This window comes from Panthera onca, chromosome B3 (assembly GCF_046562875.1).
Source record: "Panthera onca isolate mPanOnc1 chromosome B3, mPanOnc1 haplotype 2, whole genome shotgun sequence".
Classification (NCBI taxonomy): domain Eukaryota; kingdom Metazoa; phylum Chordata; class Mammalia; order Carnivora; family Felidae; genus Panthera; species Panthera onca.
Window position 1 is genome coordinate 80,449,029 of NC_138344.1, and position 562,149 is coordinate 81,011,177.

Sequence of the window (562,149 nt, forward strand, 5' to 3'; positions counted from 1 at the left end):
GAGTTAACAAACAAAAAGATAAAGAGAGCTCCAAGGGAACAGCCGCTTAAAACAAGTATACTCCTCTGAGCGCCTGGTTGGCTTAGTCGGATAAGCGTCCAACTTCAGCTCAACTCATGGTCTCACAGTTCTTGAGTCTGAGCCCCGCATCGGATTCTGTGTCTCTGTCTCTCTCTGCCCCTCCCTTGCTTGTGCTCTCTCTCTCAAAAATAAACAAACATTAAAAAAAAAACAAAAAAAACAAAAAACAGGTATACTCCTCCACAGGAAGTTCGTTAGGTCTATTTCTACATTCCCTACTCAGTCTCAAGCAGAGGGGTCAGACTCACTGGAGGAAATGGTTCCAGAATCCATGCTGCTCTGATGTACGGTTACTAGTATGCAAAGTAATAGGATACAACGTGGTGAGAGGGGAACTTGAACCATTCAGAAAGCTCATGCATGTGTATATAAATTTGCCTAAAACAGAAGTCAAGAAGCTATAAATGGATGCTCCTCCATCCAAAAACATGGAACAATTAGTTCTGATAGAGGACCCAAGCTGAATTTCCTTCAAGCAAGAATGCCTCCCACACATGTGCTTTGTGACGCAACTCTCTGAGAAACAGCTCTCCTACTACAACCCAAGCCGCTGGGGTTTGAGATTCTCCTCTTTAATTGTGGCCACTCCAGAAGAGCAGTTTTGATATTGATGTTATTCTTTAATAGAAATGTGAAAAGCCAATCTTTGAAGAGTCATACATTGCTTATAATACCACACAACATTTTTGTTTCATGTTGAATTTTTTTTTACACAATACCACTTCAACAATAGTCAAGACCTTCCCTTCAATACTGAAGCTTCGCAGAGTCAAGACTTGTTCACTACCCTGCTCCCAGTACCTCATGGAGGTGCTCAATAAATATTAGATGAATTATCAATAAAGTGAACAAACATACACCAAGCTAGACTATTTCCACTTTCTGGATAATGCCCTCTCAGCAGACACGATCAGCAGAGTCATGCTCTGAACAGAGGGGAATGCTTTCATACTGGCACAGCAACATTTAAAGAAGGAGCTGAGGGTTTCTATTTGTTGATTTACGAAAACACATCGATTTTATTCATTTTGAGCTGAGAATCAGCCTGGGAACATGAGAGGAGGCAGAAATGTGGGCATGTTGATTTCCTGAGAGATGGTACCAGTCAGCAACTCCCGTACCCCAACACAAGTGCATTCTTTGCTATTTTTCTTGGAACACCATGAGAGTATGTAGAGAGTCTGTCTTATCAGCTTCCAGGTGTAGGCAGTCCACGAAGCCACTTCAAAGAGGAAAACGGGGAGGGAGAGGAAGACCCGAAGTAATGGAACCCAGGATATGCCTGCTGGGGTAAGAACCTTTTCAGATACAATCCCGCCCCCCGCAACTCTCCCATTATTTCCATGTCACCTAGGCTTCCCACTGTTCCCTTGGATTTTTTTTTTAACGTTTATTTTTGAGACTGAGAGAGACAGAGCATGAATGGGGGGAGGGTCAGAGAGAGAGGGAGACACAGAATCTGAAACAGGCTCCAGGCTCTGAGCTGTCAGCACAGAGCCCAACGCGGGGCTCGAACTCACAGACTGTGAGATCATGACCTGAGCCAAAGTCAGATGCTTAACTGACTGAGCCACCCAGGCGCCCCTGTTTCCTTGGATTTTTAAAAGACCCTTAGTAACCCACATAAGGAAGGGTTTTGCTTACCCTCGTAGAGGAAACAACTGGAAACTAATAGGCTGCACTACTTTTTCTCACTCCATCAAATCTATGTTAACTCTTTGTGATCAAAACAAGAAAAGAAAAACAAAAGTTTTCCAATATAAAGCAGATGTGCCTTTTAGGAGGATTTTATATTTACACGGTGTTTAAAAGGCCATTTTATGCTGATCTGAACTTCCAGTTCTAAGTCAGGGAGATATAAAGTACAGCATACAGAATATAGTCCATAATGTTGTAGTGACTTTGCATGGTGATATATGGTGATTGCACTAATTGTGAGCATTGCATAATGGATATAAATGTCAAATCACAATTCTGTACACCTGAAACTAATACAACACTGCATGCCAACTAGACTTCAGTTAAAAGTAAATTTTTTACAAAAGAGAGGAGGGGTTCCTGGGTGGCTCAGTCAGTTGAGCACCCAACTTTGGCTCAGGGACTGATCTCATGGTTCATGAGTTCAAGCCCCGGGATTGGGCTGTCTGCTGTTAGCACAGATGGGCTGTCTGCTGTTAGCACAGAGCTCGCTTCAGATTCTCTGCCCCTTGTTCTCTCTCAAAATAAGTAAATAAAAACTTTAAAAAATATATAAAAAAAGAGAGGAACCTTTTTTCTCTTCCACATACAGTGAATCAGCTGGGGAATGAAGGCACGTTTCTCTTTCCTGTCCTGTCATATTTGTTTTGATCCTTATTTCTTCTACCATTGCCACTGATGCACTGGGTTCTCCCTGGGGTCTGCACTTCTGAACATATTATTTTTCAAACACTCTTTAAGTGGCTGTGCTCTTTCACATGGAGAGAAAACGACTTTTGCAGCCTTCTCCCCAACTGCTTCAAAATCTACAACAACCGTCTGAAAACAGCATTTTCCTTGCTACGTCAACAGAATCCAGTCTAGCAGCAATTCACATGTGGTACTGAATCTTGAGCTGATGATTCCCACGTGTAAGGTATTGCTGAAATCTACTCTCTTGAGTTCTCAGACCTACTTTGCTATTTTCTGCAGGGTTGAGAGGAGTACCTCATGCAATCTCGCTTAAATTCTCAGAAGGCACTAGAAGTCATGCCCTTTTCCTCTCTAAAATCCCAGGAAAAGGTCTCCTGGATTAGTTTCTCACTGTTTGTGGTTGAGAAACATTCTGTAGCTTCTGACAACAACTTAGCTGGGGTGATAGGATCTTTGCTATGTAACAGGTAAAGGAAAATAGCAAGGAGCAATATCAAGGCTTTATGGAAATTTTTAACACCATTTGCAGAACTCGACTTTGAGATCTACTAATTAAATTTGTTCATTTGTTCACACATCCATTCACACATATTTTGAGTGCATATTCATTGTCATACACTGTTTGGGGGGCTGGGAACAGCTTCTATGATTCATTTGGCAGCGTAAAAATATTCCCCAGCACCATCTGATTGCATGTGTGAAATTTAGAGTGCTCTAACTTCATCAATACAACAACAGTGTGGCGTAAGAGATTTTATTTAATAAACACTATGCCATCTCCCTCGGGAGTACAAATTTGCACACTCCACACACTGGGAAAACAGCCTTCTCCTTAACCTACCAAGATCATCAGAATACTCCAAAACTGTCCTGTTTTGTTGACTGCATACTAACTAAAACACAAACAACGGATCCAGGCCCATTTGGTGTATCAGCTTGGTAACAAGGACTGAAGCCTAAGGCCGGCTATAGCCACAAAGCACACAGCTCAAGAAAGGACTCGGCCAGCGATGCTTTCTGGTAATGCAGAGCTAAATGGCGCCGCAAAACTTTGCCACACAGGCAATATACTGTCCAAAACACATGGGTCATCCAAGAAATATGAAGCCAAATTAAAAAGGCCAGAATTCCCTTTGAAAGGCCAGCAGACAGCATGGCGCCAGCCTGGCATCAAGCTCCAGACCAACATCAACTTCTATAAATCAGGGGTAGCATCGAACCTCTTCTGGTGCATGATAAAACCTGGACCTTCCACAGATGCCAACAACTGACTTGTTCAGCAGTTCAAGTAGTGTCACCTGAATATTAAATACCAGGACAGATCCAAAGTCACGGAGGTCCTGCAGTGTGATTGGTCTGCCAAGGTTGAAGCTATATCTATCATAGTGCAAGTCCACAGACCCGATAGCCATGACACCAAATTGTACCAGCAGTGGCCTTTGGGGGGTTATTGGCCAGGAGAGGACACGAGGCAGACTTCGGAGTGGTGGTTACAGAAGACACACACACACACACACACACACACGTACAATTTCTAACTGGCAGAGCACCAATTTCACATGAATTGCTTCTTAGAGAACTAGAAAGTTTGGGTTGGGTTTCTTGGTAAAATTTTTTGGAGGGTGGACAAATCTTAATTTCTTACTCTACTAATACCATTATTCTACTAAATAGCTCCCCATCCTCCTCTACACCTCGCTGAAACAGTGGATGAGTGAAAGCAAACACTGAGACAAACCAACAACAGTATTATCAACTCATGTGGACAAGTACTTAAACCCATATCTCTGCTTTATGATATTTTTCCCTTAAGGAAACTGAAAAATAGTCATGCACTTACTGTAACAAAGAATTCCTTTCCAAGTTTCCATGTCTTCACCCAAAGGCTCTTCTGCTAGATAAGGGCAAAGGAAAGAGATTTAAAACTAAGCCAGGCTGAACTACTTTACTGATGAGGCATTCCCAGTAAAGCCTGCAACTTATAATATTTAATTGTAAGTTACAAACTAGGAAATTAAAGACTTTCAGCTAGCTCAGTGTTTCTGGGGAGAAAAGAAAGCACACTAATTAAAGACATAAAGCCTGATTGTATTCAGGTGCCTTACTGAGGAATCGCAATCCTTAATCAAAAAGTGAGGGGAGGGGGGTGTATTTTTTAAAAAATCATTCCAAAAGAAAAATGTTAAGTACAGAAAAGAGATGGGGAAAATGGAAAAACAAGTTCACAAGTTTGGTGCTTTCAACTTGTATTGAATTCTTAATTCTGAAAAACAAAAGCATGATATTTTGTTACATAAACCCCCCAAATGATAGCAATGATAATCTGTAAGTTCACAGCAAAATTAATGGTTATCAAAGGTAACTGTGAGCTATAAATTCCATCGGAGCTCATCCACCCCCGCTTTATAGATGAAAAAAACAAAAGTTAAATCAATGGATTAGAACAAACCACGGGTGACGCCATGCTGTTGTCAAGCAAACAGAGCAACCCTAACAAGGCACAGAACTGGAGGATCTTTGAGATAGCCTCCCCACTATACTGGCTTTGCCTTCCTTCCAAAACTACATCTGGTTTGTGGAAGGCTTGAAGATGGTCCAGGGAAGAGAACAAAGTTCCTGCAAGAATGGAAAGAGGGGCCACAAAGAAAGATGAGAAACAAATGGAAGTAAATACACTGAGGTTGCTGGGAAATGGTTTCTCCGGGGTCCACCTAGGGTAAAGATATACCTCTTGATGCGCGTAAGGAATTTTTTCACCATCCTAACTATCTTTAAGGGGATACTCCAGAAGCATCAAGCACACTCACATTGTGGAGCTACCGTCTCTACCGCCCATCCACAGAACTCTTTTCATCTGGCAAAACTGAAACTCTGTATCCATGAAACACTAACTCCCCATTGCTCCCTCCCTCCTGGCGGTGGCAACCAACATTCTACTTTGCATCCTACGAGTTTGACTACTCTGGGTACCTCGCATAAGTGGAATCATACAGTATTTATCCTTTGGGGACTGGCTTATTTCACTTAGCATCACGTCCTCAAGCTAAAGAATTATTTTTAAGAAGATATTTAATAAGTATTAGCTGAGGATGCTGACCAGCTGTTTTCCATCTACCATAAGCACAAAGAAAACAGGAGAAAATGAGTTTAAACGGCAAGGGTAGAAAAAGCTGTCAGGTGCTGGAATAGAAACTCTTAAAGGAAAAACTATGCTTTTCCTTTAACCCTTATGGAGGTGCTATAAACAATATGTTAACATATATTAAGTTGGTGTTCCCTTATGATAAAATCTCTTAAAATTATGAAATCAACTCAACAAGCCCTAACTGAACCTCTGATTATAATGGCGTGGGAACTACCAAACAGAATATATTGTCCTTTCCCTTGAAATAATACAATTTACCCCAAGCAACAATGTACCTTTCTTCAAATTCTTTTTTTTTTTTTCAACGTTTTTTATTTATTTTTGGGACAGAGAGAGACAGAGCATGAACAGGGGAGGGGCAGAGAGAGAGGGAGACACAGAATCGGAAACAGGCTCCAGGCTCCGAGCCATCAGCCCAGAGCCTGACGCGGGGCTCGAACTCGCGGACCGCGAGATCGTGACCTGGCTGAAGTCGGACGCTTAACCGACTGCGCCACCGAGGCGCCCCAAATTCTTAAGGTATTTAACATTTTTACCATAAACCAGGGATGACCGCTATTAACTCAAGCATCAATTTTTATCAACTGTTAGAGACTGCCTAAAGCCTGTGATGAATTCTGAGCCCAAGACAGGGCACACACACACACACACACACACACACACACAAAACATCATGATTAGTTATTGTTGTTTGTCATGGGTCAGGAAGAGACAAACAAGGGTAAGAGTGTCATATTCTGGCCATTCCTGTCAAAACTCTTGTACTTTGTTATGCCTTATTGATTGCTTACCACTAATCACTATTTGTTTCTGTTTGTCTCTCCAGCTACAATGTGCTTCACAGTAGTCATCAGTACTGTATCTTCTACTTACTTACTTAGCATCCCCACAAAATAGCATAATATTAAGAACTGTATAAACACAGGCACCTGGGTGGCTCAGTTGGTTGTGCATGTGACTCTTGACTTCGGTTCAGGTCATGATCTCACAGTCCTGGGATGGAGCCCTTCCTCAGGCTCTGTGCTGAGGGTGGAGTCTGCTTAAGATATTCATTCTCTCCTCTCTCTCTCTCTCTCTCTCTCTCTCTCCCTCTCTCAAAAAGAGAGAGAAAGAGGGAGAGAGAGAACCATATACATAATAATGAGACAAACAGTTAAGGAGAAGGTTTCTGGAAAAATGGCAGAGTAGGAAGCACCAGGAATGTTTCTCCTCACCTGGACAACAATTGCACTGACAGAATCTGTCTGATGTAACCATTTTGGAACTTTGGAGTCTATAGAAGGCTGCTACTTCCAGGGGAAGACTTAAATGGTAAATAGTAGTTAATTTCAGAGTATTTCAGCTCTTATCACAGTAGCAACCATCCCCCACCCTCAGCCACGTGGCAGGCAACTGTGCACATGTTCCTGAACCAGCTTGCACACAGCTTGTGGGAGTTAGATCAGGCAAAAGGACCCTGTGTTCCAAATATTGGGGCGGGGGGGGGGGCGGTGTGCTCCTGGATGGCTCAGTCAGATAAGTGGCCGACTTCAGCTTGGGTCATGATCTCACCGTCAGTGAGTTTGAGCCCCACATCGGGCTCTGTGCACACAGCTCAGAGCATGGAGCCTGCTTCGGATTCTGTGTCTCCATCTTTCTCTGCCCCTTCCCTACTCATGCTCTGTCTCTCTCTTTCTCTCTCTCTCTCTCAAAAATAAACCTTAAATTTTTTTTTCAAATATCAGGGATCTGTGCATTAATCACTCACTTCTGATTGCTGCAATTCTGATCACAGAGGTACAAAGAGGGGGGCAGCCCTTGTTCTTGCACCTCCCCCATTACTGGAAGGCCTCCTTCCCTGCATCTGGAGTGATTCCCAGGGGATTTAAAAGGCTAGTGTCCTTCCCCCAACTTCCATCATTTTTCTTTTTTATCCCTTTTGAGAACCAGACATTACAAACTAGGATATTCAAAATCAACTGTATATATGGGGATGATTAGAAAGTGACTACACGTGTTCAGGGAAAGCTTCAGAAAAACCTCAGAAGACGTTGAGACAGAAAGTGGCTGAGAGAATATTTAAAGAAATAATGGCTGAAAACCTCCCAAACTTGATGAAAAACATGAGTATAAACCTCCAAGAAGTTCAGCGAACTCCACATAAAATGAACTTGAAAAGATTCATACCAAGACACATTATAATCAAACTGCGGGAAGACAAAGACAAAGACAGAATCTTGAAAGCAACAAGAGAGAAGCACTCCTCACATTCAAGGGATTCTCAGTAAGATTATAAGTAGATTTCTCATTAAAAACTTTGGAGGCCAAAAGACAGCGGGCCGATATATTCCAAGTACTGAAAGAAAAAAGAACTCAACCAAAGAATCTTCTATCTTACAAAACTGTCCTTCTATAGTGAAGGAGAAATTAAGATATTACCAGAAAAACAAAAACTGAAGGCATTTATTACCACCGGACTTGCCCTGAAAGACCTGCTTGAGGGAGTCCTGCAGGGTGAAACGAAAGGACGCTAGCCAGAAACTCCAAGTTGTATGAAGAAATGAAGATCTCAATAAAGATAGATACATGGGCAGTGATGAAATCTAGTATTATTGTAACAACTTTTCTGACTCCACTTTCTCTTTTCTACATGATTTAAGAAAATAATACATTTTAAAAATGTTGTCTAAAAGACAGTATTATTGCAACTTTGGTTTGTAGCTCTACATTTTGTGTTCTACATATTTTTTATAAGTATTTTTTTAATGTTTACTTTTTGACAGAGAGCATGAGCGGGGGAGGGGCAGAGAAAGAGGGAGACAGAATCCAAAGCAGGCTCTGGGCTCCAAGCTGTCAGCACAGAGCCCCACGCGGGGCTCGAACTCACAAACCACGAGATCATGACCTGAACAGAAGATGGATGCTTAACCAACTGGGCCACCCCGGCACCCCTGTGTTCTACATATTTTAATGGTCTTACAAGAATTTTTAGGTTTTGTTTTGGGGAACACAATGTGGAAAAATGTAACTTTGTGATATTGACAACTGAAAGGGATAGGAATAGAACTTACAAGAGCAGAGTTTTTGTATAGTATTCAAGTGAAGCTGGTATAAATTCAAGTTAGAGTGTTATAACTTTAGGATGCTCAATGTAAGCCCCATAATAACACAAAGAAAATAGCCATGGAAAATACACACAACTAAATGAGAAATTTAGACACTTCATTAAAAAAAAAAAGCAACTAACACAAAAGGAGAGAGTAATGCAGGAAATGAGGGATAAAAAAACTCTAAGCATATACAAAACAAATATCAAAATGACAAAAGTTAGTCCCTTCTTATCAGGAAATACTTTATTTTACTTTATTTTACTTTATTTTATTTTATTTTATTTTATTTAATTTTATTTTAATTTTATTTTATTTTTATTTTATTTTTGAGAAAGAGACAGAGAGAGAGAGAGAGAGAGAGAGCCAGGGAGGGATAGAGGGAGAGAGAGGGAGAAGCTCAAGCAGGCTTCATGCCCAGAGTGGAGATGATGCAGGGCTCTATCTCATGACCCTGAGATCATGATCTGGACCAAATCAAGAGTCAGACACATAACCAACTGAGAGGCCCAGGCACCCCAAAAAGTACTTAAAGTTTTTTTTAATATTTATTTATTTTGGGGAGAGTGCAAGCAGGGAGGGGCAGAGAGAGGGGGACAGAGGATCTGAAGTGGGCTCTGCATTGACAGTCTGACAGCAGCGAGCCCAGTGTGGGGCTCCAACTCACGAATCGCAAGATCATGGCCTGAGCCAAAGTCAGATGCTCAACCAGCTGAGCCACCCAGATGCCCAAAGAATTACTTTAAATCTAAGTGGGTTAAACTCTCCAAAGACAGATATTGTCAGACTAGATAAAAAAAAAAAAACACATGATCTAACTATATGCTATCTACAAGAGACTCACTTGAAGTCCATAGACACAAATAGATTAAAAGTGAAAAAATGAAAAAAAGGTATTTCATGCAAATAAGTGACCAAGAGAGAGGAGAGGGAGCTATATCAATACCAGACAAAACAGACTTTAAATCTAAAAAGTTAATGAGACAAAGGAGAACATTATATATTAATAAAAGGTTCAATATAGCAAGAAGATATAACAATTATAAACATTTATGCACCTAATGATAGAAAAAGTAGGATTTATTCAAGGGATATAAGAATGGTTCAACACATAAAAATTGATCAATGTATGGGATGCCTGGGCTCATTGGTTGAGCATCTTGACTCTTGATTTCAGTTCAGGTCATGATCTCACAGTTCTTGAGTTTAAGCCCTGTGTCGGGCTCTGTGCTGACAGTGCAGAGCCTACTTGAAATTCTCTCTCTGCCCCTCCCCTACTTGCATGCACCCGTGCACACCCACTCTTTCTCTCTCTCAAAAATGAATAAATAGGGGTGCCTGGGTGGTCCAGTCAGTTGAGCATCTGACTCTAGATTTCAACTTCAGACATGATCCCAGGGTCATGGGATTGAACCCCATGTCAGGCTCCATGCTCAGCTTGAGATTCTGCTTGAGATTCTCTTTGTCTCCCCCTCTCCCCTGCTCACTCTTTCTCTCTCTAAAATAAAAAATAATTAATAATAAATAAATAAACATTAAAAAATTGATCAATGTAAAACACCACATTAATAGAATGAAGAAAACTCACATAATCATCTCAATCGATGCAGAAAAAGTTTTTGAGGAACTCTCAAGCACTATTGATGGGAATGTAAATTGGTACAGCCACTGTAGAAAACAGTATGGAGGTTCCTCAAAAACTAAAAATAGAAATACCATATTTACCCAAAGAAAATGAAAACTCTACTTTGAAAAGACATATGTACTCCTATGTTTATTGCATCTTATTTACAATAGCCAGGATTTGAAAACAACCCAAGTGCCCATCAATTGGCAAATGGATAAGAAAAATGTAAGACATTATGTATTATTATAGATAGTATATATAGTATAGATAATGGAATATTATACAGTCATAAAAAAGGGTGAAATTGTGCCATTTGAGATAACATCGTTGGACCTAAGGGGTATTATGTTAAGCGATATAAGTCAGACTAAGAAAGATAAATACCATATGATTCCACTCATAACTGGAATTAAAAAAATGAATAAACAAAAAGCAGAATCAGACCTATAAATACAGAGAACAAACTGATGGTTCCCAGAGGGGAGGAATGTGGGGGGGTTAGACAAAATGGATAAAGGGGAGAGGGAGATACAGGCTTCCAGTTATAGAATGAATAAGTCATGGGAATAAAAGTCACAGCATAAAGAACACAGTCAATGATATTGTAGTAGCAATGTAATGGAACAGATGGTAGCTATACTGTGGTGAACATAGCATAATGTATAAACTTACCAAGTCACTAAGTTGTACACCTAAAACCAACATAATATTGTGTGTCAACTACACTCAAATTTTAAAAATAAATGCTTAAAAATTTTTTAAAAGGTTTGACAAAATTCAACATCCTTTCATGATAAAAACACTCAACAAACAAGGAATAGAAGGAAACTACCTCAATATAATAAAAGCCATATGTGAAAAATCCACAACAAACATTATTCTCATTGGTAAAAGACTAAAAGATTTTCCTCTAAGATCAGGAACAAGATAAAGATGCCTACTTTCACCACTTCGATTTAAGATAGTACTGGAAGTTCTAGCCAGGCCAACTAGGCAAGAAAAATAGGTAGAAGGCATCTAGATTGGAAAGAATGAAGTAAAATTATCTCTATTTACAGGATAATATGATCTTATATATAGAAAACCCTGAAGATTACACACACACACACACACACACACACACACACACACACAGCTAATAAATAAATTCAGCCAAGTAGGATACAAAGTCAACACACAAAACCCAGTTAGATTTCTATACACTAACATCAACAATCTGAAAAGAAAGTTAAAAAAATAATTCCATTTATAATAACATTGAAAAAAATAGAATAACCAAAGAGGTTAAATGCTTATACACTGAAAACTATAAATTATTGCTAAAAGAAATTTGAGAAGACATAATAGATTTTCCATGTTCACAGACTGGAAGACTTAATATTGTTAAGACATCAATACTATCCAACACAATCTACACACTCAATGAAGTCCCTGTCAAAATTAATAGTATAATATATAGATAATAGCATATAATAATAGAAACCCATCCTAAAACTCACATGGAATCTCCAGGGACCCTGAATAACCATAATAATCTTGAAAAAGAAAAACAAAGCTGGAGGATTCACACTTCCTGATTTCAAAACTTAGAAAAGCTATAGTAATCAAAAGAGTGTGGTACTAGCATAAAGACAGACATATAGACCAATGAAATAGAATAGGGAGTCCAGAAATAAACCCTCATGTATATGGTCAATGATTTTTTATATTAAATATAATTTATTGTCAAATTGGTTTCCATACAACACCCAGTGCTCATCCCAACAGGTGCCCTCCTCAATGCTCATCACCCACTTTCCCCTCACCCCAACCCCCATCAACCCTTAATTTGTTCTCAGTATTTAAGAGTCTCTTATGGTTTGCCTCCCTCCCTCTCTGTAACTTTTTTTTCCCCTTCCCCTCCCCCATGGTCTTCTGTTAAGTTTCTCAAGTTTCAGATATGAGTGAAAACGTGATATCTGTCTTTCTTTACCTGACTTATTTCATTTAGCATAATACCTTTCAGTTCCATCCATGTTCCTGCAAATTGCCAGATTTCGTTGTTTCTCATTGCCAAGTAGTATTCCATTGTATATATAAACCACATCTTCTTTATCCATTCGTCAGTTGATGGACATTTAGGCTCTTTCCATAATTTGGCTATTGTTGAGAGTGCTGCTATAAACATTGGGGTACAAGTGCCCCTATGCATCAGCATTCCTGTATCCCTTGGGTAAATTCCTAGCAGTGCTATTTCTGGTCATTTTTAATTTTTTGAGGAACCTCCACACCATTTTCCAGAGCAGCTGCACCAGTTTGCATTCCCACCAACAGAGCAAGAGGGTTCCCATTTCTCCACATCCTCACCAGCATCTATAGTCTCCTGATTTGTTCATTTTAGCCACTCTGACCAGAGTGAGGTGGTATCTCAGTGTGGTTTTTATTTATATTTCCCTGATGAGGAGTGACGTTGAGCATCTTTTAATGTGTCTGTTGGCCATCTGGATGTCTTCTTTAGAAAAGTGCCTATTCATGTCTCCTGCCCATTTCTTCACTGGATTCTTTGTTTTTGGGGTGTTAAGTTTGTTTTTGACAAGAGTAACAGATCCATTCCATGGGGAAAGGGCATTCTTTTCAATAAATGGTGCTGGGAAAACTGGGTATCCACATGCAAAAGAATGCAGTTACATTTTTTACCTAACACCATATACAAAAATTAACTCAAAACGGATCAAAGACCTATATGCAAGATCTAAAATTTTTTTTTAATTTTTTTTAACGTTTATTTATTTTTGAGACAGAGAGAGACAGAGCATGAACGGAGGAGGGTCAGAGAGAGGGAGACACAGAATCTGAAACAGGCTCCAGGCTCTGAGCTGTCAGCACAGAGCCCGACGCGGGGCTCGAACCCACGGACCGCGAGATCATGACCCGAGCCGAAGTCGGCCGCTCAACCGACTGAGCCACCCAGGCGCCCCTGCAAGATCTAAAATTTAAAAATGCTTACATGAAAGCATAGGACAAAACTTAATGACATTGGATTTGGTGATGATTTCTTAGATGCAACACAAAAAGCATAGACAACAAAAGAAAAAATGGACATATTGAATTTCATGAAAATTTTCAAGTGTTGTGCACCAAAAGACACAAACAACAGAATAAAAAGGCAACCCACAGATTGAGAAAAAATATTTGCAAATCATAATGGATTTGCAATGATAAAGGATTAATATTAAGAATAGTAAAACTAAAATTCAACCACAACAAAACCTAATTCAAAAATGGGCAGAAGACGAATAAACATTTCTCCAAAGAATATATTTAAATGGCCAATAAACACATGAAAAAATTCTTAGTATCATTAATCATTAAGGAAATGTAAATCAAAACTACATTGAGATACCTCCTAACACCCATTAGAATGGCCACTAGCACAACAACAAAATAACAAACGTCGGCAAGGACGTGGAGAAATCCGAACTCTTTTGCATTGTTGGTGGGAATGTAAAATGATACAGCCACTGTGGAAAATAGTATGACAGTTCCTCAAAATATTAAAAATAAAATTACCATATGAACCAGCAATTCTATTTCTGGTTATACCCAAAAGAATTGAGAACCAGGTCTCAAAGAGTTTTTGGACACCTATGTCCATAGCAGCATTATCTGCAGTAGCTAAAATGTGGAAGTATCCACTCAAGTATCCATTTCACACAGTGAAATATTATTCAGCCTTAAAAAGGAACAAAATTCTGACATATGCTACAACATGGATGGACCTTGAGGATGTTCCACTAAATGAACTAAGCCAATTGCAAAAAGACAAGTTCTATAAGGATTCCACTTATATCAGATACTTAGAGTAGTCAGAATCAGAAAGTAGAATGGTGGTTGCCAGGAACTGGGAAGAGCGAAGAAAGTGGAGTTATTATTTAATAGAGTTTTGTTTCACAAGATGAAAAGAGGAAGATGGGTGGTGGTGATGTTGTACAACATTATGAATGTATTTAATGCCACTAAACTGTACTCTTTTTTTTTTTTTTTTTTACTGTGCTTTTATTTTTTTTTCTTCTTTTTTTTTTTTTTATTTTTTAATATATGAAATTTACTGTCAAATTGGTTTCCATACAACACCCAGTGCTCATCCCAAAAGGTGCCCTCCTCAATACCCATCACCCACCCTGCCCTCCCTTCCACCCTGCCCTCCCTCCCACCCCCCATCAACCCTCAATTTGTTCTCAGTTTTTAACAGTCTCTTATGCTTTGGCTCTCTCCCACTCTAACCTCTTTTTTTTTTTTTTTTCCTTCCCCTCCCCCATGGGTTTCTGTTATGTTTCTCAGGATCCACATAAGAGTGAAACCATATGGTATCTGTCTTTCTCTGTATGGCTTATTTCACTTAGCATCACACTCTCCAGTTCCATCCATGTTGCTACAAAAGGCCATATTTCATTTTTTCTCATTGCCACGTAGTATTCCATTGTGTACCCCAATGTTTATAGCGGCACTCTCAACAATAGCCAAATTATGGAAAGAGCCTAAACTGTACTCTTAAACATGATTATGATGGGGGGCACCTGGCTGATTCAGTCAGTGTGGCATGTTGAGTCTAATCTCAGGGTTGTGAGTTCAAGCCCCACACTGGTTGTAGAGATCACCTTAAAAAATAAAATCTTTAGGGGTGCCTGGGTAGCTCAGTTGGTTAAGCATCTGGCTTCGGCTCAGGTCATGATCTCCCAGTTCATGGGTTCGAGCCCCACCTTGCGCTCTGTGCTGACAGCTCGGAGCCTAGAGCCTGTTTCAGATTCTGTGTCTCCCTCTCTCTCTCTGCCCCTCCCCTGTTCATGCTCTATCTCTGTCTCAAAAATAAAAAATAAATAGTAAAAAAAATTTTTTTAATTAAAAAATAAAATCTTTAAAAAAATGATTATGATGGTACATTTTATGGTATGCGTATTTTACCACAATACATTTTTTTTTTTAAAAAAAGAAATAGATACCAAGGCAATTACCTCATCCACTACTCATCCATTTACCTGTTCTCAGGATCCCATCCTCCACTCCCCCATTTCAGTCCTTGCTTCATAAATATTCCTTCTCTTTCCTTTACCTTCATCCTTTCCATCTTCAATTACCCCTTCTCCATAGCACATGAGCATGTGTGCTCCTACCTTCCAGGCTCTTTTTTCTCTTGTCCTCCACAGTGAAACAAAGAAAAGAGTGGTCTAAAATGACCACCTTCAAGTCCTCATCTTCCAGTCCTCTTCCGAGCTATGCAGTCTGGGCCTTTGCTTCATGTAGCCTCCTGAAACTATTTTTTTGCACTGATCACCAGCTATCTATTAGTGGCCAAATTCAATGTACTCTTTTCAGTTCTTATAAAGCCTACCCTCTTTAGAATATCAGACATCCTTAACTTCTGCATCCTTCTTTAAATTATTTCATCCCTTGATTTTGGGTATTACCTCCCCTTGGTTATTTCTCTTCTTTCTCTGGCTGTTCCTTCTGACTACAATTGATATAGGTATGTCCCTAGGGGTCACTACCTCTTCTTTTCTAACCATACAAACTTTGAGAACTCCCTTCAACAACCATGATTTATATCTGATCATCCTACTGCCTCCCACATAATCCAACTGAAGTGAAAATGCCATGCACTCTGTCTCACCATATCTAAGATTAAATGCATCACCTTTCTGCCCATTGGCCTCCCTCCCACATCCATCCCTTCACACACATATACCATACTTTCTATCTTTATGATTAGCACCTTCATCCATACAGCTGCCCAAGCCAGAAACCACGGGGTCATCTAGATTTTTCCCTGTTCTCTTATTCTCCACATCTTTATCACTCCTAATTCTTCCTCCTTGACATCTTTCATATATTTCCTCTTCTCTCCATTCCCACTGTCCATGTCCTGGATCAGGCCTTTATCATCTCTTACCCAAACAACTGCAACTCAGTTACCCAGTGTTCTTGCCTCCATTTTGGTCCCTTTATGTCACCATTAGAACAAGTGTTCTGGCCCATGAATCTGCTCCTATTGCTTCCTTGCTGGAAATTCTTTAAGGGTTCCTCATCACCTACAGGATTAAACTTAAACACTTATTTTATTATTTTTTAATTTAATTATTTTTAATTTTTTAATTAAAATGCATGAGCAGGGGAGGGGCACAGAGAGAGGAAGACACAGAATCCAAAGCAGGCTCCAGGCTTGAGCTGTCAGCACACAGCCCAACACGGGGCTTGAACCCACAAGCTGCAAGATCACGACCTGAGCAGAAGTTGGGCGCTCAACCAACTGAGCCACCCATGCACCCCTAAACTTAAACACTTAGAAGGGCATATAAAACCCTCCATGATTTGGTCTGCCTATCCAGCCTCATCTCCTACCTCTATCCCTTCCTACATTAGTCTCCAGCAATAACAAAGTCCCTGCTATTCCCAGAACACACAATTTTCCCATCTGCTTCCATGCTCTGTACTTAAAACCTGCTCTTTCCTCCACCTGCTCTCTCCCTTTTCTACCTAGTATACAGACATCATCTTTGGAATCTCAATGCCAATATGAAGTCCTCTGTATTAGGTAGGACTCTTTAAGCCACAAGTGATAGAAATGTATCTCTACTGGCTTGAGCCTTAGTGGAATCTACTGTGTTATGTAGCTAGGAAGAGTCCTAGGAACAATTACAGATGCAGTTCAGCATTTCCTCAAACACATGCCCCAGCCTAGCCTCTCAACCCAGAAGGTTATTCACTTTATGCTTCTATTTTACTCTAAATTTTGATTCAGTTAAGCTGCTTAAAGTGTATTTTTAAAGACAACAGCTGTAGTAATCTAGACATAGAAATGAGATAGAACAGTTTTTCCCCGGTTGGCTGTCCTACCATGTCTATCAATAACTAGTATCATTGTATAGGCTTTTTGAGTGTAATAGAAAGGAGATACACTTGAAAAAGTTTAAACTGATCAAAAATAACTGATGAAATTAATGGAATAATTAAATAAATATTTCTGTGGTCTAAGACTTTAAAAAAGAAAAAAACAGAACCAGTCAAAAATGAGAGTAAGTTGTTCTAAAGGTGACTCTGAAGTTCTCTCTCATCTAGTTTTAAATGCCTCAAAGATACTGTCTTAGGAATAAAAAAAAAAATAAAATAAAATTTAAAAAGGAAAGAGACAAATAACCTCTGCAAAATCCATCAGTTGACCCACCCAGGGTAGCAAGAAGCCAAGTCCAGTTGTAAAACATCTGTGTAGGAAAAACAAAAAAGCATCCTCTCTTGTTCATTTTCAAAGTTACTATAGAAACAGATCTTCCCAAGAATCTCTGCTTTCTTCTACAGCAGAGATCTGCAAAATAGAGCCTATGGGCCAAATTCTGCCCAACGCCTGTCTTTGTAAATAAAGTTCTATTAGAATGCAACCACACCCATTTGTTTATGTATGGTCTATGGCTGCTTTCACACTACAGTTGCAGTTTCTGAAACAGAAACTCTATAATTCACAAAGCTAAAACTATTTGCTATCCAGCTATTTACACAAATGGTTTCCTGACCCCTGTCTACACAAAGAGAAGAAAGATTTTCTTTATTTACTGGTAACCATGAAGAGAAGCTTGTGATCTATGATTCAAGATTTCTGCAACAATACAAGACTGCACCTATTTTTTTCAAATCAAGTCATGAATTTCTATGCAGTCTTTTACTGAGGTACCAAACTCCCTTTTTCGCCTTTTCATTTTCATAATTTGGGTCAGTGTGTGAGCAATGTAATATGTAGTGACATGTGACCGCTGTGTGTATTAGATCAGAAGTGATGACCTAGCCTCCAGAACACGTCTTAATAAAACTTGTGTGAACCAAATAGCAAATCCTTGTAAAAGTGGCCAGAGACATAAACTCAAAAAGAGACAAAACTAAACTACATGTATATTGGTAAAGGATGCATACACAGAGAGGATAACTTTTTAAAAAGCAAGGAACTATTGTTTGTAAAATTAAGATATCTGTTATCTCTAGATAGATGATGGGAGAAGTGCCAGCAATGTTCAATTTCTTTATCTGAAGGGTGGTACCCGAGGGGCTGCCTTATGATTTTTCATGAAGCTGTATATACATGTTGTGTGTACTTTTCTGCATGTATTTTATTTTATTTTACTTTCTTAAAGTTTATTTATTTAAAAAGAGTTTATTTATTTTGAGAGAGAAAGCATGTACGAACAAAGGAGCGGCAGAGAGAGAGGGAGAGACAGAATCTCAAGCAGGCTTCACTCTGTCAGCATAGAGCCTGACTCGGGGCTCAATCCCACAAACAGTGAGATCATGACCTGAGCCGAAATCAAGAGTCGGATGCTTAAACGACTATGCCACCCAGGTGCCCCTGTATATATTTTATATTGCACAGTAAAAGAAGAATAATTAAGTAGTGCGTTTGTAAATATGTTTTATAAGTACTGTTGTTGGTTTTTTCCTTAGAGATTGTTTGATGAAAAAGAGTACCTTCTGAGAAAACGTTTTTCATGTTGGTGGTTTCATTAGCATCATCACAGTGTTATTTTGACCTGTAGAAGCTTTTTTCCCAGAACTTAGAAATATCCACTTCTTGGAGGTCACATTAATGAAGAAGAAATTTGACCAAAGACGGTATTTTCAAACTTAAGAGAACAGTTGGTGAAAAAAACGACTATCAAATATAGTAGCAGAACCAAAAGAAACATAAACTACAGATAAAGGATAATGTTTTGTGGTGAGCGGGTAGGCAATTTTTATCTCTGTTGTCATTGAAATCTGTTCATTTCAGTGTCTGCCTAAGAGCTATTTATTTTTGAAAATCAAAACAGATTTTAATGCATAATACATTTTTGTTGTTGTTATTTGTGCCTGCATAATTAGTCTCTCATTCTTTCTTTCTCAAACCAGCAGAGAACTGTTTTGTATAATAAAACTTCAGGTTCCACACATAAACATCCCATGTGAGCCTGTGTTGTGGTAGATCATAGCACTGTTAGTGCCTTTTAATTTTATTTCTGAATCTGGTCTGGCTCCAACCTAGCCCCAGTCCTTAAGGGCTGCCCATTCTGAATTTGTCCAGTTCGTATGATTTTGGCAACGAAGTCAAGCTTCCGATATACTGTTTTAGTTGCAGCAGGCTGACAGAAGGTAGAAAATTACAGTATTTCAGGAGCTACTTCACAGAATTAGGGTGATCTTTACATTGCAACAAGAATAATTGGATCTGGAGAATTATCAGACTCCTGGATTTCTCTTAGAAATTAAATATACCTTGAAATGTCAAAGGATAAATAAGCCACAGTTTTCTTCTGGCCATGTATGAAAATTCAACTAAAATTTTATGGGACAAACTATTACTACTTGTACAATCTCCTCAACTTGGAATGCTGCTCTCATCAGGAAGAATATCCCCTGAATATCCCCACTACTTGGTTAATTTTATCTGCCTCTATTATGTGTATAGGGATCTACTAAGCCTCCCCAACCCTCCTCTTTGGTGTTCTGGAGAAAGATATAAACAAAAATTGGTTTCTTAAAAAGTTGGTTTTAGAAACAATAACACGCCAGACTTACTGGGGATGTGAGTGAGAGATAACACATTGTTTATATTGTATCATATTGTTCCAGTGGTTCCCAAAAGCAAGTTCTCCTCCAGTCAGGGATTAACTTTGCACCAGCCCACATCACAAATGCTACCCTTAGCACAAACCGTCTTTCACCCTATAATTACGGCCTTCTTAATTTATGTCAAAAGAGTTTTTCCTCTTTTACGAAAATGAGGTAGATAAGAGATTATAGTGTTTTAGATGGTCTTATTTAGTTCCTTTAAATACTTTTTGAAATATTAGTGGTCTGTGAAATCGAAAAGTGTGGGAAGCACACTAACTAGAAGATCTCTTCCTCGTCATATGGCCTTTTCACTGAATCACAGAAGATTCCGACCATCCGGTGCCAGCTGTCATGTCATCCGCTTTAACCAACACTGTTGTATCTGACATATTCAACCATCCACTTCTTCCTAAAACCCCTTCAATGAACAGACTTCAGTGACACAAACACACAAATCAACCAAAGAGCAGTTTTTCTCTGGTTGCTCTTCTATTGCTTTTCCTGTTTGCATATCTATTTCACCAAGGGAATAGTTGTAAGTGTGGGCATTCCTACAAACATTCCTGTCTCTCTCCACCTCCATCTTTGTGTCTGTCTGTCTCTCTCTCTCTCTCTCTCACTGAATGGTAGTAAGAACACTTAACATGAGATCCACTCCCTTAACACGTTTTTAGGAGCATAATGTCTGCTTCTCTTTTTATTTCTACTCATTCCTTCTGGGAACTGTTGTCTTCAGGCTTTAATTACCACTTCTGTGCTGATGACTTTCAACACTTTAGATCTGAGAGCTTAAACCACCAGAATTCCATCAGTCTGCAGGCCATCTGCACTGGGATGGCCCACCATGAACTCCAACTTTCCATCTTCACAACGAACTCATTTTGTCTCCATCAAACTAGCTTACCCTCACAAATTTCCAGTTTCCATCAAACCCTTTACTGGCAACCAAAACCTCCTTATTCTTTTATCCCTTCTTTCTCTTTCATCTTCTAAATTCAATCACCCCTCAAGTCATTGCAACCCATTTTTCAAAATATCGACACAAACCTTGGAATAAAAAGACCTACGTATGGTTGCAGGCTTTGGTACTTAATAGCTATGGAAATGTTTGATAAATCCTTACTGTTATGACTGAAAGTTTGTGTCCCCCACAATCCTGATGTTGAAGGCCTGACCCCTAATGTGATGGCATTTGGGGACGGGGCCTCTGGGAGGTAATTATGGTTAGACGAGCTCATCAGGGTAAAGCCGTCATATGACTGGTGCCCTTATAAGAGGAGACACTGGAGGGCTCGCTTGCTGTCTCTCTCTGAGTGCACTTAAAAAGGAGGTCATGTGAGTACACAATGAGATGGCAGTTGCCTATCAGCCACCTACAAGCCAAGGGAAGAAACCTCAGAGTTAAACCTACCTTGTTGGCGCCTGATCTTAGACTTTCCAGTCCCCAGACCTATGAGAAATAATTTTATGTTGCTTAAGCCACCCAGTCTATAGTATTTTGTTTTCATAGCCCAGGCCAACTAAGACATTTAGCCACTCTGTGCCTTTGTAAAATATGACCAGTAATACCCTGCCTTTCTCGGAAATATTAGCTCTTTCTTTTCTCCATCCCCATTTCCATCAACACACCCAAGGCCTCCATCTACCAACAGACTGTTGAAATAACCACCTAGCTGAGTTCCCTATTTCTAGTCTGCTTGCCTCATTCCACTCTACCCTGCACTCCACAATCAGATGAATATTCACTGAAATCAAATCAACCACATCACCCCAATTCTCAGAGCTGTCAGTGGTCTCCCACTTAATCATTGGATAGTGTTTAAATTCCTAGACCTGGCATTCAACTATCTCAGGGTATCTTTAATACTATCTATTCAATTTTCTCTCCAAAAAAAAAACCTTCTTCATTTCTACAAGATAGTTTTACTACTAGTGCCTTTTAAACCTAGGCATATGATGCTTCTCCAGGCTGGAAGGTACTGAACTTCCCTTCTGTCTGCCCAGATGCACTCTTCAACTTACCCCTCCTCCAGCTGCTCCAGGGACTCTAATTTCCAGGCTGCTCTAATTACTCTTCATTTTGATACATAATTACATGCCAACTTCCATGTCTTAACTGCTTCATCTAAGTACGTACCTTATGGCTTCAGATAAAAAATCAAGCTTCTGGGGAGCAAGACCCATGTCTTTAAGAGCTCTCTATAATCCTCTACACCTACCCCTATGACATACACATAGTTGATCCTCAAGAAATACTACTGGATTAATGTGGCAAGCCATCACCTGATATAGATAGAGCTCACATAAAATGTTTCAGATACATAGCAAACTCTAGAGAATAACAACACCCTGATTTTTAAATTGTATGTTGGCTTCCAAAATCTTAAGGAAGTAAAATGTTTTAGATGTTGTTGAAGTCTTTTGTACCTCGCCCTGGTCCCATTCCCATATTCCTGCCCTAGAAGTATCCACTTAGATATGTATCCTTACCATCAATGCGTTAATACATTAATTACTTGTATAAGTGGCCATATGTGCTACTTGTTGTGTTTTTAAATTTTACATAAATGTTTATGCCATATTTATTCATCTACAAATTGCTCTTTTCAACTCATTATTAGATTTTGAGATCTATTTACACTGACAAATCAAGATTTAGTTTAGTCATTTTACTGTTCCACAATGTTCCATTATATGACTATACCATGATGTATTTGCCAAATCTCATACTGATGAACATTTAAGTTGTTGTCAATTGTTTACTGTCATAGGCAATATTAATTACAATGAACATTCTTGAGAATGTGTTTTTGATGGAGGTATTATTAGCTAATGCCATGGTGGTAATCATTTTGCAATATGTAAGTGTATTGAATCAACACATTGTATACCTTAAATTTATAGAATGTTATATGTCAATTACATCTCAATAAACCTGGAAAAATTAATAAATGTAAAAATGAATTATCTTTTTAAAAAAGACTGTGGGTAATGTGTGTTCTTTTCTATTGTTTACTGTCATAGGCAATATCACAATGAACATTCTTGAGAATGCAGCCCACTTCCATAACAACCCACAAATAAAGCCTGTAATTCCTCAACAATGGTTCACATGTGTTCTCTAATTTTTAAGCTTTCAAATATTCTAATCAGATCTTAGGCTGGCTCATAGTATTCCACAGCTGATTAGCGTAAAGATCAGGACCCAGGCTACCCATCTCCCAGTCTCAGGACAAATGCTTTATCCTGAAGTCCACCAATTTCTAAATATCAGTACATGCCACATCCCTCACTATCAATACACCATAGCTAACATCCACTAACTATGTAAAAATGAGTACACTGTGTCTAGGTAAACATTTTTCTTCCCAACTTAAAGTTTTTAATATCTTGTCAGCCATCACTGAATAAATATTTGTGGAACTCAGCACTGTTAGGCACGGTTCTAGGCACTGAGAATCAGATGGTGAAGCAGACCTTCTCTCACAGAGCTTACATTCTGATAAGAACAGATAGGCAAAAAATAAATAAGTGAACACAAAATATATCAGAAAGGAAAGAGGTTATGATAAAAATTTTAATGGAGATATGACAGAATATAACTACAAAAGGGATCTTAAATGTTCTCACCACAAAAAGAAAAAAAAAAAAGAGGTGATTACGTGATGTGATGGAGGTATTAGCAAATGCCTTGGTGGTAATCATTTTGCAATATGCAAGAGTATTGAATCAGTACATCGTACACCTTAAACTTACACAATGCTATATGTCAGTTACATCTCAATAAAGCTGGAAAAATTAATAAATAATAAATATTGTAGAAATAAATTTTTTTAAAAAAAGAGTGTGGCTAATCCCGACCACTGGTGTGCAACAGAACTTTCTGCAATGGTGGAAGAGTTCTATACTGCACCATCCAATATGGTAGCCATTAGCCATAGTTGAAATGGGATTAGTCCCACTGAGTAACAAAATTTTTAATTGTATTGAATAGTAATTAATATAAACTTAAATGTAAATAGCTACATGTAGCTAATGGCTACTGTACTAGACAGGATAGCTTGCCCAGAAACACAATACTAGTAAGTGGCAGAGATGAAATTTGAACCCCAGGAGTCTGGCACCAGAATTTACATCAACAACTACTACATCATACTGCCCTACTGGCATAGTCACTGAAAGGAGATTTCCTAAGTGGTTTTGCTTATTTGTTAGTTTGTGAGATAATGCCTGTTTTTGTGCTGATGGAAATTAGTCAGTGGAAAGTGAAAAATCGATGATGTAGAAGAGAGAGAGAATGCAAAAGGAAGACATCTTGAAAAGATGAGTGGGGATGAGACCCAGAACACAAGTGAAGGAATCAACCTTGGGTGGGAACAGTGAGCTTCATTCTTAGTAACAACAGGGAAAGCATACACTGAGACTGATGTGGTAGGTAGATTTGGAGACAAGACAGTAAGGGAGTTTCTGCTCATTGCTCTGTCTCAATGAAGTATGAGGTAAGATTTCAGCAGAGAGTGAAAAAAGGAGGGAAAAGAACAGGAGTTTTTGAGAACAGTGGGAAAGTTTTGGAGAATGGTAAGTGTAGTAGAATGTTAGACAGTGTTGAGTGCCTATTTGAGATTCATAGCCATGAATTTTAAATGAAACCACTAGTATAGTTATTTGTTTTTCTCCAGCAATTTTAGATGATTGGCTACAGACACAGAGTAAGCAATTATATGATCTAAGTACAAAGATGGGAGACAGAGACAAGGGAGTAAGGGGATTTTTAAAGAAGGGATTACACATGGAATCCAAGCTGGGCGAGGAAGGAAATGAAGACATGCGAGTGACAGCAAAAATGTAGGAAAGTCTGTCATTCCAATCAAAGTATGAATGAGGGATTGTTTTGTTTTGTTTCATTTTTATGGAACCTGACAAGCTGATTTTAAAATTTGTATGAAATCATAAAGGGTTGGGGTGCCTGGTTGGCTCAGCCACTAGAGCATCTGATTCTTGATCTCGGGATCTTGAGTTCAAGCCCCTTATTGGGCATGGAGCCTACTTTAAAAAAAAAAAAAAAGGTTGAGAAGATCCAGGGCAGTCTGAATAACCAGGCTGGGAAACTTGCCATCGCAGATGTCAGGACTTATTTAAAGATATAGTAAATAGGGGCGCCTGGGTGGCTCAGTTAAGCGTCTGACTTCGGCTCAGGTCATGATCTCATGGTTCGTGAGTTTGGGCCTTGTGTCTGGCTCTGTGTTGACAGCTCAGAGCCTGGAGCCTGCTTCAGACTCTGTGTTTCCTTCTCTCTCTGTCCTTCCCCCACTCAAGCTATCTCTCAAAAATAAAATTAACATTAAAAAGTTAAAGATATAGTAATTAAAGTAGTACAATACAATATTGATCTCAGAAACCAATGTAATATTGGTCACAGATAGCTAACAGAATAGAGAGCACAGAAAGAGACCATGAATATATAGAAACCTGGTTTAAGGCAGAGCTGACATTGCGCATAGCACTGATGGGACATACAATACATGAGGCTGGTAAAATAGGTTCTCCATATTAAATAAATGAAAATTAATCCTTAACTCACACCATATTTATAGATTAATGGCTTCAATATAAAAGCCAAAATTATAAACCTTTTGAAAAAATAAAGAATATATATATGATCTCAAAGAAGAATTTCTTTAAAAAGAAGGCACAAGCACAAGCCTAAAAGAAGGAACTGATAAATTTGAATACTTTAAAATTAATAACTTCTCTTCAAACAACATGGTAAAGAAAGCAAAAACATAAGCCACAAGCTAGAAATAGCTCTTTTCAATACATATCGCTTAGAAAGGATTATAACCCAGAATATATAAAGAACCCCTACAGATCTACTGGAATCCATCCAATAAAGGAAAGTAAGCAAAGGACATAAATAGGCATTTCACATAACAAGAAATATGAGACACCCAGAAACATAATTCAAATTCATTACTATTTGTGATAATCAGAAAAATACAAATTAAACCCACAGTGAAATATCATATTGTACCCTTAGATTAGCAACATTTTATTTATTTTAATTAATTAACTAATTAATTAAAAATTTACATCCAACTTAGCATATGGTGCAACAATGATTTCAGGAGTAGGTTCCTTAATGCCCCTTACCCATTTAGCCCATTCCCCCTCCCACAACCCCTCCAGTAACCCTCTGTTTGTTCTCTATATTTAAGAGTCTCTTATGTTTCGTCCCCCTCCCTGTTTTTATATTATTTTTGCTTCCCTTCCCTTATGTTCATCTGTTTTTTATCCTAAATTCCTCATATGAGTGAAGTCATATGATAGTTGTCTTTCTCTGACTGAAGATTAGCAACATTTTAAAAGTTTAACCATATATGGGGCACCTGGGTGGCTCAGTCAGTTAAGCGTCTGACTTTAGCTCAGGCCATGATCAGGCGGTTCATGAGTTTGAGCCCTATGTTGAGCTCTGTGCTGACAGCTCAGAGCCTGGAGCCTGCTTTGCAGATTCTGTGCCTCTCTCTCTCTCTCTGTGCCTCTCCCCTGCTCATACTCTGTCTCTCTCTCTCTCTCTCTCAAAAATAAATAAAACATTTAAAAAATTATAAAATTTTAACCATATAAAGGACTTTATGAAGTTTAAACCATATATAAGGATATGGGGCATGAACTCTCATACATTGGCGGTGGAATAGTAAAAGAAAGAAGTCACAGAATCTGTATGCCATATAATTCCATTTATACTACATATAAATAAAAAAAAAGTGTTTTGACCCCCAAATTTCTATGAGGATCAGGCTAAGGAAACTACTCAGTTGCAAACATGAGCCATTTCTGGTATAAAAGGAAGGACGACTTAATTCAGAGCCAAGAACTATGGTGAAACATGCCAGGAAGCAGGATTGGGCCCATGTAAAGGAACAAACAGGTGACATGTGCTTCAGTTGGATTTCAGAATTAGACCAGTGACTACTACATGTCAACCCATCCCTTTGTATCTTTGTTTGTTTGTTTTAGAGAGAGAGTACCATGAATGTGGGAAAAGGGCAGAGAGAGAGAGAGACAGAGAGAGAGAGAGAGAGAGAGAGAGATCTTAAGCAGGCGATCTTAAGCTCAGCGAGGAGCCTGATGCAAGGCTCAAACCCACGACCCTGGGATCATGACCTGAGCCTAAACCAAGAGTCGGATGCTCAATTGATTGAGCCACTCAGGCGACCCAATCCACCCCCTTTTGTACAGGAATACTAATTGCTGTTATCCTATCCCTGTATCACCAGTGTCTTGGGTGTGCAGAGGGCAGGTACACGTGTTTCTTTAGCTCAAGATATTCACTGTAACAGAAACTATACTCAAGTTGTGGTATCCAAAGAATTGTACCTGTACCTGGAATCGGACCCACTGCTGAAAATAAAAGCAGGCTTTGGGGACCTTTGGAAAGGATGAATGTAATTTGCATGTAGGAAGGATATGAAGTGTGGCAAGAGGGCAGACAGTGGAAGAAAGTCAAAGACGGCACTATCAACTCCTTCCCCACTTATACATGCATATTGTTCCTCAAGTCAAAATTGCAGTCTAATTCCCTTCCCTCTAAATCTGGGCTGGATTTTTTTTTTAATGTTTATTTTTTGAGAGAGAAGGAGAGTGCAAGCAGGAGAGGGGCAGAGAGAGAGGGAGACAAAAGATCCAAAGCAGGCTCTGTGCTGACAACAGAGCCCAATGTGGGGCTCAAACCTAAAAACCATGAGGTTATGACCTGAGCTGAAGCCAGATGTTTAACCAACTGTGCCACCCAGGTGTCCCTGAAACTGGGCTGGCTTTAATGATTTGCCTTGACCAAGAGAACACAGTGGAAACAAAGTTCGAGGACATCCATGGATTGGTTATTAAAGGCTTTAGAGTTTCTACAATAGCACACATGCTCTTGGCACATTCCTCTTAGAACATTGAGCCAACATGTAAAAAGTCCAGGCTACTCTTCTGAAAAAGAGGTGTGTGGAGAAGCAATGAGGTACCAGACACTGAGTGAATATCCAGCCCAGTCAAGCCTTCGGGTGACTCCGGTCCCAGCCACTATCTGTCACAACAGCATGAGAGATCCCCTAGACAGAACAGCCCAGCTGAGCAAAGACAACTCTCAGAACCATGGAGAAAATAAATTGATGTTTTAAGGCATTACATTTTAGGATGTATGTTACACAGAATAGATACCCCCGGGAAATACCTAATGCTCTAATCACAAGTTTAGACACCTCCAGTGTCAAAGCCTAGCTACCTGCTAATACCTTAGTCTCACAAGGTTTGAGGAAAATCAGAGAGGGTCAAACAGCAATTTGTGTTTAAGAACAGAGGAGCAAACATGTCCTAACATGTCAAGGACTGGGAGTTTGGTCATACAATGGTAAAGTACAAATTCAAATGTGCACTTGAGAAAGAAGGGTGGCTGCCTAAAACTGCTGATCCAAGAAAAAGGAAGGGTGCCTGTGTGGCCCAGGTTAAGCATCCCACTCTTGATTTCAGCTCAGGTAATGATCTCATGGTTTGTGGGATTGAACCCTGCATCAGCATGGAGCCTCCTTATGATTCTCTTTCTCTCTCTCTCTCTCTCTCTCTCTCTCTCTGCCCCTCCTCCATGTGCATGAGTTCTCTCTCTCTCAAAATAAATAAATAAACTTAGAAAAAAGGAATTAGACTCTGAAACAAAACAGGAAAGGCAGAATGGGGCAAGCATATTTCTCAGTATAATAATAGGTGTCTAGACATGATGATAGATTTAGAAATTCAAATGAAAAGTGAATAAAAGAGTAAAAAAAAAAACCAAAAAAACAAAAAAGCTGGCATTAAGGCTAGGAATTTCCCTGCATGTCTGGAACTTCCTTCCTGTTAATACACAGACCCTGGTGATCTTTTCCCTTACATCTCTTATTACTTTCTAAAGATAAACAATTTCAAACAGTTTGGCTCTGTGAGTAGTAAGATGAATAAATGTGCTTTTCAGCTTTAAGAAAGGTATAGAGACTGTGGGAAGTGAATCTCCAGTTTAAAGAATGAAGATAACCCCATATGTATATGTGCTCTAGAAGGGGTGCTCTGTAACCCTCGAATGACTGCATTTGTTGTAGGTGTTAGTGTGACTTTTATGAAAGAAGGTGTATCATATCATAGGATGGCTCACCTTTGCCTAATTCTGGCTCCCCCATTCCTCATCTGCCCTTTCTATAAAGGATGGTGTAGGTCAGATAATCTCTTTCCAACTCTCCCTTGCAGCAACTGTGTGTGTGTGTGTGTGTGTGTGTGTGTGTGTGTGTGCGCGCGTGCGCGCGCATGAGCACATGCACACGCGTTCACGTGTGCACACACTTTGTAAACTAAGAACTGGAACCCTCCTTGGTATTTACATTGCTGGACAAAGCCAAACAGAAATAATATATTCCTATTGTTTACTCTGTAACACATTCAACAAGCAGTCATTACACTCTTTGTAAATCATTGCTACATGCCAGATACTATGGTAGACAGTGGGGCTAGAATAATGAGCAAGACCAACTCCCAGCCCCAAGACACTCATAGCTTATTCTGAAAACTGGAGTTGTGAATGTCAGGGTAAAGGTAGTAAAAGAGGTGAATTACAGGGTTCTGTGCTCGGAAGGAGGAAGGAAAGCTTCACAAGGATGGTGACAGTTAAGCTGACTCTTAAGAAAGGAATGACAGCTCACCAGGGGGACATTAGAGAGTATGGCTTTTGGAAACACCACGGTCAAGTCAAATCTTCTCAAGGAGTGAAATAACTGGGGCACTTGGGTGGCTCAGTCGGTTAAGCAGCCAACTCTTGGTTTTGGCTCAGGTCATGGTCTCACTCTTCGTGGGTTCAATCCCTGCATGGGGCTCTGAGTTTACAATGCAGAGCTGCTTGGGATTCTCTCTCTCTCCCTCTCTTTGCCCCTTCCTGTGGGGAATAAGCTTAGGAATCCCCCAGTCTTACACCAATGGGTTAACAAGGCATAAGGAAATACAAAGCTGTAGAATGCTCACACCCAAGTTTGGGTGAACCAAATTGGCACCCCAAGAATAGGGGGTGCAAATGCACCCCAAAATAGAAAGGGGTGCAGAGCCCCCAGAATAGAGAGGGAGGGGCAAAGGTCCGGGATAGGAACGGGCACAAAGTTGCCCAATACCTAGGTATATGAAATAAACAAGATTAGATATTCAGGGTGGAAGCACCCCCAATTTAGTACTATGGCAGAAAGGCTGCTTTCACAGGAGGATAGGGCCAAGTTAGGTAAATTGGTGAGTTGAACTATGGACCCCTGCGTGGCAGGCAAAGCAGCCCAGAGTGAAGATGGTTAACAAAAGAAAAGGTGCCTTGTTAACCCTAAGGTTATTTCCCCTATCTTTCTTATCCCCTAGGCTAGCTAAGATAAACAGACACAACGCCTCCTGTCTGCCATTAACAACCATCTACTCATCTGCCCAGCGCCAGGATTTTGTTTTATATTGACCCAAACCCCAAACACTGTATATCTTCAAAACCCCCCTTTTCTCTCACGTCCATAAGTTAATGTTCACAGATTCATTGTCCCTTTGTGCACGTCCATCACTATGTTTGTAAGCCTTCTGATCCTAATGAAAACGGAGCAAGGACACTTATTCGGGGCTAGTGTCTTTTCTCTGACATTAGCCATCTCTCGCTTCAATCCTGCGTATGCTCTTTTGCTGGCCAAAAGAGAACTTTAGACTTAGAGTCTATGACACCTTCCCTGCTCTCTCTCTATCTCAAAATAAATAAGTAAACATCAAAAAAAAGGAATGAAATAATTTTCAGTTCTTGATACTTACTGATTTTTCACAGACCAGACTAATACATCCCAGTAGCTCATCACCACAGCATTGAGTTCGTGCATTACTGCAGCAGTTACTCTTACCCAAAGAAACATGTATTTGTCTGTCTTGCTGAAGACAATTGCTGTGGTTTAGCCTTCATATATCCCAACCTTTGGGATGGTTGTCATTGACCTCAGGTTTCTTTGCCTAGGCATGGTATAAGTCACTGACAGAAAAATCATTGACTAATGAAAAAGAAATATAGAAATGTTCTATCATTCCTTTTTTATTCCTTTGGCTCTGAAAAATTCTATAACCAGCCAGGAGCTATGTTTAGACAGCCATAATACATCCTACACGGAATAGTTAGAATCTCAATTGATCAAAATGACATTTTCCTATAAAGGAAAGAAAACACAAGCAGGTTAAGTACCCAACAATTTGGCTTAGTAAGTTATGGTGTATCAACATGACAGAAAATTATTCAGCCTCTAAAAATGATAATTAAGATGATTATGTATGGTACATGGGGGAAAAATTCAAAATAATTTATACACATGGATTGCGGTAAAATGTATCCGCTATGAAATATTACTTGGAAATAACATGAAAAAAAACTTGCATCAGTAGTTGCAATGGGGAAATGTCTAGCATACTTTCTTTCCAGATTTTTATTTATTGTTAGGTCATCTTTTAATTTTTAAAAGTTTGGTGTTTCTAAATAGTGCTCCGATGTGGTAGCCAGTTGCTAAATTCAGTAAGTCTACCATCTTCCTCATAATTTGTACACTGTTACAACTAACACAGCCCAAGACCACAAGAGCTATTGTGTGTTGCTCTCATGGAGTTCAGTGACAACAACAAAAATATCTTATACTTTGTGATCTAAGAAAATTGTAATATAGAACCTTTCCTTTAACTCCATTATATTTTTCTTGGCTAGAATAGGGCCATGGCTCCTATCTGTTGGCATATTTTTGGCGACAAAAGGAAGAATAACAGAAAAAATAAGAGCATGGCCAGTCTTTTCTTTCTAGGTTGCATTATCTTGGGGTCTCTGTATTGTACTTTACTGTCATTAAATGAGATGATAATAATTGTGATAGTATTCACAATTAAGTACCAAATCATAATTATGATAATAATTCATGGGGTTTTCATAAAGACCAAGTGACATGATCCATGCAAAGTTTGGCCAATGTGGTGAATCCGTAGTAGCTATTTGTTATCTCCTGACTCAGCAAGTACAAATCTTCCTTACACCATTTATGCACTTCTGTGCCACTCCCTAACCATTTCTCTTGGCATATGCCCTTCTTTTCCTTTTTTATTCTTACCCCTTTAAAATCTGAATTTATCAGAGCACTTTCTAGAAATACTACCTTCCCCTTTTCCTTCTTTTTTTAACTGGATCATTTGTGACTCAAAAGTCACATGTTATGACTTTACATGTTGTGTAAAGAGTCCTATCCTGTTTAAACCACATTTTCCTTGAAGAGACTCATGTCACAGAATCATGCTCACCTATTTTATGAACTTTTCCAAATCTGTATTCCTACATGCCAAGGTTCCTATGGAATTCTTCCTCTCTGGCTATCCTTAGCCAAAGTGAAACTGTATCTTTTTTTTTCTTCTAAATTAAAAAAGAGAGAGAGACACACATCATATACTAAAGAATATTAAAATAAGAAGTAAGTCACCCCCTCTTCTTCCAAAGGCAAACATTATTATGTGTTTTGTGTATCCTTTGGAAATACTCTATGCATTTTCAAGCACATTTATATTTGCGTACATGAGTGTATATCACATTTTAACCCAAATTAGATCAGATCATATACACTGTAATACAAGTTGCTTTTTACTTAGCAACATACCTTGGAAATTGTTTCATTTCAGCACAAATAACATCTCGGTTTTTTTGTTCACAGATGTATAATTTGTATACTTCTCCATTGTATGGATGAATCCTAATTTTTTTTACCAGCCCCATATTGATGTTCATGTGAGATATTTATTTATTATTTTTATTTACTTATGTATTTGAAGTAAGTTTCACACCCAGTGCAAAGCCCAACACAGGGTTTGAACTTACGACCCTGAGATCAAGACCCGAGGGCAAGGGTGCCTGGGTGGCTCAGTTGGTTAAGCATCTGACTTTTGGTTTCAGCTCAGGTCCTGATCTCACAGTTCAAGAGTTCGAGCCCCATGCTGGGCTCTGTACTAATGGCACAGAGCCTATTTGGGATCCTCTCTCTCACTCCCTCTAAACCTCCCCAGCTCACGCTCTTGCTATCTCTCTCTCTCTCTCTCTCTCAAAATAAATAAATAAACTTAAGAAAGAAAGAAAGAAAGAAAGAAAGAAAGAAAGAAAGACCTGAGCTGAGATCAAGAATTGGATGCTTAAGCAACAAAGCCACCAAGGTGCCCCTATTTATATTACTTTCCTACAAACGTGCTGCAATAAATATCCTAAATCTCATATATATGTATTTCATATAAATACATAGCACATAAATAATTTTATATTCTCTCTTTTATACGTATACATTTTGAAAGTCTCAGGGAATTATATTCAGTTCTTCTATTATAGATAAAGCAAACAAATATCATCCTTAATAATTCAGATGTCATAAGAAAATGTCATTTTGATTAATTATGATTTTAACCTTTGTAGGCATAGGATATATTAGAACTTTCTAAGCAAAGCTTCTGACAGATTACAGAATTCTGGAGTCATTGATATAAGAAAAAATTGACATAAACATTTCTTCTTAACTATTTGTCAGTGACAAATCAATCCTATATTTACAGTTATCAAGAAAGAAACTTAAGGCCAACATCTCTGTTATAGCAAATGTGCAAGTAATATCTGTTAAATTCCTACAAATGGAAAAGCTGACTCAAAGAATACATACATTAATTGACAAATACAGTTAAATTATGCTCCAAACACGTTGTATGGTACCTGTCTTCCTCAAGTTTCTCATTACTTGTCCATTACCAACAAATTTTATCTTATGGTCAAAATTTGATCTAGAGCATCTGTTTTTCTATTTGATTCCTTAACATTCTGAAAGGTAAAGTCAAACATTGCTCTCTGCACTGTTTTAATCCAAATAGGTCTTTGGGAAAAGTGGTTTCATCAGTATCCTTTTCACCAATATTCTCTAAGAATTGATGGTCAGGGGGCGCCTGGGTGGCTCAGTTGGTTAAGCATCTGACTCTGGCTCAGGTAATGATCTCACAGTTCCTGAATTTGAGTCACTCATCAGGGTTCTGTGCTGTCAGTTCAGAGCTTGCTTCAGATCCTGTCTCCCTCTCTCTGCCCCTCCCCAACTTGTGTGTGGACACACACACTCTCTCTCAAAAATAAATAAACATTAAAAAAAAGAAAGAATTGATGGTCAGATCCTGGATGGACACCAGTGGACAACTGGAAGACCTAGGAATTTAAAATAAGGACAGGGGCACCTGGGTGGCTCAGTCGGTTGGGCGTCCGACTTCGGCTCAGGTCATGATCTTGCAGTCCGTGAGTTCGAGCCCCGCGTCGGGCTCTGTGCTGACAGCTCAGAGCCTGGAGCCTGTTTCAGATTCTGTGTCTCCCTCTCTCTCTGACCCTCCCCCGTTCATGCTCTGTCTCCCCCTGTCTCAAAAATAAGTAAACGTTAAAAAAATTTTTTTTTAAATTAAAAAAAAATAAAATACGGACAGCCCTGACTGAGCAGTGTCATTAGTTCATTCCTCTAATGATAGATCATCTTAACCATTTAGATCTGATTTGTTTAGTATCTCTAGGCTCTAATGCTAATTAATAAATATAACAATGGACTTCCAGATGTGCCACCAGCTTAGCTAACCTTCTAGGGCAGAAAAGCAAAGGCTTCTTTGGCTCTTTCTGGACTATAGATGTTACATTCTGCTGCTGCCAATAGCACTCCTCTCGCTTATTCCTATTTAAATATGGTGTCACTGCATTTAATCAAAGACAGGTCCAGGTGTGTTCTGCATTGGATCCATCCCTTATGCAGAGTCCAGTATGAGAGACTCCACTATTCATTTATTAAGCCAACAAAAACGTGTAAGTACACACCCTGTTCTGAAATAGCAGTGTGAACGAAACAGACAAACATTACACCCTCCTGGAGCATTCGTTCTAATGAAGTAGAATAAGACAATAAACAGAATAAGTAAAATAGAAAACATATTGGATGGTAAGAAATGCCATAGAAGATGGGGCGCCTGGGTGGTCCAGTCGGTTGAGCATCCAACTTCAGCTCAGGTCATGATCTCACAGTTCATGAGTTCGAGCCCCGCGTCGGGCTCTGTGCTGACAGCTCAGAGCCTGGAGCCTGCTTCTGCTTCTGTGTCTCCCTCTCTCTCTGCCCCTCCCCTGTTCATGCTCTGTCTCTCTCTGCCTCAAAAATAAATAAACGTATTTATTTATACGTTTATAAATAAATACGTTATAAATACGTTATAACGTACTTTATAAATAAATACGTTATAAATAAATACGTTATAAATAAAAAAAAATAAAAAGAGAAGTGACATCACCACAGATTCTACAGATATCAAAAGAATTATAAAGGAGTATTATGAACCACTTTATGCCTATAAATTTGACAACTCAGATGAAATGAAATTTCCTTGAAAAAAAAAAACAAACTACCAATGCCCACTCAAGAAGAAATAGATAACCTGAATAGCTATCTTTCTATTAAAGTAATTAAAAACATTCCCTCAAAGAAAACTGCAGATCCAGATGGTTTCGCTGGTGAATTCCACCAAAACCTTAAGTTAAAAATAAAGCCAATTACGGGGCGCCTGGGTGGCTCAGTCAGTTAAGAATCTGACTTCAGCTCAGGTCATGATCTCATGGTCTGTGAGTCTGAGCCCTGTATAGGGCTCTGTGCTGACAGCTCAGAGCCTGGAGCCTGCTTCTGCTTCTGTGTCTCCCTCTCTCTCTGCCCCTCCCCTGCTCATGCTCTGTCTTCTCTGTCTCAAAAATAAAAAATAAAAAATTAAAAAAAAAAAAAAAAGAAATGCCACAGAAGAAATAAATTATACTTCAAAAATTGAAATGGAAAAGGCAAACAAGATCAGTAAGATTGTATCAATGTCAATATTGATGTTGTGCTGGTTGTATATTATAGTTATGCAAAATGTTACTTTTGGGAAAAACTGGGAAGGAAAGGTCTATGGGATCTCATTGCTTTACTTCATACAATCGCATGTGAATATATACTTATCTCAGAAAAGATCTCCATTAAAAATTTTTAAATGAAAAGTCTACTTTTAAATAGGGCAATCAGATAAGGGATTACTGAAAAGGTAACACAGAGTAAAGACCTGAAGTTGGTGCAAATTGGTAAGAGTGCTCCAGAAAGAGGAACCAAAGGGAAACAGATAGCTGGCCTGCAGGGTTCAAGAGACTACTAGCAACAAAATGAGTGGCCATAAAGCAGTGAATGGAAAGAACAGAATGAGAGGGCAGGTCACTGTATACTTTGGCTTTTACTCTGAATGAGAGGGAAAGCAAGTGTTCTGGGCAGAGGAACAGGACAATCTTGCTTACATTTTATTACTGTCATTCTGGCTGCTGTGTTGATATTAGACAGTAGCAACCAATAGATGAGCTGCAATCTTCAAATATGGATGGCATTCTGCTAAAATTACTCAGACGCCAAAGTGAAATGCCTCTGTCCCTGTCATTGACTCATGCCAGATTCTGAATGGAACCCACTGATTCAAGGAATTTTCTCAGATTCATAAGAAACATTTTGATAGAATTTTCCTCACCCCAGAAAACTACAAAATGAGTTAAAGTATCTGCCCTTTTTGGATAAACTCCTCCCAGGAAGCTTTGCTTACATTTTCTAAACAATCAGTATTTAATCTATACACAGAGAATAGCTCCAAGAAGTTATAATGAGAAAATACTCCCTTGGAAAACTATGTTTCTTCTATTCTCAGAAGCCATTTTTTAATTTTTTTCATGTTTATTATTTATTTTTGAGAGAGAGAGAGACAGAGACAGCACGAGCGGGGGAGGGGCAGAGAGAGAGGGAGGCACAGAATCTGAAGCAGGCTTCAGGCTCTGAACTGTCAGCACAGAGTTTCACACAGGGTTCGAACCCATGAACCATGAGATCATGACCTAAGCTAAAGTTGGATGGTTAACCGTCTAAGCCACCCAGGCGCCCCTCTCAGAAGCATTTAAAAAAAATTTTTTTAAATGTTTATTCATTTTTTGAGAGACAGACTGTGAGTGGGGGAGGGGCAGAGAGAGAGGGAGACAAGGAATCCAAAGCAGGCTCCAGGCTCTGAGCTGTCAGCACAGAGCCTGACCAGAGGCTCAAACCGCGAACTGTGAGATCATGACCTGAGCCAAAGTAGGACGCACAACAGACTGAGCCACCCAGGGGCCCCTCAGAAGCATTTTTTAAAACAATAATTTTGCTTTTCATGTTGTATTGGGGCCTCCTGAATTTGACAGCTTGAGAATCATAAATGAGCTTTAAACATTTGATGGCATAGTAGAAAATAAAGAAATAAAGAGAAAAGATAGTCTTTTCCTCTGAGACTCACACCTTAAGTTTTAAAAAGAAAGTGATAATTGATAGTTTAGATGAAGACCCTACAAGAGGTTGATTTTCACCAGTAGTTATTCTTCAAGATTGATGGGCATCTTTAAACTATTAAAAATAGGGAACATAAAAAGCAGCTTAACCAAGATTCTGGCAACTAGAAATTTCTACCACCTGCTACCTCTATAAATTCAAAGTACAATGATAATTCATGTTCATAATGGTTCATGTGAGGAACTACAATCCAGAAACACCTTCTGAGTCACCTAAGAAAAAATGTGTTCAATATAGCATTGTGAATATGTTATAAATTTTGAAGACTTGAGATTTTCCATTTGTGTGTGGCATGTTTGATAATAAGCTATTAACCAGAATATTTCATTACTCAGAACTGCCTATTCTTCCCCATCTGTGTTGGTTAGCTGTGTAAAATTTCAAAAATAGAATTTCTAGACTTAAGATGTAAATCTGGTCTTTGAATATTTGTCATGAAACCTCAAAACTGATCATTCCAGACGCAATCACTGAATTTCTGTAAAGAACTTTAGTGATTATCCAATCTAATTCAACAACCATATTACATTTGAGAAAATTGGTACCAAAAAATGTTAATACATGTGATCAGTGGTAAATGCCCAGAGAAGTTTTGACAAACTGAGAAAAGAGATGGTAGAATTCAAAGTCACTGAGTCTCCTGAAACCCACGTGGCAGGGTCTCAGAGAAAGAATGGCTGAATAGAGAAGCTGAGAAACTTAAATAGGATCCCTCGAGTTCCGGGCCACATAACAAGTTCTTCATGCTCAGGATGAGACTTCCTGAGGCTAGACTGAAACACCAATGGAGGAGCAATGACTGGGAAAAGAACAGTCACTGGGAGCTGAGAGCTGAACAAATGCTGGAGCTCGCATGGGTGGGCTGGGAGACCGTCTAGTGCGGATGGCCAGAGATGAGCTCCCATAATGGGATTTGTGCCTTACGAGAAGAGGAAGACACCAGAGCTGCCTGTCTCTGCCATGTGCACATATAGCAAGAAAGTGGCCATCTGCAAGTCAGGAAGAGGCCCTCACCAGGAATCGAATCCACTGGCACCTTGATCTTGGACTCCCCAGCCTCCAGGACTGTGAGAAGTAAACGTCTGTCATTTAAACTACCAAGTCTGTGGCATTTTGTTATGGTGGCCTGAGTTGACTAACACTTCTGGGCCCACTTTTTCTGCCTTCCCTAGAGCCTTAGCCTCCTTGACAGTGAATTTAAATGTAGACCTCCTCACATTTCAGTCCTAAACCACTGCTGCCCCTCACTATCTCAGCTCCAGTCACAGTGGCCCAAGTCCTGTCCCCATATTCACGAGGCCTCCTTCTGTCCAACTCAGCGCCTTTATATGTCTTGTTCTTCCCATTAGGGAAATTCCTTCCTCTTTCTCACCAGCCTAAATACATAAACTTCTTTCATATCTTAGTTTACCCATCACTTCTGCAGGAATGTCTTCTCTTACTTAACTGACTAGGTCAAATTCCCCTATTATATGCCTTCATAATACGATGATATTCTTATGAGTGCTAAACATTGTAGCAATTTATGTCATAAACCTTTAAAACTTAGTATCTGTTGGGGCACCTGGGTGGCTCAGCTGGTTAAGCATCTGACTTTGGCTCAGGTCACAATCTCATGGCTCTTGAGTTCAAGCCCTGCATCAGGCTCTGTGCTGACAGCTCAGAGCTTGGAGCCTGCTTCAGATTCTGTGTCTCCCTCTCTCTTCTCTGCCCCTCCTCCAGTCATGCTCTGTCTCTCTCTCTCATAAAAATTAATAAAGGTTAAAAAAAATAAAAACAAAAGTCAACCTCTCTCTCTCCCTCAAAAATAAATAAAACATTAAATAAATGAATAATAAAAACAAAATTTAGTATCTTTTAATTTTTTTAATGTTTATTTATTTTTGAGAAAGAGAGAGAGACAGAGTGTGAGCAGGGGAGGGGCAGAGAGAGGGAGACACAGAATCAGAAGCAGGCTCCAGGCTCAGAGTTATCAGCACAGACAACAGGACTTGAACCCATGAACCGCGAGATCATGACCCAAGCCCAAGTTGGACGTTTAGCCAACTAAGCCACCCAGGTGCCTCAGTATCTGTCTTTTATACTATACTGTGAGTCCCTGGAGGACACATTGAAAATCCTAAGTAAATATTTATAAAATGAATAAATGAATGAATGAATGAATGAATGCCTTCCCAGAATAATGATTTCATAAGTAGTTTGCAACAAATTTTCCTAGTGGTCAATAAGTATTTGTTGAAAGAATTAATGACTCTCCCTATGCTCTACCACTTTACCTATAAAATAGGTACTTACCCTGATTACCACATAGGGGCTTTAAATATATTTTTAAAATTACAGTGGTTGAGATTAAAATATAAAATGGCATCTGTGTTAGTTTGGGTAGGCTAAGTAAACTACTGAATCAGATGCAAACACATAGTGGACTGAATACAACAGAAGTTTATTTCTTGTTTATATAATTGTTCAAAACAGGTGTTCAGGTCAGCGGGCAGCTTTTCTCTATGCACTGATTCAGGAATCAAGTTCCTTCCCTTCTGCGGCTTCCCTGTGGTCTTGTTTCATCTGCATTCAGTGAGTAGAAAAGAGAATAGAGGAAGAATTGCTATTCTTCAAAAAAGCTACAGTCCAGAAGTGGCAATCACTTCTATTCATCAGATAGCTGTCTATAATGTCATATGGAATAAGGAAAGAATGAATTTGGGAGGTAACCAATGCTCTCGTTACTACCATTCAAATTTAAGGTCCCTTACTGTTTTAGCTTTCCTGTGCTTTTTGAACATGTGGCAATTACAAGTAGTAAAAATACTTGGGGCTGAAATTTGCTCTGATTTAATAACAATAAAAACCCTCTATTTCCTATTACTGAGAGGCAGTGGTACCCCAAGTTTGTACCACAATAATCAGGTTGTGGAAGCTAGGTCTTTTCTCATTCTCTGTTCTCCAAAGTATGAAAAGAAAAAGGAACACCATCTGGGTGGCTCAATCAGGTGAGTGTCCAACTCTTAATTTCTGCTCAGGTCATGATCCCAGGGTCATGTGATCAAGCCCCAGGTCAGGCTCTGTGCTAGATGTGGAGCCTGCTTGAGATTCTCTCTCTCTCCCTATGCCCCCTCCCCCCTTGGGCGCGTGCGCGCGCGCACACACACACACACACACACACACACACACATTCTCTCTCTCTCTCTCTCTCTCTCTCTCTCTCTCAAATAAAAATGAAAATAGAAAAAGAAAAAAGAAACATTGAGGAAAACATACTCTCTTCCAGTGACAGTTTAAAAGTTATTAGGAAAAAAAGTTGCTTGGGGCACCTGAGTGGCTCAGTCAGTTAAGCGTTGGACTTTGCCTTAGGTCATGATCTCACAGTTCATGAGTTTGAGCCCCGCGTCAGGCTCTGGGGTGATGGCTCAGAGCCTGGAGCCTGCTTCCGATTCTGTGTCTCCCTCTCTCTCTGTCCCTACCTCACTCACATTCTGTCTCTCTCTCTCTCTCAAAACTAAATAGACATTTTTTTTAAAAGCTGGTTTACTCTTCCAACATAATCAGTTCTTAATTATTTATATGGTGGATATCATCTGCTTGCCCCTCCAGCTCTATACACTCCACACTTTTCTGTGCCTCAACAGGCTGACTGTCCACACAGTTAACTGGCTCCCTAACCCTCTGGTTTCCTATTGGGTTTAGACAAAGAAAAGCATCAGCAGGGGATCAAAGCAAAGAAGGTGTCACAATGGACTGGCTACTTTTGCAGCTCATCCAGAGGCCACAGCTCCTATCGGGAGGTCCTTCCTACTATGGCTCTCCCTCTACAAATGCTGCAAATTGCTTCCTCCCCTGCTCCAGTAGAATCAGTGGTGGTATCCCCCTGTTGGCCAGCCCCAGGGTAGCACAATAAATCATGTTATTTCTCTAAACTCTACCTACACTTTGTAAATCATTTCTTTATTAAAATCTCCTCAAACTACTTCTCTGTTTTCTGCTGGAACCATGATTTCTCAAAGTGGCTCCACAGAATCCTAATGCTAATGTTAAAACATACACTATGAAAAAAATAATTTAGTTCACCTATCAAAAAAAAAACCATTTCCCAGATGCTTTTGATCATAGAACTTTCCCCTTATTTAATTTTTTTAACTTTTATTTATTTATTTTGAGAGAGAGAGAGACAACTTGTGTAGAAGCAGAAGTTTAAAAGGGGAGAAAAAAGATCATGAGCTAGATTCCTTTACAAGATAAGATCTTCTGAAAATAAGTTCACAGCCATTCAAAACTATAAAATATATGAAATAATCTGTTGTAAAAAAAAAGATACTATAGACATACAAAAAAGAGGTGGGAGTTCACACTTGAATAAGAGAAAACTAAGCAATCTGAAATCAATCACCAGAGGAGGCACAGAGAGAGAATGAGACAGAATCCAAAGCAGGCTCTGTGCTGTCAGCACAGAGCCCGATATGGGGCTCAAACCCATGAAGAGTGAGATCATAACCTGAGCCGAAGTCGGACACTCAACCAGTTGAGTCACCCAGGTGCTCCTAACTTTCTGCTTTTTTTAAGAGCATCTAGGGAAACTGGCATTCCACAGGATACACTTAAGAAAACTCTGGTTTATGCCAACAGAAATAAGAGAAGAAAGACACATATAACTCTGCACAACTTCTAAGAATGCTCAAATTGTTTCTATTTTGGCTTTAAATCATGTCCTATCACTTGCTTGATGATGACATAGCACACACACTGTTGTCCTCCCACAGACATGCACATACCCTTGGCACCAGGCCTGAGTCCACAGCTAAGACCCCAGGACCCACCTTCCTAACTTCAAAGTCAACATGAAGGTCACTAGAGATAACCCACCAAGGACGTTTGTCATTAGAGAGATGCAGACTTAAGACAGTATTTTTGCTTTTCATTTAAAAAGTTTTCTATTTCGGGGCACCTGGGTGGCTCAGTCGGTTGAGCATCCACCTTCAGCTTAAGTCATGATCTTATGGTTTGTGAATTCAAGCCCTGCTTTGGGCTCTGTGCTGATGGTATTCTCTCTCTCTCTCCCTCTCTCTCTCTCCGCCCCTCCCGTGCTCTTGCTCTCTCTCTCTCTCTCTCTCAAAATAAATAAGCTTTATAAAAAAGATTTTATTTGGAAGCAACTTAAAATTTTTAACAATTATAAAAAGAAAATAGTACAAAGAATACCCATTTGCAATCCCTATCAAAATAACACCAGCATTCTTCACAGAGCTAGAACAAACAATCCTCAAACCTGTATGGAACCACAAAAGACCCCAAATAGCCAAAGAAATCCTGAAAAACAAAACCAAAGCTGAAGGTATCACAACCCCAGACTTCAAGATGTATTACAAAGCTGTAATCATCAAAACAGTATGGTACTCACACAAAAACAGGCACTCAGATTAATGGAACAGAATAGACACCCAGAAATGGACCATCAGTGTATGGTCAACTAATCTTTGACAAAGCAGGAAAGAATATCCAATGGAATAAAGACAGTCTCTTCAGCAAATGATACTGGGAAAACTGAACAACGACATGCAGAAAAATGAACCTGGACCACTTTCTTACACCATACACAAAAATAAACTCAAAATGGATGAAAGACCTAAATGTAAGACAGGAAGCCATCAAAATTCTCAAGGAGAAAGCAGGCAAAAACCTCTCTGACCTCAGCCACAGCAACTTTTTACTCAACAAGTCTCCAGAGCAAGAGAAACAAAAGCAAAAATGAATTACTGGGACCTCATCAAAATAAATAGCTTCTGCAGAGTCAGCAAAACAATCAGCAAAACTAAAAGGCACCCAACGGAATGGGAGAAGATATTTGCAAATGACATATCAGATTAAGGATTAGTATCCAAAATGTATAAATAACTTATCAAACCCAACACCCAAAAAAACAAATAATCCAGTGAAGAAATGGGCAAAAGACATGAATAGACACTTCTCCAAAGAATATATCCAGATGGTCAACAGACACATGAAAAAATGCTCAACATCACTCATCATCCAGGAAATACAAATCAAAACCACACTGAGATATCACCTCACACCTGTCAGAATGGCTAACATTAACAACTCAGGCAACAACAGATGTTGGCAAGGATGCGGATAAAGAGGATCTCTTTTGCATGGCTGGTGGGAATGCAAACTTGTGCAGCCACTCTGGAAAATAGTAGGGAGGTTCCTCAAAAAATTAAAAATAAAACTACCCTACGACCCACTACCAGTAGTAATTGCACTACTAGGTATTTATCCAAGGGATACAGGTGCGCTGTTTCTAAGGGGCACATGCACCCCAATGTTTATAGTAGCACTATCAACAATTGACAAAGTATGGAAAGAGCCCAAATGTCCATCGATGGATAAATGGATAAAGAAGATGGGGTATATACATACAATGGAGTATTACTCTGCAATCAAAAAGAATGAAATCTTGCCATTTGCAACTATGTAGATGGAACTAGAGGTATTATGCTAAGCAAAATAGTCAGAGAAAGATAAATATCATATGACTTCACTCATATGAGGACTTTAAGATACAAAACAGATGAACCTAAGAGAAGGGAAGCAAAAATAATATAAAAACAGGGAGGGGGACAAAACAGAAGAGACTCTTAAATACAGACAACAAACAGGTGTTGTGGGAGGGGGATGGGCTAAATTGGTAAGGGGCATTAAGTAATCTACTCCTGAAATCATTGTTGCATTATATGCTAACTAACTTGGATGTAATTTAAAAATAAATAAAATTAAAATAAATAAAAATAAACTAGAACATTTATAACAAAAAAAAAAGAATACCCATTTACCTTTTATCCAGATTTACCTATTTTTGACCTTTTCCCTCATTTCTTTTGTTATTTGTGCATGTTCTCTCTCCCCATATATCCATAATTTTTCTGAGGCATTTGAGAGTAAGTTATATACATCATGATACTTTATCCATAAGTACTTTGGGATGTATTAGCTAGGAACAGGAATATTCTCTTCTGTAACCACAATATAATGATCAACATCATAAATTTACATTGATGCAATGTACCATCCATAATTCAGTTTTGTTAGCTGACCTAATAACCCTTTATAGCGACTTTTCTCCTTCCAGTCAAGGTTTTCTCTAGTATGGGACCCAGTCTGGGGTCAGTGGTTGCACTTAGTTACCATGTCCCTCAGTTTCTTTTCTTTTTTTTCCTCAATTTCTTTTAATGTAGAACGTTTCTACAGTATGTGCTAAATCAACATTTTTTAACAAAGGAAAAATATTGACTGAATGAAGAATTGTTCCTTTGGCAACCTATTTCACTACCAATCCTGTCATGGAGTTTTTTAATATCAACTTCAATACCATCTTCTGTATAGAAAAATCCCTAAAACATACTAGAGGCTACCAACTCTGGGCAGAAGCACATTTAAAAACTAAAGTTTCCTTGGCTTTTCTTCATTGCATTTCTGTTTAGTTTTCAGAGAAGAAAATTGTATAATCAATGTATAGCAATTTCACAGACCTTCATAGTTAGAAAGATTCCTCCCCGGAGGCACAGGGCAAACGTCTCCATGGGCTCGGCAAGTCGAGTAAAAGTGAAGCATGGTGTTTTGGTGTAACTCCCAATATTATGAGCTGCCTTGCCAGAAAGCTGCTGATATCAGGAGGGCCTCACATGGCTGAACCACAGCTCCCTCCTCACTGTTACCATGAATAAGGTCCCCTAGCCAAACAACCCTCCTTATCACAGTGACCAGGTTACACTTCCTGCTTATCCCCGAGGAAAAAATTTCCTGCCAGCATGTAAAATGATTCAAACAAGACAGCCACATCTTTATGTGAGAACCAGGGGTCACCTCATCCTTTTGGTACTATAAAGCCTGCCGCCTAAAGCCTTGCTTGTTCACCCTGCTCCTGAGTGTAACACTCATGTCGCCCTGGGCTATGAGTACATGTGATTAATAAACTGTTATTCGTCTCAGCTGTCCACTGTCAGGTGTTCAGCTATCCCTATAGCTCTAGGATACGAATCCTTCCTCACTAATAAGGTGAGCAGAGGGCAATTCAAACAGGTATGGACCTGGTACAGAAACATAGCTACCGCAGCAAAAAGTGTATCAACACCTAGCTTAGTCCTTCCTGCTAGGAACTGCTGGGGACTCAGAGGACCAGACACGACTTGCCCCAACTTAAGTAGGCAGCTGCTATTTGGCACCAGTTTCTTGTTGACGGGCAGAAATGAGGACATAAAATCACCAAATTTTCCAGTTTTCGCAAGACACTGGAAACCTGGATTTTATGTGCAAATCTCCCACTTCTTAAAGGTCTTTCTTTCATTCTTTCAGGTCAAACAAAACCCATCTGGAGTGGTTTTGTGAGGTGCCAGTTTGTAACTTCTGTCCTGGAACTTAGTACTCTGATCCCAATACTTACATAACATTCTGCCCTTATGCCTTTTAATATCATTCATTTTCCTGCTAACACATCCTACTAACATTGCTTAATCAAAGAAGGTTTACCATACCTTTAAAATTAAAAATTGTAAAGTTAAAAATTCAAAATTCAAAATTGTAGCCATATTTGTTTATAATTCCCTACTGTATATATTAAGGCATTCTGTTATTTCCCAGCAATGATTAACCACACTGAATTTTATTCTGGCCACATTTCACTCCCCTTTAATTTCTAGGTCCATGCTGGATTCTAATAATATCCTTTCAGGTACTTCCTAACCACATTCAGCTTGCAGTGTTCTCTCCTTACATCATTCCAAACATTAATAAAAATAGCAAAGGTCATAGCTTAAAAATAAGACCTTTAAAACACCTGTTGTTATGTTCCTCCCAGATTGACATGACACAAATAATAACATTCTTAATTACTTCCAGGAAATATAATAGAGCATTTTTCCCCCAGGATGTCACTTTTCAAATACTGGTAAACAGTAGTTTCAGAAGAGGTAATAGTATTACTATGGGGACAAACAACACTACTCTTTAACCATGCCACAACATTTCAATAGTCTTGATGAGTTTAAAAGTGTATTTAAAAGCAAGACTTTTAGGGGTACTCAAGTGACTCAGTTGGTTAAGCCTCTGACTTGATTTCAGCTCAGGTCATGATCTCACAGTTTCATGAGATCAAGCCCTGCATCAGGCTCTGACCACTTGGAGACCTGCTGCAAATATTCCCTCTCTCTCTGCCCTTCCACCACTCGCACTCTCTCTGTCTCTCTCAAAATAAATAAACTTTAAACGAAACACTTCTGGGGTGCCTAGGTGGCTCAGTTTGCTGAGCATCCAACTCTTGATTTAGGCTCAGGTCATGATCTCACAGTTTTGAGGGTTTCAGCCCTGCATTGGGCTCTGCGCACTGACTGCATGGAGCCTGCTTAGGATTCTCCCTCTCTCCCTCTGTCTCTTCCCCTTTCCTGCTCATGTTCTCCCTGTCTCTCTCAAAGTCAATAAATTTAAAAACTTAAAAAATAACACGTTTAGGGGCGCCTGGGTGGCGCAGTCGGTTAAGCGTCCGACTTCAGCCAGGTCACGATCTCGCGGTCCGTGAGTTCGAGCCCCGCGTCAGGCTCTGGGCTGATGGCTCGGAGCCTGGAGCCTGTTTCCGATTCTGTGTCTCCCTCTCTCTCTCTGCCCCTCCCCCGTTCATGCTCTGTCTCTCTCTGTCCCAAAAATAAATAAAAAACGTTGAAAAAAAAAAATTAAAAAAAAAAAAATAACACGTTTAAAGTGTATTCATTCATGTATGTATTCATTAAACAAACTTTATTGAGCACCTATGATGTGCTGCTCACTATTTGAGACACTAGGAATACATTAGTGAAGAAAATGGAATAAAATTCCCACTCTCATTAAGTTCATATTCCATAATATTAGGCAGAACATAAAAGCAACTATATCTGTTGATTATAGCTAGGTAAAAATAGGTAAACTGATGGACAAAATCAGAAGAGACTATGTAAAAATTAAAATAGGTGCTTATGTTAGGGAAGTTACAGACTGCTTCTTTTCTATTCAATGTAAAACCCATGAGCTCGTAATGAACAAAAATAAATATAAAACATAAACAACTCCTTGCAAAATTTGCTAATCTACCAATTCATTAATCTGGAAATTCATAAATAAATAGAATGATCATTGTCATAGGCCATTCAACATACCATGTAACAAAATACCATAGACTGGATAGCTATAAACAGAATACTTTATTTCTCATACTTCTGGAGGCTAGAAGACCAATGAGGGATACAAACCATCAACAAAATGAAAAAGTAATCCACTGAATGAGAGAAGATATTTGCAAATCATATCTCCAATAAGCAGTTAATATCCAAAATATATAAAGAACTTATACAACTTGACACACAAAAAAAAAAAAATCCATAAATAATCCAATTAAAAAATGAGCAGAGGACCTGAAAAGACCTTTTTTTTCCAAAGAAGACATACAGATGGCCAACAGACACATGAAAAGATGCTCAACATCACTAATTATCAGGGAAATGCAAATCTAAACCACTATAAGATATCACCTTACACCCATCCGAATGGCTAAAACCAAAAATACAAGAAATAATAAGTGTTGGTGAAGATGTAGAGAAAAAAGAACCCTCATGCACTCTTGGTGAGAATGTAAATTGGTAGAGCCACTGTGGAAAACAGTATGAAGGCTTCTCAAAAAATTAAAAATACAAATAGCATTCAATTGAGTACTTCCACCTGTTGAGTATTTACCCAAAGAAAACAAAAACACTAATTCAAAAGATATATGCACCCCTATTTTATTGCAGCATTATTTACAATAGCCACGATAGGGAAGCAACCCAAGTGTCCATCAACAGGTGAATGGATAAAGAAGAAGTGGTATATATATACAATGAAATGTTACTCAGACATAAAAGAGAATGAGATCTTGCCAATTTGTGACAGCATGGGTGGGCCTAGAAGGTATAATGCTAAGTGAAATAAGTCAGACAGAGAAAGAAAAATACTTATGATTTCACTTATATGTGGAATCTAAAAAATAAAACAAACAAACAAAAAGCAAAAACAGACCCATAAATACAGAGAACAAACTGATGGTTGCCAGAGGGGAGAGGAGTGGGAGAATGAGCAAAATAAGTGAAGGGGAGGGAGAGATAGGGTCTCCAGTTATGGAGTGAATAAGACATGGGGTTAAAAGGTACAGCACAGGGAATATAGTCAATGGTATTGTAATAGGCTGTGTGGTGACAGATGGTAGCTGCACTTGTGGTGAGCAGAGCATAACATGTCAACTTATTGAATCATTATGTTGTACACCTGAAATTAATGTAACATTGTGTGTTAACTATGTTTCAATTTTAAAAAAGTAACAGGTAGGAGTCAAAGGACATCATTTAAGATTGACAAACCAGCCAGTAAAAAGTAAGAAAAAGATAAGTGCACTCTTACTTTTTTTGATATGAAATTTATTGTCAAATTGGTTTCCACACAACACCCAGTGCTCATCCCAAAGGGTGCCCTCCTCAATACCCATCACCCACCCTCCCCTCCCTCCCACCCCCCATCAACCCTCAGTTTGTTCTCAGTTTTTAAGAGTCTCTTATGTTTGACTCTCTCCCTCTCTAACCTCTTTTTTTTTCTTCCCCTCCCCCATGGACTTCTGTTAAGTTTCTCAGGATCCACATAAGAGTGAAAACATATGGTATCTGTCTTTCTCTGTGTGACTTATTTCACCTAGCATAACACTTTCCAGTTCCATCCACGTTGCTACAAAAGGCCATATTTCATTCTTTCTCATTGCCACGTAGTATTCCATTGTGTATATAAACCACAATTTCTTTATCCATTCATCAGTTGATGGACATTTAGGCTCTTTCCATAATTTCCTCAAAAAATCAAAAATAGATCTACCCTATGACCCAGCAATAGCACTGCTAGGAATTTACCCAAGGGATGCAGGAGTGCTGATGCATAGGGGCACCTGTACCCCAATGTTTATAGCAGCACTTTCAACGATAAGTGCATTCAAAGACACAAATACAAAGATAACCACAAGAAAAACAATACAAATCTTCCTAAGTACCAACATTTTAAAATTTTAAAGCAAAGAAGACACACTACACAGAGAAACATAGTAAGTATAATTACATCCAGTAATTATAAGATAATGTGACAAAGTTGAGATGAAAGATATAGATTATGAGATACAGATAGCAATAATAATATATCATAGATAGATAGCAGTATCAATAAATCCTATCAGTAAGTGTTAATGGACTTAGCTTTCCCATGAAAAGAAAAAGAATTGGCTCAGAAATCTAATCAGCTCTATACCATATACAAAAGATAATTCTAAAACATGGTCATTTTTAAAAGGCTAAATAAAATAAAGGAATAGTCAAAAGTATATTAGGCAAATGGAAACCATAATAAAGCAAAGTTGCCATCTTGGTATCAGTCAGAGTAACATTCAGACTAAAAGGCATTAAATAAGACAAAGGATGATACTTTATGATGTTAAAAGCCACAACTCATAAGGAAGATATAACTTGTACCAAATAAGTCAGTGACCACCTACATGAAGTAGACGCTACAAGAGGTAGAGTAAGAAATAGATAGACCCTCAATAGGACACTTTAATGCCCCACTCTCAGTACAGCCAGGTCTAGCCAATGAAAAATAAGTAAGGACATAGAACATCTAAACAACATAATCCATGAAGTCAACCATATGTATATTTCTTGGAATACTATACCCTAATAATAGAGAATATACTTCCTCCTTCAATATAGGTGGAACATCCACAAATATTAATTATGTTTTAGGTCACAAAGAAAATATTGAGTGCCATAAAACAGAAATACTACAGACAACACTGTTGCATCACAATGCAATAAAACTAGAAATTTTAAAATGTAATCATAAAGTAGAAAGCCACTTCTGGAAACTAAAAAGTCTTCTATTATACAAATCTTGGGTAAAATAAGAAATGGATATAAGTTACACAATCTCTGAAAACGTATGATGATGAAAACACTGCAGAACAAAGTATATGGGTATGTTTAAAGCAATGATCAAGGAGAATTCATAGCCTTTGTTGGAGGCTGAAAATAATGGTTATATAAGTTATATTTACCTCCTAATCCCTAGAACCTAATACTGCCTATACGGCAAAAGAGGAAATTTAATTATGGATCTTGAGAGAAGGAGTTTATCCTGGATTACCCAAAGGGGTCCAAATAACATCACATGTATGCTTATGAGAGAGCAGCATAAAGAGACAGACAGACACAGAAAAGATGATGTGAAGACAGGCAGAGATTGGAGTATGTAACCAACCACAAGCCAAGGAGTGTCAGCAGTCACTGGAAACTGGAAGAGGTGAGGAATGGATTCTCCCCTAGAGCCTCATGGCGGGGTACAGCTTTGCCTACATCTTGATTTGGGGCTTCTGGCATTTAAAACTGTGACAGAGTAAATTTCTTTTTTTTTTTTTTTTTAACATTTATTTACTTTTGAGACAGACAGAGACAGAGCATGAACAGGGGAGGGTCAGAGAGAGAGAGAGCGAGACACAGAATCTGAAACAGGCTCCAGGCTCTGAGCTGTCAGCACAGAGCCCAATGCGGGGCTCGAACTCAGGAGCTGTGAGATCATGACCTGAGCCGAAGTCGGACGCTTAACTGACTGAGCCACCCAGGCGCCCCTGACAGAGTAAATTTCTGTTTGAACTACTAACACTGTTGGTAATTTATTACAACAGCCCTAGGAAGTTAATACAGCCTTAAAGACCATTATTAGTAAAAATTTTTAAGTAAAAATAAATGAATTAATTCCCAATTCAAAAAGCTAGAAGAAGACTAATAAAGCACATCCAAAATAAAGGAAATAGTGGAAATAAAAGCAGAAATCAGCGAGATGGCAAACAGAAAAATAATAGATCAAATTGTTGCCAAAGATCCTGGTTCTTTTTTTTTTTTTTTTTAAAGCAACAAACCAGACAAACCACTAGGTAGTTCAAACAAGACAAAAAGGAAGAGAGAAAAAATATATAAAATAACGTGTAACAAGGAATAATAACTATTAACAAAGAGGAAATTTTAAAATCATGAAAGACAATTTCGCACACCTCTAAATAAATAAACTTTATAACCTAGATGACATGGAAGATGTCTTAGGACAGTAGCGTTTAACAAAATTTACCCCAGTAAAGATTAGGAGCTTAAATAGATCAATTTACATAAAGGAAAAACATCCTGAAAAACTTACCAAAAGAACCATGTCCAGATGGTTTAAGAGAAGAATGCTCCCAAACATTTAGAGACCAGATAGTACCATTGCTACCTAAATTTTTTCAGATAATAAAAACTAAAGAAAAACTACTCCCAACAAACAAATTCCAGGACCAGACGGCTTCACAGACAAATTCTACCAAACATTTTAAGAAGAGTTAAAACCTATTCTTCTTAAACTGTTCCAAAAAAATGGTAGAAGGAAAATTTCCAAATTCATTCTATGAGGCCAGTATCACCCTGATACCAACACCAGATAAAGACACTACAAAAAAAGAGAACTACAGACCAGTATCTCTGATGAACAGAGATGCAAAAATCCTCAACAAAATACTAGCAAACTGATCCAACAATACATTAAAAATTTTTTAATGTTTATTTTGAGACATAGAAAGAGAGAAAGTGCTAGTAGGGGAGCGGCAGAGAGACTGGGAGAGAGAGAAAGAATCCCAAGCAGGCTCCACACTGCCAGCACAGAGCCAGATGCAAGGCTCTAACCCACAAACCAATTGGATAATGACCTGAGCCAAAATCAAGAGTCAGACATTTAACCGACTGAGCCACCCAAGCACCCCCTGATCCAACAATACATTTAAAAATCATTCACCATGATCAAGTGGGATTTATTCCTCGGTTGCAAAGGTGGTTCAATATTCACAAACCAATCAATGTGATATATCACATCATTAAGAGAAAGGATAAAAACCATATGATCATTTCAATAGATGCAGAAAAAGCATTTGATCAAGTACAACATTCATTCATGATAAAAGCTTTCAACAAAGTAGGTTTTGAGGGAACATATCTCAACATAATAAAGGCCATATATGAGAAACCACAGCAAACATCATACTCAAGGGGGGGGGGGGTTGAATTGAGAGCTTTACCCCTAAAGTCAGGAATAAGACAACTTTTATTCAACCATTTTTATTCAACATAGTACCAGAAGTCCTCGCTACAACAATCAGAGAAAAACAGAAATAAAAGGCAACCAAATCAGTAAGGAAGAAGTAAAACTTTCACTCTTTGTAGATGACATGATACTATATACAGAAAGTCTGAAAGACTCCACTATTTGCAATGACATGGATGGAGCTAGAGAATATAATGTTAAGTGAAATAAGTCAAAGAAAGACAAATACCACTATTCCCCAAATATTTGGAATTTTAGAAACAAAACAAACAAGCAAGGAAAAGAGAGAGAGAGACAAACCAAGAAACAGAGCGATGTTGAAACAGGTGATGGGGATTAAGGAGGGCACTTGTGATGAGCACCAGGTGATGTATGGAAGTGCTGAATCACTATTTTTAACACCTGAAACTAATATAACACTGAATGCTAACTATATTGGAAGTAAAATAAAAATAAATAAAATCACTTAGAGTAGCAAAAAAAAAAAACCAATAAAGGAAAACTTTCTAATTAAATTTATGAAGCAAATTTAACATTAATATCTAATATTACTTATAAATATACATGTCAAATTTCCTTAATAAAATATTATTATACAGACTGTAATATCACATTAAGAAAATAACACACCAGGGGCACCTGGGTGGCTCAGTCGGTTGGGCATCTGACTTCGGCTCAGATCATGATCTCACAGTTCGTGAGTTCAAGCCCCACATCAGGCTCTGTGCTGACAGCTTGGAGCCTGCTTCCGATTCTGTGTCTCCCTCTCTCTCTGCCCCTCCCCTGCTCACGCTCTTTCTCTCTCTCTCTCAAAAATAAGTAAACGTTAAAAAAAAAAAAAAGAAAATAACACACCACAGTCAAGAGAATTTGCACCAGAATTAATTGCAAGGATATTTCAATATTAGGAAATCTATTAATATTGTTCACTATTATAATAGCTCTATGGAGAAAAATCATATGATTTTCCATTATAAATGCTGAAAAGAATTTCAAGAAAAATTAACACCCATTCTAAATCAAAACTCTGATGAAAATAGTATTAGAAGTACAGTTCCTTAGCATGTTATATACCTTAATGCTAAAGCCAGCATCTTCTTAATGAAGAAACAAGGCAAAAATGCCCAGCATCTCGACTACTATTTAACATTGTGCTGGAGATGTTAGTCACAGCAATTAAAACTCTTCCTCACCCTGAAAAAAAAAAAAAAGAGAGAGAGGTTAAGAATTGGAAAATAAGGAAAAAAACTATTATTATTTGCAGATGACATGCTAATATAAGTGGAAAACCTTAAAGAACCATTGATAAAAATAACTTAAAATATTCCAACAAGATAGCCTTATATAAAATTAGTATGCAAAATCAATGGCTTTCATATACACAAATTCTCAATGAAATTGATATAATGAAAGATATAATGGAAGAAAAAAAATCTTATTTAGAATAACAACCCAAAAAACTACTTAAAAATATACCTAATATGAAGTATTTGCAACCTAAGGGAGGAAAATTAAAAGTACTCTTAAAAAGCACAAATGTAGGGCCGCCTGGGTGGCTCAGTTGTTCAAGCGTCTAACTCTTGATTTCAGCTCAGGTCATGATCTCACGGTTCATCAGATCCCAGAGCTTGGGATTCTCTCTCTCTCTCTTTCTCCCTATCTGTGCTCTCTCCTCCACTCACGTTCTCTCTCAAAAATAAATAAATAAACATTAAAAAGAAAGAAAGAAAAACAAACAAAGTTATACACATGGAAAGACATTTCATGTTCTTGGTTAGAATATCTCAACATCATTAAGATGTCACCTCTCCCTACATAATATATGAATTTAATGGGATCCTTATTTTAAAAATGTAAAAAACACCAACAAGCCTTTCTTTTCTGGAACTAGACAAGTTGACACTAAAATTCACATGGAAAGATAAACTCGCAAAAAGTAAAATACTGAAAAAGGCAAGATTATGAGAGAAGATTCACTTGTATATTAAAATAGATTAATGGACTAGGATAGAAAGTCCAGAAATAGATTTAATGACACATAGAAATCTAGTATATAATAAAAGTCACATATTAAATCACTGGGGCAAAGATGGACTTTTCAGTAAATACTGTTGGTACGACTGAATAACCACTGGGAAAAAGATAAAATTAGTTCCACTCCTCACACCATACACAAGAATAAGTTCCTAATGAACCAGAGATACAATACAAAACAATAAACTATACTAAAGGTACTAAATAAAATACAGGTGAATTCCTCCAAAGCTGAGTGTAGAAAAACGCTTTCTAACCATACTCAAAATCTGAGGGCAGTAAAAGAAAACAATTTTTGACCAAGGAAAAGTTTAAAACTAGTGCATGACAGGGGTGCCTGGGTGGCTCAGTCGGTTAAACGTCCAACTTCTGCCCAGGTCATGATCTCATGGTCCTGGAGTTCGAGCCCTGTGTCGGGCTCTGTGCTGATAGCCCTGAGCCTAGAGCTTGCTTCAGATTCTGTGTCTCCCTCTCTCTCTGCCCCTCCCCTGCTTGTGCTCTGTCTCTATCTCTTAAGTAAATGTTAAACAAAATTAAAAAAAAAAAAACTATTGCATGACAAAAACATAAGTCACAAGACAAATAATTAATAGGGAAAATTTTTTGCAATATATATTTTATATAAAGGGTTAATATAGGAGGAACTTTAAAAAATTTTAATGTTTTTTTTAATTTTTTTTAACATTTATTTATTTTTGACAGAGAGAGACAGAACATGAACGGGGGAGGGTCAGAGAGAGAGGGAGACACAGAATCCGAAACAGGCTCCAGGCTCTGAGCAGTCAGCACAGAGCCCGATGCGGGGCTCAAACTCACGGACAGTGAGATCGTGACCTGAGCCAAAGTCAGACGCTTAACCGCTTAACCGACTGAGCCACCCAGGCGCCCCTTAATGTTTTATTATTATGTATTTTTGAGACAGTGTGAGCAGGGGAGGGGCAGAGAGAGAGAGGGAGACACAGAATCCAAAGCCGGCTCCAGGCTCTGAGCTGTCAGCACAGAGCCCGATGCGGGGCTCAAACTCACCAGCCATGAGATCATGACCTGAGGCAAAGTCTGATGCTTAACTGACTGAGCCACCTAGGCGCCCCGATACAGGAGGAACTTTTAAAACCAAGAAAAATAAAAATTTTTATAGAAAATGGGCAAAAGAAACGAACCGATCATTTATAAAGTAAAAGATACCTACCAGTGAGGCTAAACTTCAGAAGAAGGTACACTGACTTCAAGTGAAGGACAAGGTAAGAATCTCAATACTGTGGAGTCTAATTACTCTTCAACTAGACAAAGAACATCTGTCTTTTTCCACAGGGTAGTTAAGCTTACCCTTCTTTTTGTTTGTTTCGGGTTCTGTATTTGATTAATTTCATGGGCACAAGTGACATATTTGCAAAAAATTATAGTGGATATTTGAACTCAGCAAGCTCTCTTTAATTTTCTGCAGTTCTTATGAAATGTTCAAGAAGAAAACAATAATTAGACTGGCACTTCTGTGAATGCTCAATAAAACGAAAACTAAAAGATTTGCTCAAGCGCGACCCATAAGGCAAACAAATTCATCCAGCTGGTACCAAGTGATAGGCTGCAGGATTCAGTCCTGAGAGTCAGTCAGAGCTGAGCCACAGAACCCGTCCCGGTTCCATGTCAGAATCACAAATCAGGAATTCAGGGATCCTTTACCAATACCATTTCTCAGTTTGCTGGCAGTACCAAGACTCTAATAAATTAGTTTAAAAGTTCATCAAGTTCTTCAGCTAATATACCCAAATGGTTCCTTCCCACAGCAGCTAACAATTGCTGAACATGCAAAACATCCTAAGTCTATTAAGCAAATATTTTCCCTATATATACGTATATGTGTACTTACACATAAACATGTCATGGATAATGGTTTAGGACGGTTATGCTTTCATTGACAATATGACTTCACATGGATAATAAACAGTCGATCTAGACGCCTTACCCACCTCTCTGGGTTACCCGTCCTCCCCACTGAAGCAAACCTCAACAAACATAAAAAAGCTGTCAGTCATTGTCTCTGCACACTTCCTTTCAGTCACTTTTACAATAGGAAGAGGTATTTCCACTGTGACACTTCCTCTCATAAGCCGCCCATGTTCAGCCTTGATCAGTGTGAACCAGGGCCTTGAGTCTCATAGAAGAGAGTAGATGTCAAAAACCAGTGATGATATGTGTGTATTTTAGAAAAGTCTTCCAAGGCATTCTGATACCTTGGGGTCGCAATCACAAGTTCAGAGTCATTAAACAAGGAATGTTAGAAGAGTTTAGAGACCTTCCTTCACCTATTTTCTGTAATACTGTATTTATCTTTTTTTAAATTTTCAACATATTTTTAAGTTTATTTATTTATTTTGAGAGAGATAGAGCATGAACTGGGGAGGGGCAGAGAGAGAGAGAGAGAGAGAGAGAGAGAGAGAGAGAGGAGAGAGAGAGGGAATCCCAAGCAAGCTCTGTAGTCAGTTCAAAGCCTGCGTGGGTTTTGAACTCACAAAACTGTGAGATCATGACCTGAGCTGAAATCAACCTGAGCCTAACCGACCGAGCCACCCAGGGGCCCCTGTATTTATCTTCTAATGAGGCGCATGGGTGTTGGCTCATTTGCTGCAATTTCTGTCACTTGGGTCCACTTTCATGTGCCAGAAATTCCCAAAAGCCCCTGGCTTATGTTTAGCCTTATTTCTTCGTTTCAGAGCCAACGCAAAATTGTGTTCAATTTACTTCTCTTTGGCCATTTGATTCCATTATAAGCTTATTTTTATGCCATCACTTTTCTTTTTTTTAATTTTATTTTTTAATGTTTATTTATCTTTAAGAGAGAGAGAGAGACAGAGCATCAGCAGGGGAGGGGAAGAGAGGGAGGGAGACACAGAATCCAAAGCAAGCTTCAGGCTATAAGCTGCCAGCACAGAGCCCAATGTGGGACCAGGAACCACAAGATCATGACCTGAGCCGAAGTCAGACGCTCACCCTACTGAACCACCCAGGCGTCCCATATGCCATCACTTTTCCATGGAAGAAAACTACATATATACATACACAAGTATGTGCACAGATATATATATATATACATATATACACATATTTATACATTTATATATCTATACATAATTCTTGATTCCAAAAGAATATATATAACTTATGTAAATTTTAAGCAAAATAAGATAAAGAATACCCCTATTCTTTATCTAAAATCTAAAAACGAGAAAAGTGCCCAGAACTCCTATCTACTTTTGTGTGTTTGCCTTATGGTGGAGTGTGCCCTCTTCTTATAAGCAGAAACTCACAGGATATACCTGGCAGTGATTCCTGATTTCAATGCAGGTAAATTCTGCTCCCTGTTTTCACTTGTGTTAGCCATTTCCCCCTTCAGCTTTGGACTCGGGTCCTTTGGGTGCTCATTATTGACTGATGGATTCAATCTGTACCTATGTTAAAAGATTGACCTTTAATTTCCCTTTTCATATCAACATTGCCTGGATTTGGTAGCAAGGAGTGGCCTCCTAGAATGAGTTTTCTGTTCTCTGAAAGACTTTGTATAAGTTTGATGTTTGAAAATTTGGCAAGACTTGCCTATAAAATAATCTAGGCCTGGAGTATTCTTTGTTGTAAATATTAACTGCAAGTTGCATCCTTTAATAGTTTTAAAACTATTTGGGCTCTTCATTCTTTTTTTTTTTTAATTTTTTTAATGTTTTTATTTATCTTTGAGGCAGAGAGAGACAAAGCATGAGCGGGGAAGGGGCAAAGAGAGAGGGAGACACACAATCCGAAGCAGGCTCCAGGCTCTGAGCTGTCAGCACAGAGCCTGACGCGGGGCTCGAACTCACAGACTGTGAGATCATGACCGGAGCTGAAGTCGGACACTTAACAAACTGAGCCACCCAGGCACCCCAGGGCTTTTTATTCTTGTTGAAACAGTTTGTATCTAAGATCTGTGGAAGAGGTTGACTCTGGAAAACTTAAAGCCCCTATCTCTTGAAATATTGCCCACAGCACTCACTTTGTCTCACTTTTCCTAGTCTTTTCCTCCTCTGCTGTGGTGGTTATGGCTGTATCAAATCTGCTGTAAAGCCCACTCACTGACTTTTTAAATTTTGAACTATTTTATTTTCCACTTAAAGGGAATAAATTCCCTTTTATTTTCAAATCTACCTAGTCATTCTTTTTTTTTTTTTTTTTCTTACGGCTGTGCTTTCCTTTCTCAGGTTATTTTATTTTATTTTATTTTGTCCCCCTATTTTTATTTATTTTTTACGTTTTTAAAGTTTTTTTTTTATTTTAGAACACCTGAATGGCTCAGTCTGTTGAGCATTCAATTTTGGCTCAGGTCATGATCTCACGGCTTGTGAGTTTGAGCCCAGTGTTGAACTGAGCTGTCCGTTCAGGAAGAGCCTGAAGCCTGCTTCCAATTCTGTGTCTCCCTCTCTCTCTGCCCCTTCCCTGTTCACGCTCTGTCTCTCTCTTAAAAATAAATAAAAATATTTAAAAATTTTTAACTTTTAATTTTTATTTTAATTACAGTTAGTTAACATACACTGCTATATTAGTTTCAGGTGTACAATATAGTGATTTAATGCTTACTTACATCACCTGGTGTTCATCATAGCAAGTGCCATATTTTTTTTTTACATTTTTTAAAGCTTTATTTATTTTAATTTTGAGTCAATAATGAGCACCCAAAGGACTGAGTCCAAATTTGAATGGGGAAATGACTAAACACAAATGATAACAGGGAACAGAATTTACCTGCATTGAAATCAGGAATCACTGCCAGGTATAGTCTGTGAATTTCTGCTTATAAGAAAATGGCACACTCTACCATAAGGCAAGAGCACGTAAGTAGACAGAAGTGTTGGGCAATTTTCATAATGTCTCCTCTCTTCAGACTGAATGCTAATACGGCTTTTTTATTTTGCTTAATTAATCATTAAAAAAAAAAAAAAAAAAAGCCCAGGAAGTCTATAGGAAGCTTTCATGCAACCAAAAAAACTTTGCTGTGCCCCTGCTATATGCTAGGCACTGTTCCAATCTTGGAGGACATTAAAAAAAAATTCCTTTCAAGAAAAAAAATATGTAAGAGTCACAATGTTATGAGGTAAATTAATTGACAGAACTCTGCACAGACCCAGGAGGGTTTTTCAGAGAAGACTTTCAAATGAAGTAATCCTGGAATGGAGTCTTCAAATAATGGAGTCTCTCAAACTTGAAAAATGTAGAGCTTCTTTTTTAAAGAGTTTAATCTGTTTGTAAGCTGTGTATTGACAATTCTTCACCACTTTTCTCTATCCTCACTCAAAATATCCTGTTGCTGTAGCAGTCTGTGCTATATTTAGTTTGCAAGCAGTGATTTAGTTTTATCAAAACAATACCATTTGTCGTATAAAACTCAGGTTGTTTAGAAAAAAAAAAGTTGTTAATTTAGAATTAACTGGTTTGGGGATGCCTGGGTGGCTCTGTTGGTTAAGCATCCGACTTCCACTCAGGTCACGATCTCGTGATTCACGGGTTCGAGCCCCGCATTGGGCTTTGTGCTGACAGCTCAGAGCCTGGAGCCTGCTTGCGATTCTGTGTCTCCCTCTTTCTCTGCCCCTCCCCAACTCATGCTCTGTCTCTGTCTCTCTCTCAAAGATAAATAAACATTTAAAAAAATTTAGTTGGGTAAGCATCCGACTTCAGCTCAGGGCATGATCTCACAGTTTGTGAGTTTGAGCCCCACATCGGGCTGTCTGCTGTCAGCGCAGAGCCCGCTTCAGATTCTCTGCCCCCCTTTCTCTGCCCCTCCCCTGCACATGCTCTCTCTCTCAAAAATAAATAAAACATCTTTTAATAATTTAGAATTAACTGGTTTTATAGTTCTTTATATTTAATTTGTAAATATCTTTTAGTTTTAAAAGGCTAATAAAAATTTTATGCCTAATTTTTTATATATACATATCAAAGTAACATCATCATATAATTAATTCAAGTCAGCATCCTATGCTGTAAAAAAATTTTTTTTTTTCCTTTAGGGGAAATCTCCACATTGCTCAGGCTTGAGAAACATGAGGAGTCACTCTCACTGCTTTCCCTCACCATCCTAAGGTGCCTCAAGAGACAAACTGTCACTAAACTCATGCTGACTTAACATGCTGAACATTTCTTCACCTCTTCATCTTTGCTATCCCTACCTGATCTGATGTACCTTTAATGGTCTGTCATCACAGGATCTACAGGATCAGATGCGAGCTCCTTATAAGGGATCTCTGTGCTCTGTTCTGATCTTCACTTAGCACAACTGTTCTTTTCTCATATACACATGACAGTTTATTACAAATGCATGACCCCAACACAACCATCATAAACACAAATGCATACATGGGCAATGAAATATGATGATAGAACTAAGGTATATAAGGTAACCAGCCTGATGATCTAGAATATGTTTACACTTATTGAAATTATCATCAACATAAAAAACACAAAAAGATAACTCATAAACAGTCCCTTCTCCCTTGATGCATAAAGCCCAAGTAAATGCATGACGCAGTAGCTCTCAGCTCAGGCTACATCCATGAATAATGGATTCTCAGTTAAAAATTAAAAAGTTTTAGTGGCCAATAAAACTGCCTATCACAGCAATTATTAAGGATGCTTCAACCCCAAAATAAGACAATTGATCCAAGAAATTGTATAGGTTTCTTGAAGAGATAGTATTACAGGTAAAGAAGAGATATTATTAAGACAGGATGAGATGTGGGGTACCTGGGTGGTTCAGTCACGTAAGTGTCCGACTCTTGGGTTCGGCTCAGGTCATGATCTCACGGTTTCATGGGCTCCAGCCCAGCATCAGGCACAGAGCCTGCTTGGGATTCTCTCTCTCCCTCTCTCTCTGCTCCTCCCCCACTCATGCTGTCTCTGTCCCTCTCAAAAATAAAAAAATAAAACTTTTAAAAATACAGGATGAGTTTATTAATTTTACAGTCTTGACACTAACTATAAGGAGTTCTAATAACTCAGACAAAGCATTCAAATAGTCTGCCTTTCCCCACTCTCTTCCGGAGTTCCTCAACCTGTCAGCCTAAACATCTGCTTTAGAAATACCATTGTTGTTCCCACTTGCTGCTGATAGAAACTAGTCCTGCAGAACAATGACATTTAGGAGACCTGCTGAAGTAAAATGCTAAATCTATTGGTGGTTTGATCATTGTAGAATGAGATACCTTGCTGAACAAGATAGATTCATTCATTCACTCATTTGTTAAATATCAAGCAACAATAACATGCCAGAAAACATTTGGCACGGGGGACCCAGTAGTGAACAAGACAAAGCCCCTGCCTTCAGAGTGTGTACATTCAATGGTGACAGATGGTTTAATAAATAAGTAAATGGTGTAAATTCCAAAATGGTAAGTATTGTAGAAAAAAATTAGCCAGGATAAGGAAAGAGAGCAACTGGAGGTGGCTATTTTTTGTAGTCATCCCCAGATATTTTCAGATAAGTAGGGAGGTTTTCTTCTCTGTATCCAGAAGTCTATACTAAAAATTTCTGACTCCCTTTCCTAATAGTGATTTAGTACTCCTAATTTCCATACAGATGTTAAGAGTTTGAGGCTCAGGCTTGGTATCTGACCTATTTGTTCCCCTTTAGACTACATGGAAATGGTTAACAAATATTTCCAAGGGGTTACTAAAAACAAAGTAACAATTCCAATCACTGTTATTTAAACAGAAGAAAATTCAAAGACTCTTTTGTTTTATTAATTACTTAAAAGCTTCTCATTACAATAGGTCTAAGCTGATCATATAAAATATGGTCTCAAGTATTATTCAGCCATAAAATAGAAGAAAATCCTGCCATTTGCGACAACATTGAAGGCCCTTGAGGGCATTATGCTAAATAAGACAAGTCAGACAGAGGAAGACAAATACTGTATGATCTCACTTGTATGTGGAATCTAAAAAATAAACAAACAAAAAATAGAACTCATAAATACAGAGAACAGACTGGTGGATGCCACAGGCAGGGTGAGGAAGGGGTGATGAAATAGGTAAAGAGGGTCAAAAGGTATAAACTTCCAGCTATGAAATCAATTAAGTCCTAGGAATATAATTTACAACATGGTGACTACAGTTAATAATACTGTATTGTATAATCAAAAGTTACTAAGAGAGTAGATCTTCAAGATTATCACAAGAGGGGCACCTGGATGGCTCAGTTGGTTAAGTGTCCAACTTCAGCTCAGGTCATGATCTTGTAGTTTTTGAGTTCCAGCCCTGCGTCACGCTCTGTTCTGACAGCTCAGAGTCTGGAGCCTACTTCGGATTCTGTGTCTTCCCTCTCTCTCTGTCCCTTCCCCACTCATGCTCTCTCTCTAAAAAAACAAAATAAACATTAAAACAATTTTTTAATAAAAAATAAAAAAAAGATTATCACAAGAAAAAGAATTTGTAACTGTGTAGTGATGGATGTTAACTAGACTGTGGTGATTACTTTGCAATATATACATATATAGAATTATTATATGTGTCAATTACTTCACAGTAAAAAATAAATAAAATAAAATAAAATGAAACAAGGTCCTATCAGATCCCATCTTGTCAAGTTCAATAATGGTTGAGATTTGGGGATTCAGGTTGCAGGATTAGTCAAAAAAATGTGTGAGCATGATGAAATATTCTGATCTAACATCTCTGACCCTGGCAACTCCAGGTCTTTGCAGGACACTGACAAACTTCCATGGTAGATTAGATACCACATGGTCAACATAAATTCCTAAAATTCTTCCAGCAAATGTTCCTAGGTTCTGGCAGTTCATAAACTGTTAAGATCTCCTCTAACTTACAGTACTGTACTTCCTGGAAACGCTTATTAAGAATAAGGGCTGGGGCACCTAGGTAACTCAGTTGGTTAAGCGTCTGACTTCGGCTCAGGTCATGATCTCATGGTTTGTGAGTTCGAGCCCTGCATCGGTCTCTGTGTTGACAGCTCAGAGCCTGGAGCCTGCTTTGGATTCTGTCTCCTCTCTCTGCCCCTCCCCACATGTGCTCTGTTTCTCTGTCTCTCAAAAATAAATAAATGTAAAAAAATTTTTTTAAATAAAATAATAATAAGGGCTTAGAGGCCCCTGGGTGGCTCAGCCAGTTGAGCATCAGACTTTTGCTCAGGTCATGATCTCACAGATCGTGAGTTTGAGCCCCATGTCAGGCTCTGTACTGACAGCTTAGACTCTGGAGCCTGCTTCGGATTCTGTGTCTCCCTCTCTTTCTACCCCTCCCCCACTCGCTCTCTCTCTCTCTCTCAAAAATAAATTAAAACATTTTAAGAAGTCTTAAAAAAAAAAAGAATAGGGGCTCAGTTGGTAGAGCATGCAACTCTTGATCTCAGGATCCTGAGTTTGAGCTCCACACTGGGCATAGAGTTTATTTTAAAAAAAGAAGGGTAGGGGCTAATCTCAGCAGCTAATCAAGAAATCCAGTAAGAATACTGGGACTAATATCTAAGAAACTTATATCTGCAACAGAGTTTCTCAAAGTGTGATCCCCAAGCCAGCAGCATTAGCATAATCTGAGAATTTGTTAAAGATGCAAATTATAGGGCCCTGTACCCCCACACACATTGAATCAGAAATTATGGGGGTGAGGCCCAGCATCTGTATTTAACAAGACTTCCGGATAATTCTGATGCATTATTAAAATCTAAGAACCACTGAAGAAAGGCATCATAAAAATATATTGTCAATATTACGAAGAAGTAGCATAGGAGTAAACAATCTGGTAGACAACACACCTAAAAATTCCAAGAATATGGCAAAACTGATGGAAAAAAGTAAATCATTAGACTCTTCGTTGTTTGTTTGTTTGTTTCTTTTCTAAGAATTGGGTGCCAGTAACATATGGAAACATTTAAGTCCTCTGGTCCAAGTAGCTGGCCAGAATCTGGATCCAGATCTGGACAGAGGGCATGGGTGTTTGCAGAGGCCAGAGAAACAATCATACACACACACAAAAGTTCCAGAACACCAGCAGATTTTAATATTTTATAATAGAATTGGTCATTCTCATGCTCCACCCCATACCACACCACATTGAAAACATATCCATCTGCATTAAGCACAATCGCACCCTGCCTGTAAGTTTTTTTTTGCCCCCCAAATATGGCACACATTTACAAAGACGTCACTGCAGTTTATGGGTCTGTGTTTTTTGCAAATGCAAGGGCCATTAATTGCGTCCACAGCTGTGGCCTTCTCCATACTAGAATATGTTAGGCTTCCAGTAATGCATTCTCTGTTGAGAGCCAAAGAAAATAGCCTCCTTTTGTCTGTCTTTATGTAGGGACTTCCAGAAGTTCTCAGATTCTAGCAGCACATGTAATCTGGTTCTTTAGTATTTTGTTAATAAAAATAAGAAACAAAAGGGGTACCTGGCTGGCTCAGTCAGTGGAGCCTACAACTCTTGATTTTGGGGTCATGAGTTGGAGCCCCACACTGGGCACAGAAACTACTTTAAATAAATAAACAAACAAACAAACAAACAAATAGATTTTAAAAGTAGGAAACAAAAACTAAACAAAAAGCAAGAAATTATATCCTCCAAGATAAGCATCATTACTAACTAAAAGAGAATGGATGTTGCACTTGGGAGAGAAATACAGAACTTACAGCCATGGCCCAGTTTCAGAACCCTGGACTTAGCTCCAAGAAAATCCCTTTCTAAGCTAATTTCAAAGATTAATGAAGGATTGGATTCTACAGCCTTAGGCATCTGTGAATTCAAATGGCAAGCAAAATGGTAAAGACAGTGAAATGTACCTTTAGTGGCCCACGCCCTGCCTCCCCCTGTCTTTCTGTAACCCTCTGTCACCTCCAGGTAAACCATCTTCAACACCCACATCCAATCAGTCAAACTACTCCCCCTTTGCAATGTCACACCCATCACCTTGACCCAAATATCTAAGGCTGTATAAAAACAGCATTGTCAGATTTCATAAATGTGCAATGATGACTCACACTGAAAAGAGACATTTTGTCACAAGGGAAACAGAGCTTGTCAAAGAAATTCATATTAAAATCGGATAGCTCTCGAATTATAGGTCAGAGAGCTTTATTTTTAGAGATAAGTTTTAGGTTTTGTACTATTTCTCAAAAAACTAAATTTAAATAAGTGATACTTCATTTTAAAAACCATGACTCATACTTTACTATTATGAATCCATTGAAATTTATATTTGTCAATAATTAAGACAATTTCTGTTTTCAAAGAATTTTAATTTTTAGACTCTATTCTGTTTATACTTGGAATTGAATAGCAGTTAATTTTTTTGCCCCATAAAACACTTCATTCTTTTGGATGTCTGAAATAAACCAATTTATATGTCTTGTACATTCAAATACCAGTCACTTAACAGTTGGCAAAACTGAGTGCAATGTTTCATGCTGCCTTCAGTGAAGTCTACATCCTTCCCATCACTCTCAACATTGTTTAAATGTATGTTTTTAAATAGGCTGCTTCTAAGAGTCAGGTTCCCCAGTTTTCTTCGAACTTTCCTCTTCCTTCATCTCTACTTTTTTTTTCTCTTTCTGTTTCTCCCTGACAACAAAAGGTCTAAGGAAAATAAGGCAAGGGTGAAAATATTTACAGGGTGTGATTCAGAGAGTTTCCACCTGGGACTCCTACTTGAAGGAAAGTGTGAGATTGGGGACTTTCATTTACTAGCGTTCTCCCCTTTGCCAGGTGTGGGAGGTCCTGTTGTTCTCTTCTTCATCACCTTGCCTGTGTCCTGTCACACTGCTCTGTGTGGTAACCTCTGGGCCACCCCAGCAGGAAAAGAATGATCGGATTATGAGGACAGGCAGGAACAACATGCCCCCACAGGCCTGCCAGGAAAAGCAGGCAACAAAGAGCAGAACTGGCCTTGGCTCTCCCCCTTTCCCTCCCAATTACACCATCAGATAATGTTTACAGGGACCAGTAAAGCCCCTTAGAACACAGTTGATATGCCCTGTCCTACAAGGGGAAACACTTCTACCATGACCTAATGAGAGGAAGGCCCCCCAGCAGCGGGGCACCCCAGCCGAGAGTGGGGTGTGTAGGGTACAGCCAGTGTCCCGCATTTCAAGTAACTGGTAGTTTTCCATCGGACAACATGGGCCCTCCCCAAAGCGCCCAGGGTTCAACCCAGTATGCTTGGCAAAGTAACAAATTACAATTCAGCGGTTAAAAGGGACATCAGCATAACTTTCTGGGAAGGGAAGACTCCTTTAGAAAAAAAAAGAGGAAGCTACAAAGACAAAAAGAAAGAAAAAGGACCTAAAAGGAAAAGTTCAGCAGACTTGGCAGGGAAACTATAAAACTTAGAACTCTAAAAGAACAGAAAACTATATACAAGATACGGGATAACTATGACTTCTTAGAAGAGAAGAAAAAGTGAATCACAATTTTCAGTCCTGGAGAGCCATTTTACAATTCACTCAAAAAGGAAGAAGGCCAGGGTAAAAAATGAAAGGTTTAGAGGGTTATACAAGGAAAAGAACCCACTGACAGCACAGATTGATGTACAACAAAATGAGTTATAGAGTAGTTGCAGGACTGAACTATTTAGAGAAACATAAAAAGTGAATTTAAAAAATCTTCATCAAATTGCACCTACTACTCTAACACTTTATAGTTACTTTCCTACTTTGTGGAGCTGTTACAATGATCAAATGAGATAATACACCTGGGTCAGACTGGGAACGAGCTCTTCTGGTTCTTTCCATTCAAGCAGATTTGCTGAATGAAGCCTCCCCATTCTCAACTATTTTAAAAATGGCATCTAGTAGGGGCTCCTGGGTGGCTTAGTTGGTTAAGTGTCTGAGTTCAGCTCAGGTCACATCCTTGCAGTTCATGAGTTTGAGTCCTGAGTCAGGCTCTGTGCTCACAGCTCAGATTCTGTGTCTCCTTCTCTCTCTGCCCCGCCCCTTCTTGCACATTCTCTCTCTCTCTCTCTCTCTCTCTTCTCTCTCTCTCAAAGATAAATAAACATTGAAAAAGAAATTTTTAAAAAATGGTATCTAGTCTAACCCCAGGACAAGCCTGTAAGGTTGGTAGGAAACATAATGGTGTTCGATTTTACGCGAAGGTCCATGGAAGCCAGAGGTGCAGGGTTCTAGGTCACAGAGTTAGCCAGTTAGATGGTGTGAAACATAAACTCCCTGTAAAAGCATTTTTGAAAGATATTAGTGCTAGTTCCCACATCAGGAAATTCATTCACAATATGCCTTATCATAATAAGGGTGGGGAAAGAAAGAAACAGAAGAACTCTCTGATCTAGTTCATTTACTTGGGAAAATGAGTATATCCTGTGACATCTTCCTAGCATTTGAGAATCTGGGGCACTCATTCTATTCGGGAATATTTGCTCAATTGTTTTCATATAACCACTCTCAAAAAACAGAGCTAATAAACCAAAACACACTGTGTCGCATTCATTGCACTGAAACAAAAGGCTGCCTTTTCAACATGACAGATAACTGCAATGAAATGTTTTCTGAATAAATATTTTTGGTTTGCTAAGTCACACAGCCAGCTTTCATATTATGCATCAAAACAATCTTTCCCAAGTTAAAAAAAAATAAATAACCACAGCTTTTTCGTAAATAAAACGTTAAGCCAACATGAACCTGAGTTTCTCTCGAGGGTAGACTTAAGAGCAAGGGTAGAGTTTGACAACTGATTCTACATGCATCTGTTATAATTAATAAAGGTAATGTCAATGATGAAATTTTTTTTTAATATTTATTTATTTTTGAGACAGAGAGAGACAGAGCATGAACGGGGGAGGGTCAGAGAGAGAGGGAGACACAGAATCGGAAGCAGGCTCCAGGCTCCGAGCTGTCAGCACAGAGCCCGATGCGGGGCTCGAACTCAGGGATGGTGAGATCATGACCTGAGCCGAAGTCGGACGCTTAACCAACTGAGCCACCCAGGCGCCCCAATGATGAAATTTCTTAAATAATAACTAACTCTAGATCATTAGGTGTTTGAGTATTCAGATTACAAGATAACAGGAAAGGCCAAGAAAACCAATGGTAAATAACTACCCAAGTGCATCAATACCTCTGAATAAAAATGCAGGAGGACAAAAGGAAGCAGATGATGGAGAGAAGGAACTGGCAGGGCTATGGACCAGTCATTAAGATTCACTTACTCTGTGATAGTTTGCAGGGTAAATAGTTTCAATGCAATGGAAACTGATTCACAAAGAAATTAAGTGACCTGTCCAAGATCATAAATAAAAGTAGAAGACAAGATTTGAATTCAGATATCTCAAGATTCCAAAGCTCAAATGAGCTTTGAGTGCATAGGTCTGCACCTATCCACCTCTCCCTGCTTATCTTCCTCTCTCCGGGCTCACGTCCTCCAGCTTCAGTTACTCCAACAGGACAAATTCTTTCCTTCACCACCACAACTAACCTGCCTTTACTTTAGCTTAGGAAACTCTTGTGCCCACTCTACCTTGCTGGCACTTCCTCATCTTTCAGTTCTCAGCATAAAGAATCATTTCCTCGGGTGGGGCTCCTGGGTGGTGCAATCAGTTAAGCGTCTGACTCCTGATCTCAGCTCAGGTCATGATCTCGTGGTTTGTGGGTTCGGCGCCCATGTCCAGCTCTTTGCTGGTGGTGGGGCGCCTGCTTGGGATTCTGTCTCTCCTTCTCTATGCTCCTCCCCCACTGTGCTCGCTCTCTCGCTCTCTCAAAATAAATAAACTTAAAAAAATTTTTTTTTAAAGAACCACTTCCTCAGAAAGTGGCACCCCAATCCCAAAAGTGATCCTCTGGTATATGTCTTCATAGCACTCAAGTCTTTTCAAGTTCATCCATCATGTTTTATAATCACACACGTGATGCTACCTTCCCCAATAACCTGCAAGCTTCAGCAGTGCAGAGACCACAGCTGTTTTCTCTTTATGCTCTACCCAGGAACTAGCACACTGCCCAACACACAACATGCAGTCAATAAATATTTCTGAGTGAAAGTGAGACACGGGAACTCTCTCAAATTATCCATTATCTAAGATGACCCCAATCCTAATCTTTCCAATATGGGTTAAGTTAGCCAAGAGCATTTAGAATTTATGGTGGTAGGAGACTTCTACAGGCCATTACTGGTGCACCACAATGGGATATTAACAATGAGAAAAGAGGCTATTACCCACTTTATCAAAAACGCACCTACCAAAATACACAGCAGAAAGCTACGGAAACCTAATGGTCCTGAAGCCCATCACCATGCTGAGAAATCAGCACTGTCCTGGGGATTGACAATCACTCCCTTGACCAAGAAGCCAGGCTTTTCCACATTATTGTCACAGGCGGGGTCATAGCGTGTCTGTTCTCGGTTACCACCAGACAGTCTGATTAAACTGTGTGTCAAGTCTCATTACCAGCTCTTCAACATTAATTACTACCAACACATCCAGGCTTAACTCTTTTTGGGTTTTATACTTAAAGGCACAGCCTGACCCTCTAATGATGTTCCTAATTTTTATCCTGGGCTTCACTTACAACATAATTGGCTTAGGTAACTTCCTGTGAGTGAAAAGGTAATGCATCCTAGTTAAACGAGGATTGAAAAGCCAGTCGAAATACCTCAGTTTTCATTCAGTTCTGTTACCAGTTCTGTAATGCACTTGGAGGCCACATAATTTTGACCTCCGCCAACTTAATTATCTTAACTTACCCATCTGTAAAATTATAATCATCACTCTGACAGACTTATAGTTAGTCAGGGCTTCTAAGATTCTCAGAGACATCAGGGTGATGGACCCTTGCTCTAATTCTGCAGCTCTAAGGCCAGAAAGGTCTCAAACCGGACTGTGCTAGCCTAGGGAGAAGAGGGTATGGTGCTCCCTTAAGCAGCACATATACTAAAACTGGAATAATTCAGAGATTAGCACGGCCCCTATGCAAGGATGACATGCAAATTTGCAAAAATGTTCCATATTTTTAAAACTAGAAAGAAAAAAGAAGACGGTATGTTGATGGTTATTTTATACCAGTCTCTATGGTCAATTTTTGTAACACTGAGATTGATGATCTGATCATAAAGATCCAGCTGGGTTTGGGTGGGTGAGGGTATTGGTTCTGCCTATTCCCCCCAGTGACACTTCCTACACGTCCCAATGTGCACCTCAGTCATTCAGCCTTAATTATAGGCAATGATAATGAAGCCCTCTCTGGAAGAGCCAGAGGCTTACACAGTATGTCTATGATGGAGAACAGTGTTGATCTTTTCACTGTGTACCACTTTCTTCTATCTGCATTAGTTAGATAAAGACACCTTGACTTATTTCCTAGGAAGTATCTTTGTCTGGTCTCCATATCAGTCAGCACCTACTGTTGATACTTGTCAAATGGTGGTAACATAGAGTCAAATATGCTTTGGAAATATTTAAAGTATTTCACAAATAGGAGTGATTTCTGCCACCCTCTACAAAGCTGAATTTTATCTTTAATTTCTTCCCTATAATGAATAGATACAATATGGTATGTGCAATAGGCTCAAATTCAGACTTTCCTGTTGCTTATAGGTTTTGTACCTTTAGAGAAGTCACACTCTCTCAGCACCCAAGTATCTTCATCTGAAAAGTGGAAATTGAATAATAGTATTATCTATCTCATAAGGTTGTCCTGAAGGCAAAATATATATGGGAAATAGGTAGTGCTGTTAGTCCCTTTAAGGTGCTAATATTTGATATTTGATAATGTTTACATATTTTAAGAGACAGAGACAGAGTGTGAGTGGGGGAGGGGCAGAGAGAGGGAGACACAGAATCTGAAGTGGGCTCCAGGCTCCCAGTGATCAGCACAGAGCCTGATGCGGGGTTCGAACCCACGAACCACGAGATCATGACCTGAGCCAAAGTTGGACATTTAATCGACTGAGCCACCCAGGTGCCCCTGAGGGTGCTAATATTTGAATGTGAAATCAGTAACCCAAAGTTTGAGAGAAGTAAAGGAATTTAAAAGCTCTGTATCTATCAGAATATTTTATGCTGAAAATAACACAGAATTGAATTCAAACTGGCTTAAATAATAATGGGAATTCATTGGCACCTGTAACAAAAAGTCCATAGGAAAAGTAAGCCTCAGGCATTGTTCACATAAGATCTGGCTAGACTTCTCTGCAGCTTTCCTGGCTCTGCCTTACTCCCTATGTTGCCTCTTCTTCTGGCTGGCTTCTCCCACTGTTGAAAGATGCTTGCAAGCAGCTACCAGGGCAACACAATTTCTCTTTAACATCCAGGGAAGAGACAATATGACATCTCACAATGAACAAGAGTCCCAGCTTTGGAGATCCTCAAACTAGCCATTGTAGACAGGTGAATGTCATGCACTGATGTGTAAAACTGGGGAGACTCATTAGGGAGGTGTTATACATGGGGAAAGGTGATAGGAACATCACACAGACAACCACAATGTCCATTATAGTAACACAATAAATCCTTAGTGAGTGGCAATGCATTGCAAAATTGTTGTTGTTGTTGTTAAGGAAATAAAATACCTATGAAGAAATGTTGAATTCTGAGGTTTCTAGGATCCCAGATGGCAGGGAGTAGGAGTGAGGAAGGAGCTAACAAGGACTCTGCACAACAGAAATCTCAAAGTGTGAGCCTGCTCAGGAGGAAGTCTACTATCCCTTAGGGGCAACCAGAGAGGAGCACCACTGGCTTCAAGGCTGCTCTGAAGCTCCCAGAAGTGAGAATCATGGCACAGTCCTTCCCTCCAACTCCTACAGATCTGAAATCAACTGGAGAAGCACTGAAAGTTCCACTTCTTACTTCTCCACAGGAAATCCACAGACACTCCATCTACCACTGGAAAGGTGAAAACATCAACATAAACTCCATCTCTGTTTAGAAAAACAGTAAAAGCCCCAGGACAAATCTCTTAAGATGATTTCCTTTTGCCTAAATAAAGCATTTGATTGCATCTTGGGACTCATTTGATTGTAAGGAATTGAAATCCACTCAAATACTTAAGAAAAAGGGAATTCATAGAATGAATACCACATATCTCCCAGCCAGGAAGTACAACTGGCCTCAAAAGGGAATAGGGGCATGTGGCTGGCCCAGTGGGTGGAGCATGCGACTCTTGACCTCAGGTCTGTGGGTCTGAGCCCCACATTGGGTGTAGAGATTACTTTAAAATAAAAATTTTTTAAAAAGGGAATGATCACTTGACCAGAAGTAAAAGCCCATTTAATTTATTCTTCTCTTTGTCATGACCAACTTTCCTGGCTTAACTTGTCTATGGGTCAACCTTGACTTCATATATTCCTTATTCAAGAGCCACTGCTACAATGCTAAATGGTTTCTATAAGCCAGTTTCAAATTTCTTGGAGAAAGAGCCCACTGTTAATCTAGGCTCAGATGTCAGTCCTTGGTCAATTAGCGGAGTCATCTGGGAAGGTCTGCTGCCCATGTAGGAAGGGTTTTATCAGTGGGCTTTGAGAAGGGGAGTGAGAAAGAAGGTCAAAATGACCAATATGCATATACTGGACATGTCAGTCCTCTCCTCTTCTATCAAAGTACAGTCAGTGTTACATGATTTCATAAAAACATCAGAAACCAGTAGAGGAACACAGAATACGTCTAGATAACCAGTCTCTCAGTTTGGCCCCATTCTATCTTTGTATGTATTTTTTACACAGCGTAATTTCTTAGTGCTGCGTTTTTTCACCTGCCAAATAAATATAATGATACTTGTCCTTATAACTCATAGGATTATAGAAAGGATAAATAAATAATAGGTATGATATTACTTTAAAACATAACAATGATGTTATTTATACTCTGAACACTATAAAGCGTGTCTTTTAATTTCAACTCAAATCACACTGTTTCTAAGGAAATACAAGTTCAAGGATTGTTTTGTCAAATCAGCCATTTGGGGTTAATCCCCCTAGGTAGTAGATACACATCTTATGTCTTCCAATTAACTGCATAATGGAGTGTGTTATAGTTACACTGTTACACAGCATACATGCTTAGCAGATACACGGGAGGAGAGGAGATGAAAGACAGAAAAGTAGAAACAAACAAAAACAAAAAATAACAACAAAGTAAAAACAATAAAGAAAGCTCACCCCTAAAAACCAAAAATAGATACAGAATAACAGTCTGCAGTGATATTGTTCCTTGTCCACTAAAAACAAAAACAAGAAATAGGGGGGCACCTGGGTGGTTCAGTTGGCTATGATGCCAAATCTTGATTTCAGCTCAGGTCTTGAGTTCAGGCCCCACATCAGGCCCTACGCTCACAGCAAGGAACCTGCTTTGGATCCTCTGTCTCCTTTTCTCTGCCCCTCCCCCACCCACGCTCACTCTCTCTCTCTCAAAAATAAATAAACAAACAAACAAATAAAAAGACAAAATAGGCTGCAAATGAGGAATTTAGATTCAATATGAGAGGAATTCCCAGGAATGAGGACTTACTCCCTCCTATGCAGCGGATGATGTATCCTTTGACTGCAGAATTTTGTTGCATTCATCTTTGTTTCCCTAGCAGCCACGGCACCTGCCACTGTACGCACTCAGTCCATATTTTTGATGACATGACAGTTCAGAGATTGAGAAGGGCAGCAACAGACACCCAGCCATTCTTGTCTCTTGTCTCTGTGATCTTGATTCAGCAAACAATCCATTTATAGACACAATTAATAAGACAACTGAAGCAAAGTACACCCTAAGTGGCTATGATATTAAGGAATTAATAATTTTTTTAGGTATGACAATACTAATGTGGTTGTATTTAAAAAGCGAGTCCTTATCTTGGAGAAAGATCTTTAGAAATTACATATTATAATATTTAGGGTTCCTTCAAAATAATCAGAGGTAATGGCATGAAAGAAACCAAAATGGCCATGAATTGATCATTGTGCAAGTTGGGCAATAGATGAAGTGTTCACTATAATATTGTGTGTACTTTTTGCACATGTTTGAAAATTTTGGTAACAATGATCTTTTAAAAAGGGAAAGAAATATAAAACACCAAACACAACTCATGGGCTTAATGCATAATCTGAATTAGCTTTGGTCATGTAACAGCTTTTATTATAATTATAATACTGTTGATCTTAAACAGCTCAATCTAAAAACAGCTAAAATGTGTGCTTTTCTTCTGCCATCCATAAAAATGATTTTCAGTACCAATTAAATTTCAAATAATTGTGGCTTTTCAGGGTAATATAAAGCTTAGCAAATCTCACTGCTACATTTGTCATAGTTGGCACAGCATTCCTATTAAAGATGTTCTTTAGTGTGAAATGTTGGTCAAGCAATTTAAATAATTTTATTTCAAAATTTCTAAAGATATTGGCCAAATCTTCACTCATGCTTTCTGCTTTCAAAGGTTAAAGAAATTGTCAAATGAAAGCATTTCTATATATTCTTTAAAACTGTTGTTGAAGACAATGGCCTTTACATTGCTTACAGCTCTTTATATATGTTCCAAATTAGCATTCTTTTTATAACTCAGTTCTATAAAAAAAAAAAAAAAGTTCATGTTTTGAGGAGGCAAAATCCTTTTAATCATTTGATAAATAGTATAGTGTGTGTGTGTGTGTGTGTGTGTGTGTGTGTGTGTATTTATACATATATTCTGTCTAGCCTTCCAGGAAATTCAAAGCTAAATTCAAGTATTCTCTGTTTTTTTTAATGTGTCCCCTTTTCCTTTGACACGGTTTAAACATTTTTTTGTATTTATGAGTCACTTATTGTAAACTCATATCATATCATTTAGAATTAGTAATAACATGTCATTGATGCACATTTTATCCACATTTTAACACCTTTCAAATTAGTATGCATCTTACAATCAATATAGTTCTCCTAGAAGCATTTTTTTCTTATATAAAATTACATGAATAATAATGAGTCTTATATTTTATTGCAGCCCAGATTTGCAAAATATTAAAATGTCTTCAACAATTATTCTGTAACATGAAAATACCACCATAGCAGAGCAGTAAAAACTAAGGCTGGAAGTAAGTCTTATTAAATACTTCAACTCATATATGCCATATTTCAAAGAGCTGTATCTTTGTGTAATGTGGGAGAGGAAGATGGCAGCAGAGTAAAAGGACCTAGGTTCACCTCATTCCACAGATACATTTAGATAACTATCAAATAATCCTGAATACCCCAGAAAGTGACCTGAAGACTGGCAGAATAAACTCCACAACTAAAGGTAGAGAAGAGGCCACATCAAAGAAGGTAGGAAGTGTGGAGACATGGTTTGGGAGAGAAGCAGATCCTGGCCACTGCTGTGGGGAGGGAGCTGTAGTTGCAGAGAAGGATGAGAAACTAGCACACAGGGGTGTACATGGGGAAGGCAACTCCACATAACAACTGGTTTGGATAGCAAGAGAGGCTGAATTTTGTGAGATCTTGCAACCAGCGAGGCTTCAGCCTGGAGTTCTAAAGGTCAATGGATTTGGCTCTGGGAGAGCCTAGAGGTGCTGGGGAAGCTCCTGAAGAGAAGACAAGGCAAACAACCTGTGGACATACAGCCTAGAAACAGCAATCTGAAGAGTGCCTGGTGCACACAGTGGGGAGGTTATTTGCTCTTCTTGGAGCTGCCACAGACAGGCAATGTTCATGAAGAGAGTTTTCTGGGAACAAAGGAACTGGCCAGTGCTATTTCCCTCTCCCGCCCATCAGCATAACCACAGGGCCACCTGCGGGGACAAGAGCAGCACTGGACACTTGCTACTAACTTGCTCAACCACATCTCCCAATGGGGAATTTTACAGAGTCTCAGTTCTCGTCCTGTTGGCAACAGGTTTCATTTCACATGCAGACCGAAGCACACCTAGTTAAAATATGCCACATTCAGGCTAGGGACAAAACACTATCCACAACGGGCAGAGAGAGCCTCTGCAGATGGCTGGCCTGAAGGATAAAGCAGTCAGCAAACAACAGCAGAGTGCATGCAGCACAGATTGGAGACACTCACAGAAGTGCCAGGCCCTGAGGAACAGGGGACACCATACTGCAGGACACTACAGGGCCTCTTCTTCATTAAGCCATTACCTCAATAACAGGATATATAGTTTACTTTCCTAAAACAGAAACAGGCACAGAGACTTAAACAAAATGAGAAGACAGAGAAATTTGTCCCAAATGAAAGACAAGAACAAGGCCACAGCCAAAGATCTAAGCAAAAGAGATGTAAGTAACATGGCTGATGGAGAATTTAAAGCAATAATCATAAGGATACTCACTGGACTTGAGAAAAGAGTGGAGGACATCAGTGAGACTTTTAACACAGAAGTAAAGAATAACATAGCAGGGATAAAGGGCTCAATAAACAAAATGAGAAACACTCCTGATAGAATGAAAAGCATACTGGAAAAAGCAGAGGAATGAATTAAGGAGTAGAGTACAGAAGATAGAGTAATGGAAAGTAATCATGCTGACCAAAAGAGAGAAAAAAAGAACTATGCTACATGAGAATAGACTTACAGAATTCAGTGTTTCCATCAAATATAATAACATTCATATGATAGGAGTCCCAGAAGAAGAGAGAGAAAAGGGGGCAGAGAATTTATTTGAAGAAATAATAGCTGAATACTTCTCTAATCTGGGGGAGGAAACACATACCCAGATCCAGGAGGCACAGAAAACTCCCATCAAAATCAACAAAAGCTGAGCCACACCAAGACATTTTATAATTAAAATGTCAAAATTACAGTGACAAAGAAAAAATAATAAAAGTAGCAAGACAAAATAAGACAGTTACATACAAAGGAAACCCCATAAGGCTATCAGCAGATTTATCAGTAGAAACTTTCCAAGCTAGAGAGGAGTGCCATGATATACTCAAAAGTGCTGAATGAGAAAAACCTGTGGCCAAGAAGCCAAGAATACTCTATCCAGCAAAGCTATCATTCAGAATAGAAGCAGAGATAAAGGGTTTCCCAGATAAACAAACACGAAAAGAGTTCATAACCACTAAACCAGTCCTGCATGAAATATTATAGAGGATGCTTTTGGGGCATCTGAGTGGCTCAGTTGGTTAAGTGTCTGACTCTTGATTTCGGCTCAGGTCATTATTTCATGGTCATGAGATGGAGCCCTACACTGGGCTCCACATTAAGTGTGGAACCTGCTTAAGATTCTTTCTCTCCCTCTCCCTCTGCCCCTCCACTCACTGCCTCCTCTCAAAAAAACAAAAAAAGGGAGAGAGAGAGAGACTCTTTGAGTGGAAAAGAAAGGCCAAAAATGACATTATGAATATGGGAAACAAAAAAGTAATAAAAATGAATATTTCTGTAAAAAATCAGTCAAGGAACTCACAAAATAAAAGGATTTAAATATGACACCATACCCCTAAAACATGAAGAGGAGTAAACAGTGGGTTCAAACTTAAATGACCATCAACTTAATATAGACTGCTATATGCAAAAGATGTTAGATACAGACCTAATGGTAACAATAGGTGTCATACTGACATGAAAGAATAAACAGAAATAAATCCAAATATATCACTAAAGAAAACCAGAAAATCATGAAAGAAAAAAAGACACGAAAGGATCAGAGAAGAATCACAAAAATAATCACAAAACAAGTAACAAAATGGGAATAAATACATATCTATCAGTAATTACAATGAATGTAAATGGACTAAACACTCCAAATCAAAAGACACAGGGTAATAGAATGGATTAATGAACAAACAAACAAATAAGACCCAACAATATGCTGCCTATAAGAAACTCTTATCAGACCTAAAGACATCTGCAGATTGAAAGTGAGGGGATGAAGAAACATTTATCATGAAAATGGATGTCAAAAGAAAGCTGAAGTAGCAATATATTGGACAAACTAGACTTTAAAACAAAGACTGTAACAAGAGACAAAAAAAGGCACTATATCATAATAAAGGGGAAAATTCAAGAAGAAGATATAACAATTATAAATATTTGTGCACCTACTATGGGAGCACCCAGCTAAATAAAATAGTTAATAACAATCAAAAAGGAATTAATCTATAATAATACAATAATTGTAGGGTATTTTAATACCCCACACACACTTATAAACTTGTGTCAATGGACATCTTAGCAGAAAATCAGCAAGGCAACAATGGCTTTGAACGACAAACTGGACCAAAGGAATTTAATGGACATATTAGAACATTCCATGCTAAAACAACAGAATACGCATTCTTTTCAAGTGCATATGGAACATTCTCCAGACTAAATCATCTATTATATCACAAAACAAGTCTCAAAAATTTTAAAAATATTGAAATCATACCACACACCTTTTCTGACCACAATACTATGAAACTAGAAGTCAACCACAACAAAAATCTGGAAAGACCACAAATATGTGAAGGTTAAATAACATGCTACTAAACAACGAATGGGCCAGCCAGGATGTCATTGAAGAAATAAAGAAGTATATTGAAAAAAATGAAAATGAAAACACAAGTATTCAAAACCTTTGGGACTCAGTAAAAGCAGTTCTAAGAGGGAAGTTTAAAGCAATACAAGTGTACCTCAAAAAGCAAGAAAAATCTCAAAGAAATAACCTAACCATACATCTAAAGGAGCTAGAAAAATAACAACAAATGAAGACTAAAGACAGCAGAAGGAAGGTAATAATCAAGATGATAGCATAAATAAATGATACAGAAATTTAAAAAAAACAATAGAACAGATCAATGAAACCAGGAACTGGTTCTTTGAGAAAAATCAATAAAATTGATTAGTCTCCAGTCAGACTCATCAACAAAAAAAGAGAAAGGACCTAAATTTTTAAAATCATGAATGAGATAGGAGAAATAACAGCCAGTGCCACAGATATACAATCATAAGAGAATATTATGGAAAATATATGCCAACAAATTAGACAATCTGGAAGAAATGGATAAACTCCTAGAAACATATAAACCACCAAAACTGAAACAGGAAGAAATAGAAAACTTGAACAGACTGATAACTAGTCTCTTTTAGCAAAGAAACTGAATTAGTAATCAAAAATTCTCCCAACAACCAAAAGTCCAGGGCCAGATGGTTTCACAAGTGAATTCTACCAAACATTTAAAGAAGAGTTAATACCTGTTTTTCTCAAATTATTTCAAAAAATAGAAATGGAAGGAAAACTTCCAAACTCATTCTATGAGACCAGTATTACCCTGATTCCAAAAGCATAAAAGTCTTCACTAAAAAAGAGAATTACAGGCCAATATCCCCGATGAACATGGATGCAAAAATTCTCAACAAGATACTAGCATATTGAATCCAAAAGTAAATTAAAAGAATCATTCACCATGCTCAAATGGGATTTATTCCTGGGCTGCAAGAGTGGTTCAATATTCGCAAATCAGTCAACATGATACACCACATTAATGAAAGAAAGGAATAAGAACCATATGATCCTCTAAATAGATGCAGCAAAAGCACTTAACAAAGTACAATAGCTTTCATGATAAAAACCCTCAACAAAGTAGAAACAGAGGGAACATACCTCAAGATAAAAAAGATGATAGAGCTAAGATCATCCTCGGGAAAAACTTAGAGATTTTCCTCTATGGTCAGGAACAAGACAGGGATATCCACTGTCAACAATGTTATTCAACATAGTACTGAAAGTCCTAGTCTCAGAAATCAGACAATAAAAAAAAAAAATGTATCCAAATTGGTAAGGAACAAGTCAAACTTTCACTATTTGCAGATGTCATGACTCTATATAGAAAACCCAAAAGACTCCACCAAAAAATTGCTAGAACAAATATATGATTTCAATAAAGTCACAGAATATAAAACCAACATACAGAAATATGTGACATTTCTATACACCAATAATGAAGCAGCAGAAAGAAATCAAGGAATCAATCCCATTTACAATTGCACCAAAAATCATAAGATACCTAGGAATAAACCTAACCAAAGAAGTAAAAGATCTATACTCCTAACACTATAGAAACACTAAAGAAAGAAATTGAAGAGGACACAAAGAAATGGAAAAACATTCCATGCTCATGGGTTGGTAGAATAAATACCATGGAAATATCTATATTACCCAAAGCAATCTACACATTTCATGCAATCTCTATAAAAATATCAACAGTATTCACAGAACTAGAACCAACAATCCTAAAATTTGTATGGAACCAGAAAAGACCCTGAATAGCCAAAACAATTTTGAAAAAGGAAAACTGGAGGCATCACAGTTCCGGACTTCAAATTATATAACAAAGCTGTATGGATCAAAACAGTATGGTACTGGGGTGCCTGGGTGGCTCAGTCGGTTAAGCATCCGACTTCAGCTCAGGTCACAATCTCGCGGTCCGTGAGTTTGAGCCCCGCATCGGGCTCTGGGCTGATGGCTCAGAGCCTGGAGCCTGCTTCCGATTCTGTGTCTCCCTCTCTCTCTGCCCCTCCCCCGTTCATGCTGTGTCTCTCTCTGTCTCAAAAATAAATAAATGTTAAAAAAAAAAACAAAAACAAAAAAAAAACAGTATGGTACTGGCACAAAAATAGATACATAGATCCATGGAACAGAATAGAAAACCCAAAAATAAACCTACAACTGTATAGTCAACTAATCTTTGACAAAGCAGGAAAGAGTATCTAATGGTACAAAGACAGTGTCTTCTACAAACGGTGTTAGAAAAACTAAACAGCAATATGCAAAAGAATAAAACTGGACTGCCTTCTTTTACCATACACAAAAATAAATTCAAAATGGATGAAAGGCCTAAATGTGAGACCTGAAACCATAAAAATTCTAGACAAGAACATAGGCAGTAACTTCTTTGACACTGCCCATAGCAACTTTTCTAGATAGGTCCCCTGAGGCCTATAGCAAGGGAAACAAAAGCAAAAATAAACTAATGGAACTATATGAAAATAAAAAGCTTCTGCACAGCAAAGGAAACAGTCAACAAAATTAAAAGGCAATCAATAGAATGGGAGAAGATATTTGCAAATGACATATCCAATAAAGGGTTAGCATTCAAAATATTAAAAACTCAGACAATTCAACACACACACACACACACACACACACACACACACACACACACACAAATAATCCAATTAAAAAATGGACAGAAGACATGAACAGACATTTCTCCAAAGAAGACATACAGATGGCCAACAGACACATGAAAAGGTGCTCAACATCACTCATCATCAGGGAAATACAAATCAAAACCATGATACCACTTCACAACTGTCAGAATGGCTAAAATTGACAACACAAGAAACGAGTGTTGGCAAGGATGTAGAGAAAGGGGAATCCTCTCAGACTGTTGGTGGGAATGCAAACTGCCGCAACCACTGTGGAAAACAGTATGGAGGTTCCTCAAAAATTTAAAAAAATAGTGGGGTTCCTGGGTGGCTCAGTCAGTTAAGCATCCACCTTTGGCTCAGGTCATGATCTCACGGTTCACAGGTTCAAGCCCCATGTCAGGCTCTGTGCTGTAGCTCAGAGCCTGAAGCCTGCTTCAGATTCTGTGTCTCCCTCTGTCTCTGCCCACTCCCACTCATGCTCTGTCTGCCACAAATCAATAAAAACGTTTAAAATTTTTTTAAAAATTTAAAAATAGAACTACACGGTGATTTAGCAATTGCACTACTAGGTATTTACCCAAAGGATACAAAAACACTAATTCGAAGGGATACATGACCCCTGATGTTTATAGTATCATTGTTTACGGTAGCCAAATTATGGAAAAGAGCTCAAATGTCCATCTACTGATGAATGGATAAAGAAGAGGTGATATCTATATACAATGGAATATTACTTGGCCATCAAAAAGAATGGAATCTTGCCATTTGCAATGACGTGGATGCAGCTAGAAAGTATAATGCTAAGTGAAATAAGTCAGTGAAATAAGTGAAATAAGTGAAATAAGTGAAATAAGTGAAATAAGTGAAATAAGACAAATACCATATGATTTCACTCATATGTGGAATTTAAGAAACAAAACAAAGGGGCAAAGGGACGAGAGAGAGAGAGAGAGAGAGAGAGAGGCAAACCAAGACCAGACTCCTAAGTAAAGAGAACAAACTGATGGTTACCAGAGGGGAGGAGGGTAGGGGGATGGATGAAATAGGTGATGGGGATTAAGGAGCACACTTGTGATAAGCACCAGTTGATTAAAATAAAAACTTTAAAAAAAAAAGTATATAATCCTAAAAAAAAAAGTATATAATCCTGCCAATAAATAAATACCATGTTAAAAATAAAATAAAAATTGATGTATAATGAAAAAATTGGCTTTTGCTACACACAATTATTTGGAAACATTTTGTTTCCAGCTTACACTCTTTGTTCCAGTAGAAAATGTTATGTGAGCTTCACATTTTAGCAACAGTGTCAATTTATAATTCCCCAGAACCACATGTAGAGATATTTTATTTCAGATCTAATGGCTTAAAAAAGCCATTGGACCAATGATTTCAAATAACCATTACTGTCACTATCATCTGACCACCCCACTGCAAATCAACCACATTTCCTGGGGGAGAATAGAATGAATAGCCCCACTATATATATACTGTAAAATGGACCTTTGGAGGAAAGGTTTTGGGATCATCACTAATGCCCATCTACCTCAAAAATTAACTGAATCACATTAGGCTTTTGCTCCATATAGATATATTTTAGAAATTATTGGTTGACCTGAATGTTAAGAATATGAGTGGGGCGCCTGGGTGGCTCAATCGGTTCAGCGTGTGACTTCGGCTCAGGTCATTATCTCACAGTTCGAGGGTTGGAGCCCCATATCAGGCTCTGTGCTAACAACTCGGAGCCTGGAGCCTGCTTTAGATTCTGTGTCTCCCTCTCTCTCTGCCCCTCCCCCACTTGTACTCTGACTCTCTCTCTCTCTCTCTCTCAAAAATAAACAAACACTAAAAAAAAGGAATATGAGGAAAACCTGCCGTATTTGTACTTGGAATACATAATAATATTTTATAATTATCTTGTTATGCTAACCTACGGATTATGTGCTTCTCTTGAGAATGTACAAATTTCATAGCAGATCTCAGAGGCCACACACCAGTCACCCCCACTCAGGGATTTATTTCTTCTTTTTGCATATTCTTCTATCTCTTGTCACTTCCTTCACCTCCTTGTGGCTTTATTTGGCTATCATGAGGGAAAACACAGTATAACCTGGTGGTTAAGGGTGTGTGGGCTTTAGAGAGCTAGATTTGAATTCTGGCTCTGCTTTCTAGCTGTGTGCTTTGCGACACATCTTCTAATCAATGTAGACATAAACTTCTTCATTTTTAAAATGAGGATGATAACCACCTTGCAGGTATATTGCAAAGATTCTATAGGAACAGGTATAAAGAGCTGTACACAGTGTCAGAATTACTATTATAATTAGCATTTTTATTACACCTTTGCCAAGAGCCAAATGGGCAATTTTCTGGCCCAAATCTTGCAGTGAAAAAGAAGAGTAAGTCATCATCAGAAAGCTGTCAGGACTGGAAGCTATGAACCATCCTTTATACCAGTGACTGAGCATCTACCTCTACTCCAAAGCACTGTGCAAGTCGCTGGGATATAGAAGAGCATATGGAATAGTCTCTGCCTTCAAGATGCTTATAGCCTTTTGGAGAAGAATTACCACATATAAAAAAAAAAAAAACAAGTAGAAAATAAATAAATAGAGGGAAGGAGACAAACATCCCTTGCAGAAGAATTTCCAGTAATTTATATAGCTACTCTGCCCTCAAGGAAGTTGAACCTAACTCCTCACTCCTTTTTTTTTTTTTTAATGTTTATTTATTTTTGAGAGAGAGAGACAGAGTGTGAGTGGGGGAGGGGCAGAGAGAGAGGGACTCACAGAATCTGAGCAGGCTCCAGGCTCAGAGCTGTCAGCACAGAGCCTGACGTGGGGCTCAAACTCACTAAATGTGAGATCATGACCTGAGCCAAAGTACAAAAGTGTAACTTTACAGCAGAGAAACCTGACAAACACCACTCCAGCCCCAAGACCAAGGTCAATGTCAACAGTATTAAGTCATGTTGATAGGATATACGCAACCTTGATATGATGTGAGGAGAGTGTTACTTCACCTCTGTGGCCATCCTCCAAAAACCCATAATCCGACCTAATGGTGAGAAAAACATCAGACAAATCCCTACTGAGGGACCAGTACTCTTCAAAATTGTCAAGGTCATTGAAATAAGGAAAATCTGAGAAAGCTTCACCAAGAAGAGTCTAAGGAAATACATGCTGACTAAAAGTAATGCGGTATCCTGGATGGGATCCTGCAACAGAAAATGGATATTAGGTAAAAACTAAGGAAATCTGAATAAAGTTGGGCTTTAGTTAATCATAATGTATCAGTATTGGTTCATTGACACTGGCATCTATACCATACTAATAAAAGATGTTAATAATAGGGAATCTGGGCGCAGCATTAACAGTAGCTCTCCGTGTCATTGATTTTTCGGTAAACCTACTGCCAGCATGGCTTAGTTGGTTAAGCATCTGACTTTGGCTCAGGTCATGACCTCCTGGTTCATGAGTTTGAGCCCCACATTGGGTTCTGCACTCTCCCTCTCTCTATCTCTCTGCCCCTTCCCCACTTGCACTCTCTCTCTCAAAATAAATAAATAGAGCTTTAAAAAATAAAACTGTTCTAAAGTACTTTCTAAAAATTAGTACAAGGGGGTGCTCCTGGCTGGCTTGGTCTGTACAGCATATGACTTTTGCTCTCAGGGTCTTAAGTTCAACCACATTGGGCACAGAGCTTACTTTAAAGTAATAATAATAATAAAATTAAAATTAACAGATAAATAGTACAAGGGAACAAATGATAAGATAGAATGGGATTGATTCATTCATTCAACAAATACTTATTGAATAACCATTATGTGCTAGACACTGCATTGGGAACTACGGGTACAGCAATGATCAAAGAGGGAAAGAAACTTGTTCTTGAGGAGCTTACACGGGATGTAGGCTGGGCCTTTTAGAATGAATTCATGTTCCCTGCCACAGCTTTCCTCACTCAGGAGGGAAGTTTTGGTGGCACTCCAGTGGCCAATGTGACCTCTATTACTTGATGTTAAATAGGGGCAAAGATAATCCAGTCCATAGTTTAGCAGTGAGAGGTGAAAAGAAAGGGAACTTGCATAAGAAATGATGGCTTCTGGGACAAGTGAGAGCCAGCTGGCACAGCCAGTGTTTCCTAAGGCCTTCCAAACCCCAGAAAAATGGCATAGCCCTTGAAGCCACTATATGCCCAGGAAGCATTTGCCCAATCACAGAAAGTGGCCAGGGGGAGGTCTCTTCCAATCACTTGGTCTAATCCATTTCACCCTATAGGAAAGGAAACTGAGTTCCAGAAAAAGAGAGTGATTTCTAGTGGTCACAGGACTATCTCTGAATCAACTTTTTTTTTTCCCTCCACGTTTTTATTTAAATTACAGTTAGTTAACATACAGTGTAATCTTAGTTTCAGGTGTAGAATTGAGTGTGAATCAACTTTTTGATTTTCACTCCTCAGAAGCTGTAGACATTTATTCTGTTGCTAGAAATCATCAAAAACTGAAAGGCCAGATGTACATACTTGCTTAGTAGTAGATGTGAACAAAAAACAATCAGGCAAACTAGATCTAGAAAAAACATCAATGTGGTAAGATAACATAGGTGATGGGAGTTTTCAAACTGATTATGGTCCATAACCTATGGGATACTGCAGGATAAACATACACTTCCCTAAAGGGAACAAATTCACTTTAAGTTCACTGTGACTGAAATAAAACCAAGTTACTACGTATTGCATTAGCTAAGTAAGTTTACAGGGGAGCTAAGGATAGGGGGTGGGACAGGAATGATACTCTTTTTAAAGATAAAAATTAAAATTAAAAGGGGTACCTGGGTGGCTCAGTGGGTTAAGCGTCCAACTTCAGCTCAAGTCATGATCTTCCGGTTTGTGAGTTTGAGCCCAGCATCAAACTCTGTGCTGACAGCTCAGAGTCAGGAGCCTGCTTTGGATTCTGTGTCTCCCTCTCTCTCTGCCTCTCCCCCGCTCATGCTCGGTCTCTCTCTGTTTCTCAAAAATGAATAAACATTAAAGAAAATTAAAAAATAAAAGATCAACAACAAGAACATTAAAACTTCCAGGTAACACCAGCTTCATACTTAGGTAAAGACAAAACAGAGAAGGGACCTGTAAACTAAGAGCTTATCTGTGGAGGTAATGAACCAAATCTAATCAGAGAACCACACTATTCTTGAGGAACTCGTTTGAGCTGCCAGCAGCATCCTGAAGCCTAAAAATCCCACCTAGGGTAATAGTTTTACAGGTAGCTCACTCCCTTAACAAGGCCAGCCCATTCTGTGACCTGACAGCACACTTGGGGATAATTACTTTTGAAACTGAGTTTTCAACTCTTCTGTTAGGGATTATTTTTAAAGTTTCATTTATTTATATTTTTAGTAATCACTGCACCCAATGTGGGACTCAAACTCATGACCCCATGATCAAGAGTTGCAAGCTCTTCTGACAGAGCCAGCCAGGCGCCCATTAATGATTGTTTTTAAACAAACATCAGGCCAGAAGATGCTTCCATATTTTATCTGGGAAACACAGTAGGCATATTTTTGATGGAATTTTAATGAAAAGATAATGAAAGAAGAGAGGAAAATTAGAATTATTAGCTTAACCTCTAATATTGAGCTAAGTATTACGCATCCTGGGCAGCCCATTAGAATCACCTGGGAGCTTTAAAAAATTCTAACACACTGGCCCCATCCCAGACTAATTACATAAAATCTCAAGGGTGGGACTCAGGCTTTGGTACTTTTTAAAGCTCCCCCAGGTGATTCCATTGTGCAGCCCAGTTAGGAATCCACTGCTCTACAAGGAGTTAGTCTAAATTTTGGATATCAAATAGTCTTAATTAAAGCAGGGTAAACTACCCAGGCATCTCAGGAGTACAATAACCCGAAATGTCACCCAACTGAATGCAAAACTATAATTTTAACAATTTGTCTTTTTAAGTAAAACATACCCAGATTCCTTTGGCTTTCCCTCTATTCTGTAGATATTCCCACAGCAGAGACAACTACCTCTCAAGTTAGTTTTTCCTTAATATACTTATGGTGAACATGAGGTACAAACTGAGAATGAAAAATCTCATCCCCACTCCCCCACCCTTCTCAGTTGGCCTTTCAAACCAGAAAAACAAAGGAAGAAAAACTTCTCTTAAATGTTTCAAAACAAAATAATTAAAATTGTATCTTTGGGTAAACAACTGTGAAACTCAATGAGGTATTTCCTTTATTTTTTAAGAGCCATAGACTCAGAGTCAATCATGGAAACAGCTGCATAGTTTTCATTCTGCCAAATGGTTCAATGAAATTACATCACAGGAGGGCTGTGCCCCATGGGAGTTCTGAAGAGCATGCACCCCTCTGGCCATTTGGGCACCTGTCTGCAGAGCTGTGGAGTGGGAGCTGTTTTCCAAGGATCTGAACTCTCCCTCATTATGTAGCATCATGACAATCTGCCCAGCCTAATTGGAAGAGATTATCCAACACTGATTGAGGATACTCAATAAACAATCATGGAAAAGACAGCTTTAATAGTCCTGAAGGCTTGAAATTTCTACCAAGAAAAATATCAGGGGTGGTGGCTAGAATACTGGGTTTCGAAGAAAAGGGCAATTGTCTCTACCATGGAAGGGTTTAAATCTTTAAAGCAGCCATGAAAATAAGAATAAAAAACTTCCCAGCCAACAAATGTTATTTAATTAGTCTTTCTCTCCAGAAGACATTCAAATAGTAAATAGTAAAGGGAATGAAATCAGCACCACCCCCCTCCCCCCCACAGTTGCCTGATTCAAACACTGACTCATTCCAGATGGAGAGGATAGTTGTAAAACCACTACAGTGTTTGGCTTCCAGGTTGGGGTGCTATGTATCTTTCCTAATACCAAATGTATGGGAATACTACTGAGCAATAAAAAACAAGTACATACGGGCACCAGGGTGGCTCAGTCGGTTAAGCATCCAACTTTATTTCAGGTCATGATCTCAGCATTGGGAGTTCGAGCCTTGCCACCGGCTCCGTACTGACAGCTCAGAGCCTGGAACCTGCTTCAGATTCTTGTCACCCTCTCTCTCTGCCCCTCCCTCACTTACACTCTGTCCCTCTCTCGCTCTCAAAAATTAATAAGCATTTAAAAATCTTTTAAAAAGCAAGTACACATACATGCCACAACATGGATAAACCTCAAAGACATTATGTTCAGTAACAGAAGTTGTATTATTCCATTTATATAAAATGTCAATAAAGGCAAATGTATAGAGACAGGAAGCAAATCAGTATGGCCTAGGGCTGAGGGTGGGGAACAATTGACTCAATGAGGAGAAGGGGTCCTTTTGGGGGTAAGGCAAAGGTTCTAAAATTGGATTGTGGTGATGGCTGTACAACTCTGTAAATTCACTAAAAATCATGGATTTTATACATAAAAGGGATGGGTTTTATGGCATACAAATTATTGCTTATACTTTGGACTAAATAAAACTATTTGAAAAAACGATACCCTGCCACCTCTCCTGGGTCTGGAGATGGTTCCTAGGCTGCTGTGGAGGTCACTGCCACGGAGGTCACACTGCCTGTCAATTCTGCTTTTTCCCACTTCCACCTGTTAAAAATTACCAGGATGAGAGAGGACACATTACCAAATCTGAGGTTCTGTGCAATCACTACAGACACCAGGTCTGGGAACTGGGAGAGGCAATCAAGCATAATTCCTTCCTGACCCAGAAAGGAAGAAAAGGCAAATACAATGAGGGGCCCGGGCCACCTCCGAAGCGTGGCCTTGCGCATTACAGTGAATGGAGCCCGCTGGGGAAAATCCGATTCCAGCAGAAACCAAGTCGGAAGGCTGCTGGATCCCTATGGTCGAAAGAATAACCAATCAGTTGACAGGGTTTCTAAAAATACGAGGGACGCGTTTGCCAAACCTAGGTTGCGTTTGCTTTAGAAGTAGGAATTCCGTTTCCACGCGAGCACGAAGTTGGAAAGTTTGGTTCCGAGGCCGCGTGGACCTGGTAGCTCTCTGGGGGCGCAAGGCCTGGGCGGGCGGCGGCCCTGGGTCACCTCAGCCGCCTGGGCCAAAGCAGAGCCGGGGTTCACCGCGAGGGCCGCAGCTCCGCTGTCGGGAACCGCGAGTGGGGGACCGTCCCTCCCCAGCCCGGGTGAGGCCGGCCCCGCACGTCGGGCAGCTTCCCTGCCCGGAGCGCAGTCCAGCCGGGGCGGCCGGCGCCGGGGACCCCGGGCTCACCGCGCGTGTCCCCAGGCGCGGGTCCCACCCCTGTCCTACACGCGTTCCCACACCCCTAACGCCGGGTCCCGCGGGGTCTCCGGGACTCTGCCGCGGGCCTTCGCGCCTCCCCTAGGGACGGACGCGGCGTCCGGGTGGCCAAGGTCCGCGCCGCGGGGGGAGGCGCCTGGGCGCGGGCCTCCCCCGGGTACCGGCAGGGGGTGAGGGCGGAGCTGGCCGGCCGCCGCCCGGCCCCGGGGCACCGGCTCCCAGCCCCCTCCCCACGCGCCCCCCGCACAGTGCTCATGCGCGCGGCCCGCCCTTTATAGCGGCGGCGGGAGCCGCGCTTTCCGCACTCAGGCGCAGCCGGGCGGATCCGACTCAGGTGCGGAGCCCCAGGCGTCCGGCGGCGGGCGTGCGGGTCCCTGCCACCTGCTTGTCTGAGTCTCTCCTTTGTCGCGCCCAGCTTCTTTCTGTCTTGATATCGCACCGCCTCCTCCGGGCCGAGGTTGCACATCGATGCTGGGTTTGGCTCGATTTGCAGCCAGAACATCGCCTGCAGATAGAGCGCTAGCTCGGGGGCAGCGGCCTCTTAGGTCTCCTCCCTCCCCTCCGCCACCCCTGGGTTTCCGAGGGGTGCGGGATCTCTAACGGGAGGCCCGGCCCAGTGTGGTGGGGACGTAAGGGTCTCCCTTCCCGAGAGCCTCCCTTGCATTTTCCCTCTCTCCCAGGACCGAGCAGCCCCCTCGACCACCATGTCTGCAGCCTGGATCCCCGTTCTCTGCCTCGGTGGGTACGCGCTCCTCCCCGGCCCCTTCCCCTCGCACCAAGCGGGGTGGAGGCTGGGGTGAGCCCTCGCGCTGTGTTCTCTTCGCAGGTGTCTGTCTGCTGCTGCTGCCGGAACCTGCGGGCAGCGAGGGAGCCGGTGAGTTACGTGTTCACGGGTCAGGGAAGCAGGGCTCGGTCCAGGCGGTGGGAGGGGCTGGGGGCCGGCGGGTAGAAGCGCGCCCAGACCGAGTCCCTGGACTGTGGCCCTAGGGAAGGTTCACGGCGCCAAGGTTGGAGCGGCTGTCTGGCGCACCCGTTCCCACAGCCATTCCCACAGCCTGTCTACGCGGGCTTACTCATTTCTCCCGCGCGAGGGGGCCCCTGGTATCCGATGGGGACGTTCTTCCCCAAGGCGCGGAGAACGAAGCCTCCCGGAATCCACTCGCCACATCGCGGGAGGCACCTGGCGACGCGATCCTCGGCATCAAAGGTCAAGGCGGGGGAGTATTCGTTGAGTCCCACCAAGGGGCACACTAGTCCCGGGTTGTCCACGGCGTTTGAGGCCAGGGATAAACCTCCCAGACCCGACTAAAGACTGCGAGAGCTGACAGGGACAGAGAAATGCTATGTCCCACCTTGCTTGAACCCCTGGTTTCTAGGAATAACCTCTATTTATAGACCCATTTCATATTGGAGAGAGTCTAAAAAACAGTTTGTTCCACATGTGTAAGTCCGAGTACGGGTGTGTGTGTTTTCTACAATATAAAAGGCAAACTCTTTTTACAAAATCTATCCTTTGTTTTCCTGAAAGGAGGAATCAGGGTCAGACACACTCACTCACTCACTCACTCACTCACTCCCTCCCTTACTCAAGTCAGCATTGGCAGCTAAAGGCACAGCCTCTGATGACACCAAAAGTGGTAGGAAGGATTCAGGCTGTTTGATAACAGGTAGGGGGCGCATAGGTTTGAGGCTATTGTTTTTGGTAAGGATTTTAACTTGCACCGCGATCTTTAGTGTTGCACAGCTAAGGAGTCAGGATTGTACCTGGCATCCTGCCTTCCCTTCCATGGACATGTATAGTCCAGGGTGCAGCTCAGCACAGAGAGCTTTGGGAAGAGGGTCATTGTTAGAGGCAGGCTACTCAAAGGGGCAGTATGACCAGATAGTATTACTGTCTTGGGGAAAAGGTGCATTTTTGGTTTTTTATTAACATCTGTTTCAAAAAGGTTTGGGTAATCACAATATTCTTGTGTTTGGAAAGGAGTATTTAATAACATTATTCTCAACTTAAAATTTATAGTAAATTGATGAGTTAACATGTGGTATTATATTATCTTGTTACATGTTGCCAATAACTTGTGTCTACCTAACATCTTTTTTAGTACAAACTTCAGTTCCTTATTAGTTGGGTTGGCTGTGTAAAACTTGAGAGTATTGACACTGTTTTCTAAAAATGCATTCACTGTCTGATAGATCTCTCTGGGCAGATTTTGACCAGAAATAAGCAGGTTCAGTTCAGATAAAAATGCTTCATTCCAAAGGGACTAACTTCCCTGATTCCCTGATTCTGATTCCCTTCCCTGATTCTGCAGAAGTTGAGCTGTGTGACCTAGAGCAAATTAACCCCATGGCTTTAATTTCTGCATCTGTAAAATGAACGATTGAGCTAAATGACATTTTGTAAAGTGAAACATCTTTTTACTGGCCTACTTAAGAGATAATTTTAAGACACTGCAGTTGGAGGAAAACTAGTGTAAATGGACTTCCAAAGCAAAGGATGAGACTTGAAGAGGTTTGTGCATGTGTCTATGAAGATATTCCTCATAGGCTTGGCCCAGATATAATATTGTTAGCTCCGGCAACTGTGTCCACAGTTATCACTGTGAGGTTTTTACGTTTCTAGAATGAACTAATAAATGGTGACTGACTAATGTCATTTTCCAGTTCTGATATATTCCCAGTTATATATTCCCAAGCTCATAAGAACTGAGAAAATTCTCCCATTAGGCTTTGGAGTGGTTGAGGACTAGATTATATTGGAAAGCTGGGTTTTGGCTAGCTAAAATCTGGAATGGTGTGGTACATATGTTAATATTCTTAAGAAGTGTAGAATTTAGGGAGGTAAACCTTCAACCTCAGACCCTAGTTTCCACCTCCCCATCCCCCTCAAAGTCCCAAGAATGGTCACTACATTCCCTTCTTTCTCTTCAGTTCCCATTGCTATCACATGCTTTACCCGAGGCCTGGACATCAGGAAAGAGAAAGCAGATGTCCTCTGCCCAGGGGGCTGCTCTCTTGAGGAATTCTCCGTATTTGGGAACATAGTGTATGCATCTGTATCAAGCATATGTGGTGCAGCTATCCACAGGTAAGCTGAAACATGCCAAGGGGAGAGAAATCCAAGTGTGATGATTTCCTTTCCCTCTTTAGCCACATGGACCCACTATCTTCTTTCTTTTGGTGCCAATTTTGGCCATAGAAGATAGATACATTTTTTTTAAACTTTTTTTTTTTAACGTTTATTTATTTTTGAGACAGAGAGAGACAGAGCATGAACGGGGGAGGGTCAGAGAGAGGGAGACACAGAATCTAAAACAGGCTCCAGGCTCTGAGCTGTCAGCCCAGAGCCCGACGCGGGGCTCGAACTCACGGACCGCAAGATCATGACCTGGGCCGAAGTCGGCCGCTTAACCGACTGAGCCACCCAGGCGCCCTGATAGATACATTTTTAAGGTTTTCCCGGATATCCATGAAGCACCAGCTACACAAAGTAAGCTTTCTGACTAAAGACAAATTGTATTATTTCTTGGCAGCTAGATTCCTGTGATTTTAGAACATTCCTAATCATGTAATATATTAGTGAGTTTTTACTGTGTGCCAGACATAGTTTTAACTTCCATGAGAACTTGAGAATTGTATAGGGTGGGTACAATTTTATTCCATTTTATAGATGAAGAAACTACTCAGTTGCCAAGGATCTTGCCCACGGTCATCATTGTTAGGCAAGTGCCAGAGCTGGAAATGAAAGGCCAGGTCTGCTTCCAGATCCCGTATTCATCACCCATTCTGCTATCCTACAAGACTTTGTGTGTGTGTGTGTGTGTGTGTGTGTGTGTGTGTGTGTGTGTGTTGTCCAAAGACATGTAGTTAAAGTACCTTAGAAAACTAAGAAAATTATTTGGTGCTCTTAACCCTGAATCTCCGAGCTGCAGGGAATGGGATCTTATAGGTATGTTCCTATCAACATTTAAGAAGTTTGACAGCATAAAACCATTTTTTCCCAGGCAGATGTTGTACCTATGTTAGCACGTTTTTAAAAAGGCCAACAGCATCCTTAGATGTCTTCCCTGATAAACTATTTTCTTGATTATCAGAACAATAGATGTAACATGGCACTATAAGTCAGTCGGATACCCCTGGAAAAGTGTGGGTAGAATATCGGCTGTTTTTCTGTGTTGCAGGGGAGTAATCAGCAACTCAGGGGGACCTGTGCGAATATATAGCCTACCAGGTCGAGAAAACTATTCCTCAGTAGTTGCCAATGGCATTCAGTCTCAAACACTTTCCAGATGGTCTGCTTCTTTCACAGTGACAAGTAGGTACAATTACATTGATTTTACCTTTGTGTAAATATTGCCTGACCCTCAAAAAAGTTTTCTGCTGTTCTTAGCCCAACGTCTTTGACTTTGATAGAAAAGCCTGTGATTAAGACTTGAAAGAGTCAACTATGGGTTAGAATCAGTGACCTGGACAAGCAAAGCCCACTCAGGCCAAACTTGGCTGAATGGAGGAAGGATAATCTTTCTGTTAGAAGGTTGCAATAGAAACTTGTGATCAGAATGCCCTGACACTTACAAGCAACACTAAATCAAAAAACTAGTGAATGAAAATGAATGTGAATTCATTTTTGGTGATCCTTTTAAAATACAATTTAATAGATAAGAATTCATTTTGGTCTTTGAAACTCACATGAAGCAATTACTCATGCAGTTGGCATTACTTGATTACATTTATCATCCCATAGACACCTAAGTTAGATTCATTATATTTTGATGGTAAAGAAGGAAGAGGAAAAAATAGTCTTCTCTTTATTTTAACAGAAGGTAAAAGTGGTACCCAGGAGGCCACAGGACAAGCAGTGTCCACAGCACGTCCATCAACAGGTATGGAAGCTATCTCCTAGTAGCCTGGCACAACATTTAGAAGTTAAAAATAAATGTGTTGTTGATAGCTTTCCTTTAAAAAGTAATTGACGTTGGGGCACCTGCGTGGCTTAGTTAAGCATCCAGCTCTTGGTTTCAGCTCAAGTCATGATCTCACAGTTTGTGGGTTCGAGCCCTGCATGGGGCTCTGCACTGACAGTGTGGAGCCTTTTTGGAAGTCCTCTCTGTCCCTTTCTCTCTGCTCCTCCCCTGCTTGCTCTCTCTCTCTCAAAAATAAGTAAGTTAAAAATAAACAAATAAAAAATAAAAAGTGATGTTAAACACAAAACCAGGGCACCTAGGTAGCTCTGTTAGTTGAGCATCCGACTCTTGATTTCAGGTCAGGTCATGATCCTGGGGTTATAGGATCGAGCCTTGTGTCAAGCTCTGCACCAAGCATTGACCTTGCTTAAGATTCTGTCTCTCCCTCTGCCCCTCTCTCCTGCTCATGCCCTATCTCAAAAATTAAAAAAAAATAAGAAACACAAAACAAATATCTTAAGTTTACTAGTGCATTATATAAGGAAACATTTTATATTTCAAATTCCTATCCTTCTATTTTCAATTATAAACTCTGCTACCAAACATTCTCTTGAAGTCCTACTATTTCTTTCTGATATAATAAACCATGCCTAGAAACTGGACAAAGTGACTTCATAGCTCCATTTGTCATATGAATAAAAGGAATTCAATGTGTGTCCATTTTAACAAAGGCCAGGAATCTCCTTTCCTAAGATTGTGGCAGTTTTAAAGTCAAAGAAATTAAGAACATTAGAATCTAACTCTTGGCATTTCTGGTCCTGCCTCAATTGTGGGTTTGAGATATCAAGTCCTGAATTGGGGGCAAGGCTTACAATAGTCCTGACTTCTTTGTTGGGGCATTTCTTCCCCAGTCCAAAAAGCTGTGAACAAATTAATTTTTTTTACAAAACAAGTGTTTTTAAGAATGGCACTCCTTGTCACAAGCTTTTCCCCATGTGGGCTTCTTGCTATGAAACTGTCTTCCTATTAATGCCACTGCTTCCTTTGTTTCAGGTAAACGACTAAAGAAAACACCTGAAAAGAAAACTGGCAATAAAGGTAAGAGTCCACATATCCGTTTGGGAAAATAACATTCTCCCTCCCTTTGAAACTGCTAACGGAGAGACATGTTTGGGTTTTCACAGACTGTAAAGCAGACATTGCATTTCTGATTGATGGAAGTTTTAATATTGGGCAGCGCCGATTTAATCTACAGAAGAATTTTGTTGGCAAAGTGGCTCTAATGTTGGGAATTGGAACAGAAGGACCACACGTGGGCCTTGTTCAAGCCAGGTACCAACTTGTTAAAATGGAAAGAGACTTGATGATAAAAGATCAGCCGTTTTAGTGGATACATGTATTTCAGTACAGTATAAACACATAGAGTTGTGGATAGTCTGAATCCCTGAACTGTAAATATAGGATGTAAAACTGCCTAAGCAGACAGGGTAGGTCTAAGTGCTTCCTTTTTGGAATAAAAAGATTTAGAGAATTTGATGACCAGAAGGTAGACTAAAAAGGTTTTGTTGTTCATACAACAAAATTACCTCTGTACAAATTACCTCTGTACATATACTCTGCTCAATTCCTGGTTCTTCTTTGCTGAAGGAAGAAATTATAGGTCTGTTTCTCTTCCCTATTCTGTCATTATTCTTTTAAACATTTCCCGTAGTTCCATGAGTGCAGATCTGAAGCTCGATCTTTTTAATTTTATTCATTTAAAAATAATATTGATGGCTTTTAGGAAAATAATATGCTCACTATAGATAGCTTGAAAAACATATAAAGCACAAGAAAAACAAATTTCCCAAATATGCTCTCCCGAGATAATCACTATAAAATGTTTGATACCCTTTCAGTATTTTAAGAAAATACTTGCTTGTACATGTACATGTCTGTGTGTGTGTGTGTGTGTGTGTGTGTGTGTGTAATTGAAGTATGGTTGACACACAATGTTACATTAGTTTCAGGTGTACGACATAGTGATTCAACATTGTGGATTATGCCATGTTCCCTGCAAGTGTAGCTCCCATCTGTCACCATAAGATGCTGTTACAATGCCATTGACGATATTCCTTATGCTGTATCTTTTATTCTCTTGACTTACTCATTTCATAACTGGAAGCCTGTATCTCCCATTCCCCTTCCACCACTTTTTCCATCCTTCACCCCTTTCTGCATAATGTGTTTCTTTTTCAAAAGCTCAAACTATAAAAATGTTTTATGTCCTGTTTTTCATCCCTTTGTATTTTGAGCATTTTACACCACAAATGCTCTAAATCGATGATGTTTTAGAATGTTCCTTTGCATGACTGTTTAACTATTCTTCCATTTTTTTCACCATCGGACATTACATTGTGATTAACATCCTTATGTCACCCTTGTGCCATCTTTGATTAGTTCATTAGACTAGATTTCTAAAAGTGAGATTGGGTCAAAAGGTTCTGACATTTTTAAGGTTTCGGATACAAAGTTCAATTGCTTTCTAGAAAGTTGACCCAGTTTAAATTGCTGTCACCAGTACTACACCTACTAATTTCTATTTCATTTGTTCTTACGTTACGTTTTACAACTGGTTCTTAATTTAAATAGAATTTTTTTGGTATGAGAATTTGGTATGAGAATTTTTTGGTTTTCTACATAATTTATTTGTCCCATATCTTTAAAACAGATGAGTTTATTTCATTGATTTGTAATGCCAATTTTATATGCAAGTTAAGCAAGTCAGTTTCCTTGATCTATAAGCCAATTCTTACATCTTTTCTACAATGCTCTGATAATTGTAGCTTTATTGTACATTTTAACATCCTGGGGGGGCGGGGGACAAATTCCACTCAGTACTTTTCTTCTTACATTTTTTTCTTTGCTATTTGTATCCAATTCTTTTTCAAGATGAAAGCTACACTATCTCGTAGAATCAAATAAGACTAGCTTCTCTATAAACTTTGAGACTTATAGTTTACCGATTAAAAAAATTTTTTTTAACGTTTATTCATTTTTTGATAGAGACAGAGTGTGAGTGGGGGAGGGGCAGAGAGAGAGGGAGACACGGAATCCAAATCAAGCTCCAGGCTCTGAACTGACAGCACAGAGACCGACACAGGGTTCAAACTCACGGATTGTGAGATCATGACCTGAGCTGAAGATGGACGCTTAACTGACTGAGCCACCCAGGCACCCCTATAGTTTTCCTATTTTAGGAAGAGCCTCAGAATAAACTATATAAAGAGTTTATATTTAAGCAGAATAACAATGTAACATTAAGGATGCAAAATTAAGAATAAATCTCATAAATCACAATTGGGATAGTTCAAAGTGACCGTTAATGTGAAAAGGTTATCTACCCATAATATCTGATTTTGTGGCCCAACATTTCACCAGATATACAGAAAGATATGCAGAAGTACAGTCAGTGCTATACTTTTACCTCAAAAATCTTGACTTAATGGCAATTGATAATACTAAGATCTTAAAATTTTGCACTTATGAAATACTGACTTATCTAAAAACCAACACAAATGGTTGTGTAACTGTTTTACTCTACATGGTCTCTAATAAACGTAGAGATAAAAGTGAGTTGAAATCCTTTTACTATTAAATATGGAAAGTCCCAAATATTACAATATACATAATTTTAAGATCAGCGTATGTCAATATCATTTTTTATAACACAAATCCAAAATTATACTACTTGATACATTTTCTTGTTATCTTCTCATTTTTAAAACGTTGGCCTCGGTGTCCTTGAAATTGCCTCTTCTAACCAGAAGCCTGAGTTAATAGACCCACACTGTTGAGTGCTTCCATGGTCTCCCACTGGAGACCTCACACCCAGTCACCTTCCACTACTCTGGTGCCCTACTCTGCAGATTTCCATTAAGCCCAGTGCCTTCAGCTAAACCTGGTTTCAGGTGTTCTGGAGCCAGACAAACCTGAATTTAAAGTGCAGCAGTGTTTTGTTTGGCAACCTACCAAAATGCTGTGAGCCTCAGTTTCTTCACTTACATAGTAGGGATAGTAGTTTACACTGTGTAGAGTTAGGATGAAATGAGATGATACATGTAATACGTATTTAGCATATTACCCAGATAAACCCTCAAGGTAGCAATTGTTTTTGTTACATTTCTGCAAGATGCCTTGAAATTTAAGTAAGGATGCAATACTTTAGTTGACTGTACACTATGGGATTAAGAAACTTAGGCATTGGCCAATTTACTTTTTTTAAAGTTATATAATGTTGCTTGTTTTGCCTTTCCAGTTCTCTCTAGATAACATTTTTTTCCTATTTTTCCACTTAGTGAACATCCCAAAATAGAATTTTATTTGAAAAACTTTACATCAGCCAAAGATGTTTTGTTTGCCATAAAGGAAGTAGGTTTCAGAGGGGGTAATTCTAATACAGGTAAGTAGACTTTGGCACCTGGAATGTAACACAGGAGAGGGTTATGAAGCAGTCAGACATGTAAAACAGTATTAGGCTATTTTATTTAAGCAGATGTGAAACTCTTCCTCTTGACACTGAAATCTTGGCTAGGTTTGTACTTGATCATCTAAGATACTCAATTTATAATGAAAAATATGCCAAATGGTTAATTAATATTGCTTGTTTAAAACAAGCCAAAAAAGTATCGTGATTTATAATCCTTATATTGGATAGAACAGATGCCACTTTAGAGAAGTACATGTTCAGCAAGTTAAAAAGAAGCAAAGATCAACAGACTTGTTTAACAAATGCAGATGTGGCAGAAAGAACTAGCTTAGCACTATAGACCCTCTGAAGGGACATTTCTTGTTCTAAGTCTTTAGAGGTAATCAGTCACTAAGGGGCTAGATAGCAAAAGTACAGAGGTGGGAGTCAGTTGTGTTTCTGATGATTGATGTAAGGTAAGGAAAAATGAGGCTTCTGGGAGGTGATGGGGGAAGTAATGTGGGTTGTGAAGACAAAAAAAAAAAAATAGATCTGATGGATAATTAAACTTTTGCATCTGATGCGTCTATTATAGAACCAAGTTCTATGTAAGTTAAATTCTTAAACTTTTGGTGTCATCAAGTTGGTACAGGGAAATAGGAATGTCATTTGAGCAGCGGTGCTGCTCCAGCTTGCTTCTTCTTCAAATCTAGGAAAAGCCTTGAAGCATACCGCCCAGAAATTCTTCACAGCAGACGCTGGAGTAAGAAGAGGGATCCCCAAAGTGGTGGTGGTATTTATTGATGGCTGGCCTTCTGATGACATTGAGGAAGCAGGCATTGTGGCCAGAGAGTTTGGTGTGAATGTATTTATAGTTTCTGTGGCCAAGCCTATCCCTGAAGAACTGGGGATGGTTCAGGATGTTGCATTTGTTGACAAGGTAAGGAGGTGAGGGGTCTTTTCTGTTAGGGTAGTTACTCAGTTTTTGGACCTTCAGGCATAGTGCTGACTGGCCCTTATCTGGATTAACTCTGAACGTTCAAGATTTAATGTTTTTATCATTTTTAAGAAGACACACTTTTTGATTCCGTTTATGTCTCCCCCATTAGGCTGTCTGTCGGAACAATGGCTTCTTCTCTTACCACATGCCCAACTGGTTTGGCACCACGAAATATGTAAAGCCTCTGGTACAGAAGCTCTGCACTCATGAGCAAATGATGTGCAGCAAGACCTGCTATAACTCAGTGAACATTGCCTTTCTAATTGATGGTTCCAGCAGTGTTGGAGACAGTAATTTTCGCCTCATGCTTGAGTTTGTTTCCAACATAGCCAAGACTTTTGAAATCTCAGACATTGGTGCCAAGATTGCTGCTGTGCAGTTCACCTATGATCAGCGCACAGAATTCACTTTCACTGATTACAGCACCAAAGAGAATGTCCTAGCTGTTATCAGAAACATTCGCTACATGAGTGGTGGAACAGCTACAGGTGATGCCATTTCCTTCACTGTTAGAAACGTGTTTGGTCCTGTGAGGGATAGCCCCAACAAGAACTTCCTGGTAATTGTCACAGACGGGCAGTCCTATGACGATGTTCGAGGCCCTGCTGCTGCTGCACACGATGCAGGTAAGTTCTTGTCCTTTGTCTGGGTAGGGAACTGAGGAGGGGTTCAGTGAGTTTTGTAAATATAAATGTAAGCATTTATTTTATTGAACAAACACCTATGTAATGGCAATCATTGTTCTAAGAGCTTTACTCAATATTAACTGACTTAAGTGTCAAACCAGTCCTATGAATGTCATTCTACAGATAAGGCAACAAATTTCCTCAAGACCACATAGCTAGCAAGTGGTGAGGCCAGTATTCAAACCCAGGCATTCTGGCTGAGTCCACACTCCTCACCACTGTATTGTCAGGAGAAGTGCCATGAGAACCATGTCATGTGTCAAGGAAGCATGTTACAGGTGCTTATGTTGGGCCCAAACTTGGAATATATCCCCCCACCCAATCACAATTTATCATAATTTACCATGAACCTATTTGATAATTTATCCTTTTTTAAAAAGTAGTTTTGAGTCTGGCATGAGTTTTCTAAGATGTTAGAGTCTCCAGTAGACTTTAATTCTATTCCATCTAAACTTCCTTTTTAGATTCTTAGTCTTTTTTTTTTTAAGATAATAAAAACACACTCTGATGTTATAAAACAGTATAAAAAGGTCTTCTTTCTCCCTTACCCCAACCTTAATATTACTTTTGGCAAAGGCGACTCATTCCTGAAAACATTAGCATAATGTGTTGCTGAGATCAAATAGGGCAACAAAAAGCTGACGTTCCCTTTCCTGGGATAAAACTGAGTGATTGTGGTCCAATAATACTTAATAAAAAAAACAAAAACAAAAAAAACGCTAACTTGGGAGAGGGGAATTAGCGGCCTTGCATTTTTGTATACTTTTCCACACTTTTCCCTATTTAATTCCTCATGACTTAACTTTTTCCCTCTTACACATTTATTAGCCACTGTTATATACTTTTATATTGATGAAATGCTGTTTAGTAGGGTAGAGAACCCATCCGTGCAACTTAAGCTATATGTTGGCTTATTTATATACATCTAGCTTATTTTATCCATCAGTAGCTAACCTAAATCGAAGACCTGTTTGCTGTCATCCTTCTTAAAAACGTATCTTACTGAACTAATTTGTGGTTAACGGGGTTCAGGCTAAATTAACTGAACTAGATTAAATCAAATATATTTCCCCAATGTAATTAGCTGAGCTTCAGGAGGTTATGCCACACCATTTTCATGAAAATTATCCTTTAGAGATTGTGAAGTGCAAGTTAACAAAAGCCGGAATACAGGTAGGTTTTCAAGGCTAGGTCGTAACTTTTTTAATTGTTTAGCTCTGACCCAATATATAATTACAATCTGGGCTTCAGTCAGTCTACAAGTGAGGAAAACTGAGGGGGGAAACTTTTTACTTGTTTTCTTTTGCCAGGGGAGGAGATGGGAGTATTGAGTGGGGTAATAAATCAGAAATTGTTTCAAGGAGCTTTTACATAATCTAAACCTGCTTTATTTACATCTCAAGTATTTACAATTTTGAGCACTGAATACCATTAGAATGGGGATGAAGTCCTAGAAGTGACTTCAGAAGCTCTCCAAACATAGGAAATTTCACTCAAAACAAAGATGGTAGGATACACTAAGAATGTGCTAAACAACTACTGCAGTTGGATTGAGGTAAATCAAACTGGTGTAGTTATCACCTTAACCAAAATGTAGTTGGAATACAAGCTGTCTACTGGTGCAAAGGAATGTAGAGGTTATGCCTCAATGTGTAATTAGAAGAAATTATTCCAGCTGCACAGACCCTTTTCTCTTTGGCTGTTTTTTTCACCAGATTTTTGCTTTGGGGTTAGACACTGACCATTTCTTTTTTTACGTTTTCAGTATAGTTTTAGAGAGCGTGTGGGCACACGAGTGCACACCTGAGCAGGAGGTAGGAGGGAGGGAGGATATCCCAAAGCATCCAACGCTAACAGCGGAGCGGGGAAGGGGCAGAGGCATGGGGCGGGGGTCAATCCCACAACTGTGAGATCATGACCTGAGCCGAAACCAAGGGCTGGAAACTTAACCAACTGAGCCACCCAAGCGCCTAACACTGACAATTTCTGACTACTGGTCATTTTGCCAATGTAACATACACATCAAAATTGCAAAGTTCTCATTATTCAGAAGACTAGTCACCATTTCCAATGCATGAGCCTTAGAAAACTTCCATTTATGTATCCCAGATTTTGTGCCATTCTTTCGTGCTCTGTTATACTGGCTAGGCCTCCAGTCTTAATGATTACTGGAGTGATGATAGCAGGCAGACCATTCTCCTGCCAATCTCAGGCAGTTTTCACCATTTCACTAAGTATGTTATAGTTATTTATTTCTTTAAGAAGTTATCCATCAGGTCATCACATAACTTTTTGTCAGTGATCATGTGATTTATTTGCCAATGTGGTAAGTTATACTGATGACAAACTTTTGGTTTGGGCCCAACTGTTTAGCCATTCTCATGACTGTTTAAACCTAGCTAACCATTTGGTGAAGGAGATTTAATCCTTCAGACATTATAGAGCTTCCTGTCCAACTGTAAACTGAATCATGAAAAATAATTACACCTGGTTTTCTATATAAGCTGCAGCTTGGTTCTAATGCATGTAAAAATATTTTCATTGTAGGTATTACCATCTTTTCTGTTGGAGTGGCTTGGGCACCTTTGGATGACCTGAAAGACATGGCCTCTAAACCAAAGGAGTCACATGCTTTCTTCACAAGAGAGTTCACAGGATTAGAACCAATTGTTTCCGACGTCATCAGAGGCATTTGTAGAGATTTCTTGGAATCCCAGCAATAATGGTAACGTTTTGACAACTGAAAGAAAAAGTATAAGAGGATGTAATGTATAAGTCATTTTCTCCTAATACTGAAATACTATATAGCATACTAGGACCAGATACAAAACTATTATATTAAAAATGCCAACAGCTGTTTCAAGCAAATAAGCATTCATTTAAAGCTACTACCTTCTAATTACAATTTAGAATTATTAAACACTCTGCTGAGGCTTCATAATCATGACCCTTATAAACTCTGGAAACAGGAGATATTGTGGATCCAAATCTTAAGAATTCTAAAATGCGTATTAAATGTACAGAGACATAAATTCCATAGCTCAATAAAAGAATCTGATACTGAGAACAAAAGCAACATTCCTTCTCTCATCATTCTGTATTAAATATATAAAGAGAATGAAACTTAAATAGTTCTTTAACTCAGTTCATGTGTAAGTCATTTTTCCCATAATGGATGTTGTCTTAAAACCAGTAAGAGTTATTACTTAATAAAAAGTTTTAATTATGAATGAAATGGAAGGGAATGAAGTATCAAGCTTCTTTTGTAGTGCATTTTCACAATAACATAACTGAACTATCTCACTGAATAAGATAGAATTGTCTGATATTTTTCTATTTATATCCTTAATTTTATATGTGTATAGATATATTTGGCTTATACTCTAAAAGTCATCCATGTACTGAAAAAAATGTTGGTAAATTTTTACTTACCACTGTAAACATTTGGCTTTAAGGAAAATCACTTATTGAAAATGGAACTGCAGGCAAAATTATTGTAGTTTGACCAAGCAATAAAACTGTTAGTGACTATTATTCTAAGCTGCTTTACTTTTATTATTCCAAGTCCTCGCTCCCTGGGACATGGTAAAAAATCCTACATTCAGTACTTTATGTAGAAAGACCAACCTGAATATTTTCTTAAAATTTTTATATTTATTCATTCAATTGTTTATTGAATGGCTACTGTTTAGGCATTATACACAGCCACTACCAAGTTAAACAGCAGGAGATGCTCTTAGTTACTTGGTTCAACAAAAATGTTTTGTAATTAACATTTTTACTTAAACATACTTGTAAGGTTAAGTTCCTAAGAAAAATGATCACAATGCCCTTAATATAGAGCTCTCCCTTCAGATAGAGGTGTTGTCATCCCATCTCGCTTGTCTACAGACAGAACCTGTCCTCCCCCTCAGCCACCTGTACATCCTAGCTCCCTCCCCAAACACACTGATCCTATCTGAAACAACTTACAAGTTGACCTGAAATAGGTGTTAAATGGTCTAGAATTAATACTTATACTCCAGTAAATCTCTGGAGTCCAGGGATTTTATAGGTGTATAAAAGCAATGAAAGCAGCATGTATGGGCAAGGCAGAACTGAAATTGCCTTGGACAATTTTACATAAACATTTGACAAAGTATGGGAAGATAATAAACTGACCCTTTCCTATAAAATACCACATATATCCACATAACAAGAATTTTCATTTAATTAAACAGGGGCACCTGGGTGGCTCAGTCAGTTAAGCGGCCAACTTTGGCTCAGGTCATGACCTGCAGTCTGTGAGTTCAAGCTCCACATCAGGCTGTGCTGACAGCTCAAAGCCTGGAGCCTGCTTCAGATTCTGTGTCTCCCTCTCTCTTTGTTCCTTCCCTACTCATGCTGCCTCTCTCGCTCTCAAAAATAAAAAAATAAAATAAAATAAAATAAAATAAAATAGGTTTAAACTTTTACACCACAAATTCTTGGCTGAGAGTATCACTCCTTGAAAAATTAAATGAAAACCCAGCCTCCAATCGTCTTTTTTTTTTTTTTTTTTAAAGTTATGGCTTCCTGCCCAGTGCAGAGCCCAATGCAGGACTTGAACTCACGACCCTGATATCAAGACTTGAGCTGAGATCAAAAGTTGGATGTTTAACGGAGCCACCCAGGCACCCCTTCAGTACCCCTTTAAAACGCTTTTATTTTTATAAAGGACAAAGTTCTGAGTCATCCGAGGTAACCAGGGAAACTAACATTCTGACTTAAAGAGCATTAAGAGCAGAAATGACCCCTTTATTAAGTTACTATCAATTATTTTGTAAAAGCAGTAAAGTGTAAAGCACACTTTAGTAGGCATGCCTATTTTTCAAATATGCTATTTATAACATTTAATAAAGGTGTTAAGTGAGATGCTGGTCTTTAGTGGATAACTTACTTTGAAATGTGAGAAAAGTACACAAAAATAAAACATGAAAAAGGCAGAATATGATTAAATATTGATAAAGTCAACATACTAAAGTTTGTATATAAAAATATTAAGCTTTATAAAGCACCATTTAATAGTCAAATGAATAATTTCCCAGAAGTCACAAATGGAAACACACAAAATAAGACTTTCTTTTTGCATCCTTTAGTCTCTTCCAAATGTTTAATATCGTAGAGAAAAACACGACCAAAGTAGAGAAAAGTAAACATATGTTTTAATTTTTATTCATTTCCGTTTCAATACATACCCAGAGGTGAATGTTTATGCACTGCAACGATGATAATCACATTTCAGTTAAACAGTAATGCACTGGTTTGGAATTGCTGCCGGAAACCATATTAGCTTTGGAAAAATTATAATTTCCAAAAACGAGAAAAAATCCCCCTTAATTGGTTAAGTTGAATCTTCAGAAAATCAAAAACAAAACAAAAAAAACTTTAGGAATATTTCTGAAAATTTTTAGTGTTTCAGCAGTAATGACTAAAATGCACACTTGGATTATGGCAGACGACAAAAGTTCACAATATAAACACAATGTAATTTCTTTTACCGAGTAGGCATCCAAATAGAATTTTGCCACCCTAATTTTTGGATATAACTTAAGAAAAAAATTTTTTTAATTTTTTATTTTGAGAGCGAGACAGCAAGTGGGGGAGAGGCAGAAAGAGAGGGAGACAGAATCCCAAGCAGGCTCTGTGCTGTCAATGCAGACCCTGATGAGGGGTTTCAACTCACCAAGTGTGAGATCATGACCTGAGCTGAAGTCAAGAGTTGGACACTTAACCAGCTGAGCCATCCAAGTGCCCTTTAATGTTACCTTCTAACTGCATTTGCAATTTCCTTCCAAGAAAAAAGATATTACCTTGTTGAAGAAAGAAGTTTTGAGACAGTAACACTTAATATTATTCATAGGGACAACTTTTAATTAATGAGTAATGTAATGCAGTTATTTTCTGAACTTTTTTGTGGAAACAGGCTAGATAGGAATGACAATACTATTAACTGAAATCCAGATTCAATAAAGGCAGAGAATGTCTAAGGAAATGATTAAAAACCGTATCTCTGCTTTTCCTTTCGCTGTTGTGAACTATGTAACTTATACCAGTAGAAGATTTTTTTAAATTCCCAAATGGGGTGAAGTACTTAGAAAGTTATTAATACTGTTAAGTGTTCTAATCTTAGTAGAGTCTCAAGCAATACCATGTTTAAAAGAATAGCATAAAAATGAAGGACTCACTGAGAAATCATCTCCATTTCCTAGTTTAATGATGGAGAGTAAAGTATTGCACTTTATTATTCAACACAAAATAATGTAGCCAACAGTAACATACAGGTACACAATTTAATATTTATTATATGCATTTTATATACATTATTTTTCAACAGCTGTACGTTTGCTATGTGGTACAATCTTAAAAATTTGCTGATTCATAGTTTGTAAAACAAAAACCTTACAAAACTCATCAAAACTCGCAAACTGATCAGAAAAGTTTTTGGAAGACTAGAAAAAATACTTTATTGTCTTAATCATGCATTACACAAACAAAATCTTTAGTTACACCATAAAATTAAGCACATCTGAAAAAATAAAATGGGATAACTAGTCCAAACACAGATTTCTGTATCCTGATTCAACTATTTTTGTATCCTATTTGTAATGCAAATACAATTTTACCCCAAATATTTTTAAACAAGATAGTTTTGTTTGGAATCATGGTAAACCAAGATATGCATCTGGGGGAAATCACCTTGGTTTGTAACTTAAACTATAAAATATTCCATTTTTAGTCTATTTTAGACTATTCAAAGAGTTCCAAAATAGATATACAGGTTCCTTTAGCACATTAATAAAAGGATATAAAGACCAACAAAAAGTGAAATAAATAATAGGCTATTAGCAAGATGGATAATCCTTGATAAATAAACTTGTAAATACAGTAAGATGTACAAAATATCACATAGTGATAGGATGCCAAGATTAGTTCATTTTTTTTTTAAAGAGTTCATCTGGAGTACTAAACCCCACTGTTTCATTTTTAATACACTTAATAGTCCTTGGTTTATATGAAGACAATTATGTGATGATGAAGGTGATTTAGCATCTTTATGGAAGGACTTAGCTGAGCTGTATTAGGCAAAAGAAGGAAAAAGTGTGGTTACACGGCAGCGGGTCAGTGAGATCTCTGTGTTTTAGGGTTGTATAATGCAGAAAAACTTCAATACAATCTTGAGCACTGTTGTGACAGGCTAAATATATAAAAAGACTTATAAAAACTAGAATTTTATCCAAACATTTTGTGCAACTAATGCTAAAATATTTTAAGTTAAATTTTCTTTTTTTTTTTTTAAAGCAAAATAAGTTTAAAAGGGAATCTGTGGCATTCAACTGATAAACAGAAAATCACTAAGAGATGAAAAAAAGCTACTCTTGGAGCTCACTTTCCCCCAACAAGAGCACCACATTCCTAACCCTAAGGCAGCACACAGAGTCCAAAATAAAAGTCTTTTTAAGATCAGACTCCACATTGGCTTAAAGATACCTAAAAAACAGACATACGCTCAGTTCATATCCAGTACAGGCCACAAATAATGGAGTCCTTTTTATTTGTCCCACGAAATACAGTAATTACAATTAAATTAATGAGCCTGACATTAAGATGTGATTTCCACCAATTTATGCCCGCCTCGAATAGCCTTCTCCAGGCAGATCACATGTAGTGTCATATCAGTAACCTTGTTGATGGCAGTGATGCAGACCCTCTTTCTGTCCAAGCAAATCTGTTGTTGATGATGTGATTTTTGCTGATTCACACAAATACTTTGGCAAGGGCATCAGCCCCTGCACTGGCAATATATGCTTTTGATGGATGGAAAGCAACATCATAAATTGATTCATCTAATTTCTTCCTATGTGCTGTTATTTCTTGTACACATGTCTTGCTGTCCAAATTCCATAATCTAATAGAACAGTCATGGCCTGTAATAAAAGAATAAATAAAGTATGTTACTAGGTAATGATTCTTTTATAAAGCTTGTGGCAGTATAGTAAGTTCAGACTTACTTCCAGACATCAAATAGATTCCATTAGGATCTACTGCTAGACTTGTAACAGCATCCAAATGTGCTACCATAGAATGGATCATTTTACCTAAATAAAACATAACACAGAAGATAAAGTTTTCACAAATAGTTACCAACTTGAGAGATCAGAAACCATAACACAGCATCAACATAAAATAGACAATCACTATAGCAATATATTTTTATTGTGGTAAAATACACATAACATAAAATTTACCATTTTAACCATTTGGGAAGGTACCATTCAGTGGCTTTTAGAGCATTCGCAATGATATGCAACCATCACCATTATCCAGTTCAGAACATTTTCATCACTGCAAAAGGAAACCCGTACCCATTAAGTAGTCACTCCCTATTTCTCCCCTTCCCCCAAGTCCCTGGTTACCACTAATCTACCTTTTCTATGATTTAGCCTATTCTCGATGCTTCATACAAATGAAATCATACACGTAACATGTGGCTTTTTGTGTGTGCCTTCTGTCATTTAAAGGTTTTCAAGGTTCACCCAGTATACAGGCATACCTAGTTTTACTATGCTTCACAGATACTGCAGTGATTTTACAAAATGAAGATCTGTGACAACCCTGTATTGAACAAATCTACTGGCGCCATTTTCCAATAACATTGTTCACTTTGTGTCTCTGTGTCAGTTTGGGAATTCTTGCAATACTGCATGCAAACGTTTTCATTATTAATATATTTGTTACGGTCATCTATGATTGGTGCTTACAAGCTAGTGAAAGCTCAGCAATGGTTAACAATTTTTTTGCAATAAAGTTTTCTTTCATTAAGGCAGGTACATTGGTTTTTTAGATATAATACTATTGCACACTTAAGAGATAACAGTAAGGTATAAACATGACTTTTATATGCACTGGGAAATGAAAAAATTCATTTGACTCACTTTACTGCAAAATGGGCTTTAACGCAGTTGTGTGAACCCACAATATCTGTGAGGTATGCCTGTAATAATTTTTTGAAAGAATTTTAATTCCAAGGCAGAACTTTCCCAGTTACTCCTAAAAAAGGCATCTGTGTGACAATCTGACAGTATCTGGTAGACAGTGAAAAACATAATGACTGTATGGTTGCGTCCAAGGTTTAAGATCATGTAAACGGAATTAAACTAAAAACAGGAAGAATCTTTCTCATTAAGAAATGTAAAGAGTATTTCATTTATGGGGTTCCTGATAAATAAATCACTATGGGATATATTCCTAACTAAAGATTCTACTATTATCAAATTCATTTATCCTTTGAAATATTAATCATTTTGTACATTAGAAACAAGAAAGGGGAGAGAGGTGGGAGTATATCAGAGAAATTATTTGGATTTCCCCAGATAGTAACAAAAACACTGTTCTGGAAAACGGGATTTAATGAGTATCTTCAATGAAGATTTGGAAGAAAACGGGATTCAATGGCAAGTTAAAATTAAAAAAAAAAAAGTTACAAGTACAAAGTTGTGTTGCATAAATACTTTGGGGGCAGGGGAATTAGCCTCCACACTGGCAGTATATGCTTTTGGATAGACAGAAAGCAACATCATAAATTCATTTATCCAAGAAGAGAATAAAATAGCAAATACAGATACTTAAAAAAATTTCCTCCCCTTTCACTCAGCAATGAGTCTTTACTATTCAAATGCTTGAGCTGCTCCTAATGAGAGGCCTTCTCCAGAATTCTAGTTACAATCATTTGCCAGGTTTCTGGTCCTCTGATGACATTCCACACTGGAATATGAAATATATCTACTTTTGTTATTTGCTACAGCTACTGGCCTGAATATAAAACCACAACATAATCAAACGTGCAAAAAGTTACTCTGAAAAACATAAAAAGTCCTATCACTTTCTGGCAATACTAAGCATGTCACCAGTTAAGTACAAAATTAAGTCTCTCATCATTTCAAACGACATCTGTTGGTGTTTCACTAATACTAACAGAATAATTTTAGGGATTCTTCTCTACTACAGAAAAATCATTCAACATACTATCTTTAATTGCTTAGTCCAACACAATTCATCTATCAGTTCTAGAATCCATTCCTCTCAATATGCCTATAAAAAAACCAAGTATGAAATTGTTGGCTTCCAGGACAATACTCTCAAATCATTAGGGGTTAAGCAAGATTAGCTTCTCTGAAAAAGTAAAATCTATGATGGTCACTCTTAACTCACAGATCTAGTGCTAACTTCTTTCCTGAGAATGATCCTGTATCTCCTAAATTTAACATGTCTTAAATACAAAGAATTCTTTCATCCAAACAGCAGAAATACCCATTTCTTTAAGGGTACTATAATCTTCCCAGTTTATCTCCTGGTGCACTAAATTAACCCTCCTGGTGCACTAAATTAACCCTCACTATGAAAACCTGAGTCAGTTTAGAGTCAACCCTTCCTCTCCCCAAATACGTGGAATGCAAAACCAATTTGAATGCTGGCTTCCACTGGTAACCACAGAAGTCACAAAACTTGTGACACCTCCAAAGAATTAGGATTCCTCCTTTCTCAACATATACTTAAAGCTTCTCACATTTAACCAATTTTACTTTTGACTCATGCCTCTGCTACTACCTCTCTTCGCTGACCAAAATTAATTCTTTCCTTCTGTAACAGAGGCAAATAGAGGATACATGCAGTCACCTATTCTCCCCTCCCTGGCACCTTAAGCCCTTGGACTTGGATAATCAATATCATGGGCCGCTAAGAAATGGGGACAAAAATAGGTATTAAAAAAACGTGGACTGCGGAAGCAAACTGAATGAGTGTGAATCCCAACCCTTTAATTTCTCTCTGCTGTGTAACAATGAACAAATTATGTAACTTCTTTGAAGACTTTTATTTCAAACCTAAAATGGAGACAATAATAATGTATCTACTTTACAGTTAGTTATAAGAGGAACAAACATGTTAATATATGTAAATCTAATAGAACAATGTCTCACTTGCAGTAAGCAATATAACACTAGGGTATAAATTCTAAGAGGACCAGACATTTTGTTTTGTTCACCAAGCAATGAAAACTATGCCAAGGATATGGCAGACACTCAATAAATTGTGAATGAATGAGTCCACAACAAATTCAGTATCTTCTGTTTCCAACTCCTCCATATGACTCACGTATACACCTTCTCCTAGACTCACTATCACTAACTAAATCTCTCAGGAACAGTATATGCAACACAAATTTATATCTCTACCAAATTTTAAAAATCACGAGCCTTAATATTTCTCTAGAATAGTAGAAACTGAAATTATTTAAAATCAAAGATCTACCAGATAATGCAATTTAAATAATCTTTCTAAACCAATTTTATAAACCCCTACTCAAATATTTTAAGTGGTTTTCACAGTGCATAGTATAAACAAAAATCCATCATTCTTAGCCTGGCTCTGAAAAGTTCTCCTCCATTGATTGGGTTTCTCTTCTCCAAACTTACCTTTTTGGCATTACCTATAAGAAACTTCTGTTCTAGCCCAAGTTTCTACCACCATGCTGACTCTGCTCAAAATATGCCCTTATCTGGAATTTCTTACTACCTTCTTTCCTTAAAACAACAACAAAAAAACCTTACCATTTCTTTAAGGCAAAGACCAAACCCATACTATGAAAACTCCTTTATCTAGTACTATGAAAACTCCTTTATCTAGCATGGTTCATCTTACTGCATGTACGAGTGCACACGTGTGCGTGCATGTGTGCAAGCACACACATACATCCTATTTCCCCAAACAATGATAAGCTCCCAGAGAGCAGAAACCACACCTTACAGAACATATAGCTAGTATGTGTGGAATACAAAATGCTAAATATATTTTTGCTGTTAAAAATCTAAGAACTTATTGAATCCATTCATAGTATCAATTTCTATAATGTTTGAGATTAAAAAATCGATTAAATATATTAGTCATTTGCCAGAATAATATTCTATTAGAAACTTAACTAATTGGCAACATCAGAACAGTTATGGAAATATTCTAGTTTGTCACATTTACTTTTTTTTATTTTTTTAATGTTTTTATTTATTTTTAAGACAGAGAGAGAGCATGAGCAGGGGAGGGGCAGAGACCGAGGGAGACACAGAATCCGAAGCAGGCTCCAGGCTCTGAGCTGTCAGCACAGAGCCCGACGTGGGGCTCGAACTCACAGACTGTGAGATCATGACCTGAGCTGAAGTTGGACGCTTAACTGACTGAGCCACCCAGGCGCCCCACATTTATTTTTTATAAAGTTTTTTTAATGTTTTATTTATTTTTGAGAGAGAGAGAGCATAAACAGGGAAGGGGAAGAGAGAGAGGAGAACAGAGGATCTGAAGCAGGCTCCATGCTGACAGCAGAAAGCCCAATGTGGGGCTTGAAGCCACAAACCGCAAGATCATGACCTGAGCTGAAGTCGGATGCTTAATCGACTGAACCACCCAGGTGCCCTTAGTTTGTCACATTTAAATGAATTAACATTTTTCAGGGAAAAGTTTCTTTGGAAACAGTATATCTGAACACAATTTACAGTTTAACTCAATGTTGTTATGTATAGTGTTTACCTGTGTGTGAAGTGAGACAGGATTTAAAATTTTTTTTTCACATTTATTTATTTTTGAAAGAGAGCAAGACAGAGTGTGAATGGGGGAGGAGCAGAGAGAGGGGGGCATGGCGGGGGGACACAGAATCTGAAGCAGGCTCCAGGCTCTGAGCTGTCAGCATGGAGCCCGACACAGGGCTAGAACTCATGGACCATGAGATCATGACATGAGCTGAAAGTCGGACGCTTAACCGACTGAGCCACCCAGGTGTCCCTAAGTGAGACAGGATTTAGAAATAATTTTTTCATTGTTAAGAGCCTATCGCTTTGTCTTTACATTACAGATAAGGTAACCAGACTAGTTAACAGAAAGAATAAATTGGTAGAATTTGTGAATGATCTGAAAAACTATAGGCTCCTTGTTATTAAATAAAATTTTATTACTACGTTCTTGATTTCTGCCAATAAAATAGCTCTAGAGAATCACGTTTTGCTGTTAATACACTACTAAAATTCCTGAACCTCCCCTTACAAATATAAATCCTCAATAGGTAATTTACAAAAAATCTCTTTATAGGAGCACCTGGGTGGCTCAGTCTGTTAGGTGACTGACTTCGGCTCAGGTCATAATCTCACAGTTTGTGGGATTGAGCCCCATGTCAGGCTCTGTGCTGATAGCTCAGAGCCTGGAGCCTGCTTCAAATCCTGTGTATCTCTCTCTCTCTGCCCCTCCTCTACTCATGTTCTGTCTCCCTTTCTCAAAAATAAACATTAAAAAATTTTTTTTAACTTCTTATAAATACAGTAAAGGAAGTTATCTCTGTGCTTGCAGCAGAGGTAGATCTTGAGGCTTCATAAAAATGTTCAAAGAAATGATTTGAGAAGGTGTTAAACTGAAAACCTTCATATGAATATGAATCTTCTTTCCTGTGCAATATAGATTGTGAATATCCATTCTCTTCTCAACTTGTTCCACTGAGTTAAAAGGAACCTGTCCATTAGAGTGTTATTTTAACACAGGGATTTGTTGTTAGACTCTAAAGATTAATAATTATAACTATGTTCTCTTTTTTTTTTAATTTTTATTTTTATTTAAAAAATTTTTTTTAACGTTTATTTATTTTTGAGACAGATAGAGACCGAGCATGAACGGGGAAGGGTCAGAAAGAGGGAGACACAGAATCTGAAACAGGCTCCAGGCTCTGAGCTGTCAGCACAGAGCCCGACACGGGGCTCGAACTCACGGACCGTGAGATCATGACCTGAGCCGAAGTCGGCCGCTTAACCAACTGAGCCACCCAGGCGCCCCAACCATGTTCTCTATAAACTTCAAAGAGAATGTGTAGTTCTGATTTGCTGTCTTGCTTAATCTATTGCCCTGCAGTAGGGTTGCAATTAACATGTAAGTTTTTTTACTTGGAAATCCTTCAATACCCATTTTAACTTCTCAAAGAAGCTTCTCTAGCTGAGCACAAACAGTAACTTATGTGGTATTCTAATGACAGATGAAACAGGTCTATGGCAAAATTAAAATTTATTTTGACTTCTATATAATTGGTAAGTTTCCTTACAAGAAATGGAGGGAAAATGGCATAAACCATTTCCACTATTTTATCATTTCAGCTGAGAAATAATTCTAACAGCATATTTGAAATGTCAAACACCAGAAAGAGACCTCTTCTGCTATACTAATGCCCAACAGAATATGAAGAAAAAAATTCAAATGGATGAGTTTATATTTAACATGACATGAAAAAATCGTTAATAGATAGGCAAGGTATTATATATGCTTAAGAACAGAACTTGACATGTAAGTAAAACAAAAATCTTAGTTAAAATGGCTTAACTTAGCAATCTTGAAGGCAAAAAGTCCATGTCTTACATAAAAGAACAGCCTTTAAAAAAATACAACAAAAACAAAAAAACAAAAAAAAAAAAACCACTAGCCTTTGTGCTCAGTGCAGAGCCCAATGTGGGGCTTGATCTCACCACTCTGAGATCAAGACCTGAGCTGAGATCAAGAATCAGACACTTGATGGACTGAGCCACCCAGGCACCCCCACCAAAATAGCATTTTTGATCATGTCAAATTTACAGTATTATTAATAAGACTAAAAAGAAAAAAAGACAATCTACTTACCCGTTTTATTATCAAAAAATTTGATGTGTCTATCTTCATGAGCAGTTATTGTAACAGGAAGTGTGGGATGACTTACTACTCTGTTAATGTGATTATTGGATTGTAAACCTGAAAAATAAAGGAAGATAATGCAGTAAAATTCAAACCTTCAATTAAAAACTGGATGATGGTTTTTTTATTCTTACCAAAAAATAAGAATCATTTAGAAATTAAAGCATTTGTATAAAATAAAAATCTGAGAAAACCAGAGCCGTAGAGAGATAAAGTTTCTTTAAAAATACATGTTTAAGCTATCATGTCCTATAATATGGATAGTACTAACTCTGAGTTTAGGAAAAGTTAGAAGTAGTTTAATGCAGATTGTCAGTACAGATAATTTAGAATCTTTTATTTGTTTGAAAGAGAGAGAGCAAGTGGGGTACAAACACAGGAAATCCCAAGCAAGCACCACGCTGTCAGCAGGGAGCCTGATGCAGGGCTTGATCCCATGAACCATGAGATCATGACCTGAGCTGAAATCAAGAGTTGGATGCTCAACCGACTGAGCTACTCAGGCACCACTAAATGATTTAGAATCTTAAAAGACTCACAGTAATTAGTACTTTAAATAAACAGCCCATAAATGAATTATAAGCATTTAATGAAAAAATGTGTAGGTAATAATTAGATGTTTGCAAGGAACAATGCCCATCCTACCCACATTCACCAAAAACAAAAAAACAAAACAAAACAAAACAAAAAACAAAAAACACCACAAGAACAGGAATCAATGTTCTTAGGGATACCTTTCTTTGTAACCAAACTCTTAAAGGTTTTACTAAATTAGATAGAGAAGGATCAAAATTCAGAGGGGCGTGTGGGTGGTTCAGTTAGGTTAAACATTGGACTTGTGATTTTGACTCAGGTCATGATCTTACGGTTTGTGAGATCACGCCCCATGTTGAGCTCTGTGCTGACAGCATGGAGCCTACTTGGGATTCTCTCTCATAATAAATAAATGTTAAAATAAAAACTAATGGGAAAATATCAACATTATTAGATTTAAACTAAATCAGTCATTCCACATATATATATAAGAACTCTTAACTGAACTTAAGATACATTACCTAAGAGGGAGAAAGGGAATAGAGATGAAAAGACTTCTCTGAGCATAATGTGGAGATTTGACCATGAAACCATTTAAATGGTTTAAATAATAATAAAGTGATTATTTTTTAAAGCACTCACAAAAAACACAAGTTAACTTAAAAGAATGTAACTGTAGGGGCACCTGGGTGGCTCAGTCAGTTAAGTGTCCAACTTTGGCTTAGATCATGATCTCACGGTTTGTGGGTTCAAGCCCTGTATTGGGCTCTGTGCTGACAGCTTGGAGCCTGGAGCCTGCTTCAGATTCTGTACCTTCCTCTCTTTCCCCCTCCCCTGCTCGCACTCTCTCTCTCCCTCATAAATAAACATTAAAAAAAAAAAAAAAAAAGAATGTAACTGTATATCCAATTGGAATATGAACACACAAAAAAAGAACCATTTCAAGTAACTTTAAAGCACAGTAATTAGCCTGTCTGTCCCTAGTGGAATATACCATGAATACAAAACTACTATTGGTGGTGGTACTGGTTTTATTATTCTGAGATGACTGTATTTGTACTGTGGAATGAATCAAACGAGATTACAATGATTTTGCTGAGAACCAAGAGTTTAGCATGAATAAAATGAGGTAAGGGGCACCTGGGTGCCTTAGTTGGTTAGGTGTCCAAGTCTTGATTTCAGCTCAGATCATGATGTCATGGTTCATGAGACTGAGAGCAGCGTTGGGCTCTGTGCTATTAGTGCTTGGGATTCTCTCCCTCCCTCTCCCTCTGCCCCTCTCACTTGTATTCTCTCTCAAAACAAACTTTAAAAATAAATAAGTAAATAAATAAATAAAATGAGGTAAAAAGCAATGACATAAATCTAATCTTTTTTTAATGAAATATTAATTCATTTTTAAGAGTGTGTGGGAGCGGGGTAGGGGCAGAGAGAGGAGGACAGAGGATCTGAAGTGGGCTCTGGGCTGACAGCAGGGAGCCTGAAGTGGGGCTCGAACTCAGGAACTCTGAGATCATGACCTGAGCCGAAGTCGGCCGCTCAACCAAGTGAGCCACCCAGATGCCCCACAATGAGATAAATCTAAATTTGAACAGGAAGTATTTGAATAGGAAGCATTAGTATGAAGTCTATCAGTGTTTTTCTTTCTTAAAAGTGCATTTGTAGCTCTGTTCACTGAAAAAGCCTAAAACAATGAGCAACTCAAGAGCTACAAAAGCCATGAGAACCAATCCAATAGCCTTGCACCTATATTGTGGTCTCTAAATGCCATTTTCCAATAAAAGAAACTATGACTCCTTAGAGAAATGGGTAATTTCAGTCTGAGGCACAAAATGAACAAGATGGACCTAAACATCTTGCTACATCAGAAAGTGAGAAAGCTATAAATGACTAGCAGATTCAGGTCAAAATGACTCAAGAGCCAAAGTGAATAAGCTCCCACTGGCCAAAGATGAAATAATCTGAGGAGTGATAAAAATAACTTGCAGTAGATTAAAACACATCAGATAATTTATATCTGAGATCAGAGATTACGATGGTAATAAAAACAAACACCACCCCAAGAGACTCAATGGACACCTTTTTTTTTTTTTTTAAAGTTTATTTATTTTGAGGGAGAGAGAGAGCACAAGCAGAGGAAAGGCAGAGAGAATCCCAAGCAGATTCTGCACTGTCAGCACAGAGCCGTATGTGGGCTCGAATTTACGAACCACGAGATCATGACCTGGACCGAAATCAAGAGTTGGATGCTAAACCAACTGAGCCACCCAGGCATCCCTCAATGGTCACCTTTAGGTGATGCTAGGAAACCACTTCATTATTTTGAAAACTGATAAAGGTGGGGGGATCAACAACTGACCTTCCCCTTCACTTATAATCACTAACTCCAGGGTAACCAAATTACTGATAAGGGGTGTTCCCTTTTATAGACAGATTCTAGCTAATAAGTGGAAAAGAAATGAAAGTATTAGAAAATCATTTTTCAAGAGAATTATGGACCTATGCAATAATCAAGATTGAAAACGTAAGAAAAATATAAACAACCAGACAATATTTACTTCCAATAAAAGTTCACAAATTACTATGAAATAGTCTTGCCAAGAACCTTTAAAAACTTTAAAATGAAGACAAATCAAAACATTAAACCTGAGTTTGAATAAGCTTCTAGATGTATAAACTATTTACAGAAATGAAATGAAAAGAGAAAGCACCTTAAATGATACCACAAGGATGCAAACAGCAAAATTCACACTGTGGAGATTCTATAGGACAAACTATCCAATTTCTTCAATTAAAAAACCCAAAGGAAATAAAAGAGATGGACAGAGAACCTACAGATAGGAAGAAACCTGAGACTTATCAACCAATTACAATGCATAGGCCTTATCTGGATCCCTATTTAAATAAACTGAAAAACACATACCACTTTCTAAACAATGGCCATTCAGATGTAATTACTGGAGCTGGATAATGAATTCCTCAGGCTTATATTCTCTACTTTTATATGTATTTCCATTAAAAATTTTAGGGGCGCCTGGGTGGCTCAGTCGGTTAAGCGTCCGACTTCAGCTCAGGTCACGATCTCACGGTCCGTGAGTTCGAGCCCCGCGTCAGGCTCTGGGCTGATGGCTCAGAGCCTGGAGCCTGCTTCCAATTCTGTGTCTCCCTCTCTCTCTGCTCCTCCCCCGTTCATGCTCTGTCTCTGTCTCAAAAATAAATAAACGTTAAAAAAAAAAAAAATTAAAAAAAAATTTTTTTTAAAATTATTTCCCTCGGGGCGCCTGGGTGGCTCAGTCGGTTAAGCATCTAACTCTTGATTTCGACTCGGGTCACGATCTCACAGTTCATGAGCTTGAGCCCCACATCGGGCTCTATGATGATGGTGAGGAGTCTGCTTGGGATTCTCTCTGTATCCCCCTCTCTCTGTTCCTCCACTTGTGCTCTCTCTCTCAAAATAAATAAATAAACTTAAATAAAATAAAATAAGATAAACTTAATAAAATAAAATAAAATAAAATAAAACAAATAAACTCCCCTTTTGCATTTGTGTTGCTCTACTCTCTGTCCCCTATACTCTCTAAGCTTTTAAGCATAATTTGAGAAAACAGCAGAAAACAATGTAAATGAGTACAACTACAATGCATTAAAACTATTTTTTCATCATAAATTCAAACAGTCAAAATGTGAAAATTAAAAGATTATTGTTATTATTTAATAATCTTGTAAGGTTTCAAAGAAACTTATGAAAACTTACCAGAATCTATCTGTGAGGATAGCATCACCAATGATTGTGATGTTTCTAAATCATAAATTACTGTACTACCAGTGTTGAAAGAGGTCACCATATGAGCTGGATCACAGCCTATAAAGTCAACTGATGTAGGGATTCCATGCTCTGAAAAGGATCCCCAAAGAGACACAAAGTAAAAACAATTTAGAAATCCCTGCTTTTCTCAAGTATTTTTGAAATAATGTTAATAATGAAAACGAGAGTGATTTTATTAGGATAGTGAGATACAACAGGTAATTTTCCCTTAATTATTTTAAGTTGTTATAATTTTCTGTTTAACATCATAAGAAAAACAGAGGGCTCAAAAGTTAAGAGGAGATATGTGCAGAAGTTAATTCTCTTATGCATTTTCTGCTAAGAAAGAAAAAAAATCCAAGGTGAGTCTGCTGGCCGACTTGCCAACATTATTTTTTACCGTAAAATGATAAATTAGCATTCTCACATCACTGTTGTGGGAGAATACACCTGTTTGAGACCTATAAGCCTCATCATGTAGCTCATACAGATTGAATTTTTGGATCTGTGAACATAAAGCTTAGAGTCTGGAATCTGCCAATGCGTTACTATCCTGCCATGTCCAGAGCAGCAATTTCTCTCTTTATTGAAGTCAATGGGCCAGATTAATGCACAATTAGGTGAAATCCAGAGTCAAGCAATTAATTACCCAGATGAAGTAAGAAACAAATATCTAAATCAATTTTTACCTCAAAAGCTTGGGTAATTGAAAAATTAGTAGAATCACTAATGTATTGAAGAGACTTAACAAAATTAAGCATATATGATTCATCTAAAATACAACATAGTTTTAAAGGTCTGATTTTTAAAAATAACTTTAAAGTGACTCAAATATGAGTAATGCTAATACATAAACATATGTACATAAATAAACGTTATCACAAAGCAAATTGCCTAAAGCTTTATTGACAGGAAAATATTTGAAACTGTACAAGTAACTAACTCAGTTTGTACTTCCCACTTAAGGTTACTATTTCAATGATTATTAGACTTCTCAACCAATGTGCTTTGGTATCAGCTATGCTTAAGACTGGGATCCCTTTAGTCTTTGTGGGCAGCCACCTGGAATTGGTGGAGGGTTTCAAGTTGTTCCTATAAGCGGCCTCATTTGTCTACTGCACTATTACAAAGAGTTTTATTTTTTAAATAGGATATGTCCTGAAAAGGTCAAAAGGCACCAAGCTATAGGATGTACTTGTAAAGCACCTTTCTTGTTTATAAGAAATGACTAGGAGTAAAAAGAGTATCACAAGCTTTATAAAATTCTTTCAATACATCTCTTGGAGTAGCAAAGAAATAGTAAATCAATTGCTTTGTTGTTTGTATCTTTCCAAATTATTAAAAAGATAACTTTTTTATAGGGCAAAATATACTCACCCTTGTCTCCATTGTAAGTGCAAATACATGGCAATTTTTCTTGTGGATTCCATAACCTAACAGTGCCATCTGCTGAACAAGACAGTAATTGATTTTTTATGCCACTATAAGCAAGACCCCAGACAGCATCTGTATGTGCAACTAAAGTGCCAGCTAGAACATTTGGCTCTGGGAAGAAACAACAAACAAACAAAAATTAGCTTAAAACAGTTGGAAAGAAATGTTTTGGATAAAGATAACTTACCATATAATTATGTATAAAAGACTACATATAATGGCCCTAAGAAGATAACCAAAGTGTACACAATGGTCATCACTAAGTTGTGGAATTATGGGTTATTTTTATCTCCCCCACAATACTCTCCTGTATTTTTGCAATTTTCTATGCTTTTATTTTGTCTTGAGTTTAATTTTATTTAATTTTAAGTTTTTATTTAAATTCTACTTAGTTAACATACAGTGTAATATTAGTTTCAGGAGCAGAACAAGGGCCCTCCTTAACGTCTACCTGCCCTCCATCAACCCTATTTGTTCTCTACAGTTAAGAGTCTATTTTCAGATTTGTTTTCTTTTCTTTCCCCGCCCCCCTCCCGCTATGTTCATCTGTTTTGTTTCTTAAATTCCACATGGTGAAATCATATGGTATTTATCTTTCTGACTTATTTCGCTTAGCATAATATACTCTAGCTTATGAAGAACATACACTTTTTAACAAACAGCTTTAATGAGATATAATTCCCATACCATATAATTCACCAATTTAAAGTGTACAATTCAGTGGTTTTTAGTATCTTCACAGAGTTATTCAATCATCAGCACCTCAATTTTAGGACACTTTCATCACTCATTAGCCACGCCTTCCCCATCCCAATTCTCCCTGCTTTTCCACAGCCCTATGTAACCACTAATCTACTTTGTTTCTAGAAGTTTGTTTATTATGGACATTTCATACAAACAGCCTTTTGTGACTGGCTTCTTACACTTAGCATAATGTTCCTAAGGTTCATTCATGCTGTAACATGTCAGTACTTTCTTCTTAATGCTGAGTAATATCCACGGTATGGACATAACTACATTTTATCATCATTTGATGGACATGGTAGCTGAAAATAACACTGTACACAATCTGTCCTACAATCCTGAATCTCTAGTAAACTTCCACTTTCCACGGCTATTTAAAAAAAATTTTTTTTAATGTTTATTTTGAGAGAGAGAGCGAGAGCACAAACAGGGGAGACATTTCCTATCTGCAGACAGAGGGCGAGAGAGAATCCTAAGCAGGCTGCGCACTGTCAGCACAGAGCTGGATGAGGGGCTCAAACCCATGAACCATGAGATCATGACCTGAGCCAAACCCAAAAGTCAGATGCTTAACTGACTGAGCCACTCAGGAACCCCTCCACAGCTATTTCTTATTATCTCCAGAATTCTCATAGTTCCCAACCTCCCTTCCTCATGAATGATTATCTACTTCACTGAGAAAATAGAACACTGAAGAACCTCTCCCCCATCTTTCCACCACCCAATCTACTAGTGTCTAAAGCCATCTTCTCCTTGCTTCCATATAGGAAGTAAGGAATTTTCCTTTTTTTAAAAAAAATGTTTGTTTATTTTTGAATGAGAAAGAGAGAAGGGAGGGGGAAGAGAGACAGGGTGACAGAGGATCCAAAGTGGGCTCTCTGCTGTCAGCGCACTCAGGAATTGTGAGATTATGACCTAAACTGAAGTTGGATTGAGCCACCCAGGCACCCCAGGAATTGTTCTCCTTCTTATCAAAGGCTAATTCTATCACGTATATTCTGGATTCCATTCAACTCACTAAGTTGCTTTCATGATGACAGTTTCCCTACTATACAATAATTCTCCTTCTCCTTGGGATCATTACCACAGCAAACAAATATGCTCCAGAATCTCCTGACTTAAAGAAAAACCTTAACCTTACATCACCATTCCAAGAGACCAACACGAAAGGCATATTAAATAATTATGCTTTTTATCTCTCATTCACTTTCTCAATCAGTCTAATCTGGTTTCTGATACCATCACTACACCAAAACAATCCTTGCTAAAATCACCAATGATGAATTCTCTTCTAGCAAGTTTAAAAAATTTTTCTTTCTTTGAAGATTTCTTTGTTACTCTCATCACACTGCTTTTCATTCAGAGTGTGCCCTGAAAAGTTGCCCAGAGGTCCCTTTACCTTTTGGTCTTAATCCCAGTATCCAACCTCCAGCCAGCTAAAACCTGGGTGACCTATTTGACACTTACAAAAAGGAACTTTTCTATCCTCTTATTATTATACTTCTCAGCAACATTTCAAAGTGCAGCATGCTTCCTTCTTCTCAAAATGGCTTTTTCTTTTGGTATGCTTCCAAGATCCCATTGTCCTGCACCTCTTCCTTCCTCAGTTTCCTTTGTTGGTTCTCTTGCTGTAGTCACTCTCCCAATGTCAGAGTTGCTCAGGACTTTGCCTTCTCTTCATGCCCTACACAACATGCTCTCCCTGTATTAATATCTTGATAATAATTACTTGATATGCCATTTCTTAACATGCCTAAAAACCGAACTCACCATCTTTAATCTTCTTACAACTGTTCCGCCCCCATTTCAATATGTTACCATTATATACTCAATTGCTCATGTCAAAAAATACAGAGTGGTGGTAAAAATGTTCTGAATTAGATAGTGGTAATGGCCGCATAACCCTGTGAATATAGTAAAAACCACTGAACTGTATACTTAACAAGGGTGAATTTTATCATATGTGAATGTCAATAAAGCTGTTTTAAAAAGTAACAAAATCAAGAATCACTTATCCATCAATTTCTCTACTCAATCCAATTTTTCAGTAGATTCTGCTTATTCTACCTTACCTCCCCAATATATCATAAATTCATTTTTCACCAACTGCTTTGCTACCAACTGGTTTATCGCCACTATGATCTTGGAAACATCATCTCTCACCTACTCTACTAGAGCATTACATTAGAACTTTACATTAGTATTCTTTTCTCCACTTCTCCCACCCCTAAGCTATTCTCCTTGGCTTAAATGTCACTATTTTGGACTACATCTCAAGATTCTGTCACTCTTTCATAGTACTGTATCTTCATACCACTTACCATAATTTTTAACCACAGACTCCACCCCCTTATTTATTTACTTAATGTCTGTCTTTTCCATTGGACTAATTCTTATTTCTTGATATAGTACTTAACACTCTACTTGGCAAATTAAGGCACCAAGTGTATGTTAAATAAAAAGACCAAGGAGCTCTTGAATTCTTTTTGAATGAACCAAACATTAAGTAGACCATTGTTTATTTAGCCATTCTCAAACTAATAAATATTCATTTAATTTTATTTTTTTTGTAATTGCAAACACTGCCCTTATAAATATATTTGAATACATATACAGGTATTTCTGTGGGACATATTCTAAAGTGACATTTATGAGTAAAAGGTTTTTTTTTAATTAAGAAATTTTTTGTCCTCTAAAAAATTGTCCTGATTTACACAACGAATGTGCCTATTAGTTTCTATTGTCTTCTGCCAATAGTTTTGAACTACATAAACTATTTTTTAATAGATTAAAATAGTTTAATATATTATTCTTTTTATTAAATTTTATTCTCTTCCTTTTTGTTAGCTAGTACTAAAACTGACGTTTTAAAAAACATAGTTTTTTATTTTCAGACACAATAAAGTACCAATTCACAGGCTTAAATATTCCGTGGCACAATATTTCTTAATTTTTCTCTTTAACAAAGCAAATTAAATGAAAGCTAAAAGAGGAGACCGATACATGTTTAAACAACCTTATAATAATATTTTGTCAGCTCCATTCACTTAAAAAATGTTTCAAGTCTTTTACTTACCATATGTATCATATGGATCCACGTTAGGGCTAGGCATATTCCACCACTGGATGGTTGCATCTATACCACCACTAAAACACTGTTCTCCATTAGAACTAATAGCTAGTGATAGAACAGGACCACTATTATAGGAAAAGAAGGAAAAAATTACTTATGAAGCCTAAGAAGAAACTCAAATCCATACTCCCCCAACCTCTAAATTTACATGATATCTAAAAACTGTTAAAAATAAACGTGTAAACTTGAATAGTACTGATTATATTCTCACTAATACAATTATTAATCAAAATATTACCCAACTAATATATTTTCTAATAAAAAGCAAACATTATGAGAAAATTACAAGGTTTGAAGATTGATAAAAAATAGTGAACAATAACTATGGCTGTTAATTTAAATACAAATTCAATAAAACTTACATGTGGGCCCTAAATGTGTAGATAGGCTCTACATCTAAAGAGGCACTCCTAAAAGAGGAGAACACAAGGGTGGGGGAGGAGAAGGTAATTAAATAACTTCAAATCACTGGCTGACATTCAGGAATCATTAGGTAAGATCAAATGAATGCATAAATAGGATGACAAAGAAGAATAATTGCTTATAATTACTAGCAAATTTGGAAGAAAAAAAAAAAAAAGACAGGCTAATATGAAAATACTTGCTTTTTGGCAGGAACTGTTTTTTGCAAGTTCCAAAGTTTCAGAGTATGGTCCTCAGAGGCAGTAACCAGCACAGGTTCTACAGGATGAAAAGCTAATGCCCGTACTCCATCGAAATGGCTACGTAGTGTATACTTGGGATTCCATGTCTTTCGAAAGGCATCTTTATTGGCAGGCAACTACAAAGAAAGAGTCCAATATTAAGTGGTAAAAGTAGTAAATTCATAGGCATGTGGAGTTTCGTGTGTTTTGGCGTGTTTAAAATATACATATTAAACTGCTTTGATAAAATGTCCAGTGGAAATTTAATGTACCTTAAAAACTTGATAACCAATCTTTATCATTTAACAAATGATACTAAGAAGAATAACTTCAATTAGCTTTCAAATACCTATATCAAATGAAGAGTTTCTTAATCTGTTTTACCTAATCATCAGGCTAAACCCAAAGGTCCTATTAAATGTGAGATGAGAACAAAAAAATTACCATGCTGCAATGTTTTACATGGAAACAATAAAAATTATATAAATTACTACCAAAAATCCAAGAGAACAGTATTAATAATACAGTTGTCATTTGGAAAATTAGCATGTGAAAATTTTAAAGGCAGCAGATTAAGATACTTTCCAAAAGTCTGAACTAAAGACACTTAAAGAATATTGTCATCTTATCTTTATTATCATTGTTGATATTGGTACGAGGTTAATCATTTTACCTTCATTTCTCCATCTGTAAAGATAGGCTGTGAAACCACTTCTAAAGTAGTCAAAAGTTTACTAGAATTTAGTTGCTTATATACTTTGAAAATATAAATGAGAATAATAATCCAGCCCACCAAGGCTGATGTCTCTAAAAGCATGCTAATATAGGTAAAACATAAGTATAACATGTAGAAAAAAGGAGTTTGTTATAAAAGGGAAAAATTTAATTTGCTGAAAAACTGCAAATTCATTCATACAAAATCTAAACAAGTATAGTTAACTCTCAATTGAGTGTTTATTGTCTATAAAAAATTTAGTTCAAGACTAGTTTCACCTCTAAACACTATCCTTCCCATCCAATCTCCATCCTTTCCCCATCCCTCAAATGAAGGACTAAGTAAGTGTTCAGGAAATGGCAAGCTAACTTTAACATTATCCTTAAAAAAATAAAAGTTTAAAAATAAAACATAATTTTTAAGAAGTATCCTGAAGGCAAGTGATTCAGGTTACCTATTTTTCTCTTGTTAACACCATAATATGGCTTAATTTGAGTAGATAATTGAGAGTTGACTACTCAAGATAGATACTTATCAACCAATATTATAAGGTAATCAATCACCCCAAACTTCTAGCTAATCCACCACAATACCTAAGAAAAATTTAAACACCACAAGGCAAGTAGTTACAAAAGAAAAACTACGTCACTTCAAATCAACATACTGACACACTTAAACTTATCTTTTCCATGCACCTTGACATTAATTCTGTTTTATAAGTGTTTCCAAAAAAAATAAGGAGCCTTCTATTAAATCATTAAAAAATTAAAAATAAAACTGCACTTACATCATAACTATAGTCTGCATCATTTGTTACCGTCAAGTCTGCAAGGTCTCCAAGGCCCAGTACACTTAACAAAACATCATCAGAACCCATAATAAATGACTTGCCTCCTCCAGATGGAAACGTTATTGGTTCAGCTATAAAGAACAAAACCGCTTCTTAAATGCTGAAAAATCATACAGTACAAGACAATATTGTGGGGGAAATGTAAGCACTTAACAGTTACAATATTAATATAATTAATTTTTATTTTCCCACTTCCCTCCTATTTCTTCCACTCAAAAAATCCTATTACTGAGTAGTAATAAACAAATGTTTATTTGCATATTTATAAACTGCAACATAATCTTCCACAAATCAAATATGCACTAGATATATTATTCCAGGACGGGACGTGGGGGCACAAAGGCTTTGTCTATTTAAATCACTTTTCACTTTTGTACAATTATAACTATACTATTTTTTAAATGTTACAGCTTGTTAAGTCCTTTTGCTTTGGATCATATTTGCTTAGAAGTGCTAGGTATTCTAGTCCCTGATAAAAATTAATGTAAGCATTCAAATGTAAATGGTTTCTAGTCTGCAATCGAGTTTGTAAGTTTATCGAAATGAAGCCTTACATTGCTCAGATTACTCCAGGAACAGCAATGTTCTAGGAAAAGGGCAGTTCTACAACCAACAATGTCAGCTTCCTTTCCATAAAAGGTTAATCCATGTGATGTTCAGAATGCCTTCCAGTTTTCAAGCTTTGACTATAATTTTTTATTTTAACTTTCCTTTTATTTACCATACTTCTAAAAACAACTACTCTATATTAACTATAGAACTTTAAATTTGTTACTTTGATCAATTAAAATCAAACTGCCATAATCAGAATAACTATACTATTTTATAAATATTTTGCTCCAACAGTTACAGTATAAGCAATAATTCTCATTATTTCATACATGCTTTGAAAGCAAAATTTTAATCTGAAAATGCAAGAGGAGGAAAAGTACATGTCATTGTAATACAAAACAACTCAACATATCAAAACACATTTAAAATTCATGATAAAATTCAAAAGAGAAACATCATATAAAAACTCAAGCTAATTATTAATTCTGAAAAGTTCCTATGAAAAATGATGATATCAACTTAATACACTACAAGCATCACAGGTGTAATGAAATTTGTCGGTCATCACCAATACTACAGAAAATAATTGTAAGATACAAGTCAACTTCTCCTAAATATACACTACTGCAAAAATAAAATTCATCTCTATTTAGAATGTCTTATTTTAGTATTTCTCAAATCAAGCTAAAATATCAAAGTAAACTATACAGTTTGACTCAAATAGGGTCCTAAATGATGACAATACTAAAATGAAGCTGTGAGTGAGCAACCAATCTAGAGTGAATCTGACAGAAAATATACACAGGTATGCTAGTAGTATTTAATCTTGCAATGATTATGCTTATTGATTATAGTACTGATCCTTCCTACCAATACCTAGTATGCAATTATTGGTAATATCAGAAGCTGCAATGAACTATAAAATAAATTATGTTTTCATTAGACAATATTTTCTCAAAGCATGTTTAGCCTGTTTAAGGGCATATTTTTCTTTTAATCTCATAATTTGTTTGTAAGACAAGTTAGAACAAAATGCCACAATTCCTCCCACTCACAATTACACACTCATTAACACAAATCTTGAATAAAAGCCCAGTAAATCATTTTTAACATAGTAACAAATTATTTTGCATTATTACATATAGTCTTTTTGCAGAGACATTGCTGATTAGCTTTTGACAAATTTAGGGGCATGTAAAAGGAAGTGCCTGGGCAGTATTAACTACTTTTAACCATTTCTAATTAAACACATTACTACATTTCTCCATCTCTCTCTATATACATATATTTACTTACATACAGCAAGCTATATTGTTCATTCAGCATTACATATGTATCTATCTAAAAGAAGTACTAAAAAAAATTTTTTTTAATGTTTATTTTTGAGAAAGACAGAGCGTGAGTGGGGAGGGACAAAGAGAGAGGGAGACACAAAATCTGAAGCAGGTTCCAGGCTCCAAGCTGTCAGCACAGAGCCCAATGCAGGGCTTGAACCCATGAACTGCGAGATCATGACCTGAGCTAAAGATGGACATTTAACCACCTGAGCTCCCCAGGTGCCCCTGAAAGAATTATTTTAAGCTGTATTACTACTTTCCATAACGACCCATCACTGGGGCATACAGTAATCACAGTAAATACTCAGATAACCTAAGAGATTTCATCAAGCAACTTAAGAATACTAGTATTATTTATTATTGCATTTCCTTTTTTTGAAATCTTAAGGTCTACACAATGGGATCTTACAACAAGGTTCTTTTCATACTTCTAGAACTAATTCTCCTTTGTATGGACACAACGGACCAAGGAAACCAGTAGCTCATATATCAAAAAAAACTCTTCCTTTCTTCAGTTTTATCAAACCTAAAGATCACAGCCCAATAATTGATCCCATTTACGTCAGTGGTGTCACTGTATATTTTAAATCTTTATTTAGAACGATCACTATTAAGTCATTCGGTTAAGCATCTGACTTCAGCTCAGGTCATGATCTCAGAGTTCGTCAGGTCTAGCTCCACATCAGGCTCTCTGCTGTCAGAGCAGAGCCCACTTCAGATTCTGTCCCCCTCTCTCTTTGCCCCTCCCCAAACTGCTTGCTCTCTAAAATAAAATAAGCATTTAAAAATAAAGGGGCAGGGCACCTGGTGGTTTAGTCAGTTAAGCGTCCAACTTCAACTCAGGTCATGATCTCCAAGTTCACAAGTTCGAGCCCCACACCAGGCTCTGTGCTGACAGCTCAGAGCCTGTAGCCTGCTTCTGATTCTATGTCTCCCTCTCTCTCTCTCTGCCCTTCTCCCGCTCATGCTGTCTCTGTCTCAAAAATAAATAAAAACGTTAAAAAATAAAAATAAAATAGAAATAAAAATAAAGGGGCGCCTGGGTGGCTTAGCTGGTTAGCATCCAAATCTCGATTTTGGCCAGGTCATGATCTCATGGTTTGTGGGACTGAGCCCTGCAGCAGGCTCTGTGCTGACAGTGAGGAGCCTGCTTGGGATTCTCTCTCTCCTCTCTCTCTCTGCCCCTACACTCGCTTGGGTGCCTACCCACCCACTCGCTCACGTTCTTTCTCTCAAAATAATAAATACACTTTAAAATACCAAAAAGCCTGAAAATCTACCAATGACTGGTTACGTTTTGTTTTTTTTTTTTTAATGGTCTGGCTGAAAACATTCTGTCTTTATAAATATTTGCAATATGACATGGAATTCAACAGGAAAGCATCAAGTTGGAGACTGCCACTGAAACAAGAGGTTATGAACTCTAATGGTCACGTCTTAGCTCTAAGTCCAAGGTGATTTGCAACTTTTTTAAATAACAAACTCTAAAAATTTACCCTTTAAAATGTGTAATTAGGTTTGTGCTTACTGGCCCCCTCCTCCTCCTACCAATAAGAAAGAGTCAGATTACTGACCTAAATTTTTCCTTTAAAAAGGACACATATACAGGGGTGCCTGGGTGGCTCAGTAGGTTGTGTCCGACTCTTGGTTCCAGCTCAGGTCCTATCTCATGGTTTCGTGAGTTCAAGCCCCGCATCAGGCTCTCTGCTGTCAGTGCAGAGCCACTTTGGATCCTCTGTCTCCCTCTCTCTCTCTGCCCCTACCCTGCTCTAGCACATGCTCTTTCTCTCAAAAATAAACAAACATAAAAAAAGAAAAGAAAACACCTCTTAAAGTAAAACAGGAAAATAGAGATCTGGAAAAATCTGGATCTGGAAAAATCAATACACTGCTATTTTTCATGCTTTAATGTATTTTGTTTTGGTTTTATTATTTTAGAGATTTTCTTTATTCTACCTTAAATTTTCTTACAGTTTATGATGAATGGTAAATATTACATGCAGAGATGACTATAAGGAAAAATGCAAAATTATTTAACTGTATGAAAAATGTGCTACTCGAGAAGTCTTAAAAAAAAAAAAAGAGGTATTCAAAAACATTTAACTGGGGCATCAAACTCCCTTATACAGCAAAAGCAGAAACAACAATGAAATGCAGTCTATAGGCCAAATTATCAGATACTGAATTATCCTATATCACAATAAACCTTTGGCAAGAATTCAGTCTCATTACTTAGAATTATAACTACCTAGACCTAGATTTCTAAGTGATTCAAATACATCTATAGATTTTCTGCTATAATCAATTTTGGTAAAAATGCCTTAAGCAGTACTTTCATTTCCTACACATTTCTAGCTTAGGCACATTTTAGAAAATTCATTACTAGGTAAGAATATCTTTGGTACCAAGTTAAACAATAATGCTGTTACCTTTTTCTAGAATAATTAAATTGGCCGTTTGTTCCATATATTTTTAGAAATTATATATATAAAGTTCCCAGTAAATGTTTGGCATTTAGTTGTCTCCTAAAAAAGCAGTAGTTACATTATCAGTAGCTAAATTCAAGCAAAATGACAAAATGACTAGTTTTTTTCCCAATATGTACTATTTAAACTCCTTTTTTATTTTCAATGTTTTTTTGTTTTTTTTTTTTTTTTTATTTATTTTTGGGACAGAGAGAGACAGAGCATGAACGGGGGAGGGGCAGAGAGAGAGGGAGACACAGAATCGGAAACAGGCTCCAGGCTCCGAGCCATCAGCCCAGAGCCCGACGCGGGGCTCGAACTCACGGACCGCGAGATCGTGACCTGGCTGAAGTCGGACGCTCAACCGACTGCGCCACCCAGGTGCCCCAAACTCCTTTTTTAAACTACTGTGTTCGTGCTATTAGATCTGTAAGCTAAAGTTAGATTTCAGGAAAGTACTCTGAATTGACCGGCAGAAACAACTCCATCTAACATTAAAAACAAAAATAAAATATGCAGACATAAAAGCCAAAAATTCCAAAATCCCTAAGACAATTATACCAAGAGCTTGCCCAACACCTTCTATGAAGATTATATAAGCTGATCTTCAGCATTTTAAAACAGCAGCAAATTTCACAATATTAAGTAGATGTGATTTTGGAATTAATGTCTTTTGTAATTTAAATAAACCTGGTAGCTAAATTTTGTACCTTCCTTTGCTCTTACAACTTCATGATCAGTCATTCTAATAGAGGCTGAACTAGACTGACTAATCATTCGTGAAGGGATAAGGGGCAGCTTATCTCCCAGATCAGCTATCTTGTGATAGAGTTTTGTCCTGCTGACCCTATAAATTAATGTCAGCAGTATAGGTTCATTTATTGGCTACTGCCTGACTTGCTAGCAGCCTTTAAAACTAATTTACTAACAAAACAGGCTTTTTGAAAGAAGTTCTAGTTATAAAAATCTCAAATAATTAAATGTCTTCAATTTTCCAAGCCATCCCTCCAGAAATATTAAAAAGATTTAAATACTTAATACATTCACAATTTCTGTAGAGAAACAGATATTCACTATGTTTTATATCTAAGTATAAAACTGAGTATTCGGTCACTCAACCAAAGTTCTGTAAGCTCAAAGACACAGAAGGTACTCTTAAAACAAAAGGAAATTTTGGTATTTAAGATTAAAGTTTAACAAATCACAGAATAAAACATGACTGTTTTCCAATTTAACTATCTTAAAAAGTTAACCAAGAAATAAGTACACATGATTTTTATAAGAGTGCTACAATTAACTTTCCCTGGTGTTTATGTGAATATTTTCCTACCATATTTACACAAATGTGTCATTAACAAATTAACCACAATTTTTCTCAAAAATTTGCTTCATTTTCCCAAATTTGCAAAGCCTAATTTATCCATGAGCTGAGATTCTCAGTATGAAAAGTCAACACTGTCATAGGCTGTAAATTTAAGAGGAGAATTTCAGCTGTAGCCTGGCAAATTCAGGCCAAAATATATAAAACTCAAAAGCATCTGCAGTACTGTGGGATCTTTTTAATTCTGAACTTCAGAAATGACAGAACTGTTTCTCATAATTTTGAAAGAAAATAGCTTCAAGAATGTCAGAAAAAAATAATTTGGAAAAACAAAAGAAAATATTATAAGTTAATATCAAGTAAAACAATTAAAACAGGCAAACCCAAGGTCACACATCATGACCCTGTATTTACATTAATGGACTGGACAGCTGTATAATTATTAAATTTCACTATGGGTATTAAAATACTAGTAACTCTAAGGGCACCTGGGCGGCTCAGTCAGTTAAGACTCTGACTTTGGCTCAGGTCATGATCTCATAGTTGCTAAGTTCGAGCCCCAAGTCAGGCTCTGTGCTGACAGCTCAGAGCCTGGAGCTTGCTTAAGATTCTGTGTCTCCCCCTCTCTCTGCCCCTGCCCTGCTCATTTTCTCTCTCATCTCTGTCACACTCTCTCTCAAAAATGAATAAACATTTAAAAAAATTTTTTAAAAAGAGTATCAGTAACTCTACAGGAATTATCATTCATCTGTGTATCCCTCCCTAACAGAATGCTACGCAGTGAGGTATTAACACTTAATGTAAATTGGTGAAATCTTACACATTTATTGGCTTAACAGTAATCCCTAACTTCTTAAAAAGTATCTCTACTCCTGGATGGAGGTATGCAATATGTCAAATAGTCTCAATTTTCTAAGATAATTACCATGGAGATTTAGATGAGGATTTTCTCTGTGACACTGAAGTGAGTGCAAATTCTCTAATAAATGAAAAACTGCCAACTGGATGTCTAACCATCAATTAAATTCAACATGAAAAAAAAAAAAATGTTATCCAGGGGCACCTGGGTGGCTCAGTCAGTTGAGCGTCTGACTCTTGATTTCGGCTAGGGTCCTGATCCCAGGGTTGTGGGATCAAGCCCCAGGGCTCCATGCCCAGGGCATGCATGGAGACTGCTTGGGATTGTCTCATTTTCCCTCTGCCCCTCCCCACACACTCTGTAATGTGAAAAACACAACAAACAAAAAAAGATTTAATAAAAAAAAGGTTTAATAATTAAAAAAAAAAGTTAGTTATCCTTACTCACAAAATAGCTCTCCTTTGTAACTTTCCCATTTATGAGTGTCGCCACCATTGGTCTGGTTTCTTTTCTAAACTTCTACACTACATTTTAACAATTCTTCTTCAACTTTTAAAATGGGGTGGGGGTGCTGTTTTTAAAAAGAATTCTCCTTTATTATTCTTCAGATTAATCTCCTCTTTCTGTTGACTTTATTCTAATAAAAGCTTTCACTCTTATCAATTACTGCCATAGATTTCCTAGTTTTCCTACCTCCCAGCTCCATTTATCTTTAATCAAATTTGCATACCATAGCCAAATGAATTTTCTAAAATTATCACAATTATCACCCTTTACTCAGAAACCACAAGTGGCACTTCAACATTCTTTGGATCAAAGCTAACTGAAATCTTGTCCTTCATCTTGCATGTGCTTCATGATCTGTTCCTATTTTTCCTATCCAATCTTATTTATCTTTTAATGCTCCATGACAACAATCTCCCTGATTTTCAAGTCAAAGCAGTTTCCCTATGTATCAATATTCACTAAAGTTTATTTCTTCCATATTTTGTCCTCAGCTATTCTTCAGGAAAGTGTAAACACTTCCTAGACACACACACACACACACACACACACACACAGTTCTATCCTCTAACATGCACTTCAACCTATCACAATTCTACCCATTCTTTCAAACCAGTTCCATCTCCTCTATGAAGCCTTTGCTGACCTTTCCCTGCTCATTCTTATTATACTTGTATGTACCATAACATTTGACTTTATTAGATATTACCTTACAGATAATTTCATGAAAGGTAACGTCAAAAACAATAAAGATGAGAAAGGATTTTATTACAGATGTGAAGTCATAATCTTCCTGAATACACAGACTGAAAAATGTGGAAGGAAAGGAAATTAGGAGATAACATGAAAGTTATTATTTAAACTGAAGAACCCAAATTACGTAATAACTTTCTTTTTTTTTTTTTTACTACAAACATTAGTCTTTTTGTGGCATAGTGCCAAGTTCAGGAGAAGATGTAAGAACACTGCTTTAATTCTAGTTTCTCAAAAATTGCTATAAGATCAAAGCAGATTTCATAACCAGATATAAGTCTTATTTAGTCCCTAGTTTATAGAATACACCTCAAATACAAATTTAATGTGTCTTCATTCTCTTTCTAAATCTATCCGAGATCCTAAATATAATAAATGCAACAAAATACAATTTCAAGTAAAAAATCTGAGTCTAATTAGCAGTATTGAGAACACTGTAAAGGTATTAGTATAACAATACTATACACATTATAAAAACATTCAAGGGCCTAATTGAAAACTCATTAAGCATTTATTAAATAAAATCTGATTCTTAATTACCATTGGACTCCACAGAAGGAAAAATAACTTTACAACATGGAAAACATATTTTTTTACTATGAATTATAAAACAACCCACCTACCTCCTAAACCATGGCCATCAAATCTATACAAATCACAATCCTCTAAACAGATTACAGGACAATGAAACACATACTAATCATGCCACATGTAAGCCAAACTATGGACTGATGACTGCTGTGTTAGTGTTTTTAAACCTATACATATTCTCAATCACACATATTCAGGACGTGTGAAATTTACCTTTCTATAGATTGTATTATTCTAAATAAAACAGTACTTTTTTTTTTTTTAACTGAATCTAACATTTTCCTTTTCTCAAAAGCACCCTGTGTTTATCAAAACTTATATTCTGAAGTGAAAGCAACCGTTAGTAGGCAATCTGGAAAAGTTAAGTTTATTTTAAAATAAGGATTTAGCTGGGGCACCTGGGTGGCTCAGTCAGTTAAGCATCTGACTTCGACTCAGGTCATGATCTCAAGGTTTGTGACTTCAAGCCCCAGGCTGGGCTCTGTGCTGACAGCTCAGGGCCTGGAGCCTGCTTCAGATTCTGTGTCTCCCTCTTTCTCTACCCCTCCCCCACTGACTCTCGCGTGCTCTCTCTCTTTAATAAATAAATAAAATTTTTAAATAAGGATTTATATCATGTTTACTAGATCTGTTTTACTTTCTATTATTCTAGCTAGAATAAAGTTTTCACATGATAAAATATCATCTTAAAAAAATAACATCACAATTATAAGGAAAATCAACTAGTTTAGCCACAAAGGGATTCTGTAGTTTTAAAAAGAGTACTGCTCTAAAGAGTATCAATCTGATACTTTCTGACCCTTGTCAAAATGAATTAGTTAAGGTATTTTCTCAGGGTTGGGGGGGGGGGGGACGACAAAAAACAAAGAAATCTGAGTTGATGAAGTGAATGGTTGGTTTTAAAGATGTGAAATTAAAGCAGGAAATATAAAACCAACCACACCCTTTTGCTATGAAACAACTGCTTTTTGTCTCTGATTTGATGCAAAAGAGAATACTGAACTGTTTTATGAGCTCTTCAAATTTATACTATACTTCTAGACAGAAGCAGCTTAAATATCAAAGATATTTCATAGTGTGTGCCAAGTTGTTTTGAAATACTTACAAAATGTTATTGTTGCAAATGAATAATTTCTCCTTAAATGATAAAATGTTCAAAATACAGATATTTGGACAAAATTCAGACTTGACAAAATTATTACATTTTCTGGTGATGGTTTGTCATCTTGGATCTGGAAGAACAAGTGACAAACACTCATAGGAAATGTAAAAAAAATGAAAATGAGAAAACAATCCAGGGACACTCACTTATAATTTATATTTTAAAAATACTGAAGGGGCGCCTGGGTGGCTCAGTCGGTTAAGCGGCCGACTTCGGCTCAGGTCACAATCTCGCGGTCTGTGAGTTCGAGCCCCGTGTCGGGCTCTGTGCTGACAGCTCAGAGCCTGGAGCCTGTTTCAGATTCTGTGTCTCCCTCTCTCTGACCCTCCCCCGTTCATGCTTTGTCTCTCTCCGTCTCAAAAATAAACGTTAAAAAAAAAAAATTTAAAAAAATAAATAAATAAAAATAAAAATACTGAAAAAAATAAAGACTTCCCTTTTCCAATGTACTGACAATCAAATCAAAAGATGTACAGAAATTCAATTAACACTAGGAAAGAAGGGGAATGAAAATCATATTCTATACACTGAAAAGACCGGAAAGTTGGAACAAATGACACTCATTAGGAAAACTAAGTTCATTCACTAAGAACCAGAACTGTAAACATATGTATTCTCAGAATGTGAATCTTTGAAATGGGAAAAGCCTATAAATCGCTTGAAGAAAAGATACGAAATAATCTAATTTTAATAAGCTTCAATTTTAAAGGTCTTAAATAGCACAGGAGTAACAAAAGGGCATAGAATAAAAGCATCTATCAAAAGAAAATACACCATAATCCACAATTTAAACTTTCCACGTTGAAAAAGACAAAAATCGAAGGAAATCTTAAAAGATTTTTAACTCCTCCCTCATATTGTAAATAAAAGTTTCAGATGTTTCACACTTTTTTTAATTTTTATTTTTTAGTGTTTATTCATTTTTAACTAGGTAATAAGCAGGGGAAGGGCAGAGAGAGAGAGAGAGAGAGAGAGAGAGAGAGAGAGAGAGAGAGAGAGAGATACAGAATCCAAAGCAGGCTTCAGGCTATGAGCTGTCAGCACAGAGCCTGATGCAGAGCTTGAACCCACTAACCGTGAGATCATGACCTGAGCTAAAGTCAGATGCTTAACGGACTGAGCCACCCAGGTGCCCCTCAGATGCTTCACACTTAATCTAGATGCTACACTCTGATTTTTGTTACTTACACATTCTTACTGAGGTATGAAATACAGTAAAATGGAGACCATCAAAAATTTTTCTAGAAAAATCATACCAGACCAAAATATTAACACAATTAATTTAGATCCTTCCCCTTGACTCCCTTTGCCAATTATAGAACACTTAAGAAATTATTAAAGAATAAAAGAAAACTGAGTTGTAGGGCAGATAACAGTACTACATCAATTAATTTCCTGATTTTCATCACTGCACTGTGGTCACTTAGGTAATGTTTCTGTGGTCAGGTAACATATGTTAAAGCATTTAAGGAACAGCACGGTTACAACCTGTTTTCTGAACTGTTCATAATAATAAATGCATGTATTTATAGAGAGGAAAGAATAAAGCAATGTGGTAAAATATTGACATGTGGGGAACCTGGGTGAAAATTACATGGAATTCTTTGCACTTTTCTTGCAATAGCACTTTCCCTTAAGTATTAAATTATGTCAAAATAAAAAGTTAAAAAGAAAAGGAAGCTTAACACTTAGGAAGTCAGAGAGCAAAATAACTGCATCAAGTCTCTTTAGTTTCATGATCTTTGCTTTTAGAAGTATTAACAGATAGGGGCGCCTGGGTGGCTCAGTCGGTTGAACATCCAACTTCAGCTCAGGTCATGATCACACTGTCCGTGAGTTCGAGCCCCCGTCAGGCTCTGTACTGACAGCTCAGAGCCTAGAGCCTGGAGCCTGTTTCAGATTCTTTGTCTCCCTCTCTGCCCCTCCCCATTCATGCTCTCTCTCTCTCTCAAAAATAAATAAACATTAAAAAAAATTTTTTTATTAAAAAAAAGTATTAACAGATAAAGTGTATCTCCTAAGTATATCTCACTTAGCATGACATGAAATTAATACTGAATTATATCTACAATCTAAGGCAAAACTGTCACTTTTAAGTCATTTTCTTTTGCCTCAGGTGGAAAGAAAAGGGTAGAGTGGAGTAGACAAGTTAGAAGACACGCATTCATTTCTTAGCTTTGGATTTTAGAATTCTTTCCAATTAAGAGTCAAATCATGGTTGAATCTTTTTACAAAGTTAAAAAGTTGATACGCTCACCTTTTTTTTTTTCATTAAAAAAAAATGCATTTAGGTTGGATTACATCTGCTGAATGTATGTGCTAAAATTAGCAAATAATTTTCTTCCCTCTAAAAATCTGTAGAAACGTAGTGCTATGGTCCAGTGGGTCTAATTCACTCACATTTTGGGATAAAGGAAATAAAGAAGTCAAAAGATTTCAGTTTATGAATTATTCTACCTTTTACAAAGCTATATCTGATAAAATAGCAGAATAAAATCCAACAAAGATAGCTAAAAAGAATAAGAAAATTCATGAATTATCCTTTGCACATAAAATTAATCTTTGTATTCATATGATGATCTACCTAGATTAAGACATTAGAAGTTATGATACATCAATTTAAAAAGTAGGGGAGCCTAGTTGGTTAAGTGTCTGACTTTGGCTCAGGTAATGATCTTACAGTTCCTGAGTTCGAGCCCCGCACTGGTCTCTGTGCTGACAACTCAGAGCCTGGAGTCTGCTTCAGATTCTGTGTCTCCCTCCCTCTCTTCCCCTACCCAGCTCACACTCTCTCTCTCTTTCAAAAATCAATAAACATTAAAAAAATAAATAAAAAGGAGGTTTTTTTTCCCCCATTAAGTTTTATCTTCATATCAGGGATTCAGAGCCAATATGCTCACATTGAACTCTACATTCAAGAACAAAAAGATTTAATTTAAATTCACAGAAAAGTGCAAAAACAAACACATTATCTCCTAATTCGTTACTAAGACATTTTGCTGGAAACCTCACCTTTATATCTTTCTCTTTATATAGGTAACTTGACATTTATAAAAACATTAAAAATGAGAAATAATCTGAAGGTCTAACTAATGGATGCCAGGTTAAATCTACAAAATACAATACTATGGAACCACTAAAATTGTATTTCATTCACAGGACTGTGAAGCATTAAGAAAAAATGACTTAAAAACAATTTAATGATATTCTTGTTGAAAAATGAAAAAAAAAGATACTTAGAAAAACATGGAAAGATAGATTGCTAAATATTAATCTCTAGGTAATAAGTCTGCGGGTGTTTTTCATTTTTTCTTTTTATTTCTATATATTATACTTCTTATACTGTCTGAATAACAATCATGTGTTATTTTTATGGTTATATAAACAAAGTTCCTTTTTTGAAAAAAACAACATAAAATCAAAATTAAAAGGACCTGGCTAAATAATACAGCACATATCTAGATAATGAAACAGTATTGAGACATGAGAGCCTCAGGCATGATGGCTCTGTGGGCCCCAGCTCCTGATTTAATCACAGCAACCCCCTTTTGTCTACTTCACATAGTTCTCCAATCTTATATTTGACAACAGGGTACTTTTTTTTGGTTAAAAAACAAATGAAAACATGTTATACAGCGGGAACATTTACTGACATGAAATGATGTCTTCTATGAAGTGTCAACTACATAGACAAATAACAAAACTGTTCATAATATATCCTAGTTTTAAAAGTTAATTAAATTAAGATTTTATGGGGGTTTTGAATTTTAGTTTCAGTTCATTTGTTTCTAATACTTCTTAAATAAGTAAACATATTTTAAAAACATAAAACCATTTTTTAGAAACAGTTAAAGCCTACAACTAAAAGAGACCTTAAATTAACTTCTATCTTCTTTCTAAACCTGAAAAAGGTATAGATCTAATGACAGCAGGGAAAAAAAGTGTATTTATTTTAAATTAAAGCAACATTATCTAACATTTTGGAAAGAAACCTTCAGCAGATGAGTCAGTTCATGAAAAACATACATTATAAATAAGTAATCTAATATTAAACTACTTCATTTCATTAAAAAAAAGACCTAAATCCCAAAATTCTAATGTCATGGTGTCTGTATTACAATAGTCGTCATGTGAAAAGTATTTCATACTACACATGCTTAAATTATATAGGCAAGTGATGTTAGAGCTGAACACAGCCCCTACCCAGCACTAAATTATTTAAATACAAAAAGCAGTTCACTGAATAATCTGAAACTTCTTATAGAACAGTTTTCATTCACATGGATAACAAATTAGCATAATGTTATAAAAGAAAATTGTGTAACAGATAAAGTCCCCCAAACACATTTATTAGCTTCCACAATAAATTAAACCATTTAAAAGAGTTTTACTGAAAAAAACTTATACCCATTTCCACTACACTCGCTATTTTATAAACTAATCTATCTGTTCCACAGAAAGGAATATGACAGAATGCCTATATGGTTTTAGTCTTTGCTATTCACTTTGTCCTTGACAGAGTCAAAAAAGTTTCCCCAAAATAAGTTTCAAGTGTCTTCATTTAATACTCAAAGGTCTGAAGATGTCGTTCATGTGGCTGTTCTTAAAGTTTGATTCACAAAATGGAAATGAATGATTTCTTTGAGAGGTGCTGTAGCTAAATTTATACTTTTATAGTACAGTGGTTGGACACAATACAGTGAAAAATACTATGAGGTACCAAATGTTCCTCACTCACTGACCAAACAAACCTTTCTTGTGGCCTTCTGCTACAGAAGTCAAGAAAATATTACCTGAGAGATTTTTCTGCTGCGTCCTGGTTTGCTGTTGGATTAAGGCCAGAAAGCAGTAACAATGGAAAGGTCTTTTGAATTTACTAAATTTAAGGATTCCCAAACTAAAAGATGTAACCTAGATACGAGCTGATTACAGCTGTAACATCCTACTTAAAAAAATAAGGAAATTTATACTTTCTCCCTTCTGAACAAATTTTTATTACTTTTAATTCCAAGGCCAATACTCCTTACAATTTGGTAAACTTTTTAAAGCTTAAAAAAACAAAAACAAAAAACCCTTCCTTGAAATCTTTCCTTCATCCTCAATAACATATTTGAAATGATTTTGCATTTAATAACACATCCTAAATTATATTCAAATAAATTTTAATTATACAACAAAATTTAAAGTTAGTTGCCCAGTACACAAAAACAAAAAAAACACAGAGTTGAAGAATTTTTTTTTCTCAAAGATTGGTATACAAAAATTATAATAGAATCTGCACTTACTCTTCACCCCTTTCTTCCCCTTTCGTTCCTTCTTGTACTGTTCCTTCAGTTTACTTATTAGCCCCTGGTCTACATCCCAAACCTCAGTAGGTGGGGAGAGGTCATCTTTATCTACATGCAGCATATTATTAAAAGAAAAAAAATCAGCAGTTGGCAATGCAAGCTGTTGGCAGTTAACTGTTATAGCTTTACATAATCATAATAAAAATGTACTAACAGCATATACCCAAAATACTTTAAAGGTGCAGTTTCAGTTTTGGTATTCACAGCTCAAACTCTAAAAGCCCATCTCACAAGTTTCTATACAGTTAATACTAACAGTTAAATGGTGCTTCATTTCTATGAATCACAAATTTGAAGGTTATTATTCTTTCAATGACTAATATTCAACGGACTTATATTAGAAAACTAACATTATACAAAATAGATCACTGCATCTTTATAAAAATGTTAATAAAAATTATTCAGCCAGCATCATAAAAGCAAATGAATGAATTACATGCGAACTATTCATAAGAGTGCAAGCTGGAAAGGTCAGTGCCATTTTATTGATGAAAATACTCATGCACCTTCTGTCACACTGATTCTGCATGCACGGGATAACTATACTAATGGAGAGGCATTCTAGTCCAATATAATACATACATATAGTTCCAAAATACAATGTCTCAAATAATACATACAAAGCATTCAGAGAAGCCCACCTTGGCCCCCACCCCACCCAAATAGTTCCATATCTCATTACCTTCTTCCATTGGTCTACAACTAAGATTAGCAAAAAAAAACAAAAAAACAAAACTCAAATTCCACTGAAGAATTTTTTTAGGGCTGATTTTTTTTTAGGGTAAGATAAAAGCAGTGACAAGCATGGAAAAGTGAAAACATACATTGCTGTACATCTGCTAAAGATGAAACTTCAGCTATTTTAGCTGAATCACAAATCTGTATTTATTTTAAGTAGATACTTGTGCCTGCAAAAATTTTACTCTATGGTAATCTAGAAGAAACAGCATTAAAAAGAAGCAGAATAAACGTAAGTCTATTAGAATTCCTTTTAAGTATTATGGGCTTTTCCTTCATGTGTTTAGTTCTAAAACAGCCTCGTTATTAGGAAGTTTAACACTCTGTAAAAGAGTAACAACCAGGAATTTATATAAGCATGTCACTAAATAAAAATTATACCAAAACATATAGGCTAAGTCAATCAAGACTGACAAAATAGTAAGATTTTAGGGAAAAAAACACTTGTTACATTTTTTGGTAACTCATTATTTTAGCTCACAAGTCTTATAAACTGCCTGGGCCTCACTGACTTAATCCAAATTCAGTGGACATTAAATAGCCTTTTTCCTCCCCTTTTATAGATTGCTATATCTAGTAAGTAAAAGAAACTCTATTTGAATGACACATACAAATTCAATTACTTACTGTACCTTGGGCCTTTCCTACTACAATTATTATCACTTTCTCCCTTATGGATATACCTATAATCTTAGGTAGTCAGTATATAAAAAGATTAATCCAAAACTTTAAGTTAATTTGCCAACTTGAATTACTTAAAAGTAGGTTGCTCGAGACTGAAATTTACACGTAAGATTATTTGTCAAATCTGCAAATTTTAATACTGTTTGTAATAATGTAGTAATACTGATTTAAACAGAAAATTCACTTTTCGTGTACTCTAATCATGAAGTTTACAGAAAACTGTGCTGTATGAGAAGTCCTTCTGTGCACTTACTGAAGACTCCAAAAAAAAAAAAAAGTGATATGAAGAATTAATCATTTGCACTCATCTTAATGAAGCAATTAATTACTTTTAAAAATGACCACTTAAAGTAAGCCAAATGGACACATTTTAAACCTACAGAAGCAAACAAAAAAAAAATCTTAAGTGGTAAGTAATTCCATAGGATCTAAAATTTTAGTAAGATAGCCAGGTTTTCAAAGACCTCTGTAGAAAAAATAAAGCTGTGAGTAACTGTAATTAAAGTAGCAAAGGGTACTGGAGTAAAAAAGCAAAAGAAAATAAACGGGTAAGCCTAAGGAAAAAAACAAGTATTACTTGCAAGATAACCTAAAGTCTAGAAAACAAAGGTTAACTCAAGGCAGTGCAACGAACAGGTTGGTGAACGCATATGTGCTCAGAAAACATCCTGAAACTTGCCTGGTAAGTAACAGCTGATTTGATATTGCTTTTAAGAAATAGTTAAGAGCAAAAAGGAAGAGGCAGCATAATCTTCTACATATTAATTCTGTTTTTTAAAAATCTAGGGGGGAAAAATACCAAGAAATGAGGTTGAATCAGTTACGGGAACTTTTTTGTTTAAATAAGGAAACACAAATATGCACACACAAAAAAATGACGCATAACAACTCAAAACCACAAAAACATAAAATTCTTCTATGGTAATGCTAACTATCAAAGTAGAGGAATTATATAAATCTACTTAATGTAACATAAAAATATAACCAACTTTATGCATATATTCAATACTTTAATTATCTATTATATTTAAATATAAACATTCAGATACTAATTATTTTTTTTTAGTCTATACATTTCCACAAATCACAGTTTCAAGTTGGAGGAAAAAAAAACCAAACATGCTCAAAATGCTGAGTCTCCATGAGAGAAACAGCAAATTTAGAAAGCCCACTAACATTTTTGATTAGCAGAAAAACTAAAAACTACCAAAATTAAACTCAGACTACAAATGTAGGTAAGAGAAAAAAACAGGATTTAAAAGCTCTCTTAAAAGCAGCAGTTTTACATGATAAAAGGTTTCAAAATTTGATATATCTGAGCAGATTTCTGACATACAAAGTAACATATTATCCACTGTGGGTATGTATTGGGTTATGTTTCATTAGGATACATTACTTATTAAAAACAAACCAAAAAAATACCAAAAAATTGCCTTTACCCAATAATTTAAATCTCAAAACCACCACCTTCCCATTTAAGTAAATTCAAATTTAAGCAAATGAGTTAAATAAACGTTATGTCTGTATATCCATCCTCTTTGTTTTAGAAAAACTGAATATAAAACCTGTTGAGTAGAAAAGATAAATTCAGAAACACTGCAAAGATCCTTTGACAGTTTTCATTTGTTAAGGAAAGAAACTGCCTAAACCATTTTGTTCTTTCCTTCTAAAGAACTTAAAATGTTTTAAAGATGTTTCAGTCTCATCTGTAAGGAAGAAACTTTCAGTTACTTCCATTTACACAGAGATTCAGGTCACTCAAATATTAATAGTAAAAGTAAATAACATTTTATAGTTATCATTCACTATTTAGGCCTGCTCCTCAAACTGCAAAAGTCTTTGGAAAGAAGGACCATCAACTGTAAACAATATGGTACTTCATTATTAAAGAAATAATGCCATTTTATACAAATTAAATTCCCCAAATTTTTGTATGTTTTTGACTAATAAACTTCCAGCAATTTTAGGTGAACAAAGCAGGAATGATGATGTGCCAAGATTTAGCTATACAGATCTTCGAAAACTGATTGTTATCTTTAATGAAAATAATCTAAATATTCCTCAGTAAAACCCCAATTAAATAATGGAACATATTGACAAAATATTATGAAGCTATTAAAACTGCTGTTGCAGAAGAACAATTTATTAAGTGAAAAGTGTGGGTTATAAATCAGCACTCAGCAAAATCCTTTGTTAAATAAAAATAAATATACATATATAAATGTTAACCATGATTCTCTCTACATAGTGGCATTATAGGTAATTTTTAATTTCTTCTTCATGTGTCTGTGGGTTCTAAACCTGAAATATACATGTTATAAAATAATTATATATATATAATATAAACGTATTTATATAATTATAAAATAACCTGCGAAAAAACCCCAGTACTTTAGAAACTACTAGAAAAAAAAAAAAAAATTGGTATCTCCAACACTTGAATGGGTTGCACAAAGAAGCTTAACAAAAACTTTAATACTTTTACCATGTCTCCTGAGCAAGGCTAATTCTTAAGAAAAGTAAACTAGAATATAGCTATTTTCAAGTAAGTACAGAAATGTATAATCAAAGACTATAAAGTAATTCTGAAGTTTTTTCTTATTTTCAACTAATGTGCCTCTTCTCTTCCCACTTAGAAGAAGAGGTAAGTGAAGGTCTGAAACAATGCTTGAGAATTATAAACAGTAAGAAAGCTGGCAACAAAATCCAGATTTTTAAGCGCTTGAAATTGTTATCTGGATAGTTAACAATTATCTTACCTATGAAATTTTATTTCTTCTATTAGCAATATTGGTTCAATATATAAATACAACATTTTTAATAACGTGTTTCCCATCACCAAAGTAGTTTTTAAGTATTTAGTGCTAATTCCTCCTGCAAATAGCTAAGCAACTTTGGTGTTTGACTGAAATATGCATTAACGTACACAGTAACCTTTTCCAATAAAGCTCTGTAAACACAATGTGTGTTCTACCTGCCAGATAACATGCTTGTATTAAAAGCTGATTAAATGAACAACATACTGGACCTCAGGTTATTATCTTAATATAATTTTTACACTTTTATTTTACTTTCTAATGAGGTTTTCAACCCTGTATAAATAGAAATCTTTTCTTTCAGTTATGGCTGAATTATTATTAGCATTACATATCATTCCCAAAGGCTAGGCCCTAATATATGCATACTAAATATTGTATGTAATAAAGTTTAATACCTTCACTAAACCTTGTTCAACACAAAGCTATAATTAAGGATTAGTAGCTTTATTACTTTCTAGTAATAAGTCAGATAATATTATATAGGCATAACAAAAAGAGTTAAGTCTTCTTTAAACCTAGATACATTGCCAAATTAAATAATGGGAATGTTTAAAAGTATATACATGCATGGTTTTTTTTAATCTGCTAAAAAGAAAGGAACTGAATTTATTTCACCTTTAAATCAATAAGCTTCAAAAATCAAAATCTAACAAAAAGTATATATTAAACATAATTTTGTCACCAAACCTAAATAAATTGGTGCAGAACACCCTGAAATTATTCACTACCACTTCTCCTTGCTCTTGCTTAACTGCTACCATACATTCAAATACTCACATTCCACATATAATATTTAATAGTAATATATCTTTAAGGGCTAGATATTATCCCACCCCCATATTTTTTTTTTATCAACTTACCCCATTCTGTGCCATCCCCTGAACTCCGTGCTTCTCCAGCTCCTTCACCATCTTCAGCAGTCACTAAAAAATCAAATTCTTTCAGTGCTTCCTCAGTATCAGGATCATCAGTTAGGTCAGCAGCTAAACCTTCATTACCTATCTGTAAATGGAACATAAGCCAAAAATTATTTTTATCCTAGATTTTAAAGGGGTCCTTTATATGTTTTTAACAGCATTAACTTTATTTTTTTAATATAATTTATTGTCAAATTGGCTAACATACAGTATGTACAGTGTGCTCTTGGTTTTGGGGGTAGATTCCCGTGATTCATCGCTTCCATACAACACCCAGTGCTCATTCCAACAAGTGCCCTCCTCAATGCCCATCACCCATTCCCCTCCCTACCCATCAACCCTCAGTTTGTTCTCTGTATTTAAGAGTCTCTTATGGTTTGCCTCCCTCCCTCTCTGTTTGTAACTACTTTTCTCCCTTACCTTCCCCCCCATGGTCTTGTTAAGTTTCTCAAATTCCACATATGAGTAACACCATTAACTTTATATTTATACTCCCATTTTTAAATTACTTAAATACACAAAATTTTAGTTTTTCCATGTAGTTCACCAATCATAGATTGTACCCTATATAAATGGTTAACAGCACCATGTGAAGATTACGGTTAAGATGCGATGCAAGTAATGTGGTAGTACAAAATCGTTAAAATACTAAGCAAGAATATTTAAATTCTTTAATTATAAGATTCACAATTACCCTATTTATAGACCCATGCAATCACTTATATTCTGATACACTGTGTTGAACTGATTTCACTCACTGAGAAGTGCCTACAGATTCTATTATTCACAGGGATATGGCATAGCTAAGAAGGATATTAACTGATCTTAGGTCAATAGCTGTGATAATAACAGTGCTATGCATCCCAGGGGGAAAAAAACAAACAAAACGAAAAAAGGGAAAGGATCAAAATCTCTATTCACCCGTGTTACACACATGAAATGTGACAGAAACACTGAGAACTGCAATTACAGTGTGGCAACTTTTTTTGAGGAAAGCTGGCATTTTCCCCACATTACTTAATATCCCAAGGAACCAAAACTTAACCTATCCACTTTTTTTTTTTTTAACATACTTGAAGTATTCTCAGGGTGACTGGGTGGCTCAGTCAATTAAGTGTCTGACTCTTGACTTAGGCTCAGGTCTCACAGTTCAGACAGAGCCCTGTGCTGGGCTCTCTAAGTGTGAAGCCTGCTTGGGATTCTCTCTCTCTCCCTCTGCCCCTTCCCTGCTCATGCTCTCTCCCTCTCTCAAAAATAAATAAGCATTAAAAAAATATATACTACTATGATAATTCAAAAATGGATCGTCTAATTTGCTTATATTTATAGTTAAATCACATCACTGATCAAATAGATAATCCAGTTTTCTAGGTTACAAGCAAAAGTAAATTTTTATTAATCTTTACCAAAAAACAAGAATGTGAACACACATATTTACAATCCACAGTTTACTCCCTCATCCAGAGTGGGAGTATCCCCACTGTAACTTGAGTTAATTTACCATGTGTTTTACTGCACATGAAGAGTCAGACTTCAGCAGTGACTATTAACTGTAGCAGCAGTGGAGAGAGGGTTCCTGGTTATTTTTTTTAAAGTTTCAAACCACCAACTAGCTCTATAAAAACAGACCCTTTATGGCTAGTTAGTGAATGATACACCAAATAATAATTTCTACTACATGTGGGTAATAGTAACAGCTGACTATATATAAAACTTGCATGTGATATGATAAAATAAAAAATGATCAATCACTCTAATGTAACTTAAGACATCTTGAAAATTTCTATTCCAAATAGAATAGATTTTTTTTTTTCAAGGGGAGCAACATGTTCTTTTATTGATGCAAGTACGTCCAGTCACACCAACAACTGACATCCTGTGTTATGGTACAGCTTTGTACTCAGAGTTCATCTCAAAATACCAAAACATCATAAGGTGTGTATCAAATTGGGAAAATAAAGTAGCAAACATAGACACTGTATCAGGTAGGTACTAGGACTGATGACCCAGTGGAGTGCACACTGACATGTAAAGCTCCTTAATGTTGTATTCCAAATATATATTCTCAAGTTTTTAGCCTTTCTGTATCTCAAATACGTAAACAAAGTAATATGTACTACCAAGATACAATATGTACTATCTAGAACATCTGAAAAGTGCAAAAACACTGTGACAGTACAGTGTAAATAATCTTGTTCCACCCAGGGCTGAGGGCGACGTCCATATCGGATTGGGGAGCCACCCCTTCTTGAGGCCCCACCTCCACATCTCCAGGCTCTCCTAGGAAGCTTTGGGAATTCGCAACTAACTGACCCATCCTCACTTGGGCATCTCAGCTGCAGGCTCCTGGGAAGCCAGGCATACGGAGAGAAACAAGGGTGAGTAGTTCTGAATCTGCTTGTGCAGAATGAAAGCCCTGCTGTGAGGGAGAGAGAGTGAGAGCAGATGGCCCACCTCTGGCTTTTGAGGGATCAGGACTTGACCTCCCACAGCCACAGTGTGTGTATTAGCTAATAAAAATTAAAAAATGAGTTCCTACTTTGTGTTTATTCATCCGATGTTTATCTTTTCCTTCTGGGATGCCTTCAATCATGTCATTTTCCTCTTCTTCATCACTGTCATCAGCATTTTCTAAAAAATTGAATGTCTCAAGAACATCACCAGAAGGCCTGTCAAAGGGGAAAAAGATGAATCCAGATATTCCAATGGTTAATTCTAACATTTCTTTCTGGTTCCTATTTTAAAACAGTACTTGAAAATAGTATAGAGGGGCCCCTGGGTGGCTCAGTCAGTTAAGTGTCCAACTTTGGCTCAGATCATGATCTTCAATTTGTGAGCTTGAGCCCTGGGTTGGGCTATGCACTGACAGCTTGGACCCTGGAGCCTGCTTCAGGTTCTGTGTCTCCCTCTCTCTCTCTCTCTGCCCCTCCCCTGCTTGTGCTCTTTCTCATAAATTTTAAAAAAATAAAAGGAAGGAAAGTAGTATAAAGATTCAAATGATAACCTACTTATAATGTAACGCCTAAGTACTCTACCCAAGAAAAGATTGTTTTCTGGCTCAAGTAAAAGTGATTAAGTTTTTCCAATGTTTACTGTCCAAAATATTTTTGAGTAATTACTGTATCAAAATAAAATCACATAGACACTAGGGGCGCCTGGGTGGCGCAGTCGGTTAAGCGTCCGACTTCAGCCAGGTCACGATCTCGCGGTCTGTGAGTTCGAGCCCCGCGTCAGGCTCTGGGCTGATGGCTCGGAGCCTGGAGCCTGTTTCAGATTCTGTGTCTCCCTCTCTCTCTGCCCCTCCCCCGTTCATGCTCTGTCTCTCTCTGTCCCAAAAATAAATAAAAAACGTTGAAAAAAAAAATTTAAAAAAAAAAAAAAATCACATAGACACTCAAATGTGCTATTATTTCTCAAAATAAAGCCATCACAAGCAAGCAACTTAAACTTAGCATTTTTTTCTTTTTCTTTTTTTAAGTAAGCTCCATGCCCAACATGGGGTTTGAACTCACAACCCTAAGAGTCACATGCTCTACTGACTGAGCCAGCCAGGTGCCCCTAAACTTAGCATTTCTTAAAGTTTTACAACCTCTTGTAGTTTGGCCCAAATATTTGAAGACTAAAACCTGCCCAGATTTAAAGTTATGGGGTAAATCAGACATAGATATTCCAATCCATTTCACAGATATTCTTACCTAGAAAACAGGATTTTTAATATACTAAAGAAATACTTTCAAGTCTTTCAGAACCATTTGTGTACTAGGTAATAGTGATAATTTATTTTTATCTACCTACAAACTCATTTTTTAAGCTATAATCTGAGTTCCTCTTCTATTTACAAAAGAAGTTTTTAAAAAGCTGTTTAAATGTCTAACAACACAGCAAGAGAATGGTGGAAATTTCAGCTCAACACAGCCTCTCACAATAAAAGTCTCTGTTCTTCCATTAACTACATGACTGAATTTGGCCAAGTCACTTAAACCTTTTAGCCTCAGTTTCTTTACCTGTAAACTGTTTGGGTTGAACTAGATGATCTTTGGGTACCAAAAAGAATAATCTAAAATTTGGAGTTTTTTTTTCCCCCTCCCTGATTGTTTCTAAGGATACAATATCATTCAGACTATTTTTTTTTTATTTTAAAAAAAATTTTTTTTTTAACGTTTATTTATTTTTGAGACAGAGAGAGACAGAGCATGAATGGGGGAGGGTCAGAGAGAGGGAGACACAGAATCTGAAACAGGCTCCAGGCTCCGAGCTGTCAGCACAGAGCCCGACGCGGGGCTCGAACTCACGGACCGTGAGATCATGACCTGAGCCGAAGTCGGCCGCTCAACCGACTGAGCCACCCAGGCGCCCCCAGACTATTTTTTAATAGCCCTTTAACATGGCATAGATTTTAACAGGTCTACTATATTCTGCCTGTTCCAGCACATTGTTTAAGGGCCTGCATAAAAACTGAATGTACTTAAGAGATGGTTTGTCCAAATACAAATTAGTAAAGACAAACAAAAAACTACCACAATAACAGAACATATACTTTTCAGCTCAACATTTACTGTAACTCTTAACATTTGGGGATTAAATGAAAGGCAAAATGATAGTTGACAAAATTGGTACATTAATAGCAGAAAAATAGAAAATAGTATATTGAAGACCTGAGAATTCTGTTTTGAACTTTGACAAACGAAGTAGTGTTGTCCCTTGGAGAGAAATTTCTGTCTCTAAAGTGAAACTCATGTTTTAGGTTTTTAGAATTGTTTTTGATCACAGCAATATATGTGCATGGCTTTATAAGACAAATAGAACACAATCCATAAAAGGAAAATGATGAATCCAACTTCCCCAAATTAAAAACTTTGTTCTTTGAAAGACACTGTTAAGAGAATTTAAAGAGAAGCCTATAGATTGAGAGAAAATATTTGCAAGTCACATATCTGATGAAGGACCTGTGTCCAGAACATATAAAGAACACTTAAAATGTTAACAGTAACAAATAAAACAATAAAAATGGGAAAATTACTCAAATAGACACTGTATCAAAAAGATACATGAATAGCATAAACTGATACTCAACATCATTAGTCTTTAGGAAAATGAAAATTACATCTACAAGGTCTGAGACTTTACTACTTGCATGCTAGTATGCTGTTTATTTTGAGATGTTTCTTTCTGGCATTCATGATGGTGGCCTTTGCTTTTTTGTTTTTCTTTGAGAGAGAGAGCGTGAGCAGGGGAGAGGGGCAGAGGAAGACAGGGACAGAGAGAAAGAGAAAGAGAGAGAGAATTGTAAGCAGGCTCCATGCTGAGCATAGGGCCTGACACAGGGCTCAATCCCACAACCCTCAGGTCAACAGGATCATGACCTGAGCCAAATCAAGAGTGAATCGCTCACCCAACTTTGTATGGATCTTTTTTAAAATTAATTTTATAGTGTAATTGGGAAGAATCCTTTCCAACTGGAAACACCCTTGGAAATACATGCTGTAACTATATTCCAGCTAATTTTCTTTTATTACTATTTTAATAATCTGTAAGATAATTTTACCTGTTCTTTCTGAAATTCCTAGTCAGATGTTGGCCCTGCTGGAGTGATCTATGAATTTTCCTACCTTTTCAGTTCCATTTCCTCTCTTCCCTTTTTTATTTTTGGGGGTGGGAGGTGATTCTTCCATCTTATCTTCCAAGTTTTACATAGAAATCATTTCTATGACACCTTTTAATTTCTATTAGCTTTAAGATGAACCTTTTAAAAACACATCCCACCAGGGTGCCTACGTGACTCAGTTGGTTAAGCGCCTGACTCTTGATTTCAGCTCAGATCATGATCTCACGGTTTGTGGGTTTGGGCCCTGCATTGGACCCCGTGTTGGCAGTGTAGAGCCTGCATGAGATTCTCTCCCCCTCTCTCTCTGTCCTTCACCCACCCTCATGTGCTCTCTTGCTCTCAAAATAAGTGAATAGAATAGAATAGAATAGAACAGAATAGAAGAACATCCTATTTGTTTTGTAGATGTATTATCTTCTCTCAGTCTTTTTAGAAAAGTAATTATGGTTTTGAAACTCTTCTACTCTCTGTTTTCTGAGTTTCTTTTTTTGTTTGTTTCCTTTGGTCTCTAATTACTGTATTAAAGTCTCTCCTAAATGCTCACATTTAAAAGTGAAGCACCAAAAGGCTAGCTGTATGAACTGTGTACATGGGCATGCCTTCCCAAGCAGCTGGCTTCACTTTTGCATGACAGAGGACAGAGGACAGAGGCTCACCATTTCATTGGCAGATCCCAATTGTCAGGATCATTAGGACTATTAATGTAATAAATTTCAACATCTCCCCGGGAAGGGATATCAGACCCGCTGCCAACATACCAGATGCTGAATACTTGAAGAAAACAGGGAATCTCACTGCTTAGCTGGAGACTGAGATAATCCTCCTGTTTCCAGTTCAGGAAAATCTACCCTAAGTTGCTTTATTTCTGAAGAAATCAGAAATCACTGGTTCAACTTCACTTGAAAATATACCACCATTGGTGGAAGTGTGTTCCGTGAGCTATAGAGGATAAAAGAGGGGCACACAGCCTAATGTGGGGCTCGACCTCATGAACCATGAGATCATGACCTGAGCCAAGATTAAGAGTCGGAGGCTCAAGTGACTGCACTACCCAGGCGCCCCAGTGAGATGATGAATTTTTTTAAACTAAGATTGTGGTGATGGCTGAGTGAGTCTGAATATCCTAAAAACAAACTATATACTTTAAATGGCAGAAATGTATAGTGTGTGAATTTTATCTTAGTAAAGACATTTAATTTTAAAAAGTGTAACTGGTGATTTTCTAAGCCCAAATATAATGCAAATCTTGTTTCTTTCACACTAGTGTGTATATAACCATTGCTATTCTAGTTACAGAGTACCAATATAATTTACTGAAAATACCCTAGCAAAATTTTAAAATCATGATGTTAAAATAGCTCAGAACTGCAAGAAATCACTCTCAAATTTAAATTTAGCACCTATTTCAGAACTATAGCCATACTCTCGGCATCAAAACTTAAAACAGGTCAATTTTAAAAAGCATCTAAGCTAAACTTTATTTGCCCCTATTACCATGTACAAGAAAAGTCTTTAAATGTGAATTCTACCTGCTTTAAAAATTGTTACCCTAGTAGTAACAAGAAGTTAAAGAGATTCATAATTCCCATTATATAAACAGTGTGAACCTACAGATCATACCTTTTGATTTCTTGTCCTTTTTGCTTAGGAGATTCACCTCCATTCAGGATCTGTTCTAAGTTCTTTGTTTCTACCGATCCATTTGGTTCTGAACTGGATAGTCCAAGTAATGACCTTACCCGCTGAGATCGGACATCTAATATTGTATCTGTGTAACCTACTTCCTGAAGATATCTGTTAAGAGACAATTTAAAATATTAGATCCCATATATTAACACCTACAAACCTGTTAACTCAAAAATCACATCAAGCAATGACTGATCAAGGAAAAAAACCCATAATCCTGTAAAATATGATCCTCCTTTACCTCAAAATTTTCTTCTCTATACACTAGTGAATAGAAGAATAAAGAGTCCGGGTCTGATTTATAGGGTATCTATCAGATAATCACGTAGTAGTGAAGAAAGTGACATTTATTAGGCACAATAATAAGAAAGGTCAAAGCTCAGAAGAGATTGGACTCAGCATCTAGATTTGGGAGTTATCAGTGTTTGATGGTATTTAAACCCATGGATTTAAATGAAGTTGCCCTGAGAAAAAACTCTAGAACAGATAGCCTGGGACACAGAAACCTAAAGGGCTAAAAGAATAAGAGAAACTCAAAAAAAATTAAAAGAAAGTACTTGAGAAATAAGGGGGGAAATGGTAGCATAGAGTTAAGAATTCAAAATACAATGGTTAATGCCTTATGTGTCCAAAAGATCAAATAGGAACAAAAAAGTTCTCTTAACTATGTCTGTGAGTAGCTTCAGTGGAGTATCACAATGGAAAACAGAGTACACAGTTGACAAATGAACATGCAAGATTACAGAGATAAACTACTCTCAGAGAAAGGAGGAGAGACAAAATATTAATCCAGGCAATAAGACTAGGCTTTTATAAGAGAAATATTGTACAACTGATTTCACTATAGCTATTGGACTCTTCTAAAAACCGCAATTCTCTTTTTGTGGGGGAACAACTGCGATCACACTCTAACCATGTGGTCTGAATGAGCAGACAAAATCTCACACAATCCAGGTAAAAGCACTTGACTCAGAGTCATTTATTTCATCAAGTTAAGCCAATTCTGATTAAAACAGACTAAAACAGTAAGATATGTCACACAATTACTTTTTTTAATGTTTTATTTATTTGTTTTGAGAGAGAAAGAGAGAAAGCACGAGCAGGGGATGGGCAGACAGAGAAGGAGAGAGAGAATCCTAAGCAATGCCAGCACACAGCCCAATGCGGGGCTCAGTCCCACAAGCCGTGAGATCATGACCTGAGCTAAGATCAAGAGTCAGATGCTCAATAGACTGAGCCACCCAGGTTCCCCGCCACAGAATTACTTCTAATAATACAGCAAAGAATTTAATTATCAAAAAGCTTCCTCAAAAATTCAAGTAAAAGTAGGATTTAGCAAGCCACTTATGAAAGGTTTCAGGTTACCAGCTAAATTCCTTCTATAAACCAGTCACAGTCCCAATTAAAACCAAGTACATGAATTCTGCAATAACAGGAATGGGAGTATCTACAAGTATGAACTCTGTATTGTTTTTCTTCTGGCCTTCCAGCCATCCAGCTTTTATGACATTCTACACGATAAATAGAAAACAACATCATCCTGAGCAGTGTCCAAAGGAACATTCATAGGATACCAACTTTAAAAAGATCCAATAGTCAAAAGAAACAAGAAAGCAATAAAAACTATACACACTGTCCTAGTATCATCAAATAATTTTTTACTTGCAAAGTTACTGAACATAAGCATTCGCATACCTAGATCCTTAAAGAAAGCTGAAAATGAACTATTACTTACTGTCTTAACAGTTGTCTGCCTTGCTTCCACGTTAACTGGCTATTCTGAGGTGCTGTGGGAGCTTCTGTGTCTTTGGTTTCTTCTAAAAATTAACACATACACAAAAGAGACAATTTCACACACAGCATTTCCACTCTTGAAAATATTGCCAAAGTTCTCTCAGGGATAAATTCCCATAAAAAAATAACTGAATGTTTTATAAATGATAGAAGTAAATTAACAACTATTGAGTATTTACAGTCATTTTAAATGTGTTTATCCCAATAAACAAAACACTCAGGTACAACCTGCCTTGTTTTAAAACTGGGAAACCTAAGAGTACATTAACTATTCTACAAGGGATTCAAAAACCAAAAACTCAGGCTATGAAATGATTTCATTTCAGTGATTTCAATATTTATCGAAAAAAAAAATTGTTTTAACTATCAGAATTCTGCTGGGTTGATGGGTTCAAAATTAAAAAGCTACATTTAATATTTACTTAAGCTATTCAAAATCAACACTGTTAAATCTAGTATATATAAAACTATTCAATGACTTAATTTTGAGTCTATCAGGAAACTTTAAATCTTACTCGTAACACTTTATATAATTAATTTCATTGTTAGAACTAAAACCAGAAAATAGTTTCTACTATATGTAAAAGACCATATTTTATTCTCAAATGAGTATATGTACTAAGAGTTTAATAAATACTGTAATCTGAGGTGAGTTAAGCTCTCAATAAGTATCCCTAGTGAGAAATTTACAAATACTTATCAGCACTAATGATACTAAAGAAATATTTTCCTAAAAATTCCCATTATGAAAATAAGATAATGCAGACAACAGAGGATCAAAGAAGATCAGCCCTCACAATGAATGCTGAGAACCTTTAGCATGGCTCACAGTTGTCAGGTTCTTAGACTCCTCAGAGTCATAAAAAGAAAAACTTACTGGTAGTTAATTCAAATATTCCCTGCCTTACTTCTCTAACTGTAACAATTCCATTATTTACACCTTCTCATTCCTCCCCTGAACAGAGAGAACGTCTAAGATTTCTAGAAATAATTATTTCATCTTAATAGCTCCTTTGTTTATATATTTCATCTATTTATACAATTTTGTTTGCTGTTAAATCATGTATAATACATAATCACTGGAGAAAAAAATACATTCTTTAAGTTTATTTATTTTGAGAGAGAGAGAGAGACAGAGCATAAGCGGGGAAGGGGCAGAGAAAGAAGGAGAGAGAGAATATCCCACAGGTCAGCAATGTCAACTAGAACTAGAGCCTGATGCGGACCTCGAACCCATCAACTGTGAGATCATGACCTGAGCAGAAACCAAGAGTCAGATCCTTAACTTACTGAGCTATCCAGGTGCTCCAAAAAAATACATTTGTAAAAAGAAATACAACGCCCCAAATCCTATCATTAAAATTGTTAGTGCTTGAGACTTTATCATTCCTATTTTTCATCTCAAAATACATACATAAACTTCTCCTTTCCTTAAAAATGGGGCGAGGCACCAATGTGTATACTGTCCTATAAAGCTGCTTTTGACACCTAACATATTTGAACATTCTCTTGATGTCAATGAACACAGATTAATATTACATAAAATGATCACACAGTATTCCACAGAAAGTATATGCCTATTTAATTTAACCAGTCCACTAATGTCGACATTAGTTTCTACCTTCCATTATGATAAATAATTTTTCTATAGATATCCTTGAAGTACACCAAAAGCATATATACAGCTCAAAGAATTTTTTAACACATCAATGTAATCAGTTCCTAGATGAATAAACAAAACATTATTAGTGTCCCAAAAGCTTTCCTTGTACCTTCCTGCAGTCACTAGACAGTTCTTTAAGAGTATCAATACTATCCTGATTTATAAAAATTAGATTAATTTTTAAATTTGATACACATGAGATCATTTATATCATTTTTCAGTGTTATGTTACCTGTCCATGTTGTCAGGTGTAGTTACAGCTTTTTCACTTTTGTTGCTAAATAGCATTCCATTATGCTAAAATCATACATTACATGTATCCATTCTAATACCGCAGGTCATTCAAGCTGTTTCCAGATTTTTACAAGACACTATAAGCATTCTTATACAAGCCTTATGATGAGCACACGTATGCATTTTAAGAAGTAGAGTATGTAGACTGGAATTACTGGGCTTCAGAGCATGCCGCTGCTATGTTCCCTTTAGTCTTATTGGCAAACTACTTTCAGAGCAGTTCTATCAATCTGCAATCCCAACACCAGTAGATTTGGTTGTTCTATATCCTCATTTAGACTTGACCTTTTTTTTGTCTTTTCCATTTTAATTTAGCCATTCTGATAGGTGTCTAATTGTATGTACTGCACTTTGGTTGTATTTCCTCAATAACAAATAACATTGAGCATCATTTCATACACTTATTGGTCACTTAGATATCTTCTCTTATGGGTTGCTTTTTCTTTTGCCTATTTTCCTACTGTTATAGATTTTTCCCCCCTAAATACACAAAAAAGCTCTTTACATATTTAGATACAACCCCTTTTATAGGGTTAGGTTTAGGCCATATATATACGTATTACTGAGACATAGGTATAAAAACGTGTATCATACTTCTGTCAAGACAATATTTTATATTTTGATTTAGTTTTGGGTATATAAAAGGCAACACTAATTTGTTTAATGGTTATCTCGATCTATACTTTGAAGTCATTTTAACCAATTTTGTTTATATGTTATATATTGTCCATCACTTCATTGCTCCCCACCCCCACACTAAACACTGTGAATAGTTTTTCTACATCAATAAAGAAAATCTACTCTACTAAATATTGCTTCCCATAAATAAAACACCTGAATGTCATTTTATTCCTCATTTTGAGGAAGTTTTAAAACTTAAAACTTAAGTTTATACAGATAAAAACAAGTCTGTTTTTAGCAGGCAGCAGACACTTATCTGCTAATGATTTGTTCTACACACACTATTGCACTGAAACCAGCTAGCCAATTCTGACTGGCTCCAGGAACAATGTGGCTGCAACTAGCCTCCTTCCTCACATTTACGCAGACCAAGTTAGGGGGACAGCCCTTGAGTCAGAAAGTGAATACTTATTTTCTCAATATTCTAGCCATATTAGAAAGAAAAAGATTCAAATAAAAGCTCCAGATTCATTAACTTCTATGAAGCCACCCCACTCCCTCTAACTGCAGTAAGACTACTGTAGTCAACACGGCCCAAAATATATAGACCTTCCATCTTTTTATTTTTTATTGTTGCTTTTCCAAGGATGAGGCCATAATATTATTCCCTACTGTCAAAGTGAACCTTCACCATCACTGAAAAGCTAGATCAAAGGAAACCCATGCTGCTGATATGTTGGTCTCTTTATTTTAAAATATAGATACCAACAACCTGAAGATATAATAAATGATAAAACCGGTAAATGTAAAAAATTAAATTGTGTATGAAGTGTTTCTGCCAAGTTCTAAGTACTTAAATATTAAGTATTTAATATTAACATTAAACTAAAAACCAATTAATTTTTTAAAATTTACTCTGCCACCTAACAAAAAAAACCAACCTCCATATCTAAGTTTTATCTTCCTTACCATATATGCTTTAACTTTATTAGATATGGTACAACTTTATTATGAAAGAAGAAAAACTGCATATCCAAATAAAGATACACTTTTTTCTTATCTTAGTAACCACCATCCAAGACCAGCATAGAATTCAATTTGAATGCACGATCAAAATGTATATGAGTTCTAAATATACCTGAGAAATAAGAAACTGATAACATTCCCAATATGCATAACATAAATCAAAGAATTCCTTATTCATTTCTAGATGTTTAGACTACCCACATTGTAATCATGTAGAACCCTAAAATTAACGTTAAACTGTTAGCTTTTTCCTATACCCAGCCATCTCTTCCAAGCATAATTGTTCATCAGATACTACTCTCACACTCATTATCTATTTAGTTTAGTGTAAAATGCAAGATTTGGTACAGAGCAAGATGAAATGGAGAAGATTCTTTTCCTTCTCTTATTTGGCTGCCTATGAGGTTTCCAAATTCAGTCAAATTTCCTATTTTCAGAATTAAACTATGGTAATCACAGCTTCTCCAGATAAAAAGAACTTTGTAATAATAAAAAAGTAAACTTTTATAGAACGGGACAAGAATTATCTACAAGGGTAGAATTATTTCATTACCTTTCACTTCTGATACCAAAATGCACTCACAATTTTACACACATTTCAACACAAGGAAAAAAGGATAAATAACCTCAGGATTTAGATATAGATACAACGATTTACTTTTATTCATTTATTATTTTCCCCAAAATATTAGGCATTATTACAGTGGTCCACCATCTAACTAACCAATGCTATCGAAGCAAAATGAGGGTGAAGAAAACATGTCTGTTACAGAAAAATGAGCTTAAACCAATTTTTTTCTTGAACTGGGTCAGGAGAAGGTTAACAGAAGAATCCACTTTACCTGATTCAAAGGTTGGCATTTTCAAATCACCTTGGTTCAGTTCTGTGCCATATTTTAATTTGTGATATTTTGCCCTGAAAATTTAACAACAAATTGTTGAAAGAAAAAAATTTTTTCCTTTTCTACACAGTTAAGTAAATACTAGTATATATTTCTCTGAGAACACGAAACATAATATGAATACCTGTTTTTTAAGCTTTACGGAAATTAGAGAAAAAAGTGTACTGCTATATAAGAAAAAAAATGTAAATGTAAAAAATGAAGACAAATTTTTTCCTTATCTTTAAAGAAAAATAAAATTCCAAAACTTAGAATCTATAACAAAAGACATAATTTCAATTATAAATTTTTTTTCTAATGTTTCTATATTTTTGAAGGAGAGTGAGACAGAGAGAGAGGGAGACACAGAATCTGAAGCAGGCTCCAGGCTCTGAGCTGTCAGCACAGAGCCTAATGTGGGGTTTGAACTCACAAACTGTGAAATCATGACCTGAGCTGAAGTAGGACACTTAACCGACTGAGCCACCCACTATTCAATTTTACAGATTTAAATCTTTTCTATTCCCTTATAAGAATCAAATCCAAGTATCATCTTGTATTTGGGTCAGGGTTTCATACTTTCAAAGTATTTTCAAATACAATGCACACTGGTATAAAAGAGAATACTGTTCTATTTTGTATTATAAGAAAACGAGGCACACATACCTTTCTTGTTTTAATGCATACTCTAACATCTTTATTCTTCTTACTAAATCCTTCTTCAAGTTTTCTTGTCCTTTTCTTTCTCCTTGCAAAAATGCTATCCGGGCCTAAAAATATAACAGGTTCATTTATTTTCATTTTTTTCCTAATGATACATTAAAAAAAAAAAAAAAACAATAAATAGTAACTTGTTCATGATGGCAAGTTTTAAAATTGATAGAGGCAGTCAACCAAACTTTGTTAGTAATACAATTACTTTAAAAATCAATGACTATAAATCAGCTATTTGCTTAATCTTAAGGTCTCTAATGTTAACACTTTTTACATAATCATAAAAGGAAATTTTATACATAAAAACTGAACCTACTTCCTAACATACAAGTCACAAAAAACTAAAAAATACTATTCTCTTCATGGACACGAGACACAAAAACTTCCATGCTGTTCTGCTATCTTGGCTCCTCCCCAAATTATTATTTTTTTAAGTAAATATTTTCCCCCAAATGAGATGTTTGTTTCAAAAGACAGTAACATTACTTCAAAACCATTTTGCGTTCACAAAATACTTAAAAAATGTGTAATCTTTTCTATTCTACCCACCTACTCCAAATTGTTTCAATTCTTGAAACAGTAATACTAGAGTACTGCAAGTAGTTTAAGTAAAGCCACTGTATGTTCAAAGAACTCATTACTTTCTGTTACCATTTTTCTACTACGAGAGGGATTATTTTCTTTTCAATTGCCTTATTTTCTGTGAGAGGCAGCTTTAAAGAGCCTGGCATCTGTATGGAGACATTTGCCATTATGTACATAATTACAATAAAACTAACTTCCACAAGGGGGAGAATGCCCTTGCTGAGATGACCCATAGGTGTATTTATTAAGAAAAAGTAAAGCTACTATTAGTAAGCTAAATTATAATTTATTTTTTAAAATTTCAGTGAACATGAAATCAGAACAAATGAATTCAGCTAGATGATTTAACCCAGTAAGTTGGATCTGTTTTTCTATGATAGAAATACACTGGCCAGCAGACCAGCTAAATCAAATTGATTAATAAGAACATGTAAGTATTTAAATGTCCACTGCTATCAAAACAAGCTCTTCTCTATTACCCTTAAAAAAAATAATAAAAAAATAAAAGAATCATCTGCAACTCCTTAACACTTGTGAAGTTAGACAGCTACATAACACTTCCAAATATAAATTTCAAAACAAAAATAAAACATCAGGAGGAATGGTAACTATTCAGAACCTAAGAGTCTAAGCTGCTAAAGAAAAAAGTAGCACTTAAGCAAATGTAAAAGGTCAGTTTCACCACACAGCTTCAAGAAACTCTGATTAAGTTTTTTGCCTTAACTCTCTTTTTTTCACAACAGTAAGGGCAGTCACCATCCAACGTCAACATACAACACCATTACAATATTACTGACTATATTCTCTATACTGGACTTTTCATTCCCCTAACTTATCAATTCTGTAACTGCAAATTGCACCTGTTAAACCACTTCACCTATTTTGCCCATCGCTCTAACCTCCTCCCCTGTGGTGACCACCACTTAATTCTCTGTATTTATGACTGTTCAATTTACTATGTTCTTTAGATTCCACATAAAAGTAAAGCATATCATATTTGTCTTTCCCTGGCTTATTTCACTTAGCATAAAACCTTCTAGATGCAAATCATGTTGTCACAAATGACAAGATCTCATTCTTTTTGTGGCTGAGTAATATTCCATTGTGTAATATGCCATCTTCTTTACTTGTTCAACTATCAATGGACACTTAGGTTGCTTCATATCTTGGCTATTGAAAATAATGCTGCAATAAACACAGGGGTGCACGTATCTTTTTCCAATTAGTGTTTCTATTTTCTGTGGATAAATACCCACTAATGGAATTACTGGATTATATGGTATTTCTATTCTTAATTTTTTTATTAAAGAAAATAATCTTTTTTGAGAAAGAGAGACAGAGTACAAGCAGGGGAAGAATAGAGAAAGAGACAAAGAATCTGAAGCTGGCTCCGGGCTCTGAGCTGTCAGCACAGGGCCTGACATGGGGCTCGAACTCAAAAACCACGAGTTCATGACCTGAGCCGAAGTCAGAAGCTTAACCAACTGAGCCACCCAGGCGCTCCTCTATTTTTCATTTTTTGAGGAATCTCCAGCTTGTTCCCCACAGTGGTTACAGCAATTTACACATTCCCACCCATGATGCACAAGGGTTCTCTTTTCTCTACATTCTCACCAATACCTGTTAATTTTTGTCTTTTTGATATTAGCCGTCCTGATAGGTCTAAGGCAACAGGTCTCTGTGGTTTTGTTATGTATTTCCCTGATGGTTAGGGATGTGAGCATTTTTTCATGTGTCTCTTGTCCATCCAAATATCTTCTTTGGAAAAATGTCTATTTAGGTCCTCTGCACATATGTAAACCAGATTGCTGTTATTTTTTAATATTTTGTCTTTTATTTTTTTGAGAGAGACAGAGAAAGAATGCAAGCTGGGTAAGGGCAAAGAGAGAAAAGGAAAGAGAATTACAAGCAGGCTCCACATTGTCAGTGCAGAGACCAATGTGGGGCTTGAACTCAATGAACTGTGAGATCATGACCTGAGCCAAAATCAAGGGTTGGAAGCTTAACCAACTGAGCCAACCAGGTACTCCCAGATTGCCATATATATTTTTTTTTTTTGGTGTTTAGTTATATAAATTTTTACATATTTTGGATATTAACCCTTTATCAAATATATCATTTGCAAATATCTCCTCCCATTCAGTAGGATAGAGAGTGAGTGAGCGAGTGAGCAAGTGAGCAGAGGAGGTGTGGAATAGAGGGGAGGATCTGAAGCAGCCTCTGTGCTGACAGTAGACAGCCTGATGCAGGGCTTGAACCCATGAACCATGAGATCATGACCTGAGCTGAAGTCAGACACTTAACTAAGCCACCCAGGCACCCCCAGATAGCTCTTCATTTTGTTGATGGTATCCTTCGCTGTGCAAAGCCTTATTTTGGTGTAGGCCCAATAGTTTATTTTTGCTTTTGTTTCCCTTGCCTGAGAGTACATATTTATTAGTAAACTGCTGCTAAGGGTGACGTCTACGACATTACTGCCTATGTTTTCTTCCATGAATTTTATGGTTTCAGGTCTCATGTTTAGGTCCTTAATCCATGTGAAATTTATTTTGTGGACTGTGTAAGAAATTGGTCTCCTTTCATTCTTTTGCATGTAGCTGTCTGGTTTTCCCAACACCATTTACTGAAGAGACTATCTTCCTCATTGTGTACTCTTGCCTCCTTTACCATAATTAACCATGTAAGTATGGGCTTATTTCTGGGTTCTCTATCCTGCTCCATTGATCCATGTGAATGTTTTTATGCCAGTACCAAACTGTTTTCATTACTATAGTTTTGTAGTGTATCTTGAATCTGGGATTGTGGTACCTCCAGCTTTGTTCTTTTTCATGGCTGCTTTGACCATTTGGGGTGCTTTGTGGGTCCATACAAATTTTAGGATTGTTTGTTCTAGTTCTGTTAAATACACTATTGGTATTTTCATAGGGGTTACACTGAATCTGTAGATTGGTCTGAGTAGTATGGATATTCTGACAATATTAGTTCTTCCAATCCATAAACATGATATACCTCCCATTTTTTTGTGTTGTCTTCAATTTCTCTCATCAATATTTTCTAGTGTTCAAAAGACAGGTCTATCACCACCTTGGTTAAATTTCTTCCTAGGTATTTCATTCCTTTTGGTGTAATTGTAAATGGGATTGTTTTCTTAATTTCTCCTTCTACCACTTCATTATTAGTTTATGTAAACTCAAGAGAATTCTGTAAATTAATTTTGTATCCTGTGACTTTACTGAATTTATTTATTAGTTATGATAGCTTTTGGGTAGAGTCTTCAGGATTTTCTATATATAGTACCATGTCACTGCAAATAGTGATGATTTTACTTCTTCCTTACCAGTTTGGATGCCTTCCCTCCCTCCTCCAACCTCTGGCCTGAATGCTATGCATAGGACTTTCAGTTCTATGTTCAATACAAGTGACAAGTGAATACCCTTGTCTTGTTCCTGAGGGATTAAAAAAAAAAAAACAAACAAAACTACACAGTGGTAATGCATCCTATTAGAATCTTACGTTGTTGTATATGTGCTACCAAAGCAGGCACTACAATCTAACACTATTGTGAGACTTCATTTTGACTTCTTGCCTTAGCATTCAACTTCATATTAGAAACAATCCATATATAGAGAATCTAGTAAATTAAACAAACAAGCACAAAGTACACACAAAAAAGCATGAATCTCACAGCAGCTTCTGAAGAGGAGTTGAAGAAGGATAATTCACAAACACAAAGAACCAAAAAAAAGGTGAGAATTCATTAAGACAATGCCTTTTAAAGGAGATATCTTAACCCAAACCACCTCGAGATGGGGGTAAAAGCAAAGACCAGATATGTCATGACTACTGGATATGACCTTATGACCTTGTATCACAAAGTATCTATATAGGTACTTTGAAAAGGTAAAAGTTATATCTGACAGTGATTAAAAAAAAAGACCAATTAAATAAGAGACAACATTTAATAAATTAATAACAATGAATTCTGAGCTATTTTTAAAGGACATAATTCATCACTAGTAGCATCATCTCAGCAAATAAATACTTTAAAAAGTAACTACAGGGGCACCTGGGTGGCTCAGTCAGTTAAACATTGGACTTTAGCTTAGGTCATGACCTGATAGTTTATGAGTTTGAGCCCCGCGTCCAGCTCTGTGCTGTTAGAGTGGAGCCTGGAGCCCGCTTCGAGTCCTGTGTCTCCCTCTCTCTGCCTCTCCGAGCCTCCCCCCACCCCCCCCCCACCCCCTGCCCTGGCTCTCTCTCAAAAATAAGCTTTAAAAATTAAAAAAAAAAAAAAAAAAAAAAAAAGTAACCACAAAAAGAAATAGCCACAACATATTACGATGGCATAAAAAAAAAAAAAAATCATCTGGGAATAAACAAAAATGTGCAAGATCTCTGCACAAAAAACTGCAATCTGTACAGAAAAAACAATCTAAATGGACTAGCAGAGTCATAAAAAACAATTATCACACAAACTATGAGTTACTGTAACTCCACACAAACTTTCAATGTGTGTGCGTGTGTGTGTGTGTGTGTGTGTGTGTGTGTGTGTGTGTGTAGAACTCGACAGGCTGATTCTAACATTTACCAAAAAATTCAAATTACCAAGAACAGGCAAGACAATCACCAAGGAAGAAGTGGTGGAACTTGCACTACCAGAAATTCAGATGGTTTCTGAAACTAGAGAAATTAAAACAGTGATTGGTACAGGGATAGACAGATTAAAAAACAAACAAAAAAACAGAACAGAAATTCCAGAAACAAACCAATATATATGAAGTCACATAATTTATCAAAGTAGAAGTTTACAACACCAAGGAAAAAATGGCAACATCAAAAATTATGCTTAGAGTGGTGCCTGGGTGGCTCAGTCGGTTGAGTGTCTGACTCTGGCGCAAGTCATGATCTTGCGGTTCATGGGTTCGAGCCCTGCGTCAGGCTCTGTGGTGACAACTCAGAGCCTGGAGCCTGCTTCAGATTCTGTCTGTCCTGTCTCTCTCACTCTCTCTCTGCCCCTTATGCTTAGTATACATGGTAAAGACATTGGGGAAGGGAGATAAAATAAAACTTCTGGCTGACACATCAGTTGTAGGATTATAGACCTAAATGTGAGGGCAGAACAATAATGCTTTTAGGATGTAATATATATCTTCAAAATCTCAGATTAAGGAAAGAATTCTTGAGCAAGACAAAAGCACTAACCGTAAAGAAAAGGATGAATAAATTCATTACCATTTTAAAAGTCTGTTCAAGATACAGCAGGGATTAGCAGCCTACCTCGGGCTTATTTTTGGACAGCCCCAGAGTGAAAAACGGCTTCATAAATGAAAGAATAGGTAACACAGACCAAAAACATGGCTCATGTAGCCTAACACACTTACTGTTAAAGTCTGTAAACCTTCTATACTATTATCAGGCAAAAATGATCTTATTTTTGTGTGAATTTATTTAATTTTTTAATGTTTATTTTTGAGAGTGAGACAGCGAGCCTAAGTAGGGGACGGGTGGGGGGTGGACAGAGGATCCAAAATAGGCTCTGCACTGACAGCAGTGAGCCTGATGCGGGGCTCAAACTCATGAACAAGATCATGACCTGAGCAGTTGGACACTCAAGTGACTAGTCACCCAAGCACCCCAGACAAAAAAGATTTTAAATCAAAACGGATTGCAAGAGACAAATGACAATATATACTACCAAAAAGTTCAATACAGCAAGAAGATAAAACAATTATAAATATTTATGTACTTAATAAGATGATCAAATATATGAAGCAAACATTGAAGGAAGAAATAATTTCACAGTAACAGGTGGAAACTTCAATATCCCACTCTCAATAACCAATCAAAGAATCAGAAAGCAGGTAAGGAAACATCTTCAATAACACAATAAACCAACTAGATCTAACAGATGTATTATACAGAACACTCTACCCAATAAAAGAATACACATTCTTCTCAGATACACGTGGGATATTCTCCAGGATGGGCCATATGTTCATGCAAATTAAGTCTCAACAGATTTAAAAAGATTAAAAAAATTTTTTCTCTGACCATAACAGAGAAAGAAATTAGTAACAAAGGAACTGGAAAACTCACAAATTAGTGGAAATTGAACAACACACTCTTAAATCATGAGGAAAATTAGAAAACACTCAGGAATAAAAATGAAAACACAACATACCAAAACCTATGAGATGCAGCAAAAGCAGTGTTGAGGGAAAAACTTATAGCTATAAATGCTTACATTAAAAAAGAAGAAAGAGGGGCACCTGGGCAGTTCAGTCAGTTAAGCATTCGACTCTTGATTTCGGCTTAGGTCATGATCTCACGGTTAGTGGGATCAAGCCCCACATCAGGCCCCATGCTGAGTGTGAAGCCTGCTAGGGATTGTCTCTTTCTCTCTCTCTCAAAATAAATAAACTTAAAAAAAAAAAAAAAGAAGAAGAAGAAAGCTGGAGCAGCTACATTAATTTCAAACAAAGCAGACTTTAGATTAAGCTAAACAGGGATAAAAAGACAGAATGCATAATGATAAAGGGGTCAAAGACATAATAATCCTTAATATGTATGCACTGACAAAAGTGTGTCAAAATCTGTGAGCAAAAACTGGTAAGACTACAAGGAGAAATAGACTAAATCACTACTATAGCCAGAGACTTCTACACTCCTGTATTAGCAACTGACAGATCTAACATACAGAAAATTAGAAAACTGACATCTATAGATTATTTTAACCAACAAGGCTATTCACATTCTTCTCAAGCCCATTCACCAAGACAGACCACATTCTGAACCTTAAAACACACCTTTAACAAATTTAAAAGATTAAAAATCATACAAATGTGCTCTCCACTCCAAGAGTGTCTATCTTTTAATTGGCTTTAAATTCACATTTAAAGTGATTATTAGAGTACACTTGTCATGATGAGCACTGAGTAATGTACAGAATTCTTGAATCATTATATGGTATACCTGAAACTAATATAATACTGTATGTTATTTATACTTCAACTTAAAAAAAGACAAAAATTTGTATGTGCTCTTAAGACTGCAACAAAATTAAAATGGAGATCAAAGGGGTCACTGGGTGGCTCAGTTGGTTAAGTGTCTGACTTCTGGTTTTGGCTCAGGTCATGCATGATCTCACAGTTCATGAGTTCGAGCCCCATGTCAGGCTCTGTGCTGATGGCCAGAGCCTGCTTGGGATTTTCTCTCTCTCCCTCTCTCTCTGCCACTCCTCCACTCATTCCTTCTCTCTCAAAATAAAATAAACATTAAAAAAAACCCTGCAGATCAATAAAAGATGGTGGGAAAATTTCAAAATACATGAAGATTAAATAACACAGGATATCTGACATGAGTCAAATATCAGGAGAAACTTTAAAGTATTTTTTTTACTAAATGAAACCAATATAAAACTTACTAAAATTTGGGGGATGTACAAAAAGCAATGTTTACAGGGAAATTTATAGCAGTCAAAGTACATATTTGAAAAGAAGCCCTAAAACCAACCATTTAGCTTCCATCTTAGGAAAGTAAAGAAAGAACAGCATTATAAACTTAAAGGAAGTGGAAAAGAAGTTAGAGCAGAAATCATTAAAATTGAAAACAGTAAACCAATAAAGGGTATCAATGAAACTGCCATGACGTGGATGGAGCTAGAGTGTATTACGATAAGGGAAATAAGTCAGGCAGAGAAAAATACCGTATGATTTCACTCCTATGTATAATTTAAGAAAAAAAACAGATGAACGTATGGGAAGGGGAAAAAAGAGATAAAGAGAGAAACCATAAGAGACTCTTTTTGATAGAGAACTTAAGGTTGATGGAGGGGGGTGATTGGGAGATGGGCTAAATGGGTGATGGGTACTAAGGAGGGCCCCTTGTCATGTTGAGCACCAGGTGCTATATATGTAAGTGATGAATCACTGAAAACAATATTACATTATATGTTACCTAACTGGAATTCAGATTTTAAAAAATTGAAAATAAGTATCAATGAAACTGATTCTTTGAAAAGGTCAATAAAATTGATTAAACTCTAGCTAAGCTAACCAAGAAAAAAAAAAGTGAAGTCAGAAATTAATATCAGAAATGAAGGAAATATCATCATTATTAATCCCATGAACAGTGAATGGAAAATATAGGAGTATTGTGAACTCTATGCCCACAAACTTGATAACTCAGATGAAACGGACCAATCCTTAAAACACAGTCTACCAAAATTCACATAGGAGAAACAGATCATCTGAATAGGTCTATATCTATTAAACAAATGTAATCAATAATTAATTATCTTCCAAATCAGAAGGCATCAGGCCCAGATGAATTCAGTGATGACTTCTACCAAATATTTAAGGAAGAAATGATACCAGTTCTCTATAACTGAAACCAGGATACAGAATCAGAAGGTACACTTGCTAATAACCCACTTGATGAAGCCAGCATACCAGACAGACCAAAACCAGACAGACATCACAAGAAAACTACTAATATCTCTTTCATGAACATCGATGCAAAATCCCTCAACAATGTATTAGCAAATTGAATCCACAAAGAACTATATAACAAGTGAAACTTATCTCAGGTATGCAAGCTGGTTCAACATTTGAACATCTATTACTGTATGTTATCATTAACTGGCCAAACAGGCCCAAGAAGAAAAACCATATGACCATATTAATATATGCACAAACAGCCTTTGACAAAATCAATTACCCATTCAAAATAAAAACTCTCAGGAAACTAGGGATAGAGGGGAACTCTTTTAACATGATAATAATCTACCAGAACCTACAGCTAAACATCCTATTTAATAGTAAGAAATTAGATGCTTTCCTTCCTAACATCAGGAACAATGAAAGGATGTCCCCTTTCACCACTCCTATTCAACACTGTAATCAAAGTCCTAATTATTGGAATAGGCAAATAAAAAAGAACATTTTAACTGGAACAACAGAGAAGATCAGCACTGCCCTTGTGCAAAGATAACACGCAAATTCAAAAAGCATTCCATAAAAAAGAAAAGACAAATTTTAAAGTGTACAGATCAAGAAGGAAGACGACTCTATATCTGTCTATGTAGAAAATTCTAAAATTCTAACCACCACCACAATAAACCCTTCTAGCTCTAATGAGCAATTATAGCAAGGCTGCAGGATAAAAGGTAAATATATGAAAATTAATTGCTTTCTCACATACCAGCAATGAAAAATAGGAATTTGAAACTGAGAACAATAAATACTATTTATATTAGCACCAAACAAGGAAAAATAGTGGCTATAAATCCAGAAAAAGATGCACAGGAATCTACATAAGGAAAACTACAAAAAATTCTGATAAAAGAAATAAAAAATCTGAATAAATGAAGAGATATTCCATGTATGTGGACAGAAAGACTCAATATTTTGAGATGTTAAATCTTCCCAACTACATCTGTAGATTCAATGGAATCCTACAAAAGTCCAAGGAAGCTATTTTGTGGATATTGACAAAATGATTCTAAACTTTATAGGGAGGGGTGCCTGGGTAGCTCAGTCAGCTAAGCTTCTGACTTCAGCTCAGGTCATGATCTCATGGTTCATGAGTTTGAGCCCCACACTGGGCTCTCTGGTGTCAGCGCAGAGCCTGCTTCAGATCATCTGTCTCCCTCTCTCTCTACACCTCCTATGTGCTGTCGCTCTCTCTCAAAAATAAATAAACATTAAAAATAAAAATAAATTTTATATGGAAAGGCAAAAGACCAAGAACAACAAACACAATTCAGAAGGACAAGCTGGAAGACAATACCAGACTTCAAGACCTACTCTATTCATATATACATATACATATATACACTTATTATGTGTTTGTATACATATATATACAAACACAGATACATATTTACTATCTATATAAATATATAGTATATACTAAACATGTACTATAAAACTATAAAACTTTTAGGAAATAAAAGGAGAAAACCTAAGTTACTTTGTGTTTATGAGTTTTTAAATACAAAAACCAAAAGCATGATCAATGAAAAAAAAAAATCAGTCTTTATTAAAATTGGAAACATGTCTGTTCTGCAAAAGACCTTGTTAAGAGAACAAAAAGACATACCACAGACTGGGAGAAAATATTTGCAAAAACACCTATCTGATTAAGGACTGATACTCAATACCTACAAAGAATTCTTAAAGCAATTATTAACAGCCAACTCTGATCAGCAACCAGAATTTTTAAAAGGCAAAAGTTCTGAATGGTCATGTCATCAAAGAAGATACACAGATGGTAAATTTGAAGCATCTTAAAAGATGTTCCACATGATGGTCATCAGGAACATGCAAATTACAGTAAGAGTGAGAGCTACCACTGCACATCCATTAGAATGGCTGAAAATCAAAACATGGGCCAAGATGTGAATCAACACCAACTCTCAATCATTGCTGCTGAGAATGCCAATGAGAATGGCAACTTTAGAAAACTGTTTGGCAGTTTGTTATTACAAACTAAATGTACTCTTATCAAAGATCCATCAGTCATGCTCCTTTGGTACTTACCTAAATTAGCTGAAAATCTGTGTCCACACAGAAATCTATACGTGAATGTTTAATGCTGCTTTATTCTTAACTGCCCAAACTTGGAATCAAACAAGTATCCTTCAACAAGTAATGGATAAATTGTAGCACATCCATACAAGGGAATATTATTCATCAATAAAGAGATGAGCTACCAAGCCATGAAAAGACATGAAGGAACCTTAAGTGCATATTTCAAAAAGGAAAAGAAGTCAGTCTGAGGGGGCTACACATACTGCATGATTCCAACTATGACATATACAAAAGGCAAAAGTATCAAAGATCAGGGGTTACCAAGTGTTGAGGGGTATGGAGGAAGATGAACAGGAGAAGCACAGGGAAATTTTAAGGGTGGTGAAACTGCTCTGTAGGATACTGTAATGATGAATCCGTAACATTATGTTTTTGTTGAAACCCACTGACCAATACAACACAAAATGAACATTAAACTATGGACATGATTTAATAATAACAATGTATCAAAATTGGTTAATTGCAGCAAAGGTACCACTGTAATGCAAGATGTTAACAAGAGAGGAAAACTGTTTTGGAGGTTGGGAGCACACCACATATGGGAGCTCGATGCTAAATGATGTTTTTCTGTACAATTGTTCAAAATATTCATCAATAAGTGTTGGTGACGATGTGGAGAAACTCGGCAACTCTTGTGCACTGTTGGTGGGATTATGATATAACCATTACCTCCATGGATTACTGTGACAGTTCCTCAAAATATTAAAAATATAGCTATTAATATGATCCAGAAATTCCGCTTGAGTATATATATCCAAAAGATTAAAAGCCAGGTCTTGAAGACACATCTGCATGCCCATATTCATAGCAGCCCTATACGAAAAAACCAAGAGGTGGAAGAAACCCAACTGCCCATCAGATGATGAATGAATAAACAAAATTCATATACATACCAAGGAGTATTATTTGGCCTTAAAACAGAAATCCTGCCACATGGTACACAAATGAACTGTCAGGACACCATGTGAAATGAGGCAGTCATATTAAGACAAATATGTATGATTTCACATTTATGAGGTAAATGGAAGTAGTGAAATGGATAGTAACTGAAAGTAGAATGGTGGTTAAACAGGAAAAGGGGAGGAATTGTTGTTTAATGGGTTTAATGTTTCAGATTTGCAAGATGAAAAAGTTCTGAAGATATGTTTCACAACAATATGAATATACTTAACACTACTTAATTATACACTTTTATAAAATGTGCTAAAAAGCATAACACAGTATTTACCATCTTAACCATTTTTAAGTATTAAAAAAACTTTTTCAGGGGCACCTGGGTGGCTCAGTCAGTTAAGCATCCGACTTCAGTCAGATCATGATCTCACCATTCATGACTTCGGGCCCCACGTCAGGCTGTGTGCTGACAGCTCAGAGCCTGGAGCCTGTTTCAGATTCTGTGTCTCCCTCTCTCTCTGTCCCCCCCACCCCCACCCGGTCACACTCTCTCTCTCTCAAAACTAAGTAAACATTTTTTAAAAATTAAAAAAAAAAAAACAAAACACTTTTAAAAAAAAGGCAAACCAGGAGTGCCTGGGTAGCTCAGTTGGTTAAGTGTCTGACTCTTGGTTTCGGCTCAGGTCATGATCTCATAGTTCATCAGATAGAGGCCCCTCTCAAGCTCTGCAATGACAACATGGAGCCTGCTTGAGATTCATTCTCTCTCTCTCTCTCTGTCTCTCCCCCCCTTTCCTTGCCCCTATCCTGCTCACATTCTCTCTCTCAAAATAAATAAACTCAAAGAAAAATTTAATAAATAAATAAGGCAAACCAGAGACGCCTGCGTGGCTGAGTCAGTTAAGCATCTGACTCTTGATCTCAGGGTTGTGAGTTCAACCCTGCATTGGGCTCCATGACTGGTGTGGAGCCTACTTTAAAAAAAAAAAAAAAAAAGGCAAACCAGATGGAAGAAGGTATTTGCTAAACATATAACTGAGAATGGGATCATATACATAATAGAGAATTCATATGCACTCCCCAAAAAGACATACCATGTAATTAAAAAGAGAGTCTGATGGAAATATTGTAAAAAGACTTACACTATAACAGATCACAAGATATCAAAAAGGCCTATCAAGATATGAAAGAGTTCTCACCTCATCTGTATTCAAAGGAATATAAGTTAAAAATTCCAATAAAGTAACACAATACCAAATTGGTTAAACATTTTAAAATCTGACAACACAATTTTTGAGGAAGCGTGAACAGAAATTCCCATAAATGACTTAAGGGACCATAAACTGGTATAGCCTCTTTATAAAAGTTTTGCATTATACTGAAGATATAAACACATTATAAACCCAAAATTCCTAGATACAGACCCAAAAGAAATACATTTACATATGTATGTACTAGGAGGCATGTAAAACAATATTCCCAAAACTATTTTTTGTAACAGCCAAAGGTTGCAAACAATCTAAATATCCATCAATTAGAGAAGAATAAATTGTGGCATATTAGTACAATGAAACACTACAGAGCAAAGGAAATTAACAAACTACAGCCACACATAACATTTATGAACCAATACAAAGTTGAAGGAAAAAGCAAGACACAAAAAACATCCTATATGATTCCATTTATATAAAGTTCACTATCAGACATAACTAAACTAATACATTTGAACAATGAACACTTAGAAGCATATGAAGAAAAGCAATAAAATGACTGCACAAAACCAATAGTGGTTATCCCTATGAGAGAAGGAGGCAGTAATTTGAAAGGACCAGGTGGTTAAGGTCCTGGGGTACCAGCAGTGCTCTGTTGATTTCTTGACCTCTCCAAGAGTGATCTCATGGTTGTTCCTTTTATAACTGGCTAAACTGTACAATTATGTTTTATACACTTTTCTGCATATAAATTATTTTCATAACTTTTAAATGTTTTAAAAATCATTCTTAATGGTTAGCTTCAAGAAGTACGTTGTTACTGTAAAGATGAGGTCAATGACCTAGGCACTTTAGTTACAGAAAAAGGTTCCACCATGGAGTGTATGGTATTGTCAATAAAGGAAGGACTTTTAAAAACCACAAATTGTCATTTTTTTATTTGCCCAAGTCACCTAATTTTAATGTTTTTAATTATTTGACCTTAAGATTATAAAGGTGATGATTAACTTGAAAGTCATTACTATAAACATACTGTATAAGCAAAAATGAACCTTATAAATTTGTTTCTATATCTAATCTCAGTTAATTCGGAGCAACAAAAAATTTTTTTTTATGTTTTTGAGAGAGACAGAGTGTGAGCAGGGGAGGGGCAGGGAGAGAGGGAGATACAGAACCTGAAGCAGACTCCAGGCCCCAAGCTGTCAGCACAGAGCCTGACATGAGGCTCAAACTCATGAACTGCGAGATCATGAACTATGAGATCATGACCTGAGCCGAAACTGGACACTTAACTGAGGCAACGAGGTGCCCACAGAATAACAAATTCTACTGCTGTTGTTTGAGACAATTTTTCTTCCTCTAAACATGGGTAAAGGTACTTACTGGGACCATATTTTTTTCCATCACCTGAATTCAACAGGTTCAACAATCAGCATGTGATTATCACATGAGATCTAAAAAAAAAAATTACTTGATACTGACAGATCACTTTTAAACTGCAAGACCACTAGAGGTCACCAGTGCAAAACATTCAACATTGAGCTAATACCAGCCTCAAGTTATTTCACAATTACTATAGTTTCCAGGGTTTCCAAAATAAGAGTATCTTGCTTAAAACATATAAATTACTCAACAATATCTGTTTTACTGTAAGTTTTCTCTAAACAAAATTTAAACTAAATGCAAACACTAAAGACAAGTGAGTTTTAATGATTTTAAAACATTCTTTAGAACTTTTTGGAAAACTGATTATCCCAAGGAATTAACAAAGAAACTTTTAAATACTTTAGGTACAGAAGCAAATTAAAGACAAAATCGGGTTATAGCAACTATTAACAAATTAAAAATACCACTATTCTAAATAGTAGGCTCTCAACAAGTGTTAGCACCCTCTCCCCTAAGGGCCAACTAAAATTATACAAAATTATTCTGGGGTTAAGCAAGGTTCAGTCAGTTGTAAGTAATTTAGGATAAAGGTAAAAAGACTCAGCTATCCCAGTGATATTTTATATAAAATATTTAATACAGAGGTTTCAAAACCTAGCTAAATATCAGAATCACCAAGGAGCTTAGATATTAAAACAGACATACTTAGCCTCATAATTCAGTGTGTCAAGGTATTGCTCAGAAATCTTTGTATAATCATCTCGTGATACAAAAGCAGGTCACCATTTAACAACGTACACTCAAGTGGCATACTGAGTTTTTAAGAATGAACAAAAAGGCTGCTTGCAATAACTTTCCAACATATAGATAAGAATTCCAGAGAAAAGAGAAACACTAAAAATACTAAAATTTCCAGAGACAAATAAAATCTCTACTTTGTTTTGATCTCTTCTACCAGAGCTTAGAACAAAATTTAATAAAAATACCACTCCATCCTCTAAAATCCCAGTATCATTTTTTCTCGGCAATAGTTGGTTTAAAGCATAGGAGATTTTCAACTATCAACTCTGTATTCTAATAAGTTCTCATTTATCTGGTATTTGAAAGGATTTAAGCTCCAGGCAAGCCCATTCTCCATAAATACCCCCTTTTAAGTATAATACTGTAAGCCATTTTAATGGGCTCTCTAAAAACATTGTTTACTGATATTGTAACTATTTTCGAAATCTGTTATAAATACATCATATACAACTTCAGAAAAACTCTCAAATATTGCAAAAGAGTAACATGGTATTTTATAGCACTTACTTAGAATCAGCAGAATAAGACGGACACATCCTCTGAGCTGCGCAGAGCTACTTCTCCTATCAAAATAGTATACTTAAAACATTCTACCAACTTTAAAAAATTTTTTGTTTATTTTTGAGAGAGAGAGCCAGAGAGAGAGCAGGGAAGGGGCAGAGAGAGATAGGGGAAGACAGAATCTGAAGCAGGCTCTAGGCTCTGAGCTGTCAGCACAGAGCCTGATGTGGGGCTGGAACTCAAGAGACGTGAGATTATGACCTGAGCCGAAGTCAGAAGCTTAACCGACTGAGGCACCCAAGTGCCCCACATTCTACGAACTTTTAAAAAGATTTTTCCAACTCTTGGTCAAGTTTGTTATCTATACAACTGAAGTACTGGCAACAAGCCTCCCCGTTCTGTCAGCCATCCTATTTTGTGCTAAGTTAGGAATCCAAGTTATATTTAAGCTAAGAATAAATAACCTCCACTTCTAACATATTTTATTGCTATTTATGTACTTCTGAAAAGAAAACGAAATATTTCAAAAAAATATTAGTGACTTGGGGCGCCGGGGTGGCTCAGTGGGTTGGGCGACCGACTTCGGCTCAGGTCATGATCTTGCAGTCCGTGAGTTCGAGCCCCGCGTCGGGCTCTGTGCTGACAGCTTAGAGCCTGGAGCCTGCTTCAGATTCTGTGTCTCCCTCTCTCTCTGACCTTCCCCCATTCATGCTCTGTCTCTCTCTGTCTCTAAAATGAATAAGCGTTAAAAATATATATATATATTAGTGACTTTCAGCTTCTGTTTTGGTTTTTTTCTGCTGACAGGATTGATTTCTCAGGAGAGTCAATAACAGGAATGTTGACTAAATGAAAGATTACTGCACTGTGATAAAATAACAAAATAGCTTTCACAGCACTTTAAAATTAGAGGGGAAAAAAAACCATGATTCTTGTTATTGGAGGGCAAACTTATGTTCTCAAGACTGGTATGTTTCTTGAAACCATTTTTTAACTCTAAAGAGATATTCCAAATTTTAAGGTAAAAATAAAAAGATTACCAACAATCTTACAAGTAAGTTTTCAAGAATAATAGCTGAGGGGAATTTATTACTTTTTCTCTTAAAAGTCAAAGCACTTTTTTACTCATCAACTGAGGCAATTACTTATCAGGTAAGCTATTTAAAATCACTATGGGGCAGCTAGGTGGCTGACTCTCGATTTCAGCTCAGGTCATGATCCCAGGGCTGTGGAATGAAGCCCCACGTCGGGCTCCGTGCTGCGTGTGGAGCCTGCTTGGGACTGTTTCTCTCTCCCTCTGCCCCTCTTCCCGGCTCGTGCTGTCCCTAAAAAATTTTTTAAAAATCATTATAAATTTTGAGATATTAATGTGAAAAAAAGACACAGTTATGCAGTATGAGTTTCACTAGCATAGGTCTGCATTCCTTTATCAAAACCTTCAAGCCAGATGTGTTCTGGAATTTATTACTCAAGTGTATATACCACACATAGGTAACACTTCATCCAATGAAAGTTTTAACAAAATCAAACAAATACAACAAAGTACTTGTATATGACTTTCAATAAGTGGGATAAAGACTAAAAAGTTTTGTGTTACTCCAAATAAGGTTTCTGCCATCAAATGGTTAACAAAAACCTTTTGATTATCAGAACTTTGGGACTCTCAGAATTATAAATGAAAAGGAGGAGTAATAACTATCACAAATGCTGTATGTGCCAAACACAGTTTTAAGTACTTAAGTATATGAACTCATTTACTCCTCAATGATCCTGAGATGGTATTATTTTCACCACTTTACTAAACAAATGGGGTACAAAGTGGTAAGAAACTAGGTCATCATCCTAATAATAGCAGTGCACACCTGCAAGACTTGAATCCAAGCAGTCTCACTTCAGAGCAGCTTCTCCTGACCACCAAATGCTGCTCAACGGAGTGGGGAGAGAAAATCAGCTACATCGACAATGGCAGGGTTGAGGACAATCTGATGATGCTACCAGTTCCCCTCCCAAACCCAAAGCAGACATCAGTAACTTTGCCTTGGTGTTAGAATTCTTTACATAACTTAGGTTCCAGGCAGCCACGACAAACTATTTGAATCTGCAAGCAGGATGCAAAATATTTGCCAGCCCAATTTCATACTAAGAAAATCAAAATACTAAACAAAATCAAATGTCCTTGTTTTGCTACAAATTAGACAAACACCACTAAAATGTAAGCTCCAGAATATTAGGAATAGTTGTCTTATTCACTGATGTATTCCTATTACCCAGGACAGTATATGGCATAAGTAAAAACTCAGTAAATATTTGTTGCTGAATAAATGAAGTCAATTACATAGTTTCTCAGTTTTCTCAATTGTAAAATATGGGAATGACCCTATATGTACAACTTCTAGCTGAAACTCAAACCGCAAGTATTTAACTCATCTAGGATAGAAAATGACATTACTTCTAAAGAAGGTTGAGAGGTTTTTCACATGCTTAAAAGAAGAATTCACTTTGGTTAAATAAATGTGTTTGTGATTCTGGCAATTTTATCTAATCTATATTAATTCAGTATATTAATGATCAAAATTAAGAACACATAAGGGACATTTAAGCTGAGCATGAATAAGCTGAAAGAATTCTGAATTTAGGAGTCCTAGGTATCTATAGCCACATCTATTGCCAGAGGGCTAAAAATCAAACCAACGTACAGTTATTTAACCTCAATTTTTAAATTTCCAAGGGGACAAAAAATCTGAACACAATCCCGGGTATATATTTAAATAACCTTAAGAAAAATCAATGAAGAGAAGAATAATGCTTTTTGGAAATTCTCTTTATTAACAGCTTATGTAGACATTATTACTTCATAAAAGTTTCCCCAAAATAGGATGTCTCCAATTTGGCCCACTTGTGACCACAGTCTTTTGTATGGGGCAAGACAATCAGAACCTATGATTTACAGATGGTCATCAAAAGCATATGACAACCTGCATTTGCTATTAGCACATCAAGGGGCAGCAGGGGGGAATGTGTCCTATGGGACTGAGTCCTTAAGCCTACGGATGTGATGCTATCTCCAGTTAGATACTGTCAGAATTGAGTTAAACTGCAAGACACCCAGCTGTTGTCACAGAATTGCTTAATGTTTAGAAAACCCACACAATTGATATCTAAAGTGAAGTACAGTTAACCCATAAACCACAATGGTTTGAGATGAGTGGGTCCACTTATACACAGTTTTTGATAAATGTAATACTGTAAATCGCTTTATTTTCCTTATGATTTTGTTAATAACATCTTCTTTTCTCTAGCTTACTTTATTGTAAAAATATAGTACACATGTAATACATATAACAAAAAATATGTGTTAACCGTTTACATTATCCATAAGGCTTCCTTTCAACAGTAGTTATTAGTAGTTAAGTTTTGGGGGAGTCAAAACTTAAATGAGGATTTTCAACTGTGTGGGGGGTCAGTGTCCCTAACTGCGTAGTTCAAGGGTCAAATGTACTGATAAACTATTGATAGTAGAGGAGGCACACAGAAATGAGTTTGTCCTTATAGGGACAGCCTCAAGTTTTGCTTAGAAATGATGTGCATTTGGCCCAAACACCTTCAAGAACCCAAGCATTTATCAGGAATCTGAATATTGTAGTAGTAGCAATACAGGGTATATTTGCAAATGAGAGGAATACCTAATCTAAAAGGTAATAAATAAACCTTTTACTTAACATCATTATTCCTATATTTCTTTTACTTTCCATACTATGCAGAAAGTAAATTCTTTGAAAACATAGACCACATTGTTACATCCCTCCAATACCTTGCAAATTATATTTTCCATTCTGTATAAGACATGGTGCCAGCTAAATATGTGTTGAATAAATTAATGTTTCCCTGAGTCTAGGAAATAAACAGAAAAAAATACCACTCTGGTTCACACGTACTTTAACTGAGATATATAGCCTTGCTAGTAAATCAATGGTATCAATGATTTTTATTAGTAGTAAAGTAGTGAAGTTAACACAAATTCTCAAGTCAAAAGGGGGGGAAAATGCTGAATTTTAACACTGTCTCACACATTCTCTTTCTCTCATACACACACACACCCTACATATAGTTTACTCTGTGTGTTGTTTCTCAAACCCACATAGCCGCTCTAGACATTGATTTTTCTATGTTTACACCAATTCCTACCTTTAATGAGTTATGCATATTTTTGCTAGCACCACAACATGTTTTTAGTTCTTTACTCTTACTTTTACCAAATAAATTTACTAAACAAATATGTACAAGTACAAATTTGCTGAGCCATAGTACAACAAAATTAAAGCATTTAAATGAATGGTGATAAAACCACACAACTGGGACAGAATACAGATTTTCTCTTTTTAAATGTCTAGATGGTAGAGACTAAGAATTATTAATAAAGGAAATGAATTCTGTGCAAATTACAGACTTAACGATGACAATAATGATAAGATACACTAAGAAACAGAAATAAAGCTCAGGGGTGCCTGGGTGGCTCAGCTGGTTAAGCAACCAACTGTTCATTTTGGCTAGGTAATAATCTCACCGTTCGTGAATTAGAGTCCTGTGTCTGGCTCTGCACTGACAGCTCCAAGCATGCTTGGGATTCTCTCTCTCCCTCTCTCTCTGCCTCTCCCATGCTTACTTGTGCACACCCTCTCTCTCAAAATAAACAAACATTAAGGGGCTCCTGGGTAGCTTAGTCGGTTAAGCATCTGATTTTGGCTCAGGTCATGATCTCATAGCTCCTGAGTTCAAGCCCTGTGTCGGGCTCTGTGCTGACAGCTCAGAGCTTGGAGACTGCTTCAGATTCTGTGTCTCCCTCTCTCTCTGCCCCTTCCCCACTCACAGGCTGACTGTGTCTGTCTGTCTCTCTCTCTCTCTGAAAAATAAACATTAAAAATTAAAAAAAAAAAAAAAAAAAAGGAAGCCCAGATAATATATAGGATCTGTGTTATTCCAATTCAGAAATGTGGACCTAGGACAGGACAAGAGATTACAAATTTAGGAAAGAGACTCCAAACAGATTAAAAAAAAAAAAAAAATCCTGGCTCAACAATCCAAGGAGCTAAACAGAAGTAATGTGACAGCAAACCAGAATGTTAGGGTACTCTAGCAGAGTCTTCAGGGGTACTAAGACTCTTAAGAGATAACACAAAGGGAATCTGGGTGGGTGGGCACCTTCTTTAACTTGTAAGTATATAAGAAAAATGCCAGAAAAATATAGCCATAATTGTCTGCCTAAAACTGACAGTGCACAGAAAATTCCAACCTTGACAATACTAGAAAAGGAAGTAACTGGGATTAAGATAATTAAGACAATTATGACTTAGTTTACCTCAAATGATATAAGTAAAGAGAAGACACTAACCATAGTCTAATCAGCTGCTTTGGGGTTAAGTTAGCTGTATTCCTAGGCTCTAGTTTCATTAGCCTAAGCCCAGATATGATCATATCGGTCAGCCTTGTTAAATTAAACAAGAAAGCTATTAGAGTGAGGTGGCTTTAATGCCTTGGTAGCCTACATAGGCAAACCAAACCCTTAAGCCTATAATGCCTAAAGATTAAGAAATCATAACCTAGGGACAATGAATCACAAACAGCCAACGAGGCTTTCTCAAATTGTACCACCTCCTTATTAATTAAGTCTTTCCCCTGAATCCTGTCTGCAGTACCCTCCTAACAACTTCTGGTCTGCTGGTGCTCAATTTGAATTGATTTTTGTACAAATAAACTCATAAAAAACTTAACAGCCTGCAGTTATATTGAACGTAAGGTGACGTAGGGCAAAGAGGAAACCTCCTTTCCCTCCACTAGATTTGAAGCTGTCTACATGTATTAGAAATGTGTTTAAATACTGGTACTGGTCTTCATTCTTCCAACAATACTTACTGAATGATTCCTATGGCTCTAGGAATACAATGATGCACAAAAGGCCAATACAATCCCATTCTCATTGAGCTTATAGCCTACTATAGGAAAGACAGTAAACAGATCAAACATGTGCAATGAAGCTTAATAAATTTCATGATGAAGGAAGTTCACTACATAGAGGACCTAAATTACACTTGCAGGCTCAAAAATGGTTTCAGAGGAAATGACAGCTAAACTTTAAATTGAAGAGAAGAAAGTTCAAACAGGAGAGGAAGTGCTCCACGTAAAGAGCATGTATGAAGGCCTAAGAGAAAGGAGAATACACTAACTTTACCAGAATTTAAAGAAACAAAATATGACTGGAACTTTATATGTCTAGGGGGAGAAGGGTAGAACAGAGGAAGAAGACATACAAGGGAGATAAAGCTGGAAGGCTGGAGGCTGCAGAAGCCATATTGTGAAAAGGCTTATTAGAAAATATCACAAAAAATCATACGTTTTTGAATGTATCAGTACAGGTGACATACAGTGCAATGTATATAATATAAAAAACGTTATGAAGACCTCTTTTAAATATTCTCCAACACAACAGCAGAAATAATAGTATAGAAAAAACTCAACAACAAAAAATAACCTGGTTTAAAAACGGGCAAGTGAGGGGTGCTTGGGTGGCTCAGTAGGTTGAGCGTCCGACTTCGACTCAGGTCATGATCTCATAGTTTATGGGTTTGAGCCCCACGCCAGGCTTTGTGTTGACAGCTCAGAGCCTGGAGCCTGCTTAGGATTCTGTGTCTCCCTCTCTCTCTGTTCCCCCAACCCACTCACACTCTGTCTCTCTCTCAAATAAATAAACATTAAGAAATATTTTTTTAAAAAATGGGCAAGTGGGAGCGCCTGGGTGGCTCAGTTGGTTAAGCATCTGATTGGCTCAGATCATGATCTCATGTTCTTGAGTTCCAGCCCTACACTGGGCCCTGCAATGACAGTGTGGAGCTTGCTTAGGATTCTCTCTCTCTCTCTCTCTCTCTCTCTCTCTCTTCCTCTCTCTGTGTCCCTCCCTTGCTCTCAGTCTCACTCTCAAAAGAAATAAACTTTAAAAAACAAATAAATAAAACAAATAAAAATGGGCAAATGAATTTGAATAGACATTTCTCCCAAGATGACTTACAAATGGCCAACAAGTATATGAAAAGATGGTTAACACCACTAATCATTAGGGAAATGCAAATCAAAACCACAATGAGATAATCACACAACTATTAGGATGACTACTATAAAGCGGGGGGGGGGCAAAGAAAGAAAAAAGAAAACAAGTGTTGACAAAGATAGAAAGAAATGGAAACTTTTGTACACTCTTGGTGGGAATGTAACATGGTACAGGCACTATGGAAAAACAGACTGGGAATTCCTCAAAAAAAAACCCTAAAAACTGAATTATCATGATCTAGCAATTAGCAGGTCTCAAAGAGATATATGCATACCAATATTCAAAACAGCACTATTCACAAAAGCCAAGAAGTGAAAGCAACCCAATCATGTATCAGAGATGAAGAAATAAATCAAATTGTGGTATATACATACAATGGAGTATTATTTAGCCTTAAAAAGGAAGGAAATTCTGACATATGCTACACTATCGATACACCTTGAATATAGTATACTAAGTGAAATAAGTCCATAATAAAAAAAAGACGAATATCATATGATTCTACTTATATGAGGTAGCTATAGTCATATTCATAGAAACACAAAGAAGAATAGTGATTGCCAGGGGCCAAGGGAAAGGGTATATGGAATGCTGCTATTTAACAGGTAAAAACAGTTTCAGTTTTACAAGGTGAAAAAGTTTCTGCACGCTGGCTGCACAGCAATGTGAATACACTTAACACCACTGAATGATACTTAGAAAGATGGTAAATTTTACATTATGTTTTCACATACACACACGTTCCTCTTATCTATCACCTAGCTTCCAAAGAGTATCAAATTTGATGATTTTCTTTCATCTCATCTCCTCCCTATCCTTTTCCCTTCTCCCTCCCCAATTAATATATTTTAAATCAATTTCCAAATACTTTATTTTTGTACTTTGGTAACAAATATTTTTGCACTTTGGTAACAAATGAGGATATCTCATTTACATGAAAAAAGGCCATTACCACACCTAATAAAATTAACAATATTATAGCAGCACTATCAACAATAGCCAAAGTATGGAAAGAGCCCAAATGTCCATTGATGGATGAATGGATAAAGATGTGGTATATATATACACAATGGAGAATTACTCAGCAATCAAAAAGAATGAAATCTTGCCATTTGCGACTACATGGATGGAACTGGAGGGTATTATGCTAAGCAAAATTAGAGAAAGACATATACCATGACTTCACTCATATGACGACTTTAAGAGACAAAACAGATGAACATAAGGGAAGGGAAACAAAAATAATATAAAAACAGGGAGGGGGACAAAACATAAGAGACTCTTAAATATGGAGAACAAACAGAGGGCTACTGGAGGAGTTGTGGGAGGGGGGATGGGCTAAATGGGTAAGGGACATGAAGGAATCTACTCCTGAAATCATTGTTGCACTATAGGCTAATTTAGATGTAAATTAAAAAAAACAATAAAGTTAAAAAAATAAATAAAAAATAAAATAATTGGCCCCAAGTACAAAAAAATTAACAATAATTCTTTTTTATTATCTGATAGCCAATCCATACTCATATTTCCCCAAGTGTCTCATCAACATATTTTTTACAGATTTTTAAAAAAATCAAATCAGGTGGTCAGGATGCCTGGGTGGCTCAGTTGGTTAAGCATCCAACTTCAGCTCAGGTCATGATCTTACAGTTTGTGAGTCCTAGCCCCACATAGGGCTCTGTGCTAACAGCTGAGAGCCTGAAGCCTGCTTCAGATTCTGTCTCCCTCTCTCTCTCTTCCCCATCCCTGCTCGAGCTCTGTCTCTCTCTCTCAAAACATTAAAAAGAAAGAGAGGAAGAAATAAAAGAAGAAAGAATTCAAATCAGTTGGTTATGTCTCTTAAGGGTGAAGAATCTTAAGGGTGCTTGGGTGGCTCAGTCCATTAAGCATCCAACTCTTGATTTTGGCTCAGGTCATGACCTCATGGTTCAGGGGATTGAACCCCATGTTAGGCTCTGCACTGTTAACACAGAACCTGCTTGGGATTCTCTCTCTCTGCCCCTCCCCTGCTGTCACACTTGCTCTCCCTTTCCAAATAAATAAATAAACAAGCTTTCTAAAAAAGAGGTGAAGAATGTTAATAGCATGGAGAATTTTAAGTAAAAAAAAGAACACAGTAATAGAAAATGTAATGCTAAGTAAAAATATGAAATAAAAAAAAAAATCTAGATACCAAAGAGTATTTACTGTAAAACTGTAATGTTAAAATGTAAAACAGGCAATGGGGTGCCTGGGTGACTCAGTTGGTTAAACATCCAACTCTTAATTTCAGCTCAGGTCATGATCTCACGGTTCATGAGTTCAAGCCCTAAACTGGGATCTGCACTGACAGTGTAGAGCCTGCTTGGGATTCTCTTTCTCCTCCTGCCCCTCCCCCACTTGCACTCTCTCAAAAATAAACACTTAAAAAATGTAGAACAAGCAAAAGTAATCTGTGATAATGAAAGAATAGTAGTTACTTCTGGTTGGGAGTATTGACAAAGTAAAAACAAAATAGACATACCTTGGGCACAGTAATATTCTCCTATCTCGATCTGTGTGATAATTACATTGGTGTATAAATTTGTAAAAAACAATGTGTATTTAAAATTATTAAGTGGATTGTTATACTTCAAGTTCAGGGAAAACATACTAAAAATACCATTCATCTTTTAAAAATATCGTTCATATATATATGTAAATATGTCTATTTGCATAGTTACATAAAAAAATCACTTAGCACACACATATCCTAACACCAAAATATTAATAAGATTATCTCTGGATGGCGAGATAAGTGATCTTCATTTTCTTTTCTAGGCTTTTCTACAATCTCCCCACAATTAAAACATTTAAAAACATTCCCTCTAAGCATTCATTCATCCTCTCTCTTCTCACATTGATAAAAATATAATTTTTTTCTCCCACACAATTTGTCTTCCTACTCTATAGCTCTGTCACTAGTCAAAACAAATGAGTATTAAAATCCAACTTTTGGTCCCTGGCTTACAATGGCCAACAAAGCCTAAACAGTCTGATCCTTTTTTACATTTCAGATCTCCCTTCCTACCACTCTCCCCTACATTTCACTCCACTTCTACGACATTGGTCACCTTACTAGTTTCTGAGCACATCTAGCACCTACTTGCCTTGGGCCTTTGTATTACCTGTTTGCAATGCCAGTGAGTTCTTCCACCACAAATCTACATAACTCCATTACCAAATCTTTGTTCAAATGTCATCTTCTCAATGAGACCTATCCTAAGTCCTTTCAAAAACTACAAACTGTTCAACATTTATATATGCCTCCTAACCTTTAGTCTCCCTCTTTTTCTTCTTACCACAACACTTAACACTTTCTAACAATATGTATTCATATAATTTCTTAATAACTTATTTGCATGTAATTGTTTGACTCCTCCCACCTTCAGACCCAAGAGAATCTAAGTTCTATGAATGGAGGAATATTTGTTTCGTTCTAGGTTATATCCCAAGCATTTTGTAAGAGTTTTTTTGTTTCCTTAAGTAATCGCCTACACCCAATGTGGAGCTCGAATTCACAACCCCAAGATCAAGAGTCACATGCCCTTCTGAATGAGCCAGCCAGGCATCCCTATCCCAAGCATTTAGAACAGTGTCTGGCAAATAGCAAGTGAGTAAGGAAGGAGTAAAAAAGAAGAAGAAACAAAAAGACCTGTGGAAGGTCTAATGACATACCCAGGTGGATAATAGAAAGAAAATTACATTGACAAATAATTCTTAGTAAAATTATAAATTAAAATTAGTGAAATATCTTCAAGGGTTAAGGACTCACTCAGGAAAACTTCTATTGGTACTCAGCACAATTCATCATATTTAGTTTTATACACATTTATATTATTCCCCATTAGAAAGTGTGTAAACTGTAAGTAGTACCTGACACAAAACAGGCATTCAGTAATTACTGGTTTTATCACATGGATCTTACTAGGTAGAACATGACATCACAAATACCTACACTCAACTAAACAGCAGTCTGAGCACCTGGGTGGCTCAGTTGGTTGAGCATCCAACTCTTGATCTTGGCTCAGGTCATGATCTCAGTTTGTGAGTTTGAGCCCCACAATGGGCTTTGGGCCGCAGGTACAGAGCCTGCTTGGGATTCTCTTCTCCCTCTCCCCATCTCTCTCTCTCAAAATAAATAAATAAACTAAAAAAAAAAAAATGGTTAAAATGGTCATTAAAAATAAATAACTAAATAAATAAGTAAATATAAATAAACAAAAATAAATTAATTAAAATAGGTTTTGGGGCACCTGGGTGACTACACTGGAAGACTCTACTGTAGCAAAGCTGTCTTTATTTGACCAGACTCAGCTCATCCAGTCTAGATAGCCTTTTCTCTGGGTGCCTTTGGTCAAAAACAATCAGAGGCAACTGTCAACCTGTGGTCCTTAACTTTACACTTCGTACAAGCAGAAAAAGAAAGCTAGCACAGAGGTGTAAACTGCCTGGCTGAGTCCCAAGGCATGTCCCAGTATACACACAGAGCCCCTTAGCAAAGACTGAAAGACTTACAGGTTCCAGGCATCCAAGGAAATTTCTGCCTACTCATTAGCTTATTGATAAGAGACTTCAGTAACCATATACAACAAAAAAATACAGACTTTATGGCATTAGCTCCAAAAGTCACTCAACAAAAAAGAGTAGCAGTAAATTATCCAGAGGGGTGGGGTGAAGAGGGAGCAGTCAATATAAATTATCCCTAAGGAAGAGCAGACACTGAACTTACTAGCCTAAGATTTTAAATCAACTATTTTATTTTATTTAAAATTTTTTTAATGTTGATTTATTTTTGAGAAAGAGAGAGAGCGCTAGCAGGGGAGGAGCAGAGAGACAAGGGGACATAGGATCTGAAGTAGGCTCCAGGCTCTGAGCTGGCAGCACAGCTGACATGGGTTGAACCCATGAACAGCAACACCATGACCTGAACCAAAGATGGACACTTAACCGAATGAACCACCCAGGCTCCCCTTAAATCAACTTTTTTAAATTTTAAAACTAAAGGAAACCATATCTAAAGAACTAAAGGAGAATATGAAAATGATGTTTCACCAAATTGAGAATATTAACAGACAAAAATTATTAAAAAAAAAAACCAAAAAACAGAGGGGCAAATGGGAGGTTCAGCTGGTTAAGCATCTGACTCTTGATTTTGGCTCGGGTCATGATCTCACAGTTTGTGGGTTCGAGCCCCACATCAGGCTCTGCACTGAGTGCAGAACCTGCTTAGGATTCTCTCTCTCTCTCTCTCTCTCTCTCTCCCCCCCCTTCTCTCTCTCTCTGCCCCCGCCAAAATAAATAAACAAATAAACAAACATTAAAAAAAAAAACAAATTACAGATTTGAGAAATAGAGTAAAATGAAAAATTCAATAGAGGGGCTCAACAGTATATTATATAAGCAGGCAGAAGAATCAGCAAACTTCAGGCAGTTCAACTGAGATTAGCCAGTCTGAAAAAAAATGAACAGAGCCTTAGAAACATGTGGGATGCCATTAAACATATCAATGTATGCGTAATAGGGAGATGAGAGAAAAAAGAACAGAATACTTAAATAACAACCCCAAACTTCCCAATGTGATTCTTAAAAAACCATGAATATACACATCCAAGAAGCTCAATGAATTTCAAGTAGCATAAACTCAAAGAGATCCATACGAACACAACATCATAATGAAATTGTCAATAGCCATGAGAAAGGGATTATCTTGAAAACATCAAGAAAGAAGCAACTCATCAACAAAGGATCCTCCCAAGATTAACAGTTGATTACTCAGAGAAACCATGCAGGCAGTGGGACAATATATTTCAAGTGGTGAAAGAAAGTGACAGTCAAGAATTCTACATCCAATTATTTAAAAACGAAGGAGGAATTATGACATTCCTGATTAAAAAACAAAACAAAACAAAAAAACTAAGAAAGCTTGTTGTTAGTAGACATGCCCTAAAAATACATACTAAAAGGAGCCCCTCAGGCTTAGATGAGAAGACAGTAACTGGTAATTGAAATCCATATGGAAAATACAGAGCATCAGTACAGGTAACTTTTCAGGTAACTGTAAGAGACCTTATATTTTTGTTTGTAACTTTTTTTCCTCATATCTGATTTACAAGATGACCACATTTGGCAAATAATTAGAAACGTGTTGGTAGTATACAATAGAAAATGATGTAATTTGTATGATAATAGTAACACAAGGGAGGCGGAAAGGAATGGAGCTTCATAGGAGCAAAGCTTTTGTCTGTTACTGTAAATTAAATCAGCATTAATCCAAACCTGATAAAATGTGAACTGTAATCCTCAGTCGAACCACTCACAAAGTAACTCAAAAAACCACGTAAAAGAACAAATTAAAATGGTACAAAAATAAATAAATATGGTACACCAAAAAATACCTTACAGAAAAGTAGACAATACTAAAAGAAGAGAGGAACAAAAGATATCTAAGGTTCAGCAGTGAGGTTTTTCCCTGTTTAAGTAGTAATCTCTTACACACAAATCCATTCCTTAATAAGTAAATCACACTTCTCTGCTTTATGTCCCTCTACAGCACTTACCACCACATGACAACCTTTACTTTCTCTACGCAACAGAATCAAAGCTTCAAGAGGACAAAAACTTTATATTTTATTATTTTTATTTTTAATTTTTATTTTGTTTTGTTTATAGCTTTAAACCCAGACACACACCTATTGAGTAGGTGCTTAGTAAATAGTCAATGACTGAATAAACAAATGAACAATCGGTAGAGATCAGCCTTTTAAGAAATGTCTCCCATTTTAAGAGCAGCCTAAGCGCACATCTACAATTTGTAGATTTGGTAGCAGGAATATAAACAACTCCCCATCTGATGGGTTTCTATTTTCTCTGTTAAGTAGGAGATAAAGACATCTGCTGAGTTAGAGGGGAAGGTGGAACAACTGAAAATTTACAGACAGTAACTAGCTGCCTGGCATGCTTCTGCTGAAAATTTCTATATCAGATTCAAATTCTGATAGGTTTGATTTAGGCACTGTTGTCTAAATCAGCAGTCACATGATTTCATGTAAATCTGCCAGTCTTACAACTTAAAAAAAAATGTTCGAACTTTTAAAAAAATCAATAAAAATACGTAAATGCCTTGAATTCAGATTTTGAAAAGAACATTAGATGGAAAAAAGTATTACCTGTAAGTATTGAATTTATCAATTTTATTATCAAGTAAGAGTCAATTATACCAAAAGAAGTGAAAGCTGAGTCTTGAAGACATATTTGTACACTCATGTTTTAGCAGCATCATTCATAATAGCTAAAAGGTATAAGCAACCCAAGTATCCATCAACAGATAAATGGATAAGCAAACTGTATATGTATACAATGGAATATATTATTCAGCCTTAAAAAAGAAGGTAATTTTGACATATGTTACATGGGTGAACCTTGAGGACATAATGATAAGTAAAATAAAGCAGTCATGAAAGAGACAATAATGAATTATTCCAGTTACATGAGGTACCTAGGGTAGTCAAATTCCTTGAGATAGTATAAAGGTAGTTACCAAGGACTGCAGGGAATGGGTAGTTATCATTTAACGTGTATAGGGTTTCAGTTTTGCAAGATGAAAAGAGTTCTGGACATGGATTGTGGTAATGGTTGCCCAATATTGAAGTGTATACTTAAAAATGGTTAAGATGGCAAGTTCTGTATATGTATCTTACAATTTTATAAACAGAGGGGAAAATCAATTATAGTATATTATGTATTAAAGGACAATAAAAATGACATAGTTACTTTTAAAGAAAACAACCACTTTCTTTAGAAACTGAATTTAAATCATCTGTACTACATGCCATGTTTGTTTATACCAGATAGCACAACAGAAGCTAAAGGTTTGAGGTATTCACTGCCTTTGAGAAGGGAACTTTAAAAATGAAATTGAACTTGGTTTGCAAAAACTAGGATTTAAGGACACCAGAAACTGTGAAAACAGTGTAGAACACAAAGACCCTACTAACCAGAAAGATGGGAGTATATGGCTAAAGAATAACTAAAGGACAGTCAAGGACTTAAGTTTACATAAGACTGGTAAAGTGGAAATAATAAAAACCCAGGGAGAAAGTGACCATCTACTAATGGAAGATATAGGATATAAAAAAAAACATAATTCCAGAAAGAACTAATAGAAGACTTGAAGAAAAACAGACTCTAAAAAAGTACAACAGAGACAGAATATTATCCTGCAAGTAGGCTCAAAACAAAATGTAGCACAAGAATGATAAATTCTACTTCCATATAGTTAAAATTTCAAAATCACAATGATGGACATTTGAGACCATTAGAAGTCTGCAAAGAAGTTATCTGGAAAAGTCAGAGAATTATACGCTCAGAGAACCAATTATAAGTAACTAAAGATTTAAGAAAACAAACCTATCATAAGGCTAAAGCAAATTAAAAGTCACTGTCGTTGAGTTTTAAAAACAAATATTAGGGAGGCCTTTCTGAAGAATGGAAATAAAAATAAGTTTTAAGAAAAGGGACAAAAAAAAAAAAAATCTCATAGTTACCATCTAGCCTTATAGTATCTCACTCTTAAGCATGAATAGACAGTCAATGGTCACCAATATTTGAGGAAAGCATGATGTACTGAAGATGGGGAGGCAAAATAAAAACGAAATTTGAAGGAAACCATCAATAATAGGTAAAGAAAGCTTCAAAACAGAAAATCCACTATGCCAGAAAAAAAATCCGTTAAAAAAAACCAGAATACCATTCTTGTAAAAGTTCAAACAAGAAAATGTTTTTTATTTTTTTGTTAATATAATATAATATAATATAATATAATATAATATAAGTATAATATATAGAGAGAGTGAGTGAGAGAAAAAGCACATACATGCATGTGTGGGGGAGAGGCAGAGAGAGAATCTCAAGCAGGCTCCACGGTGTCAGGGCAGAGCCCAATGCTGGGCTCCATCTCAGGAACCAGGAGATAATGACATGAGCTGAAATCAAGAGTTCGATGTTTAAGGGACTGAGCCACCCAGGTGCTCCAAGAAAATGCTTTATAAAAATTTAAGACACTAGACTGAAAAATAGAGTTGGAAGAATATATCTCAGAAAACAGACCAAAAGGAAAAAAAAAAACAACAAAACAAAACACGAGACAGAAGAAAAATTTTAAGTCAAACATGTCCATAATCGACAAAACATGTGCCCTAATGACTTGGGATTAAATTAACACTTCTCAAAAAAGATTAGTACTGCTGCCCTATAGGGGGGTGTTTGAAATGTCAGGGGACATTTCTAGTTGTCCCAATAACTACTGGGTTATACTAGTATTTATTTAGTGTCTCGGAGGCAGGGTGCTCAAATCCCTACAAGCATAATATAGTCTAACTCAAAAGTAGTAACTACAAAAATGCCTACAGTGCCCTCTATTGAAAAAGACTTCGAATATGTTCAGTGCCTGACACAATATGCACTTTCATGAAATTTATTAACACCAGGATAAAACAAAGATACCTAGAGAAAAATTCAAGCCATGCATTAAAAAAGATCCAGAATAAGATCCACCAAATTCTGTAAAAGCAATACTGAAAGTTCAAAGAAAATATACTCCAAATGTTGATGGAAATTTACTTTGAGCCAAATTACCAATCAAGTGTAAGACTAGAATAGACATTTTAAAAAGTTACAAGTCGCTAAAATGTACCTCCTATGTAACTTTATTCAAGAATCAATCAGGTAACAATTTCAGCAAAATGAAGAACTCAGCCAGGAAAAAAGCTGGAATGGGATCCAGTAAAAAAAAAGGGGGGGGGGGGGTGGTGGCGGTTGGGATTCCCAACTGCTGAAGAGTGGACACAAGTTTCAGAATAGCAACTCTGAAACAAACAGAACATCCCACAGAAGTTTCAGAATACCCACTCTGTATCAAATTTTAATAACAAGTCTAAATCAGGGGAACCTGGGGGGCTCAGGCCCTTAAGCTTCTCACTCTTGACTTTTTTTTAATTACAAAATGTCTTTTAATGTTTATATTTGAGAGAGAAAGAGTGTGAGTGCAAGCTGGAGAGGGACAGAGAGAGAGAGACGGAGATAGAACCCAAAGCAGGCTCCAGGCTGTCAGCACAAAGCCTGACTTGGGGCTCAAACTCACGAGCCATGAGATTGTGACCTAAGCAGTAGTTGGACACTTAACTGACTAAGCCACCCAGTTGCCCCTTATTTTTTTTTTTTTTTTAATGTTTTACTTATTTTTCAGAGAGAGAGACATCAAGGGGGGGGGGGCAGGGAGCAGACAGAGAGGGAAACAGAATCTGAAGCAGGCTCAGCACATATGGACTCTTGATTTCAGCTCAGGTCATGATCTCACAGCTCGGTGAGATCCAGCCCCCAGGAACCCATCTGCACTGACAGTAAGGAGCCTGCTTGGAATTCTCTCTCTCCTTCTCTCTCTCAGCCCCTCCCCCCATGCTCTCTTGCTCTCTCTCTCAAAATAAATAAATATTTAAAAAAAAAAAAAAAAAGAGAGAGAAAGAAAAAGTCTATGGGGCACTTGGGTGGCTCAGTCAGTTAGGTGTCAGACTTTAGTTCAGATCATGATCTCAGCATTCATGAGTTTGAGCCCCACATCAGGCTCTGTGCTGACAGCTCAGAGTCTGAAGCATGCTTCAGGTTCTGTCTGTCTGTCTGTCTGTCTCTCTCTCTGCTCCTCTCCCTCTTGCACTCTGTATCTCTCTCTCAAAAATGAATAAACATTAAAAAAAAAGTCTAGATCAGAGCAATGGGATAGACCGTTCTCTCCACTCCTCTCCCTCCATACAAGCAGCAAAACTGATAGATAGTATGATGCACTCTTAACCAAGAATTTGAAAACCCTTACAGCTTTCTAAGATCTTTTGGAAAAACAGCAACAAATACACAGAAAACTAAATAAAAAGAGGCACATAACTCTGAGAAAAACAAAAAATTTACAAAAAAGGGAAAGTATTCACAGTATTCACTTGATTCACTATTATTTACAGGGTAATAATGTAAAATCTAATGATTTAACTAATTTTATTATCTATATTGAATAATGAAAGAAGACAAAAGGGGTGTGATAAATCTTCTTCTACAAGAGGTTAGAAGATAATGTAAGATATTGTCAGAGACAGTAGTTTCAGATTTCTACTATGTAAGAATAAGTAAATATCAGTTGACAGTGATTGTTTCTGGAAAGCTCGACTAGAGGACAGGATGGGGAGAGGACAAACTATTTTGGCCATAAGCATTCTAGTATTTCATGTGTTTCTAAGCAAAATTGAGAAATGACAGTGTTTATATTCATACATTTTGTACTATTAAAAATTAGGGAGATTTATGCACATTGAGGTGGTACAATATTTATGATAAATTATAGTCTGAGGGTTTTTTTAACTAATATACTCACTCAACAATACCACTACCAGGCATTTTTCTAAGCACTGGAGATGAATGGAGATGATCTATATAATCACACATATACAGTTACCTGTACATCAGTTTCTTCTAATTTCAGCATTATTGACATATGGACAACATAATTTTTTTTTTTATTTGGGGGGATAGAGGACTGTCCTGTGCATGTTTAACAACATCCCTAACCTGTATCCACTAGATGTCAGTAACACCCCCTCTCTGGTTGTGATAACCAAAAATGTCTCCAGACACTGCGAAACATACCATGGGAGCAAAATTGCGCCCCCCCCCCCCCCAGTTAAGAATCACTGTTGTGTATGTATAGAAAAAGTTCTGGGGGAGATGCCTGGCAGGCTCAGTAAGTAAAACATGTGATTCTTGTTCTCAGGGTTAAGTTTAAGCCCCATGTTGGGTGTAGAGATTACTTAAAAATCTTTAAAAAAAAAGAAAAGAAAAGAAAAAAGTTCTGAAATGATACACACCCAAAAAGACACCAGTGTTGTTACTAGAAAAGTAAAATTAGCAAAAAAGTCACTATCTTTGACATTCCGGTAGTTTGATTTTCATATAAATTTATTAGTTCAACAATAAATATTAAAAACACAAAAAATTACAAAATAAATTAAAAGCAACTAAATGCAGCCACAAAACAAAAATTTTAATCGTAAAATAAAATCTTAAGAAGAAATAGAGGGTATCTATCAGTTTTTAAAGAAATCAGTAAAAAAAAGGAATAGGGAAAAGATAAACTAGAATATAAATTCATTAAAAATACTAGTAAGTTCAGGGGCACCTGGTTGGCTCAGTGGGTAGAACATGGGATTCTTGATCTTGGGGTTGCGAGTTCAAGCCCAACATTGGGCATACAGCTTACTTTAAGGGAAAAAAAAAATAAACTAGTAAGTTCAGCTTGCTGTTTTATGATTAAGTATTTTTCAACAATAACCATATAGATATAAAGAAACAATCCATTTCTGGGGCACCTGGGTGGTTCGGTTGGTAAAGTGTCTGACTCTTGGTTTCAGCTTGGTTACTGGGCTCGAGCCCCACACAGGGCTCTGCACTGACAGTGCGGAGGCCTGCTTGGGATTCTCTTTATCTCCACCCCTCCCACATCTCTTTCAAAATAAATAAATAAACTTAAAAAAAAAATCCATACGTGAAATACCAATCTTAATAGAAGAAAATATCTACTCTGCAATATTTGCTGTGTCTTTTTTTTAAATAAGGAAAACAGAAAAGTTGCCAATAATCCCATCACCCCAAAATCATAAAGGTTTCTTAAATACTTGTACTACATTTTTCAACATATTCTTTATAAAGCTGATTTAGCACATAATATGGAACTCTTATTTTTAGTTTATTAGAAGCATTGAGTAGTCATTAAACATTCTTCATAAAAATCATTATCATTTTATAAGGAAAAAGTAATTTGACCCCACCTCCACCCTCACATTAATCCCAGAGATTAATTTTAATTATGTTGTGATTTCTTTTATACTCCATTTCCCAGGAGGGGAAGAAGGGAATAAATAATTTTGAATACCTTATTAATAAAAAAACAAAGCTTGGTTTCATTCCAGTAGCAAATGAGAGGTCAAGGGAAGAACAGTAATTTACTATTGAGATGTTATTTCCATCTTGTGGGCTTTTTCTCCTATTATATACTACAAAAATTACCATTCAGCTTCTCATATCTAACAGCTTAACTTCACTCATTTATAATTTGTTTTAAGTAAACTCTACACTCAACGTGGGGCTCTAACTCAAGACCCTGAGATCAAGAGTCGCATGCTCTACTGACTGAGCTAGCCAAGTGCCCCAACTTCACTCATTTTAACAAATACCTATTACGTGCCAGGTCCTTTACTGTCACATTAGGTGTATATATATATATATATATATATATATATATGTTTAAAAAAAAAAAAGTAGACTCTTCCTCTCAGTTTACAATCAATCTTAAGGGGGAAAACAAGCAAACAAGTCTAAAATTATAAATTACATTAAAGGTTAGGAAGCAAATGACCTGGATGTAGTGATATACATGAAGCATAAAGACTCATAAGCACTGATTTTCTAGAATTCCAATCCCATCCCCACCCCTTTTTAAATATAATTTTATGGAGGAAGTCCAGTCCACTTTTTAAAGCTCTAGAAAAAAACCAACAAATGTTAGTCTAAGCCACTCTAAAATTATTTTATTATCTGAGACAACTATTAGTTGCATATTATTATACTCACCCACTGTTTCTCTATCATTTACCTATATCCTCTTCCCATTTACCCCACCCCCATTTTTTCTATTTCATCATCTTCTTTGTTTTGCCTTTCTCCATTCTTCAAGATTTCAGTAACAGACTTACAGTTTAAATGAACCAACCTCTGGTTAACAGTTTTCAAAGCTAAAATATTCATGACTTCTAATTTAAATTCAGATTTAAATGCAAACATGAAATAACAAAGCAATAAAAAATTTTAATTTTACAAGTGCTAATAACTCTAAAAAAACAAAAAGTAATTCAATAGAATTTATTTTGAGGCAGCAATGCTGGTTGCTCACACATTTAAGAAGAATATAGCTATAAATGCTATGGGAAAATTTAACACAAACATCCAGCAATAGCAAAGTACTGTAGTTAAATCAACTGGCTAGTCCACATAGTAGAATACTATGCAGCTGTTAGAAAAAAGTGAGAATACTCTCTACTAAAAAATATAGAATGATTTCCAAGAAATATTAAATCAAAAAGTGAAAAATAGGGTAGTGTATATTTGCTTTTGTCTATTTGCATAAAGAAAATGGGAAGGATACATATAGTACTAATAAAAGTGGTTACTAATGTGCGTCCAAGGGTGGACAGACTTATGATAAGTACAAGACTTAATTCTGAACCACTCCTTATTAAAAAACAAAAACAAACAAAAAAAAAAGTTTGAAATTGTTCAGTAAGAATTTTAAAGATCTTTTTTACAAACTCTATCTGAAAGTGATCCAAAATTTCACTACACAATTATAACTGCTCTAGTTACAATACTTTTTAGACCTTGTCACACTGAGCCTATCCATTAGTCATTTGCTTACAATTCTTCACCACTTAGGTGGTCCCAAGGAACACCAAATACTGGTATCAACTTTTAAAACAGTGTAACATACTGTTCAAAAGCAATTTGTCAGCTTCTGACTTCATTACCCATACTATTTTATGGTGAGCAAGTTATTTAACCTCTTGCCCATGTTTCCTTCTAAAATGGAAATAACTGTATCTATGATTTAGGCATGGTATGAAAATTAGAATGATTCCCAACACACAGAAAACTGATTAAATGTTAGCAGATATTATCACTAATAGTTCTTTTTATGGACATGTAAAGTTTTCATCTATGTAATCAAACACCATGGTATGTTTCAATCAAATTCAATCAAATCAAATATTAATTCCTGTTAATGAGTGGCTTCAATGTACTAGAAAGCAGAAAAGTAAAATATTAACAATAAAAAATAAAAGTGCAACAATGTAAGTATACACATGCAAGTCACTTTGAGTGCAAAGAAGGGAGCAATAAACACATTGCTAAAGTTTATAAAATACCAATAGGAGAGGGGCACCTGGGTGGCTCAGTCGGTTGAGCACCCAACTTTGGCTCAGGTCCATGATCTCACGGTTCATGGGTTCGAGCCCCGCGTAGCTCTGTGCTGACAGCTCAGAGCCTGGAGCCTGCTTTGGATTCTGTGTCTCCCTCTCTCTCTCTGCCCCTCCCCAACTTGCACCTGGTCTCTCTTTCTCTCAAAAATAAACATTAAAAAAAAAAATTTAAGGGGCATCTGGGTGGCTCAGTTGGTTAAGTGTCTGACTTCAGCTCAGGTCATGATCTCACAGTCCGTGGGGTTCAAGGCCCGCATCGGCCTCTGTGCTTACAGCTCAGAGCCTGGAGCCTGCTTTGGATTCTGTGTCTCTTTCTCTCTACCCCTATCCCCACTCACACTCTGTCTCTCTCAACATTAATGTTAATATACAAACATTAAAAAAAAATTTAATACCAATAGAAGGAATGAGGATTTTGAAGAGAAAGCAGATGGAGAAATGGACTATACCCAATCATTAATAACCTTTTATCATTCAGGTTCCTAAATCTGGCTGATAATCAAAGTTACCAGGTATACATTTCAAAAACCCAGATTCCACCTCAGATTCCTTAATCACAATGACGAGGAATGGAATATAGGAATCTGTGCTTTTAAAGCATCCCAAGTGATTATGATCATTAACTAGGTTTGGGAGCCACCATAGGTCCAACTCTTGTACAATTAGAGACTTTAGAAGTATCTCCAGATAAAGTATATTTAATCATTACCTTTGGTAGCTCTTGAGCCAATGGCAAAGTGCTATTACAATTAGTCATTCTTTTACACTAAACCACCAAAAAACCTTTTAAAATAAATATATACTAAATGTTCTAAATAATAGTGTGGCTGCCGTTTACTGAACAATTATTCATAAATGACTAGAAACAACGCCCAACATCATTCCAACCAAAACCAAAGTAAATGACAGGAGAGAAGAAAATAGAGAATACAATTTAAAAATAGGCAAAAGATCTGAAAAGACACCTCACCAAAGAAGATATAAAGATGGCAAAGAAAACATATGAAAAGATGCTCAACATTGTGTCATTAGGGAACTGCAAATTAAAGCAAGATACCACTACACACCTATTAGAATGTCTAAAATCCAAAACATGACAACATCAAATGCTGACAAGGATGTGGCACAACAAGAATTCTCATTCATAGTGGCACCTCAGTTGGTTAAGCATCCAACTCTTTGATTTCAGTTCAGTTCATGATCTCACAGTTCATGGTTCATGCTTCCTGAGTTTGAGCCCCATGTTAGGCTTTGTGCTGACAGTGCAGAGTCTGCTTGGGATTCTCTCTCTCCCTCCCCCACTCCTGTGAGCTCTCTCTCATAATAAATAAACTTAATAAAAGAAAAGATTTCTCATTCATTGCTGGTAGGAATGCAAAATGGTATAGTCACTTTGAAAGACTATTAGGCAGTTTCTTAAAAAACTAAACATACCTTTATCATATAATTCAACAAGTAAGCTCCCTGTTATTTACCTACATAACCTGAAAACTTATGTGCACACAAAAACCTCTACATGAATGTCACTTCATAATTGCCAAATCTTGGAAGCAGCAATAAGGTCCTTCAATAAGTGGACAGGGGTGACTGGCTGGCTCAGAGAGTGGAGCATGCGACTTTGCTCTCAGGGTTTCAAGTTCGAGCCCCACTTTGGGTGGAGAAATTACTTAAAAATGAAATATTCAGGGGTGCCTGGGTGGCTCAGTTGGTTAAATATCCAACTTTGGCTCAGGTCATGATCTCACAGTTCATGAGTTTGAGCCACTCATCCAGATCTCTGCTATCAGCAAAGAGCCTACTTCAGATTCTCGGTCACCCTCTCTATGTCCCTCCCCACCTTATGAATGCTCTCTCTCTCTCAAAAATAAAAACATTTAAATTTTAAAAAATGAAATCTTTAAAAAAAATTGGTGCACAAATAAAGTGCAGTACATATATACAATGAAATATTATTCAGCACTAAATAAAAAGATCAAGCCACAAAAAGACATTTAAGAAGGAATCTTGAACATTGCTGAGTGAACTGACATTCTGGAGAAAGCAAAACTATGGAAGACAGTAAAAGAGCACTAGCTAGCTACCCAGGGTTTGGGGAGAGAGAAGAAATAGGTGGAACACATGGTATTTTTAGGGCAGTGAATCTATTTTGTATACTATAAAGGTAGATATAGATCATTATACATTTGTTAAAAACCAAAGAACATACAATACAAAGGGTGAACCTTAATATAAACTATAGACTGGATGATAATGATGGGTCAATGGTGGTTCACCGGTTATAACAAATATACCAAAATAGTGGGACTATCGATGGTGGGGAAGAGGTTGAAAAGTGTATTTTCACCCCAAATTTTGCTGTAAACCTAAAATTGCTCTAAGAAATAGTGAATGAGAAAGAGAGGATAGGGGAAGAAAACACAATTTGAAATCAAAAGAAAATTAAATAAACTCAACGGAAAAAGCATTTTGTAAAAAGAAAAAAATGACTAAAAAAATACATTTCAAAGTTAAAAAAGGGGCACGTGGCTGGATCAGTCTGAAAAGCATGTGGCTCTTGAGTTCAAGCCCCACCCTAGGGTAAAGATTACTTAAAACAAACAAATTTCAAAATTAAAAAAAAAAAAAAAAGGGTGGAACCCTCCTGCATTGCTGGTGGGAAAGTAAAATGGTGCAGTCATTTTGGAAAATAGTTTGGTAGTTCCTCAAAAAGTTAAACATAAAATTCCTCAAAAAAGTTGAACATGAGCCAGCAATGACACTCCTAAGTATATACCCAGGAGTTGTAAACGTAAGTTTACACAAAAACCTGTGCACAAATGGAAACAGCAGCATTATTCATGACAGCCAAAATGTAGAAACACCCAAATGTCCACCAACTGATGGACAAAATTTGGTATATCCACACAACAGAGTATTATCCAACCATAAAAAGGAAAAAAGTACTGCTACATGCCACAACATGAACCTTGAAAACATTGTCTTAAGTGAAAGTCACAAAAAGCCAAATATTGTATGATATGGAATCCTATTAGTGGTAGTATGCAATATCCAGAGTAGGCAAACCCACAGAAACGGAAAGTATTATTTCTTTCACAGAGACAGAAAGTAGTGGTTGCTGGGGGAGGGGAAGGGCATTGGGACTAACTGCTAATAGGTGCAGTTTCTTTGTGGAATGATGAAAATATTCTGAAATAAAACAATGACGACGACTACACAACATAGTGTATACCACATAACATATACTAAAATCCACAAAATGTACATTCCATAAAGGGTAAATTTTATGTTACATGAATTACATCTCAATTTCTAAACAACTTTTTTAAAATCTAAGAGTGGCCCTACGGAGAGAATGTTCCTAAGCACTGACAACAGCCTGCTAACATAAAACATAACTAAGTCTCAACAGTGTAGTCTTACCCTCTCCCTCCCCTTCCCCAGAAAGAAAATAAACCATTTCCAGTCAAGCCCCTAGATCCAAACAGAACGGAATATATTAAGCTATACTATAGGGAAGTACTCAGCAAAATGCAGACTCTGGGAACCTTTATAAGGACCAAACACCTGATTTCTTTAAAAAAAAAAAAAAAAAAAAAAAAAAAGGAAAAAAGAGAGAAAGAAAGAAAGAAAAAGAATGGCAAGAAAAAGATAGAGAGAGTTCCAATCGAATAATGGTGTGTAGTTATCTTTTAAAGTCCTTATCTTTTACATACACACTGAAATATTCATGGATGCAATTATATGACGGAGATTTACTAGAAATACTCTAGGATGGGGAGGAGTGGATACAAGTATAAGTAAAATAAGACTGGTCATGTTTAAGATGAGTGACAAGTCTGTGGAAGATCACAGGTACCATATTATTTTTGTGTATATTTAGAACTTTCCATAATAAAAAAAATGAAGAGTATATGCAACACAATCATATTTACAATGTAGAGAATAAACTGTTAAGACAGGGGCATGCGTGGAGGGAAACTGATAGATTTCAGAGAATTCAGGCAGGAGGAACACCCTGAAGGAAGACAGTGAAGTGAAGAAATGAAAATCACAGATTAAACCAGGATAATTTTCCCAGGTAAGTGGTTATCAGGCTTCAGGGATATTCTATGCAAAATTTTTCCACCCGTCCTTTTTTTTTTTTTTTTAAACTAAAAGAGGCTTCACAACTTTCATTATATATGCAAAAGAGACTAAAATCCCAAAATATTAATTACTAGATTAAAATTTTTTTAGCATATTAATACAATCTATATTAGATAGGCCCTTGAATCACTGCAATCCAGTTAACACACTTTCAAAGCTCCTTCCAGCTTTAGAACTTCCTTCCAATTGAAATACCATGGTTAGGTACTCATACTTCAGATCTAAAAGTATTCTTACCCTCTAGGGGCTTTACGACAATTAGATAAGCTAACATAGTAAGAATTTAAATTTTTGGCATATAGAAATTGCTCAGTAAATGTTACCCGTTTATCTGAAAGTCCATTATCTACATAGATTTCCCATCATCATTTATTGTCTCACCATCCTGTAAGTTTCTGGTTTATCACATTTTATTATTTCTGGAATACAAGCTTCATGAGGGAAAGGTCCTTATTTCATACATCATTTTGTGGCTAGCACAAAATAACACTCAAATATATTCACTGAATAATTACACTAGATAGAATCAATAAAACTCAAGACTCAATGATGACAAGGATGGTGATAAATGTTAACAGAGGAAAAGGAGAATAAGTAAGTTGTAAAGTGTTGTATGGGGAGGGAGAAGCAGGCATTTGAGATGAACTGAATAATTAAATTTATTATTTTTTTAATGTCCATTTATTTTGAGAGGGAGAGAGAGAGAGCATGTGCATGCATAGGAAAGAGGGAGAGAGAGAGATGGGGAGGGAGGGAGGGAGAGACAGGAAGGCGGGGGGGGGGGGGGGGGGGGGGGAGAGACAGACAGACAGACAGACAATCCCAAGCAGGCTCTACCCGGTTAGAGTGGAGCCCCATGCGGGCTCAAACTCACCAACTGAAATCATGACCTGAGGTGCTGAAATCAAGAGTCAGATGCTTAACTGACCCAGGCCATGCAGGCACACCTGAAAGTTTTGACTTTAAAGTAACAAGTTAGACAGGAAATTACAAATAGGAGACATTTGAAAACCAAACCAAAAAAATCTAGTAGTGGTAAGAATACTGTTTGTAAAGGCAGCCTGTCCAGCCTGCCTGCTACTTGCATGATCTCGGGCCCATTAATTAACCTCTGCGTCCCAATATTCTAGTGCCCCCCCCCCCCCCGACAACCCCCTCAAACCCAACAACAAAAGAAATCAACTGTGTCAACCTCACTGGGTTGTTTTAGGATTAAAGGAATTAATACTGAAGCACTGGAATAACACTCAGCAAACAGTAACCAAAAGATGTTAGATAGTAAGAGCTAAGCAGTAGCTGAAAATCTTGATTCCGAATGAAACATACAGCCAATATACTAAGAGAACAAGAGTCCCAGGGAATAACTGGGAACAATGGAGAGGTAACATGAAGAAAAGTTTTAAGTGGACAAAAGGGAAACTAGAGAATTACATAGTGGAAGCCAAAGAAAAGGATTTTAAGGAAGAAATAGTCAAGAGCAAAAAGTGCTGATTAAGTGCATCAAGTCTGTAAAAAGGCCACATGATTTGGCAATTTGAAGGCTGACCATCAAAAGAAAAAAAACCACGTCCTACAAGGTGTTCAGACAGGTTTGAGAGAGTAAGGCAAAAGGGCCGACTATACAGCAGAGTTGAGGGGTAAAAAGAGGAAGAGAGAATTCTAGATTAGTGGTCCCTAGAGTTTTTGTTTGCAAGAACTTCAAAAACAGGGAAAATGACATAAGGTTGCGTCCTCTTAATTCTATCAAAGTTTTTTCCCTCTGTTGTCACCATCATTTGAAATAGGGAACTGCATTAACGGTGAGAATTTATGAAGCCTAAAACTCTCAGAATAAAGGGAATGCCTTTACACAAAACCACCATACTGTTCATATTTTTGTAATTTCATAGATTAATAATAATGAAATAAGGGAGCCTTGGTGGCTCAGCAGGTTAAGCGTCTGACTCTTGACTTCCACTCAGGTCATGATCTCAGGGTCATGAGGTTGTGAGACTGAGCCCTTCAAAGGGTGTGGGGGCCTGCTTAAGATTATTCTTTCCCACCCTCTCCCTCTCAAAAAAAAAAAAAAGTTGTAAGCAACTTAAGCAAATTACCTACGAAGATCTTTAAGTGGCAACATCTGTCAAGTTATGACAAATCTGTAGGCCAGGATGTGCAAATACAAACACTAATTAAAAGTTTTACATTTGTTGGGACTCCTGGGTGGCTCAGATTAACCATCCAACTCTTGATTTAGGCTCAGGTCATGATCTCACAATTTGTGAGAACAAGCCCCATGTCCGGCTCTGTGCCGACAGACAGCACAAAGCCTGCTTTGGGATTCTCTCCCTCTCTCAAAATAAATAAACTTAAAAAAAATTTTTTTACATTTGTTGCATAATAGTTTTAGAACACAAACTCCTGGACTACATTTTCTATGCATTATCTATGTCATATTTTTATAGCTAACAAGCATTTGGTACATATGTACATAAGTACACATATTACATACCATTACAGAGAAAAACAGGGGGACACATTTGCAACATACATAAACTACAACTGGCACACAATTGAGGTTCAATAAAACTATGTTGAAATGTACCAATGTGTACCACATAATGGTGGATAAAGAATTACAGGGGTGCCTGGGTGGCTCAGTCGGTTAAGCGTCCGGCTTTGACTCAGGTCGTGATCTCGCGGTTTGTGAGTTCGAGCCCTGTGTCGGGCTCTGTGCTGACAGCTCAGACCTAGAGCCTGCTTCGGATTCTGTGTCTCCCTCTCTCTCTGCCCCTCCCCCGCTCATGCTGTCTCTCTGTCTCTCAAAAATAAATAAACATTAAAAAAAAAAAAAAAGAATTACAAGTCAGATTCCCTTTCTATAAAAAACGTAGGGGCGCCTGGGTGGCTCAGTCCGGTTAAGCGGCCGACTTCGGCTCAGGTCACGATCTTGCGGTCCGTGAGTTCGAGCCCCGCGTCTGACAGTTCAGAGCCTGGAGCCTGTTTCAGATTCTGTGTCTCCCTCTCTCTCTGCCCCTCCCCTGTTCATGCTCTGTCTCTCTCTGTCTCAAAAGTAAATAAACGTTAAAAAAAATTTTTTTTTTAAAAGAAAAAAAATGTTAAGACAACATAATACAGTGGTTATAAAAGTGGTAATAAGACAACAGGCTTTGGATTCATACAAACCTAGGTTCAAATCTCAGCTGCAATACCTTATAGGTGAGTGACCTTGGCAAAGTTATTTCACCTAAGTTTACCTCACCTATAAAATAGGAATGATATCTACCTCATAAGGTTGTAATGCTCATCAAATGTCAGTTACAATTTTTCCATAACATGAATTGCCAAAATCCCCAAACGGTCTCTTTTACAAGTCCTAGAACAAATTAATCCAAAAGTCGGCAGCGACCTGCATAGTTTTAAAAGTTTTACAAGTGATTCTGATTAGCACCCTCACTTAGGAATCATCGTCCTAGAGCCTTACTACTCAAGCTTTACCTGAATCCCACGTAAGTTAATATCACAAGAATAAAATAGCACTATTAAGACATGATCCTCTACTTTAGTTCCAAGTTTCTAGGACAGACCTTTACCCAAAGCACTTTTTACAGAGAACAGAACCGTACTGCAAAGTTCCAATTTAAAATCCTTTCCAAAGCCAGGGAAAATATGATTTCATATTGAAATTTTACGTCAAAACTGGGAATACCTTAACCTAGTCATATTTGTTATTGAATAGTTCTAATACTGAACATTTTTTGGTCACTTCATCTATACATCAACAGTGACCCAAGGCTGTACACAATAATGATATTTAAACTTTCTTATACATTATCATTCTTTAAAATAAGTTTAAGTTTACAGTCAAAATACAGTGATGCTTCACCTAAACTCTAATAAATTTTTTATTTGACACATTTTTTTTTTAAGATTTTAGTTTTTGGGGCACCTGGGTGGCTCAGTTGGTTAAGTGTCCGACTTCGGCCCAGGTCATGATCTCACGGTTCGTGAGTTCGAGCCCCGCGTCGGGCTCTGTGCTGACAGCTCAGAGCCTGGAGCTTGCTTTGGATTCTGTGTGCCCTTCTCTCTCTGCCCCTCCCCGGCTCATGCCCTGTCTCTCTCTGTCTCAAAAATAGTAAAAATATTTTAAAAAAAGAAAAAAAGAAAAAAAGATTTTAGTTTTTAAGTAATCTCTACATCGAACGTGGGGCTTGAACTTACAACCCTGAGATCAAGAGTTGCATGCTCTACCGACTGAGCCAGCCAGGCAATCCTTGACACATACATTTTTAAATGTTTATTTTTGAGACACAGAGAAAGAGAGAGGCAAGAGAGGGGGGACAGAGAGAAAGACAGAGGCAAGAAACGGGGTACAGAAGCGGGTTTGGTGCTGACAGCAGAGAGCTGGATGCGGGGCTCAAACTCACGAACCATGAGATCATGACCTGAGCAGAAGTCAGACACTAAACCAACTGAGGCACCCAGGCACCCCAACACATACATTTTTAAATGTGCTTCTCACAAGCAATCCTATTCAAGACTGAAGTTATCTAAAGTAAATTCAGTATTCCAGAAGCAAACCTGAAACCCAATTAACTAAGGAACCCAATAAAACATTTTAGAGAAATATGAAGAACAAAATCATACAAATATAATCACGAACATTTTATTCCAAAAGAATCTCTGTGAAATAATGAAAATCCCTGGAAACAAGAGTCTAGAAACACTGTAGAATTTGTTCAAAATAAACAAAAAAAAACTTACAATGGCTCTATCAGGACTAATATGCCAATAGCACATCAACTGGAAAGCAAACAAGGAAAAGGAATCTTAGATTTTTACAGGTGCCTGGATGGCTCAGTCGGTTGGGCGTCCAACTTCGGCCCAGGTCATGATCTCATGGTTTGTGAGTTCGAGCCCCGCATCGGGCTCTGTGCTGACAGCCTGGAGCCTGGAACCTGCTTCGGATTCTGTGTCTCCCCCTCTCTCTGCCCCTCCCCTGCTCGTGCTCAGTCTCTCTCAATAATGAATAAATGTTAAAAAAAATTTAAAAAAATTTTTTTACCATTACTGGCAAAGAGAACTAAAAGCCAAAGAAAGGGCTAAGGCAGACAATATAGATCTCATTAAGGTATAGATTTTATTAATTTAGACACAAATAAGACATTTTTTCAGATACTTAAATTAGTGAAGCTTATAAATGCATTGTTAACTTGCAAAGTGTTAAAATCCAATATTTCAAGGTACTTACAGGGCAAAATAAACGTCTCACCCTCTAGGGCGGGGGAATACAAGCTTTCATACCATAGTGCAAAGGTCATAGACACTGTATCCAGGGACTGGTGAGGTATTAGTGAGTCCAGGCCTCGTGCATTTGTAAATGCAATTTTAAAAAATAACTGTCTCACTATCTTCACAAAAGTATTCTTTGCAACATGGTACAGTAAGAAGTTGTGTATCAGTAGAACTCTATAAATCTCAGACATTTTAGACCACATTATACATAAGTTTAAAGAAACAACAGACAATTCTTACCTAAGCTTTTTGAAAACTATACTTTTAAAAGTCCAAAAGTATATCAAAGCACAATTTTAAAACACTGAATTGACTAACAGGTATTAACTTGTAATTAATTTTTTTGAAGACTTGATAAAGAGTCAAGAAATATAAACACCAATGCTTTTTTTGTTTTTCAAGTAAGTTCCAGGCTGTGGAGCCCAAAGTGGGGCTTCAACTGATGACCCTGAGATCGAGATCTGCCCTGAGGTCAAGAGTCTGACACTTAACTGACTAAGCCACCCACGGCGCCCCGAAACATCCTTACCCTGTAAAAAAATGTTTTTTAAGTTTATTTTTGAGAGGTAGAGAGAGACAGAGAGAGCGCGCGTTGGAAGTGTAGAGAGAGCGAGACACAGAATCCGAAGCAGGCTCCAGGCTCTGAGCTGTCAGCACAGAGCCCTGCTCGGGCTCAAACTCACAGATGGCAAGATCTTGACCTGAGCCGAAGTCAGACACTTAGCCAACTGAGCCACCCAGGCATCCCAGCATCCTTACTTTTTTAAAAGTTTAGCTTCAACAACTTTGTAGAGTCCAATAAAAGTTTACTAACTCAAAATTAAAGTAATATATATTTGTTTGAAGACACTCTAAGTTAACCCAATCTTCCTTCTTTAAATACTATATTTTCCTAACTATTCACCAACATATATGACGTATATATCAGCCAACACTACTGCTTACATTCTAAATATATACCAGTCTGAAGAACAGGTGCGACACTATTTAGATGCATGCTTTTTTCTTCTAAGCCTAAATTTGCCCTGGAAAGGGATTTAAAAATAAACACAAATACCCAAGAGTTGAACAATCCTCTTAAAAAGATATAGACATTCTGAAATTCAAGACATGAGCGCTTCAGCTACCAACATCTTCCAAAAGTGAACCAGCCTATCAAAGTTTCACCTTAAAAAGATCAAATAAGGCTCAATTATTAAGGGTCCTGAGGATATTTAACTTTGCTTCCCCTGTGTTAGTAACGTGGGAAAGTACGTTTTACTTCAAGCTAGTATTAAATCTTTTCTCAGTCGTTTCATAAAGACAGCAGAGATACTCTGGTTTGGCTTTTTATGGATAAAGGGGATGGAGGAGGAGGAGGCCAGCTGAAGGGTACTCTAAAAAGAAAAACTCAATTTAGGGAAGCACAGATGAGTCAGTCACTGAGGAAGAACTAACTAAAAGAGAACCTAAGTGAATAAGGCAGCATCCCAGGTAAGAAGGTACCTAAAGGTGGCGATAGGAAATGAAAACTTCACAAGTATGCAGCAAGACCTGAAAAGAAGCGTGGCTGTCAAGGGGCAAGTGCGTACCAACTCCGGGGGAGGGGGCCAAAAATGCCAAATAGGATGGGGGGGGGGGCGGGTGATGAGGAAAAAGGTAATAAAATGTCCAGCCCAAACCCCTTCCTCGGGTTCTCCATCTCAACAGGCACAATCAAAAACCACCTCAATGCCCAGTAACCCCAAGCCGGACTATCCCACAGAAAGGAGTTTAGTCCCAAGCCCCGGAGGCCCGGCAGGCCGCCTCCAGAGGAGCCCCCGCAGACGCCATACTAAAAGTCAAAATGGCTGCCCCAAGGAAGCCCGCACCGCGCAGCTAAGAAGGGTTGGGGAACAAGCTTCTGCGGGAAAGGGGGAGGGGGGCTCTCGGAAGAGCCGTCGCCAGAACCGTAGGCAGGAGTATCGCCCCCCCCGAGCTGCACAGGTAGGTTCCCCTCGGCCTCCCAAGGCCAGGGGCTCGGACGGAGGGGAGTCCCGGCCCCACCCCCCCCCCCCCGACCGGGAACCCTGCCGCCGCAGCCGTCCCGCACACCGCCCCAGCGAGGTACCTGCAATTCGGCCCGCTCCACCTCCCAGTGCGCCCGCTCCATCTCGAACCGAGCCCACTCGTGCTGGATGTAGTGCAGGATCCCTGGGATAGTGTATTGCTGCGGCCGGGACAGCTCCGGGCCTGACGCGGGACCCGCTCCCTCGGCGGCTGGAGGACCCCCGCCGCCCGCCGCTCCATTCCCCCCTGGCGAAAGGCTCATGTTCCCCCCAGGTCCCTGCTGCTGCCGTGGAGGGGCCGCCATCCCCGGGCCGCTACCACCGCCTCCGGCAAGCTCGTCCATTGTGTGTGGGGCCCCGGCCGGGGCGCAGGGCGAGAAGCCGACGGCTGGGGGAAGGGCCGGGGAGGGTGGCCCCGCGCTGGCGGCGGGGCGGAGGCCGGCTGGGAGAGGAGCGAGGAGGGAGTCGGTGCTGTATGCTTGCCGTGGGTCAGAGTAGGGAGCTGCCGGTCGCCGCCATTACAGTCCCTCCTCCATCTGTCCGTCTCACTCACTCACTTTAGGGAAAGGGGGGGGCCGCGGCGGGAGGGGGAGAGGGGGCTGGGTTGGGAAGGGGATAGACGTAGGGCCGTCACAAGCGCGCAGCATGCCGGGTAGAGAACGCCGCTGCCGCCGCACGCCCAGCAGCCAAATAGAGTGCGGCCTCACCATACGCAGGCGTACTGAAGACTCAGTAAGGGTTGGCGTTTGAGGCTGGGTATGAACTCTAGCCCCGCCCCTAGGCCCTCCCTCAGACTTGCTCCGGGTGTCTCCGTGTGGGTACCGGAACGTGAGCCACTCGCGCTTTTGGGAGCCAACCGGTCTCATGCTGCCAACAATTTCCGTCGCTCAGTCACCAAGCCCGCAGGGCGCCTTTCCCCAACCAAGGGTCTCAGCAGCATGCCTGCCTACAGAGCTGGGTTTTAACCTGGCTGGGCGCTCTGGCCAGCCGCAGCCGGTCCCGGATTCCTGACGTTGCTTTTGCATTCCTTGCGTGTTTCAGGATGTCCCAGAGGGTCGGGCCTCTTTCTGTGCTTGTCACTCGTTCTTTCTCTGGTTTCTTAGCACCAGTCAGTTTCTGAGGCTTTGGGGACGTTCTCTTTTGGCAGATAGCCCAGATCCTTCTGGACATGGTGACTGATCCCGGTCTCCGTTTCGAGCCCGGATTTAACTAATTCTGCGCTCTGGGTCGCCCGTCGCAACTTGTTCCAGTTTGCCTCGCCTCTTCTTTCCTATCTGGGGTGGGTTGTGGGGGTGGGGGGAGGAGCAGGAACGAATGTTTGCATTTTTTTCTTGGGAGAAGGGATAGTGAAAAACTTTAGATCTTGACGGTGATGCGTAGAGGGAGAAAGATAACTTTGAAAGGGACTTAGACTAAAAATGCAATGTGGGGCGCCTGGGTGGCTTGGTCGGTTAAGCTTCCGACTTCAGCTCAGGTCATGATCTCACGGTCTGTGAGTTCGAGCCTCGCGTCGGGCTCTGTGCTGACAGCTCACAGCCTGGAGCCTGTTTCAGATTCTGTGTTTCCCTCTCTCTCTGCTCCTCCCCCGTTCATGCTCTGTCTCTCTCTGTCTCAAAAATAAAATAAAACGTTAAAAAGAAAAATTTTTAAAAATGCAATGTTTTAGAATGAATGGGTTTACAAATAGCAGGATTCATAGCAGAATCTTTTGATGAAAATAGAAAATAAACGCATCGTGAATACAACGTAAAATCCTAGATGAACAGCTGAAGAAGTTTTCCTGGATTATGAAACGATGTTTGAAGAATATAATATACAAGCTTAATCTTTTAAGTACCATAGTGTGTGTTTTTATGTGCTTAGGTTGACAGGAAACATTCTTAATGAGCTAATAAGCTTCTAAAGAAAGTTAATATAGCTACTAACCTCTTGACTGAAAATTAGGACAAAAGTAATATTTAACGATATAATAAGGAAAAGATGTTAACAATTAAAGCTGTGCAGGAAAATTGCACATAAAATTGATGGCATTAACTTTTTTTCTTCTCTACTACCAATAAAATTATCACTGTGGAATACACACAACCACTCAAGGTATAATTTCAAAAAGATAAAAATAGTACATCTTATTTTATCATGTCTGCTTTACTGTTATTATAGTTTAATGGACAGCATTGGACTTGTAACCCATGTTGCCATGTTTTATTTGTATATGAACTGGGGTCTTAGGTCACATATTATTAAGAACTATGTTTCCATATTATTAAAGTACTATTTCTCCATTTTATAGTGACCAACATACAACCTGCTTATTCACTCCTCTTCCTTTTTGAGGGTACTGATAGCACATAAAAAGTTACAAAATATGTCTCCCAAGAAACATGTGTGAGCAGTTGTGATTGATTTTTGTCCTCAACTAAAGAAGAACATGTGCACTTGTACTTCCTACTGGTACCTCAAGCTCAAGACTAGATTTATAATCCTTCTATTTTCCTCCCCACCTTCAAAAACAAACAATTCTGTTTCTTTTCTATTACCTATCTTGTTAAGTGGCATATTCAAACCCGAGGTCTAGCAGTTGTTCTAGTACCTTCCTTTCACTCAACTCTCACATCCAATACCTTTCTCAGTAACATCCTTCATTTTTATTACTTATCTATTTCATATCTATTCCATCATCTTTATTCATGTGTTAAATTTAAATGTTCACACCTCTACTCTTCCCCTACCTCCACTACCACTGATGCCTGAGGGATCTTCAGAAGGCAGATCTGATTCTGTTATTCCCTGCTTAAAATATTTGAGTCATCCTCAGATTTAGAATGAAGCCTGAACTGTAGCATAGCATATAAAAATACTTCAAATTCTAGATCCACTCCATCGGCTAATCTGCCATCACGCTATCATGGCACCCATTCTTCTCCAGCCAATCTGCACTGTTTTTGGTTCCTCAAAAACATAGTACTATTTCATTTCACAAGAATTTAACAGATACTGTACCCCCTTGGCTTTCCTTCCCTTCCCTTGGCAAAGTATTACTTTGCTAAGAAGCTTTTTAGATCCCTGAATTAGATTCACTTTTAAAATCTCAAGTGCTAGGGCTCCTAGGTGGGTGGCTCAGTTGGTAAGCATCCAACTCTTGATTTCGGCTCAGGTCATGATCACGGTTTGTGATTGCAAGCACACATGTGTTCTCTCTCTCTCTCTCTCTCTCTCTCTCTCTCTAAATAAACATTTTAAAATAATAAGGAAATAAAATTTCAAATGCTTCCTTTTTGAAGAATTCCAGTTGAACATGTCTACACTCGCTTTCACCATGGTTTTATAAATGCCAATAACGCAGTCCTTGGCCATGTTCTTCCCAGATCATAGTCATGTATCTGAGGATTGCAGCCTCTTAGAGAGGTAGGAGCCATGCCCCTCTTGTTTGTAACTATACTCCCAGTGTCTGGAACGGTACAATCTCCTCAAAATGATGAACAATTTAGGGGTGCCTGGGTGGCCCAGTCACCTAAGTGACTGACTTGGGCTCAGGTCACAATCTTACAGCAGGTGAGTTCACGCCCCACATCAGGCTGTCTGCTGTCAGCACAGAGCCAGCTTTGGCTCCTCTGTCCCCCTCTCTCTCTCTCTCTCTCTCTCTCAAAAATAAATAAATATTCCTAAAAAATGATGAATAATTTAAATTTAGAATAACAGGTATATTTTTCCTTCACCTCGATCTTTTTGTATTATTTTTACCACCATTATTTCAGCTATTTCAAGGGTCAATGACTAAAACTGCCCTGAGTTCTTATTTTGTTTTTGTTTAGATTTTTAAATTATTTTTAAGTGATCTCTACACCCAATGTGGGGCTCTAACCCACAACCCTGAGATCAAATGTCTCAGGCTCCACCTATGGAGCCAGCCAGGTGCCCCTTGTTCTTGTTTTTATAATTGACTTTTTACCCTGAGTATCAAAAGTAAAAGACACCAAGATTTTCTCCTCTGAGAGAATTAAAAAAAAATTTTTTTTAATGTTTATTTTTGAGAGAGAGAGAGACAGACAGAGCATGAGCAGAGGAGGGGCAGAGAGAGAGACACAGAATCTGAAGCAGGCCCCAGGCTCCATGCTGACAGCACAGAGCCCGATGCCCATGAACTGTGAGATCATGACCTGAGCCAAAGTCAGACACTCAACAGACTGAGCCACCCAGGCGCCCCAAGAGGAGAATATTTTTTATATTATTTTCATTAGACTTTGTGTCCATGACTCCTGAGGACGCTCTGCAATCAGCTCCTAGAATCTTGTCCTCTGTACATAATGAGTTTCCCAGGCCATAGTATCATCTACAACTCACCTAACTAGAACTCCCTCCTGGAATTGTGGCTGAGTCATTTCCTGTCTTCAGTTTCACCTTTGAAACTTCCTATTTGTTCTGTCCTTTCATCTGTTCTGTTCATTCCTCCTCCTCTCCCACTGATTTGATTCTTAGTTTCAGTATACTGCTGAGAATGCCTATTTATATTAAATATAAATTTATAAATTTAGAATTTTAGATTTTTTTTCCTTTCCTGTTAGCTAATCTTAGACACCTCTGTGATTAGACACCTCTGTGATTTGGTCAGACACTGTCTGACCAAAAAGGGATTTGTCATATTTGATGTACATATATTGTGTCAGCAGAGGTATGTTAAGGAATTCCAGGTTTTTAAAATAAGTCAGGAGTAATTAACACTCAGATGCCCTCTTTCCAATTATTGCAATACCTGATGTACAAAGAGTTTTGGCCCTGCCTTAGAGAACCATATGGTTCCCTGTAATTACTCACCTGAACATCCAGTTTTATACCTTGCTGACTATGAACCTGACATCCTTCTAACAGGGAGCTCAAACCAGTTCACAAACACTAATCCAGTCATCTTTTTGCATCATGTGGAAAGGTGGCAACAAGTATTATTATCTCCAGTAACACAAGAAAGCTGAGGTATAGAGTTCTGGGTCACCTCCTCAGGCCCTCAGTAGAATAGGAAGTGGGCCCACTCTTCTATCAGTGAGTGTATGCTTTTATTCAGAAACAAATAAAATCTCCCTGCACTATCCTGCCTCCTACTGTCCTATCAATGGCTCGATATCACTGTCTCTGGTTCCCAAATCATTTGCACTCTTAAAATCATTTTTAGGTGGTTTTGGGGTGATTTCAGTCACTTGAGGAAATTATGTAGTGTTTACATGTATAAATATAGAGAACAAATGAGTATTAGAGCCCAGAGGAAGATATTTTAGAAGACCTGGCATGTGTTCAAAAACCAAAGGAACAGGGGTGCCTGGGTGGCTCAGTCAGTTAAGCATCCAGCTTCAGCTCAGATCATGATCTTGAAGTTCATGGGTTCAAGCCCTGCATCAGGCTCTGTGCTTACAGCTCAGAGCCTGGAGCCTGCTTCGGATTTTGTGTCTCCGTCTCTCTTTGCCCCTACCCTGCTCATGCTCTATCTCTCTCTCTCTCAAAAATAAATAAATATTAAAAAAAAAAAAGGAGCAAACTATAACGTAGATGGAAAGGAAAAAGAGGAGATAGCTTTGCCCTGTGCAGTGGTTGCACCTGCAAAATAAGATCACTACAAGAGTTGCCTGTGGCTAAGAAAATTGTAGAAATACATACAGGGCACTGGAACTATTCAAACAATATGTTGTGTGGGAAAGAAAAGGAAAAAGACCTTCAAAGATTATAGAAAAATAGGTACCAAAACCTTTAGGCGGGCTATATAAAATTCTAGTCCAAGTTCATTCCTGAGTTGTCTTCTGGGTAACATGAGTCAGAAAGCAGTAGGCTGTGATAATATTATATAATAGCTAACTCACAGAGATGTCAAAATTGAAGAAAAAAAATTGCCTGGAGCAAAGTCCCTCCTGGACATTGGCTAAAAGTGAACAACCAGGTCTACAACCATAAGAAACAAATGACTGGAAAATGTGACTGAATGGGAAATTGCCAAAACTTTCCTAGGTAGTAATTTAACAATCTTGGAAGTGTGGTTTGTCTCCTGTTAGAGCAACAGTGGAGGATAGTCAAAAGAATAATACCAGATACAGACAGTTTGCCTGAGAAATCTATGCTAGAGAGTATTCTCTTTGGAGAATGTTTTGAATTCGGCAAAAAATCACAAAAACTTGTTTTTTTATGACTTATTTTAAGTTTATTTATTTAAGAGAGAAAGACAGAGCACGGGGGGAGGGGCAGAGAGAGGGAGAGAGAGAGAATCCCAAGCAGGCTCTGCACTGTCAGTGTGGAGTCAGGTGTGGGGCTTGCATTCACAAACTGTGGGATCATGACCTGAGCCGAAATCTAGAGTCAGATGCTTAACCGACTGAGCCACCCGGGCACCCCTATAACAAAATATTTTTAAATGATGGTTTTGTCTTTCTATTAATAGACTCACCTAAAGCACATGATGATTACCCCACAAAAAAAGATTGAAGAATTCTTCAGAGCATTTTTAAATAAATCCTATTCTCCTTTGCTCCTTTTGCTTTATAGGTTTTAATATAATAATTAGATATTCTAAATCATGTGGTGCATAGACTTTTTCTATTTAACTTTTTAGTTTGAAAAAAAGTTTTTTAAAATTTTTTATGTTTATTTTTGAGAGAGAGAGAGACAGAGTGTGAGCAGGCAAGGCACAGAGTGAGAGAGAGGGAGACACAGAATCCAAAGCAGGCTCCAGGTTCTGAGCTGTCAGCACAGAGCCTGATGCGGGGCTCGGACCCACAAACTGTGAGATCATGACCCGAGCTATAGTCGGACACTTAACCGACTGAGCCACCCAGGCGCCCCTATTTTGAAAAATTTCAATCATGGGGTGCCTATCTAACTCAGTCAGGAGAACATGCAACTCGATCTCCGGGTTTTAAGTTCGAGCTCCACATTGGGTATAGAGATTACTTAAAAATAAAATCTTAAAAAAAAAAAAAAAAATTCAATCATGTAAAAATAGAAAAAAGGTCTTATGACTACACTTTCAACAATTATCAAGGTTTTGCTGTTCTTAGTTCATCTAGTCCACCTTTTTTCTGAGGAATTTTTACTCTTACAAAAATTTATTTAATAAAACAGTTTAATATAAAAATGTTTGCAGCCCCCCAAAAAATGTATGCAGCCATTTCCATATCATAGTAAAACTGGCTCATTGGAAAGGAGACGTGTGAAAGCAATTGATTTCTGTAGTGAATAAGCCTTTGTTTAAACTCATTCTAAGGCTTCTAACATGATGATACTATTTCCTCATATTACCACCTTTCCAGTATTGTTCTGTTGCCCACTAACTGCCATCTCGATGCATTCATTTATCACAAGTTTCATAAAGCTGTCAAATTCCTCAATATTCCTTGGACACATGTGCCCCTTTTTAATTTCAATTACAGCTTCTTGGCCCTAAATTTTTCAACTTGGGAAGGTAAGCTTTGCTCGTGATATTACTTGACAAGATCAAAGATGCACTGAAACAGAATTCATGGCCTCCCCCATGCTCCCATGGCAAGCCCATTAATATTTTAAAATAAATCCGAGACATCATATTATTTCATTGGTATATACTTCTCTAAGTATCTTTAACAGATTAGGACCTTTTTTTTTTTAATATACCACAATATCAATGTCATACCTACAAAGTTAATGGTAATTTCTTTTTTTTTTTTTTTTTTTTTTTTTTTTTTTTTTAAATTTTTTTTTTTCAACGTTTTTTATTTTTATTTTTGGGACAGAGAGAGACAGAGCATGAACGGGGGAGGGGCAGAGAGAGAGGGAGACACAGAATCGGAAACAGGCTCCAGGCTCCGAGCCATCAGCCCAGAGCCCGACGCGGGGCTCGAACTCACAGACCGCGAGATCGTGACCTGGCTGAAGTCGGACGCTTAACCGACTGCGCCACCCAGGCGCCCCAATGGTAATTTCTTTATGTAGTCTAATCCTTAGTTCGTATTCGATTTCTGCCAATTGTGTCAAAAAAATTTTTTTTAAAGAGTTCATGACTTCACGGATTGCCTGGGCAGCTCAGTCAGTTGAGTGACCGACTCTTGATGTTGGCTTAGGTCATGATCCCAGGGTTGTGGGGTCGAACCTGGCATCCAGCTTGCTTAAGGTTTGTGGGGCTTGCTTGCTTAAGATTCTCTCTCTTTTTGCCCCTCTCCCCTGCTCATGCTTGCTCTCTCCTCTCTCTCTCTCTCTCTAAAAAAAAAAAGACTTGGTGACTTCAAATAAGGATCGTAACAAAATCCACATATTTCATTTAGTTGATATATCTTTAGCTCTTTGTTGATTTTGCCTTCCCCTCACCCCAATATTGTCATGCCATTTTGTTGAAGAGACCAGGTTATTTCTCCTATAGAATTTTCCACTTTTGGCTGATTGCATTTTTCTGGTATTATTTAGCATATTCCTTTCTCCTCCATATGTTCTGTAAACTAGATCTAGATCTAGAGGCTACATTTGATTCAGGTTTTATTTATTTTTTTGGCAAAACACTTCTCCACTGGGGATGCAGTGTACTTTCTATTGCATCACACCAGGCAGCACGTAATGTCTAGTTGTCTTAATTTTTGTAATGCACTAATCTTGATCAGCTTGATCTAGCTTTGTCAGCCCTAGCTAGCTAGCTAATTTTCTTTTAACAGATATATTATGTTCCACCCTCAGTAGTTCCTCCTCAGCGTGGGATCTGTCCTACAAAAGAGCTTGTGCTATGTGTTGCCTGCCCTTTAGTGTCCTGGATGGGACCTTTCTTTGTACTCATTGGCAAAAGAGACCCTGCCAGGACTCCTCCCAGTTCTCACAGTGGTTCTTAGATTCACTCCTGGGTCTCTCATTTCTTTTTTTTTTTTTTGGGGGGGGGGTGCGGGGGGAAGCCTCTCACTTCAAATGGGGGAGCGGGGCCCCTTCCTTTGGATAAAGACTTGGCAATTTCTGGATTCTTTTTCTCTTTTGACCCTTACAAGACCACAGTTTCAAACCTCCACTCTAGCCAGCACAGTTGGGGTCACCCAGTTTTTGTTGCTAAGTGTAGTTTGACTCTACCCATTAGAGTTCTAGAGTTCCAGGGGTTGTTTTTCACCTGATTTTTGGTAAAGATGTTGCCTATAGACTTGTGGGTTTTTCCCCCATCTTTGCTGCTATCACCGTTTTTTTCTGAGGGCATCCTGGGAGCTCCCAAAACTACTCTGCTGCTATCACCACTCCCTTGCCTGTCTACACTCTTGGCATTTTAAAGTTTAAATTGCCTGCTACTTAACCTAAAGTTAGTACAGCCTGCTACTGAAATAGTTTCATTGGACCACTACTAAAGTATTCGAGACATTTTTGCTCTTCAAGGATTGTGAGATATTTAAGCGAGTATAAATTCAAGTATGAATATCCTTGGGGCAACAGTTGGGCCAGCTCTTGTCTGACAACTTTAATATCCTATGTACATTTTCAGTGGGAACTATAACATGTTGCTATCCCTTATTGTGCAATTCAGAAAAGCAAAAGGTGCTCCTGGGCAAAGGGCAGCCAAGCAGGCCACCTGAAAAGCCCTGCATTCACTCTGATATTTGATCTGAACGAGAATGATACTAAATTCAGATACGTGTCTGCAAACTTGCCTTGGACAGCATTTGCTGGGTATGTTTTATTTATTGGAAGTAGAACGGGAGATTAGCTGAACTCACTAAGAGGGCAAATCAGACGTAGGAATTTTGGAAGTTTAGGTCTAATTACAAATGTTAAGCACGCTGTTGTAAATGTAGTAATATGAGTTTTACTGTCCTAAATTTGCACATTATCTGCCTGAATCATTTTAGGCTCCATGTTGAGCTCAACTAAAAGCAAATAATCTGTTAGAATTGCACCTTTTGTGTTTTGCTCCAGGATCAGAATCAAACTGCCAAAATATGCATGTTAGCCAGTTAAAGGTTTTGTACAGAGAGTACAACCAGCTCGAGTGAGATTTACACTAGTGAATGAAGAGTGAAATTGGGCATCCCTGGTCATATTACTGCCATCACTGCATTACTGGTGTCTTGAGGCAAACCTGGAGGTAAAGAGCAGTAGATAGGAGCACAGACTCTGGAGTCAGACTAACCAGCCTTGAGTCCTTTCTCCACTGTTGTACTGGGTGACCTTTGGCAAGTGACTAAGTTTGCACATCTATAAAGTAGAAATAAAAACAGTCTGTAACTCATAGAGCTACTATGAGGATTAACTGAATGTAGGTAAAATATTCAAAACAGCACCTGGCTGTTTAGTAATTTCTGTGTTAAGTGTTTTCTACTATTATTATCTCCCCTCATGAGTTAGTTTGTTGGGTCATGTCACACATCATATTCCAAAGAGTGAATACTGCCTTTCAGGATACAGCTGAGAAGGTCTCTCACAACCACCATCAAATACTGGGAGCATTAATTACTCATTTGTGGTGGCTGTGTCACTAATGAAAAAGATAGATCCTGTTGGGTAAGTAAACTGATCCCCAAACTGAAGCTTAATGCAGTAATTTTTGTGTTTCATTGCTTCTTCTGTTCAGAGTGATGATCTGCAGAAAGAATTTGTTATTGGAGCCGTAATTTTCCACATGATATCTTCAGGCCCTGAAATTATTGATAGAGATTCTGATATGCTTGATTTTAACTCAGGACATACTTTATGTAATTAAGAAGCTCTTGAAGTAAGAGCTTTAACACATAGCTACAGTTTCATAGTACGATTTTCTTGTATATTTTTTAGAAAAAATTCACAGAGTAACTAATTTTTCCTTAAGTAATGTAAACATCAGATTAAAAAAAATTACAGTGTTGAAACACATTATTTGGAGATAAATTATGGAGTGATTGTTTTATATAAGCATTTTCCATAATTCCAGTATAGTATTTAAATTCAATTTGTAGTCAACTTCTCAGAGATACATTTTGTGTAAAGTGAGATTCCTTTGTATCCCAGTGACGTTTTGTTTTTTCTTTATTTGACACAAAACGATAGGAACCATCAGCAAATCAAATTTTAATTCCAAATTGCTTTAGTTTGATTTGAATTTAAAATCTGTAACATTGCACTTGACCCTTTAAGAGCACTTCATGGGCCTGTCATTCAAATCCTAATGCGATGCTGTTAGATGACTACGCTTCAGAAGGACAAATGTATAAGAAAAGTCTGTCTTTGTATAGCTTTCACAGTTTTCATTGGCAATCAGATGCCCAGCAAGAATTAACAAGACCTATCTAACTTAAGAAATACAGAAGTTATGGGGCACCTGGGTGGCTCAGTTGGTTGAGTGGCTTACTTCAGTTCAGGTCATGATCTCACGATTCGTGAGTTAGAGCCCTGCTTCAGGCTCTGTGCTGACAGCTCAGAGCCTGGAGCCTACTTTGGATTCTGGGTCTCCCTCTGTCTCTCTGCCCATCCCCGATTGCTCACTCTCTCTCTCTCTCTCAAAAAATAAACATTAAAAAAAATTTTAAATAAAAGAAAGAAGTACAGAAGTTAGGGGCACCTGGCTGGCTCAGTCAGTAGAGCATGCAACTCTTGATATCAAGGTTGTGAGTTTGAGCCCCATGTTGGGTGTAGAGATTACTTAAATGAGAGAAAGAAAAGAAAAGAAAGAAGTTAAATTTATCAGAATCCAGAATATCTGGTTTGAAATATTTCCAGTTTGAGGGGGAAACTTGATAACCATTTTATAGGAATGGGAAGTAATATGTAGTAAACTCAGTTATCTTCTCGAGTTTCTCCTTACAACACATTATAATATCAGAATAGCAAGTCCTGGGAGGATCCCAGCCATGAGACCTCTTTGCTCTGCTCTGCACTAACTCTTCTCTAAAACTAAGATACTGGATGTCTTTGTTAGTCCAAAAATCCGATAAAGATTTTTAGTCATTAAGCACAAGTATTTAATTTGTGTGGCTAATTTTAACCAAAACAGTTTATCTTATTTTTTTAACGTTTATTTATTTTTGAGAGAGTGTGCGCACACACACAAGTTGAGGAGGGATGGAGAGAGATGGAGACCAAGGATCCAAAGAGGGCTGGGCGATGAAGGCACAGGGCCTGATATGGGGCTGGAATCATGCCCTGAGCCCAAGTCAGCACTTGGCATTTAACCGATTGAGCCACCTAGGCACCCCCTGAACAAGTTAGAATAAGATTACCCACACAATGGTATTTCTTCACTATTTCTAACCCATGCCCATGTTTTGTCAAAATAAAATGTATTCCCTATTTTAATGTTATTTTAAATTTCAAAATAAATTACCCTCCACATAAAACTAAATAGAAGAAAGATAATTTTAGAAGAAAAAACTTAGATTTCAAAAGATAAATATTGTTATCTCTATTGCATGTAGTAATGGGAAGGTTGAATCCCATTATTTGAGCCATTATTATGAGTCTCATTATTTGCCCCAAAGCAGCTTTTCTATCCAAAGAAGAGTGGAAGGTAAGATAACAACAACAACAACAACAACAACAACAACAGGCTCATGTGAACTGCAGCCATTATCAATTTGTATCTTTAAACTGTACAATACCTCCCACCACCACCAGACCTGGTAGTCAATACCTCTCTGGCAGATGACTGATGGGGAGTCTATTCTCAATCCCTCCATCCCCCACTCCACACACACACACACACACACACACACACACACACATACACACACACACACACACAGATGACTAATGAGTAAAAATAAAACATGTACTTTCAAACAGACAATGTAATGGTCTATTTATAGTACATAAATCCTCATCCTCAGTTTTTGAAATATGACTTTTCTCCCCCTGCCTGAATCATGTTGCTGTAAAGACCTTACAGTTCACCCTCTTATTTAGGATAGGAAGTCTGATACTTGAACATTTCCAAAAATACAATATCTACCCTTTTCAGTAAAACTGCTAGCTTATCTCTGATTGATTTATTTATGTATGTTTTAAAGTTACAAATAACCACACTTAATTAAACTTGTACCTTGGACCGAATTTGATGAGATTTCTAAAAAAAATTTTCATTATTGAAGTATAGTTGACAATGTTGCATTAGTTTCAGGTGTACACTATAGTGATTCTACAATTCTGTATGTGACTTAGCACTAGTGCTCACTGTGATAAGTGTACTTCATGAGACTTTTTGATCAATTTACCAAAATGCCTTTAGAACAAGATTTTAGGGTCTAATGAAGCTTTAGAAATTTTTCAGATATATTCCTAGAAAAATGACAGACCAGAGTACTGAGGTTTATTCCCAAAGTACTTTTCTACAGAAATAGGAGCTTTGGGATTTCCACAAATCCTGAATTTGACTAAAATTTAACATTTTATTTATTTATTTTTTTACGATTTTATTTATTTATTATTTATATCTTAAAGATATTTATTTATGGGGCGCCTGGGTGGCTCAGTTGGTTAAGCGTCCGACTTCAGCTCAGGTCACGATCTCACGGTCCCTGAGTTCGAGCCCCGCGTCGGGCTCTGGGCTGATGGCTCAGAGCCTGGAGCCTGTTTCCGATTCTGTGTCTCCCTCTCTCTCTGCCCCTCCCCCGTTCATGCTCTGTCTCTCTCTGTCTCAAAAATAAATAAACGTTAAAAAAAATTAAAAAAAAAAGATATTTATTTATTGGGGCGCCTGGGTGGCTCAGTCAGTTAAGCATCCGACTTCGGCTCAGATCATGATCTCCCAGCTCATGAGTTCGAGCCCCACATCGGGCTCTGTGCTGACAGCTCAGAGCCTGGAGCCTGCTTCAGATGCTGTCTCCCTCTCTCTCTGCCCCTTCCCTGCTTGTGCTCTGTCTCTTTCTCAAATATAAATAAACATTAAAAATATATATTTACGTATTGTGAAAGAGAGAGAGCAAGAGCGAATGGGGTAGGGGCAGAGAGAGACAGACAAAATCCAAGGCAGGCTCCGTGCTTTCAGCATGACAGCTGACGCGGGGCTCCATCTCACAAACTGTGAGATCATGACCTGAGTCGAAATCAACAGTCAGACGCTTAATCGACTGAGCCACCAGGCGCCCCTAAGACTTTATTTTTAAGTAATCTGTATATCCAATGTGAGGGCTCGAACTTTACAACCCCAAGGTCAAGAGTTGCATATTATACTGACTGAGCCAGACAGGTGCCCCAAAAGTTAACATTTTAAAGCGTTTTAACTATTTTAAAACCAAGTTTTATTTTTTTTAGTGTTTATTTATTTATTTTAAGAGAGAGAAAGAGCACAATTGGGGTACAGGGGAGGAGGTGGGGCATCGGTGGAGAGAGAGGGAGAGAGAGAGAGAGAGACAGAATGAATAGTCCATGCAGGTGTCTGTTCCCAAGAACTGTGAGATCTTGACCTGAGCCAAAATCAAGAGTCGGACACTTAACCAACTGAACCACCCAGGCGCCCCTAAAACGAAGTTTTAAAAGCAGCACACGAAAAAAATAAAAAATTAAAAAATTAAAAAAATAAAATAAAAGCAGCACACGTGTAAATGTGTTAAATGCCAAATTACTCAAATGTGGTTGAGGTATTTCTTGAGTGACCCGGGGATTTAACACAAAGGAAGAGTCTCCAGTGAAGCTACGGAAAATGTATTCTGGATCATAAAAAAGAGAGAGATTGGAGGAGAGGAATGGATGGAGAGAAAGGAAGAGTGGGTGACAGGTTTCCTGAAGTCAAATTTCAGTAGTCTTAGAACTGCAGCAGCAAGAATCTATTGGGAAGAATATCTAACCTACACTAGGGAGGAGGATGAGGAAGTTTTCAAAAAGGGGGGCTCTAAGTGCTGTACATTTCCTTCATGTCATGTCATCCTCACAGTAACTCTGTGAGGCAGCTGTTATTATTCTTTGACAGATGGGAAAACTGAATCATTGAAGAATTCCAGTTAAATATGAAGCAAAGAAACTAACTGTTTTAGTGTATAAAGAAAGAATATACAATATATTACAGACTCTGAGGGAGGTGATCCCAATTAGGTGAAAATCTGCTACTGACCAGTATTTCCTCTCATTTAAGGATGGAGACATTCCAAAACAGCTAGATAACTTTGAGGCCTGTGGGAATCGATATGATGGGGCAAGTAGAATCTAGTAGTTTGTATTTCCGTGTTGCCGATGTTTAGTCCATACTGATTAGATGCTGTCAACATGTCCACTTTGAAAAACAGTACATGTTTTAAAGAAATACATTTAGAAATGTCACAATAACTGAAACAATAGCTTAATTAGTTTGAGTTAACATTTATTTTCCAGTTGGATAATTTCAAAAATTATGTAACGCAGCTCAGCGTTCCTAAACAAACTTTTTGTGTGTGACAGAAAGCAACAGATCTCTTAAAACTTGGGAAATAAGGCAAAGTAAAGATAGAGAATAAAAATTGCCCCTAATCCTACCATCCAGATTTAAGCAAAACGCATTTTTAGTATAATTACTTCCTTCTCTGGTTATTGCTGCACAGTAGCTCTGAACTTTATGTAATGTACATGTGCAATGATTTTTAGTAAGTTTACAAAGTTGTGCAAATATTTTCACACAAATAAATACAATATTAGAAGACTTTCATCATCTGTAAAAGAAACCCCATCCCCCTTTTCCCCTAAGCCTCTTCTTGCCCTAATTGACTACTACTGTGCTTTCTATCTGTATAAATTTGCCTTTGCTGGACATTTCAGATTAATGGAATCATTTAGTAGATAGTATTTTGTCTCTGGCTTCTTTCACTTAATGTTTTCAAGGTCCATCCATTTAGTAGCATGTCAAAGAAGTATTCCGTTGCCTTTTATTGCTGGGTCATTTTCCATTGTATGTAGATATACCATATTTTGTTTATCCATTCATTAGCTGGTGGACATTTGGGTTGTTTCCACTTTTTGGCTATTACGAATAATGCTTCTGTGAACGTGCAAGTTTTCTGCGGGTGTAGTTTCATTTCTCTTTGGCTTATACTTAAAAGTAGAATGGCTAGATGATATGGTAGATTTGTGTTGGAGTTTTTTAAAACTGCCAAATTGTTTTCCAAAGTGGCAGTAACATTTACTTTCCCATCAGCACTGCTTTGGGGTTCCAGTGCCTCTACATCCTGGCCAGCACTCGTTATTTTCTCTTTTTTATTATAGCCACTCAAGTTAGGTGTGAAATGGTATCTTGTTGTGGTTTTAATTTGAACTTTCCTAAGGATTAAGGATGTTGAACATTCTTTCATGTACTTATTAGCAATTCGCATGTCCTCTTTGTTCACATGTACTTTCAAATTGTCCATTTTTTCAGTTGTGTTGCTTGTCTTGCTAGTAAGGAGTCTTTCATGTAAATACAAGTCCTTTATTACATATTTGATTTGCAAATAATTTCGCCCAGTCTGTGACTTTGCATTTTCTTAATGGTGTCTTTTGAAGTACAAATTTTCTAGTATAATAAAATCCAGCTTATTAGGGGCTGGGTGGCTCAGTCGGTTACGTGTCCAACTGATTTTGGCTCAGATCATGATCTCTTCCTTCGTAAGATTGAGCCCCACATTGATTCTCTCTCCCTCTCTCCCTCTGTCCCAAAATAAATAAACTTAAAAAAAGTTTATCAATTTTTTCCTATTTACAGATTGTTCTTTTGGTCTCAAATCTGTTTCTTCTAAAAGTTTATAGTTAAGGGGCGCCTGGGTGGCTCAGTTGGTTGAGCATCTGACTTCGGCTCAGGTCATGATCTCACAGTCTGTGCGTTCAAGCCCCACATCAGACTCTGTGCTGATAGTTCAGAGCCTGGAGCCTGCTTTGGATTCTGTGTCTCCCTTTCTCCCTGCCCGTCCCCTGCTCACACCCTCTCTCTCTTTCAAAAATAAATAAACATAAAAAAAATATTTAAACAACTTAAAAAAAGTTTTATAGTTTTACTTCTTATATTTAAGTCTGACCTATTTTGAGTTGGTTTTGTGTCATGGTGAAATGTGAAGGACTAAATGCATTGTTGTAATTTCTTGAGGTTAAATGAAATATTCTAGTCAACTACTAGTAAATTCTTTTTTTTTTAATGTTTCTTTATTTTGAGAGAGAGAGGAAGTGGGGGAGGAGGAGAGAGAGAGAGAGAGAGAGAGAGAGAATCCCAAGCAGGCTCTGCACTGTCAGCGCAGAGCCAAACACAGAGCTCCATCTCATGAACCGTAATATCATGACCTGAGCCAAAATCAAGAGTTGAATACCACCCAGGTGCCCTAGTCAGCTACTAGTGAATTCTTGACAAAAGAATGGTTGTCTGCTTCCTGGAAATGTCATTATATTCCAAAATATGTACAGCTTTGAGAGAGACCAGCTGAAGCCATAAGGGATGAGACCAGCTAGCCAGAGCACCTGATGAAACTGAGGACATGTGGGGTAACATGTCAAGACAGCTTGCCCCCTCAGGGTGCATGGGTGGCTCAGTCAGTTAAGTGTCTGACTCGTAGTTTCAGCTCAGGTCATGATCTCATGGTTTCCTGAGTTCAAGCCCCACCTCTTGCTCTGTGCTGGCAACACGGAGCTTTTTGGGATTTTCTCTCTCCCTCTCTCTCTCCCTCTCTCTCTCTCTGCCCCTCCCTGCTCACACTGTCCCTCTCTCGAAATAAACTTATTTTTAAAAAAATAAAAGCTTGCCCCCTCAATCCAGCATTCTATGGTTTAAGAGCTATGACCAAATTAAAGAAATTGTCATCACACCTGTGTTTCTGTTTACTCTGTTCCTTGCTGTCTTGTACCTGGTAAGCACTCAGTTCTTGTTATTTAGTCTAACTTGATGTTGAGAAAGGTAAACTTCATGACCTTGTAGGTGTGCACTTTAATGAGTCTTCTATGCTTTGCCACTCCATGTATGGTTCCTGCTCCAGACCTACTAAATCAGATTCTATATTTTAACAAGCTCCCCCAAGGGATTTGTGTGCTCATTAAATTTGATAAGCATTGGTCTATAGCAGAGCAGACTATAGCCGGCAGACCACATCCAGTTGCTGACTTTTATAAATAAAGTTTTCTTGGAACACGCTACACCCATGGCTTTACATATTATTTATATCATGTGGGCTGCTTTCATTCTGCAGTAGCAGAGTAACTAGTTGAGAGAGAGACCATATGGCCCTCAGAGCCTAAAATACTACCTGGCCCTTTGCAGGAAAAGCTTTTCTGAACCCTGAACTAGGGGAAAAGAAGGGAAAAGCTCCCAAATGGTGATGTGTGGCAGAAGAATTACTGGGAGCCAGAGGTTATCCAGGTCAGAACAGAGTTTGACCAAAGAGCAGACTAAGCCATTTATGGAACATATACCTTGACACACACTCACACACACACACACACACACCATCTATTAAAATTAGTATGCCTCTTAGATAAAAGAAAATAGGAAAGCCTGAAGTGTAATTATTGAGCATGTTAATAAAAATAAACCTCATACCTAAATATCCTTAATATACTGATAAAAATTTAGATATTTAAGCAATAAGCAAATATAACTAATATAGCCAATATGAGGTAGACTTATACACACAGACACACCAACAAACAAACCCTCTTCACTCTAATACATGACCCCAAGATCAAGAGTCGCATTCTCTTCTGACTGACCCAACCAGGCACCCCTCTCTCCTTACAAAAGAAATTTTTTTATTAAAAAAAAATCTTAATGTTTATTTTATTTTTGAGAGAGAGAGAGAGAGAGAGACAGAGAGACAGAACATGAGTGGAGGAGGGGCAGAGGTGGGGGGAGACAGAATCTGAAGCAGGCTCCAGGCTCCGAGCTGTCAGCATAGAGCCTGACACGGGGCCCGAACTCACCAACCGTGAGATCATGACCTGAGTTGAAGTTGGATGCTCAACCGACTGAGGCACCCAGGCGCCCCCCCCCCCCCCAAATTTTTTAAAAATTTTATTTTAGAGAGAGAGCACATGGAAACAAGAGGGGCAAGGGGGGGGGGAGGGAGAGAGAGAGAGAGAGAGAGAGAGAGAGAGAGAGAGAGAGAGAGAGAATCTCAAGCAGGCTCCATGCTTAGCGCAGAGCCAATGGAGGGCTCAATCCCACAACCCTCGGATCATTAACTGTGTTGAAATCAAGACTTGGCAGCTTAACTGACTGAGCCACTCAGACACCCCTCTTATTTTTTTTTAATGTTTATTTATTTTTAAGAGGAGACAGAGAGAGAGTGCATGTGGGGAAGGGGCAGAGAGAGAGGGAGACACAGAATCTGAAGCAGACTCCAGACTCCCCAGCTGTCAGCATAGAGCCTGATGTGGGGCTCAGGCCCACAAACCATGAGATCATGAACTGAGCTCAAGTCAGATGCTTACCTGAGTGAGCCACCCAGGCACCCCACCCCTCTCCTTTTTAAAGAGTAAGCTTTTTATTTGGAATCATTTTAGATTTATGAAAGAGTTGCAAAGATAGAGAATTTCTGAATACCAGACCCATTTCCTCTAATGTTGTCATTTCATCTTTGGTATATTTATCACATCTAAAAAACCAACATGGGTAGCATTATTATTAACTTTCTAAGTTTGTTTGTTTGTTTATTTATTTATTTGTAATCTCTACGCCCAACGTGGGGCTCAAATTTACAACCCCAAGATGAAGAATTGCATCCTTTTCTGAATGAGTCAGTCAGGTGCCCCTCACCAATTTTTTATTGACGTCCTTGTTCTCTTCCAAGATACCACATTGCGTGTGGTCACCATTATCTCCTTAATCTGCTATGATCTGTAATGGTTTCTCACATTTCCCTTGTTTTTCCTGATCTTTACAGTTTTGGGAAACACAGGTCAGATATTTTTTAGAATGTCCTTTAATTTGGTTTTGTCTAATGTATTTTCACATGATTAGAATGGGGTTATGGGTTTGGGGAAGAACACCAGAGAGATGAAATACTTTTCTCATCACCTCATATCAGGGGGACATGACGCCACTGATGATGTTAGCCTTCATCACTTGGTTAAGGCGGTGTATGCCAGGTTTCTCTACTGTGAGGTTCCCGTTTTCCACTTCCATATGCTGTCCTTTGGAAGTGAGTCACTAAGTCCAGGTCACCTTCCAATGGGTGGGAGAAATTAAGCTCCCTGGAGGACTTCCTGGAGGAGAGAGTATCAACATACATACAGGTATCTCCTTCTATTAGTAAGATTTTGCTTTTAGGAAAGATCTACATTAGTACCTGTTGTCATTAACTGAAAGAAATCCAAAGAGCATTTCATGTTTATGACAAAAGAGTGTTGAGCATCCGTGTTGCAGTGAGCAGTCACAGAGGCAGCACACCTCAAGCAGCAAGAGTGGCCCCACCAAGTTCCTTCCTTGGCAGCTACATTCCACATGCCAGCATCAAGCCACCAGAGCTTCGGACTGTGTCTCTGAGGATCCGTGCTTTCTCTCGATTTATTTTTTACATCCCTTAGGCATCAGAAAAACCTAAAAGAGGTTACTTTTTTGTGTCTGGGAATGCTAAAAATTTTTCCCATATACATTAATGGTAATTGCTTCTTTGCTTTACCACCGTTTCAGCTTAGTAAAGGTTTCCCAGGAACATTCTACTTTCAGATAGCTGGGGGAAACCTGTATGTGGGATTCTTCTGTCCTGTTTATTTATTTATTCAATCGTGTATTTATCAGTATGTACTCATGTGTACTTATTTTATACTTTGGATAATAATCCGATACTGTTATTTGTTATCCAGATTGTTCCAGCTTTGTCCACTGGGAGCTCTTCCAGATTGTCTGGTCTATCTCTTTTTTAACAGGATTTATTGAGATATAATTCACGTACTATACAAGTCACCCATTTAAAGTATACAATTCAGGGGCACCTGGGTGGCCCAGGCAATTGAGCATCCGACTCTCGACTTGGGCTCAGGTCATGATCTCCCAGTTCCTTGGTTTGAGCCCTACGTTGGGCTCCCCGCTGATTGTGCAGAGCCTGTGTGGGATTCTCTCTTTCTCCCTCTCTCTCTCTACCCCTCTCACACACTCATGCCCACTCTCTCTCTCTCAAATAAATAAAGTGTGCAATTCAATGGCTTTTATATACTCACACTTGTGCAACCATCACACCTCCCATCCCAAACTCCCATCCCTGGCAACCCTTCATCTACTTACTATCTCTACAGATATTCCCATTCTGGACATTTCATATAAGTGGAATCATGCAATATATTTTCATTGTGATTGGCTTCTTTCAGTTAGCAGAATGTTTCCAAGGTTCATCTGTTTAATCTTTTTCTTTTCTTTTTTTGTTTCATTTCTTATTTTTATATGATTTCTGTCTAGTCTCTATAATCTTTTTTTTCTTTTTTCTCTTTTGAGGGAGAGAGAGCATGAGCAGGGGAGGGGCAGAAAGAGAGAGAAGAATACCAAGCAAGCTCCACATTGTCAGTGCAGAACCCAAACTCACAAACCGTGAGATCATGACCTGAGGTGAAATCAAGAGTTGGATGCTTAACCAACTGAGCCACCCAGGCACCCCATCTATCCAGTCTCTATAATCTTTATTCAGATCTTGCTTTTACATAATAGTAATCCATGTGGGTATAGAATTTGGTGTTCTGATTTGTGACTTAACATTATTTTATCTACATTTTCCCATTTTTCTGCAAAGTCTGCGTATTTATTTTAATGGTTAAAATACATCAAGTTGGTGTTCATTTAACACTTGGTTCTCTGTAGTATCTGAGCTTGTTTCATTTCTCACTATTATAAATAATGTTGGTATTTTTTCATGTGTATGGATTTTAAATTATACCTTAGGATAGATTCTCAAGACTGAAATGCTTGAGTTAAAAGGTAGAATAATTTTCATGATTTTTTTTTTTTGGTTAAATTGTATCAGGTTACACTGTAGAAAATTTGTAACGATTTAAGGGACCACTAACAATGTATACAGACACCTGTTTCCTTATAATCTTAGCATGTCTTTCCAGTTTAATACACAATGAGAGGAAATGAAAGAAGTCAGTGTGTTAAATGTTTTACAAGAATTACATTATTTACCCCATTTAATCTTCCACCGCCTCTCTGTAAGCTGCCTTTCACTCCCAGTTGACAGAGCAAGGGCTGGGTGCCAAAGGCTTCAGGGGTTACAGCCAGAGGGCAAATACCAAAGGTCAAGTCCTGGAAGATAGCAGAACTCCAAGCCAGGTCATTAAGAACTAAGGCCAGAGAAAGAATGGGAGCCAAGGCACCGGATCCAAGAGGACAAAGACCCAGGAAAGCCTGAGCTAGAATGATTCAACAGGAGGTGCTCCTGATGAATTCCAAAACATATCTCTTTAGTGCCTTTTTGTAGGATCCAGCCAGGGCTTTGTGAGTGGACTTGGTTCATTTAAAGCTACCAGAAGAGAATAAACACTTGGCTAACCTCTTGATATACTTTGTTTACACTTAGGTTTAAAAAATACAGTTGCCATACTTGCATGCATGTTTACATGTAAATGTATAGAAACTCCAGAAAGATATACACTAAAGGTAAAAACACTGGTTTTCTTTGAGAAAACTGACAGGCTTTGGGGCAGGAATTAGGGTACCAGGGTAATTTATATGTCTGCTTTGTTTGAATACTTATATGATTATTATTTCATTCATTCAGTAAACATTTATTGGATATTCTCTATATACTAGGCACTGTGCAAAATCTGAAATAAGATATGGACCCTACCCACAAGTTCATGTTCTAGTATAGTGTTTTTCAAACTTTTGGGCCACAGGTCTCTAGTGACTTCTGAAATTAAAAATCAGTGGGTCATACTGAATTATAACCCAAAGTATAAAATAAAATATCCATGAGTTTCTATTGATACAAACAAGTGATTTAATAAATAAATAAATAGGTACAATAGACAGAACTCCTGTGCAGTAGAATTCCAAATAATTTACATAGGTACTTCTCCCTCAAAGAGATGGAACATAACTTTCCACCCCTTAAATTTAGGCTACATATAATGACTTCCCTCGAAAAAGTACAGTATACAAAGGGGGGAATAAACTTACAGTAGAGAAACCTGACAAAAACTATCTCAGCCAGGTGACCAAGGTCAATATCAACAGTGATAGATTATGTTGATAGTATGTGCCTTTCACGTGTTGTGATGAAAATATCACTTTACCTCTATGGTCTTCCTCCCCAAAACCCATAACCAGTCTAATCATGAGTAAAACATCAAACAAACCCAACAAAAGGACATTCTATAAAATACCTGACCAGTATTTTTTAAAACTCTCAAGGTCATCGGGGCGCCCAGGTGGTTCAGTTAGTTGAGTCCGACTTTGGCTCAGGTCATGATCTCAGGGTTCATGAAATCAAGCCCCGCATTGGGCTCTGTGCTGACAGTTCGGAGCCTGGAGCCTGCTTCAGATTCTGTGTCTCCTTTGCTCTGCCCCTCCCCTGCTCATTCTCTCTCTCTCTCTCTCTCAAAAATATATAAAAATTAAAAAATAAAAAAAAAATAAAAAACTGTCAAGGTCATCAAAAACCTGAAAAACTGTCAGCACCAAGAGAACTTTAAGGAGACATGAAGATTAAATATAATGTGGTATCCTAGATAGGGTCCTGGAGCAGAAAAAGGGCATTTGGTAAAAAATAAGGAAATGTGAATAAAGTATAGACTTCAGTTAATAATCATGTACTGTATTGCTATTCATTAATTGTAACATAAGATGTTAATAATAAGGGAAATGGGGTATGGGTATATGGGAACTCTGTACTGTCTTTGCAATTTTTTCTATAAATCTAAAACTGCTCTAAATATATGAATTTAAAAAAAACAGTGTCCCACAACTAGCATTTTTCCTCAATATTTCATTGCAACAGCTTTCAAATACACTACAAAGTTGAAAGAATTGCACAGTGAATTTGTGTATGTTCACCACCAAGATTCTACCATTAACATTTTACTATATTACTTTATCATGTATCTAACCATCTATTATTTCTCTATCCATCCATTAATTTATCTTAGTTTTTTGGTGCATTTCAAAGTAAACTATAGATATCAATATACTTCTCCCAAATACATGAATATCATTAACTAAAGTATTAGTTTATTTTTATGTAAAATTTATATAAAATACATGAATTTTTCGGGGCGCCTGGGTGGCGCAGTCGGTTAAGCGTCCGACTTCAGCCAGGTCACGATCTCGCAGTCTGTGAGTTCAAGCCCCGCGTCAGGCTCTGGGCTGATGGCCTGGATCCTGGAGCCTGTTTCCGATTCTGTGTCTCCCTCTCTCTCTGCCCCTCCCCCGTTCATGCTCTGTCTCTCTCTGTCCCAAAAATAAATAAAAAACGTTGAAAAAAAAATTTTTAAGTACATGAATTTTTTTAAATGTTTTTTTTAATTTTTGAGAGAGTTAGAGACAGAGCACAAGAGAGGGAGGGGCAGAGACAGGGAGACACAGAATCCAAAGCAGGCTCCAGGCTCTGAGATATCAGCACAGAGCCCCAGGCAGGGCTCGAACCCATGAACTGTGAGATCATGACTTGAGCTGAAGTCAGGGGCTTAACCAACTGAGCAACCTAGGCACCACTAAATTCATGAATCTTTAATGTACATTTGGTAAGTTTTGAAAAATCCATATATCTTGTGTAACCCAAATACCTCACAACTACATTTTTTATAAAATGTCATAGAAATCACTAGAGTACAATACATATAGTATGGGTAGGTGTTGTTTGGTAAACTTCGTATATACTTGAATCAGATATATATGTACCTGTATGCTGGGTCACAATGTAAAATACATCTCTTACTGTCACAATGAAAAAGTGAAATCACTGGTCTTGTAGGGCAGCTCAGCATGTAATGAAATAATGATTATACAGGATGACAAGTTTTATAAGATACAGTAATGAGTTCAAGGAGAAAATAGCCAGCTCTTTATGGTTAGAAAGAGGGGACTGGGGGACACCTGGGTGGCTCAGTCGGTTAAACATCTGACTCTTGATTTCGGCTCAGTCGTGATCTCACATGTTTGTGGGTTTGAGCCCTGTGTCAGGCTCCCCACCAAGAGTGGGGAGCTTGCTTGGGATTCTCTCTCTCTCTCTCTCTCTCTCTCTCTCTCTCTCTCCCTCTCTGTCTCTCTCTCTCCCTCTCTCCCTCTCTCCCCCTCCCTTCCCTGTGCTCGCTAGCGCATGCACACACACTCTCTCTCTCAAAATAAATGAATATACTTGAAAAAAAAAAAAAAAAGAAAGAGGGGATTGGGATAAGCAGGAAAGGCTTCACTGAAGAAAAAAGGTGATATATTATCATAATAACATTTGCTAACACCTATATAGCACCTAACTGGCAAACACTGTTTTAAGAACATCACATATACTGGGGCGCCTGGGTGGCTCAGTGGGTTAAGTGTCCAACTCTTGATTTTGGTTCAGGTCATGATCCCAGGGTAGTGGGCTCCATGCTGGGCACGGAGCCTGCTTGGGATTCTCTCTGCCCCTCCTCCACTCTCCCCCTCCCTCTCTCTCTCAAAATAAAACAAACTAAAAAAAATGTAAAAATAAAATAAAATGTTAATGTTTAAAATACACACACACACACACACACACACACACACACACACACACACACTAACTCCTCTAATCCTCACAACCCAGAAAGTACTATTGTTATTCCATTTGTACCATGGACTGAGTACTAAAAGATTAGTAACTTGCCCAGGATCACAAAACTAACTGTGAAGCCCCAATGCATACATTTTTACTATTATGCTGTATGAGGACTTTATGTTTTCCTGGTGGAAATTTGCTTCTTAACTTGGAGGATTTTATTTCAATCACTTTTATGGGGGCAAGATTGTTTTTGTCTAATATTATGTGTGTGTGTGTGTGTGTGTGTGTGTGTGTGTACTAGAATAATCTGGAGCTAGAAAGGATATTAGCCATCATCAAATACCACTTTCATTTCTAGAAACTTCATACTCTACCATTTTCATGCATTGTCATAGTTTGGTATTTCCCAAATTGTGCAGCAGCATTAGAGAAATTGACTTGATTGTTCCCAGAGCTACCTAAAGTTGATTCTTATTTAGTTTAAATGAACACTAATGACACTAATACACTGAGCAAGGCATAGAGGCAATGTGATAAAGAGAGCATTATATTCTAAGTCAGGAGACCCGAATTCAGGACTTCACTCTACATCTCAGATTATCAGTTTTCCCATCTGCAAAATGAAGGGAGTGCACATTGGGGAAGACAGATGTGAGGTGCATATGTTGCCACACCCTGCTTCCTAACCCACAACTGACATTACTAATCATTCAAGGCATCTTTGAACCTGAACAGTTCCAGAATCCTTCCCAACATGGTGCTCAAATCAGCTAATACAGTTAGTCACAGTTGGCACCCAAGTTGAAATCTATTTGTCATCTTTGGATAGGACAGTTTGTAAAGACTCTTCCAGTTCTAACTCCCAGACTACACCATCAGAAATATGACAGTGATGCCCAATTCAGTATGTATTTCAATCTTTCCAGTCTGTCTTTTCTGTAGGCATTCAGTTTCCATCATATGGGGTCTTGGGACATTGATCTGCTCATATTCTACTACGACTCTACCAGCCTCCCTCATCTTGGCCTTTAGGCATCCTAGCACCCTTTGCATAATGCTTTCCCCAATGAAATTTCCCTTCTTCATTCATCCTTGGTTCACACAGGCTCTTGGGCATGGAATCCCCTAACTTCTGGTAATCAAACATCTTCCCCAGCTTTGTGTGTTGCTGAATGCAGAGTTTTATAAACACAGGAAGTTCATACCTGCTCCCTGGCCACTCCCAGCACTTGTCTAAGCATATTCTTTCCTTACTGCCCTACCTGAGTTTCATAATTATTTGACTTCCCTCCTCCCTCATGATGAGTAACCAGGATAGTTGCTTAAAGCATTCATCTTCTGTTCTCAAACATGTACTTGTCTCTGAGTCTCCACATTGTATATTTTGGCATTGTGTATTTTATAATAGAGTTTACAGTTTTGCTTGGCCACTATTACCACTGTGTAACCCTACAGTTATAAATTGTGTAATTGTTTATGAGCATGCAGGAAAAAAAAAAAAGATGATGTATTCGAGTCTTTAGATGCCTTCAGCTACTATTTTCAAGACTTGCATCCTAATGACTGTCAATTCAACACGCCCTTGTTTGCCATCCTTGCTCTTGAAGTCAGTGGGAAGGAATGCTGTGCTTGTTAAGGTAGAAACCAATTTGATCTGTTGGTGTATCATCTCAATGTGATCATTTTACATCTCATTTTACCACTTAATGCAACCAAGACATTTAGAGGCAAAGGTTTGGCCATGAGTACCTTTGTGACAATATTTTATTTTCTTCTACCTGGCAGCTGGAATCCAGAGTCTAGGACTGTAATTTCTAACTTTTGTGAAGATTGTTTTAATTTTTTTTAATGTTTCTTTATTTTTGAGATAGACAGAGCGTGAGCCGGGAAGGGGCAGAGAGAGAGGGAGACACAGAATCCAAAGCAGGCTCCAGGCCCTGAGCTGTCAGCACAGAGCCTGATGCAGGGTTTGAACCCACAAACTGTGAGATCATGACCTGAGCCGAAGTTGGATGCTTAACCGGCAGAGCCACCCAGATGCCCTGAAGATTGTTTTAAACTTTGCTAACTTTGCTAAAAGGGACTAAAAGAATGGGTGATAACTTAATTTACTAGTTGCTGGCCATAATTTACTGGCAGTAATTTGTGAGAAGAAAAGCAGCCCTTAATACCAAATGACTAAACAGAGTATGTTGCAATCCCACCTACAGTAGTGAGCCTATCTTCCTGGAAAAGGGAGTGAATGACCACAGCCCTTCCCCCCGACTGGCACAGCTGCCATGTCCCCAGCTGGGTCTAGATAACATCCTGTTCTGCACCCTGAATGAACACAGTAGCCCAGGCTTTGCCAGACTGGGCCTGGCTCTTTCTAGCTCTTAATGTTTGGAATTGTTGTGAGATAACCACCTGTCTGATAGGGTTCAGGAAATGAGATGAACTGGGAGGGCAAAAAATAACACAAAACTTAGTCTAAGAATTATCCCATAATCTGTTGCAACTTTCTCTGTAGAATTATTCCAAATTTTACAAGTTCATTTAAGAACTATTATTAACCTTGGTCTTTTGCACTGAATTTTCAAGGATATTCCAAAATGTGAATATGATACTGGCAGGTGAGTCAGTGAGGTAGTTCTGATACTCATAATGAAAGAAGCACTGGCCAGTTGGCTGAGCGTCCGACTTTGGCTCAGGTCATGATCTCACAGTTTGTGGGTTCAAACCCAGTGTCAGGCTCTGTGCTGACAGCTTAGAGCCTGGAGCCTGCCTTGGATTCTCTGTCTCCCTCTTTCTCTGCTCCTCCCCTGCTTGCACTCTGGTCTCTCTCTTGAAAATAAATAAACATTAAAACAAGAAAGAAAGAGAGAGAGGGAGGGAGGGAGGGAGGGAGGGAGGGAGGGAAGAAAAGAAGAGAAAGGAGCACTAGTCATTGTCAATATTGTGCTCTTTTGCACCGATCATTTCAAAATACAGAATAAGTATAGGAAGAACAAGCACGAGATTCAATACACCTGAGTTAGAAATAAAACTGCAAGCATGAACCCTTGAGTGATAAGGACAAGTTAGCAGGTGTCAGGGATCTGTGCATGAGCTTGACCTCTGAGCTGCACCTCATTTCTGACCCAAAGTAATATAGAGACTATGGGTGTTTAACATCCCTAAACTTCAATTTGCTTGGCCTTAGAATGGGGATAACACAAGTACCTGACTCAGATAATTGTGAGAATAAAGAAAATATGTAAATTGCTTGATGTAGGACCTTACATAGGACTTGTTAGAGGGCCTTATGGGGGGACTTTGGCAAAGAGTGGAGATTACTACTATGGCTTCCAACACTGAGGAAAGAAAAGTTCACTCTAGATCTTGTCTCCACTGTCCATAAAATAAAGTTCACATTCCTTAGTGTGACTTCTAAAGCCAACTTTATTTTATGTGAGCAGCTCAATTTCCTGCAACTATTATGCTTGCCCCCTGAACTACATCTGCAGTGAACTTTACAAAGCTACCCCTGTTTTCTCTGCCCCACAGTCCCTCATTCTTCAAGATCTTGCTTAAATGCCCCTTCCCTGGGAAGCCATTTCCAACTCTCCCATGATGTTCCCTATCCCTCCCTTCTGTGTACCATAGAAGTATACCTGTCCCCATCACAACTCATCTCCTTGTACTGCTATTACTTGTTTACCTACCTGGGACCTTTGCTAGGGGTAAAGATCAGAAGATCAGAAATCACTACTTCTTAATTTTCCATCAGACAGAACTTTATAGTTCTAGTACAAATACCCTCCACTCTGCCTTTCATGTGCTGAATTTTTGCTCAAGCAATGAGAAATTGCTTATATTCTTCATAGCCTTTTGAATATTAGCAGAAGCTGAAGAAAAATAGCCTGGCTGTGTCCTTATAACCTCAACACAGTCGGTAGGATGAAGAAAATCAGACCACAAGTTAGACCTATGTCAACTCTTAACTTGTCCTCTCAGGATGGCTCCAAGTCTGAATCTCCCAAGGAACACATTTCCAGGCAGTACTGGATTACAGAAAGTAAGGGACGGCATTCACTCAGAAGGTCTTATATCAGTGCCATACTCAGCAGTGAGCAGTTCTATCCATTTTGGGAAATCTCCATAATTTTCAACTTCTGAACTTTTTAAGACCTTTCTGCATTTTTACGTGTGTATGACTTGAGTGGTGTGATCAATGTTTCTGTATATATTTACTGTGTTTTTCTATTTCACTTAATGCCAGCAGTTTTGTACTTTAATAAAATGTTCTATTCCCTCTCTCTCTGCCCCTCTTCTGCTTGTGCCCTGTCTCTCTCTCTCAAAAGTAAATAAACATGTTTAAAAAATTTTAAAAATGTTCTAAACATTGCAAAAAAAAAATCACTGCTTCTTCCTCTTTGTAATCTCTTAGTACTTGACACATAGTTGGCGCCAAAAAAAAAAAAAATGATGAATCAAATGAACAAATAGGAGTAGAAGGACTGTGGAGACTCAAAATTATGTTTTGGAAGATAACTAATGAAAATGTATGTTTAGTTACTTATTAAAACCTCATTTAATTAATAGAAGTAAAGATCAGTATTATCAGATCACATTTTATTTACTTCTGCTTCATATGTAGAACACATTTAATACTATTCTTTGAGGACTGATCTCACCTTTTCGTTGTTCTTTCATCCCTCAGGTTCTAGTTTCAGATACCCCTTGACATAACTTTTGAACTATCCGGAAAAATACTGGCCAGGAAAAATGATAAAATTTTTCCTCATGGTGAATAAACAAGGGCAGACCCGACTTTCTAAATACTATGAACATGTGGAGATTAATAAGCGTACACTTCTGGAAACGGAAGTCATAAGGAGCTGTCTCTCCCGATCCAATGAGCAAGTAAGTTTCTGATTCTCTCTTTTATCTCTGTATTCAACTTGTCAATGGCAGGTCTGTTATTACTGAGTCTCAAGGGCCATCGTTTTCTTTGAACTACATTCTTTCCATAACTATTAGGGAAAATAACAAATGAAGTGACATGAAGACTGAAGCATAGCTCTCTTTATATCCCCTTAAGGAAAATACAAACAAGGAGAACCAGGAAACATCTTGAGTTCTTATTTAGGCCAGCATATTTGTCTCAATGCACTGTGGAAGTGGCAGCTCAAATTTATTCCAGCTAATAGACATATGTTCTTTTTTTTGTTCATATGAATTTAGCCCTTACAACTCTCAGGAGTGCCTCTAGCAGGTGGCTTTCTTTAAGCCAAGGGATGAAGGTCAGATGATTGGTATAGAGGTGAGCACTCGAGACAGACTTGGTGCCAGAGGATGACAATATGATCCTCACGTGAAGTGTAATTTTTTTTCTGCTTATCGTTTTTATAAACTTAACACCAACGTAATACTAGAACTAGTGACTTAAAAACAAAACAAATTTGGGGTGCCTGGGTGGCTCAGTTGGTTAAGTGTCTGATTTCAGTTCAGGTCATGATCTCACGGTTCATAGATTAAGCCCCTCGTCGGGCTCTGTGCTGACAGCTCAAAGCCTGGAACCTCCTTCGGATTCTGTGTCTCCCTTTCTCTCTGCCCCTCCCCTACTCGCACTCTGTCTCCTCTCTCTCTCAAAAAAAAATAAAAATAAAAAATAAATAAACTTTAAAAAATAAAATAAAAAAACAACAAATTTGATTGGAACTTGATGGAGTAAGTGGAAGTTAAAAATTAATAGAAAATAGTAAATCTATCCATTCTGTCAAAATTGAGGTTAAATAAAATCATTAAAATAATAACGAAGAGGAATTTTAAAAACTGAGTTCATTTTTACAAAGAAGTTTACTTGGATAATTACTGAATGCAGGTCCTAAACTTTGAGTCCACTGAAAATCACTGAACAAAGTACAGCAAAATCAGAAAGCTTGTTTAAATCGCCCATTAATTTTGCCACTTCTCTGTTTCACAGCATATGTAGAAAGGCTGCCTGTGGGAACCCCTGCTAAGTCTTAAAATATTAAGGTCCATCTGTGCTCAGAAGTTACATGTTGGAACTGTGTTTCCCTTGGCTTCTAAATTGATTTTCCAGTCTCAACATCTCAGAGTCCTCTTTGAATTACCACTTTGGCCTGCCATGGCACACACCGCCTCATTTAGTTGTCTAAAGGGAACAGAAACTATTAAAGGGCCGTGTTAATAGCCACATACTTTAAGTAAACATAAACAAACTCCAGAAGTATTCCTGTTGAATCTTTCTGCAGAATGCAGGCGCTGCACAATTTCAGGCACTATTTTCACTGATAGGTTACCCTTGGAAATACATGCTTTGGAATGAATATACTGTTACATAATTTTGAAGCATTCTAAATTATTTTAGATTTTAAAAGGAACTCCCTGGGCTTTGGGATAATTAGGCACTGAAGTAACACAATCTCAGCTTAGTTTTTATGTTATCCACAAAGGTACTTCGTTGTTTTGTTGTTGTTGCTGTTGTTTTGTCTTTTTGTTGTTGTTGTTGTTGTTTTATGTCAGAACTCCTGAGAGGCTTTGAAAAATGTTCTTCAGTTCTTTCAACTAGGATGTATTTCTTTGAAAGATCCAACTGAGCAGAAATCACACTGGCTCTACAGTGAACAAAAGCTGCAGAACGGTCCTGTACTTCTTTTATCATAATTTTATTTCTTTTTTTTTAATTTGAGAGAGAAAGAGAAAGGGGGAGGGACAGTGAGAGAGAGAGAGAGAGAGAGAGAGAGAGAGAGAGAATCTCAAGCAGGCTCCATGTTCAGCGCACAGCCCGACATGGGGCTTGATCCCACAACCCTCGGATCATGACCTGAGCTGAATTCAAAAGTCAGATGCTCAACTGACTGGGCCACCCAGGTGCCCTTATCCTAATTTTAAATAAGAGCCTCAAATGCCTCCATTTTAGATTCTCAAATGACTTTCCTATGGAAGAAATTTCACAATTAAAACTTACCACTTCATCTCCAGGTACACCAAGAGCAATTCGGGCACCAGAAGCGATTATGCCAATGCAAAAAGCCATACAGTTCATGTTCAATCACATTTGGTCAAGCACACCCAACAGTCCAAAGAAAGGGCAACAATGTGCTGTTAGCCTGCTGTCCAATTTCTGTCTACCCAGTGCCTTCCCAACACCCTTTGTACAATGGATGTAGTAGAGAGATGAATGGGGAGGGAGTTGTTTTATCCACAAGTCAGTGGTGGTAGACTAGTTATTAACTCCTAGGAAGCAATGTTTACAATGGGAGATTTTGACTATCATCTGCCCCACAAAGCCAAGATTTTAAATAATTTATATAAGAGTCTACATTGATTCTTTTCATGGGTCTAGAAAAAAGAAATCAAGATTTTTCTTGATACATACATGTATGTATGCCGTGTATATTTGGCTGTTCACTGGTTTTAAATAGGACAAAACTAAACCTCTGATTGCTTCCAAAAGAGCCTAGCGGAAATGGAAAGAAGAAAATCTTTGTCATGTTGGCTTATTTTCATGTTGGGGTCAGTCTGGTACCTTTGCCTGCTGACTTCCACACAGAGCAAAGCAAAGGAATGAGAAGGAGTTCAGGGGGAACCCACGTGGATGCTCAGAGCCTTTTTTTCTAGACCCCTTCTCTGCCTCCCGCTAGAGATGCTTCCATAGTCCCCTGAATATTGTGAAGAGGCAACCAACAAAGATTGTTTAACATTTTTAAATTGTAGATTTCTAGGAATATGTTGACCCAATACTGAAATCAGAACCTAGAAATTATGCATGCCATTTTGAAGAAATACTTGTTGTCAGGGCACCTGGATGGCTCAGTTATTTGAGCGTCCGACTTCAGCTCAGGTCATGATCTCGCGGTTTGTGGGTTCAAGTCCTGAGTCAGGCTCTGCTGACAGCTCAGAGCCTGGAGCCTGCTTCGGATTCTGTGTCTCCCTCTCTCTCTGCCCCTCCCGTGCTCATGCTCTGACTCTGTCTCTCAAAAATGAATAAACATTAAAAAAATTAAAAATACTTGTCAACTATAGCAATTAATATCTAATTGTGTTTTTTTCTAGTGCTCTTTCATTGAATTTAAGGATTTTAAGCTGATATATCGACAGTATGCAGCTCTCTTCATTGTGGTTGGAGTTAATGACACTGAGGTAAGATAAGAGAGGAGCCTATGGAAAATGCAAGAAAACTAAGAATAATAGTCTGATTTTTATTCCTCCGTAAATTGATATATTCCTCCCTACTTGCCTACCTAAGAATTATCTTGACTCTTGAAGGATCTTGGTTTCTGTCAAGGTTAGGGAAAGCTGTGTGGAAAAGAAATACCTGGGATTTTTCTTGGATTAGGTGAGTAGCTTGTGGGGAAGCACAAAACCACAGAATGCCTTCCTCAACCCTAAGCAATACCAATGTCCTACCATGTTCTTTGTGGCACACTGGGGCAGCTTAGACATGTGTACAGGCCAGTCAGTTGTAGAGTTAAATATAGGCTCATATACAAGAAGCCAGAGCAAATGATAAATATGGTTGTGTTGTGATTGAATTTCCTCAGATTTAGTTCACCTTTCCAGAAATGTCAGTCCCAGATCAACAGTACCTGTGGCTATTGAATCCTTGAAAAACTGTTTCAGATCTAAAATACTTGGAAATCTCAAGTTGATTATTTTTTATGTGTGAACCAAACCTTGAGGTAGTTTCCCCATCTTCACAAACAGAAAAGTAGTGGCATGAAGATCCTGAAAAACTGCTTCAGCCGCTTGATGACGAGGTCAGGGAGTAGTGCTCAAAACCCTAAACACTAGACTCAGCCTGGTTTCAGTCCAGCTAAACTCATTATGAACTTAAAATCTTAGAGGTTAAGATTTTTGACACTTCCCCTACCGATAAGCGTCTTTCCAACAAGTGAGTCATAGAACCATTCTGAATATTTGTCAGTGTCCAATTTCCACATGAGCTATACTAAAACTAATTGTACCCTTCCTTTTTTATTTTAGAATGAGATGGCAATTTATGAATTCATCCATAACTTTGTGGAAGTTTTAGATGAATACTTCAGCCGCGTGGTAAGTCTAAAAACTAAAAAAATGGTTTTTGTCTTCAGCCCAACTTCCCAGAAATAGGTCTATATCAAGAACACATGTTAATATAGAACTTCAATGTGCAAAAGTTAAAACTCAAATGAGGCCACATTTTCTTTACCTTTGCTTCTGGCTCAAAGTGTTACAAACCTATGTGTGCCTTAGATCTTTATAAAGACTTAGTTCTACAAGACTGAGAACCTCTTATGTCTTTCTTTTAATTAAGAGACTTTGCTATTTAATTTATTCTCCCTCTCTCTTTTATTTTTCTTTTGCTTTCCCTCCTAAGGCACCAGGACCCTTTTTAGTTTAGGAATCATTTCTATCCAAACCCTTGCTTTGATGGTCAAAACCAACTCCCCTTAAGGAACACATGAGTTCCTTCCCCAAAACCCCTTTTTAAAAAAATGAAATGAGGGGCGCCTGGGTGGCTCAGTTGGTTAAGCATCCGACTTCAGCTCAGGTCATGATCTCGCGGTCCGTGAGTTCGAGCCCCACGTCGGGCTCTGTGCTGACTGCTCGGAGCCTGGAGCCTGTTTCGGATTCTGTGTCTCCCTCTCTCTGACCCTCCCCCGTTCATGCTCTGTCTCTCTCTGTCTCAAAAATAAATAAACGTTAAAAAAAAAAAAATTTTTTTTTTAAATAAAAAATAAAAAAATGAAATGAAACAAAACAAAACAAAACCCCAGCTGTATTGAAATATAATTTACATACCCCAAAACTCACCCATTCAAAGCATACAGGCCTTTTTGGGCACCTGGGTGGCTCAGTAGGTAGAGCGTGTGACTCTTGATCTCGAGGTTGTGAGTTTGAGCCCTACGTTGGGTGTAGACACTACTTAGAAATAAAACCTTAAAAAATAAATTAATTAAGTAAAATAAAGTTTATAGGTTTTAGTATTTACATGAGTTGTGCAACCACCACACAGTCAATTTTAGAATATTTCCTAACCCCAAACAAACACCATACCTATTAGCATTTCCTTCCCGGTGATCCCCCTCCACCTGCTCCAGGTCTACTTTCTATCTCTATAGGTTTGCCTATTCTAGACGTTTCATGTAAATGGAATTGTATAATATGTAGTCTTTTGTGACTGGCTTTTTTTACTTAACATAATGTTTTCAAGATTCATCCATGTTGTAGCAGGTATCAGTACTTCTTTCCTTTTTATTGCCAATTAATATTCTGCTGTATAGATATACCACATATTATTTATTCATTCATTAGTTGATGTATATGTGGGTTATTGATACTTTTTGGCTCTTATGAATAATGCAGCTTTGAAAATTTGTGTAAATATTTTTGTGTGGCATCATAGTTTTAGTCTACCTAGGAGTGGGATTGCTAGGTGATGTGGTAATTCTACGTTTAACATGTTGATGCACTGCCAAACTGTTTTCCAAAGTGGCCGCATGATTTAAATTCTCTTTAACAGTGGTTGAGGGTTCTAATTTCTCCATGTTCTTACCAAAGTTTGTTATTATCTGTCTCTTTGATTATAGCCATCCTAGTGGGTATGAAGTGGTATAGAAGCCAATCAATGGTGGTTTTGATTTGCATTTGACTACTGGACAACAAACATTGAGGAGCTTTTCATGTGTTTATTGGCCATTTGTATATCTTCTTTGGAGAAAAAGTCTTCAAATCCTTTACCCATTTTTCACTTGCACTATTTGTCTTTTTATTGTTGAGTTGTAAGAGTTCTTTCTATATTCAGAATACAAATCTCTTTGAGTGAATTGAGTGAATACAAAAACAAATCTATTTGATTGAACTAACTTAATTTGAGTACCTATCAGATATAATTTAAAAATATTTTCTCCCCTTCACTGGCTTTCTTTTCACTTTCTTGATAGTGTTCTTTGAATTACAATAATTTTTAATTTTGATGAAGTTCAATTAATTTATTTTTTCTTTTGTTGCTTATGTTTTTGGTGTTATGTCTAAAAAGGCTTTGGAGCACTGGGTGGCTCAGTTGGTTCAGCGTCTGACTCTTGATTTCACCTCAGGTCATGATCTCACAGTTCCCTAATGTCATGAAGATTTACTTCTGTGTCTTTTATTAACCCATACACAATTTCTTGTCTTCAGGTTTGTTGAAGCAATAAGTCAGGCAACATTTGCCACCATAATGTCTGTCAAAGTGGCTAGCACCACATTCATCTGAAGGGCACTCCTGACAAAGGGACTGATTTTGACATTCTCATCCAACTTACAGTATTTCAGGATGGCCAGTTTAACTTTCTTTCTCTTATGCTTATTCTTCTTGGAAGTGGTGTTTAGACTTCTTCCTTTTCTTAGCACCATACAAAGTCTCAACACAAGATGAAGAGTGGGCTTCTTTTGCAGTTACAGTCAGAGTATATCCATCTTCCAGTTGCTTCCAGCAAAGATCAGTCTCTAATGACCAGGAATTCCTTCCTGATCCTGAATCTTGGCCTTCACATTTTCTGTTGTATTTGAGGGTTCAGCCTCAAGAGTGATGATCTTCTCCATAAGGGTTTTCACGAAAATCTGCATCCTGGTGGTGGTTCCAGATGGCAGATTGGAAAAGCTTGAGTAATTTTTGTATATGCTGTGAAGTGGGGTCTAACTTCATTCTTTTGTATGTGGCTATCCAATTTTCCCAACACCATTGGTTGAAAAGACTGTTCTCCACCGCCCTCTTAGTGAATTGTCTTGCACCCTTGTTAAAAATCAGTTGACCACAAGTGTAAGGATTTACTGGGGCACTTGGGTGGCTCCTTTAGTTGAGCATCTTAGTTTGATTTCAGCTAAGGTCATGATCTCATGGTTCCTGAGATCAAGGCCCGAGTTGGGCTCTATGCTGACAGTGTGGAGCCTGCTTGGGATTCTCTCTCTCCCTCTCTCTCTGCCCCTCCCCTGCTCATATTCTCTCTCTCTCTCTCAAAATAAATAAACATTTTTAACAAAAGAGCACATGTTAAAAAAAAAAAAAAAGAATCAGTGAAGGTGTTTTACTCTGTTCCCATAGGCCTTCCTGAGCCTTAGTTAGATATTCTTGAGAGGTAGTAGTGGCACAAGCTGAGTTTTCAAAGTTGTTATGTTTCTTTCATTTTGCTTTAAAAGTTTTTTTTAATGTTTATTTATTTTTGAGAGAGAGAGACAGAGCATGAGCATGAGCAGGGGAGGAGCAGAGATAGAGAGGGAGAATCCAAAGCAGGCTCCAGGCTCTGAGCTGGCAGCACAGAGCTCAATGTGGGGCTCGAACTCACGAACCATGATATCATGACCTGAGCCCAAGTCAGATGCTTAACCGACTGAGCCACCCTGGCACCCTTCTTTCATTTTGCTTTTAAATAAAAGGATTTGGAAGAAACTGTTTCTAGGCTGCTTCTTCCTGAGGCAGTGAGTGAAATCTCCATAATAAGTAATATTGAGTTCACTAAAGCCTGCTAAGGGCAAAACTCATGTTAAGAAGTTATATCTTCAGCCTAACTCCTAATACCAGAATTGTTTGGCAAATTCCTTCTGCATGGGACAATCAACTAGCCTGTCTTCATTGCCTTAGTGCAGTGGTTTTCAAAGTGTTGTTCCCAGCGACATAAACATCACCTGGGAACTTACTAAAAATACAAATTGTGGGCCCACCTCAAACTGTTGAATCAGGAATTCTGTGTTTTAACAAGCCTTCTGTATGATTCTGATGCATATTTAAATTTGAGACCCACTAACTTAATGCTTACTGTCAGCCACTTCCTCATTCAGGGGTTGGATCTTGCAATTGCCTCGTGGCCTGCAGGATGGCAGTGCATCTAGTTAGGAAGGAAGTAGTGCTGAAGCTGGAAGATGGCAAGGAGTCAGGCCTTTCCAGACTGGCCTTGAGGAGACAGGGGCCATTGAGGCTGGCTTTAAACTCCATGTTTGTATTGACTGCTTGGAGAGGATGCCATAAATCAGCACTGACCAATATAACTTTCTGCAGCGATAGAATTGTTCCGTGCGTGTGTTATCCAGTACAGTAGGCACTAGCCATGTATGGCTTTTCAAAACTTGAAATGTGATTACTGTAAAGGAGGAAGTGAGGAATTTAATTTTAATTCATTTAATTTACCACATGATGCTAGTGGTTACCATAGTAGACAGCACAGCTCTAGCTCCTGCTTAATCCTGACAACACTGTCTTACTTACTTACTTATTTATTTATTTATTTTTGAGAGAGAGAGAGAGAGAGAGAGAGAGAGAGGAAGAGAGAGGGAGGGGCAGACAGAGAGGCAGACAGAGGATACCAAGCAGGCTCCACACCATCAGAGCAGAGCCTGAAGCAGGGCTCAACACAGGGCTCGAACTCAACACAGGGCTCAAATAGTGAGATCATGACCTGAGCCAAAATCAGGAGACACTTAACTGACTGAGCCACCCAGGCCCCCCTGACTACCACTCTCTTAAGACAGATTGGTTTGCAAGTCAGGGTCTGTGATTCAGAGCTGGCCACGTTCAGCCATTTTAAGGCAACACCTATCAAGAAGAATAACATTTCCCAAAAGAGTAATGTTTTAAACCTGGGATAATAAGAGTGAGTACAAGGGCTATCATTGCTAAGGTTTTTGAAATTATTATTATTATTATTATTATTATTATTATTATTATTATTATATTCAGTGACTGAGAATAAATAGCACATTGCTGAATTCTTGCTGTAATTCTGGGAAGAGAGTCAGTGACCACATAAACCACAGAAGTGAAGATTAGAATTTAATGTAAACTGGTGATTACACAGGACTCGGACAGTACTGGGAGATGACTCAGTTTAGGATGACAGTAGCAGAAAGAAGAGAAAAGCAGAGGGAAAAGAATACTATGGGAAAGAAAATAGAATCTGTCCCACTCAAAGAATGCCTTGTCATCTAAGATTTATTTTTAGGTTTGTGAGTTTTAAACATTCTTTCTGAGGCTATTTTTAATCTTAGTTTCCAAATCTTAAATTTGGAGATCAGTCTCATGCTGTCTGGGCTGAAGGAAGCATCTCAGCATCACGTTTCAAAACAAAAAGCCAACCCAGTTAGCTTCAACAGAGGCAGTTTTGCAAGAGAGGACAGTGGCTGTTGAGGTGGGCTCAGCATTTTCAGTCCTTCACTAGACAAACCCAAAGTCTTTCCAGATACAAATTTAACTCTGTTTACTTTTTTCTCCCTCTATGACTTTTATTTTAAATGTTTATTTACTTTTGAGAGAGAGAGCATGAGCAGGGGAGGGACAGAGAGAGAGAGAGAGAGAGAGAGAGACAGAAGATCTGAAGAGAGAGCCCAACACACGGCTCGAACTCCCAAACCATGAGATCACCACCTGAGTGGAAGTTGGATGCTTGACCAACTGAGCCACCCAAGCACCCCAAGTTTTTTATGATATAAACATCTATGATCACTGAAAAAAATTAAAAATACATATAAGCAAAAAGAAAGGGGAGAAGATCATGAGTAAGTTCATGAACTACTGATAGATACTATTAGGTACATTTCCTTTTAGACTTTATGTATCTGTCTATATCCAACTATATCTGTATCTATCTTTACATATACATATATCCATAGGATAATACTGAATATACCGTGTTGTAACTTGCTTTTATTTAACAATGTCAGTACTTATATATCTGTATCCTCATTTGTGGATCTGCTATAATTTAACTAGTCCCCCCTTGATAGATACTTTGCTTGTTTTCAATAATTTGCTACTATAAACAACATTACCCTGAACATCCTATCACACATTGTTATGCTGTTATCTAATTATCTCCTTAGGATAAACTTCTAGAAATAAAACTGATGGATTCAAAGGGTATGCATATTATTAAGGCTTTTGATACACATATCAAATTAGCTACACATCATCTGAACAGGTTGAGTTAGTCTAGTCTCTCTACCTTTCAAAGATGAATTGTTCTGGTTGGCAAAATTCCTCTAAACTGCAGCCTGTTTTTCTTCTTAAAGAAAGCATAAGCCCAGACTCCGGGCCTTCCTGCTCTCACGCTTCTATGTACAGAGCTGCGTCCCCCACCTGCTCCCCGGCTTGTGGCCAGGGCAGCTGCTAACTGCTAAGCGCACGTGTCCCAGGGGCTCATTCTCATCCTTGTACTCTTTTCTCTTTTCCAGAGTGAATTAGATGTATCCTTTTTCAAAGCCATGAGCCAGGTTTTCCTCAGTACTTGGCAAAGCACAGGCTAGTCCTGATCAGGTAAGTGCCCTGATTGGGTCAGGAAAACAATTCAGCAGAATCCATTATGCCGATCATCAACAACCGACAAGGAAGTCAGAGGTATGTAGCAGCTTTGCAGAAACAACCCTGCCCTTTTTTACAAAGATAATTCTTGTTATGATTTTTCTATTTTTCAGACATGGCAATACTATGGTAGTAGTTGATAATAACTGATATATAATAGTGTAACTTCTTTTAAGCATATAGAATAGACCTTTCCAGAATCTAAATAACACAGCCAGAAAATGCTTGGTCCTCCTAGAGAGAATGGATTTTCATGGCTCCAGGTATAAATCTCCAGAAATCCCCCATGTGATCAGAATAAGGCCTTCAAGGATGATAAAATGGAGGGTTAAAGAAATTGCCTGACTTGTATCCATTTACTTTTATAGCAGAGAAACCTCTCCTTTTCTTCACTTTCTTCTCCCTTTTAAATCAAAGCATGCCAGGGTCTCCTCAAATAAATATTATTTGCTTCAAATACTGCAGATCTGTGGATTTCAACAGGGCCCCCTGGGCTTTGTAAGTACTCTGAGAAGCAAGTGGACTTTTTAAGTTAATTTTTACTACAAAAATCTGCATACCATTTGAAAACAATAAATGAAAGAATCCACTGGGAAAACATCACGCTTAAATCTAGAATAGTAACATTAAAATAAATATATATTAATTATAACATGTTTATATATCTATATATCTACATAGATATAGATACATATATCTATACCACACACATATCCATTAGACTAGTATATTTGGGGGAAATGGCCATTTAGCGTTTACTGTTGATAGAAAATGTCATCATGTTGATGACAAATTGGAGGCTGTATCTGGGAGCCTCTTTAAATTGACTGAGAAAATCTGAGTGCCCTCTAGTGGTGAGTGACCTAAATCTACGCTCCCTTTGACCTAGGACACCCAAGACCAGGCCGTGTATTAAGGTGTTATTTTTATTCAGCATGTTACATTCCATTTTAACTAAGCCCTTTAAAGCAACTCACAATAAATCTCTTCCTCTTGTACAGGGGAATAATAAAAATGCCTTTTGATTTAAAAAATCATCAGGAAGATGGCAAAAGCTGTTAAGACACTTCACTAGGAGTACAGAAACCCAAGTTCTGCTTTCAAACCTGCCACCAAACTATATGTGTTGGACAAGACACATAACCCCTTCATTTCAAAATAAGAGAATTAGGCTAGAAGAGCTTTAATTCCCTCTCGGCCTTAGTATTTGATGTTGCCATGACTCTAAGTGAGCTGAGTTACCTTACACCTAGAACAGGAAGAAAGAGTCTAACTGGTCTAGAAGTTCAGAAAATTAAAGTGAGTCAGATATAACAGAGTACGTATTATAGCTGAGCTTGTTGTATTGATGTGTCTTACGTACTAACTACAGGTAGAGACGGGTTTGTCTTTATAACCCTCTGGGGTATAGCCTAGCTCCAAGTCATGAGCTCCACCATTCTTTCTCTTTTCTTTTTTCTTAAAGATTTTATTTTTAAGGAATCTCTACACCCAAAGTCACAACCCTAAGATCAAGAGTCGCATGCTCTTCTGACTAAGCCAGCCAGATGCCCTGAGCTCCAGTATTCTTGTTCAAATTTAATTTCCACACCAAGGCACACAGTTTGTATTCTTTCCCTCTATTTTAGTTTCATTTTTGCCTTCCCTTCCTTTCTACCTTATTTTTTTTTAATTGAAATACAATTAACTTACAAGGTTAGTTGCAGATGTACCTCTAACTAACTGACATTTTACTGGCCTTAGGAATTACTTAGGCATATCCACCTGAAAGATTAGGAATTTTGCATCGGTAAGAGAAGGGAACTAAGCCTTTCCAGACCTGGCAGTGTATGCCTTTGCTCCAGACATAACTTCACATGGACTTCTGGTGGCCTAAAAGTGGAACAGGTAGCAGGGCAGGTAGGATATGAGATACCTGTCTAATATTAACATTTTTAAAAGATTTCCACCCTCAGCCATATGAAAAAAAATGTAATTAAAACCCATGCCTTTAGTCTGCCTCATACATAGTTTTTTTTTTTTGTAACTATCATGGGTCCAGGGAAGACCGCTACATACCAGTTTCATAACAGTAAGACAAGGGAGCCTGTTGGAGATGCAGCCTCAGTTTCCTGCCCCCTTCTCTGTGCAGGACCATAGGTGTTCTTTATCACCACCCTGGTAGCCTGTAACTAGGAAGCTGCTGAAGCAGCTAGCATTGTTTAGGTCTGCTCTGCCAGGAAAGCTTCCTCAGGCCTTGAAAAGCTGAAAACAAGCAACTTATAATCACTGCAGCCTGGAGCTAGTTCTCCCAACACTCAGAACACCCATCTTTGTGCTTGCTTGGGCTTAAGAAAGCTTTCCTCATCTGCCCACAGGAAACAGACATGTTTTAAGGCTTGGCTTTGGTGCAGCACCCGGAGGATGGAAGTCAAAACCTCACGGAATTCCCAAGAAGCCCTTTACTTGCAAGCTTTTCCTCCAGAAGCTTTATCACCCTGAAGCACCTTAAGAATGGGGCAGCTTTCCAGAAACCACCTGTTTAGACTTTGAGAAATAAAATGCACCATTTGTATACAAGCCCTAGAATGGGCCTGTTCTAGTAGGACTAACATCACAGAACATGACAGATCATATTTTAAAAAATGACCTAAGCACAAGAAATCAGGACAGAAATTCCGGCTTCTTGAAAACCCTTCCACTAAATGGAAACTGTGTGTTGCATTTAGTGTCAAGAGGGGCAGACTCTTGGGACCAAGCATGTCAGTGACATAAATCATTCACGTGCAGTGCAGAAGTTCCTATACACTCTTCGCGATCTACTCCACCTGCTGGGTTGAAATGTTGGCCAGAGGATTCCTGAGGCCCTGCTTCTTTAGGGAAAGTTTGCCCTATCACTCTAGTAGACTTATTTAAGACTTCCCATTCTGTGAATGAAGATGGTTTTTAGGAATCAACTAATGAGCTTCTCCAGATGTGTTCAGCTATGTAGCCCCAGGTTTGCTGAATTCTCCAGACAAGTGATAATTCAAAGGAGCTGTCTCCACCTGCTTTGGTAAATAGGGAATGGCACCAGTGAACAGTGCTGTGTGGGAGATGCCCAACTCCTCCTCAGTTCAGTGCATACTTACGGTATGTGTCAATGTACAGAAAACCTTAACAGCCTTTTTGGTATTTGGTGCCTTTAAAGAGGCTTAAAGACCTTGGTTTATTTGGGCTAGAGTAGAATCCAGGAGTGCTATCTTTAGACTTCAACAACTAGCGTCCCTTTCCTGGGTCCTGTGCTTTAGAGGGCAATACTCTGGCTCTCCTTCAGGAACATCTCTCTCTCCATGGGGTGAGGATGCTTATCCAGAGCCTGCAGGTACCCAATCCACTTCTTGACCACACTTCAGCTACCTTGGTCCCCAAAACTCACTGGGTACCCATATACCTGAGCTTGCTGCTAGCAGGACTGGTATAGACCTCTCCCCAACCCTTACCCCAGGACTGGCGGGGGGGGGCAGGGGGGGGGGGCAGGAATGACAGACAACCTGGGATAGTAGCTGGGGAACAGGCTGGAATCCCTATTTATATTGCAGTGCCACCTATACCATAAATATAGGGTAGGCCTAGAATCCAGAATGTTTTTCTTGATTCAAAAATATCTTTTAAATAAATCTTTATTTTCTAAGTCCTTAAAACCCAAAAGCCTGAGCAGTTCTAGAACCTTAAAGCTCACGTGGGTGATGTGAAAGTACCTCTTTATCGCAGTTGAGGGTGGGGGAGAAGGAAGGGCCTCCCTGCATCCTGCTTGCACTCTCTGTGACTCAGCTAATTTTCTACCATGGTGCTCCCTGGAGGAATGAAGGCACCCAGGCAGCACTAATCAGCACCACCAAGATTTGCAGTCAGGCCCTGATTAGGGCCCAGAGCCCACTGTGGGGCATCAACCTCTTGTTCCTTCGTTACTATCCTAAAATTACAAACACCTTTAGAGGTCCAGAAACCAGAATAGGGCTTCTCTGATTAGGAGATAATTTCAGACTGATTTAATGAGAAATCACAAAAGCATTTGTTCAACTAGGGGCTTTGGAAATGCTGGTAAGAAGAACAAAGTTCTCCAGGGAATCCTTCCAACACCACAGTGGTAGCTTCTAAATAAACTGAAATTGCCTCCATGTTCTGTCAGAAAGTCACAATAATAAATTAAGTCATTACCAAAAGATTTCTTTTGAGGTATTATGGAGTATGTGATTACATCAGGAAATGGCTTGATATTGTCAGATAGGAGTAAACTAGCTCCCCTCTTCCTGAAGGTTACATTTAGAGTCCTAGGATTTGAGTACTTTGGAACTAGAAGAAAACTACATAATCATCAGGTTAAAACCTCATTTTTTAGATGAAAAGGCTGAAGCCCAGAGGGGTTCTGTGACATGTCCCAAAACACAGGGCTACTTTGGGACACAGCTGGTACCAGTCTCTGGGTTTCCAGGGCCCTTGACTCCATGGCTATAAAATTAGAAGATTAAATTTGACAAATTATATATATATATATATATATATATATATATATATATATATATATATATATATGTTTGTTTTTTTTGTTTTTTTGTTTTTTTTTACAAAATTTGTTATCATCTGGAGATTGTGGTAATTTAAGACTTAAGGCATTTATATAGTGCCTGTCACCATGCTATCTTGGTGTTGTCAAAGTTTTTCCTGATGTAGGAAAGAAGTTTTGGGGAAACCCTAGTTTTCGGTTGGAGGAGTCGGACATGATGAGGGTACCTGCCGGTCTTCGTAAGAGCGTGCTCTCCAGGAGTGGCGTTCACATTGAGTAATTTCTAAACATCTTTTTTTTTTTCTTTTTAAGGTATGTAAATTGAAAGCAGGGCTGCAAGGGGTGAGAACTGGCCCGTGGGCTCAGGGAGTATGTCTTTGGGAAGGGGAGGCCCTGAGGGGCAAGGGAGCCAAAACCTTGTCAGCACGAGAGCTGCAGTCAGTGCTGTCAGGAGTGAAGAGTCTCAGAATGATGAGTCAGCCATTTACCTGGGAAAGGGATGTGAAGGTTCCAGATTAAACAGGTCTGCCCTCCGGACTTCTCCGACTCTCACTGGCCTCTCACTGGCCTTCGCCGTCTCCTTATTTTCTCTAAGTGCGTTCTCTGCGTCCTTCGATGCCATATCCATCCGCCACTATACCTGCCCAAGTCTGCCTGCCTGCCTTCCGCCCACTCCTTTTGTTCCACGCTTCCGGCTTCCAGCTGTTTGACTCAGAAATAGGGACAGCGGGTTATGAGGGGCAACAGTGTTAGGGGAAAAAACAAGAGAAATGGACAGGCTCATTTGACCCAATGCTGACTTTCATATTTGTGTGATTTTACATAAATCTATATAAATTTAAAAAAAAAAACTACACCGGGATGTCTTGTTGCTCTCAGAATATGAATGGGTCTTTAAGGAAAAACGTATTGAAAACAAACAAAACAAAAAAGATAAATTCCTTTTCAGCGGCCTAATTCACAGGAGGCAATACTAAGCCTAAAAGTGAGCAGCAGACTATATTACCAGTAGAGTATATCCCGGACTGTGCACTGTCGTGAGTCTTCTATAGAATAATATTTGAATTTTTGTAGAAAATGTGAACACAAGGCCCTTCACAGTTTACCTAATTTCATGGGAGACTGAATTAAAATATAAACAGGAAAGCAAGTTTTTTCTCCACCCCACTTAGTTTTTCAACAACTTTGTTAGCTAGGATCTTAAAAAGAAAGAAAGAAAGAGAAACCAAGGAAGACGACAAGGGATTTAAGACCAAAATCTAGAATTATACATTTTAGTTTCTAGGCTGAGTTCTGCCTTAGAATTGCTTTTCAAGTCCCATTTGAATGTATGCTGCTCAGTTTTCTCTTATTAAAGGATAAATAGACCACTACAGTGGTGTTAAATTACCATACTGAAAAAGTGATTTATGATTCAGAGACCAAAATTCCAATGTGGGAACCAGAAACATTTTAATTAGAAAATTGGTTTCAGGTGGCACTAATATTACTGGGGTCCTAAGATGTTCCACTTCAATCCACATTACACATAGAATTCAGCAAGGCTTTTGGGTCTCAGGATTGGGAAAAAGTGGGGCTTTCTGAATCTGCTCTTTAGGAGGCTGGCCGTAGTTCACATCAGCTCCAACCACAGGGTGTCCACAAGGGGAAACCAAGTGCCTTATGGATCTTTAAGTCAGTCAAGTTCAGTATAACCCGCAACTAGGACCCTCTTGAAAAAGTCCCTTCTCACCTCACCACAGTAATAGACCAACAGCCTGGGCCTTTCTCGCTTCATCCTCTTTGAGATGTCAGGGTTGAAGCATATTTGCCTATGTTTATTGCCACAGGGCTTTGCATTATAGGGCTTTTTTTTGGTCCCTGCTCACCTGACATGTAGCTCAAATGCCATTATTCTTGGCTTCACCAGTGTGTACAAGTTGCTTATAAACCAAATCAAGATGTAAACAACAGCTGGATTCTTATTTTAAAGGAGTCACATGATTCCAGGTGGAAATCTGCTTTCAGGGTTTTGCCTCACACTGGATTTGGTCTGTGTTTTCCCTATATGGTGCCAGAAAGCTACATGGTTATTAAGGGTTTGAACCAGATACTCAGACAGGCAGTCACATGCCCACGGTACGGGGTGATCTCACTGAACAACTCATGTTTCTAGGATGTTGGGAAATTCAGACTTGTTGAAAGACCTTGTCTTTACAATGTGAGGATGTCAGTGGTTGATATGATTCAGCAGCAATTCTAATCTGAATTTCAAAACAAGTGGCTTCTTGCTCAAGGGGACATCTGAATTTTAGATCATCTACTTACCAAAGTCTTCAGCTTGATCCCTAAACTAACTCAAATAGACAGATTAAAATTAGATCTCCTCTCTCCAAGAAAATCATCTTGGGTGAGTTCACATATTCAATGCACCAAGGCTTTCATTGCCCTTAATGAAAACAAAAGGGGGATTCTGCAGGCCATTTTTCATGCAGCCCCCTGTGCTCCCCAACTCCACTTTGTACTGAGCTGACATTCCCACTTTGGCTTCTAAGTTCTGGCTTCTGGGTCTGATGGAGTCAAGGGCCTAGTATTCCAGTCCCAATTTGGTCATGGACAAAGCAATCATCATCTATATAATTGCAAGACATTATTAATAGGTATATCAGAGTAAAGCTTTTTTTTTTTTTTTTTTCCCTTTTCTGGGTCATTTAAGGACAGTTCCCATGGGTTCCTGAAAAACAGTTTATTCTGCTAGAGGACTATTTGCACAGAGCTTAATGAGATATTAATGCAGAGCCTAATAGGAACTTAAAAGTCATTCACAGGGTTGTATCATTTTCTGTAGATGTACTTCACTAAACAAATACAATATAGATTTGAACATGTGAAATTATTGAGAAAAAAACCAGGTGGTAACAATTCACTTTACCAAGGTTCACTATTTAATTATGAACTTCCCTAGTGCATTTAAATCACTCATTTGTTGACTGAACAATGAACAATCTGAAACAATGTTTCAATCAGCTGTTTGTTTTTTTTTAAGAGACCAGGATCATGTTCTTTAAAGACATGGATTAATAAACTATTAAAGTATAAAATTCAGAACCATTCAACTATTGTCATCTTATTGTAGTTCCCATTCTCCTTTCACAAAAGTTCACTGAAGGGGCTACTGGGAGAAGAATTTGGCTCCTTCCAATTAGCTAGACATTGTAGTCTAACAACATTTTCGTCTTCCCCCATGTGCTATACTGACTTTCCACTAAGAACATCAGTGGAAGTGGCTCCATATTTCTCAAATGAGTATTTTTAGAACTGTTCATTTATGCAAGATAGTCTCATGAATTTCAGAATTTTTATCTACTTAGAAATTAAGTCAGCATTGACTTGCTTCCTTCATTCATATCTACTCTTGGTTATTTTTTTCTTCAGCGCGACAGAAAAGATAGCTTAAGACATAAGGTTTTGTAAAAGCATTTGGTTTTGGATGAAGTATTTAGGGCTGAGGGAGGGTATATACTCAGTAGCCTCAGGCCTCTCCTGAGAAGTGTAGAAGCAGAACCATCCAGCCAAAGCTGTGGACGTAATTCCAGCTCCTGGCAATTACCAGCCATGTGACCTTGGACAATGGCTCTGAGCCTGTTTGCTACATGCAAAATGAGGATAATGTGTAACATTTATACCATAGAGTTGTAGAGAAGACTGAAAAAATTATGTAAAACAACACAATGCCTGGAACATGAGTATTCCATAAATGGTGGCTATTACTGTTGAGGTTATTATTGTCTGGGAAGACAATACTGTTCTTGTCCTGTCACCTTCTTGCCGATGTCACTTACTTTATTCTCTAGTTCATAGTAGATTCACTTTCCCTCTGGCTAAAAGGTATAGCTATTCCATTTCTGTGCACATAGGCCAATTAGCTTAACCAGGATGAAACTGGGTGTGCATGTGTACATTAAGGTAATCATTTCTAAAATAGACACCAATTTTAAATCTAATTTCATAAATTCTGTAAAATAAACAATACTTCATGCTTAGACTGATTTACATGGGAAAAATTATAGGCTAAGTCGTTATTATTTACTGTTACATGTTAATGTTAATAACATTTTTGTATCTCTAGAACTAATTTCCTTAATGTGAACTTAGATAATGTTTAATTTGGATAAAGTACACATTATTTTGGATGAGATGGTGTTGAATGGCTGCATTGTGGAAACGAATCGGGCAAGAATTCTTGCCCCTCTACTCATTCTTGATAAAATGTCAGAAAGCTGAATAATGGAAGTCTCTGCCAGACAACATCAACTTGTGGAAGTGAGAATACCGTGGAATACCTCTTTACATCTGTAGCCCAAAAAGTCTGCAAGACTGTACACTGCGAAATGGGGTACCCTTCCAAAGACATTTTATATAGGTGTTTTCCACAGTTCCTAAGTGGAAAACAAACTGTATTTTAAAATATGGTGTACAAAGAAAATTTTTCTCTAAGAGACAAATTTTATTTTCTAACCATAAGTATTTTTTCCCCACTTGTTCAACTTTTGTTGGGTTCTGAGGGTATCTTTTTTGTTCTTTGCTTTCCTTTGTATATTTAATTCAGGATAGCAGCATGAGAAGAACATGAGACAACTATCAGCCAATGAAGTTCTAAACACAGAGCACTTCGAATGTTTTCTGAATGCTTTTTCCTTAAAATGTCTTAAGTCCAAACTTCACTGAATTGTGTACCTAATAAAAATCGAGAATTAAATTTGATTTGCCAGTTTCTAAAAGCCTAATATCCACTTTATTGGCACTTGGTAATTACAATGTCATCATGTAATTGATTCACTTATAATGTTACTACCAAAAACTGAGTGGTTATACATTAAAGGAGAGCCCTTACAACCATACTTTAGGCCATGCTGTAAATGGTTTGTCTTATTAGTAAACTTATTTGTAAATGAAGTTTACTTTAGTTCAAAGTCTAAAAACAGAATGCAAGAGAGTATCTCTGTTCAGGTTGGCATAATATGAAGCCTTCTCCCCCACTCCCTATCTTATTCCTTTGACTCCTTGACATGTCTGGAAGCAAAGAGAATTTAGTCACCATAGAAAACCAATGACCTGATCCTTCTCAACTTTTCTAGATGTTTTTGCTGCTCAGTAGAGCACACAGAACTGTCTTAGGTAGAAAACATGTTTATGTGCATATAGGGTAGAAAGGCAGATATAATGGAGGAAACAAATATAATCATGGTACTTTAAGATATTGTGCCATCCTATGGAATTCCAGGAGTTCTTTCATCTACAATACTATTCTCCAAAAGAAGACATAAATGAACATTCCAGCCACTGATGATTCATTCAGTACTGTTTTTGTGTATGTGTGTATGGGTTTAAGTCTTTGTTTCTAAAAATCTACTTAAAGTTTGCATCTATAAAGATCCAAGCAACCAGTCAATAACGGATTCTAAAAGCAAACCCGAGTTGGTTTAGACCCATTCACAAAAGCAGAAGAAAGGCTTCTGACCTGCCAGAACAATGTGTATTGATCTGATACCTTTGCATTAAGTAGCCAAGGTCTGGGGAAAGCCCAGCCTAGATGAAAGTGCTTTGGAGGTCTTTCTAAGACATATTAGTTGGGAAACACTGTCCTAGTTGGTAGGCACTTAATCAGTAGCACATTCAGGTAACTGCTGAAACTGGTACACCAGAAGTAACTAGGGAGTGAACAAAATTAATTTTCAGGTCACACCAAAATAGCACTTGAATAACATCTTGGCACAGATTTCAGTACCTTTAGAGAATAACAATTAAAAAAAAAAATACTAGGTAGATACCACAGAAAAGAGAGCTGAAGAATCCGGTATACGTGGAGACCCTAGTAGATATCTCATAACACTTGACTCATGCAAAGTCAACTGTAATGTGGCTATCTGTCCTTCTAGGCTGTGTCATCTTGCTTCAGGTTTATTGCTGAACCGTGATGAACAGCTTTAAGTGATTTTCACACTCATGAAATTTATGTCTCAGATTGGTCAGCTGTACCTTGACTCCTAACATTTCATTTACTGAATATACAAGACTCATCAATTTTACGGGCTACAGCAATGTGCTATGCCAGGATTCAGCAAACCTTTTCTGCAAAGGGCTAGAGAGTAAATATTTTAGGCTTTGTGGGTCATGTGGTTTCTACAAAACCTCAGTTCTGCCATTGTAGTGTAAAAACAATCATAGATAATACATAAATGAACAAGCATGGCCGTGTTGCAGTAAGTTTATTTATGGACATTTGAAATTTGAATCTCATAAATTTGAAATTTCATTTGAATTTTGACTTTTAAAATTTGAATTTCAAAAATTTTTCACATCATAAAATATTGTTCTTTTTTTGCTTTTTTTCAACCACCTAAAAATTTTAAAGCCATGCTTAGCTCATGGGCAATACAAAAGTAAGCAGCAGGCTATTGTTTGCTGACCCCTGTGCTAGATTATAGATTAGTCTTGGTAAAAGCTGGGTATTGACAGACATTTTACAGACTTAAATAAATGGCAATACTAAGCACATAAACTGGATTTTAACTCTATCACTAGAATAAAGTTTTAGTCATGTATCCATGACTTTATTGAGACCATCACCACGACTATTTTTTGGATTAAAGCATAGGTCATACATTTAAATATTGCTATTGTGTTTTATTTTAACTTTTATTCTCAGAACTGTGAAACTCACAATAAGATGAATTATTTAAATGCTGCCACTGATTACATAGTCACAACATTCTCATGCAGAGAATAAAAACAGTATTCAAATGATTGACTATAGTGGGACATATCTCTTCTAATGTAGAAAGGGAATGTATGTACCTTTTAAACAGGTAAATAATGGGCAATTCCAAAAAAAATGCTTTTCACTCCTAAAAAAGCCATCTGTCTAAATCAGTCCTACTGACGTTTCTTTCACCTAAGGGCAGAGATGTGATAAATCACAGAATTTGGAAAATGGAAACAGAAGCCATTCTTCAAAACCAGGAAATGGCCATATCCTGGTGGTTTCTTTTCACACCAACAACATTCAGAAATCATTCTTGAATCTTCAACTACACATCCCTGCAGATACAATGGTAAGTAGCAGATCTGGTGTTTAAAAAGTTAACACAAATAACTTGGCCATTCACAGCTGAAGAATATTTTAAGACAGAACACAACAGTTGGATCACAAGCATGTGAACATAGATTTCTCCTAGATTTCCAGTTTCAGTAAGTGTATTTACTATAGAAAAATACATTTCTTCATGTAGTAATTTCAAAAAACTATATCTCAGTGATTCAAAATAAAAACTATCTGGGTAAGTTCTTAGGTCTGACCGTTGCAGTGAAATAGTCACATGACACAGTTTTGTACGCTGCAAACATTTTAATGATTATTGTTGAGCATACATTTTGGAAATTTTTTACTTCAAACTGCAACAAGTTAAATAAATGTTTATAATATACAAAGAAAATACAACCAAAAGTAAAACTTGCTTTAAGTGTGCCTTGCATCTAGACCAGTGTTTTTTTCCCCCTTAATATATCTTTACCTTTGAGCTGCACAAACACACTTAAGAATTTGATCTTTATAGTATGGCATTTAGGAAATAAAAATATACTCCCACCTCAAAGAAATAAAAAGGTTGTGCATGATTATATGCCAAACAAAAGAGAGAACACTAGAATACTCTGATAGTGCAGGCATCATTAAAAAGGAAAAGAAAAAGCTTGAGATGCTCATTAACTATGTTTTAAGGAAGCAGGATTTTTGACCAAGTAGCTTAAAAGCCAGCAAAACGGGGATAAGTGACGGCAACTGTAGTGTATGAAGTATGAAACAACAAACTTTACACAAATACACTGTTAGAAATTTACCAGTGAACACTGAAGATCTGAGAAGCTGCTCTTTGGAACAGTCAAGTAGGACCACCTTTTTCCAGTCACTAAGCCCTTGTAGCAACACACAGTGTTCTGTGCTATATACTTGCTGGCTGGGTAGTTAAAGGATTTGTTTTGTCATTAGCAGCTAACCAACTTATTCCACATGTTCTTAAAGCCTTAATGGTTGAAATAAAGGCAAGTGTCATTAGCGTAGAGGATCATATACTTCTCTGCACACAAACACAAGAGGCTTCACTAGTATTTTATAAGTCTCTGATATCTCCCATTTCAAAGCTCAATTGAGATGAAAGCCTTTCTCCATGGTAGCAGCTAGCAGGCGCTCTCTCATGATCTCCTCCGAAGAATATTCCGGTAACTTTAGATAATGCACACATGTATTTACTGATGGATAGCTTGCATCAGTAGCATCGACCTACAAAAAGAAAAGTGAAAACACAGAAGACCAGGACTTTAAATTTTTATTTCTTTCAATCCTGAAGTAAGTAAATTCCATTTGGATTCCTCGTTAGCTATAAAGTTTGTACCTTGCGAACAACTGTGAGCCTGGGATGCAGGTTAGCCAGTCCACCTGGGGGAAGAGTTGAGCAACCAGTGGTAAACTGCAGGAATGCTTTCCTTTCATCTGAAGACATGCCACACAAAACCCTCACGAATCTCAGGAAACCAGGGCTACAAGAAGAAAAATATAATTATACTCATGTGAGAGCTGACTTAAATGAAAAACACTACCACTACCTTGTAACAGCAATAACCCAAAAAACAATTATCAGTAGTATCTAGAGTACTAGAGACTCTTGACTCAGCATGAAATGAGCAGATATAAGCTACTTTAAAAATATGCTACAAAGACTGTCTTGTACTTATAAACAGTCAGAACCAAAACACTGATGGAGTACAGGGATCAAATCTGCAACAAAGCCAGCAAATCAGAAAAGCTCAAGATGCACATGCATAATTCATCTAAATATGGCTAAAGGGGATCTGAAACAATCCATTTTTGTTAACGGTGAAATAAACTGCTTCTATATGCCACAACAGGCATGAATTTCACAATTATAATGTTAAAGAAGGGGGCACCTAGGAGGCTCAGCCAGTTAAGCGTTGGGACTCTTGGTTTTGGCTCAGGTCATGGACTCATAGTTTGTGAGTTTGAGCCCCATGTCAGGCTCTGTACGGTCAGTGTGGACAGAGCCTGCTTGGGATTCTCTCTTCCCCTCCCTCTCTCAAATAAATTTTTAAAAAATTTTAAAAACTTAAAAAAAAAGTTGACTTAGGAAAAAAAATGCTATATAAACATTAGAGTTAAGTTTAAAGTAATTCATAATACAGCTGACCTTTGAACAACACAGGTTTGAACTGCTCAAGTCCACTTGTACATGTAAGTTTTTTCAATAAATACAATATAGTACCGCAAATATATTTTCCCTTCTTCATGACTTTCTTTTTCATTATTATTATTATTTGAGTGTAGCTGACACAATGTTATATTCGTTTCAGATGTACAACATAGTGATTTGGTAAATTTATACATTATGCTATTCCATCACAAGTGTAGGTTCTCATAATTTTCTTAACATTTTTTTTTTTTCTCCAGCTTACTTCACACAAAATATGTTCATGTTATTGGTAAAGCTTCTGGTAAGAGCAGGCTATTAGTAGTTAAGTTCTGGGGAGTCAAAAATTATATACGAATTTTCAACTGTGCTCCTAAACCCTGCATTGTAAAGGGGTCAACTGTATGCTCTCATTTTAGTTAATTCAGAAACTTTTTTATTTATTTATTTATTTATTATTATTTTTTATGTGCATTTACTTTTGAGAGAGAGAGAGACAGAGGTGTGAGTAGGGGAGGGGCAGAGAGAGAGGAAGACATAGAATCCGAAGCAGGCTCCAGGCTCCTAGCTGTCAGCACAGAGCCCAACTCAGGGCTCGAACTCACAGACTGCAAGATCATGACCTGAACTGAAGTTGGATGCTTAACCGACTGAGCCATCCAGGTGCCCCATGTGTATTCATTTTGAGAGAGAGACAGAGACGGTGTGAGAGGGGGAGGTGGCAGAGAGAGAGGGAGACAAAGAATAACAAGCAGGCTCTGTGCTAATGGCACAGAGCCTGACATGGGGCTCGAACTCACAAAACTGTGAGATCCATACCCTGAGACGAAACCAAGAGTCAGATGCTTAACTGACTGAGCCACCCAGGTGCCCCTGGAAACTTTTAAAAAGAAAAGGTAATATACAGCCTGTAGTCTTAAAAAAAAAAAAAAAAAAAAAAAAATCTAATAATCAGTGGTATGAAAGAAAAAACAACAACTCAAGAACTGTTTCAGACTAAAGACCTATCCCTCCAAAAGTTCCTATCACAACCAAATGCTATTTCCTGATAAGAGACAGTGGTGATGAGGGGAGTGCTTTAAGGACATTACTGGAGTAATCAACAAACCTGGACTATGGACTACAGGTTAGCTAACAGTATGAATTTGCTAGCTAATGTGGATACATGGGAGAATATCCGTATTTTCAGAAAATGTACACGCAAGTATTACAGAGTAAAAGGGCACGACATAAGCAACATATTCTCAAATGGTTCAGGAAAAAACAGTATACATACACATATAACACGTGTAGGTATATATATAAATATGTGTGCTTATGCATAAATAATATAAAGCAAATTTTAAGTACAGTTGAATCTGGGCAAAGGCTATTTGGAAATTCTTTTAACTTTTTTTTACAAGGCTCAAATTTAAAAACAATAAAGGTTAGTATAAAAACAATGAAGCCTAAAGGTTTACAATTCACCCAATTCTTAAAAGAGCGAACAATTAAAATGGAATCTTAACACGAACAAAGACTCAATTTTCTTTTTGTATAAACTCAGCCTTATCAATGGATATGAAGACTTAACTGCTTTCTCACTTATTTTATGAATGTAATTCACTGAGTCATAGTTCTTTAGAGAATCTGTCATTTGATTTTGAGACATAAACTATTTTACTGACCTTAGAAAATAAGCAACACTTACCTGTCACGTGTATAACCCAACTTAGGTTCGGTATAATTAATAATATCCTCTGCTGCCCAGGATGGTGACTGGTTTCCACAAAGAATCATCTGGACTTCTTCATGGCTGAAGGAACTTAATTTCTCCATTGGAAAAACTTTATTAAACCCATCTACATTATACATAGCAAAAAATCAAAAACAATAAAACATGTAATTCAATTTCTAAGTTATAATTCCAAAATGAAAAATTTCAAATCAAAATACCTAATAACAGAATGGAATATGAATAAAATATTAATAAATTTTTTAAAAAACAAATATAAATTAAAATAGCTTGAAATCAAAGCTATGCTAAGGTTTTAAGTACAGAAATTTCCCTTAATACTGCAAATGTGAACCGAGATACTCGCTTAGTCACTATGGTCAGTAGCCAAATTTTAGTAATTTCTTAACCAACTCTTTGCATCATACGAGCTAGGTGAATCTATATTCTTTTTCAGAACTAGTAAGTGACAAACAGTCTAATATATTGTGCTTCAATTTTCTCCTGAAGAACTTAGGTTCTAACATGGTTTAAGTCATCCTGATCGTGCAATGTGGAAAGTACGCAAACTTATGTTCACGTACAAATGAAGAAATGGAGGCCAAAAGTGGGTCCCCCATTACTTAGGAGGAACAAGCTGAGGGTATGCCACAGCTTGAGAAACATTCCAACCTGTTCTGGGTAATCTGCAGGACCTAACTATCTGGAAGTCAAAAAACCACAGGGCAAATCTAGAGACTACCAGCAATTCTTGACAAGGTAAGTGCCTGAATTTCAACTGTCTCTAAGTAAAAGGAGAGGTATTAAGCTCAAGAGCCCTAAAAATTACCTCTAAAGGCTTCCATCTGTTTCTGAATACCCGTATGCATACAAAAGTCAAACATCAAATCCACATATTCTTCTGCATTATCCATTGTTATCATCTGCAAAGGAAAATTTGCCAACATTATTGTTAATATCCAGGGATGTTTTCAGTAGCTCCTACTACAACTGGCCTCATCTAGAGGATGTTTCTGAACTTAACAACTGTATCAAAAGCAAAATTTTTACCTCATCTTCCCCACTTGGCTTGAGATCCACAGCTGTAAAACCATATATTCTTGAGGAAGGGCAAAACTGGAAATTTAAACTGGGAAGATGAAAAGTATTAGATTAACATTCAACTACCATTGGTGTTTAATTTTTAAAACACTGCTGCCCAAACCATGATCCCCCCCACTCCTCTGGCTTAGATGTTAAGCATGAGGCCTTTTGAATGCAAAAACCCCATCCACAAAAACTAGTAGGCCAATCATCACCAAACCTGGCTTTGCAAAGACTGCATGAAACCACCACCTTTCCAGATTTCATTTCCCTTTATGGCACAAAATTAATAAAGGGTTTTTGCAACAAATTAGGACAGCAACATCTTTACTTTTTTTTTCCGAGAAGAAACTATTGCTTCACTAATGTTATTCATGCTCTGTCCCTACCCTCAAATAAAACCTTGAATATATAATAATTTATCAAACAAAACTTCTCAACATTATCAAGAAAGGAAGAAAGAGAGAAAAAGAAAAAGAAAAAGAAAAAGAGAAAAAGGAAAGACAGACAGACTTGCAGTCAACCCAAAATCACAGAAAAACATACCAAGGGTATAATACTACATGTATAGAAATCAAAAGAATTTTATCAAAAGATCTGTAGCATCGGAGTCAGTTAGTACAGCCATTGGGCATAAGGCCTACACATAAAGCAAACTACTTTGAGCTTTGCCAAGTACACTATATATATTAATTAGCTATGATTTCTCCAAGTATCTTTGACTTTGGACTTTCATACAATATATATACATTAATCACATCTGATAAATCAGATAACCTTCCAGAGATTTGACGATTAATAAACTATATTCTGATATTCTGAATATTGTCTCTATAATATGAACTCTTTAAAATTCAAATCAATAATATTTCCTACAGCATATTATTGTTCTTAACCGACTATTTACTCATACATTGCAATTAGTGGGGACAAAGAAATAAAAGCTTTAAAATCAATTCATCCATTAGGTTGAAGAATGTATATATAAACTTACCCTAAATCCTCTATGCTAAGTGGAGGACCAGACCCTGATGGATTCTTTAGCACTAGTTCCTGTAATTTCGTGTTCTTCTCATCTTCAGAAAGACCTTTGTTGCTTAAAATCTGACGCCTCTTGACAGCAAGGTCTTTAATTTCTTTTAAAAATCGGGCTCGGTGTGGGTTTACTAGTTCAAAGTCTTCCCAAGTTAAAATTCCATTAAACCAAGCTGGGGGTTTTGGTTTGGGGGGATCTAGAATAAACTCTGATTTTGAATCCTCTTCAAAGCTTCCTACAGAGAGTGAATCATGACCTTCTTCTGTAGAAGCTTCAGACTGACTTTCAGTACAGTGTAAGTCTCTATCACCTCGTGACTCATAAATTAATTTACTCATATTGCTTTTAATGTCACCCATACACATAAGTTTAAAGAAAGGCTTAGAAATAGGTAAGTCCACAAGTCTATTGTCTTGAATGCATTTGGCCAAGAAAATCCCAAGGAAATGAAAGAGTTTTGTGATCCTTTCAAGCTCATCACTATCTTGTGGAAATGGTGCCGTGAACAGCCCACATGATCTCTGCACATAGTATCCGGGAGGTTTCAATCCACCTCCAAGATCAACCTAATTTTTTAGAGGGAGAAATAAAAATAAAATTAAACAAAAGATGCATAAGTATTAAACATCTTCATCAATTTAGCTATCTTAAAGTATTTATATATACCTTTTATTAGGTTTTGGTGACTAAATTTTCTTCTTTAAAACCATTTTAATAATATCAAGATTAATCAATAATGGGGGCCCCTGGGTGGCTCAGTCAGTTAAGCATCCAACTCTTGATCTCAGCTCAGGTCAAGAGTTAAGTATCCAACTCTCGATCTCACAGTTCAAGAGTCTGAGCCCCACGTTGGGCTCTGTGCTGTTAGCATGGAGCCTGCTTGGGATTCTTTCTCTCCCTCTCTTTCCACCCTTTTCCTGGTTGTGCTCTCTTTACATTAAAAAAAAAAAAAAAAAAAAAAAAAAGGCAAAGGAATTGAAGGCAAAAATGAACTAGTGGGACCTCATCAAGATAAGAAGCTTCTGCACTGCAAAGGAAACAATCAACAAAACTAAAAGGCAACCAATGGAATGGGAAAAGATATTTGCAAATGACATATCAGACAAAGGGCTAGTGTCCAAAATCTATAAAGAACTCACCAAACTCCACACCCAAAAAGCAAATAATCCAGTGAAGAAATGGGCAGAAAACATAAATAGACACTTCTCTAAAGAAGACATCCAGATGGCCAACAGGCACAAAGAAAGATGCTCAACATCACTCCTCATCAGGGAAATACAAATTAAAACCACACTGAGATATCACCTCATGCCAGTCAAAGTGGCTAAAATGAACAAATCAGGAGACTATAGATACTGGTGAGGATGTGGAGAAACGGGAACTCTCTTGCACTGTTGGTGGGAATGCAAACTGGTGCAGCCACTCTGGAAAACAGTGCGGAGGTTCCTCAAAAAATTAAAAATAGGTCTACCCTATGACCCAGCAATAGCACTGCTAGGAATTTACACAAGGGATATAAGAATGCTGATGCACAGGGGCACTTATAAACCCCAATGTTTATAGCAGGACTTTCAACAATAGCCAAATTATGGAAAGAGCCTAAATGTCCTTCAACTAATGAATGGATAAAAAAATTGTGGTTTATATACACAATGGAATACTACATGGCAATGAGAAAGAATGGAATATGGCCTTTTGTAGCAACGTGGATGGAACTGGAGAGTGTTATGCTAAGTGAAATAAGTCACACAGAGAAAGACAGATATCATATGTTTTCACTCTTATGTGGATGCTGAGAAACTTAACAGAAGACCATGGGGGAGGGGAAGGAAAAAAAAGTCAGAGAGGGAGACAGCCAAACCATAAGAGACTCTTAAAAACTGAGAATAAACTCAGGGTTGATGGGGGGTGGGAGGGAGGGGAGGGTGGGTGATGGGCAATGAGGAGGGCACCTATTGGGATGAGCACTGGGTGTTGTATGGAAACCAATTTTACAATAAATTTCATATTAAAAAAAAAGATCAATAATAAAAAAGTTAGAAAACCTGGCTTAAATTCTGAAAGCATAACTTATTTTTAATACTTTCTAAAAGCAGAATCACAATCAGACATGGGAAATGGGAAATAAATCTTACATGACGAGATTCATCATCTGGAAAGTTATCATCACAAAGCCACGCTCCCAAATCAGTTCTCTGGAATTCTGCTGCCACCAAAGCATAAAATTCTAATGTAGGGCCCAAGCCAGTTCCTTCTTCTCCTAAAAATTCAACCTAAAATATGAACAAATTGTGGGAGAAAAGTGAGCTTAAAGAAAATGTTTTAAAATTATCCCATTCTTACCAAATAATACATTTTTTTAATAGCAGAATATTGTAACAACACAGAAGTTTTATTCTAGTTTTTCTAAAAAGTATATTTATTGTACACTATTACACATTTAAACACCATGGTGAACATTGTTCACAAAGTGATCTCTCACACCAACTTTACAAAATAGATTTTCATCCCTTTTGTTACACCAAAGGAAACCAAAGTTTAGATAAAAAGGTTAAATTATTTGCTTGAGGAAATGATAGCACACAGATTTGTCTGTGTGCCTATATGACACCAAAACCTAAACTCTTCCTCTATTCCTGACTTGAGGAAATTACTTCCAAGGTTTTTGTGTCCATACTCTACATATTCCCCAATTATGTGAGAGGCAGCTTACAAAAACATACAGTGCATGGTAAAAAAATAAAATAATTAAGGATTTTCTACTTAGAGGAATATATGGGTAGGAAGAATAAGATGAAAGCAAATAGAGTTTAAAGTGAAAGCCATAAGTCTCATATACTTTCTAAAGATACAGCATATCTGTCATGATCAGTCTCTGATCCAAAAGATAAACTAAGCAGCTGGTTCATATTTGTGACAGAACAGAGATTTCTTTCATTGTCCCTCATAGAAGAAAGAATAAGCATACAGGATATGCTCGACAATGCCTACGATAACATCTCTACAGAAAATACATCATGTTTTATACTGTCATTTATTATAACAGCTCTGAATACAGACCCATGGTATAATGCCAAGCACAGTTTAATATAAAACAGTATGCTCCAAAAAAATGTGTGTATCTAATAGCATAGCTTAATGTACAGGTAAAACTGAGAACATCAAAAAAAATTTTTTTATCTTTATTTATTTTGTGAGAGAGAGAGACAGACAGAGCATGAGCAGGGGAGGGACAGAGAGAGAGGGAGACAGAGAATCTGAAGCAGGTTCCAGGCTCTGAGCTGTCGACACAGAGCCTGATGTGGCACTTGAACTCACAGACCGCCAGATGATGACCTGAGCCAAAGTCCAACGCTTAACTGACTGAACCACCCAGGCGCCCCAAAATTGAGACTATCAAAAAAATCCTTAGTGAGTGCTATTATTCAGTTCAGGCTTCATTAAGCAATGAGAAGTATCCTTCAAAAAGACCAAGCATTCTCCTACCCCAAGAGGGAAGATACTCTTTGCTACTCATCAAATCAAAAGATCCTAACCTTTAAGGAGGTGAGCTGACATCCTATTTCAAAAGATGTTCTATGAGAGGGAAAGGCCTTACACAGAGGGCAGAGAAATCCTTTCCCGTTTCTATCTAATGCAGTTTGCATGCTATGGAACAAACAGGTTGGCTGGTTCTCTGTCATTCCTGCATACTAAAAGAAATTCTATGTGCAGTACCTCAAGAACTGATTTCCGATCTGCATGTATTTGCATGACATTCTCAGCCCATTCCATCAGAGATTCACCACGTGGAACTTTTACTCTTTCATGCTTGAGACGACCCACTCGAAACTCCCCAGGATCATCTCGCCTTACACTACTGGTGGTCCTTGTTCTTTCCACGGTGGCTTCACGTCGGTTTTGTAACCACACTATTGCTCTGAAATAGAAAAATATTCATGTAGCTGTAACATTCAGTAATAGTTTGAATGTACTACTAAACCAGCAACATAATTCCAAGGTAAGAATTTTAAGTTGTATTTTATTAGGTGAGAAAATACAGTAAACTTTTTTATTGTATCAATTATTATTTCCTCTCTGAGTTAAAACATATAAAGCTCTTTTATTATTTTCCTTAAACAAATTGAGGAAGTACTTGGGCCTGCATTTTTCCTCTTTACCTGAGTAATTAACAGATCAAAATAAAGCTCTCTGGTCCAAACCACACAGAACACATAAAAATACACACAAACTGGGGATTAAAGGAATAGCATAGGGAATATAGTCAATAGTACTGTAATAGCATTGTATGGTGGACAGATGGTTGCTACCCTGGTGAGCACAACATAATGTACAGAGTTGCTGAATCATGGTTGCACACCTTCAAGTAATGTAATATGGTGTGTCAACTTCAATTAAAAAAATAGACAAACTTATAATACACAAAAATACAAGCAAATGATTTAACTATCAGAGAAACTATAAAATGGTTAGGCTGACTTAATTATTTATTACTGTGCTACAAACTGAAAAATGCTACTGATTTTAAAGTATTTTCTTTTGGGGATACCCAGCTAGCTCAGTTGGTAGAGTGTGCAACTCTTGATCTTGGGGTTAAGTTCGAGCCCCATATTGGGTGTGGAGGTTACTTAAAGTAAAATCTTTAAAAAATAAAAAAATACTCTCTTTTGGACAATACAGAGCTAACCCACCCTAGAGGGTGGGAGAATCTTGAACTAGAAGGAAGAAAATGAAAGATTTGCTCTCATGTGTGCTACAATTTGTTGTTAATCTCAAGCCAATCAGCTATAAACTCTGAGAATCAGTTTCCTCATCTATAAAACAGAAACCATAACCAATGCCACTTATGACAACAGGGCTATGATCTCATATGTACAAATGATTTGTAAATAGTATAACTATCATTATACTGCTCCATTTTAAATTATAACTTTTCTACTTACATCTACTTCGAAAGTATTCTGGGTACTCAATCATTCAAAAAATATTACTGAATACCTCCAATGTGCTGTACATACTGCTTTAGGAACTCTAGTTAGATCAGTGAACAAAAACTGCCAGAAATTCCTGCCCTCATCGAACTTTCATCTAGTGGAAGCAGACAGAAAAAAGAAGTATAAAATTATGTAGTATGTTTGAAGACTGTAAGAAAAAAATGATGGCCAGAAGGAAGGAACCTTTCCATGTTATGTATTCATAGGCGTTTAATTTGGTATTCCTGAGATAATTTATGTAAACTACTTAATAAACTGTATTGTAAATGCTGATGGAAAACACAATACATCTGATCCTTGAGTAACATAGGCTTGAACTGCATGGGTCCACTTATACGTGGAATTTTTTTTTTTTTTTTTTTTTTTTTAATAAATAACAGGACTACACATTTTTCTTCCTTATGATTTGGGACCTGGTGGCTCAGTCGGTTAAGCTTCAGACTCCATGAATGAGATCATGGTTCTCGAGTTTGAGCCCAGCATTGGGCTCTGTGCTGACAGCTCAGAGCTTGGAACCTGCTTCAGATTCTGTCTCTCCCTCTCTCTCTGCTCCTTCCCCACTCACGCTCTGTCTCTCTCTCAAAAATAAATGTTAAAAAAATTTTTTTAATAAAAAATGAAACAAAACATATTATTTTCCCTAGCTTACTTGTTTCTAAGAATACAGTGTAGGTGTGCCCAGGTGGTTCAGGCACCCTGAGGTGACTCCTGATTTGAGTCAGGTCACGATCTCACAGTTTGTGAGATCAAGCCCTGTGTCGGGCTCTCTGCTGACAGCATACAGTCTGCTTGGGATTATCTCTCTCAATCTCTCTCTCTCTCTGCCCCTATCCCTCTCGCTCACACTCCAAATAAACAGACAAATAAAGAAAACTTAAAATACATGTTAACTGTTTATGTCATCAGTAAGACTTCTGGTCAATAGGAGGAGAAGTCAAAAGTTATACTTTTTTAAATATGATTTTCAACAGTGCAGAGGGGTTGGCATCCCTAACCCCATATTGTTCAAAGGTCAACTGTAAGAGAGTACATATCTAACTGGAAACCAAAACGTGTTTCAATACTGATAACTCTTTATAAGGAAACAAGATAATATATTCCTTCCATCAGTCCTGACATAAAGTATACTTGCACATTTTGAGCTTATTTAACATTAAAAAAATATTAAAGGACACATTTCCTACCTTGATGCACCAAATGCTGTACATGTGAAATAAAGCTGTCTAGTTTCAAATGGTATTAGAAAAGGACACTTGCTGGTTAACTGTTCACACCAGTCTGGCAGAGCCCCACTTGCCAATGCCAAAGGTTCCTGTAAATTAACAAAAAACAATGTCTTAAGCCAATTATTTACAAAGACAAAAAGGAGTTCTTAAAAGTAATTAATGAAGAAATTAATGCAGTGGACCATATGGTCTAAATCACTGAATCAGAGAAACAGTAGAGATGGTGGAAGGTAGAAAAGGAAGAAGAGAGAGTACTTGAAAGTCCAAAAGTTACAGACTGAAGAGTTCGACTGAGTTTATTACCTCAATCTGCTGCAAAATTTTTGTTGTGATTTTTTTGCTAGTGAATTCATCTGGTGGAAAAGTAAACTGGGGCTGCTCATCACCTTCTGTAAAAGTAATAAAATTAATAGAAATTTAAACTGACTTCCTTTTTAAAATGCCATAGAAATGAAACAAGGATTCTTACGGACCTTCTTGGGATATTCTTGAATAAGGGTCACTTGCAACTATATAGAGAATACGCAGCAGCTGAAGGACATCTTCCACTCCACAAGAATTCTGACCATTACCGGCTTTGGCCTGAGGTTGTTCTTTCGTCAAATTAAGAATATCACTACTCTGAAGGGTAGAAATGGCCCCCTGGTTTAATCCAGACTTTGTTCCATGCTCACAAAAATCCTATACAAAAAATTAGCAAACTAGCCATTAATCACATTTTCAAGAAAAGCAATATATCATACTATTAGTATTTGAAAATGCTGAAATTTTTCAAAGAATTGCCTTCTTTTTAAATAAAAACACTATTACCCAAATTGAAAATCAATGTGTTCTAAACCATTAGAGCTCCCGAATAAACTATAACCACTGTAAGCTATAGTTAAAACCATGTACTTAGATCCAATATCACAAATCATATTTGGAATTTTAGTACTTGGCATATTAACAACATTAATTCAACCTCATTTTTTCAAACATGTCCCAATGAACCTTTTTCTTAAGAATCTTAAAAAGCTGCAAACAAAGCACAAAGCCATTCCCAATTGTGTTTTGAAGCCAATATATACCTTATATGCAGCTATGAGCTGAGAACAATTTCTGTTTTTCCTAATACTTTTATTAGTGCCAGTTAATTTCCAGTGGCGCAGGAAAGCGGCGTCTGCATTCTTCTGCAGGTAGGTTATCAAGTCATTCTTTGGTAATTCATCAGTGCCAAGGTACTGTTCCACATGCTCTATAGACCAACAACCCTACAATAGGAAAAACCAAATGTTGGCCTTTCCTGATTAAAAGTCTATGCTATTTCACATGCATTACATAAGGTAGCTTTAAAATCATGCATTTAACCTCATCTAAAGAATTCCATGTTAGTAATTTTCTCCCCTCAAATGTTCAATTAAAAGTAGCAGTTTTTCTTTATTTTTCCCTTTTTTCACTAAGTAGCCAAGAAGACCCATTTAATATAACTTACCATTTTTCCATTTTCCTTCTCTTTGTCAGAATCCTTCATTTCTCTGTACATGATTCTAAACATGAAGATATTTTTCACATTAATTCATAAATCAAATGATTTGTGGTTATTTCCAATAAGGCTTCAATTCTTTGAAAGATATATGAATGATGTCATTCATTAGCCATATGTTTAAACATTAAACTCAGGGAGAATTTATGAAAATAAATGTGTCAAACATGGGGGAAAGTAGCAGAAATCATGTTTCTGAAAAAGAACTACTATTTACAAATTTAGCAGAATTGCAAAGAACGCATACATCAAACCTAGAACTTTTAAAGGTATGAAGTAATACATTATGTCATGTTATAACTTTCATATACTGTTGTAAAAATAAAAAGAGATGAGAAATGGTTTGCTTCTGGGTCAAGATAGAAAAATACGATAGGAATAACATGGACCAGGAGCACTTATATTCACACAGGCAGTGAAGATCAAATTTGAAACTTAAGTAAAAATTGAACAGGGTGGGGGAAATACCCTGACAGCCTTGTGTACTCTCTCAAAAGGATCTACATCACTTTATTAGACATTATATAAAATTATCAATGATGTTAACAAAACATCAGAAAAATAAGTTTACATAAGGATGATTGTTAAGTATTATTAAATTATATTAAACTATACTATTATATAAATAACTATTATGGGGAATACTGAACACCCAGACAATATTGAAAACACTTTATGTATATTAATTCATTGATTCCTCACAGCTACTCTCATTTTACAGATTAATAAAATGAGGCACCAAAATATTAAATGTGCCCAAGTTCATTATTCATTACTTGTTCAACGAATGAATGAACAAAGAGAGGTAGATTTAAACTTGCAAACCCCAAAACAAATAACAAATAGAAAATATTTAGTACTTCATACACAATCCCAAAGAGTTCAACAATTATTACATAAGATATTAGTCTAGTTTATTTCTAATTAAACCAGTTGAAACCTTAAAGCATTCTACATCATGTGTCAGAAACACTCTTGTCTGCTGCTGTAAACCAAGAGAACAAGAACCATTTTGTTTCTACAAGAAAAAATACAGAACTATAATGCTTCTTGGCTCATGTACCATGAAAATATTTACTTAAAACATTACGTGAAAATCTCTTACGTGTATGTTGGCTCCCAAATACGCCTAAGTTTATCTGATTTCACATTGCCGTTACAGGACAACTGAAGCAATTTTTGTACATAGTAAAAAATAGTTGATCTGAAATTAGTGAGTGGTAATTCAACTTCACGAGTTGTTCCAAGACCTGTTACTTTCAAAGTGAGGGCTAATCGAGGTGACGGAGTACATTCAACTTCTTCTAAGAGCTCTGAATGAGGTGTTCCTAAAAATAAGACATCAAAAAAATTACACTAAAACAAACAGTCCAGAAGGGGCACTGCACTGGGAGACAAAGCTACATGGTATCTAAACTCTTCTGCCATTTATTAGCTAAAGACAACAACTACTTAGGACTCTCCTGGCATCAACATTTTCGTTTTTTAGAAATGAAAACAATCAACCTAGGTTACTTAAAGATGGCAGTAAAGCTGCATTTATGCATACGATAGGGATCTCTCATTATTACAAGAAAACACATGCCACTATCAACAACAGCCAAAGTATGGAAAGAGCCCAAATGTCATTGATGGATGAATGGGTAAAGATGTGGTATATATATACAATGGAGTATTACTTGGCAATCAAAAAGAAAGTATGAAATCTTGTCATTTGGAATTACATGGATGGAACCTAGAGGGTATTATGCTAAGTGAAATTAGTCAGAGAAAGAAAAAAATCCTATGATTTCACTCGTATGAGGACTTTAAGACACAGAACAGATGAACATAAGGGAAGGGAAGCAAAAATAATATAAAAACAGGAAGGGGAACAAAACAAAAGAGACTCTTAAATATGGAGAAAAAAACAGCGGGTTGCTGGAGGGGCTGTGGGAGGGGGGATGGGCTAAATGTGTAAGGGGCATTAAGGAATCTATTCCTGAAATTATTGTTGCACTATATGCTAACTAATTTGGATGTAAATTAAAAAAATATATATTAAAAAAAAATTTCATTTACATTAAAAAAAAAGAAAACACATGCTAACTGTATGATTTCAGAAACATTTTATTCTTATAAATGAGAAAACTAAAATTATTCATAATTCTACATCGAGAAAAAAACCACCTACTGAGAAAACCACATACTCTGGTCAATGACCTGCTCATGTTCAATGAGTGGATTGTGAGGTAAACACCCACGCTCACACCCACATACAGGTTCATAGTGTATTTGGTGGTGCAATCTTTTTTTTATTAGTTCAGGAATTTTTTCCTCGTATCATGATAGAGTCTTTTAAAGTATTACTTTATTCATTGCATGGCATTCATACCATTATACCTTAACTGAACCATATCCCTGTTATTATACATAATAAAGGTCATTTCTAATTTTCTGACAATATAAATAATACTTCTATAGTCATCAGTATATATACATCTGGGTACAGAGCCAGTATTTCTTTGGTATAGACTTTTAGTAGTAACAATATGAAATATATTGCCAAAGAGCTCTACAGAAAATTTGTAGAAATTTATATTGTAGGAATTTATATTCCCTAGCATAGGTTTTTCTTTTTTGAAGGGATCTTGGAATATCTTGATTCAGTCTATACACATCCTCACCATAAAACATTATACTACGAAGCATACTTACTTCCATATTTAACACAGGTATCATTCTATCATGTAAAGAATACATTCTATACTTAATCAACACTTAAGTCTTCCTTAAAGATAATATACTGAGTACAATACTGACGTTTATTGAAGCACACACCAACTGTCATGCTAATAACTTTATATGTTTTGCCTCATTTAAATCTTTTAATTACCTTGTCAAACAGAAACTATTATTCTCTACACGTAAGAGGTGAGAAAATTCAGGCTTACACTGATGATATGCTCAGTATATTAGCTTCCTATTGCTGTTGTGACAAACTACCATCAACCAAGTCGTTTGAAACAACTAGTTCTAGAAGTCAGAAATCTAAAATGGGTTGGCAAGGCTTTGTTCCTTTTTGGAAGCTCCAAGAAAGAATCTGTTTCTTTCCCTTTCCTAGCATCTAGAGGCTGCCCATATTCCATAGTCCATGGCCCCTCATCACTCTCATCTCAGCTTCCTGTTGTCTAATCTCTTTCTCTGTCTCAGACCTTCCTGTATTCCTCTTATGTGGACCCTAGTCATTACACTGGACCTACCCAGATAATCCAGGATAATTCTTCTATCTCATCTGCAAAGTTACTTTTGTCAGGTTAACATTACCTATTCATATATTCTGGAGGTTAGGACCTACATGCCTTTGGGGGATCATAAGTATGCCTACCACAACCAAAACAGACTTGTAAGAAAGAGAGTTACCAGGATGAATAACTCCAGAAACCATAAATGAAACCACTATACAACATTTCTTTTTCTTTTTTGCTTTAAAGAGAAATAGAGCAGAGGAGGAGCAGAGACAAAGGGAGAGAGAGAGAATCCCAAGCAAGCTCCAAAGGGTCAGTGCAAACAAAGCCCAAACCACAAGATCATGACCTGAGCTAAAGTCAGATGCTTAATCAACTGAGGCGCCCCATACAACTTTTCAAAATAAAATCTGAACAGGAATAATTCATAGCAGTTCAGATCTAGTGGAATACAGGATACAAACAATCCACCTTGAAATGAGTCTTCCTTTAAAAATTACACAAATACAAAACACAGTGCTTTAAATATACCGTAATTTGCTCCTTTAAAAATAATCTCATTTTTAAGGACTTGTGGCTGATATACAGTTTTTTTCCTGAAAACTTTTACTTATCAACCTGCACATATAAATAGCCACTTACTTTCCTGATTAGATATAACTACCTTCTTTGGTATATATTAAATTTAAATCACAAAAACTAAAACACACAGTACCTGGGGGCGGAATCTCTAGATCAGTTGTTTGTTGGACATTAGTCCGACCAGGTCTAGGATCAAAAGCAGGAACCAAAGCAGAAAACTGCCGCTTAAGCACGTAATCATCATCCCATGTTCTCCGACGTCCTCCTTTAGTTTCATACTCTTCTTCTTCCTATTAAAATAAAATTCCACATACAGACAAACAAGATAAAACTTTTCATTATTGCAGAAGTGATGTGCTATCTATTTCTTTTTTTAAGTTGATTTATTTATTTAGGGAGAGAGAGTGTGTGTGCAAGTGAGCAGGGGAGTGGCAGTCAGAGAGGGAGAGAGAGAATCCCAAGCAGGCTCCAGCTGTCAGCACAGAGCCAACATGGGGCTCAAACTCACGAACCCTGAGATTACCTGAGCTGAAATCAAAGAGCCGGATGTTTAATCGACTGAGCCACCCAGGTGCCCCAATGTGCTATCTTTAAAATAAGGTATATAATAAATACTTCCCTATAGGCATTACACTTCCTTATTTAGCTTTATTTCTTAAACACACAATGAGCCAATATAAACATGTATAGGCACATACATTTCTTAATGATTTAAGCTTACCAAAAAGTAAGTTGCCTTAGTGGTGGTTACATAGAACTATACATGATAAAATGACAAAGAACCACATACATACATTGCACCAATATCAATTTCATGATTTTGATATTACACTCTAATTAGGTACGATGTAACCACTGGAAGAAATTGGGCAAAGGGCACAAGACTGCCCTAGTATCTTTGCAATTTCCTGTAAATCTGTGAATTTATTATTTTTAAATAAGTTGCTTTTTAAAAAACGAAAATTTTATTACATACTGAATTATATACAAAATATAATGCTAGGAAGTTGCTTTAAATAATGACGGGACAGATAAATCAAACACGTTTGATAAAGTGCTAGTAACCACTAGAATCAGATGATGTGTTAGTGGGATTCCATGCACTATTCTACTTTTAGAATGTTTGAAAATTTCCCTAATGCAAGTTTTGAAGGAACATTTTCTCCTCCCCTTCACTATTACTATCAACAAAAAAAGAGTTCAATGAATTATAGATGTTGTAAATGTCTGATGTAAAAAGTAACAATTATGTATGTACTTAGAGAGACACACATAGCCCCTCATGTTCTGAATACTTAATTAAAATTAACTTTTAGAACAATCAAAGGTATACTTGATAGCTCTGTAGCCAGAATGTTTGGGTTTTAGTCCTAGATCCAAAACTTCTATGTTTGACCTTTACCAATCACTTCATCTGAAAATCAAGACTAATAAGAACCCTCAAAAAGTTGTTAAAAGGTTTTAATTAGTTAATACACTTAAAGTATTGAAAACAGTGCCTAGGACTCAACTAATGATCAATAAATGTTTAGCTAATAGACTAATATTATCTCTACTACTGAAAACTATAAATCTTAGATTGTAGCAATTAATCATTTTAATATATGTTCACTGCTACCCAAGGGTCAAGATGAAGGGTTTTCAAACAAGAAACTCCTTTATGCATTATGCCAGAGCAACCATGGACTCTATCTAGAAAACAGAACCCAAGCAGTAAGGGAAATTTCTTTTTGCTAATTCTATCTGGTAGCTAGCTTCTTACCCCCACCCCAATCTCCATATATTTTTCTAGACATTTTGGTTGATGCCTTACTCTGAAAGGAAGAAAAATACACTGAAGGGAAGATAACCATTAAGATATTACCTGCTCCCCAATAGGTCGGCTCCCTGCTCCAGCAGGGACTTGTGGCAGCTGCGAGGTGACAGCATGGTGTGTTACATCAGAGCGGGAGCCAGCTCGACGCTGTAGGGATGGACGTCTCAGAATCTGAAATAAGAAAATGTGAACAGACATGTCTAATTATTTAACACCTATATATATCCCCATTCAGACTTAACCTCAAACTATCAGCCCCTATTATCAAAACTATCTTTAAAACACTTCATATTCATTAGTCATCTTCAGAAAATTGAATGCTTTATATTCAACTTACATTGTATACTAACCTTCACAAGAAATATGCTACTGTAATGTTTTTAAGTAATATATACTAAAAGCATTTCTTGAGAGTTTTTCACCCCATTAAAACCCAACTTTATGAAATTTTTAAAAATCTACTAAAATTTTATAAAGAGAAATAAAAAATATACAAGTTATAATAAAGGGTATCTGCAGGCAAAAGTTCAGTTTGAAGACAATCATAGTGGTTAGATATTAAGAGTCTAGATCAAACTTTCTAAGTTTGGGTTCCCATTTTTGTACTTAACCTAACTAATTAGGACATACTTTTTTTTTTTTTCTATGCTCTACCTCGTAGATGTAAGGACTGATGAAAATAATACATAGATACTGCCTGCAAAACACTGCGTACTAAAATATAATTATTGTGGAAGAACCATGAAAATTATATTGTTTAGGATTAGTGCAGTTCTTTACACTTTTAAATCAGTCAAAACATCAGCATGTGACATTGTAGTATTTTCCAAATACTGTAAAACCTTGGATTGCAAGTAACTTGTTCTGCCGGTGTTCTGCAAGACAGCATTTCTAATAAATTTTAACTTGCTAAACAAGCAATGTCTTGCCATATGAGTAGTACATGATGCCAAATGTCACATGATCACAACTGAGTCAATGGTTCTTCTCTCTCACTGTGGATTGGAGATGATCATCTCCCATGCTCGGATGCTTGGTCTCAGGTCACGGTGTTTGGCAGAAATGTGATTTTTTAGAATGTTGGAAGGTACCCACAACTGGCACTAGTGTATTTGTTGTCACTTCAAAGCACCTATGGACAGTCCTTTGCTTTTCCATACAAGCATAAGCTTAGGAATGCTTTGCTTCATTCTAGGTCAGGCTGCCTGCAGATATAGACCCTTTCCTCGGCTGCCTTATTGCTGGTTACATTTAATAGAGTATATGACAAGAGTTTATTAATACTATACTGTAGTCAACATCCATGCAAGTGCATACCATGGCCCCCCTGCAGAAAAAGGTTGAAAAGAAAGGTAGTAAGGAGATGACTACAGTCAAAATTAAGAAGGAAATCATCAAGAAGTACAAATGAGGTAAGCAAGTGGCCGAAACTGCAAGATTTCATAAGAAGTTTACGTCTGCATCTGGTCTACAGATGAGGAGGAGAGAAAGGCAGAGAAATCCCTCACCTCAATGAGATTAGGGAAATGTGTAAAATGTGGGAAACTGCAAAATTGTGTAGAAAAGCACCATCTGAATAAGGCTATAGCAATGTGAGCAATGAATCTGTTTAACAACAATGCAATGTTACATTTTGTGAAATCCTCAAAAGGAGGCAAAAGCATGTGTCATTGGATAGTTTCCTTGTTAAAGTTGCACAAAAAGAAAAAGATTCCATCGAACCAACAGCAGTGATTCCGTTAGTTCCGTTAGTGATAGTGAAAGTCATCCTGCATAATAACCCTCCTCTCCCTTGTCTCCCTCACACCAGCCACGAAGGTTTTCAAAGGTAAGTGCAGGTTAACTTATCTTCCTTCTTATTTTGTATTTTCTTTATTATTCTGTATTACATTACAGTATTGTAATCATTTTTTATATGAATATTTTTGGGTTGTGGAACAAATCATCTGAATTTCCATTATTTCTTATGGGGAAATTCGCTTTGATATGCAAGTGCTTTGGATTACAAGCATGTTTCTGCAATGAGTTATGCTTGTAAACCAAGGTTTTACTGTATAACCGATATATTTTCTTTTAAGGGAGAAATGCTCAGATTAAAAGTGCTTTTCTTAATTAACCACGTTTTTCATACTCATGCCATTATTTCCTTGCTTCACAGTTTAACCAGGACTTTGCTTTTCCTCTCTTCATTCCAATTATTAACATCTTATATTAGTTAAGAGAATGGGAGACACTCTCTCTACCATAACCTCCTCGTATTCTTGGTCCTCCTGATTGTCATCTTCATTCTCATCATCTTCCTCATCTGGCTCAGGCAAGTCTTCATCATCATCTAGCTCAGCTAATAGAGTACTGGCACGGCAGCTATCCAGGAAATCTGGAAAAGAAAACCAACAACCTTACTGTCAACACAATTAACAAAGCATGATAAGGTAACTTTGCATATTGGTTTTACAAAACAAAAGTAAAATTCAAGACAGACAAGTATAAAGACCACATTTAGCAATGCCACCCTTCTACCACCATGAAGACAAAATGAGTAATACTGGTCACAAGCATGGCAGAAAACAACAGGATAAAGTTTGACCATAAACTAAATCCAAGTCCACAAAATCATAATATAAAAAAAGGTCAGCAGTACGGGCTAGGTTTAAAAATAAGTATCCTATCACCATTCTCTTTATAAGTCACAGGAAGCACAACATGGTGCAAAGAGAACACTTTGGAGTCATTCGCTCTCAAGAAATATCTCTATTGAGTACCTACTCTGTTCTAAGAACCGTGATAGGCGCCAGATATACCTAGTTGTGAACAAAACAGACCTGGTCCGAGCCCCCATGGAACTTATAGGGGAGAGAGACATTTAAAAAACAAACAAATGAATATATAAATAGGAACTGGGGTGCCTGGGCAGTACAGTCGGTTAAGTGTCCAACTCTGGCTCAGGTCATGATCTTGCCATCTGTGAGTTCAAGCCCCATGTCAGGCTCTGTGCTGATAGCTCAGAGCCTGGAGCCTGCTTCAAGTTGTGTGTCTCCCTCTTTATCTGCCCCTTCCCCGCTCACACTCTGTCTCTCTCAAAAATAAACATTAAAAAATAATAATCAATCAATAAATAGGAACTGTAAAAGACTGTAGGAAGGAAAAGACAGAATAAAGTTAATCTGAGAGACCTGGGATGTTCATAACTGCTTAAGGACACTACCTATCTACTATGGAGTAACATATGTACCATCTTTCCTATTATTTATATTCCCCCCAACCCCCAATGAAGACTGTATCAGATAAACATCGTCCCACATAATGAAGATGCCGATGAGCTGTTCTTCACAAGAAATGAAAAGAAAAAGTAATAATGAGGCTAAAACAGAAGTTTTTACTGGATACAAAAGAAAAAACAAACTTCTATGGATAAAAAGGCACACTCTATATTCCAAAAGAACATTCAGAAGACAATTTATAACTGCTTTGTAGAATCTTCTATCTGCAAACCTCTGAACCAAATACATATTTTTTAAGTCTAATAATTACACAGGACTGAAATTCAATACCTTTTATTAGAAGGCTAGTAGAAGAATGAGGCCCAATACTATAAGCAATTAGTTTCTAAGGCACATATTTTTTTAACATTTTCATATTCTGGAGTCAGAATGTGTCTTACAAGCAATGGCAAGTCTCAGCTGAATTGTCAACATTTTCTCCTTAGTGACATAAAATAATTATAATTATTGCCATCTTAAATTTGATGAAATATATTACCCTTAACCCATGTAAGGTACCATCCTGCAATTTAGGAGTGGTCCTCATAAATGTGATGTGGTAGTACACACACAAAATCAATTCCACTTTTGGTTTATTTTCAAAGGAACATAATCTGACTGAAATTCCATCTCTCACATGTTATAATTCACTGAAGCCAACGGCTTTTTTTTTTTTACTCATCTTCTTATTTAAACAGCTCCTTATTTCATAGATTTGACCATATCACAGAATCATGTTCCTCGAAACCTAATACAGTAAAGGTTTGCATACATAAAAATTATTCTGTAAGGCAAATGTTACTCTGATCCTTGACAGCAGCACCCTTAAGATAAATCTTCTAGTTTTAGGAATGTAAAAAAAGGAATTTATAATCATGTAACATTAATTTTCAAAAGGCAAATGGGAGCCCTAATACTTTTTTAATATTCTTTACCACCAGCATACCCACAACATTTTTAAGTTTCACATAATCAAGAATTAAAGTTTCAATGAAGTTAACATGTAACCAATGAGTAGGGAGGGGCAGAGGGGCGCCATGAGAAAAACTAGAGTAGAATATAGCTTATTAGATGAATTTACATTACTTTGGTGTAATCATCATCATAATTTTGCTATATACACATTTAATAGGTAAGGTAGATACAGAGAAATGTAATGATCTTCCTAAAACCAGAGAACATGAGATCCAATTCTTGGCTTGAAATAGGGGAGGACACATTCAGAGGAAAACAAACACACATGAAAATAAGATTTACACACTCCATGTTAACTAACTAGAACTTAAATAAAACTTTGAAAAAAAAAAAAAGGATTTATATAAAAGAGTACTTAAACTGTATCTTCATATAAATGTTCTTATATTTGTAATTACCGAATTTAATTTTTATTTTTTTTATCTTTTTTTATTTTTTTCTTTATTTTTTCTTTATTATTATTTTTTAAATGTTTATTTATTTCTGAGAGAGAGAGTGAGACAAAGCATGAGTGGGGGAGGGCCAGAGAGAGGGAGACACAGAATTGGAAGCAGGCTCCAGGCTCCGAGCTGTCAGCACAGAGACCGATGCGGGGCTCGAACTCACGGACCGTGAGATCATGACCTGAGCCGAAGTCGGACGCCCAACCGACTGAGCCATCCAGGCGCCCCTCAAATTTAATTTTTAAATAGAACAGGCACTGGCATCAAGAATGTACGTACGTATGTATGTACGGTAAAAGATATTCCAAAACAATAATGACGGAAGTGCAACCTTTTTGAAAGGCAATTCAGCAATTACTTCTTTTAAAAATCTTAAGGAAATATCTTAAGGATATTAAGTATCTTAAGGAAATATACAAAAATACAGTTCAAGATGCGGATTCATAACAATGTTTATGGTAATGAAAGGGTGTGATTTAAAGGTCCAAAATGGAGAATTTATTACATAACAATTGCATAGTCTAACAGTGGAATATATGGCAGCCACTTCAAACACTGGAGAAATCCATCAAACAATATGAAAATAATTTTACAAGGTACTAAGTGAAAGGAGCTGTCTGGAAAGATGATCCCTTTATGGGAAAACCAGAAGAGCCAGGTATAAAGTTCAGTCACCAATGGCCAATAATTTAATCACTGTGCTTAAGTCATGAAGCCTCAAAAAACAAACAAACAAACAAACAAAACCCCAAATGGGGGGCTCAGAGAGCTTCCAGGCTGGTAGTGTCCCTAAATACCAAGAGTACAAATGTGCCTGTGCGTGGGACCTTCCTGACCTCACCCTATGCATCTCTTCCATCTGGCTGATCCTGAGTTATATCCTTTTTATAAGAAAAGGGGTAATCCTGTAGTAAATAAAATATTTTCCTGAGTCCCGTGAGCTGCTCTAGCAAATTAATTGAACAGGAGGAGAGGGCCAGAAGAGCCTCCAATTTATAGCCAGTCTTTAGCACAGATGACAACCTGGCCTTGCAATTAGTGTCTGAAAGGGTGGGGAGATAATGTTATGGGGCTGAGGCTTTTACCTGTGGGATCTGACACTATCTCCAGGTAGTTAATAGTGCCAGAAGTGAGAAACTTGAGTTAAACTGTATGACCCCCCAGATAGTGTCTGAAAACTGCCCAATGTGGGAAAACATTTGGTAATCAGCAGTGGCAGCAGAAAGTGTTGAGAGTAGAGGAGGCACACAGGGGGAGTGTTTTTCCTCTTACATTACAGTGTACAAAGAATATCACTTTACAAAGCCTTTTAATCTATTACACTTCTATTCTTCTCTGATAAAGGTGTCAACTATCTTTGTTGTTATGATTCTCCCAATAAAACTTCGTTAGTGGACCAAAAAAAAAGGAGAGCACAGAAGTTCCTAGATACCTGCTTATAATCAGATAATTTAATAGTCCCTTATAGCACTGAGTTTTTTCATCATACATGAAGATGCCATATCTTTAAGAAGAGAGAATTACTACTTTCTAATCAAAAGTTAAAACAACATAGCAGAGGGGCGTCTGGGTGGCTCAGTTGGTTGTCTGACTCTTGGTTTTGGCTCAGGTCATGATCTCATGGTTCATGAGTTCGAGCCCCACAACAGGCTGTGTGCTGACAGTGTAAAGCCTGCTTGAGATTCTCTCTCTCCCTTCCTCTTGGCCCTTCCCACACTCTATCTCTCTCTCAAAATAAAAAAATAAACTTAAAAAAAACAGCAGGAAAACATAGTAAAAGCATTCACTAAACAAACACCTAAATATTTTAAACTATAACTTACCATATAACGAATATTCTGCTTCCTGACCTGTGTCACTCTCACTGGAGGTTGACGTGAGACTGGTGGTTAAAGTATTACTTAAGGACTGACCAACTGATAAAACTGTTGTTGCTGTGGCTACATTGCTGCTGCTAGTCACACTGGATGTTGACATTGTCACTGTTGATGTGGTACCAGGAGTCGTCAAATTGGGGAAACTCTGAGCACCCATGAGAGGAGAAGCTAAAGATAAAAAATGAAGCAAATCAGGACTGATGAGATTGCATAAACCTTAGAAAAAACTAGGTTGTATATTTAGTAAAAAAGAATGAAATCATGAAACACTAATTATTAAAAGGCTGAAAAGCAACAACTTTGGGAACCCAACTGAAATCCAACTACAAGTCCTTGTTTTTACAGCCCTGTTATTTTCCAAGAAATTAAGGCTTGCGTTTTTAGAAAGGGAAACAGGCAATGAATTAATTCCCAGTCATGTTTTCCAAAGGAATTACTTTGACCAGTTAGCTTAAATTAGAATTAAAGAACTTTTAGAAGATAGTAGCAATTTAGGACCTAAGGAAAAGTTAAACCAGTGTGATGCTCTGATTTCAGTTGACTATGATAAAATTTAATAGTCATCTATTTCCTCATGCAGCTGAAGTTAACAATTTATCATAGAAGAGTGAAAAATAGAAGTGTGTTACTGTTTCATCCTTTCAGATTACAAGGTTCTTTATTATACCTGAACTGGATTCTTAAGAGATCACGATTCTATAGAACTTAACTCCATATTCCTAAAGTGCTAAATTTGACGTGGTTGTATGTAACACGGTTAACGATCTAGTTAACGACTGCAGTCAGAACCCACTGAACAAGAAACCCTACTTTGCAATCCCTCAGAGTGGAAAAACCATTGGGTTCCATAAGGAAAAGCTCACTTACTTGCTGTGCTCATCACATTCCTCCCCAAAGTATTAGTGTTGTTATCACTGCTGCTTCGGCTTAGATTCATGTTGTTCGTGGCATTAGTCCGTGCTATGTTTGCCACTCTCCTTACAAAACTCTCCAAGCTAGATGTTTCTCTTGAGGACAGATTAGGTACACTTGCACTAGAGCTCATAGGGGCCCCAGCAGCCAACAAAGAACTTACTGACAGTCTGTTACTTGCTGAAGAGCTAAGGGGTCGTTGTGAAGCTGCTTCTTTATTAGTTAACTCAGACACTGAACTAACATCAGGAGAACTAACACTAACAATTCCCATGGATATTGCACTAGACTCCCCAGGAGTGCGAACAGAACTATCAGGGCCTAACTTTCTTTCAGCATTTTCACTTCCCGTTTCCGCGGTTAAGGTGCTGGTGCTTGCACTGGATGATGACCCTACTTCTGTTTGAGGGACGTTTTCAGCAGATGAAAGAACAACAATTGGTTCATGGACATCAGCTCCTGAAACTATACTGTGTTCCATTACAATTTCTGATCTCCGTTCCGTTTTGGTCGAACCCAAGCTGATGTCGCTGCTACTGGCCACGCTACACACAGAACTGCTGCTTCCTTTTCTACTTGAGGAGCCTGCAGCAGCAGATGTCTTGTCTGGACAGTTGTTTTTCACCAAGCTGCTCCATGATTGCGTTGTGCCTGAAACAGTGGATGAAACAGGTTTGGGTGATGCCACTGTATCAGGGTCGTACCCTGGTGCAAGCTTGAGGTCAAATTTTCCTTCTGCGCCCATACGGTAAGAGTTTGAGCCACCAGCATCCCAGGTGACATCAATCCAGCCTGGAAAGGGACAGGAGTTTGTGAGACCCAGCAGAAAGCAGATAGGAGCGTGTCAGACAGTAGCTCCACAATATGGGATCAGCTTTTCATCAGTGCTGTACTTCTCTGAATTTCTACAGTCATTTAAGGTCTGCCAACTAAAATTAAACTCTTCCTTTTATTTCTCTCATTTCTGAACTGCTTGCTCTGCTCATATCTGAAAACAATGTAAGGGTCATGTTTACATCTACGGGCCTATCTTTTAAGGGGAAGAACTGTTAAAAAACCGTAAACAGATGGACACAAATGGTGAAAGAAATACTGCAAGGTCAGTTAAATAGAGATGAAATCTAAATAAAAAGGTTTTTTAATTGCTAAATAGAACTATGTAGTCAAATGTTCTTTACAGAAAAAAAGTTCTGACTCACCATTAATTTTTAAGTTTGGGCTAAATCCTAATAATTGGCAAACAAAATATCCATATATCACTGCATAAATTTTAGGTCACTAGCTCAAATAACACTAAGTTAGCATTTCAATTGTGTTCTCAAAGTTCAGTGGTTACTTGGTTTTCTTATGATTAAGTTTAAAAAATTTAAATACACACAGAAAATTCTGAAAACAAAAATTTTAAAGTATGCTAAGCTCTTTTATTAGAACCTATAAGCTAAATCTAATAATGTATAAAGAACTAATGAATAGTTCATTATTCATACATATTATACATGATATTCAATGTATATTTACTTGTAAACAATACTTGTTCTTTAAAAAAAAAAAAACAGTAACTTCTAAAAGCAGTAAAATAAATTGCCTATTAGGAAAATAATAAAAATTTTACAATCTTATTTTAGTGTTATAAGCTAACTACTGCAAGGGAAAAAACACAACACAAAAAACATATGTATTTTTAAAAATATAACCAGTCTTTATAAAGTTTGAAGTTACTTTATGCATACATGCAGGTACCCCCGTGCATGTTCACATGTGCACACAACACATAATAAGTTCATGTATATTTATGATGACAGGCTAAGAGGGGTGTAAGTAATACTGAATTACCTGTGGGGATTATATGCTTAGGAGTTCTGGGAGATGAAAACTACCTGCCCCAAATCTACATCACCTAGTTCTGATGAGATTTCAATGGTCTCCATTTAGTCTATATGCTGAAGTAACTTCTGAAGAACCAGCACTCAACTATCTCTTCTGCAACATGGAACAGTGTGAATAAAGGCTCAAAAACGTATCCCAATTCCAAATGAAATTAATATTTATATTGCATTAATCAGTCTAAAAATATACTGATAATTTATTTCCTAACAATCATCAAGATCTGTAATTGTATGTTTATCGGCTTCATTCAGAAGGCAGGGTATCATACTTTTTTGGGGACCATTGTATATCTGAAGTCCAACAAAGTACCTTTACATTGCAGGGACTCTCACATTTGTGGAATACATGAAAAAAATGGATATTCCCACTGACACATAGATTCTTTAGGAAGGATTTAATTGATAATAATATGGAAAATAATTTTTAAATGTAAACTATATTAGTATTGAGAGTGTAATTAAATTGCTATCTAAGGGGAACCAAGAAAGGACACATACATACTATCCATATAAGTGCATAGGTACAAAACTCTGAGCTCCCACTATGCCCGAAAGACAGGAAAAAAGATAACTAGCCATATTAGAAACAGTTGGTTTAGGGGTGCCTGGCTGGCTCAGTCGGTCGGTAGAGAGTACAACTCTTGATCTAGGGGTTGTGAGTTTGAGCTCCATGTTGGATGTAGAGATTACTTAAAAGTAAAATTTAAAGAAAAAAAAAGAAGAAGAAAGAAAAGGAAATCACTGGTTTATTTATAAGCTAAGTACTCTCTCTGACATAAAAATTTTCATGTGAGACTTAATAAGAATGGCCACTTTGGTCGGCCACAATTCTGAACTCTACATTAGATTAGCAAAAGTAAGCTTTTCTTACATACTAAATTTTATAATTAAGATTCCCATTTTCCTAGACAGCTGCTTCAGCTGACTGCAGCCTGAGAAAAATAAACTGCATTCATATAGCCCCAACTAGCTAACACACTTAAAAGCCCAAACAATTTAGGAGAAATGGAATATTAATGGAGTATTATTAAGATGTCTAAAAAACATTTAAAATTTCTGGGTTGGGGCGCCTGGGTGGCTCAGTCGGCTGGGCGTCCGACTTCAGCTCAGGTCATGATCTGAGCGCCGCATCAGGCTCTGTGCTAACAGCTCAGAGCCTGGAGCTTTCTTCACATTCTGTATCTCCCTCTCTCTCTGCCCCTCCCCTGTTCATGCTCTGTCTCAATAATAAATTTAAAAAACATTAAAAATTTTTTTTTTTTTAGTTTCTGGGTTGAAGGTACTAATGTCATCTCAACTATTATTGGTTTTTATGAACTTTGGCAGTTACATATATGTTCATTCACCATAACCCTGCTAAAATGGCAATGATTTGCAATTAGAGTATAACTATATAGAAATACATTAGGTAGTAAGGTAATTCAAGGAATAGAACCTTAAAAACAAAAAAACCAAGAGTTTATTTAGGTAAATAAATGCCCAGAGCACACAGAACATGAGTATATTAAGATATTAAATGTTTATTCACTCTCCTAAGCACTGTCACCTTTATTATAGCTCTTTAAATATTTGGTGTAAGAATATGAACATTTTACTCCTTTTTGTTTTTAATGCCAAGCAAAATTCTTAAGAACACACTACTAGCTAAGCAAATTATCTGCTAATAAATCAGCCTTTTAAGTTATAAGGAAAAAATTAGCCATTATGAGTTGCTTCTGGGAGTTAAAAGCAATTGATTAACAGGATATGGACCTCTCTGAAATCCACAGCATCAAAAGTTTAAAATGAACTTGATTTAGGGGCGCCTGGGTGGCTCAGTCAGTTAAGCGTCTGACTTCAGCTCAGGTCATGATCTTAGGGTTCGTAAGTTCAAGCCCTGCATCAGGCGCTATGCTGACAGCTCAGAGCCTGGAGCCTGCTTCAGATTCTGTGTCTCCTTCTTTCTCTGCTCCTCCCCGGCTCATGCTCGCTTGCTCGCTCTCTCTCTCTCAAAAATAAATGTTAAAAAAATTTTTTTAAATCAACTTGATTTAAACAACAACCCTTACCTTATAAAATATCAAAGTTTAAAATCCAAAGAAGTGTTAGTAGGCTGAGATCTTACAATCTACTAATAAACAAAGAGGCTACAATTCTTAGTCTATTCTTTATTGAAAAACAGTAACTAAAGATGTTAATACTTTTTCTTCTACATGACTGAGTATAAAAAAAATGACTGCCTGATTCCCATCAGGCTAACAAGTGTAAGCAATTAAAGATCTATGGAACCTTACAAATAATAGACTTAAAAAAAATGCAGAAAATGTGTCTTTAGAATATTCAACTTATACTAGCTTGTTAATCACTTCAAAATATTAGCAAGAAGTTCCAAATCAAAACAGAAAATAAAATTTTCCCTTAATACTAGGTAAATGATTTTTCATTTTTAATGTTCTTCTACATAGTGCCAGGATATTCATAAAATGTGCAAACTATCCCAAAAAGAACCAAAGAAAAACACTCTGTTATTTAATACTCCATTTTTACACTACAAATGCTAAGTACCTACTCACCATTATGCAGTTCTCCTGTGACGGTACCTTCTCCCTGTGGGCTGCCATCCTGATCTCGCCATTTCCAATCAAGGCCTCTGATCACACGTGCCCCTGGAACCATGTATTTCAGAACCTGGGAACGTACTAGACGTCTTTGTCTTCTAAGATTAGCTTCTGCTTCCTTAGCTGCTTTTCCTGTAAAATAGAAATTAGAGAACTATAAACAAGTCACTTTTTATAAATCAAATTGTTCCAGTGAGTGAAAAACCTGCTAACATCTCTTTACCTAGCTGGTCTTCACATACTCCATTTACAATGCCGTAAAGTTCGAATCCAGATAGTGACAGGTAGTGGGTTTGTCCACTGGCATTCTTCCCCATCTGTTTAATTCTCACATGTCGCCACCCTTGTTTCTCATCCTTTGGTGGATCAAGAGGCCAGGTTGCTGTTGACCTGTGAAGGTGTTAGGGAAAAACTGGTGTAATGTTTTAAAGCAGATGGGGAATATTTTTTACATAATAGAGACCTACTGAAAAACCAACTTCTACATTCAGTCTACAGTTTGTTACACAAGAAGCAAGAAAGCAAAGGAGAACAACAGCCATCAAGAACATAAGTTAAAGATGGTATGTTTAAATGTATACTATTAATGACTTATAACATTAAATGATTTATGATTAATACAATCCAAGAAATAAGAAATTTTATGAGTAACAAATATGCTTGAAAATTTTATAATGCTTGAAAATATCCTTGAAAATTTAAAGCTTGAAAATATTATATGCTAATTAACTTGGATGTAAATTAAAAAATAAAAATAAATAACAAAAGAAAAAAAGAAAAAATTATCCATTAATCCTAAAGATAAGGAGTTCCTTCCATACTACATTAAATGCAGAAATTAATTTAACTCCATGCCCTATACTCCCCTCAAAATTAAAACTTATTAGAACTAAAATTTTTAGAAGTACTTTCTGCCTTCAAAAAAATAATATACGATCGGGGCGTCTGAGTGGTTCAGTTAAGTATCTGACTCTAGATTTCATGATGTTACAGCTGTAAGATCGAGAGTCACATTAGGCTCTGTCCTGGACATGGAGCCTGCTTGAGCTTCTCTCTCTTTCTCTCTCTCCCTCTCACTCTGCCCTTCCCTGACCCCCGCCAAACTCTCAAAAAAAAAAAAAAAAAAGACTAAAAAAATAATATATGATCAACCTATAAAATTTAGGAAAAGAGACATAATTAAAAAAAGAAAACTTTAAGTCAGCCACAATTCTACAACAAGCAATAGCTACTGTTAATTTGGAAAACATACACATATATTATGTACACATATGAAGAGTTTAGTAAAAAACTAATTCCATTTTTTTGTTTTTATTAGTGTGCTATATATACACATATATTTCAATTTCTTTTTAAATAAATAGGCTCAATGTTCTACTTATATTTACTCTAAAGCTGCTAAAGTTCTGGCAAAATTATTATTTCAAAGTTTTAATATTTAAATTATAGTATCAAGTGATGTTTTTAAAAAAATCTTGCTTCAATATTCCATAAAGAAGAGAGCTCTAAGGGTATACAGTTATAAAAATAAACAAAGCTCTTTACTGAGTTTTTCAATTTGCAAAGACTCCTCAACTAACCCTGGTTCATTGAGACTGCAGTCATCAACATGGGTATACAAAGAAGTCCAGTTCTGTCCATCTTTGGATACCTGGAAAACCCAATTTCTCAGTGCAGACCTTCCATAACCACGAGCATGACGAAGTGTATATGCTGATGGTATCACCCAGAGACCCAGATCTATGGCAAACCAGGCATTCTTATCATCATTGCTGTGGCAATTTAAAGCTGAATTATCACGACTTAGTATGTCTTCTAAGCGGCCATAAGGTAGATTTCTTCCTTCTGATGATGTTACTACTACAAGTCCATAAGCAGCTGGATTCACCCATTCATATGCAGTTCTAAATAAAAGAAAAAAAATTAAGCAGTTAACACTACTAAAATAACTGTATTTTGTTCATATCAGTTTTCCACATAAAACTGTATTAATTTTTAAAAATCCTACAATTGACAATTTAGACTTTTTTCTTCATAAAACATAACTGTGATAGTCTTAAATTTAATCTCTAAGACAAAAATTCCTTAAACTGAAAGACACTCAGAGTAGTTAATAATTTTACTCTACTACCAAGAATTTTTTACCAGGTGAATGTTTTCACTCTACATTAAATAGCATGACTTACTTGGCATTTGTCCCAATCCAGTAAATGATTCCATTTTCATCAAAATCATGCTGGTGCCGAAATATAAAATTTTGGCCTTCTCTTAATTTTCGAACAAAAACAAATGAAGATCGGTCAAAATCATACCACTGCTTTGCTACCTACACCAAAGAAAATACAGGAGACACTCACCTTAATAGGGCTATTTTCAAACGCACTGCCCACTTTTTCCTGTTCCTTCAATGTGATTTATTTTATTATAACAAATACTCATTAAAGAATATATGGGGGAAAAAACCAGAAAGATACAAATTTCTACAACCAAAGTACCCCACACTATTCATATGATGATACACTACTTCTTTGATCCATTATTTCAACTGATAGAGTAAAAAACATCTGATCATACTGTACCGTAACATTTTTTCTTATCAGTTTTTATATTTATACATTTTATATAGCTACATAATATTCAAATAAATGGAAATAATTGTAAACCTGATATTCCTTTTTGACTAGCATCAAGGTTTTGTTCACTATTTTAGTGACAAATGACACTAAAATGAGTCCAATACACATCTTTACGAAGAAACCATTTGTAGTATACAAAGATTATTTTCTTAGAATAGAGTCCAGGGGTGCCCAGTAGCTCATTTGGGTGAGCATCCAACGCTTGATTTCACTTCAGTGAAGATCCCAGAGTTCTGGGAGAGTGAGTGAGAGTGAGCCCCTTAAGATTCTCTCTCATTCTCTCTCTGTCTCTGTCTCTCGCTCTCCCCCCACCCACCCACCCACCCACACACACACACACACAAACAACAGACTCCAAAAAATGGAATTACTAGGTCAAACCTTGTATTACCATAAATCTACACACATATTTCCCTAACTACTTTTCTAAAGGATTAAACCACAGCAGAGAATGCCTATTTCACCATGGCCTTGCCAAAAACTCACCATTTTTAAGAGATACTGTTCCAGAGATTCAACTGTAGCTAAGGGTTCCATCTTCAACATCCTGCCAGTCCTGTCTATCAATGCAGTTTCACCAGGTGCACGTTCCAACCGAAATCTTAATCTTCTTGTAAGTATCTGTGCAAAAATTATCAAAATGCTTCAGAAAATACACTGTTTTTCTCTTAGAATTATAAAAGTGAGACATGTTCTCAATAGTAATTGAGAATTATAAAAGTACAACCATAAAAGGATAAATGCCTGTTTTCTATTAATTTTTTTTAAAGAATCACTTAATAAGTGACACTGGCTTTCAAGAAAGAAACAACATTAACTACATACGCAGATAATTTCTAAACAACTTCAAATATACACGGTTTAAATAAATCATAAAATAATTTAACTTAAGTAATGCATTTCTTACAAGTTACAATTTTCCAGTTAAGTTAAAAAAAAGTGGCCATTTAGCTAATTTATTTCTTTAAAGATAGTCATAGATTATTTGATATATTCTAATAAACTTTCTTTTTTTTTTTTTTAAGGTAGGCTTTATGCCCAATGTGGGGCTTGAACTCATGACCCCAAGATGATGAGTTGCATGCTCTACCAACTGAGCCAGCCAGGCATCCCTATGGCTAATCAACTTTTAAAAACACACAATAGCTATCAATCCATTTTAGTAAGCAAGTATGAAACTAGCAATTTAGGTAGTTTCATTGCTGTTTAAACCTTAACTAGTTCCTACAGACGTATAATCAAATACTTATATGGACATGTGGGTAGCAATTTAGACTGCAAAATTAACATACAGCATATTACTAGCTTTCCTGTCTTTTTAATTTGCACAGTCTCCTAAAATGAGAAGTGCATAATAAAAGATGTTGGTGCTCCTAGGACTGTATAAGGAGAATTTCCAGCCACTGAGACTTATCTGCCTCGTTTACTTATCAAGGGTAAAGCCTTCAAAGGATGCACTGTGGCATCTGGCTAGCTGAGTCGGTACAGCATCCAACTCTTGGTCTTGGGCTTTTAAGTTCAAGCTCCATGTTGGGTATAGATATTACTTAAAAATTTTTTTAAATAATAAAGTAAATAAAAACAATGTACCACAAAGGCCCTTACCCTTCTTTACTATTTTACCTAAAATAAAACACAAAGTAGAACTTGACATCACATTTAATCTAACACCATGTCAGGCACACTAACATACTTTAACTCCCTAGACAAGCTCTCTAGTCTGGGAAACTAGTGGCTTTGGTAACATTCCTGGGTTCTTGGGGGTATGGCAAGATTTTTGCCCTAGAACACACTGTCTTGGCAAATACAGATTCTTAGTTACTTATTAAAGGCTTTATTTGAAAGAGAAAGCTTTCTATTCCATGCAGTGCAATGCAGGATAGGTTGGATAAAGGCAAGATTGAGCCAAAATGACCAGCTAAGGAATTCTAAAGTAACCTACAGAAGATGTAATTTCTGTCTATTCATATCTGCATACCAGATACTAAGAAAAGAATAAAGGAATGAATGAATGTGAATGTCAACCAAAAAACATTTAGGAAAATAATAAACGTTTTGTAAAACCCATTGACAGATTTCCCACAGAATCAATAATAGCTAAGGCAGGCCATCTGGCTTTAACCAATGACATTAAAAAAAAAAAAAAAAGAAAGCAGGAAAAAAACTGTCCTTGAAGTATTCTCACACTTTCTCATCTGCTGATACACATAGAAATGAAAGGACTTAACTCCTAATTCTAGAACAAAAGGACCCATTTATTTCCTGCCTTTTCCACTGATAGCCTTTTTCCACTTACCACTGATCAAGTATGATTTACAATAAACATTTACTGAAAACCCATAGTGATTTGATCAAATTAAAAATTGAAATATTAATAATTCAAGAGTCATTAAAAAAAACAATCAAGTGGCTTTACGGTTAGTCTTTAATGAGTAAGCAGAATCATTACAGACTGCCCTTAAATGTATTCAGCAATAATAGTGCCTGCACTTTTCCTGGTTACCTGCAGGTTATACGTAGATCCAGGTGTATCATACAAATGGAGAGGGAGACGTTCAATAGATTCAAGTACAGCTATTAACTTCCGAATTAATGCAACTGCTGGTCGACTATGAAGAAAAAAAATTGTTGAGAGTGTTTATATAATTTCATACCCAAGTTCATAGAGAAACTGCAGTAACCAACCTCATGTAGACCCCTAGTTTCTTTATGAGTGTAAAGAGAAGTTTAATTTTCTATTAGACTAAATCCAAGCAAGCAAAAATACTCTCATAACTCAATTTCCTTCATTTAAGAACAAAATATTTCAGGGCACTTGGGTGGTTCAGTTGGTTAAGCATCTGACTCTTTTTTTTTTTTTTTTAATGTTTATTTATTTTTGAGACAGAGAGAGACAGAGCGTGAACAGGGGAGGGGCAGAGAGAGAGGGAGACACAGAATCTGAAACAGGCTCCAGGCTCTGAGCTGTCAGCACAGAGCCCGACGCGGGGCTCGAACTCACAGACCGTGAGATCATGACCTGAGCCGAAGTCGGACGCTTTAACCGACCGAGCCACCCAGGCGCCCCAAGCATCTGACTCTTGATCTCGGCTCAGGTCATGATCTCAGGGTCATGAGATCAATCCCTGCGCTGGGCTCTGCTCTGAGTGTGGAACCTACTTGGGATTCTCTTTCCCTCTCTCTCTGTCCCTCCCTGGCTTGCATGTGCATGCTCTCTCTCTCTCTTTGTCACAATCAATCAATAAACAAGTAAATAATAAAATATTTCATTTACAACACTTATCAACTGCATTCAAGGTAGACATGCAATTTATTTTTTAAAGTTTAAACAATTTTATTATTTAGTATTTGATACATATAAAAATATACAAAGCAGCAAAGTTTGGAAAATGGTATTATTTGTTAGCAAGGCAACACTGGTGTAATGCTTCTGAAAAATAACAATTTGTATCAAGGACCTTTAAAGATCATTTACCATCTTTAACTCAGTAATACCACTTAAAGGAATTTATGTGAAAAGATGTTTCCATTGAGATAAGTATATTTTAGTATTAGCAATAATTTCTAAAGAGCTAAAATGTTTAATGCTGTAATGCTTCAATAAATTACTCTTCACCCATAAAACGAGGTGACTCATTTAAAATAGTACCTAAAATTAATGAAATGAATTTCATTTATTATTTTAAAAATTCAATCATATTCAAAAGTAAATAAAATAGTAAAATGAACCTTCATCAACCCAAGACCCAGCTTCAACAAATTGATTTCAATTTCCCCACCCATTTCTCTCCATCCAATATATTTTGAAGAAAATGCCAGTGAACATATTTCATACAGAAATATTTTGAGTATGTATCTCTACAAAGGAAGAATTCTTAAAAAACAAAACTCATTCTCACACCTAAAAATGAATGAACAATTATTACTTAATATCATCAAATATTTAATCAGTGTTCAAATTTTCAGTTATATAGTAAAGAGGTATCTAATTTCTTAACTTTTTACTTAGGTGTAGATGACACACAGTGTTACATTAATTTCAGACATACAAGGAGGCATGTAATTTTATTAAACTGAGTAGTCACAGCTGCATTCATAGCAGACATGTAATTCTTCTTTTATTCCATAAGATTAAAAAATGCTTTAAAAATCTTTCCTATTATTATACACTTAAAATATAAAGCTACACTATTTATTAAATTTAAAAGTTCCTGTTTTGTATATAAGCACTATATATTAGACTCTACTTTAAAAAAGAAGCATACCTACTTTCAAACACTGTAAACAACAAATAAAAACAAACTGGTGATTTACCTTTCATCATCTTCATTTTCACTAAAGGCTGTTTTAAAAACGTTTATTCTTTCTACCAGTTGACTACAATCTTGTTTCATATCTAAATCCACAGTCTAAAAAAAAAAAACCAAAAAGAAGGAACAAAAAAATGTTTTCAGGCTGCTACCAAAATTTATCAAAAACACACACTACAAAGATGAATAATAATACTGTGTATTATTACAAAATTATCAATATAATCTGGCAAAATCATTTTTCTTTCAATTAAAATTCTTTTTAGTTTATCATTAGTAGGCCATGGCTAATAGATTTTTCTTCCTCCCTGAATGTTATATAATGGGGTAGCAATTATACTGCTAAATTAGCTTTTCCCAAAGTGTAGTATGCAAGGTGATTTCAGATTACTAACAAATGAACATTTTGCATTTTAACAATATTATATACTTTAATTAGCATTAGAAAATACTAACTGGTATATTAAAACAGTGATTTCACAGATATTACTAAGTGGTGTGTGAATTTAATCAATATAATTTTAATAAATAAAATTAATGAATGGTATATACAACTTACAGAAGTTAAAGTGAATTTTAAGAGTGTATACCACATATAGTGATTAAGAGCAAAAACTAGGGGTGCCTGGGTGGCTCAGCTGATTGAGCACCCGACTCCTGATTTCGGTTCAGGCCATGGTCTCGCAGTTCATGAGATCGAGCCTTGTGTTGGGCTCTGCACTGAGAGCATGGGGCCTGCTTGGTGGGGGGGGAGGGGTGGGGGGTGGGGGGAGGGTCTCTCTTTCCCTCCCTTCATCTCTCACATTATCTCTCTCTCTCAAAATAAGTAAAAATGTTTTAAAAGAAGAGCAAAAACTAAAGTGGAAAATAGAATTGAAATAGAAGGCAATTTTCACTTTTTATACTTTTGTCAGAATTTGTTACAATAAGTATATATGGTATGTTTTGTTACAGGAAAATTTTTATCACAATAAAGAGATATTAAAGGTAGACTAAATTGTAGACACACATTAGGTTATAACAAATACTTGTCAAATATTCAGAGTAACTTCCTAAACAGTCATGGCTCATAAACTAATTTTATGCAAATAATCTAAGTACTTATGAAGATCTACAGAGTAACTTCATTTTAAGAAGCAATCAGAGCAGTGAATAATGTTAAAAATAGGCCAAAGTACATGTTTTGTTAAACAAAACCTAGAACAAACTATAAGTGGGAAACTAAAAAATCTAAAAAGATTCAATTACTGAATTCAACTGGCTCAAACTAACGACACAACAAAGGAAAGGCTAGAGAAATTATAAATAACATTAACTTGGTTTTTAAATATTTCTTACAAAACACTGCTTTGCCAAAAGTGCAGTTACAAATAATTTTTTAAACTACATAGTCTGTTCTGTGCTACTTTGTAAACTTACATTGTTTAAAACAGTAAGAAGGGCTTGCACCAACCCACTACTGCACATTTCATATGGTGAAATTGTGTTTTCATCCTTCAAAAGTACAATTAGATTTTCTAAAGCTGTCTTCATTAAATCTCTCCAAGTGTTCTCACTCTCAATACACTAAAAGAAAAAAAAATTTAATGAAGACAATCAAAAAAATAAACAGGTTGTAATATACTTAATTTATCACAGTATTAACTGCCAAGAAAATAAGTCAGATACTAAACAAGAGTAAGTTCAAATTATTAATGTAAATGATCTGTACGAGAGTCAGAAAACATTTTAAGGGTCAACTATAAATATTTCAGGCTTTACAGGCTATTTGGCCTCTGTCACACCTATTGAACTCTGCCCTGCAGCCACCAAAGCAGTCACAGACAATATGTAAGAGTGAGCATGGCTGTGAGCAATGTAACTGCTTTTGGATACAGTCATTATTTTATATAATTTACATGTATCAGAAAATACTACTCTTATGATTTGTTTTCAACCATTTAAAAATGTAGAAACCATACTTAGCTCACAAAGCCATATAAAATAGGTGGCAGGCCAAATTTAGCCCATGTGTGACAATTTGCTGACCCCTAATCAATACCTAGAATATAAAGGATAAAGGGGAAAAACTAAACAAAGAACAATGTGTGCCATAAAATCTAGAAGCTAAATAACATACTTGTCTATTTGTGTGAAGTTCCCAAGATGACTCTAATTGAGTTGCTATGTTTCTGAGCGTTACCACTACTCCACGAGGCATGCTTTCAACAGCTTTGAAGTGGTCATCATATAAATCTCGAGCCATAGTTCGTACCTACCAAATGAAAATTGCAAATGTGAATTTTTGTTACAATTAACAGTTTTAACAAAGTTTCCCTTTTTTTTTTTTAATTTTTTTTTTTTAATGTTTATTTATTTTTGAGACAGAGAGAGACAGAGCATGAACGGGGGAGGGGCAGAGAGAGGGAGACACAGAATCGGAAGCAGACTCCAGGCTCTGAGCCTTCAGCCCAGAGCCCGACATGGGGCTCGAACCCACGGACCGTGAGATCATGACCTGAGCTGAAATCGGACACTTAACCCACTGAGCCACCCAGGCGCCCCAACAAAGTTTCCCTTTAATTTCCCTATATGTGTGCAACTTTTAAAAGTAAGATTTTTGTGCCATCACCAACCTCCAAAAAATGTTACTACTTCTACTCATATATGTCAAAGGTTCTAATGGCTGTAAAAGTACTATAACTAGATTTAAGCAATATCAAATAAAAGAACTCACAATTTTAATTTTTGGTTAAATTTTATAGTCATATAACAAAGAGGAGCTTATTTCACTTAAACCAATTTGAACAACCTGTAAATAATTAACTTTGTTCTTTTTTATAAAACTAGCCTGATTATGGTGAACCATATAGAAAATATAAATAAGCAAAAAAACAAAAACAAAAAAACCAAACCCAAAAAACTAAAATGCCTGTAATTCAATCAACCAACGTTAAACCTTTTTAAATTTTTTTGTTTATATGATTTTATTTTTTTAATTTACATCCAAGTTAGTTAGCATATAGTGCAACAATGATTTCAGAAAGAGATTCCTTAATGCCCCTTATCCATTTAGCTCATCCCCCTTAATTTTTTTTAAACTTAAAGACCTAACTGGTTTTTATTCAATGATTCATGGATCAGGCAGCTTTCCATCTAGTAAATAGGAGTTCCCTCAGAGTTGAACCTTTTAACATTTTGTGGTGTATTTTAGGTTTAATTTTTTTCTATTTATAGTATTCACACAAAATATATATGACACTTTTATTTGCATTACTTAATCATAAGGAAGAATGACTATTATCGGTTTGGGCACTAGTTATCTCTCATTTAAGTTAATGTTATCTGAAAGAACCCATTTGTGTCCCAGGCTTGGGTCTGATAAAATTCAGTACATAAGAGCCTTTAAAAATATTTGCTTAGGGGCGAATATCAGTGTCTCAGTCGGTTAGGTGTCTGACTTTGGCTCAGGTCGTAATCTCATAGTTTGTGAATTCAAGCCCCATATTGGGCTCCACATTGACAGTGCAGAGCCTGCTGCAGATTCTCTCTGTTTCCCACTAGCTCTCTGCCCTCCCCCACTTGCATGCTCTCTCTCTCAAAAATTAATAAAACTTAAAAAAATTACTTAAATAATGTAAATTTAGGACTTATGTAATTTCATTAAAAACAAACTAACCTAGCATAACTCTAATGTGATTGAAAAAACTTCACTCCTGAAATGAATATTACTTTTTCATTCTATTTTGGTGTGCCTTTCAGAATTAAAAGGAAAATAAGTTCTGACTAGTAGACAAAATTTAAGAAACTACTCTTTTATAAAACAGTATTAACAAATAAAAATGAAGATTAAAATAGTTAAAATTATTTTTACCTAAAATCAGTTGATACGTACTTTCATACCAAAAGAATAGCCATATGGTCAATGAGGCTATTCCTTGATTTACTACTAATACTACTGATTTCAAGAAACTGAGTCAAAATTACTTATTTTTCAAGAAAATGAAAACAGGACTCAGACTATGTTCTTCTTGATTTACTTTTCTTCTGTAGTGTGAAATTTCAGTACCCTGTGAGTCTAGATTTGGTTGGATAACATAACCCATAAGGAATTGCAAGAAATTCCTGAGACAGCTCAGTGGTAGCTTCACAAATATTTACAGTTGAGGGGCACCTACATGGCTCAGTCAGATAAGTGTCAGACTCTTGATTTTGACTCAGGTCATGATCTCACTGTTTGCGAGATCAAGTCCCAAGTTAGGCTCTGCGCTCACAGCATGGAGACTGCTTGGGCTTCTTTCTCTTTCTCTCTCTCACTGCTCCTCCCCAACTCATGTTGTCTGTCTCTCTGTCTCTCTCTCAAAATAAACTTTAAAAAAATTATAGTTGATCCTCATTATTTGAGAATTCTATATTTGTGAATTCAACTACTCACTAAAATGTGTTTGTAATCCCCAATTCAACACTCGCAGTGCACAGTCACTTGTGGGCATACACAGTGCAGCAAAAACTCGGGAACTGCCTCACGTGCATGTTGTTAGGTGAGGTAAACAAGGTAATCTCTACCTGTAAACAAATGTCATACTTGCTTAAGCCCTCATACTATAAACAAGTATCTTTTCTACAGTCTATTTTGTGCATGTTTTTCACATTTTTGTGGTTTTGTTGACTTCACTGTTTAAAATGGCCATCAAATATAGTGCCTGAAGTACTGTCCACTGTTCCTAAGCACCAGGCACATGTGCCTTATGGAGAAAATATGTGTGTTAGGTAAGCTTCATTCAGGCATGACCGTGCTACTCAACACATGTTCCATGTTAACAGATCAATAAGACACGGGGGCACCTGGGTGGCTCAGTCGGTTAAGCGTCTGACTTCGACTCAAGTTACAATCTCACAGTTCACAAGTTCAGGCCCCGCGACGGGCTCTGTGCTGAGAGCTCAGAGCCTGGAACCTGCTTTGGATTCTGTGTCTCCCTCTCTCTCTGCCCCTCCTCCACTCATGCTCTGTCTCTCTCTCAAAAATGAATAAACATAAAAAAAATTTTTTTTAAGTAATACACTTATGGTGTCTTTGAACAGAAAGACACATAAAAAACAAGGTTATGTATGCATCAGTTACAAAAATGTGACCTCATAGGAACCTAACCCTGTATTTTCCCAAAGAGCAATGGTTCAGTATTCACAGAAACTTTAGTTAACACAACTACCATGAATAATGAAAATGGACTGCATTTAGTTGAAACTCCTTTTAGCATCTAATTGCTATCTTCAATTGAGTAATTTCTTCCTCAACTGTCCTTAAGATACCCTGAATTAGAAAAAATTTCTGGGATGCCTGGGTGGCTTAATTGGTTGAGCGCCTGACTCTTGATTTCGGCTCAGATCATGATCCCAGGTTTGTGGGATCAAGCCCCACATCAAGCTCTGCACTAAGCATTAAGCCTGCTTAGGATTCTTTCTCTCTTTCTCCTTCTGCCCCTCTTCTCAGCTTGTAGTCCTTCTCTCTCAAACAAACAAACAAAAAAAACACATACTTAATGGATAGAATTTAAAAATCAGTATTGTGATTTTGAAAGTGGAGTCAGTAAACATTTGCTCCTGTATCTTTCTGAAAGAATTATTTCAGAGGTGCCTGGGTGGCTCAGTTGGTTGAGCATAGGACTTTGGCTCGGGTCATGATCTCACAGCCCATGGGTTCGAGCCCCATATCAGGCACTGTGCTGACAGCTCAGAGCCTGGAGCCTGCTTCAGATTCTGTGTCTCCCTCTCTCTCTGCCCCTCCGCCCCTCCCCCTCTCCCTCACTCCCTCCCTCCCTCTCTCAAAAGTAAATAAAAACATTAACAAAAAAAGAATGATTTCATATAAGATGGGCCATTAAACTAGGCATCAAAATATGTGAATCTAGAAACAGTCATTCAAGTTGCTTTATCATAAAGCTAATAATTTTATCAGGATTGTAAAATATTAGTGATGTATTTTCAATTCCACTGTATTACTAAAAACATTACTATCAATAATAATTAAAGCATGAGTTCAGGGGAGCATGGTTGGCTCGGTCAGTTAGGTATCTGACTTCAGCTCAGGGCATGATCGTGCAGTTTGTGAGTTCGAGCCCCATATGAGCTCTGTGCTGACCACTCAGAGCCTGGAGCCTGCTTTGGATTCTGTGTCTCCCTCTCTCTCTGCCTCCTCCCTGCTTGTGCACTTGTGCTCTCTCTCTCTCTCTCTCTCTCTCAGAAATAATAAACTTAAAAAAAAAAAAGCACAAGTTCAAAGTTTTTGTGAGACATTAGTCAAATCATTTAAATTTTATTGTCTTACTAATTTTCACTGTTTCAATTTTGGTGTTTAGCATGTGTATAAAAATCATAAGCAAATGTATATGTATTGTGGAAAATAAAATAAGCACAGAAAAAGAAAAACTGAAAGTATGTTAGATTAGGGTAACTTATGTTATACGGTTCAAGGTTTTTAAATGCTTACAATATACCAATGAAACCTTACCATGTCAGTATAAAAAAAACAAAAGAAGGAAAAAGAAAATCTCACAGTATACCTTTTGCTTTGTTTTTTCTAATTTAGATTTCAGTTTTCTGCCTCTTTTGCCAGTCCAACCAGTCACAAATTCTGAACCTTAAAAAAAAAAAAAAAAAAAGGACATTGCAAAGAATTTATTTTAATGCAATGTAACACATTCATTTATTCTTATAAATATTTTATATTTCCTACGTAACTTACCCAGAGAAGTTTCTGCAGTAAATGAATGTTTGGTTCCTCTATTAGATTCAAATACAAAACCAGGTAAATCTTCTTTCAATATTGTTGCTTGCTGACCATCTGAGTTATGAATAGCAATTTCTCCTTCTTTTAAACATGTTAGTGACCAATTCCCTACAGTGAGTTTAGTAGGTCCTGGTGCTGACAGTATAGGTTGACTTGAAGTAGATGGCTTTACTTGGCCTCGAGCTCTTTGTAATTTCTCTAAGAATTCACTTCTGCTTTCTATAAAAACAAAATAATTATTTTAAAACCTCATTCTTTTCAAATGATCCTTTTTTTTATAAAAAAGGAAACTACCAATGAGAATATCAATTTTATGTAAAAAAGTGCATCAGCAGAGTTTTGTTCTGTAGTATATTCTCAGTCATTAGATGTATTTAGGTTCAGGCATAAAAGCAATCCTATAGTTAAAATTTTTTGAAGTATAAGGCTTTTGGAAAAAGATACAACTAGAGACAGCATCACACACACATATACAATTCATCATTACATGATATGAGGTAGCTTCACCTAAAGGATTAGAGGTATTAAAAGTAGACGCAATGCTACTGTTTGTCTCAAACCAAAAAAAAAAGGCATTTCTTAAATGCTTTCATGGTACAATAGTTTTTCTTTGTTGATATTAAAGAAACTGGCCATATGATCATCAATGATCATGTTTCTATGACAATGCTAGCAAAAATATTAGAAAGACAAATCATCAAAATTACAGAAATTTCTAAAACATTTTAATTGAAACAAACATTACCTGAACTATCCGATCCACCTTCAGGACTACCACTTGAATACATGGTGGCAAGTTTCCCGTCCAAGATAAATCTGAACCATCCATTACTGCCGTTAGATAATTCCAAGGCTGCTGCATCGCTCCATATATATAAGCAGTCCCTTCCCCTAATGATTGACCAGTCTCTCCAATGATATGGTTTACCCTGCTGCAATTCTTTAGCATCTTCCTGTGGTTCATCTTCCTAAATGTGTAAAATTATTCAATGAAACAAAATAGTATCTATTCAAAATATTCCCAAGTATTTTTTAAATATGTCCATGTATCAAATTTAGAATTAAAATATGCTGAATTTGGGGTGCCTGGATGACTCCGTCATTTGAAAATCCAACTGTTAGTTTAGATGCATGTCATGATCTCACGGTTCAAGGGTTTGAGTGCCGCATCGGACTCCATGATGACATCATAGAGCCTGCTTGGGATTCTCTCTCCCTCTCTTTCTTTGTCCCCCCCCCCCCCCACCACGCTCAAAATAAATAAACATAAAATATATTATGTGCGTGTGTATATATTAAAATATGCTGAACATAATATTTAGTTGCCTCTAGTTTAATATGTATTCTGATTCATTGAGTTACCTATAACTAAATCTTGTAAGTCCTAAAAATGTTAAGAAACTCACATAAATTATGACCTAAGTTATAACATTTCCAGCTGCAGTAGTATAGAAAGCCAATGGATTAGGTCTACACACAACTAGCTAATTATCTAGGACCCTGGCAAACTCACCACATCTCTGGGCCTGATTATTAAAAAAAAAAAAACAAAAAAAACAAAAAAAACATAAAAAGGAATGTTTTTACTGGATCAATGGTATCCAATCCTAGAGGTGCACCTGAATCATCATAGATGCTTTTTAGGAATAAAGTTAAGATTCCACCCTTAGCAGAGTGAATTAAATATACTGGATCATTTGTATGATCATAAAAAGATTTTAGAGCATGTTTAAAACAAAGAACAATTTGTAAACACTGTTTTCCTACCCTGGCATCCTAAAAATTTTTCTTCTGTTGATAACATGTAATATAGAGAATATTCATCATAAACATATATGAACTTGGCATGTGTGTGCATGCATGGGTGTATGGGTAAAGCACTTTTAAACTTCACAGAAACTTATTATACCTAAATATGCTTTTTACATTTTTCCCCTGAAATAGTTAGTTTGTAACACTAAAATATTATAAAATGTGGATTATAAATTTCTCTAAACATCAGTACTTGTGCTCTAAGCCATGCAGGTTAATAAGGTCCATTCTTGTTTAGCCATTGTAAACAACTAAAAACTAGACAAAATATATGAAAAAGTGATTTTCAAACACTGGACAATATGCAACACAGGACCGTGATCCTCCAGAAAATAGAAACAAACAAGGTAATTTCCTTAGGCCCAGACACAAATTTCTTGCTAAGGTGTTAAGAAGAGGGAACACAGAATCCAGCACTATGAGTTGAGGAAATGGAGATCTGTGTTTGAAGAGGCTAAAAGCAAACAGAATATGTAGAGGATGAGTTCAGGATTAGGGAGCCAAGCAAAAAAGACCTCTAGAAATCCGCAAAGTGATCAGCATGTCTCTAGCAAATATTCCGCAAAATGATCAGCATGTCTCTAGCAAATACTAGACCACTCATTTCTAGGGGAATACTCCATAAGGTTGGGCAAAGAACAAACGGAAAACTGTAAGCTGAATAATTAATTCCCAGAGATCATACAAGGTGGTCAGAAAGTTGCATTCTAAATCCTGAACAATTTCCAAATTTGATAAAAACTGTAAGCTCACGAAGAAATTTAAACAATCCTGAGCAGGTATGAACACTCACATGTACACACATACACAAACACACCAAGCACAGCAAAGGACAGCAAAGTCAAATTGCTAAAAATCAGTGATAATATCATAAGAACAGCCAGAATAAGCAAAGATGTTGTGAGAAAAGATTTATGTTATATAACAAGGAACTAAGACAAGAAATGGAGCAAATTTCTCAATGGAGACTATGCACATCAGGTGACGAGGGAACATCTCTCAAAGTGCCTGAAAAACAATTAGCCAAAAGTCCTTGTGGGCATTGAAAATATCCATCAAAAATGAAGGCCAGGGGTACCTGGGTGGCTCAGCCAACTGTCCAACTCTTGATTTCGGCTCAGGTAATGATCTCAAGTTTCATGAGTTCGGGGCCTCACACTGAGCTCTGTGCTTGCAGTGTGGTCTGCTTAAGATTCTCTCTCTCCCTCTCTCCCTGCCCCTCCCCTGATTGCTCTCTCTCAAAAACTAAATTAAAAAAAAAAAAAAAAGAAGGCCAAATAAAAATGTTTTCAGGGGCGCGTGAGTGGCTCAGTCAGTTAAGCATCTGACTCTTGATTTCAGCTCATGATCTCACAGTAGTAAGATCAAACCCCAAGACCTCCTCAAGCTGGGCGTGGAGACTGTTTAAGATTCTCTCTCCCTATTCCTCTGCCCCTCTTACACTCATGCTCTCTCTCAAAAAAACTTTTTTCAGACAAATAAAATTTGAGGGAATTTTCTGGGTTGTCTTTTCATTTTCTAAACAATGTACCTAGAAGAACAGAAATTGAATTATGATAAAGTAAAACTTACTGATTTTTTTAAATTCTTTTATAGTATAACCTTTTTTTTTTTTTTTAATTTTTAAGTAATCTCCACACCCAAGGTGGGCCGTGAATTCACAACCCTGAGATCAAGAGTCAGATGCTTTTTCAACTGACCCAGCCATGGGCCCCTACGGTATAATCTTTTAACATCCTATTTAAGAAGTCACTGCCAAGCTCAAAGTCAGTAAGAGTTTCTTCCTTTTCCTCTAAAAGTTTTATAATTTTAGCCCATACATTTCAGTCTATGACTTTTTTTTCTGTCAATTTTTTATGTGGTACCCATGGTAAGGGTCAAACTTTCGTTTTTGTGTGTGTATATCCACTTATTCAAGCATCACTTGTTGAAAAGATCATCCTTTCTTCATTGAACTGCCTTAGCACTTTGGTTGAAAATCAACTGACCATGTATGTGTGGGCCATTAACCTATTCCCACCCCCCCCCACTTCCCCCTCCCTCCCCCCCCCCCCTGCTAACCTACCTTTTACAGTTAAGACTTGAAATCTGCTGGTAGATGTCCTTCAACTTATTCCTTTTCAATGTTGCTTTGGCTATTCTAGGTCCCTAGAATTCTCATATGTTAGAATTTTCTTGTTAATTTCCACAAAAAGCTGGGCATCTATAACCTTTTTTATAAGTTTTTATTGAAATTCCAGTTAACGAACAGTGTAATATTAGTTTCAAGTGTACAATACAATGACTTAACATTTTCATACATTACCCTGTGCTCATCACAAGTGTACTCCTTAATCTCCATCACCTATTTCACCTAGCCCCCATCCCTCTCCCCTCTAGTCACTATCAGTTTGTTCTCTACAGTTAAGAGTCTGTTTTTTAGTTTGTGTCTTTCTCCATTTCACCCACTCTTTGCTAGTTTGCTTTCTTTCTTAAATTCCACACAAGTGAAATCATATGGTATTTGTAACCTATTTCTTGGATAAAAGAATTCCGGGGGGATCACCTAATATCACCTCATTTTTTTAAGTTTCTTTATTTATTTTGAGAGAGAGAGAGAGAGAGAGAGAGAGAGAGCGCGCGCACCCAAGCATGCGTGTGAGTGGGGGAGGGGCAGAGAGAGAGGGAAAGAGAGAATCCTAAGCAGGCGCCAGGCTGTCAGCGCAGAGACTAATGTGAGGCATGTACCCACAATCCATGAGATCATGACCTAAGGCTGAAATCAAGAGTCAGACGCTTAACCTACTGGGCCACCCAGGCGCCCCCAGGTATCACCTCTTATTTTGTTTTGTTGTTAAATCCCTCAGGTTCCTCAAGTAATTTAGGAATATCTCTATCACTCACCCTCTCAGGATTCTACAATAAAAACCTATACTCTACCATTCTCTCAAAAATATTACCTCTCTGTCACTAATATATAGGAAGCATTCACTACATGTTAGGTCTCAGTGCTGGAATCTGTAGAGACAGATAAGGCATATTTTAAATTTGCAATCTAAGGCAAGATTATCAATGGATACTGAAACTCACAGGTATGGAGCACCGGGGTGACTCAGTCAGTTAAGCGTATGACTTTGGCTCAAGTCATGATCTCACTGTTTGTGAGTTCAAGCCCCACATGGGGCTCTTGGCTGTCAGCACAGAGCCAGCTTTGGATCCTCTGTCTCCCTTGTCTCTCTGCCCCTCCCCTGCTTGCATGCTGTCTGCACATGCCTGCTCTCTCTCTCTCTCAAAAATAAACTTAAAAAAAAAAGAAAGAAACAAACAAACAAACTCATGGGTATACGTTTAATGAGTAACCATAGATTTACACAGTCTCCCTATAAATAAATTACTTATTAATTACAAAAGGAAAAAGAGTAACTCTGTGATAGAGAAACCAGACAGAGACAAACAACCAAGTGATCCAAGTAACATCATCAGCAAAAAAGCAGACACGGTGTGCCTCTAAGAGAAGGCACATTATACGTTGAGAAAAACATAACATCCCCTCTGTGATTTCCCTGCTTAAAACACATAATCTGAATCTAACCACATAGAATCACAAACGCAAAGTAAGGGTCACTGTCCAGATTAACTGGGCTGTCCTCTTCACAAATGCCAAGGCTATGAAAGAAAAAGAAAGGCTGGGTTCTCAGGAACATGATAACTAAATGTAATACATGCTCCTGGATTCGATTCTAGACCAGGGGGGAAAACTGCTATTAAGGACAACAGCAAATTCGAATATGGTCTTTGAATTAAATATAGTTTTATATAAATATTAAATTTCCTGATTTTGATAACTATACCAGGATTATACAAGAGAACGTCCTGGTTTTTTGGTGAAGTTTTAGAGTGTTAAAAGAGGCACTATGTATCCATGCCCAGTGTAGGATTCAAACTCAAAACTCTGAGATCAACAGCCTCATGTTCTACCAACTAACCCAGCCAGGTGCCCCTCAAATATTTCTTAAATGTACACATACACACACACACACGCACGCACACACACATAGTGTCTATGCAAAGTTAATAGGGCAAAATGTCAATAATTAGTAAATTATAAAGAACACTCCAATACTCACAATTTTTTTGTAAGTTTTAAATTTTATCAATAAGTTTTTTAAAGTCCCACTACTTCACACTGCCATTATTTTGCCAAAAGCCATCATAAATTAGAACTAGATTTCCTCAAAGATACCCTATTCCGGATAACCCTGCAATTAAGATCACTCACTTTTTCTGGTTTTGATTCCTCTTCATTCTCATCATCAGAGGAAGGACCTGCCAAAGTTGACACTTTGCTAATTACACCAAGTCTGGCTAGCTGATCCAAAAAAATATCACCACCTTTATCCACCAAATCCCTTATGATCTGCAATGCCAGCAAGTGACCATCATCATCATCCTGGGAGGGAAAAAAAAGAAAATTATGGGAAAATGATAAAAGTAAGTTTAGTTGCCTGAAGTAGACAAATGCAGTTGTTTCTCAGACAAAACAATTTACTGAACTTAAAAATTAAATTATCTTACTGACCATTGTCTAAAGGAAATTAAAGGTACATGAGTCTCAAAAAAGATAAAAAGCTCACCTCCTGATCAAGGACGGTTGCAGTGATTTCCACTAGTACTGTAGGCAAATTGTGACCAACATCAGAATCACAAACTTCTTTTAAGAGTGCTTCAGAGCAAAAATGAATCATTTTTCGAATGAGAGCAAGACTTGCTTTCCTTAAAAAATAAAAAAAAAAAAAAAAAGACTTTTAGGAAGCCAGGGTAAGAAGCTAAAATAAAATAAAATGCAACTATACATTAACGAAAACTAAAATATCCAATGGTAAGTTTTATACATTCTGCTAAAAAGTACACTTTAATAAAAGTATACAGGGGCGCCTGGGTGGCTCAGCCGGTTGAGCGTCTGACTTCAGCTCGGGTCATGATCTCACGGTTCGTAAGTTTGAGCCCTGCATCAGGCTCTGTGCTGACAGCACAGAGCCTGAAGCCTGCTTCGGATTCTGTGTCTCCCTCTCTCTCTGCCCCTCCCTCCCTCTCACTCTCTCTCTCTCTCAAATAAATAAACATTAAAAAAAAATTTTTAAAGTATACAGAAAAGGGGCACCTGGGTGGCTCAGTCAGTTAGTTGAGCATCCAACTTCGGCTCTGGTCATGATCTCACGGTTCATGAGTTTGGGCCCCGCATCAGGCTCTGTGCTGACAGCTCAGAGCCTGGAGCCTGCTTCCAATTCTGTGTCTCCCTCTCTCTCTGTCCCTCCCCCACACACGCTCTGTCTCTCTCTGCTTCTCAAAAATACATAAAACTAATTAAAAAAAATTTTTTTAATAAAAAAAGTATACAAAAAATAATACTAGCACTAGTTTATGTTCACTTTTTTAGGCAATTTCACAAAATTTCTGTTAATACAGTAAACTCATTACAACTGAAATTATCTTTAAACTTTCTTAAATGTGCTATTCTATTTTATATTTAACAGCATGGCTATTAACATGTCATGGTAATTTTAGAAAATCAAGTAAAGAGTAAGTTGTAACTATCTTAAAATTCCCTATAACCGAAAACACAAGGCTCTAACTTAAAATATCTGGTAATTTATATGGAAATCAATTCTCAAATTAAGCATTTTTGTCCTCTGTCAAATTCAAACTCATGGTCACTATAGTTATGCCTCATATAAATGAAAATAAGAGATTCAAGTAATCCCATGTCCCTAAATATTCCAACTGTTAACAATTCAACATGCTTCCTTTTCCTTCTCATCCACTGCTTTGCTCAGAACATAGATACTCCATAAAATCACACAAACTAATCTCAAGGAACCTGTTCTTTTAAAATAAAATAAATATATATCCACACACTTTTAAATTATAATAGACTAAAAGGAGACTGATCTATTACAGAAAAGACAAAAGTTCATCTGACACATATTTTCTAAGCATAGAACAAAATCCTAGGCACCAAGCTGTAGATATCATTAATTCTGGGGTAACCTGCACAGGAAAGGATGGAGGGACAAAATTGCTACTAAAGTCCATGAAAGCATGTACACAGCTGTATTTCTATAGCATGATGTGCATCCTTACTCTCTCTGGCTGCAATTGCTAAGACCAAACATTCTTCAACTAAAAAAAGTATTTTATTACAAATTCATGTACATTACAGAAAATGGCAGGTGAATGAAGGGCAAACTGCCCTAATAGGATTAGTTCTTTCCAGTTTTTGTTAATGGTTATTTATATTTGGTTGTAAAATAAAAATATTTATATATTGTCTATCTGTCACTATCGCGCTAAGCCATTATAAGCAGAAACCCTTTTACGTATTTTAAAGACACTACACTTCATTTAATCCCTACAACAAACCCTATGAGGTGGGTTTTATTAGCTCAGTTTTACAGATGAATAAGTGAAACAAAGAAAGGTAGGCAAGTCTGCTAAGGTCACAGGGCTAATACATTACAGAACCTAAACTCAAACTCTTCTGTTAACTAATACACTATAAATAGTATTCAGAACCTAAAATTTTCCTCTCTAACACTATTATATAAATTATGACCATTTAGCTTGCAAGGCTTTTCTATTATAAAGTGCCCTATTTTTGTGGAAAGTTTTATTTCTTCATTGGAAGGATTCTTGGATCTAAAGGTCTAAAAACTTTCTTATGCACTGAATGTGTATCAGTACTGAATCCATACTTGGCAAACTGATTTTTAAAAAGGCTATTAAGCAACAACATGTACAGACCTTGAGGGTATTATACTAAATGAAAAAAGCCAGAGAATGACAAACAATGAATGGTATCACACACGTGGAATCCAAAAAAAAGAAAAAAAAAAAGGGTCAACTCACAGAGATGACAGAGTAGAAAAGTGGTTGCCAGGGACTGAGAGTAAGGAAACTGTAAGATGAATGAGGTGTGAGGATCTACTGTAAAACATGATGACTATAGGTAATAACACCATGCTACGTAACTGAAATTTGCTGAGGGCAGAACTTAAACATTCTCACACACACACTAAAAGATAAACATGTGATGTGATGGATGTATTAGTTAACAAGATGTGAATCCTTTCACAAGGTATACATATGTCAAATCACCAAGACATATATGCTTTAAAAATCCTAAGATTTTATGCCAATTATACCTCCATAATTATACCTAATATTTTTCTGTCAATTTCTTGAACACTTTGCTATGTCTTCAGCTCATTTAGTTAAAGAGGCTCTTACGTTTTTACCAAAAACCTCTATGCGTGCTTTGTATAAAAACAAAACAAAACAAAACAGTATCCCTTGGTCACAGTTGCTAACAAGTATTTATTTGGATTTATATTGCTGGTACTTTTTTGGCTCTTGGTAATATTGTTTCTCATATGTAGCTTTTTTTTTAAATAGACTAAATTTGAATAACAATCTAAATAAATTTAACATGATAGCACTAACACAAACAAGCTTTGAAAGTCATTCTTCCTATCAAATTCTGATAAACATTCAAGAATATTTTTTTCCACATTTTTAAAAATTTGCTTTAAATTCACCTAGAATTTGGTTAGATATACAGTGTATAGAACTAACCTGATTTTTTTACATCAAAACACAAAAAAGACATTCTTTTATTTTTTTAAGTTTATTTATTTAGGGCAGGGGGAGAGAGAATGCATACGACTAAGCAGGGGAGGAGCAAAGGAGAGAGAAAATCTTAAGGAGGCTCCACATTCAGTGAGGAGCCTGATGTGGGGCTCAATCCCATGACCCTGAGATCATAACCTGAGCTGAAATCAAGAGTCAGTTGCTCAACCAACTGAGCCACCCAGACGCCCCACAAAGTAGACATTCTAATGCCATTTAATAACCCTCCCTTCTCTCAAATGATCTATGAAATCTCCATTATAACATATCCAATTCTTATATATTATTGGCTCAATTTGGGGGGCTAGACTATTGTACTGATTTATAAACTCATGCTAGTTATCATAAAGATTTAATTACTGTAAGTTTATACTAGCTGTTCAGATTATTAAAATCTCACACATTCATTCGTCCAGATGAACTTTACGATCTGTCAAGTTCTAAAACAAACTCTGTAGTTATTTTTAAAACGGCATAATCTCTGAATTAATTTTGGCAGAATTTATATCTTTATAATATTTAATATTTTCATCCAAGAACAATTTCCCCTTTTATTCAACCAAGTCCTACTTTTTTCTCAAAAAAAATTGGATCCTCAACGATTTCTGAAAAGTAAACTCAATCTTTGTCCAGTTATTGACACTAACTCCAAAGCTGTTTACCAAACCTCTTCAAAATTCTATGCAGCCTTTCCTTAAAAACAAAGTGTACAGTCCTAGGTCTAATCATAACAAAAATACATAAATAAAATCATTATGTTGTACACTTTTAACTAATACAATTATATCTCCATTAACAGGAGAGAAGAATCTTAGAATACTATCAGGTTTTTACATACTACACCACCATTAAAACTGCCCTCCTATGAGGCATAGCTGAATATGGTGTTTTTTTCACTAGTTTACAAAGCCAGACACCATGCAAAAGTAAAGTCTTCTCTTGAAAATGCCTACAATAGATGGTATGCTAAGTTTGTTCATAACATACCATTTAAAAAAATAAATAAAGACAGGGGCGCCTAGATGGCTCAGTCAGTTAAGCGCGTGACTCTTGATTTCGGCTCAGGTCATGAGCTCACAGGTCGTTGGATTGAACCCTGCATCAAGTTCTGTGCTGACAGTGCAGAGCCTGCTTGGGATTCTCTCTCTGCCCTTTTCCCTGACTCATTCTCTCTCGCTCAAAATAAATAAACATTAAAAAAAAGGACAGAAGGAAAGGAGGAAGGAAGGAAGCAAAGAAAGGATATTGTTATCCTGTTTAAAAGCCCTAGGGCGCATGGGTGGCTCAGTTGGTTAAGCGTCTGACTTTGGCTCAGGTCACAATCTCACAGTTTGTGAGTTTGAGCCCCACGTCAGGCTCTGTGCTGACAGCTCAGAGCCTGGAGCCTACTTCAGATTCTGTGTCTCCCTCTCTCTCTCTGCCCCTCCCCTGCTTGTGCACTGTCTCTGTCTCTGTCTCTCTCTCTCAAAAATAAACATTAAAAAATAATAATTAAAAAAAAAAAGCCTTTACTAATCTGTCATACGATTTTTATTTCCTAAGCAGACACTGTGCATTACAGAATATTGACAGGTAACAGCTAAAGTCCATACATTGTAGACCCTCCTTTAACAGTATGATCAGAGTACACAGGCTGAGTATTCAACTATTCAACTCTTAAAATGAGGGGCACCTGGGCAGCTCAATTGGTTGCACATCCAACTCTTGATTTCGGCTCAGGTCGTGATCTCACCATTGGTGAGATGGAGCCCCGTGTGGGACTCCACACTAACAGTGCAGAGCCTGCTTGGGACTCTCTCTTTCTCCATCTCTCTCTCTTTGCCCCTCTCTTGCTCACGTTCTCTCAAAATAAGTAAATAAACTTTAAAATAAATCTTAAAATGAAATGGTAAAAAAATCAGGTTGTAACCTACTCCCCCTTGTTTTTAATTTTTTTAAATAATGCTAAATAATTCTGTAAGTGAACTTTTTTCAAATACCTCTAAAATATTAGGCACTATGCTAAACACTTAATCACATCTAATTTTTTTCTTTTACCTAAAGAGAATTTAGTGTAATTATCTCCACCTTACAGATAAATCAATTAAGATCAAAGAAGTTAAGTACTTTGCTCATGGCCACCTATCTAGAAATGGCAATGCTGGCATCTGGACCCACTTTGCACTGACTCCAGAGGCTGAGCTCTTACCTAAAACTTGGGCTTTCTTACTTGCCACAATTAAATGTGTCTATTTATTACCTGGGAGAATTTGGCATCAAATGCACTAAACTAAAATTACATTTAGATAACCTTAAAACATTTAAAAGGGTGACAAAATAAACATCTAATAAAAGAACCCTCTTACATGGTAGCATACTTTATAATTTTCTGATGACCTTATCATGAAGCAATTCTACTCCAAATATATCAGGATTCTTTTATTATACTGACAGCTAGTCCTCTAAAATTTTCAGGTCAAATTATCTTGTTCAAAAATGAACTTGCTCACTCAAGACAATTCTAAGTTTTATTAAAAAAAAAAAAAAAAAAAAGTGGCCCCACTAACACCTACATCTCTGCAAGCTATTTGGAGAAGAATAAAAACCAAGTACTTCATGTTCACAGTGAATTGTCTTACTGACACTTTTCTCCTACTTAAAGCATGCTGCTTGCAGTTTAATGTCAACTCTTAGGCACTTGATCCTACGAAACTACATGTTCTAAAGACCTCCTTAACTTAAAATGACCAAAATAAAATTCTCAATCATTCAGCCAAAAATTCAGCAGTCATTCTTCACCCTTTTCTTACCCTCATCACTCGTATCAAACTGGTCATCAATCCCTTATACAACCCATCTCTCAACCTTCCGAATTTATTCCCACCAATCCAGCCCCCAAGCAAATGTTTGAAGTTCACAATGAACTGTTTAATAGCCTTCTTGCTCTCCCCCAGTCTTTTTCTCCACTGGGCTGCCAGTGTAATCTTTATAAATCACAAAATCAACTGTGACAAATATCCTCACAGGTATTTAATGACCCTTCTTTAACTCTGGAGTAAAGTCCATGCTCATTAGCATGGGCCACAGGGGCCTTCCATAGGTCATAAAGGCCCCTACTTTATATTATTGACTGAGCTATCCAAACATATCACAGTAATCCAAACATACTCCATTGATACTAAAATACTTGCTATTGCTAACAAAGCACACTCACTCATGCACTAAATATTTATTGAGTTACCTACTAAGTATCAAACCCTATTCTATACCTCCTTGTCTTTGCAGCAGTATACAGGGCTAGCTCTCATGGAGTTTACTTTAGAGGGAAGGCAATAAAACAAACAAAAGTCAAAGAAGAGCAAGATTTCAGACACTGAAAGCTCTATGAGGACTGCAAAACATCATAATTTATGTGAAATGTGTCCTAGGGGTAAATTTAAATTAGGTGGATAAAGATCAGTGGACAAAACATTTGAACTGAGACCTAAATGATATGAAGCAACAGACCATTCAAAAGACCCGAGGACAGGGGTGCCGGGGCAGCTCAGTCAGTTAAGCGTGTGACTTTGGCTAAGGTCATAAGCTCAGAGTTCGTAGGTTGAGCCCCACATCAGCTGACAGCTGACAATATGGAGCCTGCTTGGGATTCTCCCTCTCTCCCTCTCTCTGCTCCTCCCTGACTTGTGCACTCTATCTCAAAATAAATAAAACTTAAAAATAAAAAGTTCAACTGCACACAGGCAACATGCTATATATGAAGAAATTAGCTGAAGTACAGGTATTAAATCCTGAAAAAAGTTAACAGTTTATTATACTTTATTTTACTTAACAATCTAGGAAGTTTGCAGCTATCAGCAGTTCCAGTGCAATTACAGGTGCAACTGGGAATTCAGGGATCTGTGTGGAGCTGTTAGTATAGCGAATCTTATATATAAAATACATGTATACTTTTGATAGCATATGTGAGGGGATCTCTCTAAAACTGACTTCATCTCTCAACATGGCTTTTATTGTTCCAGATGTTAATGCATGTTCTCTTTTTACAATAAATTCGTGACCGTAAGATATCAATTTGACATACATGGTTTCAGTGCCTTCATAGGCACCATGGGTTTTCTCTTCTCCATCCATTATATTCTTAGGAAATTCTAATTTGCTTCCACAGGAACTTTAGCAGTTTCTCATCAGCCCTGCAGCCACTGCATAAGGTCCCACACCACCACAGCCTCTACTCCAGGGCTGCTCCACCATGACCAGCTGCCTGTTGCCAAGAGTCTAAATCTCACTTTTTTTTTTTTTTAATGTTTTATTTATTTAGAGAGAGTGCATGGGGAAGGGGCAGTGAGAGGAGGACAGAGGATCTGAAGCCGGCTCTGCACTGACAGCAGCAAGCCTAATGTGGGGCTCGAACTCACAAACCACGGGATCATGACCTGAGCTGAAGTCAGATGCTCATCCGACTAAGCCACTCAGGTGCCCCTAAATCTCACTTCTGCATTAAAATTTTCTCCAATTTGCACAGCCTGATTAGCTGTTAAGTCATCTATATTCCCAGAGAACTCTGATGGTATGTCTAATCACTCACTACTCTGTATTATTACTCACATCGTCCTCACTAAACTGCAAGGGTACAGTGAACAAAAGCCAAGTCCCATTTATTTGGGTAACTCTTCCAATAACCATCTCACACTGCCTCTACCTAAAAGGCCTCCATAAAGCTCAATAAATGTTTGCTGTACTTACCAAAATTTCTCTAGAGTTGATATTCAGAGAGCTACAAAAACTCTTAGGAATCTAGTCTTCTTCACTTTCTAAACTCCTTAAGTCAGATCATCAGAAGAAAAGATTTAACTCTCCAATCAAATTTCCAACCTAACTTCTTATGAAATCTAACAATCTAACTTATGATACCTTTTCAATATTAAAATAAAGTTCAATCCTTTTAGAAGAGGAAATCAATAGTGTACAAATGGCATAATTTAACTAGTAAACACAAATACTATGAATAACTACCTTATTGAAGGCAGCATAGTTTGCTGAAATGTCTGTGCAAACACTGGCAATAATCTTTTCAAGTATATAGGTGCCATTTCCGGATCTCCTTTTGGCTCATTACATTCTTCTTCATCTTTATTTGTATCTTTCTTTTTCTTATCATCTCCTTTATTAACTGGACACATCCAGTCACCTGCAGATATTATTCAATAAATAAACTTTTGGAAACTTTTTCTCTCAATGAAAAAAAAAAAAAACATTAAGATGAATGTACCCAATTTCAAACTATAATTATCCCTAATTAACAATATTAAATTGAAATTAAGATAGTGTATCTATCAAAGGTATTTGTAAGAATACTACTGTTCCAAATTTTTTGCATATAAGCTGCCAAAGCAAGCACATGAATACTAAAGAACATTAGTCACACCAATAAACTGAATCTCAACTTAAGGAAATAATTTTGGATATTCCACTTGATTCCAGAAATTATCTCATAAATACTCTGCATTCATCTACTCAGTGAAAACTTGAAAATGTGGTCAAAGTACTTCAGCTACACAATCCCCAACTATTCTTTACGACATTCCCATGCCCCTTAAACTTTTGATTTTGTCATCCTGGAATCACGCACTCACAGTCTCAAAGTACACTAAATAGCACACTATTAAAGGTTTATCAAATGTGAAAGTATACGTACATAATTATTTGACTTCAGAGAAAAAACTCATTTATATAATGTTAATATATATACAAAAAGCTATGTCTGTAAAAGTGAAGCTGAAAAGTAATAGCAGATGGCTTAAAGACAAAGATTTTGCCACTCACCTGGAGACTGAAGAATAGCTACTACTTCACTGTGGCCCCTTTCCCGAGCTTTATCTAATGGAGTCTTCCCATCTTCATCTCTCAGATCTGGGTTTGCACCATGCCGTAACAGAGTCTAGAAAAGTAAAGCATTTAATTTGAATATAAGAACTGACACCTTATTTCTTCAATATCCAATTCTGCAATCATTAGACTGTACCCAAGGATTTCAGATTCTCATAATTACTTAAAGCAGGCACCAACTCAAATCACTACTTTTTTGCATATATCACCTTAAAAGTGGTCTATCTATATCTTGAAAATATTAGAGATTAATTTCACTTGGTTATTTATTAACAACTCGAATGAAGTACATTCACATCTGAACCTATCATCTTCTCCATCAAACTCCTCCCAATATTTTTTAACGCAGAGGTACTAGTGTAAGTTTGTGACATGGTAATTTCCTCATTTCCTATGCAGTACCAATTACCAAGTTAAATCAATTCTCCTTGAACAAACTACAAAATTTATGTCTTAAATACTAATTCACCCTATTCACTTTTTTTTTTTTTTTAATGTTTATTTTGAGACAGAGACAAGAGAGTGCAATTGAGAGAGGGGCAGAGAGAGAGGGAGAGAATCTCAAGCAGGCTCCACACTGTTAGCATGGAGCTGACGCAGGGCTCAATCCCACAAACTGAGATCGTGACCTGAGCTGAAACCAAGAGTCAGACATTTAACCAAATGAGCCACCCAGGTGCCCCTACTGTTCACTCATTTTTAATGGTCACTGGACTCTCTCCCTAGCAGACTGTAAGTTCCAACAGAGAACACATCTCATGTTTTTCTTATCAGTCTCAGAGCTGCAGTTTTTTAAACTTCGTCATGATGTGATATATCTGACAAATAAGTGAATACATAAACACATCTGGAAAGTATGAAGTACCGGCTAAAAAATCCAAACTGCTGGGGTTTGAATCATAATTCAGTATTTTACCAAATCTAGGATGCCACAGATTATTAGATACATCATTAATTACCACTAAGAAAGAAAAAGATGCCAGTTAAATTGTGGAACATGCTTTCCTATTGCTTGGGTTTTGAATGTATTGAAAGAACTTTCTTAAAGTTAAGATTTTTTTCACACATTACTTGGACAAACATAAAAAAGAAAATATAAATGAACTATAAGGTATTCTGAACCTTCCTCATATTCTGAGCACAATTCTTCATAATTAATTACTTTTTGATTCAAAATCAACAAGATCTGTATTTCTACAAACAATGCTATCATCTGTGCCATAAAGAGCATTAATGATGCAGCATTTCTGAGCGCTCCTCTATCAGACAGGAGTCTTTACTGAAATCACTAAATCCATTTCACAGTTTTTGTTGCATGAACAGGTAATGGTAACTATGCTGCAATTTCTATCCGGTCAACAGCAATTATACAACATTTCCTATTTAAGAGATGTGAAAATGTGTATGGAGGGGGAAGAGGGAAAGTGGCAGTGTATCACAGAATCAATTAAAACCAGAAGGATCTATGAAGATTAAATGATAAGACATGTTAAATACCTAAGACACTGGCTAGCACAGAGTTAAGTGCCCAGTACTACCTATCATATCATTGTTAGTAATAGCAGCTATTGCTCACTGTAGGCTGATGTATAACCAAGACAGGTTAGGGTTAGATACAATTCATTTGGCTCTTTCTCTCCCACTCAACCACTCATAACTGCAAAAACAGTACAGGTCAAAAGAAAACAGGTCAATATAAATTTCTTATTATCCTTAGAAGCATCAATCTCTCTAAAAACTAACCAATTCAAATTGACAGAATTTGGCCTTGAAGAAAACACCTTTCCCAAGTTAGAAAGTGAAGTTGTTATCCCAAATTTTCTGATAGTGTAAAGACAATAACAGCAACTATCATTTGAGCATCTACGATGTGTTGACTGCTACACTGTTTTTCATGTATTTTTTTCTAATTACAACAATAATCATGCTATGAATATACATACATTTAATTGATAAAACTTCACGTCAAATTTTTGCTGAAGTGCTAACAATCTTTTTACTAATAAGTTGAAACTTGAATCCAAGTGTGCCTGACTTAGTAGCAGACTAACATTACACTGTGTCAAATTACTTCACAATATGAATTTTCTAGAGACCTAGATCAGTCTCACATTTGGTTCAATTCAGCCCTTGTCATTTGATTTTGCTGGACCTCAATTTCTCTCCTAAGTGTAAAAAGAACTTTCCAAGGTCCTTTGCTAACCTACGAGTCAAAAATATTATGATTCTTCAGCAAATAAGTTATTTGCTTTAATGATAAACAAAAATAACACAAATATGTACAAGGTTACTTGGTGCCAAGAGTAAGAAAGAAAAGACAAAGTGTTTAGCAACAGGTGACTGGCCGAATAAATCTGTGGTATATCTACATAGGGTAAGTATACACATGTAAAAAAGTTACCCAAATGCTAAAAGGAAAAGGACTTCAATATATACTATTAAATGAAAAAAAGCATAGATCAGTGTATGTAACATGCTACATTTTGTATAAGGAGGGAATAAACATATATATTTGTTTGTATCTATGCTAAGAAACACTAAAAAAATAAAAAACGCTTACTTATAATGAGCAATGGGGAATGGAGTGAATGGAGATGGCATGGAAGCATGACTTATCAGAATAAAAGTTTTTATATCATTCTAATTTTGGAACCACATAAATGTTAAATATTAATAATTTAAAAACCTGGATTTTACCTTTGCTACTTGAGGTCTTCCAAAACATGCAGCATAATGTAATGATGATGACCTTTGACCCCTATTAACATCAGCACCTCTTTCACAAAGAAATTCTACCTGTAAAATTATGAAGAATCATAAAGTTGCCTTATTAACAGTTCTATCTTTGATTTAAAACACTAGCTTTTATTTATCAGCTTACCATTTCCTGAGTTCCAAAAGCAGAGGCCCAGTTTAATAGAGTCTGACCCACATCATCCATAAAATTTACTTCAAAGGCTGGAAGTTTGAAGGAGAAAAATAAGTTTTTAAAAATCTAACAAAATAACACTGAACTTCTCTACAGTGGGAACCATTTCAAAACTGTTATTAATAACCACTAACCACAAAATCCAGAGCCAATTTTAAACACTTAAGTAAACTGTACAGTAGTAAATAACCCACAAATTCTGCTAAGAAAAAAAAATATTCTAAAATGTTTAAGCCACTGAAGATTCACCAGGCTGGAAGCCTTAAAAATAAACATAAAATAAGGAACAAAAAAACTATATAACACAACTCAACAGGATACAAGTTTCCTTTACTCATTTCATTTACTCATTTAATAGGCATTTACTCTGGTCTTACCATGTACCAGGCTGGTAATTATATACATGGGGAGAGGATACAGAAGTGGACGGCCATTCTATTATCTGGCTCAACTGCTAAAACTACCGTCCATAATCTAAAAACTAGAAATTGCCCATATAATTCCTTATCTCACACATTTTTCTTTTTATATTTAAAAAAATATTTTCCGACCTCCTGTGTCAATTGCATCTATAAGTGCATCGGTATCTTTACTTCGAATACAGTCTATAAGCTGCCGATGTGAGCGCTCCCCGGAGCTATCCAATCTGCGAAGTCCTGGGATTCTGCCTGTAGATCCAGCACTAGACTTTGGCAAAGCTTTTCGTCCTTCAAATAATAGCACCAACAGAAGGTCAACCAAACGCATGGTATCAAGCACACATCTTTCATCACCCTGCAATGCACTTTCAATTGAATCCGGAAGTTCTGACCTCAGGAGATCCTAGAAAGGGAATGGGAGAAAAGTTCAATATATTTGCATTATACAAAAACACTTTTTCTGCAAGATTAAAAATCAAAGATTCAAAAACACTCTTACGTGTGTGACTACTGGAGAGCCTCTGCAAAGTGTTGAGAGCAGACTTACAATTGTCGACACCTGGTTACTCAATTTGGAATCTGCAGCTGTGGAAGGCGCTCCTGTAGTGCTGCGACCTGGTTTACAAGCTGATGATGGTCCTGATACAGTACCACCAGCAGCAGCCATGCGAGATAACAGCTCCTCAGTTAATCCATGCTTCGCTAATGGAGCTGGGTCAACACCACGACGGGTAAATCGGTCTGCTAGTGATGCAAAACAACGCAGAGCTCCATCTGAAACCTAATGATGTAAAGAATATGCATATGGATAAAATTCACCTAAAAAGGGCTAAAGGTGAGTACTGCTAATTTCATTACTGAGAGTATAAGAAAGGCAGCTACAGAAAGGATATAAGGTCTAGATTTTAATCCTGGCTCCACATTCTGCTAACTCTATGACCTATGGATGTTACTTAACTGCTTAACGAGCTGTTTCCTGATATGTTAAATGGGGTAATAGTAATAGTATTTATAATTCACTGTCCAAGCTTAAATAAGATGATATATATGAAGAATCCAGATAGGCAGTGAAAGCTCAATAAATACGATTATTATGAACAACGCTGCTAAAATAACCAATGAATAACCAAAAATAACTAAATGGAATGGTAAAAAGGCATTTAAAAGTCCAGTTCTATTTCCTAAAGTATGCTCATTCAAAAAAATTTTATACATATAAGATTTTAAATGCTGTGTTATTTTACTTCAATGAGAACTAAAGTCAACAAAATTGTGCTGAGTCATCAAATCACACTGAGTATAAGGTAACTTTAAAAAATTATATATTTCTGAAATGTTTAAATTTTACAAATAAACTCATCATGTTTATAATTTAAAATGTTTGGGGGCTCAGTTGGTTAAGTATCTGACTTTGGCTCTGGTCATGATCTCACGTTTTGTGAGTTCGAGTCCTGTGTCAGGCTCTCTACTGACAGGTTGGAGCTCGGAGCCTGCTTTGGATTCTGTGTCCCCCTCTCTCTCTGCCTCTCCCCTGCACTTGCTCGCTCTTTCTCTCTCAAAAATAAATAAACATTAAAAAAATTTTTTAATAAAAAATGTTTCACTGCCGAAACATAAAAGGAATACCGTATAGAAATATAAAATGAGAAAAAGAAAACAGAATTACCTCTACTTCATCAGAGTACACTATAAAATCACTTTTTGAATACAAAGTATACAACAGTGATTTATTTACCTGATGATCCTCATGTTTTAATAAACTAGACAGAGATTCCACACAAATTTCTAAAGAAGAATCTTGAGGTTCCATTTTGCCACAGAGTCTTGATACCACAGCCATGGCAGAGTGCAAGGTATCTTTATGAACCAAGTGTCCGCTGTCACGAATGAAGGTAAGCACACAATTTAAGCCACCAGCCTCGAAGACTGCTCCTGACTCACGAGTACATATCAGTTCTAACACCTACAATTAATTAACAAAAGAATACAGTAAGTCCAATTTTAATTTTCTAGCATCACAGAAAACATAATGTACCCTCTAAATTACTTAGTAGCCATACTTTAAAAAGTAGAGCAAAATGAAGTATTATATTTAATTTAGTCTAATACATGCAAGGTGTCATCATTTCAAGTGTTATCAATGTTAAAAAATTGATAGATTCAGGACGCCTGGGTTGCTCAGTTGGTTGAACATCTGACTTCAGCTCAGGTCATGATCTCGTGGTTCATGAGTTCAAGCCCCCCACACATGGCTCACTGCTGTCAGCCTATCAGCTGAACTGACTTCAGATCCTCTATCTCCCTATCTCTGCCCCTCCCCCTCTTCGCTCTCCCAAAAATCAAAAAATTAAAAAATTTGATATATCTTACATTATTTTATGTATTAAGTCTTCAAAATCCCATGTAGGTTTTATATTTATAGCACATCTTTGTTTGGGGTAGCCACATTTGAAATGTCCTATATGGCGACCACGTTGGACACTATTGGTTCAGATGCTAAGGACTATATAGCAAGCTAAGCAATTAAAGTAACTAAGCAAAAGTTTATAAAGGTCCTAGACATTTAAAAAAATCATTAAATGCTTGCTATTACATTATTCATCATCCTCACACTTATTCTAGGAAGGTCAAAACATTAAAAACCAACTTCGATTTCTAAATTATGTTGATGTTTAAGGAGTTTGGGTAGAAGTAATGAGTTAACAGAGTCCACAGATCTTATGAGCATACCAGAAATTTAGACTATTCTTTAAGCAAGAAAAAAAAATTTTTTTAAGCAAGAAAAATATTTTCAGCATAAAAATAATACGATCAGGTTTCTAGTTAATAACTGGGAATGCAGCACAGAAAGAGTGTAGAGGCAAATGCAAAAAAAAAATTAAAGCATGAATATTCAAGACAGGATGAGAGCTTAACCAAGGCAGTTAACAGAGACAAACAAAAGGAAATAAATCAGAAAAGCACTTGATTATGAATTACATGTGTGGAGTGGATAAAGTACAGGTTTCTGTTTAGAGTGACTGGGTGAAGTTGATGACAATTATCAAAATAACTGTATCTGTAGTGAAAGATCATGAATTCAGACATCTAGCTGGAGTTGTCCAACAAGCCTTTGAAAATGGAGTCTAGAGAGAGGTCAGGCCTACAGATAAGAATGTCTGAATGGTATTGATGTTAATAGATAAGACAGTGTAGGCAAATTTATATAGTTTTAAGAAGGTAAAAAAGAACCTTATATAATATCACCACTAAAGAATAAATCAGTAACAATAATCTGCAAAGGAAACAGAAAAAGGGAGAGGAGGGTGTAAGAGACAAGATGAAAATATGAGTCTGTGAATAAACAGTGGAGTAAAATAACAGACCTGAAACATGAAGTGACATGATCAAGAGACTGAGAAAAGAAAAAAAGCTCTAAACAGGAAAACATATACCTCTTCCTCCGAGGCTACAGACAGAAATAAATCTACATATGAAGAGGCAGAAAATCAAGACAGTAACACCTACAACCGCAGCTCTCAAAGTGGAAAGAAGACATTTTTAGGAATCCTTGAAATAAAAATTTTTTCCTAATACAATACCATGACCATACTTATTTTTTTCATTCTCACTCTCTCGGGAGTATACAGCGGAGTTTTTGAGAAGCTGTGTGTGATATAGCAACAGACTGAATCCCAAAGTAGGTATGACGATCCACCTCTTTTTTTTTTTTTTTAATATTTATTTTTGAGAGAGACACAGAGCATGAGCGGGGGAGGGCCAGAGAGAGGGAGACACAGAATCTGAAGCAGGCTCCAGGCTCTGAACTGTCAGCACAGAGCCTGACGTGGGACTAGAACCACGAACCGTGAGAACATGACCTGAGCCGAAGTCGGACACCTAACCAACCGAGCCACCCAAGTGCCCCCCACCTGTCTTCTATTAAGCCAGACACTACCAAAGACATACAAAAGTGCTTAACAATGCTACTGTTCTAATTTTCTATTTGTTCAAGAAATAATTATTTTCATTAACAGGGGCACCTGGGTGGCTCAGTTGGTTAAGCCTCTGACTTCGGCTCAGATCATGATCTCACCGTTTATGAGTTCAAGCCCCATAACAGGCTCTGTGCTGACAGCTCAGATCCTGGAACCTGCTTCGGATTCTGTGTCTCCCTCTCTCTCTCTGTCTCTCTCTCTCTCTGCCCCTCCCCAGCTTGCTGTGTCTCTTTCAAAAAATAAAACAATTAAAAAAATTTTTAAAGGTACTTTAACATATGAGTTTGTTATTTTCAGATAAATATTCTAAATTTCTGTTTTAATATCTAATATAGTAAATATAAATATATAACCTACATAAACAAAAGCTCTTTGAGGGCCCTTCAATAGTAAGGTTGTAAAGTGATCCTGAGAAAGTGTGAAAACTGCTGACCTAGAGCAGCAAGAATCATAACAAGAATGAAACAGGAATCATAAAAAGAAAATCATACAAAATCTAAATGTGTTCATTAAGTACATCTAATAAAGCCACTAGCCCAGTACTGGTGCTTTTAAAATCACAAAGTTTATAATTAGTCCCACCAGGAATGAAAACAAAACAGCTAACTCTAAAAGAAGTATAGCAAAATGGTTAGGGGCACCGTGGTTCAGTCAGTTAAGCATCCAACTCTTAAACTCAGCTCAGGTCATGATCCAGGAGGGATTGAGTCCCAAATCAGGCTGTGCATTGGGTGTGGAGGCTGATTAGGATTCTCATTTTCTCTCTCTCTCTCTCTCAAATTAAATGGAATGGAATGGAATGGAATGGAATGGAATGGAATGGAATGGAATGGAAAGGAAAGGAAAGGAAAGGAAAGGAATGGAACAAGGAACGAGGAACAAGGAACAAGGAACAAGGAAAAAGGAAAGGAAGGAAGAAAACTAGTTAAATCCATGGGCCCTAGAACCAGACTTCCTAATGTTCATATTCCTAATCTTCAAATTTTGACTGTGCCACAATTGTATCAACCCCAGTGAAGTTACTCAACTTAAGTATGCTTGAATTATTTGAGAAAGTAGAAATGCTGATGTTAGCAGCACCTATGTCATATGAAGTTGTCATGAAGGTTTAAATGAACACATGTACAGTGTTCAGCACAATGTCTGACTCCAAAAGTCAATGTTACTTGTGGTTGCTGTTATTACTATTTTCAGAGAAAATCATTTGGCTAACAACAGGGATAACCTATCTCAAAATGATTGTGGCTACCAGAAACCCAAGAGCCAGCACAGAAGCGCATGAGCAGTGAGTGACCCACAATTTTCCATCAAAGATAAGATTTCTTTCCCCAAACCACACAGGATCTTCTCCAGTGCCACAAGGACCGTGATTTCCATTGCTGTCAACCACTCTCAAAGAATAATGAAAGAATTTTTTTAGCAAAATATATTTTTTATTCTCTAAGTGACCTTCAAATGGGCCAATAAATAACAAAGACTTACCTTTACACATTGTTCAGCTAAGTCTCTGCTAGTCCTGTTATTAAGTTCGACCACAACTAAACGATTACAAAGTGCTTTTATAGCTCCATCAACCCCAACAATCCTTCGGGTGCATTCTGCAGATACATCCAGGTAGTATGTGATGGCACGGGCTGTCACCTCTAACACATTGTCCGGAGCACTTTCATCAAGAAAAATTTTGCAGAGGGCTGGTAAGAAAGTGCGAGGAGGACATCTGTAGTGAAAAAAAATCATATTACACCTAGAATTACTAAATTCTTCACATCAAAATATTAACAAAATAATAAATAAAAACTGTAACATAATACAGCACGTTTTATACTGTGTCTGCATGTGTATTAGGCAGTATTTCTCACAATGCTTTTGTTTCTATAGCAATTCTCACATGCTAATTTCATCACTGCTGAAAATATCAAGTTAGCAGTTTAAAGTAGCAGCATTATCTTGAAACCCCGTTAAAAAAAATTCCTACTCAATACTCAGCTCGAACATCAACTCCTCTGTAAAACCTTCCCTAACCTCTTCAGATAGCTAAGTGGTACTTTCATGTTCCTAAGACCTCATACAAACAGTGCCCATGCTATGTAATCTATCATTTTATTTCCTTATTTACATTAAAAGGTCCTGAAGGCCAGGAACATCATTCAATTCCTGTTTTATGGGAACAAGTACTGATTTGGGGTTTAACAGACAAAGGGAAAACATACAACTTTGTAATCTTTCTGGTCCAATTTCCCCATTTGTAAAGCAAAGATAATATCTAAAGAATACCTACTTTATATGGATGTTACAAAAATTAAATAAAATTATATAAACACTTAGCTCAGTACATTGGAACCGTATTAAACTAATTAACTTTAGCTCTCCCTCCCTCCTATGAATAGTCTAATGCCTGCTAATATAAACCTGCATAAAACAGTTTTATCAAAAGTAGAATTTGTGAGGTACCAATAATATCCCCTATATTTTATCAACACTTAAAATATGAAAGACCATGATTTACATTTCATAGAAATCTCAGTTACATGAAATCAAATACATTATTCTAACTTCTCTGCACAAACTAAGCTTTAAATGGACTACAGATAACACAAAAGGTAGTGTGCTCTAAATGTTTTAGTGGAATTACTTTGTCCTCCAAATTTTTGTGTGCGTACCTTTAAAACTATCTGTATGAACATCAAAGCAACTCTACTCTTAATCTGCTTAGATGATCTTAACTTAAGGAGTCCACCAGCAGGAATAGTACCAAAGATTTCAGAAGATCTTTTGCAGAGGCACCTGGATGTCTTAGTCTGTTAAGCATCTGACTCTTGATTTCAGCTCAGGACATCATCACTCAGTTCATGAGATTGAGCCCTTCGTAGTGCTCTGCTCTCACAGTGTGGAGCCTGCTTGGGATTCTTTCTCTCCCTCTCTATCGCCACTTCACCCTCTCTATCTCAGCCCCACCCTCTCCCTCTATGCCCCTCCTCTGCTATCACTCTCACTTCAAAATAAATAAGCTAAAAAAAAAAAAAATCTCTTGCATTCCATGATTTACCAGTCATTGATTAAACACAGGTGGTTTTTATTAGTCCACAACACTTGCAATCTCTGTCACACAGTCACTTATAATCTTCCTGAGCAGGAAATGCTCTGAGGCAACATTATAAGAGATAGTCCTCTAGTTCTCAGGTAAGATTAAAAAAATTTTTAATTTTTTTAGAGGTAAGATCAGAAGACTGACTAGCATATCAGAATCTTAAAGCACTTTTGCTGCTGTCTACCTATGCATATGTAGTAAACTGAAGAAATGAAAAGAGACTATAAAAATGTTAATACTATTGGGGAACAACATAGTCTTTTTTTTTTTTTACATTTATTTTGAGAGGCAGAAAGCATGTGAACATGTGCGCATGCACACGCAGGGGAGGGGAAGACAGAGAGGGAGAAAGAGAATACCACGCAGGCTCTGCACCATCAGCACAGAGCCCAAAGCGGTGCTCAAACCCACAAACCATCAGATCATGACCTAAGCTGAGATCAAGAGTTGGACACTCAACTGACTGAACCACCCAGGCTCACCCAACAACACAGTTTTTAAAACTATTTTTTTCTTTAGAAAACAGTAACTTTTGAATAAAAAATAAGATGCTGAAGCAGACAGTCCTTGATTCAAAGGACAAGAACTGATCTACCACATGCTTTACATTAAAAATTTTAATTATTCATCTTTCTTACCCAGTACAAAAACTGCCCACCAAAAAATTAACAGAAAACAAATGTTTAGTGTAACTTTTCTATATTTCATGTGGAAATGGAGTATTTGCCAATTTGGGGACTATATTCCCTGCTGTGTCCTCCAAAATATGACAAATCTTCTGAACAAGTATGGGTAGGGGACAGTTTAAAAAAACAAAAATTTCTAAACATAGGTTCTCAGATTTTAACTGTGATCAATTTTATTACCAAGAGAAAAATAAAGATGGTCAGAACACATAAGAGCTTACTTTATGTCAGGTAGAGTGAAAACCTGCTTCATGAACTTTCTAAAATTATAGTACAGAACATGGGCTGTACAAATGGGCAGAAAAATAATTCTTTTTATGGCTCCTTACTTTTTCAACAATGAGAAAGTATTTAGGCATTTTCATATATAAAATCACTAATTTTTTAATTTAGAATCAGAGCAGGGGCACCTGGAAAGCTCAGTTCATTAAGCGCCCGACTTTGGCTCAGGTCATGATCTTGCAGTTTATGAGTTTGAGTCCCACATCAGGCTCTGTTGCTAACAGCTCAGAGCCTGGAGCCTGCTGCAGATTCTGTCTCCCTTTCTCTCTGTCCCTCCCCCTCTCATGCTTGCTCTCTCTCTCTCTCTCTCAAAAATAAACATTTAAAAAAAAAGTGTTTAGAATCAAAGCAAATTACAAAATCTCAATACAAATCAACTATAAACTGAGCAAAAAGGCAGGGAAAAACATGCCAATATTAATTAATGATCTCTAAAAAGCACAAAACAGTTGAAAGAACTATACTTATATTACTTAAAAGTTCATAATGAACTAAAAAAAATCACTAACAAGTATTTTTTTTTTAAAACAAGTATTGTTTCTTAACATACTCTACTGGTTTTCCTGCTTTAAAACAACCATTGTAATATTAACATGTAATACCTTAAAACTGTGCCTTCAGTTGTTGGTTAGGGATTTTTTTTTAATCTTTTTTTTTTTTTTTTAAGTATAGTTGACCGAGAATTTCTTAATATCATTTTAAGAGAAACCCTATGTTGATAAATAATTCAACTTGGTCATTGAACTCAACCTCAACTTTATGGTTATCACAGGCACCTTAAAAAGAGCATATCCTAAACAAAACTCCTGCTATGTTCCTCCACTCCCAAATCATCATCTTTGTGATTATTACAACCATTCAAAAGGCCAGAAACCTAAGAATCATCCTTAGTTTTTCCCCTATTTTCCTCACATTACACATCCAATCCATAAGTTAAATCACACCAATTTTCCCTCTAAAATATATCCTAAATCTATCCACTTCTCTCAATCATCTTTTACAAGCCAACCTCAAACTCTTGTTTGGACTATTCAAATAGCTACTTAGACATCCACATAAGATATATGCCTAGCATTGGGGTGTCTGGGTGGCTCAGCCAGTTAAACATCCAACTCTTGATTTCTGCTCAGGTCATGATCTCATGGTTTGTGAGTTTAAGCCCTGCATCAGGCTCTGCACTAACAGTGCATTCTCTCTCTCCTTCTCTCTCTGCCCTTCCTGTGCTCATGTTCTCTCTTTCAAAATAAATAAACATTTCATAAGATAAAATAAAACTTCATAAAATTTGACTGGCCACAATAAAATTAATAAACTTTTAAAATTAAACACAGAATGGGGCATCTGGGTGGCTCAGTTGGTTAAGTGTCAGACTTCAGCTCAGATCATGATCTCACGGTGGGTGAGATTGAGCCCCACATCAGGCTCTGTGCTGACAGCTCAGAGCCTGGAGCCTGCTTCAGATCCTGTGTCTCCCTCTCTCTCTGCCTCTCCCCTGCTCGCTCTCTCTCTCAAAAATAAATAATGAGAAAGAATGAAATATGGCCTTTTGTAGCAATGTGGATGGAACTGGAGAGTGTTATGCTAAGTGAAATAAGTCATACAGAGAAAGACAGATACCATATGTTTTCACTCTTATGTGGATCCTGAGAAACTTGACAGAAGACCATGGGGGAAGGGAAGGGGGAAAAAAAGTTAGAGAGGGAGGGAGGCAAACCATAAGAGACTCTTAAAGACTGAGAATAAACTGAGGTTTGATGGGGGGTAGGAGGGAGGGGAAAGTGGGTGATGGGCATTGAGGAGGGCACCTGTTAGGATGAGCACTGGGTGTTGTATGCAAACCAATTTGACAATAAATTTCATATTAAAAAAATTTTTTTAATTATATTAAACACAGAATTATTCAACCCCTCACCAAGAAAATAAAGAACCTAAAGCTGTACACACACACACATATACATATATACAAACACTTCAGGACACAAAGAGTTTCTGATGAGAATAACAAAAAATTACCAAGTAAATTCCAAAATGAATTCAATCACTCATATTTTTTTAAAGTATATTTTTTTCATTTTTTAAAGTGTATTTATTTATTTTGGAAGAGAGAGAGGGGGGTGCCTGGGTGGCTCAGTCAGTTAAGCCTCCAACTTCAGCTCAGGTCATGATCTCACAGTCTGTGAGTTCAAGCCCCGCGTCAGGCTCTGTGCTGACAGCTTGAAGCCTGGAGCCTACTTCAGATTCTGTGTCTCCCTCTCTCTCTGCCCCTCCTATGCTCACGCTCTATCTCTCTCTGTCTCAAAAATAAATTAAAAAAACATTAAAAAAAAAAAAGTTAAGAAAGAGAGAGAGAGAGGCAGGGAGGGCGAGAGGGCAAGAGAGCAAGAGAGACAGAGACAGAGAGACAGAGAGAGAGGGAATCCCAAGCAGGCTCTGCACTGTCAGCACAGAGTCCGATGGGGGGATCAAACCCATTAACTATGAGACCATGACCTGAGCCAAAATCAAGAGTCAGATGCTTAACTGAATGAGCCACTCAGGTGCTCCTCCAATCATTCATATTTTATTCCTGTATTTCTAATACAGACCTTATTTCTGTATGAACACATACTTGAGGTAGATACAAAACCATGCTGGGCAAATATAAACATCATTTTAAAATTTCCATTCCAATTTCTCTTAAAAGATAAAAATCAAAATTTAGAAACCTACTCATTCATTGCTCCAAGGAATGAAAATTTGTAACATTATCTTCAATTGGATTTTCCTACAATAAACTGTAAAGTTCAAAACAACCCAAAACCACAAGGTCCTCTATCAAATGCAGTACCATTTTGAAGATGGTTCTAAGAAGATAATTATATACAAACACATTTGGTCAGATTTCTAAAAATAATTACATATTTCAAACAAATAAGGAAATTTTGATTTCCTTTTATATATAATTGTGAATTCAAGACTTCAAAAAAGTTATCAGACAAAAATGTACAAAGATTTCAGTGATATGAACTATATATATATCTAATAACAAGGGCATAATTAAGTATATGACATAATTGTATGACAGGTTATGAAGGTTTTATTAAGGTACTTACTGAAAACTTATGATACAAATATTGTTTAACAGAAATATAAAATAAGTGAAAAAACTCATAGCCATTAGTGTTTGTGTAAAAATATCCTGAGAAAAAACTAGAGGAATGGTGCAGTTATAGATAATTTCTCTGAAAATTAGAGAAATTCTAAGCTTCTTTAAACTCTTCTGAATTTCCCAAATTTCTCATTCTCTAAACTTCCTTTTCTGATTTTTTTTCAAATTTTTGAAACAAACGTATTTTGTAATTCCCAGAAAATAAATTTAAAGTTTGGGACAAGTCAACTTCACTAAGCTTATTACAGCCTATTTCTCCCAATGATTGCAACCAAAAACCTTGGACAGAACAAAAAAAGCAACTGAGACACCTGGGTGGCTCAGTCGGTAAAGTATCTGACTCTTAATCTCAGCTCAGGTCATGATCTCACGGTATGTGAATTCAAGCCTGATGTCAGGCTCTGTGCCTTCAGCACAGAGCCTGCTTGGGATTCTGTCTCTCCCTCTCTCTGCCCCTCCCCCACTTGTGTTCTCTATCTCACAAAATAAACTTACCGGAAAAAAAAAAAGTATCTGAGGACTCTGAAAAGTACACAGCAGACAGACTAGATAGGAAGTCAAAACTTAAATAAAGACCCATGATGAAAGTGAGTTTCAGGCGCTTTTTCCTTTCCTCTTTTCTTTCCTGGTTTGACCCCTGGATGAGGCAAGTCCCCAAACTATGTAGCAGGAGCACAGAACAAAAACTCAGAACCAAGAAAGAGGGTCGTTGTGAGCCAGAGAGTGTGAGGAAAAAGTACTGAGGCTTTTTACTCCCTGCCTGGCCCAAAGGCTAGCCTCAGAGTTAAGCCTCAAACTAAACCCTAAATGACACATCCACAGTGCAGTGGAGGTGGCCTGAGCATCTAAGGCCCTGCAGAGAACTGGGAACTAAGAAAAGGAGCCCCTGTGGTCAAAAGAGCATGAGAAGAATCCTATTATCTTCTTCTTTTTTTCTCAATACTTTCACCTGGGGGGCAGTCTAGTCTAGTCCCAGCACAAGGGGGAAGAAGAATGGAGGATAGGGGGTGGGAAGAAGTGTAGCTGTAACATCAAGAGAGTCCCAGTTTCAGAACACTAGTAAAAAAGGGCTCTGGGTAGCCAAAAGATACAGGGGAAATCTCAGAAGAAAGAGCAAAAAGAGGATCCCCAACACAAATCCTAAGCTCACCTCCAAACTGCACAGTGGAGGAGAGGTGAAGAACAGCAGCAAAGACTTTGACAGCTATGACATAATCCACCATCCAAGTCCCAGATTATACTAAGAATGACACATATACAGAGTAGACCCAAGCACCATAACAAAGGCTATGAAATCATGGACATTGGAACCACCACCTACAAAGAGCAAGACAGAACTTGCAGTCTAAATCTAACTGGGTTGACTACGTACCAATATAAAACAACAAAATCAACATTATCTCCAGAGGATTTTTATAAAACCCAGAATCTCACAATATAATATCCCAAATATCTAAGATAAAAGCCAAAATAACTTGAAACACAATCAGTACAATCTGATCTATCCAACTCAAAAAAAAAAAGACAGCCAACAGATGCAAGCCTGAGTCAATCTGGATGTTAAAATTACCAAAGAGGATTATAAATCAGATTTTATAGCTATACTCTACCAGGTAAATGTGAACATTCTTGAAATGACTGGAAACAGAAGTTTTCAGCAGAGAAACAGAAAAATATAAAAAAGAATCAAATAAAAGTTTTAGAAATAAAAAGCACAATTTGTGAGGGGAAAAAACCTTACAGATGGAACAGAGAGTACAAAGATTGGGAGAAAAAAAAGGAAAACTCTCAGGAACCTGAGGGAGCATTATCAAAAAAATATAACATTTGTGCCGCTATTATCCTAGAAGGAAAGGAGAAAAAAATGGCTATAGAAAATAGATTTGAAGAAGAAGCTTCCCAAATTTGGTCAAAGACATACAGATTCAAGAAGTTCAGTAAACCTCAAATAAGACAAATTCAAAGACAACCATGCACAGAAAAAATCATTATCCAATAACAAAAAGCCAAAGGTATATATTTTAAAAAACCTTAAAAGAGCAAGGGAAATACAACACAAAAAAACAAAGATTAGAATGAGCGCAGATTTCTCATCAGAAACCATTAAAGTGAGAAAATAGTGGAATGATATCTTTAAAATGCTGAAAAAAACTCTCAACCCAGAATTTTATATCCAGCAAGAGTATCTTCACAGCATGAAGGCAAAATAAAGATATTCTCAGATGAAGGAAGACTAAGAGAATTTCATCAGTAGCAGACCTCCCTAAAAGAAATACTAAAGAAAGTTCTTCAGAATGAAAGAAAAGAACACCAGAGAGATACATGGAACTTTACAGGAATGAAAAAAAGAAATAAATACATAGGTAAATATAATAGATTCTTCTTCTCCCATTAACCTGACTGCTGAAAGTGAAAATTGTAACAGAGTATCTTGAGATTTTCAATGTCTATCAATTTAAAACACATAAATATTAGGGGTGCCTGGGTGGCTCAGTTAGTTAAGCAGCCGACTTCAGTTCAGGTCATGATCTCAGAGTTCACGAGTTCAAGCCCCACACTGGCCCTGTGCTGACAGCTCAGAGCCTGGAGCCTGCTTCAGATTCTGTGTTTCCCTCTCTCTCTGCCCCTCCCCTGCAGGTGCCCACTCGTGCACGCTCTCTCTCTCTCTCTCTCTCAAAAATAAACGTTTAAAAATATATATACATAAAGGGACAGAGAAAAAACAATAGCTAAGTTAAAATATAACACTACAAAATATTCTATACTTTGAAAGACAGGAAAGAAAAAAAACTGAACAAAAAACAAATATTCAAACATTATACATATATCCAAATACACTAAAAGTTATATCACATGTAAATGGTCTAAATTCACCAATTTCAAACAGAGACTGTCAGGTTGGATTTAAAGAAACACAAGCCAATAGCTCAATAGAGCACGTGACTCTTAATCTCAGGGTTGTGAGTTCAAGTGCCACAGTGGGTGTGGAGCCTACTTAAAACACACACACACACACACACAAGCCAACCATATACTGTCTACAAGAAACCCACATATATACAACGACATAGATTGGTTAAAACTGAAAGGATGGGAAAACATAGACTAAACAAACACTATCAAAAGAAAGCTTGAGGGGTGCATAGCTGGCTCAGTCAGTGAAGCATGTGACTCTTGATCTTAGGGTTGTGAGTTTGAGCCCCATGTTGGGTGTAGAGGCTACCTAAAATAAAACCTTAAAAAAAAAAAAAAAGCAAGCAAGCTTGAGTGGCTATAGTTATAGAAGACAAAATAAACTTTAGAACATGGAAAATTACCAGAGATAAAAAGAGTCTTTTCATAATGACAAAAGGGTTGATTCACCAAGAAAACAATCCTTTTAAAGACACCTCAAGGCTTCAAAATACTTGAAAAACAGAAATAATGGAAGAGAAATACTTGGAGACTTCAACACAATTATACTTGAGACTTCAACACATGTCTTTCGGGAACCTATAAAACACATGGACAGGCAATCAACAATATAGACTGATCACCACTATCAATCAACCTGACCTAATATGACACTTAGAGAACATTCCACCCAACAAGAGCAGAATATACATTCTTCTCCAGTGCATGTGGACAAATCACCAAAAAACAGACACATGGGCCATAATACAAACCTTAACAGATTTAAAATAATTAAAATAATATAAAGTATATTCTCTGACCACAACAAGAACACAAAAATATCTGGAAACCCCCAAATATTTGTAACTTAAGCAACACTTTTAAATAACCTACGGGTAAAAAAGAAAGTTCTAAAGGAAGTTTTTAAATTTTGTGAGCCCAATGAAAAGAAACAAAATCAACTAAAGCGAAAAGAGGAATTTATTATTAAATGCTTATATTAGACAAGGTCTCAAATTGTAACCTAAGCTTCCACCTAAGAACCAGAAAAAAAGGACAAATTAAACTTCAAACCAATGCAGAAGGAACTAATACAGAACAGAAATCAATAAAACTTAAAACAAGAAAATATAAAAAATGAACTAAACCGAAAGCTGCTTTTTTGAAAAGATTAATAAAATTGGTAATCTTTAGTTGGATTGATCAAAAGATAAAAATTACCAGTCTCAAAATGAAAAAGAAAATTATCACTACATACTGTACAAACATCCAAAGGATAAAAAAGGAATACTACAAACAACTCTATGCCCATAAATTCCTTCAAAGACATACTACCAAAATTCACTCAAGAAGAATTAAGTAACCTTAACAGTCCTCTATTACAGAAAGAATTAGTTAAACATATCAATTTATTTCTACGGATTGTGTTTTTGGTGTTTATTTAAGAAATATCTGCCTAACCTAGGGTCACAAAGGTTATCTCCTATGTATTCTTCTAGAGATTTTATAGTTACACGTTTAACATTTAGATCTATGATTAATTTTAAGTTTATTTTTGTGTAATGTGTGGGATATGAATCACAGTTTTCTTTTTTCCATGTGGATACAATTGTTCCAGCACCATAAAAAAAAACAAAAACAAAAAAACTACCCTCTTCCACTGAACTGCCTTTGCACCTTTGTTGAAATGAGGTGTCCCCGTACATGAGTCTATTTCTGAACTATTCCATCTCATCAATCCATTTAGCTTTACATCAATACCACACTGTTTTGATTACTGTAGCTACAGAACAGAGATTCAAATACAGTATCATTAGTCCTCTAACTTGTTTTGGTTAGCATAGGTCCTTTGCATTTCCATGTAATTTTGAAATCAGTTTCCCAATTTCTGCATCTTGTCAGATTTTTCTCTAAGAATTTCAGAAGAAATGAAAATTCATATTTACACAGAAATCTGTATGCTAATGTTTATAGCAACTTTGGTCATAATGACCAAAACTAGAAAAACCATTTACCTTCAAGAGGTAAATGGATAAACCACCTCTGGGATGCATCCATAAAATGGTACTACACAGCAATGGAAAGGAAGGAACTATTACACACACAGCAACATGGATGATTCTCAAATGCAATATACTACATTTACATTTGAATCTGAAGCCAGATTCAAAGGCTACGCAATGTATATATGATTCTACTCATAGAACACTGTGTAGAAGACAAAACTATAGCAGCAGAGAACAAACCACTGATGGTCAAGCACTGGAGTTGGGGAAGGATTTAATTTCAAAGGTACGGCTCTAGGAAACTGCTATGCATTTCAACTGTGGGTGGTGGTTACACGGCTCTGCATTTGTCAAAAGTGGAACTTTACTGTAATTTAAATATATCTAAGAAAAAAAAAATAAAGATCATGCATATAATAATCACAGACCTCCCTGAACAGCACTAAAAGTATACACCTATGGTATAAAATCTTATTTTCAATTAAAGAGTTTTTCAAAAATTTACTTGCTAAATATTTGTCTCTTACTTTATGGGTAGAAATTACGTTTATACAGTATATTAAACCTAGTACTATACTATAATACCAACCTATAGACTCAAAGGTCTATGTTTCTTAATTAGGAAACATTAGGATTACTCATCTATATGGAACTGTCAGACCACTCAACCACACCAATGAGATTAAGAAACTTCAGATGAATCCATATTTAAGCAATGGTTTCCAAAATGCTACCTGCAATCACATCAGAACCTTTCCCTGATGAAAAGCAGAGATAAATAACTTAAAATAAGAACAAGTTTCATGAGGTTCCAAAGAGAAATAATTTCCCTGGGCACTGTAATAGTTTTTATACTGTATCATACTCTTTTTCTAGACTGCATCACTTGAATTTTGGCCAAGATTTCTTAAGATTTACAATATAAAATTTAAAAAAAAAAGGAAGTTATGTATAGTGGCAATATTTTACTGACTACGGTCTGTAAATTCTCCATTTCTTTTATATAAAACTAAACAAAAGTTTAACTATAAAAGTCTAATAAATTTGGTTTTGTAAAGATAATAAATAGCATCTTTTGAGTCATTTCATCTTTTATTTTATTTTATTAATTTTTTTATTTTAGAGAGAGAAAGAAAGAGTGTGAACAAGGGAAAGGGGCAGAGAGAGAGAATCTTAAGCAGGCTGCATGTTCAGCATTAAGCCCCATGCGGGGCTCAATACCATGTCCCTGAAATCATGACCTGAGCTGAAATCAAGAGTCAAACATTCAACTGACCAAGTCACCCAGGTGCCTCTCATCTTTTATTTTATTTTTGTCCCTGTCCCAGCTTTGACTCTGTGTTGCTTAACTAAAAATAACTCATGGCACGGCAGTTGAAAATTATGGCCTTCCCTCTCAAAGAAAAAAGGAGTAAAATTCCAATATGTAGACTTGCTTTTCTCCAGTTAAAATACACACACAAATCTGACTGCAATTCATCCAACAAATATCTACTGAATGCCTTTTTATGCCAAATGTTGTGCTAAGTGTTGGGGGGTAGGATACAAAGATGAACAAGACAGTGCTAAGCTCTGAGGAACTCAAAGGTCTAAAATTTTCTATAAACTAGAAGAGTTGGCTTTTTTTTTTTTTTTTTTTTTTTTACATTTTAAGGCGATAGACACTTTGATAAACAAAGCTCACTGAAGATCATTATCTATGAGCCCCCTAGAGTCCAGGGATAAGAACCTTAGAGAATGGTTTTCATCTTCCAGTGCTTCTTTCTGCTGTCCACTGAAAAGAAGTATATAAACCCCTGATTTCTGTAAACAGAAATTACTTAACTTTTCAGGATTATACATATTTGGTGAACGTTCTCTAATCAAGAAAGCATCAGCTGTGGGCTGATCAAAAAAGTAATTTCACTTCCCTGTTACTCTACCATGAGGTAGATGAAAACAGGAGTTAATATGGAAAAGGCAGGTACATAAACGCAGAGAGGTAGGAAAATATATATTGATGCTGTCATTGTACTACAGAGAATACAATGCTCCTTCTCTTGCATGCTTACCAACTAATTTCATGACTCCGTAAGTACTTTTTCTAGGCATTTTAGGCCTAAGTGAAAAACAAGCACAACATGAATAATTTCTTCAGTTTCTCAGTATCTGGATATTAGCTACTGTATGCCAGGCACTATGCTTAGCAACAGAAAAACAAAAGTAGTAGTTATATTATGTATCTAGTACTGTAGGAACACAGGAGATGTCTTTGAAATCAACATTTAAATTCTGTCCATTAGGTAAAGACCCAGAAGATTTTGTAAAAGTGAGTGATACAATCAAATCAGTATTTTAAGACCCTTTACACCCCAAAAAAGTTGGGGGAAAAGACCATGAAGATTTTAAGACTATAATTCTGGGTACAGTCAGCTTGGAGACAGGGATATCTGTTATGAAGCTACTAGCACTATATGAGCATAATAATTTCCCCATACCAATCCGAGGTATTGTCACTCTTTTTAGTCTCCTACTCCAGGGAGAAACAGATGTCATCAGACAGAAATCCCTTCAGCTTTTTACCATCAAACCTAAAACATCTGCATTTAATCTCTCCATCTTCCCTGCTTTAAACAAGAACACACTACTTAAAATCTCTCTCTCCAACAGTGAGAGCTTTGCTACTAAACTAAGATATTCTGACCAACAGCTTCAGCATTATCTGGCAGCATACTAGGAATGCAGACTATCAGGTAGCACACCAGACCAAATGAATCATAACTTGCAATTTAACAAGATCCCCAGATGATTCACATCATGCACACTGAAGTTTAAAAAGCACTAGTCTTAACAGAAGCTGATTTTCTCCCAGTTTCTCAGAATCCTAAACACTATAGATATTCCATTCTCTCTCCTACCTCTATAACCTTTAAAAGACAAAACCCTACGCCCCCATTCCAATCTAATTTTTCAAAAAACTTTTCCACACTCCCCATCTCTATTTCTTCATATCCTACTTCTGGACCAATTCAAATCTGCCCCTTATCACCCTCCATTCAGCTCTCATTAAGATCAATGATCTTAGGGGGTGCCTGCATGGCTCAGTCGGTTAAGCGTCCAACTCGATCTCAGCTCAGGTCATGATCTCTCAGTTCTTGAATTCAAGCCCCACGTTGGGCTCTGTGCTGGCACTGCGGAGCCCTCTTGGGATGCTGTCACTCCCTCTCTCTGCCCCTCCCCCACTCATGCCCATACTCTCAAAATAAATAAACTTAAAAGAAAAAAAAAAAAGATCAATGCCCTTGAGAATGAGGCTAAAGCACACCTTTCAGTCTTCACCCTACTTGACCTCTCACCACAATTAAACACAATTGTCCTTTCTCTTTTTGAATCACTTTCCTCCTGTGTTGACATGTATACTAATGACGCAAAAGCAATGGTGGATGAAACTGCTGGTGCTTCAGCATGAATCAAGGCCAGGGGTACTAAACTGTACTACTACTAATTGGATTCTTCACTGCCAAGCTTTAGCATGGGGGGAGGGAGGAGCCAATTTCACTACAGAATAACCTTGATGAAGCAAAAATAATTATTTTACTGTAACTCAACCCTCGAATACCTATTTTTTTTAATATCCTACATCAGAAAATGGAAGTAAGTGTAAAGCACTTCTGCATCCTGAAGAATGATGGTTGTGTCAAAGGAAAGCACTGTTATAGAGCTGAACTAGACACTTTTTTCATGCAACACCATGTTTACTTGAAAGAACTTCTGACAAACCATGATTATTCAGACTTGGATATCTGGCAAACATTTTCTTAAAACTTAACAAAGTAAATAAGCCTTCCGCTTCAAGGAAAACAACTGACAGTATTTATCGCCAATGATAACATTAAAGCTCTCAAGCAAAAATGACAATTTTGGAAAACTTGTATCTGCCACCATGAACTGGACAGCTTCCCAATATTGAAACTTTTCTGATATCAGTATTCACATTAAACAAATGTGAGTTTGTGATACTGTACAATGACATATGTTAACATTTGGAATATCTGTACAGCTCAGTAAATCAATGATCAGTGCACAATTGTACAAGCTTAAAAATGGGTACAGAGTACAAAAAGTTCACTGACATGATTCAGAATCCACATTGTAACTAACCCTTAAGAAACTATCACTTGTCCAGTTTTGTATGGTATCAAAGAAGAATACCCATAATTATATTTAAAAAATCAGTACAACATTCCTCCCTTTGCCAACTACATCTATGGAGGATTTTTCTTTCATACATTTCAATCAAAATACAATGCAATAGACTGAATGCAGAGGCAGATATGAGAATCCAGCCAAATCCAAACTCATGTTCTTAGCCCCTCAAAACTCTTCCAGTGTTCTCTCTGAATGAATGGCACCATCATCCATTATAACCTGAATATTCCAGATACCTCCTTTCTCACTCTCTCATATACAATCATTCGACAAGTTCTATTTTACCTCCTGAATCTATCTCAAATCTATCCACTTCTTTTTACCTCTGTTACTACAAACCTCTCTCTCTCGATAATAATCTACCAAGTCTACAAGCATTTGTTCTTTCTGTCCTCTCCACCTATCTACTTTTGTTAGAGTAGTTAATGTTTTTGAAAGACAAACATAATCACATCAGTCACTCTTACAGTACTCCACAGTCTTCTATAGTACTTTTATCTCTTAAGATAAAACCAAAAGCTTTTCTTGTCATATATACAAGACTCCATCCCATCTAGCCTCTACCTTCTACAAAGCACTCTGCAACCTTTCCTTGTCCCAGTGACAGTAGTTTTCTCTAAGTTACTCAATCACGTCATACTTAGCCACTTCAAATTCTTCACACATCGCCTCTTCTTTGAACACCTTTCTACCTCACCTCTTCATACTTTATCCCATAAACTTATCCATCCTTCATATCTCTAGGAAAAACCACTTCCTCAAAGGAGGCCACAGTGACCATTCCCACCCCTCCAGGTCATGTGTGTTCTACATACTGTCATAGCACCCTAACCTTTTCCTTCATTGCACTTATCACAATTTATAACCACAATTTTATTTCTATAATTACTTAATATCTGCCTTCCCTATTAGACTAGTAGGCACCATAAGAGCAGAGACTCTATCTGTTTTGGTCATCACCATATCTCTAACATCTGACATAAAGTAGGAAGACAATTTAAAAGGTTAAACCCTTGTCACTGTTGTAGGTATTTTTTATTTTTTCCTGTAAATACACAACAGAAGGTTTTTACCACTGTATTCAACCACTTTGGAATCCAGACTCGAGACAGTCTTCTTTGGGATCTCACCCAAAGAATACACTAGGAAAATCTTTAATAGTTGTTGCCTTTGAACTGATCAGTCAGAAACAGGAGAGCAAGAGACTTTGTACTCTGTATCCTTTTGTGCCCTCATAATTAACTAAGATGATTATTTTTAAAAAAAGAGCCTTCTGGTACCTAAAAGTAGTACCCCTAATATTCCATTTCCTAGATCTTCTGGGGAAATCTTAGATTCCACCCTGAAAAGACAACTTTTCAATTATACTGTCTGAAAATATAGTAGGCAGGATCTACGAGAACCCAGGATGCACCTACTTATAATAGTACGTACAATAATCATCCATTTTAATGTGAATGCAAAATCATTTGTAATTCATTTAATTCTTATTAAATTTGTAACATATTAAATTTAACTCACTAACCACAAATGAAAGCAAAAACTAACCCCGAACTTGTATTTTACTCTCTAGGGCATAACCTTATAAGTTCAGGCATTACTAAGAAACATCACAGTTTCACAGAAAATGTATATTCATTAACTTCAAAAAGACAGTCAAAACTGGTACAAAAAATGGAGAGCCATATAAAATCTAAATTAAAGAAAAAGACTTAACATCTGCCTTTTTTTTTTTTTAATTTTTTTAACGTTTATTTATATTTGAGACAGAGAGAGACAGAGCATGAACGGGAGAGGGTCAGAGAGAGGGAGACACAGAATCTGAAACAGGCTCCAGGCTCCGAGCTGTCAGCACAGAGCCCAAGATGGGGCTCGAACTCACGGACTGCGAGATCGTGACCTGAGCCGAAGTCAGCCGCTCAACCGACTGAGCCACCCAGGCGCCCCAACATCTGCCTTTTTTGACTAAACAGACATATAACTATTAATATCTGAACATATATTTACTCAATGTAACTAAGGACTCTTTGCTAGTATCTTGTGAATTCAAGTTGGTATGGGAGATTTTCACCAATATTCAAAACATGCGTATCATCTTGTTTTTCCCTACCTTATTTGTTGACTGTTGCAAAGAATTTAAAAAGGCTCTCCAAAATCAATCACTTTTACAAAATAAAGTCCCAAAATGAAATTCAAAATTAGAAATTCAATATTAGTATGCAGCCCACTTTAACCAAAACACTTCTCACATACATTCTTTAATCCTCACAAAGAGCCTACAATAAAGAAGATAACTATTTTATAGAGAAAGAAAGGCTCTCAAAAGCTAAATTACATGTAGCTGATCAAGAATCCAAGAATCTGAACTCAGATCTCTGATGCCACAGCCCATTCTTTCCACCTCACTATGGGGCCTCTCTGGTTTAAATTTTCCTTATGACAAGAAAAATCTGACTAAAGAACAAAGAGAGCAAACTAAGTTTTGTTTCTTTTTTTAATTGTCACAAATTTAATCAAACATCCATTTTTAGGTAGACAAATGACTGTTATGCCACATGAAACAGGGATAACCATTCCAATTTGAAATAGTCTTGTATCTTTACTAAGTAAATAAAAAATATAAGTCACATTGACTTTAATTTCATCTTTCTTAAAATTACATTGTATCAAATATAAAAGTCTAGAAGGGAAAATGGAAAAAATAACAATTATGTTACGATGGTAGAATTTTATATAGGGATGAGTTTTATATTTTAAAAATGTCCTTAAAAATTGTTCTTATATGGTAACACTTTTTTTAATGCCATTACAAATTACTATACATTAGTACCCAAGAGAAGATGCAAAACAACCGTTAATTTGACTAGCAAGTGTAATTTTTTTTTTTTAATTTTTTTGAACGTGTATTTTTGAGAGAGACAGTGTGAGCCCCAGGGGAACTGGGCAAAGAGAGGGAGACAAAGAATCCAAAGCAGGTTCTAGACTCTGAGCTGTCAGCACAGAGCCCGACATGGGGCTCGAACTCACGAGGCCTGAGCCAAAGTTGGACATTTAACTGACTAAGCCACCCAGACACCCACAAGTATAACTTTTTAAAATACCAAAAGTGGAGCCCCTGGGCGGATCAGTCGGCTAAGTGTCCAACTCTTGATTTCAGCTCAGGTCATGATCTCATGGTTGTGGGATCCAGCCTTCTGTCAGGCTCCATGCTGAACATGGAGCCTGCTTGGGATTCTCTCTCCCACCCTCTCTCTCAAAATAAATAAACTTTAAAATTTTTTTTTTTTTTTTTTAGGGGCACCAGGGTGGCTCAGTTGGTTAAGCGTCCAACTCTTAGTTTAGGCTCAGGTCATGATCTCACAGTTCATGAGTTCACGCCCCACATCAGGCTCCACACTGTAAGTGCTTAGAATTCTCTCTCTCTCTCTCTCTGTCCCTCCCCAATTGTGCTGTCTCTGTCTCTCTCAAAATAAATAAAAAATAAAAGAAAAAGAAAAATTAAAAACAAAAAAATTTTTTAATAAAATACCAAAAGTAATTCTCAAGTTAATAAAGACCTTCTAATGAAATCTATGAATATTCAAAATTCTACTTCACTTTGCTATGAATCCTGCTAAAACAAGTGTCAACAGGAGGGCTAAATTATTATAAAGTTTGTTAATAACAAAAACTAGTTGACATAAATGGGCCATTAACAAACTTTGATTTTGAAACTTTGTTTATAAGGGTTTTTATCCTAAGATTTTTATCATTTTAATCAGATTTACAACCAAAAGTTATTTTCGTTTATTAATTCATCTTCATTAATTATTCATTCAAAATTGAAAACAATTAAAAATACTTTGTCAATTTAGTAATAAGAGCCTTTATTGCCATCCAAAGAAATTAAAATAATTATACCAAGTTTTAAGTCAACATCTAAAACATTTTCTAATTTCTTCAAACTAGCATTAAAACAAATACAGAAAACAACTGAGTTTTCATTTACTAACTACTGGAATTAAAAATTGTAATTAATTAATATAAAATAAACAATAAAAACCAAATGTGTTCAGCATTCAGAAGAATGGTTAATCTAACTGGGCAAGTATCACACGAGGGAAAAAACAACATTTACAGCCAATCTAGTAATGAATTCTCTTTTACATTTCTGCACTAATTCTACATTAAAACCTCTGAATAAAACTGTTTAAACTCTCTAAAATTTCAAAATCTGTTTCTACCATTCCAAAAATATGCTATAAGAGTAACATCCAATTTAAACCCTCCAAACTGAAATTTACAAAGCAATCATTTGCTTTAACAAAAGTACAATGTCATATAATACTAATGAAGAAAGGGGAGATTGGAAACTAAGTTCATTATCTTTTCTATTTCCTTGTTTATTTCAAGGTAATTTCTTGGTACAGAAATAGGTACCTTTAAAGAAGTATTTGTATTTTCTCAGTTCATAACATATTTTGAAAATGAATCAAGTTACAATCAGTTTTCCCTAATTCCTATTCATTCAACAAACATATTTGTGTCATGACAATGATCATTACAGGAATTTCTTCACTTACTAATTTTTATTTCTCAGAAATAAAATGCAAAACTGCAGAAACTTCTAAAAAGTTAACTTGAAAAGTCACTAGAGAAAATTCTATGCAAAGTGAAGTCAGCAAATGGTTGAAAACAGATGTCACCAGAGCAACTCCAAAAGATGATGAAGGGATGTACTTACGTTTCAAAACAACGATCCACGTTGTCAGACATCAAAAGCAGCATGCATAGCTGTTCAAGGGCTATTAGCTGCATGTCCCTTTCATCTCCCTGTCCCATCTGTAGCCATTCCAACAATGTATCAGGATCCACATCTGCCATGGTTTTTTAAAAGCCTCTTTGCTTAAATTAAAAAAGTAAAAGGAAAATTCCTTTAAATATCCAGGACAGATCAGCTTGGGTTAAAATTTTTTTTCTTTTATATCAGCTAGAACCAAATGTTCCTGGTGTCCTAGGAATTAGAAAAGACTCATAAGTATGTTTGGAGAAAGTACTTTAAAGCAGTTTTTCCACTTTCCTTATTCCTCAGGTTTAATGTTTATATATCATACTAAATAAAAACCAGTTTTGCACAAGAGTATAAGGGTAGGTAGTTTCTACTTAACTGGAAACCAGAGCTGTCTTTGTCAAACACAGTCAAACAAGCTTCAGATCCCACTACTGCTATCACCAACGTCTGTGCCAAAAGGCAAAGAACACCTTCCTAAAGGTTCTTTTTTTTTTTTCCAGCAAACTTCTTCCCCCGTCCTCCACCCAAAACTGATCTTCAGATAAGGGTTAGATTCAGTATTTTGAGGAGGCTCTAAACACTTTGATCCAATCCCCCTCTAAAATAAATTTCTGCTTTAAGATTATCTCCAATTCCACAAATTCTGCCGACTTCCTAATTTACTTACTGCTTCTTAAGATGTCCACATACGAACAATAATTAGATACAAGATGTATCTATGAATAAAGGCTTGGTTAAGAGTTCTGGCAGTCTTGGCAACTATTCTTAAAAGTTTAAAAAAGAAATGCTAAAAGTAAATGCAATGGACTAACACCTTACGGATCAGAATACAAGCCAATCTACGGTCCTCTTTCCCCATCCCCACAGAATGGGGCAGTTGGCTTAAAAACAAAACAAAACAAAAACAAAAACACGAAATAAGAGAAGCAGCCCCAAAAGGCAAGTCATTACAAAAGCCCGTAGGCACCCTGACGGGACGACAGCTTTGGGTCCCACGTACGCCAGCTGCAGGTGTGTGAATCCAACCGCGGATCACGGTGGGCACCCAACGGCGGCGACCAGCAGGAATGACCCAACACTCCGGGCCCAGCCGAGCCCCGCGCCGGGAGGCGCAGGCACCGCGCTCTGGTTTCTTGGCACCAAACCCCGCTAAGTTAGCTACCTGTGTCTAGGAGGGGGAAGTTCAGGAGGAGAAGCAGCAAGCCTCCAGTGCCCAGAGCAGGCCGGCGGGCCGAGCAGGGCGGCGGGTCTCTCGGGAGCTGCGCCCGGAACTCCAAGGCTCCGGGGGACGTCCCTGGCCGACCCGGCGGCGAACCCTTCTCAAGGGCAAGGGGGGCCCGCCGCGGGCTCCGGCTCCGGCAAGCCGGGCCCCGCCGCGGGCAGGGCCGAGGGACGGGAACAAAGGGGCTAAGCGGGTAAGCCCGCAGCAGCCCGGCCGACCTCAACTGGAGCTGGGGTCTCGCTCCCGGGACGCCGCCGGGCATCCCGGATCCCGGCCCACAGGCTGGCCCTTCCGACCGCGTAAGGCACTCCCGCCTCCCTATCCTTTAAGCTCTTACCCGGGCTTGTCGTCCCAAACCGCTCCGTCCAGCTCCAAGCAGGCCGCGGGCAGAGCCAGGCCCGGCCGCGGCCCTCGAGTTACCAGGAAGCCGCAGGCCGCGCAGGTCGAGCCGGGCAAGCGGCACAGGAAAAGCCGCGCCTCGTCCCTCCCCTTCCTCCGTGGGGACCTGGTGACAGGGAAGCGAGAGGTTCCCCCGACCGGCTGCAACCAGCGCACGTCCGGTCCCCGGCACGCGGCTCCTCAGGCCTGAAGCTCAGAGGCTCGCGCGGTGCTGCCGGCGGCGGGGGGAGGCCGCGTCCATCGCGATCCCGGAGGGGTAAGGGAGGAGGGTCGAACGAGAGCGGGGCGGGGAAGCTGCGGAGGGCAGCCGAGCTTGGCGGAGGCGGAGCAAATCGACTCTCCCGACAGCGGCCCCGCAGGCAGCCACGTGGGGCGCTGCGGAGACCTGTCGGCCGGCGGCGCAGGAGCGCCAACCTGGGGCGCCGGGCGACCGGACGCGTGGCCGCCGCTACCGGGACGGTGTGGCCCCGCGGGCCTCGGACTCCCTTTATCAGGAGTCGCTTTTCGGTCGGATGCCTTGGCGCTTGTACGCTTCGCTGGCAATGCGAGCACGCTCCCAGCACCCCCGCACACTGGTGCACGCACGCTCAGCTTGTTTTGCACCGTGCCTACACACTTAGCGTGCTCCTGCTGTTAGGCCCCCACGCTGCACGTCATAGCGGTGGCCCAACCTGTCCTTGCCTAGTCTCCGGCGCGGCGGCCCGCACTCCGACGCGAGCTCCCCTCCTCCCAGCCCAGCAGCCCTACTCGCACGCGGAAGTGCGTCGCAGGAGGAAAAGCACCCTCCCCCCCACCCGGTGTCCTGGGAGGCGAACCCCCTGCAGTTCACGGGAAAGAAAACCTTTCACCATAACCCTGAGAAGAAAATATTTTCAAGTATTATCTCCATCCCACTGATAAGAAAACTGAGCTGCAAAAAGCGTGAATTCAGGCTCAGGGGCGTCCCGGTAAGCAGCGCAGCTGAGAGTGTGCGTTTGACTGTCTTTTCTGTGGGTTGTGGTCTCAAGTACATCCGTGGTTATTCCTTTCAAACGTTTTGTTTTACACGCTTTGAAAATAAAATCCGCTTGCTTCTAAGACGTACTTGGAGATTTTTAGGATGTAGTTAATTGAAAATGTAAATATAGCTGTTTTTAATAAAGAAACGAACCCCTTGGTTTGTGAGATAAGCAAACCCATACCTCGGACACTCTCACTGTACTTTCCCCTTTTCATCTTTTAAACAAAAATGAATATTACATGATAGTATTTGTGTCCCTGTAAGCAACCTGCATATGCTTAGCCAGTATTTTGGAAATTACAGATTTTCACTTCAAACATATATAGGCACGTGTCCCACTGTCGCAGGTAATGATCCCTAGGTCTCCTGTTAACAGTTCAAATCAAGAGAAAAGGGTAGAGGATTCCACTATCTTGTCACAACTACAACACATACAGAAAATTCTTTGGTAGCTATAAACATGATTTGGAGCTACCAGGAAAATCTTCAAGGAGGAAGTAGCATTCTTTCTGTACCTTGAAGAATGGGTGGAATATAGACTGCAAGGGAGGGGGAAGAAAACAAGCAAAGCCTGGTATCTTCTGACAAAGGAAAGAGGGACAGTGCCCAGAGCAAAGAATCTGCATTCAACAATGAAGGGGAGAGAAGGTAGGGACTAAAGTAAGTAGGGCCTCGAATGCCAGATGCAGAATTTAAGTTTAGGTGAGTAGCAAGTTTTGGATTAGAACACTGACTAGAAGAATTAGGTCTTAGAAAGATTGATAGAATGGCTTAAAAGGAGCTACCTAGATGAGAAAATTAGCTGGGAGGTTGCTGAAATTCTCCATAGGTGGAGGGAGAAAGGGCCTAGTTATTGGCAATAAGAATAAAGAGCTAGGGGCGCCTGGGTGGCTCAGTCGTTGAGCGTCCGAATTCGGCTCAGGTCATGATCTCACAGCTCGTGAGTTTGAGCCCCACGTCGGGCTCTGTGCTGACAGCTCAGAGCCTAGAGCCTGCTTCTGCTTCTGTGTTTCCTTCTCTCTCTGCCCTAAACCACTCACAGTCTGTCTCTGTCAAAAATAAATAAACATTAAAAAAAATTTTTTTTAAAGAATAAAGAGCTAAATCTAAAAAATATTTTTATTTTTTAAAAAGATATATCAGAATTTAAATGATTGACTTCATTTCGGTTTTTTTTGTTTTGTTTTGTTTTTTTAAGCTTGCAGAGAGAGCACTTGGAAGCTAGGAAAATGATTATGCTATTAACAGAAAATAGAAAAGTTACAAGAGGGGCACCTGGATGGCTCATTTGGTTAAGCATCAGACTCTTGGTTTGGGCTCAGATCATGATCTCACCAGTTAGTGAGTTTGAGCCCGGTATCCAGCTCTGCACTGACAATACAGAGCTGCTTGGGATTCTCTCTCTCTGCCCCTTGAGCTCTCTCTCTTTCTCTCTTTCTCCCTTTCTCTCTTTCAATATAAAAAAATTAAAACTTAAAAAAAATGAAAAGTTGGAAGAGACTACTCTTTACTAAATTTTTTTTAAAGATTTTATTTTTTTTAAGTAATGTCTACACCCAATGTGGGGCTCGAACTTACAACCCAGAGATCAAGAGTTGCATGCTCTACTTATTAAGCCAGCCAAGTGCCCCCACTTTACTGAAATTTTAAGGTGTATTTTCCCTTATTCCTTTACCATCTTTATTCGCACCATCTACTTCTACTTCAAAATGAATGACTGAGGTATGCTTTAAAGAAACCTTATCCAAAAAGTACTGTGACTTTTATTGTAATTATTATTTTAAATTCAAATGTGAACAAGAACATTGAAGTAAAAGAATAAAGCCCTGAAGAAAACAGATCTTGTGATGGCAACTGACCGTACTTGAATATATGTCCCAAGAAACCAAGATATGTTTACCTGGTAATATTTCACCTTGGTGTCAAAATATAAGAATAATGGCCTTTGGGAATTGCTATGTGCCAGGCACAGTGAGTCACAGACCTCATCTTCAATAAACTATAAATCTAGGGGAGGGTAGATGTGAACACAGTTCCCTTGTCTGCCTCTGTGGTAGTGCTTATCACATAATATTGTCAAGTACACTGAGAACATCAAGGAGGTAATGGTATCTCAGAAGGCTTCATAAATGATGTGTGAACTAGATCGCAGATGTTGAGTTAGAGCTGGCCAGACATTAGGAAAACCATGTGGAGAGGCATAAAAGTGTGAAGAATGCTCCTCACCTTTTGGCATAGGCCCCACTTCTATGAAATATCTTCAGAATATACAGTTACTGGGATCCATTCACAGGTTCAAAAAGGAAATTCTCATCATTCAAATTTAAACTCTTATACCACCAACTGACATTACTATGAATTTATTTTTAAAATAAGTCTTATCTTATGAATAACACAGTTATATGCCATTACATATTTTATATATCAAAAGCATCATTAGATGTAAACATTTCAAACAGGCTACAAATAAGATATCTGGGCATTTCTTCAACTATTAACTGGAAATGGGAGTGTCCCTGGCTTCTCTCAACTTTTGAAAGGCTGCAACTATGAAGGAGTGTAGCCATTTTGAAACAGTAGAAAATTAAGTTTGGCTCGAACCTAGAATAAAGTTAGTGGCCAGAAGAGGACATTGAGGTTAATTGGAATTCATTTTCTAAAGGTCTTAAAACACCATGCTAAGGAGTCTGAAGTTTGTTCTTTGGGCAATGGGGAGCCCTTGAACATTTTAAACAAAGGAGTACTATGATATGATGCAGGTTTTAGGATTATTAGCCACCCTTAAGCTAAAATTGGTTTCCATAAGGGCACCTGGCTGATTCAGTCAGTAAAGCATGCGACTCTTAATCTCAGGGTCTTGAGTTCAAACCCCACTTTGGGCATATAGCTTACTTAAGAAAATTTTAAAAATTAAAAAACATAAAATTGATTTGTATAAAGGTTTACAGTTAGCAAAAGACTAAAAAATATTTAATCTTCCTATATTATTTTAATATATTTGAAAAATGACCTAACAGAATTAGCACAAATATTTTCTTTATATTACAAACAAGAAAAAATTCAGAGAAATTAGGTGACTTGCTCAAGGTCTCACAACTAGTAAAGGACAGGTCTAGTTCTCAAACATAGGCCTTCAACTCTGACTCTTAAGAGTGTAAAGGAATATCAGGGCACCTGAGTGGCTCAGTCGGTTAAGCATCCGACTTCGGCTCAGGTCATGATCTCATACCTTCCCTCTACCTTCCCTCATGCTGAAAAACAAAACAAAACAAAACAAAACAAAACAAAACAATGTAGCAGTCTGTGCCATCCCTGACTTGTTATCCAGATTCTTCCATAATATTTCCAGTGTTGGGAAATTATTACTTTATGAGGCACTGCATTTTACTTTGATCTACCAGCTCCAATTATTAAAAGACTGTATGGTAAAAAAGGTTATACATTAGAGTTGGCCAAGCAGTGTGTGAAACCTAGTTCCCATTTTACTAGCTTGGTGAACTTGGTAAATTATTTAAGCCTTCCAGACCTCAGTTTCTTCATATATAAAATAGGATAGCCACAGCTACCTAATCAGATGGATATGAGAAGAATTGAAGAATGGGGCACCTAGGTGGCTCAGCTGGTTAAATGGCTCAGATCGTGTTATCAACGGTTCATGCGTTTGAGCCCTTCATCGGGCTCTCTACTCTCAGTGCCCATCCTGCTTCGGATCCTCTGTCTCCCCCTCTTTCTGCCCCTCCCCACATGCTCTCTCTCTCAAAAATAAATAAACATTTTAAAAAACTTTTTTTAAAGAAATGAAGGAGGTTATATATGCAAAGAACCTAGGCCAGTAGTTCTGAACCTTAGCTGCACATTAGATTCACTTGGGGAACTTTTTTTTTTTAACTTTTTTTTACAATACACTATTTTTTCAGATCCATTTTAAGCTCACAGCATAATTGAGCAGAAAGTACAGTTTCCATATACCTCCTACCTCTATACCTGCACAACCTTCCTCACTATCAAAATCCTCACTATCAAAATAATTATATTTATTACAATTAATGAATCTACATTGCCACATCATTATCACTCAAAGTCCATGTTTTATGTTGGGATTCACTCATGGTGTTGTACATTCTATAGGTTTTGACAATGAAATGCATCATGACACATTTTCATCATTATAGTATCATACAGAATAGTTTCACTGCCCTAAAAATCACCTGTGTTCCATCTATTCATCCCTCCCTCCTCAGTAGCCCTGGCAACCACAAATCTTTTTACTGTGTCTATAGTTTTGCCTTTTTCAGAACGTTGGACTAGTTGGGATCATATAGTATGTAGCCTTTTGGGATTGGCTTCTTTCGCTTAGTAATATGCATTTTCCCTTAGTAATGTGCATTTAAGGTTCTTCCATGTCTTTTCATGGTTTAATAGCTCATTTCTTTTAGGACTGAATAATATTCTGTTGTCTGAATGTACCATATTAATCTATCCACCCACTGAAGGACATCTTGGATGCTTCCAAATTTTGGCAATAGGAATAAAGCTGCTGTAAACATCCATGTGTAATTTTTTTTTCATGGGCAGGTTTTTCTGTGGACATAAGCTTTCAACTCATTCGAGTAAATACCAAGGAGCATGAATTCTAGATCATATGGTAAGAATATGTTTAGTTTTATTAAGTATAAAACTGTCTTCCAAAGTAGCTGTACCATTTTTGCATTCCCATAAACAATAAATGAGAGTTCCTGTTGCTCCACATTCTCATCAGCATTTGGTATTATCATTGTTTTGAATGTTGCCCATTCTAATAGGTATATAGTGGTATCATATTGTTGGTTTATTTTGCAATTCCCAGAGTGCCTGGCTTGTTCAGTTGGTAGAGTATGCAACTCTTGATCTCAGGGTCAAGAGTTAAAGCCCCACATTGGGCATGGAGCCTACTTAAACAAACAAACAAACAAACAACTAATAATAATTTGTAGTTCCCTAATGACATCATATTGGGCATCTTTTCATATACTTATTTGCCACATGCGTATCTTCTTTGGTGAGGTGTCTGTTTGGATCTGTGGCCCATTTTCAAATTGGATTATTCATTTACTCATTGTTGAATTTTAAGAGTTCTTGGGGGCATCTGGCTGACTGAGTTGGTGGAGCATGCAACTCTTGATCTCAGGATTGTGGGTTCAAGCCCCATGTTGGCTGTAAATATTACTTAAAAATAGAACCTTTACCAAAAAAAAAATTAAATTAAATTAAATTAAATTAAATTAAATTAAATTAATAAAATAAAATGTCAGATACCCAGGCCATATCTCAGACCTCATCAGTCAGAATCTCTGAAGGTAAGGTCTAACCATCAGTACTTTTTAAAGTGTAGTAAGAGACTCTAATGTGTAGCCAAGGCTTAGAGCCATTGGCCTAAGTCAATACAATAATAACAACATTTAAGTATAATTATAGTAATTCTTATTACTATTGCAGCTAGATTTTATTGGACACTTACCATGTTCTAACACTCTTCTAAATGTATTACAAGTATTACTTCATTATGGGTATTAACTACTTTGACCTACTATCTGTGTGACCTTGGTCTTTCTGAGCTTTGTGTTACTGATCTGTAAAGACCAAGACGATGATAGAAAGTAACCCCTCATTGAATAATATTAAACAAGATGATGCATATAAAAGGCATATCATATGTTAAATACTCAAAAGTGCCAGCTACTAATATTATTGTATTACTGGTTCTGCTTTCTTATGTGGTATGCTAGGTCTGCTCCCTCTTTCATAAGATAGGTCATGAAACAATTGAAGACAACAGTCATGTTCCCATGTCCTCTCTTCTCCAGGCAAAGCAAGTCCAGTCCCTTTGACTGCTTTACCCTCCTTAGGTATGTTCCAGCTTCCCCATGTTCATTAACTGATTCCTAAGCCAAAAACAGTGCTTCACATGAGGAAAGACCAGAACAAAGGAGTGCAGTCTTTGTTGCATTGGGTTGGGAGGGTGGTAATCACATCCCTCTTCTGGCTCACACAGAGTTTGCAGTAAGCTAAAGTTGTAATGCCTTGCTCCCTCAACTTCCAAGGCAGCTTTCCTTCTTCACTCTTTTCAGTAGATATTTTTGACCTTACTATTTAGACTTATTAAAATCATTTTGCTCGTTCTGTCTCAGTGCTGCCTTCTGTGGCAATCTTTTTGAATCCTGATCAAATATGACAATGTATCATCCATACCCCCAGACTCTTTATTAGTAGTCAGTTAGGTAAAGGTGTGGGACAGAACATGGCCAAAACGAAGGCTCTGGCATATTATAAACCGTTCACTAGGGTTTATTGGTGAAATAAACCTTACTTATCCATTTACTTACTTATTTCTCCATTAAGTAACATCCTCTGGATATAGTTGTTTAGGCAACTATGACTTTATCTTATGACTTTGCCTAACAACATAATCACCTGACCCACTTTTCTCCTTCTTGGCAATAAGAATTTTAATATACTTTCATTTAAAAAGTGACAATATTGGGGCGCCTGGGTGTCTCAGTTAAGCGGCCAACTCTTGATTTCAGTTCAGGTCATGATCTCACGGTTGTGGGATTGAGCACCACATTGGGCTCACTGCCAAGTGTGGAGCCTGCTTTGGATTCTCTCTCTCTCCCTCTCTCTCTCTGCTCATGCTGGCTCTCTCACAATTAATAAATAAACTTAAATAAAAATACAAAGTGCCAATATTGAGAAAATGAAAACCAAAATTGAATTTTGTAGTATAATATGAACATATTTATATGTAAGAATTTAAAGGAAATCATTTCAAATACCCTTTTTTAAATTAAAAAAAAATTAATTAATTAATTAATTTTGAAAGAGAGGGAGCATGAACAGGAGAGAGGCAGAGAGAGAGAAAGAATCCCAAGCTGGCTCCACACATCAGCACACATCAGCACAAATATGGGTGTCAAACCCAGGAACCATGATATCATGATCTGAGCCGAAACCAAGAGTCCAACACTTAACTGACTGACCCATCCAGGCACCCCATCAAATACCTTCTTGAAATTGACTTGCTTCTACTGTGGCTCCCGAATAATAACATTTGAGGAAGTTGGATGAAGAATATATATAGGAACTCTTATTTTATTTGTAACTTTTTTTTATGTTCAAACTTATTTCAAAATTAAAAGTTAAAAAACAAAACAATAAGATTAGCTTGAGCTGATGAATTCTTAGTAATGCCATCTACTAGGAATCACTCTTCTAAAGATTTCAAAAATGATGTATTTAAAAATAAATTATAGAATTTTGACAGTTTGTTACAAGATTCACCATATCCAATATATATTCCTTGGTTGTGAAGACAAAAAAACAAATTGTAGTTGTAAAAGTTGTATGCTTTATGTTCCTAGATAGCTTGTTCTTGCTCCAAAGCTAAAAAAAACCCTTCTGTAATTTGCTATTTGTCAACATCCTGTATCCTTCATCTTGAGAAAAATTATTCTTTCCAATAAATAGTTTATTATTTTTCTTTAGCATACTTGGGTGCATAATAGTTACTTTACAGGTTTAGTTAGAGGAAAAGTAGGATCTGATTTATAAAAATTCATTCAATAGAAAACTTTCAAGGACCTAACTTTTGTAAAGAATTATATTCTCTAATTATAGGTTTCAAAATGTGTATTAGTGGAAAACCTTATATAAGTTGTATACATTTGAAGTTTGTCCTTCTGGATATTTGCCATTAAGGGATTATTGTTAATCATTTTTATTTTATCTATGATGATGGTATAATAGTATATTTTTGTAAAAAGAGTCCTTATCACTTAGCAAGGCATATGAAAACATTTACAGATGAAATGATATGATAACTAGGATTTGCTTCAAAATAATTTGAGGGACACCTGGCTGGCTCAGTTGACAGAGCATCTAACTCTTTATCTTGGTCATAAGTTTGAGCCCCACCATGGGCATAGCGTTTACTTTAAAAATAAATAAATAAATAAGAGACACCTGGGGAGCTCAGTTGGTTAAGAATCCAACTCTTGATTTCTGCTCAGGTCATGATCTCATGGTTCATGATTTCAAGCCCCACAATGGACTCCATGTTGAGAGTGTAGAGCCTCCTTGAGATTCTCTCTCTCTCCCTCTCTCTCTGCCCTTCCTGTGGTTCCTCTCTCAAAACAAGTAAAATAAACTTTTAAAAAATAAAAATAAATAAATGAAATAAATAAATAAATAAGTAAATAAGTAAATAAATAAATAAATGAAATGAAATGAAATCTTTAAAAAAATAATTTGAGGGCGTAGGGGGTAGAGTTAGATGAAACACATTTGGCCATACATTGAGGATAACTACTGAATCTGGATAATAGGTATACATGGGGGTTCATTTCATTTTTTTTATGTTTATTTATTTTTGAGAGAGAGAGAAAGAGACAGAATGTGAGCAGGGGAGGGGCAGAGAGAGAGGGAGACAGAATTTGAAGCAGGCCCAAGCTCTGAGCTGTCAGCACAGAGCCTGACACAGGGCCCGAACTCAGGAACCGTGAGATCATGACCTGAGCCAAAGTCAGATGCTTAACCGGCTGAGCCACCCAGACACCCAAAAAATGACAAATATTTTAAACCATAATAGCAAGTTACCAAATCACAAACAGATTACAATACCATTTTCTTTTATTTGTTTGTTTGTCCTTGGTAATCTTTTTTTTTTTTTATCTTTAATTTTAATTCCAGTATAGTTAACATACAGTGTTATATTTGTTTCGGGTGTACAGTATAGTGACTTAATTCTATACAATTCTCAGTGCTCATTGTGATAAGTGTACTCTTTAATCCCCATCACCTATTTCACCCATCCCCACACCTACCTCCCCTCTGGTAACCATCTGTTTATTCTCTTTAGTTAAGAGTCTGTTTCTTGGTTTGTCTCTCTCTCTTTTTTTCATTTGCTTGTTTGTTTTGTTTCTTAAAATTCCACATATGAGGGAAATCATACAGTATTTGTCTTTCTCTGACTGACTTATTTCACTTAGGGTTATATTGTCTAGCTCTATCCATGTTGTTGCAAATGGCAAGATTTCATCCTTTTTTATGGCTAGGGAATATCCATAGAATATATATACCACATCTTCTTTATCCAGCTATCATTGGACATTTGAGCTGCTGCCATAGTTTGGCTATTGTAAGTAATGCTACAATAAACACAGGGGTGCATATATTCTTTCATAGTGTTTTTGTATTCATTGGGTAACTACCCAGTAGTGCAATTACTGGATTGTAGCATAGTTGTATTTTTAATGTTTTGAGGAACCTCCATAGTGTTTTCCACAGTGGCTGCAGCAGTTTGCATTCCCACCAACAGTGCATGAGTGTTCCTTTTTCTCCACATTCTTGACAACACTTGTTGTTTCTGCTGTTGTTTTTTTTTAATGTTTATTCATTTCTTTTGAGAGAGAGAAAGAGCAAGAGTGTGTTTGCGCATGTAGGGGAGGGGTAGAGAGAGAGGGAGAGAGAGAATCCTAAGCAGGCTCCACGCTCAGTGCAAGATAGGGCTCAATCTGACAAATTGTGAAATCATGACCTGAGCTAAAATCAAGAGTTGGACACTTAACTGACTGAGCCACCCAGATACCACTGTTTCTTGTGTTTTTTATTTTAACCATCCTGACAGGTATGAGGTGATATCTCGTGGTAGTTTTGATTTGCATGACAAGTGATGTTGACCATCTTTTCATGTGTCAGTTGGCCATCTACATGTCTTTGCAAAGTTGTTCATAGTTTCTCTAAATTTTTTAATTATTTGTTTTTTTTGGTGTTGGATTGTGTAAGTTCTTTATATATTTTGGATAGTAACCCTTTATTATATATGTCATTTGCAAATTTATTCTTCCATTTAGTAGGTTGCATTTTGGTTTATTTAATTATTTCCTTTGCTGTGCAGAAGTTTTTATTTTGATGTAGTCCTGGTAGTTTATTTTTGGTTTTGTTTCCCTTGCCTCAGGAGACATAGCTACGAAAATGTTGCTGTGGTCGATGTCAAAGAAATTACTGCCTGTGTTCTCTTCTAGGATTTTTATGATTTCAGGTCTCACATTTACATCTCTAATCCATTTTGAGTTTATTTTTGTGTATGGTGTAAGAAAGTGGTTGAGTTTCATTCTTTTGCATGTAGTTGTACAGTTTTCCCAACATTATTTGTTGAAGACACTGCCTTTTCCCATTACATATTCTTGCCTCGTTTATCAAAGATTAAGTGACCATATAATCATGGGTTTGTTTCTGGGTTTTCTATCCTGTTCCATTGATTGGTGTGTCTGCTTTTGTGATAGTATCATACTATCTTGTTTATTACAGCTTTGTAGTATACCTTAAAATCTGGAATCTTGATACCTCAAGTTTTTGTGGGTTTTTTTCAAGATTGCTTTGACTATTTGGGGCCTTTTGTGGTGCCATACAAGTTTTAGGATTACTTATTCTAGTTCTATGAAAAACATTGTTGGTATTTTGTAAGATCCCATTTTAAAACTCTATGTATACTTTGAATAAACATTAAGGGAGAAGTTTAAAAGAATGTACCTCAAACTGTTAAGTGATTTCCTCTGAAAAGTGGATTCAAAGAAAGGTAATAAGGGAGAGCACTTTAATTTTTTTATATATCCCTTTTCATTGTTTAAATTTTTTTTACAATCACTTTTGCAATTAAAAAATTACTTTAGGGGCACCTGAGTGGCTCAGTCGGTTAAGTGTCCAACTTCTGCTCAGGTCATGATCTTGTGCAGTTCATGGGTTTGAGCCCCACGTCAGGCTCTGTGCTGACAGCTTAGAGCCTGGAGCCTGCTTTAGATTCTGTGTCTCTATCTCTCTCTGCCCCTCCCCCACTTGCACTCTGTATCTCTCACTCACAAAAATAAACGTTAAAATTTTTTTTTAATTAATGTAATGCATTAATAGTGGAAAATTTGGAAAATTATGACAATAAAAAGAAAAAATCACCTACCACATTGAGGTTATTATTAACATTTTGATAACATTTATGGCCTTTTTTTGTAGACATAAACATTTATAAAATCATACATATTACAGATTGTGATCATATTATCAAACACTATGAAGTTAATATGACATTACACAAGTCTTAAGCCTTTTTCTTGGACTTCTTACCAAAGTCCAAAATTCATCTTCCCATTACTATCCAAACTCATGTGTGAGTGAAAGAGTTTTTTATCCCTTTTATCAGGTAACTAAAGATGCCTAAGGGCTAGGTTTTGATAACCAGAGCCAGGAAAACTAGCTGCTTAAAATTCTACTCTTAGAGATCACTGTGTCTGTCTAGCAGAGTTAAAGAGGTGAACAGTTATTCAGATAAAGCTGCTTAGGATAAAAATCAATCTAGGTCATTCAAAACCAAAATTATCTTTTACTTCCCTAGAGGTCATTTGCCATAGATTATTTGTCTAAAGGCCTAAGAAGGTAAATCAGAATTTAACATAAATGGAAAATTATTTTACTTACTAGGCAAATGCCAATGCCTTGAGAATACCTGCAAACTATGTATATGTATCATTAATGTGGGAATGTAGATATGCTGAGATACCTAGAGATTAAGGCAGAGAGTTTCTTGACCAAGAAAATTAACCACCAGTTAATTTTCAAGTTTTCAAGGAAATTTTATCAATACTAGTTTTTTTTTGACAATCATCATGACTATTTCATTGCAAGGTTTTTAATTATTATTCAGTTTCTTTAGGTTTATAGTCAATTTTCTGATGTGTATATCATATGTTATATATATGTTTATATTTTATATTACAAGTCATATATATGCATTATGAAGTTTACATTTAGATATATACATGTGTACATCGTAAATATGTATATATAAACCGAATAACAGGTCTATTGATGTATAATTCATATATCATGAAGTTCATCCTTTTAACGTGTACAGTTCAGTAGTTTTTAGCATATTCACAGAGTTGTGCATCAGTTACCACTGTCTAATTTCAGAACATTTTCATCACCTTAAAAAAGAAACCCTGGGGTGCCTGGGTGGCTCAGTCTTTTAAGCATGTGACTTTGGCTCAGGTCATGATCTCGTGTTTCATGAATTCGAGAACTGAGTCAGGCTCTGTGCTGACAACTCAGAGCCTGGAGCCTGCTTTGGGTTCTATGTCTTCCTCTCTCTCCCCCTGCCCCGCTCATACTGTTTCTCTCTCTCTCTCTCTCAAAAATAAATAAATTAAAAAAAAAATTTTTTTAGGGGTGCCTGGGTGGCTCAGTCGGTTAAGCTATTGACTTCGGCTCAAGTCATGATCTCATAGTTCGTGAGTTCAAGCCCCACATCAGGCTCTATGCTGACAGCTCGGGGCCTGGAGCCTGCTTTGGATTCTGTGTCTCCCCTTCTCTCTGCCCCTCCCATGCTCATACTCTGCCTCTCTCTGTTTCTCAATAGTAAATAAACATTAAACAAAATTTTTTTTAATAAAAAAAAGTAATTGAAAGTAATTGAAAAGGCAACCCATGGAATGGGAGAAAATATTTGCAAATTATTTATCTGATAAGGCACTTTTATCCAGAATATATAAAAGCAACCCATGGAATGGGAGAAAATATTTGCAATTTTTTTTATTAAAAAAATATTTTTTAATTAAAAATAAATAAATAAATAAATAATAAATAAGGAAACCCCATACCCATTAGCAGTTATTACACATTCTTTCCAAAACCCAATCTCTGGAAACCATTGATCTACTTCCTATCTCTATGGATTTGCCCACTCTAGATATTTCATATAAAAGGTATCATACAATATGTGGTCTTTTGTATCTGGCTTCTTTCATTCAGTATTATGCATTCAAGTTTCATCCATGTAGCATGTATCAGAACTTTCCTTCCTTTTTATGGCTAAATAATATTCCATTGCATGAATATACCCCATTTTCTTTTTCAATCCATCAGTTCATGGACATTTGGCCATTACCAGTTTGGGGCTATTATGAATAGTGCTGCTATGGACATTCATGTACAATATTTTTGGTAGATACACATCTTCAATTCTCTTGGATATATACTTAGGAATGGAACTGTTGAGCTATGTTGTTTAGCTTTCAGAGGAACTGCCAAATGTTTTCCAAAGCAGCAGTACCATTTTACATGCCTACCAACAGTGTATGAGGGTTCTACGCTTGTTATTATCTGTCTTTTTTTATTTCCATTTCCCTAATGACTAATGATGTTGAGCATCTTTTACATGCTTGTTGACTGTTCATATATTTCCTTCAGAGAAATATATATTAAAATCATTCATCCATATTTATATTGAGTTATGAGGGTTCTTTTCCCATGAATTCCTTGCCACCGTTGTTGAAAATCAACTGACTGTAAATATAAAGGTTTATCTGGACTTTCAGTTATGTTTTATTGATCTGAATTTATATCCTTATTTCAATACCACCCTGGCTTTATTACTGTAGCTTTGTAGTGTGTTTTGAAATCAGGAAGTGTGAAGCCCCCAATTTTGTTCTTTTTCAGGATCATTTTGGCTATTGTAGGTACCTTGCATCTCCATATGAATTTAAGATCAGCTGTCAATTGCAAAAACAAATACAAAAGAACAGCAAAAACCAGCTCTGATTTTGATAGGGATTGCACTGAATATTTACATCAATTTGGCAAGTATTGCCATTTTAATAATAAGTCTCCCAATTTATAAACATAGGATGTCTTTCCATTTTTTTGGTTCTTCTTTAATCTCTCAATGACATTTTGTAGTTTTCAGTATACAAGTTTTGTCCTTTTTTTGTTAAATCATGGAGACAGACTTTCCATGTGCATTCTGCTTTTGTTGGGTGAATGTCTGGTAGGTCTAATTGATTTATAACAGTGTTCAGGTCTTCTGTTTTCTTGCTGATTATCTGTCTGGGTGTTCTAGTCATTCTTGAAAGTAGAATAATGAGGTCTTTATTATTGTCGAATTACCTATTTCTCCCTTCAATTTAAAAAAAAATTTTTTCTACATTTATTTATTTTTGAGAAACAGAGTGAGACAAAGCATGAGTGGGGGAGGGGCAGAGAGAGAAGGAGACACAGAATCCGAAGGAGGCTCCAGGCTCTGAGCTGTCAGCACAGAACCCAACACAGGGCTCAAATTCACAAACCTTAAGATCATAACCTGAGCAGAAGTCGGATGCTCAACCGACTGAGTCACCCAGGCGCCCCTCTCCCTTCAATTTTATTACTTTTTACTTCATGTAGTTCAAGGCTCTGTTTTTAGGTGCATATATGTTTATAGTTATGTCTTCATGACAGATTAACCCTTTTATCATTATAATGTACCTTTTTTTTAGCTCTAATAACAATTTTTGTCTTAAAATCTATTTTGTGTAATATTAGTATAGCCACTTTAGATCTCTTTCACTGTTCATGTATTTTTCCATTCTTTTTCTTTCAGGTTATTTGTGGCTTTGAATCCACAGTTTGTCTTTTATAGAGAGATATAGCTTGTATCATTTTTTTCATCCATTCTGCATATTTCTGACTTTTGATTATAGCATTTAGTCCTTTTACCAAGGACTACAAATTATGTAATTATCAATAACATAGTTTTTACATTTGCCATTTTGCTACTTATTTTGTGTGCATCTTAGGTTTGTTTTTTTCCTCTATTTCTCCATTATTGCTTTCTTTTGTGCTAGTTATTTTCTGGTGTATTGTTTTAACTCCTTTGTTGTTTCTTTTACTAAACATTTTTGAGCTCTTCTCTTAGTGGTCATCCTAAGGATTACAATTAGCATCTTAACTTAAAAATAATCAAGTTTAGATTAATATAAACTTAATTGAGATAGTATACAAAAATGTTACTTCCTTGTGCTATTGTTATACAAATTATATTTTTATATATTGTATACCCATCAACTCAGTTTTTAATCATTGTTTTATGCACTTGTCTCTTAAATCAGAAGTGAGAATAAAAGAGTTAACAAACAAAAGTACATTTGTACTATCTTTTATATTTATCTATGTATTGACCTTTACCAGTGCTCTGCACATTATATAATGGCTTATTTTATTAATATTTCTCAAAATATTCAGTTTGTGTCTGCTATTTTCCTTGGATATTTTCCCCTTTCACTGGGTTTTTACGCTGTAATTATCTAAAGCATGTGATTTAGTGAAAAGACTGAGTTTTAAATCAATAGTCCTAGCTTCTACTAATGGCTTTTCATTCATGGACTGATTTTGTAATGTAGATTAAGCCATTTTTAGTCAGTATCTGAGCTTCAATTCCTTTAACTCACAAAAGGAGAGAGTGTCATCTGGCAGTATTTGACTGGTAATTTATTTATTTATTTTAATGTTTATTTATTTTTGAGAGAGAGAGAGAAAGCAGAGGAGGGGCAGAGAGAGAGAGACAGAGGATCTGAAGCAGGTTCTGTGCTGACAGCAGCGAGCAGATGCAGGGCTCAAACTCATGAACTGTGAGATCGTGACCTGAGCTGAAGTCAGATGCTCAACTAAATGAGCTACCCAGGCACCCCATGACTGGTAATTTAAAATGTATCTACTCTTGGGGGGCTTCACCAGCTTAGTAGGTACAGCATGTGAGTCTTGATCTCAGGGTTGTGATTTCAAGCCCATCTGGATCCCACTTTAAATAAGATAAGATAAGATAAGATAAATAAAAATAAAATAAAATAAAATGTATCCACTCTCCCAATTACAGGTCCTACCAGAGATGAGAGAAATTCTCTTGTAATTCTAGTCTAGCAGCTGATGTCAAGACAAAAAGGCCAAAACTTTTACAAAATTATAGATTAGTATTTTAACAACAGAAAGAAAATGACTGAGAATTATTAAAAATTTATAAAAGCTATTTCAGATGATCTATTGCTGTTTGCAATATTTTTTTTTATTTTTATTTTCATTTTCATTTTTTTAATGTTTATTTTTTTAAATGTTAATAGACAGAGTAGGGAAGGGGAGGGACATAGAGGGAGGGACACAGAATCCAAAGCAGGTTCCAGGCTCTGAGCTATCAGAAGAGAGCCCAACATGGGACTCGAACCCACCAACCATGAGATCATGACCTAAGCCAAAGTCGGACACTTAACCAACTGAGCCACCCAGGTGCCCCTGCAATATGGTTTTTTTTTTTTTTTTTTAATTCTTCAACTTGGGGTACCTGGGTGGCTCAGTCAGTTGAGAATCCAGCTCTTGATTTTGGCTTAGGTCATGATCCCAGGGTTATGGGATTAAGCCCCACATCAGGCTCTGCACTAAGCATGGAGTCTGCTTAAGAGTCTCTCTCTCCCTCTCCCCTTCTCCCCCCCACACACACTCTCTCTCTAAAATAAAAAATAGTAATTAAAGTAAAATAAAATAAAAATTCTTCAACTTGAAAATTGCTTTCTAGTTGTATTTCTATAAAGAAAGTATAACTAAATGAATGATCTCATGGATACTCTCAACAATATCATAAATACCCATTGCACAGGTAAACTTATTTTGAAAAATCTAGTCACAGCTCACAATGGTTCAAAGCCTTTGGGACTCAGCAAAGCTGTTCTTAGAGGGAAGTTTATAACAATACAGGCCTACATAAAGGAGCAAGAAAAATCTCAAATTGACAACCTAACCTTATATCTGAAGGAGCTAGAAAAACTAAGAACAGCAGAAGGAAAATAATAATAATAATAATAATAATAATAATAATAAAGATTAGAGTAGAACAAATGATATAGAAACTAAAAAAACAATGGAACAGATCAATAAAAATCTAGTCATAGCCTAACAAAGGAGTCAGGAATACCTGAATCAGCCAGCTATTTGACATAAATCTGAAAAAAAAAAAAAAAAAAAAAAAAAAAAAAAAGTAATGTCTTAGTCTCCTATTCCCCTGAGTGTGAGGTCTATTGTTGCTATCAGGACTTTTTTTTTTTTTTTTTGGTTTTGCCTTTGGGAAAGAAAACAATTGTATTCACCTTGGAAGTGATTTTGAACAAGCCAGGTATTAGTTTTAAAGCGTTAGAATCACCATCATTTACAGTATGCAATCCAGTGACCCATAAAATCCATTTTGACCATTTTCCAAAGCCCCATTAAAAAGATAATAACTGTGGTAAAATAAGGTTGAAAATATTTCCTGTTATTTAGGGGCCAAAGGTGAAATTCTTCATTGTAAACATTTAATTTAAGGATTGAATTTTAGTAGAGATTGACAAGAACAATAAGGTAATTGTCGGTGATTCATTAAACAGAAGGCAGGTTTTGGTCTTTTGCTCCTGTTGAAACAAGTCCAAGTTGAAAACACCTTCCATACCCAGGGGTTGTTGGTTGATGAGGTTCTGACCATAGTAATTCCTGAATATTAATAGAAGGGCAAGTTAAAGTTGATGATCTGGTGGTTATTATATACTGGTATGATTCAGACCCTTATTTTTTAAGTTTATTTATTTTTTGTCTACACCCAACATGGGGCTCAAACTCATGACCCCAAGATCAAGAGTCACAGGCTTTTCCAACTGAGCCAGCCAGGCACCCCTGATTCAGATCTATTATATAAAGATACTTTTTCTTTTTTTTTTTTTTTTTTAATGTTTATTTATTTTTGAGACAGAGAGAGACAGAGCATGAACAGGGGAGGGTCAGAGAGAGAGGGAGACACAGAATTGGAAACAGGCTCCAGGCTGTGAGCTGTCAGCAGAGAGCCCAACGCGGGGCTTGAACTCACAGACCGTGAGATCATGACCTGAGCCGAAGTCGGACGCTTAAGCAACTGAGCCACCCAGGCGCCCCTCAAAGATACTCTTTCTAAGGAATTTACCTTGTCCTCAATCTTGAAGAAATGTGGCCAGATTGACTGGACTGCAATCTCACTATCCGTTGTATAACTCTCTCTCTCTCTCTCTCTCTTTTTTTAATGTTTATTTATTTTGAGAGAGAGAGAGAGAGAGAGAGAGAGAGAGAGAGACTGTGTGTGTGTGTGTGTGTGTGTGTGTGTGTGTGTTTGTACGTGAGTAGGGGAGGGGCAGAGAGAGAATCCTAAGCAGGCTCGATGCTGTCAGCACAGAACTCTATGTGGGGCTCAATCTCATGAACTGTGAAATGATGACCTGAGCCGAAATCCAGAGTTGGACGCTTAATTGACTGAGCCATCCAGGCTCCCCACATTGCTTAACTTTCCATATGATCCTATTTTATCAAAGGGTGGCTAGCCTTAGACTACTTAAAAACACACCCTTTTAAATAAATATATATGTAATATTTTTTAATTAAAAAACATAAATATATATATTATATAAAAATGTATATATACATATCATATATATACATATACGATATATATATATATTGATTTTCTTTCACACTCAAAAGAAGCTGTAGGTGGATATTCTTGTTTTCTTTAGCTAAAGAACCCTGTGTCCTGTCATTAGTGGTCTGGATCATTAGCAAACAAAGTTTGCACATGGCTTTTATATTAGTGTTACTGTCACACTGTGTACATCAGGGAGATGGAAGATTCTAAAAATAGCTATTCTAGCTTCAGAAAACGGACCAAACTATATGTGCTGCATATTCCCACAGACTTAATCTGGGCAAGAGAATGTTTTTTCTAGGAACAAATCACAATTGAAATCCTTATTCTCTTCTCCTCTAGGGTTTTTTTCCCCTTCTCTCCCCCCCCAACCTGGGCATGGCTGCAGGGTTTTTTAAAAGGCAGCTTGCAGTCTCAATAAACAAAACATAGAATCATCTTTTCAAGTGTTTTTTCTTCAAACGCATTCTGTATTGTAACGTTGATGAAATTTTAGTAGAGTTTTTAATAATAGGGCAATTTCTTTTCTCCATTGACCTATTTTCATCACTGAAACAATGTTCTTCCCCCAGAGATGTGCTTATTTCTTATTGAGGGATTAATACAAATATATTTAGAGTGCTGATTTGTTTGCTTGTTCTAGTTTTTAAATTCTAAATCTTAAGAATAAGTTTATTTGGGGGCGCCTGGGTGGCTCAGTTGGTTAAGCATCCGACTTCGGCTCAGGTCATGATCTCACAGTTTGTGAGTTTGAGCCCCATGTCAGGCTCTGTGCTGACAGCCCAGAGCCTGGAGGCTTCTTCAGATTCTGTGTCTCCCTCTCTCTCTGACCCTTCCCCACTCATACTCTGTCTCTGTCTGTCTCTCTCTCAAGAATAAATAAACATTAACAAAAAAAATTTTTTTTAAAGAATAAGTTTATTTGTAGCTATAACACGTAAGTGGGCAGATTTTCATTTCTTTCAGAAATCAGGCAGAAAGTGATTAATATCCTCATCTGCTTCTGAATTCTTACTCATAGGTTCCCTGCCCCTCCCCCCCCCTCTCATGTTACACAACATTGAGGAGCCTGGAACATAATGTCAGCGTCTTTCTAAAGGCAGTAGGTGATGTTTACACACTTAAGCTGCTGGCACTGACAGGGCGACCGGAGTCAAATGTAAACCATGGCGTTTATTATTCCTGGTCAAATATATTGTGCAATAGGTAGCAATGGGCACTGTGTGAAAGGTTGCCTAATAAGCCGCCCCAGCATCAGGATTAGTCAGCTTCTTGCTGTGAGGTGTGTGTGACCAAGATACTGGAGGTCATCAGTGATGGAAAGGCCGGCTGGCCAATAACAGGAACCAAAAGGAAAGGAAACTCGACTCTTGGCAAACAATTGTATCTTAGCATAAGGCATTTGTTCTCTGAGACACAGAGACTGAGGCTCCTCTGAGAAACATCTGGAGGAAAGATTTCGTTTTCTTACTTTTTATTGTTTTACATGAAAACTTTCTTCTGTGTAAAACCTTAGATGCCAGTGCAATTTCTGGTCACGTTAATTTACACTTGAACCCAAATAATGCTTTCTGGAAAAATCTTTTTTCGTTTTGTAATACAAAGTTTTAGTATTAATAACAACATATCCACACTAAAGAAAATTAGAGAAACAAACCAAGAGGAAAACATAATCCCTGTTGCTAAAAACAATCAGAATATCATAGTAGCATTCTTTCTTATCGTTTGAACTGTTTTACATGGTTGTAATCATCCAGTTATGGGATTTTGTCACATGATTTTTTGGTAACTTATCACAAGCTTTTTCCCCCACGGTGCTACATAAACATATTTAAAAAAAAATTTTTTTTAACGTTTATTTATTTTTGAGACAGAGAGAGACAGAGCATGAACGGGGAGGGTCAGAGAGAGAGGGAGACACAGAATCTGAAACAGGCTCCAGGCTCTGAGCTGTCAACACAGAGCCCGACACGGGGCTTGAACCCACGGACTGCGAGATCATGACCTGAGCCAAAGTCGGACGCTTAACCGACTGAGCCACCCAGGTGACCTGCATAAACATATTTTATGGAATAATATTCCATTGAGCATATGGTTGAACCAATGTTCACTTTTTTTTGTATTTTTCCCCACCTCATTTCACAACCCCCTCGCCAATGTTCACTTAAACCATTCCAAGAGGCTGCTTCCTTTTTATTCTGTTGTTGTTATAAATAACACTAAATGGTAAAATATAGCTTTTTTAGTATAAAATGTTTAAAAATTTAAGGTGATTAGGGGCACCTGGCTGTCTCAGTCAATAGAGCAAATGACTCTTTTATTTTTAATTAAAAAAAAAATCGTTAGAGGGGGCTGGGAAGGGGCTGAGAGCCAGGGGGATAAAGGATCCAAAGCAGGCCTCACGCTGACAGCGGTGAGCCCCATGTGGGGCTCGAACTCAAGAGTCAGGTGCTTCTGACTCTTTATCTCAGGATCATGATGAGTTCAAGCTCCACATTGAGGGTAAAGATTAAAAAGTAAGAGGGGTGCCTGGGTGGCTCAGTAGGTTAAGGATCTGACTTCTACTCAGGTCACAATCTGGGGGTTTGTAAGTCCGAGCAGGTGTTGGGCTCTACACTGACAGTTTGGAGCCTGGAGTCTGCTTGGGGTTCTGTGTCTCCCTCTTTGTCTGCCCCTCCCCTGCTCCCTCTCTGTTTTTCTCTCTCTCAAAAATAAACATTAAAAAGTAATAATAATAAAAATTTCAAAAAAATAAAAAAATTAGGGGGACTGGGTGGGTCAGTCAGTTAAGCATTTGATTCTTGACTTCTGCTCAGGTCACAATCTCATGGTTCCCGAGTTAGAGCCCCACATAGGGCCCTGTGGTGACAGCATGGATCCTGCTTGGGATTCTCTCTCTGCCCCTCCCCCACTCATACTCATGCACTCTCTCCCTCTCAAAATAAATAAACAAATTTTTAAAAAGTAAAATAGGGGTGCCTGGGTGGCTCAGTCTGTTGAGTGACTTCAGCTTAGGTCATGATCTCAGGGTTTGTGAGTTTGAGCCCTGCATCAGGCTCTGTGCTGACAGCTCAGAGCCTGGAGCCTGCTTCGGATTCTGCGTGTCTCTCTTCTTCTCTCTCTGCCCCTCCCCTGCAGCACTCTGTCTCTCTCTCAAAAATAAATAAACTTAAAAAAAATTTTTTTAAGTAAAAAAAATAAAATAAAAATTTAAAAAAACCTCCCTTAAAAATATTTTAAGGTGATATCAAATAAAAAACTTGTATAAAGCATAAATGAACAACTTAAAGATTAATAGTAAAATGGACACCTGAGTATCCACTTTCAACTTAAGAAATAAAACACTGCGTGTAACTTAGAAGCCTGCCTGCGTGTTTCTCTCTGGCTGTGTCCTGCTCTCTTCTCCCCTACAGAAATAACCACTAGTCTAAATGTTCTGTTTATTAATTTTTTTATATTTTTTATTTTTCCTTAGGGTAAATTCTTTCTAGGAGAATTTAATAATTAAGGTAAATAGGTTGTATTTATTCTTATTAGGGCTAGTTTCTGATGTTGGTGGAAGACATAGACTTATATTTTTCCTTCAGACATTATCAGGCTTGACACACCCAAGTAGGCAGGGCGGGCCCATACACTGGAGAAAAATTTGCCTCAGAAGGAGGTGCAGTCTGTGACAGTTTTCTGCTGTATGAGGATATTAAGGGTTAGGACTGAGAACCCTTATCTTGCAGAAATGATTCTGGTTTACTTACATATGGATTACCCCTCCTCTCTTAGGCATTTCTCCATTCTCTAGTTATGTCGGTTTTGGTTTCTTATTTGTATGTCATTGTTATTTTAATTACTCATTCACTTAAAATAGGCCGCTCTTTTTGTTCAACCTATTAGTGTCTGTCTTCCGGGATAAATGCCAACATGGTTGTGTTCAACTTTTATGTAGCCCCAGGGAATCATATTGGTCAAGTTTAACTTGTCAGATTTGAAAATGGAGAAGCTAAAACGATTTAAAAATAATTGGCCAATAATAGGACCTTAAGAATGGTTAGCTTTCAGGTGAATAGCAAAAGCCCCAAATTAGTGTTTCTGATCACCTGCATCTGAATCGGTTAAGATACCTGGTAAACTCAGAGATTCCTACACCCCACCTTGAGACCTACCAAATTATAATCTCTGCATTTGGGGCCAAGGAATCTACAGTTTAATAAGCACCCCAGTTCAGTACCCTAAACTTTTTTTTTTAATTTTTTTTAACATTTATTTATTTTTGAGACAGAGACAGAGTATGAGTGGGGGAGGGTCAGAGAGAGAGGGAGACACAGAATCTGAAACAGGCTCCAGGCTCTGAGCTATCAGCACAGAGCCCGACGTGGGGCTCGAACTCACAGACAACAAGATCATGACCTGAGCCGAAGTTGGACGCTTAACCGACTGAGCCACCCAGGCGCCCCTCAGTACCCTGAACTTGAGAAGCACTACTCTTGCTCAGAGGGAACAACCTAAGAAAAGTGATATAGTAAATATTCCCATATTTTCTAGTATGTTTATATTTGTTTAACACCCAAATGTAGGGTTGGGTGTCCACTTAGTGATCTTTTCTGTGGAGCCCATTGTGGTGGATTTGGCTGGATTAAAATGGAAAAACCCTATCCATGGACATAACCACCCTGAACATGCCTGATCTCAGAAGCTAAGCAGGGGTAGTCCTGGTTAGTACTTGGATAGGAGAATCGAAAAACCCAATTCTTTATTACTATTTTGAAATATTAATACCATAGGAAGAAGTTACACTTCAAGTGAGATCTAGGGAACCACCTTAATTATTTGTGTTAAATAAGCAGCAGACTTTCATTGACTATGACCAAGAGCAAGACTGTGATACAGGATGGATGCAAGTGAAGGCATTTGCCTGAAGCAAAGACCAAGGTTCAGTTACAGTTTGTGCCAAGCACACTCTGTTTTCTTCTCGATTTGGAGGAGTGCCCTTTGTCTGTGACCTTGACACTCAAAATTGTTTTGCATGCAAACATTAGCCTGCATAGCATTGGTTCTACTTTATAATCATCTTTGAAGCAGGAATCCTTATGATCTCACCAAGTCTGGAGGGACTTACAAAGAAGAGAAGTGCATAGAAATTAGTTGTTGAAAGCCTAAAAGACAAGACTTGGAAAAAATAATATAAAGGTAGAACTAGAAAGCCAAATGGAGACAGGAAAGAAACATTAGAAGTAACCTGAGAGGCAGTGACATTCTTCATATTCATTCTCAATTAACATAGCTTGGGAGGTTGCTAAGCAAATCCCTTCTGAGAATTGAACTTAAGATCCTATTTAATACACATTTTTGTCTGGAACAGTGAGGGAACTCTCTAGCTGTAAATCACTTGCTCTGTGTAAACGATCATAACTAAAATAGTTACTGCTGAAACTACATGATATTTGGCAAAGTTTCGCTTGCTTTTTTCATTTCATTTTTTTATGTTATCAGAAATTCGCCATATTTAAGAACCCAGCAATGATAATTAGGAATATTACTCATTTCAATATAATATGTTTAGTCTCTCTTGAAATTTGAACATAATATTTAACCCAGAGAAAATGAAGTAAAGATGAACTAGTTGGTGAATGTCAAATAGGCTGTAACTATACTAAGAATCTTTCAGTTTTAGTAATAAGAATAATAGTAACAACATGAATAAAGGGGGGAGAACCAAATAATAAACTATATGTGTATTTTACATTTTATGGAGGCTATTAAAATAACATCTTAAATTAGGGGCGTCTGGGTGGCTCAGTCAGTTGGATGTCCGACTTCGGCTCAGGTCATGATCTCGTGGTTCATGGGTTCAAGCCCCGTGTCAGGCTCTGTGTTGACAGCCTGTTGACTGCTCCTGATTTTGTGTCTCCTTTTCTCTCTGCCCCTCCCCAACTTGTGCCCTGTCTCTGTCTCTGTCTCTCTCTCTCAGAAATAAATAAACATTAATTTTTTTTTTTTTTAATTTTTTTTTTCAACGTTTTTTATTTATTTTTGGGACAGAGAGAGACAGAGCATGAACGGGGGAGGGGCAGAGAGAGAGGGAGACACAGAATCGGAAACAGGCTCCAGGCTCCGAGCCATCAGCCCAGAGCCTGACGCGGGGCTCGAACTCACGGACCGCGAGATCGTGACCTGGCTGAAGTCGGACGCTTAACCGACTGCGCCACCCAGGCGCCCCACATTAATTTTTTTTTTAATAAAATAGCATATCCATGGTATCTTTTTTAAAAATTTTTTTAAATCTTTATTTATTTTTGAGAGAGACACAGTGTATGAGCAGGGGAGGAGCAAAGAGAGAGGGGGACACAGAATTGGAAGCAGGCTCCAGGCTCCTAGCTGTCAGCACAGAGCCTGATGCGGGGCTCAAACTCACGAGATGTGAGATCATGACCTGAGCTGAAGTCAGACACCCAACTAACTGAGCCACCCAGGTGCCCCATAAGATAGCAATAGTTTAGCAGTTAAGGAATTTCAGACCAATAGCCAATATCATACTGATTGATGAAACACTAATGATGGGAGAAAGCAGGTTTCCTGCTTTATTTAACCTTATAAGGGAAATTCTAGACACTGTTCAAGAACAGAAATCATATGCATATTTAGAAGAAGTTATAGATGAATATGAATCTGATGCCAAGTAGAGGTTTCCTAAACAAACAAATACAAAGAACAATAAAGGCAAAAAAGAAATGAAAATAATAGCTTTGACTACATAAAAATGTAAAACTTCTTTACATAAAAACATAAACAATGTTAAAGGTAAATAACAAAATAAATCGAAGTGATTTTCAAATATGAAATAAATGTTTAAATCACACTACTGATGAAAGAAATGCAAATAAAAACAGTGAGAGTGCCATCATCAAATTACTCAAGATTTAGAATAAAGAAAATACTCAGCACTGGGTAAATGCAGTGAAATGGGAACTTAAAAAAAAAAAAAAAATTATAATGGGTTGCCTGGGTGGCTCAGTCACTTAAGTGTCCGACTTCGGCTCAGGTCATGAGCTCCCCTTTCATGGGTTAGTGCCCCGCATCGGGCTCTGTGCTGACAGCTTGGAGTCTGAAGCCTGTTTCGGATTCTGTGTCTCCCCCTCTCTCTGTCCTGCCCCACTTGTGCTCTGTCTCTCAAAAATAAACATAAAATTTATTATTTATTTATTTATTTATTCATTCATTCATTCATTCATTCATTTTAGTAATCTCTACACTGTATTAAAATCTGTATTAAAATACATGGGGCTTGAACCCATGACCCTGAAATAAAGAGTCACATGCTCTTCTGACTGAGCCAGGCAGGTGCCCCCAAATGGGAACTTTTTATTTTTGTGTATTTATTTATTTTAATGTTCTTATTTATATTTTGAAAAAGAGAGGGGCAGGGAGAGTGGGAGACACAGAATTTGAAGCAGGCTCCAGGCTGTAGGCTGTCATGACAGTACAAGGCCAATGCAGGACTCAAACTCAGACCACAAGATCATGACCTGAGCTGAAGTCAGATGCTTAACTGACTGAGCCACCCAGGGCCCCCCAAATGGGAACTTTTTAACATTATTTGTGGGAATACCCTTTTTTGTGAGCAATTTGTATCAAAGTTTTTATAAATATATATACCCTCTGATTTATCATTCTTCCAGTGGCATTTATTCTAGGGAAAGAAATAGGGGTATGAATAAAAATGAACAGGAATGTTCACAACAGCTTTTTATGTAATATTGAAAAACTGAGGTAATCAAAATCAAGAGAATGATTTAAGTACATTCACAGGATACACTAATACTAAATGATCATGAAAAATTGTATTTTTCTCACAAAATGTTGTAAATGAAAAGAGCACTAAAAATAGTAGATAAAGTCTGATCCCAATTTTTAAAAGTGTATCCATATTTGTAGAAAAGGAATGGAAGAGTATCCACTAAAAAACGTTTATGGTTGTTTCCTCCAGGTGGTGGGATTCTGAGTTATTTTTATTTTATTTTATGCTTTTCCAAATTTTCTACAATAAACACATATAATTTAAACAGTTACTTTAAAAGCAAAAATTTTAAGTTAAAGAACAGTGTTAACAAGTTAAAGAGAATGACATTCAAATTATTTCCTAAATCTTTGCCTCTGACTCACAAGGAAATTTTGCTTCTATGCAGATCCTGATCTGTATTAAAATAGAGGCTGGCTTAGAGTTTTTAAGTTTCCTGAGAAAGGAAGCAGAAGATAATGCAGTAAGTAAGTGGCTTTTTCACCAACAGAAACTTTATTCCAGGCCAGTCTACACACACACACGTTCCTATGCCTGGACTCTTGAAAAAATAATAGCAAACTCCAAATAGCATTTGAATCACAGAGAATGGTGGAGGTCAGGGATACACCAGTCCTAAACTTCCTTAAGGATGTCCCTAATACTAATTCTAATTCTGAAGCTTGCACCTCTTGTCAACAGTTAGATGTTGTTGAAATGCTTTGGACAAAAAAACCTTATCTGTTCATTGATGATCAACTCATGGAATTATTATCAAAGATCTATCCAGGATACATGAGACTCTTAGTAACAAAGAAACAGAAGGTGTAGGGGAGGAAAAGCTTTTCCCCAACCTTCTTAGGGTCCCTGACTGGGCCTGAATATTAAACTGACAAAGACAGATTGACGAGAGAAAAGTGTCATATTTATTTAATATAAGTTCTACATGACATGAGAGACTTCATTAGGAAATAAAGACCTGAAGAAGCACAATTAAGCCTGAGAGTTTTTATACTAGGTCTGATGAAGAGTAGAAAGTCACGGAAAACTGTGACAGAAGAAAAGGGTATAAGCTAAGGGTAGTAAACTGGGGAAAACTTAGCAAGGCCTGTTTGGATTCCTCTCGGCATCCCTCCCTCCAGAGATAAGGAATCTCCTTTCCTCTGAGTGTAGGGAGGGCACTTCTCACAAAGATCTAATGACCTGCTTCAGGGGAATAGAGGGGGTCAAAGAGTCCTTCCTGAAGCTCACATTTCTCAAATTCTTTCAGCTTAAAAATACATATTTTTTAATTTTTTAATGTTTATTTTTCAGAGAGACAGAGCACAAGCCAGGCGGGGATGAGGTAGGAGTGGCAGAGAGAGAGAGAGGGAGATACAGAATCTGAAGCAAGCTCCAGGCTCTGAGCTGTCAGCACAGAGCCTGACACGGGGCTCGAACCCACGAACTGTGGGATCATGACCTGAGCTGAAGTCGGATGCTCAACCAACTGAGCCACCCAGGCTCCCCTCAGCTTAAAATATTTAATATTCCCAAGAGCCATATTTTGGGGCAGCATGTTCTGAAACCTAGGAGAGGGATACAGGAGTGTCTCTGGTGTCTTGATTTTCACCTGTGCCAGGTCCATAACCAAGTTTTCTCTGGTCTCTAGTGAAAATGTTGGAGTAAGGTTTGCAACTGTCATTTTGGGGGGAAATCTCTTAGGTTACATCCAACGTACTTTTTTTTAGTGTTACCATATAAAGTAATGGTGATATGTTGGTTTTTTAAAAGTTCTTATTTGTTGGGGTGCCTGGGTGGCCCGGTCAGTTAAGCATCGCACTCTGATCAGTTCAGGTCATGATCTCATGGTTTGTGAGTTCAAATCCTGCACTGGGCTGCACTCTCTCCCTCTTTCTCTGCCCCTCCCCTGCTTGCGCTCTCTCAAAAATAAATAAGTTGATTTTAAAAATGTCTAAAAAGTTCTTATTTGTCAAAATAAAAAACTGGCAATCCTGTGCCTGTTGTGTCCTACCACCTCCAGTTTTTCTTTTGGAAACTCCCAAATCTGCACTGTTGATCTCATCAGACTTCCTTATTTCTATGAATGAAAAAATGAGGTTAAGAAAGGAATGGAGATTAACCCACTGTTGTATAGTGACAGTGGAGATTATTTTTCTTTTGCCTCGTTGTCACGCAATAAAGAGTCTTCAAGGGCTCATCCTCCCCAATTAAAAACCACTCAGGAAATTCCTTGTAAGCCTCTTTGAGGAAACTTCCACTTTTCAACTGATCATAGGAAAACAGTGGCTGGGCTTTTCTGCTTTAATTGGTCATTGAGTCTACCATTACAATAAATGAGAAAAGCAGAAATCACTTCTGAATGTCTTTTTTAAAGGAAATTAGAGCCAAGCAGTAGTTCAGTTAGTATAAACAGATTTTATTCAGGAACTATTGTAATAGGGGAAAAGAGACCTCATATAGAACTAGGCACAGTTCCAAATACAGCATGATCAACTGAGGATTTATAGGTAGGGGGCTGGGTGGGGGCCAGTGGATAGAAAATTACTAAGAGGGTAATCAGGGGTAAGGAGGGATTCTGGCTAAACTGACTTCATATGATTCTTGCCGAAGGCAGGCCCACGTGATTAGATATCAAGGGTGGGGGACATTCTCTAAACTGACTTTGCAGAATTCTTGCTAAAATTAGGCAATACAGGGGCACCTGGGTGGCTCTGTCAATTAAGTGTCCAACTCTTAGTTTCAGCTCAGGTCATGACCTCTTGGTTTGTGAGTTCGAGCCCTGCATTGGGCTCTGTGCTGACAGCATGGAGATTGCTCAGCACTCTTTCTGTCCTCTCTCTCTGCCCCTCCCCTGCTCACATGCTCTCTCTCTCACTCTCTCAAAAGAAATAAACAAACTTAAAAAAAAAAATTGGGCGATACAGAGATGGACACAGAAGCCCAAAGGTCAAGGCCTACTTAAAAAGAGGGTTCAGAGGAACCTAACTAAAGTTTGGTCAAGGAGAGTCTTTGTCAGTCTTTAGCTAAGAAGAACAAAGATGCTACAAAAGAAAGAAGACCTGGTAATAAGAATTTACTTCAAGAAGAGGGAGCACCAAAAAAAAAAAAAAAAAAAAAAAAGTTATTTCAGAACAGTATCTGGCCTCCTTACCCTTCCTCCCCATACAAAAGTAAATTAATTTTAAATTTCAAAATATACTCAACACAAAGGCCAAAATACCTCCAGATTAGCATAAAATAGCTAACTTCTTATAAAAAAACATGTAAAAAATATCTTTGTATAACGTATATATTTATCATTATTTCTAATTTGCCTGTATGGATCTCTAGCCCTGGGTTCAAGTCTGCTACTTAAAACCTGCCTGATGTATAAATCCCTCTGAGCCTGTTTCATCATCTATAAAAAGGGTATAATTCGATTGGCATTGTGTATCTCACAGCATAGTTGTGAATGTAAGATAAGAAAGTATAGATAGAAACTCTTTGTAAACTGTAAAATGCAATATGAATGTTATAATTAAAAATGTAGACAAAATTTTTTTCTTCATAGCAAACCATCTGTTATAATCATAATATTTATTCAAATGCAAATGAAGTCTTATACCATCTCTCTCTTTGAGTTCAGTGATAAAATTAGATAATAGCCTTCTGGGAACAATGGCTATTCCAACAGATTTGGAAAGCAATGTGATCATTTTCATAAAATCCTGTTTTAAGTATTCTACACTGCACAGCATGGTTAAAGCAAACCATGGGAAATTGCCCATTTTTGTAGGTCAACATGGCAGAAAATCAGCAATTCCTTATGAATCTACTTATTCTAATACATCAATCTATTCAGGCAAAATCCAAAAAGAATTAAAGACCTGCTAAAAGTCTCAGGGGCTTCTCATAAGCATCTCAAGTGCCTCCCGTGGCTTCACAGTGCCCATATTTCTAGGAGCTGGATAAATGTTGCTGTTCTTATCTTACAAATGAAAAAACTAAGGTACAGATTTCCATGTCAATCATGTAATCAGGTCAGCACAAAACTCATTTTGATAACTTCTGTGTCCTGTTGACTCCTCCTCACTTAGGACAGTGGGGCAGTAGACTTGTTGAATAGACTTAACTATTCTTCCCAGAGTTTCAGAACAACATGTTCAGTTGCAGGCTATTGTGGAGGTTCTGCTGTTTCTTCAAGCTCATTATCATGTATCCATGTATCCATGGACATGTATCCATGTTCCTTCTCAAACCAGGCTATAGACTTGACATTCAGCTCTGTCTTCTTTTCCATTCTATACCTCAAATCATAATCATCAGTCAAGTTTCTTATTTGTTTGTTTTTTAATTAAACCTACCTCCAACATGGGTATGTAACTCATGACCCTGAGATTAAGAGTCACATGCTCTACTGACTGAGCCAGTTAAGTTTAATAATATGTATAATTCAATGTTTCTTCCACTCATTGGGCTTCTCATTTCCTAATTTAAGTCCTTTGCAAATTTGCTTGAACAATTGCAGTCATCAAACTGGTCTTCCCATCTCCAGGTTTGATTTTTCTCTTTCTACTGAAAAGATCATCTTTATTCACTTTGTATCTCCTGTAGCATCCAAGATAAAACTCTTAATAAATGTTCATTGGATGTGTTGGGATGGAAATTTTTTTCCTCTACTGAAATAGGTTCTTTCATTGGTAAATTGATAAAGACAAATTAATGGGAGAAAAACTAGTTACATATAGGGGAGCCCCATATGAATATGAGACCTACAAGTAGTCACGCAGTTAAGGTTTATGTGCCATTCTGAGCTAAGGAGAAGATAGGGGTCTGAAAAAGGAAGGAAAACAGTGTATAGGAAGATGGGAAGAGCAAATGTTTGGCAAACAAATGTTTGGCATGACATACAGAGACAATGGAACACAGAGAGAAATTTGATTTCCAGGCTTTTGAGCTTCCCCCAAGTTTACCATATCTAGCCCATATACTTTGTAGTAATCTCTGGTGATAGTTCTCTTCTCTTCCTGGACCAGGCCCCCTATCTAAAATACGTGAACCAGTTAAAGGGGAGATAAAAGCTCTTCCTGAGTCTTTTGAGCCTTGAGTGACTTCAGTTCAAAGTGATCCACATGACAAAGTGGCACATTTTGGGGAGGCTTATTCTGAACCTGTTCAAATGAAAGACTGGGATTAACAATCAGGAAATGAGGAAAGGGTCATACTTGTGCAGGATTTCTTTTACATGTCTGGTACTATACTTCAGTTCATTTAATCTTTACAACTCCTGGAAGCTGATGCAGAAAACAAGATTTATTACTGTGAGTGTTTTTCCCTCCTTGCTCTCTAGAGAGAATTTTGTCCTTCCCACTGTAGTTTCTTCTAAACAGATTTTTCTCCCTTCCATTCTGGTTCTTCTTCTTCTTTTTTTTTTTGAACTCAGGATTAAGAGAAGAGAAGGAGAGTCTGCATCAGTCCAGACCACTGGGGAAGCAGAAGAGATGTTGGTTTGTAGGGTCTCCTTTGTTACAGAGAATGCAAGCTAAGGGCAAATTGGGAAGAATATAAATTTTTAAATAATATACATAATAAAGAACTAAAAAGGGTAGGGGAGGGAGAAAGAAGGTAGAAAACACTCAGCAAGCAGGCTAGGGATGTGGAGGGATTTGCAGAGGTTTGGAGAATGAGCTTTGGAGAAGCTTTGGCAGAATGAGAAAGAAGAAAAAGGATTTTAAGTATTGCTGTGAATTACAAGTTGGATTTCCTTTATGGTCTGAAAAAAAAAGTAAGGATGGGAATTACTCTTGAAGGAATTTTGGCTAATGGACCTTGTTTTCTTTCACTGTGAAACTGAGCCATATGGAGTCCACACTGAACAGAAAGCTAGGGCTTGGAGAGCCAACCTTTTGCTAACATCACACAAACAGTTAAAGGGCTAAGCCATAATTTGAAACTTGTCAGTTTTCATTCCCACATGCTACCTGTGGGTCGTAAGAGATCTGTTGAATTGTACCTCTAAAAATCCCATTAAAGGGGCTCCAAGTTGGCTCATTTGGAAAAGCATGCGACTCTTGCTCTTAGGGTTGTGAGTTCAAGCTCCACATTTTGTGTAGAGATTATTAAAAAATGAAATAAGGGGCATCTGGGTGGCTCAGCTGGTTAAACATCAGACTCTTGATTTCGGCCTAGCTCAGGTCATGATCTCATTGTTTGTGGAACTGAGCCCCACGTCAGGCTCCATGCTGACAGTATGAGCCTGCTTGGGATTCTTTTTCTCTCCCTCTCTCTCTGTCCCTTGCACACACTCTCTCTCAAAATAAATAAAGACATTAAAAAAAAATGAGATAAAAAAATTAGTTGAAGTTGTAATAGGAAGTCTTGTTCCTAATAGTTGTTGCACACTTATGAGCTTTCAACATGAAAATTGTATTTCAGGGACGCCTCTGTGCCTCAGTCAGTAGAGCATCTGACTTCGGCTTATGTCATGATCTCATGGTTGGTGAGTTCAAGCCCTGCATCTGGCTTGCTGCTGTCAGTGTGGAGCCCACATTGGATACTCTGTCCCCCTCTGTCTGCCCCTCCCCCACTCATATTCTCTCTCTCTCTCTCTCTCTCTCTCTCTCTCTCCCTCAAAAATAAATAAACCTTAAAAAAAAAAGAAACTATTATTTCAGGGATGGTGGGAAAATGGAGAGGTGATTCAGTGATCCCTTTGCTGTCCTGCTACTTTCTGGCTTTCATTTAGGATTTCTAACCCTGTCTTTCTTTGTAAGAATACTGCCTGATTTAAAAGACCTTCAGAGAAACAGTAACTTCAAAGCCTAAACCCTTCCCAGGGATAAAAGAGAAAGCATTTCTGTGAGTGTCATCTATTTACAAGCATCACAGGCTCCCATTCTGTCTAGAGAGGGAACAGTATTTTGAATCATTAGGGGAAATGGAAAGATCTGAATTTAAAAGACTGAAGGATACATTGTCTAAGAGTTTGGAAATATAAGAATCATTGGCATATAACTACCGTAAGAAACTACCATAAGAAACATGGACAAGAGGAAATATTAATAGTGATGAAGATGATGATAGCCATTACTGAGTGCTACTTGGAGCAGGCACTATGCAAAGTGTGAACCAGGGAGGGTCAGAGAGAGAGTGAGACACAGAATCCAAAGCAGCCTCCAGGCTCTGAGCTGTCAGCACAGAGCAGGATGCGGGGCTTGAAATCAGGAACTGTGAGATCATGACCTGAGCTGAAGTAGGACCCTTAACCGCTTAACCAACTGAGCCACCCAGGCGCCCTTGATCTGTGTTGCACTTTGAATGGATCTTTTACCCCTGCCTGATTTTGTAACATCATCTACTGGCTATTCAGAAAATATCGGCTCGCTGAGTTATGCAGATCTCCCAAATGTTAACATCTTCCACTACGTAATATCCAAAGATCACATTTGTTATTATCACCTCTGATCTCATCAGAAAAGTTGTTAACATGTTGGGAAGATTTTAACCTCAAGATCGTGGGTACAAGTTTTTCAAAATTCTAAATTTTATAATTGGAAACAAATTTTGTCATTTATTTATTTTTAAAAGTTTATTTATTTGTTTTGAGAGAGAGAGAACAAGCCAGGGAGTGGAGGGTGGGGGGTGGAGACAGAGGACCTAAAGCAGGCTCCATGCTGACAGCAGAGAGCCCAATGTGGGGCTTAAACTGACAAGATTCTTAGGTCATGACCTGAGCCAAAGTTGGGTGCTTAACCAACTGAGCCACCCAGGCACCCCTATTTATTTATTTTAAAGTAGCAGGCTCACCTTGTTTGTTTTCTAGACAATGCTAGCCTAATGCCCAAGTCTGAATAAAATGTTTGTCTGTCAGTAGTTCTCTTATTGAAAATGGTGTTCCACAAAAAAAAGCAGCTAGTTTATTTAGCTCACAATCAATTGCTCTAGTGCTTTGTATTAGTATATATAGCAGAAGCACATTGTATGAATTTCACATTTCACCACAGATTTTTAAAGGGTCAGCATTTAATAAAAGTAATACTTGTTACTGTTTCACCAATTAAGTGCAACTGGTTGGTTTTTGTACTGCAGGTGTGTGGTAGTAGAGAATGCAGTAGCTGTTAATATAGTTTGAAGCTGTCTGAGGGGACTCCTCTTAGATTTCCTACATCCTTTTAGATTCAGTTCTTGGGATTCTGTGAATTAAACTGGCAGAAGACAGGTTAGCATGAGCAAAGACAGATTTCTTTTCTTTACGTTTATTTATTTATTTTGAGAGAGAGAGAGCGAGAGTGCTGCTCAAGCAGGGGAAAGCAGAGGAGGGGCAGAGAGAGAGGGAGAGAGAAAGAGAATCCCAAGCCGGTTCCATACTCTCAGCACAGAGACCAACTCGGGGCTCGAATTCACGAACCGCAACATCATAACCTGAGCTGAAATGAAGAGGCAGGTGCTTAACCAGCCAGGCCACCCAGGTGCCCCAAGACAGATTTTTATTCAAATAAAGATACACTGGAATTCACAAAGTGTGACTCCAAGAGGTGGCTAAAATTTGGGGAAGGAGAGAAGGAGAATGGCACAGAAAACAATTGATTTCTAGGGGTACCTGGCTGGCTCAGTTGGTGGAGTGTGTGACCCTTGATCTCTGGGTTGCTAGTTCAAGTCCCTAGTTGGGTGTAGAGATTACTTAAAAATAGTCTTTTATTTAAAAAAAGAAAAGAATTGACTTCTTAATAAGGGGGAGGAGAGAAAGGGCACTTATGGGAAAACAAATGATCTGTTGGAAAGACAAGCGGTCCTTTAGGCTGCTTAGGTGTACGTATCTCATCTCTAGTGATAAGAGTCAATCTTCTCTGGTTGCTCCAGGGGAGGGGTTTATGACAGTTGAGTTCTTTTTGAGAGGCTCTACTTTTAGGCAGATAAGGGATTTCAGGAATTCACATGCCTTCTGCTCACAATAATTATTATGCTACAGTGGCATATTCTGGACCCATTCAGCGCCAGTGTGCTGATTACTGCCAGGACACCAGCAGTTTCACCCACCCTTGTTTTTGTATCATTGGTGCAAATGCCAACATGGTAAAAAGGACAAATAACATTTTACTGTGATTATGAAAGTAGTTTTGCCTTCTCTACCCCCTTAAAAGGTTTTGGGACCTCCCTGAGGTCATGGACCACACTTTGAAAGCCACTAAGTGAGGGTATCTTAGAGAATCAGAGGGGAAACCAGGGCCTGAGAAACAGATTCCTCCAGGTAGGTGGTTAGGAAGAGGGGAGAGGGGGGCTGCAAGTCCTAGAGAAGTGGAGAAAAGCGCCTTCCTTTTTGGCACCAGCATGGGGAGACAGCAAGTCTCCAGAAAGGAATGGCTGTTTGGTGCACCTTGGCAGACAAATTATAGGAAACCTTGGCAAGAGATTCCTTTGCTTCCAGAATGGTGTAGGCACTTCAGAGTGCTGAGGGATGAGGAGAGTACATATCCCAGCTGTCACCTGTGTGAACTGCTTAAAAGGAGAACACATTAAAAAAAAAAAAAAAAAAAAAAAAAAAGGAAACACATATACGAAGCACACACTGGGGCCTGAGCACTTCATGAGATTCTTGGTACGACCCCATGATGAACAAGGGAAAGCTCCAGGATGACCATTCTGGCTGAATGGGGGCCAGATCAGATATCAAGCAGTAATAAATATTTGTAAAATATTACTTTTCACAACTCACTTTGTAGGCCTAGGTTTACTGACTCTAAGTGTATCATCTCGTTTAATACTTGACAACCTTATAAGATAGATATGATTTTTTTTCATTATTAAAAAAATTTTATTTGAGAGAGAGAGAACATGAGTCGGGGAGAGGGGCAGAGAGAGAGGGAGAGAAAATCTTAAGCAGGCTCCAGGCTTGGCGTGGAGACTGATGTGGGGCTCAGTGACCTGGGATCATGAGCCAAAATCAAGAGTTGGACTCTCAACTGACTGAGCCACCCAGATGCCCCGGTAGATATTATTACTATCATCATTCCCATTTTTTAAAATGTTTATTTATTTTTGATAGAGAGTGCAAGCAGGGGAGGGGCAGAGAGAGAGGGGGCAGAGGATCTGAAGCAGGCTCTGCACTGACAGCTGTGAGCCCAATGTGGAGCTCGAACTCTCAAACCACGAGATAGTGACCTAAGCCAAATGCTCAACTGACTGAGCCACTCAGATGCCCCTCATAATTCCCATTTTATAGATGGGGAAACTGAGAGAATAGATGATTTAGTTCATGCATGGCTTGTAAATGACAGCACCAGCATTTGAATTATTTATTTGAAAATTGGTGCTCTTAGCACACTCTTTCTGATGATTAATATAGATAATTTCCAGGGCACCTGGGTGGTTCGGTCAGTTAAGCATCCTGCTTCGGCTCAGGTCATGATCGCATGGTTGGTGAGTTCAAGCCCGGCGTGGGACTCTGTGCTGACAGCTGGGAGCCCGGAGCCTGCTTCTGAGTCTGTGACTCCCTCTTTCTCTGCCCTTCCCCCCTCTCATGCTCTGTCTCTAAATAAATAAATAAATAAATAAATAAATAAATAAATAAATAAATTTTCCCTGTTTTCACTGTCTCCATTCATCTATTAACTTCCCCAGCCATGGGATCAGGGAAAGAGAAAATAAGGTGTTTCGTTGGCTTATATTTGTCCAGTTGTTTGCGCTATTTGCAGTTGTTTGTGGGCTATTATAATGCTGGCAAGAAATGACCTAGCATATCTTGGATTCCTTAGTCTAAAATGATCCCTAGAAGGAAGGGATGGTAAATGTTGAATGAAGATGGTAAGCGCTGGTACATTTGTGGTGGGTCTGCCCGGGAAGCCCACAGAACTCATTTCCCTACTTTCTCAGCCTCACACCTGAAAGGAAGGCCAATGATTGAGATATGGAGGCTTGGAAAGCTCTAAGGAAGGGCCAATCAGACCCCATGAACATAGGGTCAGGGATGCAGCCCCATGAAATGAAGTGAATGTGCTTTAATTAGAAAAACACAGTATTCCTGACTGGCATACTCCAGGGATCCCAAGGCACTCCAGAACATGAATAATTAGTGATTCTAAAACATGTCTACAAATCAAATTCTTTGCCACACTTCCCATTAAGAGCTAGGTTTTTTTTTTTAATATTTATTTATTTTTGACAGAGAAGAGAGACAGAGCATGAGCGGGGGAGGGGCAGAGAGAGACGGAGACACAGAATCCGAAGCAGGCTCCAGGCTCTGAGCTGTCAGCATAGAGCCCGACATGGGGCTCGAACCCACAGACTGTAAGATCATGACCTGAGCTGAAGTCGGACGCTCAACCAACTAAGCCACCCAGGCGCCCCAAGAGCTGGGTTTTAATCCCTCTTCTCTGCAATATAGGCTGGACTTAGCCATTGACTTCTGGGGAATTGAGTATGGCAGACTGATGGCTAAGTTAAAAAATGCAGTTCAGCTTCTGCCTGGTTCTTTCTAGCTACGCTCGCTCTCGAAACTCAGCTGCCATGCTTTGGAATGCCCAGCCGATGCGAAGAGCCATACATAGACATACACACACATACAGCTTTGCTGAGGTCCCAGCTGGCAGCCATAGGGAGGAAGTCTTTGAGAAGCCTACAGCTCTAGTCACCATTTGGCTCCACCTGCATGGGAGAACCTAAATGAGTACCTCCTCATTGAGCCCACCCAACTCCCAGAACCATGAGAGATCATAAAAATGTGATTGTTGCTGTTTTACATCATACATTTTGGGGGTGTTTTGGTTAGCAGCAATAGGAAACTAAAGACATTTTTCTTGATGGTGCTTTCTTGCAATTGCCATTCATCGATGTAATAATATCTATTTTAATTAATTAATTTAAAGTTTATATATTTATTTTGAGAGAGAGAGATAGCATGAGTTGAGGAGAGGCAGAGAGAGAGGGAGAGAGAGAGACAATCCCAAGCAGGCTCTGCACTGTCAGCACAGAGCCTGACTTGGGGCTCCAACCCAGGAACCGTGAGATCATGACCCAAACCGAAATCAAGAGTTGGACACTTGACCAACTGAGCCACCTGGGTGCCCCAATTTAATAAATACAAATATCTTTTTAATTTTTTAAAGTGTATTTATTTACTTTGAGAGAGAGAGAGAGCACATGGAGTGCTCTCAAAGTATTTATTTACTTTGAGAAGGACAGAGAGCGAGGGAGAGAGACTTTAAAGCAGGCTCTGATCATGACCTAAGTGGAAATCAAGAGTTGGATGCTTAACCAACTGAGCCACCCAGGTGCCCCAATATATATGTTTAAAGTTTATTTATTCATTTTGAGAGAGAGAGAGAGAGAGCTCATGCATGTGCACATACACGTGAGCAGAGGGAGAGGCAGAGAGAAAGGGGGAGAGAGAATCCTAAGCCAGTTCTGCACTATCAGCACAGAGCCTGATGTGGGACTCAAACTCATGAACTGTGAGATCATGACCTGAGCCAAAATCAAGAGTCAGACGCTTAACTGACTGAGCCACCCAGGTGCCCATTTTTTTTTTTTAATTTTTTTTTTTAACGTTTTTATTTATTTTTGAGACAGAGAGAGACAGAGCATGAACAGGGGAGGGGCAGAGAGAGAGGGAGACACAGAATCGGAAGCAGGCTCCAGGCTCTGAGCCATCAGCCCAGAGCCTGACGCGGGGCTCGAACTCACAGACTGTGAGATCGTGACCTGAGCCGAGGTCGGACGCTTAACCGACTGAGCCACCCAGGCGCCCCCCCAGGTGCCCCATTTAAGAAATGTTTATAGAGTGCCTTCTCTGTGCCTTGCCAGTCCTACTTGTTCCTCTTCTCTTCCCTAATGCCTGTGATTTTGTTCTGAGGCTCAAGAACAGAGTTGAGACACCCTGGAAAACAAATGCTCCAGTCCCTATGGTGTCCCCAGACAATTATTCAGGAGCTCAGGGGTGAGTCTCTCACACCCTTGGGCGAGTCATTTCTGGGGCTGCCAAGGCATTGTGCCACCCCCGTGATGGTGTGTCTCCAGCCAAGGAAGCAATCTGATTGAGAGCCTGACCCGGGCTAGTTGAAATGGTTGCAGGCCTGGGCTAGTTGAAAAGGTGTGCCAAAAGGGTGGAAACCAGGCTCTTTATGGCTTGTTGTGTCTACAGGGGCTGCTATAGGAAGTGGGAAAAGAATAGACACTGCAGAGAAGGAAGAGGAGTAGGAGAATGCATGGCAACAGGAAAAGGAAGGAAAAGAGGAAGAAGACGACTACAGGATGAGGAAGAGGAGAAAAAGAAGGGGTTATGCGATAGCAAAAGGAGATAGCCAGAAAGAGAACTGCCATATATGAAAACATGCAAACATTGGAAGAGAAGCTCCTAGTAAATGAAAAGAACTAATCATATATATGGAGCACTTGCCATGTGCCAGGCATTGCTCTAACTGCGTTGTCCTCCCCTCCCCCACCTGCTTCAAATACGATTTCATTTCATCTATTCCACATCCCTAAGAAGCAGGTACTATTATTGTCTGCACCTCATTTTGCAGGTGGGGAAACTCAGAGACAGAGAAGTTAAGTAATTTGCCTGAAGGGCTGGTGTAGTTGGGCATCAACCCCAAGCAGTCTGGTTCCAGAATCTGTGCTCTTAACCACTAAACAATAGTGTTTCTCATGATATACAATATTTTGAGGCTCACCCCTCTGAACATAGAGGCATATTTGTTCTTTCACAAAATAATGAGGATAGAGGGGCACCTTGTGGCTCAGTTGGTTAAGTGTCTGACTCTTGGTTTCAGCTCAGGCCATGATCTCATGGTTCTGGGCTCAAGCCCCGCATTGGACTCCACATTGTCAGTACAGAGCCTGCTTGGGATTCTCTCTCTCTCTGCCCCTCCCGTGCTCTCTCTCTCAAAATAATAACTAAATAAACATTTTTATAAAAGGATGAGATTAGAAGAAAAATAAAGGAAGGTGAAAGTAGGCAAAGACAAGGTGAGGACAAAAGAAACAAGAACATAAAATCAGAGATAAGAGAAAAAAAAGTTGTAGGACAGAATGTAATATGTGATCCTATTTAAACTTTAAGAAATAGAACATAAGCATGCACACAAATACACACACACATATCTTTAGAAGGAAAAAGGGCTTTTTCAGACTCCCTAGTTTCTTGAACTGATTAGTTTTTGTCACCTTTATTTTTCAGAATATTATTTATACCAAGGGTGGTGAGAAAGCTGTTCCTTGGGAAAGAAAAAAAAATCCTACATTCCCTAATCCAAAATCTAACAGATTTGGAGGATATTGTGAGTCTCTACAGTACGTCAGGAGGCTTTGAGGGAACTTCCTCCCTCTGACTCTTCAGCGTTTATATAGACTCAGCACTTCATATGCACTCAGAAATGCAGGATATCCTGACTTAAATAATAAAGGCAGCAGTGTGAGACCTCCAGATGAGGGTTCAAACTGTTTTTATTGTTTGTTTGTTTCCTGAGTTAATAACGCTGTTCAAAAAGAAGATCCAGGCTGGAATTCTCTGCTGCCCTCAAAAGATAGATCTAAAAAAGTTGGGCTGATGGGTGGACAGCGGTCCAGTCAGTAGTTCTTTGAGCTTGGAGCAAAAGGGTGTGGCTTGTCACCATGGCTCAGTGGATTCCATGGATAGATGTGTGATTTTGTTACCTTTTATAGTGGGGCTTTGTCCAGCAGCCTCCAGGATCTGAGGTGGGGCAAGAGCTAGTTCCTTCTACTGAGCTTTCCTCCTTCATCCCAGCTGCCTTGTTGTGAGTTACAAGTGTGTGATCCCTACCACTTGGATGCCAGTCACTACTCTCTACAGATGCAAAGTTGGCTACTGCTGGGTCCTGGCTTGTATTCATTGGCAGCTGGGAGACAGAGCGTGAGCCTCTTCCCCTGATGGTAACCCTTAAGTCAACAGGGTTCCCAGGGACCAGTGAGCACATTTAAATAATAAAAATAATTGTTATCATTATATAAATAACCAGTGATAAAACATACTGGGACAGAAAAAAAAAAAAAAAATGATGCCTTAGAAACGAGAAGATACATTTAAAAGGGCTCAACAGGGGCGCCTGGGTGGCGCAGTCGGTTAAGCGTCCGACTTCAGCCAGGTCACGATCTCGCGGTCTGTGAGTTCGAGCCCCGCGTCAGGCTCTGGGCTGATGGCTCGGAGCCTGGAGCCTGTTTCCGATTCTGTGTCTCCCTCTCTCTCTGCCCCTCCCCTGTTCATGCTCTGTCTCTCTCTGTCCCAAAAATAAATAAAAAACGTTGAAAAAAAAAATTTAAAAGGGCTCAACAAAATGGGAAAATTTCCCCATAATCCCAGTCCCATGTCTAAATTCTCTCAGCCTGTCAGTGGGTAGCTGGACGGCAGATGGAAGAATTAGAAGATGCTAGAGTCATTTTGGGACCTAACTGTCCTTTGTCTGAGAAACAGAAGTCCAGAAGAATGTTCTCACTTGGTTACCCCATGCCTTGAAAACATATAAACATCAACACTAAAGAGTGCATGTATTGGGATGTGTGTATTGTGGTTTATAAAGCACCGTGGAAACATTCTCATTTCCAGGCATGAGGATTATGGTGATTTACTCAAATACAGAAGTTAGTAGAAGGGCTTACTGCACCAATGTTTCTTGTTGGGGGTTCAGTAGCATGGATGACTAATAGGGACTCAAAAGCTGTCACCAAAAGGCAAAATTTTATTAAACACAATTCCAACTCTGAGATTCTTGATTTTCAACATTAGGAAGACCAATTATGTTTTAAAGTGGTGAGTAAGGTAGCCTGTTAAATGCACCAAAAAAAGTTTTTCTTCATCACTATTTTAAATGATAAACTTTATGCTCATGTAAGAAAATTCAACAATTGGGGCACCTGGGTGGCTTTGTCATTTAAGTGATCAACTCTTGGTTTTGGCTCAGGTCATGATCTCATGGTTCGTGAGATCAAGCCCCCTGTCAGTCCACACTGATAGGATGGAGCCTGCTTGGGATTCTCTCTCTATCCCTTTCTCTCTGCCACTCCCCTGTGCACTCTCTCTCTCTCTCAAAATAAATAAACTTAAAAAAAAAAAGAAAAATTTCAACTTTTATAAAGAAGGATATAAAGTGATTCCTTGATCCCAGCCCTTAAACACCATTAATAGTTTCTTGAATATTATTCTACAAAATTCCTATGCTTATATAAAAGCACACACACACACTTCAACAAATATAAAAACCGTGTACAAATAAATATATTTATATATGTATAAACTATTTACAAAATCATAATTAGCATAGTATGCATTCTATTCTGTAATTTTTTCTTTCTTTTTTTTTTTTTTAAACGTTTATTTATTTTTGAGACAGAGAGAGACCGAGCATGAACGGGGGAGGGTCAGAGAGAGGGAGACACAGAATCTGAAACAGGCTCTAGGCTCCGAGCTGTCAGCACAGAGCCCGACGCAGGGCTCAAACTCAAGAGCTGTGAGGTCATGACCTGAGCCAAAGTCGGACACTTAACCGACTGAGCCACCCAGGAGCCCCTATTCTGTAATTTTTTTAAGTTTATTTATTAACTTTGAGAAAGAGCAAGTGAGGGATAGAGAGAGAGAACCCCAGCCAGGCTCCACAGTGTTGGCACTGTCAGTGCAGAGCCTTAAGTGGGGCTTGAACCCATGAATATTAAGATCGTGACCTGGGCTAAAATCAAGAGCCAGACACTTAACCGACTGAGCCACCCTAATTTTAGGTGCCTCTAATTTTTTTTTTTTACAACTAAGTGTATGTTGGGCATTTTCACACATTAGTACAATTGATCTGCTGCATTATAAAAAATATAAAAAAATTGTGTCATAGTGGGGCTCCTGGGTGGCTCAGTCAGTTAAATGGTTAAGTGTCTGACTTTGGCTCAGGTCGTGATCTTGCAGATTGTGAGTTTGAGCCCCGCATCAGGCTCTCTGCTGTCAACACAGAGCCTGCTTCAGATCCTCTCTCTCCCTCTGTCTCTGCCTCTGCCCCGCTCTCTCTCTCAAAAATAAACATTAAAGAAATCGTTTCATATTAATCCAATGTTCGTATTACTATGTTTTAACCAGAGCCTTAGCAATGGGCATTTATGTTGCTCACAGTTTTGTTTTGTTTTTTAAATAGGTATCACTTAATTGGCCTCCAATATGTTGCACCAATTTACACAAAAATTGGCATATATGTGTGCCTGTTTCTGAACACCTATTGTCACTGAGGATTACCAAAACATATCTAAATAGATTTTAGAATTATCTAAGTCAGTCCTTTGTGGTAGCAATGTAAATGCAGTGGAAATGCATGAAATCAGCACATTTGCCTGAGTAAACAAGCTAGAGATTCTAGGTCAGTATAAGAGTAAGTTATAGGAGAGTCACTGATTTGTTTTTATTGTTGTTGTTATTGTTTGTTTCTTTTTTTAAAGTTTATTTATTTTGAGAGGGGGGGGGCAGAGAGAGAGGGAAGAGAATCCCAAGCAGGCTCTGTGCTGACAGCACAGATCCTGAGGCGGGGCTCAAACCCACAAACTCTGACATCGTGACCTGAGCCAAAATCAACAGTGAGATGCTGAACCCACTGAGCCACCCAGGCACCCCAGGGAGTCACTGATTTGTGATTCTCTGCTTTATTTTCCTAAGATTTGGGACTTGGAAAGCCTTTTCTCATTACAGTTCTCCAAGTGTTGAACAGGTGTATAGGCTCCATAGACTGTGCTATGCCTGTGTTTTCAGCTTCCAGGATACTTGTAGTTAACATCCCAAAAATATAAGGCTGTGCTGGTAGTTTGAGACTCTAATCAATGTTTAACTATGTTTTTGTTTTTTTGAAAATACATTCAGACACCCAATTTGGGAGGCCAGAAACACATTTCCTCTCTACTGTAGCGATGTGGGGTGTAATCACCAGTGACACGGGGCATACCCGCCATGTCTTCCCCAGAGTTTTGGGTCTTGGCAAGAGGCCACTCCACCTTACATACTACCCTTGCCTGAATGAAAGACAAGCCAAGAAGCACAACTACTAAATGGAAGAAGGGGATGAGGAGTGGAAGATGGTAGATAAAAATCCCCCTTGGTTATGGAGGAAAGGCAGAGGGTTTCATTTTCCTTGTTGCAGGCAAAGGTGGCAGGGAGCCCTAGGAACAGGCTCAAAATAGTGATCCTGGCAGGGCATACCAGACTTCTGAGACTGATTATGAAAGCTTCCAGCTTATGAAGTCTCCAATGTCTTTTTTCAGCTAGCAACTGGAATGCCAAAGGCAAGGCATTTTTCAGTAACTTGATACACTTCCTATCAACTAGCAGCTCCTTCAGATTTCTTGAGTAAGGAAGCAAAGAGTTCTCTCCTATGTTGAGGGAGAGGAACTTGTTTCCCGGAAATAGCTCTGTCATATTTCACCAGAAATACCAGCATAGCCTCACTGGTTATATTTCATAGGGCTGTGATGATGTTCTACATTCTCAGCGGGAAAGGAAAAGTAAACACAAATCTGCTTTAGCATTCTAGATGCCTGGGTGTACAAAGCATAGTGTACTTACTCTCATCTCCATATGTACCACAGTATTTGTTTCCAGCACTGAGAAACAGCATTCAATGAACCCAGAAACTCTTGGGTTTTGTACAACAATTATTGTTCTTTTTATAAATCCTACTTTAAAATGTCTGACTATCGACTGGTTTTCAAAATTTAAAATCACAACTATTTGTTGCAGGTTTAAAGAAAAATAATTTTTTTAACACGTATTCATTTTTTGATAGAGACAGAGTGTGAACTGGGGAGGGGCAGAGAAAGAGGGAGACACAGAATCTGAAGCAGGCTCCAGGCTCTGAACTGACAGCACAGAGCCTGACATGGGGCTCGAACTCACAGACTGTGAGATCATGACCTGAGCTGAAGCCGGACGCTTAACCAACTGAGCCACCCAGGTGCCCCTATTTGTTGCAGGCTTAAAAAAAAATAAATTAAAGCCAAGTATTAAAGAAATTCAGACAATTATCAGATATTTGCCCCCTCTCTCCCAAATGTCAGGCCTAGCTGATTTTAATACTGAGTTCTGTTTTTTTAAAAAATTTTTTAATGTCTATTTATTTTTGAGACAGAGAGAGAGAGGCAGAGTTCAATTGGGGGAGGGGCAGAGAGACACACACACACACACACACAATCTGAAGCAGGCTCCAGGTTCTGAGCTTGTCAGCATAGAGCACAGGGCTCAAACTCGTGAACCAGGAGGTCATGACCTGAGCTGAAGTCTGATGCTTAACCAACTGAGCCACCCAGGCACCCCTACTACTGAGTTCTTTAAGGCACACTTAACATCTATTTTATGCAAATTGTTCTAGAAAATAAAAAAAATTCAGAAATGGTCAGCTCAATTTTAAAGACTAAGATCTTTTTAAAAAATTTGTTCACTCATGTGTATTTACTTTTTTAAAATTGAGGATTAACTGACATATAACATTATATTTGTTTCAGGTGTACAACATAATGATTGATGTTTGTGTGTATTGTGAAATGATCACCACAATAAGTCTAGTTAATATCTGTCACCATACATAGTTACAGTGGTTTTTTTTTTCTTGTGAGGAAGACTCTTGGGGCGCTTGGTTGGTTCAGTCAGTAGAGCATTAGACTCTTGATCTGAGGGTCTTGAGTTCAAGCACTATGTTGAGCGCAGAGCCTACTTACAATAAATAAGTAAATAAGAAGGCTAAAAATTTATTTTTAAATGTTTTTAATGTTTTTATTTTTGAGAGAGAGACAGAGAGAGAGACAGAGACAGAGTGCAAGTGGGAAAGGGGCAGAGAGAGAGGGAGACAGAATCTGAAGCAGTCTCCAGGATCTGGGCTGTCAGCTCAGAGCCTGTTGTGGGGCTCGAACTCACAAACTGAGAGATCATAAAGTCAGACACTTAACTGAGCCACCCAGGCACCCCCAAGAAGACTAAAATCTTGATTAAAAAGCCAGATAAGGGGGCACCTGGGTGGCTCAGTGGGTTGAGCGTCCGACTTCAGCTCAGGTCATGATCTTGTTGTCTGTGAGTTCGAACTCCGCATCCGGCTCTGTGCTGACAGCTCAGAGCCTGGAGCCTGCTTCAGATTCTGTGTCTCCCTCTCTCTCTGCCCCTCCCCCACTCCTGCTCTGTCTCTCTCTCTCTGTCAAAAATAAATAAACATTAAAAAAAAATTTTTTTAAAAACCCAGATAAGGACAATACATGAAAATTATTGGCTCTAAATCCAACAAGGTATTATGAAAAGTCATACATCAAAATCTAGTAGTATCCTAGAAAACCCAAATTAATTAAAAAAATAGAAAATATACCAATGTAATCTACCACATTAAGGAACTTAAAGAGAAAAAATTATTATCTCGATTGTGGAAAAAAATTGGATAAATCTTAGTGCCTATTTATGATTCTTTTAATTAAAAAAATTGCTTTTTAAGTTTATTTATTTACTTTGAGAGAAAAGGAGAGCACACACAAATGGCAGAGGGGCAGAGAGAAGGAGAGACAGAATCCCAAGCAGGCTCCACACCATCAGCTCAGAGCCCGATTTGGGGCTCAGACTCACAAACCATGAGATCATGACCTGTGCCTAGATCAAGAGTCAGAAGCTTAACCGATTATGCTACCCAGGCCCCCCTAAAGCAAGAACTCTTAGCATATTTTGAATAGAATAAAGCTTACTTAATCTGATAAAGATTTTATACCAACTTTAGACACATCTCTTAAGGATTGGAAACAAATCTTTATAATTTAACATAATGCTTGTAGGGGAGGAAAAATAATTTTCCCTCTACCTTTCTGAGTTCTTAGCTGAGACCTCATAATAAAAACACAGATTAACACCACGAAAGACAAACAGAAATTTATTAGAATGTGTACCTCACATATACATGGGAGATACCTAGGGAAAAATGAGAAACTCCCTGATGCCTCTTAGAATTCAGGATTAAGTACCAGTTTAATAGGGAAAGAGGAGCGGGGGGTGCATATAGGCCTCTTAGGGGAAAGTAAATGATTTGTAGGAAAGATGAATGGGCATTTAGAAGACTAGATTATATATATAATAGCTTGTGACTCAGTCTTTCTGGGTGTGTGTGTGCTGTTTTTAAAGTGTTTATTTTTGAGAGAAAGAGTGTGAGTGGGGGAGGGTCAGAGAGAGAGAGAGACACGAGGGTTGGGTGGGGTGGTGGTGGGGACAGAGGATCCAAAGTAGGCTCTGTCATGACAGCAGAGAGGCTGAAGTGGGGCTTGAACTCACAAACTGCAAGATGATGACCTGAACCAACGTCAGCTCAACTGAGCCACCCAGGTGGCCCTCTGGGTGTGGTTTTGACTTCTAGTCTTCTCTCCTGTGATAAGAGTCAGTCTTCCCTGTTGATGAAACTCTCAGGGGAGGGGATTTATGACAGCTGAGTTCCTTTTGGAGGCTCTGTCTTAGGCAGATAAGGGGAGTTCAGAGGAAGCCTCTCTCTGCATTTGCTGTTTTTCAAGAGCCTACAGTTTAAAATAACTGATTACTAAAGTGGCATATTTTGGGCTGGCATGTCCTGAACTCCTACAGTCATATTTTGGAGTGGCATTATTCTGCCACTCTTTATGCTATAAGGAAGAAAAAAGTTACAGTAGTTTATTTTAGCAGGTTCCACACATAATAAAAGTTCCTTGATGATGATTTGCAAAATGCTGAATATATGAAAAAGGAAAAAAATGTAGACTTCTGCTATATTTTTGGTTATCCAATTTACAACTGCTTTTCCTATGTGGGAGAAATCCTTTATTGTATACCATGTAGGTGAGATGCAATGCTCTGCTTTCTACAGTAAAGTTTACATGGAGACATCTTCTCTCTTCTTGAACTGTGGCATTTCAGCAGCCAGAGTGAGGTACTTGGCTTAGCTAAAGAGATGTTCCTGCTGGGACTCGACTCTAGACAGATGGCCTCTGACGTTTTGAGTGCACTAGCTGTGGTAGAATTCAATGGAGGCAGTGTCCTGCAGCTCCCTCCCCCTCTTTTTTCCCCTCCCCCTCTTTCTCCTTCTTCTTCTTATAATCTCTACACCCAATGTGGGGCTCAAAATTACGACTTGACCTGAGATCAAGAGTTGCATGCTCTACTGGCTGAGCCAGCCAGCTGCCCTGTAGCTTCCCACTTCTTGGTCTTCCAGAGCTGCCTTGACTCTCACATTTCTTCTAAGTTTGGTGTTCCTTTCCCATTGACTTGTTGAACCCATAAGAACTTTTAATAAATTCTCATTTTTCTTTTCATTAAAAGAAACCAAGATAGTTTTGTGTTGTATGCAGCTAAGAACCTTGACAGATACACCTTGCTGTCTACCACTTAGAAGCAATTCTACTAATATTATATTTTATTTCTTTTTTTTTTTTTAATATTTTATTTATTTTTGAGAGAGAGAGAGCGCGAGTGGGGGAGGTGCAGATAGAGAGGGGACAGAAGATCACAAGTGGGATCAACATTGACAGCAGAGAGCCCGATGCAGGATTCAAAATCACAAACCGTGAGATCATGACTTGAGCCAAAGTCTGCCGCTTAACTGACTGCACCACCCAGGAGCCCCTATTATATTCAATTTCTTTCCAGATCTTTGCTTTGTATTTTTTATAGTATTAAGGTCAAACTCTATACATTTTTGTATTTATTTATCTAGCTTAACATTCACAAATACATTATTTTAAACTGTAAATAAATTTGAAAGTTGATGTAATTATTCTATAGTATTTATATCATAATTTCCTCATGCATGATCCTACTGGAAATTTGTTCCAAAATTTTTCGGTTATTATAAATAATTCTTCAAATAAATCATTGTTTGTTTTTCTCAGTTGTTTTTAATATTTCTTTATGATAAATTTCCAAGAGTAGAATTATTATACCCAAGAGTAGGAGTCCTAATATTAAGCTTATGTCCAATAAATACAAAAATGCACAAGTACAGAGAATGGAGAAAAGACACCGGCCATTATAATCATCAAAAAATTTACTGAGCACCAACTAGATCTATGACCACACTGGTCTCTTAATGATAACCCTTGCCTTTACAATTGAGTCAAACATTTTCTAACCATCTAACTTGTAGACAAGATCTACTAACAAATAACCTACAAAAACGAAGAGAGTGCAGTGTGTAAACACGACACTGCATTAGAATGTGCTGTGATAGAAGACAGAATATTAGCTCTAGAAAGAACTGTAATAACTTTGTGGTATAAATAAATTAAAGTAAAGAAACAGAATTTATGTTTTTCAAGCTGTATAATTATAAAGGTTTGGACAAATAGATAAATGAACCTAAATAATTTAGGTCAAGATAAACTTAAAATTTTTTTTTCTGGCTACAGATATATTCAACACAAACAGTCCTCTCCAAACTAGGTTGGCTGTCCAGTACAGGGTTAATATATAAAATATATAAAGAATTTATACAACTTAGCACCAATACCCAAATAATCCAATTAAAAAAGGGCAGAGAATATGAATAGACATTTTTCCAAAGAAGACATATAGATGGCTAAGAGGCACATGAGAGGATGCAACATCACTTATCATGAGCGAAATGCAAATCAGAACCACAATGAGGTATCATTTTACACCTGCCCAAATGGCTAAAATAAAAAAGACAAGAAATAAGTGTTGGTGAGGTGTGGAGAAAAAGGGACCCTCGTACACTGTTGATAGGAATGCAAATTGGTGCAGCCACTATGGAAAGCAGTATGGAAGTTCCTCAAAAATTAAAAATAGGGGTGCTTGGGTGGCTCAGTTTGTTAGGCATCTGACTTCAGCTCAGGTCATGCTCTCACAGTTTATGAGTTCCAGCCCCTCACTAGGCTTTCTGCTGTCTGCACAGAGCCAGCTTTGGATCCTCTGTCTCCCTCTCTCTCTGCCCCTCCCCCACTTTCTCTCTCTCAAAAATAAATAAACATTTTAAAAAACATTAAAAAATTAAAAATAGAAGTACCATATGGTACAGTAATTCTACTATTGGGTATTTACCCAAAGAAAACAAAAAAACACTAATTCAAAAAGATACATGCACTCCTATGCTTACTGCAGCATTATTTACAATAACTAAGATATGGAAGCAACCCAGTGTGTCCTGATAAATGAATGGTAAAGTAGTATACACACATGCACACACACACACAGTGGAGTATTAGTTATAAAAAGGAATGAGATCTTGTCATTTGCAGCACCATGGATGGAGCTAGGGCATATAATGCTATGCAAATTAAGTCAGAGAAAGAAACACCATATGATTTCGCTCATATGTGGGGTTTAAGAAACAAAATCAACAAACAAAAAAAAAGAGACAAACAAACACCAGACTCTTAAATAGAACAAAGTAGTAGTTGCCAGAGGAGAGATGGGTGGGAGGATGGGTGCAATAGGTGAGGTGATTAAGGGGCGCGTGGGTGGCTCAATAGGTTAAGTGTCCAACTCTGGCTCAGGTCATGATCTCAGGTTGGAGAGTTCAAGCCCCGTGTTGGGCTCTGTGCTGACAGCTTGGAGGCTGGAGCCTGTTTCGGATTCTGTGTCCGCCCCCTGTCTCTCTGCCCCTCTCCCGCTTGTGCTGTGTCTCTCTCTCCTTCGATAATAAATAAACATTAAAAAAATGAAAATTGAAAAATAGGTGAGGTGATTAAGAGTACACTTGTCTTTTTTTCTTTTCAGACTGAAAAAAAATTTTTTTTACACTTTATTTAAGTAATCTCTACACCCAAAGTGGGACTTGGACTCAATGATCAAGGGTTACATGCTCTACTGACTGAGCTAGCCAGGCACCCAAGACTAAATTTCTCTTGGTGAGCACTGAGAAATGTATAGAGTTGTTGAAAATTATATTGTACACCTGAAACTAATATAACACCCTGTTGATTACACTTCAATTAAAAATGTAAAAAAAAATTTTTTTTAAAGACACAGAGAAAGCAAGTTCTACCAAGAAGGACTTTTGTTCCCTAAGTCCTTATCTTTTCTATCTGCAAGTCTTTTGAAACAAATAAAGGAGTTTGGGCAATACGTTTAAAAAGTTAATAAAAGAAAAAAGTTTATAAATGGCAATCCAGTTCTTCCTGGGCATCAACGTCACCAGGGGCTGGGGCTGGAAAGCCAAGATAAACTACTAAACTTACTCCTTTATAATGAAAATTCAGATGGTCTGCATCTTAGGACCAGAAGGAACTGCGGGAAGAGGACTCAGTCTTTTCTTGTTCTCCATATAGGGCTATTCTCAGGGAATACTACAAGAGCTCAATTTCTTGGAAAGACTGTGGTACTTGGGAAGGAAAAAAATCCTTTCCTAATCATAGCCGATTAGGAACAACAATATCTTAAAAGTCTTATTTCATTTATGCTTGCCCTAAAAATGGAAAGGACACAATGATCAATCTGTAGAATTCTCTAAACAACTATTTGTACTTAATCACTAAACTTCACCTTTGTATTAACCTATAAAACAGAGATGTTTTATTTAAAAAGTTTTTTTTAATGTTTATTTATTTTTGAGAGAGAGAGAGACAGAGTGTGAGCAAGGGAGGGGCAGAGAGAGAGGGAGACACAGAATCTGAAGCAGGTTCTGGGCTCTGAGCTGTCAGCACAGAGCCCAACTTGGGGCTTGACCTCACAAACTGTGAGATCATGACCTGAGCTGAAGCCGGATGCTTAATCAACTGAACCACCCAGGCACTCCAAAACAGAGATGTTTTAGTTGGGCCAGAGCAAATAGGATTTTACAGCAAGAGTTTCAGACTAAACAGGATAAATCACCGATCTGGAAAAAAAGACACAAAATACCCATTTTTTTCCTGGAAAATTTGGGAACACATTGAAGAATGTATCCCTGTTGGGGAGGAAAAATGGAGATCCCCTCCAATGCATTTTGTATTCTTTGGTAGCAGAGCCTGGAGCTCTAAGGTTTTTGGTTGCATCATGAATGCCACATGATATGGCCTCGAATACTTGGGCCCAAAACACTCAGTGCAAATGCCATTTTGCTAGTCAGGATAGACCTCCACCCTACCCCGAGTCAGCCTTTCATGTCCACATTAGACTAGCTATGCCCAGAATGCAATGGTATTACATTCTGGGTAGGAAAACTTAATGGGTCACAAATCCAGCCTTTTCTCCTCTTTGCAGAATGGTGCCTTAGATTTGCGTTCAATTTGTAGGAGGATCAAACCAGTGAGTGCGAATTAACCTCCACAGGAAGGACTTAAGGAAACAACTGCTTTCAGGGGAGGAGGATGAGGTGACAAACAGAACTCCTACAAGGACCTTTTTTTTTTTTTTTTTTTAAGTAAGCTTTACAACCAATGTGGGGTTTGAACTCAGGACCCTGAGACCAAGAGTAGCATCCTCTACTGACTGAGCCAGCCAGGCACCCTCAGAGATCAGTTTAAAATATGTAACTTTACTATTAAAAACACAAAAACAGGGGCGCCTGGGTGGCGCAGTCGGTTAAGCGTCCGACTTCAGCCAGGTCACGATCTCGCGGTCCGTGAGTTCGAGCCCCGCGTCAGGCTCTGGGCTGATGGCTCGGAGCCTGGAGCCTGTTTCCGATTCTGTGTCTCCCTCTCTCTCTGCCCCTCCCCCGTTCATGCTCTGTCTCTCTCTGTCCCAAAAATAAATAAAAAAGGTTGAAAAAAAAAAAATTAAAAAAAAAAAAAAATAAAAAAAAAAATAAAAACACAAAAACAAAATCCTGACAAAAACAAAGCTTTCTCATGAACTTGCCACATCTCCACAATCCCCATCTTGGAAGAAAAAAAATGTGTTGGGGGTGGGGACGCCCAGGGGGGCTCAGTTGGTTGAGGGTCTGACTTCCTCTCAGAGCATGATCTTGCAGTTCCGCAAGTTCTGAACCCCACATCAGGCTCTCTGCTGTCAGCACAGAGCCTGCTTTAGATTCTCTCTCCCCCTCTCTTCCTGCCCTTCCCCCACTTGTGCTCCCTCCATGTCTCTCCCAAAATAAGCTTAAAAAAAGAAAGTAAAAAACATGGGGAAGAGTTTGTGCATCTTTTGAGATGACTGTGCCCAGCACACAGTGGGGGCTTAGAGGTTTTTTGTCAGTTTGTTTTTTAGTGATGGAGGTGCTCAGGCCTTGACCACTTACCGCTGCTCCTTCCGTGCCTGCTTCATGGGCTCCAGGTTCTCTTGGTGCTTGTTCATCAGGCCACACGTGGCACCTGTCTTCCCGGGCCGCAGATCTTCTTCCCCTAGTAGAATTTCCCAAGTTCTTTTTCTGAGTCTGGCTCGTGACAGCGAATACATGGGCCATGTTATTTGTGAGCAACTCGGATCTTGGAGAGGCTGCCACTTCATGGTGGCACAGCTGGGACAGCTCCACCTTCGGTCTTCCAGCTGTTTACGCAACTCCTCCTTGGTGCGAGGGGGTCTGGAGCCTTAATCTTGGCCAGTCCTGCAGAAGCCGCTGCCACTGAGGGAAGGAGGCCGAGGGGAAGAGCCAGGGGACGGTTTCTGAGCAGGACAGCACTGACCTCCGGCTGGATAGCACAAACCTGACCTTGTGGTTGATAATTGTGATACACACTCGGGGCTGAATCAGGCTTCCACTGGACCGCTTTGGTGTCATCTGATTTTGTTTGTCAGAAATGCTTTCCCAGGTAAGACTTAAAGAAAGTCAAAGTTTCCCCTCGCTCCCCCCATCCCCACAGATGAGGAGTTAAACTCAAAGGCCAGAGGAGAGGGCTGGTGGCCCATTGTTGCCAATCATGAGAACTTTGGCCACCTGCCAAATTCTAATATCTTTTAATTTCTTCAGTCTATTAGGTGACATATGATATTTTTCAACTGAAAGAATTCAAAGTCACATGCCTAGAGAGGCACCTGGGTGGCTCAGTGGGTTAACTATCTGACTCCGGCTGGGTCATAATCTCGTGGTTCATGGGTTCCAGCCCCATATCAGGCTCTCTGCTGTCAAGGCAGAACCCGTTTTAGATCCTCTGTCTTCCTATCTCTCTGCCCCTCCCCCACTTGTGTGTGTGCTCTCTCTTTCTCTCTCAAAATAAGTAAGTAAACATTTAAAAATGCCCATAAAAAAATAAAGTCACATGCCTAGAGCCTTCCTATTTGGTCAGTCTCACCCATGTTGACCATGCATCACCAAAAATATCTTCTGTAGATACTCATGCTGCTAGATCCCTTTACTACTATCTTGGTTATGTGTAAACAGGAATCTTCTTTTGAGTCATAATTAATCTCTGGATAATAACTCACGAACTTGTGGCTGTAAGTTTCCTTTGTTAATAGTCTTAGATTCTATCTACTAAAGTAGAGCTAACAGAAAGGGGAAAGGAAGGGGGAAATATTACTGTTGGACACATACTTCTTAAACCAGCTTAATCTGATTTTACTGTTTAATTGAACCAGTTTAACTTGATGTTTATTGTATCTTTGGGAAGCTAGGTAAAGAGACTTTACATAACTGCTGTCCTAATTTGCTGAGAGAGAAGTTCCTTGATTTTGTTACTTGGTTCCTTAGTTTGTGTTAATTTACCACTGTTGACTTCCTCCATGAACATTCTATTACCACTCAATAATTAGTTGTGGCTGTGTTTTGGATTCAGCTGTTTAAGAAGGAAAAACTGAGAAGGAAATTGGGCCCGATTTTTCTATGAGGTGAGATCAAAATAGGAGTTGATCATAAGCAAAAAGCCAAAATTAAGTCAGGCACAAAGAAAACGTACAAGGTGATTATGAAGTTTGCTTAAAATAAATATGAATCTGCAGCAAGTTGCATTTCTTTTCAGAGTCAGCTCAGGGCCAGCTGGCCGCTTCTGTTGTCCCTTGCAGAGTGGTAAATCCACTCAAGACTGAGTTCAGCTGTCTTCCCTCTGTTGTTTTTTTTAATGTGTGTTTTTTGTTTTTTTGAGATATCGCAAGCAGGGGAGGGGTAGAGAGAGGGGTACAGAGGATCCAAAGCGGGCTCTGCGCTGACAGCAGTGAGTCCGATGTGCGGCTTGAACTCACAAACATGAGATCATGACCCAAGCCTCAGTCGGAGGCTCAACCGACTGAGCCACCCAGGTGCCCCTGTCTTCCCTCTTGATTCAAGTCACCCAAGAATCCTTTTCTTAAAAGTCATGAAAAAAAGACAACGGAATCAGTTGTCAATGTCAGCAGGGGCAGTCATTTGCTCTTGTTTGTTTTTAAAAAGCCTTTATTTAAAATTTTTTTTAAAAGCCTTTATTAGGAAGTTGATTTCATGTGATTTTAGGCTGGAAGAAATCTGTATCAGAGAAGGCTGAAAGACTCGCTGCCAAGCCAGTATCGCATACAGTCTAAACTGGGAAAGGAGCCTTCATTGGGATGATGGCCAAGGAGCTGGTCAGTTGTGGATGTAGCTTAAAAGGTCATTGGCTCAATTGCAAGAATGCTGGTAGCCTCAACATGTGCTACAAATTCCTTTCATTAGTCAATTGTTTTCGATTCTTTCTCACCGGGAACCTCAAGAGTATCTTTTGCCTGAGTGTACCATTCTCAGCCGATCTCTTTTTCCCTGAGATGTTAGGAATGATGCCCTGCAGCATCCCATGAGTCATAGGTCAGGAGGCAGGAAGTCTTCCAAGTTTTTTGCATATAGCCACCACCCTCCCTGTGTGTCCACACTCTCAAAAGGGCCCAGACGGCATTTCTGAGGCTTAGACCTAGAAGTATCAGAATTACAAAGATCTCAGAAAGCCTTCCAAGACAGGCACAAACCATGCTGTTTTACCTGGTACCGAGAAGTTTCCCGAGACACAGAACTTTCATTGCTAAAACTGGGACTCCTAAGCAAACTGGGATATGTGGTCACACTAGGCTCAACTGTTTTGCAGGGAAGAAACTGCAGCCCAGGAAGCTTGTTGCCCAAGCTAACAAAATCAGTCAGCGGCAGATCCACCATGCTAGAATTCAGTGCTCTTTCTTTGCTGGTACTTCCTTATAGTCACACAGTGCGTTGCACACAATAGGTGCTTATGTTTCTGTTGGTTGTTTTTTGAGTTTAGAGGAAGTGCTTTTAACAGATATGATAATTCTTAATTAGCAGTGATCTCACTCAGGGTCATGATGAATCAATTGTGAAACCAGGTCTCTATTTCTAGACTCTGAACAGAACAGAATGAACAAAGGGGAGGGGAGCTTGTGTTAAGAAAACACAAGGATTGTGCAAAGATGAAGAGGCCCATGTGTGCCGGTGGGCTGGGCAATACTATCTGCAGCTGGGAACAGAGAGAGAGACAGCATTGAGGGTAAGCACCAAAGAGAAGGATGTACTCTTTCCCTGTCCTCGGAGAGAAGAGTATGGTAGGAAGAAAAGTGTCATCATTCTTCTGATAAGGGAAGAAATGTAGCCATGGACACACACACACACACACACACACACCCATGTGGTAATGCCCATGTGATGAAAACACTGTATCAACTGACATTCATGGTTGTATGTTTTCCAAGGACTTGAAAAGAACCTACCTCCCAGCAGTGTTCTTTGTCCTACTAGGTCTGAGATCTGCCCTGTTCTTGCCAGTTTTCTCCCCCCGATACTGAGTTTTTAATAAAGTAGCTTAAGTTACTAGGGATCATCAGCTGTTATACCTAGAGCTTTTTGATAATTTGCCTAAACTCTACTGTCGCTCATTTGACTCAGTAATCTTCTTACCTGCAAGAGGCATTGGTGTTATCTGGGTAAGAGAAAAGGAGACAGCATTAGGAATGTGATGAGCTGAGGATTAAGACTGAGGAAATGACTCCTGGTAACAAAGGTCCAGGAACAATGTTATTGATCGTGGCCATTTTCTCCAACTCCTTTTGTGTGGTAGCACTTGGCACTTAATTCTTTGATCTGGGATGGAGACCAGGAAGGAAGTGGTACATGGAAACTGAGCAGCGTAAACAAAATGGAAGTGACTAAGGTGTTTTGACACTCATTAAGATGGGTGTTACTCTCAAAATGGAAGCCAGGCACCTCCTCTTCTATTCCACCACACCTTTTCCTGCTGGTGACCGGGGACAGAGTTACGTGCTAGTCTAATACCTAAAAACACAGGTGAACAAGAGACTGAATTGACCTACTTTGCAAATACCTGTTACAGTGTTAATCAGCAAACTGACTGCAGGCAGTGGTCACGTGGCCTCAGAGCCTCCTGCATCAGGCTGAATGAAGGCCAGGCTGGGAGCAGACGTCAGTAAGGATGGTGTTTCTGGGAAACAAGTGCTGGTTAAAAATGCAAATTATTGGCCCTTACCCCAGACATTCTGAATCAGACTTTCTTTTTCTTTTTAAAGTAGTATGTATGGAATTAGAGTAGTTGTATAGATTTACAGAAAGGTAGTGAAGATAGAACAGAGCTGCCATACATCACACACCCAGTTTTCACCGATTATTAACATAGTACGTTAGTATGGCACATTTGCCACAAGTAGTGAATCAATATCGATACTTTATTATTAAGAAAAGTTCATACTTTATTTGGATTTCCTTCGTTTTTGCCTCATTCCCTTTTTCTGTTCAAAGATCCCATCCAGAATGTCACATTACATTCAGTCATGTCTCCGTAGACTTTTCTTGGTTGGGAGTTTTTCAGACTTTTCTTGTTTTTGATAACCTTGACAGTTTGGGAGAGTACTGGCTAGGTGTTTTATAGAGTGCCCTTCAGTCTGGGTTTGTCTGATAAAACCTGATGTTTTTCTCATAATTAGACTGGTGCTAGGGGTTTGGGGGAAGAAGACCAGAGAGGTAAAGTGCCATTCTCATCATAGCCTATCAAAGGTACACACTATCAACATAACTTATTGTTATTGATGTAACTGGATCGCCTGGCTTAAGTAGTGTTATAAGGTTTCTCCAGTGTAAAGTTGTTCTTTTTACCTTCCTGTTTCTTTGAAAGGAAATCACTATGTGCAACCCATACTTAAGAGATGGGGAATTATTTTACCTCCTTAAGTTTGGAATATCTACAACATAAATTATTTGGAATTCTTCAACATGAGAGATTTTCTGTTTTCTATCATTTATCCAGTCATTTATATTAAAAAATTTTTTAAGTTTATTTGAGAGATAGAGAGAGAGAGTGAGCGAGAGAGCGCATGCATGCATATGGGTAGGGGCAGAGAGAGGAGAGAGAGAGAATCCTAAGCAGGTTCCACATGCAGTCAGTCCAGAGACTGAAGCGGGGCTCAATCCCATGAATCCAGAAATCATGACTTGAGAACAAACCGAGAGTCAATGCTTAACTGACTGATCCACCCAGGCGCCCCCGCCTGAAGGTAATTTTAATGAAGACTTTGGGGTCCCATGGTATTGGAAGAATAATGCTTTATACCTGGGGTTCTGAGTGTGTTCACATGTACTTTGATTTGATTCTCATTATTAAAATGTGAAGGAGAAAAAAACATTTTGTAGATGAGAAGAGTGAAAACTCAGTAAAGTGGCTTTCCTAAAATCACACAGTTGGGTATACCAGGGCCAACAGGCAGAAACGCAACACAGAATCTGATGTGTTTGGAGAACTGAAATAGCACTATTAAGTTAGATAACTAAAAAATCAGTCTGCTGATTTTAAACAATAAAGAATTATAGTCTATCAATAAAATTGACCTACACAAAGTGAGGTGCTATTCCCAGTACTCTTTCGTCCCATCAAAATAAACCATGTTCACTTTATATATTGTGCAACTACTATGTGCCAAGTATAGTCTGGTCTCTTCTTTACAACTGACTCCAGTTTTGAAACGTGAGAAATAAATCTGTAGGAATTTGCTAAGGCTGCTGTGACAAATTATCACTACAGTAGTTCCTCCATATCAGGAGATAAGTTCCAAGACTCCTGGTGGATGCCTAAAACCATAGGTAGTACCAAATCTTATATACATACTATTGTTTTTCCTATACATGCATATTTATGATAAAGTTAATTTATAAATTAGGCACAGTAAAAGACTAACGAGTAACTAATAAGAAAACAGAACAATTATAACAATATACTGTAGTAAAAATTATATGAATGTGGTCTCTCTCTCAAAATATATAATTGTACTGAACTTCCCCTTCTTGTGATGACATGAGATGATAAAACACCTATGTGATGAGACAAAGGGAAGTGAATGATGTAGGTGTTGCGACACAGTGTCAGGATATTGTCAGTCTAATGACCAGGAGGATCATCTGCTTCTGGACCACGGTTGACCTGCATAACTGAAACCTTGGAAAGTGACACCATGGATAAGAAGGGAAACAACAGAAGCTTACTCTCTCACACTTGTGAAGGCTAAAACTGAAAATCAAGTTGTTGGCAGGGCCATGCTTCCTCCAAAGTCTCTAGGGGAGGATCCTTCTTTGCTTCTTTCAGATTCTTGTAGGGCCAAGCATTCCTTGGTCTCCATAACTGGTAACTCCCATCTCTGCCTCAGTCTTCATATGTCCATCTTCCCTCTGTGTCTATGTGTCTCTGTCTTCACACAGCATTCTCCTGTTCTTACCAGAACACTAGTGTGATTGGATTAGGGCCACCCTACCTTAATATGACTGATATTAACTATCATCTTAACTATACACATTTGCAATGACCCTATTTCCAAATAAGGTCACATTCTGAGGTACTATGTTAGGACTTAAGCATCTTTTGCATGACACAATTCAACCCCTAACAAATTTGTGCCATAAAATACATCTTTTTTAAAATAGAGATTTATTTTTGTTTTTTTGAGAAAGAGAACACGAGCAGATAAGAGGGGCAGAGGGAGAGAGAGAATCTTTTTGTTTTTTTGTTTTGTTCTAAAATTTATTTGTTTTTGAGAGAGAAAGACACTGAGTGGGATAGGAGTAGAGAGGGAGAGAGAGAGAGAATCCTAAACAGGCTCCACACTGTCAGCATGGAGGCCGACTCGGCTCAAACTCATGAACCTTGAGATCATGATTGAGCCCAAATCAAGTGTTGGATGCTTAATTGACTGAGCCACTCAGGTGACCCAAGAGAGAATCTTAAGCAGGCCCCCCACCGCCAATGTGGGGCTCAATCCCATGACCCTGGGATCATGACCTGAGCCAAAATCAAGAGTCGGACACTCAACTGAGTGAGCCACCCAAACAGCCCAATACACCCTTTTAAAGTGTGCTATTCTGTGGTTTTTATTGTATTCAAAAGGTTGTGGAGCCAATATCACTAATTCCAGACTATTTTCTTCATTCTTCAACCCATTAGCATTCCTCCCCTCTCACCCTTCCCTAACTCCTGACAACCACTAATCTACTTTCTGACAATACAGAATTGCCTATTTATAGGCATTTCATGTAAATGGACTTTTCATATAAATGCAATCATATAATGAATCATCTATATTGTAACATGTATAAGTACTTCATTCCTTTTTATGGCTGAATAATATTCAATTGTATGACTATACATATATACATACACATTTTCTATATTCAGTTTCTATATTCTATATTTCTATATTCTCTATATTTCTATATTCTCTATTCTATATTTCTATATTCTATATTCAGTTTCTATATTCATCAGTTGATGGACACTTGGGTTGTTCCCACTTTTTGGCTATTGTCAATAATTCCACTATAAATATTCATGTACATTTTTTGTGTGTTTTTAATTTTTAGTTTTTTATTTTTTGAGTAGGCTCCACACCCAATGTGGGGCTTGAGCTCACAACTCTGAGACTAAGAGTGGCACATGGCACACTCCTGAGCCAGCCAGTTGCCCCTGTGTGACTGTTTTTAATTTTTTTCATACCCAGGAGTGGAATTGCTGGATCTTTTTGAGAAATGAGCCAAATGTTGTCCAAAACAACTCTACTAATTCTCACCAGTAATGTACAGAGGTTCTAATTTCAGCACTTGTTATTTTCTTTTTGATCATAGCCATCCCAGTGGATATAAGTACTATCTCTTTGGGTCTTTGCATTTCCCTAATGACTAATGATGTTGCACATCTTTTCATGTGTATATTAGCCATTTGTATATCTTCTTTTGGAGAAAGGCCTATTCACATCCTTTGCCCAATTTAAAAATTTTTTTTTAACGTTTATTTATTTTTGAGACAGAGAGAGACAGAGCATGAACAGGGGAGGGGCAGAGAGAGAGGGAGACACAGAATCTGAAGCAGGCTCCAGGCTCTGAGCTGTCAGCACAGAGCCCGACGCGGGGCTCGAACTCACGGACCGTGAGATCATGACCTGAGCCGAAGTCGGACGCTCAACCGACCAAGCCACCCAGGCGCCCCTCCTTTGCCCAATTTTAAATTGTCTTTTCATTATTGAGTTTTAAGAGTTCTTTATATATTCTGGATACTAGACTCTTGTTAGATATATGATTTGGAAAGCTTTCTCTCCCATTCTGTAGATTGTCTTTTCACTTTCTTGATGGTGTCCTTTGAAACATAAAAGTGTTTAATTTTGATTAAGTCCTACCCACCTACTTTTTAACTTGTGCTTTAGGTGACATAGCTAAGAAACCATTGACAGGCACTTTAAAATGATTGCAGAAAATGATTATGAAACTAAAATAATGAGATATGCTAGATAGGTTTTTAAGGAAGAGTATGGAAACTCCAGTCTTTTTTTTTTTTTTTTTTTAATGTTTATGTATTTATTTTTGAGAGAGAGGAGTGGCGGGGAGAGAGAGAGAGAGAGCAAGCACAAGCCAGGGAGAGTCAGAGAGAGAGGGAGAGAGAGAATCCCAAGTAGGCAGAGCCCGATGTGCGGCTCGAACTCACAAACCACAAGGTCATGATCTGAGCTGAAGTTGGACACTTAACCAACTGAGCCACCCAGGTGCCCCCCCAACCTTTAAAAATAGTCCAAACTGTTCCAAATGGGTTAGGCATGTGTGTGCTCAGAGACAGATTCTAGGGTGATTTCTGGAAGTTCCAGTACATATTAAGAACATTAATCAAACAACTAAGGAAACATATTCGTATCATAGACAATTCTACAAAATTTTTAATACAACATTAAGACATGAGAATGGTCACATTACTGAAAAGAAAAAGCATCTGCAGTGAAGAATGTAGCAAATGGCAGAGTACCCTGACTGGAGAACACCCCTGACTGGAGAATAGGAAGTACATTGTCTAACCACTTCTCATTTGATGTGGACATAGGCCTGTTGACTGCTGAAACAAAAGCATTTCCATAACTTAGAAAATCTGTTTTTAAGACATGTTTGTGTTGAAAAAATGGTTTAGAAGATGTGTTTCTAGGAATTGCCTGACACAAGGGAGGAAAGGTATGGGAAGACCAATCACCCTGGCAATTCAGGGAGTGGTGAGCAATTTCCCAGCATTTCATTATAACATAAAAAGTGCACAGCTTTGTTAAAATGGGAAACAAGTAACCAACAGAAATACTAGGGTTTTTAGGCCTCATTGTGTAGTAGAGAGCCTCAGTTTCGGCTGCATATGCACATTCTTTTTCTGAGGCCACGTGCATTATCTTCAATAATAGCACTAACAAAATTGCTCTTACATACTTTAAATTGCTTTTAAAAATATCATTTTTGTTCCTTCTTGGAATATTTTATTTCATAAAGCAATCCATTACTTCTGATATGTGTTGGGCATGTATATATTCATTCATCAATTATTCTTGCCTGTAGATATTTTTTCAGGAAAAAATGATTAAATTTTGATTCCATCAAGCAAAACACTGTCAACATTATTAGTTTTTCACTGGCAGTAATGACCTATTTTCTTAAAAAATATAGTTAGAATTCTTTAAAAAAAAAAAGGTTTTTTGGAATACACTAGTTAAAGAATGATATGTGAGTGCGTACGAAGAATGGCTACCAAGTAACAAGACTTTTCCCCCAATAGCCCGTGGAATCATCATTTTATAGACATCCAAAGAGGAAAGCCAGCAGGAGTCCTACCCAAACAGAAATGCAATGAAAGGAATCTAGCTCCTCTGAATATACAGAAGCTGGGATTGTGTTTGTGTTCTGTACTGGATATAACCAAAACAGCCCCAAATTCCCCATTTCCTCAAAGCTAAAAGCACAGGCCTGCATCAGTTAAATAGATGAGTAAACAAGAAAGTCAACACAGGACAATTAATTAACTAGTGGATGATCACCGTCAGCAGGGAGTTGGGAGAGTGTTATTTCTAGCAAACATGGAGGTAAAACTCTCCTGATCAATTGAGGCACTGCAAGGGCTAACAAATTATTTGTAAAGAAAGTATATTCAACTGATAGAGAAAATGCAATATATGTAATTACCTTGGCCCTACAGTTATAAATGTCAGTGGACTCTGGGAAGATACATACAGGCAGGCTGTCGACGTTTTAGTGTTGTTTGCTTTAATGCAATCATTAAACTTCCAGAAATGATCCAACATTTTAACTTTATAGGTTTTATAGTTTTTTTTTAAAAAAAGTTTATTTACTTATTTTGAGTGTTTATTTACTTATTTTGAGCAGGGGAGAGGCAGAGAGAGGGGGAGACAAAGAGAATCTCAAGCAGGTCCTGCACTGCCAGCGTGGAGTCTGATGTGGAGCTCGAACTCACGAACCATGACATCATGACCTGAGCCGAAATCAAGAGTTGGACGCTTAACCAACAGCCACCCAGGCGCCCCAGGTTTTTTGTTTTGTTTTGAGTAGAGTATTTCTTTCACATGTTGTCAGTTGTGTATTAACATCATCATAGTTTATCAGTTTGAGGGTTGAAATTTCTTCCCTCTTAATGCAAACTAGTAATAAAAAGACAAAGGCAAATCTGTAGAATATGGCATAGAGGGAATTCTCCTCAAAATTAATGTTACAAAGAACTGCTGGGTTTTGCATTTATTCCATCAAGTAAGTACTATTCTCTAAGCCTGTATCTTATGATATTCCACGGACTTCCATGAAGTCCATCCTATAAGCCTTGTTTTTCTTCTCTGGGCTCCCATATCACTATGTTTATAATTATTTAAGTTTATTTATTTATTTAAATGTTTACTTTTGAGAGACAGGGAGGGAGGGGGGAGAGAGAGAGAGAGAGAGAGAGAGAGAACGAGAGAACGAGTAGGGAGGGGCAGAGAGAGAGGGAGACACAGAATCTGAAGCAGGCTCCAGGCTCTGAGCTATCAGCCGAGAGTGTGACACGGGATGCAGGGATTCGAACCCACAAACTGTGAGATCATGACCTGAGCTGAAGTCGGATGCTTAACTGACTGAGCCACCCAGGCGCCCCATGTTTATTTTTTTATTTAAGTACCCTACACCCAATGTGGGGCTTGGACTCACGATCCCGAGATCAAGAGTCACATGCTCTTCCAACTGAAACAGCTAGGCACCCCTATGCTTATAACACTTACAGGACTTACTGTATTGATATAAGTGCCATAATGTTCCCTTTAAGGTTGATGTTGAAGTTCTCTCTTAGAGAAGTAACATTTTACTTCAATGCTCTATTAACAGAAATCCAATGTTATTTTCTTAGTCTTTCCATGATAAGCTTGGAAACAGTGGCTTAAATAGAACTGGATTCCACTGGTAAATTTAGCTCTATTTCTTCTCTTAGAAAAATAAAAGCTCAAGACAAATATACCACTTTGATTCAGCCAAGTTACTAATCAATATATTTCATTATGAAGAGTTACTAAGCTAACTACTTTATCACAACTGGAGACTTTTTAAAATAAAAACAGAAATAAACAATTTTTTATGTATTTTTCAGATTAAACTATTCACCTTTAAACAAATCAAAACTTACGTCAATATCTAATCATATAAACTGTTCCCATGCAAACTGTGGAGGACACAATTAAAAAACAAAACGTTTTCCTATTGACTAGAAAGCTTCTGGTCGCAACTTAGAGAAATACACCTGCAAACACCTTCAGCAAGGAGTGAGGAAGGCTGAGGGAATGTGGAGCCCTTGAAAAGAGAAAAGCTACCCTTTGACTGCCAGAGCACTTGTTTTGTCTCCAGCATGGACCTTGGATCCAAAAGATGGGTTCAAATCCCAGGTGTGAAGCCTTAATTTCCTTATCACTAAGGATACACTAAGGATATATTCAGTGTTGTATTAACAAGGTGTTACATTAAAAAAAAAAAAAAAACACCTATAGAATAGTGCCTAAATCAAAGTTCCTAATTCCATGATACTTGACATATATTTTCATAACTACTGATATTCATGTAACACCTTTACCCAAACAATTCAGAAAACTATATCATTAAATGATAAGTAGAAGTCTTAGTATTTCTGGGGGAGCATAGGTTCACAGTGCTTTTATTAAATCCAAGTTAGTTAACAGAGTGTAGTAATGGTTTCAGGAGTAGAATTTAATGATTCATCACTTATATTTAACACCCAGTGCTCATCCCAAGTGTCCTCCTTAAGGCCTATCGCCTAACCCCCACCCACAACCCCTCCAGGAACCCTCAGTTTATTCTTGTATTTAAGAGCCTCTTATGGTTTGCCTCCCTCTCTGTATTTATCTTACTTTTCCTTCCCTTCCCCTATGGTCATCAATTTTGTTTCTTTAATTCCACATGTGAAATCATATTTGTCTTTCTAGTAGTGACTTATTTCACTTAGCATGATACATTCTAGTTCCATCCACCTTTTTGCAAATGGCAAGATTTCATCCTTTTTGATCACAAATAATATTCCATTGTGTGTGTGTGTGTGTATATACACACACCACATCTTCTTTATCCATTTGTCAATGGACATTTGGGCTCTTTCCATAATTTGGCTATTGTTGAAAGTGCTGCTATAAACATTGGGGTGCATGTGCCCCTTTGAATCAGCATTTTTGTATTCTTTGGATAAATACCTAGTAGTGCAATTCCTGGGTTGTAAGGTAGCTCTGTTTTTGATTTTTTGAGGAACCTCCATACCTTTCTCCAGAGTGGCTACAGTAGTCTGCATTCCCACCAGTAGTGTAAAAGGGTTCCCTTTTTTGTGCATCTTTGCCAACATCTGTTGTTTCCTGTGGTGTTAATTTTAGCCCTTCTGCCAGGTGTGAGGCGGTATTTCAACGTGGTTTTGATTTGTATTTGTATTTCCCTGATGATGAGTGACGTTGAGCAGTCCATTCATGTTTTGCCCATTTCTTCACTGGATTGTTTTGTGAGTGTTGAGTTTGCTAAGTTCTTTATAGATTTTGGATACTAGCCCTTTATCCGATAGATCACTTGTGAATATCTTCTCCTATTCAGTTGGTTGCCTTTTAGTTTTGTTGATTGTTTTCTTTGCTGTGCAGAAGATTTTTTATCTTGATGAGGTCCTAATAGTTCATTTTTGCTTTTGTTTCCCTTGCCTCTGGCATCGTATGTGGAAAGTAGTTGCTATGGCCAAAGTCAGAGAGGTTGTTGCCTGTTTTATCCTGTAGAATTTTGATGGCTTCCTGCCTTACATTTAGGTCTTTCATCCATTTTGAGTTTATTTTTGTAAATGGTATAAGAAAGTAGTCCAGGCTCATTCTTCTGCATATCATTGCCCAGTTTTCCCAGCACATTTGCTGAAGAGACTGTCTTTATTCCATTGGATATTCTTTCCTTCTTTGGTCAAAGATTAGTTGGCCATACATTTGTGGGTCCATTACTGGGTTCTCTATTCTGTTCCATTGATCTGAGTGTCTGTTCTTGTGCCAGTACCATACTGTCTTGATGATTACAGCTTTGTAGTATAGCTTTAAGTCCAGAATTGTGATACCTCCAGCTTTGGTTTTCTTTTCTTTTTTTTTTTAAACATTTATTTATTATTGAGAGACACAGAGAGACAAAGAATGAGCATAGGAGGAGCAGAGAGAGAGGGAGACACAGAATCGGAAGCAGGCTCCAGCCTCTGAACTGTCAGCACAGAGCCCGACGCGGGTCTTGAACTCACGAGCAGTGAGATCATGACCTGAGCCGAAGTCAGATGCTCAACCAACTGCACCACCCAGGCACCCCTGGTTTTCTTTTTCAACATTACTTTGGCTATTCTGCATCTTTTGTGGTTCCATACAAAATTTAGAATTGTTTGTTCTAGCTCTATGAAGAATGGTGGTGTTATTTTGATAGGTACTGCTAGGAAATCTTAATGTTTAAGAACAAACTAAATGGGATGCCAGGGTGGCTCAGTTGATTAACCATCCCACTTTGGCTCAGGTCATGATGTCACAGTTTCTGAGTCTGAGCTCTGCATCAGGCTCTGTGCTCTGCTTAAGACCCTGTCTCCCTCTCTCTCTGCCCCTTCCTCACTCATGCTCTCTTTCTCTAAATAAGTAAACATTAAAAAAAAAAAAAAAGAACTAAATGAAACAGACAAAAGAACTCAAAAATCATATTAGTGAGTTGTATCCTGAGAACAACCCAGTCTAGCATTTGCCTTGACAAAGAAGTAGATTTCTGAGCTGAAATCCATCTTGTATCAGTACAGTTCAACAGTGATTAAGTATCTACTTGATGCCACAAAGGCAATTACAAAACACAATTCCTCCCTTGAGAAGGTGGTCTAAAAGGGAGATATTAAAATGCAGTGCGATGTTCCATGCACAGAAGAACATGTAAAATATTACAGGAACACAGGCGAGGAAGCCGTTAAATCTGCTTGGTGTAAGAGGGGGGTAAGAAGTGTTAAGGATAGTTAACAAGGGGAAGTGGCATTTAAACCAAGCCTAGAAGGAATGGGAATCTGCCAGATACAACAGAGAGAAGGGCATTCAGGTGAAGGAAAGAGTAAGTGTATACTCAAATTTGCACAATTAGGAAGATAGAGAATCCAAACCATTGCTAAGAATGCTTCAAAGAAAGGGCTCCTCTAATAAAAATATCAAGTTTCAGAGAAGGTATATTATTTGCTCCAGAGAATTGATTTTCTGGAATCTGTGAGATGAATCAGTCATCTTTTGTAGGCAAAATAATCTCAAATACAAGAATGATAAAGAAAATTAGCTTTATTTATGTAAATTAAAAAACTGATTGTAGTGTTAGATTTTGTCAAGTGTTTTCATTCTGAACAATTTACAAGAGTATTTATATACAAACATAATAAAATAGAGTACATCACATTGTTCTTTCTTGACTCAAAGTATTTTTTCTCAATTCTGAACATGCCCCTATCACTCCAGTTTGTAACTTTTAACAGGGAAATGCTATGTTGTGACATAGTGCTTGATTCATACATATAACACTGAAGTGGAAGGAGAGTCAATGATCATCAAGAGTTAAAAAATATTTTTTCAACCAATATGACTCTATCATTAGGTTTTTTTTCTATATTAAAATATGTTTCATAAAAAAACATACTTGCATTTGTTGATGATCTAAATTTGTTGTTTTACATAAACCCATAGTTGACCTAAATATAGATGTGAATCTATATTAAACTCATTGATATGAATGTCTGTCATAAATGAAAATGAACAAAATTGTCAGGAAGAGAGGCAACAGAAAATCCTCTGAGAAATTAAGTGGAGATGCCTCCTATTAAGTAAAATTTCCATTTCTTGAACCCAATATAAGCCAAACCAAAAGGTGATGAAAAGCCATGATATTTATAGACACCAGATCTTAAGTTACACTGTAGGGCTGTAGTTAACTTGTACTACTACATATTGTATAATTCTAAACCAAGTTTCCTAAATAGTTTTCCAATCATTTATGTTGTTTGAGAAATTCAAGAAAGTTTAATATAATTACTGAATAAGGCAGAATTTTCAATCAGCAATTGGGATACACTATAAATGCAGATAATTTATACTAGAGTCTAATCTGTATCTGTCAAAATATTAAGTATACCATAATGTGTATGGACTGTCAGAAGAAAACCAACTCATTTTTAAAGCAGTGGGCTGTTTAGTACGTTCAATTTTTTAGCACTTTCTTGAAATTCCTGGTGAGAGCTCTGTGGTTTTACTAAACTGAAAAACAAAAAACCCACAAAAAATGTTAAGTTTGACATTACTTTGAAAAGTCACAGCTATTTAAGACAATCAACCAGACCTCCAAGTGCACTTGTGTCTAAAATGTCACTTTTGTCCCCAAAGAGAAGTAATCAACTATTTTATTAAGGTGTTTACTATTAAAACAAAAAAAAAAAAAATCAGAGGAAATTGGTCTTTAATTGGATGCTTGCATTCTTTCCAGGGTTCTTGGTATGTTTAGATGTTGGTATCTTGACTTTGACACTTTCCTGATTGCCCTTGATAGCAGCCTCAAGGCGGGCTTTCAGGGCTGGAGAAGAAGCCATTACATTTTTAAAAACTGAAGAATACTGAGGCCCAATCTGCATGAGATGTTGCAAAGCAAAGTCATGTAAACTTTTCATTATGGAAGTTGCTGATCCCAGAGTATTATCATCCAAAAGGAAGGAAATGAGGATGGGCAGAAGACAGGCCACCAGCTGAGAACCTGGCAAGTAAATAAATGATATAAGTTCTGGGTTGAAGGGTGTAAATGTTTGTTATACAAAGTTGTAAACTCACTTGATCTGTTGATCTGTATACGTTTTTCCCCACTGAAGGGGGAAGAAAAATCCTTCTAATCTCTCAAATTAACACTCAATAATATCAATACTGGGTCAATAATATCAATACTGGGAATTAACCACTGACCTTTAATGTGGAAAAATAATGTTAAGTGACCAACGGAATGTTTTACATTTAAAATAACATTAAGTTTCTGATTTGGGACAGGTTTTTATTTAGTATGAATTTAGTGATGACACTTACGGTGCTGTTCTTCAGCAATGGCTACAAGTGCTTCCAAGACCTTTATGCCTTCTTGAAAGATCTGAAGCTCAGTAGTGTCTTCTGGCTTTCTCTGGTCTATTTCTTGCAATTTTTCCACAATTGAGGATACTAAAGAGTAAATATATGGGTAGGAAACAGCTGGATTTGGATATTGGAAAATAGAAAGTAGGAGCTGATAGGTCTTGATTTGTACCTAATCAGGGAAGAGACAAAAATAATATAAACTGTAAATATAAATTTACGTTTATATTAACATGCAGATTGTAATGTAATTTTTATAAAAAGAATTAAAAACTGTGAATTAAAAACTTTTTTAGATAAATCTCTTAAAAAAGGCGTTTAAATTTCTTGTTAAGTTTATGTATTTATTTTGAGAGGCGAAAGAGCCCATGCAGATGAGTGGGGGAGAGGCAGAGAGGGAGGGAGAGAGAATCCCAAGCAGGCCCTGTGCTGTCAGTGCAGAGCCTGAGTCGAAATCAGGCACTCCCATTGAAATTTCTTTTTTTTTTAAATTATTTTTTTAATGTTGGTTTATTTTTGAGAGAGAGACAGAGTGTGAGTGGGGGAGGAGTAGAGCGAGAGGGAGACACAAAATCCAAAGCAGGCTCTAGGCTCTGAGCTGTCAGCACAGAGCCTGACACGGGGCTCGAACTCACGAACCGCGAGATGATGACCTGAGCCGAAGTTGGATGCTCACCGACTGAGCCACCCAGTTGCCCCAAAATTTATTTCTTAATTTATCTTTAATTTTGGAAGTCCAAGTGCTAACAGGTATTATAAGTGGGACAACAGGCCCAAAACGGAGTCACCTGGGAGAAGTCCCATGTCACCAAACCAAGACTCAGTGCCTAACTTAATTATAGTTTCAACCTCCCCCAGTATTGGAATCTTAAACCAGTCAATCCATAATTACCTGGTCAGCACTAGTGAAGTAAACTGCCTGACAGACCCCGGATATCGCCCTCACCCAAGGAAGGTGGCTTTGCCTAAAACAATCCACTCTTTGCTATTAACTTCCTCATCCCTCCCCATTCTGTCTAGAAATCTTTGATTTTGTCCAGCTCTTCAAAGCTCTTTTCAATTTGGATTCATTTCATGAATCGTTGAATAAAGCCAGTAAGATCTTTAAAATTTACTCAACTGAGGGGCACCTGGGTGGCTCAGTTAACCATCCGACTTTGGCTCAGGTCATCATCTCACAGTTTGTGGGTTCGAGCCCCACACTGGGCTCTCTGTTCTCTGTGTGGTGCCCGCTTCGCATCCTCTGTCCCCCTCTTTTTCTGTACCTCCCCTGCTCATGCTCTCTCCCAAAAATAAATAAACATTTGAAAAAATTTACTGAGTTGAATTTTGTTTCTTGACAGATTTGGGGCAATGTGGTGCCAAGGAAACTTCTGAAGGTTTCAGGGACAAGGAGAAACACAGGTTGGACTGGTGGTTCAGTCTGCAGTCACCATTTGTTGGGGTCTTCTGGTTCCGCTCCTTCCCCAGCCCTCATTTCCACACTGGGAATTGCTGGTGGTGCACGCAAGGGCTTCTACTGGCCAGTCCGCAGTAACATCAGTTTTGTTACTCCTGGTGTGTTAATGTGCACATGAAGTAAAGGCTACTGCAGATGGAAATCTAGGAAGCCAAAAAACTGCAAAATTGGTAGGCACAGGTGGAGTACATAAAAGTTGTCAGAGTGTTTGCTACATGACTCTAAGACTCCTGTGTAGGATAAACTGATCATGGAGTGGGTTAGACAGACACAGGTTACCCACCAACCTCAAGAAAATTTCTTTGCAGCAAAGTACACTGTAAAACACCACACAATCCCCAACTCAGCAGTACATCCTTCATAGGTATTAGTTTGGCTCCGAGAGACCAAAAGACTTCAAAGAAATGGGATCCTTAAATTCCAAAAAGTTAAGCACTGCACCTTCTGGCACACCTGCTTATGTCTAACAACTATTGTCTCTGTAGCCATAAAGACCTACAAAAATGGCAAAATCTTACCAAAGGCAACCTAGAATTACAATGGCCATTATGGAGAAAGTGCCAATTAGACAAGGTCATTTATGTAAGACGTGCACTTAAAAGCTTGGAGCCTGCTTCAGATTCTGTCTCTCTCTGTCTCTCTGCTCCTCCCCAACTCGCTCTCTCTCTCTCTCAAAAATAAACATTAAAAATATTAAATAAATAATAAAAATAAAAATCTTTTTGGTAACTTGAAACCTTAAAAATTATACTGAGATAAGTTGAAAGAGATATCACTGAATATCTAGATCATTTCCAAATAAAATAAAAAACTGAAACAATTACTAAACATAGTTTCATCTATTTTTGGCTTATTACAAAGAAACTTAAGATAGGTGGGTCTATTAATAAACATGTTTGGTTCCCAGGGCACCTGAGCGGCTCAGTCGGTTAAGCATCTGACTCTTGGTTTTGACTCGGGTCATGATCTCATGGTTTGTGGGTTTGAGCCCTGCACTGGGCTCTGCACTGGCAGCACGGAGCCTGCTTGAGATTCTCTCCCTCTCCCTATCCCTCTGCTTCTTCCCTGCTTGTGCTCTCTCTCTCAAAATGAGAAAATAAACATTTAAAAAAAATCCAAATGTTTGGTTCTCCATGGAAAAATTTACTATGAGGAAGAGTATCTTTTGAGAAATTACAAAATGTATTCATAAATTTGTCAATCTGAAGAATGTTGGTGTAACAGTTCATAGTTATTCACTTAGTTTTCCATTAAAAATTAAGGTTTCCGAGGGTTAAAAATTTTAATATATGTAATTAAACTACTAGAAATAATTGTCAGCAAGCCCTCTATAGACCCCAATAGTTAAGACCAGAAATAGACAAGATTGCTTAACTCATATGCTAACTGAAACCCATTGTTCTTATTTCTTTTAGTATTTTCTTGATGCATTGATGAGAGACATTTTGCAATGATCTCAACACGACTGCCAGGCCAGAAAAGCCCTGATAGCAACTGCATGCCTAGAAGACCACATTTCAGTCCCTTCCCTGCCCACGATCATATGCTGAACATATACCAACCCCCACCCATGATCCTGTGCTGCCTGCCCTCCTGCATGTATCTCCCCATTCTTCCCCTATAAAACTCCAGGTGTCCGTTTTGTTGGCAGAGAGGTAGTTGTTAAGGCTTGAGCCACCTCCCCTGGCTGCCAGCACCCAAAATAAAGTTCTGCCTTTCTCTTTTCCAAACCGTTGTCTCTTGAGTGATTGGCTTCTCTTGCAACTAGTTTATCTGAGTTTGGGAACAGTGTTGGCAAACCCAGACAGGAGCTATGCTTTCAATGTGTCCAACTGCCTTGGGACTCCCAGGAATGGAGCAGTTTGCTGAGGCAGCTCACAGGGCTTACCCATTTGTTTCCTGAGTTAGTGGCTGTGATGCATCAATCAATAATAGAATCATCTTTGTATACTAGGAAAGTAGGATGTGGGTTTTCAGTAAAAGAAACCATGAGAAATGCAGATGCAATTTTGTTGAGGGAAGAGAAAGTAATTCTGTCCTAAAGTGAGGCTGGTGATTTCAGAATGGGAAAGAGGAAAATCAGAGAATAAAATCCAAAGGTACAAAATAAAGTTGTAGAAAATTTGTGATAAGGGATCTTGGGAAAGGAATTTTATGCATGGTCAAGCTGCCTAAGATTGGAATAAATTTGTTTAAATAAAAAAAGGAAATGAGCTTTAATATTAAAAATACACTGGTACAAAATTAGAATTTGGTTTTCTCTCTATTAAAAGGACACAGTTTTCTTGGATTACTGGTCTGCTCTTGATAAGAGATTATAAAGGTTTTTCTTTGGCTTTTAAAATAATCTGCCTAGAAAACAAAGATTCTTTATCAAAATAATTCCGTGTTTCATATTTTCTTTATCAAGTCTTTGATTCCTTTTTTTTGAAAAAATTTTTTTAACATTTATTTATTTTTGAGACAGAGAGAGACAGAGCATGAATGGGGGAGGGTCAGAGAGAGAGGAAGACACAGAATCTGAAACAGGCTTCACGCTCTGAGCCATCAGCACAGAGCCTGACGCGGGGCTTGAACTCACGAACCTCGAGATCATGACCTGAGCCGACGTCAGATGCTTAACCGACTGAGCCACCCAGGCGCCCCATCAAGTGTTTGATTCCTTAAGAAAACAATCTTTCCTAGTAAAAGAACTAAGTTTTTGTTTTTTTTGTTTTTTTAAGACAAGTATGTAACTTTCTGTATTGCCTGTGAAATCTTTAACTGTCTTTCTGGTTAAATGGATAACCAAGTAATGTTTCCCAGTGACCTATAGTCCTACTATTTGACCAAATATTTTAAAACCTTTTGATATTATTAGTAAACTTCTCCAAAATCTAATTCTAAATGAAATCTTTTTTTTTTTTATTTTTATTTTTTTAACGTTTATTTATTTTTGAGACAGAGAGAGACAGAGCATGAACGGGGGAGGGGCAGAGAGAGAGGGAGACACAGAACCGGAAGCAGGCTCTAGGCTCTGAGCCATCAGCCCAGAGCCCGACGCGGGGCTCGAACTCACGGACAGTGAGATCGTGACCCGAGCTGAAGTCGGACGCTTAACCGACTGAGCCACCCAGGCGCCCCTAAATGAAATCTTTTGATTTGGAACCAACTCCGGGATTTTTCATATGGCTCCTAGAAAATCACAAAAGAAGTGTTCTTGCTCCTTATAAAAACAAAGCTGTTAAACTGATTAGGCTATTTGATATTAAATTATGTGGGAAGCATTCTCAAAAGGAAATAATACTAAGTCTTCTTTATGTTGTATTTATGTAGGTATAGGTTATAAATGTTACAGAAAAAATGAAACTCCTGGAAATCTGACATGTCCTAATATTATGTTATTAGTCATAATTCCCATTATTACCTTAAAATATTGTGTGTCATAACCAATTTGCATGTCAGCTGCATTATAATGAACTGTCATCAGAGCTTTAACCATGGACATTTTTAAGTCTTCTATCATGTACAATTACTGTTTTACTCGATGCTTTTGCAAATGTGGGACTCATGGAAAAGACCCTACCAACAACTGATGCCAATGCAGAGTACAAGATGTTGAACTTTGGGTGTGTATTTCACAACTTAAGACGGTTCCTATGGACATCTGGTCCTGTGCAAATACTGGAGACCTTGAAATCAAATTGACTAGGAAGAGAAGTAGCAGACATCAAGGTAGATTGCTTCCATTCAAGATGTCAGATCAAGACTTCTCACTATAACTAAACATGAAATTCTCTCTTATCTTCCTTTACTTTGGTACTAGTCTGGGGAAAGATAATGCCATCATCTGTACCTCCCAGGCCATTCTTAATAAACTACAATAGATCTCCTTAGAAGTTACTTACTGAGTCTGACTTTATGGCCAGAACATCCACTGCCTTGTTTTTACTCTTCTCTGATTATCACTATACTCGCCCAATTAGACACAAATGCCTATGCAAACTTTATACCCATGTTCTTATGATTACCTAAATCACATCTGCCCCCAATTATGAAAAGATCTCACCAACAGTACTCATCTGTGCAAGGCATTTAGAACAACTCTTTATTTCAAACTAGATTTATGGAAAACCTAAGTGACCCCTGGCTTATACAGAAAATGCAATAATCCCTGCAAATGAAACCATTAATAGTGCCACCTTGGTGAGAGTGGTTTATGCTCCCAATATGATTTATCTTGGTCTGTGGTGGTTATCATTCTCCTTGGGCCTGCAAATGTCTAGATGGCTGGCAATACCTAGGAAATGTCTCTTAGGCTATATGATTATTTATAAGCAAGCTGAGACACCTCACTGCTCAACTCCCCGGAATTTACAACGTTGAGTTAGACCTACAAGGAGGCAGTAATAATTCAGAAGAAGGTCGTTCTTGATAATAGGATAGCCCTTTATTATTTTTTAGCTGAACAAGGTATCTGTGTTGTGGTCAATACCACTTGCTGTACCATGACTATGCTTCTGGGGAAGTTGAAACTCAGCTACATAAGATTTGTGAACAAGCCACACAACTTAAGAAACTGACTCCTGCAATGGGGTCTTCTTTGATTTAATGAATTTTAATTGGTTTGGGTCTTGGGGACTGTGGCTGCAAAGTGCACTCCAGACGCTGGGAAATATCCTGCTGATAGTAATCATTATAATAATCTCCCTGGGTGGGGCGCCTGGGTGGCTCAGTCGGTTAAGCGTCCGACTTCAGCTCAGGTCACGATCTCACGGTCCGTGAGTTCGAGCCCCGAGTCGGGCTCTGGGCTGATGGCTCAGAGCCTGGAGCATGCTTCCGATTCTGTGTCTCCCTCTCTCTCTGCCCCTCCCCCGTTCATGCTCTGTCTCTCTCTGTCTCAAAAATAAATAAACGTTAAAAAAAAAAAAATTAAGAAAAAAATAAATAAAAATAAAAAAATAAATAATCTCCCTGGGGGCTCATGGGTGGCTCAACTGGTTAAGTGTCTGACTCTTGATTTTGACTCAGGTCATGATGTCATGATCTGTGAGATTAAGCCCCACGTCAGGCTCTGTGCTGACAGCATGGAGCCTGCTTGGAATTCTCTCTCTCTCTCTCTCTCTCTCTCTCTCTCTCTCTCTCTGTGTCTCTCTCTCTCCTTCTCTTTTTTGCCCCTCCTCAGCTCGCACTCTCTCTCTCCCCCAATAAATAAACATAAAAAAAAAAAAAAAATCTTCCTGGTCCTGTTTTTCCTCAAAGGTTTTAAATGCATGCTCATAGCTGCTAACCACCATGCAAATGATGTGCAAAATATCGGAAAAGGAACACAAAGAATGACCAAGTTAAAAAATGTGAACCTGAAGTTGTGACTTGTGAATACCACACAGAGGATCAGCAAACCCTGCAAGAACTTCAGTGGTAGCTGGGAGGGCTGCTAATGCTTTCAACTTGGATCCCGTCTCTCAGTTAAGTCGAGAGTATGATCAAAAGGGGGAAGATTGTTAAAAAAAAGGAGACAACAGGCCCAAAATGGAGTCACTTGTGCTAAAGCTCATGTGACCAAACCAAGACTTAATACTTAACTTAGTTACAGTCAATCTGGAATTACCTGGTCAGCACTAGTGAGGTAATCTGCTTGACAGACCCCTGCTGTCTCCCAAAGGAAGGTGACTTTGCCTGAAACAATCCATACTTTGCTAGTAACTTCCTTGTCCTAACTGCCTCCTGTCTGTAAGTCTTTCATTTTGTATGGCTCTTCAGAGCTCTTTTGTATCTGCCAAATGGGATGCTGCCCAATTTATGAAATGTTGAATAAAACAATAAAGATCTTTACTATTTCTTCAGTTGAATTTTGTTTTTTTAACACAGGCATTCAAATTTGCATGCTAACAAGGGCTATGACAGTTTGGAGTGAGAAAAGAGGCATATGGGTTACACAGTATAGCATAACTATGAGTGGCTAACTTTTTTTTTTCTTCTCTACTTCCCATTTTCCTTCTCATATGCCCCTCTGTGATATAAGAAAAAAACAGAACCAAACACAGACACAAATGTGACAACTATTTTGGGGATTTCAGAAAACGTTCTAGGTAAAAATCACATATATCTAAATGTTCAAATGGCATGATCTTAAAGTTTTAAGGAACCATGTCTGGACCATATTAACTTTGTGTCATCACACAGCGGAACCACCCTTTGAGACTGCAACATAAAGCTCCTATGAAGCTGAGAGCAACAAATAGGACAGAAGAAAAGATGACTATACATTGGGGTACCTGGGTGCCTCAGTTGGGTAAATGACTGACTTTGGCTCAGGTTGGGATCTCATAGTCTGTGACTTTGAGCCCCATGTTGGGCTCTGTGCTGGCAGCTCGGAGTCTGAAGTCAGATTCTGTGTCTCCCTCTCTCTCTGCCCCTCCCCCCACTCATGCTCTGTTTCTCTCTCAAAAATGAATAAACATTAAAAAAATTTTATAAAAAAAAAGATGACTATACATCAAGTATGTAAATCATACTTTACCCAATTCGCTATGACAGTATTTGAATGATTATTTTTTCCTGAGAGAAAATTTGGTTCTTGTATTTCAGGAGTCAATGAATTTGTGCCACGAACTCATTTTACAGTGCATAAAGGAATAGGAAGTTAATGTAGCAAATGAAGTGGTCATAAAAGAATGAGATTAACTTGAGCGTACTGCTTTGGGGAGGGTCTCATACTTCATATAAAGAATACTTCATGTTCTTGAAGGTATGTGAAGTCTTTCTTTTTTAGGAAATACACTATAATAAGCTACAAAGTATCTTACTTTGTAAGATGTCCCTTATAATTTCTAAAGATATATCAACTTTAAGATGCCTCTATTTCAAATTAATTTTTAAAAAAAAACATTTCCTTTATCTTTCTCCAACTACACTGTATCCTTGGGGCCAAATAATAAGACCATTATTATTTGGCTTTGTCACCCCAAGAATAAGGAATTACTCCACACCTACAAATAAAAAAAATTAGCCTGGTACTTCTTGTTGGAGCCAACAAAATCACAAAGTTCTGCAAAAGCCTAAATATATTCCTATTACAAACATCTTTCTACTAAAGAGACTTACCACAGGATCTTTTATCTCAAGAGTAGCCTTAAATTTCTCAATACAACGCTTCTGAAGGCATGGGATGGTAGTAACTTCTGGACTGGTAGACAAAATAAATACTGTGATAGCAGTAAGGAGACTGATTTCATCAAGTTCTTGATGTGTTCCATCTACTAAAGAGAAATGATCTATCAGAAACATCCCAACATTGACAATTGACATATTTATTGTTCTATATATCTGTGAAGATGCATCTAGTTTGACAGCCAACAATTTCTTTTCTGTACACAACAGTTACAGACAAACACTGATGGAATGATTTTAAGAATCCTGGAAAATGTCATAGGTTTCAAAATGTGCATTGTAAGTAATTCTAGAGCCAAAATTTATGAAAGTGATTATATTCTTCACAGGTAGACATCTGTAAATGTGTAGATTTACCAGGAATATACATTTATTAGTTGTGTGACCTTGGATATCTAACCCCATTTGTCGTTTTCTCACTTGTAAAATGGGAGTATTAACAGTACTTACATCTTATAAAGTTATGAGGAATTATTCAAGTAAATCATTTAGAATAGCATGTTACACATATGCTCAACATGTGTTAGCTATTATCATTTTTGTTGTGAAGCAGATGAGAAATGAATGTACAACTGATTTTTCTTGGTTAAGAATAAGGTATTCATATTTTCATAATACAAATGTCAAGTTTAACTACCTCGTGCTTTGCTATATATATATAATTTCTTAACAGTACAGAAAAACCTAAAATTATTGCATGGGCCACATTCATTTGAGGAAATTTTCTAGTAGATGTAATTTTCCTTCATTTCCCTCCATATTTACCTTCATATTCTCATTCAATAATTTTAATGAGCCTGCTGTGAAAACTCAATGTTATTTGAAAAGGAAAAGGTGTAGCAAATTCGAGTCACTAAATTGTGTAAGAATGGATTGCTACTTATGAAGAAATGATATACAGAGATAGAGATAATAGCTTTGCTAACATTCATTCAGTAGTTAAGAAACATTCACTATGTGCCAGGACTCTTTCTGGCACTGAGAATACAATTCACAGAGAAGATATACTGTGTACCAGAAAGTAAATGAAGAATTTAATTTCAGTTCATCACAAAGTCTATGAATATAAAAAATTCATTAAAAGATAAAAGAAAGCAACCCGGGAGTTGCTACATTGGGTGGTCAGAGAGAGCCTTGAGGAGATTAATATCTGAGCTAACACTTGAGAGACAGTAGCAATGCAAGCAAAATATTATGGATGACTGGGATTTATTTTATAAAAATAATTTGAGTAATATCAAGGTAAAAAAGTACATGGGTCAACACTTAAAATTATGACAGCATCATTATAAGTACTTCATATATATTAAATGTTTAATCCACACAACAGCACCATGAGGTGGGTATTCTTATTTCTCCCATTTTATGGATGAGAGCCTGAGGAACAGAAATTAGTCATTTGCCCAAGCCACACAATTAGTAAGGCAGAAGGTCTGATTCCAGAGAGCATACTGTTAATCATGATGCTATACTGCTTCCCATAGAGTTGGTACTTTCAGTCATTCATGGCAACTTGAAACTACAACAGTAGTTTCAACAGTAGTAAACTAGTCTGTTTGGTAAAAATGTCTTTTTATTTTCAGTGAGATAAAGTTCTCCTGGGTTCCTCTTCCCATTTCTTCTAAATTCCTTTATTCCCCCACCCCTGCCCAAATTCCCTTATTCTCACCCTCTTTTACCTAGAATAAACACAAGATTCCCTTAGCATCAGCCCCATGGAGAGGCCTTTGTGGTACAGAAGCAAGGCTTCCTGCTAATAGCCAGCAAGAGGCTGAAGACTCTTTCCAAGAGCCATGAGTGAATCATCTTGGAAATGGATCCTCTAGCTACAGCCCTGGCCAACATCTTAACAGTAACCTCATGAGAGAGAACCACGCCCCTATGCTGCTTCAAATTCCTGACCTATAAATTATCAGATAATAAATGTTTTAAGCCACAATTTTTGGGCAATTCCTTACACAGAAAATGGTTAACCTGTGATCATCAGTTCCTGCTTTAATTTCTCTCAGTAGATAGTCTAAATCCTCACGGTCCTAACTGCATTCTCTGATAAAAAACAAAAAAACGTATTTGTGTGTGTGTGTGTGTGTGTGTGTGTGTGTGTGTGTGTGTGTGAGATGGAAGAGGCAAGCTCATTGTTAACTCTCAACATAAAAACTTATACCTATTACTTCCTATCTATACCTCGTTTTCTTTCCTCAATTGGTAAAGGTTAATCCTTCTAAATGTGCTATGAATTTTATTTCTTCCTGCTTAGAAAGGAACATGGCTTCCTTCCCTAATATTTCTAACTCCAATCCCATCTCTACCTTCTTTTCTCCCACATATGCACAAATTCATGCTAGAGTTTCATCTTAAAAAAAAAATTCCTTGATCTTGTATTGTCCTTGTCCTTCAGCTTTCTCTTCTTGTCAAGAGAAGTCTATACTCAATCCTTCCCCTTTTCTTACCTCCCGTTTACACCATATTTATACTGTTGACCACTCTCTCACCATTAAAACTCTTTTCTCTGGCTTCTGTGACTGCATTGTCCCCTGAATCTCTTCCCATTTTGCTCCATACACTCAATTTGGGTGATTTTATCCATTCCGTAGGTTGCACTGACAACTCTCAAATGAAATACACATAGTCTAAATCATCTCTAGCTCAAATAACTTTCTCGAACTCCAGACCTCTACATATTTTGTTTCCCTGGATTATCCGATAGGTATTTCAAACTCAATTCGCTACATTCCCCTGAAAGTGTTCACTTTGGAATTTCTGTTAATGCTCAGTCAACCCACCCTTTCAATTCCTGAATCAAATTATCAGTAAATTCTGTTAATACATGCTTAACGTTTCATTTTTCATTATTCTCTTTATCCTTACTGCTGCTATCTTACCTCCAAGTATCTTGCTTTGTTTTCTATAGCTGCCACAGTGATTCTTCAGAAATGCAAATCTTAACACTTTACTCTCCTCCTTAAAACCCTTTAGGGATTCTACATGCATATTAAAATCAGCCCAAATTACAACCCATGCAAACCCTCCATAAAACTGGCCCCATGTACCCTTCAGCCTCATCTCTTTACTAATCACTATTCATCACCCTCCTCTTTTCCCATAACCCCACATTCTTTCTTTACTCTATACCTGCTGTCCCCAAACGTACCATACTATTTAGGACTACAGATAAAAATGTTGTGCCTGGAGCCCGTTTCTATGATGTCCATGTGGAAAATGCTTTCTAATCCTATAAGAAATTGCCTGAGAAGTCTCTTGGTAGATATACAGGTGTACCACTGAGATCCCCTTCATGGCGGAAGGTGCTGCCCAGCCATGGGGAGTATGGTCAGCTAGCTCCTTCAGGGTTGGCCTCAAGCTAGAGTTGCCTTGACTGAGATCACATCTTTCCTGGGATAGCCCACATCTGAGGATAAAGTACAGGCCATTTCTGTCCTATGTGAGACACTCAAATGGGCAGGCAACCTGTAGAGCTCCCAACAAATCTGCTGAGCTTTGTTGGGGGCTTGCACTGGAGTCAGACTTCTTTGCCCAATGTTGCCTTCCCCTACTCCTTTCACACCTATCTACAGATGTTGTTCCTTAATAAACCTCTTGCTTCCCAAACTCCATCTCAGCCTGAGCTTCCAGAGAACCCTACCTGTTACACTCTGCCTGATTCACTCACAGAGAGCTGATTACTCTAAGTTTTTATCAGTCTCTTTTTTACTGTACTTAGAAATGCAGTGATAATTAAGATATTACTGTTGCCTTCAAGGAGTACTTTGTGGTAGTAATCATACATGTTAATCATATGACAATTTGTAGGAACTAGACTCCACGAGACTCCCAACTTTGGGCACAAAGTAGGTGGTCAATAAATGCTGACCTCAACTGAAACTTTTATACCATATAAAATAGAGTATGGTGAATTGTGACATTTTGTAAACAGAACAAGGAAGGCAGGGACAATCTGTAATATGTCTAAGGACTTTTTACAATCACCATGATGTCATGTTGAAAATGAAAACTGCACAACAATAACATGGGTGAACCAAATTTTACAGATACTAAACATAATACTATCATTTATTGATATATGTCAGATAATAAGCAAGATGCTTTCCATGTATTATGTTACTGCTCTAACAATTTCCTGCAACACAATACCCTTATTCTGTTAATGAGAAAACTACAGCTCAGAGAAGTTGAGTAACTTGGCTAGTCAGTTAGCCAGTAAGTGGTGGAGTGAGGATATAAACCTGATTAGTTTTATTTTAGATTTACAATGTGTACTTACGCACTTTGCCAGCTAGTTATGGATCATACTGTATCTGTAAATTAATTATTACATTTGAAGGTCTCTCACTATTAACTTAATATACAAGAGGCCAGTCATTTAACAGCATTAAAGAGTAAAGATACTAAAATGAGAATACAGATGTTTTTGCTTATACGTATTCTCTGAACACATTATACAGTGAATATGTGGTCTCCTCTAGGTGAGAATGCCAAACACCATCAGTTAAACAGCTTATTCTCAAAAAAAAAAAACCACAAAAAAAACCAAAAAAAAACCCAAAACCAAAAAACACATTCCACTTGCTTTTTTAAAGCAAACTGAACAACTACTTCCAAATAGCCTTAATTACCTGGATCCCAACAGTCAAGTACTGTGGTTAAAGCGCTACGGAGAAGATCAGTCCAAGCAGTGTGACTCTTTTCTGCTCTGGCCATGGGAGAGGACACTATTCCTTTCAGAGCCTGTAGGGAAGCTGCAACAGTTGAAGATACCTGGCCCCCAGGTAACTTCACAGCAGTTTCTCTGAGGACCCCAATTGTAAGGTACAATATAGTAGGGAGAATTGAGATGCTTCCTGTAAGATACATTTTTAAAAACACTGTGTTTCAGTCTATATATACAGTTCCTAAAAAGAAATCATCAATGAGTAAGGCACTGTCAAAGATTTCTAGCCTTTAAGACATTTTTCATAAAGGATTAAAACTGTTAAGATAATTTAGGTAGGGTTAAGATTTTTAAGACCGGATTACATTTTGGTTGTAATTGAAAATGTTATTTAAATTGTGTCACAGTTTCATCATCTTTTGCTGTCTAACTTGGTGGTTGACAAATGGTGAATTTATTTTTATTTTTTAGTGTGATAAAATACAGATAACATAAAATTTATAATTTTAACCATTTTAAAGTGTACAATTCAGTGGCATTAAGTACATTCACAATGTTGTGCAACCACCGCTAGTATCCACCTGAATTTATTTTATATTAAACTCTTTTTTTTAAGGAATTTGTAGCAATCAACTAAGTACAAATTATTAACATTTCATGGTCACTAAAGAGTTAAACAGTTAGTTATGTTTAAAATGAGATTAAAATTAGAATGGTAAATTTTATGTTTCTAGAGGCTACTCAACAGAACTCTTATGGTGTATTTTTATCCCATATCTTCTATTAGTCACTTTTGCTGCCACTCTTGGGGCAAAGTAGTATGTGAGAATAAGGAATATAGGTTTTAATTCAAATTGAAACTAAAAATACGATGGCACATAAATTGATCAAGACATGTTTAAGCAAAAAAAAAATGCTTACCAATTAAGAAATCTATTAAGTACTAAGTATGTATTATGTACTAAATTTCCTGAAGGATACAGTATTTCATTGGAAGCAAAACATATTTGTTTGTATATAAGTTTTTCTTTATACGTAATAACCAATTATATATAATGTCTCTATATGATACATAAAACCTATCTACATACAGAAGCAACATTGTACATACACATATACACGTATGAAAATGCAAAACTCATTACGAGCTGGAGTTTTTAAGGAAGCATTTACAGGTGACATAGGCCTGGAAATGAACTTCAAAGGAAGGCAAATTATAAAAAAGGGGAGAAGGGATGGGCCTCTTCAGATCATGGACAATAGCACAACGGCAATGAGCATGAAGGAATCAGGAAGAGACAATGATTCAGCAGAGCCCTATGGAGCCTTAAATGCTACATTAAAAGTATGGACTTGATTTTGAACTGATGACAAATTTCTGTCATCGAGACAGGAAAATCTGTTATGTATTTTTTACCAAAAAAAAAAAGCCTAAGAGCTAATCGTTGCCACTCACAGGTTAAAAATATTGTCAACCAAAGAAGAGCATTACCTGTCTAAAGTCCATGCTATCTCTATATTTACCTTCACCCTTTTAGTAAAACAAATTATGAGAATGCATTGTTAATCTTAGAGGATTAAAAACATTACCAACCAAACCTTTGGGTCGGCATTTGTTTAATGAGAAAAGGACTGGCGACCATTATCTCCTTTATTTATTAATACCATTTCTCTCCTTCCAGGTCAAAAAAAGCAATCACATCCCACAGCATACCTTCAGGAGAGCACACTGCAGGGAGTTCCGAGAGGATAACTAATGCCGCTGACACCAGTCTGCTTCCATCTTCTGACAGCACCTGTGGCTTGGTAGCTTTTACTCCTGGGCTACCTGTTAATTTAGGATTTAATTCTGGAAGCTGTCTAACTAGAATGCATACACACAATTCCAGGGTTGCAAAAACCAAAGATTTCCCAGGCACAAGTCCTCCTGTGTCCTTTCCCTCTCCAAACTCTGGCAGGGTTTCCTTTTCAGCAGCCCCATCATCAACTAAAACACAGAAAAAACAAGTGTTGAATAATCACTCTGTGTTTGCTTTGCTTTGGGTTGATGGCAATTTCATTTCTGCTGTAGGTAAAACATTTAAATGGCTAAAGTCTTGGGTGTTAAAGACTGAAAGAGAAGGTTACAGAGGTAAAAGGAGTTGTCTTTATTATGGCTTCTTACTGCAGAGGATCAAAAAAATTCTGTGTAACCCTCTCAGCCTTAAAACATTGTCTGGTTAACACCTTGCTGTTAAGAATGTGAACCTGACAGGTCCAGGTCCAGCCCAGTGCCGACCAGCCCAGGACTGCCTGACTCTGGGGCTCCTTCTGAATGACAGAATAAGTCCTTGTGTTTTAAATCCACTCTTAGATTGAGTTTCCTGTTTCATGTAGTCAAATGTAATATTAAATGATAAACTCATCAATACCAAATTAGACTTATAAACAAACAATTTAATTACTTTGCAAAAAGTCAGTCATTAAAAAATTGTCAGTAGTTACGGGGCACCTGGCTGGCTCAAGAGGAAGAACAAGTGACTCTTGATCTTGGGGTCGTGAGTTTGAGCCCCAATGCTGGGTGTAGACATTACTTAAATAAGTAACTTAAAAAAAAAAAAATTGTCACGGGCACCAGGGTGGCTTAGTCGGTTAAGCATATGACTTGATTTTGGCTCAGGTCATGACCTCACGGTTCTTGAGACAGAGCCCCATGTCAGGTGCTGCACTAACAGTGCAGAGCCTGCTTGGGATTCTTTCTCTCTTTCTCTCTCTCTCTCTCTCTTTCTCTCTCTCTCTCTCTACCTCCTCTGCTCATGCTCTCACACACTCTCTCTTTCAAAGAAATAAACATTAAAAAAAATTGTCAGTAGTTCTTCTGTGTACATTGGTAAACACAGCTAAAGTAAGTACTTAATGTAAGGGATATTTTCTCCCCTTCCAGTATTTTGTTAAAATTCTCATTTTCCCCAGAAATAGTGGTTTGGCTACTGACAATACCCAAGCTAACATGTAGAGGTGAATGAAAGGACATAAAGTTATACCTAGAGAGGTTTTACTTGTACTACACACAACATATTATCAGAACAACACAGACTTAAGAAGACTTTAAGACATAATGCTGATTTGATTATAGTAATATGGTTAATCTGGCATTATGGGTTAACATTCACCTTCTGCACTTCGTCTTTTCTCCTTGACATGTTCTTGAGCTGCACAGATAATCTGTCTTACCACTTCAAGTGAAGCCAACTGAATAGAAGGTGATTCTCGGGTCAAAATTACTCGATGTAGTACATTCAACAACTCGATGCCCAAGTCCTATCACAGAAAACATTTAGGGGAAACTGTAGTGGAAATCACATACTTACTTTTTTAAAAATACCAATGTTAAATGCCATGAAAAAATTGAAAAAGAGAATATAACAAATTGTTCACAAAGAATAAAGGTGTAGGTACAATAAAGTTAAGTAATACTTGTTCTACTTTAAACCAACTCCAGATTGGTTTTTGTCCAATCTTGCAGGACATGGCACTATGACAAAAGATCATTTTTACACAGGTCCTAAAGTGGGAACATGGAAAGGGAAACTTTCAAAACAAGATGAGAAATGTGACTAAAAGAATTCAAGCACTGCCATCTAGATTTCCAGACCGATACTGAGATTTTCTAGTAATAGCAACAAAGAATGATGGAGAAGGATGACATTAAAAGTGATAAGTTAATAAGCATACAATGGACATCTTTCTAAAGAATAAAATACACTGGACAAATATTCTCTCATTTTCCACTTTTCTCTTCTAGTGCTTACTCTGTTGGCTTTCTTTCATCTTTGAAAATAACAGAGTAAATCTGTCATTATTATACTTGTTTTAACATACAGAATAAGCAAGAACAAAAAGTTCAGAATTTATTTAAGTACAATCCAAGTCAGGTAGGAAGCTGATTAATAATATAAACCTAATAAACAACAGTGTTAATAGGTTAACTTACAGTCTACATAGAAAAATAATAGTTGCTCTTGGGAAGTAAGTTAAAGGAAATGCCATACTTTTACAGTGGTCCTATTATCATGCTCACAACTGGGTCAGATATTAGTGTCTGACTCCACCTACAGGCTATCCAGTAGTCTCTTTAACAACCAGGAAGGAGAACTCAGGCAATGGGAATATTCTGTAACAGACGTAACTACATGAACCAAGTAGATTCTCTCTTGGGGAAAGGGAATAGAAGATACAGATGTATATAAAGAACAGGGTGCACCAAAGCAGAAAAATACAAAGAGGGAACGCCACACGGAGCTAGTGGCTACTATACTGGCCATTAGAACACAGCTTCTTCTCATCATGATCGCTTAAGTTCAACTGAAGAGCTGCTATAATGAGTGATTAACTGGTGGCAGCAGAAATCAGCACAGAAGAAGCAGGGACAGAAAGTGACGTCAGAGGCATGACTGCTCCTGGCTCAGTACAGTCACTGACAGTATTCCAGTTCTGAGACCTAGTTGGACAGAAGTTTAGTTTTCTTTTTACTTCTCTGTGTTCATTTTCTGTTTGCTGTGGTAACCTGAACATGTTTGATTCCTGTTCCTTGAAATCTACAGAAGCCTAACAAAAAACAAGAAATCACCTGATCACTGCCAATTTTAGATCTGGGCCAAGGAACATCTAGAAGAGCCTGTAATGCATGTAAGCAAGCAGTAATGCTTTCCATGGTTGCATCCGAGCGTAAGGAACACAGAAATTCCACACTGATTCCTGTAGAAAACCGAAAAAGAGAAGGAGGCTTCTTTGAGATCCTTAGTTTATGAAGTTAAGGAACTCATTTTATATTTTGATAAGATATATAAATAAGCTTAGCAGAAAGGTAATATAAACAAACCACAATGAATTTAAGAGTAAGCAATTAAGGGGTGCCTATGTAGCTCAGTCAGTTAAGCATCCGACTCTTATTCTCAAGGTCATGAGTTCAAGCCCCCGGGTGGGCTCCACACTTGGCGTGAGCCGACTTTAAAAAAACAAAACAAGACAAAACAAAACAAAAAAAGACTAAACAATTAAGTGATAAAGCAAGTCTTCTTTGTTAGTTGTTTTTATCCACAGGTACATGTAGAATAATCTCAATTAGGCTTGTGTACTACTGCATAGTTGCTATGAAATAGTTCAAAGATGCAAAATTATAAAAAAATTATACTAGAGAACTTAACATGTAGTTTGTTGTGTTTTTTTTTTAAATAGGTCCACATACCAATGTGGGTCCTGAATTCATGACCCCAAGATCAAGAGTTGCATGCTCTACCAACTGAGCCAGCCAGGCACCCCAACACGCAGTTGTATAACCTTAACCTTACTAAAAGTGAGTGATTATCATGGATCACTGTATCTTTACATCTACCATTTCATTTCATTCTCATCATAGCTGACGAAGTAGGTACTATTTTTCTTTGTTAAGATTTTTAAGTAATCTCCACACCTAACATGGGCCTTGGACTCACAACCAGGATATCAAGAGTCTCATGCTCTACTGCCAGCTGGGCACCCCAGGTACTAATACTAACACTCTTTTTGATAGAGAGATGAACACACAGAGCTTAAGTTATTTAATTGGCTCAAGGTCAGTTACAATGTGGTACATGAAGAATTTGAACTGAGGTAGTCAAACTGCATAGCTTATGCTCATAGTAACTGCCCTTTTTCATTCTGAAGTTTGTTTTTAAAAAGCTCTTATCTCAAGGCAAACGGAAATAAAGTTTAATATACCCAAGGATATAGGAAATCTGATCATGTCTGGCCTGAGAAGGAATAATAATAGAAGTTTTCTGAACCATAAAGTTTATTTAATCATTTATATTTGTAACCCTTATATTTTATTTAATCAATAATTTCTTTATAGGTAATGAGCTAATGTGTTGTTTTCTAAGAACTAGGTAAAATACGAAACATTTCTTTCATTTATTCTAGAGACTCACTGTATCTTAGAAAGATTATTTCACTTTAAAAATGAAGTTCCTCAGGGTGCCTGGATGACTCAGTTGGTTAAGCGTCCCACTCTGGATTTCAGCTCAGGCCATGATCTCATAGTTCGTCGGTTCAAGCCATGAGTTGGGCTCTGTGCTGTGAGTACAGAATGTGCCTGGGATTCTCTCTCTCCCTCCCTCCCTCTCTCTTTTTGCTCCCCCCACCTCCTCACATAGGGGCTCTCTTTCTCTCAAAATAAATAAATAAACTTTACAAAAGTGAAGTTCCAGGAAAGCCAAAGAATGGATTAAACTTCATAATCTAAAAAAATCTCATTTATCTTTGACCTTAAATATTTGCTTGCACTTTTGTACCTTTGAGTATACTTGAACCTTGTAATCCTTAAGAATGCAGATAGGAGCCCACAGTGGGGACAGGTAGACTGCCTCAGTATATTGATATTTTTAATATATACAGAGAAATTTAAAAATTTTATAATTAAAAAAAAATGTTTATTTTTGAGAAAGAAAGAGAGAGAGAGAGAGAGAGAGTGAGCGAGCATGAGTGGGGTAGGGGCAGGGAGATAGGGAGACACAGAATCTGAAGCAGATTCCAGGTTCTGAGTTGTCAGCACAGAGCCTGATGTGGGGCTTGAACTCATGAACTGTGACATCATGACTGGAGCTTACAAAGTTGGATGCTTAACTGACTGAGCCACCCCGGAGCCCCCCAAAAATGTATAGATCTACATGGATCTTTTAAAAATTATGTACAAAGAACTAGGATTGTCTTATAATTTCTATCATTCATTCAACATGATGCTGAAGCCAGCCTGTAAATGGGATTCTAGACTTAATGACATCTGCAATTTTGTAAAATGTATATAAGTTCACTCATTTATATCAAGGTTATCGCTAACACCTAACAAAGATGAGGTAATCACCACCAAGAGTTGATAGACAGTGAGGCACAATTCAAGAAAAACTTTGTAGGGTTAGAAGATTGTTAGTTCTTTTACTGACCTAAAATAAGATGGAATCTATCAGTGCAGACATCCTCAGGTGACTTTACTGTAGCCCCAGATGATGAACCTTGACACATAGAAGTAGGTGTTACAGGTCTTGAAAGATGAGATACTCCTTCATCTGGGTCAGCAACCACAAAGCCTGTGCTGGTAAGCCACAATGCTGTAGCATGCAGGATAAGTGCCCAGGAATTGTAATAATGCAATTTTGCATTTTCACTAGTCTCTGCTGTGTAGAAAGCACCACCTACAAAAAAGCGGAAGCAGTTTAAGGAGGAATAAAAGAGATTAGCTCCTACTACATCTTTTGTCTTCTTTGTTGTAAGATAACAAATCATTCCTATCATCCCAAGTTTCTTTAAGGAACTTATATGTGGTGTGTATTTGAAACAAACATTGCTGCCCATTTACTTACTTACAAGATTAATATAAACATTTTGCCTTTCTTAAATCATTACTTATAAAAAAGAAAAAGAAAAAAAAAACCTAGAACTTAGTTATACCACTAATTTTTATCCCTCTTCTATAACCATTCTCTTCAAGTCAGTGTGAAATCACTCCCACAATAGATGTTTGTATTCATAAATAATATGTGCTATTATTTTGTGTTTAACTTTACTTAAAAGACCCCATATTGTATGTAACCTTTTTTTTATTTTTGAGACAGAGAGAGAGAGAGAGAGAGAGAGACAGAGAGAGAGAGACAGAGCACAAGCAGGGGAGGGGCAGAGAGAGAGGGAGACATAAAATCTGAAACAGGCTCCAGGCTCTGAGCTGTCAGCACAGAGCCCGACTCGGGGCTTGAACTCACAAACTGTGAGATCATGACCTGAGCTGAAGTCAGACAGAGCCACCCAGGTGCCCCATATGTAACCTTTTTGAACTTGCTTTTTTTCACCTAACTTTATGTTTTTGAGATTTACTTATGTTGATTCATGCCTGTCATTCACTAGTGGCTGACAACTATGCCAATAAATCAGTTTATTTACATTTTGATGCTACTGAAAAGTACAAAAACCACTCCTATCTCTTTGTGTATAATTCCAGGTAAAATTCTAATAGGAGTTGGCAGGCTGATTTAGAATTTATCAAAGAGTAAAAACAAAACAAAACAAAAAACCAAAACACAAACAAACCCCCACACACAACATTTTGGAATAACATGAAGAATAAAAGTGGCTACCAAATATCCAATCCATAAAATGCAGTATTAATCACTGACTACAAAATTAGATGTTATCCCCATTCCATACACACAAAATAAATCTAGCTGCACTAAAGCCCAAAATGTAAAAAGCAAAACTGTAATGCTTCTAGTCTTTATGATCTTAAATAAAAAAAACCTATCAGGTGTTACACAAAACCATAAACCATAAATGACTGATTACATTAGTTTTAGAAAAATAAAGAAAGAATAAGCTATAGACTTGGGAAGCATGCATTCATAAAGGAATGATACCAAAGTTATATAAGAGATTAACAAGTCAGTAAAATCATGACAAATACCAAGTAGAAAATGGACAAGGCCTATGACTAGGTGATTGATGGAAGAAGAAACTTAGCCCATAAAACTATAAAAAAAGGTTTTCAATCAATGAAAAAACAAAATAAAACAATGAAAAACTATTTCATACCCACCTAATGGCAGAAATGATCAAGTATGACAACACATAATGATAGAAGATGTAGTGAAACAGAAACATGCTGTTGGTGGGCATATGAATTGTTTTAACTGCTAGGGCCCCTGAGTGGCTCAGTTGGTTATGCATCTGCCTCTTCGTTTTGGCAAGGATCATTATCTCATGGTTTTTTGAGTTCAAGCCCCTCAATGGCATATGTGCTGGCAACATGGAGCCTGCTTAGGATTCTACACTGCAACCCCCCCGCCCCCCACCCCTTCCTCACTTGCATGGTCTCTGTCTCTCTCAAAATAAATAAATAAACTTAAAAAAAATTGTTATAACTGCTTTGGAGAGCAATATGGCAGTATCTTGTGAGGTAAGATGTGCATGCCTTATTATCTAGAAGGTCAACTTCAGGGTATCTAGCCTCAAGCAACACTCACATGCTTAGTCTATAAATGGAAATTATTCTACAGAAAATGTTTCAGATAAATATTACTTGCTAAGGGATAAATTCTGAAAAGTTACTGTCACTCTAGGAATTATGTACATCTATTACAAACCCCTTACCTTCAACCGGAAGTTGGGAAGCAAATTCTGAAGGCAAAGTTAAGAGAGCAAAATCCTGAAGCGCAGCAAGCCAGAGCCTACTCAGCGTGCCCAGGTCTGTGTGAACCAAGTCAAGCAGTCCATCTGATGAATATGACCCATTTCTGACACTCTCTTCTGAACAGGTGGTAGTCTTCAAAGGTTGTCTGTGGCTTTTATGTCTTTCTACAGCAATTATGTAGACCTGTTAAAGGGTTAATTTGTAATTAGGAAGCTCTTATACCCATTAAAAAGGTGCTAAAATATTTTTATCTTGCTGAGGAGACCAACCTTACTTTTAAGCATGCTGTACTTCAAATGCACTCTGATACCAAGGTATACACATGTAGCCACACACACAAACTGGGACAGAAAGATCTAAAAATATTCTCTTTAATGGGATGCAACTAGGGATAGCAAATGCTTGACAACTATGCCACCATTCTGCACTTTGACATCCCTGAAAGCTCCAACTAAATGATCACAACACTCTTTCTCACTGAGTCTAGTTATAGCCCTATAATCTACCTCAATAAATGGCTTCAGATGGCCATTTCTGAGTGGCAATAAGCTGAAATACTGAAAATATTCTTTCAAAGTTACTTCTAAATCACCATAAAAAGTTTACATAAATAGAATGAAGATGGACTGTTCATAGGACTGTAAAATGTGAAAGCAGGGGAGCCCCAGTGGCTCAGTCAGTTAAGCATCTGGCTCTTGGTTTCGGCTCAAGTCATGATCTCAGTTTGTGAGTTAGAGCCCACTTCGGGCTCTGTGCTAACAGCGTGGAGCCTGCTTAGAATTCTCTCTCTCCCTCTCCCTGCTCCTCCCCCACTCTTGTGCGTGCTCGCTCACTCTCTCTCAAAATAAATAAAGATAAAAAAAAAAAAAAAAAGAGAGGCCTATATATGTTTTAGACATTATTCCAGAAGTAACATGCAAAGAAGATACTTTATTTTCATTTCATGGTAAAAGAGCTAAGTCTGAAATCTGTTTTTTTTATGGTCTTGAGTTTATGAATGTTTTTCAGGGTCTGCTGGTAATGGAATAAATTTGATTTTGATATCTAAGAATTTCCTAAAGATAGATTTGTAACAGACAAAGCATGTTAAGTTACACATGAGCCTGCATTTACATTTTGAAAGCACAATTGCAGTGTTACTACATTGGAAGCTACCATAACAATACTTTCTAGATGACCTCAGGGCACATACAAGTGAGAAATGTTTACAGATTCTCAGACCAAAAAAAAAAAAAAACAAAAAAACAAGAATGTGAAAGTATTCAACACAGGATATAACATGTTCTACCCCTTTATCTACAATTCCGACATCTAAAAAGCACTGAAAAATACTTAATTTGGTGGCAAAATTGACTGAATTTATTTGAGACGATTTATAGTCTCCATTCAACATAGTGTGAATATTCAAACATTTTACTACAACTATATCAATGTGCTTGATTATAGATTCTATGGTATTGCTTCAATTTTTTGGAGGGATACATGGAATATGTACTGTATTACTTTTCAAAAATTCCCCAAATTCTGAATTCCAAATGTATCTGGCTCCAAGGATTTTAGATAGGAGATTATGGACCTTGGTTGTACAGAATCTGTTCGTCAGTCATTATTTTTACTGAGGAGAGAATGGGAGATAAGGGGCTTAAGCAAGAGCCCAGAGATTAAAATTATTATAAAGAACACTACATAAGTAGAGAATTATTTATAAAAATAGGTTAGAGAGAAGAGAAAATTTCTGTTTGCTCTACTAACAGCAAATGTTTAAAAGCATACAGAGTTTACTGTTAAAGATCATTAGTTCTAGGCAGAACTACTTCCTAAATAAGGTTTGTCAAACCCAAATAATGACAAAAATACATGGACTCCAATCTTCAGGTTTTAATTTGCTCTAATGGAGGAAATGTTTTTTTACATATTGGTTAATTCTCTCAGTTGCAATCTGAGACTATATACCTTCATTAAGATGATATATGAACTGAGGCTGGCCAAGCTTGGGAACTGCTGAAACCCCAATGATGTGTATACATGAGCGCATTATATTATTCCATCTACTTTCATATGTGCTCATTTTCGTAGTAAACCTAAAAATTATTTATCTTTCTTCCTGATTAGAACAGTAAATAAAGTTAAACATTTTCCTATAAGATTTCACTAATTTTGGAAAAGAAAATGACTGTTATTTAATAATTAAAAGCTATTCTGTGAAAGAGCTCTAAAAAAACAGTGAAGTATGTACAGAATTGATATAACATACAAGCAAACCCACACTTCCAAAATTCAGATGTCAATAAAAGTTGATTTCCACTGGTTATTATAAAGTCCTTGCAGCTCATGGCTGCCCCTGCCTAAAGTAGCAGATAACAGGCAATAAAAGATATTTTAGAATGCTTGGCTAAAAAGTCAATTAATATATAAAAAAATCTCATGTTGAACATCTTTTCTTAACCTTAAAAATGGACTTATTGTGTTTTAAACAGTCAATTTCAATTTATAGCCTACGGTGTTTATTAACAACTTCTAAAATTCCAGTTATAAATGGAGAAGCACACTAACCTCTGCCCAGGCTTTCAGCACAGCTAAGATCTCCATGGTAGAAGCACTTTCATTATATAAGTGACTCAGAGCTTCTTTTCCAGCCTGTATTTTTGTTAATGATGAAACAAGCAACTGATGAACTCTTCGGAGATCATTAAGGTCACTCACAACTCCACTTGCTATCCAGGCACTGCAAACCTGGTTTTTAAGAAAATCAAGTTACATTTAAAAATTATAAATACCTCCCTTGTAAGTTCAGCAGAGCTCACCTATATCTCAGGAATCTAGACAATGAAATCATCTTGCTATCAGGAAACCCAAAGGATGTGGCTGATAATGCCAGTCAAAAGCCAGCATTGTAAAAGGGAATGAAGTCTAAGGTTGAAGCAAGGAAACCAGTGCTGGTTAGTATATAAATCAGAGAGTTTCAGGTGTTATTAATATGGAGAAATGCAGACACGAAAGGTACCACTTTAATAAATGTTTGGATTAACATTTGAATTAAATCTTCAATCTTGATTGGAGCGCCTGGGTGGCTCAGTTGGTTGAACGTCCAACTTCAGCCTGGGTCATGATCTCGTGATTCATGGTTTGAGCCCCACATCTGCACTCTCTATGCAGAGCCTGCTTGGGATCCTCTGTTCCTCTCTCTCTTCCTCTGCCCCTCCCCTGCTCACTCTGTCTCTCTCTCTCTCTCTCAAAAATAAATAAAACATTAAAAAAAAATTCAATCTTGATTATTTCTTCTTACTCTTTTAAAAGCAGAGATTGTGTGGTTAATTAAGATAACTGCTGAAAGATAAAGAACTTAACATTTAAAAAACCCCAATGAAAATTTTGGTTATTTTGAAAATGAGATACTAAAAATGTTTTAAAACAAAACATCATTAATAATTCTCCAATGCAAACAATTTGCTCAATTATCAGAGGTTTTCCTGGATCACAGTATTTTTCTTTTTCTAGAAAAAACTAATTTTTCCCCTTCCATCTATTTATTTACTTCCTGTCTCATTCATTTAACAAAAGATTTTAATGACTTACAGCAAGAATACAATGAAGTGATAATAGAGACCTCATACAATATTTAATACAGTTCTCTGAATATTCAAGGTACTCAAATACAAGTGAATACAAGTGAATAAAAGAAAGTTGAAAGAATGGACTAAAGTTAGTTTATTCCATTATGTTTAGAAATAATTCAAGTCAGTTCTGCTTTAGGGCTGGATATTGAAAGTCTGACAATCACTCCCAGAAAAGCAACTTTAAAACTGTAGATTATAATGGCTCTTAGATACATGAAAAAATGTTCGATCTCACTTGAAATACAAATCTAAAGTATTCTAAGATACCCTGTGCTAAGAGAGGTTTTTACTTTTTAAGTTCTGTCTTTTTAACCATTTACCTGACATGCTTTGGCAGTGACATCAGGTGGTGTCTCTGAGGCGAAGGCTGGCCTAAGTGCCGCTCCTACCTGGCAACAAATGATAGGAAATACCAAGCATCAATAAGTAAGATAGCGCAAACTCTTCATCTCTTTAATATTTTTAAGTTGTTTACAATAGGTATTCTGGACACCTGTTTCTTTCTGCCTGTCCACTATATCTGTTTTTAGATAAAAGCACCTCAATTTTCCTTCGAGTAACCTTCTCTTATCTCCTGTTGTTGCTATGGAGATGAGAGCACTGGTGACTCCAGGGATCCAACCAGGGGTAATGAAAGCTCTCCTTGAAGACGTTTGCTGGGAATACTGGGACAGAAGCATGGTCTCTTTTTAAGAATGGGTGCGTGGAGCACCTGGACGGCTCAGTCAGTTAAGCGTCTGACTCTTGGTTTCAGCTCAGGTCGTGGAGCCCTGAGTCAGGCTATGTGCTGGCAGTGTAGGGCCTACTTGGGATTCTGTCTCCTTCCCTCTCTGCCCCTCCCCCATCTGCACTCTGACTCTCTCAAAATAAATAAATTTAAGAAAAAAAAAAAAGACTGGGTGCTAAGAGAGAGCCATTTTGATACAACTTGGAGAGAGCAAACTTGAGAATAAAGCTGGTGTACAAGACAACAGAGCCAACTGCGATTCTTGAAAATAATTTTCCTCTTCAGTTTCAGTGAGCTGTAATTATATTTCTATCATTGCAATTTTTTAAAACAAGCTCTATGCCCAACATGGGGCTCGAACTCATGACCCTGAGATTGAGAGTCCCATGCTCTACCCATTGAGCCAGCCAGGTGCCACTCATTTGCAATTTTAAGAGGGCTAAGAATATAACAGAGCTCCCCCTACAGTGAATTGTAATATTTCATTCTAATATGACAGTTCTATATAACTCGAGTCCCTTCCTTTTGCTTTCTCCTGGAACATACATGGGCATTTCCTGCTAGGAAGATGTGATGGAGACAGCTAGTCAACTGGTAAACTGTTCCTGGCTCCCTAAATGCTAACCCACAAAAGCTGTCTCTGAATCATGAGAGGTAGGGAAGGATAAATGTTGCTGGAGGATTACATGTAATGTGTGTGATAGAACACTCATCTATTCCAGGAGTGACAAGCATGTAGCCTAAATGGAATATTTAGTAATGATTTAGCATATCTTAGGAATATTCAGGTATTTTGTAAAGAATTTAATTAGCAGAGTACTTTATTCCCCCACATTACCTAGCAGGTTTTGACTATTAACCTTTACTGTTATAAAAGACCTGTTTATGTACCACTTTGCTTTTACTTCGGAGATTTCTTCTTCAAACATACACATTTTCTATATGCTGATTATATATTGGTGACATATTAGCAGAGACATATACTCATTATGTAAAAAAAAAGTAGTAATTACTTTCACAGACTTTTTATCCAAGGTGTTAAAAAATAAAATTCTCTAACAGAAAGTGCTTACATTGGCTTGATACTGTTCCAGGATCACATGACCTGGAAACTCTGGTTCTGGAATAGCTGCAAATCGCCGAATAACAACTAACAGTGTTTCAAGGCCAGAAAGACGGAGCTGGTCACTATGATCTGTGGCAGCCATAAAGGCCATGCGAATTAAGTCGGCAAGATGTAGCACCAAAAAGTCATCTACAAGATTAAAAAAGTCTTATCAAGAAAAAGCATATGCTGGAACTAAGATTTATGTTAAGTAATCATTTCTTCTCCCTTTGATTGCACAGACTTTTCTAGACTTTCTTTTAAATACCTCTGATTTGATTTACTGTTTTGTTTTACTGTTTGTTAAACATAGACTTTAAAGATGGAGTTACTAGGCTCCTGCAAACAATCACAGCAATAAACTCCTAAAGCAAACAATTACACAGCTATTCAAAAACCAAAGGCAAAATTAGCATCCTTTAAAAGAGTATTAGTAGTACTATCAATAAAAACTTTGTTCGGACTTTTCAATAAAAGCATTTTAGAAGATATTTAGGAAACTTTGGGTGTTGACGAATTAGGCAGCTAATTTTTCTCTTTGTGCCAAGTTGAAGCTAAAAGACTTAACATTTCTTTTGAAAAACAGTTTTATGTGGTTCTTTATTTGGACTAGATTATCTTATTTTTCTATGTCTTGGCACACATACAAATAACGGGAATATTAAAAAATATTTGTAGCTATAAAATTATAAATGAGAATTCCTTTCATTCCTACAATACATTCTTCAGTATAATAATTCTACAGGACACAGGACAATCCTTTAATAATATTCCAACAATAAAATGTTCAGGGGTACAACTAAATTCTACCTAAAATATATCTGGGACTAATTTTAAGAATGTTATGGGTCACAATAAAGAAACCAACTCATCTTAGCAAGTGCCAATTACAATTTTAATTGGGAACAAAGGAATTACTAAACATCTCTGATATACTAATTTTATACCTATTGGTCTAGCATGGTGCTTATCACTCAATAAATGCTTGCTTGAAAAATCATTAAAACACAGATACCTAATTCGTACTCCCACACTGACAATAGCAACATTTTGCTATATAATTCTTTTGTCTGGTAAAAAATATATCCATGACTTTTAGATATGTGCACTGTGTCTTTGAACATAATGTGCTTAAGTGAATTTTGAAAATTAGACACCAAACCATAATACACACACAGATCCCTTTAGGTACAGACAATAAAACTGAACAAAAAAAAGGGGGAAATGATCTTGCAAGCAGGTTTACTTTACAATGTGATATGCTCAAACATTTTCTGGGTAATATTTATGAAACCAAAATAATCTATAAGCAAAATTACTATAGGTTATAATTCAGAAAATAAATTTTTGGAGCTAGCTAATAGTGCACAAACTACTTTCCAAGAACATGATTATAAACTTAACTCATGCACATGCCCATTAAACATAAGTAAATGACTATTTAAGAAGCTTAATCATTAAAAATGTGTTAAAACATTAGAACTATGCTTGACTTTTAGCTTATATAAATATTATAGTCAGTTTCATAACTGATTTGGAACAATACAAACTACTTTCTTTCTAGTTTTACTTCTTAAATTAATATTAAAAACATAGGCAGACAACATTTCTATGTATATGCTTTGGTCTCTTCATTATTATGTCACTTACTTCTTGAATCCCTTTTTTTCATTTCTTGCGCTAAAGCAATGTCAAAATGTGCGCTGTGTGCATTCTCACACTGGTTAATTATCCTACAGACACATTCAGCAGCAAAGACTCTAGTGGCCCATCGGGGATTGGTAAAGGGATAGGATTTGTCATCATTTCTGGTGGTCAGAACTGAGGCATCATCCCCTTTATCTCCTTCCTCTTCTTGCATTGTATCCACACAAGTTACAGTTGTAAAATCTTTTATCAAGGGAGAATACATGTAATTACAATCAAATGGAAGACATATTTATGACTTCAAATTGAGACTAAAATTGTTGCTTACAAACCTTCAACAGTGTAATATAATCATATCTAGTAACTACAGGCAGCAGTGGTATCCAAAGAAATGCTGTAAGAACTGTTCCAGGTCAAAATGACAAAGTTGTTCCAATTATATTGAAAGTTAACAAACTAAACGTGATACTATAGACATGATACTAAATACTAGGATAATCATCAGTCCCCTGTATGTAGACAGTTATGCTTAAGGAGGCTCAAAATTCTCTCATATCCAGAGTATGAGGGATTGCACTAGGGAGACTGTTTTAACACTAGGGCTTTGAACAGATTTAAGAAGGTTCCTGAACCTACTAAACACATCTGAAAATATTTTTCTTAAGATAGGCTCATTTCTGTCATTTATAGTCTCATATTTTCCCAATGGCCTGAGCAGTGAGGAATGAATTATTTCTTCCTTATATTAACTGTTAACTTATTAACTCTGTTTAACTCAACTTCAAATTGAACTAGGCTATAAAAGAGACCAACCTTTTTTCCCTTAAAATATCTTCTTTAAACTTTTTTTTACTTTTTGGGGCGCTTGGGTGGCTCACTTGGTTAAGTGTCCGACTTCAGCTCAGGTCATGATGTCATGGTTCGTGGGTTCAAACCCCGTGTCGGGCTGACAGCTCGGAGCCTAGAGACTACTTTGAATTCCGTGTATCCTTCTCTCGCTTTCTGCCCCCCCCCCCCACTTGTGCCTGTCTCTCAAAAATAAATGTTAAAAAAAATTTTTTTTAAATAAATTGTTTTTATTTTTTGAGAAAGAGTGCACATGCAAGCAGGAAAGGGACAGTGGGAGACAGAGGGAGAGAATCTTAAGCAAGCTCCACAGTCAGCATAGAGCCTGACAAGGGGCTTGATCTCCTGACTGTGAGATCATGACTTGACCCGAAATCAAGGGTCAGATGCTTAACCGACTAAGCCACCCAGGGCCCCTTAAATTATCTTGTATGTCAACATTTCTTGAGTGTGTTATGAAAGCAAAGATGTCACAAAATTATAGCAAAGTCCTGTCTTAAGACTAAGGTAATAAGTCAACAGACTGAAATGTGTGTTTTCATTTTTTGTTTAAAAAAATTTTTTTTTAATGTTTATTTTTGAGACAGAGACAGCACACAAGTGAGGGAGGGGCAGAGAGAGAGGGAGACACAGAATCTGAAGCAGGCTCCATGCTCCTAACCATCAGCACCTAACCTAATATGGTGCATGAACCCATGAACTGTGAGATCATGATCTGAGCCGAAGTCAGATGCCCAATCTACGGAACCACCCAGGCGCCCTATGTGTTTTCTTAATAAGAAAGGATAAAGCCAAACTACAAAGGATAAAGAACAAATGGTAAAAGAAAACCGAGAACAAAGCTCTGGGAGATACCAGAAATAGGTGAGATACCAGAAAAGTGTAATCAACCTGTTTATCTACGCACATACAGATTTTCTTCCAAAGGAGAAGTTCTTGTAAGTTCTCAAGTGGTGGGATAGAAGAGAGCCTCAACAAAGGAAAACATATAAAGCATAGTAACTGAAAGAACAGATATAAATCAATGGAAGAGAAGAGGAGCAATAAGAATCAAGGGAGACAGTGGAGAATGTAAAACAAAGTTTTAAAAATGATGCCTTTCTTCAACGTAATTCAGATAATACATTAAATTATAAAGCTTGAGTAACTGAGTTTAAGAGCTACTGAAATATAGTAGGAAGCTGAATTTTACTATTATTTTTTTAAAGTTTTTATTTAAATTCTAGTTTAACATATAGTGTAACATTGGTTTCAGGAGGAGAATTCAGGGATTCATCACTTACACATGACACTCAGTACTCCTCACAAGTGCATTCCTTACTACCCATCACCCACCTAGCCCATCTCCCCCACACCTCCCTCCATTAATCCTCAGTTTGTTCTCCATAGTTAAGAGTCTCATGGTTTATTTCCCTCTTTTTGTTCCTTAAATTCCACATATGACTGAAATCATAAGGTACTGGTCTTTCTCTGACTGACTTATTTCACTTAGTTTAACAGTCTAGTTCCATCCATGTCACCGCAAATGGCAAGATTTCATTCTTTTTTTTTTTTTTTTTTTTTTGAGACAGAGAGAGCATGAGTGGGGGAGGGGCAGAAACAGAGGGAGAGAAGGAGAATCCCAAGCAGGTTTCACATTGTCAGCACAGAGCCTGACATGGGGCTCAAACTCACATGAGACTACGACCTGAGCCAAAATCAAAAGTTAGACACTTAACTGACTGAGCCACCCATGTGCCCCAAGATTTCATTCTTTTTGATGGCTGAGTAATATTCCACTGTGCACATACACCACATCTTTTTTATCCATTCATGGATATTTGGGCTCTTTCCATAATTTGGCTATTGTTGATAGTGCTGCTATAAACATTGGGGTGCATGTGCCCCTTTGAATCAGTATTTTTCTATCTTTTGGATAAATACCTATTAGTGCAATTGCTGGATGGTAGGACAGCTCTATTTTTAATTTTCTGAGGAATCTCCATACTGTTTTCCAGAGTGACTGTATCAGTTTGCATTCCCACCAACAGTGTAAGAGGGTTCCCCCTTTCTCTGCATCTTTGCCAACATCGGTTGTTTCCTGTGGTGTTAATTTTAGCCCTTCTGACAGGTGTGAGGTGGTATTTCAACATAGTTTTGATTTGTATTTCCCTGAGGATGAGTGACGTTGAGCATCTTTTCATGTGTCTGTAAGCCCTCTGTATGTCTTCTTGGAAAAATGTCTATTCATGTTTTCTGCCCTTTTTTTTCACTGGATTATTTGTTTTTTGGGTCATGAGTTTTAAAAACTCTTATAGATTTTGGATACTAATCCTTTATCAGATATGTCATTTGCGAATATCTCTCATTCCATAGGTCGCCTTTTAGTTTTGTTGATTGTTTCCTTGGCTGTGCAGAAGTTTTTGTCTTGATGAAGTCCCAATAGTTCATTTTGCTTTTGTTTAGGAAGGTTTTTGAGAGCAGAGCATAAGTAGAAGCAGAAAGAGAGGGAGACAAAGAATCCAAAGCAGGCTCCAGGTTCTGAGCTGTGAGCACAGAGCCCAATGTGGGGCTCGAACCCACGAACTGTGAGATCATGACCTCAGCCTAAGTCAGATGCTTAACCGAGTGAGCCACCCAGGTGCCCCATGGAAAGCTGGATTTTAAAGTCATGCAGGGTAAAGTCTGAATCTACCTGTGTATGTCTTTGGACATATTCCCTAACCTTTCCAAACCTTGTTTTTTCTTGTGCAAAATGGAATATTAACTTCCTACTCACTGGATGGTTAAAGGATTAAATCAGATAAAGTATGTACAGTACCTGGAACAGAACTGATTTGTCTCTTTTCTTCCTTTCATTTATTTTCTCTCTTACTCCAAAGATACAAATTTGAAAGACTCTAATACACATTCTCACTAACCATTATCTTATACTTACAAATACATTAGGTAAATAACAGTATTTTTTAACCCTGTTTGAAATCAACATTATTAAGTATAGAGAAACTTGCTTGCTCAGAATGTTGTAACTTTTGATGATTTTTCTATTAAGTTGATTTGATGCAATCCCTCAACTATTATATGCATGAAAACAAACGATGGGGCTACTGTAAGTCAGGTCATCCATTTTATAGTACAAATAATCCTACTTTTTAGTTTGTTTTAGACAGGGAAGTCATAAACGACAATCAGAAGAATACTAAAACCCACAGGCCTAAGTGTTAGACTTAAACACTAGAATTTTCTTTTTTCTTTTTTCAATATATGAAATTTATTGTCAAACTGGTTTCCATACAACACCCAGTGCTCATCCCAAAAGGTGCCCTCCTCAATACCCATCACCCACCCTCCCCTCCCTCCCACCCCCATCAACCCTCAGTTTGTTAAACACTAGAATTTTCACTTGAAAAATGCAACAAGCAATTACAACCCAAATACTCAGACAAAATTGTCAGTGGCAAACAATTTTATAGAACATTTTCACTTTCAATTTTATTTCAACTGGTAACCACCAATACTCACCAGCAGATGCAGCAAGTACATCTTTACAAAGCTTTAACCAGAAGGAGAGCTTATCCACTGCCATAGATGTAAGCATATGATTTAAAGTCTCTTTGATATCATTGCATAACTTCTGATCTGTCTCTTTGTCTAGTAAGGTCAATAATGCCCCTTCAAGGCCCACTTCTCTGATGTTAGCATCTGACAAGAAGAAAATCGATGATCTAAGTAATACAGAAAACAAAACTGCCATATGAGAAGTACACACATTCTGGAGTTATTAAAATACTACATGCAAATATTCTCACTGCAAAGTAATGAAGCACCTCAAAGGAGAAACATAAGCCTCGTCTAGCATCCATTTCCTCTAATTCTGGAAATGCCAAAAGAATAAATTTTCTCTTGAAGAATTAACTTATCTAGCATGTATGTATGTATGTATGTATGTATTGATTTATTTATTTTACAGTTGAGAGAGGGAGAGAAGAATCCCAAGCAGGATCTGTGCTGACTGACATGGGGCTCAATTCCATGAACTGTGAGATCATGACCTGAACTGAAATCAAGAGTCAGACGCTTGACCAACTGAGCCACCCAGGCAACCTGAACTTATCTAGAATTTATGAAAGCATTTAGATTCTAAAGATAATGCTACTATTATACTATTTTGTAAGAGAAATTATCTTTTAAAGACTAGAAGGAGACATCAGAGGAATAAAAGGTATAGCATAGGGAATATAAGTCAGTGGTACTATAATAGTGTGGTATGGTGACAGATGGTAGCTACACTTGTGAACATAGCATAATGTTTACTGAAACTTGTGGAAACACGATGCTGTACATTTGAAACAAATTAACACTGTGTGTCAACTATACTTCAGTAGGAATCAGTAAGAATGTTTCAGATTAGGAGTCTAAAGACACAGAACAAACAATGTAATATGTGAATCATGGCTGGATCCTAAATTTGGGTGGTGGTAAGGGAGGGTAGTAAGGAGTCATAAAGAACATTTTTTGGATAACTGGGGAAATTTGTGTGAGAACTGCATATTCTATGATGGCTACTTTATCAATGTTAATTTTATTAAGTACAGAAATGATGTGTGGTCATGAAGGAAAATGTATGTATTAGGAGTGAGCTGTCATGATGTCTGCAGTCTGCTTTCAGACGGTCTGGCAAAAGATATGCATCTGTGTAAGTATGGAAAGAGAGAAAGTTATATAAAATGAATGCCATAAAGATGCTAAGTAGGTGAATATATGTGTTCACCGCACATTTCTTTGAACTTTTTCCATTTGAAAAATCACAAAATTTAAAAAAAAAATTTTTTTTAACATTTATTTATTTTTGAGACAGAGAGAGACAGAGCAGGAACGGGGGAGGGTCAGAGAGAGGGAGACACAGAATCCGAAACAGGCTCCAGGCTCTGAGCTGTCAGCACAGAGCCCGACGCGGGGCTCAAACTCGCAGACCGCGAAATCATGACCCGAGCTGAAGTCGACCGCTTAACCGACTGAGCCACCCAGGTGCCCCCAAAATCACAAAATTTTAAAAAGGAAATATATAATGAGTTTTTTACTGTATTTTACTCCTATAGCTAATTCAAGAATTCTGGGAACATATACAAGCATATTTATGCAATAAAAGCCTAAAGCAAAAGATGCAGATAATTTCAGTGGTAAATATAAACTGAAGGTCACTTAGGCAGAATATCTCACATGGTTAGAAGATTAAAATTTCTCTGGTTAAGGTAAGTAACCAATTGTTTTCAAATGAGGTCTGCCACCTGTTTGGGTGGCTACCATACTAGTTCAGCAATGCTGATGAACTCAAGTCAAACAGTTAAAGTCTTAGTCTAATAACAAACTAAGGAGCACAGCATGACAGTAAAACACACTGATCTGAGAGCTTTAGATATTGGAAAGCTTTGTGAAGCCTGAGACTTTCTCAAAGTGTGACAGCACTCTGGAAACTATATGCATAAAAGAGTAAGATATTACCATTACTATTTTTGGAGGTTGTATGAATTTATATGTATATTTGGGTTACTCACATAATTTTAAAATAAAGACATACAGACTTAAATCTAACCAACTAAGAAATCCTTTAATTCAGTTCTAAAATAAAGAAGGGGCGGGGCGCCTGGGTGGCGCAGTCGGTTAAGCGTCCGACTTCAGCCAGGTCACGAACTCGCGGTCTGTGAGTTCGAGCCCCGCGTCAGGCTCTGGGCTGATGGCTCGGAGCCTGGAGCCTGTTTCCGATTCTGTGTCTCCCTCTCTCTCTGCCCCTCCCCGTTCATGCTCTGTCTCTCTCTGTCCCAAAAATAAATAAAAAACGTTGAGAACAAGTAACAACATCTATATGTTCTTTCCATGAGTTTAAAAAAAAAAAAAAAAAAAAAAAAAAAAAAAAAAAAAAAAGAAGGGGCTAAAAACCCTTCCACCTAAAGAAGACTTATCTATGATAAATTTTATTAAATGAGATTTTGGAGGAAGAAAGGCACATATGGTAAATTATTTAAGGGCTAAATCCAACTTCAATGGATTGTTGTGAAAAAACTTGCTCTAAAATTTGAGTGGCTCTCAAATTTCAATATGCATTTACAGGGATTGCAAAAACATAGAAAACAGATTGCTGGGCTTTACTCCCAGATTTCTGGTTAAGCAGATTTTGGATGGGGCCCGATAATTTGCATTTCTAACAAGTTCTTGGTGAGGTGGATATTGCTAGTTTGGGGACCTAAGTTTGAAAACAATTTTTCTAAACCAGTAACATCACTGGTTGGGAATGGCAGTAATTGTTAGTAACTGTCTCTTGTAGCAGGTTTAAGACATTATATATTAACTTTTAAATTTCATTTTAAAAATTCATGTTTAAATGAAGACTTAAAATTAAAACAATCATTTGAGATACGCCTGGGTGACTCTGTTGGTTGAGCGTTCAGCTATGGCTCAGGTCATGATCTCATGGTTCATGACCTTGAACCCAGTGTCGCACTTGCTGGTCAGTGCAGAGCCTGGTTCAGATCCTCTTTCCACTCCCCCCACCACCCCTGACTTCTCTCTGTGCACCATCCACCCCCTGCTTGTGCTCTCTCTCTCAAAAATAAATAAACACTAAAAAAAACTATCTGGGGTGCCTGGGGGGCTCAGTCAGTTGAGTGTCTGACCCTTGAGCACCTGACTCTTGATTTCGGCTCAGGTTGTTATCTTCCAATTTGTGAAAATGAGCCTCATGTCGGGCTCTGTGTTGGTGTGGGGCCTGCTTCTCATTCTCTCTTTCCCTCTCTCTCTGCCCCTTCCCCACTCAGGAGCCCTCCCTCTCAAAATAAATAAAAGAACTTAAAAATTTTATTAAAAAAATCATTTGAGCTGGAGATAACGTTGACAAAAAGAATTACCTAGAGTCAACTCTTCTCTGCTATCCTTAGCAAGCATAACAGCATGTTCTGAAACTTCAGCTGCTTCTCTCTGTACAAGCTGACGTAAACAAGCCAGTACTGCTCTTCTCAGTAACAAATAGGGACTACAAAGATTCACCTGAAAAATACCAATTGGGAAATGAAAGAGCTGAAATTCTTGGTGGCATTTATAATAAGTCTAATAGACATACACTGGATCCCTCCTGATTCTGTCCAGCTCATCACTAGGCTAGATTCAATTTGTTAAATACACAGAAACTTCTACAAACTATTCTAGTACATATTTTTTATTACAATTTAGAAATAAATAGCTTAAGGAGTAGTACATGTACTTGATTATGAAATATTCATAAACACATCCAAGCAGAAGCCTCTGGACAGTGTTAGAAGACACAAAATTTACATGAATAAAACAGTTTCGAGATAAAAGAAATACAACTGAGAAAGACTTTATTTGTAGCTTATACAACTGTGCTCATGCAAAAATATTATAATGTTTTACCATCCTCTAAGTAGAAATTTATATAGATCCATATAAGCAATATAACATACTGGTTAAAAGGGAGGCTCTGGAGTCAAACTGCCTCACTTTGAGTCCTAGATCCACCATTTACTAGCTGTGTGACCTTGGGCAAATTATTTAACCTCTCTGTGTCTTAGTTTCCTTATTTGTAAAATGGAAATAACACTACCCCCATCTTATAGGGCTGTTGCAAAGTTAATTCAGAGAAACATGCAAAAGGGCTTAGCATAGTTTCTGGCACACAGTAAGTGCTCAATAAATGTTAGTTATTAACTATTATTAACAGTCTATCACTAGTATTTTATTCAGATGCCAGAGTAAGTAAACGCATTTTCAAATAAAGACAGAAAAGAGTTTCACTCAGAAAACATATTCACCAAAAACACTCTAGAGACACACATTACAGACAACAGGTTTTATATGTATGTATATCTACTTGTATATAATGGATATACATGTATGTACATAGATGTTACATATCAGAGATAAAGAATATTTCTGCTAGAATGACAGACTCCTTCCACATATTTTTCTTAGAAGTGTTTGAACAATGTAAATCTCAATAGATTGTGTCTACTGAAGGTAAATGGTATGACTGCGATATACCTTAAATGAACAATTAAAAAAGCCAAAAGTTTCTGGATACAAATTTCTTCTAAGTGATTCATAAGTAGAATAAAGTCACGTTTTTGCAATTTATTTTTTTCTAACAATGAAAGCAAAGACCAGTAAAAGTGTGGCTTATGTCAATGAATATGTGTCTTATACTATTGATTTTCCAAGCAAATTTGAGAAAGAAGGGCATACTTTGTATAGTGATCTTTATTTAGATATGGTGTATGTGAGAAAAAACAGAACTGAAGTAGGTGAGTTTGTTGAAAAGAGCAGAGGATAAATTCTGAGAAAAAGAGTAGGTGGTGACAGCTGGTTTTTAACACATAAAAAAAAAAAAAAATGCAAAGGGAGTGAAACTAAATTTTATCAGAAGTCAAAGACAGAACAGGTTTGTGAATATATCATCAGTGAAACATATGGATGGGAACTGCTTTATAAATATATTTTATTATACCCTCAAGACATATCATGAACTGAAAAGTCGAAAGAGGAATGCCATTCACAAAGTCTAAAGTTAATGTCATTCCAATCATGTTAAAGAACCACTGTTAGAAACTAGTATATAGGATAACAAGGGAGTTAAAATGTAAAAAGATTAAGTTTATTCATGCCCAAGATTATGGCTGTATTTTACAACAAAAACAAAAAAGCATTCTACAAGGCAATTTTAAAGAAAAGTTAATGAATCTACTAGTTATCTCACTGGAGTTTTACAAACATATAATACAAGGCAGGCGCAGCATTTATTCAGGCTGGTCAAACAATCTTTTAGAGACAGCATGCTTATAAAAGTACTCTTTACTTGTTTGGTAGAAAAAAAATTGAAGGCAGTCACACAAAGCAAAACGGAACATTTAATATCTCCACGTCATTCTCCAGCATTTATATTGGGAAGAGGAACAGAGTGAATTAAGGCAAACAAACCAAGCAGGCAAAATACAGAAATTAGGTCAAACTGTAATTATAATTCCTTTCTGAAATGAATATATTAAATCAAAATGATGCAAAATTAAGTGCAAGGAGTGAGTGCACTGGCTGGAGAAGGTTAGGGAGGATTTGTTTACACTGGTATTAAATAATCACCATGTAACATGCTACACATACTGGACTTTGCATTAATGGTTAGCTTAAACAAAGAGATGCAGGGGAAAACAAGAACATCTACAACCAAAATAACGACACAAAGAAACAGCACTGCAAACCTCAAAAAAAAGTTAGGAATTGAGGGTGAGGGACCTACCAACACAGAATTATCCAACAAGATCTCCTGCACAAAAACAAACGACAGACTGGTCATGACAAAACCAAAAGATAAATACTAGGATGATTTTGACAACAGTCAGCTAAGCATTAAAATATAAATGTTGATAGAGCTATCATTCAAACTGGCTTAGCTTCGACTTTAAAACTATGCCATGAATATTTCATTTTCCAACTTAAAATAGGAGTTGAACTAAGATCTTGGAAACAGTCAACTCAAGATGTAAAGATATAAAATATACAATAACTTAAAAATGTACATTTATGTAATTAGATTTTCCTTTGGAAACTCTCATTAAGCCTCAGTAACAAAGCCAGATCAAATAGACATGAGTGTTAAAAGAGTGATCTAGATTGCATTCAAATGAACAGGTGTCCAGCAAGGGACAAAGTTAATGGTTTACTTCATCACAAGTTAATTATAAATTTTTTACTCTTGGAAGCCAACTTAGAATACTCAGAATTGCTAGTGTAGCTAAGACCAAGTTCAGAATGGAAGTTAAACAGCATGCAGTTAGAAGAAAACCCTTTCTGTAAGATTCTTTCCTAATGATGAAATATATTCTGAATCTTCAGGGAGTTTCAATTAAAATGAAAACACTTCATGCTAAATAATTAAATTCTTTGTAGAAAAGAAAATCTGATTATAAAGTTGTTAAACAGGAAAGCAAAAGCAATTTTCTTACTATAGGAAATACTCTAAAATATAATAAATTCAATCTAATAAATTTAGAATAAAAGCTTACTAAAAAATTAAGACATGAAATTAACAAACTATAGTGATAGCAATTTTTGAATGACTTTTGAATAAGAAAAAATCATTTTACTGCTTAAATATTATGAGTAACATAAATAATATTTGTTAATTGTTAATTTTGATTTTCGCAACTGCTCTTAATATTCCAAGAGAAACATCCAATAGTAATCTCTATTCTTTATATGTAAACTTTCTCAGTCTGGGAAAAAAAAAAGTAACAAATTTAATCAGTTCTAATTCACTAAGAATTAGTAGTAAGTTTTGCTTTTTATTTCTCAATAAATATAATGGAGAGTGAAAGTCTGACCAACTTACAAAAGAGTGGCTATTTTTCAATAATTGGTTTTGGGGATGGTTCTTTGAATTAGAGAATAATATTCCTAGGGAAAAGTCATTGAGTAGTAAAGGTAAAAAAAAAAAACCCTTTTCCAGTAAGTGCTATTTTCTCTAATATGTGTTTAACCTAGAGAGGAACCAAGTTTCTATCAGAAAAGTCAGTCACATCCTCTTTTTAAGAGTCTTACATAACTTTGACCATAAAAATCACTATTAACATTAACATAATGTCTGTTTAAGTTATATGTTAGAAAATAAAAACTACTACATATTGAGTGGTTATTAAGTGCCTAGGACATGTGCCTTAATGGGTGGTATCTCGTGCAATCTTTGTTTTATAGACAAGATAGCTGAGGCTGGAAGAGGTTATGGGACTTCTCTAAGGCCACAAAGCTAGGAGGTGGTAGAGATGAGGTTAAGAGCTAATCAAAACTACAAAGTCAGTAAGAAATAAAGAAATGGGAACTTAACAAGGAGTTCAGAAACTGGATTCTAGGGGTGCCTGGGTGGCTCAGTCGGCTGAGCATCCGGCTTGGGCTCAGGTCATGATCTTGCAGTCCGTGAGTTCGAGCCCCTCATTGGGCTCTGTGTTGACAGCTTGGAGCCTGAAGCCTGCTTCAGATTCCGTGTCTCCCTCTCTCTCTGTCCCTTCCCTGCTCATACTCTGTCTCTCTCTAAATTAAAAAACATAAAAAAATTAAAAAAAAAAAAAAAAAAAAGAAACCTGGATTATAGACTTAGAGCTACCACTACTTCTAGATATGTTACCTTGGACAAATTATTTGACTTTTTTGGTGCTTGGTTTTTTGTTTTTTTTTTTTTTTTGGGGGGGGGGATTAGTTTTAATGATATTTGAAGTTCTTTCAAGGTCTGAAATGCTGTATATCCTGCCTTCAGCTTGTGAATGAAAGGTCTGTCTAAAGTAATAATTCTCAACTGTCATGTTACTAATGGGAATGTGTTGTAAACATTCTAGGGGCAGAAATAGTTTAAAAGCAATGGTGTCAAGTTTTAACTCCAAATGTAACCCAATTTTTGAGGCAAATTTAGATAGAAAGTGGTGATACTCAAGGTAAATCTTCAAACCACTGATGATTATGAACCATTTACCAGAACTTTTAGCATTTAGCTTGCATTATTTATTAAACATATTATTAGAACCCAGATATTGATGCATATGCCACTAGAATATTAAGGAAAAATGTTATTTTCCCATCTGAGGTGGAGAGAACTTTATATATAATTATTTGAAATAATGTCACATACATTTTTTCCATGTCCTATAGCATTTATACAGTACCCAGGACATTTGAGCATCCAATACATGTTTACTGATTAATGAATAAACATTCCAAATGGTAAGTTCAAAATTAATAGAACAAAACTGAATCAATATATGAGAGGTTTGAGATGCGATTACATGAAATTTGGCCCTACCCGCTAAAAAAACCAGAAACGAGAGGAAACAGCTATTGTACACAGACTAGAGAATTATTAAAAATAAATCTAAGTTTCCAATGAAAAAAAACTAAGGACTCACTTAAAATTTTATACTCACACAGAGGCAGCTGACCAAGCTAGACAGGTTGACATGTCTTGGAGCAAACATATGAAGCTGCTGAAGGCAAGAGATGGCCTGAGCTTGAACAAGGCAGTCTGGGTTATCCTGCATCACCGCACAACCCAAAAGACAGGAAGTCCTTAAGGTGGAAATGGAAGTACTATTACCTAAAATGAAAGCACAAATCTTTGAATAATCCGTCTATGAAATCATTCCTCTTTAAACTCATATTATTGAGTTTATTAATTTTAACCAATTTTAAACTTAAGGATCTATGAAGTAAATTTCTTCTACAAAAGAAAGCCAGGTGGCAGATTTTTGGGTTATGTTAGTTACTCCTAGTCTGAAAAATTTGTCAATACAAATCACTAGGCAAATAAGAACCTCAGCCTATCTGAAGGCTACACCAAAATTTCATGAAAAGTGGAATTAGAATGGCTAATGAACTTAGCCCTGCTTATATTAGTTGAGTTTCTTTCAAATATTAAAATCATTCATGGACTTTACATTTGAAAAGATCAGATTATCTGAGTTTTGGGACTCAGTCATTTATTTCTTAGAAGAGAGAAGCTCTTTACACTATTCCACTTGAATTTTTCACTTCAATTGTTAAGAAAAGCATATTAAAAATATATCTAATCTTTCTAAATACGACACTCCTTATCTTTTCAAGGTAAAAGAAATCAGACTAGATGGCATTTCACAAAATATACTGATCACCTACTATGTGCCAATCATAAAGGCTTTTCAACTTTTCCCTCATTTAATAGAAAAGGAAACCAAAGACCAAAGACAAAGATTTTCCAAAGGTCATCCAATTAACTGGTGGTGGAGTGGGGCATCTCGCTGGCACAGTTGGTTAAACATCCGACTCCTGATTTGGGCCCAGGTCATGATCTCATGGTTTGTGAGACTGAGCCCTGTGTTGAGTTTTGCACTGACAGCACGGAGCCTGCTTGGGGTTTTCTCGTTCTCTTTCGCAAAAATAAATAAACTTAAAAAAAAAAAAAAAAAGTAGTGGTGGAGCTTACATTAAGTTTCCTACTTTCTCTGTTATTTTCTATTATGTCAACATGCAGGAGTCAAAATCTTCTTCCTGAGATGACTCTCAATATTCTGCTCATGTATTTGCATAGAACACTGTGCTAAACTTCACTTCACTGACAAGTATTTGAGTCAGTAATAAGTGAATTCATTTTCACATGTGTATTTTTAATTTAAAACATCACAAAATGAGCTATGCATACCCTGTAGTTCTGGACCCAAAGTAGTAATAAGGGCATTCAAACAGCGACCAAGACTTTGTTGAACTTCAGCATGAGTAGGAGGCACATTTAACAATAACATTATAATAAGAGAAAGGGTGGGTTCCACATGCATATGGTACAGTGGGCCAGCAGAATCAATAACCAGTGATAGCGAATGTAGTGCCCAGGTCTGTGAAGACAGAGAAAAACAATTTAAAATGCTACAGCAGCATTAAGAAACATGAAACACAATGAATTGTTCTTTGTTGAAGGAAGTGATAAATTAACGACACATTATAGTACTTGTGTGCTATTATAACTAACCTGGAAAGAGAAACAGAGAACATACAAAGTTTAAGAAAAAATTTCTCTCAAATATCCAGTAAAAAACCCTGACAATCATCTAATTTCAAATGCTAAACTTAAATCTATCTCAGTACTAAGAATTCCAAGATTGGGGTGCCTGGGTGGCTCAGTCAGTTGAGCGTCCGACTTCGGCTCAGGTCATGATCTCACAGCTCGTGAGTTCGAGCCCCGCGTCGGGCTCTGTGCTGACAACTCAGAGCCTGGGCCTGCTTTGGATTCTGTGTCTCCCTCTCTCTCTGCCCCTAAACAACTCCCATTCTGTCTCCATCTCTCTCAAAAATAAATAAACATTAAAAAAAAAAAATTAAAAATAAAAAAGAATTCCAAGATAATGTTTGGTTCTTTAACTAATAGCTTGAACTAAATCTAGTTTACCGTAAACTGTTTTTTGTTCAATCTATGTGGAGAAAATTCAAGTTTTTAAAAGACTCAACAATATTTACAATTACATGCAGTAATATGGACAAATCTCTTGAACGTAATGTTGAAGAAAGCCAGACATAAAAGAGTATGTACCATATGATTCCAATGATATAAAGTATAAAAGCAGGCAAAACTAACATATGATGCTGCAAATCAGGATAGTGGTTATCCTTGGTAGGACAGGTAGTAACTAGAAGAGAACATGAGGAGAGCGTTTGGGGTATTGATAATGTTCTATTTCTTGATCTAGGTGCTGGTTACATGGTGTATTTAGTTTGTATACTTTACTCACAGAGACGCACACTTATGATAAGTGTACTTTTACAAACATATAAAAATAAATATACATGTATTAAATAAGTGTATACATTATATATATAAATATATATAATATAGTAAACAAACAGATTTGCCTTTGAGACAAATCTGCCCTGCCACATGGTTTTATAAATAAAGCTTCACTGAAACACAGTCGTGCTCATTCATTTACATACTATTTATGACTGCTACTGCTACAATGGCAGAACTGAGCAGCTGACAGAGAGTGTATGGCATGTAAAGTGTACATAATTTACCATATGGCTCTTAAAATAATAAGTTGGTCAACTCTGGTTTAAATGAAACAAGACTCTACCAGTACCTCAGAATAAGGTTGTCTTTGGAGACAGGGCCTTTAATGAAGTTAAAATGAGGCTATTAGAGCAAGCCCTAATCCAATGTGACTAGTGTCCTTCTAAGAAGATAAAATTTGGACAGAGTAATGCTAGAGATGCACATGCACAAAGGAAAAACCATGTGAAGATACAATGAGAAGGTGACCAACTGCAAGCCAAGGAAAGAGGGCTCAGAAGAAACCAAACTGGCTGACACTTTGATCTAGGACTTCTAGCCTACAGAACCATGAGAAAACAAATTTCTGCTATTTAAGCCAACCAGTGAATGAATGAATGAATGAACGAATAAATGAAAGAAAGAAAGAAAGAAAGAAAGAAAGGGAGAGAGAGAAAGAAGGAAAGAAAGAAGACTGGCCATATACTGACAACCAAGCAGTCAGGCAGATGATGGGTATAATAGATTCCTTATAGTGTACACTCTATCTACTTCTATATACATTTGAAGGACATAAAAATTCCTCCCTTTAGGAAATTCAGAAAGCTTTATCCCTCTTATCAATGAATGTATAAGAAAGCTTAGAGTACTAAACATTCTACAAAAATAAACTGTTAAGTCAGAGACAGCAGTAATCAAGAAGAGTCAGATTTAATGACAGTGGAAGCCACTAAAAGCATTTAAATTAATCAACTGAAAAAGTATTCGATGTAAAGGTATGTGCATTCGCAATAGACTTCTTGAAGGGGGAGAAGAGAAATATAATAAATAGAAGCAAAGGAGGATGAAAGAATGGAACACCTTATAAGTTAACTCAATGAACTACTGGATAATGATGATGAAGAGACTATTAGTAATATGGTAGTAATTCAAAGAAGGAAAGCTAACTGTGGATTAGGGATGTTGAAATTTGACAAGAAGGTGGTTAAACTGGATTTCAGAACGCTAGAAAATTTGGATGATCAGACAGGACCAGGAAGGGAAAAGAACAACAGGAAAATATAAGTGCAGACATGAGAATGGCATGAGTGGAATGAGAACAGGCAGACTGCCTATGAGAGAAGTCAGTACTCTGGGGTAATGATAGATAAGGTTCCTGGGTCAGCTGATAGGACTTGAATGAGAAGGAGATTTAGGAAGCAATAAGCAGTTTCCCAGCTTTTTGACAGGAAAGTTGCAAGATGAAAGCCTTTCAGGAAAACAAATGTGGCTTCATATCTAGGGAGAGTTGAAAAGAACCTAAAAACACTACTATAATAATTAGGAACACACGAGGGGGAAAGAGATAAGATAAGGAGAGTAAAAGAACAGGAAGAATAACAATCAATCAAGATTTGATTAAAATATCAAGAAAATGATGATTTTAACTGACATGGGTAAGATGTGTACAATAATATGGTAAAATGGTTAAGAGCATGGGTTTGGAGCCCGCGACTTGTGTTCTTGAACTGATTAGATGATTTTTTAGCTTTCAGCTGTGAGCAAGTTACTTAGCTTCTGTAAGCCCCAGTTTTCTTTTTGTATAAGGGGAATATACACCCTAGATTACTGTGAGGCTTACACATGTTAATATGTTGTTAGAAGAATGTGATACAAAGCTTGGTACCTATTAAGTTCTCCAAAATGGTAAATGTTATTATTAAGATGGAAGGAAGATCGATTTCAGAAAAAAAATACTAAATTTGACTTTAGAAACTCCTGAGTGTGAAGTAAGGATAGCAAGATTTGACTAAGACTTGAATTTCAAAAATCCGTCCAGGTTAACAATGGCTTAGACATTTACTGGGCGGGGTGTGTGTGTGTGTGTGTGTTATTTACAAGTTACTAGTGGCCGATAAAAACATAATCTGCATTATCTACAAATCATGAATTTCAAGAAAAGTATCACATGGAGTACTTACCTGCACATCAGGAGAAGTACTGTCCTGAGACAAAGTATAAAGGATTCCGACACAAGAATTCAAAAGCTGAGAAGAACTTATCCCTCCTAAATATCTATGTAGGGATCCCAAAGCCAATGAGTATCCTGTTCTGGTAACCACATCCCTTGCTGATTTCAGTCTGTAATTATGGAAATAAACAATAGTTACTGAAAAAAACTAATGCATGCACACTGTCACTTAGGCAAAACCTTTTGTATGAATACCTGCAAAATTCAAAAATATGTTACTGATAAAAACATTTTGAAATAACCTGAAAGGTATCTTAAAAAGAAAAACATTTTAAATAAAAACATCTTCACATTTTTAAAGATTTAAGTATGAACAATTTCAATGTTTTTCAGAGATGCACACACTAAATTTATAAAACAAGCATTATTACTTTACTGTTAAGTCACTCTTTAAAAGTTCAAGTATAACCAACACACAATATGCTATTAGTTTCAGGCATACAGTGTAGTGATTTGACATTTTGATACATTATCAAAAGATCCCGACAATAAGTCTAGTTACCATCTATTACCATACAAATTTTCATCAATTTTATTGACTATATTCCACATGTTATACATGAGCTTCCCATGACTCATTTATTCCCTTCACCTATTTTGTCCCTCTTCCCCTGCTTCCTGTAACCAACAGTTTATTTCTTGCATCTATGACTTATTTTCTTTGTTCATTCATTTCTTTTCACAAGTAAGTGAAATTACATGGTACTGGTCTTTCTTGGTCTTATTTTACTGAGCATAATACACTCTAGGTCCATCCATGTTGTTGCAAATGGCATGATTTCCTTTTTTATGGCTGAGTAGTATTACACACACACCCATCTTCTTTATCCACTCATTTATTTTTTTTTTAACATTTATTTATTTTTGAGACAGAGAGAGACAGAGCATGAACGGGGGAGGGTCAGAGAGAGGGAGACACAGAATCTGAAACAGGCTCTAAGCTCTGAGCTGTCAGCACAGAGCCTGACGCGGGGCTTGAACTCACGGAGTGCGAGATCATGACCTGAGGTGAAGTCAGCCGCCCAACCGACTGAGCCACCCAGGCGCCCCTCCATTCATTTATTAATAAACACAGGTTGCTTCCATATTTTGGCTACTGTAAATAATGTAGCAATGAACACAAGGGTGCATATAGCTCTTTGCATAGCATGACCTAAAAAAATTTTTTTTTTAATGTTTGTTTATTTTTGAGAGACAGAGCATGAGCAGAGGAGAGGCAGAGAGGGATATACAGAGTGTGAAACAGGCTCCAGGCTCTGAGTTGTCAGCACAGAGCCTGATGAGGGCTCGAACTCACAAACCATGAGATCATGACCTGAACCGAAGTTAGATGCTTAACTGACTGAGCCACCCAGGTGCCCCACAGCATGATTTTTTTTTTTTTTAAGCGTTTATTTATTTTTGAGAGAGAGAGAGAGAGAGAGAAAGAGAGAGAGAGAGAGAACATGAGAGGCAGACGGGCAGAGAGAGAGAGACGGAGACACAGAATCGGAAGCAGGCTCCAGGCTCTGAGCTGTCAGCACAAAGCCTGATGCAGGGCTCGAACCCATGGACTGAGAGATCATGACCTGAGCTGAAGTCGGATGCTCAACCAACTGAGCCGTCCAGGCACTCCTGCAGATAGTTCTCTGAATTGATGTTTTCATTTCCTTTGAATAAATAGAAGTGGAATTGCTGGATCAAATGGTATTTCTATTTTTAATTTTTTTAAGAACCTCTACACTGTTTTCCATAGTGGTTGTACCAATTATATTCCCACAGTGCATGAAGGTTCCCTTTTCTGCACATCCTCAACACTTGTACTATCTTTTGGATACAAACCAATTAGACAAGTGTGAGCTGATATCTCATGGTGGTTTTGATTTGCATGTCCCTGATGATTAATGATGTTGAGAATCTGTTAATGTGCTTGTTGGCCATCTGTATGCCTTCTTTGGGAAAAAATTTAATCACATCGTCTGCCTATTTTTTTTAAGTTTATTTTTATTTTTTTATTATTTTTAAATTTATTTATTTTTTAATTTCCATGCAAGTTAGCGTATACTGCAACAATGATTTCAGGATTAATGCCCCTTACCCATTTAGCCCATCCTTCCTTCCTCAACCCCACCAGCATCCCTCTGTTTGTTCTCTGTATTTAAGAGTCTCTTATGTTTTGTCCCCCCCCCCCCCCCCCCCCGGTTTTTATATTATATTTGCTTCCCTTCCCTTAGGTTCATCTGTTTTGTATCTTAAAGTCCTCATATGAGTGAAGTCATATATTTGTCTTTCTCGGACTAATTTCGCTTAGGTTAAAACTCTCTACTTCCATCCACGGAGTTGTAAAAGGTAAGATTTCATTCTTTTTGATTGCCGAATAATACTCCATTGTGTGTGTATACATATATATAGATTTACATATAGATTTAGATTATATATATATATACACACATATATATAGATTTATATATATATATATAGGTAGATTTATACACACACACACACACACCACATCTTCTTTATCCATTCATCCACTGACGGACATTTGGGCTCTTTCCATACTTTGGCTATTGTTGATAGTGCTGCTATAAACATGGGGGTGCATGTGCCCCTTCTAAACAGCATACCTGTATCCATTAGATAAATACCTAGTAGTGCAATTGCTGGGTCATAGGGTAGTTCTATTTTTAACTTTTAAGGAGTTATATTTTTAACTTTTTAAGGAACCTCCCTACTGTATTTCAGAGTGGCCGCACCAGTTTGCATTCCCACCAGCAGTGCAAAAGAGATCCTCTCTCTACACATCCTCGCCAACTTCTGTTGTTGCCTGAGTTGTTCATGTTAGCCATTCTGACAGGTGTGAGGTGGTATCTCATTGTGGTTTTGATTTGTATTTCCCTGATGATGAGTGACATTGAGCATTTTTCATGCATCAGTTGGCCATCTGGATGTCTTCTTTGGAGAAGTATCTATTCTTGTCTTTTGCCCATTTCTTCCCTGGATTATTTGTTTTTTGGGTGTTGAGTTTGGTAAGTTCTTTACAGATCTTGGATAATAACCCTTTATCTGATATGTCGTTTGCAAATATCTTCTCCCATTCTGTCAGTTGCCTTTAGTTTTGCTGATTGTTTCCTTTGGTGCAGAATCTTTTTACTTTGATGAGGTCCCAATAGTTCATTTTTGCTTTTGTTTCTCTTGCCACTGGAGACGTGTTGAGTAAGAAGTTGCTGTGGTCAAAGTCAAAGAGATTTTTGCTTGCTTTCTCAAGGATTTTGATGGATTCCTGTCTTATATTTAGGTTTTTCATCCATTTTGAGCTTAATTTTGTGCATGGTGTAAGAAAATGGCCCAGGTTCATTTTTCTGCATGTTGTTTTCCAGTTTCCCCAGCACCATTTGCTGAAGAGACTGTCTTTATTCCATTGGATATTCTTTCCTGCTTTGTCAAAGATTAGTTGGCCGTATGTTTGTGGGTCCATTTCTGGGTTCTCTATTCGGTTCCATTGATCTGAGTGTCTGTTCTTGTGCCAGTATCATGATGTCTTGATGATTACAGCTTTGTAATACAGCTTGAAGTCCAGGATTGTGACGACTCCTGCTTTGGTTTTCTTTTTCAAGATTGCTTTGACTATTCGGGTTTTTGTAGTTCCATACAAATTTTAGGATTGTTTGTTCTAGCTCTGTGAAGAATGCTGGTGTTATTTTGATAGGTACTGCATTGAATATGTAGATTGCTTTGGGTAGTATTGACATTTTAACAATATTTGTTCTATCCAGGAGCATGGAATATTTTCGCATTTTTGTGTGTGTGTGTCTTCTTCAATTTCTTTCATAAGCTTTCTATAGTTTTCAGTATATAGATTTTTTACCTCTTTGGTTAGGTTTATTCCTAGGTATTTTATGGTTTTTGGGGTAATTGTAAATGGGATAGGTTCCTTGATTTCTCTTTCTGTTGCTTCATTGTTGGTGTATAGGAATGCAACCAACTTCTGTGCATTGATTTTATATGCTGTGACTTTGCTGAATTCATGGATCAGTTCTAGCAGTTTTTTGGTGGAATCTTTTGGGTCTTTCATATACAGTATCATGTCATCTGCGAAGAGTGAAAGTTTGACCTCCTCCTGGCAGATCTGAAGGCTTTTTATTTCTTTGTGTTGTCTGATTGCTGAGGCTAAGACTTCCAATACTATGTTGAATAACAGGGGCAAGAGTGGACATCCCTGTCTTCTTCCTGACCTTAGGGGGAAAGCTCTGTTTTTCCCCGAGGATGATGTTAGTGGTGGGTCTTTCATATATGGCTTTTATGATCTTGTGGTATGATCCTTCTACCCTACTTTCTTGGGGAGTTTCTTATCAAGAAAGGATGCTGTTTTTGTCAAATGTTTTCTCTGCATCTATGGAGAGGATCATGTGCTTCTTGTCCTTTCTTTTGACATGATGAATCACATTGATTGTTTTGTGGATATTGAACCAGCCCAGCATCCCAGTTATAAATCCTACTTAGTTGTGGTGAATAATTTTTTTAATGTATTGTTGGATCCAGTCGGCTAATATCTTGTTGAGGATTTTTGCATCCATGTTCATCAGGGAAATTCATCTATAGTTCTCCTTTTTAGTGGGGTCTCTGTCTGGTTTTGGAATCAAGGTAATGCTGTCTTCATAGAAAGAGTTTGGAAGTTTTCCTTCCATTTCTATTTTTTTGGGACAGCTTCAAGAGAATAGGTGTTAATTCTTCTTTAAATGTTTGGTAGAATTCCCCTGGCAAGCCATGGGGTCCTGGACTCTTGTTTTTTGGAAGATTTTTGATTAGCAATTCGATTTATTTATTGGTTATGGGTCTGTTCAAATTCTCCTTTTCTTCTTGTTTCAGTTTTGGTAGTTTATATGTTTCTAGGAATTTGCCCATTTCTTCCAGATTGCCTATTTCATTAGTATATAATTGCTCATAATATTCTCTTATTATTGTTTGTATTTTGCTGTGTTGGTTGTGATCTCTCCTCTTTCATTCTTGATTTTATTTATTTGGGTCCTTTCCTTTTTCTTTTTGATTAAACTGGCCAGGGGTTTATCAATTTTGTTAATTCTTTCAAAGAATCAGCTTCTGGTTTCATTTATCTGTTCTGTTTTTGTTTTGTTTGTTTTTGTTTCGATAGCATTGATTTCTGCTCTAATCTTTATTATTTCCTGACTTCTGCTAGTTTTGCATTTTACTTGCTGTTCTTTTTCCAGCTCTTTAAGGTGTAAGGTTAGGTTGTGTATCTGAGACCTTTCTTCCTTCTTTAGGAAGGCCTGGATCGCTATATACTTCCCTCTTATGATTGTCTTTACTGCGTCACAGAGGTTTTGGGCTGTGGTGTTATCATTTTCATTGGCGTCAATGTATTTTTTAATTTCCTCTTTAACTTCTTGGTTAGCCCATTCATTCTTTAGTAGGATGTTCTTTAGTCTCCAAGTATTTGTTACCTTTCAACATTTTTTCTTGTGGTTGATTGTGAGTTTCATAGCATTGAAAATATGGTCTGAAAATATGCATGGTATGATCTCAATCTTTTTGAACTTGTTGAGCGCTGATATGTGTCCCAGTATGTGATCTATTCTGGAGAAGGTTCCATGTGCATTGGAGAAGAATGTGTATTCTGCTGCTTTAGGATGAAATGTTCTGAATGTATCTGTTAAGTCCATTTGGTCCAGCATGTGATTCAAAGCCATTGTTTCATTGTTGATTTTCTGTTTAGACGATCTGTTGACTGCTGTAAGGGGGAGGGGGTTGCAGTCCCCTACTATTATGGATTATTATCAAAGAGTTTCTTTCTGTTTGTGATTGATTTATATATTTGGGTTCTTCCACATTTGGAGCATAAATGCTTACAATTGTTAGGTCTTCTTGGTGGACAGACCCCTTAATTACAATATAATGCCTTTCTTCATCTCTTGTTACAGTCTTTATTTTAAAGTCTAGATTGTCTGATATAAATGTGGCTATTCCGGCTTTCTTTTGGTACCATTAGCATGATAGATGGTTCTCCATCCCCTTACTTTCAATTTGAAGGTGTCTTTAGGTCTAAAGTGGGTCTCTTGTAAACAGCATATAGATGGATCCTATTTTCTTATCCATTCTGTTACCCTATGTCTTTTGATTGGAGCATTTAGTCCATGGACATTTAGGGTGAGTACTGAAAGATATGAATTTATTGCCTTTATGTTGCCTGTAGAGTTGGGAGTTTCTGGTGTTCTCTGGTCCTTTCTAGTCTTTCTTGCTTGTGGTCTTTTTTTTTTTTTTTCTCTCCCCTGTCTTTTCTGCCCTCAGAGAGTCCCCCTTAAAATTTCTTGCAGGGCTGGTTTAGTGGTCATGAACTCCTTTAATTTTTGTTTGGGAAACTTTTAATCTCTCCTTCTATTCTGAATGATAGCCTTTCTGGATAAATAATTCTTGGCTGCATATTTTTCCAATTCAGCACATTGAACATATCCTGACACTCCTTTCTGGCCTGCCAAATTTCTGTGGATAGGTCTGCTGCAAACCTGATCTGTCTTCCCTCGTAGATTAAAGACTTTTTTTCCCTTCCTGCTTTCATGATTCTGTCCTTTTCTAAGTACTTTGTGAATTTGAATATGATATGCCTTGTTGATGGTTGGTTTTTGTTGAATCTAATGGGAGTCCTCTACTTCCTGGATTTTGATGTCTGTGTCTTTCCCCAGGTTAGGAAAGTTTTCTGCTATGATTTGCTCACATAACCCTTCTACTCCTTTTTCTATCTTCTGGGACCCCTATGATTCTGATTCCTTTTTAATAAGTCACTGATTTTCCTAATTCTTTTTCTAATTTTTAATGTTTATTTATTTTTGAGATAGAGACAGTATGAGCAGCGAAGGGGCAGAGAGAGAGGGAGACAAAGAATCTGAAGCAGGCTCCAGGCCCTTAGCCTGACACGGGGCTTGAACTCACGAACTGGGAGATCATGACCCGAGCCAAAGTTGGACACTCAACCAACTGAGCCACTCAGGAGCCCCTGATTTTCCTAATTCTCAAATCGTGTTCTTTTGCCTTAGTCTCCTTCTTTTTTTCTGCTTCATTATTCTCCATGAGTTTGTCCTCTATATCGCTGATTCACTGCTCTGCCTCATCCATCCTTGCTGCTGTGGCATCCATTCGAGATTGCAGCTCAGTTATAACATTTTTTATTTTATCCAGACTAGCTTTTACTTCTTTTATCCACAGAAAGGGATTCGAATCTATTTTCAACCCCAGCTTGTATTCTTATTATTCTGATTCTAAATTCTGTTTCACACAACTTGCTTGTATCTGTGTTAAGTCCCTGGTTGTCGTTTCTTCTTGCTCTTTCTTTTGGGGTGAATCCCTTCATTTCATCATTTTAAAGGAAGAAAAGGAATTAATTAGGTAAAAGAAAATTAAAATTAAAAAATTAAAAACAACACACAAAAAAATCAAGTAAATAATGCTAGATTGTAGGTGTGTTTTGGTCTGGTTGTTGAAAGGAGATTGATTAGAGAAAAAAGGGAAAGATAAGAAAAGAAAAAAAATGGAAAACGTTTGAAATTTGAAAAAGTGAATACAATGAAACAATATTTTTAACAAAAATTGAAAATAAAAATAATTTTTTTCTTTCTGTACTGAAGAATAAGAAAAATAAAAAAAAAATTGAATAGATGGACCAGTGAAAAGACTGAAATACGATAAAAATTACATCAGTTTCCCCTAGAAGACAAACTACGAAGCACTTTATAGTCTGTAAACTAAGCAGGCAGAAAGACTTGTGTTCCTGAAGAGCGAGGTTGGCCTAGATGGGTGGGTGGAGCTTAGTGTAACAGCTCCATTCTCCACTAGATGGCACTGCTTAGCTTACTGGGGTGGATTGCTGTGGTGCTTGCAGGTGTATCCACACATGCACGGGAGGCGTGAAAAAGGCATCACCCAGCTACCCAGTCTCTAGTATCAGAATTCTGTTCTCCTCAACCATCAATCACACACCCGTCCTTTTGTCTGTGGCTTCCTTCTACACCCCACTTATACAGTCTGTGACCAAGCCATCAGGTTGCCCGGTGGCAACTCCCTCTTGAGTTTTATCTCAGATGTGGCTGTGTTTCCCAACCCCTTACTTCTGAGGGACTGCGGCTTTGGCCCATTCTGATCCTCTGGGGGAGAGTCTCTTAGAGAAATGGCCAGGTGCCCACCCACCCCCAGAAACGTTCGTGGGACCGTGCTGCTGCTGATGACCAGAGACTGCAGCTGGGTGCAAGCCTGCTCCAGAAAAAGTTCATGCGAACATGTAGCAGTGTTTCAGGGATTTTGGTAAATCACAACACACATCTGGCACCAGGTTTCCCCTTAACATCCTGTTCTAGCACCAGTGAATCTCTGGGGTCTGCTGGCATCTTTGCCTGCGGGGTGGCCACAGAGCCTCTACCAAATGTCTTCTTAGCAGGGGAACCACCTCTCCCCATGTGACCCAAGGATCCCTCAGACTTCACTCTCTGCTCCTGGGGATTTGCCCTACCCCCCCAGAGCTCCTCCAGGTATCAAGCTGCGGAGTTTCCGATTCTGTGCTCCTCCTGTTTATAGAGTCTTAATGGAATTTAAACCCTCTCCTTTCTCTCTTTTTTGTTCAGTCCCAGTGGCTGTTTACACTTTTCCACTTTCTCTCCAGCTGCTTTTGGGGGAGGGGAGTGCTCTTCCCGTACTCTCCTCCTCCCCCCACCCCTCATCTCCGTCCTCTCTCCGCAAGCAAAAACAGCTCCTTGCCCTCCGCAGCTTCTCTCTACCCCAGTTCACCTGTCTGTGCTGCATACCTGCTATGTTCTGTGGTTCAGGTGGTGCAGATTGTTGTTTTAATACTCAAGTCAGTTTTCTAGGTGCGCAGGATGGTTTAGTGTTGATCTGGCTGTATTTCATGGACGAGAAATGCAAAAAAAACTTCCATGCTATTCTGCCATCTAGTCCCCTGCCCATTTTTAAATCAGGGTTTTTTTTGACATGAAATAGAAGTTCTTTATATATTTTGGATATTAACCTCTTATCAAATATATGATTTGCAAATATCTTCCTCCATTCAGTAGGTTCCCTTAGGTTTCCTTTTTTTTGTTGATGTTTTCATTCATTGTACAAAAACTTTTCAGTATGATGTAATTCCATTTGTTTATTTTTGCTTTTATTGGGATTGCCTGAGGAAACTGACCTCCTTCCCCCAAAATATTGTTAAGACTAATGTTTTCTTCTAGGAGTTTTATGATTTTAGGTCTTACTTCAAGTCTTTCATCCACTTTGAATTTATTTTTGTAAACAATGTAAGATAGTGGTCCAGTTTCAATCTTTTGCATGTAGTTATCTTCTTTTCTCAACACCATTTATTAAACAGACTGTCTTTCCTTATTTCCTTATAGTCCTAATTGACTATATATGCTTGTATTTATTTCTGGGCTCTCTATTCCATCATGCTGATCTGTGTGTTTGTTTTGTGCCAGTAACATACTATTTTAATTACTCCAGGTTTGTAGTACAGTTTGAATCAGGGAGCACATCTCCAGCTTTGTTCTTCTTTTTCAAGACTGCTTTGGCTATTTGGGATCTCTTGTGGCTCCACACAAATTTCAGGATTTTTTGTTCTAGCACTATGAAAAATGTCATTGGTATTTTGACAGGGATTACACTGAATCTGTAGAGTGCTTTGGGTAGTATGGATATCTTAACAAATTAAATCTTACAATCCATGAGCACAGCGTGTGTATGTGTGTATGCATAAACACACATATATGGGATGCTTCGTGAATTTGCATATCGTCCATGGGGAGTATGGTATATCTTTTCATTTATTTGTGTCATCTTCAATTTCTTTCATCAATGTCTTACAGTTTTCAGGGTACAGGTCATTCAGTTCTTTGGCTAAATTTATTCTTAGGTATTTTATTCTTACTGACAATACTAATTGAGATTGTTTCCTTAATCTCTTTCTGGTAACTTGTTATTAATGCAAAGAAACTGATTTCTGCATGTTAATTTTGTATCCTGTGAGTTTATTGAATTCATTTAATTCTAATGGTTTTTGGTGGAGTCTTTAGGGTTTTCTATATACAGTATCATGTCATCTGCAAACAATGACAGTTTTCCTTCTTCCTTTCCAATCTGGATGGCTTTTATTTCTTTTTCTTGTCTAATTGTGTGGCTAAGACTTCCAAAACTAAGGTGAATAACAGTGGAGAGAGTGGGCATCCTTGTTTTGTTCCTAATCTTAGAGCAAAAGCTTTTAGCTTTTCACTGTTGAGTGTTAGCTGTAATGCTGAGGTATGTTCTTTCCATACCCACTTTGTTGAGAGCATTATTAAGTTGCATTTTAAAAATGCACATTGCTGAGACACTTTATTTCCATACAAAGAGACTCTGGGGGTACATGGGTGGCTCAGTCAGTTAAGCCTCTGATTCTTTATTTCGGCTGAAGTCACTATCTCATGATTTGGGAGATCTATCCCTGTGTTGGGCTCTGTGCTGACAGCATGGAGCCTGCTTAGGATTCTCTCTCTTCCGCGCTCTCTCTGCTCTTCTCCTGCATGTGTCCTATCTCTCTCAAAATAAACATTAAAAAAAAAAAAAGAACTTTGATTTTAAAATTAAATACAGCAAGAAAAATCAATGTTTACTAGTTTTATTATGCATTCTGTGCTAATTTAAGTGTTTTCCATTTAGTCCTTTATTTATTTTAAAAAATATTTATTTATTTAAGTAATCTCTACACCCAATGTGGGGCTTGAACTCACAACTCTGAGATCAAGAGTCACATGCTCCTCTGAATGAGCCAGCCAGCCGCCCCTATGTTCAGTCCTTTTTTAAAAAAATTTTTATTTATTTATTTTTGAAAGAGAGAGAGAAAGAGCGTGCGCCCATGTGCACAAGCAGGGGAGGTGTGCTATCTGTTTAGAGCACGACGTGGGGCTCGATCCCACAACTCTGGGATCATGACCAGAGCTGAAATCAAGAGTCAGATGCTTAATCAACTGAGCCACCCAGATGCCCCTACATTTAGTCCTTTAATCCTCCCAACAACTTTGAGATTTACACTATTATCAGTTACTTTTTACAGATGAGAACAGAATGATATCCAAAGTAACTCTTACTAAGTAACCATTACATGAAGATTGGGATTTGAACTAAGTTAGTAATCTAACTTTAAACTTCAAACTGTTGACCAAATCAGACACATATATTCAGTAGACTGGAAGGTGAAAGTGCTATATTTATTATCTCATTTATCTTAACATTCTCAAGCAGGCGGCGTAGTACTGACAACCTTCTATTTGAAATAGAGGAAAACGAGCTGTGGGGTTTGCTCTCTACTCATGATCTCAGAGCTAGCAAAAATGAAAACATAGTTTGTTTCCTGATGATGAAAACCTAGACTTTACTCTTTCCAGTACATTGTTATTACTACCTATTATCTATATTTTACATGATAAAATTCCCTAAATTTCTTAGTCCCATCGTCCATTCCAGGGATGGCCAATTATACTACTCATATAGTGATGTTTCTCTTATTAAATAAAAACTAAAGCCAAAGTAATAATAGTTCTATATTCCAAGATGAGCAGACAAAGGGGAGGCTAGCCTTCATATAAAGTATCCATGTTTATCAATTTTTTTCTGAATTAATTCCCAGAATGGAGTTTCACTAGTTCCAAAAAATCAACAATCTATACCCAGTTTTGACAGATAGTCTCTGCATATTAAAGAAATTCACTTACTTGTCAAAGCTAACTTGAGCTAACGCAGCAGTAAAAGCTCCATCATCAACCACTTGGGCTAATCTAGCCCATGCCTCTGCAGCTGCACATCTCAAGAGGGGGTTGGGACTTTCTAGGGCTCCCATCACCAATGCCACGGCAAGTCTTCTCATTTCTTCTGGACCCAAGTTTCCCTTGGAGCCAGCTAAGTACTGAAATATGTAAAGAACAATCTAAACTTACAACTGTAATAAATTTTCCAATCCAGTTTGGAATATATATTCTGGTTGACTAAAGATGTTCATACTTGGATTACTATTTAAACATAAACATACACACACACACACACACACACACACACACACACATACACAAATTTGATTTTTCACAAAGTTCTTCAGAATTAAAAAAATTGTTTTTAATGTTTATTTATTCTTGAGAGAGAGAGAGAGAGAGAGCGAGCGAGCATGAGAGGGGACGGGGGAGAGAGAGAGGGAGACACAGAATCTGAAGCAGGCTCCAGGCTCAGAGCTGTCAGCACAGAGCCTGACACAGGGCTCAAACCCATGAACTTGTGACCTGAGCCAAAGTCAGATGCGTAACCAACTGAGCCACCCAGGCGCCTCAAAAAGTTAAGAATTTTAAACCTCTAGGCAAGCAATTGTCACTACAGTATGTATGTATTCAGAAGAACATTAATAGGAATTTCCATAATATAACCAATGAAGCATATTATATTTTAGTTAGAAACATTTAAGTCATAAATGCAACAAGCCAGATTTGGCCCAGAGGCCACAGTCTGCCAATCCCTGATACAGGATATTAGGCTGAGTAGGTTAAAGCATGGTTCTAAGCCAAGATTCTAGGTTTAATTTCTGACCAACAACTTTTACACAGAGAAAAAGTAAAAGGGGGATTATAAATCCTGAAACATTTTCATCAGGAGACTAAGAAAAAAGGGAGGAAAAAAAAAGCAGCAGTTCTTTCAAGACACCCTCCTCAACCTATTTAACCATACTTAGAAAAAAAAATCAAGCAAACATCTGAATTTAAAAACAGAATTACCTTCAAGAAGCTAGAGAGTGAAGAAACAACATGTAACTGAACTACTTGTTGACGAGCTCCTTTTGTGTGCTTTATACTGTCCAAAAGTTGTTCCAGTATAAGAAGCCTAAAATCAGAAACAAGATTTAACAGCAAATAGTATGACATTGGGTTTGTTAATTAAGTAAGTGAAAGGACATTTCTGAGTATCTATTGCTAATTTGTTTTGTTGCGTTATTTTGTGGCAACTGCTAAAATGAGATAAACTATTGCTGAATATTCTAAAACATTTTAAGAAAATATAAAAAATACAAAAATATTTTGGTTATGTGTCATTCTGACAGTGGTGGAGAAGTATTATTATTATTTTTCTTTATTTTTGAGAGAGAGAGATAGGGAGCATGTGCAGCAGAGTGTGCTAGTGGGGAAGGGGCAGAGAGAGAGAGGGGACAGAGGATCTGAGGCAGGCTCTGTGCTGAGAGCCCAAACTCACAAACTGCAAGGTCCTGACCTGAGGGGAAGTCAGATGCTTAATCAATTGAGCCACCCAGGTGCCCCAGGGGGAGAATTTTAACAAAAGTATCACTTAATAAATATTTACTGGGCAAATTCTGCTATCTCACTATTTTCTAAACAAAGGATAATCTTTTTTTTCCTTTTAAAGTAAACTCTATGCCCAACATGGGGCTCAAACCCACAATCCCAAGATCAAGAGTTGCATGCTCTACTGATCAAGGCAGCTAGGTGTCCCTAAATAACACGTATCTTAAAAGTTACTTGCAGCTGGGGAGCCTGGGTGGCTCAGTCAGTTGAGCATCTGACTCTTAATTTCAGCTCAGGTCATAGTCCCAGGGTCTGGGATGGAGCTCTGTGACCAGAACAACTCTGCGCTGAGTGTGGAGCCTGCTTAAGATTCATTCTCATGCTTGCGATCTCTCTCTCTCCCTGGCTCCTCTCCCCAGCTCAAGTGCATGCTCTCTCTCTCAAAAAAGTTAACTTGCAGTAACCATTTTGTTCTTAATAGGACTTAACTGGATTCAAATACATTGATTCATTTCAAAGGCAGCACCCACTTATGTCATCCATAGGTAATGACAATTAACACAGCCCTTTCAGCCCCCAACTATACTTTAAAAATGTACTTGGTATCATACTATATATTAACATAATTTTAACTCCTGTATTTCTCATTTAACATTACCTCCTTAGCACCTGTCAAATCATTCTTATTCTTTGGTAACTTTCACGAAGTCAAATTTTACTATGCACATGCATTACAATTTGTTCAATCATTCTCCTGATGGAGACAGCAATTTTCCAGTTTTCACAATTCTAACTATGATGGATATATACATTATTTTTGGTCTGGGGTTGAATGTGTCCATTAGCTATTTATGTAGCTTCTGTGAATTGTTTTACATTCCCTTACAACACAGGGCTTTTATTTAATTATTTTATTTGCTATTTTTTAATTGAAAGTTCAGTTGACATAGGATGTATTAATTTCATGGGAATGCAAGCTGGTGCAGTCACTCTGGAAAACAGTATGGAGGTTCCTCAAAAAACTAAAAATAGAACTATCCTGCAACCCAGCAATTGCACTACTAGGTATTTATCCATGGGATACAAGTGTGTTGTTTCGAACCCCCATGTTTATAGCAGCACTGTCACCAATACCCAAAGTATGGAAAGAGCCCAAATGTCCATCGATGGATGAATGGATAAAGAAGATGTGGTATATATATATACAATGGAGTATTACTCGGCAATCAAAAAAATGAAATCTTGCCATTTGCAACTACATGGATGGAATTGGAGGGTGTTATACTAAGTGAAATTAGTCAGAGAAAGACAAAAATCATATGACTTCACTCATATGAGGACTTTAAGAGACAAAACAGATGAGCATAAGGGAAGGGAAACAAAAATAATATAAAAACAGGGAGGGGGACAAAACAGAAGAGACTCATAAATATGGAGAACAAACTGAGGGTTACTGGAGGGGGTGTGAGAAGGGGGATGGGCTCAATGGAAAAGGGGCATTAAGGAATCTACTCCTGAAATCATTGTTGCACTATATGCTAACTAATTTGGATGTAAATTTAAAAAAATAAAAAATAAAATTTAAAAAAATTTTTTAAAAAAGGATGTATTAATTTCAGTGTATAACAAAGGGATTTGACATTCATATGCATTATGAAGTGATTATCACCATTAAGTCTGGTTACCATCTGTCACCATACAAAATTATTACAATATTATTGACTATATTCCCTATGCTTTATTTTCATCTCCATGCTTTATTTATTTTATAACTTGAAGTTCAGACCTCTTAATCCCTTTCACCTATTTTGCCCATCCTGTGCCATCCCCCTCCCTTGTAGCAATCATCAGTTTGTCCTCAGTATGTATGTATGTATTTGAAGTTCATTTATTTATTTAAAGAGAGAGAGAACACAACAGGAGAAAGGCAGAAAGAGAGAAGAGAGAGAGAGAGAGAGAGAGAGAGAGAGAGAGAGAAAGAAAGAAAGAAAGAGAGAGAGACCCAAGCAGGATGCGGGGCTCAATCCTACAATCCGAGAGATCATGACTTGAGCCAAAATCAAGAGTCGGATGCTTAACTGAATCACCCAGGTGCTCCTGTTCTCAGTATTTATGAATGTGTTTCTGTTTTGTTCTATTTGTTTGTTTTGTTTTTTAGATTCCACATATAAGCAGCACAGGGCTTTTAAATCCTTATGATGAGATTAAAGATAGGTAAGCATAAAATAAACCACCCCAATATTACACTATTATCTCCAAGGTTTTAAAAACATTGCTCCTAAAAGTTACAGAGAGGAAAGGAGGCAAACCATAAGAGACTCTTAAATACTGAGAACAAACTGAGTGTTGATGGGAGGCGGGCAAGAGGGGAAAGTGGGTGATGGGCATTGAGGAGGGCACCTGTTGGGATGAGCACTGGGTGTTGTATGCAAACCAATTTGACAATAAATTATATTTAATATGAAAACAAACCAACAACAACAACAAAAAAAACACTGCCTCTGGGGCACCTGGGTGGCTCAGTTGGTTAAGCATCTAACTTTGGTTCAGGTCATGATCTTACAGTTCGTGGTTCAAGCCTCACATTGGGCTCTGTGCTGACAGCTCAGAGCCTGGTGTCTCCCTCTGTCTCTGCCCCTCTATCATTCTATGGAGGCAACAAAGCCTAAGTCAAGTTCTCCAAATGGCACTAAAAAAGACTGCATAGATATGGGCACTGTACTTTTAAGAAATCCAACTGTGGAAGAAGTTAGAAAAAAAGGAAGGAAGGTAGGAGTCTGTGGATTTCATGAGTTGGGGAAAGGAGTATATATAAAACCAATTCACAGAATGTAATAAACATAGTAGAGCACTAGATATTTTGGGAAAACCACAGTAACCTTAAGTACTTGATTTATTTAAATATTTCCTTATTTCAAGGTTAATTTTGTTCATCACAATTAATTTGAAAAGTGATAAAGGCAAATGAAAGAAAAAGAAATTCATCCCTTATCCCACCATCTAGAAAGAGCCACTGTTACCATTTTGGCATATTTGTTTTAGTCTTCCCCACAAAGACAGAGGAGTATCGTTTTTAGAAAATTAGGATCACAGTGTATACTTTGTTAAAATATTTTTTCCTCCCAAACATCATTCCCATCTTGTTAACTACTACATTGAAATAATTTTAAACACCTATTAGTAAAATATAGTCTGGCAATATAATAGTTTATTTAACCAATTTCCTAGTTTGGACATTTAGGCTACTTCTAATTTTCATTATAAACAATATGACAAATATACTATATATAAAACTTCTTCGCCTGTGTTTTAAGACCATATTAAAGGCATTTTGTTTCAAGAACGTATTTATGTCTAAATTGCCTGTAGAGAAGACTATGGAGAGGTTATGTAAACAAGACAACAAAGAAATTAAGGATAACCACATGGTCAGACTCACAAATTTAAAAGCCTAAAATGTCATTATTAGATCATATCCTCATCTTTTATCAATGGAACTATATCATGCTGAAATTACTAAAAATACCTAAGGTTATAGCTTGAGAAGTTTGTTATATTGTAATAAAATTTGACCTGTACAGGGGACTTCCAGAGCCCTCTATTTTTTCTCCACCCTGTATCCCCAAATGCTGATGGAGATCTCAACAAAACATTCTGAATCTTCAGGAAGATGGAGGTGACTTGTTTTTAGTAATACTGAATTAATATGCTTAAGTAGTATTGATTATAACATACAATTATTAGTTTGGAATGAAATTAGATGCTGAAACAAAGTTTTGGATCTAGAGAAATTAAAAATACACCACCAACTGACTAAACAGCAAGACATAACATCTGAAAATGATGATTTAATATGCTTTCAGGGAAGGTGTCTATGGTGAAAATTTCTAGTATTGTGAACTGGAACTATGCTTTTTCTCTTTCTCCATCAACTCACAATCTATAACATTTTACAGCATTTATATAGCAGTGGTTCTCACCCTGGCTGCATGTCAGAATCACCTAAGGAGTTTTTAAATTTTCAATACCTAACATATATGCATACCATACTATTATTTTTATTTATTTTGAAAAAGAGAGTGATATAAAGAGAGAGAGAGAGAGAGAGAGAGAGAGAGAGAGAGAATCCCAAGCAGGCTCCACACTGTTAGTGCAGAGCCTTGATGCAGGGCTCAATCTTAATGAACCGTGAGATTGTGACCTGAGTGAAACCAAGAGTCAGAAGCTTAAGGGACTGAGCCATCAGGTGCTCCACATACCATACTATTAAATCAGAATCTACAATTTAAAAAGTTGTCCATATGACTGCAACGTATTGTCAAGGTCAGAACAATCTTCAGGTGAATTAAGTAATTCATTCTTTGGATGTAGGTGCAAAATGTTTGAAAGTAACTACAAACAACACAAGCACAAGAACAATCACAGTTTTTTTCTATATAAAATTATCTTAACACTCTAGAAATTTAAACATTTTAGTCATTTAAAATTACCAATGCAAAGTTTTCTTACTTTTAAAATCCTATAGTCAAAATAGAGAAAACCAACTGACTTAAAGACAACTTAATTTCTACATGCATAAATAGAATATGAAAAATGTATTTCTAATCTTAGGGCAATCTCTTGTTATAAAAGAATTTCTTTTAAGCTGTTTAAACACAAAGCTAACCTCAATGACAACAAAATGCTTTGAAATATTCAGCTGTTGGTTGTCAAATATAGTAGTACTTTGATTAAAAACATTTTTTTTCTCTAGAAATGTAAATATATAGCCAAAAGAAAAAGGGTGCGCATTTTTAACAAGTGTCCTATCTGGACAACAGGAAATTAGAAACTTAACTTTCTTATTTAAGTAGTTTCTCTCCTCTGGTCCTCTAATAGACACCCAATGGTGACTGCTAATGGATGCTTATGACCCACTTTTTATATCTGGGATCCTGCTAGACCACTTCCTTTAAAAATCTCCAAAGTACTGCCTCCTATTTTTTTTTTTTTTTGATGTTTATTTATTTTGAGAGAGAGAGAGAGAGAGAGGAAGAGAGAGAGAGGGAGACAGAGGATCTGAAGCAGGCTCTGTGCTGACAGCAGAGAGCCTAATGCAGGGCTCAAACTTATGAACTGTGAGATCATGACCTGAGCTGAAGTCGGATGCTTAACCAACTGAGTCACCCAGGCAACCCTGCCTACTATTTTTATTCAGTTAGACTCTAAACACAGTATGTTTTGCTTTTACCAGGTCTCAATATTTTTATTAAACAAAACCTCCCCTCATTAAATATATATTCATTCTATATACTATTTTAGTCCAGGTGAGGTTAAAGAAACTTAGTATAAAGTTAATTAAATTTTAAACAGAAGTGAAAAGCCATTTTCCTAAACTGCAAATGGGCAATAACTCTTAAAAAAAAAAAAAAAAAAAAAAAAAAAAAACCCAAAACCCAAAAAACAACTTCTCTGAGAGTAATATAATCAATTTTTTACTTTTGTTAAAATTTTTTTTAAATGTTTATTTATTCTTGGCGGGGGGGGGGGGGGTTGGAGCAGAGAGAGGGAGACACAGAATCAGAAGCAGGCTCCAGGCTCTGAGCTGTCAGCACAGAGCCTGATGTGGGGCTCGAACTCACGAACTACAAGATCATGACCTGGGCCAAAGTCAGATGCTTAACTAACTGAGCCACATGACTGAGCTTGGTGGGGAGCAACCATGCACCCTATAAAATCAATTTTTTAAAAGGAAAGTTTGGAAGATGTATATTCTTTTCTTTTTTACTTTTTGTCTTAGATCTATCAAAAAGAGTTAGTGGAGCCATTTAAGAACATGCTTAATTTAAATATTTTACCTACAAGTTTCATCACTGCAATTACTACTGTAATAACCCAAATTAATTATTTTAAATTGTACGCTCTATAACACGGTACAGATACAGACTAGTTCAACTCCCATCCTCTCTATCAATTCTTTGAATATTCCAGACTACTGTGATTTTCCTCTCATCTTTTAGTGCTATGACATTCATTTATAATTTAGTCATTAAGTTGTCTAAATACCATAAGTTTATGGTTACAGTATATACAGGGAGCTATAGGCTATAAATAAATGTGGGAAAAACACCATGTTTTGAAATTTAAGTTCTGGAAAGACATCTCAAAGTGTGTGTGTGTGTGTCTATCTTATGATACTGAGGAAATACCACCATCATTTTCAATAAAATGACGAGACTATTAAAACTGAACATAAAGTTTATTCACTTTTCAATCCCCTGAAAGTAAAGTATCTAAAGACCTGTTTCAAAAATGTGTTGTCAGGGTCACATAGTTTGTAGAACATGTGACTCTTGATCTTGGGGTCATGAGTTCAAGCCCCATATTGGGCCTAAAGCTTACTTTAAAAAGAAAACAAACAAACAAAACCCAAAAATGTGTTGCTGATAAGACTCAAATATTTTTGTGAATGTTCGTCAAAGAGAGTAAATTCTCTACCTAATTGGTATTCTCTGGAAGACATAACTAGATAAAAATGATACAAAAGCTATGATCTAGTTACATGTATTATTTTTAGTTTAGCATGCCAGAAGCAGAGAGGAAGAAAGAGAGGGTGAGAGGCAGTGGAGTGAGGGAGTGAGGGAGAGAGGGAGAGAGAAAGAGAGCAAAGGGAAGGAAGGAGAGAATATGAATAAATGAGGATACTTATTAATTTGTAAACTGTTAAACAGCATAGCCTATAGGAGAAATTCACATCACATTTAGTATCTCACAGAATTTCCTGAATACTAGATACAAGTAGTGTTTTTTGATCTCCATGAAAGGTATTACTTCAGTTATCAAAAGAAACTGTCATTCTCAATAAGAAACCATTTATTAGCCTGTGGTATTTCAAAACTGAAGTTTACTTTGAGTGGACAGAAATCTACCAAACTGAAGACTAATCAATTTTAATCTAATTTTTGAAATCCACAAAACTATAATGGCTCCAGAAAACCTCCAAGGTAAGAAAGCCTATGAGACCTAATCTAAGCAGAAAATCAGTGTTCTTTTTTGTAACAATAACTCATAAATCAAAACTTTTTTTATTTTTTTAAATAAAAAAAACCTTTTAAAGTTTATTTATTTATTTTTGAGAGGGAGAGAGCACACATGAGCAGGGAAGGGGCAGAGAGAGAGTGAGAGGAAGAATCCAAAACAGGCTCCATGCAGATAGCACCATGCAGGGCTCAATCTCATGAACCATGTGATCATGAACCAAGCCAAAACCAAGAGTCAGACAATCAAATGAGCCACCCAAGTGCCCCTAAATCAAAATTCTGGTATCAATGAGTTTTTTAATTTGTATTTTCATTTGTATTGTGGGTGAAGTATTATATCACAACAGAGCTTAGCAGTTTTCAGTTTAATTGAATTTAATTTATTGACTTAATACTTATTAGGTATTAGCCAGGTGAATCATTAAACAAGAGCCTTTATCTCACTTTTACTTGTCATCTATAAGAAATCTTTTATAGTGGGGTGCCTGGGTGGCTCAGTGGTTAAATGTCAGACTCTTGATTTTGGCTCACGTCATGATCTCACAGTTCATGGTATTGAGCCCTGTGTCCCGCTCTGCTCTGGCAGCACAGAACCTGTACAGGATTCTCTCTCTCTCTCTCTCTCTCCTTCTCTCTCTGCCCCTCCCCTGGTCACGGGTACATGCACATGCATGACTCTCTTTCACAAACATTAAAAAAAATCTTTTATACTAATGAGAACTTCTGACAATATTTTTCTTACACACCAGTTCTGTTACACATTCACTGAACCAATTACCAACTCTTAAATATTATATTTCAGGGTAAGGGAACAATTTAATTCAGGATAAGTGAACTACTAAAGATGGTTTACCTTTGAGCTTCTCCCACATGAGCACATACAACTCCAAAGAGCTTGACTGCAGAGCTAATAACTGATAGTACTGGAGGTAGGGGCTTAGGCACTGAATCTCCCAATACATCTTTCTCATAAATAGCATAAGGGTCATACTCCAAACTTCCACAAGCAATACCATTACCAAGCAGCAGCTAAAAACAAACAAACAAACAAAAATATATATAAAAAATTAAAATGACTGTTCACAGAATGAATCAACCCAAGAGTCAATGGAAAATCACTATACCTGTTCTTCAATAAATCTATGGTCAGTTTCTTGTAGCAAAGGACTTAATATCACAAGATCATCCCTATGACAGAGGGGTGGAAGTAAAAATGCAGATGCTGCCACCTGTATATCAGAGGCAGTCAAGTCAGCAGCCAGCTCTTTGAGGATGGCACAAAGGTTTCCTGTTGAGTTAGAGAAATCAGCAATTAGCAATTTAGTAAAAGCAGTTAACCAATTAGAGTACAGGGTTAAAAAAAAAAAAACAAGCAGAACTTTAATCTATACATCAGCCAACTTTAATCTATCATAGCCAAAGATGACGTATATCATCCTTGAAAAATGCCCTACAAACAAATGGCTCAACTATGTGTTACTGGTCACAAGGCTAAGAATACATACTGAAAAGACATCTCAAAGTATGTGTGTATATACCTTGTGATGCTGAATAAATACTACCATCATTTTAAATAAAGTGACATGAAGTACAAAAATAGAATTAAAAAAGATGAATATAAAAGCAGATAAATTACATTTGTTTAAAAAAAAAACACAGCCTAAAAAGCAGATAAATTACATTTGTTTAAAAAAAAAACACAGCCTAAAAAAAATTTATGAACATTAGACACATTTTCATTATGGAAAATTTCAAACATATACAAAAGCAGACATAATAGTATTATGATACCCCTCCCCACCACCTCAGCATCTTGACCAGCTGGATCAATTTTGCTTCACCTATACCTCCATCTACTATCTCACCACCTCTCATATTATTCTGAAGCAAATCCTAAAAGGATTTCATTTCATCTATAAATATTTCCTTGTATATCACTGAAAGTTAAGGACATTTTAAACAATCCTATTATAATATCATAGTTCTTTTTAATGTTTTAAAAACCACTAAACATCAAATATTCACTCAGTATTTAAATTTTCAATTGTCATAAATGCCTGTTTTTGTTTGCTTTTGTTTGAATCAAGGTCTAAGTAAAGCCTATATGTTTTAACTAATTGATACACCTTAAGTCTCATTCAATCTAAAGGTTTTCTCTCTACCTTCCCCAACCCCCGTAATTTATTTGAAGAAATGAGGTTATTTGTTCTGAACAAGTTTCTACAGTCTGAGTTTTTGTGATTATGCCCCCCAGTGCAGCTTAATGTGTTCCTATATTGTCTGTATTGTTTTGTAAATTAATAATTTGGAACTTGAATCCAGAAAGGATTCATTTTATTTGTGTTTTGGGGGTCAACCTAGTTCACAGGTGGCATTGCAATCTTCTCTAAGACATGAGACAGTATATGGTTGTCTCTCCTATATGTACATTTTGATAAATTTGTCCATTATCACATTAACCTAATTACCATTTCAAACGTATTTACAACTAAATGTGGAAATAGTTTCTCTATTTCTCACTTATGTTTTTAAAGATTTTTTTATTTTTTTTTTTTATTTATTTTTTTTTTTTTAAATTTTTTTTTTTCAACGTTTTTTATTTATTTTTGGGACAGAGAGAGACAGAGCATGAACGGGGGAGGGGCAGAGAGAGAGGGAGACACAGAATCGGAAACAGGCTCCAGGCTCTGAGCCGTCAGCACAGAGCCCGACGCGGGGCTCGAACTCACGGACCGCGAGATCGTGACCTGGCTGAAGTCGGACGCTTAACCGACTGCGCCACCCAGGCGCCCCTAAAGATTTTTTTATTTTTAAGTAATCTCTACACCAAACATCAAAGTCAAACTTAGAATCTAGAGATCAAGAGTCACACACTCCATGGACTGAGCCAGCCAGCCCCCTCCATTTCTCATTTAAAGTGACAGCTCACCTAAAGGTCCCTAAACAAAGTACACTTAAGGATGAGTCCATTTTCTTTTATATTTTTTTCAAAGTTTATTTTTATTTATTTTGAAGAGAGAGAGAGATAGAGAGCACTCAAGTTGGAGAGAGGGGCAGAGAGAGAGAGCGAGAGAGAGCGAGAGAGAGCGAGAGAGAGCAAGAGAGAGAGAGAGAGAGAGAGAGAGAGCATGCAAGAGAATCCCAAGCAGGCTCTGGGCTATCAGCACAGAGACAGATGTGGGGCTCGATCTCACAACCATGAGATCATTACCTGAGTAGAGATCAAGAGTCAGACACTTAACCAACTGAACCACCCAGGCACCCCAAGGATGATTCCATTTTAAAATGCGGATATGCTTTTTTAATAGACATACATCACTGACTTTGTGATGCTAATGAGGAGCAATATCTAGTGTAGAGAATATTAAAATACTTGAAAGGGGATCCATAACAATACTAAATAGGAAATAAAAACTAAGAACCCAATTTTTACTAGACAAGTCTCAGAAAACTAAGTCACTCTCGTGAGAAAAATCTGCATCTGCTGAACAACCACAAAGAAAATTCATATAAATTCTTAAATAAGTCCCATGTAACAAAAACAATTTCCTACTATGTCTTGTAAACTTACCTTCTGACAACCCACTGTACCAAGTGATATCATTAGAACTTTAAGCTTCTGTTTTGTGGGGCGACCAGGTGGCTCAGTTGGTTAAGCAAATGCTCTTGATCTCAGCTCAGGTCACGATCTCGCAGTTCCTAGGAGCTCTACACTGGGCACTGTGCAGTCTGTTTGGGATTCTCTCTCTGCCCTTTCTCTCTCTGCTCCTCCCCTGCTCATGCTCTGTCTCTCAAAATAAATAAAATCTTAACACAATAAACTTCTGTTTTGTTTCTTGCTATATTTTCTGAGATAATTAGGTATATACTTTAAAGACTACTACTTCCTCTTGTGTTAAGTATTTAGAAATTACTATAGGTTATTATTGTATGATGAGCCATTATTTTAAGTGTCAATTGATATTTTAATGGTAAAGTTCTGATTGTTATGCTCCATGCACATTTATCTATTAAAAAGAGTACCATTTAAAAAAAAAAAGTCTTTAAGGAAAAAATTCTTAATTTTATTTCTATAATTTTAAAGATAGAAAAAAGATAGCGAAGAAATGGCAAATTACTATTTTTGGCTGAAACATAAAACTATTAATACCACCATATTTTCATTTTTCTAGTAACTAATTTCTTCTTTAAGTTATGTTAGAAAAATAGATACACTTGAAACTGATAAAGAGGGTAAATTCAGATTCTATTTTTCAAGAAGTTTAGAGTAATTTCCAACTTTGTCTTCCTATGAACACTCTGTAACTAATTTAAAATCTATACATGTGTATATCTGTTATTTCTTTAGGAATTCTGACTGCATTCTCAAACTCCAATTCTGAGAAAAAAAGCACAAGACTTTGTTCTTCTCTTTAAGTCCTTATAGGGCAGACTTATATTATCATCATTAGAAGATACACTGCAGATCTTAAATTGATATTTTGGTATTCATAGATATTTAATCAAGACTGAAAAATAAGTCAATTTCTGTCATCTGTAGTTTGAAACTAAACTCTAAAATATGGTAAAATTGATATGTCTAAAGGGAATTGCTTTTGCCAGAAGTTGACAACTATCTGGTATGGAACATAGAAATTATCCCTAGGGCTTTTATTAGATATCTAGGAGGTAAATACTTTTATGTAGTAAGAGATAGCACACAATGAGACAGACTTATCATTAAGCCTTGACTGTTAAGTCTTTTGTAGGTTACTTATAAACAGTATACAGCACAGCATGAAGCATATCTATAATCTTGATTCCATTATTTACTGCATATAAGTTCTTGAGTTGGTTTTTTTATAAACTTGCTGTAACTTTATCTGTCTAATGAGGAAAATGTAACTAGCTCATTGTATTATGCTAAGATAAATGAAGTAAATAATATATACAATCTCTACCACAGTGTCTGCCCTACAGAAATGATTCTTTTGATACAGTCCTTGGGAAATGACAATGTACCCATCTTTTTCCAGTTCTTCTTATACTAAATGATTACTTTATCATCAAATATTTTGCTAGGTACATTTGTGAACCAGGAAGAGAGGCAGTGGGAACAATACCATTCACACAATAATAAAGGCCAAAACAGAAATTGCAAGTTATAGGTTTGAACTAATGTGGTATCTATTATACTGCATTTATTTGCAGAATAAGGATATAAGCCAATAAAAGTATTTTTACAGGAAGCAGATTTGAAGTCATAATCAACTTAATTATTAAGACTCTTAAAACAAGCATCTTGAGTATTTTGCAGTAGCAATATATTTTCTTAAAACTGTGCTTTAGATTTACAAGAAAGCTTTTAGGACTATTTTAAAATAGGGGCAAGTTTATTTTATGAATCATAGTATGCCAGTAATCTAAAGTTGTATTTGAACCCAATAAAGGCAAAACCTATACCCTAAACATTATAAAATCAATCATATCTTCGTAGTTCAGTATTTTTGTAAATGTTTATTTATTTTTGAGAGAGAGCACAAGTGGGGCAGGGGCACAGAGAGAGGGAGACAGAGAATCTGTCTTCTATAAGTGGGCTCTGTGCGGACAGCAGCGGGCTGGATCTGGGGCTCGAACTTGGAAAGCACGAGTTCATGACCTAAGACAAAGTTGGATGCTTAACCACTGAGCCACCCAGGTGTCCCTTGGTAGTTGAGTATTAAATTTCTATCTGGGCAGAGTGAAGAATAGAATAGTGGAACATAATATGTACAGCAGAAAATCACTATAGAAGGAAACTAGGAATGGCCAAATGTCTAGTAGACTTACATTATATATTCTGTACCAAAGACCAGAGTAGAATCAAGACCAATCTTTGTGACTCATTCTCTTCCACACAGTGGAACTAGGGTCTTTTTTTCCCAGAGGAGAAAAGAAAGAGATTAAAAAATAGGCTTAAAAAAATTTTTTTTATTTACTATATAATGGTGAACACAATGGCTAAGATTGAACTCCCTAAACCTCCTAGAAGTAAGACACTAAATAAATGCCATATCATTCATTCATTCATTCATTCATTCATTCATTCAGGTATTACTTTCCAAGCACTGTCCTGGCCACAAACAAAACATTTTGGTTTAAAGCACATACCTTCATAGGTTTCAGGAGGTAATAAAATCAATAATTCATAAAGCCTCTGTCTATAAACTAATGATGGTGTTTTCAAAGGACTTCCATATGCTTTTAGCACTGAAGAAAGCCTTAAAGTAAAAGAAAAAGTGTATTTTAAGTACATAAGTTATACAACATATAAACACCGAACAGGCTGACATATAAATGCAAAATAGCTACACATATTATTAGTAAACACGAGTGCTCCTTTTATGTTTCTTTCTTTCCTTTTTTTTTAAGTTTATTTTGAGAGAGAGAGAGAGCACACACAAGGGAGGGGGAGGGGGGGAAGGGAGAGAGAGGGAGAGAGGGAGGGAGAGAGGGAGGGAGGGAGGGAGAGAGGGAGAGAGGGAGGGAGAGAGGGAGAGAGGGAGGGAGAGAGGGAGGGAGAGAGGGAGAGAGGGAGGGAGAGAGGGAGGGAGAGAGGGAGAGAGGGAGAGAGGGAGGGAGAGAGGGAGGGAAAGAGGGAGGGAGAGAGGGAGGGAGAGAGGGAGGGAGAGAGGGAGGGAGAGAGGGAGAGAGAGAGGGAGAGAGAGAGGGAGAGAGAGAGGGAGAGAGACAGACAGAGAGAATTTCCAGCAGGCTCCAAGCCACCCAGTGCAGAGCCTGATGTGGGGTTTGAACTCATGAATTGTCAGATCATGACCTGAGTTGATACTAGGAGTCAGACACTTCACTGACTGAGCCACCCAGTTGCCCCTTATTTAGCTTTAAATGGTAGTAATCTAGTTAACACATGTGGGGAAAGAGAGACTATAAATAAGTATTATAAATGGAAAAATCCAGAAGAATCTAAAAATAAATGTTTAATACAGGAGAGTTTAGCAAGGTGGCTGGATATAATCTTAATTACATTTTTATATAATAGCAATAAAGAAATTATACATACATACACTCTCCCACTACCACATACTTAATTGATAACTGCAATGAAAAATATAAAGTATCTGGGAATACATTTTTAAAAAGACTATTTGTAAATTAGTGAAGTAGAGGAAATATACAGACCTAAGTACTTTCTCAATTTGTTTAAGAAAAATAACAAAAGGGGTTTGTATGTTTTAACTTAAGAGAGGAAGCAATCATTTATGCAACAAAAAAACTTACTATATTTTACCGCCTAATAAAATACTATTTTAAAAAAATTCTTGGGGTGCCTGGTTGGCTTTAGAACATGTGACTGTTGATCTTGGGGTCGTGAGTTCAAGCCCCACGTTGGGTGTAGAGCTTGCTTGCTTAGTTACTTACTAAAACAAACAAGCAAAAAGACATATAAGACTTTCATAGAAAACAATTATAATTTGTAGAGGACCTCAATAATAGGAAATGTGTTTGATTATTGTAAAAATACCAATTATCTTCAAATTTATCAATAGACTCAATGTAATTCCAATTAAATTTCAACAGGCTACCATCAGAAGTGTTAAGAAGGGTCAAATTATGCCTAAAGATGAATAAGGCCAACAAGCTTGCTTTAACAGATACTAAAATTTACTAGATAATGTGGTATTGGCTCAGAAAAGGGCAAACACACCAGTGGAACAAAACAAAGAACATGGAAACAGACCATGTATACAGGAATACAATACATGACAGATGAAAGGCAACTGCTGGAGCTAGTGTGGATTCTTTAGTAAAGAATGGGACCATCTGTTATCCATATTAAAAAGTAAAATGAAATTGGATCCCTACCTCACTCCAAACACAAAAATCAATTCCACATGGATTAAAGACTTAAATGAAATGTGAAAGACAAAACCTTAAATATTTTAGAAATATAAGAAAGTAATTTTATAAATCTGAAGATTTTTTTAAACCAAAAGACAGAAAGTACTAACCAAAAAGTAAAAGATTGATAAATCTGACAGTTAATGTCTGTTCATCAAAAAACTATTTTACCTAAAAATAAAAGACATGCATGAATACAGATTTCCTAGAAGGGGACATACTAAGGAATAATAAATATATAAAATGACAAATAATTAGGAACCAGATATAGAAATTAAAATCATAATGAGATACCAACTTATATCTACTGGAAAGCTAGAAATGATGTCTGAGTAAATGTTAGTGAAGAACTGGAGCAAAGGATACTCACATATACTATTGGCATAAATATACAAGAATTCTGGAAAATATGTAATTTGGATATTTCACTGACAGAATTAGGATAAGTTATATACTCACACAATTAAATATTATATAACAATCAAAATGAATGAACAAACTTACTCATAGACGAAGTTGAGAAACATGATGAGTAAAAAAAGTTAAGTCTCAGAAACAGTATACTATATGCCTGATCAAAACCAAGCAAAACTAAACTAAACACTGTTTAGGGAAGCATATATATGTGATATACTTTCTGAAAGTGCAAAGGAATGACAACTATAAAATTCAGGATAGTGATTATCTCTAAAGTAAAGAGTAAAGAATGGTGTTAGAAAGGAAGTCACAGATAACTTCAATAGTATTGCTAATGTTCCAGTTTAAGTGTAGCTAACACTGGCCCATCATCTGCTTTTGTAAATTAAGTTTTACTGGAACACAGCCACATTCACTCATTTATAGGTTATCTAGGACAGCTTTTGAGCTACAACAGGGTTGAGTAGATGCAACAGAGACTGTATGGCCTGCAAAGCCTATAATGTTTATAATCTGGCCCTTTACAGCAAACATTTGCTAATCCTTCCTCAGGTTGTGTTAGATTCACAGTGTTCATTTTATCATTATGCTTTGTAAGCCAGACCTTAAATGTATTTTTGTGTAATACACTAAATTTTATATCATTAAATACTTTCTGGAAAAACTTTCTTTAAACTATACATTATATTAATTTGGAAATTACAAGTGCTCTTGACATATATTGGATTTTCTTTATGTTTTCTTATATGTTTAAGTCGAATGTATGAAAAATAAAAACAACAAAAAACTAAAACTGTTAACAAGCATCTGGTTCTTATGAACACAGAATAGCACTAACAAACCAATAAAATGCATACCTGAAAAGGTTAACAGGCTTAATATTTAATTTCTTGGTTAAATCTTACTGTTTGGAAGATACAATATCCACCAAGTAACTTTCCTTCCCTTTTAATATGTATTTTTCTTTCAAGATCCTAGCCTAAAAAAAAAAAATCACGTAACTAAATGTTTGCCTTCCACTGCAAAAGGAAAATCATTCACCAACCATACAAACTTGGCCTTATTAATGTACTAAACAGCTATTAACACAATCCCACAGGAACTGACTGCTATTAAAAAATTTTATCATATCTAAATAGCAGATCCTTACTGAGTTAGCAAATCCACAGCACAAGGAAGTGGTGGAAGAAGACGCTGAATTACTTCCCCAGTAAGGAGATCACCACAGTGGGAAACAAAACTCTTGACAGCTGAAAAATAGAACAGATTTTTATTTGGCAGAATGTAATGAACCATGAAAAAAAGCATTCAATTATGGTACAGTATTCTGAATTTTTATTAGAGGAATAAAGAAATGTGCTAAAAACAAAAAATTCTTGAAACTCTAGTACAAAGAGGAAGCTAGAGTCTTTTACCTCTAATCAAGCTGGAAAAAAAACCAAAAAACAAAAAAACCCAAAAGCCAAAAAACAAAAACAAACAAACAAACAAAACAGTTCCTAGAATCACTGAAGGAGACCAAAAACCAAGTTAACAAAATGCTGCTTTCCTGGGGTTTACTCAGCTTCTGAGCTAAATTAGCTTAGAACCTCAAGTTTGCCAGTTCTACACTAATTCTGCAAAACTATGATGACATTTGAGTCAACAGTACTGGGTTCTAATAGGTGTTACCTGAAACACAAGTTTTCAGAAGGAGTTACTTCATATGTAAAATAAAATGAATATTTTAAAGTTAGACTGAGTTTCAAGATGAATTTCAAAACGGTCTTCATTTTTTAAGGGTAAAAATGCCATGAATAAACAAACAAAACCAAAATCAATGTTTCCATGTCTTTCCAGAAATACTTTCTTCCTTAGTTCAAATATTCATGGTAGATGCTATTTTTAAATGGTTCATATACTATGGGAGGGTACAACTTTCATATACAAAAAACTAAATGGAAACTGTACTTAATTAAATCCAATCCTAGTATTTCTAAAAAGAGGAATGAATGCCTACTAAAGACAAAGCAATCTTGACAGTCCTCAGTTGGATTACATCTAAGAAAACATGCATTATCCTAAGGATCAGAGCTCTAACTTTGGTTTATCGTACATTTGTTATAATCACTAATTATATACAATTACAAAAATATCCTAAGTAGATATTTCCACCATTAAAGATATAAACACATGAAAAGTTAAAGAGTGGGAAAAAGCCAAAGGAAAGGGAGAAAGCAAACCAAACTTGACCTACCACAGAGCGCACCAGCTCGTCCTTCCAAGGTTACCTGCCATGTAAATGAATCTCCTCGGCTCTTTTCTGTTTCTAGATCTTTAGGAGACACTGGAAAGACACACTTCCACAACAGCAGAACTCGAGCAAGGTGATGACTGACAACTGCAGGACCTGTAATTTATTTAACTTGTCACTTATAAAAAAAACCCAAAGCGTTAATCTTTAAATTCAATTAATAAGCAGGCACTTCTCTCTTCAAATAAATGTATTTTAATCCACTACTGCAATTTGCCCCTTTTCTTAACTTCTGTTTCCAATAAATGTGCTACTTCTGAAAGAATTGCTATCTAAAGTACTGTGGAGGGGCGCCTGGGTGGCGCAGTCGGTTAAACGTCCGACTTCAGCCAGGTCACGATCTCACGGTCCGTGAGTTCGAGCCCCGCGTCAGGCTCTGGGCTGATGGCTCAGAGCCTGGAGCCTGTTTCCGATTCTGTGTCTCCCTCTCTCTCTGTCCCTCCCCCGTTCATGCTCTGTCTCTCTCTGTCCCACAAATAAATAAAAAAACGTTGAAAAAAAAAATTAAAAAAAAAAAAAAATAAATAAAGTACTGTGGATTACAGAGAGAAGAAACAAGAAACAGTAGAGTATGGGCTCTATGGTCAGCTCTTTTACTAGTGCTGTGACCTGTAGATTTGGTTTTTTAACTATGAAATGAAGGTAACACTACCTACATTACTTGTCTCCGAGGGTTTGTCAGATCTAAATGATAGAGCACACTTCACAGTACTTTGAAGAACTGTACTGTATCGTGTAAATCCAAGGTGCTACTGTCTGGGTAACAAATAACAGTGTATACTGAGAGTAATGCTAATTTTTGAAAGCAACTTGTTCCAGGCCAAAAATCAGACGTGATATATCTGATAGGACTTTAAAAAAAAAAAAAACAAAAAACTTCAGGTCAGTAACATTTATGAAATGAGAGATCATAAATAAACTCAGTCATGAAAGGCAACGTACAATGATATCATCTTACTTGATAGCGTCAAATTAAGAAAAAAGAAAAACTAGTTAGTACAAAAAAACAAACTCACAGTTTTTCTCCCAAAGTTATTTTCTTTAAAATTACGAGTTATCTTAAAGTATCTTATAAGTATTCCTTTTTTATTATTCCCATGTTGTGCACTGTATGTTTTTCCTCTGTAGTAAGGCAGCATAACCTAGAACTAGTAACAATGGGCTCTAGAAAACCACCAGGTTAATACCCTGGTCCATCCAACTTACTAGCTGTGTAAACTTGGGTAAGTTAACCTTTTTGTGCCTCAATTTCCTCATCTATAAATGGAGTAATAATTGCATTTATTTCACTGGACCCTTTCTGAGGCTTATATGAGCTTATATATCAAATAGTGTTTGACTCATGATAACCATTTATATGATGTTTGACATTAAGCAATTATCATTCAAAATTTGCATATGAAGAGATGAGCTAAAGGCAAAATGACAGGGCAACTGCAAGCCAATCTTTTTTTATGCTTTTGATTTATAGTAGATTAAAATAGAATTAATTTCTTCATTTTTCTTCTGATCTTTTTGGGAAGAAGGCATATGCTAACTTCTACAGCGTAATTCAAAACAAGCATAATTCTTTACTCTTTGCTCATTGCTTTCTTTGATGAAGTAGTACTAAAAAAAACCCCAAGCATTGTAATAAAAAAGGAAATCAGAATAAGGCCATTAAGAGTAAGTAACCATAAGGTTTTTGTGTGTGAATACATGTATGTGCACACACACATTCACATATACTAGGCTGTGAGAAAAGAGGAAATTCTGAAGGGAAAATTTAGTCAGATACAAAAAAAAAGTGTAGAGTCACTGAAAATACCCACAGTTGACAAGTTTCATATATATTTGTCATTACATCCTTAAGATATCTCACTAATTCAGTAGTGAACAGTGCCTCTTTCCCACAATGTCATTTCAGAGACATATATGAATTAACTTAATAAAAATGAGTACATAGTAATTACAAAGAGAATACATAAACAAGAGTGAGTTTATTCACACCAAGAATAATGTACCTAGCAAAAACTACACACTTTATCATTCACAGATCTATAAGCCATGTAGATGTCTACAGGTGAATCCAAGTTATTTCAGGTGGTATCAGATAAAGTGGGAAGTGTAACAAAAAACGTTTTAAAAATGCTGTAGTTTACATCTGAGGAACCGATTTGAATGTGGTCTATTTGAGCTTACATTAGTTCAGAATAGTGAATATATTTACAGTGATGGAAACTGTTAATGGTAAAGGAAATGCTGAAAATGTAAAAAAGGTGTTAAAACTTCAAGGCAAAAATTAATGAAGCACTCAGATGGTCTACATACCATTTCCCACAAAAAAGAATCAACACTCCTTGGAAAATGACTGGTTGCAAGCCTGGAGCAGAAAATGTAATGTAAAAGCTGGGACATCTTGTTATGCCAAATGTAAACATGTTATCAAAGAATACCAGGTTCATGTCAAAAGGATACATGAACCAGCTTGAAGGGGCTTTCACTGACAATTTGAGGATCAAAAGGAATAATGACTGCAATGGATTGAAACACATATATAAAAATCTATGAGTTCATAATGATACTTAAGAGTAAAAACCTCACTGACACCTTTGACAGCTGCTAGGTTATTAGCAATAATACATAAAACAAGAGATTAAAGCCCAAGAAAACACAGTAATTAAAAATATCAATTTAAAATTTTAATCCTTTTTTGTATGTTGACTATGATTATGCAGTAAAATATGATGTACTAATCTCTTTAAAAGAGAAGGGATTTCTTGTAGTCGTCTTCCAATGGAATTACTTTGTTCTGAAAAGTTTTGTTCATTGAAATATTGCACTTATTAAGTAGTTTATTTTCTCCTTTAATTAACCAAAATCATCAATATGGCAGGCAAGAAACACCCAGTAAAAAGCAAATAAAAGTTTGACCACATTATCCCCATCACGTGGTGAAATGATGACCTATGCCAGGGGCCTAATTTTCTGTAATGGGTTAGACAGTAAACATTTTTGGCTTTGCAAACCACGTAGTCTCTGGCAATAACTTAATTCAGCTACTGTAGTGCTTAAAGGCCACAGACAATATATACGATAATGGTTGCGCTCTACTAAAACTTTATGTACACTGAAAACTGACTTTCATGTAATTCTCATGATCACAAAATATTTTTTTTAACCATTAAAAACGTAAAAACTCTTCTTAGCTCGCAGGTTGTATAAAACAGAGGGCAAGTCAAATTTGGCCCATAGGCTGAACCCTGATACAGTCCAATAAATCTCTTTAATCATCAAGAACATTATTTAAAATGGTTCGTCAATTATGATTGCTTAATTTAATTTAATTTAAATTAAATTAAAGTAAAATTTTTTTAGGGAGTATTCCTTTTTTTTTTTTTTTTTTAGGTTTATTCATTTATTTTGAGAGACAGAAAAAGAGAGAAAGAATCCCAAACAAGCCCCGTGCTGAGAGCTTAGAGCCTGACACATGGCTCAAACTCATGAATCCATGAGATGATGACCAGACCTGAAACCAAGAGTCAGATACAACCGACTGAGCTATCCAGGTACTCTAATTTAAGCTCCTTTTAGATCTTATTACTTCAGAGATGTCAAAATGATTTATTGGTTAAATCCAGCCAGTTTTATATCTTGGCAACAAATGATATTATAAAAGAGAGATTTAAAATGCAACTTTAAAAAAGTAATAAAATTGATTTTCAAAGTTATAGGATGCAAATACAAAAGTCATGACCATAAAATACTTGCTGATTTTTAATAAATATAATGAACCCTATCCCCTTCAATTATCTTGTTAGTGTTACCAATTCTCAAAACAATTACAGAATTGGATTTACAGGCTATGGTATGGTCTCTTGCCAACCCTTACATTGTGGAAATTTTTTTCCCCTGAAGATGGATGTGAATGATTTTTGGAAAAGTCAGAGTCATTCAGAGTTAAGCCTGAACTGACTTATCCTAACAAGGCTCATAAATTGGTCTTGAAGAGAATTTCAAATAAGATCTGAAAACATTTTGAGGAATGGAATAAATATATGGCTTCCTAAGGTGACTGCCAGAAGAAAAATGTTTGTGTAGATACTTAAATTCTGGCATATATTAAAAATTAGTCTCCTCAAATCATACAATACTTTACATTCAGAAAACACAGAGTACGTCATAATTATGTAAACCTTCCACAAGACTGTCATTACCTAATGTCATCAGAGCAGCAATCAACAACCATCCAGCCTGTGTGCGCTGGGCTGAAAGACGACTGTTTTGAGCAGCTGAACACAGCAAATCCTCTGCTAATGTCATAATAATCTATTTACATGGAGAAGAACAAGGTAAAAAAAAAAAAAGCATATCAATTTATAGGTTAATGACAAATGACAGCAACTAACAATCTCTTGAAAAATTAACCCTTCATGACAAATGAAAGTGAAAAAGTACTGTCAATCATGTAGACTATACCACAGGACAACATCATAGAGAAAACTATAAAAACTGTTAAATTTTAAGGTTAAATACTGGCATATTAGGTTGTATACAGCAACCCTATAATTCTTTGTAGAGCACATATGATGACATTGTACAACTGTTCAAGTTAAGGTATATTAGAATTTGTGTTAATTTTAGTTTTAAGCAATTACCTTAAATCTGTAATTACCAGAAAAAGTTTCATCATAGGCATCTGTCTTTTTAAAAATTTGCATACTATTTTGATATCTGAGTGGCTGAAAATCTTTCCAGAGGCAATATACTACAGAGGTTAAAAGTACTCAAAATAGTCTCGCATTGAAGTGAGTTTCACAGTAGAGTGGGATTCATAAAAATGTTTTATTTTAAAAGTCTATGAAATTGGCAGTACTGTAAAACAAAGGAGGAAAACCCAGATATTTCATATTTATGGATAATGCATACTTATATAGTACAAAGGCCAATGTTGAGGCATCTATTATCTGAGAAAACATCTCTGTTACCAAACACCTCTAGAAAAGCAGCAAGTATTATGAGCTGGCATATAAATTTTATAAACAGGAAGGCTAGTATATTTTAAAACTAACCAAAAGAATAAAAATATAAATAAAGCAAACCAATCAACTTACTACTAACTTAGGACTACTTGCAGCCTATATAACCAATGGGTAACACTCAATAAGAACAAGAATGAACCAATCCTTTCTGCCTAAACTAGTAAAATCTGAGGATATTAAATTTAATTAAATACATGCAATGGCAATTCTTTGCTTAGTAAGATACATATGTTAGTTTCAAATATAACTAAAATAATAAAAGAATGAATTTAAATGAATATCACGTCCCAAAGTTGCCAATCACCATACTCAAATGGTACTGGCAATCCTCAAAATAGTTTTAGAACCTCTGAAGTAACGGTATGTTCTTTTGTAAAGCCTAAACGGCAAATATAATACTAATAATGACATAAGAGTGACAGTGAGAAAGCAAGCAACAATGGTGATTTATTTCTAAAAAAATACTCATACGTGTGTAAGCCCTAGATTAAAAAGGCTTTCACTGTCAAACAACATTCTCTGAAAACTTATAATTCCTAGTTATTCAAACCACTGTTACTGTGCACACATTATCCCATCTTAGGTCAGCAGGAGACCCTTAAGTTACCTTCTATATTCTTTTAAAATGAACACAGTAGTCTTTGATGACTTCCTTGTTCTCTGGCATGACAAGATATTTGAGGTTTATATTGTGCATTTCCTACCCCAGATCTGGAACAAGCCGTTCCTTCATGTAGCCCTGATTCCTTTTTGCTAAAATGGGTTTTGAGCCATAATCTGAGCACTGGGGGTTTTCCTTGCTACCAGGTTGTCAATGCTTTTAGGTCCTGTCACTGGACAGAGTGAGGATTTAAGTATTTTTGAAAAGAAAAAAATTATCAGGGAACAGTAATATTTTCCATTCAAATTTAACATAGGGGGCTTTTACTTCCTTGATTTTACAGCTGCAACTCTCTTTTTTTAAATATGGAAAATCTTGATTCCTAAGAACATTAACTATTTTCAAAATACTACTAATTTTAAAATACTATTACCAACAATACTGTAACTATAGCCTACAAAATTACTTTAAAAAGTTTAAGATTTGTCCTTTACAATGCGATTTTATTTTATTATATTTTTTACATGCAATCTTAAATGCACTTCTATGGCAGAGCTAAATATATAGCAAAACAAAGCCTTCAGGAACAAATTCTGTTACTAAAGGAAGATATTTCCAATAAAAAGCACAGAAAGCACTCCTGTTTAAGAGTGGGTAAAATATTTTTTACTATCCCTTCATTTTTCACAGCAATTATTCGATAATATTTAAAAATTAAGTAGGTTAGCTGACTGCTCAGAAATTTGTCCTACATGGCTTTGACTGGGTGATACACAAGACGATGATGTTTTTAGCAAAAACTGGCAACGTCATTATCATATGTGGAGAATGAAACCATTACCTTGCCCTTTCCATGAGGAATTCCTAAAGGACAATGTTTCACTGCTCCCAACAAAGCTGCCACAGCAAAACTAAAGCCAGTCACTGCTTCAGGTGAAGACTTAAGTACAGTAAGCCGTTCCAGGCAACGGTCTAAAAGAGGTGTTAGGTAAGAAGGTAATGCCACAGCAATGCAGTGTAAACACCAAGCTGCCGCTAGTCGAACAGAAATGCTAGGATGCACAATAACTGAAATGACACTGTCAAGAATGCCTGGAAGGACAGGAAAAAAAGACTTAGCTCTACAGATAAACTCACTTAGCCAAAAAAAGTCAAAAGAATAAGCAGCCACATGGATATAAAATATATTACCTTTATCAAAAGTCAAACCAGAATAGAAAAAAGACAACATAGTTATAATTTTTATTTGTAATTACTTCTACTACTATGTCTCATGAAAACTGGTTTAAATTAAAACACAAAATAAAAATTTTATTTCCTAAATAAGCCAATGTTCTGCTTTTTGATCTTGAGATCACTATTCATTTGGTATTGGAATAAAAATTATCAATAAATAACAAAAACACCTTGAAAAGAAATGTCACATTATGCTCCATCCTCCTTGTTTTAAAAAATCTCTTTTGGCACATTTATCTACATAATTAGTACACTTCCTATATGCCATATCACTCTTACCTGAGAATAAAATGTTAAATAAAACAGGCTTTGCTAGGTCCTCAGTAGTCTAGTAACCAATTATGAAGACAGTGGAGTACCACTACTAGTTAAGAATAAAAGTCTGTATTTGCTGTAATTCAACATACAACTTCACTGAAACATGTAACAATTCACGTTGACTACTACTTCAATAATATGGGATAAGAGCTTACAAACTAAACATAATGTAAACTTCATTCAGCAGGAAAAACATATCACAGTCAAAGGACAAAAGCCATCCAAAGTGAGTTTTAAAAATGATTAAATAAAAGACCACATATTCTTATGATTTCATTTATATGAAATGTCCAGAATAGGCAAATCCATAGAGATAGGAGGTAGATTAGTGCTTATCAGGGGCTGGGAGAAGGGAAATGGGGAGGGACTGCTAATGGGTATAGGACTTCTTAGCGTGATGAAAACATTCAGAAATTAGTGGTGGTAGTTATACAACTCTGCGAATATACCAAAACCACTGAATTGTATACTTCAAAAGGGTGAAATTTTGGTATGTGAATTATCTCTCAAAGTGATTAATTTTCTTAAAAAAATTTTTTTTGGCGTTTTTATTCATTTTTGAGAGACAGAACACTAGTGGGGTTGAGGGCAGAAAGAGAGGGAGACACAGAATCTGAAGCAGGCTCCAGGCTCTGAGCTGTCAGCACAGAGCCCAGTGCTGGGCTCAAACTTATGAACCACAAGATCATGACCTGAGCTGAAGTAGGACGCTTAACGACTGAGCCACCCAGGTGCCCCTCAAAGTGATTAGTTTTCCAAGAGAGTAAGAAAATGGAGACTGCTTGAAAGGAACTTTGAGGAAGTGAATTACTTGTATCATACAAGTTTTCACTGTAGATGAGAGACAAGAATTGAGGTTTGCTTCTTTTTTCCATGTTATTTTAAGTATCTCCAGAAAGGGAAACTAAGGGGGTGAGTTAGAGAAAAACCTTTAATTATAAAAGAAAAAGCTGAAGTATGTACTTATTTTTTTTAATTTTGATTATATACACTTCATAAAACATCTCTAACAAATCTATAATAGAATCTATAATAAATGAGCTATATGAGGGAGACTCTCTTCCCTGGAAAAAAGTTGTCTAGAGTAAAAGTAAACACAAGGTATACAGATGAGTCACAAACAACACGTACCTGAACTTGAATCTTGCAGCAAAGGTGCAGCTGTGGTGCCAAGACTGTATGTGAGATTTCCAAGTTCTTGTAGAGCACACACCAGCATATGCTGGCTGGCTGTTACATCTGTGGAGCCAAGCCGGGTCTCCACATTACTGTCACTCATCACAGCATCTGACAGAAGCAGAAGAACTAACTATGCATCAATGTTTTATTAAAATATATTGTAGGGGGTGGGTGTTAGGAGCACAAAATATAAAGGTAAAAATGAATACTTCCACTCTTCATATATGAAACCCTTAAGGCAGTTAACTGAAATACTAAAATGGGGACATGCATTAATTGAGAAAGAAATGAACCGATATAACCAATTTAGTTCAAGCAACCTGACCATCAGCCCTTAATTACTCTTACAGCAAGTCGCACTGAAAGGGAGAATTCATGGAAAACTAAAAAATATTCCAATTTTATTGGTATACGAGATAAACAGAGTGGACTTAAAATAGTACAGGAACTGACATGGATTGTTTCAAAACACTGTTATCAACTTCTAGGGGAAGACTATGAATTCTGAGGAACTATTACCACCAGCCTTTAAGACTTAACATATATATGACAGTTCTTACCAAGTGAGATACTTTATACCTCATCTATGTATTGACAACTTTGCCCTAAAACAAATGACTTCTATTACAAAAGTGTTTTTTGTATTAATGTAGCCAGTCTAGCTTTTCTGAAAGGACAATTCCTTTAGAGCTGTTAAAACAGAATGTTGTAGTAGATCCATACCCATAACTTTCTTTAACTTCCAGATAGCCTGGCAAATATCCTTGGCAGCAGCAATTTGAGCTTTTTCTCCAAGAAGGCCTCCTATAGTAGCTCGGAGGATAAATGAAACACAACGGCGACCGCAGACAGCGTCAGTCTGAGTTTGGGTGGCTTTAGGGTGCGACTGTGACACAAGACTTAGAATATGGGAAAGAAAGGCAGCAAAATTTTTCTCTAGCCATGTTCCTCCTAGTGTTGAAACAAATACCACATAAGCCTAAAAAAGAAAAGAGTTTTATCTTCAAAATAAAATAATTTCAATTCTATATTAATATTTTCTCTTCTACTAAATATACATAAGTTATTGTTTCTTTTTACTCTTTCCACATTTTTTGTTTATTTATTAAGCCAAATATGAAGTACACAGTCTTTCAACTGGGATTTCATTTATGCTGCATTTTTATTTGGTCAGACTGTGCAAAGTTGCAGGATAGTGAGCAGAGCCAGCCAATACGCAGGATGTGCCTCTGGCTACTCTGAACAAATTCAAGCTCTTTAAGATTCTGAACAAGAAAAGCCAAATCAAACATGAACACATTATAAGAATTAAATATATTCCAACACCCTAACTCTAAGGGAATTTAGGTCCAGAAATGTGAAAGGAAACTTTACAGTGATGAATCACTGCTCTTTACTTGCATGAATGTTAATGGCTGGTCTTACTCCAGAGATACAAAGACAGTAGATTTCTTATGTAATCTGTTCTTTTAGAAATACTCAGTTTACAATTATACTGGGATACCTTACATTCTCAAGAACTCTAACATCTGTATACAGTATAAAACAATGAGAACATATGTGAATTAACAACATTCACTTTGAACCATAAGGGCATTTAGAACACAAGATAATTCAGAGACCTCTGTGTTGTTTTATTCTAAGATACTTTTCCTAGGTTTAATTTAGATTATATGCTATGATTTTTACTTAGGAGTTGAAACCACATAAAATGGAAATACAATTATTACCCATACTGAGTGATACATACCTAACGTGTACCTTATATCTGAAATGTAAAAGCACACAAAAGCACAATGGAAAACATGTTAAACTACAAGACACATGAAAGCATAAGGCCTACAAACAAACAAATGTTGTTTGTATTTCAAAGGAAATAAAAATTTCTATTAGGAACTAAAGACACATTGTGAGTAATAGCCTATTTCATTGGCTTTTAGGTAACTACGGTTCTCTTACTTGTAATGTAGCTTTTAAAGAGTATTGTAGCCTTACCATGTCTATTTTATAAATATGAGAGCATAAGTGATGACCCTGCACAGTATCATTTATGCCTGGAATATGCAGATACTAATATCTTCATTAGAGAGGCCAGTGAGCATTACACGTAGATAATTGATATGTGACTCTAACCTGAGTAACTCCAACTCGAACATCCCTACTGACTGAACTGGTTCCTTTCAGCATATCTCCACTGGCTCGAAGAAATCCTGAACTCCCACGGAGAAACCCTGTTCCTAGTAATTCCAGAACTTCCTCCAGAGATACTCTGCGCATGCTTTGACGTGAGGCTGCTATAACAAAGAATAAAACATGTGATTCGTACTTTACAGACTAAAATTTTAATGCATGACCCTGATTTGTATGATCTTGGTTAACATGTTAACTGTAACAAAAATAAACTAAAAATCCAAACAAAATGCAGAACTGACAGGACATTACATGCGTTAACACACAAAGTTATACAAGGGTTCAGAGGTCAAATCATAACAGATTCTGAAGTATCATGTCAATGACATCTTAAACACTAAGCCACTTTGAGATTATGCCCTACTACCCTCTTTTCCACAAAGAAGTTAAAAGGCTAACCATCCTCTATAATAAAAAACATAAACTCCCCTCATTTTCCAAAAATTCTTTTGAAATGTTACATGTTAAATGTTACATGTTAACCAACATGTCCTATTTTTTAAAAATTTTCAACTGCAGGCACAACTTTTTTATCCTCAGTCTGTAGAGAAATCAAAGCTAAATATTACTAATTTGCTCAGTTGGCCCTTAGGCTATAGTAATTAAGAGATTAATTAAGGCAGAATGTTTACTTTCAAGTTTGTCTGCAGTTTGACATAGGTGAATTTCTACCTGTGAATATCTAGGGAATAAGAGCTCTCAGAAAAAAAAAAAAAAGAACCCATTTTCTCCCTTTCATTCTTCTGAATAACGATGGTCATGAGCTCTGACACCATTATTGGCTCAAGTCATACACAGTGGGGAAATAAACTTCCATTAATCAAAGTTATGAACAAAAAATCTACTCCTTAGGCTAAGGAGGAAGTAACTATCTGAAACAAATGGAAATCTATATTGGCATTTGGGAGAAAAACATTAGTGAACAGTATAAAATCCATGTCCTCATGGATCATAAATCCTAGGAAGGAAAGAATAATGACATAATAAATGACCAAATATATAGTATACTGGGCAGTAATTAAAGCCATGCAAAAAAATAGAGCAGCTCAGGAACACTGGGGGGAAGTGTGTGTTTTGGTTTTTGTTTGTTTGTTTTATTTATTTTGAGAAAGAGGAGAGAGAGAGAGAGAGACAGAGAGAGAGGGAGAGAACGAACATGTGGGAGAAGCAGAGAGGGAGAGAAAGAATCCCAAGCTGGCTCTGCATTGTCAGCACAAAGCCCAATGTGGGACTTGAACAAACATGAGATTACAACCTGAGCCAAAATCAAGAGTCGGTCACTTAAATGACTGAGCCACCCAGGTGTCCCAAATGCTTGTGAGTTTTAAATAGGGCAGTCAAGGGGTGCCTGGCTGGCTCAGTCGGTTAGGCGTCTGACTTCAGCTCAGGTCATGATCTCACAGTCTGTGAGTTCAAGCCCTGCCTCAGGCTCTGTGCTGACAGCACAGAGCCTGGAGGCTGCTTCAGATTCTGTGTCTCCCTCTCTCTCTGCCCCTCCCCTGCTCATGCTCTGTCTCTGTCTCAAAAATAAAAACATTTTAAAAAATTTAAAAAAATAAATAGGGTAGTCAAGGTAGGAATTCATTGGAAAGGTGACATCTAAACATTGTTTGAGGACAGTGAGGGAATCAGGTATGCAGATATATGGAGAAAAAGTGTTCTAGGCAGAGCAAATAGGTAGGGCAAAAAGGCCTTTCAGAAGGATATGATGCCCAATGGGTTCAAGTAGAGTTATATGAACAGAGCAGTGGAGGAATCTAGTATGAGACAGGCCAGAGTATAAGGATGGGGAGAGAGAAGACATTGAACCTCGTAGATCATTATTATAAGGATGTGAGTGAAGTGAGTGGGTCTAATGATGGACCTTAAGCAGAGCAGTGATATAATCTGTCACTTTGCTTCTGTGCTGAGACAAGAAAACCCACTAGAAGCAACTCAGTAATGCAAGCAAGAGACGATGATGGCTTAGATCAAAGTGGTTGCAGAAGAGTGAAGTTGGATATACATACGTATGTATTTTTAAGTTTTTATTTCAAAACTTTTCAAAAGTATGTTATAAAAAAAGCTGCAAGAATTGTAAGATTAACTCCCGTGTCCCCTTCACTGAGAGTTACCATATTTTCCTTATCACTTTGTCATTCTTGAAGAAAACATTTATAGAACAGCACTCAATCTGAGTTTGTCTAGTATTTCCTCAGAATTTTTGGCAGGAGAACCACGTTAAGTAATGCCATAATCCTTTTCAATGTATAACATTAAAAGGCACTGTTAGTCTGTCCCTACATTGGTGTTATGATCTTTGAACACATGAATGAGATTTGTCTGCCAGGTCTGTCCACTGTAAAATATCAACTTTCCTTTCGTAATTACTATGCAACCTGTGTGGTGATCCTTTAAGACAGTATAAATATGCTATAACCCATCAAACTTTCATCCAACTATGTACAGAGGATTCCTACCTGCATAAATTATTACTATAATGACTGCAAAAGGTCATTATCTAACAATCATTCCTTCAATATTTATTAGTTAGCATTTACTGTAGAAAAGAACTTTCTCTTTTATTTATTCTCAGTAGGCACTCATAGATTTCTTTTTTATTTAATAGTTATAATAAATTTCTGTCATTATTAATTTTGCCTAACAGTCCTGGATTTCACCAGTGGGTCTGTCTTCAAGGAGCTGGCCAGTGGAAGCACCTTATTTTTCTGGCACAATAAGTTCCAAGCTCATCTTCAGGTAATTCCTGCGTCAGCCTCATCATTAGCCAATCCTAAAGGTGTCTCAATTCTAGGTACATTTGAAGATTGTCTGGTAGAAAAGCTATTGAGTGTGAGAGATAAGGGTCAAGGGTGACTTTCCAAATTTTTATTTGAACATCTGGAAGGAAGGACAGAATTGGCATCAACTGAGATTAGCAAGCCTGTAAGTAGAACAGGTATGTATATTTTCTAGGGGAGGTGAGATCAGGCATTCGCTTTAGGGCAAGTTCACTTGAAACATCAAACTTTCAAAGAGATGTGAAAGGAGCAGCTAGATATGAGAGTTGGGTGCCCAGGCTAAAGATACAAATCCAAGAATCCCTGAAAGATGGTATTTAAGCCACGAAACTGGGTAAGATCACCAAGAGGATGCACATACATACACTGCAGAAGACCAAGTACTAGGTAAGGGGCTTCTTCTGTAAATAGATAAGGAATCATCAAAGATGGAACAGGAATTTCTAGTGGGGAAGAAGGAAAACCAAGAGAGAATGAAGTCCCATAGGCAAGTGAAAAAAAGAGGAGGAAAAGGATCCGCCAAGTTAAATACTGCTGAAAGGTCAAGTGAGACAACTGAGAACTGCCCACTGATGTTGGCATGGCGGAGTATTAGAATATAAGCTCAAAATAGGCACTTTTGATTTGTTTTGTTCAATGACATAACCCATGTACTCAGAAAAGATACTGGCCAAGTATAAACACTCAACAAATATTTACTGAATGAATGAATGAATGAACATGGAGGTCTTTGGTGACCTTAACAAAAAAAGCAGTTTTGAAGGAGTGAAAGAGGAGAATCCTAACTGAAGTGGGTTTGAAAAATATGGCAGGAGAGAAACTAAAGACAGTATCAAGAACTCTTCGGAGGAACTTTGCTGCAAAAGGAAGAGAAATGGACCTCCAGCTCACTGGGAAATGAGACAGAAAAGGATATATTATTATTTTTTAAAGATGGGAGAAACAAAATCATGTTTCTGTAGGTAATAATCCAATAGAGAGGGAAAAGCTGATATAAGAGAGGAGAGACTTCCTAGGGTAATGTCCTTGAGCAGGTAAGAGAATGATAGAGTAAAACCTTGGCTTGCAAGTAACTTGTTCAGCAAGTGTTCTGCAAGACAAGCAAACATTTCTAACAAATTTTAACTTGATAAATGAGTGATTTCTTGCAATACGAGTAGTACATGATGCTAAATATCATGTGATCACAACTGAGCCAACGGTTCTTGAAATTTGCTTTGATATACAAGTGCTTTGGATTACAAGCATGCTTCCGGAACGAATTATGCTTACAAATGAAGGTTTTACAATATTAAATTAGATATTAAAAGATCACACCAATTCCTACAACTCGTTCCAATGATAGGAAAATGTCATACTCAATCCCTGCTTTTTAAGTGCCTTGGAGTAACATACCACCTGTTTGAATGAAGCCTGTTAATTTTACTAGGAAAATCATTTCAGTTCTGTACTTCATAACCTTTGTGTATTATGGTTGAGTATATAAACCTCCAATGCATTGGTTTTCTAAATTATTCAGCGCTATGTTGCTACTAGTCCCCACCTTTAAAAACTCTATTATGATACCTAGATCACTTCTTAGTGGTACAAATATAACTCGATTATTTGCAGGCTAGAATTTATTGATGCAAGATGACAGAATTTCTAACAAAAGATTAGGCTAAATCCTAAAGATTTCTTAGTGTGGATAAAGCTGATTCTTCACTTTGCTCAATCTGATTACAAAAACACTAGCATTAGTTTAGTGCTACCATCAAAGCATATACACTTATTTATTCACATTTCTTATGCATTTCTACATTTTGCTTTTTTTACTGCAACTGTGTGCCAGCGCTAATGATACATTTATAGAAATGAGCAATCCACATTTTCAAAAGGATTAATTCAAAAGACATTAAACATGTTTTCTAACTTTAATTTTTTAGGTGGCTTAAGATTTAAACTCCTAACTGTCCTGAACAACTTTTTTTATGGTTTGGGTTTTTTTGTGTGTGGCTTCTTCCTGTTCCTATTCACCCTTTCCTCACCACCCAATAAGTAAGAAAGTCTTAATGAATTGTAAGATTAGAGAAACTGTAATAAAAATAAAAATTTATTATAAATTTTACTTATAATCTCAGAATGAGGGGACTGTAGTTTATTAATGTTCCCCATGTGACTGTGATATGCTGTGCTTACTGTCCTCTCCCATCCCTGGTTAAGAAACACTGGCTTTAGAAAAAACAATTTCCCTTTATATAATGATAATGATTTCTTAAGCAACGCCTCTCTAATTTTAATGTGCATTATGAATTATCTGGAGATCTTGTTCAAATGAGAATTTTGATTTAGTAAATTGTGTGGGGCCTGGGTTTCTGCATTTCTTACAAGCTTTGAGGTGATGCTGATACTACAGGTCTGCAAACGTTTGAGAAGCAAGGTTCTACAGAACAATCACATTTTCATTTGTGTGAGATTGTTTATTTTTTGGAGACAGAATGATAAAGCAAATTTTCAATTACTCATCAATGTTTTACATACACTGTTGATTAGATCCAGGCAAATTCTTGTTTTCAAAAATATCCCATCCGTGCTCATTGCCTATAAGTGTAGGAATAGGGAATAAAAAGTAACAAAAGCAAATTGTCCAAGTATGGTGAATTTCAAATATCTGTTGTTTGGAATTATTTACCAATTGTTTTTACCATTGTTCCCTTATACCGACCTAGAAAATGGCAAGCCAAAAATAGGGAATCAAATGCATGTTGCTTAAAAAAAGAACTAAGATACAGATCATATCTATTATTAGATAACATTTCACAATTTACTTTTAAAAAAAAAGCAAAGACCATATATAAAGAAAGACAATGACTAAATAAAGTGTATTTCTTCAAGAGTTCATTTTTTTCCCTCAAATTTTTACTGAACTGTTTAAAAATGAAATCTTGGGACCTTTAGCAATGTTTATAAACTAAAATTGATCTCTAAGATATCCTGCAGCTCTTCAGAATTAATATTGGATAGTAGTAATACTCCCTTATGTTTGTATAAACCAACTGGGAAAAAATTATTAGACATTATGAAAGTAATTATATAAATTTACCTGCTCCTGGATGTTTAGAAATTATAGCTTTAGCCAACACCGTGCCTAGTAGCTTTGAAACTGAAATCCTCACATCATAATTGGAACCTTCAAAGGACTTAAAACATAGTGTGGCCACACTATCCAGGTCCGTACTCCACATAAAGATGGCCTCTTTCTGAAGTTCAAGGAGACACTATTTAATTGGAAAAAGAGACATTAATGAACAACAAAATGTTAACTGTTAGGTTCAGAGCTGTATAAGTTGTAGAAACTATCAAGTTCTAACAAAAATGATATACAAATTTAAAGCATGTAAACAATGACTGCAGGGACAAAAAATGAGTACTTATTAAAAGTCATAAAAGTTATATAAAACAATGTGCCCACAGAGGGTGGGAGGAAAATCCATTCTGACTCAATAGGCTAGGAAAAATGTCTTTAGAAGAAATTTGTCATCTATGAGAAATTGTGACTATGATTACACCAACTTTACCATACTATCTAACCAACTACATTAAGAAGGCATGATAATTCTGCACAGGATCTCAAGACTTGGCCTGGATCCTTAGAAGACTAGACTGCCTTAGTTTGATTCTGTTCCTAGCTTGCAAAAAGTGACATATTCAAAAGAAATTAAAATGTCAAAATCTAAATCCTAGACTTAAAAAAAAAGGCATGATAAGAACAGATCTCCTTCAAATAACGTAAACTTTACATGTAAAATTTAGTTTACAAAATTACAGAGAAGAAGCATGGTAGACTGAAAGGAATACTTAGAGTCTGGTAACATGAATTCCCCACCCTCCAACAATGTGCTGTGAACTATTGAAGAATCTTGGGAAATCCATAGAATTCTCTGGGCCTCAGTTTCCTCATATGCTAACATAAGATTAGTCTCAGCTGATTGCCAAGGTTGTAGCTTTAGGATCATGTGGCTGTTATTAGTGTTTCACAGGGATAAACTAATTTAATTTTCTTTATATTTATTTTGAGAAATTCTGCTTATTAGACCATTTACCTTTGCAGCAGCACAACGAACAGCCATGGATCTATCTGTTAGGCAGGATTTAGCAGCTTTATAAACATCCCTGTGGCAAGGTATAGCAGCAGCTCCTAGTCCATTTAATATATTTTGTAGACTCAGCATAATCTCATATCGACCTTGAGACTACCAAAAAGAAGAAATTTAAATAGTAAGAAAAGAAATTCACTGTGAAAAGCAGCATTTAGCATCAAAATTTACCTCCTACATTAGTGAAACACTTACCTATCTGTGTACAGTAACCAACCCACCCAACATTAACAGCTGTTATTTTATGTACTGTTTACCATTTGAAAAGTGTTGTCTATATTACATTTCAACACAATACAAAGGGTTGATGTGAAGATTAAATGAAATTATATGAAAAGTACCTAGCATAAAGCTTGCATGTTGCTAAGCATTAAATAAATGGTTGCTGTTAATGAGGCAATATGGTAAGAGTGTAGGGTCTGCCACCTAGCAGGTGGATGACCTTGGACAAAACTGTTTCTTCATCTGTTAAATGGACGTATCCACCTCAAAGGCTATTGTGGAGATCAAACAAGTTACTACAGGTAAAGTACTTAGAATAGTACCTGACCTATAGTACATGCTCAGTAGATTTCATAGCTTTAAACATCATTTAATGAGTCGAGTAGTTTAACTCTGAGGACAAGTCTGGGCTTCAGACTTAAAAAGACCTGGGTCTGAATCTTGGCTCTGACCCTTAGTACCTGTGTGGCTTTAAGTTGTTCCTACTTATTTCTCCATCTATAAGATGAGGATAAGATGAACCCCATAGAGCCAGTATGAGAAGTAAATAAACCCTTGTGGGGAAAACATTCACCACAGTGCCAGGCACATAGTAAACACACACAAAAAATAGTAGCTCCTCATGTTACTGATGTTTTACTAAATGCCCCAAATGATTTCTATATCCCAGGAAGTTAAGACCACTAAAGATAACTAAAGTTGAGAGAAGACAAGATCAACATCAAGTACCCTTTTCATAGGAATATTATTTTATCTGTTTAAAGATATATGAACATCTTTGTTCATCTTTGTCATGACCTGAGCCAAAATTAAGAGTATGACACTTAACCAACTGAGCCACCCCAGGTGCCCCTGATGTTTTTAATTTATATATTCATTTTTGAATATCTTTGTTCAAAGGAGCACAATAATGAATAATTACAGGTGGACGTAACAAAATGGGTCCTAAGGTGAAACTTTTGAATTTCTTTCTATCCCAACTTTATGTTGTCTATTACTGAAAGGTGTGGATCAAAGGTGGGAACCCTTTTGATATATCCAACATGTTGTGGTACCTGATCAACTAAATCATAAAGGCAAAAATAAGAAGAAATAAAATCCTTAGCAATAACTTTACAATTTCAGAAACCTATACAGCAATTCTCTGTTAACTATAGGGCCTGAAAGGAAGACAGCTTAACTAACGGGAGTGAAGTCAGAAAAAAGGTTTAAAGTGGTCATTCCTCACTAGATAAAACATTTCCTCTTAAAACAAAAGATTAAAGACACGAACAATCTCTTCTGCTAAATCACTTTCTTTAATCTTTCATCAAACCACTGCTCAGAAGTGAATTCCTGAGTAGATTCTATCACCAGTTTTATATTATGGGCATCACTTCTTGAATCAGCTATGTTTTTTTTTTTTTTTTTTTTTTTTAAGATTTTATTTTTTTAAGTAACATCTACACCTAACATGGGGTTTGAACTCACAACACTGAGATTGCAAGTTGCATGTGCTACTGAGACAGGCAGGCACCCCAAATCAGCTATGTTCTTCTCAAAATTTAGCATATTTTACATTTGAACTTTCCAATGTTGTATCTTGGTGCATTAAAAAAAAATGTGTTTAACCAGACAGCATTTTTCTAAGTTATTTCAGAGCTGTTTTCTAGACTTCTTTTCTAGGTAAGGTTAGAACAAGAACTGGTATGACATTTTTATATTAAAAACATTTTTTTGTTTGTTTATTTTTAGGGGCCCCTGGGTGGCTCAGTCAGGTGAGTGTCCACTTTGGCTCAGGTCATGATCTCATGTTCCATGGGTTCAAGCCCTGCGTCAGGTTCTGTGCTGACAGCTCAAAGCATGGAACTTACTTCGGATTCTGGGTCTCCCTCTTTCTCTGCCCCTCCCCTGTTCACACACTCTCTCTCTCTCAAAATAAATAAACATTTAAAAAATAAAGTTTATTTTTATTTATTTTGAAAGAGAGATAGCAAGTAAGTGGAGGAGGAGCAGCTTGTCCTTATTGACAAGCACTTGCTGTAGTACTAGTAAGCAGTACTGGGGAAAGGTGATGTGAGAGGAAGAAGCAGGGATGGGTCTGCCAGAGAAATACCTTAGTTTTTGCCTATCTGAATTTATCTATAATCGCATATTATGGGTTTTCTAATAAAGATTCAATATACCAAGTACCTATGTGCATCGCCCAGAAATATTTTTATGGATAAATTTATATACATACCTACATATGTTTATCATATGTAAAGAAATTTTATTGGTTCAAGAAATCATAAAACCTATATAATACTACCTTTTTATTCTTTGGTTGAACTTGCACTCACCTCTGCACTCTTCATAGCTTTAAGAATATTCCCCACTGTATCGGTAAAGGTGTTAACCAGGATTCTCCCCAACTTCTTGTACAAGGAACCCAAACATACCACAGCAGCACTGAAACAACATTTAAATTAGAAATCAGTCACAAGGGAAAAAAAAGGAAAAAAAAACTTAGACTATTAAAGGTGACTATTTAATTTTACCTTTAAAGGACAAAATTGCCCAGAATCGACTCCACAATTAAATCCTAAGGCATAACACTTGCATGAGTATCAAATATTTTAAAAAGATGTATCTTCAAATAATCTAAACCTCAGCCCAAAGATTCCATTCCCTCAAATTTTATGAAGTAATTTTTCATACAATTGACCTACATATATTATTAGATAATCAAAGATAATCTTAAAGATAAAAGATAAGTAAAATAGGAAATAATGTTCTTATCAAGTCTGAAGTCTGAAACCTGTATGGGAAGATATATCCTGTTATAAGCTAAAAGATCAACAAAAATTTCTGTAAAATAACTACTGTGGAACCATACATGGCAAACTGCCTTCTCTAAAATAACAGATGAAAAAATGAACTGAATAATACGTTGAAAAATTCTAAGCTGTTTTTTTCAGCTCAGAAGAGTATTTTTCTATATTGTAGTTACCATTAATTTTTACTAATAAGAACTAACAAATTTAAAGAACACCCAAGATGTGGAGAATTTAAAATCTCTTTTTCTTAAACACTCAACTGCTAAGATTTTTTGTATGTATCTTTAAACACTTTTTTTTAAATAGTTGACATATATTAGCTTCAGGTGTACAACACAGTGATTCGACAATTATAAACATTACAAAATGCTCACTACAATAAATGCAGTCACTATCCGTCACCATACAAAACTATTAGAATATTATGGACTATATTCCCTATGGTATGCTTTTCATCCCCATGACTTATTTATTTTTATAACTGTAAGTTTGTACCTCTTAATCCCCTTCACCTATTCCACCTGTCCCCCCACTATCCCCTACTTCTGGCAACCACCAGTTTGTGTTCTATATTTATGAGTCTTCAACTGCTAAATTTTTAGTGAGAGTTCTGATTCCCAAATCAAGACTTCAAAAATGCCTAAAATATTTTTTAGAACAGTCAGTGGAAAAATGTTAAATGTTTTTAAAAGTTAAATTTAAAAAAATGAGTGAAATAATTTGTATTCAGTTTGGGTACAAGTAGTTTGGGTTCTTTAGAGAAATGATACCACAAGGAAGCACTATTTTGTTTTATGTTCAATTTTAATATTTAACTTACAGTTTAGTGGGAAGATAACTTGGAGAATCATCTTTGCTACGAATAAGATCATTACATTTATCGATTGTCTCATAAACAGAGAACGTGTCTCCAATACTATAAAGAATTCCGAGATTTTTAGCCAGCAGTTTGCGGGTAGGAGGCCCTGGAGAGCTGTTCAACAAAGATAGGAGCTGTTCTACCAGAGTCTTCTGTTTCTCCCTTACATCACTCTAGAAAGGAAGGTAACAAAAAGACAATTCAAAGTCAACATAATTACATGTAATCTTCTAATACGATTTTTCTTTCATATATTTAAGAATTAAAAACTCTAGAAAAACGCAAAATTATTTTGACTAAAAATTACAGATCAGTTGGTGATGTAGTCATCTACACCACACGAACAGGTAGTTCGTTGCCCTGAGGATATCTCTAAAAAATAATTTCTGGGCCAATATACACTGGAGTCTCTGTAAAGAAAGACAAGGGCTCTATTTCTTCTAAATCTTTTTCTAGTGAAAGGTAGAGCAAAGTTGTATTATAACTATTAAGCCTCTGCCATATGTATATGTACATGAGCAATGTATAATCGATCACTAAAGCTGACCTTGTCATGAATGATTATTTGTTTTACTTAGATCTTTTTCTAAGTTTAGTGCAATTTTCTTTTTGCAAACTTATGCATTTAATGCCAGTAATGTTACTCCATTTTACTTGTCTGCTCTCTGAAAAAGGAGTACAGAGTATCATTACAGTAGTAACGGTACTCAGGTGATCACTAAGGTCTAAGCTTCTACAATGAAGTATTTGTCAGTGTATGGATTTTTGCCTTATTAAATTCCAAATGTTTCCATGAGTAGTGTCTTTGCACCGCTTTTGCATTGCATATGATATTGTGAGAATATCCTCATTTTTAGTAGATGTATGCAGAAGTATTTAGGTGTAAAACCACCTCACATGGCTTGGTAAATCAGTCAAATATGGCAAAACGTTAACAAATGCTGGATACAGGTGAAAATATGAGCGTGTCTTTTTTTTTTGGTACTTATTTCATAAGCTTAAAAGTGAATATGTTTACTAAAAGACTTTTCCAATTACATTCTCCTTAAAGACCTCACAACTTTTTAAAACTCCCATTACAATATTTAGCAATATCTTACACAAGGGCTTCATGCATATGAAGGTGAACAAGATAATGAAAATGAAATCTAATAAAATGTGGTTCATAGTTTATATTTTTATACATATTTTAAGTAATATAAAAAATATTGGCTGACTTCTTCCTGCTTTTTGAAAGAACTTCTTGTAATATTTCATTATAAACTCTCAATAAGGTATACCATTTGAAAGCTAATTTAGGTTATTCTGGGCAGAACTAGAAAAGCAAACCAAAAGAACTAAACATTATCCAGCATTTAAAAAAAACACACACAAAAACAGTTTTTGCAATTTTACCCACCCTGCTGGTTGCCAGCAAGAGCTTCTCCAAATATCTCAACCAATCAAAAATAAACTCTGCCCTCTGAACTTCACCTAGTTGATTATATGCTTCTTCATTCAGCAATAAGCTATGAGCTAATTCCATTCCTTGCAGAAAATTCTCCTAGCTGGTCACAATTCTTCTCATTAAACTTCAGTTGATATACCTAAGAAAAAAATCTGTATTAGAGGAAAAGAACATATTTTAAAAGGAGAGTAAAAAGGAAGGCAATCATAATACTGAATCTTCCACAGAAAGCACAAAAGCATAATTAAAGTGGCAATATTTTTTCTAATAGCTCTGGGGTGAAACTGGGAAATACCAATCCCAAACTCTTAACAATGACACAAATTCCACCTTTGACTCCTTTTTTAGAGAGCAGACAAAACAGACATTCAGGCATTATTCATATACAGATACAAAAACTTGCTAAACAGAAGAGAAATTTCATTAAAATCCTGAAAATTTTTAGGTTGGGCTATTCAAGTATTAGTTTTCCATTTTCTTTGTAGGATAAATACCCTTTCACTAAAATAAAATGAGTCATGAGTACATATCAACAAATGACCAAATATCCAGACCTCCTACTAAAATTCTATAACATATCTCCCTGGGCATATATTCTGTCCTTTACCTAGCAATTTAAAAGGACTTATTCCTATCAGCATCTGTTCCCCTAGCCTAATATTCTGTGTAGCTTGAAGCGAGGAGTTTTAGGAAAAAGTCGCATCTCTATCAGAATAGTCTCCTTATTTCCGTGAACCTTGTGAAAGCAAAGTCCTATTACTGAAGGTACTTGGATGGATGGTGCCCAGGGATTGTAGCAATAAAGATCATATCTGCTATGACCCAGATCCAAAGTAGCCTTCACTCCTGTTGTAGCAAATTAAAAAAGAGAAGATTTTGTTGTTTGTTTGTTTGAATTCATGAGCATGTCCTGGGCATACACTTTCCAGAACATAAATAACATGTAAGTGTACACACACACACTTGTAAGATGACATTCTGATTACAGAATCTTTTATTTTTAGGAGCATGGTCAAATTTATAGCAGTAAAGCAGCGTGTCTGCAACTCATTTTTGAATAAGTAAATCAATTAGCCATAAAATATAGTAAATGCTAACAGCTTTTTAAAAAAATTTTTTTTTGAAAGCAAAAGAGAGCACGAGTCGGGGAGGGGGAGAGGGGGGGGGCAGACAGACAGACAGATTCCAAAACAGGTTCCAGGCTCTGAGCTGTCATCAGAGCCCAACATGGGGCTTGAACTCACAGACCACGAGATCATGACCTGAGCGGAAGTCATACACTTAACCGAATGAACCACCCAACACCCCAAAATGTTAAGCAGCTTTATGTAGATAGTGGGTATGTGAACAGTTATTTCACTATTCTTCATTTTTTTCTGTATTTTTAAAAAGATCACAATAGAAAGTTGGAAGAATTAGTTAAGAAATGAAGAAACACACAAGCAGGATGCCGGGCTGGCTAAGTGGTAGAGCATGAGACTCTTAATGTTGGGGTCCTGAGTTCGAGTCACACTTTGAAGGCAGAGTTTACTTTAAATTTTTTTTTAAAGGGAAAAGTTGAAGAAAAAATACACAAGCTGGTTTTTAAAAAATAATCATCAGGGCACTGGGTGGCTCAGTCAGTTCAGCGTCTGACTTCGACTCAGGTCATGGTCTCACGGTTCGTGAGTTCGAGCCCCATGATAGGCTCTCTGTGGCTAGCACAAAGCCTGCTTTGGATACTCTGTCTCCCTGTCTCTCTGCTTCTCCCCTGCTCACACGCATTCTTTCTCTCTCTCAAAAATAAATAAACACATTGGGGCGCCTGGGTGGCTCAGTCTGTTGGGCGTCCGACTTCAGCTCAGGTCACGATCTCGCGGTCCGTGGGTTTGAGCTCCGCGTCGGGCTCGGGGCTGATGGCTCGGAGCCTGGAGCCTGCTTCCGATTCTGTGTCTCCCTCTCTCTCTGCCCCTCCCCCGTTCATGCTCTGTCTCTCTCTGTCTCAAAAATAAATAAACGTTAAAAAAAATTTTTTTTAAAAATAAATAAAATAAATAAATACATAAGTAAACACTAAAAAAAAAATCATCACTACTACTTACAGGAAAGACAACTATCATCAAGAACACTAAATAGGGAAGGCACCTGTTCAATAATGTATCAAAAATAAATTTGATGTATTATATAAAACTCCCAGCTAAGTAGAAACAGATAATTAGAATTGCATGGAAATACAGTCAGAATGCTACAGGTAATTAAACTAAGAGATATTAATACATAGCTAATATTCCCCCAAATAAATCTCAATCTTTTATAGAGAAGCCAAAGATGTATTAGAGAGAAGTAAAGATGTATTAGAAAAATCAGATGGGAGACATGGGGAAGGCTTTTCTTTCCTTTATTCATTTTTTACTCCCAGAGAGTTTACTGATATAAAATTATCTATAGTTTCAGATCATCAAAATTATTATAAACCTGAAAAAAGCCCCCTTAAGAGACAGTAGTCACAAACTGGTACCCTGTTGGCCAAATTTAGCTTGTAACTTATCGGTGGAAAAAATGACTTACTAACATTTAAATTTTAGATTCTACACAAAAACCTGGGTCCCTATCCCCATACAGCAACAAATGGCTGAATTTAAGAGAGGGACTCTCCAGCAGGCCACAGCTGCCACATTCACTTACATTACTTGCCGACTTCTTCAGGTTTTTTTTTTAATATATTTTTTTTAACGTTTATTTATTTTTGAGAGAGACAGAGACAGAACGCCAGTGGGTTAGGGGCAGAGAGAGAGGAACACAGAATCCGATATAGGCTCCAGGCTCTGAGATGTCAGCACAGAGCCTGATGCGGGGCTCAAACTCACAAACTGTGAGATCACGACCTGAGCTGAAGTCGGACGCTCAATCAACTGAGCCACCCAGGTGCTCCCAGGTATGTTAAGTTTTTAACTCCTACTCTTTATCTTGCTTGTGTCCCTCTGGTTTGGGCTAATATTCTAGATTCTGACTATGATGCTGCCCCAGAGCCCAAAAGACAGCTTTTACCAATCCATACCCACCAACCCAGTGTGCTGCTTTTAGCCATCTCGGTTGTCCCCTCCCAGTGAGTCCTGCCTGCCTACTGGATACCACCCATAACCTGTACTGACAGTCCTCAAAAAAAAGGAAAAAAAAGTAAATATTAGGTTATTTTTGGAAATGTCAATTTTAAAGAACAAGAACAATATAAACAATGGTGCTAACAAATTCACTTTTACAGAGACATGAAGTTTTAGATTCTTGCCTTAAAAACCCTCCTTGGGGAGCCTGGGTGGCTTGGCTGGTTAAGTGTCTGACTTTGGCTCAGGTTATGATGTCGCGGTTCATGGGTTCAAGCTCCGCATCAGGCTACCTGCTGTCAGCAAGGAGCCTGCTTTGGATCCTCTATCCCCCCTCTCTATCTGCCCCTCCCCTGTGCTCTCTCTCAAAAATAAATAAACTTAATAAAAAAAAATTTTTAAACCCTCCTTAAATTATCGAAGCCACCTGACCAAAATACACACAAATAATTATAAAGTTAATAAATACTAGAGAAACAATTTCTGGAAGACAACTTCTAAGTATACAGAAGATGAAAGGCAAGTTTGCACTCAATATCTATGATTGTATGAGGAAAAAATATTACCTCAATATCATAGAGAAAATTTCTTATAACCACCACTGCAAGTCAAAATTCTATCTTAAGAATCAAATTACCCTTTTTAGAGGTCATTAGGACTGCTGAAGAGACTTTTTTTTCCTTAGGCAGCAGCAATATTGTGGTGTAAAATGATCTATCAAGAAGCAAAATAGCTAACACAATGCAATAATAAATAATTCAGTAAAAAGCTTGAGACCATAAGCAGGGCACAGAGTTATCTCCAATGTCTTCAATACATTCCTCTCATAAATTACTCCTAAAAGTAAAAAATTCATCCAAGTAATCCCACATCTAAACACCAAAGTCTAAAATGCACCTGTGATCTCCACATATGCACTATCAATGGGATAAGCAAATGCTTTCTGCAAATAACAGATGTTCCTATCACTACCTGAAGTTTCACTTTAGGTAGACGAATACAAATGCAGTCAATCTACTACAAGTTTTAATATAATCACACCCTAGAACTACATGTATGTGGAGTCTGCTTATTTTTCTAATTTTCCCTTATTTCCCATTTTTATGTTTCTGTTGCAATCACAAAGTAATTAGTTTATTAAAAGTGAACATATATTACAATATATTTTTCAAACAACAATTATGCTACTTAAAAAAAATTCGTAAAACTACAGCTCCCACTGTAATGTTTGCCATTATTTTTGACAGAAGCTAACATTTATTGGCAACTTACTATAAGTGCTTTTACATTTTCTTGAATAATTCACAGAACTGTTCATGAGGCAGCTAGCTATTTTTAGATGAGGAAACTGGTAACTTTCCTCATCTAAAGTATGTAGGTAACTACATACTATCCTGCCACTCAAGCATTCAATCAAGCCCCTCAGATGCCTTCAAATCAAATTTTTAAAAAGCTTAGAACTTGTAGACAATTTGTGGATAGCATGGAACAAAAGACCATCGTACTGTTCCCTAAAAACTGAGCACCAAATTCCTTACTTTAATAAGTTTGAGAATCTAGGAATAAAAGTTACCCAAAAGATTTCTCAGGATATCTAATAAAGATTAGTGTGTACTATTAATCTCAATGAATAAAATGCAGTCTAAAGTATTAATCAAAATACAGCACAATGGTAATTTCCAGACCTAAGTAAGCTGTCTCATGGAGAAACAGTAACATGTACCTGTTATGGCCACTTACTCTGTATTTTAAAAATATACACATGAATATTACTTTACCGTCAAATATTATATATGCTAACATAAAACCAAGAGTTGAACTAAGCTTACAAATACCCTTCAATGCTTTTTAGACCGTACATTTCTCTGAGGCACTGTTTACTTCCTTTGTGATAACTGTTTGTCTTTTATGTATGCCAGATACTCCCAGTGACTCAGTCATAATTTTCATCCCTCAAGTCTATACTGAGAAAAGCAGGCACTGTGTACTAGACCTATGGCCCTAAGGTACAGTCCTACCATTCTAAGGCACTGTGGCTCTCCAAGTGGGAAAACCCCAGTAGAATGTCAACAGAATTGTATTAGAGGATAAAATTTTACTTAACCATTTCCCCCGATATTAACTTAACACATCATTTTATACTAAAATAAATATGCATTCAATATGCACTAGAAGGCAAAATTAATAGTGTTTCAAGATAAAACATGAAACTTCAGAGAAATTCTAAGCATGACAAACCTTTCCAGGCTTCTTTTAAAGAAAGTCACTCCTTTCTACTGGGAAGAATACTAGTTTAATGGAAAAGTTTAAGAACAACTAAGCTATTAACTTGAATTATATGAACTGCCATTTTTATAGGTCAAGAAATGGCTGAATATCAGCAAATTCATATGATACGATTTTTTAAAAATTTTTCTTAATGTTTATTTATTTTTGACAGACAGAGAGACAGAGCATGAGCAGAGGAGGGGCAGAGAGAGAAGGAGACACAGAATCTGAAGCAGGCTCCAGGCTCCGAGCTCTCAGTACAAGAGCCCGACGCAGGGCTCGAACTCACAGACCGCGAGATCATGACCTGAGCCGAAGTCGGATGCTCAACTGACTGAGCCACCCAGGCGCCCCCATATGATTCGATTTAAACAACATATTCAGTCTTCAAAGATTTGACTTAGTGTAGGAAAGTCTAATGTCTATAATCTGTCTAGTGTTCTCAAGCCAATGACTTTATTGCTCTAGAGTAATACATATGTATAAATATTGTTAACTGCTGACAGAAAGAGAAACCACAGGAGGCCAAATCTCCAAGGCCCCGGTTTGCTAGAGTAACTTACTCCAAAGCCATCTCCAAGAGAAGTTAATAGTCTTATCATGAAGGGCTAATTTTCCATCTGAAAATGAGTTAATGTCAAATTTACACAGGCAAAAAAGTTTAAGCACCTTCAACAATTTTTAGGATAACACAAAACAAAACAAAACATGTAGCATTAACATGATTTTCTCTATCTAGGGTTTAAAGATCTGTTTTGGTAGGGATGGGAACATATTTAAAATCATGGTTAAAATTTACAGGGAAAAAGAATCTTCTTAATCTTTTTGGTCCTTTTGTTTCTTAAAAAGATTCATTATATCATTTTGAAAAGGGAAAAGTGGAAAGATCACAAATAGTCAGAGACAACAACAAACAAAATAAGATACATCTGTTGGGTTTGCTAGTTTTTTTTTTCCCCCAGAGGATGAAAAGACCAATTTACAAAACCAACAAGCCACTACTCAGTAAATGAAACTAATTCCAGAATATATCAGGCCTTAAGTTTTGAAATATATCATACTTCACTTTCAGTTACTGTCCTTCCTTCAATTTTCACTTCTCCAAAAGATACCACAACAGCTTCAACACAGCCTCCAGTCTTTAGTTTCTCAGTTTTGTCCAAAAAGCAAAAAGTAAGCCAAAAAAAAAAACCTCCAGAATCTCCCACAATTTAGGAAACATACATAAATCTTAAAATCCAAACTTTTCCAAAAAACACAAAGCAAAACAGTAATTAGCATTACTCTAGAAAGAAGGTGGCTCATTCTATTCTGACCTAAATTAAGATTCTCTTTAACCTGTGATTCTGGCTTTGCAAAATTATAGGTCACAAAATAGCAACTCACAAGTTACAGAGCATGCTTACAATGTTGCCAGAGGGAGGCTGGTAAAGAAAAATGGAGGTCTTTTTGTAATCCTACTTTAAATATCTCTAGGCGTAGTCCTAAAGTTAGTTTGCTGACACAATGAACCACTGCACTTCACTGGTTTTAGGCTAAAATGGATACTGAAGAAAATCTTTTGTAATTTTAGAGTTCTTTAATACAGTTTTATCTTCATTATTTTTAAATCTTGTATTTATTCCATCTTTGAATGAAATACTTTGCTTCTTTCTAAATAAACTCAGTATTTTAAAATTCAGCTTAAAACAAAAATCTCTTCCAGACTTCAAGCTGCATTACAAAGCTGTAATCATCAAGACAGTATGGTACTGGCACAAAGACAGATACTCAGATTAATGGAACAGAATATGGACCCACTGACGTATGGCCAACTAATCTTTGACAAAGCAGGAAAGAATATCCAATGGAATAAAGACAGTCTCTTCTGCAAGTGGTGCTGGGAAACTGGAAAACAACATGCAGAAAAATGAACCTGGACCATTTCTTGCACCATACACAAAAATAAACTCAAAATGGATAAAAGACCTAAATGTAAGAAGCCATCAAAATCCTCGAGGAGAAGGCAGGCAAAAACCTCTTTGACCTTGGTAGCAAAAACTTCTTACTCAACATGTCTCCAGAGGCAAGGGAAACAAAAGCAAAAATGAACTATTGGGACCTCATCAAAATAAAAAGCTTCTGCACAGCAAAGGAAACAATCAGCAAAACTAAAAGGCAACCAATGGTATGGGAAAAGATATTTGCAAACAACACATCAGATAAAGGGTTAGTATCCAAAATCTATAAAGAATTTATCAAACTCAACACCCAAAAAACAAATAATCCAGGGAAGAAATGGGCAAAAGACAAGAATAGATACTTCTCCAAAGAAGACATCCAGATGGTCAACAGACACATAAAAAATGCTCAACATCACTCATTATCCGGGAAATACAAATCAAAACCACAATGAGATACCACCTCACACCTGTCAGAATGGCTAACATGAACAACTCAGGCAACAACAGATGTTGGTGAGGATGCTTTTTTGCACTGCTGGTGGGAATGCAAACTGGTGCAGCCACTCTGGAAAACAGTATGGAGGTTCTTCAAAAAATTAAAAATAGAACTACCCTATAACCCAGCAAGTGCACTACTAGGTATTTATCCAAGGGATACAGGTATGCTGTTTCAAAGGGGCACACGTACCCCGATGTTTATAGCAGCACTATCAACAACGGCCAAAGTATGGAATGAGCCCAAGTGTCCATCGATGGATGAATGGATAAAGAAGATGTGGTATACATATACTATGGAGTATTACTCGGCAATCAAAAAGAATAAAATGTTTCCATTTGCAACTACATGGATGGAACTAGAGGGTATTATGCTAAGTGGAATTAGTCAGAGAAAGACAAATATCATATGATTTCATTCATATGAGGACTTTAAGACACAGAACAGATGAACACAAGTGAAGGGAAGCAAAAATAATATAACAACAGGGAGGGGGACAAAACATAAGAGACTCTTAAATATGAGTATGGGCTAAATGGGTAAGGGGCATTAAAGAGTCTATTCCTGAAATCATGGTTGCACTATATGCTAACTAACTTGGATGTAAATTAAAAAAAAAAAAAAAAAAAAAAAAAACACAGTATTTTTTTAAAAAAAGTATTTCTCCTTTAAAGAAATAAAAACTGGACCTCTTTCAAAAAAAAAAAATCATTTCCTTAGGAAACCTTTAATGATTAATTCTCCTATTCTTTTACTGCTTCCTCTCAGTATAGCACTTTTTCCATTATATTTATGGTTCTTAAAATATATTTGGCTTCTGCAGCTATCACTTAGATGGCAAGATTCTTCTGGTGTTTTTCCAAATCATGATCCAAAAATCTTAACCATAATTACTAGATCAGTAGCATTATGGATAATGTTCTCTATTTCCAAATTTTTAGAGATTTTAAAACTTTTTAATTGAAATTCTTAATAACCAATAAATAAACTAAATTTCTGTTATAGATTACTAACTTTTAAAATTCACAATACTACTTGTTAGCATCATCTTGGTACTGTCACAAATGAGGAGGACACACGCATAAGCCTGCTGTTGTAGTTCCTGGCTATGTCTTTCATCTTCCTAAGAGACTCCCAAATCAAAAAATGACAATGATAGCTATTATTCATTGAGCTAGCAACTTTTTAAGTGCTTAAGTTACACCATCTCTAATCACCACAAGGAAGAAAGCAAGGAAGGTATTATTGGTCCCCATTTTATGGATAAAGAAATTATTAAGATGTCAGTAAATAGAACTGAGAGAATAAACCCAGGTCTGTTTGGCAACAAAGCTCATTCTCTTTCCTCAATGCCAGGAAGCCTTTCCACGGGGGGGGGGGGGGGGGGGGGGGGGGAGGGGGGAAGGAAAAACAGTGTTTTTACACGAAGATGTAAGAAAGAAAATGTGCAGAACAAATGGCAGGGGGACGGGGCAAGATCATTACTTTACATTTGGACTCCTCCACCTATTTCCCCTTACATCTTTCAGTAAATCACAAAATCAGTTTCATCTCCTACTTCCTCCAAGGATAAGGGGTCCAAACAATTAAAAAAGGGAGTGTTGGGAAAATAGCAAGGGGGGGATATAGGAGGAGATAGGTAAATTGTTAAAATTAAAGGCAACTAAGCATGTCAGAATAGCAGACCTATAATAATGCAGACTAGTGGTTCATGACTCTAACTGCTTTAAAGAAAATACCAAACCTGGGAGCCTGGGTCGCTCAGTGAGTAAAGCATCTGACTCTTGATTTCAGCTCAGATCATGATCTCACGGCTGGTGAGTTTGAGCCCCGCTTCAGGCTCTGGGCTGACAGTGCAGGGCCTGCTTGGGATCCTCTCTCTCCCCATCTCTCTCTGCCTCTCCCATGCTTATGTTCTTTCTCAAAAATAAATAAATACACTTAACAAAACAAAACAAAACCCAAGCCTAAAACAAATGAATCAGAATCTCTAAAGGCTGGGGTGCTGTAATAAATGGATTTTTCATTTAACTGCCACCATAAAATATCTACTAGCACTACTAATTTACAGATAAGAATACTGAGGCTAGATTACAATAAGGAGGATTTTATTTTATTTTATTAATTTTTCTTAAGGTTTATTCAATTTTGAGAGACATAGATAGAATGTGAGCAGGGGAAGGGCAGAGAGAGGGAGACACAGAATCTGAAGCAGGCTCCAGGTTCTGAGCTGTCAGCACAGAGCCCGACTTGCGGCTCAAATCCACGACTGTGAGATCATGACCTGGGCTGAAGGTGGATGCTCAACCAACTGAGCCCAGTCAAGATGGCTCAGTCAAGATCACGCGACTCTTGATCTTGGGGTCATGAGTTCGAGCCCCATGTTGGGGGCAATATTTACTTTAAAAAAATTATAATTATGAAAACTACAAGTATAGAAGCTTACACATTAAGAGAGGGTCCAAGAGGTAAAGCAATGTTTCCTAAAGTGTTCTGTAGAACAGTAACGCCAAAGGATGAGGCTAAGTGTTGTGTGTCTGGGGGCGGGGGGGTCCAAAAACTAAATTCTTTTGGGAAATGCCACATTGGCACTTTTCTTTCCGACAGAGAGTCTCCATAGGTGTAATATGGTAATATGTACTATATACTGCCAGGAGGGCATACATACATAGCATTTGATATTTTAATTACAGACCTCTCCCCAGACTACCTCTTTCTCTTTTTTTTTGGCCCCAGCTGGGAATGTTGTGAAACTAGTATTCTATAGAACACAATCTTTGAAACACTAATCATTAAATACTATAAAGCAAGAAATTTAAATATTCCTTTGTGTTCCTAAATCATTCCTTTGTATGATAGGATTTTTATTAGAAAACTATATAACAAGTCAATGTCACACCTACTTAAAGTGGCCATTTCTTTTTTTTTTTTTTTTTTTAATGTTTATGTATTTATTTTGAGAGAGAAAAAGAGAGAGTGCTAGCTGGGTGGTGGCAGGAAGAGAAGGAGAGAGAGAATCCCAAGCAGGCTTGAGCTGTCAGCACAGAGCAGGATGCAGGACTCTACCTCACGAACTGCGAGATCATGAGCTGAGCCAAAATCAAGTTGGACGCTTAACTGACTGAGCCACCCAGGCACCCCAAAAGTGGCCATTTCTGATTAATATTTTGAAGTATCTAACATTACATATTCTAAATATAAATAGACTCTTATCTACTTCTGGATTATGAATAAAGGGAGAAAAGATACTTTTAATTAACCTAGTATATTAATTCACATAAAAATGTATGTTACTCATATTTATAATTAAGTTTCACATCACACTCCTTCCAAGCTGAAGATGGTTTGCTGCCCCATGAATTTTTTTTTTTTTTTTTTGGAATTCTGAACATAAATTCTCATAAAAACTTAATCCATGTTTCTTGCCATATCACAAAAGGCTAACTTGTAACATGCCCATTCACAGCACTATCTTGTTTTAATATATAATGAAAATACATCAAGCATAGCAAGATTCCAAGAGTGTTTCCTGCAAACTGGCTAGGAATGAGGAGAATGCTGCTATTGCTGCATACTACAAGCCAACAAGAATGGCAGATACATGCAGCTCCAGGAACCAATGGAGAACACATCCTATGAGATAGAGCAGTTAGGATGACAGAGGAAAGACACAGGAGTTACAGGGAATGTATAAACTGGCATAAGGGGTGCCACAAGTGGGGATGAGGCATACTTTGCTTTCCTCCTCTATTTTTCTGAAGTGCTGCAGATTACTACTGTTCGGGATGAGAACAACGACAGAAACTGAATTCAGTGAGGGAGATTGCCAATGGGGGCCTTACTGAAGAAGTACTGCTGGCTCTGGCAACTCTGCCTCCAGATTACAAAAGAGAAACGCTTAAAGGATAAAGGAAGTATTGTGGGGGAGGGAGGGGGGAACTCATCTAGATGAGGGTCTTCTCATCTAGATGTAAATCAATAAGTACCAACAGTGTTAGTTTAGTCTTTGGATATTCTTGACAATTATCACTTTGTTCCACAGACCAACTCTTCCATCTCCCCCTGGGAAGACAGATTCCATTCTGGACACTGAGGAGTGACACATGGTAGATTTTAAGGTACAAAACTTATTCTTATCTCCCACCTCACTCATCTGAAAATAACTATCTAAACAATCCCACTACATGGTACCTCACTGAGATTCGAGTAACAAGAAAACAAAGTTTTGTGTGTATGTGTGTGTGTTTAAAGGATATACAGTAAATAATTGTTTCAAAGATCATGAACTTTACTGACCAAAGTCTCTTGGTCCCTCACAGCTTACTCATTTCAGTTTAGACATGACTTATCTGGATTCTAGCTAGGCTGGAATAGAGCACCATATTAAAAGTAAAGAAGCAAAGTCATTGAGATCAGGAAGAAGTCAAAACAGACTGCTAACAGTGATGGAAGTGACCAAAATACTATGTGATAAAGTATAGACATTTTAAAAAGCAGGGCAACACGAGACTACTAAGTACAAGAGCAAAGTGTGTGCAAGATGCCATTCATTATTTCTCTAGCTCAGTTGAGGCCAGGAATCCTTGACCAATTTTCCAAAAAACCCTATCCTTTTATTTACTGCTCATGCAATCCGTCACCTAGGACTTCTTGGGTTTAGCCATTAGACCCTGCCTGCCTTAGAGTCCCCTGTTTCCCCTCTGCAAACTGTTTGTGGCTCTCACATCAAAGTTAGCATTCACAGAATCACCCTTAATCCACACTATGGTCTGATACCTTGGCTTTTCCTCATGGCTCCCCACTTCTAATTCACAACATAGCTTATAGAATACCCAGCCTAGAATTTAGCTACATTTCAGAACTTCTTGGAGCCTTACTGGAGGGATTTTATTGGCAGACACTGCTTCTTACCCCATGCCAGATGCTCAGCTAAGCTCTTAACTTTACAAGTACATCTCCCTGGAACAACTCCATTATTACTCTGCCTTCTGACTGCTATCCTCATGGCCCCACCCAAGTAATATAGTGAACATACTATTACCTCTAATTCCCCAAGAGAGTTTGGGGCAGCACTCCATCAATCAAACTCACTGATATTTGTGCAGCAAAAGATAAAAACATACCCACACAAGGTGGGATTAAATAATGACTGTATTTAATAATGTTAAATACAAAGTAATGTTATATTTTGCTGCCAAATGAGTTAAGAAAAAAACTTTCCAGAGCCTTTTAGACACTGGAATTAAGATTTTGTACATGTATGTTTTTCTTTCTTTTTTTTTTTTTCTTTTCAGATCTCCTCCTAAAATATTTCAAATAATTTTGTTTCTGATGTTTCATAGGTAATCAACTTTCTGATAATTTTACTTAAAAAATGTTGTGGAAAAGTGAGGAATATTTTGCATATATACACAAAAACATGCATATGTTCATCATATAGATACCTACAAACACAAGAGAAAAGGATATAAATAGATGCTGTTGTATATTTACCCACAAAGAAGCATTATCTGGGCAGTAAGTACAACTATGTTACTGAAAAAGTACATACATAAAACATTTTATTTATTGAAATTAGAGCCATACTACAGTTTTAAGATTAGTGAAAGTGTATGCTCAGCTTCAAATATTTAGAATTATCACCCTGTATAAGTTTTCCCTCCTCCGTGTCACATACATGGCTCCAATTTCTGAGGCAGGTATCATAAACATAGGGCTTTAATAATGCTACTTTATTCTACTTTTCTAGAAATAATCATTTTGTTACTATTTTTAAAAAAGAGGACGGGGACCCCTGGCTGGCTCAGTGGGTAGAGCATATGACTCTTGATCTTGGGATTTTAAATTTGAGCTCCACAAATTGAGATTACTTAAAAATAAAATCTTAGGGGCGCCTGGGTGGCGCAGTCGGTTAAGCGTCCGACTTCAGCCAGGTCACGATCTTGCGGTCCGTGAGTTCGAGCCCTGCGTCAGGCTCTGGGCTGATGGCTCAGAGCCTGGAGCCTGTTTCCGATTCTGTGTCTCCCTCTCTCTCTGCCCCTCCCCCGTTCATGCTCTGTCTCTCTCTGTCCCAAAAATAAATAAACGTTGAAAAAAAAAAAAAAATAATAAAAAATAAAATCTTAAAAAAAAAAAAAAAAAAAGCCCAAGCATTCATGACTCATGATAGATGATCCTAAAAAGCATTGTTTTGTTTTGAAATGCAGAGATCATTAAACTAGTTTTCCAGGATTTAGAATAAAAGAATTTTAGAACAGTAAGAGGCCTAAACAAATCCAGTTTAATCTTTATTCTATTCATAAGATAATTAAGAAAGGCTCATAAAAGTTATAAATGGTCTCAATCCCCTTTCTGAAGTAAAGTGGGATGGAAAGCAGATACACTGCTTAAAATAAAAGTCCTTAAATTTTTTCCTTTGAGAATGTACTCATTATTTGCATAATTTTTAAAAATGTTAAGGTACTCTGGAGTATGTATTTCCTCTCATTAAAGGCAGATGCAATGATACACAAAGAGAAAGGAAGAGAAAAGTGACCTAAGACCCACAAATTGTAGTGGAGGAGCTTAACCTAAATTCAGGTATCCTTTCAGGTCAGAAGTCTTTTCCTATATTATAGTTAACTATATAAAATAACTGCATTCTAAGACAAATCCAACCTCCCATACTTTTTTCCAAAGGTCACTGTTCCTATGTTATAAACCCTGCCTGCTTCCCCATTAAAGAAAAGAAAATCGATGGCATTAAAATGCGTCTTACATCTAAAATCACTTTGTCAAAGAAACGCTTTCTAAAACATTTAGAAAATGAAACAAGATAATTCTCTCCCCACCCACCTAATGCTCAGCTCTAAGTAGATTTCTGCTCTCCTTGCACTTTAACCTCGCTAGCTTATCTTCCCCAAAAGTCCTGAACAGAACTTGTGGGCACATCTCCCCCCCCCCCACCCCACCCCCCACCCCCAGCGTCTCCTCCAGGCTGTGGGTTCCTGCAGGGTGCCAAGCCTACACATAAAAGATGCTGAATATTTGAATAAATGAACGTACATAAAAATAAGGTATAATTATGATCTTTAATGAAGGAGCTCCGATCACTGGACTCCTATTACAGGACTTGAAAGTTACGAAAATCATCTTAACAGCCAGAGGTACATTTATCGTCATTAGTCAGCACCGTAAAGTACTTAATGAAGTTTCTAAACACTTTTGTAATCACTTGAAATGACGTTTAGCGGGCCGAAGAGTACGGTAAGAAGAAACGTCTCCTCACACGATACAAATACTACCCCAGCAAAGACAGTCTTTCCTCGCGAGAAGGACTGGAAAAAGTTCTCGCGTAGAAGGGGATCCCTCTCGACTACGCTTCTGGAAACCCGCCTTGAGGGCGAGGCGCGGGTGCTCAGAGGACCTCGCCCAAAGCCCGGCTTGGGGCCCCGCTGCTAACCGACCTGGGGCGCAGCAGGCGCGCCACTTGGGCGGGTCCGGCCCGGCGGGCTCCGACCTTCCGACCTTCCCCGCACGCCCGGAGTCTCGGGCTCCCGCCGGCGGGCGGAGTCCACGCCTACCTGTTGTGCTCGGATAAAACCAGACTTTCCCGGAGCCGGGGGAGAGGACGGACCGCACTGGCCATTCAGCCGTCCTGGCGCCCCACTCCAGTCCCTCCTCGGCGGGCTCCGGCCCCGTCAGCCACGACACCGAATCCCCCCACCCATGCCCACGCCCAGGGTCCCGGCTTCCGTCACCACTTGGCAGCCGCGACCACCCCGGGGACCCCCAAGCCTCTCAACTCCCAGTGCAGGCCCGGGTGTGATATCCCTCCCAGTGGGCAGGCAGCCCGGGCACCGCCCCCTCGCGTCTGCAGCGCCTCCACTCGCAGAATCCCGGACAGCTCACCTTCGGGGCTCCCCCACGACTCAGCGCCCGTCCCAGTCCTGCCACGTTACCGGCTCCACAGCGCAGCAGGACAGCGCCGGGACTTGCCGGCGGCGGCGACTGCGAGACAGTGCGGCGGGACGGGCGCGCGCGGGGCGGAGCCGGAAAGCTCGGATCCGCGAGCACGGCCGGAGCCAGCGATTGGGAGCGCGCCCTGCGCCGCGCCGCTGATCCTAGGCCCCATCAGCCGACTGCCGAGCCATCGAACGCCCACTTTGGCAAGCGTGACTGCTCCACCGCCGAAAGAGCGATGGGGAGGCGGGGTGGGTGCTGCCCAAGTTGAGGCCAGGGCAGTAGCTTTGCAGTCGGGAGATTTGGGCCACAAGTATTTTTGTCTGTTGTTATCGCCAGCCAGAATCCCTAAGGGTGGCACTGGGGCATCTGAAGGCTAAGACACTGGAGCCTGCAGAAATTCAGGAAGGAGAGTACTGTGGGTGTGGATGGTGTTGTGTTAGACATGGAAGAGACCTTACGGAGCCTTGTAGTCCTACTCCTGCTTTTATAACCTGAGACTCTGGGGCCTGACAAAGCGTCTTACTCAAGGTCACAACCCGAGTCAGTGGCGGAATTGGGACTGACAGCTACCTGGCTCCAAGTCAAGTGCGGTTTTTCCAGTATACTCAGCGTTTTGAATATAATTTTCAGTTTTTATTTTGAAACAAGTCTCAAGCTTACAATAATGTTGCAAGTATGGGACAAAGAATATTTTGTCCTGAACCATTTGGGATTTAAGTTGCTGACATGATGCTAAATACTAAATACTTCAGTGTGTATGTCTTAATAAGCACCCTCAACTACACAATCACAATCTATCATAATCAAAACACTTATAGGATACATTGTTTGGCCAATTGTCCCAGTAATTTTCTTTATGGTAAAAGTATTCAGTTCAGAATCAAGCACTGTGTTTACTTGTCACGTATCTTTAGTTAACTTCAATATGGAAAACTTCCTCAGTTTTTCCTTGACTTTCATGTCCTTGACACTTTTGAAGATTCCTGGCCAATGATCTTATACAATGGCTTTCACTTTTCATCCGTCTGATGTTTATTTATGATTAAAATCAGGGTAAATGTCTTTGACAGGACTGTCACAGAAGTAACACTCTGTTCTTCTCATTGTATGGTCGGATGCTTGGTTCCTCACCCTGTTTTGAAAGCATAAGCAGAACTATAGTTGTATTAGTTGCATTATTAACTTAGCTGCACATACTGTTTTGTTTCCTATTTATGTTTTATGTACCTCTTATCAATCATTAATTTTGGCTTTTCCACTCCTATTGCCTGTTTACCCACTGACTGTAGAAACCTAATGGGGACTCAACAATAACATTTGTCTTGAAATTATCTGACATACCAGATCTTACCAGGTCTCAAATAGCGCCCATTGTCCAGAAGAATGCATATGTCCAGATTGTTTCAAGCTCCCCTCCCTTCAAGGTGTCAAGAAATCCTTCACCCTCCTCTCATGTATTCACCTGCTTCCCCAAACATATATAAACTGTCTCTAAGCTAAACAGGACACAGCAACATTGGGATTAATCCTCTGCCTTCTCCTTGGGCTGCCTTCTGATAGTAAAGCTTTCTTTGCTTCCAAACTGGTGTCTAGTGGCACCAGGCTGGCTCAGTTGGAAAAGCATGGGACTCTTGATCTTGGGGTTGGAAGATTGAGTCCCACGTTGGGTGTAGAGATTAAATTAAAATTAAAATTAAAATTAAATTAAAAAAAAAAAAAACTAGTGTCCAAGACATTGGCTTACTGCAAATCAGGTGAACACACAAATTTGAGTTTGGTAATGTTGCATCCTATCAAGCGGCATATTTTAATTAGTCACATTATTGATGTTTATTTTAATAAAGCAGTATCTTCCAGGTTTCTCCACTACAAAGTTATTTTTTTTCCTCTTTGTAATTAATAAGTATTTGGGGGTGGAGATTCTTTGAAATTATATATTTTCTCATCAAAATTTTAATTTATTTTTATCACTGTAGATTCAGAGTTTCCTATTAAATGGGTTATAAAATGTTTCTATCATTATTTATTTTGATGTTCAAATTGTCCCAAGTTTGGTCAGGGGGAGCCCCATTCATGCTGGCTTCTATGTCTTTGTGTATTTTAAATTCTTTTGCAATATTTTATTGTAAAATATTTTTAAAATGCAGAAAATTTCAAAGAGTTTTATATACCCATATACCCACCAACCATATTCTACATTAATATTTTACTATTCTGCACCTATTATTCTTTGAGCACTCCCTTATTTTCTGGCACAATAAGCTGTTCTAGGCTCTTTTTGCCCCAACCCTGGATGCAGCCATTTATCGAGGAGTCCTGGCTCCTTTTAGTGGACAATGGTATTTAGAAGCACTAGGTGTGCTCACTGCTCTTGGGGTATCACTGCTTAGGCTGTCTTCATGGATGCAGCTAGGGAATGTTTATACATTCCTACAGTCCATCTATATATGTATCTATATATGTATACTCACACTCATTTATAGCTATATATCTTTGACTAACAATATATTTTGAAAAACCATATGTTCACAGTAATACCTCCAATCCAGCATCACACAGTTTATTCCAGTTTTCTCTCACATTTGTAACTCCTTTCTCCTACAGAGAGAGACCTGGATCCTATTATCCTTGAGATATTTACTTGTTTGAATACCTCCTCTATATTTAAGCAATCACCCATAGCTGCCATCTCCCCCTTTGGAGGATGCTGCCCTTACCCCACTATGATTCTGAAACTCCTGAATTAGCCACTGCAAGCCCCCCTACTTTCTCTTTTCCTTACCCCTGCTCTTAAACCCTGTGCCAGTGCCCAGTCCATAAGCCCTCACCACTCCGCTCAGGCTCTACTCCTTGCCAAGCATTCCCCTAGGCATCCTTTTCCATTCACTTGATACATATAGACACACACACACACACACACACACACACACACACACACACACACATTCTGGGTACTGGGTACTGTAAATTATCCTGAGAAAGTTACAAAAGTATTATAGATCCTAAAGGAGAGAGTAATTACTATGAAGTCCAGTTAGGAGGCTCATGAAGGGTTTAAAGAAAAAGATGTCATTTAAAATGGGCTATGGAATGCCTGGGTGGCTCAGTTGGTTAAGTGACCAACTCTTGATTTTGGCTCAGGTCATGATCTCATGGTTTGTGGGTTTAAGCCCCACATCAGGTTCTGTGCTGACAGTGTGGAGACTGATTGGGATTCTCTCTCTCTCCCCCTCTCTCTGCTCCTCCCCCAAATAAATAAACTTTAAAAAAATCTTTTTTAAATCTTTTTCAACATTACTCATTCTGAGAGATAGAGAGAGACAGAGTGTGAGTGGGGGAGGGGCAGAGAGTAAGGGAGACACAGAATCTGAAGCAGGCTCCAGGCTGAGTTGTCAGCACTGAGCCTGATGCAGGGCTGGAACTCACAGACTGCGAGATCATGACCTGAGTCAAAGTTGGGCACTTAACCAACTGAGCCACCCAAGTGTCCCTAAAGAAATTTTCTTTAATGGGCTTTGAAGGATGCATAAGAATGAATGAGTAAAACGTATGGAAAAAATCCTGGAAAATAATTTGAGCCTAAAGCAGAGAAAGTAATTCATTTCAACTGAGTATGTGGTACAAAAATAACACCAGAATTTTAGAGCTGGAAGGGATATTATGTATCATTGAGTCCAACTACTAGTTTTACAGAGGATTAAAAGATGATTCAGAATTTACAGCTTCAATGATTAAGAGAATTAACTCAGAGGGAGGAGTCAGTTTGAAAGGGTAAATAATGCATTTAATTGTAAACATGTCACATTTGAATAGAGCATTTAAGAAGAAATGTAGGACTACAGCTTTGAAGAGGGGTCAGAACCAGAGATCTAGTTCAGGACTTTTCCATAAGGAGCTGACGGCTGACACAGTGAAAGAGAAAATAAAGAGAGAAAACAAGAAATCTAGAACGCTGAAAAACAAGTTTGTTTTTAATCAAATAGAAATGTGTTTCACCTTTCAACTTCCATTTTACTTTGTTCAATCTCATGTTGAGATTTTGAGTCACAATAAAGAGGAAGCTGTGTTATAATCAGCAGAAAGAACACAGCTTTGGAATTAGGTGTCTCGTGTTCAAATCCTAGTTCCACCACTTAGTAGGCATGACCTATCACCTCTTTATATCTTTAAAGCTCAGTTTCCTCCCTTTATTTTTTTTAACGTTTTTTATTTATTTTTGGGATAGAGAGAGACAGAGCATGAACGGGGGAGGGGCAGAGAGAGGGAGACACAGAATCGGAAACAGGCTCCAGGCTCCGAGCCATCAGCCCAGAGCCTGACGCGGGGCTCGAACTCACGGACCGCGAGATCGTGACCTGGCTGAAGTCGGACGCTTAACCGACTGCGCCACCCAGGCGCCCCTATTTTTTTTAACATTTATTTATTTTTGAGACAGAGAGAGACAGAGCGTGAACGGGGGAGGGGCAGAGAGAGAGGGAGACACAGAATTGGAAGCAGGCTCCAGGCTCTGAGCCATCAGCCCAGAGCCTGACGCGGGGCTCGAACTCATGGACCACGAGATCGTGACCTGAGCTGAAGTCAGACGCTTAACCGACTGAGCCACCCAGGCACCCCATCAGTTTCCTCCCTTTAAAATGAGAATGTCTCCTTTCTGAGGTGTGCTGAAGATTCAAGACACAATAGAAATAACTAGCATGCTGTCCATTGTCGAATGATAGCTAGCATTATCAGGCATTTACCTCATTTCTCTGTTCCAACTTATTCCAGCTTGTTAACTCAGTTGGTGTCACTGTCTGGCACAAAGAAGCCTCCCATCTGGTATTTGTTGAAGAAATCAGAACTGTATATATTTTCTATTTTTTTAATACTCATCACTATAATGCACTATATTATATCTTCTTGGCTTTTTATAAATGAATCACTTCAATAAATGATGCATTCTTATAAATAGAATTGTTGGTATTTAATGATGTATGTAAAAATTATGAAGTAAATCAGTAGTTACCCATTTGCCTAGCTATGTGATATCTTGGTTTAATTTACTGTTCAAACACATCTGATACAAATGACTCTAGGTTCCAACCAGCACACATTTGGGAAATTAAAAATGATAGATTACCTAAGATTGCCTCTACCGGGGCACCTGGGTGGCTTAGTTGGTTAAGTGGCGAACTTCGGCTAAGGTCATGATCTTACAGTTTGTGAGTATGAGTCCCAAATTAGGCTCTCTGCTGTCAGCATAGAGCCCACTTTGGATGCTCTCTCTCGCTCGCTCTCTCTCTCTCTCTCTCTCTCTGCCCTTCTCGTTCTTGTGCCAAAAAGATGGCCTCTACCCCTGAAATTATAAAATTCAATGATGTTAGTGTTAGAACAGCATATCTAAACAGTGGACTCCAGTGCACCCATGGAACTCTAGGGAACTGCTCTAAGTTGTACTCCTCAAGAGGTTAATAGGTATTCTTTTAAACAGGCATTCTTAAAAAAAAAAAAAAAAAAAAAAAAAAACATTTATTTTGAGAGACAGAGAGCATGAGCAAGGGAGGAGAGAGAGAGAGACAGAGAGAGAGAGAATCCCAAGCTGGCTCCATGCTATCAGTGCAGAGCCCAATGAGGGGCTTGATCCCATGAATCACGAGATCAGGACCTCATGAGCCAAAACCAAGAGGCAGACATTCAACTGACTGAGCCACCCAGGCGTTCCTAAAGACACATTCTTAAGTAAATTTAAGAAAAATTATATGTTAATATAGCCATCTCCTAGAGAGGCATCATACATATTACTATGCTGCTTTTCATGTAATGTTTCCCAAGCTTACTTGGCAATGGAATAGATTATATTTTTTTAATGAATGCATAATAGTATCTTTGAGAATTAGTGTTTCTTTGGAGCAGACTTTGGGAAATACAGCTCTGGAAATTTGTTATTAGTGATCCACTCAGTCATGTCAGGTTGCTCAGTGTTGATGAAACCAGGAAATGAGCAGACTGGAGTGTACATGTGGCAAGCTCATGTCACAAAACTCATGGGTTGGGTGCAGCTTCCTCTCTGTCAATTTCAACATGCTCAGAAGCCTGAAACGACACTGATATTCCACTCCAACAAAAGATCTGTGGGTTCTTTGTGATACAGCTTTCTATTTTTGGTCTATCAAGCATTATTTGTCAATGTAATGCTGAGCTTGCTGTAATCCGTGACAGCTTCTAGCACTAAATTTCCAATAAGAACTTTTGGCCGTAGGTAGGATTTTCTTCAGTAGGCAAACTACTACTATAAATATTCAGCCAAGAAGTGCTACTTACAACATAGCATAGACCTTGATCTATGATCGCAAGTGAATAATAGTAAACCATCTAACCTTGAAAGAAGCAGTTAAACTCAGGACTAGTGCTTCTAAGCAGGAATATTGAGCAAATGTAGATTTGTAACTATGCATTCAATAATACTTTATACAAGAAACTACTTGCAATTATGCTCATACTTGACTAGGACACCTAAAGTCCCTTCCAATTCCTCATTCTCTGATTAGATTAAGAAATACTGTGTTTTACATGTGCATACATTTTATGGTTTTGTTCCAATGTTGCTGCCATATATTTTATAAGCAAGCCATTTAATCTCTTTGGGCATTAATTCCCCCCTCTGGAAAATGAGCATGTATATTATAAAGTCTCTCAGATCTCTTCCAGTTTTAAAATTCAAATATTCTGTTATTTTTACAAAAACCCCTTCAAGGTAAATAGAATAGCTATTATTTGGAAGGAGTAGAAACCAAAGCCCAGAATAGTTAGGTAATTTGTCCATGTTTGGAACAAGATTCCAGAAGTAAGGTTTTATTTTATTTTATTTTTTAAGTTTATTTATTTTGAGAGAGAGCATACAAGCGTGAGAGGAGGGAGGGGCAGAGAGAGAGAGAGAGAGAAAGAGGAAGAAAGAGAGAATCCTAAGCAGGCTCCATTCTGACAGCATGGGGGAAGACTCAGGGCTCGATCCCATTGTGAGATCATCACCTAAGCCAAAACTGAGAGTTGGACACTTAACCGAATGAGCCACCCAGGTGCCCCTAGAAATAAGATTTTAAAACTAGGCCTTCTGGGCATCTGCGTGGCTCAGTTGGTTAAGTGTCCAACTCTTAATTTTGGCTCCAACTCCTTTTTTTTTTTAGTGTTTATTTATTCTTGAGAGACAGAGCATGAGTGAGGGAGAGACATAAAGAGAGAGGGAGACAGAGAATCCAAAGCAGGCTCCAGGCTCCAAGCTGTCAGAACAGAGCCCAACACAGGGCTTGAACTCACAAACCACGAGATCATAACCTGCACTGACATCAGACTCTTAACTGACTGAACCATTCAGGCGCCCCTTGGCTCCAACTCTTAATTTTGGCTCACAGTTTGTGCTTACAGCAGCATGGAACCTGCTTGGGATTCTCTCTCTCCCTTTCTCTCTGCCATTCCCCTGCTCAAGCTCTGGTGTTCTCTCTCTCTCTCTCTCTCAAAATAAATAAATAAACTTAATTAAATAAATGCCAGGCCTTCTGGATCTTTGATATCTTTTTCATATTATCACCGTACCACACATATTCAGAATTGTACAAAATATATCAAATTAACAGCACTTTTAAAAGTTTTTCTTTTACACATATGTAGTCATATTTATTTTAAAATATTATTATTAACATCATTAAATATTAGCTTAAAAATATGACTTTTAAAACTCAAGGAAACAAAAACATAACCCCACTACCTCCACATGAGAGTCATTTTCATTTATTTGGTTTTCATTTATTTGGTTACTCACATGTCTAAGCAAAGCCATATCATATGGAACATCGAATTTGTATTCATAGTCATTTCATTACTAATGGCCATATAAACATCAGTTCCTGGTTATAACATTACTAGCATTTAGTCACATGGACCTGAGAGGAGAGGGAAAAACTACCATCTCCTACTTGTAGGTAGGTGTAATTGGCAAGGAGTGAAGAGGGCCCAAAATGACTCTGTAGTTTGCTATTATACTCCTTTTCCCTCGTTTCTGGCTTTAGAATCTCATGATTAGAATCATTCTTCTGGTTTTCAGAACATAAGGAAGGAGACTTCAGGAAGTCAAGGTTAACATGCTCTTACCTGGGTTGGGAGAGAGAATCCTGGAGATCTCTTCTGGCATATTCCTTTAATACAGTTTCACCTTGGAACATGGGGAGACTGTGACCCTGAAGGAATGAGCATCGGGACAGGAAGGTTTCTATGGTGAGGGGGAGTATTGGGCAGCAACAAACCTACAGTAGCCAGGGAAGGAAGGTTCTGGATGATGGGATCTAGAGCAGATTCCAGGAAGAGGGGAGGAGGTGTCTGTGGGGAATCAATAAAAATGGGGCTGAGAGGAATTAGATGAGAGTTTTTGGTCAGCTTGTCAATTTTTCCCTGCCAGAAAGTTCCTGATGGGAACCACAGGAAGCACCATCATAAGCCAAATTAATCATGAAGTTAATCTATCAAGGTGAAGGAACAAAATTTAATGTCATTAGCAGCTTGGTTCTAAAAATGAGCCAAAACCCAAGGAATTGGATAGGTCAAGCCAGAGCTAGGACTGAAAGGAGGGCTATTATACTAAATATTACATAAATTATAGACTTCAGCTGCAAGCACTTTAGTCAAGTAAACTGTTTACCTATAGATATGTACCTTAAGAGAATTTAGTGCTTTAATTTTTTAAAGTTTATTTATTCATTTTGAGAGACAGAGAGAGAGAGAGAGAGCGAGAGAGAGAGAGAGAATGCGAGTACATGAGCTGGGGAGGGGCAGAGAAAGAGGAAGAATCCGAAGCAGGCTCTGCACTATCAGTGCAGAGCCGGACTCAGCACTTGAACTAACAAACTGTGAGATCATGACCTGAGCTGAAGTCAGGAGTCAGAGGCTTAACGGACTGAGCCACCCAGGGGTCCCTTAAGTCCTTTAATTTAGGGAGATTTCAGCCTATATAAATAGCATAGAAGGCATCCCACCAAAACCTTATTCATAAATTAGAGGCATATGAATGTAAGAACTCATGATGGATAATTATCTACTTAACAATGAAATATATTGGAATAATCATAAAAGATAACATGATAATATTAAGATCCAAAGAGTTGTTGTAAAATTCATAATCTAAGATTATTTGTGTAACTCAAGAAATTGAACCTACCCAGTAAAAGGACAAAACTCCACCTGGTTGATTAACAGTATTCTTACTGAATTATCATATATGAGGAAAAACTATATACAATATTATAAAACATACTTATGAAAGTTCATATCAGTTACTGTGTTTATGAATACAAGTCTATTACTAACTTCTTTGGGACACCTTATTCTTGAAATAACTTCTAATAAAAATTAGTTTATATGTCAAACTTCTTGTTTAGCTATAAACTTAGAAGAGAGAACATTATCTAGATGCAAATATTTAACTGACCAGTATGAACAATAACTCAAAATTAAATTAACCATATAATATGATTATGGTAATCAGTGGAGCCAGAGTCATAGATCAGGAAGAAAAAGAAAAATGTTAATAATATGGAATACAATTATATACTCTTGAACTCAATTTGCCAACCTACCGGCATTCACAGACCAGAGCACAAATCCATTTATAGACTATACTTGCTCATCTTAATAATATTTTATTGACTTACACATTTTCTCCTTTTGTCTGCTTCCTCTCCCTTACACTCCCTGAGATCAAAATAAAAAAACAATTTCTTATATATTTATGATAAAATGTTAAGCCTTAAAAAAAGCAAAAGCAAAATATAAAAGCCCTTTATAACTGAACCATGTTAAAATATGTGTCTGGTTATGAACAAAGATTATAAGGGAACAAATAAAAATTAAATTAGTGTATTTGAACAATGAGATTACAGGGCTTTTTATCTCTTCAATATTTGTAATTGCTTATTTTGCTTTTACAAAAAAAGAAAGAAAGAAAGAAGGAAAGAAAAGCATTTTTTAAAAAATATTTTTTATTTATTTTTGAGAAAGAGACAGAGCACAAGCAGGGGAGGGGCAGAGACAGAGGGAGACAGAATCCGAAGCAGGCTCCAGGCTCCGAGCTGTCAGCACAGAGCCCAAATGCGGGACTCAAACTCAGGAACTGCAAGATCATGACCTGAGCCAAAGTCAGACGCTTAACTGACTGTGCCACCAACGTGCCCCAAGAAAAGCATTTTTTGAAAGTTTTCTCTTTGTAATTTCCTGTTGCTACTTTCCCCCTTTGAAAAGTACCTGACACATATTATGTGCTCAACATACATTAGATGGGTAAGTATACAAAATGGCAACTACAATTGCTGGCATATTTCCTTTAAGAGATGCCAAATGATGGCACTGGATATGTTGAGGTAAGCATAAAATAAATCAGTATTTACTCAACCACCTGCTCAGGGGCTTCTAATTACCTATCCTTGAGGTTGTCATTTGTAGATTGTCCATATAATTTGTTGTCTACCAGGACACTTTTGAGAGTGAAAAGCATAGCTATTTATAAATACACTGGGTTCTTATACATGGCATCTAAAATACAAGCAAGCAAAGAAAAAGATAAATTGGACTTCATCAAAATTAAAAACCTTTGTTATTCAAAGGACATTATCAAGGAAATAAAAAGACAATCCAGAAAATGGGAAAAAATGTTTGCAAATCATTTACTGATTAAGGTCTACTATCCAGAATATATAAAGAACTCTTGTAATCAACAATAAAAAGACAACCCAACTAAAATGTGGAAAAATAATTTGAATGGGCATCTCTCCAAAGATGATATACAAAAGAGGAATCAGCACCTATAAATACACTCAAAATTGGTCATTAGGGAAATGAGGAAAACCAAAATGACATACCACTTCACAGGCACTAGGATGGCTATAAAAAAAAAAAAAGAAAGAAAGAAAGAAAATAGCAGGTGTTGGTGAGAAAGTGGAGAGCCCTGATATATTGCTAGTGGGAATGTAAAATTGTGCAGCTGCTTTGGAAAACAGGCAGTTTCTCAAAAAGATATAGTTACTGTATGATTCAGCAATTCCACACCTAGGTATATAATCAAGATGATTGAAAATATATGTCCACACAAAAACTTGTACTTCAGTGTTTATAGCAGCATTACTCATGATAGCTAAGAAGTAGAACAAGGTAAATGGCTACCCATTGGGTAAATGGATAAACAAAAATGTGGTATACCCATACAATGGAACATTATTTAGTCATAGAAAGGAATGAAGTTCTGATACATGCTGCAACATGGATGAACCTTGAAAACATTATGCTTAGTGAAAGACACCAGACATAATAGGTGAAATATTATGATTCCATTTATAAGAAATTTCAAGAATAGGCAAATCCATAGAGACTAAAAGCAGTTGGTGTTTGCCAAGGGTTTGTGGTAGAGTGGAAATGGGGAGTGAATTTAATGGGTACAAAACATCTTTTTAAAATGAAGATATTCTGGGGGCCACCTGGCTGGCTCAGTCAGAAGAGCATGCGACTCTTGATCTAAGGTTGTGGGTTTGAACCCCATGTTGGATGTAGAGATTACTTAAATAGATAAACTTTTAAAAAAATTAAAATATTCTGGAATTAGATAGTGATGATATACAACTATTGCAATATGCAATATTGAACAAAATTGTGAATATTCTAAAACCCATTGAATAGATACTTTAAAGTGGTGAGTTTTATAGCATGTGAGTTATATATCAGTAATAAATACATACATAAACAAACAAACAAATAATCAGGCTAGGATAATGGGGTGAACTGGAATTGAATTATGCTCATTGCAGATCAGGCATTCAATGTATTTCCAATCCTGAAAGATAAATAAATACTTGGAAAAAGTTGGGGTTGGAGAAGATGCCTAAATGTTTTTTCCCCAAAACAAAATGTTTAAACTTGAAATCTAAAACTTTTTTTAAAAAATATTTTTATCTTATTATTATTTTTTTAATGTTCATTTTTGAGAGAGAGAGAGAGAGGCAGATCACAAGTGGGGAGGGGCAGAGAGAGAGGGAGACACAGAATTTGGAGCAGGTTCCAGGCTCTGGGCTGTCAGAACAGAGCCCAACCAGGGGCTCGAACTCATGACCTGAGATCATGACCTGAGCCAAAGCCCGAAGCTTAACCGACTGAGCCACCCAGGTGTCCCTGAAATCTAAAACTTTAAAGGAGATGCTACACTAATAGTAAATAGTGCTTCTAGATCATCTCCATTTTGCTTCATCTCTCCTGGACAATATTGAGGCACAATTAGTGTTTTTGTTGTATTAACATCCCTTCCCTCTCTCCATTTCTTTTGCTTTATCTCTGACAAAATATTCAGCGAAAAATTAGCACTATAATTCCATTGTCATTTCTTCTCTCACCTCCCTGCAACTCTTGTGTACTTCCCAATGCCCTGTCCCTTCATTATGTGAGTCCCTCTAGCCACTTTTCTTTTATCTGCTCTCTTTCCCATACAACTTAGCTTGCTTATGCCCCTATTGATCCCACTTTATCTTCTAAAGTACCATCCTAATTGCTAATAAACTTTTCTGGACTGTTAACCTGTCCCTAACAATGTTGTGATTTCTTTGCCATAATGGAAACCCAACTTCCTCTGGACCACACAGCTCCTTTTAAGTGAAAGTGATTCCTATTTCAAGACCAGAAAATGGAGCTGACATTTCCCTGGCTGTATCAGGGTGTTCAGACTAGTTCTCCTATGCTCTTCCTGTGAAGTTCACATTCTTTTGAAACATTACTCTTTCCCCATACTCATCTCTGTCTTTTGCTGACCTTCACATTACACTCTCACAGTGATTAAAGATTTGGGCACAGGGTTAAGGGCATTTCTCTCTGTTCTGAGTTTTAACATTCTGGTTACCTTTATTGTCCAGACGAGGTAGTCATCCAATATACTACCTTTTAAATTCCTTGACACCTCCACTGCAACTACACATTCCCATGGTCTCATCCCAGATCTTTTTTGACTCATAATGGCTCTACCTCAAAGGTCTCATGCTGTGACCAGTGTCTAATCCTTCCACATCTCCCTAACTCTCTTTGAACTTCCCCTGCTAATTTCTTTCCCTTCTAGTCTTCTTGACCTCTTCCCTCATCTAATCTGTTAACTCCTTGCTGATTTTATTATTATTATTTAATCTTTTCCGTGTGCTCTTTGGTTTATGAGGTCAGTTGTTTCAACTATTTTCCTACTTGCACTCCCAATTCCTTCCTCTCCATGACCATAATACACTGTATCTCTCCTGCCAATCCCTAAATGAGGGTCAACCCAACCATCTGCTTTTTCCAATATGCTCTTGGACTGCCACAAGAGTTATATAACTCTGCTTTCTAATTTGCTGCATTATTTATGATTTCTAGGCTCAACTAGTTGGCTCACTTACCCAATTCCTAAAGTGGCTATGTCAAACACTCACTGCGGTTCTTCAGCCACTACCCCATACCATCTTCCTCTCTCCCAGATAATCAGCCTTATATTTTATAGCAAAAGTAGAGGGCATGATTAGAACTCCTCCACTCCACAGATTTTTCCTCTTACCTCAGAGGATATATGAAGTTTTCCAAAAACATCTTTCTACCTATGCTTTTGATATGGGATTTTGCTCCATAAGCCTCCCTTTTTTCCTTCAATTTCTCTTCCTACTTCCTCAAAAAACATGCTCAGATTTTCTGCGTCTTAAAAAAATCCCTTAATACTGTCTTCATACAAAACTATAGTTCTGATTTCTTTTATCCGTAACTTCCTTGAAAGAGTTGTCTATACTTTTATTTTCCAAATTCCTATTCAATCCTCCAGATATTTGGTTTACATAATTCCAAGGAATCTGTATTCAGTAATGTTCACTAACCTCTTAATTGTCAATTCCAACAGCTTTTTAAAAGTTTTTTCCTATTTGTCCTCACTTCTGGATTGGATATTGTTTACTACAACCTACTTGAATAGAACTTCTTCCTTCTCATGGATTCCATGATATTATACTCTTAATTTTTCTGCTTCCTTTCTTCGCACCCTTTGTTAGCCTCTTGGTGGCATCTTAATCTGCCTGTTACTTAAATATACAGCTTACTACTATTTCTTGACATATTTTTTTTTCTTTTCTTTTTTTTTTTTTTTTTTTTTTAGAGAGAGAGAGGGCACAAGTGAGCCAGGGTGGAGAAAGAGGGAGACAGAGAATCCCACGAGGGCTAGAGAGAGCGAGAGAGAGAGAGAGAGAGAGAGAGAGGGGAAGCAGGGCTCACCCAAAGCGGGACTCGAATTCACAAACCATGAGATCATGACCTAAGCTGAAGTCAGATGCTTAACAGACTGAGCCACCCAGGTGCCCTCTTGACATCTTTTGTACACACTCTTAGACAATGTCCTCCATTTCAGTGAATTTTTTTAAAGTTTATAGTTCAGTGGTTTAAGTATACTCAAATTTTATATTTGTTACCCAAAACTGTGTACGTAGCAAGTCTAACTAAATTCTTATTTAAAAGACTATGCCTTTTGGGGCGCCTGGGTGGCTCAGTTGGTTAAGCATCTGACTTTTGATTTTGGCTCAGGTCATGATCTTGCCGAGTTCAAGCCCCACATTGCACTCTGTGCTGACAGTGTGGAGCCTGCTTGAGATTCTGTCTCCTGTCTCCCTCTCTCTCTGCCCCTCCCTGTTTGCTCTCTCTCTCTCAAAAATAAATAAACATTTAAAAGACTATGCCTTTTGAATTCTGAGCGTATCTAATGAAGAACTCCTAGGAGAACTAAAGTCCAATATTCTTTCTACTGATTACTATGTAATTCAGGATGAATCACTGTTGTAAACTTAATGGTTAGGTATCTTGCAATACACGTATCGGTACACTTATGTCTACCACTGCTTTTCACATACTAAGTGGTATCTGGTTAATTAAATAATCTCAAATATTAATCAAACTGAGAATAGTGGCTCAGTATTAAAATACTTGCATAATTTCTTATTTCTAAATAAAGATATCAAGAAAAAAAGAGGAGAAAATATGGGAATTAATATGCCATTACTCAACTCCTACACATATATTAGGGTAAACGTAATGTGGGCTATATACTGGGTGGACTTTATTCTGGTTACATGATCTCAGTAAATAAGAATCTGCCAATAAAATTTTTGGAAAAGTTTAGCAAAGAGTAAATTTGTAATACCACTGAAAAGAAAAAGATTTTTTTTTTAAGTTTTTTAAAACATTGTTGGAGGGTATGGACACTCACCATTATTATTTATGAGACGATAGCAGGAACACTGGGTAACATTTAAATTAATATTCTGAAATCATCTTGAAACTAAAATTCGGTCCAGATGTATAATGGAAAAAAAAAATCCTACCCAACACGAGGGTGATTGAGGGCACAAAATTTAATTGTTGCTTAAGACAATCAGACATTTTCTCTTTCTCTACTAAATACAGCTTTAAAACTTGCATTAACTTCAGCCAATTCAGGACCCTGAGAAAGTAAGTCACTTTCTTCATGAAAGGGGAAGAAGGTTACTATCAACAATGTAAAAGGAATGCAGAGTGGCAACAGTTCAGAGTGGACCTGGCAGACTATGAACACTGGAATCACCAAGGAAACATGGAGCTATGTTTCCTGAAACACTTGAAGTTCATTACATGGCTCAGCTTTTAAAAACCAAATGAAAACTCATGAGGTGCAAGAAGAATTTAGTTATTTTGGTGAGTAACTCACATACTTTGAATTAAAGAAACAACGATGGCTCAAATGAATATAAATCTGAACATTTTTTTTTCCGGTTCATCCGATTAAAGTTTCACCAACAGCTTCTAATTTACAAGATTCAGTTTTAAGAGTTCCACAAAATGGTAGTGCTGAACAGAATCTTAGGATCAAGAGATCAAGAATCTTAGATCAAGAACAATTCCTTCCCTTTCATGATAAGTCCTAGAGGGATTGAGTTACCCTAGGGTAGTGTAACACATACAGTCCGTGGGAAAGCTGAGACTGCAACGGAAAAGCCTCTTGGCTCTTGGTTTGGAGATATCACCACTAAAAAATTCTCCGGTGCTAGTCTGTATAAGAGTCACAGGTGGGTCAAAGTGACTGTTAAAATGCAGATTCCCAGGCCTCATATTAGAAATCCTGGTTCAGTAGTTCCAAGGTGAGATGCAGGAATTTTCATTTTTAACAAGTTTTCCTAGCAATTCTAATTAAGGTCTTCCTCAAACCATTTTTTTGATAAACTGCTAGAAAGCTAGACAAATCCTGGAGTCATTTAGAAATAGCTACTCTATTCTCAGGAGGACTTCCAGGGATATCTAGCTAAACTAACTTGAAGGGTGGGAATATAATTTCTCCCATGAACCATCATTTGGGATCTTTCTTTAAAGACAGAAGAGGTTTTGCCATAAAGTAAGTATAGTGAATTTAGGCATATAGCAGGCTCACACTCAACCTGGGCTTCTGAGGGGAGAAGCTAACCAGTAGAGGCAAAAAGCGAGGAAAGAAAAGAAATAAACCCTTGGCAAAAAAAAAAAAAAAAAAAAAAAAAAGGATGTATGGATAGATAGGTATTAAAGCTAACACAGCAAGATGCTAACTGCAGAATCTAGGTGGTGGGAATATGGGTGTTAATTATATAATACTTTAAACTTTCCATATGTTTGTACCCACTTCCCCAATTCTTGAAAGCTTAACTTCCAGGATACTGGTGTTTCCACTTATATTTCCCACTTTGTACACCTACCTATAGCAGTCTGATCTTTCTTTCCTTTGTCAATTTTTCCTTTTCCATCTGTTGCCCTAATTCTGGTTGAAACTCAGGTTCTTGGTTATTCTCTACATCCTCACTCTCATATCTCTTAATCTTGAGAAATTACACTGAAATGTTAGTGCTCCCCTAACTAGATGAAATCTCTTCCATCTCCAAACTTTCACAGTACTGTTTTTATCTCTCTCTTTTAGCACCTCCAGTTCCTCTGTGTTCCAGTGAACTATCTTAACACACCAGTTGTTATAATCTCCATAAGGATTGAAATTACCCTTTTCTGTTTTAATGTACTTCTTATACTTACCAGAGTAGGCACTCAGTGAATATTGGATGATTAAATTTTGTCTATTTCTGGGGCTTCAACTATCACTTTCATAAATAAGACTTCCAAATCTGTACTCTCTCTGCCCTAAGAAAGAAATCTGTTTGGCATTTCCACTTGGATAAACTTCAGGTGTCCCAAACTCAACATATCAAAATCCGAATTCATATTCTCTAGTAATTCACACATGAGATTTTAGAGTAATTTTTGATTCCTCTCTTTAGCCCTGCCATGACTAGTCAGCTGCCTTGAAATGTGTTTGTTTTCAAACACCTTTCAATATCTCCAGTTATGTTTATTTCCACATTCACAGCCACTATCGTGTTATAAGTGAGCCCTAATCTCCTGTCTCCTTACTAAAAAAAAAAAAAGTCTTTCTGCCACCAAATTTTCTTCTCTTTGAAATCCTTATGTACCACTGCCAGGTTTATCTTCCTTAAAATTGTTTTAATTATGGGGGCACCTGGGTGGCTCAGTCGGTAGAGTGTCTGACTCTTGATCTCAACTCAGGTCATGATCTCATGGGGTTGTGAGCTTGAGTCCCGCATTGGGCTATGCACTTCTTGGGATTCTCTCTCTCTCTCTCTCTGTCTCTGTCTCTCCTCTGCTCAGATGCTCTCTCTCCCAGAATAAATATATAAACCTAAAAAAAATTAAGAATTGTTTTAATTATGTCACTCCTCTTTAAAAGCCTCCAATGGAAGTTTATTATCTTTTAGTCTGGACAGAGTTTGAAATGCTCACTCCTCCACCCCTTGTGCCTATAGAAATTCTACCCATTCTTCAAGGGATAGCTCAAGTTGCCATGCCTTTTTTAACAACAGAGATTCACCACTCCAGCCAGAAGTTTCTCCTCTATCTGCTGGCATTCCACAGTTCATAGATAGCATCGTCCAGATATCACTGATCACATATCTGTGTGTATCATGTGTTTATATCTGAGTATATCTGTGTTTATCATGTCCCTTACTATGTGGTAAATTCCTTGGGATTAAGGGTCATATCTTAAACAATTTATATTTCACACAGCTCTCAGCTCAACTACTGGTCCACAGATTCTAAAGAATACAACCTTTAAGTAGAGAGCAACTAACCATGATGCAATATTAATTAAGCAAATGTTAACAGAAACTTTTCAACGGCTGGCTTCAAAAAGGCAAGTATGCACACTATGAAAAGAAATCAAAGCCATGAGGAACACTTGAATGTAATGAGGAAATAAATTAATCCAGGCACTGAGCAAACTAAACTTTGAAGATAATCATATCCACTCATAAGGATACTTACCTTGGCTGCAAAGTGAATTAAAAGAATGCCTTGAGTAGAAAATGTACCTGGGGAGCCTGGATGGCTCAGTCAGTAAAGCATCTGACTCTTGATTTCGGCTCAGGTTGCAACCTCATGGTTCCTTGAGTTTGACCCCCGAAGTCACGCTCTGTGCACTGACGGTTCGGGTGTGGAACGTGCTTGGGATTCTCCCTCTCTCTCTGCCTCTCCCCATCTTGTGCTCTCCGTCTCTCTCAAAATAAACAAATTTTAAAAAGAAAAAGAAAAAGAAAGTGTACTTTAGTTTATCTATGGGAGAACAAAGCTAAGTAAATAATCTAAGTTGGAGCCAAGGATGGCATTTTTGCTAGCATGGTCAGATGTTCCCTAAAAAACTCTAATTCCTCCTCCCCTTTAAAAAAGTCCACAATTTCTTTGCCAACCCCACTGTTTATAGCTAATGGTTCTCAGACACTGTTACATAGGGTGTGGTGAATTCTCTACATAAATTCTTCTCACATTTGGAAGAAAAGCTGATGTAATAGGTCAAACTTTATTAAGCTTCTTAAGAGAAAAAATGCAGCTAACCCAGTGCAAAAGAATTCATTCCTATGGAAAAGTCCAGTAAAAAGAATTAGGGTCATATTTATCATGAAGTTGGCTATTTGTGATGCATCCCACAGAACTGCTTTATTTTGTAATATAGAAGGGTTTTAATACAGCTTGATGCTTCGAAATTCATATTTATAAGTAAAGATATTTTTTTGCTTCACAAGAAATTTGTTTTACGAAGGACTCAGATACTGGTTTTCCTAAATGAAATAGTTGTTCCCTTCTGTGTTTTTAGACAGGCTTGATTTTTGCACACGTTTTTTAGATACAGGGCTATTATGTAAATAGTTACACTATCTATAGAGAACCTTAAGAAAACATAAAGTGACTGCTCTGATGTAATAAAGTAATACAACAGAAACAGCAATTCTCACAATTGTATTGAATCTCAATCTGTTTCACCTTGTCTCTACCTTTTCTAATGGTGTTATCTATTGTATTGAAGCAAGGCGTAGCTATATTAAACTCACTTCCTGTACATTCCAACCTCTTTTTATTCCTCAGTAGCAAAGAAATCTATGTCTGATGTACTGGTATTACTGATCCAAAATCAAGGGTATTCTGGCTACTGACATATCTTCATGTTAATTTATATAATATTTACTGAGAATTATGATCATGGACAACATACACAGTGCTTTGGAAATACTGTGGGAGATTAAAAAAATTATACTATATTATGTGTGCTCACTATTATATTGTCTCTGCCCAATGTTATTTATATTCTTGCCGTTAAAACACATGAAATATAAAAAATTTAAGGCCAAAGTACTCAGTCTCTTAAGACACATCACGAATGTCAAGAACGAGACAACCACAAATGCTGAGGAAGGTAGAGGCAGGGCAAATTACTCTGGGGTCAGAAGAGATTGCCTTCAACTAAATATTGAACGATGACGGATTTAGGAGAGCAGAGAGCAACTTAGGTACAGGCATGATCTAAGAAAAATACAGAGTTAACTGGAAAATTTCTGTCAGGAGTCGTGGGAGAAAGGGAGCCAGAGTACAAATCTGTGAAAGCAGCCTTGGAAGTCTGGGCTTCACTCTGAGCAATGGTGGTTCTGGGATACCAGGGTACACAAGAATCCCCTGGGGGGTACTGGTGAGTAGATAGATTCTAACTCCTCTAACTCAGGATGTTTGGCATGGTCCTAGAAAACTGCATTTTGTTAAAATCATAGGCTCCAGGTGATTCCTGGAACACTGGTACACTTTGAGATACTCTGCCCAAGGAAAAAGTTTAAGAATCTTTTTCTATTTCTACTAACTCTTGTAAGATTTACTCCAATTTCCCAGAAGGTTGAAAACACCTAACTGCTAGGCCTAGAGGTCTTTCCTCAGTCTTTACATTATCCACTTTCTTAGTATGTAGTACTGACTTTGCCACTGTTTACATCTTGAAAATTATCTTCTATTAACATCTTTGGGGTTCCCTCTGCATTTCTGACCTCTATAGTGTCCTCTAGCCTCTCATTTGTTTGCTCTTTATGTTTCCCCAAGATTCCGACATTGGTCCTCTCTACAGTTCTCCTTGCCTGATTTCATTCGCCCCTTTCAAGTATGGAGAACATTCCCGCTCCAGAAGTTTAGACTTTGATCTGTAGATAAAAGGTTATAAAAGTTCCTGAATGGTAATAT

The 562,149-nt window shown here is 37.3% G+C and overlaps 5 protein-coding genes, 1 long non-coding RNA gene, 3 other non-coding genes and 2 pseudogenes across 36 annotated transcripts; 4 read left to right on the forward strand and 7 right to left on the reverse strand.

Annotated features, from left to right (window-relative positions):
• The first annotated feature begins 70,513 nt into the window (after positions 1-70,513).
• On the forward strand, positions 70,514-70,618 carry LOC132670509 (U6 spliceosomal RNA). Its single transcript, XR_009606745.1, has one exon. It is a non-coding gene; the product is annotated as a U6 spliceosomal RNA (small nuclear RNA).
• Positions 70,619-89,672: 19,054 nt separating this feature from the next.
• On the forward strand, positions 89,673-104,486 carry COCH (cochlin). Of its 2 annotated transcripts, none has more exons than XM_060619451.3 (12): positions 89,673-89,864; positions 90,661-90,718; positions 90,807-90,854; positions 92,912-93,068; positions 94,162-94,295; positions 94,801-94,863; positions 95,938-95,982; positions 96,069-96,216; positions 99,222-99,325; positions 100,045-100,271; positions 100,441-100,957; positions 103,565-104,486. In XM_060619451.3, exons 2-12 carry the CDS (start codon positions 90,685-90,687, stop codon positions 103,738-103,740), a joined length of 1,653 nt encoding a protein of 550 aa, XP_060475434.1. In that variant the 5' UTR covers positions 89,673-89,864; positions 90,661-90,684; the 3' UTR covers positions 103,741-104,486. The 2 variants fall into 2 exon arrangements, with proteins under 2 accessions (XP_060475434.1, XP_060475433.1); XM_060619450.3 differs by lacking the exon at positions 89,673-89,864 and adding an exon at positions 90,196-90,314.
• A 1,692-nt stretch (positions 104,487-106,178) lies between these two features.
• STRN3 (striatin 3) lies at positions 106,179-212,181 on the reverse strand. 7 transcript variants are annotated; one of them, XM_060619449.2, is made up of 18 exons: positions 211,641-212,181; positions 161,926-162,029; positions 161,221-161,294; positions 156,716-156,797; positions 154,915-155,088; positions 150,229-150,358; positions 147,633-147,774; positions 142,465-142,579; positions 132,704-132,840; positions 127,577-127,710; positions 126,036-126,211; positions 125,793-125,840; positions 125,374-125,495; positions 121,497-121,664; positions 120,069-120,209; positions 115,730-115,837; positions 109,048-109,134; positions 106,179-108,963 (listed from the first exon to the last, which is right to left on the reverse strand). In XM_060619449.2, the coding sequence occupies exons 1-18, from the start codon at positions 211,920-211,922 to the stop codon at positions 108,794-108,796; spliced, it is 2,394 nt and encodes a 797-aa protein (XP_060475432.1). In that variant the 5' UTR covers positions 211,923-212,181; the 3' UTR covers positions 106,179-108,793. The 7 variants fall into 7 exon arrangements, 6 of the variants coding, with proteins under 6 accessions (XP_060475432.1, XP_060475426.1, XP_078304475.1 ...); XM_060619443.2 differs by lacking the exon at positions 132,704-132,840 and having other exon boundaries at positions 142,469-142,579; positions 211,641-212,179; XM_078448349.2 differs by lacking the exons at positions 132,704-132,840; positions 211,641-212,181 and adding an exon at positions 197,278-197,599 and having other exon boundaries at positions 142,469-142,579.
• Positions 211,385-261,664, forward strand: AP4S1 (adaptor related protein complex 4 subunit sigma 1). Of its 3 annotated transcripts, none has more exons than XM_060619453.2 (6): positions 211,385-211,516; positions 241,780-241,982; positions 245,142-245,228; positions 246,072-246,140; positions 252,270-252,281; positions 261,056-261,664. In XM_060619453.2, exons 2-6 carry the CDS (start codon positions 241,845-241,847, stop codon positions 261,182-261,184), a joined length of 435 nt encoding a protein of 144 aa, XP_060475436.1. In that variant the 5' UTR covers positions 211,385-211,516; positions 241,780-241,844; the 3' UTR covers positions 261,185-261,664. The 3 variants fall into 3 exon arrangements, with proteins under 3 accessions (XP_060475436.1, XP_060475437.1, XP_060475439.1); XM_060619454.3 differs by lacking the exon at positions 261,056-261,664 and adding an exon at positions 257,234-257,667 and having other exon boundaries at positions 252,270-252,351; XM_060619456.2 differs by lacking the exon at positions 261,056-261,664 and adding an exon at positions 257,517-257,667 and having other exon boundaries at positions 252,270-252,351.
• LOC132669522 (ubiquitin-ribosomal protein eS31 fusion protein pseudogene) lies at positions 248,068-249,090 on the reverse strand (annotated as a pseudogene).
• Positions 261,665-263,580: 1,916 nt separating the features above from the next.
• HECTD1 (HECT domain E3 ubiquitin protein ligase 1) lies at positions 263,581-354,423 on the reverse strand. 11 transcript variants are annotated; one of them, XM_078448343.2, is made up of 43 exons: positions 354,310-354,423; positions 352,703-352,863; positions 333,172-333,406; positions 329,448-329,675; positions 328,212-328,493; positions 327,845-328,115; positions 327,246-327,322; positions 327,062-327,160; positions 324,302-324,416; positions 323,492-323,666; positions 315,448-315,586; positions 315,093-315,263; positions 309,768-309,990; positions 308,978-309,241; positions 308,796-308,872; positions 304,376-304,510; positions 303,676-303,822; positions 302,261-302,355; positions 300,450-300,555; positions 298,433-298,567; positions 297,497-297,636; positions 296,891-297,214; positions 295,534-295,700; positions 295,266-295,442; positions 290,783-291,478; positions 289,862-290,083; positions 285,610-285,737; positions 283,409-283,531; positions 281,678-281,834; positions 278,841-279,063; positions 277,685-277,739; positions 277,281-277,463; positions 276,687-276,894; positions 276,517-276,602; positions 276,172-276,299; positions 273,711-273,912; positions 272,129-272,266; positions 269,952-270,559; positions 268,925-269,003; positions 268,704-268,797; positions 267,851-268,001; positions 265,351-265,495; positions 263,581-265,238 (listed from the first exon to the last, which is right to left on the reverse strand). In XM_078448343.2, exons 2-43 carry the CDS (start codon positions 352,840-352,842, stop codon positions 265,101-265,103), a joined length of 7,686 nt encoding a protein of 2,561 aa, XP_078304469.1. In that variant the 5' UTR covers positions 352,843-352,863; positions 354,310-354,423; the 3' UTR covers positions 263,581-265,100. The 11 variants fall into 11 exon arrangements, with proteins under 11 accessions (XP_078304469.1, XP_060475415.1, XP_060475414.1 ...); XM_060619432.3 differs by having other exon boundaries at positions 285,604-285,737; XM_060619431.3 differs by having other exon boundaries at positions 290,783-291,619.
• On the reverse strand, positions 315,624-323,462 carry LOC132669525 (elongin-C pseudogene; annotated as a pseudogene).
• Positions 319,369-319,509, forward strand: LOC132670642 (small nucleolar RNA SNORA15). The gene has a single exon (XR_009606863.1). It is a non-coding gene; the product is annotated as a small nucleolar RNA SNORA15 (small nucleolar RNA).
• A 68,895-nt stretch (positions 354,424-423,318) lies between the features above and the next one.
• On the reverse strand, positions 423,319-541,651 carry HEATR5A (HEAT repeat containing 5A). 8 transcript variants are annotated; one of them, XM_060619436.3, is made up of 38 exons: positions 541,480-541,649; positions 526,572-526,648; positions 525,755-525,954; positions 524,317-524,528; positions 523,020-523,128; positions 520,423-520,572; positions 519,423-519,597; positions 513,504-513,664; positions 512,094-512,349; positions 511,323-511,478; positions 509,479-509,729; positions 507,212-507,323; positions 502,959-503,111; positions 501,873-501,972; positions 498,557-498,666; positions 493,552-493,715; positions 493,281-493,456; positions 484,887-484,992; positions 483,843-484,033; positions 472,067-472,226; positions 468,768-468,957; positions 467,518-467,687; positions 464,847-464,873; positions 462,448-462,586; positions 459,068-459,247; positions 454,724-454,963; positions 453,042-453,223; positions 451,562-451,630; positions 450,178-450,357; positions 447,585-447,807; positions 445,391-445,639; positions 443,041-443,168; positions 441,584-441,731; positions 440,146-440,418; positions 438,397-438,621; positions 433,697-433,851; positions 425,110-425,323; positions 423,319-424,789 (listed from the first exon to the last, which is right to left on the reverse strand). In XM_060619436.3, the coding sequence occupies exons 3-38, from the start codon at positions 525,878-525,880 to the stop codon at positions 424,482-424,484; spliced, it is 6,168 nt and encodes a 2,055-aa protein (XP_060475419.2). In that variant the 5' UTR covers positions 525,881-525,954; positions 526,572-526,648; positions 541,480-541,649; the 3' UTR covers positions 423,319-424,481. The 8 variants fall into 8 exon arrangements, with proteins under 8 accessions (XP_060475419.2, XP_060475422.2, XP_060475421.2 ...); XM_060619439.3 differs by lacking the exon at positions 526,572-526,648 and having other exon boundaries at positions 513,504-513,661; positions 541,480-541,650; XM_060619438.3 differs by lacking the exon at positions 526,572-526,648 and having other exon boundaries at positions 433,697-433,848.
• TRNAE-CUC (transfer RNA glutamic acid (anticodon CUC)) lies at positions 452,309-452,381 on the reverse strand. The gene has a single exon. It is a non-coding gene; the product is annotated as a tRNA-Glu (tRNA).
• An 890-nt stretch (positions 541,652-542,541) lies between the features above and the next one.
• Positions 542,542-560,644, reverse strand: LOC144616670 (uncharacterized). 2 transcript variants are annotated; one of them, XR_013556165.1, is made up of 3 exons: positions 559,968-560,644; positions 549,658-549,743; positions 542,542-542,665 (listed from the first exon to the last, which is right to left on the reverse strand). It is a non-coding gene; the product is annotated as an uncharacterized LOC144616670 (long non-coding RNA). The 2 variants fall into 2 exon arrangements; XR_013556164.1 differs by lacking the exon at positions 559,968-560,644 and having other exon boundaries at positions 549,658-550,812.
• Between the last annotated feature and the right edge of the window lie 1,505 nt (positions 560,645-562,149).

Bases quoted from the DNA above. Each gene is read 5' to 3' on its own strand.
- COCH (XM_060619451.3), top strand. From the start codon at position 90,685: ATGTCTGCAGCCTGGATCCCCGTTCTCTGCCTCG. The intron at 96,217-99,221 runs GTACCAACTTGT...TTTTCCACTTAG, and splicing joins GTGGGCCTTGTTCAAGCCAG to TGAACATCCCAAAATAGAAT. The intron at 100,958-103,564 runs GTAAGTTCTTGT...TTTTCATTGTAG, and splicing joins TGCTGCTGCACACGATGCAG to GTATTACCATCTTTTCTGTT.
- STRN3 (XM_060619449.2), bottom strand. From the start codon at position 211,922: ATGGACGAGCTTGCCGGAGGCGGTGGTAGCGGCCCGGGGATGGCGGCC. The intron at 126,212-127,576 runs GTAAGTGCAGTT...CTTTCTTTGTAG, and splicing joins ATGCAGACTATAGTTATGAT to TTGCCTGCCAATAAAGATGC. The intron at 108,964-109,047 runs GTAAGTCTGAAC...CTTTTATTACAG, and splicing joins AATCTATTTGATGTCTGGAA to GCCATGACTGTTCTATTAGA.
- AP4S1 (XM_060619453.2), top strand. From the start codon at position 241,845: ATGATAAAATTTTTCCTCATGGTGAATAAACAAGGGCAGACCCGACTT. The intron at 241,983-245,141 runs GTAAGTTTCTGA...GTTTTTTTCTAG, and splicing joins TCTCCCGATCCAATGAGCAA to TGCTCTTTCATTGAATTTAA. The intron at 245,229-246,071 runs GTAAGATAAGAG...TTTTTATTTTAG, and splicing joins TTGGAGTTAATGACACTGAG to AATGAGATGGCAATTTATGA.
- HECTD1 (XM_060619429.3), bottom strand. From the start codon at position 352,842: ATGGCAGATGTGGATCCTGATACATTGTTGGAATGGCTACAGATGGGA. The intron at 279,064-281,677 runs GTACTGTGTGTT...TCTTATTTTTAG, and splicing joins TCTAGAGATTCCGCCCCCAG to GAACACCTCATTCAGAGCTC. The intron at 277,740-278,840 runs GTAAGAGATTTT...CTTCATGTTTAG, and splicing joins ATTTGGGAGCCAACATACAC to AATCATGTACAGAGAAATGA.
- HEATR5A (XM_060619435.3), bottom strand. From the start codon at position 525,880: ATGGAATTAGCTCATAGCTTATTGCTGAATGAAGAAGCATATAATCAA. The intron at 472,227-483,842 runs GTAAGTGAATTT...CCATAATTACAG, and splicing joins GCTCAAGTTAGCTTTGACAA to ACTGAAATCAGCAAGGGATG. The intron at 445,640-447,584 runs GTAAGGGGTTTG...GCTTTTTTGTAG, and splicing joins TTCCCAACTTCCGGTTGAAG to GTGGTGCTTTCTACACAGCA.